The sequence below is a fragment of the Caretta caretta genome, chromosome 6 (assembly GCF_965140235.1).
Source record: "Caretta caretta isolate rCarCar2 chromosome 6, rCarCar1.hap1, whole genome shotgun sequence".
Classification (NCBI taxonomy): domain Eukaryota; kingdom Metazoa; phylum Chordata; order Testudines; family Cheloniidae; genus Caretta; species Caretta caretta.
The window spans coordinates 81,278,394-81,698,190 of NC_134211.1; the positions used below are offsets into that span (position 1 = coordinate 81,278,394).

Below are 419,797 nucleotides of genomic sequence, written 5' to 3' on the forward strand. Positions count from 1 at the left end.
TGTATATTCTCCACCTTCCCTTCCCCTCTGCTTGCTGATCATCAAGATGTTTGCAGCTGGCTAGCAGCTCATCACCTGGTGTAAGTCAGGAGTGGCTCCATTCGCTTAATCTTTAAATTATTTCCATCTCAAAGCATTCCTAGAAGGAATAAAATACAGCTGCAAGTTTTTGTCTGAAATATATCATTAACTTTTTTGGTTTGCGGTATAAAGATGATTAGTCTAGTGGTCTCAAAAACAGTTTCACTGGGCAGAGTGGTGCTTGGACTAGAGTTTGTTTATTAAGTGTCTTCTTGACCATATTTTTGCGTTTTAGGAGTGAAAATAATAAATCCAGCTGTCTACTTTTGATTGACAGGGGATAAAGTTATCAAGATGCATTCTGGCCTTGAAGTCCCTTGTGCGTTCTGATAGTCCCTGGTGACAGTGCTGTGTTAATCTAAAGGTATGCACACATACTTTTCTATCTTACCTAGATGAAGCCATGGCCAGGGGGTTCATAACTAAGCTTTCTGTGCATGAAGGACCACCTATTGTGCCACTGTTAATAAATGATATTTAGTGCCCTCTATCTATCATATCCACCTATTTCTTTAATCTCATTCTTTGAGAAATTTTAAGGTGTCACCGTGAGGTTATTGGTATTAAAGAAAACAAACATCTATTTAACTAAATTCTTACCTGCCCTTCCACCTCTAAGGTACCAAACTCATTTTGTCCATGTGACATCTCTTATTGTTTATCCAGACTTTCTTTTTTTAAGTGTAGAATTATGAAATTTTTATAAATAATTGTTTGCTTCAGTGAATGTAATAAAGCTAAAAGGAAAAAGATTGTGATTAGAATTTGCATAAATTCTTTGACTGTGATTGAGACATCTCAATTCATAACTGAAAGCAGGTCACTGTTTTGGATAAAAGAAAGCTAAATCAATTTCTCTACTGTTGACCTTCCACATTAATTAAAAAAAAATCGTGCTGTAGCAATATGAGTAATTGGGTGTTTAAATAAATTAGAGATTTTCACAGAATTACTTCCCCTTTCTTTGTTTATGCCTCAAGAGTGCTTTTTGGAAATAGGAAGGTTGATTTATAATCTTCTTCAGATGTGTGAATCAGTAAATCTTGTGAGTCATTTGCTCCTCACCAACAGCCCTTAAATTCCCAAGGATTTCATAAGAAGCACTTCCCATTATTCTCACTAAAAAGCTGTAGCCTACTGCCAATTAAAATTCAGTGCACAAGGTGTCCGATAACCCTGATAATCAGTAAAAGCATGTCAGAGAGCTAGATGGTTCCTCCTGAATAAATAGAAATCTCAACAAGTAGTTAATTTTCAGTAGGAAGAGACTCATTACTGGGCTGGCTTGCTGCCTTTTTCTGTCTGAAATAAATAACATAGGACAAAGCTCAGTCCTGGCATAAGCCGTAGGGAAGGTAGTGGGAGATATGTCAGCTTAGGCAAGGCTGATTTTGGCTCAGAATGCTAATTAATAACCTGTTTCATCAATTTCAGTACACAGTACACACTTAATTTTTCAAAAAAGCAGGGACACTGCTTGTTTTATTGCATCAGCACTTTGACTTCTGGTGAGATGAGTTCACATCCCAAAGGGACTTTAGATCAGCAGGTAGCTGATTCCAGGGTAAAGAGAGAGAAAATGTGCAAACTTGGTGAAGCACACCACAAGCTCCAGCTTGCAAACTACACAAACAGAGATTGCAGCCTGTCCAGCTCACAGGCTCTCACCTAATACAACATGCTATAAGTTGTGAAGAAATGTGTTTAAGTATAAATAGACTCTACTGGCTTCAGGAAGTAAAACTGTTCCCTTAGTTCAATCACACATTGCTTGCTGGGGAAGCTGAGAGGCCAATGTCCTAGACTCACCAGTGATTTCTTCCTATAAAATGAAAGTAGGCAATAATTGAGTGTATAATATTGTCTATTAGATGGTACATAAAGGCATGCATTGTATGCACATACTGTAGCTGTATAGAAAACATTCAGATTGAGCCTGCTTTTAGCCGGGTGCCTCATACAGTGGTAATTAAGGAGAACAGTTTGATTTTGCTACTATTTGCAGTTCTGCAAGAAAAACAGGGTTTAGGCCATCTTGTGCTGTGCATTGTTGCCATGCTTAATCTTCTTATTCACTAGGAACAATTACAAGTAACACCTATGGGGAATTTAATTGCTTGGCTCCTTCTCCTACAGCAACTGTAATTATGGTGCAGTAGTATTTAAAAAAAAAAAAAACAGGGTGTGGCTCTTTATAGAACACTTTTGACCATTGACTTTTACCAGGGCTTTAGCCCTGAGAATCCCACAGTTGAACCCCACACCTGGATCTCTCTTGGCGAGAGGCCAAGCTAAATGAAATATTAAAATTATAGTAAAAACCTTAGCACTTACCTAGCATTTTCCATGTAAGGATATTGAATGTATTCATCCTCACAACAGCACTGTGAATTAGCATGACATTCCCTTTTTTCCAGATGAGGAAACTAAGCCACAGCAATGGGCTAGATTGTTTCCTTTTGGGGAGGAATCCACAGGAAGGCTCAGAGAAACTAATAAAATCTGTGGGCAAAAGAGGTTGACCTTAGTTTCCAGTCTCAGGCAGAAGGGGCTTTGAAGGGGATAGAATGGGCAGAAGGCATAGCCTTTCATGCCCAGGGACCTTGAGAATATATGGGGAATGGAAACAGCAGATCCACAGAGGCAGGAGACATCCATATGGATCAGTGTTTGCTGCCACTGTTTGAGTCCCTCTCTAGCTGCAAAATAGCAGCTGTGGAGAGGTGGTCTGTGGAAGCTGTGGTTACTGTAAGCAGCATTACCGCCTGCATGGAATTCTGTACTCCCCTGCTTACATCCCTCCCACAATCCCTAAACCTATGAACTTCTGGTGGAGAAGAGACTGCTTGACCCAGGGGAATGGTAGGATAACGTGATAGACCTGCAGCTTGGCCCCTTTTGAGTCCCCAAAAGAGATCTGTTACATTAGCTTAGAGAAGAGGGGAGATGATCCAGCTTTCATTGGCTTGCCCACGCTCACACAAAGTCTGAAATAGAACCTATATCTCCTAACTTTGTTATGCACTTTAACCACATTGCTATTTTTGGCAGCTAAATTAAAGCACTGATAGCATACCAGAGATACATATGTCTACAGTGTCTGTGGTGTTTTTCCATGCATCACTTGCACATTAGCTTTACTTAATTTGTGGGCATTTTGATCTTAGTTATGTTGAGGTAAATGCAGAGTAAAGTCATTGATTTCCATTATATCCAGCTTTGCACCACTGTTACTGAAATCAGAATCTGGGCGCATGGCAGAGTCCCAGAGGAAAACCAGAGCAGCTGTGAGGTGCAGGCAGAACCCAGAGGGAGGAAGAAATGCAGCTCTCCCAGTAGATCATGGCAGATAGTGGCAGTGGCCAGGGACTGCATCTCCAAGGTTAAGGAGAGCATAGAAAATATACTATTTTTTTGTATAGTGACTTCTGGGACCAACAGCAACTCCTCTGTATCCCCACAGCAGTGCTACGAGCAGCCATTCCCCGCTCAGAACCAACCGCAGGGCAGCAAGAACACTGGGAGCCCAGCACTTCTGAGCCCTACAGTTCCCCTTATAATTTTGAGCTGTGGCACTCAACTTCAGGGCGCAGGCAGACAAGAAGAGGCAGAGGGAAGGCGTATAGTCAGCTGTGACTTTCAGCTCCCCCACACACATACACCCCATGTTCTGTTTGTAGGGTTCTTACTGTTGCACTTTTAATTTTTGTTTGCACTGTTGCTTTAATTGAAGGTTTGTTTATAGTTGGTTACTTAGTAGATTGTTTAGTGAAATGCTTTTTACAATATAAAATTATTTTTCCATTGTGCAATTAAAATGTTATTATTCTTTCATAACAAAAAACACTTACAATCCATCCATTATGAGTCATTATTGCATTTAACTCAGAAAATCCTTTCAATAAAGCTGAAATAATTCATAGGGTTTTACAAAAGCACATAGGGAATGTTCCCCTGCCAGCACCCATGCACAGCACTCGCAACGTATCTATCCCAACGCCCCCTCTGCTTCCCCGTGAGGGAACAGCCACGCTTGTTCAGTCATGAGATTCAAAATATGAACAATAAGCATCTCTGATAATATTTCCCCAGCCGCTAGCATTTTCTGTGGTAAGGCTTGCTGGCTGCTCAAATCGCCAAGCAAGTAGCTGAACCTCAGCCTCCCACCCATTGTTAAGGCTTCTCCCCTTGCTATTGCACAGAACACAATATGTAATTAGAATGATCAGAACAATTTTGTTTCCTGCCACTTCCTACCTCTTCTGTCAACAGCCCCATTTGCCTTTTAAAGGGCCAACTGCACATTGGACTACCATTTTGCCACTACTTAGGTAATAGTTAAAATGTCCCTTCAATCCAATCAGCCTCTGTGTGGCTTCATTAACCAGGGCATCAAGGGATAAGCCAGGTCTCTCAGAATAATCAGTCCAACTTCCACACCACTGATATCCATGGTGATCCTACGGGCAAACAGTCCTTCCCCTTTATTTGAGCATGATGAAGTGAGCTGTAGCTCACTAAAGCTTATGCTCAAATGAATTGGTTAGTCTCTAAGGTGCCACAAGTACTCCTTTTCTTTTTGCGAATACAAACTAACACGGCTGTTACTCTGAAACCCGGTTAATCTAAATAGAACCGAGCCCCGAGAGATCCTCGCATAAAGGACTCTTCCAGACCACCCTGCATTTATGTCTGTAAAGCTGCCACAGCGGTCATCCAGCCTTTGAAGCACCATAACCCCCTTTGTGTTTATAAATTCTACAGCCTGGCAGAGTGGAGGGGGCAGATGATAGGCACATGGGTTCCATAAACTGCCCAATGCAGTTTGGAAACCCCATGCATGCAAGGTTCCTCCCCCACTCTGAACTCTAGGGTACAGATGTGGGGACCTGCATGAAAAACCTCCTAAGCTTCTCTTTACCAGCTTAGGTCAAAACTTCCCCAAGGTACAAAATATTCCACCCTTTGTCCTTGGATTGGCCGCTACGACCACCAAACAAATACTGGTTACTGGGGAAGAGCTGTTTGGACACGTCTTTCCCCCCAAAATACTTCCCAAAACCTTGCACCCCACTTTCTGGACAAGGTTTGGTAAAAAGCCTCACCAATTTGCCTAGGTGACTACAGACCCAAACCTTTGGATCTGAGAACAATGAAAAAGCATTCAGTTTTTGTACAAGAAGACTTTTAATAGAAATAGAAGTAAATAGAAATCACCTCTGTAAAATCAGGATGGTAGATACCTTACAGGGTAATTAGATTCAAAACATAGAGAACCCCTCTAGGCAAAACCTTAAGTTACAAAAAAGATACACAGACAGAAATAGTTATTCTATTCAGCACAATTCTTTTCTCAGCCATTTAAAGAAATCATAATCTAACACATACCTAGCTATATTACTTACTAAAAGTTCTCAGACTCCATTCTGGGTCTATCCCCAGCAGAAACAGCATATAGACAGACACACAGACCCTTTATTTCTCTCCCTCTTCCCAGCTTTTTGAAAGTATCTTTTCTCCTCATTGGTCATTTTGGTCAGGTGCCAGCGAGGTTACCTTTAGCTTCTTAACCCTTTACAGGTGAGAGGAGTTTTTCCTCTGGTCAGGAGGGATTTCAAAGGGGTTTACCCTTCCCTTTATATTTATGACAAATCTCTTGACCATTACCTAGCTTCACGACCTGGTTAGACAGCATCTTATCAATGGCATAGCAGATCTGCATGAAAACGTTTCCAACGGTTGATCTCCCCACAACTAATTGGTTGGCTACAGCCCAGTAACGTTCTGGGGCACCAGCCTCCAGATGGCAATGATGACCTGCTTCTCCACAGGTGTGGGGCACCGCATGTTAGTACGCTGTAACTGGAGCTCTGGGGTCAGTTCTGCACAGATCTCAAAAAAGGTAGCCCTCCCCATCTTGAAATTCTCTGACCCCTACTGGTCATCCCTGCTCTGCATAATAATCCTGTCCCAACAATCCATGCAGGTTTTTTGGGCCCATAAATGGTGCTGAGCTATGCAGCTGATCCAGGGACTAGGCCTCTAGTTCCAACAGTTCAGCACTGTCCTTTTTCTTGCCCTTGTCCTGCTGCCATCATATCAGAGTGTTCTGCAGCTGCTGGAGGAGTTGCTGCTGCCATAGAATATTCTCCTGCTCCTACATCACCTGCTCGGTTCTGTAATGGATGACGTCCTAGTCTGAAGTCATCCAGCTTTGACACTGTAATGCAGCCCAAGCAGCCTCTGCATATTTGCACTTGTCACCTTAGCAGCGCGAAGCATTGCTGGGCCCGTGCGAGCTGACAGCAATTTGAAAATGGCATGAGCCAACCCACAAAGGAAGCATGGAGTGGAGACAGCAGAAACATGGGATTTTTTTAAAAAATTGATCCTACCTGGCTTCCCACAATTCAAAGCCCAAACAATCCCAGGCTCTGTGCTGCTTGGCAGTGAAGCAACAAACCATGGGATATACACACACCACACACATACACCGAGAACACGACTCCTTCGTTCACAGCAAGCCGCCACTGTGTGGTCACACAATGCGAATTGAAACCGGAATGGACATTCCATGTGTATGTGAGTTGCATGCTGCAAGTTACCTGAATCATACCAAAAACCTTCACATTAAACCGCTAGTGTTGAAATACCATAAGTGTGCAAGTTCAGGATTGTGCCATAAAATTTGCTCTTGCTGCAGAAATAAAAAAAACACTAAGTTGCTTTAGTTCCCTCTTCATTTTCATCAAGATGTTGGATGCATTTTCATTGCTTCACTACCTGGAAACCCTTCAAAACAGGTCTTGGTGGGGTTTTTTTTACGAAACTCTCCTCCACATATATGGCCTCCTGGCTGCACAAATAAATAAATGTGTGGAAGTGTGGTACAGATGGAAATCAGGGCCAATATGTTACAGAAAAGAGCAGTGTCTTTCCAAGTGTGCATGAAATATATCAATAATGCTGATATTTTGTGAAGTAACCTTCAATCACATGGGAGTTGACTCACTATTCGCCATAGGTTACCTGTTCACTTTCAAAACCTGTTTTGCTCTCCTTTAAACATTGCTCAACATGACCAAATATGTGAGCCATAGATCACAAAAAGTCAACCCACACCTTCAATTTAATTATACAGTACTAGTAATACACATTTAAGATAACTACTAGCTTTTTTCTCTAAAGCCTATCAAATATCAAACAGTTTAGTCATGCCAAAGGAGGCATAATGCCATAATTGCATCTATGAACCTTTGTAACATTTAGACAATGTGCTGCAAAGGTTAAGATGTATAGTACATATCATTGCAAATCTACTTCTCTGATTAACCTGAGGAATTTTATATGAGAGAAAAGTAACTACGACAAATGCATTTTCCTACTATCGGCATCAACGTCTTTTGATATTGTCATCAACAAACTTGACAAGATCTTATTGAAAGGTTACATTTTTGAGAGTTTTACATTTTGTCACTTTTAAAAGAAAACTCTTACCTACATATTTTTAACCTCTTTCCAAAGTTCCTTATGGAAAAAGCAGTAGACCCTGATCCAAAGCCTGTTGAAGTTAATGGGAAGGCGCTCACCAACTTGAATGTGTTGTAGATCAGGCCCCTATGGCACAGGAGTCAATAACATTTTCACAGAGAAAATGTCATTGTTTTCTGAATTAGCTACTCCCTTCCACACTGAGTGGTGACAATAGCTAGTTGTCACCGCATTAGCAGCAATCAACCCTAAAGTTTCAACAACCCGTACCCATTGCGCAGCCCCTAGAAACTATTAATGCTCCCCTACCTCTTTTTGTTTCCTTTTAAAAAAGAGAATGCCCTCTGAACAACCTGGAAAACCTAAAAAATAAATGGAGCCGATAAATTCAAGTGTTTCTCACTGAGGCCTGGTCTATATCTAAAACATAGGTCAATCTGGTACATCTCTGAGGGGTGTGGAAAATTCACACCTCTCAGAGATATAGTTAATCTGACCTAAACCATGGTGTAGACACTGCTATGTTGAGAGAAGAATTTTTTTTATCATCCTACTTACCGTCACTCGAGGGTGTGGCTTTACCACAGCAACAGAAAATATCCTTCTGTCACTATAATAAGGCCTGTTGTACACAAAAACATTAGGTCGGCATAACTCCATCATTCAGAGTGTGAAAAATTCACACCCCTGAGCGTCGTAGTTAAGACAACCTAAGTCCCCATGTAGACAGCTATAGGTTAACATAAGAATTCTTCCATCAGCCTAACTACCAACACTCAGGGAGATGGATTACCTATGCCAATGAGAGAATCCCTCCCATTGGCATAGGTAGTGCCTACACAGAAGCACTAAAGAGGTTCAGCTGTGTTGCTGTATCATTTTAGGTGTAGACAGGCCCTAAATGTCTACACTAGTGCACTACATGCTGTACCAAGTCAAATGCCTTACAAAGTCTAAGTAGATTATATCAACACTATTACCTTTATTAACTATATTTGTAAACTCATTTTAAAAAAAGTTAGTTTGACAGGATCTGTTTTCTATAAATCCATGTTGATTAGCATATTACTCCCCTTTAATTCGTTATTAATCAAGTCCCATATCAGCCATTCCATTATCATACCCAGGATTGATGTCAGACTGACAGGCCTGTAATTACCCAGGTCAGCCCATTTATCCTTTATAAATATTGGCACAACATTAGCTTTCTTCTAGACTTCTAGAACTTTCCCAGTGTTCCAATATTTATTGAAAATCAACATTAACAGTCCAGAGGGTTCCTCAGTCAGGTCTTTTAAACTCTTGGATACAAGCTATCTGGATCTGCTGATTTAACAATGTATAACTTTAGGAGCTGCTATTTAACATCTTCCTGAGATACTAGTGGAATGGAAAGAGTGTTATCATATTATATCTGTACATCATCTGTTTTTTACAAATACAAAACAGAATGATTTATTGAACACTACTGCCTTTTCTGCAATGTTATTGATAATTCTACCATTTCTTATCTAATTATGGGCCAATACCAGTGTTAGGATTCATTTTATTCCTAATATACTTTTAAAACTCCTTCAAATTGTCCTTAACTCTGCTGGCTATGGATTTATCCTGGTGTACCTTTGCTTCCCTTATCAGTTTTCTACAATTCCTAGCTTCTAATTTGTATTCATTACTATCAACATCCCCTTTCTTCCATTTGTTATATATTTTATCTTTAATGACTGCCTTCACTTCCCCTCTTCAGCAGTTCATTTTTTTTAACAAATATGGCCTTCTTCCTCGATTGTGGAATTATGGCTTTTTGGACTTCTACTAACGTGTTCTTAAACCATTCCCAATTATCATTCACATTTTTCTGATGACATTCTTCCTCACAGGTGATTTGGTTCGTAATTGTTTTCAGCTTTGTGAAATTGGCCCTTTTGAAGCGCCAAACAAAAGTATCCAAGTGGGGAGTTATGCTAGAACAGCTGTAGCATTTTAAATTCTCACCCTATCCTATTCCAAAATAGACAAGCCCTTACAACTCTATAGGTATAACTCCTTTGACATCTGTGGAGTTGTTCCTGACCTAACCTGACATGAGAGCAGAACCAGGCCCTTCCTCCTCACCTCACTGCACTTCATAAAATCTACAAGAGAAGTAGAGATGGGCTAGACAATTGCTACTTCACAAATGGAAAGACTTTCTCCCGCCCTGCATTCAGGACTGGCACAGTTAAAATGACTGGGGCTGTGCCTTTTGAGCAGGTTGTTCATAACACAAATGGCAAATCACCTGAGGAAGTCTTGTCTGGTAGTTAGCAGCAAGGACTAGGAATCAGGAGACCTGTGTTCTGGCCCTGTCTGGCAATGTCATCTTGAGCAAGTCACTTAACTGCTCGGTGGCATAACTTCCCCATTTGCAAAATGAGGATAATATTTACCCATGTTTATAAAGTGCTCTGAGATACTGTGTAGGTGAAAAGTAATTATTCTCATTACCCTAATTTTAACCATTGCATCCCAACTTGGTTTACTCCAAATCTGCATATCTAAACACTGTACAACCTTAGACTGTATCCTTCATTTCATGACAGTGAACAGTTAGCAGAGGATGGGAGAGAAGAGACTCCAAACAGTGAATCTCAATGCACTTCTAAGCATGCTTTTCATGTGAAATATTTGCAAATGAAACTCTGTGATGCAGCTTTGAATTCCCACGAGGAGTGCTGTTTTCATTATGTCTTCTGTGTGTATACAAGGTTCTGCTGTGCTACTTGTATGGCCATTTCCAACAGGGACTTGGGGGAGAAAAAGGATGGAAACTCAGACAGAATTACTAAACTGTAACACAAAGATAATGAACTCTAATGCAGCAGGGCATCAAATTAAAAGGCTGGGGAAGTTGTTAGCCCATGTAAAAATTGAGGGGGAAAGAGCTTTATTCCACACTTTTGAAGCATTCTTCAAAGCACAGGGAGCCTACTAAACCAAGCAGTCCTGTTAATCTTTCTAGAATTCCTCAGTTCAGCTCCACTTAGAAAAGAAATCTAGCCGGACATTTTGAAGAGCAATTATTTTTTTATGAAGAGGAAATAACTGAGAACTAGAAAGGCACATTAGAAGCTAGAAGACACACCAATCAGAAAACAGTTTAAGATCCCCATTCAACTCTATTTGTTTTAAAGTTTTTAGACCCACTGAATGCACCAAATTCTACAGCCAGCCAAGTGGCTGGGAGACAGGATACATATTGCCAAATAAGTTTAAATGCAAAACTGAGCCTCTTGTTTCCCAGAGCAATAGAGTGTGATTATAACACTGTCTAGTCTCAAGGAACAGTTAGGCTCTGCTGCTTTTATTCATTCTCCTACCAGGGCCCAAATGTTCCCTTTCTGTGAAAAAACACACAGAGAAGAACAAATCTTTACAAAAACTTAGTGACTCTGAAAGAGACATGGAGTTGGCAAGTTCTCATCTCTGGTCAACAGCACTGCCAGCCTCAAGCATTTAAAACACATGAGCTGCTCCCGCCCCCTGCCCAAATTAAATTGGCTTTAAAATCATAAGGGTTTTTTTTTAATAATACATTTTTGGTTCTTTTTTCTTTCCCTTCTGATTTTTTGACCTTTAGGGTGCATTCAGGTCATGTTTTCTTCACAATCACAGGGGGCTAAAAATGAACTTTAAAAAAAATGAAAGCTGAGATTTTCACATTCAAATGACTCCAGGAGCTGGGACTTAAAGAAATGCCCCATATTTCACAAGATGTGATTAAAATCATGAGAGTGAGCAGCACTGGGGGGGGTCTATGAATCAGTGCATGTACGGAGCAGGCAAAAGCATGTGTAATAGGAGTCAGTGGATACTGATCCCAGTCATGTGACAAGGATATTACTCTTTTGTAACCCTGATTCGCGTTAAGTGACTGGGACCAGGAAATAAAGTTCAGGCTCTACCAACATTCCCATGTATCACACCTTTATTTCATGGTTTCAATACATAAGAATGGCCGTACTGCGTCAGATCAAAGGTCCATTGAACCCAACATCCTGTTTCCAACAGTGGCCAATGCCAGGTGCCCCAGAGGGAATGAACAGAACAGGTAATCATCAAGTGATCCATTTCCTCTCACCCATTCCCAGCTTCTGGCAAACAGAGGCTAGGGACACCATCCCTGCCCATCCTGGCTAATAGCCATTGATGGACCTATCCTCCATGAATTTATTTAGTTCTTTTTTGAACTCTGTTATAGTCTTGACCTTCCACAACATCCTCTGACAAAGAGTTCCACCGGTTGACTGTGTGTTGTGTGAAGAAATACTTCTTTTTGTTTGTTTTAAACCTGCTGCCTATTAATTTCATTTGGTGACCACCCATAGTTCTTTTGTTATGAAAAGGAGTAAATAACACTTCTTTATTTACTTTCTCCAGACCAGTCACGATTATTTAGACCTCAATTATATCTCCCCTTAGTCTCTTTTCCAAGCTGAAAAGTCCCAGTTTTATTAATCTCTCCTCATACGGAAGCCGTTCCATACACCTAATAATTTTTGTTGCCCTTTTCTATACCTTTTCCAAATTCAATATATCTTTTTTGAGATGGGGCAGTATTCAAGATGTGGGTGTACCATGGATTTATATAGAGGCAATATGATATTTTCTTTCTTCTTATCTATTCCTTTCTTAATGATGCCCAGCATTCTGTTTGGTTTTTTTTGCCTGCTGCTGCACATTGAATGGATGTTTTCAGAGAACTATCCACAATGACTTCAAGATCTCTTTCTTGAGTGGTAACAGCTAATTTAGACCCCATCATTTTATATGTATAGTTGGGATTATGTTTTCCAGTGTGCATTACTTTGCATTTATCAACATTGAATTTCATCTGCCATTTTGTTGCCCAGTCACCAAGTTTTGAGAGATCCTTTTGTAGCTCTTCTCAGTCAGCCTGGGATTTAACTGTCTTGAGAAGTTTTGTATCATCTTCAAATTTTGCCACCTCACTGTTTATCCCTTTTCCCAGATCATTTATGAATATGTTGAATATGACGGATCTCAATACAGACCCCTGGGGACACCACTATTTACTGCACTCCGTTCTGAACAGTGACCATTTAATCCTACCCTTTGTTTCCTATCTTTTAACCAGTTACCAGAGGACCTTCCCTGTTATCCCATGACAGCTTACCTTGCTTAAAAGCCTTTGGTGAGGGACCTTGTCAAAGGCTTTCTGAAAATTTAAGTACACTATATCCACTGGATCCCCCTTGTCCACATGCTTGTTGACCCCCCTTCAAAGAATTCTAATAGAGTGGTGAGGCATGATTTCCCTTTACAAAAACCATGTTGACTCTTCCCCAACAAATTATATTAATCTATGTGTTTGATAATTTTGTTCTTTACTACAGTTTAAACCAGTCTGCCCGGTACTGAAGTTAGGCTTACCGGCCTGTAATTGACGGGGTCACCTCTGGAGCCATTTTTAAAAATTGGTGTCACATTAGCTATCCTCCAGTCATTTGGTACAGAAGCTGATTTAAATGACAGGTTACAGACTACAGTTAGTAGTTCTGCAATTTCACATTTGAGTTCCTTCAGAACTCTTAGATGAATACCATCTGGTCCTGGTGACTTATTACTGTTTAGTTTATCAATTTGTTCCAACCTCCTGTAAATGACACCTCAATCTGGGATAGTTCCTCAGATTTGTCACCTAAAAAGAACGGCTTAGGTTTGGGAATCGCCCTCACATCCTCAGCCATGAAGCCCAATGCAAAGAATAAATAGAAAACTAAAGATTTGGCAAAAATGAGCTACCTGACTCCCTTGGTTAGAAAGAAACCTGTCAGAAAATTGAAGGAGGTGAAGGCAGTGCTTACAAATTCTCTTCGGAAAAAGTGGCACTGAAGAGAAATCAGATGGGGTAAAATTCTCTGCTACATATGGCAAGTCCACAGGTATTGGAGAGCTATGATATGTTTGCATGAGAGTATTAAGGGGACTGCAAACTGCTGGACAAAGTCATTCAGAATATTCAAGAATATTAATTCATACAGGAATAACAATTGTGTAAATGATATTTTCTTTTCACGTAAACAATATGTTACAGGCCTGTATAATAAAGGAAAGTAATGTGGAATTGAACAGCTAATAGATGTACTAATAAGAGTGAATTATTTGTGGTATAGCTAATAACCTGGTCACAGCTAAGTTAATTTGAAAAATGGGCACAAAATGGACTTGACTTTGCAAAGAACTGTAGGTTACTAGCAGGGCTAGTGAAAATTGTGCTTCCCAAATGAAAGTGCTAATTAGCAAGCGGTGAAAGAAATAAAATACAACTAAGTAAAAATTGCATATCCAATCATAACAACAGAATATGAGCATAAACAAATGGCAGAGACCAGATTTGTTTCTAATAAATTTGAAGGCAATCACAACACAATGCAAAGATTTCCAGCACAAGGGGTATGATGTCAGGCAGGCAGTAAAAGCAACCATTTTGCAAAAAATGTGTTTCTCTCAGCACAAATTACAAAGGCAGACAAAAGCAAAATAAATTAATGAACATACAGCTGGAAGACAAAGCTTCAATGATGATGATAATAATGCAGAAACAAAGTTCATGTTGGATCTCATAATAAATGTACAAATCAAGATTATACAAGAAATTAGTTTATGACATCAGAAATAAATGAAAAAAATGAACTTCAAAACAGATACTGCAGCTGAATAAAGCACAATCATACTCAGCATAAAAAAAAGATTAGTGACTACCCAGTGTTAAAATCTATATAATAAGATTCCAGGATTGTCATTCTGTTTGTGTGTCACTCTGAAGCCTAGAATGGCTCTTGAGTCTACATGAAATGATGGAACCAGCTACAAGCTTGGTTGAGAGCTCTTTTTGTTCAGAATGTCGTCAAGTTCAGTCATCACTAGGTTTTGCGGTCTGTTACCATCCAGTTTAAGTTCTCTGCCAATTTTGGCACACATGTTTTTACACACATGACTTTACAAATTACACCCATGTGACAGCACAGACATTCAGCTACTGGCTGAACATTAAGCTTCTTTCATACACTAAGCACAAAAATTAGTCCATTTAGTAAAGCCATACTGGCATGGCTGTATAACAGGAAATACCATTCAGAGTTTGAAATAATGGGACAGGAAATTTCATATGTGCTTGTGTTGAAGCGCCATCTTCAAACACACGTCATCAAATGAGCTATGACTTGTCTGAAGAACAAGATCAAAAGATATTCGGAACTAACTTGATGAAATGTTTATAGCACATGAAAGTCATAATTTATCATATTGATATAATTCCCCATGTTGCCAGAAATAAGTGTTTCATGTAAAATCCCATAACCACTGAGAAAGTAAAAGCTGAACTTCAATGAATTCTGACACCAACTGAGTTGGTTAACATTATGGTCACCATAATAAAACCAAACAAGTTAGAATATTTATAGATCAAAAGATTTGACTAAGACCATCAAATGTGAGTGCTACCTTATAAGAACCAGAAGGGATGTCATGTTGAAACTTAAAAATGCAATTGTATTTTTAGTATTTGGGTACAAGGCAAAAGTTTTGGCAGGTCCAAATCAATAGAGAAAGTGCAAAACTCTTCACCTTCAATTTTTCTTTTGATACACATATTTTTAAGCACCTTACCTTCAAGATTGTCGCAGCTCCTGAAATGTACAAAAGCTTCTTATCTCAGATTGGTGAAGGTGAGGTAGAAGTTATTTTTGATAATGTGATGAAACATTATCAACAGCAAAAAGAAAGTATCAGGGGGTAGCCGTATTAGTCTGTATCCACAAAAACAACAAGGAGTCCGGTGGCACCTTAAAGACTAGCAGATTTATTTGAGCATAAGAAAGTTTATGCTCAAATAAATCTGTTAGTCTTTAAGGTGCCACCAGACTCCTTATTGTTTTTTTAGCAAAAAGAAAGACTGCATAATGTTCTGCAGTATGCCAAAGAGAAGAAACTGATATTGAACAAGAAAAAAATGCCAGATTAGGCTGAATCAGATGTGTTATGTAGGACAAATAATCAATGATAAAGGAATTTGAATGGACCAAATTAAAATGGAGACAATCGTCCAAGAAGGCCTTAAAGAGATGCATAGATATGTTGACGTCTAAACAAATTCATCTTTAATTTGTCACAATAAAATGCTCTACTCAGAATGATGCTTGTGGTAATCACGGAGTGATTGGCAAGAAAAAATATTTTGGAAATGTAAAAAGTTGCCAGAGAAACTCCTATACTGAAATATTTCAAGATTAATGAAGAGCTGTAACAATTCAATTGATGCAAACTCATATATAATATGATAGCCCAATGACTGAAGTTTATAAAGATGACAAAACACAACAGAACAATGCTCAGAATGAAATTTATTCTTTTTTATTAATTGTGAATGGTTCCATTAATATTTATGGGCAGAAAATCAGTCAAGATAGCTACAGATGATAAACTGTTAAAAGCCATATTACAGAAACCATGGTGCAGTATACTGCCTACACTTTAGAAAATGATAATGTAATACAGGTTTGGTATGGATTTTCTTATTGTGGCCATGCTTTCAAAATCACCTATGAACACTGAAGCAGAGAGCTTCGGGAGGAGACCTTTGGAATAAAACACAACATTTCTGAAACAAAAAACAAAACATAAGATGTTTCAAAGCGAAACATAAGATGAGTCAACCTTACAAAAGCATAAGAGAGTAATTGTAGATGGGTGGTCAACAGAAAAACCCCAGGCGCCTCCAAGCATAAAAACTTGTAGGGATGAAACTGTAGAGAAGAAATTGCTGCTTACGGGGGGAGATGGGGAGGAATTCTGTATAAAGGACATGGTAACATTACACCACACAGGATGGAGACAAACACTAAGCATAATCCATAGTGCCCATCTGAGTATTGATCAGTATAAGAATAGAGTCCGAAGTGTCCTATTCTGGCCAGGCACACATGTTGCTATTAAAGATAAGAGGATAGATTCTGTCTGGCACCTCACAGTTACCCAGCTAGTTAAAAATTATATGGCAGGGAAGTAGTACAGAAACAATACAACAGCAAGATTGCCAAACGATTACCCTCATTGCTGTGGAGAGAGAACATTACATTAAATGGAGAGTGGCTCAGAATCCCCCAAGACTAGACCATCCACACCCTGGTTATAACTATAACCACTCCAGAGGCTCAGTCCTGCAGGAGGAACAGAAGACATCTAAACAAAACCAAGGCCGACTCACCAGCTGTCTTCTCCTAAATGCTACTGACAGTGCTTGTAAACTGACAAAACGACAAATGCTCACACAGCCCCTGACAGTGAAAAACATAAGACTTACCAAACGCAGGCTCTGAGCAGCAGTCCACCTCAGACCATATTAAAAAGGATTGTTTTGGGGACAAAAATTGGTCATGTTATTTGAAAGCCAATGAGATTCAAAGATTAGCCATTACAGACAAATGTCTACTAATACACTGAAGAATCCTTTCATCTATAAGATTATCTGTCCTAACTTCCATTCTAGATGTCTCCTTTTTTGTGTTGATAGTTGGCTTTATTATGTGTTCATTGTTATTTTTACTTGATTGTTATGTTTTGGTTGCCTTTTACTTGGTGGGGTGGGGGAGGAAAATGCAACACTAGCCACAAAGCCAGTGTATACTGATGCCTGCTTTGTAAAGGTCACCTGCAATGAAGATTACAAGACAACAAAACGTACAGGAATTAATGGCTGACTGTCTTTAAAACAATGGATAGGATACAAAAAACAAAATGTTCCTAATATCTTATATAGCCACTAAATTCAGAACAATCATTTAAAAATCAAACCTACTTTATGCTTTTGGTCAAAAACAAATTAAAATATCTGAAACCAATGAAATCTTAACTTCACTATTGAATTAACTGAATTTAATCAGAAAAATCATTGTCTACAGTTTTTATGGGACCAAACTTCCTTAGTGTCAGATTTGGTATCCTTTTTGCCACTAATTTCTTATCATTGCAAGGCTGTTTCAAGAAAAATGTTTATAAAACTCTCTTTTTGTTCTGCTAACCCTGCAAGCTAAACATGTTCCATTTATTTTTAAATTAAGTGAAAATTAGCCAGGTGTGTTAGATAAGCTTTCTATACACAGGTCTAAATATTGACAAAAGGAGACGTGTCACTGGAAAAATCATCAGTCTAGCAATTATCACGTTAGCATGTTAGGTGGAAAAAAGATGTGAAACTTCCAAATGTGTCAATACAGATTATTTCATTTCCACCAGCTATCAGCTATACTGTGAACATCAGTGCCTTAATGTATACTCAGCATCAGGTCGGCTCCCGCAAGCAAATACTCTCCTGTGTCACGCAGAGTCACCAGGTCTTGAGTAAAATCATGTATGTCTCTTTGCAATTCTGAGCACTGTATCGGGAAGTGATTTCTTTGTAGGCAGATAGAGGATAGCCAGAGAAACCCTCCTCCACTCTCCCACAAGCCTCTAAACTTCCCACTTCTTGGCCCTACATATTCAGTAATTTGTCAGCCACAGAATGTACTTTCCCCTTCTCCGTGTATTTTGCTGTCATTCATGTTATCATTTGTTAAGCATAGTTCCATACTTTTTCTCTGCATCTGCACCTTTGTATTGCTTCTGCCAGTCTAGGAATTTTGCATATACAATGAATCTCTGGAATTAAGTGATTTAAACCAAAGATCAGAATATCCTTCATAATTTTCTCTTAAATGTTAAATTTCCTTCATAAGCAAACAGAAGTGCACATGGGGGAGTTGAATGGAGAATAGGAGAGGAGAATATTTACCCATCCAGGAAAAATAAGTTATTTTATTTAAAAATGTAAAATGATTTAATTCAGTCTACGCATCCCTCACACACCAGGTTCAACCTTGAAACCCTTCCTCTTGTCAATAATCCTGGTGATTTAGTAGGAGTACAGATGTGAATATGGGTTGCAGGGGTAGATACCTCATTTTGGGCTTGAGTTTAGAGAAAATGTTTGCCACTATGCACCATGAACAGTTCTGAGATAATTGCTTGTAACTTTATTTCTGAGACCGATTGTACTTTCTGTTTTTGATGTGTGTGATGGGGTGTACAAACCCCACAACAGGCAACAAGCAGCTAAGGGATTATTTTGGGCTCAGCCAGCCCCATCCTGTCATGCCTGCAGCAAATGTTCCATCTGCTGAAAGAATTAAAAGACAGGGAATTAGCTCATTTGGGTGGCAAAGCTGGAGGTGAGCTGACCTGCAGCCCACAGGCTAGCCACGCAGAGCAGAGGGAAGCCTAAGGGCTCTCACACAGCTGCCCAAAGGAGCCTTCCCTGAGGGAAGGAAGGACTCATCCCAGAGACAGAGAGAGAGAGAAATATCCCTCTCTCCCCCACTTATGGACCCTGGACATGGGTAAACCCCTCTTACTTATTTTGGTTTGGACTTCCCCAACGGGGAAAGCCTTGAACTAAGCTGACCTGGAGTGGGGGCAGGAGAGGAAGAGGCCCAGGGAGAACACCCTTAAGCAGCCTCAGTTGCCAAACCATTGGTAGCCCAAAGGACCCTGTGTTGGAGCCTGGTGGAGTGGGGTGGGAAGGCCTGGTCTCCCGTCCTCACAACCTCCTTGGCAGTCCCAGATTGTGGCCATGACCACATAGGCCATGCTCCCCAATCAGACCCCAAGTGAGGATCATTACAATGTGATATAACCCCATTCAAACAAAAAATTGCATCGACTTTCTTAAAGGTGATTTCACTTACGCTATGAGACAAAAGGCACTTTTAGGAACCATCATGCTGATACATCACTGTGATGTGCTATCAACATATATAGTGCTTGAACCAAAGCCTAGTAATGGCTATGGAAAGAACCCCCCTGACTTCAATGAGTTTTTGATCATATGCTGTGAATGGCCCCTAACCCAGACTACTCAACTTCTTCTGGTAGCTTCATTTAGCGACATGATGACTCTAACCAGTGTATCCTGGAATGAAAGATGAATGGCCTCATGGAGTCCACACCTGTTATCTGGACAGGTATAGAATATATACCTTGCTGTATTTATGTGTGCTTGAAGCAGCATAGCTGAGCTGCCATGCAATATTTGCAAAAGGTTACAATGTAACTTTGTACAACAGCTCTTTTCTAGAGGAGGTAAGGAAGGGTCCCCTGCATTTTAGTTGCTCTGATGGTTAGTGTGGCAGGGTGTATTAAAATCCCACGAAAGGGCTAGAATTTAAACAGGCCCAGAGATGGGACTGAAGACCCCAGAGAGCTCCAACCATTTGTTGAACTTTGTTACCACAGAAGGTGGCTGAACTTGAAGGAGTGACATGGGTGGAGAGTTGGGGCCATAAGAACCAATAAAGGCAAAGAGTCTCCAGCAAGAAAGCCCTGGGGGAGGGCTGCTCTATATCAGAGCAGGCATGGACTTAGAGATAGCCCAGAAGGGGTTGAGAACTGAGCCCAGAGACAGGGCTAAAGATGTTAACAAGGGCACTGGGACAGGCCCTGTATTATCTGAGTGCCTTCCAGCAATCTGACTGGCATCTGGCTCCATCTCCATTCCTCTTTTACCCCGGAAGGGGCTCATTCATCCATTTTAGACTATGTGTGAATTAGCCGGAATGCTGAGCCACTGAAGACCCACCTGATGAGGACAACGGTCGGTACGGGGCACCGGGAGCACAGAGAGAGTGCAGGTTCATACCCCGCTGACAGGAGGCACTCATCAAAGGTCAGTGTGCCCCATCAGAGTTAGGCTCAGAGTTTCCCTTATATTTGATGCCTTGAGCCATAGAACAAACCCACAAATAGATGCTTGAGATGGCTTCCTTAAAAATAAATGTGCACACACTAAATTTGTAATATGCAGTGGAATTTTGAACTGCCCAATTTTAAGAATATTTATAAGAATGTACTAGATTCCTCAATGAAAGAGTTCACAATTAGGTGATTTGTTCTTAACATATCATGCCACAGAAATGTTATATCAAAAATTGTTCATGAGAGAGAAGTGCTTGGTCTCAGCCATAGAAAACCAGAAACACCCACCTGAACTTGTTTGAAAGTTTTGAAATGAAAAACTAGGGGAGTATAATTGTGAGTATTCAGAATAATGTTGTTAAACTTAATCCTGCAAAGGTAAGGTTAGAGCTATTTATGTTCAAGTACAAAAAAGGCAACAAGGCTACAGCTGTTGTTACCCTGCTCTTTTGCTGATTACCATTCCAGGACCCCATTATTTTTTCACACTGTATTTGAATTTCTCTTAACCACAAAGAAAAGAGCTGGCAGCCAGAATTAATCTTTATTTTCCCTTTCTCTGTATATTTTGAAATATAAGTCTCCTTCCTATTAATCTGCAGTTGTCCAAGATTTTCTGGAGTCATAGATAGGGTGTTGGATTAGGCTACTGTTCTGATTAGAATTAAGGTAATTGGCTATAAGAAATTTTTTATTAACAATCTAAACTATGCAAAATGTATGGAAGGGCTTTTGTACAGAATTCTGTATTTGAAGGAAATGTACATTTCTTTTTGTAGTTATTACCTCCACACTTCTTCTATGAGCGTAAATCTACCAAGTATTAAAAAAGACAGAGATACCAATTTGGTAAATATAACAACATATAGGTAATTTGGGCCAGATTAAACATTTTGGGCCAGATTATGTTACACAACCTTCCCCCAAGATCAGCCATCTGAAGTGGAGTCCCAGTGGCCCAGTGAGCCCACATCCCCATTCCACTGGAGGGTGTGCCACTGGCCAGAACAGGGCTGAAAATGGGCAGTTCTGGCACTGATTCAGTGCATCTTCCTGAAATTCTCTGCAGATGAAGCACTGTAGCAGGGCAGTTACCCCACTCCTGAAAAACAAGGAGAAAAGGTAAGCTGATTGGGAAGGCAGCCACAGCTGGGGCCACGCCCAATTAGGAGACACCTGGCCCTATAAAAGGGCTGTGGGCCAGGAGCTGGGTCAGTCTCTCTCTAGCTTTGGAGAGAGATGGACCTAGCTGCCTGGGGCCTCGGCCTTGTGACCTCAGGTCTGGTGACCTCGCAGGCTGTGGCCTGACAGGAAGGCCTAGAGAGATACTGGGCTGCAGGGAAAGGCAGCAGGTCCAAACCCCCCCTTGCCAATGATGAGTGGCCATTACACTGCAGTCTGCCCCAGTGAACAGTGTCTAGATGATGACTGGCAGTAGCCACTGAGGCAAGGTGGGCTTAGAGAGTTGAGGGTTCCCTGAAGAGGGGAGATCCAGAGAGTGGGGGTACTGCTGGGACAGAACCCCAGGGTCAGGGGCACTGGGGTCTGGGAGGGACATGGGGGGGGCCTGAGGCAGGTGAGCCACTGGCCACCAGAGGGTGCTCGGAGCTGGAATCAAGGTAATTCCCAGGGCAACCAGCAGGAGGCGCCACACCGGTGAGTCTCACTGCGCTACAAGCACCCTCACCAGAAGTTACGCTGCCCTCCACTGGCAGAATGCCCAGGAGGCGGATAACAATGCAAACACTACCCACCGTCTGTGAATCCTTTGCTGTTATAACTGGTGTACTGCATTTTTCACCTCCTTCCGTACCAGGGGAAGAAATCAAGCCTAGGAAATACTCAAGACAAAACTTAAAACCAGCAATAATGAGATAGCACTAACTCTCAGAAAGCCTTAGCCTTTCTTTCACCTTATCTTTTTAATCCAGGCAATGTAATGACTCACCTGCTCCAAGAAAATCCAGGCAAGTTATGTAATATGAGGTCACTACAACTCTCTCATGCAATAAAGACAGAAACCCTCAAGCCATACCAAAGCACTGCTTTCCTTACTGGGATACTTCTCACTGTATGAGTTCTGAAATGTGCCCTCGGAAGAAACTTGCCTTCCTCACCACCCAAGGACTTGTATCCAGTTAGCTTCTTAAACCACACCCACCACTGTGTTATTTGAGTGCCTTCCAGCAATCTGACTGGCATCTGGCTCCATCTCCATTCCTCTCCCCTGCAGTGATGCATAGTGAAGGGATTTCTTCAGTGAAAAATTTAATCAAAAACAATGTAAATGATAATTGGGAATCATTTAAGAACACCTTACTAGATGCCCAAAAAGCCACAATCAAGGAAGAAGGCATAATGTTTTTTTAAAAAAAAAACAGACTTGATTTAATGGGGAAGTGAAGGCAGCTATAAAAATAATATATAACAAATGGAAGAAAGGGGAAGTAGATAGTAATGAATGTCAGAAATTAAAAATTATTAAGGGAAACAAAGGGACATTGGGAGAAATCTGTGGCTAGTAGAATTAAGGACAGTAAGAAGGAGTTTTTAAAATATATTAAGAACATAAAGAATCCCTGACAATGGTATTGGTCCATTACTAGATGGAAATGGGGAAATTATCAATAATAATGCAGAAAAGGAAGCAATATTCAATAAATATTTCTGTTCTGTATTTGGGAAAAAACAAATGATATATTTTCACATGGTGATCATAACACTCTTTCCATTCCACTAGTGCCTTAAGAGGATGTTAAACAGCAACTACTGAAGTTAGACATTTTTAAATCGGCAGATCCAGATAACTTGCATCCAGAAGTTTTTAAGCAGCTGGCTGAGGAGCTCGCTGGATCACAAATATTGATTTTCAATAAGTCTTGGAGCACTGGGGAAGTTTCAGAAGACTGAAAGAAAGCTAATACTGTGCCAATTTTTAAAAAGGGTAAACAGGTTGATCAATTAATTATAGGTCTGTCAGCCTGACACTGATCCCGGGTAAGATAATGGAATGGCTGGTGTGGGACTGGATTAATAAAGAAATAAAATAGGGTCATGTAATTGATACAAATTAACATGGGTTTATGGAAAATAGATCCTATTAAACTAATTTAGTATCTTTTTTAATGAGATTACAAGTTTGGTTGATAAATGTAATAGTGTTGATGTAACATACTTAGACTTCTCTAAGGAATTTAACTTCGTACCTCATGGCTTTTTTTACTATAAAACTGGAATGATATGGTATTAACACGGCACACATTAAATGGATTAAAAACTGGCTAACTGATAGATCTCAAAATGTCATTGTAATCTGGGACTCATCATCGAACAGCTGTGTCCTAGTGGGGTCCCATAGGGATCAGGTTTTGGCCCTATGCTATTTAACATTTTTGTCAATGACCTGAAAGAAAATATGAAATCATCACTGATAAAGTTTGCAGATGACAGAAAAATTTGGGGGAGGTAAATAATTAAAAGAACAGGTCACTGAATCAGAGTGTTCTGGATCGATTAGTGAACTTGGCACAAACAATATGTATTTTAATATGTCTAAATGTAAATGTATACATGTAGGAACAAAGAATGAAGGTCATATTTAGGATGGGGGACTCTATCCTAGGAAGCAGTGGCTCTGAAAAAGATTTGGGGGTCATAGTGAACATGAGCTTTCAGTACAATGCTGTGGCCAAAAGAGCTAATGCAATCCTGGTATACATAAGCAGGGGGATCTTGAGTAGGAGAAGAGAGGTTATTTTACTCAATATTTGTTACTGATGTGACCACTGGTGGAGTGGAATACTGTGTCCTATTCTGATGCCCACAGTTCAGAAAAAGTGTTGATTAGTTAGAGAGAGTTCAGAGAAGAGCCACAAGAATGATTAAAGAATTAGAAAACATGCCTTATAGTGATAGACTCAAAGAGCTCAATCTATTGATTTTAAAAAGGAAGGTTAAGGGGTGACTTGATTACGGTCTATAAGTATCTACCTGGGGAACAAATAATTAACAATGGACTCTTCAATGTAGCAGAGAAAGGTATAATTCAATCCAGTGGCTGGAAGTTGAAGCTAGATAAATTCAGACTAGAAATAAGACAATTTTTTAACAGTGAGAGTAACTAATTATTGAAACAATTTACCAAGGGTCACAGTGGATTCTCCATCACTGATAATTTTTAAATCAAGGTTGGATGTTTTTCTAAAAGATCTGCTCTAGGAATTATTTTGGGGAAGTTCTATGGCCTGTTTTATACTGGAGGTGAGACTAGATGATCACAATGATTCCTTCTGGCCTTGGAATCTATGAATTTTGCAATACCTGTGGAAGGGACTTTCTCCTTAGCCTTGTTGATGCCAGGAAAATGAACGTGGCTTTTAGTAACAGCCATCTAAACTGGCACTGTAAATAGCAGGACAAGTCCACACTAGAACTGAAACCATTTTTACGACCAGTGCATTGTTGCTTTTTCCAGCTGCTCCTCTTAGGTGGTTCTGAGAATTTATGAGGCAATTTTAGAACCTATCAAGGCACTCTGGCAAAGTCCCTCCTCATTCCCTCGCACATCTAAATGAGCAAAACATAGACGTTGTGTACCCTCCCAGAGTCTTGAACATTTTTATGCCTACTCTCCATTGGGATCACTTGTCATCTTGGCCCCTAAAACAAGGAATGCTAAAAAGTTAGATTTGTTCTGTAGAAAAATGTATTCCATGGCAGGGTTACAGCTTAGAATCACCAACCACCAGGTGGCATGGTTTTAATATCTGGGATGGTATTCTAAAATTTAACAACAATTGCCTGAGGAGGCTAAGTAGGAGTTCCTTTTGCTGGTAAATGAAGAAAAATTGGTGATGAGAATTTCACTTAAGGCTGGTTTGGACATGACTAACTCAGCTGCTAGGATTATGGCCTCTGTGCAGGTGCTTGTGGCAACAGTCTTTGGGATTGCCCCAAAAGGTTCAGCAGACTGTGCAGAACCTGATATTTGAAGAGTTATCTATCTTTGCATCTCATATGGATGATAAACTTCACAGTTTAAAGGACTCCAAGGCAACTCTGAGGTCACTGGGCATATGTCCATGAAGCATTTTTGTCCTCAGCTGTCCCACAGATACTCCACTTTTGTACTTCACCAAGACCTATCGAGGAAAAAGAGTAGGAGTTATAGATGCAGATGGACTCTTGCTTCTTCTTCAGCACCTCCTGCTCCATCAAAGTACCCTGGGCTACTAAGCAACCATTTTGATAGTTCAGCCAAGGATGCCAGACTAGTCTCCATGATTCCAATTGCTCCTTCCCCTTTTTCACAAACCATCTATCCCATTTCTTTAGTGCTTTGTCCTAAATTAATTTGGACTGATGGGTCTTATGCACTGTGGAAGTGGGATACACCCTTCAGTTTGTTTCTTCCTTTCCTTCCCACCTTCCCTCCCTGTCCCTCTTCAGGGTCCACTCTCACAAGGAACTCCTCCTCTAGGAAGTTTGATCTCTCATCTAGGTGGGAGTCATAGCAGAGGTTCCTCAATGTCAAAGAGCAAATGGAGTTTTATTCCCATTTTTTTCTAATCCCGAAAGCAAATGGAGGTTACATGCTGGTTTTAGACCTATGTCAATTCAACAGATATCTATAAAATATATAGTTTCATATAGTCATGCTGGCTTCTATTATTCCTTCCCTGGATCCTGGTGACTGATATGCTGCCCTGGATTTAAAGGATGCCTATTTCCATGTGGCAATTTATCAAGGCCACAGGAAAGTATCTTAGATTATCAGTCTCATTACTAGTTCACTGTGCTGCCTTTCAACCTCTCAGCAGCTCTCCAGGATTTTACAAAATGTATGGCAGTGTTAGCTGCCTTCCTAAGAATGTTAGGAGTACAAGTCTATTCCTACCTAGATGACTAGTTTATGAGAAGCTGTTTCAGGGTTCAGGTACCGTCCAGTGTAACTCTTATCCAGTCAACTTTCAAGGTATGGGGACTGTTGATTAACTCAGAAAAATCTATTCTCTCATCAGTTCAGATGATACAATTTATAAGAGCAGTACTGGACTCTAGCCAAGACAGAAATTTCCTTCAAGAGTCAAGATTTCAGACATTTTGATCCATTGTTTTAGATCTCAAGATTTCCCCAATCACAACAGCACAGAATTGTTTGAGGCTTCTGGGATATACGGCTTCATACACATATGTAATCTAGTATGCCAGATTGCCTCTCAGGACTCTACAAGTTTGACTGGCCTCAATATTTTTAACTGAGTCATCACCAACTGAACACTGTGCTCAGAGTGCTCCTTCACATTTTAGACTCTCTAGGCTGGAGGACAAACCCTGCCAAAGTTTGTGGATGAGTTCAATTTGTCTCTCAGCCATTGCTAATGTTAATAGTGATGCAACTTCCGTGGGCAGGGGGAGCTCATCTGGTTTCCCTTCAGTTGCAGGAGTTATGGTCTGCAAAGGCCCTTAGGTGGCGTGCCAGGTTTTCTATTCCCTTTTCAAGGGAAAATGCCTGTTCAGTTTCACAGACGACACAGTGACAATGTTCTATCTTAACAGATAAGGAGGGGGCTGCTCATCCCTGCTCTGACCAGAAGCAATTTGTCTATGGGATTTTAGCATTGCCAACTTGATCAATCTCATAACATAAGAATGGCCATACTGGGTCAGACCAATAGTCCATCTAGTTGCTGCCAGATGTTTCAGAAGGAATTAACAGAACAGACCAATTACTGAGTGATCCATCCCCTGTCATCCCATCCCAGCTTTTGGCAGTCAGAGTCTTCAGGACATCCAGAGCATGCAGTTGTGTCCCTGACCATCTTGGCTAATAGCCATTGATGGACATATCGTTGATGAACTTATCTAATTCTTTGAATTCGGTTATAGTTTTGGCCTTCATAACATCCACGGGCAATGAGTTCCACAGGTTGACTGGGCATAGTGGTGCTGCTCTTTTGGAATCAAAGTCCAGTTAGCAGATATCTTGTTCTTCTGCTCTCAGACGGATAACCATTCTGTCTTTTCTAATAGAATGTCAATAAGATTTTTGAAAGGCCTGGAAAGATTGTATCAAGATCATGTTCCCCCATGGGACTTAAACTTGGTATTGCTAAAGCTTATGAATCCTCCTTTTGAGCCTGTAGCTACTTGTTCTTTATTGCATCTTTCAATTAAGGTAGCATTTTTGATGGCCATTACTTCTGTTAGGTGAGCAGGTGAGTTGTGAGCCCTGATATCTGGCCCTCCTTATACTCTTTTCTTTAAAGTCAAAGTTTACCTGTGTCCTCATACAAAGTTTGCCTCAAAAGTGGCATCTAACTTTTGTATCAACCAAGTGATTTACCTACCTTCGTTCTTTCTCAAATAAAGAAAAAGAAAGGCTGCACACTCTGGATGTCAGAAGAGTCTTGGCATCCTACCTAGGCAGGAGCAAGCAGTCCCATCTGTCTTTCCAGCTCTTTGAAGCAATTGCAGACAAGATGAAGGGTCTCCCAGTTTCTTAGAGAATATCATCTTGGTTAGCTTTGTGTATTCGCTTGTGTTACAATTTGACTAATGTCATCCCACCAAGCAGAGTGACAGCACATTTGATAAGATCACAAGCTACTTCTGCAGCCTTCGAGGCTAAAGTTCCCATCCTAAACTTTTGTAAGGTGGCAACTTGGTCTTCAATGCATACATTTGCTTCCTGTTATGCCATCACTCAGAAAGCTAGAGATTTGGGTGAGTTGTCCATCAGTTCCTTTTCAGATAGGCTCCAATCCCGCCACCTGTTTTCCTGGCTTGTGAGTCACTAAGAGTGGAATGCACACGTGCAATCACTTGATGAAGAAAAAGCAGTTGCTAACCTGTTCTGAAATGTTGTACTTCAAGATGAGTTGCACATGTCCATCCCATGACCTGACCTCCTACTCTTGTGCATTGGTGTTTTTCTGGCAAGAAGGAACTAAGGAGGGCCAGTAGAGTAACTGGCAGTTGTGCACATTCCATCACTGATTAACCACAGGTTATTTCCTGTCTTCAGTTTCATTTTATTTTGCTTAAACTTTGGGAAGCAATTAGAGCAGTCACACTGGGCTATACTATGGACTCCACTTACAATGGGTACCAGTATTCCAGGCAACCTAAATAAAAAGCTTATTTCCCAAACCAAATCCAGGCTCTGTTATTGAATGTACCTTCCAGGCAATATTTCATTGTTTCAAAATGTTTTCCTGATGTCCACTTTCACTCCATCCCTGCCTCTCAAACTCTCTAGTCCTTCCTTCCTTCCTTTGTTTATCTCTTCAGTTCCTAGTTTCTCTTCACTTTCACTTGCTCTTCCTTCCTACTCCTTCTCCAGTGGATTGGTTAAAATGGACAAATTAGGATTTTGCCAGTTATTGCATTCTAAGTAGCTTGCACTGTGCTCACTTTAGTTTTCCTCAAGTCTCTTCATGTCAGAAAAAGCAGGGGTAACAAGCCCCTCCATCTCCCTCACGGATCCTGTCCTTGTCATCCTGCTGCACATGTATGATGTAACTTAAATAAAAAACATTGAAAGGTAGCAAGAAATATATGCTGAGACTTCATTAATACACCCCTGAGGACTGAGTCCAGCTTCATGCTGAGTACCTTAATCTCCCATTGATTTAAATGACAGTTCAAGGCACTCAGCATCGTGCAAGATTTGGCCTCAAGTCATGGAGAGTTTAGGCAACAATTTCCCGTGCTTAAATTTTAAAAGTGGTTGTCATAGCAACTGCCAGACATCACATATGGTATGTCTGCTACCTCTGAGATAACAGCAACTTCTAACAAATTTACTTCACAATATGTTGTGAACCTATGCACATTTTACAATTTTCTAGAGTGCTGTGCAAGGTAATGTTGTTCCCTGACATTAATCCTCAAGTGAATGCTCATTTTATTACTTTCCCTTTCATAGTAGGCAAATATTTTTACTATCCTCTTTGTCTTTTTATTTCCCCTTTTAAAAACCTCCTACCAATAGCTGCACGGTGTGAAAGATTACACCAGGGAAAGAGAAAGCTCTGTCATTGGAAAGGAAAGATGTACATGTATGTAATAGGGTGACACTGACCTTTTAAGAAGGAAGAGGCCAGTGTACTTTTGACTCATCCACTGTCTCCTAATTGGGTTTAAGCAACAGCATATCATTGGGCCAGATCAACAATGAGTCAGGAAAAGGGCCAGGTGAGAGCTGCCTGGATCAGTCTGGAAAAAGCAGGTGAGAGATGTCTGCAAGTAAGAGAAAGGCAGTTGAGAACTTCCACAGACCAGGAACTGATAGGAGATTCTTGATGGAAGCTGTACGTGGTTCCTGGAGGAAGCAGGAGAGCAGCAAGAGGGGTTTAACAGGTGACCACGCCAAGCCAGAGAGACAGGGCTGGAGAGCTTGAGAATGACGCAGGCAAGATAGCAACAGAGGGAGTTGCCTCCTGACTTCTAAGCCAGAGAGCTGAAGCCGAGATCCAGAGAGGGCTGAAGGGAGGAGAATCGCTTACCTGTTGATATATTCATGCTGGAGAGCTGGAGCTAGCAGTATAGTGAGAGGGTCAGAAAGAGTGATGGATCCTGTCCTGGTGAGGATGATCTGCCTGCAGAGAGACTGTGGGAATTTCTGCTGGGAAGAGCAGGGTGGCTGTGGAAGAGCTGGGGTGGATGTCCTGGCAAAAGGACAGGAGAGGACCGAAGAAGAGCTTGGCTGTGATGGAAGATGCCAGAGCATGGTATGCATTATGTTGATGGACCAGTGGTTGTGATATTTTAAGAACTATACGTAAGCAGAGTCTGAATGAGCTCTCCCCTGACATCTAGTAGTGAGCTGTGGAAAAGGACTTCAGGGGCTAATCTGATTTGCATGGGCACACCCACCATGCCTAGGTGCTCAGCATAATGGGACTGCATGCCCAAATGATCACTCGTGGCTGGTATTGGATCCCCAGTCTCCTTGTTGTTGGGGCAGGCGTAATGAAAGGTTATTATCCTTGTTGTGTGACTCGAGAGCAGCAGAACTGTACCTGGCATACCCTGATGTGGTGACTTCCCCCTCAACTGAATGGCACTCACTAGGCAGAGTTCCAAAGCCCAAAAAATGAGTTGTGAGAGGGTGGGGCTTGGTACTTGTATTTGGTGGTAACTTAAACAGGTGGGACCTGTTTAAGGGTCCTAGACACCATTGACCTTTTCTCTCTCCATGGTATAATAAAAGAGCTAATTTAGACTCAGTTGAGAGTCTTATGACACACTGCAGAGCTGAAATCACTGATACCTAGGTCTAACTATTAGACCTACTGTAGGACAGTGTCTCTATTGTAAGAGACTGCCCTGGGTGCACCAGCAGCAAGGCTCCCCCACTAACAGCTGAAATCACTGAGAGCTGTGTTAAGTGGTAGGCCCTGAAGACTTCTTGGTGACTGGCCAGCAGAGCAGCTGGCAGAGAGGGCCAGAGCAAAGCCCTGCAGATAAGCCTAGTAATCGACTGGTGGGGCGGCGAGCGAGTGTCCGAGCAGAGGAGTGTGTAAGGTGCCTCCTTACCTCCCCCTTCCTCCCAGGGTGGGAGGTGAACTCTGCAGAAACCTCTGAATTCTGGGGCTGCACTGGCCAAGGACAGCAACTGTGAGTGGGGTGCAGAGAAGGGACGGGCACATTAAAGGGACTTTTGTATGGCCGGACTTAAGAACCTGAGGGGAAAAGGACACTGCCCAACTTGCTTGATTATGTTTATGAAACCGAGTTGCAGTGTTTTCTCAAATTAATGCTAAGGTACTTCCCTTCTTTTATTAAAAGTGTTTCAGACTCTGTGCTTGCGACAGGGGAAGTATTGCCTCTTAGAGGTGCCCAGGGGGTGGTGTGTAATTGTCCCAGATCACTGGGTGGGGGCTCGAGCCAGTTTTGTGTTGTACTGGTGAAAAGTAACCCCTAGATACTGAACCCGGCCCTTGTACTGCTGGCTCCACCTGGAAGAAGGGTTACAATATTAACTGGGGTTCTTAAAAATGGACTATGTTTGGCACTCTTGTTATGAATTATTTGAACTATGTTTTAGTAATAAACAGGTCCCCAGGAGGGAATTAGTGAGTCAAGAAAGCTTCTGTGGAGTTACTGGGGCCTCTGAAAGAGGAAAAAGTGAGACAAGTGTGCCTATTCTGTGGAGCCCTGCCCCTTGAGGGAGCTCTAGGTAGGGCTGTCCTGTGACAATGTGTTTCTCTAAGCTTCCTTTCTGGTTTTGAGGAAATGTTACCTTTTTTCATAGTCACACTCCAAAAGGAACAGGCGCATGACTGAAAAAAGGAAGGAAGCTCCCACTCTAACCTTCTTTATAAACTAGTGCTGAACATTCAGGTATTAGAGTTATGTCTCATTGCATTATCTGCATTCTTTAATGGTTTGACTCTCATAATTGATCAAACTCCCTGCAACCTCCAACATAAGGAAAAAATGTATTGCTTGCTTAGGGCTAGATCATGTCTCCAGAATCTGTTGTTCATAAGGAACAATATGAAGTCCTCAAAGAAACAATTCTTTCTCCACTTACCCCTTGCTCCAGGACCATAATATTTGGCTACTCGCCTTTACCAGCAGTAGATTACTACAATCCTCTATGCCAGTTCATCTGTGCTGGCTGGAAAACTGGAGTGGCAACACCAAGGTTCTGTCCAGTTCTTACCTGTTTGTGGGGCAATAGTGGGCATACGCCATCTGCCTATTTCTATGCACCTGCAGCCAAGGACTGGGGATGTCACACATGGCTGTATGCAACAGGGAGGAGGGAGGCCTTTTGCCCCTTTACAGTTGTATAGGCTGAGATATTATTAGGCCCGTAGTTACTAGAATTTCAAATGCTGCTCTAGTAATCATTCCTGTGCTCTGTAATTCTCTGTCTTGAGTCTATCACTCTGTCAACCTTCTGTATTGCAATGCAGATGTCTTCTGAATAAATTTTAAAAAAATAAAGCACAGAACTAAAAACCCACCACAACACTCCACTGTGCACACAATTCTATCCCTGGGGCAAGGATGACAAAGATATCAATCATGCATGACAGACATTAATCACACTGTTTAATGTTCTACTGGAAGATGCTCATATACTATAGTGAAGAGGGCAGTATAAGAACCAGAAATAAATATATTTGAAGAGGAACCTTGCATGGATTTCCTTCCCTCAAAGTTCTCCACTGTGGCTATTTCTGTGGGAGGGAATGTTCCTTCTATAACTGGGATTGGATGTGGGTGGGGGCAGTGGGGGGAACTTTGCAGAGACCATCCAATGATATTTTGCAAAAAAAAAAAAAAAGTTAAAAAGAGGTTGCATGGTTTAATAGAGTAATGTCCAGTGTAGAGTCATTTTCAGAATTGCTTACTGGTGGTTGGAGCTTGGAGTTGGGAGATGAAAGCCAAAGATGGTAGCAGAGAGTAGACCTGACCAAAACTTGGGGGTTTTCATTTGGGAGAAGTTCCAGTATTTCAGATTTTGCTTTTGTTCTCAATTGGAACATGAGCAAAATTGCTGACATTTCTCAGCAAACCAGACATCCTCCAGTTGGGACTTTGGCGAGGGAGGAGATGTGGCTTTCTGCTGCAGAGCTGTCCATCATGGAATGCTGGCAGGTTTTCAATAGAAACATGCCTGTGATTCAGCAAAAGTTTCCTTGAATCTGCACTCGACTTGATGGTACATTTTGCTCCAGCAAACCAGCGTTTCCAACCAGTTCTACTGCAGAGCATTATATCAGTATGGGTGCAGCTCTCAGTAGAAGCTAAGTGGTTGTGCCGGGAAAGATTTTTGCTAATATTAGAGATTGAAGGCAAAGATTTTTGCTAATAACAAACACTGTTGTTGGTGATGTCCCAGGTGCTAGCTGCTAAATTACCAAGATGATGAGTTTTGGAGGGAGAAGGGGTCACATATAGGTCTCAAATCCCGGAAGATGCAGAGTGGGCCACACAGAGAGCTCATTTTGGTTTAAATGACTGTTTATTAGAATAGAAAGTTTGGGGTGTTTATATACAGTCTTATATTTAATTAATAGTTTTCTGACCTGGAAGATAGTAGGAAAAAGGCTGAGGATGAGACAGGAGCATGAAAGCAAAAGCAAGTAAAGGTAAGAAGAAAGGTAAGCAGCACGATACGGACCCTGGACTTCAGGAAAGCAGACTTCGACTCCCTCAGGGAACGGATGGCCAGGATCCCCTGGGGGACTAACTTGAAGGGGAAAGGAGTCCAGGAGAGCTGGCTCTATTTCAAGGAATCCCTGTTGAGGTTACAGGGACAAACCATCCCGATGAGTCGAAAGAATAGTAAATATGGCAGGCGACCAGCTTGGCTTAATGGTGAAATCTTAGCGGATCTTAAACATAAAAAAGAAGCTTACAAGAAGTGGAAGGTTGGACATATGACCAGGGAAGAGTATAAAAATATTGCTCGGGCATGTAGGAATGTTATCAGGAGGGCCAAATTGCACCTGGAGCTGCAGCTAGCCAGAGATGTCAAGAGTAACAAGAAGGGTTTCTTCAGGTATGTTGGCAACAAGAAGAAAGCCAAGGAAAGTGTGGGCCCCTTACTGAATGAGGGAGGCAAACTAGTGACAGAGGATGTGGAAAAAGCTAATGTACTCAATGCTTTTTTTGCCTCTGTTTTCACTAACAAGGTCAGCTCCCAGACTGCTACGCTGGGCATCACAAAATGGGGAAGAGATGGCCAGCCCTCTGTGGAGATAGAGGTGGTTAGGGACTATTTAGAAAAGCTGGACGTGCACAAGTCCATGGGGCCGGACGAGTTGCATCCGAGAGTGCTGAAGGAATTGGTGGCTGTGATTGCAGAGCCATTGGCCATTATCTTTGAAAACTCGTGGCGAACCGGGGAAGTCCCGGATGACTGGAAAAAGGCTAATGTAGTGCCAATCTTTAAAAAAGGGAAGAAGGAGGATCCTGGGAACTACAGGCCAGTCAGCCTCACTTCAGTCCCTGGAAAAATCATGGAGCAGGTCCTCAAAGAATCAATCCTGAAGCACTTGCATGAGAGGAAAGTGATCAGGAACAGCCAGCATGGATTCAGCAAGGGAAGGTCATGCCTGACTAATCTAATCGCCTTTTATGATGAGATTACTGGTTCTGTGGATGAAGGGAAAGCAGTGGATGTATTGTTTCTTGACTTTAGCAAAGCTTTTGACACGGTCTCCCACAGTATTCTTGTCAGCAAATTAAGGAAGTATGGGCTGGATGAATGCACTACAAGGCGGGTAGAAAGCTGGCTAGATTGTCGGGCTCAACGGGTAGTGATCAATGGCTCCATATCTAGTTGGCAGCCGGTATCAAGTGGAGTACCCCAAGGGTCGGTCCTGGGGCCAGTTTTGTTCAATATCTTCATAAATGATCTGGAGGATGGTGTGGATTGCACTCTCAGCAAATTTGCGGATGATACTAAACTGGGAGGAGTGGTAGATATGCTGGAGGGGAGGGATAGGATACAGAAAGACCTAGACAAATTGGAGGATTGGGCCAAAAGAAATCTGATGAGGTTCAATAAGGATAAGTGCAGGGTCCTGCACTTAGGACGGAAGAACCCAATGCACAGCTACAGACTAGGGACCGAATGGCTAGGCAGCAGTTCTGCGGAAAAGGACCTAGGGGTGACAGTGGACGAGAAGCTGGATATGAGTCAGCAGTGTGCCCTTGTTGCCAAGAAGGCCAATGGCATTTTGGGATGTATAAGTAGGGGCATAGCGAGCAGATCGAGGGACGTGATCGTTCCCCTCTATTCGACATTGGTGAGGCCTCATCTGGAGTACTGTGTCCAGTTTTGGGCCCCACGCTTCAAGAAGGATGTGGATAAATTGGAGAGAGTCCAGCGAAGGGCAACAAAAATGATTAGGGGACTGGAACACATGACTTATGAGGAGAGGCTGAGGGAGCTGGGATTGTTTAGCCTGCAGAAGAGAAGAATGAGGGGGGATTTGATAGCTGCTTTCAACTACCTGAAAGGGGGTTCCAAAGAGGATGGCTCTAGACTGTTCTCAATGGTAGCAGATGACAGAACGAGGAGTAATGGTCTCAAGTTGCAGTGGGGGAGGTTTAGATTGGATATTAGGAAAAACTTTTTCACTAAGAGGGTGGTGAAACACTGGAATGCGTTACCTAGGGAGGTGGTAGAATCTCCTTCCTTAGAGGTTTTTAAGGTCAGGCTTGACAAAGCCCTGGCTGGGATGATTTAACTGGGAATTGGTCCTGCTTTGAGCAGGGGTTTGGACTAGATGACCTTCTGGGGTCCCTTCCAACCCTGATATTCTATGATTCTATGATTCTATGATTCTAAGTACAGGCCAGAAGGAAGATTTTCTATTGTGAGATTTGATTATTACTTATATGGCCTCCAAGAGGATGCTGGGTGCTCTAGGTATGTACACATATATGTTCCTGTGTCATGAAGGTTACAATATAATTGTGCAATTTACAGGCAAAAAGGGGTGGAGGATGGGATGCTGTATAAGGATTGAGGGTGCAAGAAGGTTAATGTTTATTTGACCACATACCTAACGACCACTTTTTATTACTTCATGTTCTTAATCTTTTCTTCCTCACTCTTTGTTTAGTTCTTTATTGCTTGTAAGCCATGAACAAGTTAGGATTTGCTATTTTTTGCTAATACCGGTGATCCAGGTCATCCCATGGAGATCCATCCATACAGCTCCCCTTGCCAAGTGCTGAAGTGAGTGAGGGCCAGCCACATTTGCAGCATCATTCCCTTTCCCCCATCTTCCTTTCTGAAAACCTACAAAGGTTGTTTGGGATCCACTCAAGGAAAATGAGAATGGGGAACCCAGGTACAGGATTGGATGGGCAGGTCAGGTGCAGGATTGAACAGACAGATGGATTGTCACATTATTCCTATCCTATGGGAATGGTTGGGGTTCCTCATGAAATTTTGCTTCTCTTACAGAAGGGTAGGATCCAGGGCAGAGGTTAGTATGGGCAACTAATAAAGGCAGCTAATATTGAAATAGTCCAAGTAAGCTGTTAAGTTAATATCACTCTGATGTGAATATTGTGGAGGGGGAAGAATATATTTTACACCTTACAGGAATCATGAGAGATGTGGAGCATGGAGTATCCCATCCATAATTTTACATTTATAACTTTAATCTTGGGCTCATGATATGCAACAACAAATGCCTCTTACTGCCACATATGTTAGTTTTGTGCAAGGCCAACCAGTCCTGAAGATGGCTTTGCCTGGAGCAGAATTGGGAATCCATTTTAATTTTAATGGAACAAATCCTGAAGTTCTTACTCAGGTAACACTCTAACTGAAGCCCATGGGAGTTTGTTGCCAGAGTATAGACATCACCATTTGACCATTCTCACAGATGAACATGAGTGTAAAAGATCAGGATACCATGACCAGAGAAATACAGACAGCTGTCCATCCTGAGTATAGTTACTTATGGCTAAGGTGTTTTGCCATTGTTAATCTAGTTCTGAGTTGTATTCACTTAACAAATAAGATTTGCCTTTTATGAGTCATTTAGGAGACTGAGTGATTTGAAGGTGCTGAAAGGGAAACATTATTATGATGTCCTTTGCCACTTCACAGGATGCCGCCTCAGTAGAGGCCAAAACAAATTTAAGCCTCTAATTGGCTTTTTTCTGGCCTGGCCAGCAGGCTGCAAAAACCTATTTAGGATCCTCCCTTCGTCTTATACCACATGTAATGGGTGCAGGATCAGTAAAACGGGGATAATAGTATTTCCTGACCTCACAGAGGTATTTATAGAAATGTAGGGCTGGCAGGGATCTCGAGAGGTCATCAAGTCAGCTGCCTGAGCTGAGGCAGAGCCAAGTAAACCTAGAGCATTCCTAACAGGTGTTTGTCTACCCTGTTCTTAAAAACCTCCAATGATGTGAGTCAAAAACCTCCCTTGGAAGCTTATTCCAGAACTTAACTACCATTATAGTTAGAAAGATTTTCCTAATATCTAACCTAAATCTCTCTTGCTGCAGATTAAGCCCATTACTTCTTGTCCTACCTTCAGTAGACATGGAGAACAATTGATTACCATCCTCTTTATAGCAGCCCTTAACATATTTGAAGCCAGTTATCAGGTTCCCCCTCGGTCTTCCTTTCTCAAGTTTTAAACATGTCCATCTTTTTTTACCTTTCATAAAAGGGTTTCTAAACCTTTTATCATTTTTGTTGCTCTCCAGCCTCCAGTTTGTCCACATCTCTCCAGAATGCAAGATTCAACTCAGAATCACCACTTTGCTTAACACCACAGCACTTCCTTAAAAGAATAAATGGACACAAGTCAGACATCAGGAATGGTAACATACAAAAGCCAGTAGGAGAACACTTCAATCTTCCTGGACATTCTCTAACCAATTTGAAAGTAGCCATACATCAACAAAAAACCTTTAAAAACAAACTTCAAAGAGAAACTACAGAACTACAATTCATTTGCAAATGGAACATCATTAATTTGGGCTTGAATAGGGACTGGAAGTAGTTCACTCACTACAAAAGCAATTTTCCCTGTGTTGGTATTGATACCTCCTCATCAATTATTGGTTCTCCACTTGTAGGGTAACTCCCTTCTCTTCATTTGTCAGTATATTTATGCCTGCATCTGTAATTTTCACGCCATGTATCTGAAGAAGTGGACTTTTTACCCACGAAAGTTTATGCCCAAATAAATCTGTTAGCCTTTAAGGTGCCACCAGACTCTTCGTTGTTTATATAAAAACCTAAAGTCTTATACAAATAGTTCTGTTTTTCCTGAATTCTTCTGAGCTCCTATGCACATCAGTTGGACAACACTAAAACTAAGCAAAATGTGTCACAATTAACACAAATACAGCTACATTTACTGTACATAATGTAAAGGCTGTGACAAACTAAAAATGCAGTAAAATCAAAAGTTATGGCTGGTATACTCCATCCTCCACTTCATTTGTTTGATTAGCTTTTTGCACTTCTTCACTGGTAGGTGACTGGGTGATTTCTTCGTATATGGGGATGCTTGGTTAGTTCCTCTAGCACCTGTGGATTGACAATAGAAGGATGTTTGAGTAGCTCAGTAAAGTGCTGCTTCCATCTTTCAGAGATGCCTCACTTGTCCTTGATTAAAGTGGTGTCCCCTGAACTCTTTAATGGAGCTGGTCCTGATTTTGATGGGCCATAAATGGCCTTTAGGGAATCATACAATATATTTGTGTTTAGTATCAGCATAATGCTCTATTTCTTCTGCTTTTTTCCCCCACCAGTTAGCCTGAAGGACACAGAACCATTTTTGAGCCTTGGCTTGCAGGTACTTGAATTTACCTTTCTTTTATGTTGATTGTGTCATTTTGCCTTGGATTAAGAAATATCAAAAAGAATACAGAAGCCATGCCAGGCCTTTGGACGGCTTTGCCATAGGATATTCAACCAGCATTCCATCAAGCAATCAACAAACTCATGATGATATATAATGCAGCAGTGATAGCACCCCTCGTGGTTGGCACAAAACATGGTCTGTTTACCTGCCAAGTTGCACATTAAGCAACTTGAAAAATTTCACATGCGCTGTCTCCACTGTATTTTGAAGGTCTACTGACAAGACGAAGTCTCAAGTGTTAACTTCCTTGAAAGCTCAAAAACAATAAGCATCAAGGCAATGATCATCAAAGCTCAGCTTAAATGGACAGGTCAGTTGTCAGAATGGGTGATGATAGACCCCCCGAAAAAAGTTTAATATGGTGATCTGAAACTTGTAAAGTGCAGGAGGGGTAGTAAATGAAAACACTTCAAAGACACCCTTAAGCAGAATCTCACCTTGTGAATCATAAATATAGATAACTTTGATTGCCATGGACAGATCTGAATGGAGAGCAATTATCAATAAAGGTTGTAAATACTTTGAGGAGGATGTGAAAAAACGATTAAAAAAAGGGGCCAAACATCATGACAAGTCTTCAGTGGGAGCCTGCACATTCCTGTGTAATATCTGTGAAGAGCAAGATCATGAACAGATTGGACTATACAGCTATGTGAAATCATGTGATGACATGACACCATCACTGGATACAATGGAGAGCCACACATCATCATTCACCATGAACTGAGATCTCTTCAATATCTTGGTATGGTTGAACTAATTAAAAAATACAATATCAGCCTTAACTTGGAATTTCATTGCTTTTGTTGGCTTCACTCTAATATTGACATAGGGTAAAGGTGATGATTATCTTTTCATTAAAACAATAGCTTCTAGCCAGCCTATAGTTCTGAAAAGCTTTGTAAAATCTGCAAGTCATAGATACACGTTTGAGTGTATGGGCCTCAAGCAATATTTCAAAATATTTCCTAACACATTTTGTGCATTAATGTACTGTGATACTTTGGAGCACTTTTGCCATGTATTTTTAGTATGTATTGGTGCTCATCAGACCCATTTTATAGAGGATAGATTAAGATTATCCCCTTTTTACATGGGGTTCAAATTGAATTGTCCTATTATGATGATCCACAGACCTATTATAAGTTGATTTTTAAGAATCTGTTTCCCAACTGCATATAATATGGCCTCAATGAAATTTTTGTCTCAACGCATCTTCATATTTTGTTGGTGCTCTAAAGACTTATTTAATAGCTTTACAATATTAGGAGCCAGATGAAGAATCTTGGCCATTTAAGTTAGCATAGACCAAGCTTCATATTTTTAAGAACAACTTTTAAACTTTTGGGTTATAGAAATAATGCAACATTTAAATTGCACGCATTTATCAGTCTGATCATCAAATGTGTTAAACTCATGTTGAATCTGAATTATGTCTTTATAATATTACAGCTCAGAACAGTACTTATGTATAAATGTGATTGTTAACCACTTATGTTGGATTAATAAAACTCACTGCTTAAACTATAGGGTAGACTGTGGACTATAGGGTAGAGTGTGGCAGGAATATATAGCTGTATTTTAACTGCCTGAGTCCATATTTTCAAGCTATTTAGGTCATGAGATTCTGAATATTTTCTTGGGAAGATGAAGTGAGCACTCTCTGATGAATTAGTTTATGTCATTCTCATTCTGAAAACTCCATTCTGTTTTGTGAATGCTGCTTACAGTGTGAACTGCACTGTGGCTTTCACATTTGTGCTGTAGCTTCCATCTTAAGCTGAAAAACCAAGGAGGTTTCAAGAGAATTTCTTACACCTGGGAGAGCAGCTAACAATAAAAAAGCCACCAACAGTCATCAATCTTGACAGTACTCAATTCAAATGGATCAATCCTAGGATGTGCTGGCTGCACACATTGGGTACCAGTTTTCCCAGCTGGGACTATGGAGCAGACTGGAGTTAAGCAACTGATCACTTGATGGGAGAGTTGAAGCTCCTTGGGGAGGGGTCATCTGACAGAGGAAACCAGAACTTTAGTTAAGAACTGTATCTTCTCAAGAAAGGGGTCTCTTACTGGCCATTCATTGGCTGACAGCAGGAAGACTGAGCAGGAGATGTAGGGTGCAGGAGGGTCCTGAAATCCTTAAAGGACACTAACCAAAACCCAAACAGTTCAGAGAGGTGACAACACTAAAGAGAGGAGTTTTGTGTGTAGGTGTCAGTTATTTTTCCATACATCTGTATATCTCTTGTGCTTTGGCTATGAGTAAAGTGTGTTTACATTAGAAATTCCTTTGCAAAGTCTGTGTGTTATTTGCTTTAACTGTCACAAAGTCTCCAAAGTGTTAAACTATAAACTGGAGTACCCACAACAGTGGTCCTCAGGAGAGGGTGTGCTTAAGCTAATGGGGAGAATGGTGGGGGGAGGTCAGCACTGGTCTACGTTATGCAGACCGCAGGAACCCACTTTCCAAAAAGGAATACCAGCATTGGAGTCTGTATGCTAGGAGTGTGATTGAAAGATCAAACTGAGACAATGTCTGGACATTGGTAAAACCCAGTGGAAATAAAAATAGAGCTGGGTAACCTTTTACAGTCAAAACTTTTTTTGAGAAAAAGGCAAATTCAGGTCAACTGAAACTTTTTATGAATTCATGTCAAATTCACCAAATTATTTTTGAGGGGAAAAAATGAAAAGATCAACCCCCCTCCCCCCAAAAAAAAGAATTAAAATGTTTAATTTCAACCTTTTGAAATGAAACATTGAGTTTTTGATCTGAAATGACTTTCTTTTTGAAATTTATTTCAATTTTATTTTTTAAAATGAAAAATAAGGTTTTAAAAGGCTCAAATTAAATATTTCATTTTGGGTCAAATGAAACATTTTATTCAATCCCAAATGATTTTTTTTTAACTTTTCAGGTCAACCTCAAGAAATTTTGGGGGGCTGTTTGTTTTGTTGTTGTTGTATGGCCAGCAAACCGAAAAAAAACCAGTTTTAATCACACAGCTTTACTTAAAAGCATATGAGATCCATGGTTGGGGTCTAATACAGCAGCCTGTTGATTGTCCACAAGGGGTAACTCTGTCAGGGCTATAACACACTGTGATGTAGGGAATAAGGAAACCTTGGATAAGCATTAGCAGGTTGTGTTTCCACTGAAGATATTACTTTAAAAAAGAAGCTGACAGAATAACTCCTCCTTTTAACTGAAGGGCACATCATTTATCCAGAAAATATCTGGGGTACATTTGTTGGGATTGGCATTTCTGTCTCTTGCATCATTCTTTTTCCCCCACACTCATTTAAATCTGTTTAATTTGGGATTTATTCTAACTATGCTGTTTCATGAAACATAAATACCAATAACATTTTTAAACCCGACTATAGTAAGCTGTTTTAAATGATGCATGTTACTACAGAGTATTAATGACTATGTAAACTTTTTTCCTTCTGAATGGATATAAACAGATATGGAATAACCTCATTTTAGCTTTTTCACATTATAAATTCATTTTTCTCTCTGCAAAATGTCACTCCCTCTCCAGCAGCTTAATCCCAGGAGGTATGGTAACTGCAATTACTGCATTTAAATATTCCACATATCTGTCAAGACTCAAAAGAATTCTGTGGTGTCAGTTTAAATATAAATATATATATAATTCTAGTTAATAATCATCACTTCAAGTCAGTTTTGAAAACTGTATTACTCACTCAATATCTATGTTGTGTTGTGTATGGGTGAAGCTTATGTTGCAATTTTATCTATTGATTTCTTGGCTAAAAAACTAGCCATACTGATTCTGCCAAACACAAGTGTCCATGTACAGAGTTTCTCACAGAGGTAAACTTGTCAATATCATTTTTCTCTACTCAGTCAAGAAAAAAATGCCAGAAATTGCTTAACTTTCTATACAGAACTCTAACTGATGTTGGAATTTCTATATAAATACTCTTATTTCAAGCATTTTCTAACAAAACACATTACAAGGTTTTCATTTCTATTTTCTGTCCTTCTAAAGAGACCTTTTATATTTACCAGTGTCCATACAGAATGTCAATACCTTTTTGTTCTTCTTGTGCCTTTTGATGCAAGTGCTACTTCTGTACATTTTGTAATGACACCTTGTAAACTGCCTGAATGACTATGCAATGAAGAACAAGGATTTTAATGGTCCAGCAACTACAACCACAATTTTGATTCAAGATGGGTCATCAGGTTACTGTATTCACCTTTAAGTTAGATGTGTCTATGTACCTATATTTATTTATCCTACTAAATAGCCCTTGCAGTGAAGATAAGTGTAATTATTTTTATAACAATGGAAGATTCAAGATGCTAGAACTAATATCCTTGTGCCCAGCAAGCATAACTAGCACCAATGAATAGCACTTCAAGGCTTTTAATCTCCATGACAACCTTCCTCGCATTCTTCCATAAAATACCACTTTGCATGCACACAAACATACACACCTACTATGTGTTCATAAATATCACCTGCACTGCACACCAAAAAACCTGCTATTTAATATCACTGACTTCTTTCTCTTGCAACATTAATCAATCAGGAATCCAGCTCAAAAGGAATTTCATCTGTATTCTTATGCCTATGGTTCACTGTAGAATAAATAAATGAAGTAATTTTCAATTTCAGTATCTGTTCATCTTTCAACTTTAAATATGGAGAAGGCCACTTCAATGAGTTTTGCTGTGTTACGTAAACTGAAGAATGTCTACCCCCTTCACAGTCCAGTCCCAATGGGACAAATGTTTTAGAAAACCTGCCTATCCTATCAGAGTTGGCACAAACATAGTGACCTAAAGTTTTGTTGATTTGTGCCTGAATTCTGTCTAGGATCAGGCAAATTAACTGGCAGAAACCCACTTAAATTTTGTCAGCTAATTACATATTGATGTGAATATGGACAACACCTAGTATTGGAAAAGTCATGTCACAAGCTGCTTAAGAATTATTCTAAAATAAAGGTTCACTTAAAGCTAAGTCTAAAATGTCTAGGAAATGGGGCTTCACAGGATCTGCCTATGCAGAACTCATTGCAGCATAAGGGCCTTAACAGACACTAGTCACCATTTGGCCAGCTGGTGCCCGGTAATACTACAGTCATGCAATTTCTAATTTATGTTGGTAAGAACCAGTTGGCCAGTACCAGAACCCATAAGGTTCATCAGCCATGAAATCTGCCCTTTGCACCAAAATTTTGTTCCAGAAACTAAGTTTTTTAAAAAAATGTCCAGCTCTTGTGGTTGTGCAGAAAACTTTCCAAGCTTGAACTGAAAGCAACCAATGTAGTTTTGTCTGCCTAACTCTGCAGACAGCCTTAAACAGTTGCTCTGAGATATGTTAATTTCCCCCATTCATCTAATATGGGATGTTAACTCTGACTCCTTCAAGTGGCAATATTAATGTCAATATTAACTTTCACTGATGATCATATTAGCATAAGTGTCCAGGCAATGAACTTTCCTGTAATGCAAAACAATCTCTCACACTTTCCCAGGCATCGAAAGCCCCACCTGTCCCTAAAACCTCCAACCTCACTCCCCACCCTCCACCCCATGACACCATTTACAGTACAGTGATGTGTTTTAAATACAAAATTCTGCAGCACATGTAAAATAAGTTGAATTTGCTTAATTACATTGTAAAAAGGAATGTTGCATTCATTCTATTGTTCATTTTCAGACTTCATTCAACAAAAGCCCAGATTTCACTGCATTGTTGCTAAGATTTCCTCCCTCAGCCTCACACCCTATTCCTCATGTTATTATTTCCCCTTGTGGAGTAACTCCATTATAATTGGACCAGAAACTCTTATGTATTTAAATAAGATGTTTATGCCTTGCCCATGTCTCCAAACCTGGTAAACTCCATATCACTTTCCATTCCAGGGTGATTCTAGTCTTGGATGCATCTGATGAAGTGGGTTCTAGCCCACAAAAGCTTATGCCCAAATAAATTTGTTAGTCTCTAAGGTGCCATAAGGACTCCTCGTTGTTTTTGCTGATACAGACTAACATGGCTACCACTCTGAAAGCTATTCTTTGTTTATTACTATTTTTTCTTTATTAATTAAGAGGATGGTGAGTTTGGACTTCATCTGTGCAGTGGGGTATCTACCCCACAAAAGGCCTGAAGATGTTAAATGGCTAAGTGGGCCAGTTAACCACCTAGGCTGCACCTGAAGGAGAAGCCAGAGGGAAAGGGCTAATTAGAGATGAGGCTCAGCTGTACACAAACAGGAGGGGCCTTTATAAAGCCCAGAAGCTGAGCATAGATGAGAGCTGTAGGGAGGAAAAGTGCAGTCACTCTTGGGGTGAGAGAAGGTAAGGTAGGGGGTAACCTTGGGATCTAGCAGTAAAATTCTGGATTGTTCAGACCTTAATTGCTTGTTGTAGGGTTCCTGGGCTAGAACCCAGTGTAGAGGGTAGGCCTGAGTTCCTCTCCCAGCCACTGAGCAGTGGTGTCATTATGGGGTAGTGGGCCCTGAGAGATTTTGATGCCCCAGAAGGGGAGGATTATAGTGAGTAGATCCCCTTGTGACAACCTGGTGTATGGACCCATTTGATCAGCAGGTTGATAAAGGTGCCTGTTTGTTTGCATGTGGTTGTTTTTGTGATAAGGTATTTATCCACCCTAATGATAAAAGCTCATTTCACATAGGCTGCATCACAGCCATCAGATGGTAACACTCTTTGTCACAGCTGGTGCTGGGAAGGGATATAATAATAGACTTTATATTACCAGATCCCTTGATTTGTCAAGAACCTGTAAAAGTGTCCTTTTTTGGGGTGCAACCCAGACCAGTGAAAGGTTGTGTCACTGCCTGCCCTGTACTCCTGGGTGCCTTAAATGCTCTGCTGCTGTGGCTCACAGCAGCCCAGACACCAATAGCTAGCAGACCAGCATCCAGTTCCCTGAGTGTCTGTGTTCTGTGCACTGCTGATTCAGCACTCTGACCCCAGCAACCTGCCTGCAACACCACATCCCACCCTAGTCTCCAGTAGGCTTGGTTAGTACTTGCAGGGTAACTCCAGCATACCCGTGACCTAAACTTCCCCAGAACCATCTGTTGTGAAATATCCAACCCACTCCTGGAACTCTCAGAGAATTAATAAGGTTTGCTGTTCCTTTAAAGAGACCAAAGCACAGCTTGCTACTTTAACTGGAAGTAACAATCACTTCAATTCAAACACAGCACTGGCTTAGTTTAGATTAAAAGTAAAACAAGCTTATTAACAAAAAAGCATGGATTAGTTCATACTAAACAGAAGGAATTTAAAGTAAAATGGGTTACAAACAAATTAAAGTAAAAATATGCTTTCTAGTGGCTAAGACCTAATTTAACATGCTACAGCCTTGGTTCAAGGGAGATTTATTATGAATCTTTTTCTTTCTAGCTATAGGTGATCTTTTTCTCAGTCAGGGCCTTCCAGGGAAGTACAAGGTGATGGTTTCCTTTCTCTTCCTAGGTGAAAGATCTTTGCCTAAGAAGCTTTCTCACATATACTCAGTTCCCAGAGACTTCAACCTCCTTGGTTGAAGGGCCCAACTTCCTCTGCTTGCAAAAGCTCTGGCCTCTGGTGTCTGTCTAGTGATAGATGTGAAATGGCTTCTTCTCCTTCCTTATGTCTTCTAAAACCTACCATTTTGTTCCCAGATGCAGGGTGGCCTCATGCTGTTCTTCCCTTCCTGTGGATTTCCCATCTCCCTGCTGGTTAATGTTTTTAGTCACATCTTACTTAATTTTGATGGAGACAAGTAAATAGCTTCCCACCTGTTTAGGCATATACTTTAAAGCATAATATAAGTGAGTAGTCATAATTTCTCATAACGTTAATGCACATATTACTTGATACACTTTTATAATACAGTAATATTGTATTCAATCAGTTGATTCAATTGCTTATCATTTTGAGGTTCAGACCCCTTGTCTTTATAGCCCAGAGAAGGTTTCTTTCTCCTGCTGGGTTGTAGATGCCATGCCATCTTCTCCCCTGCTTGCTAGCTTTGTTTATCTTATATGCAAATAGCCCTTCATTGTCTGACCAGGCAGAGACAGACAAGCAAATACACATTCCTTTGTCTAGGGCGGACAGTGCTTACGTGTTGCTTGCTAAACACGTTTTAAGAACATAACTCTTGCACATATTTCTTTATACACATCCCATACATACCTCAAGCAAGAATATTAATGATTGGTAGTTTATTAGTCTTCCAGTGATATCTTACATGACACCTTTTAGATACTATTCCTAACACACTGTTGTAATAATTTGTATGTCAGGCCTGACAATAGCTGCTGACATGGAGTAGGGGACTACCAATGGACCTGTGTCACAACAAGGAATTATTTCAAAGATCTGACTTATTATGCTGTCTTGCAGTTTATCCATAAGAATAAGTATCTTTAAGTGTACCAGTGCTCCACTTTAAGAATCTTTATATGGCTACCTTACTGACGTTTGTTTAAATTGTGCAACTAGCCCTCAATCAGAGATTGATTGATTAATTGATGGTCCTGTAAGTTCCAGCAGGGATTCTATAAAAAACAAAATTTCCTACTGCTTTTTATTGCATTATATTCCTGTAAAAAAAAAATGTATATACTGTACCTCATCAGATATGCATGCTTTCTTTTTGCAGAGTATTGCCTCTGGAGAACAAAGTTTTAGGTAAAGATAAAGCTTGAAGCTATAGTTTAAAAAACTATCTATAATTACTTTCAATGTAAAAAAAAATCATAATGAGAATAGCTTTACTGTCATATTTGTACTAGTGGGTGTGAGGAGTGATTTAACTTACAGGTACTGATTATGTAATTGTATTGATACAGGGCACACAGCCTACCCTACCTACTGAACCATCTAGACTGACAAGAGGAGGTGTGAAAACTCTGCCTGCTTCTATTCTGCCACATACTCCTGGCTTTACAAAGGAGAGAGCTTTTTTCACAGGTGGGGATTAGTGAGCCATTAAAGATCTTGATCACAGCTATGAATGAATAAAGAGGACATGTCAATTCCATGTGCTATAACTTAAAAATTAATTGGGTGGTGAAACCAAGCAGCCCATATGATACACAATATAACTGACTATCAGAGCCTACCTGTGGTTTAAAAACAAAGTTGTAAACATTACAAAATTGCACTGACATACAAGTTACTGATTCTGAAATGTTCCACTTTGTTTGTTCATGTTTTACCTCTTTAGGATAGAATTGTTGCATAAACCCATCTATTTATTTAGATGTGAAGAGACACCACAAACTATTATGGTCTTAGTTACATCAGTGTGTATTAAAGTGGATTTTTAAACCTAAAGCCCTGCAGCAATAGTTATTTAAAAGAACATGAATTTAGAGTCTGCAGAATAATTGTGCCTAAGACAATACTTGACCAAACATAATTAGCTGAATTTAGATAATTTATCAACGTGGCTTTCAGCAACCCTGAATAGAAAAATCATACACTTCACTGGGTATAAATAGGTTTGAAATGAACATTTGGAATGTCTGAGACTATTTTGTAAGAATAATATACCCAGGATTTTAGACATGTAATAAAGTGTAGGCTCTTTGACTCAAGAAAAATCTGTTTCTATTCTGCTTTTATTTGCTGATTTTTTTTTTTGGTTAAATTTCTTTTTGCAGATATAAAAGATGAAGAAAAGCAAAAAAAATGAGATTTAAATAAAGGAAAAGTTATAATCAGTTTTTTACTAGGGATAATTAAAGATAAATGTTATGGTATTGTATTTGTTCAATAGCAATACAAAAACACATTTGTCATGTTCACTAATAGACTTTCAAGCTGTATTTTCCTCAACTTTATCTTATTTTCCTGGTATTAATTAAGCTATTAATTGCTCCAAAGAGTGTTGTAGTTTTTATTAAATCTTAAATAAGACAAATCCCAAAATTACATTTTATTTAATTTACAGTAAGAGTAATGTTAGAGTTCTGCTGTATTAAAATAAATGGTCAAAACTGCAGTATAAAATTACTACTTTTAAAACTTAACAGTTGGCCTGGAAACAGGAACATCAAGAATGACTGGATTTTACTATTAATTATTCTTAGAGAAGATGAAACAATAGCATGATGAAGAGCTAATTAAGAAAAATTCAGTGTTGTCAATAGATTTGTCTACTAGTGATGACACTTACAACATGTTGAAAAGGGAACTCTTTCACCTGGTACAACTTCTTTCACTCAGAACTGAACTGGTTTTCTCCTACGAACTCTAAGCCAAACTAAGTCTGAGCTAATAGGGGGAGTGTGTAAAGGGAGCTCCTTCCTTTCCTTTACCGCTCATGTACAAAAGGAAACCATAATATATCTGCAGCATACTGAGTCTGACTCCAACCACGATGACAAGGGTTCAGGGACTGCATCCCAGATACATGCTGCTGAGCTGGGTCTGGTAGCAGAGGGCCAGAGAACACTGCCCATGAAGAGGACATAGGTCAGCATACACATCACATTGGATGATGGCTTTTGACAGCAATAAGCTCTTTTTTTTTTATACCCATTATTACTTCAGGCAATGCCCTAGGAGAACAAGCCAGCTTCTCTTCTGGTTAGTGCATCAGCAAAACTAAGTTTCAGGTGCAAAATCTTCTATTAAGCGTGATGCGCTAGCTGAAAATGATGCAGCCTGACTTTTAAGATCTCAGATGAAGTTTGTAGGGCTTGATGGCATCTTTTTACTTCTATGCTGACCACATTCTATCTCAAAGTTATTGGCAATCATGGAGCCCCATAATTGCAAGTTGCTTTCAGACCAGCGTATAACACCCCTTTTTAAAATGTATGATTGTGGCTATATTTCATGTTTCACATTGTAATTCCCTCAAGGAAAAATCCTTCAGAATTTAATAAGGATGAAAGCAATAGGATTCTACTGAAACTACTCTTCTAAAAATGACAACTTCTATATTTAAAAATAATGAATTTAGATATAATTGTCTATTCACTATAGAAGTGAATGGAGGATATAGAATTTTATAGGTGTGTTTACAAATTCTGTAGAAATGACAGACTTCCTCTGCCCTGTGCTGACTGGGTGTTTGCTCTAACACTCCACCTACTCATCCCTCACAGTCAGTCTCTCTCTCATATCTTCAATCCATACCTGCCCTGCCCCTTTTACCTAAATCTGCCCTGCCCTGTCCTCCTCACCTTCCTGTCCTTCAAAGTCCTTTCTCCCTTCAATTTTCTTTCCATTTAGCTTATCCTCTTCTCTTTCCCCCTCCCCCTTGGAAATAATATGCCCTTTGCTTCCACCATATTGTTAACTCTGTTTGTGTAATATATTCCTTCCCCCACTCTGGGATTTGTCTTGTAAGTTTAGGCTGTAAACTCTTTGGGGCAGAGATTGTCAGCTACTCTGTGTTTTGTACAGCAACTAGCACAATGTGGCCCCACTCTTGGTTGGTTCTTAGGCATTATTGTAATATTTTTAATAGTTTCTATTAAATTGTGTAATTTTCATGAGGGAAAAAGTTTAATAAAATTGTAAAAAAAAAAATAAAAATCAAAAGAATAGATGTGATCATACAAGAGACAGGTGATTTGTTTAAATGATCACATTCCACTTAACAACTGCAACAGTGATCATAATCATTTTGCAATTCTGTATAATGTATCTATCTAGAATAATTTAGAAAATAACTAGCGCCATCTAGTGGTAATCATGTATAATTTTCACTTACTTCATGAGCTATATTCCAGGCTTTAGCTCTAATTTGTTATGTTTGAGGAAACAATAATGGATAACAGCAATTAACTGGAGTGATGTATGAACAGCTGTTTTATACCTTTTGATAGCATGAAAAATATGGTTACTTTTAACTATTAAATTTTAATTTTCTATAGACTACATCTGAGAAATAACTGAATTGATCAGGGAGCTGGTAATAAGGAGATGGAGGCTTTCTCCTCAGGCTGGGGTCATTGGTTCAACTCCAGACTAATATGGTATAACTGAAACTCCTTAACATAATGTGTGAAATGAAATGGTGACTCTAGTTCATCACAAAAACCACCCTCATATCTGTCACAAATACCTATAATAGTTGACCGTCTTAAAAGATAACACAAACACCGAGCGGATCAGAGAACTTGAACTACCTATCCCCTCACTTCTAGGATAGGATTGAGTCAAAATGGCAGAGCCATAGAGAGAAACTTGCACTCCTACTGCCCAGGCCCCATCTATCCTGTAGAAAAGAGAGGATTTGAGGCTCTGGGAACTCAAGTCTGTCACCTTTCTCAAGCATTAAATCCACCTACAACGATTTTGAGCTATATCCAGGTTTATGCATAGATGCTCACTTGAGGATGCCTCCTGTCCATGAAGTATTATACTGACATGGAAATGTCTCAGTCAATTGTCTGTGCAGGGGTGCTGTACAGGCCACAGGACTGTCTCATAATCTTTGCAGATCTAATAGCCTAGACACCCAAAACTGTCCTTGCTTTTAAAAAGGCATGTATAAAGTTCACTAGTACAAAATTACTGGACTAGCAGAAAGTCTTCTGCCACGAGCATTCTGTCTTCCTCCCATATCACTTTATTTGTTGAGGTATCTTTTCCATGGTGGCCTGTGAGCACAATGTGAGGGAGGAGGCATCTAAGTGCCACTATTATCAATGGCTGCGGATGGATACCAGTTTGTTAAATGTTCCACTAGACACTGAGAGCGTAACTTAATAGCTGAGTAGGAAATGCCCTCAAAGTATTCTGGAATTCCACAGAATCCCTCTGTCTCGGAGGGAGGACCACGGAAACACTAATCCTCTAGTCTAAAAGAGGATTCATTATTGCAGATATATAAAGTTACATATCTAGTCTAGAAACCCACTTGTATTGTAATCTACATATTCTGCATTTTGAGAGGAGAAAGTACTTCAGCTATATATCTTCTTTAACCAGTGTCATCACTAATATGTAGATCAGCTTACCATTTATTTTTAATGTGCATTACTATAAACCTATGAAATTCAGAACCTAAAATAGGAGCGATTGTTTCATTGCAACAAGTGATGCAGATAATGTTGTAAGATACAGTGTTTTATTTTGCACACTAAAAAGGCCAGCATTGCAGGTTGAAGTTTTTCTGTTTGTTTTCAAGCCACTACCAAGAGCAAGCCCTGAGGCATGTATTCCTGATCCTATAATCTCACGATAACACATCCCCCTCCTGAAATCTGATCCTCATTCTCCAGTTCCACTCATATCACAGAGATCATAGAATGAAAAACTTTGGGAAAAATGCCTAAACTATTTAAGAGCCATTTTGATACATAGCATTTTTGAGGCTTGTTATAAAATAAGCCTTTGTCTACACTAACACTTTTGTCTGTATAATTTATGTTGCTCGGGGGGTGTGAAAACACCTCTCTGAGCAACATAAGTTTACACTGACAGCAACACTGCTGTGGACAGTTACATAGCTCATTGGGGGTAGTTTAATTATGTCGAAAGGAGAGCACTCTCCAGTTGGCATAGACTAGCTACAGGGGAGATCTTACAGTGGTGCAGCTGCATTGGTACAGCTATGCCGCTGTAAGGTCTCTAGTGTAGACATGGCCTATATCTTAAAATACAAAGCGATTTATTGGTAAGCATTTGAATGTTTGAAAAGGATGAATGCAGTATTCCCTCATCTGTGATCCAAAAGAATGTACTTGAGAACCAAAATAAAAATCTCCAGCTATTTTTAACCCTTGTCTATCCAATTTTTGGTGGTGAGGTAATTTGTAATGTGTAGAAGATGTGGGTGACTATGAATTGGGTTTGTGAACTTCTGGTCTAAATCTTTGCAATTATATCATTTGTCTCCAACATTTAATGGTATTACATCTCAGCCATCCTATTTACTTATGTCTATTTCATGACCCCATTATAATAAAAGAAGAAATGGAAAATTAGACAGTGAAATACTTGCTTTAATGTTTATGTAACCACACCTCCTGGATGTGGTGTTCTATCCCATCTAGTAGCACCAAGACCACTTAAAGAGAGAGTAATGAGTCTGCTCTACAGTCTTACCTAAGAGGCAATAGGCTTTTAGCTCATGCAGTAGAGGCTCATGCATTTAGCTTCAGAGGTTCCCAGGTTCAATCCTGCCCAGCTATGACTGGGGCCTGTCGGCCTTCCATTAACAGCTAAGCTTATGGTTACAATATAACATAGTCATTAATACATTTAAGATTTAAGGGGCAGTTTAGGCATTTGATAGATGGAAATTTAACCCCACCTTCCTGCTTCAGCAGCAATAAGTATTTTATGTTACGGTATGGCTCTTTATGTTTCCAACAAAATATTATAGCAAACTAAGACCAAAATTTCTTTCTCTGTAGTTACAAACTGGATCATCAGTCGCATATAAAGAAAATTTAGAATCATACTCCTTTATCTTTGAAATTCTTTCAAGTCATGTAAAAAAAGAGATGACCAGGGAAGACATTAACCAATCTATTATTTTCTACACAAGGCTTATTACTAACAGGAATAATCAGGATTTTGTAACCTTAATTTTATAACTGGAGAAGACACGGAATTTGATGATTGTTTTTGAGAGAGAGAGTTTTGCTGCATCTGAAACATTGAGAAGACCACTGATGGTACATTAATAGATTTTATGTACTTCTTGCTGAACCATAATCCTACTAAATTCTTCACATGTTCTATGTTTAGTTTCAAGCATGTGATGGAATACACCCCTGCATTCACTCCCTATGCACTATTGTAATAATCTTTGGACAAGATATGTCTTGTAAGGTAGCCTTTGAAAAGTCATACTTTTTGGTCAGTATTGTCCTGATAAAATGTGTGGCAAATTTGTATGAGAAATTAGAAGAGTCCCCTGTGTGATGTTATTAACGCATGTTCCAAACCCCACACCTCTGCCCAAGCAGACATCAGAAAATAGGTCTGTCCAAAACAAAGAAATGTGTTTGCCTTAATTTGCATTTAAGTAGTAAGTCATCAAGCCTGAAGGGAAAACAAAGGAAGTTCAAACAGGTGACAAAATCCAGCAGGGAATATCCTTCCACATAGACTCTGTCTCCTGGTTCTCAGCTGGAAATGTTTTTCAAGAGGGGGACTGAGCTATAAAAAAGAGGGACAAACACCATAAAGGACCCCCTCTCTCTCCCTGCCCACCTCATTCTCCACACCTGAGAAGACAACAGGAAACAGCCATAAGTCTCTGGGGGGAGGAATCCTGATCTGAAAGTTTGGTCAGTAACCTTGCTGGAAGAAGGTGGTAAGGAATTTTGTTTGAATCTAATATAATTTGTTAAGTTAGTCACTAGTAACTGTTTTATCTTTATTTTTCTTGTAGCCATTTCTAACTTTTATGCCTCATTACTTATACTCACTTAAAATTTCTCTCTTTGTAGTTAATCAACTGGTTTCATTCTTTTATCTAATCTAAGTTGAAGTGTCTCAGTAAATCTATTTAAGATAATAAGATGACATATTATTTCCTTAAAGGAATAACAGACTTAAAATATTTGTACTACACAGGAGAGGGCTGGGTAGTACATGATATACATTTCAGGGAAAAATCTGGGACTGGGAGTGTGTTGCAGTATAAGCAAGGCTGGAGAGAGACATGGTATAAATGGCAAGCGGCACTTACGGAAACACTCAGGGTGTAGCTTGCTGTTTGTGAATGGCGCAGGTGGGATCTACTTCAGTAAGGCACCCCTGGTTGCGTAGCCAGGATGACACAGCCCCTCACTGGTCTGAACTGTACCCCGGCATGTCACAAAGAAGTTCTCCTTCAAGTGATTGTGAACATATACATTCCACTGCAGATGTGTATACCGCCACTGCATTCAAGTCAAAGTTTTGCAAGCAATACCACTAGGTCCCTATCATCCTTGTGTGTGGAGCTGAGGGCATAAAAGGGGCTTGACTGCCGCTTCTCACTATTGGAGCTCCCCAATGCTCTTCAGCTTCAGTTATATATATTAGAAACAGATTTTCTCCTTTATACATAGTTATTGTTCACTTTAGTACAATTAGTTAATAGCTGGGGGCGGGATTGGAATGGGAGGAAGTTGCCATGCAGCAATCCTATGGATTTAAACAATGTGCCACATGCAGGGCTTTTATCCCTGTAACTGATAGACACAAAAGTTGCCTAATTTTCTTAGGGACGGGACATCCCTATCCTATCTGTATCTTGTTCCCCATCAGGATGAAGAACCAGAGGGATTTCCACCTTTAAAGTTCATCTTCTCAAAAACACAATGTCTACTTCTCCAGAGCCTGACCCTGACCATGAGAGAGTGGAATGTTCCTCCACAGGGAGTACCCCTCCGTGGCATGGATCTGAAGCTGGTTTTGAGTGAGAAACATAGATCTTCTTCCTCTCCTGCTGCCTCCTTGAGGCGTTCATGCACTCCTCATCCCACAAAAAGGTGTTTAATAAAGTTCTAAGACCAGTCAAGGTCTGGTTGTCAGTTTCTTAAAAGAAGCTATCTAAGAGTTACTCAACTGAAATGGCAACGTTTCTTATAAACCCACCAACTCACCTTAAGAAACAGTCTTAACACAGGCAAATTAATATTAAGAATCTTAAATTGAAATTAAATCCCATATTTCTCTCTGTTGGCCATGATTCATTTATGCTTTGTCTCCAGGAGTACAGAATCTAAATAATCTGGTGTTTAACAGGAGAAACTGTTAATACTTCAAATTATAGTAGCGTTTCCATATCCCATTAAAATTATTTTATTTTTGCAATCCCTTGGCAGTACTTTTACAAACATCATCTCACAAAATATGTTGTAAATCTTGTGATAATATCATGTTGCAGAAGTATGTCTGAATTGGAAAGTTGCTTCTTCTTGATGAAGCATTGTGGCTTCTCTGTTGTCTTCTTTGCTTGCTTGGATGAGCTGAGATGAACAGGATGAGCTATGAGAGTAGCTATCTCATTTCAGAGATATTTATACTCTTCTCTTTCCATAGACTTACTGAAGGTGAGACTTACTTACTTACCTCTTTCACGAGCACGGCTGGATCCAAATATCAGACAATGTCATCTTTTCATTGGCTGAACACCTTTATCTGATGGTCTTGGTAGAATCTTCAGCTCATGAACATGCAATCTGCTAATGCATATGCAGCAGGGTTCTAAATCTTCAATGTTAAGGTTATTTGCTCTTTGTGTAGGAGGAGATTCTCAGAACATTTTTAGAGTTTTAATTCTTTTATTCAGTTCATTTTCTGAGATATTCCTTTTAATTCTAAGGTTTAATTGAAGTTGAAATTCTCTTTTCTTGTCTTCTCTTCCTAACAACCTTTGGAGAGGTGGTTCTTGTTTTTCTGAGTTTGGTAAGGGAGTTGCTTAAGCATTGCCAGATAACTAAATATTTCCCAAATTAATATAAATATTTTATACTCCAATGGCTTCTTATATTATCAACCAGTTATCCAAGGTAATTGTATTCCATATTGCTTGATAAAACATCTTACTTCTCATGTAATAACAGTATCACAATTATTATATTAGATGTTTGCATGTAGGTACAAAACATTTGCAAATGAACATCACAAAAGAACCATGTTAAGGGTTTAAGGAAGAAACAAAGGTTTTCACCTTTAAGGGGAAAGATTGGGCCACAACTAGCCAAAACTATTCCCCATTATACGTGTTTTCCTTAAAGTTAAATGAATGAAGACATTAGAGTGCTTATGAGAGAAATCATTTTAATGAGAAAACTTCCAGAATTCTTTATGTAGATTTAAAACTAAGATTTACTCTTTTGTGGAAGAAACGGGAGAAGGAGCGGTGAGAGGCTCTTGGCTTAGCTTTTGTGAAACTGATAAACCAGGTACTACACATCAATTCTCTTTGAGATCACAGAATAAGAATATCTTCACATTCCTTAACCAACAGTTCTCAAGATTTCAACCGACAGTAGCTTCACCTACAGTTTGCAGTTAAACTCCTACCAAACACTACATGCAAAGTAAAAAGTAAAACATTTAGATATATCTTCCCAAGGTATCACAAAATCAATTCTAGAGACTATTAAAACAAAATTGAAATTATACAGGGGCATTCCAGAGTCTGCACAATCAGACTTGGAAGTGATAAGCACAGATTTATAACTTAGTTTTTCTCTTGAAAACTTTCCATGGCCTGTCATTTAATGGAAAAAAGCAGAGATTTCCTAGGAATATCTTGAATTAGAATGAATATTTTATTAAAAAAAATAAGCAACCAGAAACATAAATGTGAGCAAGTATTCTCTCTGTATCTACAGTTACTTTCATACAGATGATATCTCCTAAAATTTAGTAAAGGCAAAAGGAATGATGATAACCTGAAATTATAAAAATGATATTTTATCGCTAACCACTTTTGCATCAATATTGTGATTTATTTCCCACAGCTCCAGATGCATATAAGTATCTACTGGAACCAACTGGCTTGCATTTAATGGAGCTACTGATCAATCTGAAAATTCATGATGTTCAAAGGTACCAGTGAAAAAGCACCATTAAAACCTAGGAACAAAGGAGGAAGAAATGAAAAGCAATTTAGCCTGTGCCCTGTTTGACAGACCTAGGAATGTGGCAGAGTGGTGCTGCATTCATATAAACACATTATACTTGTGATCCACATGAGAACCTAGTAACGCAAACGTTCAGGCAACATCTGAGCTCTCCTTGGTGAAACCACACGGTCACACAGTAGGAGAAATATCATTCCCAAACACTGCTGCTCACGTATCTATTTATTATCTGAACAACCTGTAACAAGAGACCTGATATTGCTATTTTGTGAGGAAATTCCCACTGCCAAGAAGGTGGTGTGTTTGAATTTAGAAGTCGCCCAGCACAGTCAGGAGAAATTTTAGATAAAAAAACTCAAACAAAGATGTAAGAGATAATGGAAGAGAATTAGAAAAAGTTATGTATTGTGATAAACAGCAAGCAGATACTTTTCAAAGGGTGGTGGACAAAGTTAGCAACTGTGAAAGTTAGTGGTAAATAGGATGGAAGGGTGAGTTGACCTAACTTTCTACCTTTCCTCTTAAAGGTTAAATCAAGACTACAGACCTGACTCACTGTTGCCCTGCCTTGTAGTCATTTACACCAGTGCAGAGTGGATGTAATACACTACTATTATGATGAGTCCAGAAAAACCTAGTTTGAGCCAATGTAAAGCAGTATGGTATACAGTTTGGAGTTTTTTGCAGCAAGATGTGCGTAGGGTCTATAGAGGAGATTAGTATTTATTAGTCACAATTTTTAATATAATCAAGGGTGAAATTGTCTGTCTGAATTTCTCTCACAAAACTACCACGGCTCTGCTTTAAATAAGTGGAAAACGCTGTCTCATGTTCCCAGGTAGTAGATTGTTTGTTTATCTAGAGGATAAGATCCTATTAATGCTACCAGCTAAGAGAGTCAGGGTAAAATTCTCTGCTACTGTAAACTGGTATAGTTCCACAGACTTCAGTTTACAGAAGCAGAGAATTTGACCCCTTTTCTTTTAGTTCAAGTAGTAGACACCTGTGCTTTTGGTGCTGAAAGTTCTAATTTCAGCCTCTGCTGACAACTCTTCATGGGGCTCATTGCAATGTCTATTAAGCCTTAGGTTGGGATCCTAACCTGTCTTGTTGGGGCTTTTATTTCCCTCTGCGTCCTACTTAGTAGCACCCAAAGGTAGCACCTTCTTCTTCCTCTGAGTGAACTGTGACCATTGTAGCTGCACAGGTTTGACATTTTGTAATAGAAATGGGCTACCTCAATAGAATTTTGATATTGCAAATGTTGCTACAATCCCCCAGCACATCTACAAACACACATACAGCCTCTGCCACTGGTGTATAGGCCTTCACACCACTTTTGGGAATGCACTTGTTCTGAGCCAGCCTAACTAGTCATTCTCCATTGTGTTGACCTGCATAGTAGTAGTGACTGTACACAGCCAGCACTAGTACAGCAGAGGCAACAGAACAATTACTCCTTACGCTGCAATCCCATGATACTCTTGCCCTTTCAATGGCAGTTTTGACTGCTCAGTGAACTAACTATGTCCCCTGTCAAGCTGTTTGGATACAGGTCTGAGAGATGCTAAGGTGGTTCTTGATTAGTCACTGCTCTGCTTAGCCCCTAAGGCCCCTCTATTCAGGACAGGCCCAAGAACAGCCAAAGTATACTCAAGTAGTCTTCCCAGTCCCTTCTACAGGGCTAATTTCAAATCCCCAGAGCAGCAAAGGAGGACACAGAAACAGACTTTTTTTAAACATTCAAATTTTACAAACTATGAAAAAAACCACAGTTGTCTCCTGTAGGGTTTCACCTGCTTTACAGAAAAGCCCAAACCCACAAAGGACAAAAAGTAAGGCTGGCTAAACACATATATGGGCACACGCATAAGCACCTCACACAATGCATGTATTTCGTTGGGAGTTTCTACAGCAGTTCATGCACTGCCTCAGTAATCACGAATGTCTGATACGAGATTCAATCCATACAGAATTAAATAATGGTAACATAATGAATGTCAATCAGTGTGGCGGTATGGAGAACTGGTCTTGTCAAACAAACTTGCTATCATTTTTTTTTTATGAGATTACAATTTGGGTTGATAAAGATAACTGTGTTGATACAATGCACATGGATTTCTGTATGGCATTTGACTTATTATTGCATGACATTCTAATTTAAAAATTACTTTACAAAATCAGTGTGGCATGTTAAATAAAATAATAATAATAATTTGTATTATTGTAGCACCTAGAAGCCCCAGTCATGGACCAGGACCACACTGTGCTAACTGCTAGACAAACACAGAACAAAAAGACAGTCCCTGCCCCAAAGAGCTTACAATCTAAGTATAAGACAAGAGACAACAGATGAATACAGAGAAACCAATGGGTGAGCACAAGGAAGCAATGAGACAATACTGGTCAGCATGATAGGCAGTGGTCTCAGAACATCATCAGCCTAACCGTTGTCAAGTTTTTTGTAGTCATCATGGTAAAGTAGCGTTTTGAAGGATGATAATGCATTAGTTTTGCAGCTTTTTATGGGGAGCTCCTCACAAGTATGAGGGACAGTATGGGAGAAAGTATGAAACTGCTCCTTTAAAAAAATAACAAGGGAGTGATGGAGGCTGGCATCATGGGCCAATAAGAGGTGTTAGTTGATCTTTTGATATTGAATGAGAGATGATAGGTATGGAGGGGATAGGTGGTGAAGGGCCTTGAAAGTGAAGACAAGTAAACTTATGTTTGATGTGATAGAGAAATGGGATGCAAAGAGAGAGATGACATGGTTCAAGCAAGGGGCTAGGAAAATTATCTTTGCATCAGCCATCTGAACCAGGTATTAGTGGGGCGAGATCACATTTGTTGAGGTCACAGACACTGACATTACAGTGATGTCATCCATGAGATAAGAGTCTGGATGATAGTTTTAGCTATGCAAATGGACAGGAAAGGCTGTATGTGGTGGGGTATACAAATCCCACATTGAGCCCGAAGGGGTTAAAAGACAATCCTGGGCCCAGATAACCGCCCCCCCCCCCGAGCTGCCGAGAATGCTCCAACTGCAGAAACGGGTTAGAAAGAGCTCAGAAGCCCAGGCAAAGAGGGTTGGACAGGCTGCAGGAGAGAGGAATCTTTCTCCAGGAAGTCAGATGAAGGGCTGAGCTTGAGTGGGCACCACAGAGCAGATAAGGCTCTCAGACAGTGCCTTCTGGCACCAACCTTCCCTTTGAGAACCAGCAGGTCTTTCAGGGCTCTTCACTATAGGACTCTTTGTGTTAAATGAGTCACTGTTTGAACTATAGGGGCCATGCCCCAGATTGAAGGGACAGATAGGTAGGAAGTAGCCCAGGGCAACGGACTTAGACTTGCTGCAGGGAGGACCCTGCTGGTGTTGTTTCCCGCAGGGCCCTGGTCTGGGTGCAGTGGAAAGGGTGGGCCCGAGTCCCTCTACCCACCCCTTTATGGGCTGAGGCCCAGATGTAAGTTGAGAACAGAAGATCCCCAGCTAAGGATAGGCACCTCTACCATCCTGACAGAGAGACAAAAGGATGAAAGTTGTGTGCGCTAACCACTACGCTGCTCAGCCCTCTGAACGCCCTATCACACCGTATCTTAGATATATTATGCAGAAAGAGTCAGCAAGATTTAGACATAGCCTGGATTTGAGTACCTAGAGAGAGGTCTGAGTCAAAGTTAATGCCCAGGTAACAGACCTGAGTGACCGGTAGGGTGGTGGTGGTGTCCACCGTGATAAAGAAAGGAGGTAGCAAGGAGAGAAACTGGGGTAGGGAGCAGAGACCTAATGGGAGCTAGGTCCCTAAATACCTTCAAAAATCTGGCCATAAGAGGTTTGTTTTAGCCTTAAATGGATTTTAAACAGGTTAACTGATAGATCTCAAAATGTAATTATTAATGAAGAATCCCCCTCAAATGTGGTTCTTTCTAATAGAGTCCCACAAGGAATTCATTCTTGGTCCAATGCTAATCAATATCCTTACTAATGATCTTGAAGAAAATATAAAATAATTGCTAGTAAAGTTTGAATATGACACAAAGGTTGGTGGACTACTAAATAATAATGACAGGTCAGTTTTACAGAGTAATCTGGATCACTTGGTAAACCGATTGCAGTCAAACAACATGCATTTTAACACAGCCAAATGAAAGTCATATGTCTGGGAACAAAGACTGTATATTTACAGGGTGGGGCATTGTATCCTGCAAAACAGTGTCTCCTGACAAGAATTTAGGATACACAATGGGTAACCAAATCAGCTCCAAGTGTGATGCTGTGGTTAAGAAAAACTAATATGACCCATATAGATAGATAAAAATAGGGAGTAGCAAGGAGGAAGGAAGTGGTATTACCAGGGGCGGCCCATCAGCCCAGGCAAGTGAGGTACAGCCTTACCAAGAATTCCCAAAGCTTATAAAATACATTTTACATATCTTTTTATTTAATTGATAAATATATAGATTTTCAGCTACAAAACACAGCAAAAATCGACAGAAAATTAAACAAAACTGAAATGTAAAAATATTTAATAAATTAATGGAAACAACAGACTCAATCTCCTTTCCTCCTCAGGCTCACGCTAAAGTGCTTGGCACAATAGCATCTCCAAGCCCTGTATAGCTGGTAGCAACTCAGGATGAGACCGATGGTTCTCCACCTGATTGACAGTGTCAGAGTATGTAACAAGGCACATCCCTTGCCCAGCACATACAGATCCTTCAGCAGGGCAAAACCACTCATTGAAACAAAACAAGAATGTAAACAGATACCTCATTGATAGAGAGATATTACCTCACCCACTATGTCTTGCTAATATCCTGGGACTGCTACAGCTAAACTGCATACAACCAACAGATATGTACATCACATGAGATGGACATTCTGCACAGTTCAAAGCACTGTGCTACTGGTATACCAATGTACGGATCCTGTGTTGACCACAGCAACTGCCGGGCAGGGGCACAAGCATGATGGAGACCTCCATGACTTGAGCCCCCAGCACCTGGGAGTTGTAGGGTCCCCCTGTCACCGCTGGCCCCTGAGAACTGTGGGGCCAAGCTCCCAGCCGCAGAAAGCAGCAGGGGTGAGAACCCGAGTTCCTGGCCACTGTGGACAGCAGGGAGACCCCGAGCTCCCGGTCCCCGTGGGTGGCAGGGCCCCTGTGAGATCCTGGCCACCGTGGGCGGCGGGAGTGCTCCGCAGCTCCCGGGGGAGCCCCGGAGCATGGAGCTGCTGTGGGCAGCTGGGGTGCCCTGGAGCTCCGAGCCACTGCGGGCGGTGGGGGAACCCTGCAGCTCTGAGCTAGGCTCCGGTGGGGTGGGGAGCCTGCAGCTCCTGTTTTGTCATGCACATTTTTAGTAAAAGTCCCAGATACGCCACGGGCTTCCGTGAATTTGTCTTTATTGCCCGTGACCTGTCCGTGACTTTTACTAAAAATATGTGCGACAAAATCTTAGCCTTGGTGATGACCAATGTGAGCTCTGCAGTTTGCACAAGCGCAGTCCCATCAGTGCCGGTTGGGGCTGTGCACTTATCCAAGGAGGATGTAGGTAACTCCCAGCCCCAGGCCAGTCCCATGCCTGGGCCAGGGGAGCTGTGGTACAGGGCGCTCCGCAGCTCACTACACCCTGCCTCTGCTGGGGTTCCGTAGGCCATGCCTCGCCCCTCGCCCCCCCAGCGCCGGCTCTGCCTCCAGGGCCGCAGCCCGACACGCCCCCGCGCCAGGCTCCTCGGAATCTGCCTCGAGGGAGCGCGCGCCAGAGCGCTCAGCTGCTAGGCAGCAACAGCCGAGCGCCGATCACCAGCCAAGCGCAAATAGCCGACGGCCGAGACAGCCTGCCAGGTTTGGGGCGGGCTTTGGCGCCTCGCTTCCGGGACGCCAGCGGATGTTGGGGTTTGAATCGGGTGTCGGTTATGACACTGCTGAGCCTTCGCCGTGAGGCTCGGAGCTGGCGATGCTGCTTGCGGAGCTGCCGTGTGAGTAACGGGCCCTTTTCCCCTGCGCTGCGGGTCCCGCAGGCTGGTGCCAACGAGAACAGGGTTCCCGCTGGGCCTGCCCCGACCCCCCGCTTCACGCTGGGACCCCCCCCCGCCTTCCGCCTGCAGCCCCGGGGCGCGCTCCCTCCGGCCCCTTCTCCTCTGACCCTGTCCCCGGGGTGCGGGGGCAGCTCTCCTTCCGGGACCCCTCTTCCTCCGATTTTATCGCGGGGTGCGGCTTTGCCTCCGACACCTCCCCCCTTTCCCGACTCTATTCCGGGAGGGTTGCCCCATCGACCTCGTGTTCTCCGGCCCATGGCACTGCCACCCATACGCTGATACAGATCAAGATCTTCCTCGTCTCATGGGCTGGGGAGGGGGTTTAACGTGCAGAATAGGACCCCAGCCCCCTCTCCTGTCTCAATAGGGAACACGGGGCAGAAGAGACAACCAAATCCCATCCCCAGAAGGGAGAAGTCCAACATTCTCCTCCCCAGAGGCAGAACGGAGCCCCTCAGAGAGAGAGATTGTAAACGCATAATGCACCCCCAGTGGAAGTAATTCCCCCTTTTCCCTGTGTAAGCTAACTGAAGCATCTCTGAGAGGACTGAACCTTGCAGGGAATATGCTGTATGGAGTAAAGATTTTATTTTATGTTAAACTTTTAAAAGATGCTCTTTAGGCTCACGCATCTTAAGGTCTGTTAGCTTGGACTGAATGATGTCGGAGGAGCTCTTGTTAATCTTCAAAATGCTCCATGGACGTTTCTGCTGAAGTCTGAGTATCATTTGCTGAACAAATAGCCCAGTGGCTTTCTTGCAGGACCTGTCATTATGTTGTCACACACCACAATGTGAACCTAAGACCCTTTCATATTTAAATTAAGGGGGCACAGTGTGAACTGAAATAGCACCGGTGAAAGCCGCATATAGCACTTTGTTGTTTGAACAGCATGGAAAGCATGCACCTGAAAGCATCTTCCCTTTGTTCATTTATTGACATTTCTTTTACTTTAAAATCATAAAGACTTCAGAAATTAAAGAACAAACTTTGCCAGTTTGCAAAAGATCAATTTAGTCTTATTTTGAATGAGTGTTTCCCCCCAAGAATAGGTGCAGTAGGTGTCTTGAGCAGAAGCTGCTTTTAATACAGATATGATGTCACTTCAATAATACAGCTGTGTGAAAAGCAGGGGTAAGATGCTGGGGCGGGGGGGTGCAGAGCAGTTTGCGGGGCACAAAGTGGCCGTACTCTTCCAGTCTCTTCTTAGAAACTAAGGTTTACCCATTGGAATTGTCAACATGAGGTGCCACTCACAATAGGCTGTGCAAATATTGAAAATAAGGTTATATGGTGCTAGAATATGCCAGTGGGCTAAACTAGGCTCTTTGGGCTTGGCTCCTTCTTGATTCAGGCTGTGTCTACACTACACAGCTTTTAGCGATATGGCTGTGTTGCTGCTGCCGTGCCGCTAAAAGTCGTGCAGTGTACTTGTTGTTTGTTGGCTCTCCTGCCATGTCTATGCCAGGGGTTCTCAACCTTTTTCTTTCTGAGGCCCCCCACAACATGCTATAAAAACTCCAGGGCCCAGTGGGGGAGGAGGGATTCTGGGCTGGGGGCATAGGTGTAGTTTGACTTCTATTTTGGGTAGGCAGGGGCCAGCGAGGCTTGAGCCAGCTCCGCACGGTAGGGTCTGGGGAGGGAGCACCACCTACACTCCCTGACTCACCTCAGTAGGCCACCCGTCCTGTTGGGTTTGGGGCGGGGGGGCGCAACCAAAAATGATAACTCAAAGGGGGAGGGGCTTTGCTACCCTCTCCCTGAGCGATTTTCAAACATTTTGAGCTAAGGGCTGTGTGCGGGGAGGGGAATAAGTCAGGGTGCACGCAGGGGTAGCTAGGGGCCATGTGCACACATGGGGTAGCTCAGGGTGCAGGGAGCTGTGTAGCTCAGGGTGCAGGGAGGGGGGGTTCATAACTGTGTGCCCAGAGGGCTCCCCTGCAGTCCCTGTTCCCTGAGGGCTCTGCCAGCCATAAAGCCGGGTCCCCCACCCAGGCGGCTTTTATTGGCTGCGTGAGCAAATGGGGCTGGGAGCTGAGGAGCAGTTTCAAACCCCTGCAACAGCAGGAAACAAGGGAACGCTGCGGCTGCCTGGTCCATGGCACCAGCCAGAGCAGCAACTGTCCCTCACTGCCTGGTTCTGGCTTCCCACCTCTGACATGGCCAGGGAGCGGGGAGAGAAGGAGGTGGAGTGGGTGTGTGGAGCTTTCCCGGGACTGCCCTGCTCTTGCACTGTAGTTTTGGCGGGGCAGAGGGGGAGTGCAACACCCCCATGTCTCCCCCATCTATGCCCATGGGCTCAGGGCTTCTGCCCCTTGGGGAGCACCGGGGCTCTGGAATTCAGCCCCGCTGCTCCCAACTCGAGCCCCAGGTGGGGTGCTGAGGATTGGGCTCTGGGTTTTAGCCGTGGGGCCCGCAACCCCCCTGAGAGAGTTCTCGGACCCCCTGTTGAGAACCACTGACCTACACTACAGAGTTAGGTCGACATAAGCTGCCTTGCATCAACCTAACTCTGTAAGCATCTACACTAAAATATTGCTCCTGCCGTTGTAACTCGCCCGCTATACTGACTTAACTCTACCTGCGCAAGAGGTATAATGCTTAGGTTGACATAGTTAGGGTGACGCAGTACTTTCATCAACTTTAGTGGCCTCCAGGAGGCATCCTGCTATGCCCCACTGTGACTGCTCTGGTCACAGTTTTGAACTTGGCTGCTGGGCGCCCAGGTATACGTGTACACGTCCCTCCACTTTTAAAGCCCTGTGAATTTTTGAAATTCCATTTCCTGTTCGCACTACCTGGGGAGCTGACTTAGTAACCCGCTCCATGCGGCAAACGCGCTCCTGCCTGGAGTACACAGGATGTGGTGGATTCTCCTGGGTCTGTGGGGAGAAGAGGCTGTGCAGGCACAGCTCCATTCCAGCTGAAGAAACGTCAATATCTATGAGAAGATTGCTCAGGGCATGGGGGAGAAGGGCTACAAGAGGGTCCCTCAACGATGCTTTGAGAGAGCCAAGGAACTGCGACAGGCGTACCAGAAGGCAAGGGAGTCTAACAGTTGCACTGGTGCAGAGCCACTTTTACAGAGAGCTGCGTGCCATCCTCGGCAGAGACCCCTCCACCACCCCAAGGGCCCGGGGGATACTTCGAGGGAGTTGGAGTCACAGGCCTCCGGAATGAACAGTGAGGAGGAGGAGGAGTATGGGGAACAGGCCATCGGGGGATCCAGTGACGCAGTTGAGCCAGTCCCTAGAGTCCAGCATAGGCAAGCCTGATGCAGGGGAAGGAACCTCTGGTAAGTATGTAGTTTGCTTTGATATTGCAGGAACACATCTATCTATTCATTTACTCTTTTTTTAAATCATGCTAGAAGAGACAGCAATTCTACCTCTATTGGTTATTTCACTATCTGCTTCTCATTTCCCTGTACAGTTAGGCAGAGGGCGCCCTGCAGAACAGTTTCTTTATGTGCACTGGGATGTCCCGTGAATCCTACATAGAAATCTCAAGAAAACTTGCTTGGAGGTAGTCTGCAATCCCCTGCTAAAGGTTTCTAGGGAGGGCTGTCTTATTTCTTCTGTGGCAGGACGCTTTCCAACACCACTCAGGAATTAATTCAGCAGGCACCATTGCAGCACACAGGCTAGCAGCATAGGAACCCTGGTCTGCAGTCAAACACATGTAGGAACTATTCCCTTTCAGCCTCCGTTACCCTCAGGAGTGAGATATCAGCAAAAATCCCCACTGCCTATGGAAAATCATGCTAATGTTCAGTTGCCCTATCTGCATATATTCATACCCCAGAGCTAGCCCCCCAATCCCATTGTCCCAACTCATCCCCGAGCTGTACTCACTATGGCTGGGACTGCTGTCGTGCTCTATGAATCCCAAGGAGAAGTAAGAATGTAGTGCTTGTAACTTGTGTGGATCAGGGGGAGTAAGTTCGGTATACCAAGTTTCCATTTATCTTGTGAATATAGTCAACACACAGAGGTACTATTGTATCTTTTGCAGCTTGAAATGTGGCCTTGAGGGGCTCTCCATCCACACCAGCGGAGCAGCTCAGCCAGATAAGAAGAAGGAAGAGGAAGCGTGATGACATGTTTCAAGAGATCCTGCAGGCCTCTGTTGCTTTGCCTATCAAGGACAGGGCTTAAAGGATCACCCTTGCAGACAGACTGGACGGGGATAAAGAGGAGAAGAGAAAAGCACAGGAAAAGGAGAGAGATGTGCAACAGGAGATGCTAGTGCTTCTCAAGCAGCAAACAGACATGCTGGTGACTCTTGTTGACCTTCAGGTTCAACAGACCTGTTCTTGCCTCTCTCTGCAGCCCATGGACAACTGCATCCCACATCTCCCTACACCCCACCCTCCCCAAATGCTATGTGGTGCCTGGGGCTGCTGCAGGACCCCTCCCACTTCACCCTTGGGGAGAGTACAGACAATCACAGCCATGCATATGCTGACGTCTGAGAGAGATGATTGGTGTATGTGTTTGTGAAATGAAAATGGCCGTTATTTCCCTTCAAAGGTTCCTTTTCCCTGTGTTTATAAAGTTTCATTAAATTATATGTCTGTCTGGGTTTGCAATAAAAGTCTATTTGTAGAAATTTAATTAATCTTTATTCACAACATATGCTGGCTGGGGCTGACATTCACAGATAATACAGCATTGCAGATGCCTCTATTGATATTACTACATACACTGCACTCATTATAAGGTTCACACTGGGGTGCAAAAAACCAAAGCCAGGCAGAGCACACTACAGCAATGCACATTCTGCACTATTAAAATGGTCTTTCAAAGCCTCCTTGAGCCATATAGCTCCATGTTGAGCTCTTATAGCCCTAGTATCTGCCTGCTCAGAATCAGCAGACAACTTTTCCACCTCCCCCCTGGCAGAAACTTTTCCCCTTAGCTTCACAAATATTATGAAGCACACAGCAGGCAGCTATAACCTTTGCGATATTTTGTTTTCACGGAGATCTAATCTCATAAGTAGACAGCACCACTGGCCTTTCAGATGGCCAAAGGCACATTAAAATGTCATTCTGCACCTGTAGAGCCTTTAGTTGAAGCGTTCCTTGCTGCTGTTGAGGTGGCTGATGTATGGCTTCATGAGCCATGCGAGTAACGGGGTAGACTGAGTCTCCAAGGATCACTACTGGCATTTCAACATCCTCAATGGTTATATTCTGGTTTGGAAAGTCCCTGCTTGCAGCCTTCTGTAGAAGCCTGTGTTCTTAAAGATGTGTGCATCATGCACCCTCCCTGACCATCCCACACTGATGTCAATAAAATGCCCCCAGTGATCCAACAGAGCGTGCAATACCATAGAAAAGTAGCCGTTTCTGTTGATGTACTCTGTGCCAAGATGGTCTAGTGCCAAAATAGGGATATGTGTGCCATCTGTTGCCCCACTGCAGTTCGGGAACCCCACTGCTGCAAAACCATCCACTATGTCCTGCACATTGCCCAGATTCATAGTCTTTCGTAGTAGGATGCAATTAATGGCCTTGCACACTTGCATCATAGTAGCCTTCATGGTGGATTTCCCAACTCAAAATTGGTTCCCGACTGGTTGATACCAATCTGGCATTGCAAGCTTCCACACAGCGATTGCCACTGACTTCTCCACTGTCAGGCTGCTCTCAGTTTGGTGTCACTGCCAGAGGACTGGGGTGAGCTCTGCACGCACTTCAGGAATGTGGCATTGCACATTCAAAATTTTACAGCCACTGCTCATCATCCCATACCTGCATAATGATTTGATCCCACCAGTCCCGGGCCCAGAACTGGTGCTCCTCCATCTGCAGCTGCTCTGTGAATGCCAACAATAACTTGAGTTGTTTCTATATCCCACAGCAAGCTAGCCTCCAAGGAATTGTCATGTTGCCTGTGACTCCGTGTGCGGGATCAGGCGCGTTGTACGCTCAATGCTCATCACAGTAGTGCAGAGCTGTTCAGGATCCATGCTTTTCACAGAGATGGCTGACGTGGGTTTGCAGGGCTTTTGAAAAGAGGCCAAAACTTTATGGGATGCAGATAAAATTATGAGCTGGAGAAAACTGCATCATGGGATGTTGAAACCATGTTCCCAGTCACCCCTGTGTGACTTGTTTGCTTCCATGAGACATCAGAAACCTTTCCCAAAACACCCTGCATTAGATGATGGCGAGTTGCACAGTGTGATAGCTACCCACAGTGGACTGCTCTGCATCAGTGCAAGCGCTGCTAGTGAGGACACACTGCTGACACAAGTTTAGTGTGGCCATGCAAAAGCAACTTACATAAACGTACATCTGTCGCAGTTATTAACTTCTGTCAACTTAGTTTTGTAATGTGGGCTTGCCCTTTATTTTGAAACTGATAGCTTAGATTCTGGAGAACAATGTAGTAGAGTTAGAGAGATGCCATATGGATTGTTTCTGAGGTTTGGTATACACTAATTGTAAATAGACATGACACTAAAATATTGTCTAGGCCAGTAGCACAAAAACAAGTTAAATCACTTATTATGGACTAACTTGCCTAGCATTTCCTTAGGTTTACTCTGTTTTCCCCCCAAGTAAACATAGTCCAATTGCAAGGTATTGTAAACAAATTTCATTTTTAAAACAACTTTTGTTTCTGTATTAAATGTACTACAGTCCTTAGGAGTCATCTTACCTATTGCCTGCAAGTCCCCATTTCTTATACACTTCAGCTGTTGACTAAATACTTGATTTCAAAATTAGTGGAAGACTTGAGGAAACAATAATTCAGGCAAAATAGTTGACTATTGTCTCACTTTTGTACCCAGTGAGCAATGATTTAGCCCCAATCCTGCAACTGGATCCATGCAGGACAACCTTTGCATTTGTATGGAACCTCGCTGGAGTTGGGGGCTTTGTGCGCAAGCAAAGTTTTGCTCTCACAGATCCTTAATTTGTGAATTAAAAACTCCAGGGCACACCACACTGAGATAAGAGAGCAACGCACTGCTTTTAGTAACAGTTCCTCTTTCTTCTCCCCAAAACCCAAAAGAGAGAATGAAATGTTAGGTTCTGACATTTGTGCTTCTCATTGCCAACCAAACCTAAGTTCCCCCTATCTATCAGGATTTTTCACCATTTAATTAAGCCATAGGGTACTGATGTCTTGGATCCTCTTTGCCTATACAGATGGTCCCTCTGTTCGAGTGCCCTAAAAGACTGAAGACCTTGAGGGTGCCAGGGGCCATTGCTGAGTGAGGAAAAAAACATCTTTCACGGGGAGTTCCAAAGAGGTAAGGTACTGTTTTAAACTCTGTTCTTGACTCCCTCACTAAAGAAGGGTGGAAAAATAACTTCTTTGTAGCTTATCAGATTCAGTTAAATTGGCAGAAATGGCATTAAGTGACCATCTTGATTAGCTGATTTGTTTGGCAGTGTAAGGGCATAATAAATGTGATCTACATTATGTAGGTATATAACCTGAAGTTAAAATTGTCCAAAAGTATTAAAACAAAATGAGATTGAATAAAAAGGTTGATGCATTAAATTGTATAACTAGTGATTTCAGATTATTCCAATCACAAGCCTTCACTTCTATAGATATTCCTGCACCAGCAGATGGATTACATGACCCAATAGGTCTCTTCTATGTTTGTCTTCTGATTCCTAGAAATGTTACAGTTTTCTTCCCATGTGCATTGCCAGCAGCTCCTTGAAGAGTGGCTATAGTTTTAAGATTTGTTGCATGTTTCTTGTTTAGTCAAGCAGTGTTTCCCATATTTTTGGAAGCTGAGCCCTTAGTAAGGAAGATGAAGTCAACTACCTTTAGCCCTACTGTGGTGTTAAATGTGAACAGGTCTATCCAGAATAATCGGTCACTCTCTGTAGATCTTCATAATATGATATTCCTCAACTTTGTCACATGTTTTAATCATTTAAATGATTGGGATAGTTCATACCTTAAATCTAATCTACACTGTCTGCAACTTCAGGGAAACACCACTGCATCAGTTATACTTGGATCAAGTTTTCTGCATAAGCATGACAGCGAAAAGTTCTGGAGAACTACTAACAAAATGGATCAGATTTCTTCCTGGTGTAACTCCACTAAAGCCCAGTGAATTATAGCAGGGAAAAGTGTGGCCCACTGTGTCGTGGGGTATTTTTTTGCAGAAACTGAAATCTTGTCAGTTGATTGAGAACAAATTTGCATTTAAATAAATGCATAGTTTACTAATTTGATAGGCAAACTGCAAGTTCTTTGCCAGTGTATTTGCAAAAGCATCTTTTGGAAAGTGGAAATAAAATTTGTTGTTCATGATTTGGTTCCCAAATGCTGCGGAAGTCAGAGGCAAATTGCATTAATGAAAGGCTTATTGTTAGAGCACTACCAAATTCACAGTCTATTTTCATAAATGTAATGGTCATAGCATTTTAAAAATCTTGAATTTCATGGTTTCAGATATTTAAATCTTAAATTTCTTGGTGTTGTAACAAAGCATGAATATGTATTTGAAAATGGCAAAATATAAACTTGTAAAGCTTATGATGACCCCTCCCCTCACCGCCAAAAAGTGACAACCTCCGGTCCCCACATTCCATGCCACACTTACTTCTATGCTGCTGCTGGTGGTGGCACTGGCTTCAGAGCTGGGTGCTCAGCCAGCTGCCACCACCCTCGGGCCATCCAGTTCTGAAGGAAGTGCCACTGCCATCAGCAGCGCAGAAGTAAGGGTGGCAATACCATACCATGTCACCCTGACTTCTGTGCTGCTGCTGGCGGTGCTACCTTCAGAGCTGGGTGCCTGGCCAGCAGCCGCCGCTCTCTGACTGCCCAGCTGTGAAGGCAACACAGAAGTAAGGTTGGCAATACTGCAACCCCCCTCTAATAACCTTGCGACTCCCTTTTGAGTTGGGATCCCCAGTTTGAGAAACGCTGTATAGTATAGCATAAAAGTACAGAAAAGATCAGATTTCAAAGGGGAGATCAGATTTCACCTTTTCAGCCTTTATTCTTTTCAACTTTTACCTTTCAGAGTGAAAGCTGAATTTTAATTTGTTAGGACTTTGAGGCCATCTGGGAAGCATTGTAAAAGGAAAAATGTAGAAGTAGGTTACTTAGTCTTTTAAGACTAGAGTTTAAAAGAAAATTGAATTAAATACAGTAAAATGCAGCATACCATCCTCAACAAACTGAATACTTTTGACATCTTGTTTTAATTTCCATAGTAAACAGCTAGAAGAAAGGTACTAGAATGAATGAAAATACCCTCTGCCGCTTCCAAAGCCCAGGTAAGTAAGGCTATTTAAATGATTTAGCACAGTGGCTCTCAACCTTTCCAGACTACTGTACCAATTTCAGTGGTCTGATTTGTCTTGCGTACCCCCAAGTTTCACCTCACTTAAAAACTAAGTGCTTACAAAATCAAACATAAAAATACAAAAGTGTCACAGCTCACTATTACTGAATAATTTCTTACTTTCTCATTTTTACCATGTAAATATAAAATAAATCAATTGGAATAGAAATACTGTACTTACATTTCTATGTATAGTATATAGAACAGTATAAACAAGTCATTCCCTGTATGAAATTTTGGTTTGTACTGACTTTACTAGTGCTTTTTATGTAGCCTGTTGCAAAACTAGGCAAACATCTAGATGAGTTGATGTATGCCCTGGATAGGGTGACCAGATATCCCGATTTTATAGGGACAGTCCCGATTTTTGGGTCTTTTTCTTATACAGGCTCCTATTACTCCCCATCCCCGTCCCAATTTTTCACTTGCTGTCTGGTAACCCTCCCCTGGAAGACCTCTGCGTACCCCCCAGGGGTATATGTATCCCTGATTGAGAAAGACTGATTTAGCTAACTTACTGTATTTAAATGTTTACAGAACTTGTAGATGCTGCAATACAAAGGCAATAATTTTAATGTAGGATTTCAATTTAAATTCAACAGTATGGCTCCAGCATGTGGCTTGGTAATGCAATGGTTTAAAAGAATGGGTGAAATTTCAATAGTAAAATTGTGTGTTGAAACATGATTCACTTCAGAGTGAGTTCAAGGTGGCATGATATTCTTGATGACTAATTTTCCTAATTTTGTTAAAGGCTTCCCGTAATTATGTTTATGCTTAAAACATATTTTGATAGTTTTTTAAAGCAAATAAATGCTTTAAAAAAATCACTTTGGAAGTCCAACTGCTGGGTTAAACTTAGCTGTGTGTGAGACATATCTATTAAGTTGAGACTTCACTTTTCTGAAAATAGAAGAGTTTAAAATAGCACTGTTTTCTTTCTCTGTTGTGACTGTTAACCATATTCATTTAATGCTAATGGTACCTTTAGATTAATGGAAGTATCAGTAAATTGAAGAAAAACTTTAATTTATTTCTACTGCGGGTCAGAATTAAGATATCTGAAATTAATTTATCTGTTTCTAGCTTTTAGTTTTTGTTCATTTTCTGAATTTCTTGGTAACCTTAATAGTTTGTTTTTGTGTTTTAAATTTGTTAAATCCAAGGTGTTCTCGAATTTGCTAATGGATCTGTTTTGAAACACTATTGTACATTGTACGGGCATTTCTAATATGTGACTTAATGCAGTCAATGGAACCCCTTCACTGAATCATGTATTGCCAAATGGTTGCCACACATACATATGAAAAAGCAATGGACTAAAAAGTAGTAACACAGTTCTTCAAGTTACTGCACAGGCGGATCCCATTTCTGGTGTCCATGTGCCCAGTCACAGGCGAAAATGTTTCATACTCTACCATTGCCAATAGGGGTCACACATATGCCCTTTGTGACTTGTGTCCCCTTCCCCAGGGCTTAAAGGGTACAGCAACCACCACTAAGTTCCTTCTTCCCATGAGGCAAAGTCAGAACAACATACTGTCCCTTTGTAGTAATCTTGTTACTTAATAATTTGTTTATGCTTAGTAGCTAATTTACTTGTTACTGTTTCAATTAGCATGTTCTTAGTAGGTTTAAAAAAAAAAAAAGGGCAGCAGCTTATGGCAGAGCCAAGGCTTCAAGCCATGTCCTCCTGTGGGGAGATCGCAATAGATGCCTTTACTGTCTGGGTGAGGAACCTGTCATGGCTAAGTGTGAAGTTTGCAAGTCCTTCAAGAAGTGCGCACACTAGGAGTGGTAGTCCAAACTGAAGCTTTATCTTAGGGAAAGGTCCATGAGAGTTATGTCTGACTCAGCACAGACCTGATATAGAGGCTTCTGTTTTCCCAGCTCATCTCTCCAAGGCTTCTGTCACCAGAAACGTGACACCTAATTCAGGAGCAATTTAAAAAGATTTGGGTCCATTGGAGCAGTCAGAGACCCTTACTGTTTGAGGACTGAGTGACTGACTCTCAGAGTGCCCAGGACAGTCTTCTGCAATGCTTTCCTTGGCAGCACTGGCAGCTTTGATCAAAGCCTGCTGTGCACCAATTGTTTTAACTGCAGAGGAAGCTTCAAAGCAGAGGGGCATCTATAGCATCCTCCTTGCAGGGACCTTTTATAACTAAATTTGCAGCTCCAAAAGCTTCTTTTGTGTCTTCACTAGACCTTAGGGTCACTCCAGCACCTGAGTCACCAGTCCTGGTGCTTTTCCTGATCTCAATACCAGACAGAGCCCCTCCTCAAAAAGAAAACTAGGGTGCCTCTAATGAAAATATCTTTGAACCAGTATGTCAATACAATCAAGGATTTAACACCCACTCAAATCCTTCAGTTTCCTGTCATGGCTTCTCATTCCTCTATAGACTCTAGCAGGAGTCCTCCCTCAAAGAGAAAGTCACACGGACAGAAAGAAAATAAGTTTAGGGTGGCATATGGACAAGAGCCTCCTAATAGACCTAAAGATGCCTGTTAGTTTGTTTTCAATTGTATGCAAGGTCTTGGAACAAATTTTGAAAGAGAAAATAGTTGAGGACACAGAGGCAAACAGTAATTGGGTTAAAATACAACATGGTTTTACAAAAGGAAGATGGTGCCAATCTTTGAGAAGATAACTGATTTTTTTTATTTATTTTTTTTATACCAAGGGAATGCAGTACATCTAATCTACCTGGATTTCAAGAAGGCTATTGATACAGTTCCACATGGGAAATTATTAGTTAAATTGTAAAAGATAGGGATTAATATGAGAATTGAAAGGTGGGTAAGAAAATTGTTAAAGGGGAGACTACAAGGGGTCATACTGAAAGGTGAACTGTCAGGCTGGAGGGAGGTTACTAGTGGAGTTTCTCAGGGATGGTCAATCTTATTTAACATTTTTATTAATGACCATGGCACAAAAAGTGGGAGTGTGCTAATAAAATTTGTGGATGACACGAAGTTGGGAGGTATTGCCAATACAGAGGAGGACCGGAATATCATGCAAGAAGATCTGGAGGACCTTGAAAACTGGAGTAATAGAAATGGGATGAATTTAATAGTGCAAAGTGCAGGGTCATGCACTTAAGGACTAACAACAAGAATTTTTGCTACAAGCTGGGGACTTACAGTTGGAAATGACAGAGGAAGAGAAATATCTGGGTGTTTTGGTTGATCACAGGATGACTATGAGCCACTAATATGATGCAGCTGTGAGAGAGGCTAATGCAGTCTTAGGATGCATCAGACGAGATATTTCCTGTAAAGACAGGGAAGTGTTAGTACCATTATATAAGGCACTGGGTGAGACCTCATATGGAATACTGTGCAATTCTGTTGTCCCATGTTTAGGAAAGATGAATTCAGACTGGAACAGATGCAGAGAAGGGCTGCTAGGATGATATGAGAAATGGAAAACCTACCTTATGAGAGGAGACTCAAAGACTTGTTTTGTTTAGCCTAACCAAAAGAAGGCTGACAGGAGATATGACTGCTCTCTGTAAATATATCAGAGGGATAAATACCAGGGAGGGAGAGGAGTTATTTAAGTTAAGCACCAATGTGGACACAAGGACAAATGGATATAAACTGGCCATCAACAATTTTAGGCTTGAAATTAGGTGAAGGATTCTAACCATTAGAGGAGTGAAGTTCTGGAACTGCCTTCCAAGGGAGCAGAGGGGGCAAAAAATCTAACTGCCTTCAAGACTGAGCTTGATGAAATTGATAAGTTTATGGAGGGGATGGTATGATGGGACTCCTTACAAGCATGTAGCCACTAGCAGCAACTATCTCCAATGGTTGTTGATGGGACACTAGATGAGGAGGGCTGAGTTACTACAGAGAATTCTTTCCCAGGTGTCTGGCTGGTGGGTCTTGACCACATGCTCAGAACCCAACTGATCACTATTTTGGGGGTCAGGAAGGAATTTTCTCCCAGGTCAGATTGCCAGAGACTCTGGGGGGTGGGGGGTTTGCCTTCCTCTGCAGCATGGGGCACAGGTCACTTGCAGGTTTAAACTAGTGTAAATTGTGGATTCTCTGTAACTTGAAGTCTTTAAATCATGAATTGAGGACTTCAGTAACTCAGCCAGACATAGTGGGTCTATTACAGGAGTGGGTGAGTAAGGTTTTGTGGCCTGAAATGTACAGGAGATCTGACTAGATTATCATGATGTTCCCTTCTGATTTTAAAGTCTATGAGATGCTAATTCTCACTATGCACCTTGGTTCCATCTGAAAGGGCCACAATGTCCCTTTCCCAGGTGGCCATATTGGTTCTTATGCCCTCGATATCCGCAATTTCAGGAACAATATTCCTACAATAGACAATCACCTGCTGAAAACTCTTATAAGTCTGATCACTGTCTTCATCGAGTTCAAGATACAGAGGAATAGCAAATTTTAAGTAATGGTGAAATACCAGCCCATCAGGACAATCCATCTGATGCTATACTTGGTTCTTCTTCCTTACCTGATGGAACCATGTCTCCGGCTACACCTCTTTCAGCTGATGATTTAAAAAATTTTCAGGAATTATTGAAGTTCCTTTGGAGACAGTTCAGGAAAAAGCGCATATAAACCTTTTGATATTCTACAGCCAGCATCCCAGAGCAGGGTTGTGTTACCTATTAACGAAGGAATATTGGATCTGGCAGAAGATCTCTGGGCTACTCCTGCTTCCATTTCAGCTACTGCAGAAAGATCAGCTATTGATCATAAATGTCAGGTGCCATCTAAAGGATTTGAGTATTTTTATATTCATTCAACACCATTGTCACTGGTGGTTGTTGCAACTAATGAACAATCAAAACAGGCTGGAAAATCTACTCCTACAGTTTGATGTGTGCTTTCTCTCCATTTGCATTGATTCCAATAGTGTTATGGAAAATAAGGCAAGAAAAGGCTTGAATTATACAGTGACTACTGCTTGGCCTTGCCAGTTTTGGTTCTCAGATCTAATGCTACTGTCAGATCTTGAACTTGGAGCATAAGTTGATGAAGACTTGATAGCACAGTCTGATTCTCCACCCAAATCTAGCCTCTCTGCATCTCATGACTTGGATGATATCTGGATGTCCTCAACAGACAGAGTGCTCTTCAGAGGAGCAGAGTATTCTTCTTCAGAGTAGATAATTATCTGCTCGGATTGTTTATACGGCCAAATGGAAATACTTTTCTTTATGAGGAAAGTCTTAACGTTATGCTCCATGTCAGAGTTCTGGTCCAATAATAGATTACCTCTTAGATAGTCCCAAGTGCTTTAAATATATCTCTTCAATCAAAGTCTATTTGGTAATGATATCCGCATTTCATCCTCCAGAAGAGGGAGGTGCAACTTTATCAATCAATGAATAGATTTATGAAATTTTTTCCCCCACATTTTTCCTCCTGTGAGAAAGATTGCTCCAGCATGGGACTTCAGATTTAGTGCTTTCTTCACTTGTGGACCACTCGCACCTGAGCTCCTTGAACCGCTATCAAATTGTCCAATTCATCTACCGTCAGTGAAGGTGGCATTCCTGGTGGCAATTACATCAAAATGTAGAATAAGCAAATTTACAGCCCCTAATGATAAATCTTCCATACAGTTTTTTACATGGATAGAGTAACTGTGAGACCACATCCATCTTTTTATTCCTGGCGTACTCAAATTTTCATATCTACTGATGCAGTAATTTTCCAGCTTTTCTCCAAAACCTCATTCTTCACCTTCAAAATTACATACATTAAATGTGAGATCACCGTTCTATTACCTAGGTAGCACTAGATCTTTTGGTAAAATGCCAAGACTTTTCTTTGTTTATGATAACAAATCAAAAGGGATGGCTAGAATGGGTATGGATGGTATTAGAACTGCTTATGATATTAATAAGAGTCCTCCATCAAACATGCAAACTCACTCCACCAGAGTGCAAACAGCCTCAATAGCATGCTGAAGTTGGGTTCCAATATCAGAAGTACGTAGAGCAGTTACCTGGTCTTCAGCTCATATGCTTACAAAACATTATTAAGTCACAGTTTCAAGATCTGATGCCCATTTTTGGAAGAGCTATTTTGCAGTCTCTTTACAGATAACTTCTAGTTTCCACCTCCTTCAAGAGCAGTTACTTAATCTGGGTAACCGGGGTTCTTCGAGATGTTCTTTACATGAAGATCCCATGACTTGCCCTCCATACTGGCAGTTCAGAGTCCCACAAATGAGGATTCTGGGTGATGAAGGAACTGAGTGGCAGTTGGGGTTGCTGTGCCCTTTATGCCCTCAGAGCATGTATGATCCCTGTTGGACACTTCTAGTGAAAATGTTCTGAACTCCTTTGCTGGGGCACATGGACACCATAAGCTGGATCTACATGTGCAGAACATTTCCAAGAACCACAGTGACTAACAGGTAAGTATGATTCTTTGCATTGATCTTATTATGTTATTGAGATCATCAATACATCCATTATATTTCTACAAAAAAAGTTGAGTACAATCTGTTTATATTCAGATACCAGTTACTCTACACATTTATAATGTACCGCTCACCATAGTGTTTAGGCATTCAATTGACACAATATTGAAGATACCACCTTAGCTGGCCTTTAAAACAGGGCATTTCAACTGGTGGTGTGTGGCTTGCTGATAGGTTCTGAGAGGCGCCTGCTGGGTCAGCAAAATCCCTTGTTCACTAGGATCCAGCAGGAGCCAGGGAAGGCGCAAGCTGCAATCTCTCCTCTCTTGCTCTTTCTGCTCTGCACTTCCAAGCCTACCCATGAAAAAAGAGGGAAGGCTAGGGGATGGAAGTGGAAAGCACCTACAAAAAGTGGAGAGAAACATCAGCCACTTAAATTAAGTGGAGTGTGGTAAACAAACACGACATTGAATTCCATCTGGTGAATATCAGATGGGTGGTACCGGCTTTACTACACTTATCCAGTAGCCTACCTCATACTTAATTTATTTAAGGGTTAGAAACCAGCATCTTCTGTTAATGGACCATTTCCATTAAGTGTTTCTAAATGGTGTTTTACTATTTTAGCCTGTGTCCTCTGTCAACGAACTGATGACTGTCCCGAAAAATATGGAGAAAAGAGAACTTACAAGGAATACAGTCTCACTGTTCATTACTACTGCTTGGTAAGTATTTCATATTGATCCTGAACCGAATTCTAGGAAGTTACCTATTTTTCTGATGAGAATTGGTAAACTAAACAGCAGTGAACCTGCAACTCTTTGTCTGCAAAATTCCAAGATCTCTCTTCTAATTTCCAAATTATTTGCTTTTGGGGAGATTTACTGAGCTTTTTCAGTTATTTTAAAGATACAGCAGCAAAAAGAAAACACATCATAATAAGTTGTTACTCACTGTTGAATAGTCACATTGGCAATTAGCACATTCCCAAATCATAAAAACTTGGTAAAAAGAACGAGGAGTACTTGTGGCACCTTAGACACTAACAAATTTATTTGAGCATAAGCTTTCGTGGGCTAAAGTCCAATTCATCAGATTTAGCCCCCGAAAGCTTATGCTCAAATAAATTTGTTAGTCTCTAAGGTGCCACGAGTACTCCTCGTTCTTTTTGCTGATACAGACTAATACGGCTACCACTCTGAAAAATTTGAAAGCGTTTTTAAAAATTGGTGGTAATGGATCCATTTTATCCCATCTGACTCTTCATTTAAATGAAGATTTAGTTTCAGAATTTTAGGATCTAAGAACTCAAGCCTTCATTAAAATATTTCCCCTACCCCTTTCAGTATAATTCTGTTTTTAGCAGCATACATGTAATTATTCGTTTGTTATGTGGTGTTCCGCACTCTGCATTATCTGGCTTCATTATAGCACTAGCAGCGGTTCTCAAACTGTGGGTCAGGACCCCATTGTAATGGAGTCACCATGGCTGGCGTTAGCTGGTGGAGTATCCTATTTGTTCTCTCTATATAAATAAAGCCTGACAGTCTTGTATCTATTTTTCTGTTTTGTTTTTTAATGTAGACATATCAGGAATATCAAGTCCAGATACTACATTACAGCTGGCTTGAAGCCTGAACCTCACCGACAAAGCCTGAGCCCCTCCGCCCGGGGCCGAAGCCCAAGGGCTTCAGCTCTGGGTGCTGGGGCTTTGCTTTGCCTCCCCCTGCCCAGGGCAGTGGGGCTTGGGTGGGCTCAAGCTTTGGTAGTGGGGTCATGTAGTAATTTTTGTTGTCAGAAGGGGTTGCGGTGCAATGAAGGTTGAGAACCTCTGCACTAGAAAAATAGTCCTTGTTTCAGCTTAGTAAGTTTGAGTCTTATCAGGTCACAGGTCCAGTAATGCAGCCATTTTAATAATAAAACTTAAACTGAGAACAGCTATGGATACAAGCTAACGAGATGTTTAATGTTTTTCGCTGTGACAACATCAGCTACAATTGTTACTTTCCAGAATTAATATTTCATTTAGACTTTATTAAACTGATAGACTTTAAGGTCAGAAGGGACCATGATGATTGTTTAACTCGAGGCTTAAAGATGATCTGCAAATGGTTTTTAAAAGCTGGTGGGGTACCCTGTTTATTCTCTATGGATAAATAAAACCTGAAAGTCTTACATCTATTTTTCTGTTTGTTTTTTAATGTAGAAGTGTCAGGAATATCAAGTCTAGTGTTCCCTGTTCTTGCTGGAGGAACTCATAGATGTCTCCGTTAATTGCATTGATAGAATGGGTTGGGTTTTGAACCTTTAACAAAGATATCCTGTTTCTAAAATAAATTTAATCGTCATTGAAGTTATAAAGTTAAACAAAATTTTAAACAGTCCCACTAAAATTTCTTTTGCTATTTCTTATGGTATTATTGTTTTACTAATTCTTTAGTTGTCATCAGGTTTCCTGGGCAGACAAGACCTGAAGTTCCAATGTAAAAATCTGGGGGGGAATAAACTACTAAATGTACACACACTTGTGTGTGTGCACATGGTTGCAGGCTGCTATTACAGCTTATGAAGATGCAAAAAGGTGAAAGCCCATAGTTTTTCGTTGTAGATTACTTTTAAGGTATTGGGATAGATTCTGGCTCTCACTGAAGCCCCTATTCACTGGTTTGGCCATGTAAGGAGGCTATGGGAGAATTTCCTGATGCAGAATCAGCATAGGGCTGATGTAAGAGGCCCTGTGCAGTTCCCTTTCACAGATCTCTGTGTGGAGAGTGGGAAGGGGCATGCTTGTAGCACTAAGTGCTTCAGAGATTCTGGGCTGCAAAGCCAGTTGGGTAACGCTACTGTAAGTTACAGCTTCTTTACTGCAGGGGCCATTTTGGCCATTGACCTTCTTGTTCTGGGGAGCGCCTTCGTTCTGTGTGCCTCTGAGGAAACAACATAAAACATAGCCTATCGTTGCTGCATAGTGAATTATCCACATGAGTCGTGTTAGTGCAGTGTTGGGCAACCTGCGGCCCGCAGGCGGTCCATCAGGGTAATCTGATTGCAGGCCGCGGGACGTTTGCTGACACTGACTGTCCGCAGGCACGGCCCCCCGCAGCTCCCAGTGGTCGCGGTTCTCAGGGACATGCTGGCCGCTGCTTCCCACAGCTCCCATTGGCCGGGAACAGCAAACTGTGGCCACTGGGAGCTGCAGGGGCCGTGCCTGCAGAGGGTCAACTTCAACAAAATGTATTGTGGCCCTCAATCAGATTACCCTGGTGGGCCTAAGGTTGCCCACCACTGTGTTAGTGTCTTTAAACCAATTATGGTTTTTACTTAAGTCCTGTGGATGTACTAAGAGCTATAGGCTCCTTAAGAAATAAAAAGGACACAAGGTGAATTATTTCCTTGATATTTTTTTTCTATTATCACAGTTTCAGATATTTCATAAAAATCTGTATTTATGATTCTTACAGGTAACTATCACATTTGTGTTCCTGGTGTTTTTCTCTCAACATAGATCATTGTACACTTCTGTGTTATCTCATTTTCCACCTGTCAAACAAGAGTTCCAAGTTATTCTGATGAATTTTTGCTGTTTATTTTAATATTCAGACAATACTCTTCCAATTTCTTTAATGAGCTTCCAGTCTGGTAATGTGTAAAAAGCCTTGCTAAAATACAAATAAAATATCTTGAATACTTAACTTGTCCACTCAATATGTAACAGTATCAAAGGGCCATCAGATTATTTTGGTATGATCTGTTTCTAAAATCCTTGTTGGCGTTACTCAGTAGATTCACCTGTTCCTTGTGCTTTCAAATAAATTGTAATCTGGGTTTTTGTTAAGAACTCATAGAAATGTAGGCCTGGAAGAAACCTCGAGAGGTCATCTAGTCCAGCCCCCTACACTGAAGTAGGATGAAGTAAACCTAGACCACCATCCCAGACAGGCATTTGTTCAACTTGTTCTTAAAAAGCTCCAGTGGTGGGGAGTCCACAAACTCCCTTCATATTCCAGTACTTAATTATTTTTATAGTTAGAAAGCTTTTCCTACTATCTAACCAAAATCTCCCTTGCTGAAGATTAAGCCCATTGCTTGTCCTACCTTCAGAGGACATGGAGAACAATTGATTGCTGTCCTCTTTATAATAGCCTTTAACATATTTGAAGACTGACATCAGGTTCTCCCCTAAATCTTCTCTCAAGACTAAACTTGCCAAGTTTATTTAACCTTTCCTGACGATAAAAGGTTTGGAAAACCTGACCAATTTTTGTTGCTCTCCTCTGGACTTTCTCCAATTTGTCCACATCTTTCTTAAAGTGTGGTGACCAAAACTAGGCAAAGTACTCTAGCTGAGTACTGGTCTCGCCAGTACCGAACAGAGCAGAACAGTGTCTTACATATAACTCTCTTGTTAATACACTTCAAAATATTCATCTTTTTCACAGCTGCATCACTATTGACTCATTCATTTTGTGATCCACTGTAACCCCATAATCCTTTTCAACCTACCATCCATTCAGTTATTCCCCATTTTGTAGTTGTGCATTTGACTTTTTTGCAATTTCTAAGGGTAGTACTTTGCACTTTTCTCTATTGAATTTCATTTGTTGATTTCAGACCAATTCTTCAGTTGGTCACGGTCATTTTGAATTCTAAACCTATCCTCAAGTGCTAGCAGCTGCTTCCAGCTTGGTGTCATTCTCAGAATTTATAAGCATTCTCTCCTCTCCATTATTCCAAGTCATTAATTAAAATATTGAATAGTACCAGATCTAGAGCAGACCCCATGGGACTCCATTAGATATACCTTCCCAGTTTGACAGCGAATCATTGATAACTCATTGATAACTATCCTTTGAGTATGGTCTTTCAGTCAGTTATGCATTTACCTAACAGAAGCTTAATCCAGACCATATTTCCCCAATTGGCTTATTTGTCATGTGGCACTGTGTAAAAAGCTTTAATAAAATCATTATATATATATATATATATCAATCACATCTACTGCTTCCCCTATCCATTAGGCCAATAACACTCTCAAAGAAGAAAATTAGGTTTGTTTGGCATAATCTTTTCTTGACAAATCCATGCTTGCTATTCATTTTAACCCTATTACCTCTAGGTGCTTACCTATTGATTGTTTAATAATTTGTTCCAATATCTTTCCAGGTATCAAAGTTAGGCTGTGATTGGTCTAGAATTCCCCAGGTTCTCTTTGTTCACATTTTTAAAGATTGGTACTATGATTGCTTTTCTCAAGTCCTCTGAGACCTCAACTATCCTCCATGAGTTCTCCAAGATAATCGCTAATGGTTCCAAGATTGTTTCAGCTAGTTCCTTAAGTACCTAGGGTGCATTTCATCATGGCCAGCCAACTTGGCTACATCTAACTTCTCTAAATATTCTTTAACCTTTTCTTTTCCTATTCTGGCTTGTGTTCCTTCCTCGTTGTTGTTAATATTAATTGGGTTAAGTATCTCATCACCATTAACCTTTTTAGTGAAGACTGATGCAAAATGGGCATTAAACACCTCAGCCTTCTTGATATCATCTGTTATAAGCGCTCCTTCCCTGCTAAGTATGAACCTACACGTCTTCTTCGAGTAGTGCCCCTATGGGTGCTCCACTTGAGTGTGTCTGCATCCCTGTGCCTAGGATCAGATATTTTTGATAGCAGTGCCCATTTGGTCCGCACATGCTCTCCCCGTCTTGCTCCAACATGACAGCAGGACACACTCAACAGGAAATTCTCACAAGAACATGAGTGGGAACTAGATACCATGGTCCTACACAAAATAATCAGGCATTGGGGATTCCCAAGCATAGATCTTTCTGCCATGGCCAGAAACAGCAAGTGCCCACAATTCTGCTCAAAAGCAGGACTGGATCGTCAATTTCTGGGGGATGCCTTTTCCTTCTATACGCCTATCCTCTTTCCCATTAATACCGAAAGTAATACACAAAATAAAGGAAGAAAAGGCCATGATTATTTTGATATCCCCAACATGGGTCCAGACAAACATGATTCCCTTATCTTTTATGAATGACGATGTGCCCACCAATCACTCTTCATCCCATTTCACACTTCCTGTGTCAGGATGCAGGCCAGATTTGCCACGCAAATTTAGAAGTTCTCTATGTGAAATCATGGCTCTTTGATGGTTCCAAGATGTCGAATGAATTGTTCTGAAGACGTGAAAAAGATATTGTTAAATAGCAGAAAAACCACCATACGTTATACTTACCTTCAGAAATTAAAGAGATTCTGAATCTGGTGTGACAATATATACATCACAGCTATATTCTCTCCCTTGCTGTTGGTGCTGGACTATATCCTAGGACTAAAAATATCAGGACTATCATCAAGTTCTCTGAGGGAACATCTCATGGCAATTTCAGCCTTCCATGATAAGATCAACAGGTGTTCACGCATCGCACAACAAAAAGTTTTCTTAGAAGTATTTGGAACCTCTACCCATAAATTTGAGATGCTACACCTTCTTGGGACCTTAACTTAGTTCTAAGATGCCTCACTGGTGCCCCACTTGAGCCCATGGTGACCTGCTCACTCATACATCTCTCTGTGAAGACTGCCTTTCTCATGGCCATTACATCCACACAAAGAGTGGTGGAAATAAGAGCTCTCATGGAATAGCCCCCACCCCTTTACAGTTTTCTTCAAAGATAAAGTTACTTTGAGACCACACCCAATTTTGTACCTAAAATACCTTCATCCTTCCACTTGAATCAGCCTATTCATCTTCCATCGTTCTTCCCCAAACCAGACAGGAATAAAAGGGAGGCAGTGTTCCACACACTAGACATTAGGAGCCTACTACCTGGAAAGGACAAAACCCTTCAGAAAATCACCTAGACTATTCTTTTCAGTTGTGGAGAGATATAAATGCTTATCCATATCTAAACAAAGACTCTCAAAATGGATTTCCAATTGTATTAACTATTGCTGTCAGTAACAAGACTTTCAACCCCCACCAGGGACTGGAACACACTCTGCAACATCACTTTTGACCTCTATAGCTTTCTTCAACAATGTTCTCATCACAGACATTTGTAGAGCTGCAAGCTGGGCATCTGCTCACATGTTTACAGAACATTATGCAGTCACTCAAGACTCAGCATCTGATGTGCTATTGGGACTAACTGTATTATCATCAATAAAGAATCCTACTCTGAAGCCCCATCCGCCCAACACGGGGCACTGCTTTGCAGCAACTTACAGTGGAGCCCCCATAGGGATACTTCTCGAAGAAGAAGAGAGGGTTACTCACCTTGTGCAGTAACAAGTTCTTCAAGATGTGTGTCCCTTTGGGTGCTCCACTACCAGCCCTGTCTCCTCTACTTCAGAGTTTAGACATAGACTCTGCAGTAGATAAGGACCTGAGGGCAGTTTGGTTGCATGTGCGGCCCAAATGGGCACTGCTACCAAAAATCTCCAATTCTTGAAGAATCTCAGTTACTGCAGAATGCATCCGATGAAGTGAGCTGTAGCTTACGCTCAAATAAATTTGTTTGTCTCTAAGGTGCCACAAGTACTCCTTTACTTTTTGCAGAATGTGAGTAACCCTCTCCTTCCTTTGTCTTTCTTTTGCTTCTAATGTATTTACATAGAATCTCTTCTTATTGCCTTTTATGATCACTGCTAGGTGTTATTCATTTTGTGCCTTACCCTTATTGATTCTGTCCCTGTATGCTTGTGCTAATCTTTTGCACTCATCCTTGGCAATTTCTCCATGTTTCTACTTTTGGTCTGATTCTTTTTTGATGTTCAGGTGATTAAAGAGCCATATTGGCCTCTGATTCTTCTATTTTTCCTTCTCATCAGATTAGCTTGTTGTGTCTTCAGTATTGTCTCTTTGAGAAACTGCCAGCTCTCCTGAATTCCTTTTTCCCTTAGCTCTTCTTCCCATGGGACCTTACTACCAGTTCTGAGTTCGTCTGCCTTTTTGTAATCCATTGTGCTTATTCTTTTGCTCACGCTTAAAATGACTAGATGTCCCGATATTAGGGGCTTTGTCTTATATAGGCAACTATTTCTTCCTCCCCCCACTGGTCCTGATTTTTCACACATGCTATCTGCTCACCCTACTCATGCTCCTTCATTTCCTTAGAATAATGAAACCTAGCTTTTCATGATCACTTTTACCCAAATTGCTTTCAACTTTCAGATTCATAATCCTGTTATAATCAAGTCTAAAATGACTGACTCCCCTGGTAACTTCCTCCCACTTCTGAAACAAAAGATTGTCATCAATACATTTCAAGAAGTTGTTGGACATTTTGTGCGTTGCTGCATTACCCTTCCAAGAGATGTCTGCATAGTTAAAGTCCCCCATTACTACCAGGTCTTGTGTTTTGAATATTTCTGTTGTTTGTTCTAGAAATGCCTCATTCACAACTTCCTCCTGATTTGGTGAGAAGATCGGTTGTGTATCACCCCTGTTCTCTCCCTCCCCCCGCCCCCTTTTATTTACACAGAGACTTTCAACTAGCTTCCCTTTCGCCTTTTTCTGGACCTCATAACGAGTGTACGTATTTTTGATGTATAATGCAGCACCTCCTACCTTTTTCCCCTGTCCATGTTCCCTGAAAAACTGTATCCCTCTATACCAATATTACAGTCATGAGATTTATCCAATCAAGTCTCTCTAAAGCGAATTAAGTCATAATTTAGCTTATGGACTAATACTACCAGTTCTTCCTGTTTGTCCCCCATATTATTTGTATTTTTGTACAGACATCTAAGGCAAATTTCCCCTCTGTTTTTCCTCTTATTGTTGTTGTTTCCATGACCCTACTATAATTTTCCATTCCCTGCCGCTCCTCTCCCCCCCAATATGTAGCCCTCTGTTTAGGTCACCATTTTAAATATGGGCTTTAGTCACCTGCATCCCTTGAACCTAGTTTAAGCCCTCCTCGCTAGGTTGGTGAGTCGGTGTGTGAAAATGCTCTTCTTGTTTAGGTGGAAGTTAGACTAGTCAATTGCTGAAGGTTTTTGTTGTTTTTTTTTTTAAAGTGACTAGGATAAGATTGCTTTTCTCATTCTGGGCACATCCATGTGTTCTAAAACTTTCCTAAATTAGTGTTGCTTGTTCTGCAACGTCCGCAGCCACTGTCTCCTGGACCCTAGAATATATTAAGTTTGGTCCTAGGAATTAGTCAAATAGATTCCTGCAGTTTCTTAGCAGCAGTATGCTGGGAGGAAGGGAAAGACTATTATGCCTCTGCAATAAAAGAATCACTGTCTTAAACATTTTGTTAAATCAGTCTACTAGAGTTTTCCATATTGATACCAACAGATCTTATAGTCCAGTCCTAGACATTAAAGTTGATTAAAAAATGGTTTAGTGTATTGGAATTTCTTACTAATTTTAACTGTATTTATAGTTGATGTCAAGTGGAATTTGGCAGAGGGGTGAAGAAGATGAAGGAGTTTATGGGTTTTTAATCAAAGACATTAGGAAAGAAGTAAACAGAGCTGCAAAACTGGTAAGAATCAAGCTCCAGTATTATCCCTGTTAATCTTTGTTTCATCATTTTTGCACTTTAAACTCAATAACAAATCTGGTTTGTAATGAATCTTTAGATTTTTTTTTAAATTAAAGAATGATTTTTCTTTACAAATGGGAAATATTGACCGTTGCATTTTTCATAAGTACGTACTGTACTATGTGTCATATTTGATTCATTTTATGGGGAGGTATATCCTACTTTCAAAAGTCTGAATTCTTATTTTTAAATGATTGTGTATATTGGCAAGTGTGTGTGTGTGTGTATATATATACACACACACAGTATACACATATATAGTAAATATTGACAATGGAAGTTGGCTGATATTTGTTACAGAAGAGACAGTGATTAAAACCCAATGAGGAAAATGTCATTTTCACCTGTCCAACAGATTGGGTGTCAAATTAATTAGAGTCTTTGGGACAAAACACAAAGGACTATAAAACAGATGGTATGGGTAGACCCTTACATTTTCAGGATGAAACAAAAACATTTAATGTTTTTGATAAGTCTAACTCGAATAGCTGAGCAGGAACCAGTTAAGAGAGCAGGTTGTCTAAAATATCCAGATTGCCTCTATAGCATCTGTTGAGCCCCAAACTGTTTGTATATTTTTATTGATAGAATTAACATATTTTAACAATGGCTGCACTTGTACACCAACCTTGGATACCATGATTAAAATACGGAATGCCAACTTATTTGTCAGAGTTTATTTAAGTCTTTGAAAAGTACATAAAACAGAAGTAAATTAGTAATGCTACAATTCTAGCTAGGTTTCAGAGTAGTAGCTGTGTTAGTCTGTATTCACAAAAAGAAAAGGAGTACTTGTGGCACCTTAGAGACTAACAAATTTATTTGAGCATAAGCTTTCGTGAGCTACAGCTCACTTCATCGGATGCATTCAGTCTAGCTAGATTATCCTCTGGAACAGTTCAGTATAGCGCCATTTCCTTTTCTATACTCCTTATGTCAGATTTCTTTTGTTAATGTTATAATTCCAGCAATTTTAATTGGACTTAAGTTTTAATGGGCTTTCATTTCTAAAACTTTCTCTTAGAAATGTAATATCTGTAAGAAAAAAGGTGCTTCGATTGGATGTGTAGCACCCAAATGCAAACGAAGTTATCATTTCCCTTGTGGGGTTCAAAGGGAATGCATTTTCCAATTCATGGAACACTTTGGGTAAGTGTTTTATTGTCAGGTATAATTACACTCCTTACTGAATGAGAGGTGCTCCTTTTTGAAATACACTTGCTCTTCTTTTTCCTACAAGAAGCGGGTGTGGGCATTATAAATGGCCTCCTAATTATCTATTTAATAGAAGAAAGAAAATCTATCATTTTTCTTACAGTTTAGAGAATCATATTTTGAGGTATATTGTCTTCTGGTTAAATTTTCCTCACATTTTCCACTTGGGCCCGAGGGGGATGAAATGCTCCTGTCTGAACCAAGAAGCAGCGAATGGATCATCTGATAGCCATGCCATTACTACAGCATACATATAATATTTGTGAAATAGTTTTTCAGTATTTTTAGGATGCAACTAAATGTTAACTCTTAATATTAGCACACATTTTAATGTTCTACATAAAATTGTGAAGTTGGACTTCAGCTTAAGTATCAGGTTTAAACTCTGAAAAGTAATTATAATAATGATTCCATTTTTGTTGTTTGACTTCAGATCAAATTTGCTCAATTTACAAATGAAAAATATTCTTTTTTTAACTGCCAGTCCTTCAACTTCATCCTGGGACCTGAAAGTCAAGCGGAATTATCCTTCAATGCATCATCACAAAAAAAGCCCCAACAACAAAAAGCCCCCTCCCCTTGGTTGCACTGGAACTACATCTACTGTTCAGTTGTATCCAGGCTCCTGCCGATAGTGTGTGAGCATAAAAAGAAAAGTTGATTCTTCTTATCCCAGGTTGAGTTTGCAGGGTTGGCAATGGGGGATGAAGAATAATTTAACTGGTAAACTGAACACGTTTTATATGGAACCAGTGAGATACAATAAATATAAACCCAAAGTTTATTTTTAGAGTAGAACCTCACTTTAAATTACTGATATTTTCTCAGTCTAACACATGCTTTTTCAAAGTCTCAATTAAATCTTAGTTTCTTTGGCTGTTGTGTGGGCTTTGTGGAATTATTGAGAGATTTTAAAAATTAAAATCTGATAACACCAAAGTAATGTATTGTTATTTTAATTAGGCGACACTTTTGTTTTAAGGACCAGAAATGCTTTGCTAGACCAATACAAAACCTTTGGTGTTTTTAGTAATCTTTTTGAACAACTGATCGGGAATCAGAGAATCCGTTTTCTTGCTATTTTATATTTATTTGTTTGTGAACATTTTTGCATATTGAATATATGTTTTTTAACCTGTTCTAAAATGATTTATTTCTAAACTACATATGTGAAAAATTAAAATTAGCAAAGTCTGCAGTTATGATACAGGTTATAGTGTTACTTTCTTTAGTATTAAAAACAATAGTTTAATTGTTTTTGAAGTTTAGTGTCATTAAGCAGAGCTTTAATTTTCTCTTTAAGGTCATATTGTTGGGAGCACCGGCCAGTTCAGAAACTTCCATCTGATGAATCTAGAGGCTCTTCACAGTGCACAATATGTTTGGAATTTGTTGAGCACTTTCCAATGTACAATATACTGAAAAGTCCTTGCTGTAAAAATGCTTGGTTTCATAGAGACTGCTTGCAGGTAAGACAACCTTTTATTCTGTGATGCTCACAACATTTTGTTTTGTACTTAGAATAATAGAACAAATTAATGTTTACATTCTTATTTTCATATTCAATAAATGTAATAAAGCCACATCAAAAATATAAGACTATAACTAACTTCTTCATCTAGCGATTCTGTTGATTATAGGTCTGGGAAAAAACTAACTGGTTTGTCCATGTTATCAGACCAGCAACTTTAAAATACACTCTTAGGGACTGCAAGATTGGGAAGATTCCTTTTTAAAGATGTTCTTTGAGATCTTCACACTTCAGGTTGTCTTCAGAAAGCTTCTACAGAAAGAAAGTCTGTTGGGACTTCATAAATGCCCTCTTGCAGCCCTGAACATTTAGAGCCCATATCATAAAAGGGTGATGTGGCCTTAGTTACTTCTGTTCCTTCATTCTCATGGCTCGACATGGGTGTAGGAATCTCTTCAGATGCGGAGTGAATTGGGGGGCGGGAGACGGGAGGTCATTGAAAGGAAAGCACATGCTTTCCTCCTGGAGATGATCTTACAAGCCCAGCCCCTAGGTCAGCCATTTCCCTTGTGAAAAGATAGAATGGGCCACCTTTAGCTTCTAAGTGATAAATCTAAGATGATCCTTGCACTGAACAAGTCAGTGCCAGAAAAGAATCCATGAGTATAATGCCCATCTTCAGGGTACCATGACCTTATTGGATACAAAAGGATGGAAACAGAGTAAATGTGAATAGTTCAATTAATTTTCTCTTCTGTTTTCTGATACAGTATCAAGCTCTGAGTGCTGGGGTATTTTTCTTTAGGTGCACAGTGTGCAATAATAAAGACAAATTTCAGAATGAAATGTTGAGAATGGGAATACACATTCCAGAAAAGTAAGTAACTAACAATAATTTCACAAATAATCCATATTCTATATACAACTCTAACTAAGTAGGATGATAAATCCAAAACCATGTACTTGTTTATGCAATATAACTAAAAATTGAATTATCATTGGGATTTCCTGGGTATCTACTAGCAATGAGAGCAGTTTATTTTTGTCTTAGGTGCAATTTGCTTCTTTTCAGAACGTTCCTCAGATTTGCAGAATACTAAATTAAGAGAAGCTGCAAATGTGTAGTGTAGGATAGAGATATATTACTACTAATCTACATTTTAGAGATAATATTCTATATATATAAATGCAATGTATTAGAATTTTTAAAAATTCTAGTATTTTTAAATATGGGCAGTTCATTTTTAAATATGGCCAGAGTATTTTTAAAATATGGACAGTTTAATTTAATATGGGAAAGCAGGTGCATTTCCCAGCAACTGCTCTCTCATCCTCTCCACACTGTATTTTCTTCACTTTCTTTGTCTGGCCAACGTGTGCTATCACCCCCTTTATACAGTAGAACCTCAGAGGTCTGAACACCAAAGTTACGAACGGACCAGTCAACCATACACCACATTTGGAACTGGAAGTACACAATCAGGCAGCAGCCGAGACCTAAACAAAAACAAACCAAATACAGTACAGTACTGTGTTAAACATGAACTACTAAAAAAAAAAAAAAGGCGGGGGAGAGTTTAAAAAAAATGATTTGACAAGGTAAGGAAACCGTTTCTGTGCTTGTTTCTTTTAAATTAAGATGGTTAAAATCAGCATTTTCTTCTGCATAGTAAAGTTTCAAAGCTGTATTAAGTCAATATTCAGTTGTAAACTTTGAAAGAACAACTATAGCATATTGTTCAGAGCTAAAAACATTTCAGAGTTATGAACAACCCCCATTCCTGAAGTGCTCATAACTCTGAGCTTCTACTGTAGTCAAGTCCTAGCTGTCTTCATTTCTTTCTCCAGGATCTGCTCAGGACTTCTCTCTTCTTCATCTTTCTTTTTCCTCCCTTCCTCCCTTAATTAACCCTTAAGAGTACTACTACAAACATTGTCAGTTCTACTTCCAGAATTGAGAAAAAGTATTTGTAATGCCTAAGGATGATTTCCTAGGGTATATGGATTAATCTATTTTATTATTTTTTACTGCTGCTTATTGCTATAGTGTCTGAATTTCTTCCACATAAACCCAGAAAGGAAAATATAGACATTGGGAACAAAAGGTTCCAACTTTAAGGTTGATAGATTATTCCAACATCTTATCAAGAAAACATTCAGATATTTTCTCTAGAGTTGTCAAACTATATAAAACACTTATGGATTTAGTTCAGAGGACAATCTTGCATAAAGATGGACTGTTTATCCAAATAGGTCCTTTCTCTCCTGTTATCTTATTGTTATTACACTGCTAAATGGTTGCATTATCTCAAATTATGCCATTATTATCAATCATATTTACATGCTCTGGGAGCTCCAATTTTAATGCGTGGCAAAGGAAAATAAAGTTATTTCAGTACATAAAGCTAAAATTATAGCACTAAAATGTTTTTTAATCCATGTCTGCAATATTTACAGAGATGCATCCTGGGAACTCGAGGAGAATGCGTATCAAGATCTTCTGCAGCGTTACCAACACTGTGACGCTAGAAGATGTCTGTGCAGGAATGGGAGAGACTATAGTAAACCTGATAGGTATTAATATACACACAGAGATTTTGAAGACCAATATGTTTAAAATAATGGGATGGGTATGGTATGTTACAGGCATCTGTCGCAGATAGAATGTTGAAGAGATTTTTAAAAAGTAAATAATGAAAGCTACGGCAGTTTCAAATAATTTATCGCAAGCTGGACATATTTATCTTATCAATATTTTACAACATGCATCTTATTTTGAAAAGTGATTGACCAATAAGACTTAGTGTACCCAGAGAATAAGAGCCAAGAGAGTTAGACAACAGGATTTATCTTCCGTATTCTATCTCTTCTCCAACACAAATAAAGCAGCAAAAGAAGTAATACCATCATCAGCATCCTTTAAAAATCAAAGAGAGGTAGCAAACTACTAAGACAAATTATTTTTTATTTATGCTTAGCTGCTAAAATATCAAGTGTATTAGAATATCTAAAATAGGTATCTTTGAAAGTACCTGGCTAAAGTATTGGACATATCGCAAAATTGACTAGTTCCAGTTGATCCAGCTATCTGATTAGAAAGTTTATGAGAAACACCCAGGTGCTGGGATTTTTATTAAATAGGGGGAACCTATGCTTCTTACTGTCCTTTGACTCCTTCCTCTCACTTTACACGTATACTCTGAACTTTCCCAAAACCTTACTTTGATCTCATTTCCTTCCTTCCCTTCACCTCTAAACTCATTGAATAGTCATTTACAATGGCTGTTATTAATCCTCCTCCAATTTCCAAAGAAGCTTCAATCCTCTCCAGTCTACTGAAACCAATCACAATAAGATCTCTAATGACCTCTTCCAGCTCAGATCTCAGGCTCTTCATTTTGTCCATCCTCCTTGACCTGTCTGATCTTTTCAGCACTGTTGATCATCTTCCTTCTTGACATCTTTTCTTCCACAGGGTTTGCAAAATACTCTCCTCTCCTAGTTTTCTTCCTACCTCTCTGACCATTTTTTCAATATCTATTTCAATGGGTTTTCCTTCTCCTTTCCCTCTGGATATCCCCAGGAATTTGTCCTCTTCTTTATTCTCTTTGCTTTACACTTTTCACTTTTATCTTCTCTTTGATGTCTCATATTCAGTTCTAATTTAACATCCCTAAAATTGAACTCCATATCTTCCCTCCCAAGTCCTCTCCAATTCACTTTGTCTCCATCACTGTCAACAATATCCAAGCTTCTGGTCACCACCTTCAAATTCCTGCACTGTTTTTCATCACCAGCCGCATCCCTTCTGCTTTGCCTTATTTTGTCTCCTTGTTGGCTTCTTTCATAAATGTCTCAGTATTCTCTTCCACAGTTCCCATCAGTGTGGAGCTTTCTGAGCTCATCAACAAGGCCCCTAACCTCTCCATGTATAAGTCCCTCTTGAAAACCATTTCTGTTGTACTGCCTATCGGAAATCTTGCTGGCTTAAATTGACAAGATTATAAAGTTTTGGCCAAACACCATGATGGCCCATTCTAATTATGTGTACACTGCCTCATAATTGTCTTAGTTTGTGAGCTCCGTTGAGCAGGGATCATGCCTTTTTGCTTTCTGTATGTGAAGCACCTAGTACATTGTGGGCGCTACTGCAAACAAATATATAATATAAAGATCTAGGCAAATACTTTAATAAAAAAAAAAAAAGTTTAAATGTCTCTTACAGAACAGTCCCAGCTTTTGGAAAGTGGTTAGGTTATCAAATACTGTATCATACAAAATGCTATTTGGAAAAAACAGCCAGGGGACTTTGAAAAAGTTGGGCTGTGGATCCCACAAAGTAGTGAAGGGGAAAGTAACTGGCTATGCAAATGTGTTGGCTTAAAAAGGGTACACTAACTGCTCCATAGCCTCTTTAAAACTGGATATTCTTCAAAACTGACTAGCATTCTAATCATTGCATTCAGATTTAGGCCTGGTCTACACTACACAGTTAGGTCAATGTAAGCTGCCTTACATCAACCTAATTATGTCAGTGTCTACACTACAGCCTTGTCCTGCTAGTGTAAGTGCCCTACTACACTGATATAATAACTCCACCTCCATGAGAGGCATAGGGCTTATGACAGTGTAGTTAGGGCTACACGTATGTGTAGATACTGTGTTACTTGCATCGGCTGTGTTGCTTATGTCAGCTGTTAGCTGTGAAATTGACAAGAAAGCCGGGCAGCTAGAGCCCAGGTGCCCCTGGAGAGCGGGACCCCACTCCAGGCAGGGAGCTGTGTGCGGCTAGATCCTGCTCTCTGCAGGTACTGGGGTGAGAAGTCCACGTGGCTGGATCCCACTCTCGGCTCGCAGCCAGGGCAAGAAGCCCGGGCAGCTGGACCCTACTCCTGGTGGGGAATGGGAAGGTGAGAAGCCCTGGGAGGCTCCCTCCCAACCCCTCACCAGGGAATGTTGGCTGTCTTGTCAATTTACAAGGCTTCTTGGTGCAGGATGGGGGCCAAGAAGCCAGGGCAGCTGAACCTCGCTTCCTGGGGGCAAGAAGCCCTGGGCAGCTCTGTCCTCCTGCCCACCAGTGGGGAACGTGGAGACAAGAAGACCTGCGCGGCTTCCCCCTCTCCCAGTGGTTAACGGGGAGACGGAGTGGGAGCACAGTCCACCAGGATTCTGTGGGGCAGCTGGGCTCCTGGCAGGGAGCTGCCAGCAGAGCCGGGAGCCTCGGCTTACAGCTCCCCACACTGCCCCTCTTAGGTCAGTGGAAGTGCTCCTGTGATGGCTGTAAGATGACCTAATATAGGTTAACTTGAGTTTTTAGTGTAGACATACCCTTAGTGTGAATTGGGAGTGCACCCTCTTTGAAAGAGGATACTGTGCAACCCAAGGGGCTAACTATATATCATTTAACTAGAGTTTGGTAAATAATAAGGGATTTGTGGCTATCCTATAAGGGTAGGTGGATTGGATTTACTGCCCAACAGCCTTTGTTTTGACTTCTGTCGTTTCCTCTGTTAATTCTAAGTACAGTGTGTTTTTTCTTTTAGTAAATGGGAAATCAAATGCTGTCAGTGTTGTGGTTCCCGTGGAACTCATTTGGCCTGTTCCCCAATACAGTCATGGGAGGAAAACTGGGAATGTCTAGAATGCAGAAGTATCTTCGCTAAGTCAGGTAATATTATGAAATGCTGGGACATAGTTTGATGTTTGGGTTTTTTTAGGGCTGTCAAGCAATTAAAAAAATTAGTCTCGATTAATCGCACTGTTAAACAATAGAATACCATTTATTTAAATATTTTTGGGTGTTTTCTACATTTTCAAATGTATTGATTTCAATTACAGCACAGAATACAAAGTGTACAGTGCTCACTTTATATTTATTTTTGATTACAAATATTTGCCCAGTAAAAACCAAAAGAAATAGTATATTCCAATTCACCTAATACAAGTACTGTAATACAATCTCTTTATCATGAAAGTTGAACTTACAAATGTAGAATTATGTACAAAAAATAACTGCATTCAAAAATAAAACAATGTAAAACTTTAGAACCTATAAGTCCACTCAGTCCTACTTCAGCCAATCACTCAGACAAACAAGTTTGGTTACAATTTGCAGGGAATAATGCTGCCCACATCTTGTTTACAAAGTCAACTGAAAGTGAGAACAGGCGTTTGCAAGGCACTATTGTAGCTGGCGTCACAAGATATTCACATGCCAGATGCACTAAAGATTCATATGTCTCTTCATGCTTCAACCACTATTCCAGAAAACATGTGTCCATGCTGATGATGGGTTCTGCTCAATAACGATCCAAAGCAGAGCGGACTGATGCTTATTTGTTCATGATGTTCATTTTCATCATCTGAGTCAAAGGCCACCAGCAGAAGGTTGATTTTCTTTTTTGGTGGTTCAGGTTCTGAAGTTTCCACATCGGAGTGTTGCTCTTTTAAGACATCTGAAAGCATTCTCCACACCTCATCCCTCTCAGATTTTGGAAGGTACTTCAGATTCTTAACTCTTGAGTCGAGTGCTGTATCTACCCTTAGAAATCTCACATTGGTACCCTCTTTGCGTTTTGTCAAATCTGCAGTGAAAGTGTTCTTAAAACGAACCTGTAGTGGGTCATCATCCGAGACTGCTTTAATGGCAGAATGTGAGTAAAACAGAACAGGAGACATACAATTCTCCCCCAAGGAGTTCAGTCACAAATTTAATTAACGTGTTATTTTTTTAACGAGCCTCATCAGTATGGAAGCATGACCTCTGGAATGGTGGCCAAAGCATGAAGGGGCATATGAATGTTTTGCATATCTGGCAACACCAGCTACAAAAGTGCCTTGTGAACGCCTGTTCTCACTTTCAGGTGACATTGTAAATAAGAAGCAGTTACCAGTATCTCCTGTAAATGTAAACAAACTTGTTTGTCTTAGCAATTGGCTGAAGAAGAAGTAGGACTGAATGGAGTTTTAGGCTCTAAAGTTTTACATTGTTTTGTTTTTGAGTGCAGTTAGGTAAAAAAAATCGACATTTGTAGGTTAAACTTTCACAATAAAGAGATTGCACTACAGTACTTGTATCAGGTGAATTGAAAAATATTTTTCTTTATCATTTTTACAGTGCAAATATTTGTAATAAAATATAATATAAAGTGAGCACTGTACACTTTGTATTCTGTAATAGAAATCAGTATATTTGAAAATGTAGAAAAACATCCAAAAGTATTTAATAAATTTCAGTTAGTGTTCTGTTGTTTTTAATCGCAGTTAAATTTTTTGAGTTAATCATGTGAGTTAATAGCAATTAATGAACAGGCCTTGTGTTTTTTATGTTTGTTTTAGGTTAACTTGACACCAGTATATTTTTCAGAAGAATAATCAGGTTTTAATTTTACAGGGAATTACCAAAATCAGAAAAAACGCTCGTTGGCTACCTCAGAAAAAATAGACGTTACTGGTCATTTGTTGGAAGAGCCCTCTCCCAAGTGTCCCAGACAGTCACCTGGATCCCAGCATGGCTTTCTTCTCAGGTGTGTAATTTTGCATGGGATGGAAGCAACTGCTTGAAAAAAATACAGAAGAAATTATTATATGAAATAGAAGAAAATATTTGTTTTATGAAATTTAGAATGTGAGAACACCACACTTATTTTCATCCTACAGCAAATACTTCCTTTACTGAATTGCAGAACTAGGCTCCCAGGAATCCATATTTATGAGTGAAGTAGTCACTTGTGGTACATGTTTCGTGAGTTGGGCATAAACTTCTAGTTTTAACTCACTAACCAGAGACTGATATGCAAACCAGTCTATTGAATTAATAATCCTTCAGTTGAGCACTATATTAAGTGCCCTTACAAAAGCAATATTAAAAGAAACTTGAATATTTAAAGTTAGGCCATTTTTAGCTTAATTTTAATGCTGCAGTGGAAAATTAGCTCTTCCCAAAATGTATACCAAATTTCTTTTCTCTAGTAATAAAGTATATCTTAACTGCAGTTTTAATATTTTGTAGTTCAGTTTTGAAATTAAAACAAATGCAGCTGATAAGGTTCTCATAGCAATTGAAATATTAATTTATAAGGGCTTGCAGTTCAAAAATATGAGCCTGCCTTTATTACTCTTGTATTTATAAAGTTCTTTCATTTGCTTTTGAGGCAATTCCAAGAATTTCTTGCCTGCAGTATCTCATGATACTTTGTCTGCTTGTCATCTAAACAGTTAATGAAAACATTCATAAATATCAGAAAGATGGGCTGGAGGACTAATTATTTTTCTTTGAGTATGTGTCCGTGTGAAAAGCCTGTCTCTGTTTTTGGGGATCACTTTGCCCCTTTCCACCAGGCGTGGTTACTATCACAACAGACAAGTGGGTGTTGGGTGTCATCTCCCACAGTTGCTATGCTCATTTCCACACACAAACTATTTTCCCATTCCTCTTCAGGGACCCTTCTCCTGTGAGGCCATTACAAAAAGAAGGGTCTTGTTGTTTTGTCTGGGAGCTATAGAGGAGATACCTAAGAGCACAGGGGAGAGGCTTCTACTCCCAATATTTCCTTATCCCAAAGAAGAAAGGGAAGAGGGGGGTATCTTTATCCTACCCTAGACCTGAAGAGACTGAACAAATACATATGCCATCTGAGTAACGCGTGCTTCAACCATCTCCATCCTCATGATGGGTTCATGGCTCTTGATTTAGATATCCTCTTGGCCTACAGGAAGTACTTGAGATTCATGGTGAGGAGGGAGGAGCAAATAACTCTCAGTATAAGGTACCGCCATTCAGATTCTTCACAGCACTAAGAATCTTCACAAAGTGTCTAGTGATGTGCCTGAGAAGACTGTTTTCTCGGTGCTCTTACTAGTATGAAAATGAGTGAGCTCCAAGTATTTATGGCTGACCTTTCTTCCTTTCATAACATTTCATAGGACAAAGTGGTGGTGAAACCTTACTCCAAGTGCATCCCAAGGTGGTTTCAGATTTCCATCTGAACCAACCTATTCCCAAAGCCCAATGCTACATCAGGGGGAATTTACCTATGCGGGGTATCTCCAAAGCCTTATTTTACTCACTGACAGAACCAAACTGTTCAGGCATCTCCCTGGTTGTTTCTGGCTGTACCCAGCCATTCCAAAGGCCAGGCCATCTCATCACAAAGAATATCTAAGTGGATAATACAGTGTATCTTGCTGTGTTACCAGTTGAGTGATGTACCTCTTCCACTGAACAAGAATGCTTACTACACAAGAACTCAAGTGTCATTCTCTGCCAGCTTCAGAAATGAGCCAGTTTTTGAGATTCACAAGGCACCCGTTACATTTTGTGAAGCAGTGTACACTGGATTTAGCTGTCAGGGCAGATGCCATGTTTATTAGAGCAGTACTACAATTTGTTTGACTGATGCAGCTGATATGTCTCATCCCACCATCCAGAGGGGTTACTGCTTGCCAGTTACCTACCGTGGGATCCACACTGACATTTACTCGAAGAAGGGAGAATGGTTACATACCCTACAGTAATTATGGGGGGGTTTTCAGATGTTGTCGTCAATGTGGGCTCTCACAACCTGCACTCTATCCCCAGTTTATGAGCCACACCTAATGTGGGCTTTGAATCGTGAGGGAACTGAGGGAGGATCACAGTTGCTCTGCCCTTTGTCCTAACAAGTCCAGGAGCATGATAAGGCACAGGGTGCATGCACTGCCCAAAGAAACACCACTATTTTAAAAAGAAAAGGAGTACTAGTGGCACCTTAGAGACTAACCAATTTATTTGAGCATAAGCTTTCGTGAGCTACAGCTCACTTCATCAGATGCAATCAGCGGAAAATACCTGTCACTATTTTAAAGAATCTGATACTGCACACTTGAGGTGCATGTGCACCTACAGTGGGACCCAAACTGATATCTCAAAGAACCCGAGTTACTGTAAGATAAGTAACCGTTGTTTATCATGGTGTAGTAACACACCTACTGTAGTTAAGGTTAAGTTACATTTTTGAAGGCTCCTGTGGGACTACTGCCCTCATTCCATATGTACTAATCAGCTGGCATTCCTTCCCTTGGTTTCCGCAATACAAGAACACACATGTATGTGGCGGGAGATGGCAGTGCGATTTATCACCTCTGAACTGCAGACTCTGGAAAGTTAAAGTTTCAGTGCTAAGGGCTCAAATGCCAGGAAACTTTACTTTTTTATTTTATTTTATTTTTCTTTTGAGGGTACATGCAAGTTTAACTGTCCCTCTGGGGCATATAAGAGATCAAATAACTGATGACTGTTGTGCACAGAAATTGTACATGCAGCATTCCTCTTTCTTTCCTAGTTCCTGAGTGCTTAATTTTGCAACCTTAACATTGCTTTAATTTTTTTTGCATGTAAATATAGGAATTTTGCCATCTTTGGAGCTAAACAAAATCAGAATATGTGTAACTCTAGAAGACTTAACAGGAACTTACAACATTACTTAGTAATTAAAAGGCGAGATAAAAATTGCAGCAAGTTATTTCGGTAGTGTGTGTTGAGCTGGTGCCAACTAATACCAGCACTGGATCATACAATGCAGTCTACCTATGGGAGTAACATAACTTCATTTTTTATCATTACTTAATGGATCTCAAGGATTCTCAAATTTCAGTGTGTCCTATCTGGGATATAACACTGTAGAAAACCATAGAACAATTATGCACTGAAAAAATGGAAGTTACAATATTTCCAAAGACAGAATTTATTCCATTTCTAGTACTGAATGGTGGTGGTAATGTCAGCATTTCTATGGTTCAGAAACTATTAGATTATATAAAATAGAGTTGGGTCTGAGGAATGCAAGGTAAATTATTGATGACAAAATTTACTTCAGTGTCTTCTAGTCGTTGGGGCAATCAATTATATGTTGAAAATTGTGGTAAAGAAACAGATTGAGTCCATGGCTTTATAGTAATGTAGGGTTCATTAAATCACATTTGAGATAAACAGATCTACTGTTACTTTCAAATGAATGTTTACATAAAGTTCAGAATGAGAAATTAATTTTGTAATAGCTTTTCCCCTTCCAGGTCACCAAAGATGTTGTGCCAGAATAGCTTGACTCCTTGTACATTATTAGACCTTCCAGCATCTAATAAAATGGTTATGTCCATATCCCCGCTGATCAATTCTTCATCAAGGAATCTGTCAGTAAGAAGAATGTAAGTTAATATTTCTTTCATATCGAACAAGGCTCTCTAGATTGGGGTCGTCAATTATTTTTTTATCAAGGCTCAAATTTCTTGGTCAAGATCCAGACTCCAGAGAAATGTATTTCACACTGCAACAACAGTGATAATAAGTAAATGAAAAGTGTTCTGTTTAAAAGCATCTGGCAGTCCAGGTCTGCTCTAGATTGTATAAAATGAAATGTATTTCCTCCAGGATGGATATGGATATATATCCATATCTATCTATCTATATAGAAAGGGCAAAATAGAATGCTTAACCTAAGAACTTGCTGAAAATCCTGATTTATGAAGTTCTTCGATTCCATTCTAGGTGTGTGCGTGCCCACATTCACAGTTGTCAGAGACTTTTGCATTAGCAGTATCCATAGGGCTGGCTGTGGCACCCTCTGGAGTGCCACACTCATGCTGCGATATATCAGGCACCGCTGGCCCTACACCCTCTCCGTTCCTTCTTACCGCCCGTGATGGTTCGTTGTAGCGTCTGGTCTCGCTTAGCAAGAGCATTAGCGGTTCTTCACTGTTCAGGTCGTTCTCCTTTGTTATTTAGTCAGTGATTAGTTAGCTGTTAAGTGTTTTAGTAGTAGTTTAGTAGTTAGAGCGTGGGCTGGGACTTTGTCCTGGAGCGGGCATGCCCTGCTCCCCAGGCTTCAAGACACGTTCTGAGTGCAGCTGGCCAATGCTCATCAGCAACCCACACGAGAGATGTCTGAAGTGCCTGGGGGAGTCCCATAGAAAAGACAAGTGCCAGATCTGCAAAATCTTTCACCCCCAAACTCAAAAAGAGCAGGACATTTGATTAAGGGTCCTCGTCATGGAGGCTACTCTGCGCCCGGCATCGGAGCCCTCACATTCAGACTCCATGTCTGGTACTTCGGCATTGGTACACAGTGCACCACTGGTACCGGCTTCTGCCCCGCACCATTCCCCCTTGCCAGTACCGAAGAAGCAGTTCATCGCAGGCACCGCATAAGGTTGGGAAGAGGACCTCAGTTAGGCCTTGTGCCAGCAACAGAGGCTCTCAGGGGTATCTCTGATCAGACCCCTTAGCCCAGCCGGGGTCTACATACTCCTCAGCAGGCCAGAAAGCCATTCCTCCTCCACCGTCATCAAGGTCTTGGGGTACCCCTCGATCTGACTCCTACAAAAAGAAGGACAAAGATGTGTTTTAAGCGACTCCACCAGTCGTTGTCTCCTCCACCTGCCGAGCCTGGTCCTTCCAGGGACCAAGGCAGCCAAAAGCAGTCATTTTGAGGGTGCTCACGAGGACAATGCCCTAGTCACTGTACCAGATCCGTTCCCCATTTTCCTCAACCCCCTCCGCCCTTTCCAGTTGGCCTGGTCCCATATCACTTTGGATCGCTCGGTGCTCAACACTATCTTGTTGGGCTATACCCTGCAATTTGTAGCCGACCAACCCTTCCATCCCCCTTCCCCATCCCTCTTCAGGGACCCTTCTCACGAGCAGCTCCTCATTCGTGAGGTCGAAAACCTTCTGTGCCTAGGGGAAGTGGAAGAGGTTCTGCAAGGCGTGGAAGGAAGAGGATTTTACTCCCGCTACTTCCTCATTTTGAAGGCAAAAGGGGGCCTCGGACCTATTCTAGACCTGTGTCTCCTCAACATCTCTCTCAAAATGTTGAAGTTTCTTATGGTCTCCTTGGCCTCCATCCTCTCATCTCTGGATACAGGACACTTGTACGCCACCCTCGATTTAAAGGACGCATATTTCCATATATTCCCGGGGCACTGGTGTTTCCTCCATTTCACCTTGGGCCAGCACAATTTCCAGTTCATGGCGATGCCCTTTGGTTTCTCGTCAGCTCCGAGAGTGTTCACCAAGTGTATAGCACCAGTGACCGCTTACCTGTGACGTCTGGGGGGGTCCAAATCTACCTGAACATCAACAACTGGTTGATAAGGGTCCAGTCCTCGGATCAAGTGCGGAGGCATCTCGCTCTGGTCTATTCCACCTGTTGCGACTTGGGCCTAATTTTCAACAACAAAAAGTCAACCCTCACTCCAGTGCAATGCATAAAATTGGGGCAGTACCCGATTCCACTCAGGCCAAAGCCTTCTTTCCCGAGATTCGGTTCTGAGCCATGGTGGACCTCATCTCGTCTCTGCGTGCCCATCCATTCACCACCACCCACATGTGCCTGAGACTGCTGGGTCACTTGGCAGCATGCATTTACATGGTTCAGCATGCGTGACTCTGCCTTAGGTCCCTACAGGTGTGGCTGGTTTTGTTCTATGTACCCAATAGGCACAGTATGGACCGGGTGCTCAGGATTCCAGATAGTGTGTTGTCGTCCCTTACCTTGTGGCAAGATCCCGCGTTGGTGTTGGAGGGAGTCCAATTCACAGCCCCAGTCTTGTCGGTGACGGTCATCTCTCACGCTTTGGGGAGCCCACCTGGGTGATCTCAGTATTCAGGGCCAGTGGTCCATTCTCAGTTGGGCCCTGCACATCGACGTCAGGGAACTCGACGGTTCGCCTAGCCTGGCAAGCTTTTCGAACTCACATACAAGGCTGGGCGGTTCAGGTCCTAACGGACAACAACACAGCCATGATCTTCTATATCAACAGACGGGGTGCCAGGTCATCTGCCCTCTGCCAGGAAGCGCTTCGGCTCTAGGATTTCTGTCTGCAGCACAACATCCATCTTGTGGCTGCTCACCTCCCAGGGACCAGGAACACTTGGGTGGTCCGCCTTGGCAGGACATTCTCGTCTTGCCACAAGTAGTCCCTTCACCTGGAGGTGGTCAGCTCTATCTTCCACAGGTGGGGAACTCCCCGGGTGGACCTATTTGTGTCCAGGCAGAACAGAAAATGCCACATCTGCTGCTCATTCCAGGGCAAGGACAGAGAATCACTGTCAGACGCCTTCCTCATCCTGTGGTTGGGGGCTCTGATGTACTCCTTCCCTCCCGTGCCATTGCTCCAAGTCCTCATGAAGATCAAACAGGACAGGGAAGAGGTCATCCTCATAATGCTGGCGTGGCCACACCACACTGGTTCAGCACCCTGCTGGATCTCTCGGTGGCAATCCTCTTCCGGATGCCTCTCAGGGCAGACCTGTTGTCCCAGAATCATGGCAGTCTCCTGCCCCTGCACCGGGTGGCGCTTCATGTGCAAGAATGGCAGTGCTTTTCCGAGGTCCAGTGAGTCCTGCTGGGCAGTAGAAAGCCCTCCACCAGGGCCACCTACCTGGCCAAATGGAAGCGATTCACATGCTGGATGGCGAATAAGGGGGTCTGTCCTGAGCGAGCCCCGTTGCAGCTCATTCTAGACTACCTCTTGTATCACAGCCTGCATTCGCTTCTACTATTGTCAAGCAAAGGTATGGCCTCCCAGCAATCATCACTGCCCACTCTACCAGGGTGCAGGCCTCTTCGGCAGTCTTTTTGGCCCAAGTGTCTATTCAGGGCTGCCACCTGGTCATTGGTCCATACCTTCACGTCCCACTATGTGCTTTCCCAGCAGGCCTGGGACGATGCTGGCTTCGGTAGTGCAGTACGGCAAGCCGCCAAGCGGTGAACTCCAAGCCCACCTCCATAGATACTGCTTGTGAGCCACCTAGAATGGAATCAACATGAGCAAGCACTCGAAAAATCAAAAACGTTTACCTACCTTTTGTAACTGTTGTTCTTCGACATGTGTTGCTCACGCCCATTCCATTACCTGCCCTCCTACACCTCTGTTCGAGTTACCAGCAAGAAGGAACTGAGAGGGCATAGGGCTGGCGGCACCTGCTCTATCGCCTCATGAGCGGAGCACTCCAGAGGGCGCCACAGCCAGCCCTACAGATACTGCTAAGGCAAAAGTCTCCGACAACTGCGTACGTGGTTGCACACACACCTAGAATGGAATGGACATGGGCAATACATCTTGAAGAACAACAGTTATGAAAGGTAGGTAACCATTTTTTCCTCTGGGCATTTAGTCAAGTGTTAATAAAAAGGAGGACTTGTGGCACCTTAGAGACTAACAAATTTATTTGAGCATAAGCTTTCATGAGCTATAGCTCACTTCATCGGATGCATTCAGTGGAAAATACAGTGGGGAGATTTATATACACAGAGAACATGAAACAATGGGTGTTACCATACACACTGTAATGAGAATGATCAGGTAAGGTGAGCTGTTACCAGCAGGAGAGTGGGGGTTTGTAGTGATAATGAAGGTGGGCCATTTCCAGCAGTTGACAAGAATGTCTGAGGAACAGCTGGGGCGGGGGATTTAAACATGGGGAAATAGATCACCTTACCTGATCACACTCGTTACAGTGTGTGTGGTAACACCCATTGTTTCATGTTCTCTCTGTATATAAATCTTCCCACTGTATTTTCCACTGAATGCATCTGATGAAGTAAGCTGTAGCTCACGAAAGCTTGTGCTCAAATTGTTAGTCTCTAAGGTGCCACAAGTCCTCCTTTTTCTTTTTGCGAATACAGACTAACACGGCTGCTACTCTGAAACCTGTCAAGTATTAATGTTTTTTGAGGGGAAAAAAACAAACGTGGCCAGAAAATATACATATGTACTTATTAAAGCATATCTAGTACAGAAATTACTGGAAAAATTATCTTTACTCTTCCATGATTTCTGTATTTAACTTCCTCAGTTTACACACACAAAACAACCAGCACTAAAAACTCAATCTGAAAATAAACCTGTATTCTTTTTTGTGCACTGTACATTTGCACTTCTACAAACTTAGACACCACATTATTTTTTTTTACATGTTCCAGATTTAATTTACCTTATTGAACTTATGTTTAAAAAAAAAAAAATGATTTCCCCTTGAATTTTGTGTTTAATTGCTTTTAGCAGTTTGTCACAATTATAACCTTTTTCATGAAGGTTTTTGTGTAATTACACAAATTTTGATTTTTCTCTTGTTTCCTTCTTGCTCATTTTTCATCCTGAGTTCAGATACATTTTTTGTGAGGTAAAAAGAATTCCAACAGGAGTTAGGGAAATGTTCAAAAAAGCCATCCAACAGGATGCACAAATTAAAAATGCATTTGGTTGGGGGTAAGAAATGGATAAGGAGTCTCGTTTTGATTGGTGTTTGGATTTTTTATAGATGATGTGTCATCTTTATTTTCTTGCTTTTAAATATGTTTCTTGATTCTACAGTGATAAAAAGAACAGTGTTAGTGAATGGCTGATATATGACACTTTTTAAAGAGTGAATGTTAACTTCGTTATAAATTTGTCTTGATCAGACTCTCAAATTACAAACTTTTCAAATGTTTTCATATACTTTATCACTTATTTGAACATTGCTCAAATAATATAGTGATAGTTTGGCTCACGTGAGAATTTTACTGCAAGAAGTAATAAATACAGTGAAGCTAAGGCAGTTTATCAATTCTAATGGAACTTGATTGTAACTTTGTAACTAATTTTTTGTTACTTTAAAATATATGGTTCCAACAGTGTTCTATTTGAAATCATTTATTAGTATATCTCAGAAATTATTGAAATTGTGTTCATTTCTTAAGTTAGAAATTTTACATCAGACTAAGTATTTGGCTTTTAAGTGTTTATCTTTACTAGCGTCCAGAATGTTCATGTAACTCCATCAGGGCAGTATGTTCCAATGTACTTGTTACAGTCTGTGGTCCTTTATAGGGTTGCCACTTGTCTAGGTTTTCCCCAGGATCATCCCTTTTTTGAGATAAGTAACTTGAGAAATTTCTAAGTGTGCTCTGTACACCTGGCAAGCTGTCCAGTTTTGTGGGCTCAGGCTCATCTCAGATGTTATCCCCCTTTTTTTTCTTCTTTTTGTACTGCAGAGAGGGCAACACTAGCTTTTAAGGTTAAGGAGTTGTTGTCTCCAGGCAGTGCAAGTGATGGCAAGGGGTCTCTCAGTCAAGCATCACGTGACTACTTGCTGGAGAGTATTTAAAGGAAAGTTCTTGGCTTATTCTTAGGAGAACAAGAGTTGAGAAAATACCTTGAGAGAAGTCCTAGGGGATTGCCAGGAAAGACTACCAAGAGGAAGGATGTATCCTCTCACTACATTTTTGGTGGGAAGTGGGACAAGCCTCCATTACCCAGTGTCTTGTGTTATTTTGAGACTCTTGTATCTTTTGTTAATTAATAAAACCAGCCCTGAGAAAATGGACATGGCACTGAACTTGAAAGTTTAGGCTTTATTTTGACTATTCCAGCTGGTGAGTCTGCCCATTGGCTTGCAGTAACTGATAGGAACTTGCTAAAATTTCAGTAGCCGCAGATGGGGTGACAGAAGGATAGACTTTCTGATTCAGAAAAGTTGATCTACGATTCCTTATACTGTAATTTTCAATGACCATATATCCTGTTTCATTCAGAAATGTGCTCGTTTGTGTCTTGTAGGCAACTAAAAATACAAAAAAGAGAAGCTTCTAATATACTGAGGGAATTAAAGTTACAGGTTAATACAAAAACCACAAGACTGAACATCAACAGAGACAATATCTGGAATAGTGCCTTAAAAGGATTCAGAGGGCGAAACTTCAATCCTGCAAACACTATGGAAGTGAAGTTCACAAATTGCAAGGGTAGAGTAGAGACAGATGCTTTTCATGGATCAAAGCATGAGTTTTTCCGATTATTAATGCTTCATCTTCAGAACTCATCACTATTTGAGGGCTCTTCCTCAAAGAACTTATCTCTTGATTCTCAAGGTAAATACAGCATAAATTTTATAGTAAACAGTCTGTCAAAAGTAATTTTCAGTATAATAGACACCTGTGGGGGGGAACAGCCCTGTTAATTCTGATAACAAGATAAAATGACCGGGAGCCCCACAAAATAGAAGTAGATGTGTACCAAACTAATTTTTCCTTTTACTATTTTTAAAAAGTGAGTTTTTGGGGTAAGAATTGGGCAATGAGTAAGTTGTCTAAGTTCTTTACTGCTGGGGGGGAGGGATAGCTCAGTGTTTTGAGCATTGGCCTGCTAAACCCAGGGTTGTGAGTTCAATCCTTGAGGGTGCCATTTAGGGATCTGGGGCAAAAATTGGGGATTGGTCCTACTTTGAGCAGGGGGTTGGACTAGATGACCTCCTGAGGTCCCTTCCAACCCTGATAGTCTATGATTCTATTATTTGGTGTGGTTGGAATACTTGATAGTAACTTTACTACATGGATGTAGACTTGCAATCAAACTTGGAACTCTTGATCTCTGGACCTAAATAAGTTGAAACAGGAAACACTCAGTTTATCTTTTCTCAGAAAGGGTACCTTTTCTTCTTTTCACTTTCTCTTCCCTCTATTTTTTCTTATCTATCTCCTCCACTCCACTGTATTTATTACTTCTCCAGAGCTGCTTGAAGTGCTATTTCTATGCCTCAGAGCTGAGTGCTGTGTAGGATGGGGGCGGGGGGAGCTCCACTGTGATTGGGCTTGGCTTGGCTTGAGGAGGGGTGGAAGGATGGAGCAGAGAGCAAGTTGCTCCTTCTCTTGGTCATATCCATGAACTTTTGTCAGTGTTATTGTCTCAGCCTTAAGAGTTTGTCTTGTATGCATATTAATATGAGAGAGTAGTGATAACTGTTGCAGATCATAGTTCATTATTAATTCAACTATACTTTCTTTATTTGCAGCTATAAAAGAGAATTTATACTATGAAGCTGGAAAAATGATTGCAGTTTCTTTGGTTCACGTTGGTGTACCTCCCAGTTTCTTTTCCAAAACTCTGTTTAACTGTCTTGTTTATGGACCAGAGAATGTGAAACCAAAAGTGGAAGATGTTGCAGATTTTGATGTAGCACAAACAATAAAAATGGTAAATAAAGTGCCCCACCCAATGATGTTCTCTTGCTTTGGAGCCTTGAAATGCTAGATTTGAGATTAGACTTTGTGATAGGCATGTTTCTGGCAAGTATTGAGGAATAGTATATGATTGATCACATTCAATGTATGACTGTTGTCCTTTTAACATACTCCCCATCCTATTGGCAATACATATGCCTCAGCCAAAGCTGCTCAGATACTAAGATTATGGGGGTCGTAGAAGTACTTGCTAGGAAGAGATTACTGATTCCAGACTTCTAAATTTTATATTTATTGATGGAACATATATGAAGCAAACAAATACCTAGTAAATGTTTTATTTCCTGCTGTAGATAAAATCATCAAGAACTTTGGCCAGCTTAAAATCTACAATAAGTGACTGCTATGAATATCTTACTATTGCTGGATGTTTAAGACCTATGACAACTCTATGTGATAAGGATATGTTGGTGAACGACTTACTGATCTATCATGTAATTAAGCGAGTTCATTCACCTTTTGAAAGGTTTGTTTGGTTGTGAAAGTTTAAAGTATTTATTTTTACTTATTAAAATATGGAGAAGCATTGAAATTGCTTACGACTAGTTGTGGAATAAGGTACTACTCAATGTGGGAGAGGCTATAGTAATTGTGCATGCAAATTTTGTACACAGTTGCATGTACATTTTTGGGCATGGGATCATGCACACTGAATTCTACAAACCAGGTCTTGTACTGCATTATACATTTTTCTGAAGTTGTTTTGGATAGCCAAATACAGCTAAAATTATGTTGGATTCCTACCCACCTGTCTCCCCTCCCTTTAAGTTTACTTTAGATTTTAATATAACTATCACATTTAGTCAAAACTAAAGTTTGAAACACATAATCTGTCAGCATATAGTAGAGAATTCAGATCTGTAAACCTGTCAGTCATTATAAACTTCTAATATCCTTTAGTATCTACAAAGAAGCCAAGAGAAACCCCTATGGAGGAAATCAAGGAAGTTCAATATTTAAGAATTTTATACTTTAGTCCTAAAAGGACAAAAACCCAAATTATAAATTTTATAAAAATATTTTTTATAAAACCTAAGATTAACAGATGTCTCCTCAATTTTTGAAAAAAATAAAGTAAATTTTTTAAAAACAAACATTCCCAGGCAGTCAAAGAACCTGAAAGTGGCAGATTTAATTGTGTTTTTTATAGTGTAAACCAAGAGAGATGCAAAAAACCCCTCTACTTGTAACTGGATTTTCAAAACTGTTACATTTTTAACAATCTCAACTGGGGTTGGTAACATAGGTTAAAAAAAAATTAAATGAATACTGTAAATGTAAAGTAGGGAAATACTTCTCATAGGCAGGACTCTCATAATTATAGAAAACTTATATGTACCAGCTTTCATAAAACAAAATGTATTGTGAAACATTTTATGGCAAAATTAGTTCTTTGGTGACTTTCTAAAGCCACCTCTTTTTATAATTCCAGCTTTAGGCAAGGTTTGAAAACTCTTGGTGTACTGGAAAAAATACAGATGCATCCTGATGCGTTCTCTAGCATATTGTATCACAAACCCGAGAGACTTTCAGCAAGAATTCTTGGTGATCTCTTTACAATCCACTGTTTATCAGGTGTAAACAAAGTCAAAGGTGTTGATTTCTGGATGGGTTATTTACAAGATGTGGAAGGTGAGTGAACTCTGTTTTTCCTCATTACTTAGTTCAGTTAGCCACAGGAGTGGGTTTTTTGGTTCAATCCCTCCTCTGCATCACCACCTTAGATTTCCCTCAATTAACCCAACGTTTTTCTTTGCATCTTAGTGAAAACTTTTTCTAATGTAGTTTTGTTTCTTATTGCAAGTATACTCAGGTTATGGATATGCAAAAGGCTGTTAATCAGTGTTCTTCCCTAAAATGCCTATTCGGGATAACTGATGAGTAACTGTATAACGTTAAACTTTTTTCTTTTAGGTGGTGAGTCTGCAGCAACACTGGAAGATATTCTTGTCTTTGCAACTGGTACCAGTTCTATCCCACCCATTGGTTTTGAGCCTGACCCCTCAGTTAAATTTCTGCATATAAAATACCCTGTTGGAAACAGACAACTTAACTGCATAGAAGTTCCAATAACAAAGACATATGAGCAGTTTAAAAACAAAATGGACTTTGCCATCAGCAGCGCACTAAGACTAGAAGTAGAATAAATTTTTTTTGCTACTAAAGTCGATGTTGCAAATTCAATTTTTCTGTTTGTGGGATGTTCCTTCTTGTGAGCTGCTATTACATTTCCGAGCATTGACACCCTTTTTTCCCATCTCAGTTTTCCCCCACTGGTTTACAAAAATTGCTTTTGTTGTTTGTCCATAATATTGCTCTGGTTTGGAATTTACCAGATAGTCTCAGCCCAAATAGGATCTTTGTAATCAGTCGTTTTAAATTACAAAGCTGTTTTAAAAAGTTATATTGGTTTAATGCATATGCTCACAAGTCAGACTTGTTTGGAGTTTTTTCAAGTGGAAAAATATAAATGGACAAGTCACAATATAGTCACTAGACCAATAGGCTAAAAATACATTTAAATTTGGAAAGTCAGTAGTTAGTGTACTTGGGTGCTGAACTTTTGAAGATTATACTACAAGTTATAGAAATTAAAATTGATATAAAAGACATTTTCAGGCTCAAATTGGGTATGTAATATTTTTAATATCTATTGAATCATGTTCTTGTTGAAGTCAGAGTTTTCCCCTTGATTTCAAGGGGAACTGTCAGCATCACACTTAAACTGCCAATTTTGCTATAGATAAATATGCAAGGTTATAAGTATTTTCAGCATGCTGTTCCCTATCAGTAAGTATAGGTAATGCTCTACACATTGAGGTAACATGATTTATCAAAGTCAAAGCAGGCACATTTTAAGGGTGATCAGTTCTAGATTTTTATAATGTCTTTGAAATAGCGGTGATAGGGCACTGCATCAGTTCTTCTGTGGGTGTTTTTTCAGTTTAATGACATTCAGTAAATATTTTTTCCTTTTTAAATATTAATGATGTGTTCAATCCACAAAAGACAGAAAATTTGGAGTTTAAGGCTATTACACTGTGTCCTTGGAGAAATCAACCACAGTTCAGGGGAGACCGAGGAAAATAATGAAGTTTGAGAACTAAATTTGCTTTTACTCTAAATTTCTTGATTCTTCGGGATTTAAATCAAATCTTTGTCATTTTCACATGGATTTTTATATATCAGTGTTACACTATAAATTGTTATACAGAGTCAAAGGAATAAATAAAATTCAGAAGTAAAAGATCTGAAAGTGTGACTCTAATAAATGTTTAAAAACTAAACATGAAATTGTTAGCCTTACAGATATTTCTATAGTTTATTCCCACTATGCTAGTTAGAACAGGATGTTCACATTTTACTTACACTGAATTGAGAGTAATTTTGATAATAGCTTGCACTATAATTGCTTATTATCATTTATCCTGATCCTTGTCCCAAAATTCCATTGCAATCAAGGTCCAGCACTTCCTTTTTATGCCCTTATGCTAAACACTTTTTTTTTTCTCAATTGTTACTGCCTTTTGAACAGCATCAGCTACAGTAGGTACATTTAACAAACTTGATATTTGCAATTCTATAGTAATTGTGGTACCATTCTCTTCTCAAAGATACTGCAGTGGCCATGGATATCTGGATCAATTAATGTTTAGTTTTTATTGAGGTGCACTGTCGCTCATTCATAATTAAAGTAGTACAGGAAACATTTTGATGTTGTTAATTTTAAAGATTTTTTTAATTAGGAGGGGGATGGAGATGAGTAACTTGATTATGTATTTATACAGAAATCTCCTGTTGGAGAGAAATAAGATTGTATACATTGTTAGTTGATTGTTTTACACTTTTGATATTTCTCTTAAAAGCTGTTTTCTTAGTATTCAATTGTAGATTGAGCTTATTCTTATTCAATTGCTTTTTGTTACTTTTAGACATCATTTTTTCCTATTAATCTGGTTATCTACTCTATATCTCAAACAAAGACCATCTTATTTATAATTCCACATTGACTCTTAACTATTCAGATTCCTTGAAAGATTAAAATATATGTGTGTGTATATATATATATATATATATATATATATATATTATTCACTTAGAAGCAAGCTTACTAATGGCTTACAGGCAAGATTCACCACTTTGTGTTTAAAAACAAACAAAATAAAACCCAATACACCCTTCCTCCCTCCCCCCCAAAAAATCCTGCACAAATACTAATATAGTCCAAAGGAACTCTTTGTGGGAAAGAAAATCCTGTTAGTGATGCAATGGATGAATCCATTTTAAAGAAATCTCAGCTAATGCAGTTTTTTCAAACTGACTGGCTGAAGACTTTTTTTTTTTTAAATGGGAGCAGATTAGTTGCATGCTTTCTCTGTTTTCAGCTACTAAACTATATTAAAATGTATAATACTTTGTAACTATCTTTATTTAGTTCATGTAAACTATTCTAGCTGCCACTGAAATGTTCTACAAGTATGAATGGAATTTGAGGTGGTCCATGAGACACTCTGTTAAAATTTGGCACATTATGAAAAACTTGGAGAATTCTCAGACTCAGGCTCAGATTGGCTTATTTAAACATTTAAGATAGCTGAAAACTATTTTAATGACTGGTACAATTTATCTGTTAAGCCAAAAAAACCTTTTCTCCAGATTCTTGCAACTACTACATTGTTTTTTTCAGGCATTTCTCCCTGAATTGTTTTTTTCCATTGTTAAAACTACAAACCGTATCTGTCAGGAAATGTCTGGAGGGTGTGTAGTTTTTGATTTTACATCTTAGAATCTCTGAAAATGTCTGAAGTATAGACATTTATTTGTATTCTTCCATGCCATTATTTCTTTAACTACTTTGAAAGTAGTCTCCCTTTCTTCAACATTTAAAAAGCATACTGAAGTAGGTCAGGATCTTACTCTGGTTGTGGGCCAAAAGTCTGGTAGGCTCTCTTTTTGAAACAAAACTGATTGTATCTCCGAGTTCCACTGACTAGTTATTAGAAAATGTTATTCCATTTGTTCTGCTATTGTACACGCAATGTTCTTGATTTTAATTCTTGTTTTTTCTCAAGGAACTGTTCCATGTGTTCTTTCTCTACATTATTCTGAGGATCTCAGCTCTACTTTTTATACTATTGCTTGACTTCAGAAATGTCTACTACCATTATAGTGAAGGCCTATGTGCTCTGGCAAGTTTTACCTAACTTTCATGGCATAGGTTTCTGTTTTCTGTGGTGCTCCACTGCTCAGAATTCTGCAGCAGACTATACTTACATTGAACTAAACAAGAAAATTAATGCAGCAGCTAGTGCAATATTCCTTGTTTGTTGTTGCTTAATTTGAGGTTTCACTTATTTTGTGGTGTGCTGCATATTTTTTTTGACAAGAAGTATGTAACTTGTGGATGTAATGAGGGGGAGAGCTGGTGCTTTTGGCAAAAGAACAACTGTTGGGCATTAGGCACTTGAGAAGGCACAGGAAGTGTAAAATCAATATTGACATTTAAATGTTAGATTTTGGATAGATCTCAAATTGAGATGAATGGAAACAGTACACATCTGATCTTTTTGGGTGCTATTGTTTCAAGTTTTCTGCTGATTTAAGACAACAGTTAATTTATTTATTTCTGGGTAACATTTAGAAGGCTATCTTGACAACTAAAAAAGCAGGACATTTTCATTATGGTTTAAGTTTAGATTCTGCTGCATAATTGTGTGGCAAAAGGTGGAATCTTTAGAGAATTCTACAACTTTAGAATACTCAGGGCCCTGAATATAGCTTTGAAAGATCTTAACTTCTTTAGTTTTGAAAGTCTCATAGTGGTTTGTGTTCTCATTCCTGGACTATGACTTCGCAAAGTTGGTAAAGAATATCTCTTTTCTTGTAGTGTGTTTGTTATCTTCCTGAAGCACAAACCTCTTTCATTAGAAAGTTGAGGTGTAGAAATAGTGAGCAACTTATGTTACTATGTCAAGGAACTGCTAGAATTAAATTTTTAATTTATATAACACATTAAAATTGAATATGCTCAGGTAATTTGCCATTTTACAAAAAATAAATATTCAATTGAAGCAAAACTAGGAGTTAGGAAAGCTGCTTATTTTAATCTCCAGTATTAACAGTGTGTTATCTGTTATACATACAATATAATGGCTACTTACTACACAATTTGTATAATAAGCATACCTTTGATAAGATTCGTGGTTAAGGTCAGAAGAGAGACCATCATGGTCATCTAGTCTTACCCTCATACAGAGGCCATAGAACCTCACCCAGTAATTTCTGTGTCACGCTCATAACTTCTGTTTGAGGTCTGCCATATTTTATAAACAATTTATTATTTGTTTTTCTTGGAAACTTTATTACAAATAATCTTAGATTACAATATTTTAAAAATCTAATATTAGTCTTTTGAAGTTTGTGGATCTACATTTTTGAAACTAGGAATAGTCAAAGTTAAATAAGATGGCTGAGAGGAAGTCTTGCCAAAAAATCTGTCTGGTGTCTTTTTTATTGTTATTAGCTAAATATATTAAGAGTGAGAAGTAACCAACCTTATGTTCTACTTCAGGCTCTACAGCATTAAATGCAATGCAAATCTTTAACAAACTAGGTTTACAGTTCCTCATTAAATAGCTTCCTCACACTTGGATATACATACACAGAGTTTAGTATTTAAAGAGGAGTGTTCAAAATATGCACAGCAGAAAATGGAAAATTGTCCTAAATAGGGTCATTAATCCACCTCCTCCAATTCTGTGGTTTATACTTTTTTTAAAGTGCCAATTGATATAAACTAGTATTTTTTCCTCAAATAGGGAAGCAATAAATCAAATAAACTCCAGAAGCTGCAAAATATATATTATTTTAGAGTAGCTTTGTTTCCCTCTATCAGCTATATAGTTAATGATTTAAAGTTGTGGTATTATGTTGTTGGTTTAACATAAGGGAGTTGCCAATTCCATAATAGCAAAATGGGAATCAAAAACTAGTTTATGAAAAGAAGCATGTTATATATTTTGGTTTGCTAACAAAAATGAATAAATATCTGAATTGTGGAAATATTAATGTTCTCTGGTAAAAAGTGTAGTATTTAGCATTTTATGTAACACAAAGCGAATGTTTAGAAAAACTAACATCCGTTATGTATAATAATATGCATTATGGAACTTGCAATTTTATAAATATTTTTGGCTTTGGTTTTTGCCATAGCTGTGGGATACAGTGCCTGAAATCTGTTGCAGCTTCAAGTAACATACTTAACAGCTATAATATGTCAGTGTTGCTCCATGAAGTAAATACATTAATTGTGGGAGACAACTGTCATGTGTATAAAATGTTTGAAGTGCAATAAAGTAACTAATGAATCAGTTAGTAAGCAGTTGTATTAAATATGTATTTTCTTCAAAAGCAGTTTAACTTCATTTTTTCATTTTGAAAAGGTCTTGGTTGTGGCATTTATGTAGCATCCATCACATAATAAGTACCATACTAATAGGCACAGGGTGGAATTTCTGAAAGTGCCTAAGGCCTAGATGTTCAAAGGTACGTAGGCACCTAACTCCCATTGAGCACAAGTTCCATTAACTGGCAGTGCTTAAGTCACGTAGGCTTTTTAATATCCACCCACATTCCCTGACCTGACCAGGGTATCTTCCTTTGTTACATCCCTGTGCCATTCAGACTCACTTTCTCCCCATTTCCTCCAACATGCCATTGCTTTTAAATATTCAGTGAACATAAAAACGGCCATACTGGGTCAGACCAAAGGTGCATCTAGCCCAGTATACTGTCTTCTGACAGGTTTCAGAGTAACAGTCGTGTTAGTCTGTCTTCGCAAAAAGAAAAGGAGTACTTGTGGCACCTTAGAGACTAACCAATTTATTTGAGCATGAGCTTTCGTGAGCTACAGCTCACTTCATCGGATGCATACCGTGGAAACTGCAGAAGACATTATATACACACAGAGACCATGAAACAATACCTCCTCCCACCCCACTGTCCTGCGGGTAATAGCTTATCTAAAGTGATCATCAAGTTGGGCCATTTCCAGCACAAATCCAGGTTTTCTCACCCTCCGCGCCCCCCCCCCCCCCCAACTCACTCTCCTGCTGGTAATAGCCCATCCAAAGTGACCACTCTCTTCACAATGTGTGTGATAATCAAGGTGGGCCATTTCCTGTACAAATCCAGGTTCTCTCACTCCCTCACCCCCCTCCAAAAACCACACACACAAACTCACTCTCCTGCTGGTAATAGCTTATCCAAAGTGATCACTCTCCCTACAGTGTGCATGATAATCAAGTTGGGCCATTTCCAGCACAAATCCAGGCTCTCTCACTCTCCCCCCCCCCCCCCCCCCCCCGGAAACACACGCAAACTCACTCTCCTGCTGGCAATAGCTCATCCAAACTGACCACTCTCTAAGTTTAAATCCAAGTTTAACCAGAACGTCTGGGGGGGGGGGGGTAGGAAAAAACAGGGGGAAATAGCCACTCCCAGTCTCTATTTAAGCCTAAATTAATAGTATCCAATTTGCAAATGAATTCCAATTCAGCAGTTTCTCGCTGGAGTCTGGATTTGAAGTTTTTTTGTTGTAAGATAGCGACCTTCATGTCTGTAATTGCGTGACCAGAGAGATTGAAGTGTTCTTCGACTGGTTTATGAATGTTATAATTCTTGACATCTGATTTGTGTCCATTTATTCTTTTACGTAGAGACTGTCCAGTTTGACCAATGTAAATGGCAGAGGGGCATTGCTGGCACGTGATGGCATATATCCCATTGGTGGATGTGCAGGTGAACGAGCCTCTGATAGTGTGTCTGATGTTATCAGCCACACTATCAGAGGCTCGTTCACCTGCACATCCACCAGCCCCTCTGCGATTTACATTGGTCAAACTGGACAGTCTCTACATAAAAGAATAAATGGACACAAATCAGATGTCAAGAATTATAACATTCATAAACCAGTCGGAGAACACTTCAATCTCTCTGGTCACGCAATTACAGACATGAAGGTCGCTATCTTACAACAAAAAAACTTCAAATCCAGACTCCAGCGAGAAACTGCTGAATTGGAATTCATTTGCAAATTGGATACTATTAATTTAGGCTTAAATAGAGACTGGGAGTGGCTAAGTCATTATGCAAGGTAGCCTATTTCCCCCTGTTTTTTCCTACCCCCCCCCCCCCCGACGTTCTGGTTAAACTTGGATTTAAACTTAGAGAGTGGTCAGTTTGGATGAGCTATTGCCAGCAGGAGAGTGTGTGTGTGTGTGTGTGTGTGTGTGTGTGTTTGGTGGGGGGGGGGGGGGTGAGAGCCTGGATTTGTGCTGGAAATGGCCCACCTTGATTATCAAGCACATTGTAGGGAGAGTGGTCACTTTGGATAAGCTATTACCAGCAGGAGAGTGAGTTTGTGTGTGTGGTTTTTGGAGGGGGGTGAGGGAGTGAGAGAACCTGGATTTGTGCAGGAAATGGCCCACCTTGATTATCACACACATTGTGAAGAGAGTGGTCACTTTGGATGGGCTATTACCAGCAGGAGAGTGAGTTTGGGGGGGGGGGGGGGCGGAGGGTGAGAAAACCTGGATTTGTGCTGCAAATGGCCCAACTTGATGATCACTTTAGATAAGCTATTACCAGCAGGACAGTGGGGTGGGAGGAGGTATTGTTTCATGGTCTCTGTGTATATAATGTCTTCTGCAGTTTCCACAGTATGCATCCGATGAAGTGAGCTGTAGCTCACGAAAGCTCATGCTCAAATAAATTGGTTAGTCTCTAAGGTGCCACAAGTACTCCTTTTCTTTTTGTCTTCTGACAGCGGCCAATGCCAGGTGACCCAGAGGTAATGGAATAGAACTGGTAATCATAAAGTGACACCATCCCTGCCCATCCTGGCTAATAGCTATTGAATACATTTAATTTCATGAATGAAAAATTAACTACTGTTTAATTAGTAGATCAAAAGGAAAGGTGACAAACCATTCAAGAAATGCACTACCTTGAAGGTATGCTTGCTCATCTGACTTAATTTGCATAAAAATAGGTTTGACAGAACCATGTATTTGAGTGTTTGAAGCTTTCTTTGTTGGTTGTCAGTTGTGTCCAGTGCTAATAGCGTTTTTATAGCTGCTGATAAAGTATGTCAGCCTAAATAGACATAGACTTAAGCAACTGTCCAATGGACTGAAAAGTTATTGCTTAACCAAGGTGATGTTCTAATAAATATGAAGCAGAATTGTACTTTGTGCATTTGGAGATACTGAGATGACTCTTACAAAAGAGGGCAGCTACAGGAGTCTTGCAGACTGCTTTCCTTATATAGCTAGGCTAACTACTAATTTCACAGTAGCCAGTGGTGCAAGTAGAAATCATTTCTTGCTGGTACTGCACACAAGGGAGGGCACATGACCCTCCATGTGACTCCTCCTAGCCTGGAGCCCCACGCTCTTCCCATCCCCTGTGACACCTGTGAAAGATGGTGTTTGGAGTCACATGGGCAAGTTACATGTCCATCACCCCCACCCATATTCTAGTTAGAACATTCACAAAAAGTCCATTAAGTGTAGACAGGCATTTTCCAGGGTCCATTGTGAGCTAAGTGTTCCTTAATGGGCCTTCAATTTGACTTGTCCCTTCATGTGCTGGCTAAATGCCTTGTGGGCATTACCACAGGAGCAAACATAGCTAATATTCATAACTCCAGATAGAGAGATGAAAAAACATGCAAAGAAATAGCATAATCATGAGTACCAGCTATTTCACCTACATGACTATTCCCAAAAGCGATTCTGAAAAATCACACCACGTACCTGAGACCCTATGTGACAGCACCATGCCCCGCTGGAGTTTTGTTATCTGTTATGTAACAACAGAGATGGAGCCAGTGACATGACTCCGTTTAGCATAAAAGGGCAAGGTTAATTTTTAGTTGTTCTGGTGTGACTGCACCGTTAGTCATTGAGGGCATACTGGCTGGCACACATTCCGGTTAATGGGCTTTAGTGTTTCTTTGCAGTTACCAGGTTTATGAACATTAAAAAGTTATGTGCTGAGGTGGTTTAAAGCACAACACAGGTTTTTAGTTTGCAAATCTGCCTCTGAGATTTTATTCTTTATTTATTTATTTATTGCTGGTGATATCATGGGAGGGTATCCTCTCCGCCCTTTGCTCAGGAGGTTATATATGTGTCATGTAGCACTCTTCTGAGCACCAGTTGGAAGGAATTTTTTTTTCAGTAAGTGTGTACTGATTTTTTTTCTCTTAGAAGGCGTATAATTTTTTCAGGTTCACACTGATTAACACAGAAAACAATTGGGGCTGTTAAACTTTCTTAAAATCCCATAGAAAATTCAGTTCAGCTATATTTTCCAGTCCAGTGATGAAATGGGTATTTATGTATACAAACATCAACATACTTAACTACTCACTTTCCCCCAAAATATGTAGTCTGTTTATAGGGAATATGGGAGTTGGGTGAGGAGCCATTTCAGCATATGTATGACTTATTAAAAGACAATTTTTAAGTAGAACAGTATCCTAAACTGCATTATGGTATTATACCCAAACATTGCATTTCAATGGGAGATTCAACTTCCTTTATAGGAACAGAACAGACTACTGAAACTCTTACCACAAAAGTGGTGCATAAGACATGCAAATAGTAAGAGTTTCAGGAATCTGTTAGACTAATTTGGCTGTGTCATAAATATAAAGGGAAGGGTAACCACCTTTCTGTATACAGAACTATAAAATTCCTCCTGGCCAGAGGCAGAACCCTTTCACCTGTAAAGGGTTAAGAAGTTAGGATAACCTCGCTGGCACCTGACCAAAATGACCAATGAGGAGACAAGTTATTTTCAAAGCTGGGGGGAGAGGGTGGGAGAGACAAAGGCTCTGTCTGTCTGTGTGATGCTTTTGCTGGGAACCAAAAAGTCAGGGAGTCTTAGAATTTAGTAAGTAATCTAGCTAGATATGCGTTAGATTTCTGTTTTGTTTAAATGGCTGGTAAAATAGCTGTGCTGAATGGGATGTATATTCCTGTTTTTGTGTCTTTTTGTAACTTAAGGTTTTGCTTAGAGGGAATCTCTATGTTTTGAATCTAATTACCCTGTAAGGTATTCACCATCCTGATTACATAGGTGATTCTTTTACTTTTTCTTTAATTAAAATTCTTCTTTTAAGAAGCCTGATTGCTTTTTCATTGTTCTTAAGATCCAAGAGTTTGGGTCTGTGTTCACCTATGCAAATGGGTGAGGATTTTTATCAAGCCTTCCCCAGGAAAGGGGGTGTAAGGCTTGGGATATTTTGGGGGGAAGACGTCTCCAAGTGGGTTCTTTCCCTGTTCTTTGTTTAACATGCTTGGTGGTGTCCGCATAAGGTCCAAGGACAAAAGGTAAAAGTTTGTACCTTGGGGAAGTTTTAACCTAAGCTGGTAAGAATAAGCTTAGGGGGTCTTTCATGCAGGTCCCCACATCTGTACCCTAGAGTTCAGAGTGGGGAAGGAACCCTGACAGGCTGCAAAGAAGAATTTTCTGTACACTGGGGACAACACCTGATACCTGTCAGGCTGCAGAACTGGGCTCACATCTAAAATCTAAACATCCTCTGGTCAGTGCAAGCAGAGGCATTCCTCTAATAATTTGGACATGATGTGATGCAGTATGAATGTCATTGATAATTCAGACCAATGGGAAGAAACAGAATCAAAACCATTGTTTAAACACCTTCTGTCCTGTCTCTCTTCCCCCTTCGAGGACTCCTGACCAATTTAGCAGCACAACGCATACATACGCTAACAAACTTAAACAAAGCATATGCATTGTGCTGTTAAAGCTCTATAAAGAATGAATGCCCTCCCTAACCCTGTTCTACCCCAAGTCTTTCTGGTACCCTGTACCCCCTAAAAAGCTCTTGCCAGTGCTGCGTATTGGAGAGTACCACCCTACATGCACTACGGACAGTAGCTATGGGTGAAAAGTAAAATGTTAAAAGAGCAGGTCCTCAAGGAATCAATTCTGAAGCAGTTTCCATTAGTATTTACTTCATTAGAAACATTAAAGAGGGCTCTACCCATATCCAAATTAGATCGTGGCGGTCTATAGCACACCCCAAGCACTATCACAGGGGAGGCTCTAGTAGTTTTCTTACCCAATGTGATTTTTGCCCAGACAGACTCTGTCTTATCCATTCCATCGCTTCTGATTTCCTTTACATTCTACCTTATCACTGATATACAATGCTACTCCGCCACCTTTACCTTTATTTCTGTCTTTCCTAAAAAGCACATACCCTTCAATACCTGTAGTCCAGTCATGACTACTATTCCACCATGTTTCTGTTATCCTTATAATATCTGGTTTCACTTCCTGCGCCAGTAGTTCTAGTTCCTCCATTTTGTTACCTAGGCTCCTCGCATTGGTGTACAAACATCTTAATTTTTGCTGTTTGGCCTCGCTCACGTTCTGTACCCAATTAGGCATGGTCATTCTACAGCCAGTATGACCTATTAGACTGGTATCCACACTGCACTTCCGCCTTTTATCCATTCTCCTACCCACGGCTGTATCCTTTCTTACTTTGTTTTCTTCCCTCTCAATGCTAAAATCCGGCGTGGAGATTACCTGGACATCTCCCAACCGTCTTCCCCAAATTCCTAGTTTAAAGCTCTCAATCAGTTGTGCCAGCCTCCATCCTAGAAGTCTATTTCCTTCCCTACTCAGATGAAGTCCATCCCGAGAGAACTCTCCTCTGTCCATGAGCGCCTCCCAGTGGCCATACATCCCAAAGCCCTCCTTATAGCACCACTGCCTACGCCAACTAATGATGGGCATAATCTTGTCACACCTTCGTTGCCCTTCTCTAGGAACAGGCAAAATCCCACTAAACATCACCCGAGCTTCGATTTCCTTAAGCATCTTCCCCAGCCTAGCATAGTCTCCCTTGATACGTTCCAGCGAGAATCTACCGGTATCATTTGTTCCCACATGAAGGATAATTAGGGGATTCTTTCCCACTCCCTTTAGGATCCTTTTTAACCTCAGGTCTACATCCCGTATCTTAGCACCTGGAAGACAGCACACCCTTGTATTCTCCGGATCAGCTCTCGTTACAGGCCTGTCTATTCTTCTCAGTAAAGAGTCCCCGATCACGTAGATCTGCCTATTCCTGGTGACTGTGCTATTCTCCAGTCTACCCCCTGTTCCCTCTGCCTGCAAGTTCTTTCTATTCCTATTCTCCCTTGTAATCCTCTTCAACCCATCCTGTATCTTCCTGGGACTCATATTTGGTGTAGTCTCCATTGACTCTTCCCCTTTTCCTATAGGACTAGGCTAATGTAGTGCCCATCTTTAAAAAAAGGGAAGAAGGAGGATCCTGGGAACTACAGGCCAGTCAGCCTCACCTCAGTCCCTGGAAAAATCACAGAGCAGGTCCTCAAGGAATCATATAGAATCATAGAATATCAGGGTTGGAAGGGACCCCAGAAGGTCATCTAGTCCAACCCCCTGCTCAAAGCAGGACCAATTCCCAGTTAAATCATCCCAGCAAGGGCTTTGTCAAGCCTGACCTTAAAAACCTCTAAGGAAGGAGATTCTACCACCTCCCTAGGTAACGCATTCCAGTGTTTCACCACCCTCTTAGTGAAAAAGTTTTTCCTAATATCCAATCTAAACCTCCCCCACTGCAACTTGAGACCATTACTCCTTGTTCTGTCATCTGCTACCATTGAGAACAGTCTAGAGCCATCCTCTTTGGAACCCCCTTTCAGGTAGTTGAAAGCAGCTATCAAATCCCCCCTCATTCTTCTCTTCTGCAGGCTAAACAATCCCAGCTCCCTCAGCCTCTCCTCATAACTCATGTGTTCCAGACCCCTAATCATTTTTGTTGCCCTTCGCTGGACTCTCTCCAATTTATCCACATCCTTCTTGAAGTGTGGGGCACAAAACTGGACACAGTACTCCAGATGAGGCCTCACCAATGTCGAATAGAGGGGAACGATCACGTCCCTCGATCTGCTCGCTATGCCCCTACTTATACATCCCAAAATGCCATTGGCCTTCTTGGCAACAAGGGCACACTGCTGACTCATATCCAGCTTCTCATCCACTGTCACCCCTAGGTCCTTTTCCGCAGAACTGCTGCCTAGCCATTCGGTCCCTAGTCTGTAGCTGTGCATTGGGTTCTTCCGTCCTAAGTGCAGGACCCTGCACTTATCCTTATTGAACCTCATCAGATTTCTTTTGGCCCAATCCTCCAATTTGTCTAGGTCCTTCTGTATCCTATCCCTCCCCTCCAGCGTATCTACCTCTCCTCCCAGTTTAGTATCATCCGCAAATTTGCTGAGAGTGCAATCCACACCATCCTCCAGATCATTTATGAAGATATTGAACAAAACCGGCCCCAGGACCGACCCTTGGGGCACTCCACTTGATACCGGCTGCCAGCTAGACATGGAGCCATTGATCACTACCCGTTGAGCCCGACAATCTAACCAGCTTTCTACCCACCTTATAGTGCATTCATCCAGCCCATACTTCCTTAACTTGCTGACAAGAATACTGTGGGAGACCGTGTCAAAAGCTTTGCTAAAGTCAAGAAACAATACATCCACTGCTTTCCCTTCATCCACAGAACCAGTAATCTCATCATAAAAGGCAATTAGATTAGTCAGGCATGACCTTCCCTTGGTGAATCCATGCTGGCTGTTCCTGATCACTTTCCTCTCATGCAAGTGCTTCAGGATTGATTCTTTGAGGAAGGAATCAATTCTGAAGCTCTTAGAGAAGAGGAAAGTGATCAGGAACAGTCAGCATGGACTCACCAAGGGCAAGTCATGCCTGACTAATCTAATTGCCTTCTATGACGAGATAACTGGCTCTGTAGATGAGGGGAAAGCAGTGGACGTGTTGTTCCTTGACTTAAGCAAAGCTTTTGACACAGTCTCCCACAGTATTCTTACCAGCAAGTTAAAGAAGTATGGGCTGGATGAATGGACTATAAGGTGGATAGAAAGCTGGCTAGATTGTCGGCTCAACGGGTAGCGATCAATGGCTCCATGTCTAGGTGGCAGCCGATATTAAGTGGAGTGACCCAAGGCTGGGTTTTGTTCAACATCTTCATAAATGATCTGGAGGATGGTGTGGATTGCACCCTCAGCAAGTTTGCAGATGACACTAAACTGGGAGGAGAGGTAGATACGCTGGAGGGTAGGGATAGGATACAGAGGGACCTAGACAAATTAGAGGATTGGGCCAAAAGAAATCTGATGAGGTTCAACAAGGACAAGTGCAGAGTCCTGCACTTAAGACGGAAGAATCCCATGCACCGCTACAGACTAGGGGCCGAATGGCTAGGCAGCAGTTCTGCAGAAAAGGACCTAGGGGTTACAGTGGACGAGAAGCTGGATATGAGTCAATAGTGTGCCCTTGTTGCCAAGAAGGCCAATGGCATTTTGGGATGTATAAGTAGGGGCATTGCCAGCAGATCGAGGGACGTGATCGTTCCCTTCTATTCGACACTGGTGAGGCCTCATCTGGAGTATTGTGTCCAGTTTTGGGCCCCACACTACAAGAAGGATGTGGAAACACTGGAAAGAGTCCAGTGGAGAGCAACAAAAATGATTAGGGGACTGGAACACGTAACTTATGAGGAGAGGCTGAGGGAACTGGGATTGTTTAGTCTGCGGAAGAGAAGAATGAGAGGGGATTTGATAGCTGCTTTCAACTACCTGAAAGGGCGTTCCAAAGAGGATGGATCTAGACTGTTCTCCATGGTAGCTGGTGACAGAACAAGGAGTAATGGTCTCAAGTTGCAGTGGGGGAGGTTTAGGTTGGATAGTAGAAAAAACTTTTTCACTAGGAGGGTGGTGAAACACTGGAATGCGTTACCTAGGGAGGTGGTGGAATCTCCTTTGTTAGATATTTTTAAGGTCAGGCATGATAAAGTCCTGGCTGGGATGATTTAGTTGGGGATTGGTCCTGCTTTGAGCAGGGGGTTGGACTGGATGACCTCCAGAGGTCCCTTCCACCCCTGATATTCTATGAGTCTATGAGCATTCTGGTTGCAGAATCAAAGATAGGAAGAGGTGGTACTTAAGATGTGTTCCCCTAACCGCTTTCCTTTTGTCCATGGTGTGTCTTATCCTCTTCCTACGCGATCCTAGGCTATGTTTCCCTATACATGCTATTGGCCCTAAATTTACTGCTCCCCCCTAACCAGGATGGAGTATGCACCCTGGAACTGGTAATTTCTATTCATGACTTCATTTCACACCGGTTCCTATACTATCCGCCTTTACTCAAGAGGTGCAGGCTGGCATGCGAGGCTCTCCGCTCTAGGCTGAGGGCAGCAGGCGCGATTTCTTTTCATTAGAATACGCGGGTCCGGGCTCGGAGCCAGGACGCCTTATAGCGGGCAGCTCTCCGCGTCTGGGAGGTGAAACAAACAAGTCCCCCGCACGCGGGCTGTGGGTCGGCCCCCTCAGGCGCCTCCCCCGGCTCAGCTCCCCATCTCCACCCCGCCACCCTGACCAGAGCTCAGGGGCGTGGCCAGCCGGTGAGGGCGGGGCCAGGCGGAGGTCACTGAGGCTCCGCCCCCTCCCGACCCGCTTCCGAGTGCGGCGGCGCGCCACGTCGCTTGCCTGGTGCGTACGCGGAGGTGGGCGGGGCTGGCCGTGAAGATGGCGGCCGGTATTCGGGAGAAGCAGACGGGTGAGGCGCTTTCCCTTCTAGCCCCTGCCGGGCACCCGGGGGCTCGGCTTAGGGCCGTGGCCTTTCCCGTCTGGCGGCGCGAGCAGGGGACGTGTGGACCCCGCCCGGCCGGTAGCCGTGGCTGTAAGGAGGTGTGGAGCGGCCGGCAGTGGCCGTGGCTGGGGGAGCGGGGGATTCACACACCCCTCCCGCGGGCAAAGGGGTGGCAGCGCGGGGCCCGCCCCCAGGTGCGTGTGTTGTTTTTAGGTGGGGCTGTGAAGCCTGGCGCCCCCTGGGGGGCCGCTGCCGTGCCAGCTGTGTAACGCTGGCTTCGGGGGGGGGGGGGGAGTCTCTCGCCTGACCTCGCCCAGGGGTCCCCGTTACCGCCCCTCTGCTGTCCGCCGCCTGCTCAGTTCCCGTTACCCCAGCGCACCACAGAGCTCGGCCTCTCCCAGATCCGCTGTCCCAAGAGTGGCCCCAACTCTGCCAGCTCGGTGGTACTGTTAGTTCCCAGCGAGTAGGGCGGATGGAAATGGTTGAGAATGAGCTTTCCTGGACTGTTAATGTGACAGAAGAAGACTATATTGCATATTGCAGAGACTTTTCTGAAATATAAATAAAATCATAACTGCATAGAGCCACGGGCACCAAAATTGCTGGGCTTTGGTCTTGTTGTTGCAGACTAAGCCCTGGTCTACACTGGTGGGGGGATTGATCTAAGTTATGCAACTTCAACTACGTGAATAGCGTAGCTGAATCGACATATCTTAGGTTGACTTACTTCATGTCCTCACGGCGCGGGGTTGACTGCCTCCACTCCCATGTTGACTCTGCCTCTCTCGGTGGTGGAGTACAGGAGTCGACAGCAGAGCGATCTATCGGGGATAAATTTATTGCATACACACTAGACATGATAAATCGATCCCCGATAGATCAATCACTACCGATCTGGCGGGTAGTGTAGACGTATCCTTACCGTGGTGTCTTCACCCACAGTGAGTCGATTGCTGCCGCTCCCGTCAACTCCGCCTGCGCCTCTTGCGGAGCTGGAGTACAGGAGTCGATCGGAGAGCGCTCGGGGGTCAATTTATCGCATCTGTACTAGACCCGATAAATCGATCCCTACTGGATCGATCGCTGCCTACATGATCAATGTCAGGTGACCAGACAACAAGTGTGAAAAATCTGGGTCGGGGTAATAGGCGCCCATATAAGACACGGCCCCAAATATCGAGACTGTCCCTATAAAATAGGGACATCTGGTCACCCTAGTGAGATGACACAAATTATGGGAAAGAAGCTGATTAGTAGGTTACGTTTGCTGTCTCTGGAAACAATTTCTCTTTGTTGTGATTATATGTGACTGGAGCTAGGGTGACCAGACAGCAAATGTGAAAAATTGGGACAGGGAGTGTGTGTGTGGGGGGGTGGTAATAGGAGCTTATATAAGAAAAAGACTCAAAAATCTGGACTGTCCCTATAAAATCAGGACATCTGGTCACCCTAACCGGAGCAGACATAAAATATGATTTGAAGACAGAAGAACACATCTTTCTTATGTGACTTTGCTGTTAGGATTAAACAAAAGACATAGGAGGCATGAGAGTCAAGGAGGTAGAAACTAGGATGGATTTGACTCTTAAAACTAGGGTGAACATTAGAGGGGACTACTATTGATAATAGGGCTAATTAATCAACCTTTTCTTAGGCCTGGGCTACACTAGGGGAGGGGTTCGAACTAAGATACGCAACTTCAGCTGCGCAAAGTCGAAGTATCTTAGTTCGATTTACCTGGCCGTCCTCACGGCAGCGAGTCAGCCGCAGCAGCTCCCTGTCGGCTCCGCTTATTCCTCCTGCTGAGGTGGAGTACAGGCGTCGATTCAGGGATAGATCACTACCGGCTGATCCGGCGGGTAGTGAAGACGTAGCCTTAGACATTAATGTCTCTGAGATGTGCCTCTTCTACACTTTACCCTTGTGCATTTTCCTTTTTTCTGGTCTTAATTCGTCAACAAGACTTTTTAGTCAATTTTCATTCTGTAACTTTTCAAAACTGAGCAGCAGGAATAATACTGAAGTTTCAATCATCCGTTGTCATTTAGCCATATATATAAATGAGGGAAACTTGAATGAGTAATCCAGCTTTGTGGAGCCTTGAGCCGTCTGTTGAAGCATACTGTTAGAATGGGAAGCATATTGCATCATAATCCTGTTTATTTCTTTTCCTTGCTTATGGTTTCACCAAAACCTTGGTTCATCTTCTGGTCATCTCTTATCTTGACGATTGCAATAATTGCTTTTCAGGCGTCTTGGACTCACGTTGTGCCCTGCAAGTTTATTCAACACATTGTTTCTAAAACAGGGGCGGGCAAACTTTTTAACCTGAGGGCCACATCGGGTTTCGGAAATTGTATGGAGGGCCGGTTAGGGGAGGCTGTGGCAGGCTGTGCCCTCACCCCCTATCTGCCCCCACTTGCTTCTCACCTCCTGGTGACCCCCCCCAGGACTCCTGCCCCATCCAACCCCCCCTGTTCCTCAGGACCCCTGCCACAATCCACTTCCCCCTCCCCGCTCCCTGTCCCCTGACTGCCCCCGGAACCCTTACCCCTGACTGCGCCCTACTGCCCCATCCAACCCCCCCTCCTTCCTGACTGCCCCCCCCGGGACCCCTGTCCCCATTCAGCCCCCCCGGGACCCCTGCCCGCTATCCAACCCCCCCCCCCCCTTACCATGCAGCACAGAGCACCAGTGGCTGGCAGTGCTACAGCCACACCGCCCAGAGTGTTGCCTGGCTGCCCAGAGCATTGCGCCGGTGTAGTGTAGTAAATTGCTCTCTGTAATTGCTATCAGTAGCACATTCCTACGTGGAGCAGTTTAATACACTACACCAGCAGCATGGCACACTGAGGCTGCGGGGGAGGAGGAACAGTGTGGGAGGGGCTGGGGGCTAGCCTCCTGGGCCAGGAGCTCAGGGGCTGGGCAGGAGGGTCCCGCGGGCCGTAGTTTGCCCACCTCTGTTCTAAAATCATCTTCCTTGTTTTCTGTGTTAACCATCTCAACCTACTTCTTGAGTTCCTGTATAAGCTACAGTATCTCCTTCAGTCCTTGTTATTCCCTTTCTGTGCCTTAATCTCATCTTCTCCTATTTTATCTCTTCAACCAGTACTTAGTCTTTGCAATAATAGTGCAGTTTGATATTCCTTTAATTTCCTTAAACTACAAGCAATTCCATCCTTCGATGCTGCCCTTTATCTAGTTATCCGTGATCCTTTCTTCTGTACAACCACCTCCTCCTCCTTCCACATTTATCCTCATTACTCATTTATTTCAGTCGCTATCACTAAACTCCGCTTTTTCTTCTGTTCTGGGCACAATCCATGAATCCTCTAACTTATTTTAAAAGTCCAGATCAACTAAAAAAGATACATCAGAGTACTGAGTACACTTTATGAATTTTGACTGATGTAATCTTCATCTCCCAGTATTGCTGCCTACTGTTTGATATTTCACAATGTGGTCAGTCTTAATTTAGATTGTAGACTCCTCAGAGCAGTTATCTGTAACTTATTAATATGGCCCTATTAAATTCAGGGTCCATTCTGGTCAATTTCGTGGCCATAGGATTTGAAAATTAGTCAATTTCATGTTTGCAGATGTTTACATCTGAAATTTCTTGGTGTTGTGTGCAGGTTCTGACCCATTTCTTGGTGTTGTGTGCAGGTTGTGGGACGGGGGGGATGTTGCAAAGCTGTGTAGGGGGGCTCATGGGATTACCACTCTCACTTCTGCACTGCTTTCAGAGCTGGGATCTGAAGGCAGCATCCTCGGAACTTCCTGCAGCCACAGGAGGTTCCTGGAGGTGGGTCTTATTTCTCCTGTGCTGCTGGGAGCCTAGCCCGGGGCTCCTGGCTGATAGTCCTAGCCAGGGTGGGGAGGGACAGACTTATTCTTCCCCTGCATGGCCACTCTCGTGGGGAGATCAGACCCATATCCAGCAACCTGTGGCTGCAGGAAGCTCTGGGGCTGCTGAGGTAGTAATATTTATTTTTTTTTATTTTTCTGTCCGCATGTTTGTATGGCTCCACCAGAAAAGGTAAAAAGAGTGCCTCTGCCCACATAATTTTCAGCATTCTTTTCGTATTTTCAGATTTATTTTAGCATACACTTGTTGGAATGACATATCATATATTAAAATGTGATTTGTTGCTTGAGTCAAAAATTAAGCATTTTTCAATGCATAAATGTATTTTAATTCTAAACTTTAGTAATTTATGACTATCTTCTTTCCTTTGGCTATCTAATCTTCCATCTTCTAAAATCCATTCACAGTATTTAACTTGCTCACCACCTGTAGAGTTCAGAGGAACAGCCGTGTTAGTCTCATGCTCAAATAAATTGGTTAGTCTCTAAGGTGTCACCTGTAGAGTGAATTCCAGACTGCATGCTTTGTGAAATATTTCCTTTTTATTAGTTCTGAGTTTACCTCCCATAACTTAACCATTACTACTTTTTCTTTAAAGGTGCACACACTAGAATGTGCACTTTTCAATATGTCGGTGCCCACCATCTGTTTATGAGTTACTATAGTCTGCCTTGATTGTTTTAAGAAACTTTTTGGCCATTATGTTTTGTGTTCTTTCTGCTATAGGAAATGCTAGAAAGGTAACTTTCCTTGTTAAAAGATTCAAACTTGCTAAGAGATTGAGGAAGTCATAGATCTAATGGACAGAGCTGAGCTGAGCTGAGTTGTGTGACCTCTTCTGGCACCTGTTCTTATTAACAAAATTCTCATTTGGCTACAATTTGTTCCAGTGATAGGAAGAAGAGATTCTGTCTTCAGGTTTAAAGACTTTTTCCTTTCTGTCAGCAATAGTTAGTTGAACTTCATAAATTCATGTTGAGATCTATTGTTCTTGACTTAACTCAAAGATTATATGGCTGGTGATGGGACACTTGATGGGGAGGTCTCTGAGGTACTACAGCGAATTCTTTCCCAGGTGTCTTTCTGGTAGGTCTTGCTCGTGCGCTCAGGGTCTAACTGATTGCTGTATCTGGGGTTTGGAAGGAATTTCCCCCCAGCTCAGATTGGCAGATACCCTTGGGGTTTTTTTTGTTTGTTTGTTTGTTTTTTGTTTTTGCCTTCCTCTGCAGCATAGGGGTATGGGTCACTTCCAGGTTTAAATTAGTGTAAATGGTGGATTCTCTGTAAGTGGAAGTTTTTAAATCATGATTTGAGGACTTCAGTAACTCAGCCAGGAGTGGGTGGGTGAGGTTCTGTGGCCTGTAATGTACAGGAGGTCATACTAGATGATCGTGATGGTCCTTTATGACCTTAAAGTCTGTAAGTCTATGGAAAAAAGGAATTTAAAATTGTCTTCTTGCTTTGGACCTTTGGAAAAAACCAATACTGAACTAACTCACAAAAGCATCTTTTGTCCTTGGAAACATATTTGGTCTCAACAGTTATCAGGGAAAAAAGTAAAACTAACATAATAGTAATTGGATGTTTTGATCTCACTATTTTTCAGTGGCCTTGAAGCGTATGTTGAATTTTAATGTTCCTCCTATTAAAAACAGCACAGGAGAACCTGTATGGAAGGTAAGAGAAACTACTTGACTTACTCTAAAAGGCAACCTTACAGCATGTCCAAAAGTTTAGATTATCAGTTTTTAACCAATTGGAGGTAAAAATCTGGCAACCGTAAGGTAGAATCAGACCAAGTGCTTCTGGTATATTATAGTAGTAACCCGCAATTTTTGACAATTTGTCATGTTTTGAGAAAATTAACATTTTATAGGCACTTTATCTTTCCATTGGGCTGATGCTTTTTTAATTATTAAAATAGTTTAATTTCTTTACATTAGAAAACAAACTATAGTATTGGAGCAAAAGAATAGAATTGGGGATGAGGTAGTAACAAATCATTGAAGGTGTATAAGTTTCCTTTTTAAAAGTTTTAGTTTTAATCTAGATGCTTGGTTGCGTACAGTTTGATTACTTTCACCAATTATCTTCTGAAAATTTGTCATGAAAAATTCACCTTTTTCAGGCCAAGTTTCCAATGACATACCTACAACTTAATTATGATGTGATGCATTTAGCCATTGTGCACAGGAAATACTGAACACCCATAGGAGACTGCGTAATTATGCCTAGCCCAGAGGTTCTCAAACTGGGGCTTAGGACCCCCAAGGGGGTCACAAGGTTATTACATGGGGGGTCATAAGCGCTCAACCTTCACCCCAAACCCTGCTTTGCCTCCAGCATTTATAGTGGTATTAAATATATAAAAAGTGTTTTTAATTTGTAAGGGGGGGTCGAACTTAGAGGCTTGCTGTGTGAAAGGGGTCACCAGTAAAAAAGTTTCAGAGCCACTGGCCTAGTCTTTTCTCCTTTGTGTTGTCAATAGTGTTTGTCCTGTTCTTTGTACTTAAATTCTTTTACTTTGTAAGGGTTTTTATCCTATGTATTGCACATTCTGGTTGATGGAAAAGATACATGTTTAAAAGTACAGCATCTTAAGGAAGCAATGCCAAACTGAAGTTCTAGGAAAACTTATTATATATTTTAAGTGAGAACCTAAGAAGAAACTAGTGGAAGAAACTTAGGACCTATTGGAGTCCAGTGGCAAAGACTCATTTGTAACATGGGGGTAAGCACTGGCAAAAATTCAGAATGAAATAGGTAGAAATGGGAAAGAGAAGGGAACTCAAAGGAAGAAACTGAATTTTTAAAGTAGTAAATCTAGGGCAAGCAGAGCCAAAGATTCCTTCATTACTATTTTTTCAATATGGCATTCTGGAATGATTTTAATTCCCCCCAAATGATATTTTCCTTCTCTTCTTCCACTCAGTCCTGTACCATCAGTTTTCTCTTTTTCAGGTCAGAGGAGTTGGCCTTGTGTGATACTTGTGCACTTCACAATAATTACTTTTCTGGATGCAGAGCTTCTTGTTTGACTGACAAGAAGCACTGATTCTGGCAAGATTTCCCCATCTTTCTTTTTTGTTGCTCATTTGTTTTTTTTTTTGCTTTATTTTCTCTTAGTAAACAGTAATGATAGGAATGGAAGAACTTACAAAATTTAATAAAATTTTCATATTAATAAATATTTTAACATTTTCATTCTGTGTTTTATAGGTTCTCATTTATGACAGATTTGGCCAAGATATCATCTCTCCTTTGCTGTCAGTGAAAGAGCTGAGAGACATGGGCATCACCTTGCATCTGTGAGTACTTTGTGCGTACATTTGTTAGTTGTATCTGTTTACTTATTCTTCAAACCGTGTATCAAAGACTCCAGTTGTTTATATTCTTAAAAAATCACATACAAAGTCTATTGAATCAGTACAAAGAGTCCAAAGGTGCTTTTAAAAATTTAACTGAAGATTCTGTTCTTACCCCTGCCCAAATCCAGTAGGAATACTGTGGCTAAAGGATGGGTAAAGTTATCAAACTAGTCAGAAGCATTTCCTACGCAGTGGAAGATGAGGGACTCCCTCTCAAATGAATAAATAAAAATAAAATAACCCAGTATTTTTCTTCAAGTATTTATCCACGTTGATCCAACTGTGAGTTTGCATGTTCGTCAGAGAGGATTTTTTTGTCAAGTGAATGTTGAGGATGTATGTGCATCCTATGTGCCCTTGCATTTCCTTCTGGCCCCCATAAAGGGCTGAATAGACCCAACCACCTCTCTGTTCCTTCTTACTCTTCATAACAGAGACAGAACTTAGCTATGTCTGCCTGCTATCCTGGAGCTCTCAACTGTTAATTTAGGGTTAGTGTTCGTCTAGCAAGTAATTTTTTTTTAATTTTTGAAATAATTGACCATTGTGTGTGTGGTGATATTGCTGAAATCAAGCTTCATAAGACATAAAGAGGAATTCTACAAAATTGGATCATCCTTATAAAACTAAACATTTTATTTTCTGATGTTCATGGTGTTAAATGAATAATAAGAGAAACAACAGTAATTGGAAAGGTAACTTAGTTTTGATTTTCCCTTAGGCTTTTGCATTCTGATCGAGATCCTATTCCAGATGTTCCAGCAGTATACTTTGTAATGCCAACAGAAGAAAATATTGACAGAATGTGCCAGGTAACTACTTTGCACACTTAATGTTTGAAATAGGAGTCCATAACTAATTCATATGAGATTGAGTGCATCTTTTATCAAATTTTAACATACTGAATGTATTAATCTATATTTGCCACAAAAAGAAATTCTGTTATAAAACTACTTCTGTATCCAGACTGTAATTTGTGAAGCTGATGTTTCCCAGAACTTTAAGAGAGAGCAATAGCCAGGAGGGGCTATGTAGTTGTGGGAAGAGGGTGATTTGAACATAGGCATCCCTGCTGGTTATGCTCCATGGTGTAGTCTGTATTTGGGTGGAAAAGTAGAGACGTATGCACTGTTAAATAGCTTAAGTTTCATTTCCTTGCTTTTGATGTTTTGTGTTAGGTATGTTATGTGTCCAGTGTTGGAATTATTATTTATGAATATTAATAAGACAGGGCACCACCAGACATTACCCCATAAATTCCTTTATTAAGTCCAAAGGCCAGATGATAGTTGTGCGATTGCTTTAAATGTGCCTAAAAAACCGTAAATAATAAGCAATGTACTATACCCAATACAGTAACACACATCTGTAAGCATATGATCAATTATACTCACAGATAGACCAGACCAGAGAATAGTCCTTTCATCCTGTTTGTCTCAGCATGGTTGGAATGGTTCTGATAAAGAACCTTCAGATTCATGGCCCTTTGTATGCTTCAGCTAACTTGCTAGCTTGAGCAAAAACCCAGTCCTTCCTCCTCCCTTTCCTTGCTTACCTGCAGAACAATGGGAAAGTTTGTGCTTGCTTCTTTTCAGACCGTATTTCTTTGTTTTGTTACTGCAGCCTTTTATTTTATTAATTATTTTTTGAACCATGCATTCTTTGCACGTTACATTCTGGTCTTATAACTTCTTATTCTCACCAGCTTCCTTTATTTGATGATTAGGGCCTTTTCTGACATACCCGCAAATACATTATTTTCTTAACCAAACTTAAGATAACTTCTTTAATTTCATAACTATCCCTACATCTAGCAACCTCCAGTAATATACAATATAGTGTTTTTATGTATCAACAGTCAGCTGAGCACAACAGAATAATTTCATTTCAATGATAACTAGAACACTAGGTAATAAAGATTATTGAATTTTTAAGAAGTATCTTCATTTTTAGCTAGTTGCTCTGTAGTACCTATTGAGAGTAAAAGCTATTAATTTTTGCTTTCAGGATCTTCGAAATCAGCTTTATGAATCATATTATTTAAATTTTATTTCTGCCATTTCAAGAAGTAAACTGGAAGATATTGCAAATGCTGCTTTAGGGGCTAGTGCAGTAACACAAGTAGCGAAGGTAAGAAATTGTGCAGGCTATGATATTAAAGGACCTTCACTTTTAAAAACTCTACATTTTTTTAATGTTTCACAAAGCATTTAGTATTAAAATATTAATTAAATATAAATGTTCATTTCATTTGGGCTGACCTAATTCCATATATCCTTTTAGCTTCATTTTTCTGCTCCCAAACTGACATAAATAATTTGTGATTGCAATCTTTGTTGGAAATTGAGAATGTACAACTGGAATGGACAGACAATCCATGCACAAATTATATTTAAAATTATCCGCTAAATTATTAAAAAACGAGGAAACTTAGAGTAAAGATTGACATGCAGCAGACATATCAAAGATGTATATTTCTGAAGAAATCTCTTCATATTTCAGATCACATTATTCACTTTCTCTCCTCATTTTTATAGTTTACAATTGGGGAGAGAGGAGCGGTTACCAAATTTTTAATTCAGCTCAAACAAGAACTATTATTAAACTCTCATGGTCACATCCTCAGTTTGTGTAATTTGGTATATCTACATTGGCTTCAGTGCTCAGACATCTGTTTCTTCCCTTTTACGCATTACCCAGATATTTGTATTTTCCATTATTATTTTTCTGAACATATGAATAAACAAAAGGTGTTATGCAGCACACTCATGATAGTGTTGAAATTATTTCATCGTTTTGTGAAGATGAACGTCTTTCAACGCAGCCAGATTGAGTGCTAAACATCTCAACAAAAGGCAAAGTCTAATTTTTATATTCTAGCTTTTATTAGTAGATTAGTGCCCTAGAAACATTTAATATTTGTTTCTTCTTAATAGTTCTGAGCGGCACTCTCTAAGATATTTCAGCTGTAGTTGTATCTTATTCAGTTTCTTTATTTGAATGTCAGACCTTATAAATTATGCTGTAGTTACTATAGATGGATATTTGGTATTGTTCAGTTTCAGATTAAAGCTTAACAAGTCATGAATATATGTTTAAGACAAGACAGCTTCACACTTTATTCTTAGCATATTGTAATGATTGTCATCCTTAAGGCTAAGATTTTGTCACAGATATTTTTAGTTAAAGTCACGGACAGGTCACGGGCAGTAATGAAAAATTCATGGAAGCCCGTGACCTGTCCCTGACTTTTACTAAAACTATCCGTGACAAAATGGGGAGCCTGGGCAGCTGTGCATGGCTGGGAGCTCTAGGGGCCCCCATCACCCGTAGCATCTCAGAGCTCCAGGGTCCCCCTCTGCTGAGGGCTCTGAGCTGTGGGGGTTCCCCCTGCCACCATCAGTGGCCAGGAGCTCTGGGATCCCTCCCAGGGAGGGTGGGAGCAGTGGAGGGTCCCTCCAGCCACCTGGGGCAGTAGGGCTACCCCACAGCTCCCTGCCTCCGCAGGTGACAGGGGACCCTGCTGGCGCTTTTTGGAAGTCACAGATTCCATGACCTCCGTGGCTAAATCGCAGTCTTAGTCATAAGAACTGCCATTCTGGGTCAGACCAATGGTCCATCTAGCCCAGTATCCAGTCTCCGATAGTCGCCAGTACCAGAGCTTCAGAGGAGTGTACAGAACAGGGCAGTTGGAGTGATCCTCCTCTGTCTTCCCCTTGCTTGTCAAAGATTTAGGGTCATCCCAAGCATAGGGTTGCATCCCTGGCCATCTTGGCTAATAGCCATTGGTGGAACTAAACTAATTCTTTTTTTGTCCCTTAATTTGTAGGTCTTTGATCAGTATCTCAATTTTATTACTTTGGAAGATGATATGTTTGTATTGTGTAATCAAAATAAGGAGCTCATCTCATATCGTGGTAGGTAAAATTTTATTTGTATAACATTTGTTACCATTGAATATCTAAAATGTAAGCTTACTCTGAAGTCAAAACAAATATCTAATAATGATTTTAAATGAGTTCTGTTCTGTAATTGAGGATTTCCAATTTAGCAGATATATAAATCTAAAATCTTTTTCTGTTTTAAGGCCAGAAGAGGTCTCTGTGATGAGTTAATCTGACTTCACAAGAATTTACTAGAAATGAGGTTCAAAACCATGCAGATTCATGTTAATAGGATCTTAAAATCCAATGCCTTGACCACTTGGTTATTCTGATCTTGAGTGAAAATACAGTAACTCCTCGCTTAATGTTGCAGTTGTGTTCCTGAAAAATGCTACTTTAAGTGAAACAATGTTAAGTGAATTCAATTTCCCCATAAGAATTAATGTAAATAGTGGGGGTTCGGGTCCAAGGAAATTTTTTTCACCAGACAAAAGACTATATTTTATATATTTACACACACACATACACAGTATAAGTTCTGAACAAACAATTTAATACTGTACACAGTAATGATGATTGTGAAGCTTGGTTGAGGTGGTGGAGTCAGAAGGTGGAACATTTCCCAGGGAATGCCTTACTGCTAAATTATGAACTAGCACTTGGCTGAGCCCTCAAAGGTTAACATGTTGTTAATGTAGCTTCACATTCTACAAGGCAGCACGAATGGGGAGAGGAGAGACAGAGACACACACCGTGTGAGGGAGAGAGAGAGACCCCTATTGCCTCTTTAAGTATGTTGACGCCACTCTAAGTACATTGCCTTTTAAAGTAGATCAGCAAGCTCCCTCCATCCTGAGCCCTGTCCTGTGTCCGTCGACACCCCACCCAACCCCGCTCTGTGGAAATGGGGTAAAGGAGTGGGGGGGGGAGGGAACACCCTGACATTAGCACCCCTCTTTACTCTCCCCACACAGCAAGCAGGAGGCTCCCGGGAGCAGCTCCAAGGCAGAGGGCAGGAGCAGCACACGGCAGTGAGAGGAGGGACAGCTGAGCTGCCCAGCCATTGATAGCCTGCTGGGCGGCTGCGGTACAGGGAACTTAGGGGAGAGGGAGCTGGTAGGAGGGCTGCCCATCCACCCTGGTTCCAAACCCCCACCAGGTAGCTCCAACGGGCTGCTCTTCCTGCAAGCAGTAGACAAAGCAGGCGGCTGCCAAACAACCTTATAAGGGAGCATTGCACAACTTTAAACGAGCATGTTCTCTAATTGATCAGCAATGAAACAACATTAACTGGAACAACTTTAAGTGAGGAGTTACTGCATATGTTTTTTTAGTGGTGGAAGAGTACTGTCTTAAACGTAAACATTTTTAAGAATATTGTACAGTTCTAAAAAAAAAAAAAAAATTGAAATTAGTGCTCCAAATAGAAAAACCTACTACTATAGGTTTGTACACACTCACAGGGCTTATTTACACATGGAGTTACTCAGGAACAGGTATTCTTGAATAACTCCTTGTATAGACGTTCTTATTCCAGAATGTAGTGAGTTGGAACCAGCATAGAAATTGGCTAACAAGTCAGTCTTTAGAAAGAAAAGGAGTACTTATGGCACCTTAGAGACTAACAAATTTATTTGAGCATAAGCATGCATCCGATGAAGTGATGAGTTTCACTGTATTTTCCACTGAATGCATCCGATGAAGTGAGCTGTAGCTCACGAAAGCTTATGCTCAAATAAATTGGTTAGTCTCTAAGGTGCCACAAGTACTCCTTTTCTTTTTGCGGATACAGACTAACATGGCTGCTACTCTGAAACCTGTCAGTTTTTAGAGTCACTCTTCATTAGTTTTGTACATGGGTGCATGCTGCATATTTATTCAAGTATTAGCCATGGAGAACATAACTTCTTGAACAGAAGCACCTAAAAATCTGAGGTGCAGATGTTTGATCCCTGCCTTTTTTATTTTACCAGCGATCTACTAAGGAGGCTGGGAGATCAGAGAGAGGATAGTTTTCTAATTATGACAGCAATTGCCAGTCTTCTAAGCAATAACCAGTCATTAAATACTTTCCCCTATCAACTTGTTAGAATGGGTCCACCCAATTTTTTGCTTCCTTTCTAAACAAATTCATTTTTCAAAATTCAAATGCTGTAATATTCTGTAGATTTCAATTAAGATATGATGAACCTAGAGTAAACTAACTTCACAATCTTTTCCTGCCCCACCAAAAAGAAAAAAAAAATGTATACGTAACCAACTTAGGTTTGTTGTGTAAAATGATGATTGTTACCACAATGTCCTAAATAAACAGAAGTTGATAGCCAAGCTTGTCTAATACTGTTTTATTAGAATCAGAAATATTAGTTAAAGATAAAATGTATTACGCTACAGTAGAGCAGCTATAGGGAAGGTTTTACACAGAGTTTGTGTGTGTATCTCCCTATCTATATTATAAAATACTTCGGAATTATTCTTGGATCAGAAGATTTGCATGCAGGTTGTCATTGATAGCAAAATATTTTTTAAACCATTAATGGAGTAATTATTATATATGTTACAGATCATTGAGTTTGGAACTTTCTTAATATATAAAATAACATATTGTAATATCTGTACAGATACAGAATTTTTATTCTCTAGATAGCACAGTGTGTTTCACCTCAGGAAGCTGGTTTCCAAGTGGATGTTAGTCCAAAATCACCACACGCATTGTCTTGATTCTCCATCTCCACCCATAGCTGCGGTAGTAATAGGGTAAGGTCAGGGTTGACATGTATTGTAAGATATGTGGAAGAAGATTGCACAGTGTTGGTTTTGCTCTAATCAGTAAAACTAATTTCTTCTTCATGTTTTTCCATTATTCGTGACTTTAAAAAATTAATTGGGAACAGGAGTGGAAGCATTAAGTGGGGCCTTCATCACAGCTTTCTTACTTTGGTCACTTCTTCAGTGTTGATGACTGAGAGTCACTGCTTGGCTGCTGTAGGAGATTTCCTCACTGTGTTTTATATTAGTTTTAGACTGTAACTCCACTTTTTTTTCTTTATTTTACAATGTTTTAGCCATTAACAGACCAGATATAATGGACACTGAAATGGAGGCCATTATGGACACTGTGGTTGATAGTCTCTTCTGCTTTTTTGTTACACTTGGTAAGTTTACAAGTTCCGGTATATTTCTCAATGCGCTGTTCCTTCTAAGAGATCTGCATTTTTAATTACATATTGTAAGTCTGTAAACTTCCACATATGCAGCCTGTGAGAGGAAGTAGGGTCAATGCAAAACCCCTGGATTCTGTTTGATATGTAAGTTTTGGCCAGTCACTAGGCCTGGGTTTTGCTCTGAAAACACTGTTGAATAGGCAGTAATTCCCATTATAAGAGTGGAGTCTTAGTGTCTGCAAAATTTTGTCTTGAGATCCTTGGATGAAAGGTGCTATAGGAAGTGCAAGGTGTTAGTTTAATATTTTTCACTGAAAACTGGATATTCTTTTAACTCAAACTCATAGTTCACAACAACCTTTACCTTATTATTTCAGTCATGTCCTACACAGAGTTTGTGATTGTAAAGGTGATAGAAGAGGATTTCATAGTCTACTGTAGATTTTTAAAGCTGTTTCTAAACCTCTCTGTTTGTCACAGTCATGACATCTGTAACACAAACCATGACTTTTAAGGTGGGCTTTTCAAAAGTGCTTATTGTTGGCATAAGTCTGCTGCTGTTTAAGTCAGTGGTAAAAATGCTCCTGCTTCAGTGCTTCATGCTGAAAACTGCTTAATTAGGAACAGAGCTGAGTGAATGTTGAATAATTTTGAAATTCCCACCCTTAATATTTTTCATAAAAGTTCATGGTCAGTAACACCATAACTAGCTTGGTCATGGAATGTTTTTAATTTTATGAAAATATTAAATAATTCATATTGTAAAATAAAGGATATGTTGTTCCATTACTTCTCCTTTTCTTACAATAAAATTGCTGTCATTTTTTGCCATGACAAACAACCAATCTTGATGACAACCAACAAAATAAAATCTCTCTTATTCTGAGATTTTGAGAGATTGTCAGGGTTTTTGCTGATAAACAAGTTTTTGTTAGATAGCATACAAGATATTATCAATGTTTGTCATTAATGGTTGGATAACTGTCAGAGAAATTATTGAAAAGTGTACATGTCCATTTTAATAGCAACTAAGTGAGTAAAATTTAACATGCTTAAAATTATAAGCACTGAAGTGCTAATTGACAGCTCTCAGATTTACTTCCCTTTTCAGTGCCTAAAATTGTAACTTCTTGAGGAGGAGAGTTTAGCAGCCCCCAGGGCACTCAGAGAATTAGAAGGATCCTTAGAACCTGTTGAATGCCTTAGTTTCTGTGGCAAGAAGTAAAATGTATCTTACAGAGCCCCTTGAATCTTCAGCGTTTCAAATTACATGTATTTAAAAATTCAGTATATGACAGGTGAAGCCTGAAATTCCAATGAAAAATTTATTTTAATAAATAAATATTCCCCTGCAATGAGTTGCAACCCAGATCTTGCAGTATTGTCATAATGGAAGAGACCCTGAGCATCAAAAGCAAAAACAACCAAGCAAAAGCAAACTTGATTAATCTATTTGATTGTCTAATCAGCGAGAAATGAAAAAGTAAATAAACAGCATAAATAATGTAAATTATATTTTAAAATTTCTTAACTTTGAATTAGGGCTGTTGATTAATTGCAGTTAACTCATGCGATTAACTCAAAAAAAGTAATCCTGAGTAAAAAAATTGCGATTAATCGCACTTTTAATTGCACTGTTAATACCAACTGAAGTTTATTATATTTTTGGATGTTTTTCTTCATTTTCAAATATGTTGATTTCAGTTACAACACAGAATACAAAGTGTATAGTTCTCACTTCATATTATTATTATTATTTTTATTACAAATATTTGCACTGTAAAAATGATAAGCAAAGAAATAGTATTTTTCAATTCACCTCATACAAGTAATATAGTGCAATCTCTTCATCATGAAAGTGCAACTTACAAATGTAGATTTTTTTTTTGTTATGTAACTGTTTTGTTTTTTGAGTGCAATGTAAAACTTCAGCACCTACAAGTCCACTCAGTCCTAGTTCTTGTTCAGCCAGTCGCGAAGACAAATATGTCTGTTTACATTTACAGGACGTAATTCTTATTTACGCTTCTTATTTACAATGTCACCTGGAAGTGAGAACAGCTGTTCACATGGCAGTTTTGTAGCCATCATTGCAAGGTATTTAAGTGCCAGATACGCTAAACATTTGTATGCCCCTTTATGCTTTGGCCACCATTCCAGAGGGCATGCATCTATGCTGATGACACTTGTTAAAAAAATAATATGTTAATTAAATTTGTGACTGAACTCCTTGGGAGAGAATTGTATGTCTTCTGCTCTGTTTTACCCACATTCTGCAATATATTTCATGTTATAGCAATCTTGGACGATGACCCAGCATATGTTGTTCGTTTTAAGAACACTTTCACTGCAGATTTGACAAAACTCAAAGAAGGTACCAATGTGAGGTTTCTAAAGATAGCTACAGCACTCGACCCAAGATTTAAGAATCTGAGAGGGATGAGGTATGGAGCATGTTTTCAGAAGTCTTAAAAGAGCAACACTCCGATGTGGAAACTACAGAACTGAACCACCAAAAAAGAAAATCAACCTTCTGTTGGTGGCATCTGACTCAGATGTTGAAAATGAATATGCATCAGTCTGCACTGCTTTGGATCGCTATCGAGCAGAATCCATCATCAGCATGGACGCATGTCCTCTGCAAGGGTGGTTGAAGCATGCAGGGACGTATGAATCTTTAATGGATCTGGCACGTAAATATCTTGTGGCGCCGGCTACAACAGTGCCATGCAAACACCTGTTGTCACTTTCAAGTGACATTGTAAACAAGAAGCAAGCAGCATTATCTCCTGCAAATGTAAACAAACTCATTTGTCTGAGTGATTGGCTGAACAAGACCTAGGACTGAGTGGACTTGTAGGCTCTAAAGTTTTACAATGTTTTATTTTTGAGTGCAGTTATATTTTTGTACATAATTCTACATTTGTAAGTTCAACTTTTATGTTAAAGAGATTGCACTACATTATTTGTATTAGGTTAATTGAAAAATACCATTTCTTTTGTTTTTTACTGTGCAAATATTTGTAATAAAAAATAATATAAAGTGAACACTGTACACTTTGTATTCTGTGTGGTAATTGAAATCAATATATTTGAAAATGTATAAAACACCCAAAAACATTTAAATAAATGGTATTCTATTATTCTTTAACAGTGCGATTAATCGTGTGATTAATATTTTTAATAGCTTGACACCCCAACTTTTAATATTTGCATGTGGGATAGGTAAGAGAACAGGGGTTTTTTGACTATTTTAGCTGGCAATTCCTGTAACTCTCAATGTACTGCTAATATATATTTATAACATGATTTTAAGTATTTATCATTCTTACTATGTTTTTATAATACTTTGTTTAAATGTATTGATATAAACCATTTTTTGTGATCTCATGGTTAGTGACTACTAGAGCCATACTTTATATACAGTTTAGAAGTGTGTTTTGAAAATTTGGCACCCCAAATCATTTACTTTAAAAAATAAAAATCACAACTTGGCAGTATAATTATTTATGACCTGGAAATTATAATGTAAATAGAGGTCAATGTATCTTTTAATAGGAGCTATTCCTATAATCAGATGCTCAAGAGGAACTGCAGCAGAAATGGTGGCAGTGGTAAGACTAAATATATGATTGTTTCAAATAAATGTCCTAATAGCATTTTATTTTTATTTTTTACAACCCTGAACATTTAACATCAGAGAGGAAAACTGAAAGAAAATGGCCACGGTTCTCCTTCCTGACATTGCTTTCACAGAGCCTCATTGTAGAAGTTGTGTGACTAGTCACACAGACACAGAATCTTTAGAAAGCAGACTCCAATGGGTGGAGGTGCACATGTCTCTCCAGCGCAAAATGTCCCTCATCTTCTCCTTTTCCACTAGACATAGCACCCTAGGAACGTGTCCCTGCCTGCTCTGTCAGATGGTAGTTAGCATTGTGTAAAATGCTTGTGTAAATAATTGTAGTCATACTTTTTAGTTAATGGTTGTAGTTTTTATGTGCTTGTTTGGATCTCTGGATCCCATCAGAATTTGTGCAATGATCATAGAACGAAGTATTTTGGTGTATGTAAATTGGGAATGTGCGAATAGTAAGCAAAGGTAATTGGAGAATGAGTACAGTAGATAATTGCTTTGTTAATAAATGTTTAGAGAAAGTCTCCTTTACTTACTGCAATATTGCTTAGTAATGGGAAAGATTTGTCCCTTTAAGCTGATATAACTTTAATTTCACCTACAATTATCCTTATCTAAATATGGCTTATATGACCTAATTAGACACATTATTATAAATAATGTTAAAATTATGTAGAAAAAATATTTTATCTGCATTTGGCTATGAAAAGTCTATGGAGAATAAATGACTAAAACAGCCTTTCAAAATCCTGCTAAGACAGGGCAATAGGAATCTTTCCCATGTGAATGGAAATAATAGCAGCTTCAACCTTAAAATGTGACTCACCCAAATGTGCCAATGCAGCAAATGCTGGCATAGTGAGAATTGTTATGGTATGCTGTCAGACTTATAGGATTCACTTTTCCTTAGTTTGACAACCGTGAGTGATGAAGCAGCTGCAGTGGCCTATGCTGAATTCTTTGGGCTTCCCATACCCTGTACATATAGAGAAGATGAATGGATCTTTTAGTCTCTCCTTTCCTTTGGCCAGACCTTTTCCCTCATTACCTCCTTGACAACTGAAGCCACCTCTGCAAGCTTCCTCCTGGAGCTGGCCCCAGATATCTAACGCCTCACTGCAGCAGTCTTCCCCTCAGATCTATGAATGGGAACCTAGGTTACTTGACTGCTTATATCTGTCTCCTCCTTTTTAAAAAAACAAAACAAAAACAAATGTGGGGGAGGGAGGGAAAAGGGAGAGATCCAAATAACTCCCAAAACAACAAAGGGAGTGTTGTAGAATTTCTGACTCCAGTTTAGAGACTGCTGGAAAGACAACAAAACAAAACACTGTTGTTTTTAGTTACTTAGTCAATAGCACATCTGAAATGTTTTACAAGACTACAGTTACAATTTTTTACCTCTTTAATGACATCAGATTAGAGATGTGATTTTTTTCATAGAATATAAAATTTAATGGTAACTGAACTAGTTTTTCCACTGAATGTATCCGATGAAGAGAGCTGTAGCTCACGAAAGCTTATGCTCAAATAAATTGGTTAGTCTCTAAGGTGCCACAAGTCCTCCTTTTTTTTTTTTAAATCATCATTTCCCTTCTCTCGCTTCCAGTCCTCAGGAAAACTTTTGGCAGAATGCAAAACAATAACAATGTAGCAGACTGTAGTGGGAACACCTGGCATTTGAAAGCTGGGAAATGCCATATTTACAGTTGTCAGTACAGCCTTAATTCTTCCCCTTGTGCATATGCATTATGATACAGGCTTTAATTACATAATCACATTTTTTCCACTGGACCCTTGCCTCATTCAGTGCACAAGCTGGACACAACGGAGGCAGAACAACTCAGTTCGCATGAGTAACCATAAATCCAGCAAAAAGAAAAGGAGTACTTGTGGCACCTTAGAGACTAACCAATTTATTTGAGCATGAGCTTTCGTGAGCTACAGCTCAGAAGTGAGCTGTAGCTCACGAAAGCTCATGCTCAAATAAATTGGTTAGTCTCTAAGGTGCCACAAGTACTCATTTTCTTTTTGCGAATACAGACTAACACGGCTGTTCCTCTGAAACCTGTCATAAATCCAGCATTGTCTATCTTTCAAGTGCCTGACTTTGAAACTTGCAGGATTCTCTTCACTTTTTTTTTTTATCTAACTAATATGTGCTTAGAGAGAGAGAGACAGACACTCCACTAAAGATGGACTTGGATTGTCTGGAAAATCAGGAATTTGCCCAGAACTGTCAAGATAGCAATATGGCAAGTAAGAGAAACTGTGTCCAAAGTAAGTTAGTGTGACTTAAGCAGTAGCATGACTATTAGAAAAACTAAAATTTGGAAAATTGTTGTCTTGACATCAGCAGAAGCTCATCTGTCTTAAACTTTGTCCATTGTACAAACTGGTTGAGAGAATCGCTAACCTCACCGATGTGTAAAAAGATGCTTTGCTTTTTAGAAACTAGATAAGAAACTCCGAGAGAACCTCAGAGATGCCAGAAACAGTCTTTTCACAGGTGACACACTTGGGGCTGGACAATTCAGGTAGTGTGCTACAGTTATTTTGCATTATTTTTATATATTTGTTGCAGTAACACTAAAAGGCCCCATTTGGCTTGGGACTCTTGAGCTAGACATTGTACAGACACAGGCAAAGACGTGGTTCATGCCTGAGAGTAACTTGCTTTTATGAAGTCTTCAGAAATATTAAGGAAAATAAATGTCAGTTCATATTAATAGAACAAAACCCCCATCAGATTAAACACTATGGGTAGACAGAATGTAGCCCTCAGATCCTGAGCTAAAAACTTTCATATAATTAAAGAAGACAAACATTTTGTTCAACTGTAGACCCAGAAAAATCAAATATACTGCAAAAATATCTACTATATCAACTTACAGAATGAGAATGAATGGTGTGTTGCTTTCAGACATATTCAGAACCTTCCTTTTATTTAGTCGGTAATAAAAAAGGCAGACTAACTCTCTCAGAGAGTCCTGCCATTGGTCTTGGTTACTTCAGCCTCACAAACAAACAGCAAGTTCTTCCCAGCTAATCCTAATTGCCACAGGGCAGGTATGGAGTGAAACGGTCTCTCTAATATCCCAGTCCAGGATTATTAAAGCCTTTAAAGATCATTACCAACAACGTGAATTTACGTTCTTTGGAGGGCCGGGAGGGGGTTTGGCAACTACCATTCTCTTCCACTACTCTTTACCTACCCCTGTGGGACTGTGAGGATCACCACTTTCCATGTCTGTTTATCCCTATGACCTTCTGGGACTGTGTGGTGAGGCTGCTTCTGTTTGGTGCCCTCATACTGTATGTATCATTGGGCTGGTGATACAAAGCATCTTGCATTGCCTTTCACAGACATAAGATACCTCTTACTAACAGAACAATAACTGTCTTTCAGTTAGGTAGGCTTATTGCTCGTAGTGGCACATTGCTCTGGGTCCACTGGTCTACTCTGACCTGTCTGCCCTGGCTCCTCATTCTCCTGTCCCTAATACAGCAGTTGTATTAACTGCTTTTGATTGATGATGGTTGTTACACCTCTTACCTTATTGACAAGGATGTGAATTACTGATATGTTAATCTAGTCACAGTGCACACACTGTATCTTTTTATGTGCTGGGAAACAACGGCATGATATGTAGGGGATAAGCTGGAGTGCATTGTGATATAGGCTATGCCCTTGTAGAAGCCTGTTCTCTTGTATGTGGCTTGCAAATCCACTATGCACTGGCTTATACAGCACACAAATTTGTGCAGGATCTGGCCCTCAAATACGTAATTCATTTTAACATGGAAGAAATATTCATAAATGAGATGGGTAAAGAGTAAACAGTGACGTGGCAGAGTTTGTAGCTTAGTCTTCAGACCCTTGGAGAGTAATGAAATGATAGTATTTGGGTTCATTGAAAAGGAGATGGGATAAAACGTTCAAAAAGTGCTGAAGTCCCCTTTTCAGAAGTAGGAAAAAACACCCTTTTAGGAGTTTAAATCTCACTGATTTTTCCTAATCTACTTAGGCACTTTTGAAAATTTACTCGGAGTTGAGTATCAGCATGTTGATGACAATGTAAGCCATAAGCTCTTTGTGGCTTCACGTACAAATCAAACAGGAGAGGTGGCATGATGGGCCCCCGAGAGAGAGACTGCAGATGTGAGGTTCCTTTTGGGGCATGGGGCACAAGCAGTGATTCAGTACTACTCCTAGAATCTTTTTCAGAAGAACCAAACCCACCCAAACTATTTCATCCGTCCACCTCACCACTTTCCGTGGACGAGTCAATAATTTCATAAGCTGCTGACAAATCTAATCTAATCATCCTGAATATTTTATTAATGTCCATTGCTAGAAGGTGATTATCACCCATCGATACTAATACAGTCTCTATTCAGTAATCAGTCATGAATCTGTGTAACTAAGCTATTAACTAAGAAGGCTGGTCGGTGCTGGTTATTTGACTTGGATTTAAAATTGTGTGTGGTAGCTCTTTAGTTATAACAGAGCGTGAGAGTTGCCTTATCACATCAGACCCATGTCTATCTAATCAGTATCCCATTTTTGGCAGTGGCCAGCTCCAACATGCTTCAGAGGAAGGTGAAACAAACTCTGTAACAGAAAATTATGGAATAATCTGCCTAAACAGGAAGTTTCTTTCTAATACCTGCCAATTAGGATTTGGCTTTTGCCCTGAAATATGAAGGTTTATATCTCTTTGGGCTTTTATATGGATGATGAGAATTTAATGTAACTTTCAGTCTTTTTTTAATATTGCTGATTTCTTGGTCTCAATCTTATCTTTGTGAATTCTCTCAGTTAATTATGTCCCAAGGCAAACTCCCTAAAGTTGTAAATTCAGCATGGTAGTACATACAATTTGCAGAATAATATTTAAAGCAGTGATACTCAGACTCAGGCTCCCCCGAGTTGTAAGTGGCTGTTCAGTGTGTCTCCTGCGGCTCTTTGCAGCACATGGTATTAAAACACTGTGATTTAATTATTAACCAGTCTAAATTATTAACCAATCAGGATGCTTTTACTATGTTATTAACCAATTGTAGTTGATAAAATAATATTTGGTCAGTCATTTTGCTGTGAGAATAATATATATAAACAAAATATTTCCCCTGTCATATTGTTTAAATATGAATATGTAGTACCGTAGTAAATGAAACAATGAATTCACAATACTGTTACTCTTTTGGGTAATGCTGATTGCTAATTTGGCCCCTGAATCACTAAGGTGTGAGGTCACTGATTTTAAAGAGATTGGCAGTACAGAAAAACTGCAAAGAATATCTGTGATATTTCTGAAGAGACTGAGAGACTCCTCCAAATATGTATAAAGAGTTACTGACAAAATGTCTTTTATTTACAGCTTCCAAAGGCCTTTGTTAGTCCTTGTTGACAGAAACATAGATTTAGCAACTCCTCTACACCATACTTGGACATACCAGGCCTTAGTGCATGACGTACTGGTAGGAGAATAAACTTCATTTTTATTATTGAAAGTACAGTTGCATTTTCAGTTTACTCTTAAATATAGTAACCGCCCTTATAGTAACAGCCCTTAATCAAAATCGTATTTTATATATTGAATTTATTTGGAAGCTATTTCATCTAAAACAAATCTGGAAGGTTTATTGTAAAGGGTTGGGAGTTTTGACATTGCAGTACCTTTTTAAAACATTTACTATTTAAAATGTTGCTGTAGTTATTAAGATACTGGTAATTCAGTTATGCAGGGCTGTTTTTCAGAAGTTTGGAATCATACTTTTTGTGTTAGCTTTATTTCTCTTAATGTAAAAATTTGTCTTAAATCAGTTAGATCTAAGTTTTGTCACTGATTTTCATGTTTGTCATTTTCTAAGATAAGAAGACTTGAGGTTTGTTCTGCAGCTATCCTATACAAATCTTGTGTTCTCTCATTTCCCATCTACAAAGACAAATGCTTATGACACTAAATTGTCATGATGGGAGGTTGCTGTTAGCTTGCTTTTTGGATGTTTTATGAAATGTACAGATTATAATGGTTTAATTCTATCTATTCTGAAATGTAAATATTTTGTATTGTTTTAGTAAGTTTTAAAACAGCTCTTGGTATCAGTTTGAGTTTTTAGAGATTTCTTACTTTACCTTTCTTCTCCACAAGATGGTGTAGATGTTCTATATAGAGAAATACCAGCTGGTAAATGAACTTGCTGAAAGAACTTTCATAAATATTTATTTTGTTTTGGAAGTCGCATGGAGCTTAAAACATTTACATCTTCCAGAGCTGATTTTATAAAACAACTTGCAATTAAAGGCTTTTTTTTTTTTAACATAGGTCAGCCAGACATTTATAGAACTAATATGTCTTACAGCTCCATTGTTAATGGTGAAAATGATATGCAACCTAATTCCTAATTCAGTTGCATGTTATATTGGAAATTTATTTTAATGGAAGGAAATCTTGTTACTTAACTGGAGAAATTTATTTATATATATGTAAAATACATAACTATAAAAACCTAATGTAAAAATATGCTAATAAAATTTTTATTTAACTGCATAGAAAAAATCAGGAGGGATATTAGTTCTCTTTAACATATATTAAAATGAATGTCACGTGACCTACTAATGTAACTTCTCTGAGTTAGTGTTTTGTATTTGTTGCTGAGGTTGTGATATACATCCACAGTCTGTAGTTCATGCTAAAAGTGCAATATACATTCCTACATGCTCAGTTACTGTGAGTTATGTACGGGCACATAGAGTTGTCTGAAAATTGTTGCATCACTGAGGTGACATTTTTTTAATCTCTTGTGGGGTTTTATAGAATTCTTTTTATAGAAATTGTGCATGTGGTGTGTATTTTGCATTTACACTTTTCAGCTGATGGAAAGTCACTGCCTTTTTGAGGCTGTAAGATTGTTTGTAAAGTCAACATTTGTTGAATATGCATGTTTTGTTCTTAAAATGTCTAGTTCAACCTGTTAGCAAAGTTTGTACACCCCTTGGAAACATGAGTGATCTCTAGTTTAGTATCAAGGTGTCATAAATAAAAAGGGAAGGGTAAACCCCTTTGAAATCCCTCCTGGCCAGGGGAAAGCTCCTCTCACCTGTAAAGGGTTAAGAAGCTAAAGGTAGCCTCGCTGGCACCTGACCAAAATGACCAATGAGGAGACAAGATACTTTCAAAAGCTGGGAGGAGGGAGAGAAACAAAGGGTCTGTGTGTCTGTCTATATGCTGGTCTTTACCGGGGATAGACCAGGAATGGAGTCTTAGAACTTTTAGTAAGTAATCTAGCTAGCTATGTGTTAGATTATGATTTCTTTAAATGGCTGAGAAAAGAATTGTGCTGAATAGAATAACTATTTCTGTCTGTGTATCTTTTTTGTAACTTAAGGTTTTGCCTAGAGGGGTTCTCTATGTTTTTGAATCTAATTACCCTGTAAGATATCTACCATCCTGATTTTACAGGGGGGATTTCTTCATTTCTATTTACTTCTGTTTTTATTAAAAGTCGTCTTGTAAGAAACTGAATGCTTTTTCATTGTTCTCAGATCCAAGGGTTTGGGTCTGTGGTCACCTATGCAAATTGGTGAGGCTTTTTATCCAACATTTCCCAGGAAAGGGGGGGTGCAAGTGTTGGGAGGATTGTTCATTGTTCTTAAGATCCAAGGGTCTGGGTCTGTAGTCACCTAGGCAAATTGGTGAGGCTTTTTACCAAACCTTGTCCAGGAAGTGGGGTGCAAGGTTTTGGGAAGTATTTTGGGGGGAAGGACGCGTCCAAACAGCTCTTCCCCAGTAACCAGTATTAGTTTGGTGGTGGTAGCGGCCAGTCCAAGGACAACGGGTGTAATATTTTGTACCTTGGGGAAGTTTTGACCTAAGCTGGTAAAGATAAGCTTAGGAGGTTTTTCATGCAGGTCCCCACATCTGTACCCTAGAGTTCAGAGTGGGGGAGGAACCTTGACACAAGGGGAAAAATTTAATTTCAAAAGCAGGCGCAGTATCCAGTTGAAAAAAAAATCATGCCAGGCTCTTCACTGAATGAGCACAACATTTTATGAAATGGCTTGAATGACTTTGTTGACAGGGTTCTAAATTGTAATAGGAAAATAGTTACCAAGGTGATGATTACATAAATTGTACTGTCACGTAAATCAGTTTTCATTTGGCTCTCAACTACAGGAGCCAAGGGAATCTGAGATGGTGATCTAAAGGCCAGCATAAGCACAAATCTCTGTGCTTTGCCTGTTTAGGTAATAATGATACTGTTGCTACAAATAGACTCATCTGAAGAGTCCTATTCTGATCAAAATCTGTTCCAGTGGGGGAGTGGGAGGAAGGTAGTGTGTGTTTAAAATAAATATATATATAAAATCAGGCTGACTTCTCTGTAGGAACAGGGTTCTGATTGAGTAAACAACCTAGGTGCAATGTTAAACGGAGTGGGAAGCTTTAGAATAATTGCCGAACTGCTAAAGTAATCTGTGAGAGGGACTCATTGAACAGAAATGGTATGTGAATTTTCTGCTAATGAAGTAATCTTTCTCTCCCCCTTTTTTTTTTTTAACTTATTCACTCATATGAAGCTGTCTACCAAAATAATCTGTTTTTGTGGAAACCGTAAGCAAAGGCCTTATAAGAAGGTGAAGAGCCGTTGGATTCATATGCTTTTCTTTGGTGTGCAAGCTATTTGATTTTTTTTTTTAATTTTGACCTGAACGATCTATAGCATTTCCCATTACTCACAGGAGTGGAATGCTACTTCATGGACTACTTTGTCAATATTCTTGACCATTAATGTTGTCCTTCCCAACCGAAGCAGATACACGAGAATGGGCTTGACAGTTTACATTCATGTCCATATGTTAGGACATTTGTGCCCACTCACAAGTTGATATGACATGTTAACTGGAGTTGTGGTTCTCGAATTTGTAGACACTTTATAAGAAACAGATCCTCTCACAAAGCCTCTCCACTCCCAACATCTGAATCCCCATGCTTGATTCTAAGTTTTCATGCTTCCTATTACTAAGAAGGCCTCTCCAAGAGATTGGGACATAGACTGCAGCTTGAGAACCAACACAATAGAATACAGGTGCTTATGAAAGTTTGGTTTAGATGGGCAGTCTGTGGATTGCTGCAGAGGAGGTGCCAAAATGAAATGGCTGTTATGCTTATGGCCGAACAAAGTTTATTTGTTCTTGGTGCCAGCAATCTGAGAATTCAACACATGCTGTTGTTCTTTGATGTGATAACAGCCAAATAAAATACATGAACTATGGATAAGAAAGACTTGTACTTTCTCTGACCCTCAGTTCTTCAGAAAAACTAGTGAAGGCCAGTAATTCCCAAATATGAGTGTAACTAAAAAAAATATTTTTAGTGGAGTTTTGGGGAGTTCTAGGATTCCTTCTTCCTAAAAAAGGAACAAGCCTCACTCAGTGTTGTAGCATCTAAAATATATCCTTAACGGCAGCAGTTAAGGGGGAACCTAACATGCCTTTGATAGAGAGAGGAGAGGGCATACATAGCCTCTTCTTTTGAAAAAACTGGAGAGGCATGGGTAACTGTACCTACAGCCAGAGGGAACAGAGTTTGGCTAAAGTTCTCCCAGATCACCCTCCCACCCCTTCTGGGCAGCTGTATCTTTTTCTGTGTTGTGCCCACCAACTGCTGTCCTTCCCCGCTCTCCAGATATCAACAGGTGTTTAAGGGAGAGGTTCTCTGATCACGTTGCCCACTTATATTTGGGGGAGCTTCTTTCTCTCCTGACTGAAGAGTTTCTGGAGGCCTGTGTTATCTATCTTGTCTTCCCATTGATGCGGGTATTTGGAAGAGTGTTTGATCTTGTCTTTCTCACAATCACAAAATCCAGTAAGTAAAGGGAACGTGGAACAGCTAGGCTGTCTCATGCTGCCTCTGAACCCTGCTGCTCTGTTAAGAGAGAATAATAAACCCAAAGACAAAGCTCCTCACTACAGCCCCCACACTTCATTAGCCATGCTCACAAATCCACACACAACAACACAATAAGCACACACAGTAAACCCAAACATCACTCTGAAGGCTAAACGTATGTCTGAGTCAGTGTGAAATGATGGAAGCAGCTACACCATAGTAGAGAGTTCTTCTTGTTTAGATTATCACTAGGTATTAGTAGGTAGATATGGAGTATGAGGAAGACAATGAGAACATATAGGAGTGACAAAACCAATGTGATAGGTCAGCAATTACTCTGCTCTGATTGTGTCAGTAATAGATAGGAGCGTATGATATTTTGTAAGTCTTTTTCCTTTAGGTGTGTTTATAATGTGATGATGCCAGTCTGGAACTCGAGCTATGTTTAAATGACTCGGTTACCTTGATACATGTTCAGTTTAGATCTTAATATATGTTATCTTAGTTATGTTGTTGTGGAAGATTAAAGATATCTTCTCATGCCATGCACTGTATGTACAATATATACCAAAAAACCTCCATTAAAAATGTTAGAGTTTCTAAGTTAAGTGCTCAAGTCAGGATAGGTAGAAGTAAAGGTTGCTTGTTCAGTCTTCTGTTGATGTGGGTACTTACAGGAGTCCCATCACTGTAGTTTTGGAGCACCTCAGAAACATTCATAAACTTGTTCTTGTCGCATCCTGTTGTGAAGCATGGGAAGTATTAACTCCATTTTACAGAGGAAGCATTGAGACACAGAGATTTTGATTTTGTCAAAGGTCATACAGGAAGTCCAGGCAGGAATAAACTCAGATCTACTATGTCCTAGTTCTGTGCTTTAACAAGACCATTTTTCCCTCTTCCAAAATCTGACTCATTCGTTCTATGGCCCTGGCAATGGGTGAAGCAGGGGTGCTAAGGACAACAGTCTCATTTACTTGTCTCATTTACTGTCTCATGTGGACAATTAATAATCCTGCATTAAAAAACTAAATTAAAAACATTATTGTACAGTAAACACACAGGCTGAGTTAAGGTTGAACAGACAACTTTGATATTGTCATTTCTTGACTTTTGAGTGCTTCAGTACACCCTTGATGCATGTTTGTTTTTAAAGGAGCAATACTGGGACACACACACATATATCTTAGTCTTCCACATAAAACGCAGTGTGTCAAAAAATATGGAATAGACTAATTAAACTTGACAAGTCCATCTTAATGACGGTTTCTTAACTTTCTACTCACTATTATCCCAATCATGCAGATAGATATGCAACATATATTCTGTTCAGATGGCACTTGTTGCAGGAATGGGACCATAGTGAATAAAAAGATAAGAAAATGAGCCGTAAAAATGGGCTCTGAGAATGAATTGTCTATAAAAAAAAAGAAATTGGAAGGAAACTTTTAAAAGGATTATGGATAATGAGGCCAGATGAGGTGAAATTAGATGTAAATAGTTTTTCAGGGTGGTTTCAACTACTTAAAAACTCCTTCATTATATTTACTGTATACTTCTGCCTTATTTGTATTTCCATCTTACTATAGAACTGAGGAAAATAAATCTGGTAATTAGTTACAAAGTCTGATCAGTAAACCCAGGACACATTGTTCTCAAGTTAATTTTTCACAGCTTTTCTTAATTTTACATTAATTTCTAAAGGAATATCTAGTTATATAGTATAATTTCTGTAAATGTATAATGTAACTTATATCAAAAATATGAAGATGTTGTAGTTCAATCAGCCTGGTCCCTATAACAATGGAAAATGTCTATTTTTAAAAAAGCCACATAAGGTATTCTTAAGAGAAAATTAGATATAATAGTCTATTTATTACATCGTATGTTGAGGAAACAAGTATAAAAATTATTATTTACATAAAACAAAAGTAAAATAAGATGGTAACCTAGGAAAAAAATTATTCCTTTGTTCCAGTAATGTGTGATGAATAGAGAATATAGTGAATGCTTAATGCCAAGTTTCAATTATTTCAGTTCTTTTTCTTTTAACTCATTCCTTGGAAAGGAGTCCAGGAGAGCTGGCTGTATTTCAAGGAATCCCTGTTGAGGTTACAGGGACAAACCATCCCGATGTGTCGAAAGAATAGTAAATATGGCAGGCGACCAGCTTGGCTTAACGGTGAAATCCTAGCGGATCTTAAACATAAAAAAGAAGCTTACAAGAAGTGGAAGGTTGGACATATGACCAGGGAAGAGTATAAAAATATTGCTCAGGCATGTAGGAATGAAATCAGGAGGGCCAAATCGCACCTGGAGCTGCAGCTAGCGAGAGATGTCAAGAGTAACAAGAAGGGTTTCTTCAGGTATGTTGGCAACAAGAAGAAAGCCAAGGAAAGTGTGGGCCCCTTACTGAATGAGGGAGGCAACCTAGTGACACAGGATGTGGAAAAAGCTAATGTACGCAATGATTTTTTTGCCTCTGTCTTCACGAACAAGGTCAGCTCCCAGACTGCTGCGCTGGGCATCACAACATGGGGAATAGATGGCCAGCCCTCTGTGGAGAAAGAGGTGGTTAGGGACTATTTAGAAAAGCTGGACGTACACAAGTCCATGGGGCCGGACGAGTTGCATCCGAGAGTGCTAAAGGAATTGGCGGCTGTGATTGCAGAGCCATTGGCCATTATCTTTGAAAACTCATGGCGAACGGGGGAAGTCTCGGATGACTGGAAAAAGGCTAATGTAGTGCCAATCTTTAAAAAAGGGAAGAAGGAGGATCCTGGGAACTACAGGCCAGTCAGCCTCACTTCAGTCCCTGGAAAAATCATGGAGCAGGTCCTCAAAGAATCAATCCTGAAGCATTTGCATGAGAGGAAAGTGATCAGGAACAGTCAGCATGGATTCACCAAGGGAAGGTCATGCCTGACTAATCTAATCGCCTTTTATGATGAGATTACTGGTTCTGTGGATGAAGGGAAAGCAGTGGATGTATTGTTTCTTGACTTTAGCAAAGCTTTTGACACGGTCTCCCACATTATTCTTGTCAGCAAGTTAAAGAAATGTGGGCTGGATGAATGCACTATAAGGTGGGTAGAAAGTTGGCTAGATTGTCGGGCTCAACGGGTAGTGATCAATGGCTCCATGTCTAGTTGGCAGCCAGTGTCAAGTGGAGTGCCCCAGGGGTCGGTCCTGGGGCCGGTTTTGTTCAATATCTTCATAAATGATCTGGAGGATGGTGTGGATTGCACTCTCAGCAAATTTGCGGATGATACTAAACTGGGAGGAGTGGTAGATACGCTGGAGGGCAGGGATAGGATACAGAGGGACCTAGACAAATTGGAGGATTGGGCCAAAAGAAATCTGATGAGGTTCAATAAGGATAAGTGCAGGGTCCTGCACTTAGGACGGAAGAACCCAATGCACTGCTACAGACTAGGGACCGAATGGCTCGGCAGCAGCTCTGCGGAAAAGGACCTAGGGGTGACAGTGGACGAGAAGCTGGATATGAGTCAGCAGTGTGCCCTTGTTGCCAAGAAAGCCAATGGCATTTTGGGATGTATAAGTAGGGGCATAGCGAGCAGATCGAGGGACGTGATTGTCCCCCTCTATTCGACATTGGTGAGGCCTCATCTGGAGTACTGTGTCCAGTTTTGGGCCCCACACTACAAGAAGGATGTGGATAAATTGGAAAGAGTCCAGCGAAGGGCAACAAAAATGATTAGGGGACTGGAACACATGACTTATGAGGAGAGGCTGAGGGAACTGGGATTGTTTAGTCTGCAGAAGAGAAGAATGAGGGGGGATTTGATAGCTGCTTTCAACTACCTGCGAGGTGGTTCCAGAGAGGATGGTTCTAGACTATTATCAGTGGTAGAAGAGGACAGGACAAGGAGTAATGGTCTCAAGTTGCAGTGGGGGAGGTTTAGGTTGGATATTAGGAAAAACTTTTTCACTAGGAGGGTGGTGAAACACTGGAATGTGTTGCCTAAGGAGGTGGTGGAATCTCCTTCCTTAGAAGTTTTTAAGGTCAGTCTTGACAAAGCCCTGGCTGGGATGATTTAACTGGGGATTGGTCCTGCTTTTGAGCAGGGGGTTGGACTAGATGACCTCCTGAGGTCCCTTCCAACCCTGATATTCTATGATTCTATTTGGATAAGAGATTGGTGGGTTTTTTTTTTTTATTTTGTTTTTTGGCTCAAAGCAAGGATTTGATTGTTCTTGAAGAACCCAGAGGATATATTTATCTTTGTAAATGTCACCTAGAAAGTCATAAATAGGGAAATTTGCTAATAAAATAGATTGGTCTGTTTCAGAAGGACCACCGGGAAAAGTGGAGTTCCAGGAAAAGGTTCATGGATTTGTTTGTTTTTTCTGCGGCGCTCCATATATATAATAGTTAATGCAAAAGGAAACTGTCTCCATTCAGTTTTCCTCTACAAAATAGTCTCATGCCTGCTGTAAAGACAGAATGACTTAGAATCATTCTGTTTTCCGTTGCAGTTCAGCTACATGTCAGTTTCTTCTTGCAACAAGTATGTGAAAAACTTGCAGAGGCAAACTGCTTAGAATTACTTCAAGACCTCTATTCCAAAGAGGCACAAAAATACGTGACAGGAGAAAGACTGAAAAAATAAGGAACTCAAAGAGGTAGCAAATGTGACATTAAAAAAATGGAGTGGGAGGGGAATGCAGAGACTCAGAAGATGAGGAAGGGAGAGAGAGAGAGGGAAAGATTTGCTCTGGTGCTGGAGATAGAGAAATGCTGCTTTTTCTCTTCAAATGCTGATTTTTTTTTCCCCATGCAAAATAAAATGCCAGAACACAAAGATTCATTCTCTCTGTTCATGAGAGTTACCCTTTTCAGTATAATTGACACTACTCTTTCAAAAGGTCACTAGTCTTCTCTTAACAGTCCAGACTACAGAGTCCTTCTCTGTGGCCCAATGTCTATTCAAGTATTTTATACTAAGCAGAACAGCTTCACCATGAAAGACTGAGACACCCAACCTGGACTGCCTTATAGCCTAGTCATCAGGGTGCTCACTTGGCAGGTGGGAGGCTCAAGTTCATGGCCCAGCTCTAATGACTAATTATTTAGCTACAGTGGAATAACTTCAACAGGAGAGATTGAAACACCTGCACTAAACTACCCCATAGTCCAGAGGTTAAGGCACTATCCTGCAGTGTGGGGAACCCAAGTTCAAGTCCCTTCTCCACATGAGGCAGAGAGGGAAATTGAACCCACGTGAATGCTTGAATTCCCCCTGTATTAAAGGTTATAAGAGAGATGGTGCTGCCATTCATTTCCTTTGCTTTTATTTTAAAAAGTGCACACAAATGAAACATTTTGGTTTAGGTCAAACAAAAGGTTTTGATCAACCCCAAATGATTTTTGTTCACTTTTGATTCACTGATATATTTTGGAATTTTCTATTCGTTAGGGGTGAACGTGACACAGAGACCCCTTGACAAAGGGTCCCATTTTTTGTAAACAACTCTCACCTCGGACCTGTCAAACTCATTTCATCAAACACATATCTTGCAGGATTTTTATCCATAAGGGATATCGTGAGGTGCTACAGAAAGCTTGTAATTTTGTCAGAACTCATACTCCTTGCAAGATGTATGTAAGGGTAATATTTAAGGAATAATATGTTTATACTGAAAGTATGCTTTATGGATTAAGGGCTTGTCTACACTTAAAACGCTGCAGTGGTGCAGCTGTGCCGCTGCAGCACTTCAGTGAAGTTATTACCTATGCTAACAGCGGGGCTTCTCCCTTTGGTGTAGGTAATTCACCTCCCCAAGATGCCATAGCTAGGTCCCATTGACCTAGCATTGCCTACATCAGGGGTTAGGTCGGTTTAACTGTGGTGTTCAGGAGAGTGAATTTTTCCCACATCTGAGCCTTGTAGTTATACTGACCTAATTTCCCAGTGTTGACCAGGCCTTAGAGTACAAATGTGCAATCACCAAGAAGTAATGGGCCTCAGGGATGACCCATTCAAGCAAGAGCGAGTTGTCACTCTGCCCTAATCAGCCGGTGAGGTAGTGCAAGGCTCAATTGACCACCCTTGTCCTCTCCCAAAACTATCAATGAAAAACCATCAGAGGAACCATCAAACAATTGAAACACATTAGAATTGAAATAGGAACGTTACAACAGACAGAGCTTCACCCTGGCTGTGAATAGCAGCAAAAGACTGTTTTAGTATAACAGAGTATAGGGAAAGACACTCTGGATCCATTCAGTCCCTTGGGGAGTAAGGGTGCTTTCATGGAAGTTTTGGATGCTGGTTACTAAGGGCATGGCTACACTTGCAGATGTAGAGCGCTGTGAGTTAAACCAGCCCTCAGAGACTGCAGTCGGGAAAGCACTGCAGTGTGTTCACACTGTCAGCTGCAAGCGCACTGGCATGGCCACATTTGTGGCACTTGCGGCGGCATTGGGAGCGGTGCATTATGGGCAGCTATCCCACAGAGCACCTCTTCCCATTCTGGCGCTGTGGCTTGTGGGAAGGGGGTGGGGGATTGCGAGGCATTCTGGGTCCTGTCCCAATGCCCTGTGATGCATTGCTTTGCATCCCAGCAATCCCTGTGCTTCCCTCCACATTTGGCACCATCTTTCAACATTTTCTGTACTGCAGGCTCTGTCTTCCCTTTCAGGGTGTGGGAATGGATCCCGAACTGCTGAGGAATATGCTGGTGGGTCTCGCCAGCACTTCACGAATTGCAGTCGAGTTACTCCTTAAGCTACACACTGATAGTGAGGAGTCCAACGATGATGTTGACTTGCATAATGCATACAACACGAGATTGCTTGTGGCATTCACGGACATGCTCACCATAGTGGAACACGGCTTTTGGGCTCGGGAAACGAGCACTGAGTGGTGGGATCACATCGTCATACAAGTCTGGGATGACGAGCAGTGGCTGCAGAACTTTAGGATGAGAAAAGCCACTTTCATGGGACTGTGTGAGGAGCTCACCCCCACCCTGCGACACAAGGACACAAGATTGAGAGCTGCACTGCCAGTGGAGAAGTGGGTGGCTATTGCAGTCTGGAAACTGGCAACTCCAGACAGCTACCGATCGGTCGCTAACCAGTTTGGAGTGGGAAAGTTGACCGTTGGAATCGTGTTGATGCAAGTTTGCAGAGCCATTAATCGCATCCTGCTCAGAAGAACCATGACTCTGGGTAACATGGGTGACATTGTGGCTGGCTTTGCACAAATGGGTTTCCCTAACTGCGGAGGAGCGATAGATGGGATGCATATTCCAATTCTGGCACCAGTCCACCTAGCCTCTGAGTACATAAATTGGAAGGGGTATTTCTCTATGGTTCTCCAGGTGCTTGTGGATCACCGTGAGCATTTCATTTACATTAACACAGGTTGATTCGGAAAGGTGCATGACGCACGCATCTTTCGGAACACAGGCCTGTTCAGGAAGCTGCAAGCCAGGACTTTCTTCCCAGACCAGACGATCACCGTAGGGGAAGTCAAAATGCCCATTGTGATCCTTGGAGACCTCGCTTCCCTTTAATGCCATGGCTCATGAAAACCTACACAGGGAGCCTTGACGGCAGCAAGGAGCAGTTCAACAACAGACTTAGTGCAGAATGACTGTGGAGTGTCCATTTAAAGGGCAGCTGGTGCTGTCTGTATGGGAAGCTGGATCTGACCGATGACAACATCCCCATGGTTATATCTGTGTGCTGTACCCTCCATAACATTTGTGAAGGGAAGGGTGAAAGCTTCACTCAGGCATGGACCTCAGAGGTTCAACACCTGAAGGCTGAATTTGAACAACCAGAGAGTAGGGCTATTAGAGGGGCCCAGTGCGGGGCTGCAAGGATTAGGGATGCCTTGAGGGAGCAATTTGATGCTGAAAGCCACCAGTAATGTTTGGTGCCCTGTACGGGAGTGAAGTGCAGTGGTTCCAGTGTTAGTAAGAATCTGTGTTTGCTACCTATGATGCACTGCCTTGCAGAGCCTGTTGCTTTCCTGGGCTAAGGTATCTTTTACTTAATGCAATAATAAAGAATGTTTTCAAAGCCAAAAAATTCATTTATTGAAAAGAAACGCAACTTTTTGGGAAACAGAAAGGGCATGACACAAGGAATCATAGAATATCCGGGTTGGAAGTCAAGTCCAACCCCCTGCTCAAAGCAGGACCAATCCCCAACTAAATCATCCCAGCCAGGGCTTTGTCAAGCCTGACCTTAAAACCTTCTAAGGAAGGAAATTCCACCACCTCCCTAGGTAATGCTTTACCACCCTCCTAGTGAAAAAGTTTTTCCTAATATCCAAACTAAACCTCCCTCACTGCAACGTGAGACCATTACTCCTTGTTCTGTCATCTGCTTCCACTGAGAACAGTCTAGATCCATCCTCTTTGGAACCCCCTTTCAGGTAGTTGAAAGCAGCTATCAAATCCCCCCTCATTCTTCTCTTCTGCAGACTAAACAATCCCAGTTCCCTCAGCCTCTCCTCATAAGTCATGTGTTCCTGTCCCCTAATCATTTTTGTTGCCCCCCACTGGACTCTTTCCAATGTTTCCACATCCTTCTTGTAGTGTAGAGCCCCAAACCGGACATAGTACTCCAGGTGAGGCCTCACCAATGTCAAATAGAGGGGAACGATCATGTCCCTCGATCTGCTGGCAATGCCCCTACTTATACATCCCAAAATGCCACTGGCCTTCTTGGCAACAAGGGCACAGTGTTGACTCATATCCAGCTTCTCGTCCACTGTAATCCCTAGGTCCTTTTCTGCAGAACTGCTGCCTAGCCATTCGGTCCCTAGTCTGTAGCGGTTCATGGGATTTTTCCGTCCTAAGTGCAGGACTCTGCACTTGCCCTTGTTGAACCTCATCAGATTTCTTTTGGCCCAATCCTCTAATTTGTTCAGGGCCTTCTGTATCCTATCCCTACCTTCCAGCGTATCTACCTCTCCTCCCAGTTTAGTGTCATCTGCAAACTTGCTGAGGGTGCAATCCCCACCATCCTCCAGATCGTTTATGAAGATACTGAACAAAACCGGCCCGAGGACCGACCCTTGGGTCACTCCACTTGATACCAGCTGCCACCTAGACATGGAGCCATTGATCACTACCCGTTGAGCCCGACAATCTAGCCAGCTTTCTACCCACCTTATAGTCCATTCATCCAGCCCATACTTCTTTAACTTACTGACAAGAATACTGTGGGAGACTGTGTCAAAAGCTTTGCTAAAGTCAAGGAACAACACATCCACTGCTTTCCCCTCATCTACAGAGCCAGTTATCTCGTCATAGAAGGCAATTAGATTAGTCAGGCATGACTTGCCCTTGGTGAATCCATGCTGACTGTTCCTGATCACTTTCCTCTTCTCTAAGAGCTTCAGATTGAGGACCTGCTCCATGATTTTTCCAGGGACTGAGGTGAGGCTGACTGGCCTGTAGTTCCCGGGATCCTCCTTCTTCCCTTTTTTTAAAGATGGGCACTACATTAGCCTAGTCCTATAGGAAAAGGGGAAGAGTCAATGGAGACTACACCAAATATGAGTCCCAGGAGAATACAGGATGGGTGGAAGAGGATTACAAGGGAGAATAGGAATAGAAAGAACTTGCAGGCAGAGGGAACAGGGGATAGATTGGAGAATAGCACAGTCACCAGGAATAGGCAGGTCTACGTGATCGGGGACTCTTTACTGAGAAGAATAGACAGGCCTGTAACGAGAGCTGATCCGGAGAATATAAGGGTGTGCTGTCTTCCAGGTGCTAAGATACGGGATGTAGACCTGAGGTTAAAAAGGATCCTAAAGGGAGTGGGAAAGAATCCCCTAATTATCCTTCATGTGGGAACAAATGATACCGGTAGATTCTCGCTGGAACGTATCAAGGGAGACTATGCTAGGCTGGGGAAGATGCTTAAGGAAATCGAAGCTCGGGTGATGTTTAGTGGGATTTTGCCTGTTCCTAGAGAAGGGCAACGAAGGTGTGACAAGATTATGCCCATCATTAGTTGGCGTAGGCAGTGGTGCTATAAGGAGGGCTTTGGGATGTATGGCCACTGGGAGGCGCTCATGGACAGAGGAGAGTTCTCTCGGGATGGACTTCATCTGAGTAGGGAAGGAAATAGACTTCTAGGATGGAGGCTGGCACAACTGATTGAGAGCTTTAAACTAGGAATTTGGGGAAGACGGTTGGGAGATGTCCAGGTAATTTCCACGCCGGATTTTAGCATTGAGAGGGAAGAAAACAAAGTAAGAAAGGATACAGCCGTGGGTAGGAGAATGGATATAAGGCGGAGGGCAGTGTGGATACCAGTCTAATAGGTCATACTGGCTGTAGAATGACCGTGCCTAATCGGGTACAGAACGTGAGCGAGGCCAAACAGCAAAAATTAAGATGTTTGTACACCAATGCGAGGAGCCTAGGTAACAAAATGGAGGAACTAGAGCTACTGGCGCAGGAAGTGAAACCAGATATTATAAGGATAACAGAAAAATGGTGGAATAGTAGTCATGACTGGACTACAGGTATGGAAGGGTATGTGCTGTTTAGGAAAGACAGAAATAAAGGTAAAGGTGGTGGAGTAGCATTGCATATCAGTGATAAGGTAGAATGTAAAGAAATCAGAAGCGATGGAATGGATAAGACAGAGTCTGTCTGGGCAAAAATCACATTGGGTAAGAAAACTACTAGAGCCTCCCCTGTGATAGTGCTTGGGGTGTGCTATAGACCGCCGGGATCTAATTTGGATATGGGTAGAGCCCTCTTTAATGTTTTTAATGAAGTAAATACTAATGGAAACTGCATGATCATGGGAGACTTTAACTTCCCAGATATAGACTGGAGGACGAGTGCTAGTAATAACAATAGGGCTCAGATTTTCCTAGATGCGATAGCTGATGGATTCCTTCACCAAGTAGTTGCTGAACCGACTAGATAGAGGGGGTGTCATTTTAGATTTGGTTTTGGTGAGTAGTGAGGACCTCATAGAAGAAATGGTTGTAGGGGACAATCTTTGGTCAAGTGATCATGAGCTAATTCAGTTCAAACTGAATGGAAGGACAAACAAAAATAAATCTGTGACTAGAGTTTTTGATTTCAAAAGGGCTGACTTTCAAAAATTAAGGAAATTAGTTAGGGAAGTGGATTGGACTGAAGAATTTATGGATCTAAAGGTAGAGGAGGCCTGGGATTACTTTAAGTCAAAGCTGCAGAAGCTATTGGAAGCCTGCATCCCAAGAAAGGGGAAAAAATTCATAGGCAGGAGTTGTAGACCAAGCTGGATGAGCAAGCATCTCAGAGAGGTGATTAAGAAAAAGCAGAAAGCATACAGGGAGTGGAAGATGGGAGGGATCAGCAAGGAAAGCTACCTTATTGAGATCAGACCATGTAGGGATAAAGTGAGACAGGCTAAAAGTCAAGTAGGGTTGGACCTTGCAAAGGGAATTAAAACCAATAGTAAAAGGTTCTATAGCCATATAAATAAGAAGAAAACAAAGAAAGAAGAAGTGGGACCGCTAAACACTGAGGTTGGAGTGGAGGTTAAGGATAATCCAGGCATGGCCCAATATCTAAACAAATAACTTTGCCTCAGTCTTTAATAAAGCTAATGAGGATCTTAGGGATAATGGGAATGAGGATATGGAGGTAGATATTACCACATCCGAGGTAGAAGCCAAACTCGAACAGCTTAATGGGACTAAATCGGGGGACCCAGATAATAGTCATCCAAGAATATTAAAGGAATTGGCACATGAAATTGCAAGCCCATTAGCAAATGTTTTTAATGACTCTGTAAACTGTACCATTTGATTGGAGAATTGATAACATAGTTCCTATTTTTAAGAAAGGAAAAAAAGGTGATCCAGGTAACTACAGGCCTATTAGTTTGACATCTGTAGTATGAAAGGTCTTGGAAAAAATTTTGAAGGAAATGTAGATAAGGACATTGAGGTCAATGGTAAATGGGACAAAATACAACAAGGTTTTACAAAAGGTAGATCGTGCCAAACCAGTCTGATCTCCTTCTTTGAGAAAGGAACAGATTTTTTAGACAAAGGAAACGCAGTGGATTTAATTTACCTAGATTTCAGTAAGGCGTTTGATACTGTGCCACATGGGGAATTATTAGTTAATTTGGAAAAGATGGGGATCAATATGAACATTGAAAGGTGGATAAGGAATTGGTTAACAGGGAGACTACAACGGGTCATACTGAAAGGTGAACTGTCAGACTGGAGAGAGGTTACCAGTGGAGTTCCTCAGGGATCAGTTTTGGGACCAGTCTTCTTTAATCTTTTTATTACTGACCTCAGCACAAAAAGTGGGAGTGTGCTAATAAAGTTTGCGGATGATACAAAGCTGGGAGGTATTGCCATTTAGAGAGAGACCAGGATATCATACAGGAAGATCTGGATGACCTTGTAAACTGGAGTAATAGTAATAGGATGAAATTTAATAGTGAGAAGTGTACGGTCATGCATTTAGGGATTAATAACAAGAATTTTAGTTATAAGCTGGGGACGCATCAGTTAGAAATAACGGAGGAGGAGAAGGACCTTGGAGTATTGATTGATCACAGGATGACTATGAGCCGCCAATGTGATATGGCCTTGAAAAAAGCTAATGTGGTCTTGGGATGCGTCAGGAAAGGTATTTCCAGTAGAGATAAGGAGGTTTTAGTACCGTTATACAAGGCACTGGTGAGACCTCACCTGGAATATTGTGTGCAGTTTCTGGTCTCCCATGTTTAAGAAGGATGAATTCAAACTGGAACAGGTACAGAGAAGGGCTACTAGGATGATCAGAGGAATGGAAAACCTGTCTTATGAAAGAAGACTCAAGGAGCTTGGCTTGTTTAGCCTAACCAAAAGAAGGTTGAGGGGAGATATGATTGCTCTCTATAAATATATCAGAGGGATAAATACCGGAGAGGGAGAGGAATTATTTAAGCTCAGTACCAGTGTGGACACAAGAACAAATGAATATAAACTGGTCATCGGGAAGTTTAGACTTGAAATTAGACGAAGGTTTCTAACCATCAGAGGAGTGAAGTTTTGGAATAGCCTTCCAAGGGAAGCAGTGGGGGCAAAAGACCTATCTGGCTTTAGGATTAAGCTCGATAAGTTTATGGAGGAGATGGTATGATGGGATAATATGATTTTGGCAATTAATTGATCTTTAAATATTCATGGTAAATAGGCCCGATGGCCTGTGATGGGATGTTAGAAGGGGTGGGATCTGAGTTACCACAGAGAATTCTTTCCTGGGTGTCTGGCTGGTGAATCTTGCCCATATGCTCAGGATTCAGCTGATCACCATATTTGGGGTCGGGAAGGAATTTTCCTCCAGGGCAGATTGGAAGAGGCCCTGGAGGTTTTTCGCCTTCCTCTGTAGCATGGGGCATGGGTCACTTGCTGGAGGATTCTCTGCTCCTTGAAGTCTTTAAACCATGATTTGAGGACTTCAATAGCTCAGACATAGGTGAGAGGTTTATCTCAGGAGTGGGTGGGTGAGATTCTGTGGCCTGCATTGTGCAGGAGGTCAGACTAGACGATCATAATGGTCCCTTCTGACCTTAATATCTATGAATCTATGAGCCTTTCTTTTTTGTGCTGTGTGGGACGAGGGAAGGGGTGGGGTGGGGTGGGGTGGGGAACGGGACAGTCAGAGATTTGCGTATGTATGCGTTATCATACTCAGCCATCCTGTCTGGAGTGCTGTGCAATGAGTGCTGCACTTCAGGCTGGCTAAAATGCGTGGTGATGGGGTTTGAGTGCAGTGGGCCAGGGTCGTAGTTTTCAGGGCTGGGTGGTGAAATTACAGGTGTTGGAGGCAGCTGGTGGCGATAAAAACCCAGGTGTTGGGGAAAGTGGGTTAGAGGTGACATGGGGGCACAAGGGAAAGAGTTTGGGGACAAGGGCTGCTGTGCTCCGCCTGCATTGCTACAAGCACCTGTATCGAGTCCGCTTGACACTCCATGACGCTTAGCAGCCCTTCCATGCTTTGGTGCCGGTGATCCGCATTCTGCTGGAGGACCCTCCTTTCACTCTCCCGCCACTCCTGCACTTTTTGATTTTCATTAAGGGACTGCTGCATGACTTCATGCAGCATGTCCTCTTTGCTTCTTCGCAGACACTTCCTGATTCTTTGGAGTCTTTCGGCTGTTGATAGTGAGAACAGCTGGAATCTCAAGATTGCATCTGTAAAGCCAAAATGCAACACTTAACAGAGGCAGTATTGTTCACACCAGACAGAGCAATGATTCGGCTGTACTTAAAGACAAGTACAGTGTACACAGTATCAGAAATTGCCTGTCCCAAAGTGAGTGCACATAACCCACAGGAGCCCCAAAATGGTGAGTAAGCACAGGGGGCAGGAGGGATGGCTTGTTTAACGGCCATGCTGTCCTCTGGGGTTCTGTGCCTTGGGGAGAGCCAACAGCTGCAGGGGGCCCCCATACTGAACACTGTCCCCACATTTTCACAGGGTGAGTTCGTCCTGGAAGATATCTCACTGCTGAGGGTGACCTGGGAAGCAAGGGAGGATCTTCAACTACAAAGCAGCTTCCACCCTGGCCCAAATGCAGCTTGCCTGTGTGCAGCAATGGTCCCCCCGCCCGTCACGGCACAGTGGCTCGGACATTTTAGCCTTACTGGGACAAGGAGCACAGTAGCTCTGCCAAGGAACCTGCACAAACGGATTGCCCAGCTCCTGCATGAGACCTTTGAAGAGATCATTGAGGCTGATTACCATGATGTGAGAGAGCACAGCAATGCCCTATTCCACATTTAGGCATGCATGCAGCCCTAACCCTCCTCACCCCAAGAGCCCGCACTGAACAATTTCCTTCCCAAAATAAAAGCCACTTACCAGGCACCTCCTCTGCTGTTTGTTCTTCCCCAAGCACCATCTGCTGCTACTGGCTACCTTCCTCCTGGCTTAAAAATAGCTCCTGGCTGCATGCATCTAGGGATGCCAGTCTGTCCCCCTCCTCCTCAGCACCCTCGCTCTCGCTTTCCTCCTCCTGCCTTGTTGAACTGGGCTCTGAAGTGTCCATCGTGGTCTTCGGAGTGGAGGTGGGGTTGCCCCCAAGTATTGCATTCAGCTCTTTGTAGAAACGGCAAGTTGTGGGGGCAGCACCAGAGTGCGGATTTGCCTCTCGTGCTTTGTGGTAGGCATTCTGCAGCTTCTTCACTTTAACCCTGCACTGCAATGCCTCCCAGTCATGGCCCCTTTCCATCATGTCCCTTGATATCTGCCTGAAGGTATCATAATTCCTACGGCTGGAGTGCAGCTGGGTCTGGACAGCTTCCTGCCCCCAAACACTGATGAGGTCCAGCACCTCGCCATTGCTCCATACTGGGGATCGCCTGGTGTGTGGAGGCATGGTCACCTGGAAAGATTCGCTGAGAGTACTCCACGCCTGGCTGAGCAAACAGGAAGGGGAATTTCAAAATTCCCAGAGAATTTAAAGGGTGGGTCTGATGGTTGGTCACCTGAGGGCAGGGCAGTAGAGTTCACAGTGATGACCAGAGTGACTAGAACAGGCATTGTGGGACATTTCTGGAGGCTGATCAGAGCGCATTAATAGACCAGAATGTCCACACTGGCACTATGGCACTCCAGCCGGGGCGCAGCAAGTGTTATGCTTCTCGTGGAGGTGGATTACCAGGGGTGCTCCAGCCACGGAGTCCGGGCGCTCTACATGCCTTGCCAGTGTGGACACGTCAGGAGTTAGGGAGCCCGGGGCTGCTTTAATGCGCTCTAACTTGCAAGGGGAACCCAGCCCTAAGAAACCAGCCGGCTTTGCAATAAACTGAGCTTTAGGGTGGGAAATCTATAATATTAGAAAGGAAAGATAATTATTGATAAATGTAGATCCAGGTTTATGTTTTTTATAATATTGTACCCACGTTTCTGACACTTTGTCTCATTTCTAGTTAAATCTTTATTCTTAAATAAGTCTACTTTTGTTTTATCATAAGTGCTCACAAGCACTGTGTGGTTTACAGGACTGGTGATTTAAAGTAAAACACTGCAGTGGATCTGTGATTGGGGGCAGTGAATCTGGGATTTCTTAGAGTAGCCAGTGTCAGGGGCTGGATATCACAGGGGAATGATTCAAAGGGACTCAAGGATTGGAATGCACCTGTTGTTAATATGCAAGGCAAAGTTAGAGCTGGCATAGCCCAGAGGGGAGTGCTGGAGTGGCTAAAAGGCTAGTTGTGTTAAGGAGCTGACATACAGCTACCACAAGAAAGGCTCCCTCTTACTAGAAGCAGGGGATAACAAGGTGACTTGCAGACCTGGATACCCCAAGAACTGTTACAGTGAACTATTTTTTTCAGAATTGCCAACAAACTGAAAGTTGCTTGCCCAGCTGTATTCTCAAGGCTTCAAATATTCATAGTGAATTGCTCCAAAATTAATAGGCTAACTTTCCGCAGAATATTCAAAGGCATTAGTTCTCATTGGGGACAAAACAGCAAAACAAAGTTAAAATACCTATACAAAGATATTTAACTTCTAAAAGTTAACACTAGTGTATCACACTGTTTAAACAATTAAAAAAAAATATTTCTGATAGAAGACCAAACCGAGAAATTGGAGACAGAAAGTTTCCTGCTTTTTGTGGAAAGTGTGTATGTTTGGGGAAGGAAGAGAGGTGGAAAACTGGGCTTTCTCTAGAATGAGATGCAAACATGGTTATTAAAATTGTGGCTCCATAATATGAATGCAGATCTTCCTTATCGAGAACTATTCATTCCTTATTTTAGTTATTTATTCAAAAGCTATTAGTTCTATAGTGAATTTCGTTTACCACCTAAGGCCTGCGTCTGGTAAGTTTCTCATTGTTTCTTGGACTTCCCAGGTTAGTCCATTTTTAAGCTTCGAGTATAGTAAGCTTGCATATAACATTTGTTATTAAATAATATAAACTTTGATTACAAAAACTGATCCTTGTGACTCCACTATCTTTCTTTCCATCTTTTAAGAAACTTGCATTTTCCCTTAATTTTCTGTCAACTCTTTTCCTGTTTCATGACTCTTCACATTTTGACTGTTCATTTCTAATGTGAAATTTTGTCAGTTACCTTTGAAAACCTAATTACGTTATGCATATTATGTTAATTAAATTACATTACTACCACTTGTCTGTTCTGGCAATAGTATCGACAAATATCCAAAATTATAAAAAGCATGACTTTTTTTCCATGAGGCTGGTTATCCTTAGCTACACTGCATTTTTCTGTCCCTCTGACCCCATTTGATCTTTCAGTGTAGCTTCTGAATTTTTCCCTCTCCAGCAAAAGTCATCAGATTTTTTAGTATTTAGTTTCCAAATATCTTGTACACAATGTCATTAAGACAATCTGTTTATATCCTTCCTGAATGGAGTAACCTTTATGAAAATGTATGTGAAAGCATCTTCACCATTTCCCATTTCTTTGCATGTTGTAATTTGTTTACATCTGATGCCTTGCCAACTTCAACTCCACGGGGCCTGTGGCTTAGGGGCACCATTGCCTGCAGTCACCTTTAAGCCAGGAAAAATCCAAGTTCCAATATGAAAGGATTTAAAGATATGGTTTGTGTTAAAACCATTTCTAGTACTTTTTGGGTGAAGTTTGCAATTCCTGCACTGTTTCAGAATCATCATGTATTTTGAAAAAGTTTAAAAAACAAAAAACCTAGGGCCAGATTTATAGACATTTATAAGTAAATAAAGCCAAGGAAAGTGTGGGCCCCTTACTGAATGAGGGAGGCAACCTAGTGACAGAGGATGTGGAAAAAGCTAATGTACTCAATGCTTTTTTTCCCTCTGTCTTCACAAACAAGGTCAGCTCCCAGACTGTTGCGCTGGGCATCGCAAAATGGGGAATAGATGGCCAGCCCTCTGTGGAGAAAGAGGTGGTTAGGGACTATTTAGAAAAGCTGGACGTGCACAAGTCCATGGGGCCGGACAAGTTGCATCCGAGGGTGCTACAGGAGTTGGCAGATATGATTGCAGAGCCATTGGCCATTATCTTTGAAAACTCGTGGCGAACGGGGGAAGTCCCAGATGACTGGAAAAAGGCTAATGCAGTGCCAATCTTTAAAAAAGGGAAGAAGGAGGATCCTGGGAACTACAGGCCAGTCAGCCACACCTCAGTCCGTGGAAAAATCATGGCGCAGGTCCTCAAAGAATCAATCCTGAAGCACTTACATGAGAGGAAAGTGATCGGGAATAGTCAGCATGGATTCACCAAGGGAAGGTCATGCCTGACTAATCTAATCGCCTTCTATGATGAGATTACTGGTTCTGTGGATGAAGGGAAAGCAGTGGATGTATTGTTTCTTGACTTTAGCAAAGCTTTTGACACGGTCTCCCACAGTATTCTTGTCAGCAAGTTAAAGAAGTATGGGCTGGATGAATGCACTATAAGGTGGGTAGAAAGTTGGCTAGATTGTCGGGCTCAACGGGTAGTGATCAATGGCTCCATGTCTAGTTGGCAGCTGGTGTCAAGTGGAGTGCCCCAGGGGTCAGTCCTGGGGCCGGTTTTGTTCAATATCTTCATAAATGATCTGGAGGATGGTGTGGATTGCACTCTCAGCAAATTTGCGGATGATACTAAACTGGGAGGAGTGGTAGATACGCTGGAGGGCAGGGATAGGATACAGAGGGACCTAGACAAATTGGAGGATTGGGCCAAAAGAAATCTGATGAGATTCAAAAGGATAAGTGCAGGGTCCTGCACTTAGGACGGAAGAACCCAATGCACTGCTACAGACTAGGGACCGAATGGCTAGGCAGCAGTTCTGCGGAAAGGGACCTAGGGGTGACAGTGGACGAGAAGCTGGATATGAGTCAGCAGTGTGCCCTTGTTGCCAAGAAGGCCAATGGCATTTTGGGATGTATAAGTAGGGGCATAGCGAGCAGATCGAGGGACGTGATCGTTCCCCTCTATTCGACATTGGTGAGGCCTCATCTGGAGTACTGTGTCCAGTTTTGGGCCCCACACTTCAAGAAGGATGTGGATAAATTGGAGAGAGTCCAGCGAAGGGCAACAAAAATGATTAGAGGTCTGGAACACATGAGTTATGAGGAGAGGCTGAGGGAGCTGGGATTGTTTAGCCTGCAGAAGAGAAGAATGAGGGGGGATTTGATAGCTGCTTTCAACTACCTGAAAGGGGGTTCCAAAGAGGATGGCTCTAGACTGTTCTCAATGGTATCAGATGACAGAACGAGGAGTAATGGTCTCAAGTTGCAGTGGGGGAGGTTTAGATTGGATATTAGGAAAAACTTTTTCACTAAGAGGGTGCTGAAACACTGGAATGCGTTACCTAGGGAGGTGGTAGAATCTCCTTCCTTAGAGGTTTTTAAGGTCAGGCTTGACAAAGCCCTGGCTGGGATGATTTAACTGGGATTTGGTCCTGCTTCGAGCAGGGGGTTGGACTAGATGACCTTCTGGGGTCCCTTCCAACCCTTATATTCTATGATTCTATGATTCTAAGTACACCTCTACCCCTATATAACGTGACCCAATATAATGCTGGTTTGCATACAATGTGGTAAAGCTCCAACCAGCGTGTTAAGGGTGCCGGGCCGGTGCCCAGGGGTTGGATAAGGGGCAAAGGGTCTCGGGGTGATCAGGGGCTCCCCCTTCCCCCCAGGTCTGGGAGACAGGAGCTGTGTGGGGGTACTTTTGGGGGCCCCACAGTCCCAGAGTGGCCCGGGGGATTAGCAGGGGGCCGGGAGCAGCCCACTCTGCTGCCCTGGCCCCAGCCCCAGCCGTGTCGCTCAGGGGAGGTGGTTTGGGGGAAGGGATTCTCCCCCGCATTCACCGGCAGTGGCGGAAGCAGAGCAGCCCAGCCCGCTCCACTCCGCCAGCTCCCAGCCGCAGCGCTCCGTTTCCCACCGCAGGTGAGTGTGGGACCTTTCACCAAACTGCCAACTGTCATAACCCACCCCTCCCTCTGTTGTTCGCTCTCCCCACTCTCACTCATTCGCTCATTTTCACTAGGCAGGGGATTGGTATGCGGGAGAGGGGTGAGGACTCCGACTGAGGGTGCGGGCTCTGGGATGGGGCCAGGGATAAGAGGGCTGGGAGGTGGAACTGAGGGGCTCGAAGTATGGGAGGGGGCTCCGGGCTGAGGCGGGGGTGCGGATTCAGAGGTGGGGCCAAGGGGTTCGGAATGTGGGAGGGGGCTACAAGCTGGGGCCAAGAGGTTTGGAGTGTGGGAGAGGCCTCCAGGTTGGGACTGAGAGGTTCAGAATGCGGGAGGGGGCTCCGAGCTGAGGCTGAGGGGGTGGGGGGGGGTATGGGCTCTGAGCTGGGGGCATGGGTTCTGGGGTGGGACCAGAAATGAGGGGTTTGGAGTGTGGGAGGGAGCTCTGGGCTGGGGCTGAGTGGTTCAGAATACGGGAGGAGGCTCTGGACTGGGGCCGAGGGCTTCGGAGTGCTGGAGGGAATGAGGACTCCGACTGGGGGAGCGGGCTCTGGTGTGGGGTTGGGGATGAGGGATTTGGGGTATAGGAGGGTGCAAAGCTGGGACAGAGGGGTTTGGAGGGCGGGAGGGAGATCAGGGTTGGGGCACGGGGGGAGTGTGAGGTCTCCGTCTCGGGGTGCAGGCTCTGGAGTGGGGCTGGGGATGAGGTGTTTGGGGTGCAGTAGGGGGCTCCGGGCTGGGATCAAGGCGTTCGGAGGGTGGAAGAGGGATCAGGGCTGGGGCAGGGGTTTGGGTGCGGGGGGGGGGGGGGCAGGCTCCGGGCGGCGCTTACCTCAAGCAGCTCCCGGAAGCAACGGCATGTCCCCCTTCCTGCTCCTATGTGAAGGCACGGCCAGGCAGGTCTGCACACTGCCCCATCCACAGGCACTGCCCCTACAGCTCATTGGCCCCAGTTCCTGGACAGTGGGAGTTACGAGGACAGCACCTGCAGATGGGGCAGCACGCAGAGCCCCATGGCTGCCCAGGGCATAAGAGCTGGAGCGGGGACTTGCTGCTGCTTCTGGGAGCCGCGCGGAGCCATGGCAGGCACAGAGCCTGCCTTAGCCCCGATGCACAGCGGACCGGACTTTTAACGGCCCAGTCAGTGGTGCTCACCAGAGCCCGAGGGTCCCTTTTCGACTGGGCTTTCCGGTCGAAAACCAGACACCTGGCTACCCTACAAGCCCCTTTCATATTTTTAAAGAAGGTGTTTGTTTAATCTTATGAAACCCAAAGGTGACCCATTTTCCTCTAAAGTTATGAAGGCTGAGCAGAGGACATGTGTAGAATTTAAAATCTTGTCTAAAAGAGAATTTTCCCCTCCCCAATCACTCAAAATGAGGGTGGGGGGAGAGAGGAATAATTAATCATTCAGCATGAATGAATTAATCTCAAAACTCTGTGAGGAAGGGATTCACCATACATGGTGAGTGGAGTGGGGGAGTGTCACCATTGCGGCCCTATCTCCAGATGGTGTTCAGGATTGGAGATCTGTTTGTAGGGAGTGAGTGTGACTCATTTGCTCACCTACATTTTTTACTTCCACAACCAGAGGGAATCCATTCAACCATTATAGTCAATGTAGAGATGCCATACTGACAAGAGAATGGGGAGAGGGTTACAAGAGGCTTTTTGGAAACATTCAGACAGCCATGTCTTCTGAATGAGATCTGTAGTTTCTGGGGTCAGAATCTCGCCTGTTTCCATGTGGATTCTTCAGACAGAATCATCTGTTGAAAATACTGAGTATAACCATAGAATTTTCCTCTCGGTGATCTCCACCAGGTCCATCTTGTTCAGGTTTTTGCAGCAGGGAAAAACTTGGTCTCTCAGTACTGCATCCACAATTTTGGTGTAATTGGATCATCATCATTAGACTACAACATTTCTCTACAACACTGAGGAAACCTAAGGCAGCCCTGTACAAATACGTTCTAAATTACTGAATTGCCTGTACAAATCCCATATGAAAACCTGTGCACCTTCTACAGTGCATTTATAGAATCATTTTAAGTCAGACAACTCCAGTTTACATACAGAAAGCAAAGTAGGTTATCATGTCTACTTAGGAAATCTCTGTGTGTGCTCTTGAATGTGAATTGGACAGGACAAATATGCTTGCACTCACTGGAAATTCTTTTTCTATTATAGCTTCAAATTACTTTGAATAAACTACACCAGGCTCCTAACTCTGCTTATGTTATCTTAGGTTGGTTAGTAAACTTCTTCTGGCTGGTGCACAGATATTTAACAAAAATAGGTGCTTTTGGTTACCCTAGAATAAATAGTAAAATAAAACATTTGCTCAATGGAAAAGACTGGTGGCAAAATAGTCTATTTTAAAACATTAAGGAAGAAAGATTATACATACAGCCTAGAGATTTTTAGAGAGGATTTGTGTTAGGATATAGATATTCAGGCCTGTCTCTAAAGGCCTATACTTTAAGAATTTAGGTGTATTCTTAACACTTGGCTAGTTAGAGGTATAAAAGAAAGAATCAAAATCACTGTCTGCCAGTGTAAGGTCCTTCTCTTACTGTGACAGTGTGAGGCCCTGTTCTTAGGCTAAGATCTTCGGCTAAGCAACAGAGGCAGCCATAAGCTGGGAAGCGACTGGTCACATCTTCACATTCCAAACTAGTCACATTGAAAGCAGGTGCTATTGGGCTGTTACGAATACACTCCTGTCCTGATAATGCCTGTCACCTCCAGAGAAAGGGAAGTGCCTAGAAAATGTAAAAGGAAACTTAGTTTGATAGCATCCTGTCTGGCAAGAACTCACTTATCAATAGCTGGGATGTGAAATCCTCATGTCTTTGTTGTTCTGTCACTGTAGTCCCCATTTCCCTATTGTTTGTCTGTATAATCTCTGTCTGGTTCTGAGATTGTTTCCGTCTGCTGTATAATTAATTTTGCTGGGTATAAACTAATTAAGGTGGGATATAATTGGATATAATCATGTTACAATATGTTAGGATTGGTTAGTTAAATTTCAGGAAAACGATTGGTTAAAGTATAGCTAAGCAGAACTCAAGTTTTACTATATAGTCTGCAGTCAATCAGGAAGTGAGTGGGTGTGTGGGGGAAATGGGAACAGGGAATGGGGGTGGGGAAATTGGAATCATGTTTGGCTAAGGGCAGGAATGGGAACAGGGACACAGGTGTAAGGCTCTGTGGTGTCAGAGCTGGGAAGGGAGACACTAAGGAAGGAAACTGGAATCATACTTGCTGGAAGTTCACCCCAATAAACATCAAATTGTTTGCACCTTTGGACTTCGGGTATTGTTGCTCTCTGTTCATGCGAGAAGGACCAGGGAAGTAAGTGGGTGAAGGAATAAGCCCGCTAATAATTTGTAATGTCCATTTCATTTGGAAGATCTATCATAGGATTTCATCAAAATAAACATATACAGGTCTTCTAGTTATTTTGATTCATGATAAGAATATTTTTGATTCTCAGTTTTGGATTGAAATTGTGGATGTTTAATTAAGATTATTCTTTTCTAGGATTTCCATTTGAACAGAGTTAATCTAGAGGAATCTTCAGGAATGGAAAATTCTCCAGCAGGGGCTAGACCAAAGAAAAAGAATAAAAAATCATATGACTTAACTCCAGCTGATAAATTTTGGCAAAAGCATAAAGGCAGGTGAGCGGAACAATTCCAGATTTTATATTTAAATTAGTCAACTTCTAATGAAGAATTACCCTTAACATACTAATATTTTTTCCATATCTTTGAGGAAGCTTGATAGAGAGTCATATCTGTGCAAATGAGGGTCATAAGCCACATTACTCTACCCAAAGAACTTTGTGTAATTTCATAAAATTAGGTATGTCTGGTATAGTGCAATCTATGTAAATAGTGTAGAGGAATTAATCTCATTTTAAGGAATTCACTAGCAGTTTTACTTAGTTTAGGAATGTTTAAATGTTCTTTTGAATAAAGCGTACAAGTGACAAATCTGTTTGCAAATTGAGTAGATGCTTTCTATTTAATTCTAAAGGTACTGTTAGCCCAGTTTCTCATGTACCTGTGGAGTAAGATTTGATTTGTGAAAAAGCTTTGAAATGTGTTCCCAATTCAGGGGGAAAATCAGATTGGATTTATAGGGAGAAATGGAGTTCTTTGATAATACGGAAAATGCTAAATTAAACATAATCACTTAATTCTTATGATTCATAAACAAGGTAGTAGAGTGCACTGGATATGCTAAGAAAGAGTTTTATGTGACTAAAGCTATAAAAAAATGGAAACTGAAACTCTGCTGTGTAGTGTGGTCTGGTCACATTATTAGATTTAAAGAAAGATGTCAATCTGATCCATTTGGATATCCCAGTACTTTACTGTTCCGAATGTTTATGAAAATGAAATTACTTATGATAGAGACCTCATGACTAGTAGATTTAATTCCTTCAGGTAAAATAGTTGAGGAATTGCTTTATACTAATCCTTACCTATTTCAGTAGCTTTACTTTTAGGGTTTTGTGGAAATACATATAATATCTACAGCAATTTGAAACACTGATGTTAGTGGATCTGCTGGGATAGTAATTTTACCTCTTCGTATTCATCTGCTTTGGGGGGATTTTTTTATTATCTAGAGAGTATGCATCTATGGTGCCATCACTATGTATTAATTTTTATAAGTGGATTTAATAAAGCATATAAAAAGTAATGGATATTTGTACTGAAAGCTTAAGCATACGTTTGATTAATTTCATATATTCGTTATTTTCTGTATGTTTGATGCTTCATTATTATAGTAGTGAATTGGTATTTCATAAACATATCTGAAAGGCATTTCAACCGTTATTTTGATCATACAAACCATATGGTGGTTCTGCTTAAATTTGACTGTTTAACAGAACCTGATATGTAATATTGCTTTAGTCCTTTCCCAGAGGTAGCAGAGTCTGTTCAGCAAGAGCTGGAATCCTACAGAGCTCAAGAAGATGAGGTCAAAAGGCTTAAAAGTATTATGGTAAGGTTTAACATACATATTTTTTGTTTAACATATTTTGTTTTTATATAAATTATGAGAATACTTGTATAGGGCTTTGTTCCATGCTTTGGAAACATCAGCATCAACAAATGTTGTTCTTCGAGTGATGGTCCCTACATGGATTCCAAGCATGGGTGTGCATGCATGCCATGCGCCGGAGCCGGAACTATTGCTAGTAATATCCATTGATCCGCATGTGCATCAGCTACGTGGCACGTCCAAGGCTTTAAGAGGCTGTGCAGGTCAACGCTGCTCCAGTTCCCTTTTACCACTGCATGGCCAGAGTTGGAATCTCTCTTCCTCGGTGCTCTTAGCTTGATAAAAGAACTGCTTTTGTCCATTGTACATAGTTTTTCTTTAGTTTAGTAGTGGTCTGTTCATTATTAATTAATTGGCTGGTTACTTTCCGTTGGACTTCTCTCTGGGGACTTCCCCCCTCCCCCCCCAGCTCGGGGACTGTACTCTGGCAAGCTGGGTTTAAATACTGCGCCTCATGCCCGTGCTCCTTCTCTGTGAGCAATGAGCACCAATTTTGTCTTTATTGCCTTGGCAAGGCTCACATTGCTGCCCATTGCTCCATCTGCCAATTATTCCCACCATGCACCCGGGAGGCTAGAGAACTCTGCCTCCGCAAACACCTCATGGAAGAGATAATGCGCCCAAGTGCATGCCCATATCCAGGACCTATGGATCCACTGGAATGGCATTCGACACCGGCGTGAGCACCTCTCTGGGGTCTTCCCACCCAGCACTGGTGCACCCACCAAAAGCCCACCGTGTGCACATAAAGCGCATCCATGGGCACAAGGGTGGCTCCCCAGCGGGGACAGCCCCCAAGCTCAGTGTTGCCTCCTCAAGCCATGCCAGATTGGGTAAGAAGTCGCGCGCCGACTTGGACACTCCCGCTCTGAAGAAGTCCCGCTCCGAGCACAAGTCCAAGCTGTGCTGGTGCCAGCCCCAGTGACTGGCTCACCGCCGGTGCCCCCAGTTCCGTCCACTCCACCGGCCCTGTCTGGACTTGCCTGCCTGGTGCCGTGCATGCCAGGACTCTTGTCCCCCCACTGTCACGGTGCGGGACTCACCCCTGTGGCGCCTCCTGCTGGTCTCTCAGAGAATTAGCTCTTCCAGCCTCCAGAGCGCCCTCTGCAGGCCGGTGTCCCACTTGCCGCTGGCCCCGTGTCCCTCCCAGACCCCCGGACCTCTTTTACCCAGGGTGCTGCCCCCTGGCAGTACCCCCACAGTCTCTGGGTCTCCCCTCCCCAGGGAACCCCCACCTGCTATCCCCACCTTGCCTCAGGTTTTGGCTACTGCCAGTCAACATTGAGCCCCCGCACACTGGGGCGGACTGCAATGTATAAGCCAATCATCACAGGCAAGAGGGGTTTGGACCTGCTGCCTTGGCCTACCCGTGGGCTGCTCTGTTGCAACCCCAGTATCTTGTCTTAGGCCGTCTGCCAGGCCTGCAGCCTGGGGCTTTTCCAGTCTGGAGCCTCCCAGCTCCTCTGGCCTTCCCCAGCCCTGCCCCACTCCAGGTACCTTCTCAAGTTCCCCAGCAGCCAGGCCCATCTCCCAAGACGTATGCTCCTGGCCCAGTGCCCTCTTATAAGGACCGGCTGAGCCCTGATTGGGGCGTGGCCACAGCTGAGCCTGCTTCCCCAATCAGCCTGGGAACTGCTTGCTCCCAGCCACAACCCTCTCCAGGGCTGTTTTAAGCCCTTTAAGGCTGGAGCAGGTGACCACCCCGCTACACCCCCCCACACACACACTGATGGCTAAGTTTAAGTTTAAGATCCTCCTACCCAGACCCCACGTTCTCACCCGTGCGGTCCTTCAGTCTGGACCCTTGGTGCCAACTGTACCCTCCAATATACGCCCCACCAGCCGACCCGTGGTACCCCTACACCTTGTCACCACCACTGCCTGGTGACCCCTATGCCTGGCTCTATTGGGCTGCCTGGAAGCCCTATCATGAGCATGGAATGCCATCTCACTCATGGCACTGGCTGTCCCTGACGCACACAGCCCCTCCCTTTGTCTTCGAGGACCCTTCAGCCATCTCCGCTCTAGCGGCACCAGCAGGCACCTTCGCCAGCACCAGTCCATATGGGCGCCTCCTCGTCTCTGGGACGATGCTATCATTTTCTCCTCTCTCTCACCTCCTGCCAACCTCATGCCGTACCAGGACTTACTTTGGTGAATGGCCACATCCCTCAGTCTGCCTGTTGAATTCCTAGACATCTTACAATCTTCTGGACCCTCGTGTACCACACTCTCTGTTCACAACACCCTTCTACAACCGGCCCAGACCATCTGGCACACCCCAGCCTCCTGTGCCCCAACACCGAAACAGGCAGAACACCAGTACTTCATGCCCTCTAAGGGCACAGACTTTCCTTTCACCCACATGCCCCCCAACTCCCTGGTGGTCCAAGCCGTGACCAAGCACACCCGCCAGCAACACCTACGATCCAAGCCCCCTGGTCAGGCCGCCAAGAACGGGACACCAGATCTACTTTTCTGCTGGCCTCCAATTCCACATTGCCAGCTACCAAGCCATCCTGGCCAAGTATGACTTCTTTTTATACTCCAAACTCATGGACTTCCAGGCCTTCCTCCCTCCAGAGAGGCAGCAGGACTTCCAACGTCAACTGGATGAAGGCAAGTTAGTGGCCAAGGTCACTCTCCAGGACATGGTCAATGCTGCCTATACTGCGTCCCGCTCTCTGGCATCTGGGCTCATACTTTGCCAGGACTCCTGGCTCCAATCTAGTGGCTTCCCAAAAGAGGTCCAAACCACCCTTGAGAACCTCCCCTTCAACAACCACAAGTTCAGAAACAAAACTGACGAGTCCTTCCATTCCCTCAAGGACTCTAGTACCACCTTATGCCACGTACCAGCCCGTACCACCAGCACCCACCATATTCTTCTCAACATCGTCTGTGTTCCCAATTACCTCGCTAATCTACTACTACTACTCCTTCTACTTCCACGCTGCCTCAAGGTTCCTTCAAGCAGCCCTTTTGCCTCCTTCCCCAAGACCCACGAACCTCCCCCATCTCTTCTCACTACTCCACGGGTGGTTTTCGGGGGTCACCTTGGCCTCATCACTCGCAACTGGGGAAAGATTACCACCAACGGCTGGGTGCTGGACATTGTCTACCAGGGATACGTCATCTAATTTCTCTCCTTCCCGCCTCGCTGCCCACCTCAGGAGCACCCTGCCATGTTATCACACTCTAACTTCCTCTGAGAGGAAGCGGATGCCCTCATCCAGAAGGGCACTATAGAACTCATTCCACAGTGCTGCCATGGCCACGGCTTGTATTCCTCCTATTTCCTCATGTCAAAGAAAGGGGATGGCTTTTGCCCTATCTTGGACCTCTGAACAAATTTATTTGCAAGTTCCATTTTCGGGTGGTCACCCTCCCTTTCATTATCCCCTCCCTTTCCCATGGAGCCTGGTTCACAGCTCTTGATACAATTTCCATATTGACATCCAGCCTGCTCATTGCAAATTCCTCTGCTTCACGGTCAACTGTTCTCACTACCAGTTCCGGGTTCTGCCCTTCGGGATTGCTACCGCCCCCAGCATCTTCACAAAGGTCTTTGCTGTCATGGCAGCTTACATGCGCCACCTAGGTCACTCGGTGTTTCCGTACCTAGACTATTGGCTCCTCGCAGCATCATTCCTATTCCGTCTTCTTACCACTCTTCATTCCTATTCCGTCTTCTTACCACTCTGTGTGCCGTCCTTGACACCCTAGGAATTTTCATCAACGGGGAGAAGACGATCATCGCCCCAACCGCTCTCTCACCTTTGTAGGTGCTCGCCTGGACTCTGTCGTGGCCTGCCCTTTCCTTCCCTCCGATTGCTTCACTGGTCTCCCCGCCCTTATCGCACAGTTCTGCCACCGCCCTCGCACATGCATCCGTCACGGCCTCTCCCTTCTGGACAATATGGCGGCCTGCACGTCTTTCACACTACGCCCATCTCGATCTGCGCTGCCTCCAACTGTGGCTCCGCTCTGTCTACAACCCGCAGTTCAACAAACAGGTCCTCATTCCCCCACCAGTTCTCACCTGGTGGTGCAACCCATCCACAGTCTTAGCCACCGTTCCCTTTACCGTCGTGACAGATGCCTCACTCATCGGATGGGGCACTCATCTGGCCAACCACATGGCTCAGGGCCTCTGGTCACCCAGGCAGGTGCAGATGCATATCAACAACTTACAACTGCAGGTCGTCCACTTTGCCTGCTGGGCTTTCTTGCCCCTCCTTTGATCTCGCCATGTGCAACTTTTGTCAGACAACATGACAGCAGTTGTTTACATCAACAGACAAGGCGGAGCCCAGTCCTTTCTACAGAGGCCATCCTCCTGTGGAACTGGTGCCTCGGCACAACATCACGCTGAAGACCTGTTCACCACCCCAGCAGCAGCAACTCCCTGGCTGACGTGCTCAGCCACTCCTTCCATGCCAATCATAAGTGGGAACTTCACTACCCCACTCTTTGGTCCCTCTTCCGCCCGTGGGGCATGCCAAGTTGGGACCTCTTTGCCACACCGGAGATCCACAAGCTTCCCCTCTTTTGCTCCGGGGAGCCCTCGGCCTCGGCTCCCAGGGCAATGCCCTCCTCAATCCCTGGACCCCTGGGCTACACTATGACTTCCTGCCTATTCCTCTGCTTCCCCAAGTCCTCCGCAAAGTGCAGCACGATCACGCGAATCATCTTCTTATAGCCCCCTTCTGTCCTGACCAGTATTGGTACACGGATCTCCTCCATCTCTCTGTTCGTCCTCTAATCCATCTCCCAGACGTTCCAGATCTCCTCAAACAAGCGCACGGCCATCTGCATCATCCCATCCTGAGTCCTCTCCATCTCATGGCCTGGTATTTGGATGGGGCTCACGCATAGGCAACATATGCTCCTCTCCTATTCGTGACATCCTTACGCATAGTCACTGTCCATCTACTAGGAACTATATCTAGTCCATCTATCAAGCCAGATGGCACCATTTTACTGCCTGGGTACAGCACCACCAGCTCTAGTTGGACTCTGTTTCCATTCCCACCATTCTGGATTACTTCCTCCATCTTTGGCAGTCAGGTCTTGCCCACTCCTCTGTCCACATCCACCTGGCAGTGCTCAGTGCTTTCCTTCCTCCTGTGGATGGTTTCTCCATCTTCACTCACCCGATTACCTCCCGTTTCCTTCGCGGCTTTCTCAGTGCCTTTCCCACCGTCTGGAAGCCTACTACTTCCTGAGACTGTAACCTCGTCCTCTCAACCCTCACCAAACTGCCATTTGAGCCACTCGCAACCTGCTCCCTTGCCCATCTTTCCATGAAGGTGATCTTTTTGGTGGCCATCGCCTCTGCAAGATGAGTTAGTGAACTGGTGGCCATGATGGCGGAGCCCCCCTTTACAGTCTTTCACCAGGACACGGTCTTCCCACATCTCCATCCCAAATTCCTCCCCGAAATCGCCTCTCCATTTCACCTCAATCAGTGTATGCACCTCCTTATCTTCTACCTTAAGTCACATGCCTCTCCCAGGAATGTGCTTTTCACATCCTAGATGTTCACTGAGCATTGGCCTTTTACTTCCAGCACACCCATGACTTCCGGGCCTTCCCCTGGCTTTTTATTGCCATTGCGGAGCGTTGCCGTGGCTGCGCCCTTTCGTCGCAACGCTTCCCTTATTGCATCACAGACTGCTACATGCTCTCCTGTACTCCATGTGGGCTCACGTTGCTACATCCATCTTCCTGGCAGATGTCCCATGACATGACATCTGCAGAGCAACCACATGGGCCTCGGTCGACACCTTTACCACCCATTATGCCATTGCTTCTACCACATCAATGGATGCTGCAGTGGGCCATGCTGTTCTCCGCACTTCTTCGAGCACTTGCGCCGGCCTCCTACCTGAGCGCTGCTCGCTACTCTCTGATGCTTGAAATCCAAATAGGGACCATCACTCGAAGAAGAAGAGGTTACTTACTGTAACTGGAGGTTCTTTGAGATGTGTGGTCTATCTGGATTCCAATCCTGCCCTCCTTCCCCTCTGCTCCGGGCTTCTCTGCGTCAACCCACGCAGCCTCCTAAAGCCTCTGACACACCACACGGCGATGCACTATGCACGCGCAGCTCAATGGATGCTACTATGAACAATTCCGGCTTCAGCACGTGGCACACATGCGCACCCACGCTGGAATCCACATAGGGACCGCGCATTCTGAAGAACTTCCAATTATAGTAAGTAACCCCCTCTCCTTTAGCTTATGCCAGTTCTCACTATCTTGACCGTCACATTCTGGGAAGGGAAGCACTTTGGATGTAAAATGATGATAGGGTGCCATGAATTTGGGGGAAAATGAACATTTTAGCATGCAGCCAGATAAAGTATACTTTAAAACCAGGTTTTTAGAAAACTTAAATTAATAAAAGAAGATCATGCATGTGGAAGACTTCAAGCCATTGTGAAATATCACTTCATCCTTTGAAGTGAATGCACTATTGTAAATACATAAACATGATTATGTGCCTGAATTTATTGTGATGATAATGCAGCATTTCCAAATGAGACTCAGAAGGATATGTTCATAAAAGTATTCAGTGACTCACAGAGTTACAGGACTGCTGTTGTAAATAATCAGTTTAACAACACTGATCTCTTAATATGTATAAGAGACTTAATTATTTAAGTATTTGAAAAAAATTGTAATGTGGGGTAACCAGGTTCATATGTTAACAGCCACTCCAAAAATGCACAGCAATTTTAATCTGAGTCGGGTTTGAAGACAAACATGTTGAAAATAGCTCCTCCTAAATTAGTTGTAAGGTGGTAATAGACTTTGGTCTTGATCCAAACACCTTGATAATGTTCTTTCTGTACCACCATATCCAAAGTGGTGAGGGACTTCTCCATGAGCTGTGAAATTCTTCAAATTATTATCTAAAATGGATTATGGCCTTTAGGAAGCCCACCTTCCTCTTTGTTTCGAATGACATCTGTACAATGTGGTTTTTCTAACTCCTAGACTTTTTCATTTATAATTTTAATTAAAATTTTTTGGCCAATAAGTTCTTTATGGATGTGCGTAGTAGAAGTATTATTCTCCCGACACTGTCAGTGTGAGAAAATAGAGAAGAAATAAATTAACATATTTACAAATATGGTTTTTGTCTCCAGTATACATGGATGTACCTTAATGAAACTCTTTCCACAGGGAATTGAAGGGGAGGATGAAGGAGCAATAAGTATGCTTTCTGATAATACAGCTAAGCTAACTTCAGCTGTTAGGTAAGTAATTAATAAAGCACTAGTAGTGTAGATAAAATAGCTTTCCATTAGGTATATTTTCCGCTGTTCTGATTTTAATATCTCCTGATGATTTTACCAACTTTCAAAAAATCAATTGGAATGTTAAGCAAGAATTTAGATGTTTGTTGCCCGGTATGGCAAAACCTCAAAAAATAGACTTTGGAGGAGATTGTTCTTTCAGTGATTATCTGCATGGATTCTGCTTCTGGTGCACATGCAGTCCATTCGTGTGAGATTGGATTCTACTGGCCAGCAGAACCCATTGGGATTAGATGTCGTCACATGCCACACCCCCATCCAAGGACTAAAGGTGTGGAGTGGGCCCAACTGCCCCTCAGTTCCTTAACTTCCTTTTTACCACCTATGGGGGTGACACCGAACCACGCACTTTACTCTTCACACTGTGAAACTAGTTGTTAGGCTAGTTTATTATATTTGAATAATTAGTGTAGTTAGCATTAATTTACAGTTGTTGTAGTTTAACACTCATTGGCAAAATGATAAGATTAATCACTAGGAATTCCGTTTAGGTGTGAAGTTACCCCATGTAACGGGTACTTAGACGCTCAGGAAGGCTAGAGAGGCTATAAAAATAGAGGACTCAACAATAATGGGGGATTTCAACTACCCCAAATCGACTGTGTACATGTCACCTCGGGAAGGGATGCAGAAATAAGGATTCTAGTTACCATTAATGACTGCTTGTTGATGCAGCTAGACCTGGAACCCCCAAGGGGAGAGACAATTTTTGATTTAATCCTAAGTGGTGCACAGGATCTGGTCCAGGAGATGAATATAGCTGAACTTCTTGGTAGCTACCATAATATAATTAATTTTAACATCCTTGTGGGTTAGGGAGAAAACCAAAAAGCCTACCATAGTAGCATTTAACTTCAGAAAGGGGAACTACACAAACGTGAGGAAGATAGTTAAACAGGAATTAAAAGGAACAGTCACGAGTGAAATGCCTGCAAGCTGCATAGAAACTTTTTAAAAACCACCATAACAGAGGCTGAAACTAAATGTATACCCCAAATTAAAAAGAATCGTAAGAGGACCCAAAAAATGCCACCATGGCTCAACAACAGAGTAAAAGAAGCAGCTAGAGGCAAAAAGGCATATAAAAATTGGAAGTCAAATCCTACTGAGGAAAACAGAAAGAAGAATAAACTCTGGTAAGTCAAGTGTAAAAGTATAATTAGGCAGGCCAAAAAAAGAATTTGAAGAGCAGCTAGGAAAAAGACTCAAAAACTAACAGCAAAATACGTTTTAAGTACATCAGAAACAGGAAGCCCGCCAAACAATCAGTAGGGCCAATGGGTAATCAAGATGCTAAAGGAGCACTCAAGGAAGACAAGGCCATTGCAGAGAAGTTAAATGAATTCTTTTTAAATGAATCAGTCTTCACTGCAGAGGATGTGAGGTAGTTTCCCACAGCTGAGACATTCTTTTTAGGTGACAGATCTGAGAGGCTATTCCAGATTGAGGTGTCTGTAGAGGAAGTTTGGGAACAAATTGATATATTAAACAGTAATATGTCACCAAAACCAGATGGTATTCACCCAAGAGTTTTGAAGGAACTCAAATACGAAATTGCAAAAATACTAACTTTGACAAGGTCCCTCACCAAAGGCTCTTAAACAAAGTAAGCAGTCATGGGATAAGAGGGACGGTCCTGTCATGGATCAGTAATTGGTTAAAAGACAAGAAACTAAGGGTTGGAATAAATGGCCAGTTTTCAGAGGGGAGAGAGGTAAATAGCTCTGTCCTCCATGGATCTGTACTGGGCCCATTGCTGTTCAATACATTCATAAATGATCTGGAAAAAGGGCTAAACAGTGAGGTGGCAAAGTTTGCAGACAATACAAAAGTACACAAGATAGTTACGTCCAAAGCTGAGACAAAGAGATACAAAGGGAGCTCACAAAATTACTTGAATGAGCAACAAAATGGCAATTGAAATTGAATGTTGACAAATGCAAAGTAAGTATAATCCCAACTATGCATACAAAATTATGGGATCTAAATTATCTGTTACCACTCAAGAAAGAGATATTGGAGTCCTTGTGGATAGTTTTCTGAAAACATCCACTCAGTGTGCAGCAGCTGTCAAAAAAGCTAACAATTTTAGGAGCCATTAGGAAAGGGATAGATAAGACAGTAAATGTCATAATGCCACTATAGAAATCCATGGTACGTCCACACCTTGAATACTGTATGCAATTTGGGTCACCCCATCTCAAAAAATATGTATTAGAAATGGAAAAGTTACCAAGACGTGCAACAAAAATGATTAAGGGTATGGGAACAGCTTCCATCTGAAGAGAGATTAAAATGACTAGCACTATTCAGTTTGGAAACGAGATGACTAAGGAGGGATATGACAGAGGTCTATGAAATCATGAATGGCGTGAAGAAAGTGAATAAGGGATTATTTACTCCTTCATGTAATGTAAGAACCAGAAGTCACCCAGTGAAATTAATAGGCAGCAGGTTTAATACCAACATGAGGAAGTACTTTTTCCACACAATGCACAGCTAATCTATGGAACTCATTGCAGTGGGATGTTGTAAAGGTCAAACTATAACTGGTTTAATAAAAGAATTAGTTAAGGTCATGGGATGATAGGTCCATCAATGACTATTATTAGCCAAGATGGTCAGGGATACAACCCCATGCTCTGGCTGTCATTAAGCCTCTGAGTGTCAGATGCTGGGAGTGGACAACAGGGGATGGATCACTTGGTGATTGCCCTGTTCTTTTCATTCCCTCTGAAACTTCTGGCATTGGCCACTGTCGGAAGACAGGATAGTGGGCTAGATGGACCATTGGTCTGACCCAGTATGGCTGAGCCAAAACCCTGACATTTTAAACATATCCCTCTTGCAAGGCTGGTATATGACCTTATGGCCCATATTGTGTCCCTCTCGTGCAATGGCTGGTCACCAAGTACCCACAGGTACCACCTGAAACTGTGGTCCATACTTACACCATGGTGAATACTCCAGGTGTCTGTTTTGTCTCAGTGAGGGACACATCTCTGACAAATGTTTAATCTGTCTCTCCTTTTCCAAAAGAATGCAGAAAGGCCTGATAGCCCTTTTCAAGCTTTCTTCTGGAGCTATCAAAAAGGGCCTCTTCAGAGTCTGAAGCTAAAAATCCTGTCAAGCTGGCTCATTTGCTCTTGGCTAATGTTCTGGTGAGATGCAGCCGTACACCAAGTCTCTGTGTTCATTCTTCATCAAAGACATTGAACCCCTAGGTCACTGAGTCTACGCCCAGTTGTTGTCAGGAAGGGGTGGGAAGGAACAGAGTTCCCAGGGTAAGCATAGACAAAGGTCACCCTCCCTAGTGCCTAGTAAGATGAGCCATGTCTCTCTGTTGGCTCATGCCCCTCAATGGAAAAGCAGTTTGCAGCCCTGACTGGATCCCTGTGATGTATTAACTGGTCACAGAGTACCGATGGTCCATATTTTCCCCAGTAATAACTCCTCAGTACTAGTGTCAATACTGTAACACTTGCTAGCAATCATCTCTGAGCCCATGACTCGGCCACCGACCTTCATGGTTCAGATGTCTCTGGTGCAGACTTTCTCAATACTGAAGATGTTTCCTGCACTGAGTCATCTTATGGTGATGACACAGCTAGAGTCACCCCTGCTATCCTTATCTGCCATTTTAAGTGCTTCTGCCTCTGGACCGATGAGTTCTGGAATTGAAACTGTGACTGGATTTTGGGAGGGCCCTAAAACACCCGAATAGTGTGACTTCGCTATTTGAGTGTTCATTTTCTTCCATCTCTTCAAAACATAGTTGGAAGATATCTGCCACCCATATACTTTGTTCTCTTGGGAGTTGTATGATCTGATAGGGAGCCCAGGGATCATCTTTCCAAGCACGTCAGGGTTCCTGTGGGAAACATTCTTTTTGGTTTCTATCCCCATGTCCTCCAGCCCTGTACTATTATAGCATGCAATCTTGGCCATTTTGGGCTCCCATCTAGAAAATCTTTCTTTACTGCTTTCTCCTTCCAGAGTTAGATCTTCGTCCACTCCACTGCCTGCCTGAACAGTGTACTACTATGCACGTGTCAGCTTTCCCCCATCCCTTGGTTTAAAAAATCCACTACAGCCTTTTTAGTTTTACATGCCAGCAGTCTGGTTCCGTTTTTTTTTTTATGTGGAGCCAATCTCTCCTGTATAGGCTACTCCTTACCCAAATGTTCCCCAGTTCTTAATAAACCTAAATCCCTCCTCCTTGTACCATCATCTCATTCATGCATTGAGACCTTGCAGTCCTGCCTGTCTTACTGGCCCTGCATGTGGAAATGTAAGTAATTCAGAAAATGCCACCATGGTGGTCCTGGACTTTGATCTGTTACCTAGCAGCCTAAATTTGCCCTCCAGTACCTCTCTCCTACCTTTCCCAATTCATTGTTACTTACATGTAGCACAACCACCAGTTGATCCCCAGCACTACCTACCGGGCCGTCTTAATATCTCGTGAGATCTGCTATCTTTACATCCAGCTGGCAATTTACTATGCAGTTCTCCAGGTTATCATAATCTGTTTCTAGTAATCAAATCCCCACTACAGTTGCCTGTCTCTTCCTAGTAAGCCCCTGCCCCCCGGAGGGATATCCTCAGTGCAAGAGGATATCATGACATCATCTGGAAGGTGGGTCCCAACTATGGGACTGTTTCCTTCTACTCCAGCTTGATGCTCTCCTGCCCCAAGATTTTCATCCTCCTTAACAGCATAGGGGCTGTTGGACAGGAGGTGGGACCACCCTACTTTGTCTCTAAAAGTCTTTTCTGTATACCCCACCGTCTCTCATTGTCCTCCAGTTCAGCCACTCTGGCCTCAAGAGCCCATACTCTGTCTCTGATGGATGTGAATTGCTCGCACCGCATGTGTACATACACCACCTGCTCCCAAGGCAAGTAGTCATACATGTTGCACTAAGTGCTCTAAAATGGGTAGCCCCCACTCTGCTGCTGATCTTCTACCTATGGTGTTTTGTTTTGTTTTGTTTTTTGTTTTTTTACTCTTGTGGCTTTTTTTTATATAGCCTACATTTAGGGTATGTTTGTTAGGTGTATTGGGTTTTTTTCTGTTTCTTCTGTCAGTTACTTTTCTTGGGGACTTGGTGCCTTTCTAATTGTTATCCCTTGGCCTTCTCTCTTTGCAGCCAAACTTTCCTTATGTTGGCAGCTCACTCAACTTGCAGGAGGCCTCTAAATTTATGCCTGTGGCTAGGCTGCACACTCTTCCCACTTCCTATTGATAAATTAGGTCCTGACCTCTATTAGTTATCCCTGTGATCAAGGATAATCACTAATAAGTGATTATTCAGATGCCACAGTGCCGAGCACCTTCTATGGGGCTATGAGTCACCAGTACAGTGTATCTGATCAATCCTTCTTGAATTGCATACCCCAGAACTAGACACAGTACTCTAGCAGTGGTTGCATCAGTGCCAAATACAGAGGTTATACGATCTCTCTACGCCTACTTGAGATACCCCTAGTTATGCATCCGAGGAAGCCTTTAGCCCTTTTGGCCATAGCATCACACTGGAATCTCATGTTCAGCTGATTATCCTGTGCCCAAAAGTCTTTTTCAGAGTAACTGCTTCTCGGACTAGTGTCCCCCCATCTTATTAGTATGGTCTGCATTCTTTGTTCCTAGTTGTATACATTTACATTTAGGTGCATTACTTTCCCCATACTGTATATACGTTAGTTGTTTTCTATCACTAAACTACAGCTACTTAAATTACCCACATTAAATATACTGTAAATGTTTCTATGAGAACCTTAACTCTTGTATTTCCTGACTCCTTTGTTTTTCAGTTTGTAACCTTCACCATTGCTTCTCATAATTTTATGCATTTATTATAGTGAATGAACAATTCCACTAGAATGTGCAACTCAGTGTTTTACTTTATATTTAATTTTTTCAGCTCTCTTCCAGAACTACTTGAAAAGAAAAGGCTCATCGATCTTCATACAAACGTTGCAACTGCTGTTTTGGAGCATATAAAGGTATCCCTGCTGTCTGTTAAAAAAATATAGAACTCCTTTATAAATCATCTTATCTCTGTCAAACCACAATACGGTTGACATTACTTAAAACTGGAGAAATAGATCAGAATCGCATGTCTTTTCAAAAATAATACCTTGGAAAGAGTTACACATTGTATGACATCATTTGGTCTTGCAAGATAAAACCATGGGAGGAACTTTAATTTCAGTGTGTATGCACAACAGGGTGAAATAAATGTATTATGACAATCTTGGGTCAAAATTGCTTACAAATTTAGTTCATTTATCTGTGATGGCTAAATTCTAGTGTTAAAATTTTAATGTGGGGTGAAGCCTGTTACAATAATATTTTAAAGCATATTTTTGCTGTGCTTTAGTTAGGCTAAGATTAGGTCATTAGTTAATGGTTTTTCTCAAAACATTTTATATAGTGGACTTGTATTAGTCATCTGAAAGTGCTGATATGAAAGAAGTTCATGACTATATGGTAAACCACATAGGGAGGGGGTAAGGAAGGATGGTCTTTTGTGGTTAAGGTGTAGACCAGGGCATCAGGAAACTGGTTTTATTCCTGTTTCTGCAGAAGACTTGCTGAATGAATCACTTGGTTCCTGATCCTATGACATCTGACTGGGCAGACCCTTGTGTCTGCATGGAGTCCGATTGAAGTCAGTAAGGTTCCATGTGGATGCAGCAGTTTCTTAAGCACTTCAGAAAATTTTACCCAATACTACTTACCTGCCTCACAAGGGGTAGGATGTTTTGAGGCTTAATTCCACTAACATTTGTCAAGTGTTTTGAGCTCTTCAGTGCAAGATGATATTCAAGTTATTTTAAACATCATGTCTATGAATGAGTTATCACTACGTTGATTTTTGTTTTGAATGTTAATGTTTCTTTGAATTTGGTTCAGCTACCAGGTGACCTGTAGTATGTTTTCTTGTAATAGTTGGCATGGAGTCGGGCATGCCAGCTTTCACACTCAGTAATTGAAAGGCAGTACAGTAGTTTCATAGAAAACGACAGTTGGCAGTGTCGACTTTTTATATGATAGTCTTGTCAGTAACCTCCCTTTTCTTGGAAAGATAATTGAGAAGGTGGTGGCAAGCCAGCTCCAGCAGCATCTTACATCTTCTACTTCTTTGGACATAAGCCAGCTTTCAGAGGGGGATGTAGAATGGAAGTAACATTAGTCTCTGTTGACTTTCCCCTCATGGAAATGGATAGAAGTCATATGTTCTTGCTAATTTTCCATTAGGTGCCATTGACTCACTTGTGTGACTTATCAGGAGTGGCAGGAATTACCTTAGGTTGGTCCCCCTCTCTCCTCCTATTGGAAAGTTCCCAGAGATTGATGAAGGATGATTTATTTTCCTCTCAGATGTGGGGTTTCAAGAAGCTCAATATTCTTACCACCTTATTGTGTATGTGCAGCTGCTGGAGCAAATCATGAAACAAAAGACATGCAATATCATCAATCTGCTAACAACACTTCTTTGTGTGTGTCCTTTTTGTTAGATCCAGAAGGAGCCATTTCCTTGCTCTCCAAATAATTGGCATTGATAAAGGCCTGGGTTAAGTTTGACTATCTTAAACCCAATCAAAATAAGATGCAGGTGATAGAGGTTGGTCTCTGGAATTACCTAAATCTAAGTCTGGTGACATAAAGATTGATATATGGCATTTCTGTAACTGCGAGTTGTTTTTCCTAGTCATTTTTCTATGGACAAGGCCTTTCTAGTCTCTGTCCTTTTAAAGTTATGGTACATAAAGGTGGGAGTGGTAGGGTATTAGCCCCCTTGGAAATGTTTTGACTTTAATAAAATTCCCAGTGCACCTAGATACTGTGGTAATGGGCTCTGTATAAATTATAATAAATAAAATAATAAACCAGGAAGTACCAAAGATTTCAGAACAGGGCAGAATGGTGAATGTACCCTGTAGCCAGGTTATTTAGGCAATTCAGCACATATATCTGTGCTCTACTCAATTTATTCTGCAAATTCACTTTTTAAATGAGCTAGAAGAATATTTACATTTTAAAAATAGATACATTTGTCCATTTTGTACATTAGAGTTTGTTTCAGCTTCAATCTACTATAAATATTTATTTAAATATTTTTATCTCTTATGAAAATGAGTGTGAAAATTCCTTAGTAACTATTGTACTGTCAGAAATGTGTAGCTCACATTTTGTTTGCTAGTATACTTCAGGAGTTTAATTTTTATTTTTAGTGTTCATGATTTTGATGTCCAGTTACAGCTGCTTTCCGCATTGCCTTGGATCATTTTCTAAGACACACCAAGAGGAAACCAGAAATTAATCACCAGCTGTAGGGTCCTGGTAGTTTTCTGGTATATCTGTTTAGTGTAAAGTTGGAAAGAATGCACCAGTTCTTCACAAAGTAGACTAGCAAATATTTATCACTGAAGCTTTGAACAAATGAAGACTTGTTTTACACTGTTTTTGCTTTTAGGAGGCTGGTGACCTAAGAAATGTAGCCTGAAGTTAATAGCGTTAAGAATAAAATTATGGATTTGCTCTTACATAGTATTCTGGGAATTTTATTTAAAGCTTTATTTTATACCTATGTTTGACAATATTAATGTATTTTTATTCTGAATACTAGAATGTATTAAATTACCACTTGAAAACAAAATGTACCCACCCATGATGTTTTACTAATGTGTTAATGTGAGGTCATATCTTAGTATCAATCTCTATATGTTAACTTCAGTGGGAGAGTTTGTGTATGGATTGATAGTAGAATGTGGCCCTTAGCTTGTAAAACTATTCTAACTCCTTTCTTACTCCACTATACTTAATAAAGCTATTTCACTATTCTAAGACAAGTAAAAAAAAATTTTTACCTTACCAGCCGAAAAAGTACAATCGCTAAAACCCCTTAAAATTATTAGTAATCATAACTGGCTATTTCTATATAGAAGATATTGATCATTCCCAACTGATTTACTTCCTTAAAATCACAGCTTTTCTTGGGATTAATCCACTGTACTTAACATATATCATTAGTCATGGATCTTTCTGTACGACTCAGGAGAACAGAGGCAGAATCTTTTGTCTGTCTGTCTCCTCCATCAAGAAAAATTCCTCCTGCGGGCATGTTTGCAGAACTGACCACCCCCTCTTCACTATCTTTGACTTCATGAAGGGAGCTGTTATTTCCTATTGCTTTCTGTTAGTCTTTAGCAAGGACTTTTTTCCCCTGGGAAATTTATTCCAGTTAGTTTTCTTTTCTCATTGAAAATTTTCTCCTTTTCTCCTCCAGTGTGCCCTTTCTCCAGAAGGGAGAGGTTCTTCATGGAAGTTTTTTGAAGAGAGTTGGCAATTCCCCTAGTCAAATGGTAGATCCCAGTCCTTTTAATGAATTGAGTGGCCCCACTGGCAAAATCAAATGGCTCCTGTTCCAGCTTCCACACTCGAGGGAATTTTGCAGGTGTTTGGGAGTGCAGTGTAGGATAGGTTGCATGAGCACCAAAAGTTTTCCCCAATATCAGTCACAGAAAAGTAGTTCCAGCTCATGGCAGCCTACTCTTAGAGATAATTTGTTAAAATTTCCAAGATTTTTAAATACAGAAAAAAGGCACAATAACATAAAGTGTGCAGATATAATTTCAGTACAAAGCCAATATCTGAATTGACAACCAGAAGCTGCTTCTAAACTGCATCAATACTTTACTGCATGAGAGAGAAGAGAAAAAAGTTACTGCAAAACAGAATTTATGATCTTGAAAATTTTTACCACTGTTCCAGTGTGCGTATTGTTGGATATACATACAGGTAAATAAATGAGGTGCAATATATTTTGTTATGTTAAAGAAACCTTAGCTTCTCTTCGTCTCTGATAATGGATAAGGGCTGAGAGAGTCCTAACTGGGAGACAGACTCAAGCCAATCCTATTGAAGTACCTCAGCTTTCATGGTGTGGGGGGGGACCCACCTCCAAAGAGAGAAAAGAACTCTCCTATTTCAGGATTTCTCTTGCTAGAAAATGGAAGCCTCTGTGGGAAGCTGACAGTAAACTACCAAGCTATGAAGTCTGCTATGCCTTATTGTAACCTGCTTGTTCACGTGTAAATCTATGAAGAAAAATTTCTCTTATAATGAATGAAATTTATAAAAGCTAAAGGTTTCTTCATGTACAAAAACCATGTGAACAATCCCATCCAACAACTTTCACCACAAAAGTAACTAATAGTTTTCGTTGTTCTCTGTTATGAGAAAGGAATTAATGAAAAATTTAAAAAATAGTTTTCTTCAATTAATATGCCCCACAACTCACTCCCAACTGGCTCTGTGCATGTTTCTGAATGGTTTAAGTGGTTTACATGTAAACATTGGCTGGACTCCAGAATCCTGAAATGACTAATGCTTATATAGGGATCTTGTCCAACTTTCCCCCGCACTTCTAGGGGTAAGAGTTTAAGCCTGCTGGCAAACTTTCCCGAAACAGATTTCAGTTGCTCTCTTCATGCTCCTCTTTTTAGAGGGGGTTAATTTCTCTTTGGATGCTTTGGAGAAATTTCCTCAAGTGCCAAAGAGTGTACTTCTTATTTTACACTCCATTACTATTATCTCTACTCAAAAGAATAGTCTCAAATTCTTCGTCAGTCCCATAAGTTAAATTAGGGCCTATAATTTGGTCTGACCACACTCCAGTAAATATTCAAGTATCAGTAAATCTAAGACTTGAACACAAGTTACGGGTAGAAAGTTATAAACATCATTCATATTTTGAACACAAATTACCCCAAACTTTGCAGGGCAGTCAGTGGAAAACCTTAATGGGTGTGACCAAGGACTATCTTTTTTCTTTGGAAATCTCTTACAATAAAATATCTTATGAACAGAAAAAAACCCACTCCAAGAGGAGATATTTAATCTTGAAACATTTTATTTAAACTAAAGGAAGAGGAAGAAACTGTCCTTATGAGAAATTGATTAGTGCTAGAGGTAAATTAAGTATAAATACCTACGTGGGAACAAATATTAATAATGAGTTTTCCAGCCTAGCAGTGGCTGGAAGTTGAAGCTAGAAAACAAATTCACACTGGAAATAAGACATACATTTTTAATAGTGAAAGTAGTTAACCATCACAACAATTTTACCGAGAGTTGTGTGAATTCTCCATCACTGAAGATAGACACCCATGGCTTATTTTTTCCTGTGCACTACTTCCCTGTTCACTTCACATCTCGTCGATGACTTTGCATGTAAATTGGCATTCACTGTGTTAGCTTACAATGCTTAATTTATATCTGACAGAGAGGTGAATAAATATCTGTAGTCTCAAAGAAAACTGACTTCTTCACCTCTGCTGGTGATTCATACCTTGATACAGAATCTTAGGGCTGGTCTACACTATACAGGTCAACATAAGGCAGCTTATGTTGACCTAATTATGTCATTGTCTATGCTACAGCCTTTCTCCCACAATGTAAGTGCCCTACTACACCAACGTAATAACTCCTCCTACACAAGAGGCATAAGGCTTATGTCGGTATAGTTAGGGTGACGCAGTGTCTGTGTAAACACTGCGTTACTTACATCCACTACTCTAAATATTGCGTATAGCTGATTCTAACCTTTATTGGTAATGATGTGGTGGAAGTGGAGATGTTAATAACTTTTTTGGAACTATCCACATAAACATTATTGGAAATCAAATTGCTCATCACTGCTTTCTTATTTTCAACATAATCTAGCACCAGTACTGGTTTTATTGGTCTCTGATACAATGTACTGTGTACCGTATTATGCCCTTCTTTATCACTGAGTATTTCTCAAAGCAAGCATTATAATTCATAGTGGAAAAATTTCTACAAGTATCTCCAGCAATAAATAATTTGTGAAAACTTAGTTAAGGAAAATTATAAGCATCAAAAAGACATCTACGTAGTATATTTAACTGCATGGCAACACCTTAACGGTACAGAATTCATACAAAATATATACCACCCACTTTGTTACTTGTATCATTATTTCAGTTATTGCATCTGAAGAAGTGGTTTTTTACCCACGAAAGCTTATGCCCAAATAAATGTTAGTCTTTAAGGTGCTACCGGACTCCTTGTTGTTTTTGTGGGTACAGACTAACACGGCTACCCCCTGATACTTGATTATTTCAGTGCTTCTCCTATATAACTAGTCTCTTGCTCTGTGATTTGTGTCAGGACTTGCTGGTGTGTTTTTTCTTCTTCTTGATTATACAAGAACCTGGAAAAACAATGAATTGAAAACACAAATACCATTATCAGTATACTCTAAAGAATGAATAAGTAACAAAAGTGAAACTTGTTATTCCACAGTTTGCTGTTGGAATAACATCTAAACTCCTTCTATTGGAAATAAAAAAATAGCTTAAGTATACATTGGGAAAGTTTCCATTAAAAGTATAGACAGTGCTGTATGCAAAGATGATAAATGTAAAGTGAAAAATGTCTTGTTTTACCAAGTGGTGGTGCAATACTGCTCAAAGTCATCTTTGGTTGTTCCCTGGAGTCATAATTTAAAGACCGCTGTGTAAATGGCAACTCAGAGTGATATTCAAGTAGCACAGCTTCTGCCATACTGATGCGGAACCAGGGTCCAGGCCTCTCCCAGGAAGAGAAAAGGAAAACAAAATTTAAAATTATTTATGACAGGTTTCAGAGGAACAGCCGTGTTAGTCTGTATTCGCAAAAAGAAAAGGAGTACTTGTGGCACCTTAGAGACTAACCAATTTATTTGAGCATGCTCACGAAAGCTCATGCTCAAATAAATTGGTTAGTCTCTAAGGTGCCACAAGTACTCCTTTTCTTTTTGCAAAATTATTTATGTTATCAATGACAAAAAGAAAAGGAGTACTAGTGGCACCTTAGAGACTAACCAATTTATTTGAGCATAAACTTTCATGAGCTATAGCTCACTTCATCGGATGCATTCCTATCAATGATAGCATATAAATTACAATAATTAAATAGATCAGAAAGCTGAAATCCATAATTTTAAGTTACCAGAGGGCCCTGGCCAGTCATTTCTTGCCTCATCCTGACTGTTAGTCCCACTGCACATCAGGATCTCTCCTTTGTCTCTGCCTGTTGTCAGAGTCCAGAAGATTACTCCTGCCCTCTAGTGTGTCTGCATGCATCCAAAGGAATGAGCAACTGTTATGCTTAAATGAAGTAAGCACTATCTGCTTTATATCAGCACTTCTGAGAACTGTCAGTTCATGGGGAAGTGGATTTCTTGAGGGATTGATAAGGCATATCTACAACATATGTCACAGGGTGGTTAGTAGCATCTGTAGTTATCCAGAAGTTTATGAAATTTAATTTGATTTCATTCCAGTTCCAAGTGAACAAGCATCAGCATCACAAAAAACACTACACTACTTGACACCCTTGTAATGGCAGTCTTGACAGGCCAGCTGTTGAGTATGCATGGAGATTTAACTACTCTTTCACCCCTAGATTTTTGACCCCCTTCTAGGTTCAAGGTTGGGACATATTGGCCGGAAGTTGACACATTAGCAGTGTAGGGAAGTTTGCACTGCTGCTACTCAGGCTATAGACCTGTTGCGTGCATCAATCAAGAACTTCCTTCACCAGGGTTTCAATCTGACTTCTTTCATTAGCATCAAATTCACATTTAAAAATCCTTAGCTTAAGCTTTTGAAGGGAGTATATGTCCCTGTACCATTGCTGCTGATGTTACATTTTTGGAGTCTAAAAGGTATATTTAAGTCGCTACTAGTGGGTTTGCTTTATTGTAGTAACCTATTCCAATCAGTCACCTTGCCAAACAGTTTAAAACTACTCATGGATTGAAAGAAGAACTTGTGTTCAGTGTGAGTTTAAAATGAGTTGAGAACTGTGACCATATTTTTATGATTGATAAGTGTGCCTGTATATGCCATCTGATCCTTGAAACGATGAATATCATTTTATTTAAAAAAAAAGTAAAGTTGAGCATCAACCAAATACTCTTAATGGGTTATTCTGTTCATTTTTGACATACTACAATGATACAAATCAGTCTCAGCTGGGATGCCAGCTAACACATTATTCTTGATGCCAAATTCAACACTAAAGCATTTTTTTAATTAGATAAAGGTTTCATGTCTTATTCAAAATTCTTTTGCTTACCAGACACCTTCTGTTAGTGGGGGGAAATTGCATTTTTAAAGGTGTGTGGAATTTAGATGCCGCAGAGAGAAATGTAGTCAAACATATGGCGACAAAGTTAACATACAGGGTAGACTAGAAAAGCTGCAAATGTCTAAGATAATTGTTTTTCATGTCGCCACATAAATTGGAAGATTTCATGGGAGACTATCAAGGAGTATAATGGGATGATGTAGAATTGTATTTCTATGATTTCTTAAATTATATTTGTGTGTTCTGACTCAGCACATTTTTCATTTAGGATATTAGGTTGGAACTGCAGTAAGGATCAAGAGGTTAAAAGCCAGCAGTCAAATTCTGCTCTGTTACACTAGAGTTAATCCTGAGTAATTGACAATAACTTCAGTGGAATTATGTCAGATTTACAGTGATATAACTGAGGGCAAAATTTGCTTCAGGATTTATGTGCATGAATTTACAGAAATATTCCTCCTGTGCCCTTTTTGCTCTGGATACAGAGAAGGGGAGAGTGGGTGGAGCATGTTGCACTCTAGCTAGCCCTAGTTGTCATATAGTTCCTTAAGAAACCGTTGCTATCTGGTGCAAATTCAAGCAGCCCCTAACCTGGGCCAGGGTAGAGAGTCTGGGAGCTTTAACTGGTTGTTGGGTTCTCAGCTTCTCTTTTTTCTCTTCTCCTGGGCTGCTGTATGAGACTGTGGGAGGGAAGGGAGACATCCTTTGTTACGTGGTGCTTCCGTAGGCTCAGGCAAAGCTAGTTGAGCACCTGTCCTACTCTTCCTCAGGTTCCTACCGCTCCGCAGGAAAGCAGACAAAGGAGAAACCAGAGCTGCTTTCTCTTCCCTGCCTTGCAATGGAGCAGCCAGCCAGCAGGGGAGCTGCTGAGCAGCTTCATCAGGGAAGGCACAGCTGCTCTTCAGAGAACTCCCAGTTCATACCAGAACTGCTCCTCGGGCTGCAGAGAAAAGTGGCAGAAGATGGTGCAGTCTACCTCCTCTCTGTAGTGATGGGTCTGATTCAAACACTTCTATTTTAAAAATACACAGCATGGCTCGGAAGATACATTTTCAATTTGTAGTCAAATACCCTTTTTTTTTTTCTTTTTTTTTAGAACAGTTGCCCTTGAGGGCCACAGCTTAGAGCCTTGAGAACAAGTGAATATAGTTGGACATAACAATGGTCAGAGACTGATTTTTACAGAAATGGGTATTTCCAATAACTGTGGAAATTCAGCTGCACAGGGACTTGAATTGGGCTTGCTGTTCTGGAAATAGTTGTTTTCCTAAATAAATGAAGGCTTGGTGGAAGCTAGTGAGGATTATTGCTAGTGCTTGTATATTATAGGGGGAACTGGTAACAATGCCTGTATTTAGGTTGCCTAACACTTTCCATTATAAAGGATTCTTGCAGCCTTTTCTTTTGGGTAGTTCTCGTACCTGTTGTTTGCAGCAAATCTTTGATATTCAGCAAGAGAAATGCCTTTGGACTAGAGAAGTGCCTTTTTGTCCTATGAAGTTTAGTTCAGCTTCACTGAGATACAAACTACGAGAAGTCGCCTTTTTCTTTCTTTCACTTGCAGTTTTCATGAAAGTTTTGGCAGTATGCCAAAACTTGTTAACACTGACTTCCTAAGGTTGGGTTCATGTTGCCATCACCAAAGCAGCAGTAGCAGTTACCGTTCTTGGAGAGCCTTGAAGATGCCAGCACATGATTCCAGTGACCCATACCCACGTGAAGAAAAAACTGGGCCAGCCTCCCCCATAAGTGCTCTGCAGTCCCATGTGGTATCTGTGGGGTAGGAGCTCCCCCAACTCCCAAGGCAGGAGGGTGAAGAGAGTGATAAAGTGTCTCTCATGTGTGCACACGCGCACACACATACTGGATCTACCTGGCTGGGCTCCCCCAACACCAACGACCCCTAGAACTCAGCACCTGGACTCAGCAATCCATCCCTTCTCTGGAATAACAGCTTTTTCCTGTTGCCAGCCAATGTAATTGGTCTTGTAACTCAAGTGGCAGCAGTCTGTTGCAAAGCTAAAGGTTGTAAACCTTAATGACACATGATGAGGGTTTCAGTTGCGCATAATAGAATTTTTTACATTTTTCTTTCCTAAAATAATTGGAAAATTAAGTTCAAAGCATAAGAACAGCCATACTGGATCAGACCAAAGGTCCATCTAGCCCAGTATCCTGTCTTCCGACAGTGGCCAATGCCAGGTATCCCAGAGGGAATGAACAGAACAGGTCATCATCAAGTGATTCATCCCCTGTTGCCCTTCTGGCAAAAAAAGAAAGGAAAAGAAAATTAAAAAAAGCTCATCTTACGCAGCTGTCATCACCACTTCTTGCAGTAGCTAGATAGGTTTTCTATCCAAGTAGGGATCAGCTCTAACCCTACTTACGTAGTCAGAGCTACCCAGCCACTACTGCTGGATTTGGGATTCCTGATTACCTTACTCTGGGTATGTCTACACTACGGAATAAGGTCGAATTTATAGAAGTCGGTTTTTTAGAAATCGGTTTTATATATTCGAGTGTATGTGTCCCCACAGAAAATGCTCTAAGTGCATTAAGTGCATTAACTCGGCGGAGCGCTTCCACAGTACCGAGGCTAGAGTCGACTTCCGGAGCGTTGCACTGTGGGTAGCTATCCCACAGTTCCCGCAGTCTCCACTGCCCATTGGAATTCTGGGTTGAGATCCCAATGCCTGATGGGGCTAAAACATTGTCGCGGGTGGTTCTGGGTACATATCGTCAGGCCCCCGTTCCCTCCCTCCCTCCGTGAAAGCAAGGGCAGACAATCATTTCGCTCCTTTTTTCCTGAGTTACCTGTGCAGACGCCATACCACTGCAAGCATGGAGCCCACTCAGGTAACCGTCACCCTATGTCTCCTGGGTGCTGGCAGACGCGGTACGGCATTGCTACACAGTAGCAGCAACCCCTTGCCTTCTGGCAGCAGACGGTGCAATACGACTGGTAGTCGTCCTCGTCGTGTCCGAGGTGCTCCTGGCCACGTCGGCTGGGAGCGCCTGGGCAGACATGGGCGCAGGGACTAAATTTGGAGTGACTTGACCAGGTCATTCTCTTTAGTCCTGCAGTCAGTCCTATTGAACCGTCTTATGGTGAGCGGGCAGGCGATACGGACTGCTAGCAGTCGTACTGTACCATCTTCTGCCAGGCAGGCAAGAGATGAGGATTGCTAGCAGTCGTATTGTACCATCTTCTGCCAGGCAGGCAAGAGATGAAGATGGCTAGCAGTCGTACTGTACCATCTTCTGCCGAGCAGCCATGAGATGTGGATGGCATGCAGTCCTTCTGCACCGTCTGCTGCCAGCCAAAGATGTAAAAGATAGATGGAGTGGGTCAGAACAAGAAATAGACCAGATTTGTTTTGTACTCATTTGCCTCCTCCCCTGTCTAGGGGACTCATTCCTCTAGATCACACTGCAGTCACTCACAGAGAAGGTGCAGCGAGGTAAATCTAGCCATGTATCAATCAGAGGCCAGGCTAACCTCCTTGTTCCAATAAGAACGATAACTTAGGTGCACCATTTCTTATTGGAACCCTCCGTGCAGTCCTGCCTGAAATACTCCTTGATGTACAGGCACCCCCTTTGTTGATTTTTAGCTCCCTGAAGCCAACCCTGTAAGCCGTGTCGTCAGTCGCCCCTCCCTCCATCAGAGCAACGGCAGACAATCGTTCCGCGCCTTTTTTCTGTGCGGACGCCATATCAAGGCAAGCATGGAGGCCGCTCAGCTCACTTTGGCAATTAGGAGCACATTAAACACCACACGCATTATCCAGCAGTATATGCAGCACCAGAACCTGGCAAAGCGATACCGGGTGAGGAGGCGACGTCAGCGCGGTCACGTGAGTGATCAGGACATGGACACAGATTTCTCTGAAAGCATGGGCCCTGCCAATGCATGCATCATGGTGCTAATGGGGCAGGTTCATGCTGTGGAACGCCGATTCTGGGCTCGGGAAACAAGCACAGACTGTTGGGACCGCATAGTGTTGCAGGTCTGGGACGATTCCCAGTGGCTGCGAAACTTTCGCATGCGTAAGGGCACTTTCATGGAACTTTGTGACTTGCTTTCCCCTGCCCTGAGGCGCATGAATACCAAGATGAGAGCAGCCCTCACAGTTGAGAAGCGAGTGGCGATAGCCCTGTGGAAGCTTGCAACGCCAGACAGCTACCGGTCAGTTGGGAATCAATTTGGAGTGGGCAAATCTACTGTGGGGGCTGCTGTGATGCAAGTAGCCCACGCAATCAAAGATCTGCTGATATCAAGGGTAGTGACCCTGGGAAATGTGCAGGTCATAGTGGATGGCTTTTCTGCAATGGGATTCCCTAACTGTGGTGGGGCTATAGACGGAACCCATATCCCTATCTTGGCACCGGAGCACCAAGGCGCCGAGTACATAAACCGCAAGGGGTACTTTTCGATAGTGCTGCAAGCTCTGGTGGATCACAAGGGACGTTTCACCAACATCAACGTGGGATGGCCGGGAAAGGTGCATGATGCTCGCATCTTCAGGAACTCTGGTCTGTTTCAAAAGCTGCAGGAAGGGACTTTATTCCCAGACCAGAAAATAACTGTTGGGGATGTTGAAATGCCTATATGTATCCTTGGGGACCCAGCCTACCCCTTAATGCCATGGCTCATGAAGCCGTACACAGGCAGCCTGGACAGTAGTCAGGAGCTGTTCAACTACAGGCTGAGCAAGTGCAGAATGGTGGTAGAATGTGCATTTGGACGTTTAAAGGCGCGCTGGCGCAGTTTACTGACTCGCTTAGACCTCAGCGAAACCAATATTCCCACTGTTATTACTGCTTGCTGTGTGCTCCACAATATCTGTGAGAGTACGGGGGAGACGTTTATGGCGGGGTGGGAGGTTGAGGCAAATCGCCTGGCTGCTGGTTACGCGCAGCCAGACACCAGGGCGGTTAGAAGAGCACAGGAGGGCGCGGTACGCATCAGAGAAGCTTTGAAAACCAGTTTCATGACTGGCCAGGCTACGGTGTGAAAGTTCTGTTTGTTTCTCCTTGATGAAACCCCCCGCCCCTTGGTTCACTCTACTTCCCTGTACGCTAACCACCCGCCCCTCCTCCCTTCAATCACCGCTTGCAGAGGCAATAAAGTCATTGTTGCTTCACATTCATGCATTCTTTATTCATTCATCACACAAATAGGGGGATGACTACCAAGGTAGCCCAGGAGAGGTGGTGGAGGAGGGAAGGAAAATGCCACACAGCACTTTAAGCACAGCACTTTAAAAGTTTACAACTTTAAAATGTATTGAATGACAGCCTTCTTTTTTTTGGGCAATCCTCTGTGGTGGAGTGGCTGGTTGGCCGGAGGCCCCCCCACCGCGTTCTTGGGTGTCTGGGTGTGGAGGCTATGGAACTTGGGGAGGAGGGCGGTTGGTTACAGAGGGGCTGCAGTGGCAGTCTGTGCTCCAGCTGCCTTTGCTGCAGCTCAACCATACACTGGAGCATACTGGTTTGGTCCTGCAGCAGCCTCAGCATTGAATCCTGCCTCCTCTCATCACGCTGCCGCCACATTTGAGCTTCAGCCCTGTCTTCAGCCCGCCACTTACTCTCTTCAGCCCGCCACCTCTCCTCCCGGTCATTCTGTGCTTTCCTGCACTCTGACATTATTTGCCTCCACGCATTCGTCTGTGCTCTGTCAGTGTGGGAGGACAGCATGAGCTCGGAGAACATTTCATCGCGAGTGCGTTTTTTTTTTTCTTTCTAAGCTTCACTAGCCTCTGGGAAGGAGAAGATCCTGTGATCATTGAAACACATGCAGCTGGTGGAGAAAAAAAAAGGGACAGCGGTATTTAAAAAGACACATTTTAGCAAACAGTGGCTACACTCTTTCAGGGTAAACCTTGCTGTTAACATTACATACATAGCACATGTGCTTTCGTTACAAGGTCGCATTTTGCCTCCTCCCACTGCGTGACTACCCCCTCAACCTTCCCCCCTCCCTGTGGCTAACAGCGGGGAACATTTCTGTTTAGCCACAGGCAAACAGCCCAGCAGGAATGGGCTCCTCTGAGTGTCCCCTGAAGAAAAGCACTCTATTTCAACCAGGTGACCATGAATTATATCTCACTCTCCTGAGGATAACACAGAGAGATAAAGAACGGATGTTGTTTGAATGCCAGCAAACATAGACTGCAATGCTTTGTTGTACAATGATTCCCGAGTATGTGTTACTGGCCTGGAGTGGTAAAGTGTCCTACCATGAAGGACGCAATAAGGCTGCCCTCCCCAGAAACCTTTTGCAAAGGCTTTAGGACTACATCTAGGAGAACCGCAAATGCCAGGGCAAAGTAATCCTTTCACATGCTTGCTTTTAAACCATGTATAGTATTTTAAAAGGTACACTCACCAGAGGTCCCTTCTCCGCCTGTTGGGTCCAGGAGGCAGCCTTGGGTGGGTTCGGGGGGTACTGGCTCCAGGTCTAGGGTGAGAAACAGTTCCTGGCTGTCGGGAAAACCGGTTTCTCCGCTTGCTTGCTGTGAGCTATCTACAACCTCCTCCTCATCATAATCTTCTTCGTCCCCAAAACCTGCTTCCGTATTGCCTCCATCTCCATTGAAGGAGTCAAACAACACAGCTGGGGTAGTGGTGGCTGAACCCCCTAAAATGGCATGCAGCTCATCATAGAAGCGGCATGTTTGGGGCTCTGACCCAGAGCGGCTGTTTGCCTCTCTGGTTTTCTGGTAGGCTTGCCTCAGCTCCTTCAGTTTCACGCGGCACTGCTTCGGGTCCCTGTTATGGCCTCTGTCCTTCATGCCCTGGGAGATTTTCACAAAGGTTTTGGCATTTCGAAAACTGGAACGGAGTTCTGATAGCACGGATTCCTCTCCCCAAACAGCGATCAGATCCCGTACCTCCCGTTCGGTCCATGCTGGAGCTCTTTTGCGATTCTGGGACTCCATCATGGTCACCTGTGCTGATGAGCTCTGCATGGTCACCTGCAGCTTGCCACGCTGGCCAAACAGGAAATGAGATTCAAAAGTTCGCGGTTCTTTTCCTGTCTACCTGGCCAGTGCATCTGAGTTGAGAGTGCTGTCCAGAGCGGTCATAATGGAGCACTCTGGGATAGCTCCCGGAGGCCAATACCATCGAATTGTGTTCACAGTACCCCAAATTCGAGCCGGCAACGTCGATTTAAGCGCTAATCCACTTGTCAGGGGTGGAGTAAGGAAATCGATTTTAAGAGCCCTTTAAGTCGAAATAAAGGGCTTCATTGTGTGGATAGGTGCAGGTTTACATCGATTTAACGCTGCTAAATTCGACCTAAAGTCCTAGTGTAGACCAGGGCTTAGTTTACAAAATCAAGCACTTGAAAGATAGAAAATGCTGGTTGTATGGTTGCCTATTCATCCTTAACTTGGCCCTCTTGTGCATAGGCATTATGATACTGTCTTTAATTACATGATCACATAACATACCATTTTATCAACAGGTCATCCACTTGCTCAGTGCAAGTGATGGATGCCCAGTTTCCCCTAAGAAAGGGTCTCCAGAATTTGGCCTAGTGATTATGTAAAAACTTGGTGTTGAAATAGAGAGACATCTTTTCCAACTTAAGCCAAATGACCTTATTCCAAAGTCTTCTGCCTTAATATTAATGAATTCTTGGTATACTGTCAGATGGCATAGTGATCTTAATGCTAGCCTTCATCATTTGTATGGAAGACTGCAGACTTTTTCTCTGGAATCATGTCTTCCTATGTCTGGGGACCTGCTATGTTTATCTGGATAGCACATTTGCTAATTGCTTTGTTGACAGACTTATTTAAAATATGCTGTAGATTTAACCTAAGCTTTCACAATGATTTATTGCAACATTCTGATAGGGCTGCTTGGGCAATTGTGATACAGCGCCGTAGGTAACGATACAATGCTGCCTGTTGTCCAGCTCAAAACACAGTTTATGTCTGGCTTTTCCCCAACCCATAAGTTTTTGGTCATTTGTTTGTTTTTAAGATTTTTTTGTGCTGCACCCTAATATATTGATTCAAAGGAGTACTACTGATATTGAACAAAATTATTCAGAGGATTGATTGATTTTCTGCACTAAGGAGGCACAGAAGTATTTTTGTGTTAACATCATAATGAAAAACTGAGTGATTGTCATGCTGAGTGATTTATTTTTTTTTTCCTTCAGTAAGTAGGAAAAGTGAATAATTTGAAAGTATCTGTGATCAACTAATTTATCTACATGTTAAAATAGGGAAGTATATTTTCACAATGTAATCATTTTAATTTTAACATTTATTCTTGAACAGGCACGGAAACTGGATGTGTATTTTGAGTATGAGGAAAAAATAATGAGCAAGTCCACTCTTGATAAATCTCTCTTGGACATGATTTCTGACCCTGATGGTAAGTACTGAAAATCTGAATTCGGTATAAACCAATTTTCTCTGTTTTTGATGGAGAATCAAGTAGGGGCCCATTGACTCTGTAATTTTCCATCTCACTTGATCAGTCAGATTAGTGGAGTGCATATACAATACACTAGACTTGTAATGAGAAGAGGTTTTTAAAACAGCTAGGAAATTCACTCTTTAGACTAAATCCAAAATCATGACAGGAATTTTGCCACTTCTACAAAACCTTTTCTGGCTCTCGCACCAAAAGAGCTTGTCAAGTGACAATACTAAGAGAAAAGGCAGAAAGCCATGCAAGAAAAATAAGTCCGTAGTTGACTGGTAAGAGGTCTGTGCAAAAGCTTTACAGAAAATTATGCTGGGTAAAGACTGGAAATAGTAACAATTTATTCATGACTGAACATGAATATATCACTATTGATAGCTGTGAACGTAAGTAATTATCAATATATAATCTATAAAATAGTCTCATAAAGACAGTTACCGTGGATCAAAGCTTATTGGGTCAAGTAAATATTTTGACATTGAATTTTACTCACAATTAATATTTATGATTACATTGTACTCTCAGTATATATGGCACTGGAGATAACTAACTGTGCCACAAAATCTCAAAAGAGCTTACTTGCTAAAATGCAGTACAACATAAAATAATATGTTTTGCAAAATAGGTGTGTTTAAACAATATTTGAAGTAACTAAAACTGTGCTTGTAGTACTTTAATTTGGAGTCTGTTCAAAGCATATTTGGGGCATGAAAGAAGGCACTATATTGGGAGTGGGTGAAGGATGGAGAGGTTAAGAGATAAGCTTGGTTAAAGAGAAGTTAGGAGAATGTTTTGGGAAGGGTTTGCAATGCCTCATAGGAGCAGGTTCAGCATCACATGATGCTCCATCCCTTCATTCCATGGGCATCCTACTAGGTTTCCAGATGCCTTTCAACTGGTAACCTGCCCTGGTAACCTGCAAGCCAACTATCTCTGTCAGAAAGCATGGATCCTCAATTGCTCTTCAGTATTGTACTGTGCCTTATAAACACAAGGCTATAAGAGGAGTCCAGCGGGGGAACTATTGAGCTGAGGGAGGCCTTGAAGGAGTATGTTACCAATGAGTCACAGTAATATGTTTTACAGTAGTGTGCTGAGCCTGGCATTGCTTGTTTGCACCATGCTATGAACCTTGTAATGATTGCTGTATGTGCCCAACTGTAACAATGCACATACACCTATTACTGTTATCTTGAATGTTAGCAGCAGTCACCGTGTGATGATGAATAATAACAATAAATTCAGTTTCTGTAAGTAGATTTTTATTCCACACCCATGCAAACATACCTATATAATGCTGAGGTAAACTTCATACATGCAGGGGAGAGTATCTTTAAAGGGGATGGAACAGGGAATTCACAAACATGTACACCAACGAGGCTCTCACAGCTGAGTGCACATGCGGCTGTCATATTTAATCTTCTGTGGGGTGGAGTGCCTTGGGTACTGCTGTGGCCCCAGAAGATACGTGGAATGGGAGGTGGGATGTAGGGAAGTCCTTGTGATTCTCTCCCTCTGCTTCCCTACTGTGATTTCTAGCCACAGACCCACAGCCTCATCTCCCCACAAACCCAGGAGATCCAGCACCTCCCATATACTCCAGGCAGGAGCTGCATGGAGCTGGCATGCTCGGCTGGATGATTGCTATGTGAGCTCTCCACAGCAAGCAAACAGAGCAATTTCAAAACTTCCTGGGGCTTTAAAAGGGGAGGGGCGCATGCCTGGGTACCCGGCTGGAGGGCAACAGAGTTCAAAACGGTGACCAGAGCGATCACGGTGGGCATTGTGGGATACCTTCTGGAGGCTACTTAGGGTGACATAAGCAATGCAGCATTTACACTGATGCTGTGTCTTTCTAACTACATCACCTTAAGCTCTATGCCTCCTCAAAGTGGTTTTATTATGTTGGCGTAGCAGTAGAGTTAAACCAGTGGGAGGAGCATTGCACTGTGTATACCTCCATAGTTAGGTCGATGTAAGCTGCCTATGTCGACTTAACTTTGTAGCATAGTCAAGCTCTAAGTTCAGCTAGGAAAAGGCTGCTTTATACTGCACTCTGTCAGGGATGCCAACTGATACACTACAGAGGTTTGGTGCAAGGTGACTATGACAGTGCAAGCAGTTTTTTTTTTCTTTTTGGCAAGTTGTCTAAGGGGAGTAGTCGATACTGGTGATAAGTGGGAGTGAGTCTGGCCTGTATGCCTGCCAGCCACTACTGCTAACAGTGGGAGGACATCTCACTCCTGTGCCAGAAGTTTGCCACCATCAAGCCTAGCAGCTGACGTCTGAACTGTCCACTAAAGAGTTGGAGACCAGTGGTTAGAACAGAGTGAGGCGAAAAGCAGTGTCCTGCACAGCCAAAAAAACGAAACATGTTTAGGAAAATGCAACTTAGGCACTATGAATGAGGAAGGGAAAGTGCTACTAGATATTATATATTGCCAACCAGTGGATGATAACCAATACATGGTTCCAAAAGGGGACGAATCATGTGGTTCTGTACTTCAGTGGTGCAAACAAAAGCCAGATCGATAAGAGGTTAGTGAGGAAATCTCAGCGGAGTGGAGTTATGGACTGCAAAGTGATAACTAGTGAGAAATCAGCACAAGCCTCTTGTGGCAAAGACTGCAGTTCAGCACCTGGTAAGGAAGGAACTAAGCTCAAAAGAAACAGGATTAAAGTATGTAGTGTTGTTATAGCCTTGTCCATCCCAGGATATTGGGGAGACAAGGTGGGTGAGATACCTTTCATGAGACCAATTTCTGTTCATGAAAGAAAAAAGATTATAGAAGGGCTTGTTAAGGGAAAAGACCAGCAAAGAAGCTCATGCAAGCAGTACAGGATAAATATTGGGAAATAAATTTGGTATCTGTTGAAGAGGAAAGCTGGTTTGTGGCTGTGGAAGAGGCTCGTGGACAGTACGGATGGGGAAAACAGAGGAACGATGGTAGACTGAAGTGCAGGTGACAATCCAAAACAAGAAAATGGCATGTAAAGAAAAATAAATAAATTCATGGAGCATAAATTAAAGTGAATACAAAGAAGCAAAGTGAGCTGCCAAGCAAGAAGTGAAGGAGGTCAAAGAGAATGCTCTAGATAACCTGTGCAGCTACCTTGTAAATGACCTGTAACTGGCAAAAGGACGGATAGCATTGCAAAGAGATGTGAAGGGAAGGACGGTGCTATTGCAACACTATTTGTAAAAGATGACCAGATAACGAAGACTGTTACAGCAGCTGGATGTGATGACATGACAGTGGGTCTGGTGAAAGTCCTGGGCAAGAGAAGAATAAAATGGATGAGCATAGTGGTTAAAGCCTTATGGAAAGACAAAAGCATTCCCAAAGATCAATCACAAGCCTATTTTGGTCCTAATACGTAAGAACGGAAGCATCCATGAAAGCAGAAACTATTGAGGGATAAAGTTACTGTCATACGGGCTGAAGATTATGGAATACATGTTAGATGCTAAGATTAGGTGGATGGTGGAACCCCTCCTTGAGCAAGAACAGTTTGACTTTAGAAAAGAACGAGGAACCACAGATTCCATGTTTGTAATCTGGCAAGTGATAAAGAAGTGGCTAGAGCACCAGCAGGATAGCTTCTGGGCTTTTACAGACCTAGAAAAGGCATACAATAAAGTGGGCAGAAGGATGCTCACGGTGGTGCTGAGAAAATCGATTGTGTCTGAAGATTTAATAACTATAGTGAATGCTATATATATAGTGATGCAAAAATGTTTTGAAACAGAAAGCTCCTTTGAAGTGAAAGTCAGATTGCACCAGAAGTTGGCCCTAAACCTGCTGCTGTTTATCCTATTGATGGACCTAATCAGCAGGAAGATTCCAATGAGAAAAGGTGAGATGCTGCTACATGGAGATGACAAAGTAATGAGGGCATCATCAAAAGAAGATATAGAGAAAATAGTAAACCAGTGGTATGAACAACTAAGTAGGCATGGAATAAAAATGAGTCTGACTAAGACTGAGGTCATTTGGGTCAGAAGAGGTGCACGGGGAAACTGGATATAGAGATTAATGGAGTATGACTCAGCCTGGCTGAGCAGTTCAAGCACCTGAGCAGCTGGATAACTGAAAACAATGAGCTTGCATGTGAGATACAGTCTAGATTGGAGAATGCTGGAAGAGTGAGGAATAACATCCCAGATGTTGTATATGACAAGCATATGCCACTGAAACTGAAATCCCGATTATATAAAACAGTTTTACCCCTTTATACTATATAGTGCAGAAGCCTGGGCTGTAAACAAATGGCAGGTTCAATGTCTACAGGTGTTTGAAAAGAGATACACGAAGGGACAGATTGAAAGCATTAGTTTGGAAATCAAAGTTCATGATGTGGCTGGCAAAATCCAGGAAGCATGACTTCACTGGTTCAGGCACATAAAGCGGATGAATAAAGAGAACTTGGGGAAGATAGCATGGCAGGAGAGGGTGGTAGGAAAGAGACCCTGAGGAATGCCCAGGAAGCAATGAATGGATTGCATCAAAGATAGTAAGCAGGTGGACCTTAGTGCCACCTCAAACAGACAAAGATGGCAGATGTGTTTGTATGATGATCTGACCCAGATGATGGGTTAAGAGGGGAAAGAAGGAAGACTAATGAGAGCTGAGAAAATCAGAAAATTGGTGGTCCCAGAAGGTGGAAGTGGCTGGAAAAATTAAAAATATGGGGGGGAGATAAGGTGGTGATTAGACAAAAGGGAACTCTGAGTTGGGGGAAGGTAGTAGAGGATGTCTTCACCATGAACTGGTCAACTGAGTTCCACCTCAGTAGGTAGAAGATCCAGTCCTTGATTAAGAATAAGTGACAGGTGGAACCATAATTAAGTTGGAGACAGTATGGTGATACAGAGGACGAGCTAAACCTGACATTGAAATCAAGAGCAGGAGAAAGTTGTTAATTATACTGACAAGGAGAGAGGTGAGAGAAGAGTTTTGTTAGAATAGACTTCCAGGGAAGGGAGGAAGTGGGATGTACTGAAAATGGCAGATGAGAAGAAAAGTGAAACAAGGCCACTGCTGCTTACAGTACGGGAGAATGAGAAAGAGTAGAACTCCCACGGTGCAGCTTCTGAAACAGTGAGAGGTAGACAGTAAAGTTTCAGTGATAGCAAGCAAGTGGAAGGTATGGGATATGAAACTTGTGTACAGTATTGATTGTTGAGGAGGGCAAGGAGCAGCAGGTGAAAGTGAGATTGACTATACCAGTGGCAGAGCAGAAGGAGTGTAAAGTAAAACTTTGCAAATAATGGATGTTTCAGTTCTCTGGCAACTCTGAAAAAATTAAAAAGTTTTGTTTTGGGTCTAATGGAAAACAAATGTTTTTGAAATTTTTGGCGAATTGAAAAGTTGGAAAACATTTTGAAGCACGTTGAATGAAATGTTTAGTTAAACCTGGCATTTTTTCTTTAGATTTTAGGCATTTTAACAATGTGAAGGAAACTGGGTTCAGAAAACATCAGTAGGAGGAGGTGGTGTCTCACATTGTGATCGTGCCCTAGGCACTGGGATATTCTGATGTGGGTCTTTCTCAGTCTGTCCTGTTGGAGCTGTTATATTTTGTATAAATAGTCATTGGAGCAGGGATGTCCCAAATCCAAGGTGAATTCTCTAGACACCAGGCTAAGGAAACATTCTCACTATCTGTCCTAGCCCATTAGCTTATTTAGTGTCATCATAACTGACTATGAATTGTCAATGAATAGTCATTGGGTCAGAGAAAGATATTGAGACTGAGTTTTTGTCTACACTACACAGGTTTGTCAACGCAAGGTACGCCAACGATCAAAAACTGCTATAATTACGTCACTTGTGCGTGTTGGCAGAGCACGTCCGCAGTTGGTGCTCCAGCATCAACAGTGACAGCAGTGCACTGTGGGTAGCTATTCAATTGTGCTGCTTGCCACCTTCTGTAGCTAGGAGTTGTGGGAAGGTGGAGTGGATCACAGTGCAGCATGGGCGCAGGCTCAGTGTCCCATGATGCAGTTTTTTCCGTCTGATCATCCGATGGGCTTCCGACTGGGTTTCATGGCATTTTTCAACAGCCCCTGTTTACTGTGCACCTGCCATCTCTGTCTGAAAAGATGGATCCCACATTGCATTCTCCTGTTGTGGTCACTGTTATGAACACATTGTGAATGGTCATGCAGTGTATCTTGAACTCCCAATCTGAACAGGATCAGAGTTGCCGGCTGTGTGCCATGGAAAGAAACAACACCAGATTACTTTTGGCATTCACAAAGCAGCTGCACACGGTGGACCATCGCTTTTGGGCTCAGAAAACAAGCATTGAGTGGTGGGATCACATCATCATGCAGGACTGGGACGGCGAGCAGTGGCTGCAGAACTTTTGGATGTGGAAAATCACCTTCCAGGAACTGTGTGTGGAGCTCGCCCAGAACTGCGATGCAAGGACACCAAATGAGAGCTGCCCTCTCGGTGGAGAAGCGCACCAGAAGCTGGCAACTCCAGACTGCTACCCAGTCGGGAAGTCCACCGCTGGGGCTGCGCTTAACGCAAGTGTGCAGAGCCATTAATTGCATCCTGCTACGAAAGACTGTGACTCTTGATAATGTGCGTGAAATAGTGGATGGCTTTGCAGCAATGGGATTCCCTAACTGCAGCAGAGTGATAGATGGCGTACATACCCCAATTTTGGCCCCAGACCACCTCACAACAGCAGCAGGGACTGTCTTTTTGCTGCATGTTTGTACAGTGTCTAGCACAATGGGGTCCTGGTCAGTGATGGGGACTCCTAAGCAGTACCACAACACAAATAATCACATTTTTGCACATAAATAACTTAATTATGCTAATGAATGCTAGGTGTGTGATTCTAAATGAGAATAGATGCACAAGAATGTAGTGGTGATGCTGATGCTAAGACTTGACTCCAACGTGCATCAGACTTACAGGTAGCTTGAAATGAAGTGCAGATGACTGACAAGGATAGTGGGAAGGAGTTTGTGCCATATATCATTTATTTTCCCTCTGAAAGACTTGCATTTGAGTGTAATTGGTAACAACTTATCCACAAAGGTTTTATCCAGACATGTTGTATTATCAACTTTCATAGTCTAAATGTTGTATAATTTTCCTCAGCGAAAACTGCAATGGTCTTCAGAATTGGAACATACTTATACATAATTGGTAGCTAACCTACCAACAAATTTGTTACATTGTTAAAAATTGTTTTATTTCAAAAAATGTGCCATAGTCTGAGCCTCATGCAAATGTGCATAAAAATGATATTAAGCTTACTTCCTATTTTACAAGAATATTGTAGTCCTCCTTACGTTGACTTTGCTTATTAAAGCTATTATGGCATTTGGAAAGAAGTCTGAGTAACTTCATCGGATTCTGCAATGTTTTTTTCAATTTAACAGAATGTCTGTTTTGTTAGCATATCCACATATGCAGTAAAGGAGCTGGAGACTTTTTTTTTTTTTTTGGGTGGTGGTGGAAGAAGGTCAAAATGGCTGTATTTATAGTGTTTGCTTGACGTAAGTAGGGAGGCTTGAATAATGTCTAGCCAAGGACACCTGCTTCAGTAAATTTCCAAATAGACAGTGATCAGCAGTACCAAATGTCTCTTGTTCAGTAGTCTTATTTTAACTGAAAAGTAAAATGTTACTCTAGTCCAATAAAATATGTAGGTGGGCTTTTCTAAACATATCTGGAATTAAGTGTTTAAAGTGTTAACTTTGTACTTTCTCCTTTGTGCCACTGATACTTTACTTATGTTTACTCTGTTTTTGCAACAACATCAATACGTTATTTTTTAAAGAGTTGACAATCGTTTTCTATATGCCAGACGTTTGCATTGTTTATTTGTATCAGATACCTGCAGGACTCTCTGTCATATTTCAGGTACCATTTCCATTCTATGTAGGGTCACCAAATAGCAAGTGTGAAAAATCGGGACGGAGATGGGGAGTAATAGGCACCTATATAAGAAAAAGCCCCAAATATCGGGACTGTCCCTGTAAAACTGGGACATCTGGTCACCCTAATTCTATGTGAAATTTGTATTATTTTTTCTAGAGATATCAGTAAAATCAGAACTTGTATCTTCCACCTCCCTTCCCCATCCTAAAACACACATTTCAATTTTAGGAAAGAGTTTTACAACTTTGTGTGCCATCCTTGTTTTTGCTAAGCACGTCTGTTTTGGTTGCATTTCCATTTCCAAGTTTCATGCATTTATATTCTGTCCTCTGCACTTGTGTGTGTACAGACACTTATGGGAGTGACAGAGTATTTACATTTTGACTCATGGATAAGAGAGGTGAAGAACAGAGTCAATGAGTAGGACAGAGGAAATTATGAAATCCTAGATATTGTTGGGCTCCAGATGGTATGACATTCCCGTGGGCAATGAAACGAAAAAAATCCTATAAACGTGTGGGAGATATTAAGATTTATTTATTTATTTTTTGCCAAAGCCTCATGTAAATTTCTGACGTTTATGAGGGTAAAGATTTCATTTCAGTCAAATTTTAGGTCTTTGTAGCAAAACTGAATAACTCATAGAGTAAAAGTAATTATGATATGGTCTGTCTTCTACTACTACAGAAGTTTGGTACATCATGGATTACCCCAGCAGAACTAGTCCAAGCCAAGCCAGTTATTATACATAACTACTCTTCAGAGGTTTTGAGCTATTCTAAGGCAGTTTTTCAGTAAAGTTGTTGAGTGGGTATTTATCACTTTATAGACAACATAAACATTTTTTGTTGTATAACCTTTTCTAAACTCATTACAATTTTTGTTATGATCCAAGGGCTCAATATATGTAATACAGAATAGTACACTACATAGTAAAATAGTTTATAACTTGATTTGAAAAAAAGAAACCCTTGTTTTCTTCCATAGCTGGAACTCCAGAAGACAAGATGCGATTGTTTCTTATCTATTACATAAACTCAGTGCAGGCACCGTCAGAGGTATGTTCTTTGTATCTTAATAAAACAAAAATAATTGGGAAAATTTGTGCTAAATTGGTATTTCATAAGGAATGAAATGAATGCCTATGCCAAACACCTATTTTTTCTTCTCAAGAAAAATATAGTACAGTCTTGTAGGATTGAATCTATTTACAGTCAAAGTTTTACAGACGTATTTATTACCACCAGGGATATTACTGCACAGTTATAAAATATAGCTAAACACTTGGATCATGATAATGTGGCTATGATTCAAATAGTAAGAATGTCACTTTTTAAAATATTTAAATCAAGTTTACACCAGCAAAATTTGGTACAGTTTCTGCTATTGGGGTACATTATTCACTTGAGATGGACATTACAAAACACTTTCCACTTTTTACTCCATCCGTGACTATCCAGAAAGAGTTGCATTTACTGAACAACAAATATATTTCTTGGGACTGTGCACTAAAATGGTTTCTAACGCTTTGATCCCTTAGTAACCCAGAAAGCATTTTTTGCATATATTTCTTCTGAAACTAATCTGTGTCAGATTATTATTGTTTGTTTTTGTGCCACAGGCATGAGAGAAAAACACATAAGCAATAGAACCCGAGGTTCTGGACACCAATGTGTTGGTACCACCATTTCTGGCACCCCACAAGACACAAGCCGTACCATGCTGTGTAATTATGAAATGTTAATCTGACACATTCGCTAATTCTTAGTGCACAGGATTTAACCATATGGCTCCTGTTAAATACATTTAATTAAACTCTACTGTGTCAAATTCCAGTATAATGTAAACTAGGTTTTAAAATAGATCCAGCCTGAATTACAAATCATATTTTGGTGATGTTTTAATTGTGTGAATTATTTACAGCATTAAATAACGTAATAACTAAAGTTGGGGTTTTTCAAAACAGCTTACGGTAGTTAGGCACCTTGAAGTTCATTGCCATTTCAATGCCTGCCTCCCTTAAGCTTCTTTGAAAATCCCAGCCAATTTTTTAAGACATTTTAAGTCCTATGCTCTTATGTTGTGGCTAAGAGGCTCAGCACAGAACTCACAGCTCAGGGAGTGTGGAGGCATATGGTGGTTTTAAGCAGTCTTATGCCCTTCTGATCCTGGGTTGCTCCAGGGACTGACCAGATCTCCAGCATAACTTAGACAACCCTGTCCGAGTTACCCGACAGGCAGTAGCACTGCCCAAATCTCTGCAGTGCTGAGTGCTGCATCTCCCAGCATACATCCTTCACTGGGGCTTGCAAAGGAATCTTTAGGAGGCAGGTTTACAGCTATGTTCATCAGAGTGTGCTACAGGGGACATCTCCCCAAGCCAGATTCAGGGCTTTTAGGGTCTCTTTATGCTGCTTTTGCCCTTTTATGTGAAATGAAGGGAACAAATGGAGGTGAAGCTCTCAAGCATTGTTAGAAATCATAATAGTTGGAAATAATTTCCTTATTTTCTTACCTACCAAAACTGTAGCTTGGGATTTGTTGATATCTTAAATAATTAGCTTATGATAAAGAATAGCTCATTTAACAATGCCAGCAGCTGCAGGGAAAAAATTTTAATGCAGATAGTTCTGCAATGTGTTCTGTACTGTCATGTTTTACAATTTTCAAATAAATGTAACTGCTTGAACATCTGCTTGAAAAGTTTAGAAAGATTTGGCTATCTCAGAAGCAGCCTAGATTTTTCTAAAATCTGTCTTCACTTTTTGCTGTTATTTTATTTAAACTATATATCTAATTCCACTTAATGTTTTAATATGGTAAGTAGAATATACAGAAATAATTTTTGTCAATACTGAAAATAATCCAGTGTTAAAATCCATTACAATATATCAGGTGATTCTAGAAGCTGTTATTGAAACAATTCTGATAAATTCAGATAGAGAAAAGTAGAATAAATATTTGAACAAAATAAGTCACCATGAAGAGTGTGATAGAATGTTGTTTCTTTTTGTAGTGATAACTGAAATATAACACTTTACAAAAGTTAATTCAGTGTGAATAGGACTTCTTCACTGGCATGTGGTGATCATGGTCACTTGTTTTTATTTATAAGTTCTTATTCTTCTTCAAGTGATGGTCCCTATTGTATTCCACAAGGTTTATGCATGTTCACCATGCATCCAGATTTGGAAAATTTGAAAATAGTGTCCATTGGTCCATTCATATGCCCTCGCTTGTCCTGTGCTTCCATCCGAGGCGATAAAGGGTCGGGCAGACTGACCAAGTCTTTAGTTCCTTCTCACACCGCACATGGTCTGGATCAGAACTCTGTGTCCTCATCTCTAGTTGGGAGATAAGGAAGCACTCCCATAAGCATGGGACTAAATCTTTGTCCAAATCAAAGAAGATGGATTCTCCTTCCACCCACTCGGCCCAAGGACACAGAGAACGTTCTGAGTCCCACAGGCATGAGAGAAAAACACATAAACAATAGAACCCAGAGGTTCTGGACACCAACGCTTGGTACCACCATTTCTGGCACCCCACAAGACACAAGACCGTCTCTCACCGGGAAAGATCACAGTGCTGATACCAATAATTGGGAAAGAGAGTGCCTCTCACCAGGGAGATCCGAAACCGTAGCTGGACCCAGACCTTCCTGGATCCAGAATCTCCCCCTCCATCAGGCCAGTCCACTTCTACAGTGATTATATCTCCACCAAGAGACTGCTTCCAATAAGGGTTCCCTCACCCTTCGCACCGATGCTTTACACTCTTCCATTGGCTCCGATAGTACCACCATTAGAACTGGAAGCTGAAAAATGTCTCCACTTGGCAAAATGGAAATGTTTCACTTCCTGGGCTCAGTGCCATCACCTCAACACCATCTCGATCCCCACTGTCCTGGACTACCTCCTGGAACTGAAGACATCAGGCCTTCCTCTCAGGCCTGTCCGGGTCCACCTGTGGATTGGTGCGTGGTATTTACTCATCCCACCACCACCCACTTCTTGAAAGGTGCTGAACAGCTTCCCGCCTGTGCTCAAACCCCTTCCCCCGCACCCAGAAAACTCAATTTTGTGGTCTCTGCCCTCACCGGGCCCCCCCTTTGAGCATCTGACCACGTGCTCCCTCTCCCACTTCTCCATGAAGGTCATCTTCCTCATGGCTATCATTTCTGCTAGACGAGTCAGCAAATTAGCAGCTATGATGGCCAACTGTGCATGCCCCCCACATGTGGTTTTTCATAAAGACAAGATTTCCTTACACCCTTCAACCCAAATTCCTTCTGAGGATGGTCTCTGAGTTCCACCTCAACAAATTGATTCACTTCCCAGTCTTCCGTCTTAAGCCGCTTGCCACTCTTGTGGATAGGTCCCTGCACTCACTCGGAAATAAATGGTCAGTTTTCAGAATGGATAGAGGTAAATAGTGGTGTCCCCAGGAGTCTGTACTGGGACCAGTACTTTTCAACATATTTATAAATCATATGGAAAAGAAGTAAACAGGTGGCAAAATTTGCAGATGATACAAAACTACTCAGTTAAGTACAAAGCAGACTGTGAAGAGCTACAAAAGGACCTCACAAAACTGGGTGACTGGGCAACAAAATGGCAGATGAAATTCAGTGTTAATAAATGCAAAGTAATGCACATTGGAAAACATAATCCCAACTGTACATTTTAAATGATGGGGTCTAAATTAGCTATTACCACTCAAGAAAGAGATCTTGGAGTCATTGTGAATAGTTCTCTGAAAACATCCACTCAATGTGCAGCGGCAGTCAAAAAAGCTAACAGAATGTTGGGAATCATTAAGAAAGAGAGAGATAAGAAGACAGAAAATATATTGCCTTTATACAAAACAATGGTACGCCCTCATCTTGAATACTGCGTGCAGATCTGGTTGCTCCATCTCAAAAAATATATATTGGAATTGGAAGAGGTACAGAAAAGGGCAACAGAAATTATTGGGGTATGGAACAGCTTCCATATGAGGAGAGATTAATAAGACTTGGATTTTTCAGTTTGGAAAAGAGACGACTAAGAGGGGATATGATAGAGGTCTATAAAATCATGACTGGTGTGGAGAAAGTAAATAAGGAAGTGTTATTTATTCCTTCTCATAACACAAGAACTGGGGGTCCCAAATGAAATTATTAGCAGGTTTTAAACAAACAAAAGGAAGTATTTTTTCACACAATGCACAGTCAACCTGTGGAACTCTTTGCCAGAGGATGTTGTGAAGGCCAAGACTATAACAGAGTTCCAAAAAGAACAATATAAGTTCATGGAGGATAGGTCCATCTATGGCTATTAGCCAGGATGGGGAGGAATGGGGTCCCTAGCCTCTGTTTGCCAGAAGCTGGGAATGGGCAACGAGGGATGGATCACTTGGTGATTATCTGTTCTGTTCATTCCTTCTGGGGCATCTGGCTTTGGCCACTGTCAGAAGAGAGGATACTAGGCTAGATGGACCATTGGTCTGACCCAGTATGGCCGTTCATATGTACTTATGACGTATGCTATGTGCTTGCATTCTTCCTCAACAGAACTCATGCCTGTTCATGGCCATTGTGGACAGACCCCAGGGCTAAGCCCTATATTCTCAGTGCATCTCAAAGTGGGTTTCTGCATGCATCCAAGTGTGCTATACATGGCTAACACTCCACTGCCTGGCAGGATTATGGAACATTCTACACAGGTGCAAGTGGTCACATCTGCCTCCCTGGCACAACATCTGCCGAGCAGCAACGTGGCATTCAATGCATACCTTAACCACCCATTACTCCACCCAGAGGGCAGCATAATTTGCAGCTGTGAGCCATGCCATCCCGCAGACTGCAATACCTCTTGCATCCTTGCACCCCTTCCTCCGCACTGATCACTGCGTAATACTCACCCGCATTTGGAATACGTATAGGGACCCTCACTCAAAGAGGAGGAGGTTACTTATCTGTAACTGAGATTCTTTGAGATGTGTGGTCCCTATTTGTATTCCAATACCCACCCTCCATCCCCTCTGCTGCAGACCATACTGCTCAATGTTAAGAGGGTGGCTGAGGGGGCGCCATCCCGCGCACCCTCATAACTTCTCCTGGAACACAAGGCTACGTATGACATATGTGTGGGTCAACAGATACTGCTACAGAAATCTTCCGACGTATTGTGCATATGTGCACCCATGTTTGTAATACAAATAGGGACCACACATCTTGAAGAACCTCCAGTTATAGGTAAGTAACATCCGTGAGCTGTAGCTCACGAAAGCTTATGCTCAAATAAATTGGTTAGTCTCTAAGGTGCCACAAGTACTCCTTTTCTTTTTGAGAATACAGACTAACACGGCTGTTACTCTGAAACCTGTCACATTGACAAAGTTATTTGCTTTCCTGTGTTTTTTTTCCCAAAGCCACACCAGGAAGATGCTCTCCATATCTTGGACATTAGAAAGGCATTAGCCTTCTATTGGTACAGAACCAATCCATTTAGAAAGTCTCCTAGAGCTTTTATACCAATTGCAAACAGGTCCAACAGATCCACAGTCTCCACCCAAAGACTTTCAAAGTGGGTTTCTAGTTGTATTCTTATTTGTTACCAGGCTGCTAATGTTCGGCCCCACCCTCCCTCCCAACCAGAATAATAGCCCATTCTGCAAGATCTTAGGCAGCCTTCATGGCACTATTACAAAATGTTTCAGTTGCTGCTATTTGCAAAGCAGCAATCTGGGCATCACTGCACACTTTTTTCCCAAACACTACATCCTGGTATACACGTGTAGATCAGACACTGCTGTTGGTATGCAGTCCTTTCTTTAGTGTTGGATCCAGTTCCAAAGCCCCCTCTTCCTTTAGTGGCTAATCCTCAGAAGTCACCTGAAGTGGAGCACCCATAGGGACACTTCTCGAAGAAGGAGAGGTTAGTCACTTTGTGCAATTACTGGAGTTCTCTAAGATGTGTGTCTCAATGGGTGTTCAGTTACACACACCCCTTCCCTTCTGCTTCAGCATTTCATCTTGTGGGACTTTATGGTAGGGAGGGTGGTTCACCCACGCAGCTACGTATATCCTCTGTGTGAGCCATTAGTATGTTTGGAGCTTGTGCGTGGGCCAAATGGGCACTGCTACTGAAAGTCTCTGATCAAAGGCACATGCACACCTGAAATGGAGCACCCATAGGGGTACACATCTCAAAAAACTCCAGTTGCTGCACAAGGTGATTGTCCTCTCCTTTCTCCTATCAACAATCCTGCAAGTGACAAATAGGCTGTCACGTGCTAGATATTTACCTAGTATGAAAGTAATTTATATTTCAGTAACATCACTTGAATGTTATACAGTGACTTTTAGAATGTAATCCTATAAATTATATTCTTGATGGAAACTACTCTCTGCCAGTGTTTTAAGTCTGGTTGCTCTTTTTTACATAACAAGAATCAGTTTATTCTGCACAAAAGAAAAATAAATATGATTTTGATATTCTGAATGTGCTTTGGTTTTAGTATGAACACAGTAAAATATGCTACTTTTATTACCGGCTATTCTGATCATGAGTAATTGTGTGAAGATGGCTTTTCTTTGACAGATGTGGAAGAGACTGAGGATTTAGATTTAGATTTCACCGAAAACAGTCTGTTAACTTTATTTGCTTTCAAATATTCATAAGTTCATTTACACTTTATGTTGGGGGTCTGATAGGTCTAAGATTTTTTTGTGCCACCTACCCAAGACACAAAGCCCCAAGTGCAATTTCAATCCCCTAGCTGTGTGGGAGGTGTGGTAAGAATGTACAAAGCAAGACCCAGGATAATTACTGTGTAATTACCTGCAATTTTTTACCCCTCAACCCCAGGATTCATGGTAGAAGAAAGTAGCATTTGGGATTAAGGAAGTCTGTGGGCTCGTGGTGAATTAATCCACTCTAGCTATAGAGAATGGGTGAAGAGAGAGACAGTAAGTTGGAGGCAGTTTTTACAAATGGGACTGGCAAATCTTCTCAGTGCATTAGTTCCCCATCTGCAAAATGGGCGTGATAATGCTACCTCATTTCACATAGTTGTCATAAACATAAATTAATGTTTATGAAGCACTTAGATGCTGTAGTGATGAGCGCCATAGAAAAGCCCATGAGGAAATTAGTAATTCTGTCTTCAGAGCAGGTTTTGAATAGTGTGCAGTAAATAAGGCATAGGCCACAACTGGAATAATGAGGAAAAAACAAAATATTGAATAGCTGACCATTAAGTGAGCATTGTCTTTTCTGTGGCTTTGAATGAGGCAGGGGTCCTCTGGACCAATTAGTATATGATCATGTAATTAAAGACCATCATATATACGTCCAGGAGGGCTGAATTAAGGCTAAAGGTGTACATCTGGGAACAAAGAACATACTCCATACTTACAGATGGGAGACTGTCCTGGGAAGCAGTGACTTTGAAATAGATTTAGGGGTGGGGGTGATAATCAGCTGAACATGAGCTCCCAGTTTGATGCAGTGGCCAAAATAGCTGATGCAATCCTGAGATGTGTAAACAGGAATCTCAAGTAGGGGTAGAGACATTATTTTACCTTTGTATTTGTCACTGGTGCACCTGCTGCTGGAAGACTATGTCAAGAATGTTGATAAATTAGAGAGGGTACAGAGAAGAGCCCCAAGGATGATTAAAGGATTAGAAAGCCTGCCTTAGTGATACTCAAGGAGCTCAGTCCATCTCGCTTGACAAAAAGAAGGTTAAGGGGTGACTTGATTACAGTCTACAAGTATCTACACGAGGAACAAATATTTAATGGGCTTTTCAATTTAGCAGAGAAAGCTATAACATGATCCAATGGCTAACAGTTCGCAAAAAGAAAAGGAGTACTTGTGGCACCTTAGAGACTAACCAATTTATTTGAGCATAAGCTTTCGTGAGCTACAGCTCAGTAAATTGCATGTGAATTTAAAAAACACTTAGAGGTAAGACTTGAACTCCTGGTCTCTGCTTTCCCCCAGATTTCAGAGAAAAGTAAAGACCAGTGCAACTTTCACAGATTTTAAGGACAGAAAGGTGACCACTGTGATCATCTAGTCTGACTTTCTGTATAGAAACAGGGCACAGAACTTCTCCAAAATAATTCCTAGAGCATATCTTTTAGAACATCATCCAATGTGACTTAAAAATGGTCAGTGATGGAGAATCCACCATGACCCTTGGTACAGTGTTACAATGGTTAATAACTCCCACCCTTAAAAATGTATGCCTTATTTCCAGTCTGAATTTGTCTAGCTTCAACTGTTAGCCAGCAATTTACTGCGCTTATTAACCACAGTGTCAGGGTTCCCTCCCCACTCTGAACTCTAGGGTACAGATGCGGGGACCCGCATGAAAGACCCCCTAAGCTTATTTCTACCAGCTTAGGGTAAAACTTCCCCAAGGCACAAACTTTTTGCCCTTGGACAGTATGCTGCCACCACCAAGTGATTTAACAAAGAATCTGTGAAAGGACCACTTGGAGTTCCTGTTCCCCCAAGCCTTACACCCTGTTTCCTGGGGTGGCTTGAGAATAATATCCTAACCAATTGGTTACAAAATGATCACAGACCCAAACCCCGGGGTCTTAGGATCATAGAGAAATCAGTTAGGCTCTTAAAAGAAACAGAACTTTATTAGAAAGAAAAAAGGTAAAAGAAGCACCTCTGTGAAATTAGAATGGAAGATCTCACAGGCAGTCAGATTCAACACATAGAGAATCCCTCTAGGCAAAACCTTAAGTTACAAAAAGACACAAAAACAGGAACACACATTCCCTCCAGCACAGCGAATTTCACAAGCCAAAAATAAAATAAAATCTAACGCATTTTCAAGTTAGATTACTTATTAACTCTATAGGATTTGGATTGCTTGCTTTTTTGATCTGTCTCCGGGTAGAGGTATCACAGAGACAAACAAAGCCTCACCCTCTTCCCCCCCTCCCCATTTGAAAGTATCTTGTCTCCTTATTGGTCATTTTGGTCAGGTGCCAGCCAGGTTACTTGAGCTTCTTAACCCTTTACAGGTAAGAGGATTTTATAGTACTGTATCAGAGCATCTTAACCCCTTCCCTTTATATTTATGACACACAGCCATGAACCCTAATCTAAGTGACAGTTATAGAAGAGCTGCTGAGCCCTGTCTCCTCTCACCATCTTTTAAATAAGTTAACAGAGAGCTTTTGCAAGGTCACTGAACGTGCAGAACTCAGGTCTCGAACATTACCAACCCTTATCTTATCCAGTATGCCGCACTGCCTGTCAGTCACTAAATTACTTGTGGTTATCCTATCTCTAACCACTATAAACTACACTCCTCTCCACGATCCATGGATAGAATCCAAGATTATGAGTCAGGAATAGAATACTGGCAAGCAATTGTGTAACCCATTGGGAAAGCGTGTGGCTACTCTTCCTCCACTGGCTGGTCAACAAAAGAGCTAGCAGTTACTCCTGTTGTTCAAATAGTAAGGGCTTATACTAGGGATATGAAGATTAGGGGGTTCTGGTCTGTGTGGGGAAATGGTACAGTAGTTGCATAAGATTCCCATACAACTTGCACTCTAGTTCAAAACCGTAATAGTTACCTGACACCAAATAACGTCGCAAATGCATTGAATGTGTTAGTCACATGCTCCTTGATCTAACTGATAGAAAAACATATGAGGTCACTCACTGTGAAGGATTTGCATTTCAAGCAAGTTGAGTACATATTGACTTTGGGTGTCCCTTGGAGATGGAAGTGAAAACCTGAAGGGTGTGTCCTGCCTGTGTCCTGCCATAATCTTAACTATCTCTAAACGTAGTTTTTATTTGCCAGCTCCTAAAGTTAGTTTGAATTTTTTAAATTTTCTTTTCAAAAGCAAAATAAGTTGCATTTATACTGCTTATTTAACATGTTTAGGGGAGAAAATATCTACATATTTTGTCATCTGTCTATGCAAGGACAGTTTGATTTAGAATAGTGGAAAGCAGTTGTAATTCTCCTATGTATGATTTCAGGCTGATTTGGAGCAATACAAAAAAGCATTGATGGATGCAGGATGTAATCTTACTCCCTTGAACTATATAAAACAATGGAAGTAAGTTAAATTTTTCTTCTTCATAAAACTGCAGATAATTGTGGGGAAGTTGAAAACAGATACATAAACTACTGCAGCCAGGATTTGTGCAAATTGTGTATTACTTTTAATGTCTAATGAATTGTGGTTCTTACATAATTTTGCTGTCACTTGTTTTACAATACATGTGAACAATTCTAAATCGAACTCTAACATACGTGAGAATGGTATTAAACTTGATTTTGAACAATACACTTGATATGTTTTTCTTGACACAAATGAGTAATTTGCTGAAGGCAACTGAGTGACTCCATAGCAGAGCCTAGTTTAAATTCAGAATTCCTGGCTTTCTGATCCTTGGTTCAGTCTTGTGGGCCATCCTGCTTATCTATGTATGAAATATTAGATCTTATAAAAGGAGAAATCTATCTTTCATCCATCCTCATCCTGAATTCTAGGTACTATACTCTAATTTCTTTGGGTTTCTAACTATATCTCATTATAGCTATAAGCTTTAGAATGGCAAAAGCTATTATGAAAGGGATGCATTCAGTTTTTAATAAAAGGAGAGAGATGTTTGTAATTTGCTCAATTATCCAATGACAGATTTTAGAGGCAGAGCCATTTCCATTCTCAGATGGCCAGGAGGTCTTCCACAATGGTCTTCATAGAAAGAGAAGATGTAGTAGAATAACGGTGAAAACAAATTCAGCACTTGATTATAACATTTCTTTAATAGGGCTTTTGCCAAGATGGCTTCAGCTCCTACCAGCTATGGAAATGCTACAGCTAAACCATTGGGGTAAGTTTTTTAATTCATCTACCAAAATTCCTTGTAAATCTTGTATTATTTATTAATTTATTTTATAAGCACTGAGAGCATTCAGTAATAAATAACCTTTAAAATGACTGTTTTTTATTAGATTCCACATAATAAAGCTGAAACTACAGTTGAAATAAATTTAGCTATGTGTAGTTTAAAAAAAAATGAGCTCAATCTTTTAGTTCTCCTTTGAGTGATGGTTCCTATTGTATTTCAGCATGGGTGTACGCATGTACCCCGAGCCAAAGAATTTGAAATTAGCGTCTGTTGTTCTGCGCATGCGCCCTGATTTACCTTGTACCTCCGCTGGAGGGGATAAAGAGCTAGGCGAAATGACTTTCTCTCCAGTTCCTTCTCACTGCTGCATGGTCTGGGTTGGAACTTCCAGTTCTTCATAGCTTTGGCTTCATCTTACAAAATGAGATTGAGTTTTGTACATAGTTTTAACATCTTGTACAGTTTTTACAGATTGCAATTTGCTATTTTATAGACTTCTTACAGTTTACATTTAGTCTTTTCGGGGGACACCCCTCCTCCCCGGCGTACCCCCTTCAAGTACCAGCCTATGCCCAGGACTCCATGCTTCAAACTGTGCTTCCTGCCCAATATCCTTCTCAGTCAGCGACGCCCACCAGCATTGCCTGTCCTGCTTTGGGGGAGTCTACATCACAGCAAGATGCAGTATCTGCCAATTGTTCCCCAGCCATATCCGAGAAGAGCAGGAACTTTGTCTCCAGAAATACCTCATGGAGAAGGTCATGAGGCCTCAATTGGACCCAGAGCAGGGACACGCCTCTCCCCTCATACATCAGCCTGATTCAGCAAGGAGTATGCCTTCTACTGTGAAGTCTGACCCTGGTGCAGGAGAACCTGCCCCCACAGACCCGCTAGGGGGATCTTGGTAGGAATCCAGGAAACACTCTCATAAGCATGAGACTAATTCTTCCTCTAAATCCACTTCAAGGAAGTCAGATTAGGCTCTGAGCACGCCCATCAGCTCAGAGCCCTGAAAACTTAGGATGTACTAAGTCCCAGAGTCATGACGAGAAAGCCCATAAGCATTGGGCTACATCAGTAATGAACCATCAATACCATCATTGTCAGTACCTCCCAAACCCCGGGATCTGCCAGCACCAACAAAGACCAATCATCGTGAGTTTCACCTAACCACAGCACCTTCTGCCTTGGTAGCTACACAGTCTGCCCCAGCTCCAATGGCTTGAACAAGTAAAATCCCTTTCACACCAGGGAGATCTGAATCTGTTGCAACTCCACAGGACATTTTCACTTTCCCAGATCTGGAATTCCCTCCTTCATTGGGCCCCTCCATCTCCAGAGAGATAACACCATCTCCCTGTGTACAGAAGCAGTCAGCTTGTAGAGCTGGTGTGTGAGCAGTTGAATCACCTATCAGCAGCCTACCTTCCGGGGAAGCAAAATGTGCTTCCAGGCTCCATCACAGACATTTTGCAGTCAACCATGGGTGGGAGCACCACGACTTGGTCCTGCACAATATTTTCGCTCTATGGGGAACCCCAACCAGGGATCTCTTTGCCACTCAGATGAAGAGAAAATGCATAACATATAGCTCCAGAAGGGGCCACGGTCACCACTCCCAGGGTGATGCTCTGCTGCTTCCCTGGTCGGACTAGTTTAACTATGCCTTCCCTCCACTACAGCTCCTGCCATGAGTTCTACACAAATCTGGCAGCACAGGGCCTGGGTCATCCTGATCACCTCCTACTGGCCCAGACAGTTTTGGTGTCCCAACCTCCTATTAATGGCATCCCGACTACCAGTCATCTTCCCAATGTTTGCCGAGCTCCTGACTCAGTGGAACACCAGGATCAAGCACCCCAGTCTGCATTTGCTCCACCTCTCAGGGCTTGATATTTGGTTGGGCGTCATCCTTAGGATGTTCATGCTCCACAGCTGTGCAAGACATCCGTTCTTATAGTAGGAAGGACTCTACTAGAAGTTGTTACCTTGCTAAATGGAGGTGCTTTTCTTCTTGGCACATCAAAATAGCATTCTCCTAGAAACTGCAGATATTCCTCTCATCTTGGATTATATCCTTTCTCTGAAGATATCAGGCCTGTCCATTAGCTCCTTGCAAGTCCACTTGGCAGCAATCAGTGCATACTATCCACTTTCTCAGGGCTACTCGATCTTCACACATCCAGTGACCACTAGATTCTGGAAATGCCTAATCAGAACCTTCGCGCCTGTTCAGAAGCCTGCTCCCTAGTGGAACCTGAACCTTGTTCTCTCTGTACTTACAAGGCCCCCCTTTGAATCTTTAGTTTCTTGCTCCATGTCTTTCCTTTCCATGAAGGTCACTTTCCCCGTAGCCATTACCTCAGCTAGAAGGTTTGGCGAGCTTGGATCGGTGATGGCATATCCTCCTTACACTATATTCCATAAGGAAAGGATTCTTTGCATCTATACCCCAAATTCACACCCGATCGATTCACTTACCTGTGTTCTCCCAAAACTGCATGCTTCCTCAGAGGAATGAAGACTCCATTCCCTCAATATTTGGTGGGCCTTGGTCTTTTACCTGTAAAGAACAAAACCAATCAGGAAGTCCCTGAGACTATTCGTCACTATAACAGAAAGAATCAGGGGGCATGCCATCGCCACTCAGAGAGTCTCCAAATGGATCTCTGGCTGCATTCTACTCCGCTATCAGCTGTCCCAGGGGGTAAAAGCTCATTTCACAAGAGCACAAGCAACAACTATGGCATCACTTCAGGAGGTGCCTCTCCTTGATACCTGTAAAGCGGTCATGTGGAGCTTTGCTCACATGTCTGTAAGACATTATACCTCGGTGCAGGACTCCTCTGCTGATGCTTCCTTTGGGGAAGCAGTCCTCCACTCAGCTCTACCATCTAGACACTAAAAATCATGGACTGAATGGAGATACTGGATTTATGGCCAGTCCATGATTTTTAGTGTCTAGCAGACTTATGAATTTAAGCTCCCAGGCTCATCTTTTGAAAGTGTTTGTGCAGATTTCCTTTAAGGATAACGACTAATAGGTCAGATACAGAGAGATTGCTTTGTAAAAAGTGTTCACCCACAGGGTGAACAAAGACACTGAATTTGTGGCTTATTACAACAATCTGTAACGTACCTCGAACTTATCCTTGTCATTGAGTCATATCAGCTGATTATTTTTATTTGTTTGTTTATTTATTATTTATTTATTTATTGTGGTACCTTGGGGGACCCAGTCATGGATCAGGGTCTCTCTGTGCCAGATGCTGCTCACATACATAACAAAAAAGAAGATCCCTGCTCTGAAGAGCTTACAGTCTAAGACAAGATACAGCAGACAGGTGGAGCAAAAGGTAACAATGAGACCAAACTGAACATCATGAAAAGCGATGGTCGCAGCACACTGGCTGTCTAACTATTGTCAAGTTTTTTGTAGAGCACTTGGCAGAGGAGAGCTGTAAGGACAAAGAAGTGGCTTTGGGGATGTGCATATGGAGTAGCATCTGAGAAAACACAAAGTTAATATTAAAAACTGCTGGTTTTGTTCAGTCTGCCAACAAAAAAAAAACTTAATATAATGGTTGAGGGCACAGTTTTACTACAGCATACCATTTTGTTTAATGGATAGCAGGTTAAAATTATATGAAAGTTCTGCAGACTTGTCAAATTCATATATTGTGTTGTCTTTGTTTTTCAGTCTGTTTTCACGTGTTATGAATACGGGCTCACAGTTTGTGATGGAAGGAGTGAAGAATTTGGTATTGAAACAACAAGTGAGTTTAAGAATGGAAAACAACAAATGATATTTTTAGACTGCTTTGATGGCACATTTCAGACAAATATTTGACCATAGTTTATCCATGTAATACATTTTATTAAAATGAATGGTGCTAAGGATACAAAATTAAGCATAACAGACCTTCTCTCAGACTCCTTATGCATATAGTATAAGTACATTATTTGTTTTTTATATTTCGATTATAGCTTTTAATTTGTAAACAGATTATTTTTTACTGTTGAGAAGCTTATCGTCCATGAATAATATCCTAAATTATCCCTGTGAGGCCCTATGCTCAAGGGGCATTTGCTCCCAAAAAGTGTAATAAATGTCTTAGGTCCACCAGTTCCCTCTGCAAACTAATTTCAACACCATGAAAGGAGTAAATATGCATCTTTAGGTATTTTTTAATAAATACCCATAACCTTCATAAACACAGAATATGTGGACATGTGCTGTTTTTCCTTAGATTATCTCATATTTTGTCAGTAACCATTCCAAAATTATTGAAAATCTAATACTATTTTGATCCTTCTGTTCATTCACATATCAGGCACTTCTAATTTAGCACATCTAAAATATAAAACAACCTCAGCCTTGAAGAACTGTAGCATGGAAAAGAGTAACAAGTCTAATAATAATACCTAGGTCTTATATAGCAGTTTTCAACAGTAGATCTCAAAGAACTTTATAAAGGAGGTCAAATATCATTATCCATATTTTACAGGTGGAGAAACCGAGTCACACAGAGATGAAATGATTTGTCCAAGGTCACCCAACAGACCAGCAGCAGAGCTGGAAATAGAAGTCAGGTTGTCTCAGTGCCAGTCTAGTGTGCTATCGACTAGGCCACATTGCCTTCTCTTAAGAAAAATATTTCATAGTATAACTCACTTGTAACTCTGCCAATCATGAGTTGTCTCAAAAATATCATCACTCCTTTATACAGTTTATATGTAAATTCAGTCTTGTGGTTGAAATCTTAAACTCAGGTTATGGTTATCATAAGTTAAAAGTCAACTCCTGGGGGGATTTAGATTGGCTAAATTGTTATAGGAAACATTCATTTGAATTTCCTGAACATTGTATGATGAAAATAGAAAAGGAGTACTTGTGGCACCTTAGAGACTAACCAGTTTATTTGAGCTACAGCTCACTTCATCGGCTGTAGCTCACGAAAGCTTATGCTCAAATAAATTGGTTAGTCTCTAAGGTGCCACAAGTACTCCTTTTCTTTTTGCGAATACAGACTAACACGGCTGTTACTCTGAAACCTATGATGAAAATGTTGCAGTAATACCATTAAAATGATGGGCCATAGAAGAATGAATGGAATAAACAGATTTTAATACATTGAATTTCTCATTTATTTTTGTTTTAAATAGCCTTGGTTCTGCAACCTAAGAACTAAATAAAATTAAAACTTTTTTTTTTCCAAATAGAAGGTTAGTATAGGCTGATCTAGTAGCTGAGCAAAAGCCAAAAGAAAAAAAAATCAATTTGATTTTTCTTCTGATCTTAAGTATTTTTTTCACTCTATTGCTTTATGATCAGAATATCTTTTGTGCATCAAAAATATTAACTGTCACAAAAAGCTTTTTAACTGGTTTCCATAGCTTTTATAAGGCAATTTGTGAGGCTAATTCTACAGGAATATGATTGTGAATAGAGGTTATGCATTAGATTATACAGTTAGGATCAGTAAGACATAATGAAATATTTATAAGTTAAGAAAATAATTTAAAAGTGCTGCTTTTACATTGTTTGCCAAAGACCTGTTTAAAACATTTATTTCTTGCAACAATGTCTAATAGTGATATTTCATATGAGACCCACTGTGACTGAGGGTTTTTTCAGTTTTATGGATTTGTTGAGGGAAATTACAAAAGCTTTTACACATACCTGGCTTTAAAACCTAATAGCTTAGTTGACAACAAGTTGAAACAGAACTTACTGTCTGACTTTTTTGTTTTGGAGATTCATTGACTGATTGAGAAGCTGTAAAATGCAGGTTTATAAGGTTTCTGATCTGGCTTTTAACTCTTGTGCCCAGTATTGTATATGTTAAGACTCCTTGGGATAGCCAAATAAGATGCCTTTTTGCATGATTTTTAAGCATGCTGCAAGTTTTTTTTTTTTTTTGGGGGGGGGGGGGGCATTTGTTAGCCTTTATTTTTTCTGGGGCAGCACTCAGGCAGGGGTTTATGTTCTTTTTTGTTCAACATCTTTTTCAATTTAATTGGTATCTAACTTTATACTTTGGAATTTCCTTTTCTGATGTATATTCTTTCAGCAAGACATTGTCAATTCAGTCATTATCTAAATTCTCCTCAAGCTTATTGTAACTCTTGCTCAGGCCCTCATCCTGATTACTGCAACCGCTTCTCCCTTACAACCACATCACTACCCTCCAGTCTACCCAAACAAAGTTGCTAAGATCATTTTCCTTGTCTATGACTTTGACAACATTGCTTCCCTTTTAGAATTCCAACACTGGCTTTCATTCTTCCACCAAATCAAATTCATGCTTCTTGTCCTAACCTTCAAAGCATTCCATTCTATTTAGGGTCTTATATCCTGATCATCACAATAGTATCTGCACACCCTTGAATTCTGCCCCATACTTTTTCATTCCTGTTTTTGTATTATGCTTCTTTCTCATACCCCAACTTCTTGCTCCATCAGTGATGCCAGCCCTGTCTGCACCTCCCATAAACATCTCCACACTTACTTCCATATACCCCTTTTGCATGGAAAGCTCCATGATATAATCTATACAGCTGCTTACCATATACTCTTTCAAATCCCTCATTTCTGCTGTGATGTCCAGTTATAGCTAGGCAGGTGATAAGCTGTGACTGTCCCTCTTCCCTTTCCTTCCTTTTCCTGCTCCCTTACTCCTATTAACTTTCCCATTCCTGCCATTCCCTCCACCTCCACTTCCAATTTAAAAAATTGAAAGTAAAATAAAAACAACAAAACATAACTAACGAAGCTATGCCAATTCATCAACATATATGTGTGTTTTGGGGTGTTCTAGATTGAGGGCCCACCAGGGCAGGCATGATCTCGTACTTGTGTCCAGAGAGTTCCCAGTGCAGTGGGGATTGGACAATTATATTAAACATAATATAAATGTTTACTAATAATTATCACCCTTGAACTGACCTGTAAGGCTATTGTCCTTTCTTCCCTCAGTTCTCTACTCGAAACCTATTTCTGCCACAACACATACGAGAAATCAGCCACTTGGAATGAATAGGACCAGGGGCAGTTGGTTGATATTTAAATAATTGTAAAACAAAAAAAAGTAAAATAACAAATGAGTGGGGTTTTTTCAATCTCTGGCTGCAACTGCCATAGATTGTGTATATTTGCCTCCCTTTATCCCAAGATTAATATGCTACTTGCCTTCTTAGATTGCAGGTTCTTAAGAGCAGGCCCTCATGTCTATCTTCATTTGCACTAATCCTGGCACCTGATTTTGACCACAACTTCTGGATACTACTGGATTATAAATATTAAATAATAATAACGAAAAGCCCACTTTTACTTACGGTGTTCAAGATAAGACTGTGGGTTAAGGCTGCTAAAAGTAAAATACAAGATTTAATTCATCAGTACTATTCAGTGGTGAAAAATTAGCTTCACAAACAATTTAAGCACAACAAGTGTAAATGTAATCAAATGTAAACATGAGTTAATAAAATTACCTAACTTAACAGTTACAGTTAACTTTGAAGGCTGGCTAGTGTCATAAGCAGAAATTTCATTACAACTTTAGTGTTAATATCTTTAGTGCCAGTTAAATAACATTCAGCTAAAATAACACAAAAAATTCACGTAAGGTTAATGTAAGGAAAGTGAATAATTAAGTCTTTTATTCTCAAACTTCTTTTATACTGGGTACTTATAAAAATTAATACTTGTGTTATGTTTCTAATTCATGTAAAACAAAGAATAATAGAAAATAATATAAATAAGAAATAATATCCTTTCCTTTCATAACTGAATAAGACATACAAATGTTACCAATCATTTCACTTTTCTAGATGTGTGCTTTTAAAACATAAATCAAAGTATATGGTGATAGTAAAATTAACATTTTGCTTGTTCCTGTCATCATTCGTATCTATTCTTTTAAAAAGAAGTCACTTTTATTGAAGTTATATTAGTATAGTTAGGTTATTTTCTATTTGTTTAATCATTGTATTTTTCCTGTTTAATTTTAATACTTTTTTAAAACAAAAGTGTCCGAAGAACTAGAAAACAATAATACCTTTGTAAATGCTAACCAGTTGCCTTCTAGTTGATGGTGATATTGTATATTTTTACCCCATTAAGGAATTTGAAAAGAAGCAGTTTTTCCATATAAATTTCAACTTGCTAATTAGTAGTCAATTTTACATTTTTGGTACTAGTTTTATATTTATGTAAAATTTAACTTCAGATATTTTTATCTGAAACTCATAATGATGCATATATAATAAAAACAAACCAGGGTTAAACTTAAGAAAATGAGAAAAGGTTATACAAATAGTTAGAGAGGAACAGAAAGATTTGGTAAGGTGCTAAAAGCAAAACAAAAACAAAAAAAACCCGCAGAAAATCAGTGGCAAAGCTGGGAACAGAACCCAGATATCAAGACCCCTGTTATAACCACTTTAGATTTCTTTTATCCCAACTGTAGGGTGCTGGAACAATTTTGATAGTGGGGATGCTGATAGCCATTTACAAAACTGTAAACCCTGTATATGATGGAAACCACTTCGAAACCTAGTTCCAGCACCTATAATCCCAAACATTTCCCTCAGAGTTTGAGGAATTTGAGTGTTGTCAAACAATCTTATTTAAGTTACATCAAAATCAAACATTTTCATGTGAGTTATGCAGAATACATCTCCTCGCAGAGAGAAAGCACCCTAAACTCAATTTAAGTCTTTTACCTCCTTATGTTTGTTTTCTATCAGGATCCTTATCAATCCATTCCAACTCTGTTGGCTCTTTTTCTTTCTCCCTCAAACATTTTTCTACCATTCCTTCCTCATTCTAGTGGGGAAGCTATCCAGCTATTTATATGGCCCCCTCATAGTTTTAATCATAGAATCATAGCACTGGAGAGGTCATCTAGTTCAATCCCCTGCACTCATGGTGGGACTAAGTATTATCTAGACCATCCCTGACAAGTGTTTCTCTAACCTGTTCTTAAAAATCTCCAGTGATGGAGATTCCACAGTCTCCCTAGGCAATTTATTCCAGTGCTTAACCACCCTGACAGGAAGTTTTTCCTAATAGCCAACCTAAACCTCCCTTGCTGCAGTTTAAGCCCTTGCTTCTTGTCCTGTCCTAAGAGTTTAAGAAGAACAATTTTTCTCCCTCCTCCTTGTAACGACTTTTTATGTACTTGAAAACTGTTATGTTCCCTCTCAGTCTTCTTTTTTGCAGACTAAACAAACCCAGTTTTTTCAATCTTCCCTCATAGGCCTTGTTTTCTCGACCTCTAATAATTTTTGTTGCTCTTCTCTGGACTTTCTCCAATTTCTCCCCATCTTTCCTGAAATATAGTGCCCAGAACTAGACACAATACTCCAGTTGAGGCCTAATTAGCGCAGAGTAGAGTAGAAGAATTACTTCTCGTGTCTTGCTTACAACACTCCTACTAATATATCCCAGAATGATGTTTGGTTTTTTGTTTGTTTTTTTTTGCAACAGTATTACACTGTTGACTCTTATTTAGCACATGGTCCACTATGATCCTCAGATCCCTTTCCGCAGTACTCCTTCCTAGGCAGTCATTTCCCATTTTGTACATGTGCAACTGATTATTCCTTCCTAAATGGAGTATTTTGCATTTGTGCTTATTGAATTTCATCCTATTTACTTCAGACCATTTCACCAGTTTGTCCAGATCATTTTGAATTATAATCCTGTCCTCCAAAGCACTTACTACCCCTCCCATCTTAGTATCATTCGCAGACTTTATAAGTTTACTTTCTATACCATTATCTAAATCATTGATGAAGATGTTGAACAGAACTGAATCCAGAACTGATCCCTGTGGGACCCTACTCGTTATGCCCTTGAACCACTAATAACTGCTCTTTGGGAACGGTTTTCCAGTTATGCATCCACCCTATAGTAGCTCCATCTACGTTGCATTTCCCTAGTTTGTTTATGAGAAGGTCATGTGAGACAGTATCAAAAGGAAAAGGAGTACTTGTGGCACCTTAGAGACTAACCAATTTATTTGAGCATAAGCTTTCGTGAGCTACAGCTCACTTCATGAGTGAGCTGTAGCTCACGAAAGCTTATGCTCAAATAAATTGGTTAGTCTCTAAGGTGCCACAAGTACTCCTTTTCTTTTTGCGAATACAGACTAACACGGCTGTTATTCTGAAACCTGTCAGTATCAAAAGCTTTACTAAAGTCAAGATATACCACGTCTACTGCTTCCCCCCATCCACAAGGCTTGTCACCCTATCAAAGAAAGCTATCAGGTTGGTTTGACATGATTTATTCTTGACAAATCCATGCTGACTGTTACTTATCACCTTACTATCTTCTAGATGTTTGCAATTGATTACTTAATTATTTTCCGGGTACAGAAGTTAAGCTGACTAGTCTGTAATTCCCCAAGTTGTCCTTATTTCCCTTTTTATAGATTGGCACTATATTTGCCCTTTTCCAGTCTTCTGGAATCTCTCCCGTCTTCCATGACATTTCAAAGATAATCACTAATGACTCAGATATCTCCTCAGTTAGCTCCTTGAGTATTCTAGGATGCATTTCATCAGGCACTGGTGACTTGAAAAATCTAACTTTTCTAAGTAATTTTTGACTTGTTCTTTCCCTATTTTAGCCTCTGATCCTACCTCATTTTCACTGGTATTTACTATGTTAGACATCCAATCGCCACCAACCTTCTTGGTGAAAACCGAAACAAAGTCATTAAGCACCTAATGTATTTATCTTCACAACTTCCCTGTGGGGTAGGGAAGTGCTATTATCCCCATTTTCTGGATGAGGAAGTGAGGTACAGAGAAGCTAAGTGACACACAGCATCACACAGGAGTCTCTAGTGGAGCAGGGAATTGAATCCAGGTTTTCAAAGTCGTAGGCTAGTGCCCTAGCCATTGGACTGTCCTTCCTCTCTGACCTTCCTTCTCTCAGCAATCTCCAAGGGGAATTATTGCCTCCTTTCCAGCACAATATCTTTGGATGCATTTCGTTTGGTTTTTCACCCTTTAACAGTACAAGGCTACATTTTTTGTGCTTGTTTTACCTTTTAATCTTAGTTTGTCTTTTTTATGTTGTTGTTCATTTACAGAGCAAGCATCTAGCATCTCCAGATTTCCCATCTCCTACTTAAAATCTTACCACTTTGTTCACATCTTTTTCATGCCTTCAGATCAGTGGTTCTCCAAAGTTTGAGGTTCATGATAAAAAATGAGTTAAAACAATCTGGAAAGAACCTTGTTGCTATCTTTAACCTTGAGACTCACTGTTTTCCTGATGCTATAACATTGTAGTGATGAATGGTCTCAAACTGCATTCTATTTAGCTTAAAGAAAAAAATCTTTTGTCCTGTGTCACTTGCTCCTGGCCTTCTCATTGCCTCTTCTGTTTCATTTGTTATACTTCAGTTTTATGGATTAGTGAGCAGAATGCAGATGAGGCAATCAAAATTGTATGATAAAGTGCAGAACCATGTGGTACATTTTATATGGCACATATATATTGCCACCTGTAGGTGGTGTGTTTATGGCAAATTAGGAGTACAAAAAGTAGGTACAGCTAAAACTTGAATTATAAGGCATATTTAATATTGAATGGATAAAGATCATAGATTTCACTGAGAATCCCATCCTACATTGTTGAGTTGGCTTTTCATTTGGGTATATTGTACTGTAATAATAATAATTTAAAAAAAAACAAAAAAAAACCCTCTGGCTTTCACTGAGAGCTTTTCACTTGATACGGTAAAGACAATGAAGCAGTAGCAGAGTAATAGTAAAAAGTTCAGTAGATTGCTTTTTAACAAATGACTTAGATAAAAAATTAATATTTGAATAAACACACACAGCTCATTATATATTGCACTGATATTGAAATAGAATTAGGACCAAAGATAATTGTCTATCAAGAGAATTTGGGGGATTTTATTTTGCAGGCTGCAATTTAAATTATTTCTTAGCTAATCCCAGGCAAATAGAATTAAAGCTACTCAGTTGAGTTCTGCTCAAGGCTTATATTTGTGTTGGCCATTAGAAAAGAACTTTGTAAATACACTTGGATATCAGATCCTTCAGCTGGCTGAACACATTTCCTGAAATTCAACTAGTTTGGCTTACAGGAGAAGCTCAACAGCAGCACGCATTCTATAAAAGTGTTAACCATTTATTGTATCAGCATTGTCTTCACTTGGTTGTTATATCTTCTGCCAGTGTTGCAAATTTACATGGAACTTCTGTTTGCTCTTTATGCAGAGAACATCTGTGGCATGAATGATGAAAGAACCTGATATTAACAAATAAATGTCTTTCATAAACTTGATAGTATATTTTGTTAACTTTTGTAATTCCTAACAGAAAATTTTGGCCTTTTCCTTGTCCCATGGCTATACTAAGGTGGCAGATGAGGATTTGTCTGTCATGAGGAGATGCTCTGTTCCACTGTCTCCCAGCCTCCTTACCCCATGGAGCAGGGATGCAACCAGAGGAGGGGAGGAGGAAGGCAAGGAGACGCCAACTGGAGATGAGGGGTGTAATAGCATCCCTGTTGGCATGACGGAATGGCAGCTGGTTCAAATTTGAGTGGTGTTGCAAACCTTTGCACCAGGTCTGAAAGCCACTTGTTCAAATTTTGCCTGGCCATACCTCTATCATGACAGAGGGGGAACCAGGCTAAATTTGAATGTCACTGCAACCTCATGCACCTGCTTGGTGTGCGTCCCACCCCCCACTCTTATACTCCTTTCAGCACCTATGGACATTGGGCACCCCCAGGGAGAAGCAGACCAGGGGGCACCAGGAGGTTGGGAGGACTGATGCAGGCTTTTGGTGCTTCCTGGGGCAACAGAGATCTAGAAAGAGTATAGGGTCTCGGGCTCTCAGAACTGCCTGACCCCTAGAGGGTAGGGTGCTCTTCAACATGACCACCTATCTGGGTAAGAGCTTGGGGCTGGGTACTGGGCAATGTGTGGGAAAGAGTGAGAGGCAGCAGGAGGGAGCTGGGTGCAGTGGGGAGAGCACAGTTTTGCTTGCAGAGGCATCATGAGAGAGTTCAGACCGGGGAATGGGGAAGTGGCAGGGGAGATCTCAGGGCTGGGTGCAGGTGCAGTAGAGGGAGAGCTCTGGGCCCCCTCCTCAGGAAAATTCTGGTTGCACCAGATTGGAGGGGGGTTGTTGCCATCCTTGACCCTCATATCAGTCTCTAGGGACTGTTACAAGCCAAAATAAGCTAGGATTGTCCTAAACCGTGCAGTGGATAGAACAGGCCCTAGGATTCAGAAGTTGTAAATGGCTCCTTTGTGTCTCCTGCCTCAGCTTACTGAGTGCAGCTAAGGATTCAGCCACAATCTTTGGAAAAAAGAATTGCTGTATGTCTAAAGAAGCAAACTGCAGATTTTTTAAACAAATCAAGTTTTTAAAGCATGTCCTTGCACTGCTTGAAAACTGCTAAATAAGACCAACCTCACTAGGCCTATGGTATGGCAAACCATTTCAAGCATGTGGTACATGTACTTGTGTAATTGTTATGATTTGGGTGGTGGGGTTGTGAAATACATTGAAATTTAAATCTGTTGTTTTCTGGAGGCAGCTGCTTATTTGACCAGGGAAGAATAGCAAAAGAAAGGGAAGGAGCATGTTTCTCAAATGTAGTCTTGCTCTGGGAGATGCACTGTGCACTTCCATGGAGATTTTAGTATAGTTCTTCATTGTTTCATTTTATTTTAATCTAAAATAAGTCATTTATATGGCAAGTATATGGTTACTATTTAAAAAGCAATTTTACCTACTCCTTTTAAAAAATCATTGGTATTTTATTTGTTACTTTAAAATTTCTGGATCTATTAACTATTCTGTACAGAAAATAACCTAGAACAGTTATTTTCCCTACAGAACATTACAGTAAAGCAGCTCAAAGTAACAAATTTGAGTGTGCTATAAATTACAAAATTCAACAGTCCATATAATATAGTTGGGCTGCAGAACAGCTTCTGCGTATTTCTTAGTAAACATTTTGGCAACTCAAGTTTCAAATTCTCTTCCACAGAATCTGCCAGTCACACGTATCCTCGACAACCTTATGGAGATGAAGTCAAATCCTGTGAGTATAATTATATTCATTTTAGGCAGAGAGAAATGGAAAACCAGATCTTTTCAATTGTGGTACACATAATATGGCTGCCACACTGTTGTTAATGTAGTAGCAATTAATTCTGGTCTCCCTGTATTTTGATTTAAACTATAACAGTTTTCACAGTTATTGTATTATTTCTATAGGGGTCCCAAGTCAAAAATAATTTGATCACATTCAGTAGTTTATGATGTATTTAAAGACTGTATTACAATGCATCTTCACAAGGGATCCAAATTAAGGTTTCACAGGTAACTTTAATTCTGGCATTTGCTAACTTTTGAGTGCTTGATTTTTGCAACCTTAATGTTCTTTACCGTAGTTTTTTTGCATGTAACAGTATAACAAACTTTTTTCCATTCATTGATCTAACTGTAACCATATCTACAAATTTGGCAAGTCCAGATTTCTATGTTGCGTTGGTAGCACAGGTGTCTGGGGCTAAAGCTTCCCCAAATACACACACTGTTACAGGGAAAAGGAAGATGCAGGGACCCGCTGGGCAGGGGGAGGGGAGAGACAACATATTAACAAGGTGTAAGAGGAAAGGGAAAGAGCCAGATGGTTCACCACCTAACTCCCTTCATCCTTGAAAGAGAGAGTATATTCCTGTGGTTCTATTTCATTCCTTTCCTCTGATGGGGATTGGAATTCCTGACCTTTCCAAGTCTAAGAACAGTGTTCAGGTTAGGACTGCCTCTTTCCTGTTGGAATCCAGTCCAGGCCACCATAGCTTCTTGCCACCAGCAACCCTTTTCTTGATTGGCAGTGGGGATAATTGGAGAGTTTGGGGAAAAGATGACATGATGATGCAATAGACTGGAGGGAAAGGTGTTAGAAGGAAGGAATGGAAAAGTAAAGGTAAATATGGAGTGGTTAGAGAGAAGTAAAGAGAGATGCTGAGAGAGACTGAGGTAAAAAAACCAAGGCTGACAATCAAACAAAAATGAAAGGAAGAAAGGGAAGGAGAAAAACATCAAACACATTCTGTACTGGAAAAAATTAGAACAAACCCATATATGACAATGTTCAAAGGGCAATGCAAGATTTGCCTCTTTGCCTTGCTCTTCCCAGAATGACCCTCGCTACAGGAAATATTTGCTTTAAAAAATTCTGTAATCTGGAATCTGCCATTATTGTATATAACGAACATGTGATAGTGTTGTATGATTCAACTTCTAGGTTTTGTCAGCATGAGTTTGACATATCCCCATATTACTCACAAATGCTAATTGAACTTCTGTACCACACCATTCTGTTCTATATATACCACATGTTTTTACAGGCAACTACTTTAGGAAATTCTAATGTTTTCAAAAATTATTTGTATTTCTACTTCTTTTTCTGTCTATAATCCAGGTGGGATTTCATACTGAAAAAGAGAAATAGCCAGAAATACAAATGTAATATCTCACAAAAACCATTGTTCAAGCTGATGAGGAGATGAGGGGGATTTCCTTGCCTGTGATAGACTTCATCTCCTCTGGATGTTGCTAAATCATCCTCTCTAAGGATCATCTGAGCAAATTTTTGTAAATTGAATCCACCAGATTCCCCAAAGAACTGTGTGCTTTAAAAAATACAAGGTAGAATATTACTACACCCTTTGCAGGAACTTTATCCCCCTCTATTAGTTAGTTGACACTTTTGGGGATGCTCACAACTGGGCCACTTTCACGCACCATTCCATCTCCACCTCTTGCACAGAGTGGTGAGCTGGGCAAACCCAGGAAAACAACATCATTTTGCTTTTCTGAAGCCCTTCCCCACACCCAAGTATCAGTCATGTGGGGATGTGCAGGGAATAACTAAAACAAGTGCCAAGAAATAATTGAACACACAAACTAGCCTGTTGTAAATGTAATTGACTGCTAAATCACAAACAATAAAAACAAATTCTCTGGCTAACACAGTCAATGAAAGAAACCAAGAAAGGAGGTTGTGTCTCAGGAAAGGTATAGGTGACCTTGTAGTAACTTCTAAAGGCAAGATGCTTCATAGAATATTTCTATAATCTACCAGTAGGTGTCACTCAGAGCATTAAAGTGGAAAACCAAAATTAAGAAATCACAGACAAGTGAGTTAAAACGAAAAATGGAAAGTTTTGAATAAACATTCAGCTTCCTCAGTCTACAAGTTTAAGAACTGGTCTGGAAAAGGTCGCATTTCATATACTTTATTTTTGCTGGCTTGGTATTTTCACATTGTACTGACATGAGAATAGCAAAGATCACTTAGATAATTTCAGGTTGACCTTCTCACTAGATCATATTAAAACATGGGGACTATTGATTCAATCCCGTGGAGATTTACAACATGAGCTGCTTCCATGTTGGAGACTAGGGTTCAGGACCAAAATCAGGAATCCCATTCTCCAAACCAATGGAGACCAGACAAGCCCCAAAAAGCAACTCTTTTAACCTCTATGTGAAAGGCTGCCAGTAGTTTGCTGAACAAGTACTCCCTTTGGGCTGATTATAAGAGAAGCATGAAGTAGCCTTATATATATCATATATATATAGAAGATGTCATATATCTGGGCTTGCAATAGGAGCATCAATTGTAGAAAAGTAAAACTGTATCTGGAAGGAAAAATTAATGACACATGGAATTACACTAGTGTGACCTTTGTTCATGTTCTAATGCATAGGGTCCTTCCCATCCTCAAAACAGGCAAAAATAGCCACTTCTCCTGCTGGCAAAAGATAAGATACAGAAACGAAAGCTGAAAAGCTGACTTTTTCCGCAGAACTTGAGGAAATCTCCATTTAATGCATTGGACTCTTACCTGCTAGGTCCCGTAGTAGATGTGTGAAACATATAAGATATAAATGTCCGTCTTGCATAGAAACTAGATAAAATACTATCTACATAGAAATGATACATTAATCATTGTGAATTATATAGCTACATTCAAATCACATGCTAAATATAAAATGCTACATTAAAGTAATGTGAAATGTAAAAGCTTTTTTACTATCAGTGTCCACAAATATTACTTTGTCAATTGTAATTTTAAATTATTCTGGAATACATTTCAGAGTGCAGTGGTTTTTTTGCCATGTGGACTTTCAGAACTCTGCCGAGCAAAACAGATATAGAGTTCTCTTAAATCCTCCTCAAATATGGTATTGTGTGTTTCTCAAATACTTTCCTCCCTGCTGATTGTCCTCTCCCAAAGGGACAGCTACCAGGAACGAGAAATGAGCCCCATACCTATGGTTTCTGATCCTTTCAACGGAAACAGGAACTTAAGAGCAGTTCTTAGGGGCAGTAACACTACCCTCTAATATTTTTAACTTATGCCTGCGTTGGTTGACTATAATGGCACTTTTTTCTTAGAATATTTTAACACATTAGTTCAGTAACGTCGTTTGTTGATGACTTTAGAGTGATTTGTTCTGTTGTCTTGGGCCTTACCATATATTTCCTAGATCAGTGGTTTTCAAACTTTTTTTCTGGTGACCCAGTTGAAGAAAATTTGTTGATGCCCACGACCCAACAGAGCTGGGGCAGAGGGGTTTGGGGTGTGGGAGGGGCTCAGGGCTGGGGCAGAGGCTTGGGGTGCGGGGGTGAGGGCTGCCAGGTGAGGCCAGGAATGAGGGGTTCAGAGAGTGGGAGGGGGCTCTGGCTGAGGCAGGGTGTTGGGGTGTGGGAGGGGGTCAGGGCTCTGGGATGGGGATGCAGGCTCTGGGGTGGGGCCGGGGATGAGGGGCTCGGGGTGCAGGAAGGGGCTCCAGGTTTCGGGGTGCTCAGGGCTGGGGCAGAGGATTGGGGCCTGGGGTTGGGGTGCAGGCTTACCTCAGGCTTCCTGCCTGTCCTGGCACCGCAAACCGTGCTGCGCCCCGGAAGCAGCCAGCAGCAGGTCCAGCTCCTAGGTGGAGGTATGCCAGCAGCTCTGCAAGGCTCTCACCCACAGGCACCGCACCCCCCCACCCCCAGCTTCCATTGGCTGGGCTGGTGCTCAGGGAGGGGGCAGCACGCAGAGCTCTGTGGCCCCCCCTCCCCGCCTAGGAGCCAGACCTTCTGCTGGACGCTTCTGGGGCACAGTGTGGTGTCAGAATAGGTAGGGACTAGCCTGCCTTAGCCGGGCAGCACCGCCGACAGGACTTTTAACGGCCCGGTCGGCGGTGCTGACCAGAGCCACCGCGACCCAGTAATGGGTCACGACCCGCAGTTTGAAAACCACTGTCCTAGATATTGGTATAAATAAAAAGTCACAACTTCAGGATTTTGTTTTTTAAGAGAATTCTTGATAATTAACTCATAAATCTTAGTGCAGAGAAATTAATTGTGTTGTTTAGGGATAACTTGCTTAAATGTTTGCAAGTTTAATCAATGTTATAAAGTTTGTTAAAATATTCATCTTAAGAAAAGGTAATATGGTTATAACATGTTATACTGTCAAAGAGAAGAAAGTTTTCAGCCCTTAACCCGCCTCCCCTTTGAATGCCCTTGGGTTCACACTTTTCCCAATAACCATGAGCTTGCATTTGTGTGTGCCTGCTGCGTTGCTACAACCAAGGACAGTTACCCTCTCCTTCGACTCCTTCATACTAGATGGTGGCCCCTCTGCATCAGTAGCCAATGGTTTTTTAGGCATACAAACCAATAGAGAGCAGTTTCATTGGCATTGTATACCTGCTGTGGGGATAACTTCTCATTTGCAACTAACTGTGCAAATTCTTCAACGTACTTAGTGTCAGCTTCTGAATCTGCACTTCTTTTTTTACCGCACACACGATGTAGACTAATGCCATTCCTGTTTTTAAATTTCTGAAGCCCTCCTTGTGAATAGTTACGCTCATGTTGCAGGTTAAGTTCTTTGTGGAATATTTTTGCTTGTGCCATCATCATCTCGCCTGAAATGTTAACACCTTCGTTCCTACGAAGCTTGAACCAATGTATAAACACACTATCTAAATCGCTGCTTTTCCCCTCCTTCAATGTCTTATTAACACTAATACTTTTTTACTGTCACTTTCAGCAAAAAACTTAAGGTTTTGGTTCTTTTGCTTCTTCAAATCATACACTGCAGATGACCCTACATTGTAAAACTCACACAAGGCACGTACCGATGTGAGCTTTTCTAATTTCTGCAGCAATTCCATTTTTTGCTGTATGGATATTGACACATGCTTACACTTAGCAGAATTACCAACACTTCCACTGCTTGCTGGTCTCTTAGAAGACACATTTAGGGGTAAATTAGAGCTAAATAACAGCACAGAACATTGAGAGTCAGGACTGGCGGGACTTTGCCGGACCACGGGAAACTTGGTGATAAATTTCCCATGATAAGCGGACATCTGGCTAACTAAAATCATGCCGGACCAGAGAGTGCCAGTCTAGAGAGGTTCAACCTGTATTTATTTGCATTTCTGATTTCCCACATAGTTAAAATGAAGGCTTTTTAAAGTAGTGATATACCTGAATGGGATGTATTCAAGAATATGACTTTGAAGAAATATTATCCCTTGCAATGAATGTAATATCTTTCAGGTTTATTATGCATCTTCTGTGACATATACATATCTATCTTATGTATATTAAAATAATTATTTTTAAAACAGAGAGCTTATTTGTATCAAATTAGTAATGTTAGCTTTTACAATCGCTTGTCTAGAAAAATCTTTTAAATCTGGAATGGAAGAATATGTGTGCTGTTAAACTAAAACTTTTACATCTTGAAAACTGAGGTGTTATATTCTTACTTTTAAATCTTAATTTGTATTTTGAATTGCTCAAAGTTGGATTCAGCCCTACTTTTAGTAGGCAACTGGCACTCATTCAGTATTTATGACTCATGGGACCTCTCCTCTAGAAGTATCTTGTAACTGGGAGTGGGGGAGAAGGGGAGTGTTTAGTTAGCTTTTCTGGGAATTTTTAACAGTTTTAAAAGCTGTGCTTTTGAAGCTCTACAGAGAAGCCTGGACTTTAAATCCAAAATCAAGTTTTCCTATCTTGCAGAAATCTTATAGTGAATCGTTCATATCTTATCCAATTGATTAGATAATTAAAGTCTGAATCATGTATCCCATGGTCAAGGGGGATGAACATTAATTCCTTCTTATCCATTTCCTTCCTTTACTTAAAGTCAGCTGCCAAAGGAGCTAAATATATATATATATAATGTACTCACTGTACCAAAAGTGTTTAATAGTTCTCTTGTCTTTTATAGAGGTAAGAAACTCACCTTACTTACCTCTATAAATGGAAAAGATTCTGAACTTGATGTGACACCAAACATGTCCCTGCAATGAGTGCTCCTTTGCCTCTCATTCTAGACTACAAGGTAGAACTTAAAAGATCAGGACTCTCCACAAGCTCCGTTCGCATACACCTGGCCACCATCACTGCTTTGCACCCCAAGATAAGTTATTCCATATTTATCCACACAGTAACAGAAAGATTCCTTAAGGGCCTTCAAAACCTGTATCCTCAAATACAAGACCTCACCCCACCTTGGGATTCCAACCTAGTTTTGCACTGTCTCACTGGCCCCCCAGTTTGAGCATGGCAACGTACTCCTACATATACCTATCCATGAAAACAGCATCTCTCATCACCATCACATCCACCCAATGGGTAGGAGAAATGGGTGCTCTCCTGGCATAACCGCCATACATAATCTTTCACAAAGACAAGGTCACGTTATGACCAAACCCGAAATTCCTACCTAAGGTGCCCTCCTCTTTCCATCAAAACCAACCCGTCCACCTTCCCTCCTTCTTCCCAAAGCCACATGGCAACCAACACATTACACATCTTGGATGTCAGACAACCATTAGCCTTTTACCTTGACAGAACTAAATCTTTCAGACATTCACCACGCTTATTCCTCTATTGCTGAAAGATCAAAGGGGCAGCCGTAGTCAAACACCTTCCAAATGGATCTCAGAGTGCGTCTACCTTTGCTACTAATGACACAAATTGTGACCCCCACATGGAAGTTGAACACATTCCACTCACTCGCTGTCCATTCAGTTACCTTTCTAAACAATGTGTTGATTACTAATATTTGCAAAGTGGCCACCCAGGCATCCACAGACACTTTTAGCCAACACTATGCCATTACCCATGATGAGGCATCATGTGCCCAACTAGGACATCCTATCGTCCTTGGTACACATCACTCTGAAGCCCCAGCCTTCCCTCTAGGGGCACTGCTGTACAGTCACCTACAGGGACACTACTCGAAGGAGAAGAGAAGGTTACTCACCCTCTGCAGTAACTAAGGCTCTTTGAGATGTGTGTCCCTATTGGTGCTCCATTACCTGCTCTCCTCCCCTCTGCTTTGGAGTTCAAATGTGGAGAAGGAACTGAGGTCGGTTGGACGTCACAGCACGAGATGGGGAGGAGCACATGTGCGGCCCAATGGGCAGGGCTACCGAAGATCTCCAATCCTAGGTGCAGGGGGCGCTACTGCCCCTACAGTGGAGCACCTGTAGGAACACACATCACATCAGTTAGTGTACAGGGTGAGTAACCTTTTTTTCTCAGGCTAAGATCTGATTTCTGCAGCATTCAAGTAAATATTTAAACTATTTAGCCAGCCAGTTTTCTAGTCCACTGATCTGCTTTTCATGTTTGACTTTGAATCAGCAATTTTCTCTTTGAACGCTACACTGAACATACAACAATAATATTCTCATTGGGACTGTTTATAGCATTGATTTTTAAGTATGCTTTTTACCTAGCATTAATCTGTAATGAGTTCCAATTAGCAGGAAACCTGAAATTCTTTGTCAAGGTTAAAGTGTCATAAATTCTTCTCAATTTTAGAGTTTGGCATTGACAGATATTACTAGACTATGTTGTTACTTTGAAGTTGGTATACCACCTGCATATATGAGCCTGCCAAAATCATGAATCTTGCAAGACCTCGCACGTGCTGCTGAAATTCCCAGTAGAATATATTAAACCTCTATACAGAGGCTCAGGGTGACACTAGATCTAAATTGAGTTTTGAGAGCCCTAATTTTTAGGGTAAAATACTGTTTTTTAAGCTCATGTAATTATTCTGTGATCCTTAAAGAAAATAAGAAAATTTTTAAAATATCTTCTGTGCATATGTATATAAAATATTGTGTTATCATTGGGGGTAAAGGTCTGGAGTTGCTATGCTATAGTGAATCAACAAGACACAGAGACCCCAATCCTGCAATGTATACCACCACATGAGTAGACTGCTATAGCTGCATGTAATCTCAGTGAAGTTTAATGGGGTCCTGCCTGGGCACAGTTATCCATCCACACGTTACGCCTTGCAGTATGAGGATGAAAGTTAGTGTGGAAATTGTTGAAGGCCAATTAACTGTCAGAAACAGTTAAGTAGAATTTTTGCGTTTTTTCCTTTTTTCCCTTGCGGTATTTGACAAAAGTCTTGCTCACTGCCAATGAAAATATTGGATATGTCTTGCAAATGCTTTGAATGAAGAAAAAATCCTTTCCTATAATAACTTCAACCAGTCAAAACTTTTCAAGCCCTTGTATAACTCCTCTCATTTGTACCCAAACTTTTTGTTTTAATAGGAGCTATAAATCATGACATGAAATTGTACAAGTATAAGTTTCATCATGGAAACTTGATGATTTGATCTGTGCTCTATTTTAGTATTCAGTGCCACAAGGTTTTTTTGTTATAAATAGATAGTAGGTCTTTTTGTGACCTGGAAAAATTTTAACTTCTGGAACAAACTACAGTATTTACCCCTAAAGCTAGTGACACCTTCATTTTTCTTTTTGCATATTGCTTTTGCTGTTGGGATATATTATGCAACCAGTGTATTTTGGATAGTTTGGTTGCAATGAATTTCAAATGAACCAAAAACAAAAACTCAGCTCAATAGCACCTTTTCATAGCATCTTTATTGCTGTGGGAGAATGAGTATTTCTCAGTCCTTTTTCAATGAAATACAAACATTGCAAATATACATGGGTCCCATAATTTTTATTACTTTATATAATGTAGCTTTAAATGTAAAAATACATTGATTTGAAAATGGCATAATGAAAAATTTTACCCAAAAAAATCACAAAGTTACAGTGTTTAAGATAAAAATGTACTGATTTGAACAATCCTTCTTTTTAATAGGAGACAGATGACTACAGGTATTTTGACCCCAAGATGTTGCGAGGCAGTGACAGGTGAGTTTACCATGATTTTTTTCTTTTTTACTTTCTATATATTGGAACAGCTACTGTAAGAATTTTGTACTTAATTTGGATCATAACATAACTGCATTAGTTCCATTATTTTATAGAAAATATTCTCTTACAAGAGTACTTTCTGCAGAATCTTTTGCAGCTACTTTCTGTAGTTTTGTGCACTTACATGGTGCTTTAAATCACAAGTATACTTTTTTTTAGAAGGAAGGCATGCATTTTAAAACTATTTTGGGGTGTTTTGCTCACCATAAGTTTTATTGTTTGGCACACTTTTTTTGTCTTTTAAATTCAACTTTTCCCTTCTTATTAATTGCTTGAAATGATAGTCAGAACCTCTAAGTCAGACAGCTGATATTAGAGGAATTTGCAGCCAAAAGCAATTCCCTGGAGTCTGGACTCCCCAGAGAGATTTCTGCAGGGTGCATTTGATTTAAATCACTAGCCAGGAAGACTCAATTTAATCATGGATTTCTACATAAAAGTGCATTCTTGATGGTTGTTATAACCTTAATACATATTCTTCACAACTCAGAGATAGATATAGGTTTGATTTTTAGAAAGTACACATTATACATTTTTAAAGTGATTTATTTTGAAAACTTTTCAGATTAGTTTTACAGCTATATCAGAAAATGAACGATGGTTTGGTTCATTTACCAAAGGTAACTGAAGCAGGTATTTATGCAGTTATTGGGAGGTAAACTATCTCCAATTCAACAGGTTAATCATTAATATTTGGAGGATTTTCTTGCCATGCTGTATTAGGAGGAGAACATCAGCAGACAAACATTTAAATTGTTTTATTTAACTAAAACAACAACGTTATGTAGTCTGGATTTTTTTTATTCAACAGCAAACCTGTAGTATTTTAACAAAACAAGCATGTGAATTTTTGAATTTAGTTAAACATTCACGTTTTTTAAAATCAGGTTTGTTTTTGTTAAAATTGTTTTTAAGTGCAATATTTTTTAAAAAAATCAAAAATTAAATTGACTATGTCAGTCAGGTCAACCTGAGAAACTTAAAATATTGGCTTCAGCAGCTAACTCACTCATCTTCACTTTCATTTTCCTGTTTGTTCATAATCTGGACAAGAAAAACAAGCTTTCCTGCTTTTTCAGGTCCCAAACGATTTCTCAATTTGGAATGAATTAGTCCAAAGGAAGAAAATATTCTTTCTATACCAGGAAGAAGCTACTGCTGTTAAAAGTGAGATTGTCACTTCAACAGTCTCTAAATCCAAGTGCTTAAGTGACTTCCACGAGTTCACTTGTGTGACTTTCTTTAAAACATCATCAGCAAACATATATTTCTTGAATGGTTCACCCTTAGCTCTCAAGTTTATTATACTTGGCATTATTGAGGGGTGATTGTTGGATGTCCATGACATAGCCAATTCCTCTTCTTCAGCAATTAAGGTCTGACCCTGGTACCGAGTATTGAGAACATTTGCAAGAAAATGAGCTGGAGATAGTGGTTGTCCCATTTATTTATTTAATGCTTGTAATTTAACTCTGTCATTGCATATTTCTCTTTTTAAGATCTCACTCAGTTCCTTCCAAATTTCAACAGCTCCAGCAGTAAAACAGCTATTCCCCTGCATTTTGTTCAAGGCTACAGAAATAGGCTTCAGGGTACTCAGCATGTGTTCAACATTTCTCTTAAGCCCGATGTTGAGAACTTTGGCTGTGACAGTGCCATCTATTTTTTCACAGTTTTGTTCACAAACTGTCATCAGATTAGGCCAGTTCTTGATATAGTGCCCAAAGCAGTCCACTACTGAGTTCCATCGCACGTTTTGTGGGAGCGTTAGCTTGGTTCCTCCCACTTTTTTCAGAGCTGCTGCTGCAAAGTGGTTGTTACTGAAGTATTTTGAAATTTCAACAACATTAGCCTTTACTTCTGGAACACTGAAGTCTTTGGCTAGGAGGTGCCTCAAATGAGCACCTCAACCGTATGTTATTAGCTTGGGATTCTCTTCTAAATAATTTCTTCTTATCTTGGATACATTTACAGCATTGTCTGTGACCAAGCTGCATACTAGACATTTGAATTTTTTTTCAGTTTGTTATAGCTTTTACTGCTACTTGTAAGTATTCTGCTGTGTGTACATTTCCTGATGTATCAGTTGTTTCTTTAAGGAAGACATTCCCTTCTTCTGTTGTCTCACAGACACATACAACAGGATCATTGTGGACATTGCTCAATCCATCAAGACTCAGGTTAACAATTTCACCCTCTAGACCTTTTGCACACTGCTCCATTTCTCTTTCATACACTTTATCCAGCAATTTGCCTGCGACATCTGCTCTGTTGGGTGGACTGTATCCAGGTCTTAATGACTGAACCATGTTAATGAAGTGTGGGTTCTCAATCATACGGAAAGGAGAGTTTCTTGCATAAGCAAACCAGGCAATTTTTTCATCAATTACCTCTTTTTGTAATCTGCTGGTTCTTATCACAAACTTATCTATGGTTGTTTCTGGATGATGGAGATTTTTTTTTCTTTTTGCTACAAGTGATATACTGTGTCTATGTGACATACATGATGTGACTGAAACACTTATCATTGGCAGATAACTCTGAAACTATAGAAAATTTTGGAGACTTGAAGGTGTATGGTCTTCAGAATCCTGTATGTTGAGGATGGATTCTCCTAAACAAAATAAGCCAATGCAGTTATTTAAGTATTATTACCACACTGCTCATTTAGTATTACTCACTCATTGCATTCACTGACACAGTACTACTTTAAAGGTGAAATTGTAAAAGAAGATCTGCCTATTTCAGCTATTTATTTTTTATCGCAACTACATCTAAATGATAGTACCATAGAGTAACAACTATATTTTTTGCTCAAACATGAGAATTCAAGAATAGTCCAGAAGGAAGACAGGCAGTCCTTAAGAAAGAAGTATGAAATAAAAAAGTTTACCAACCTGAAGATCCTGCATGTTCAGACATGTTCCTTTCATCATCTTCAACGTAGCTTCCTCCTGAGAAGGGACACGTCTCATGATGTTGTTTCATTCAGGCAAGCAGGCCTTGCATTTCTTTGTTGCACTGTTTGCATTTTGCACGCATACCTGTCTTGCCCACAGGTAGAGGAACTTCATTAAAATATTCCCAAACTGGGTCTCTTTTTACGGCCTGCTGCCATTATAGGTTTTCCCTGCTAGTGAGAGAATGGTATGGTAGATCTCAAATCAATGAAGGCTACACTCAGAAAGACCTCAAGACTTCTGGAATATGCTGCTCAAACAGTTTCACTTTTGTTTCTACTGCCTGTCCCTCCCTTCTCACATATATCTCCAGACTTCTCCTTGTCCAGATCTATTCCGCCCCCCAACAATTAATTGAACTTTTTGAAACTTTGCACTTTTACAGAGAGGTAAGGGATTGACTCTGTGTACAAAAATTTGCAGAGGGACAATAGGGTTGAGGTCTGTTATTTCTCACCTCTATATATTGTGTATTTATTTATTTAAAAACATTTTTGCTGTTCTCTCTGGAGACACAAATCCAGTTTGAGAACTGCAAAACTAAGCATCTCTGATGGTATCTTCTAGACTGAGCACCATTGGGTAGATAGAAAGATTAACCTAAATCTATACAGAAGCCCTTGGAACCCCATAAGATTGGGTCCCTAATCCATGAGCTATATGAACTCATTTTCCAAATTTTTCTTAAACATTACAGGAATATATTGTCTCATACTATAGAATTAGAATTTATAATCCCTATTCCATGATGAGATATCTTTGAGCTATAATGTATCTTAATTAAAACTATCTTTAGATAGGTTTTTTCCTCAAAAGCATTTTATAAAAAAAATCCAATTTAAATTAAAAACCTCTGGGTTTTTTTATTTATTTATTTTTTTTAATCATTGATTTTTATCCACCCTGGATTTATGTAATACTGCGTTTGATACACTCATTCCACTGACTGAGAATGCTGCTAATACCTTACAGATAGTCAGCACAGATAAAGGAATGGGTCCTAATGTTTAGCAGCAGGATTTCTCATGATACTTTTTTACTCTGGAGTGTTAGAACCATTGACAAAAATACTGTTGGATCTCAGAATTTTTCATACTCTAACTTCTTAAAGTCATAGGTCATTAACAATGTACTTAAACTTCCCTACCTATTACTAAAGAGGTAAATATTTTCATCCATTTTTAACCTCAAATTTTGATGTCATTGTATAGTAGTTCTGTAAACTACATTGGTAGTAACATATAGATTTCTTGTTTGTTGAGTGTGAAATGGAGAATTATCTAGACATTTTGCAAAAAGAGAAAGGAAGAAATTGTAGTGCTTACAGCAAAAATGTCATAAACTGTTTCTTGAACTGCTACTTTTATGAATAATATCTGTAGCTGATAATCTCAGCAATAGCACTCTCTAGAAATAGAGAAGATCTTTGGTTTTAATGTACTTTAATAAAATTCAACTCAGTTCTGGGAGAACAGCAAGTTCATTTGATTTGTGGGCTTTATCGTTGGGGAAGGCAGGGCCAACACTGTCCTTGGCCATTTACATTCAATAAGAATTTCAGCTGTCCCCTTTCCAGTGTTCTTCACTCCTGATGAGCACATTTACAATAATGAAAAATGATTTTCAGAGTATAAATATCTGTGTTATACATTGCACATGCACTTTCAAAAGTAGCTTTAGGGATTAAAAAAGAGTGCTGAAAGCTGTCAAAGTTAAAATTGGCAGTGCTGTATATTTTCCTTTTTTAAATATAGCAGCATCTTTCAGCCTGTTTTATTCTGCTATTGTGAAACATCTCGTTTTAGTGCAGTTTTGTCTAAGAACAGAAAATTGTTTAACTTATTAAAATCAAGCCAAACTTGATTTTTTTCTCTTACAAAAATATACATTTATTTTAGTACCTAATTTGCTACCACAGGTATCACAGTTTGTGTGTTCATATTACAATTTGTTAGTAAAGTTATGTGTTTTCATGTGTTATCATATTCATGCATCATCATACTGGAACATGCAGTGCAGATGCAAGGTTGTGTGCACATAATTCAGAAAAAATTAGTTCTTGGAGACCACTTCTTGTCTCTTTCTTCCTCCCATAAAACATGTAGGAATAATCTTAAGCATGTTGTGTATATGACTAGAGGGGGCTGCAAATTTTACTCTTAAGTGACTAAAGGTTCCAACTCATTTTAAACCAAGTCTGATGAAGGAGACAGCAGAATAAATATGGCTGTACAGGCTTTTGTCTGTAGTCATCCTTATCTTCTGAACAGTACTACGCAGATCAAACAATATTCTTTCCAAGTAGCAGCCGTGTTAGTCTGTATCTGCAAAAAGAACAGGAGTACTTGTGGCACCTTAGAGACTAACAAATTTATTAGAGCATAAGCTTTCGTGGGCTACAGCTCACTTCATCGGATGCATAGAATGGAACATATAGTAAGAAAATAGATAGATAGATATAGATAGATATACACATACAGAGAAGGTGGAAATTGCCATACAAACTGTAAGAGGCTAATTAATTAAGATGAGCTATTATCAGCAGGAGAAAAAAACTTTTGTAGTGATAATCAAGATGGCCCATTTAGACAGTTGACAAGAAGATGTGAGGATACTTAACATGGGGAAATAGATGCAATATGTTTAATGATCCAGCCACTCCCAGTCTCTATTCAAATACAAGTTAATGGTATCTAGTTTGCATATTAATTCAAGCTCAGCAGTTTCTCGTTGGAGTCTGTTTTTGAAGCTTTTCTGTTGCAAAATTACCACACTTAAGTCTTTTACTGAGTGGCCAGAGAGGTTGAAGTGTTTTCCTACTGGTTTTTGAATGTTATGATTCCTGATGTCAGATTTGTGTCCATTTATTCTTTTGCATAGAGACTGTCCGGTTTGGCCAATGTACATGGTAGAGGGGCATTGCTGGCACATGATGGTATATATCACATTGGTAGATGTGCAGGTGAACGAGCCCCTGATGGCGTGGCTAATGTGATTAGGTCCTATGATGATGTCACTTGAATAAATATGTGGACAGAGTTGGCATCGGGCTTTGTTTCAAGGATAGGTTCCTGGGTTAGTGTTTGTTGTGTGGTGTGTGGTTGCTGGAGAGTATTTCCTTCAGGTTGGGGGGCTGTCTGTAAGCGAGGACTGGTCTGTCTCCAAGATCTGTGAGAGTGAGGGATCATTTTTCAGGATAGGTTGTAGATCTTTGATGATGCACTGGAGAGGTTTTAGTTGGGGGCTGAAGGTGACAGCAAGTGGCATTCTGTTATTTTCTTTGTTGGGCCTGTCCTGTAGTAGGTGACTTCTGGGTACTCTTCTGGCTCTGTCAATCTGTTTTTTCACTTCAGCAGGTGGGTATTGTAGTTTTAAGAATGCTTGATAGAGATCTTGTAGGTGTTTGTCTCTGTCTGAGGGATTGGAGCAAATGCGGTTGTATCTTAGAGCTTGGCTGTAGACAGTGGATCATGTGGTGTGTCCTGGATGGAAGCTGAAAATGATCCAAGAAACTAGTCCAGCTAGTTGCCAAAAACTCAACTTTAAAATATTGATGTTCAGTAGTATGATTACTGAAAGGCCATTATTAAGTTGTCTTTCAGGTATTCCTTAACACAAAACTAATTTCACTCCAACATACCCTTTTGCTGTGTGGACTGTTGGAGTTTCTACTTATTACTTTTAAAAGTATACAGGAATTATGTTAACCTAATCCAGTCACAGCAAAGCTAAATTTTTCTTCCCACGTTATACCTCTGTCAGTATTTGTGAGACTTGTCCAAAAGGATGAAGTTGAATATATGTGTATTTATAGATCATATTTAAATAAGGGAGAACTATATTAGCAACGTTGTAAATGAAGAGGCTACTACTGCATTCATGCCAGAATGTCAGTCCACCTGTAATAAAGGATAGATTCCAGTGTATAGGAGAATGAGCTTCTTCTGAGGAATAGCAATATTGATTGAACTGTTATCTAGGAAGAGATTTCTTCACTTTCCCAGCTGCCTATTGGCTAGGCAATTTTGAGGGATTTGGGAAGAATTCCTGAAAAAACAGAGTGAGAAATCAATTCACTCTTTTTTTCTTTTATCCTAATTTGTTCTTGCTTTGTCATATATTTCTTTCCTCAAACCTCTCTTGGAATCATTATAACTTGCAAACTGTAAATTCTGAAAACTACATTATCTGCATGCTTGTTATTCCACTGTTTTTGGTTAGGGCTCTTGTTCCTTTCTGTGGTGTTTGCATATTTCCAGACCAAAAGACAGAGGGTTACTGTACAGTTGTAAAAAAGGACATTTATACAGAACATTATTAGAAGCCTATAGTTACTGAATATATGGCCAACATTCCATAAACTCTGACCCCGTATCACAACCTATCTATGAGCCAGAAAGGGGGATGTTTGATTAAACTCTGGGGACATAAGAGTGAGGAAAGGTAGGGTAGGCTGTGCTGCTCCAGAGCCATCTCTTTCCTCCCTCCACCTTCCCTTACAATGTACAGGGAAGGGGGTTCAGGGGAGGAAGAGATTTCTTCACTTTCCCAGCTGCCTATTGGCTAGGCAATTGGGGGAGTTAGTTGATTATTTTGTGTGCTTTCCCTGTCCCTGAAGCTCTCTGGACATGCAGCAGCCCTACTTTCCCTGTCCTGCAGTGGAAATATAGTTTGCTGAGAGTCTGACTACATCACCAGATTTAGGGATCAGGAGTGAATTTTTTCCCCCAAGGCAAGATTCACAAGATGCCTAGCAGTTGTTTTTGCCTTCCTTGCAGCATTCAGGAGGCCTGGTTTCAGGTTAACAAAGAGTAAGGACAGGAATTGTTGTAAGTTTATAAGTGAAGTTTATAAGTTTGCGAAGTTGGTGTCCGGTGTGGATAAGAGGCTCAAAGAGACAACTCCCAGAAATCAACTTGAGCAAGAGACTCGGAATAACTTGTAGGACCTATTAGCCTGCAGGAAGAAGGGCAGACCATGTATTTTTTGCAGAATGAGGTACCCTTTATATTTACCCCCATCCCCTTTTATGGAGAGAGGGCAAGAATATTATGAGGTGAGCTGAATCCTAGGAATTAGGCTGAAGGGGGCCAGCCATTAACATTGGTTATTTGGCATGGAGGCCATTTAACATACACACTGGGACTGAAGTAAAGCCTGAGGGTTGGTTGGTCTCTCATACTCACACACATAGTAAAGTTTAGAAAACTAATAAAGTTGCAGCCTCCTGTTTTAAAATCCATCCCTTTATCTGTTACATTCTCCTTTGTGCACTGATCAGCCTGCTTATATTCACCCAATCTCTGCCCAAGTATATTTTCTATATATAAATCTTCATAAACCACTACCCAAAAAGTGTGATCTACCAACTCAACCACACTCTATTCCTCTGTTCTCCTTCCCATTTCAGAGATACCAACATCTAGACTTTATTTCCAGAGACTCAGTGATCCAAGTTTGCAGCAACCTACAGTGATACAGAGGTCACATTGTAGCTTATTCCTAATATTCAGAAATATCTTCCGCTATTCTGGTGTGAGACAGTCTAATTTATCCCATAAATCTTCCTTTGATGGACTGGAAAACCTGTTAACCCTTCTAATGTGAATCAGAAACCCAGTTCATCTGAGACGAACAGTCACAGATTTAACTGATTTCCATGAACACTAGTGATTTATGTCACAGAATTTATTAGTTCCACAAGCTGCATCACAGTTTACAAAATCCATGGAGCTCTCACCTGTTCACACATTACTAAAAAAAAATCCAAAATTCACTTGTCTTCCAAAACTGAAGAAATAAAAGGTTTATATATTTGAGCTAATTGAATGAATGAAATTTCTGTATCAAATATTTTTTGAGAAATATGACTTTTAAAGTGTCTTTATAACTATATGTAAAAAAACAAAACACCACCAACTTTCAGAATGTACCCTGCAAATTTTGTGCGTATACATATACTCGTTTAATATTTTTATATTTATATCAGTAGTTAAAACCATAATGATTCCATTTATAATGCAATTCATTTTTATTACAGCTCAGTTCCAAGAAACAAAAATCCATTCCAGGAGGTAAGTCATGTAGAAATCATATTTTTTCCAAATCAGGGTCTATGTATTATAGTATCAGTATTTTTTAAAGTTCCAGTCATTTGATGGTCATGACTTCAGAAAATGGGAGAGTCTGTTTTCAAAATCACTAGTCTAATTATATTCATTATTAATTATACTTAGCAGTTGTGCTGGAGAGCTCCTTTCATCTTCAAAGGGTTGTATAAGCATTAACTACTCCTTACAATACCCCTGCAAGGTAATTATTAGTGATTTAATGATAGAGCCATAATTAGACCACAGCAGTTTTAAACTCCCAGTCCTATACTTAGTCCTTTAGAACACACTACCTCTCTAAATTTAGTCATCCATAAGTCCTTACACACAGCTGAATGCTGCAAAACAGTATTTTTAAGCAATAGTTCCAATAACAACTCAAATTTAATCATTTGCTGCCTTTTTAATTCATTTTCCACAAACATTTGTGGAAAGTGGTAAGGATGTTTTATTTTCACAGTGATGTTTGCTAAAAAAAAAAAAAATCTCATGATTATTTATTTTAACACATTCATGCTAAGATTCGAGGTGAAAATGTTTGAACAGCAATCTTGAAATGTCTTTGGTTTCCCTTCTCTTTTGGTTTGTATTCACTTGGAGACCAAAAACAGTACCATGTGACTTGGCTAACCATACATCATAACTAGCAAATAGTCAAAGTGAATATGTTGCAAATAACTTATAGACTGAAATATGTTCACAGAAAGTATTCAAATAATTTTGAACATTGAACAAATTAGTAAAAACCAATCAGTTCATGGATAATTGATAAATAGTGGGGGAAAAGAGGCTCATAGTTCATCCACCTCTACAGTGTTCTTGAACACAGCCCAGAAAATGTTGCTATTCTTAGGTGGTTCTTAGATTATTATACCTACTAATATTAAATGAGAATCTAAAAGAAAATAAAAAATGGTTAAAATATCTTAATAGTAACAGCACTGTTAGAAGATAGAGCGTCTTTATCAAATTAATTCTTAACCATTAGTGGAAGTATTTTTAATCGTTGTTAGAAGGCTTATTCCTTTACCCTCTCACTTCCCTGGTCCTTCTCGCATGAACAGAGAGTAACAATACCTGAAGTCCGAAAGTGCAAACAATTTGATGTTTATCAGCATGAACTTCCAGCAAGCTTACATCCAAGTTCCTTTTTCCTTATTTTCGAATCCCAACTTACTTCCTGTTTGTTCCTAATTTATATAGTAATATTCTTAGCTATACCTTAACCAATCATTTTACTGAAATTTACCTAACCAATCCTAACATATTGTAACATAAGTCTCTAACCAATTATATCCCACTACCCTAATTAACTTATACCTAGCAAAATTAATTATACAGCAAACAGAAACAATTAGAGAACCAGACAGATTAACAATAGAAAAGTGGGAGCCATAAAGATAAAACATACAGAAATGAGGGTTTCACAACCACAAAACCATTGAGAAGTGATTTCTTGCCAGACAGGATGCTATTAAACTAAGTTTTCTTTAACCATCTTTATCTGGTGGTGATAGGCATTATTAGGACAGGATTGTATTTCTAACAGCCCAACCGTAAAAATTAGTAACTCATAGACTCAGAGTATTCCATTTTCTTCGATCAAGAAATTATTTGAAATGTCAAAAGCTTCTGAAATGCTAAATTAGATAAGGAAAATTGTACAGCCCTGTTTTGTGTTCGAAGCCAGTAGTTTTCTGTCCCCTAAATTATAGTAATTGCAGTATTTGTAATTCAAGTAATATCCTTAGTAATAGATCCTTTAAGCAGAATTCAGTTTGTAAGATTCACAAGCTGCCCAAATTATTTATTGCTTCATTGTTTGTTTGCTTTTGAAATCTCCATGTAAAAAAAAGGTGCTGTTTAATAAATCTGATTTATGTCTCATTTTTTTATTAAACTCCATATACTATATAGGAATTTGATTGCATATTCTAATTATCTCCTCTTCTATGTGTTTGTGTTTTAGGCAATTGTTTTTGTAGTTGGAGGAGGCAACTACATTGAATATCAAAATCTTGTTGACTACATAAAGGTTAACTACATTTTGCCAATTATATCCTGTAATTAATTGATTATAATTAATTCTAGCCTATGTAACTTATCTTTTCAATCTTGTAGGAGTTTGTTATATTAAGTTCACCTGGAATGTTTATGTTTATACACGATGTGAAAAAAATTATGTAGAAAAATGATATCAATAGCAAATTTGGGTTTTGGTCTTGAAATGGTGAATGCATATAAGCTCTGACTGCAGTTTTATTACTACTAAACTTGCAGTATAGCTGAGAATTAGCTCATTCTACATTCCTCATTGTTTCACCTTAGAGTAGTGTTTTACATAATAGAGAAATTGAGATCTGTAAATGTAGATGAGATGAATTGATCATTAACCTCATTTCTCTTTGCTGTTCAGAAGCAAGGAAAAAGTATTTTCTAGATAAAATGTTGACCTCATCACTCTTTACAGCTAAAAAGGCTCAAAGAGTAACTGTAATTGTAGAGGAATTACTCAAATATACACTGCAGACAGTGTTGTCAAGAGTTCTTTTCAACTGACTGTTGACCATCATCACGGATGCTTTGAGTCACAGTGTAGTTTTCATTTGCAATACATCACTACTAAAATAATATTTGAGGCCTAGTAATTGTCAGAAATATTTAGGGAACAGAGATCTTTATACATAACTGTATTGCCCTGTCAAATAGTTTTGATACTGTCAGCTTTGCTAGTCACTAGGAAATATGAAGATCTAGGTAAAAGACCCTGAATTATATGAAATCGTCATATAATATGGTTGGAATACTCTGTATAGGACATATCCAATCCCCATCGCATTTGATGCTATTTCACAACATTGTTTGATAAATTTGGATTGGTAGTAGTTAAATAAAGCAGTTGTAGCCACCTGTGAGTAAAGATTAGATGCTACTCAGGAATCTTCTTCATTAACTTTAATCTGCATGCATCAAAAGCTCTTATTAGCAAACTGCTCTGCACTTGTAGTCTACTCAGAGCAGGGTCTGCAGATAATGGCATCTTGTTTTACAACAGCCTCATTTTGGTGTGACAGTTTCTAATGCTGAATATATTGCAAACACCAAACAGGCTGTTGAAATACACATGAGTATTAACAGTATAGCAGTAAGTGTGGTCACAGCCCACCTTGAAAGAGTCTTCACTAAAAAATGTATTGAAGTAATTTACCTAGAAAGCTTTATTGGATTGTTTGTATGATTGTGTGCAAGCAACATGACATTTGGCTTTGCCAAAGAACAAACTGTATAGTATAGGAGTGCTTTCCATCTGTACTATATGCTGCAAAGACATGAACTAGCTTCCAGTTGCTTGAGGTTGGAAAAGAGAAATTTTTAAAAATTTAAAACCAGTAAAAGTACTGGTTCATGTTGGACTTGCTGGAATAAAGGCAATGCTGTTGAATGTGCATCTCAAATGGACAAGTCGTGTCCCACAAGTTGTTGAGAAACAAGCACCAAAACAGCTAATCTTTGGTGAACTAATTGGTGGTGAATGGAGATAAGGTGAATAAAGGAAATATTTTGAAGACACTAAAAAGAATGTCAGGATACTGTAAACGATAATTATAAGAAATGGCAAATGAAGCTATTTGAGGATACTTCATCTTTGCAGTGAAGAGCCTGGACTCCTTCAGAAGGTTAGCAAGGTGGTTCTTTGTGGTATAATGTAAACTTAACTGACTCATTTTACATAATACGTCTTGAATTGGCAAAGCAGATCTTTAGGACTCAGCCCAGTCACTTTCTGCAGAACTAGAGTACAGTAGTGATTAGTTTACCAAAACACTGTGTTCAAGGCTTTCTTCTCAAAAAGAAGCTAGAAACTAGTTTTCAAATAAAAGCTGAGATTCTCCTATACATTTCTACTTACCTCAAATCAAGGGGAGGAGGTGCCACAAATAGGGGTTTTGCTCTGAAGGCTTTGAAAGAAAATGAACTATGTATATTTTCCTCTTAGCTGATTGCTGAAGCCCAGCTAATACCAAAACTGCCAGGCCAACTACTGCTGCCAATCACTTGAAGGATTTGGGAGCAGTTGCTTCCCTGAGAGGTGCTTCTTTGGAACCATGCTTAAGTTAGTCTGGTGAGAGGATTGGGCTGCTGGCAGAAACTTAGTTTTAGACACTTCAGTTTAAAGCATTAAAGGGGAACCAACTCAAGTGAAGATCACCACAAATGCTCTCAGACACTATTCTGTATGGTTAGCAAATGAAAATGTGTTAAAGAGCAATCAGGCTTCTTGAAAGATAGAGTAGATTCTTAGAGATACACAGCTGGTATATCAATCCACAGATCCTGTACCCCAGAAAAAAGACAATGTTGGAATTACCTGCACTGTATACATTTATCTGTTGAGTACCCCCAGACGTGTCGGAATAAAGTTGCAGGCTAATTAAACCAGTGGTTCTCAAACAGTTGTACACAAGACAAATCAGACTCCTGAAAGTGGTACGGTAGTCTGGAAAGGTTGAGAGCCCCTGAATTAAACCACATCCAGTGTCTCCTGTCCTCCCTCCAGCATAGCCAGACAAGGATTGTTCCTGTCTGAGGAAAGGATAGCTTTGCCTCTCTCATCTTCTGATTTGCCTATAGCAGCATTTACTAAGCTTCAAAAGAAGGTTAAAATCAGCCCTCAGGGATTAAAGAGAATCACAGTAATCTGATGTATATATGGAAATGGAAGAAAAGGTTGCATAAGATTAATAGGCATAAACACAGCATTTTCCCTAGTATCTTTTTCAACACCATAAAAAGGCAACTTGTGTTTTCTGTTGTAAAACTTTCTGGTCATAGGCTCTGCAGATCACTAGTCTTGATGATCTATTTAAAAGACAAAATTTTGTGCATTGGGTATTAGTAATAAAGCTCTTAGTCTTAAGCCATTTTAAGGTACTGTATCCCTGTTTACAAGACTGAATGGCATTAAGTTGAAGTCCTTACCTCTGTCAAATAGTATGCTGTATCACAGGAGATTTAGATCCAGTGTAGTTGAGAACTGAAGGATGACAGTTCTGTTTCATGGCAACTTTGGAGGTTTTGAAATGTTTCATTCTGCACTGGAATGAAAACAAAGCCTTTTGTTTGTTTTTGAAAAAGCAGAATTGTTGAAATGTCCATTTCTCAGTCAAAATATGAACTGTTTGGTAAAGTGTGGATGAGGTCTGGTGTTGAGGGCACTGGTTTGGGATGTGGGAGACTCAGGTTTAAGTCCCTGAACCTGCCTGATTCAGGGTTTTTCATCCTAGATTAATCAGACAGAGCAGGGACTTTGAACAGGGTCTCCCATATCCCAGGCTAGTACCCTAAACATGAGTCTATGGAATGGGCCTCTGTATCTCTACCTTTCCAACAAAAACTTCATCAAAACTGATAGGTCTGTGTGAAAAATTTCGGCTTTGATGGATCAGCATACAATACGACAAAACTTTATTTTGCTGAAAATATTCTGATTAGCTCTACTGTATGTTCATTCAAACAGCTGTTGCATTGCTAAATACATTGTGTGTTTAAAGAACTACAGCCAGACTCAAGTTGAACAAAATTAGGAGTAAATTTTCCAAATTGCACTTGCACAATTACCCATGTGTATACATGTCTTATTTAAGGTTCTCTGAATGCAAAACAAATGAAGTTACACAAGCAGTTTAGTGTCTATGCAAATTAGACCTCAAATAGTCACACTTGCTGTTACAGTTTTGAAAATTTTGACCCTAATATTTTGTTAGAATGCTCTTCAAATCCTGCATAAATACCATTTATTTCTTAGAATCCTATTCAAATCCTGCATAAATACCATTTATTTCTTTCCAGTCATTCCAAATTGTCTTTGTAAATGGAAGTATTATTCTCTAAGACTTTCTTCTTCTACTCTTCTGTCTGAGTCATTCATTGATTCTTCAATCTAATATTTATAGAATCAGAACTCATCAGCACGGAAGAAATGTTGATGTCCCAAACCCAGGACTGTGGCACCACTGGCAACATGACAACCGTAATTTTAAACAAGTGTGTTTTGAGGTGGTTCTTTGGCTAGATGCAGACGTGTATTCGAAGTAGATGTTTGCACGCTGGAGCCTTTTGTCCAGCAGGACCCGCAGAGGTGAGGCACTCACACCTCATGCTTGTAGCTTGCCTATAAGAGGCAGCGCTGCCTCGACCCCACTCAGTTCCTTCTTACCTCCTGTCAGGTATAGTCGGAGCTCTGTGAGGCTGTTGCTACAACCTCACAAATTTGTAGCCTCACACAGGATCATGGCTGCACCCTGCTCCAGTGATCAGCTCTCTGTACCTTGTGGCATGGCTGCTGCATGGCTTAGAGAGGAGGAAGGGTGTTGTTTGGAGTCTGTCCAACAGGTCCTACTAAACAGCAGGAAACCTTCCACTAGAATGACCTACAGGGCAAAGTGGAAGAGATTTTCTGCATGGTCCTTGGCCCATCAGTCCCATCCAATGGAGACTTCCATCCAGGACATTCTGTAGCACCTTTAGGAATTGGGCCAAATATTGGCATTTCATCCCCGTATCCAGGGGAAATCTGTTTTCTCCAATGCAATGGTGACAAAATTCCTGAGAGGTCTCCTCTGCCTGCTCACTCCAGTCAGAAAGCTGGCCCCCTTGTGGGACCTGAACATGGTTTTAGCAGCTATAATGGGGCCTCCATTTGAGCCCCTTGCTTCCTGCCTGCTGCCCCTCTTGTCTCAGAAGACTGCATTCTTGATAGCTATTACCTCTGCCAGGGGGGTATAAGAGTTGTAGGTCCTGATGGTCGGGCAGTTCTCCAGGGACAAGATGATGCTTCAGCCACACCAAAGTTTGTATCCAAGGTGGTATCTCAGTTCACCTGAACCAAGTGATATATTTACCAGTATTTTTCCCCAATTTGCATTAGAATCATAGAATATCAGGGTTGGAAAGGACCTCAGGAGGTCATCTAGTCCAACCCCCTGCTCAAAGCAGGACCAATCCCCAATTAAATCATCCCATCCAGAGCTTTGTCAAGCCTGACCTTAAAAACTTTTAAGGAAGGAGATTCCACCACTTCCCTAGGTAACGCATTCCAGTGTTTCACCACCCTCCTAGTGAAAAAGGTTTTCCTAATATCCAACCTAAATCTCCCCCACTGCAACTTGAGACCATTACTCCTTGTTCTGTCATCCGCTACCACTGAGAACAGTCTAGAGCCATCCTCTTTGGAACCCCCTTTCAGGTAGTTGAAAGGAGCTATCAAATCCCCCCTCATTCTTCTCTTCTGTAGACTAAACATCCCCAGTTCTCTCAGCCTCTCCTCATAACTCATGTGTTCCAGTCCCCTAATCATTTTTGTTGCCCTCTGCTGGACTCTTTCCAATTTTTCCACATCCTTCTTGTAGTGTGGGGCCCAAAACTGGACACAGTACTCCACATGAGGCCTCACCAATGGCCTCCATACGCTAGATGTTAGACACTGTCTATCCTTGCATCTGAACAGTTTCATGTTTCGTCTCATAGATATTTTTATTTATCTGACATATTTAGGTCAGAAGGGACCATTATGATCATCTAGTCTGACCTCCTGCACAATGCAGGCCACAGAATTTCACCCACCACTCCTACAAAAAAAAACCTCACACCTATATCTGTGCTATTGAAGTCCTCAAATCGTAGTTTAAAGACTTCAAGGAGCAGAGAATCCTCCAGCAAGTGACCCATGCCCCATGCTACAGAGGAAGGCGAAAAACCTCCAGGGCCTCTTCCAATCTGCCCTGGAGGAAAATTCCTTCCCAACCCCAAATATGGCGATCAGCTAAACCCTGAGCATATGGGCAAGATTCATCAGCCAGATACTACAGAAAATTCTTTCCTGGGTAACTCGGATCTCACCCCATCTAATAGCCCATCACAGGCCATTGGGCCTATTTACCATGAATATTTAATTACCAAAACCATGTTATCCCATCATACCATCTCCTCCATAAACTTATCGAGTTTAATCTTAAAGCCAGATAGATTTTTTGCCCCCACTGCTTCCCTTGGAAGGCTATTCCAAAACTTCACTCCTCTGATGGTTAAAAACCTTCGTCTAATTTCTAGTCTAAATTTCCTAGTGGCCAGTTTATATCCATTTGTTCTTGTGTCCACATTGGTACTTAAATAATTCCTCTCCCTCTCCGGTATTTATCCCTCTGATATATTTATAGAGAGCAATCATATCTCCCCTCAACCTTCTTTTAGTTAGGCTAAACAAGCCAAGCTCCCTGAGTCTCCTTTCATAAGACAAGTTTTCCATTCCTCGGATCATCCTAGTAGCCCTTCTCTGTACCTGTTCCAGTTTGAATTCATCCTTCTTAAACATGGGAGACCAGAACTGCACATAGTATTCCAGGTGAGGTCTCACCAGTGCCTTGTATAACGGTACTAAAACCTCCTTATCCCTACTGGAAATACCTCTCCTGATGCATCCCAAGACCGCATTAGCTTTTTTCACAGCCATATCACATTGGCGGCTCATAGTCATCCTATGATTAACCAATACTCCAAGGTCCTTTTCCCCTTCCGTTACTTCTAATTGATGCGTCCCTAGCTTATAACTACAGTTTTGTTATTAATCCCTAAATGCATGACCTTACACTTCTCACTATTAAATTTCATCCTATTACTATTACTCCAGTTTACAAGGTCATCCAGATCCTCCTGTAGGGTATCCCTGTCCTTCTCTAAATTGGCAATACCTCCCAGCTTTGTATCATCCGCAAACTTTATTAGCACACTCCCACTTTTTGTGCCAAGGTCAGTAATAAAAAGATTAAATAAGATTGGTCCCAAAACCGATCCTTGAGGAACTCCACTGGTAACCTCCCTCCAGCCTGACAGTTCACCTTTCAGTAGGACCCGTTGTAGTCTCCCCTTTAACCAATTCCTTATCCACCTTTCAATTTTCCTATTGATCCCCATTTTATCCAATTTAACTAATAATTCCCCATGTGGCACAGTATCAAATGCCTTACTAAAATCTAGGTAAATTAGATCCACTGCGTTTCCTTTGTCTAAAAAATCTGTTACTTTCTCAAAGAAGGAGATCAGGTTGGTTTGGCACGATCTACCTTTTGTAAAACCATGTTGTATTTTGTCCCATTTACCATTGACTTCAATGTCCTTAACTACCTTCTCCTTCAAAATTTTTTCCAAGACCTTGCATACTACAGATATCAAACTAACAGGCCTATAATTACCCAGATCACCTTTTTTCCCTTTCTTAAAAATAGGAACTATGTTAGCAATTCTCATATCATACGGTACAACCCCTGAGTTTACAGATTCATTAAAAATTCTTGCTAATGGGCTTGCAATTTCTTGTGCCAATTCCTTTAATATTCTTGGATGAAGATTATCTGGGCCCCCCAATTTAGTCCCATTAAGCTGTTTGAGTTTCGCTTCTACCTCAAATATAGTAATGTCTACCTCCATATCCTCATTCCCATTTATCATGCTACCATTATCCCTAAGATCCTCTTTAGTCTTATTAAAGACTGAGGCAAAGTATTTGTTTAGATATTGGGCCATGCCTAAAATTATCCTTGACCTCCACTCCATCCTCAGTGTTTAGCGGTCCCACTTCTTCTTTCTTTGTTTTCTTCTTATTTATATGACTACAGAACCTTTTACTATTGGTTTTAATTCCCTTTGCAAGGTCCAACTCTACTTGACTTTTAGCCTGTCTCACTTTATCCCTACATGTTCTGATCTCAATAAGGTAGCTTTCCTTGCTGATCCCTCCCTTCTTCCACTCCCTATATGATTTCTGCTTTTTCTTAATCACCTCTCTGAGATGCTTGCTCATCCAGCTTGATCTACAACTCCTGCCTATGAATTTTTTCCCCTTACTTGGGATGCAGGCTTCCGATAGCTTCTGCAGCTTTGATTTAAAATAATCCCAGGCCTCCTCTACCTTTAGATCCATAAATTCTTCAGTCCAATCCACTTCCCTAACTAATTTCCTTAATTTTTGAAAGTCAGCCCTTTTGAAATCAAAAACCCTAGCTGCAGATTTATTTTTATTAATCCTTCCGTTCAGTTTGAACTGAATTAGCTCATGATCACTTGAGCCAAGATTATCCCCTACAACCATTTCTTCTATGAGGTCCTCACTACTCACCAAAACCAAATCTAAAATGGCATCCCCTCTAGTCGGTTCAGCAACTACTTGGTGAAGGAATCCATCAGCTATCGCATCTAGGAAAATCTGAGCCCTATTATTATTACTAGCACTCGTCCTCCAGTCTATATCTGGGAAGTTAAAGTCTCCCATGATCACAGTTTCCATTAGTATTTACTTCATTAAAAACATTAAAGTGGGCTCTACCCATATCCAAATTAGATCCCGGCGGTCTATAGCACACCCCAAGCACTATCCCAGGGGAGGCTCTAATAGTTTTCTTCCCCAATTTAATTTTTGCCCAGACGGACTCAGTCATATCCATTTCATCGCTTCTTATTTTTTTACATTCTATCTCATCATTGATATACAGTGCTACTCCACCACCTTTACCTTTATTTCTGTCTTTCCTAAACAGCACATACCCTTCCATACCTGTAGTCCAGTCATGACTACTATTCCACCATGTTTCTGTTATCCCTATAATATCTGGTTTCACTTCCTCCACCAGCAGCTCTAGTTCCTCCATTTTGTTACCTAGGCTCCTCGCATTGGTGTACAAACATCTTAATTTTTGCTGTTTGGCCTCAGTCACATTCTGTACCCTATTAGGCACGGTCATTTTCTTACCAGTATAACCTATTAGACTTGTATCTGCACTGCCCTTCCTCCTACCCACGGCTGTATCTACTCTTACTTCATTTTCTTTCCTCTCAATGCTAAATTCTGGCGGGGAGATTACCTGGACATCTCCCAACCATCTCCCCCTAATGCCTCATCTGTTCATATCATATTCGGACCACACAAAGGGACAGGCGGTCTCTGCGCAGAACGTCGCTAGATGGACAATGTTTTGCATCAAGTGTACATATGAGATGGCATTGGCTATGCCTCTTCAGCGGATACGGATGCATTTGATGAGACCACAAGCAACATCTGTGGCATTCCTTAATGGCATTTCCATATTGGACATTTGTAGTGTGGCCACGTGGTTGTCTGTACACACATTTATGGACCATTATGCAATCACTGCTTCTTCCAGAACAGACGCTAACATCAGAAGAGCAGTCCTTGCTTAGGTAGACTCTGGACATTCAGTGCAAAGGAACTGAGGGGGGGGTCAGCGTGGCACTGCCTCATATAGCCAAGGGAGGGGCTACAGGCATGAGTGCCACCCTTCTATGGGTACTGCTAGGCAAAAGACTCTGGCGCACGCACACTCCTACTTGGAATACACGTCTACATCACATCTCAAAGAACCGCAGTTACAACAAGTAGCCGTTTTATTTGAAAGCTAGATCAAAAGCACTAAACTCACAGGTATTGCAGTTCTCTATGGAACGGAAACAACACAGGGTAGAAGCCGTGCAAATTTCCTTGCAGTGCTTCACCAATGATCCACAACTCTTCCTTCTTAGAGACTATATCTGGAGTAATCAGTTCTCCAGAGCTATTAATCTTTTATTCTCTGGTAAGAATGCCCTTTTTGGAAATGTTTATGATGTGGGCATATGTCTATAAGGAACCGTGTTGAGACCCAAACTCATCTCAAAAAAGCCACCAAACTGCTTTCAAATAGCAATAAATTTGATGACAATGTCAGTGATCAGACTAGTGAGCTATATTTCAGCTAATGACATAGTTTAAAAGGTTCTTCATTCCATTATATTCGTTACTATAAGACTTGCAGTACCCCCAAAGAAAGAGACATGCAAATACACATTGAATGCCCAGTGTCTTTAACTAGTTAACTCTCTCTGGAAGACATATTTTGTTATCTCCCTGTCTTTAAAAAAACCATAAAATGTTTTAGCAAGGTGCCAGGCTGCCTCCTCCCTAAGGTTTGGCACACCACTCTTTCTTCAGACAGCCAGTGTAGACCTACATGTTTTCGTAGGTGGCAAACAACATTTTGAGGTGAACCCCTCCTCCTCGTCACTGTAAATAGGATATAAAGTGAGAAAAAGCAAAATAACATCAACACAGTTATTTGAAAATACTGGAGGATCTCAAATCTGCACTTGTGGGTCTACTTTTTGAAGGGATTTGGTTAACAGTTTAATACTGGAAATATTTTCTCATTGTTTCTATATTTCGTATATATTTTATATTAGCATTTTGGAGGTGAAAAAATCAGATGATTTTTCAGACTTAGAAACTATGAGGAAAATATTGCTGGAACAAAAACAATTTATAGTCGCTGCAATTTGAAAATTTTTTATCCAAAGTTACTGTATTTAAATGAGCAAGACTTGTGTAGTAGATTGCCATAAGGGTGGTGCCTCTGGTTTTGGGTAAAGGATTTTATCGTCAATGTATTATGGTATTAGACTTTTCCCTGTCATGCAATGGGCTGTAGATTGGGGGTTTTAGGCTGTACTGTAATACAAATAATAAGGCATTGCTACCATTCCTATAATATTATAAAACAAGGATGTATGTTTTTTCTGTGGGAGCTTGGGAGGAAGCCCTTCGGATGGAGATTTTATATCCTTTTAAAAGTTGTAACAAAGGAGTGGCAATTAGATTCTGAGCTCGTTTGTATGGGAGGCTGGTCCTGATTAATTGGTCCTGATTAATTCCCTGTGTGGATGTTCTTATTCCAGAATAAGAAGGCTTTATGAAATTTTGCTTAGTCCATTTTGGAACTAGATTCATTTTAGGGCTTGTCTACATGGGAACATTAAGGAAAATTAATAAAATTAACTTTTAAAGTTACTCTGCATTAACCCCCATGATTATGCTCTTATTCAGAATTAAAATGGCCTTAATTTGGAGAACTTTAATTCTAAAATGTACACCTTTTAGTCCCTATGTAGATAAAACCTAATTCAGAATAAGGCCCTCTTATTCCAGAATAAGATCATCTAGACAGGAAATTATTCCAAAATATCTCTTCTGCTTTAAATTCACACCCTACCTTAACCCAAATTAATTTCCCAGTTTAGACAGCCCTCTATTGATTTACGTGTGTGAAGAATGCCTCATTTTTCACTGCTTTCTGACTTTGTCCCATCATTTCCGCATTTCTTCCACTTAATCAGCATTGTTTATTTTCTTGTGAGGCATTTACTTTTCCTACCTTGATCAGCAACATATGTTTTATACTAGAAGAACAAGTTCCTCAAATGATTTTGACTGCTAAAGTTGTTGTTTTGTACACAACTAGTTAATCACCCACGTTGTTTTATTAAAACTGATCTCTCTTTTCTTTGCACAGGGCAAACAAGGCAAACATGTCTTATATGGCTGCAGTGAACTTTTTAATGCTGCACAGTTTATAAAACAGGTAAGTTACCACTAATATCATTTTAAATTTTCAGTATTTTGAGTTAATTGCCTTAATATCCCATTGCTGATTTTGTTGGATTCAGTTGTAGAAAGTGAACTATTTTAAACACTTAAACGCAAATTGAAATATAGATCAACTGGTAAAAGTAAAAAAAAACTTCTAATAAAATTTAAGAAGCCTGAGTTGTAAATGTGTATTTAGCAAGTACACATATAACAGATTAATATGGTTTGTAATTAAGTATGCTTTAATTAAATGTCTCTGAGTAACATAAACTGTTATGGAGAAGAGGGATTGATTTCACAGAACTCTTCCAAATTCGCATGTCAATCCATATTATCTGTTGAAATACCCCAAGAGGGTAAACACCTCATCTGACACTGTTTTGAAAGCTTTGGCTTAAGCTTTGTACATTTAGGTTTTGTCTATACTACCAGGGTAAGTCGACCTAAGTTACACTACTCCAGCTACGTGAATAACGTAACTGGAGTCAACATAGCTTAGTTCGATTTACCGCGGTGTCTATACCTTGCTGTGTCGACAGGAGACGCTCTCCCATCAACTTACTTTACTCTTCTCATTCCGGTGGAGTACCAGAGTTGACCAGAGAGCGCTCTGCAGTCGATTTAGCAGGTCTTTACTAGACCTGTTAAATTGACTCCCGGTGCATCAATCGCAGCAGCGTGCCTGACCTTGAGAGTGCTACACCCATGAACTGCAGTGGGAGTTGCAGGTCCCCCATACCTTTTGGAATAAGCCCTTAAATGACAGTGAGACTTAATTAACAATAATATCAATTTCTCCGCACTCCTTTCCAACGATGTACAACTGCTCAGCCTAGTTGACATTGTTGAGCATTTCTTAGCACTTCAGTGCCTCCCATCACCTATATTTCTTCCTTTGTTAGTCATTTCATGGTAGTTAAAGCAAATCAATTGGTATTTAAATACATCTGGCACAACTAAGCACATTCTTACCGCATAGGGATGAGAGTACTTAGTGTACACTATTAAGCCGACAGCTCTGTACTCAACTGTATGACTATAGATTTTTCTTTTTATGAAAGATTGGTTTTTTTAGTAGACATTCCAGAGCTATTCATTTTTATTGTACTTTCAGGAAAAAATAAACCAATGCTTTTTATACCTTACATTTTTCTCTTAACTAGCATGCTTTTATTTGTAAACAGCAACCAAATATTGTGACAAAACCAAAAATTTGCGCTTTAAACTGAATTATTGGGCTAAAAAATAATACTGGCAATGTGATTTTTTTTTCTTTTGTCTCTCTTTGTATTTAGCTGTCCCAACTTGGGCAGAAATAGGACTGAAAAACACCATTATTTGAAACTACCTGGCAATTTGGAAGTGTGCAGAAAAACATCATGACAACAATCAGCTGACACCTTCATATCTATAACCTTGTTATAACATTAAAACTTAAACCGTTCCATTAATCTGATAATTTTGAAGGAAGGCCTGTACTTAACATAGTATATATGAATAACAAAATTACATTTCAGAAAATAAAACTTAATCTATATTCTGTCTGCTGCTACATTTCTGTGGTTGGTGCATTTTACATTTTCAGATTGCAAATGTGTGTAATTGTGGTATGTCTGGGACTTCAGTGCAGTAGAAAGTGTAGTATATACAAGGCCTACATGCAGATAATAGCATTTATCAGGTACCATATGTATTCCTTAGATCTTGTTACAGTAATTGACACAACCATTTTAAACAAAAATTCAAAAATTAAGAGAAAATTGCTTTAACTTATAGAAATATGTTCTCCTCTTGAAAGCCAGACTATCTTTGTTAGAAAATGGAAGAAGACAAAACTGCATTTTTAGGCCTGTATGCTTATCAGCGGAAAATTCCAGTAACAATGGCACAAGACTAGGAAATAGCAAAAATCATAAGAACCTCATGGATATGTTTTGTAGAACCCAAATTAATTTTTCAGAACCAGTTATAAATGATAATTGTTTTAAATGTTTTTAAGCATTTCATAAGAACATAAGAATTGCCATAGTGAATCAGATCAGTGGTCCATCTGGACTACCTTCCCTCTCCTACAGTGGCCTGAATCAGATATTTCAGAAGAAGGTGCAACAAGCTCTGCAGAAAATGGTTATGTCATAAATCTACCCTACACAAAGTTTGTGTTTCTAACCTGTGATAGAGATCAGCTTGTGCCCTGAAATATGTGAATTTATAAAACTGTAATATTTCTTCTTATAACTTCAGATATTCTTGTCATCCATATAAATACCCAGTTCTTTTTTTTAATTTTAGACTCAATATTTTGTACCAAAGGGTTCTGCTGGTTAATTGTGCCTTGTATAAAAAATAGGGCTGTTGATTAATTGCAGTTAACTCATGTGATTAACTCAAAAAAATTAATGGCAGTTAAAAAAATTAATCATGATTAATCAGTTTTAATTGCACTGTTAAACAATAGAGTACCGATTGAAATTTATTAAATATTTGTGGAAAATTTTCTACATTTTCAAATATATTGATTTCAATTACAACACAGAATACAAAGTGTACAGTGCTCATTTTATATTATTATATTTGCTTACAAATATTTGCACTGTAAAAATAACAGAAAGAGTGTTTTTCAGTTCACCTCATACAAGTACTGTACTGCAGTCTCTCTTTTGTGAAAGTGCAATTTACAAATATAAATTTTTTTTTGTTACGTAACTGCACTCCAAAACAAAACAATGTAAAACTTTAGAACCTACAAGTCTACTCAGTCCTACTTCTTATTCAGCCAGTCACTAAGACAAACAAGTTCGTTTACATTTACAGGAGATAATGCTGCCCGCTTCAAATTTACAAAGTCACCTGAAAATGAAAACAGGCATTCGCGTGGCAGTTTTGTAGCCAGACTTGCAAGGTATTTACCTGCCAGATGTGCTAAACATTCATATTTCCCTCATCGTTCGGCCACCATTCCAGAGGACATGCTTCCATGCTGATGACGCTCATTAAAAGAAAATGTGTTATTTAAATTTGTGACTGCACACCTTGGGGGAGAATTGTATGTCTCTGGCTCTGTTTTACCCACAGTCTGCTGTTTATTTCGTGTTATAACAGTCTCGGATGATGACCCAGCATACGTTGTTCATTTTAAGAACACTTTCACTGCAGATTTGACAAAATACAAAGAAGGTACCAATATGAGATTTCTAAAGATAGCTACAGCACTCGACCCAAGATTTAAGAATCTGAAGTGCCTTCCAAAATCTGAGAAGGATGAGGTGTGGAGCATGCTTTCAGAAATCTTGAAGGACCAACACTCCAATGTGGAAACTACAGAACCCAAACCACCAAAAATGAAAATGGACCTTCTGCTGGTGGCATCTGATTAAGATGACGAAAATGAACATGCATTGGTCCGCACTGCTTTGGACTGTTATTGAGCAAAACCCATCATCAGCATGGACACATGTACTCTGGAATGGTGGTTGAAGCATGAAGGGACATATGAATCTTTAGCACATCTGGCACGTAAATATCTTCTGACACCGCTACAACAGTCCCAAGTGAATGCCTGTTCTCGCTTTCAGGTGACATTGTAAACAAGAAGCGAGCAGCATTATCTCCTGTAACTGTAAACAAACTTGTTTGAGCGATTGGCTGAACAAGAAGTAGGACTGAGTGGACTTGTAGGCTCTAAAGTTTTCCATCATTTTATTTTTGAATGCAGTTATTTTTTGTACATAATTACATTTTGTACATAATTTTGTACATTTTAAATTCCACTTTCATGATAAAGATTGCACTACTGTATTTGTATTAGGTGAATTGAAAAATACTATTTCATTTGTGTTTTACAAAGCAAATATTTGTAATATAAAATGAGCACTGTACACTTTGTATTCTGCTGTAATTGAAATCAAAGTATTTGAAAATATAGAAAACATCCAAAAGTATTTAAATAAATGGTATTCTGTTATTGTTTAACAGCGTGATTAATCAAGATTAATTTTTAATCGTGTGATTAATCGAGATTTTTAATTGCTTGACAACCCTAGTAAAAATGTTTCATTTTATCATTTTTTAACGACACCCTTCAGTTTCACTGAATGTCCCCTTTTTCGTGTGTTATAAGAGAGGATGAATGGAAAATACCAATTTACTGTCTCTAGGCCATTCATTGTTTTGTATAATTTTAGGATGTCCCTTCTGGAAGGTAAGCAGTCCCACTCTTTTCAGTTTCTTGTCATATGGGCGCTTTCCCATGCTTCTAATCATTCTTATAAGATTCATGACCTCTTGGGTGCCTACTTACTTCCCATCTGCCATCTACAGAAGCCTTCATTATAGGCAGAAGCTTATTTCTTTTTTCCCACAAATATCTTCAGGGTTTATAGTGTGCCTTTGTTCCATCTTTTGCTTTGCCAGGTAGTCCTGTATTTCCTTGTTTGTAAGTAGCCCCAGCTACAAGTCTCTTTGTGTCTGTGCACGGTCTTCGCTAATCAGTTTTTCAGAAGCCTTCATTGCAGTTCATTTGGCTGTTTAAGATTCTGAAAATTTTTACAGCTGTTAACCTGCCCATTCATCTGCCTGCCCAGTCAAAATTTCATCATGAAACTGGTAGAATCCATGGTCCTCTTAACTCACATTTATCTTTTTTGCATGATCATTAAATGTGTAACTGTTTTTTTGGGGTATTGTAGCAGAAACTGTTTCAAATGTAACTTCTTCATGAACACTAAAACAAAATCACAGTACAGCTCTTACTGCTTTGTAAGTCTAAAATTGAAATACATTATAATTATAGCACTTTATGATGGATGCTGGTTCAGGGGATTTTTTTTAATGCAAATTTCTCAGGTAGACTTAGCCATAGAGTACACAGGGGAGTTTCTTAATTAGAGCAGCCCTGTAATGGCTGGATTAATATTGCCACTTCCCCAAAATAGTATACCTCTACAGGAGGTGAGTCTCAGCCTGCCCTATTTAGAGAAATGAATGCTCTCTGACCAAATCAGTACAGTTTGAGAGGAGGACATTTCTTCAAATGAAATAATTACACAACATACCAAAAGGGAGGTTCTAACTTCCTGAAAAAGTGAAATTCTTTCCCCACACAAGTAATGCATTTCATCTACTCCTTAAAACATGAGTACAAAGTAGTACAGGAAAACAAATGCATCATTTAGTGCCATTTTATCCATTGGAAATATTGGAAATAAAAATCAACATATGTACTCTTTCATTTTCTCAACTCAGCAGTCTGTCTAGTACAGGGGCAGGCAAACTTTTTGGCCTGAGGGCACATCGGGTTTTGGAAATTGTATGGAGGGCCAGTTAGGGGAAGCTGTGCCCCCACCCCCTATCTGCCCCCCCTGACAGGCCCCCCCAGGACTCGTGCCCCATCCACACACACCCTGTCCCCTGACCGCCCCTGGAACCCCTGCACCTGACTGCCCCCCACTTCCCCATCCAACCCCCCCCACTTCCTGACTGCCCCTCTGGGACACCTGCCCCCATTCAACCTCTCCCCCCCCCCCGCTCCCCGTCCTCTTGACTGCTCCAACCCCATCCACACCCCCGCCCCCTGACCACCATCCCAAACTCCGCTGCCCTCTATCCAACCCCCCCCCCCGCTCCCTGCCCCCTTACTGCACAGCACAGAGCACCGGTGGCTGGCAGTGCTACAGCCGCACGGCCCAGAGTGTTGCCCGGCCGCCCAGGGCGGTGTAGTGTAGTAAATTGCTCTCCGTAACTGCTACCCATAGCACACTCCTACGCGGAGCAGTTTAGTACACTACACTGGCAGCATGGCACGCTGAGGCTGCGGGGGAGGAGGAACAGTGGGGGAGGGACCAGGAGCTAGCCTCTAGGGCCAGGAGCTCAGGGGCCGGGCAGGAGGATCCCACAGGTCGGATGCGGCCCGCGAGCAGTAGTTTGCCCACCTCTGGTCTAGTACCGGTAACTACTGGCACTCCCCATCTTTAAAAAAAACTCTGTTTCATTCCAATTCTTATACTAACCTCATCCGAAGTGAGGGATAGCTCAGTGGTTTGAGCACTGGCCTGCTAAACCCAGGCTTGTGAGTTCAATCCTTGAGGGGACGACTTAGGGATCTGGGGCAAAATTTGGGGATTGGTCCTGCTCTGAGCAGGGGGTTGGACTAGATGACCTCGTGAGGTCCCTTCCAACCCTGATATTCTATGTTTCTACTTAGGCGCCTATAGTATATGACCACCAGTAGTGCATAGAGCAACATGACTAACATCTGTTATAAAAAGAAAAGGAGGACTTGTGGCACCTTAGAGACTAAATTTATTTGAGCATAAGCTTTCGTGAGCTACAGCTCACTTCATCGGATGCATACTATGGAAAATACATCCGATGAAATGCATCCGATGAAGTGAGCTGTAGCTCACGAAAGCTTATGCTCAAATAAATTGGTTAGTCTCTAAGGTGCCACAAGTCCTCCTTTTCTTTTTGCAAATACAGACTAACACGGCTGTTACTCTGGAACATCTGTTATGTGTATCTCATCCTTGCTCTCATTCTCTATCCAGGGGGGAAATTGCACGTGCAGGTTTTGTTTGTTCGTCTGTTTTTAATAAATTATATCTATGCTGTGCTATGTGTTTATACTAGTGAAGATTAGTGAAAACAAGGTCAAAGTAGTACATCTGGCACTTGGAATGGAAGGGAGTGAGTTCTGAGGTAGTTCTTAATTCCTGTGGGAGTTTGTTCCAAAATCTTGGGCCAGCCTTTAAGAAAGCTCCATTTCCTGCACAGGTGAGCTTTGCCCTTCTGGTGAAATACTTGAGTGCTTGAGAAGCAATGTTGTTGACCACATATTTCATCCCAGCTCTTTTGGCAATTTCTTAGCTATCCTGAGCACCTTGAGGAAAAAAGGACCAACATCTTGAATGGACACATTCTATAGGAAGACAGTGTAATGAGCAGAGGATAACTCAGGCTCACTGTAGCCCAGATTGCTGAGGCTATGTGCTTCTGCATCCAACAGTAATTGGAGTGTCCTGATAGCTGAGGGTTTCATGCAGAAGTAGATGTGGTTGTGTTCAAGCCAGGACGTGTATAATGGAGCCTGGGTGATGTGGCTGACAAAGAGCATTATCCGTGAATGCTGTTATGTGCGCACTTAGCATCAGCAAGGAATCCAGGAGTACTCCTAAACTGTGGACTGAACTGACCAATTGTGGGTGTGTATATTCAGAGGACACTGCACTGTTACTGCAAAATGCCTTCCATTGTCAAGCAGCACAAACTCTGCTGTTTGCTTGGGTTCAGTGTCAAATGTATGGGCTTGAATCTGGTTAAGACTTTTTTCAATTTTAATATGTGCCAGGTGGCTTTTCTTACGGATTTCAAAGTTTGTTCAATATTTAAAGCACAATTTAGGCAGATTTAGTTCCATTTCACATGTTCTGGAGTTATGTATTGCTCCATGTGTGATTCACATTGTCATTTTTTTCTGGTTAACTTGGGTTAACCAAGTTAACCAAGCTTTCACAACCAAATTTACCATTCCTTATAATTACCACCCCTTTTTGCAGGCCAAATTGAGTCTGGTTACCCTCTGCTACACCTCTTCAATTTTTGCAAAGTCCTTTCCACAGTGCAGTGACTAGTACTGTATAAAGCATTATAGTTGTGCTTCCACTTGTTACATCCACTGCTCTCATACCTTTTTATCTCTTATGCAACCTTATAAATTCTGATTTCTCTTTGGTTGCTCACTGGGATTAATAGAAATCAACCATATGGGATATCTTATTGTGTCATTTGTTCTCTCCTTAACTTGTTTCTCTCGCTTGTAAAAAAATAATAATAAACGTTTCAAAAAGGGAGAATGTTTAAATCTTTAGACATGGGACATATTGTCAAATACTCAGTAAAATTCATTTACTATCTTCCAAGCATCTAGAGGCTCCTTAAAGCTTTGCTGTATGTACTTCGTCATTTGCTACTTCAGCGGTGCATATATTTTATTATTAAATAAAGCTTTAATATATTTCTAAATAAATGTATAGTTCCCGCACAACACACACAGTTTGATTTTCATGTTTGATACATTCCATGCCTCATATTTTGTGTCAGCATCAAAACAAAGTACAATAGAGTCTCAGAATTACAAACACGTCAGGAATGGAGGTCGTTCATAACTCTGAAATGTTCATGACTGAACAAAATGTTATGGTTCTTTCAAAAGTTTACAACTGAACATTGACTTAATACAGCTTTCAGTCTTTACTATGCAGAAGAAAAATGCAGCTTTTAACCATCTTAACTTAAATGAAACAAGCACTGAAACAGTTTTCTTACCTTGTCAAATCTTTTTTTAAGCTTTTCCTTTATATTTTTTTTAGTAGTTTATGTTTAGCACAGTACTGTACAGTATTTGCTTTTTGTTTGTTTGTTTTCGTGACTGTTGCTGCCTGATTGTGTACTTCCAGTTCCAAAGGACCAGTCAATTCGTAACACTGGTGTTCATAACACTGAGATTCTACTGTATTTCACTGGGGCATCTCTTTGTGAAAATTCCTACAGCATTCACTGGTCCTTTCTACCATCACTGGAATATTACATGTTCCTGTTAAGTGGCCTTTCTCCAAAAGAGATCAGTAGTAGAAAAGGAATGCAAGAGATCATGCAGGAAAACCTTTAGCAGGACTGTCTCCTCTGTCATTCTAGGGGCCATTGAGGTTAAGAGAAAGCACAAGCCCCTTGGCAAAGTCAGTCAGTTTTCATCCAGTGACCTTGTCCTTTACAGTCTCAAAGCCCTTTATGTAAAAGACAGATTTGGGCCATGTGTGGATCAGACCCTGAGACTTTAAACCAAGTATCCCAGCACTTTTGATGCTGCTAATTATGCTGATGCTGAGTGGCAGCTGAGGCTCAGTAGATGGAGGAGCACTGTCTTACCTCCTTGCTCAGCTTCCTTTTTTGCACTTCCCACATAGTTGCTCCTGCTGTCTTACTAAAGAAGTAAGTATCCTAGTCTTGCTAAAGAAGAGTCAAAGAAGTTCTGTGAGACACTTATTTAAAAGAGAGCCAGAGAAATAGTTGCATCTACGACTGTGTTTTCTGAATCAGAACTTTCCAGAAGGTGAGAGAGTGGTGCTGATGGACAGCTCCAGCTTATTGCACAGTAACAAGTCTGGTTTTGCTGTCTCAGAGGATTGGGAAACCATCATTGGGGTTTACTTGCTCACGCTAGGTAAGTGAAAAGCAAATTCAGGCTGTGTTTCAAATTTTATTTTCTGTTCTTTGCTCTGAAGAGAGATGTGCAGTCGGCTCATCATGAGTGTGGAAAATCGGAATACCTGTGCCTTCTCCAGAGTAAAGTTGAATCTTATGTATGTTTAGAAATTGCAGTTACTTAAAAACAAAGGAAATGGACTTTACTTACCATAATGCTTGTATATTTGTTATGCAAAGACCAATTCACAGTTTGACACTGATCGTTTATTTACTTTTTGTTGCTGCTGCTGCAGCTGTTATACTTTGTTGAAGATATTTCAGGTTAATTTATCATTATAAAAATCCAGCTAAAAATAAATGAGAAATTGGTAGCTTTCAGAAAGAGTCTAGATTTAAAACATGAATTGAATAATGTAAAATGGAAACTCGAATTGGGGTAGGGTGGGAAATGAAAAGTGAAGACCAGTTCTCTACATACATGCCCTTCATAGCATAATACTACACCATCCTAAGGAATTCACAACGATACAATCAACATTTCTTTCCTTCCCTTAGAATTAGAAGATGTCAACTCCAGGAATTGTTCCACATTATTTGTAACAATCTGAGTAGATTATCAAAAACATCTGCTCTTTTTTGTCCAAAATACAAACCGCAAACTTACAACGCTGTTAATAGGAAAAAGATCTTTGTTTATTGTTATAGATATGAATCAAATATTTTTGATACTGAAAGCCCTACTACTAAAGCTGAATTAAGTAGTTTTTACATTCTGTTTCAATTATATATAATAAATGATAGCTATGTGCATGAATGGTTTCATAAAATAGCAAACACAAACCTACTTTAATTCATGGAGTGAGTGAAAATCACAGCAAATTTAACAGGATTTTGAGACTATGAATAATACACAGGACAACTCCCTGTCTCCTTCCTTCATATACTGAATGAAGAAATCTATTCATAGTCTTTAGACATACATTTTTTTATCAAATTAGTTTACTTTTATATTCTAACTTCACATGGTCTATAATAGTGAATTGGAATTGTAGGATATTGTCTAACTCGTGAAAAAAATACTTTCACATCTGGAATATGTGTGAAGCCATTTTTTCCATCATGCCTCCCCCGGGCCAAATATGACTGAGTTGGACTCGAAATAACCTTGAGAAGGCCTTTTAGAATCTTAATTAACTTTGACCAGCCCTGTTTTGATTCTGGAGACTCTATGCCTATAATTTATGTTCCCTAGAGCTGCTTCTACCTAGCCTAGCCATGTTTACTTTTTTACTGTAGTCTGTTTTCATGACCAAGGTTTGTGTCGAGGCTATTAATATGGCTTCACTGTTTTCCTTAAACAGAGTCATGCTGGGGATATGATCTCTAAAGAAGTTTATTAATTTTTGAAGTCCAAAACTGGAACAGTTTTGACAGTCACTTGATCGGGTTTGGGAGAATCATACTTTGGCCATTATTCTTTAATACACTTCGCAAGCAACAGCAAACAGACAATTTCCAGTTTATGGAGGCCAGTATCTTCTGCAAAAATACATAATACATGCCTAAAGATTTGGATTTAACTGCCAGCTGATAATGAGGCAAGACTAAAAATATACCCTTCCTAAAACCCCAACAGTTTCAGACACGGCTAGAATATGGTATATAGAATCATAGAATCACAGAATAACAGAGTTGGAAGGGACCTCTGGAGGCCATCTAGTCCAACCCCCTGCCCAGAGCAGGACCAATCCCAACTAAATCATCCCAGCCAGGGCTTTGTCAAGCCTGACCTTAAAAACTTCTAAGGAAGGGGATTCCACCACCTCCCTAGGTAACGCATTCCAGTGTTTCACCACCCTCCTAGTGAAAAAGTTTTTCCTAATATCCAACCTAAACCTCCCCCACTGCAACTTGAGATCATTACTCCTTGTCCTGTCATCTGCTATCACTGAGAATAGTCTAGATCCATCCTCTTTGGATCCACCTTTCAGGTAGTTAAAAGCAGCTATCAAATCCCCCCTCATTCTTCTCTTCCGTAGACTAAACAATCCCAGTTCCCTTAGCCTCTCCTCATAACTCATGTGTTCCAGTCCCCTAATCATTTTTGTTGCCCTTCGCTGGACTCTCTCCAATTTCTCCACATCCTTCTTGTAGTGTGGGGCCCAAAACTGGACACAGTACTCCAGATGAGGCCTCACCAGTGTCGAATAGAGGGGGACAATCATGTCCCTCGATCTGCTGGCAATGCCCCTACTTATACACCCCAAAATGCCTTTGGCCTTCTTGGCAACAAGGGCACACTGTCGAGTCATATCCAGTTTCTCGTCCACTGTCACCCCTAGGTCCTTCCCTGCAGAACTGCTGCCTAGCCATTCTGTCCCTAGTCTGTAGCGGTGCATTGGATTCTTCCGTTCTAAGTGCAGAACTCTGCACTTGTCCTTGTTGAACCTCATCAGATTTCTTTGGCCTAATCCTCCAATTTGTCTAGGTCCCTCTGTATCCTATCCCTACCCTCCAGAAATGGGTCACCAGAAATCATGTGGGCTTACCCATTATTTCTGGACTGCAAAGAGCTGAGAAGTTGACCCCCTTTTCTCATATAAACAACCACCTCTCAAAGTTACAATATATTTTGAGATTCTCATGGAAGTCCATTCCAGATGTTGTGCAATAGCAATTCTGGCTGTGGGTCAGAGTGTAAAAACCTGTTCTGTGTATTCAAAAGCCCAATTCATTTTGGTCAAACTTCTAGAAACCCTTTTCTCTTTGTATTTTGGGAGAGTGACGGTCCATTCTAGATGTTTCAGCCTGATGGAAAGGCTTCTTGTGCTGTTTCTAGATTCCTCATAAACTGATTAAAGTGGCTTTGATTCTTTCATTGAGGTTAGATATGTGGAAAGCCCATTCGGGGTATTTTGCAGTGCTGAGTCTCCAGGTAGTTCCAGGTTATGGAAAGCCCATTAAGTACTGGAAACTCCTCTCTGAGTATTTCATTGTTACAAAAGAGCTGTTTTAATAGCAGTGAATTCTCTGCCCCAAAACGGCAGAAATCAGAAAGACAATGGCAGTTTTCTGATTTTTTTCTGTTCCTTAATTCCTGGGCAATGTCTGATCAACTGCTATTTTGTATGTGAACCTGAAAAACAGGCGCTTTTGTGAAATGTCCAATGTAATATAAACTATTCAGATCTGTTCCAGCTTCATTCAAAAATATTCTTATGAAAATATGTTATGTACAATGGTCACATGTATTACTGGTGAGATGTGTGCACTACTGGAAAATCCTGACAGGACAGCGGTCTTAGGGCGATTATCCCAGTCTCTCCAAATTCAGTCAACTTGTCTTTTGAATGTTCATCACAAATTGTGAATTAATTAGGAGATTATTTGCAATGAAAGTTTAATTTTAATAATGGCAACCACCTGAGGCTCTCTATGCTCTTGTCAGACTTCTGAGATTTCCTCCCATTATTGCTCAATATATTTGTCTAACCTCTTCTGTCACAGCCATCATCCTGTAGTTCAAAATTGATGGGGCTCCAAGACAGTGTCAGTCAATGCCACAACTTATGGAAAGTGGCGAGCCAATGGCATGACCCATTTTGTCCTGCAAAAGAGGAAGTGCAAAATACCAATTAGTATTTTTCTTTCAAATTGTTCTCCAGTTGTCCTACAGCACTGACTTTAATTGCATAGGTTGGCTTTCTTGGCTTGGCAACGGAGGGGTGATCTTCATCATGTACAACCAACGACATTCCCTGGACCCTCAGGACTATCTCACCTTCAATCTTGCTGTCTCAGATGCAGGCATTTCCCTCTTCGGGTATTCAAGGGGCATTCTAGAGCTGTTTAATGTTCTTAAAGATGATGGCTTTCTAATCACTTCAGTATGGACATGCAAGGTAACTGCATTATTTACAATTCCAGATTCTTAATCTTTTTCTGAATACTTAGACCCTAACTTAAGTAACAGGAGAATGTACAGATTCCTGTGACATTGGGTTTGTTTTAGTCTTTATCCTGGATTTTTCCCCTGCAAAAAAAAAAGTAATCGTTTTCAATTGCTGTCCTTAAGTTGTTTCTGTGCATGCAAGATCAAACACAGCCTAGAATTGAAAGTGTGAATAAATATTAAAGAGAACTCTTTCAAAATACTTAGTAGAAACATATTCAATATTAATAAATGTCATGTTTTTTCTGTGTTCTCTACCTTTGAGATATGCCCTTTATACCAAGAGTTTGGATTTTTTTCTTCTTCTCTCCATTCTTTCCTTGTCAGGTGGATGGATTTATAATACTCTTTTTTGGTCTAATCAGTATTAATACCCTGACAGCCATCAGTGTCATCAGATACATTAAAGGATGCCAGCTCCACCAAGGTATGTCTGCTTTCTTTGCCAAACATCAAATCACTACCTCAAAGGTATTTTATTAAATGTGTTGACAATATTATACACTTGAAATCTTTAAAATCAAGCCAAAGAATTAGATTGAAAATATACAAACAATTGTCTTTTTTACTTTACTAAAACTCATGTTTCCAGTATAATTAGAGGTGCACTTGTGAATACAATACTAAGCTTTGTTCTTTTACGAAAATCTAAATATTTGTCCCACTCCCAAAAAACACTTTTTATAGGACCTATGGTAGCAACTGATATATTAAGGTCGCCTAACACTTCCCATTAAAAAAAAATTTGAAACCACTTTTAAGAGCTCTTGTGCCTCTGTTTTGAAACAGGAATCCGAAATTTGCCAGGGAGATAGTTCTGGCGTCAGAGACTTCTTGCTGTGTCTATGAAAACCTGTTCAAATTTGGCCAAGTTATAAGCTGTTTAAAAATCTTCATTTACCTAAGATTAATACAATTTATTGTAGGCTTGCTGCTGAAATCTCTGAACATTCCCTACACTACACTTCCCCCCCCAGTGGTATTGAGCATGCTCCCCAGTGACTCCCTGAATCATTCTGAAGCAGCTCCCCTGAGCTGAATCTCCAGATGGGGGACACACAATATTCCTCCAACCCTTGCAACCCTGAGCTGGGAGTCACCATCCCATGAGTTCTTGACTCACCTCTTCTAATGACCAGTGTTACTAATTCTGTGTCCTTCAGAATCCTTATTTATTGAGCAAGGTCTCCTACTCCAGTGCAAGGTTATAGAAGCTGTCAATAAAAAGAATCCAGGTCTCTAATATATCATATACAAGTCTTATCAAGTTTGCTGCATAGCTTATCAGACAGTGTGCAGTATGCTTGGTGTCTGTAAAATGGGGCTACTCGTTCAGTCCATTGTGTGTTGTTTTGTCCTCCTAGTGGCTTGTCCACATAGGACACCAGCCTACTCATGTTGCCATCTATTGTAGATAGTCTTTTAGCTCAAGTGGTAGAGGTCTGAACGGCAGTGCTGCTAGGTCCAGAGTTCAAATTGTGCTGATCTGTGGTTGCGACGAAGAGATCCTATGACAGAGTATGTCAAGTGCATAACAGAATGTTCTTTTAAAAACTTGGGAAATTATATATATATATTTTTGTATATTGAAAGACTGTCGTTAGAGTTGCAAAGTCAAACATTGTAAAGTTAGAATATTACTACCTTCATAACATAGTTTAAACATAGGGCTTTTGGGTATGTAATTATATTGCACTATACCTGTGCATGATGTTTTACAAATGCAGAATACAATGTGGAGTTTGATTCTAATCCCATTGATGTTAGTGTAAGCTATGAGTTAATAAATGTATTGATTTCAGTCCAGTTTATAGCAGCATGAAATCAGAATCTGAACCCCTAGTCTCTGCTCCTGAGAGTGTACAGGCTAATTTGGAGAGTGTGATGGTTCTCAGGGTACCCAGAATTGAGAGTCACCTTGTTACTCCCTGCCTCTAGCAAAAGGGAGTCTGTCTTGTGGTAGCTGGGTCTCCGCTCTCTGATGCTGCCAGCCCTTCAGCCACTCAAGCATTCTCCTCTGGCCTAATACCATCCCTTTCTTCGCCTTACAGGTTAACAATAGGTGCACCCTCTGACATTCTGTACTTTGGGGGAGCACCCTGTAACCCTCATGTTCCTCATTTATATATGATTGTGATCTTGCATATAAAGCAGACTGTGTGAGGTATCAGGGAAAAGGTTATGATCTGCTGAAAGTGATTTTTCTATCCATATATGTATATTGTTAATGCATATGAAGTTATGAGAATCGTGTTGCATGGTGGTCACTAAAATATGCTGTAAGTTGGGGAGTCCGCCAGATATTAGTTCCCCAGAGGCAACAGCAAGGAAAGTAACCAGTGCCTGGGCGGGGTATCAAACAACTCATCAAGAGCCATTGTCCAGCCAGGGAGCTATAATTCAATGACTCATCTGCATGAGGCCACACCAGGGGAATTGCTCAACCTTGCCTAGAGACTCTCTAATGCCTACCAGGCATTCCTGGACTTGTGTGTTCCCCAAGCACATGAAACTGGGGGTATAAAACCGAACAGAGCAGGCCCATGCTTCACCTTTCTCCTGCCCCCACCCATGCTGCAAGCAACAAGTCACTAGAAGACTTAAGCAGAGGAGACTGGCCCAGGTTTCAAGGGTGAAATCTGCATACTATGAACTGCAATATCAAGTGGGGTGAGAAAAACTGCTTAAGCTAGATCTTGGCCAGTCTAATAGGGTGGAGAGTTTAGACTGCATGCTTATAATTTATTTTATTTTGGTAACTAACTCTGACTTTTTGCCTATCACTTAAAATCTATCTTTTTGTAGTCAATAAATTTGTTTTACTGTTTATCTTTACCAGTGAGTTTGTATGAAGTGTGTAGCAAAACTGCTCAGGTTTACAAAGGCTTGTGTATGTCCACTTTCCATTGACGAAGTGGTGAACCAATTAATAAATTTGCAGTGCTCATCTTGAGCAGTGCAAGATGGTATATTCCTGGGGTACAGTGCTGGGAGCTGGGGGGATCTGGCTGATGCCTTTCCCTGTGTGATTCATGAGTGGGTCTGGGAGCATTTATGCAATATAGCTGGGTATGGGGCTCCACGTGTGGTTGTGCTAAGTGATAACAGCACCTGGGGAGGGTCACTAGCAAGACATTGTCAGAGACAGCCCAGGCCGGAGAGAGTTCAGGGGGGCACAGCAGTGCCACAGTCCCAGACTGCACCCCGGGGATCCCGTCACGCACCCCAATCCCTGAATCCCTTTGAATCATTCCCCTGTGATATCCAGCCTCTGTAGCCCACATACTGGTACGGTAAAAGATAGGAATAATATTGCAGAAACACAAGAAACCTATAGTACCAGGTCTATAAGAGATTAGCGTAAGCACTTAGCATAACAGAAAGGCCCAATAGCCATAGTAGAAGTACACTGTTTAATAGAATTAGCATAAATACATAAGCCAGCAGTGTCCTTAAGTCACAAGATAGTGTAAGATACTGTTTTGCTTGTTTTGCAATATTCAAAAGTGCTGAAACTAAGCATAAAGTTACTGATTGATAACTGCAAGAAGTCAGTCAGTACCAGTTCGGGGTATTTTTGGAGGGAAAAACATCAGCAGATGTTCAACCATAGGTAACCATAGTAACCAACTGACATATGCTAATAAGATTAAATGAATGAATATACTAACCTATAGGATAAGACAGCACAACATTATGAGGGTGAGGAAGTTGTGATATGGTAAAAGAGGGAGGAACCTCTCATGTATATGCATGATGAACATCAAGACCTATAAAACATCCAGTTATGGGTTAGGCCACTGGAATTGACCCTTGACTCAGACTGGGATTTGTCTCAATCTTTCGAGTCCTCCCCAAGGATAGAGTGAGTATGCATATGTGATGGTGCTGGGCATTATTACATTCCTGTATCACTTCACCTTATTTGTTTGGACTGTTTTACTTAAAGACTAGTTATAGTAATTATAAACATTTTACAATTTCATAAGGCCTTCCCTGAGTTTGGGTGTTGTGGCCATTGCCGTACACATAGGGGCTTCCAACTAAAATGTAATTCAAATAATACTGGGCCCGATCTTGGGAAAAGAACCTATCAAACCTCAAAGTGTTAATTGGGGTTTATAAGTAATCGATATAACAATACATAATCAATATATCAGACAACACCCTGAGACTGGCTACTCACAGAAATTCCAGATACCGTCTATCCAGAGCTGCTGTGTACCCCAGTTTTATCTTTAGCCACAACTTCTCTAAACTAAACTGCACTTGTGAGCACTTACAATAAAACAAATGTTTTAAAACAAAGGATTATTTAAGAAAGAATAAAGATTTAACTAGAAATGAGAGAAAGATGGAAACAACTGATGACAACACAAAACAAAATCATAAAACGTGAACTTGGATCTACACTTATCAATAGTTACCTTGTCTATGTAATAAAATAGGTTTTTCTGAAAAAGCTCAGTCTTTTGCAGAGCTGGCTGGGTTAACAAGAAGCAGGGCCCAAACATCAGGAAAGCAACACAAGGTTCATAAAACCTCCAAAAAGTGGATCCAGAGTGCTTCTCCCTTCTCTGTGCTATACTGAAAACAGTCTTTACTTTCTAATTACAGCCAAGGCAAAACTCTGTCTGTTGTAACATTCCTTTTTCACCTCAAGGAGGCTTCATTTGTTTGGTGGTGCCTATGATGGTTTTCCATTGATAGTTTTGGGAGGGAGCAAAGCTGGTCAGTTGAGTCTTGCATTAGCTCGCCACCTAATTAGGGTGGAGTGACAACTCCCTCTTGCTTACATGGGCCATCCCCTAGGCCAGGGGTGGGCAAACTTTTTGGCCCTAGGGCCACATCTGGGAATAGAAATTGTATGGCAGGCCATGAATGCTCACAAAATTGGGGTTGGTGAAGGCTCTGGTTGGGGGTGTGGGCTCTGGGCTGGGGCCAGAAATGAGGAGTTCAGGGTGCGGGAGGGGCCTCCAGCTGGGGAGGAGGGGAGGTGGAGGTGAGGGCACCAGCTGGGGGTGCAACTGGAGATGAAGAGTTTGGGATGTATGAGGGTGCTCCAGGTTGGGACTGAGGGGTTCAGAGGGCAGGAGCAGGATCAGGGCTGGGGCAGGGGTGCAGGCTTCAGCTGGGATTGCAGGCGCTGGGGATGAGGGGTTTGGGCTGCAGGAGGAGGATCAGGGCTGGGATTGAGGGGGTCAGAGGGCAGGAGGAGGATCAGGGGTGCAGGCTCCAGGCAGCGCTTACCTCCAGCAGCTCCTGAAAGCAGTAGCATGTCCCTTCTCTGGCTCCTATGCAGAAGCGCAGCCAAGTGGCTCTGCACACTACCCCATGCGCAGGCACCACTCCTGCAGCTCCCATTGGCTGCAGTTCCTGGCAAATGGGAGCTGTGGGGTTGGCACTTGGGACGGAGGCAGAGTGCAGAGCGGAGTCTCCTGGCTGCCCCTATGCATAAGATCTGGGGCAGGGGGGGCGCATGCTGTTGCTTCCAGGAGCTGAATGGAGCTGCCCCCAGCCCTGCTCCCTTGCTGGAGCTGGGCCATGCCACTGCTTCCGGGAGCTGTGTGGAGTAGCCCCTGACCCTGCTCTCCAGAAGGAGTGCCAGAGTGAGGCAAGCCCCAGACCCCACTCCCCAGCAGGAGCTCAGGGTTGGATTAAAATGGCTGGCAGGCCGGATCCAGCCCGCAGGCCGTAGTTTGCCTACCCCTACCCTAGGCACATCAACTCCTGGTCATAAATTTCTACTCCAAGTCCATAAAGCATACTTTCAACGTAAACCCATTATTCCTTCGATGTTAGCTATACACACATCTTGAAAAGATTTGAGTCTTGACAAATAATGAGCTTTCTGTAGACACCTCATATGACATCCCTTATGGATAAATACCCTGCAAGATATGTGTTTGTCGGGTCTGAGGTGAGACCTGTTCACAAAGAACAGAGGACCCATTGCCAAGGTGCCTCTCTGTCACACAGGGTTACCAAGGAAACCATGGAAAGCACACAAGAGAACAGATGGAGACATAAAACTAGGAGAAAGATGTAAAGCTTTTAGGGAAAGATGTGAGGGAGGAACATTACACGATCATCCATTACCAAAGGAAGTAATGAAGAAGAGGACTCATTCTTTCAAATAGAGTCAAGCAGTTTTCTGATACTTTCCTGCCAGAGTTAGGAGCCTGAGTTCGTCCTCATCACCACCACAAGAAGGTTCCTATTCAATATATGACAAAGACAGTATGTCCTTCATTTTCAAAAGAAAAGGGTCCCCAAGTAGTCAATGATACTGATAACACCTGGAAATGAAGCCAAATCTCTCTTTTGTCAAGCAAGTTCCCAGAAAATTTCTCCTAAATGCTATGCTGGCATGAGTTAAAATTCACTGGTTGCTACCAGCCAACCTCACCACCTAACAAGTATACCAGATTTAAATATATCAAAAGGTACTGTTGCCCAGTGGGCTAATTTGCCTTTGTCATATTCACTGCTACTGTAGCCAGTGGGCAAGCTTGCCTTTATTATATTTACTGTTTTACATTATATTTAGCAGTAATGCAAGAAACTTACAGGCCTGTATCCTGTAAGACATTAACTTCAGCAAGTTAACATAAGGCTTGAGGCCTATGAACTTTGGACAGATAAACGGCCTAACAAAAAACCCCAGATATTTGGGGAGCCAAAAACAGAGTTTAAGGGGAAGTTCTGACTATAGGTACATGAGATACATCTTAGGTTAGCCTGCTTACTTCCCTATATATCTTTTTTTATAACTTCCTTATTTTCTTATGGGTTTGATTATTTGTTTTATTATAATAGATTTACAGGTTTACATTAGAGTATATTTTAACACAAGGAACCTGCAGGCCACATGCTGTATGTTGAGCTAAGGCAAAGTTAGCATACATATGTTTGGGATCTTTCACCTAGATACATGGTAATGAGCTAAAGCATAAGGTCCATGTGTGGCTGCAACCTTTAACATAGAAGATGTGTTAAAGCAGGTTGGCACAGGGGCTTTCCTAAGTGCATACCCTTTTAAACTTAACAGGTACATCACATCTTGGAACTTGGAAAGAACTGAAATAACCAATTAGGACAAAAATAACAAACGTGATACCTAATCACAAAAGGGCCATGGTAACAAACTGACGTATATGATAATAAGTTGAGATCATTAATATACTAACCTATAGGAAAAAGACACTCCAACATTAGTAAGGTAAGGGCATACAAATAAGGAAAAGGGAGAAAATCCCCTCTTGAATATGCATCAAACATAGCAGTGCTAGTGTAACATATAAAAGCAGCATCCCAGCCTAGGGGGCGGTAGGAGAGAGAGATGTAGTCCTTGGGAGGTGCCAGAATGACGGGTATGGGTGATGGTGATGTGGAAGATGATGGCTACATTTCAGGTTGTGCTACAAGAGATGGTGTGAGTATATGGGTGTGCAGGTGTATATTCTGTAGTATATCTATCTACCTTACTGACTTGGGGTGTTTGTGCTAAATGTATTAATAAACTACATTTGTAAATATAAAAGAGTTCCTATAGTGTGAGTGTTACAACTGTGCACATCAGGGTTCCCAACTATCTCGGGGGAAGAACCTGGCAACCCTTTCAAAGTGATAACTGGGGATTCTTAAGTAATCAATATAATTAATACGTATTCTACAGATCAGGCAACAGTATTTAGAAGTAAATCTTTGCAAGTTCAGTCAGAAAATTCCTTTTTACTTATTTATTTGTAAAGCAAAGGAAACAAATATTTGTAAATATTTACTGTAAATTTACCCCCACATTAAGCCCTCTTTATACTGTCAAAGCAATGTAGAGGGGCTTCAGTGTAAATGGGAATATGGACCTAAATTTCCTCTAAACTGAGAGGCCGTGTGGCCGTGCAGCAGGATATAAGAGCCACATAAGTGCACAGTGGGGAGAGGTGTCTCTCCCCCAGCCCTTGCCGGAACTGCCATGGTTGGGGAGAGGCGCCTCTTCCCCGGCCCCGCCGGAACTGTCGCGGCCTCTCTCCCTGCTGCAGCCTTGGGGCAGCCTGCACCCCAAACCCCTCATCCCCAGCCCCACCCCAGAGCCCACACTCCCACCCCTCTGCATCCCAAACCTCTTCCCTCCCATCTTGAGCCTCCTCCCACACTCCAAACCCCTCGGCCCCACTCCTGCCACACATCACCTCCATATTGGTGCACATAACAAAATTCATTCTGTACACAGATGTAAAAAATTAGAGGGAACATTGATCAGAACTATTGTATTTACAAAAAAGGCGGTAACAGTATTTCATTAATGGAACTGCTCTTTTTCATATAATCTATTAAGTGAAGAAATATTTCCGTCAGCTCTTAACATTTGTTAGATTGCACAATTCAATATACCTATTTTCTTACAACATTAATTTTTTTAAACATTTTCTCTTCTAAAATTCAGGTGTAGCTGCAAACAATCTTTCTTGTTAATCTATTTTGGAGATCAAATTTGTTATCTTTATCTTTTACTTACAGCTCACAAAATTGATAGAAAAAATATTACATTAACCATGATTGTGATATGGGCAACTGCTCTTTTCTGGGCCAGTGCACCACTTCTAGGGTGGGGTAGCTATACAGGTGAGTGTTCATTTCTACAGAATTACCTATATGGAGAAAAATCTTATCCAGCATCTGTGTCCATTAAAAACAGTAGTAATCATTGTGCAATTCTGCAGAATATTACTGGACAGTGTAAGACTGAGTAACCTAGATAATACTGAAACCAATAGTTACTTTATTTCCTGCATGCTACATTCCTTTGATAGTTGAGTAATGCGATTGATGAATGGCAAAACAAGGAATTAATATACATTTCTGTACATAATATTCTATACATAAAGACAGAAGTGTCTGAATCTCATTTGCAAGAAGTCCCCTCTAGAACACTCTGGTAGTTTAAACTTAATTTATGCTCACTTTAAGGCCTTGTTACACTGTTAGAGTGGAGTAAATACAGCCTTCACGTAAATGAGAATTTTGTTTTACAAACAATTTGTCAATTGTAGAAAATAACATTTTCTGTACATCTTAAATGGGGAATCAATTTTGTTTTAAATAGGTGATATAGAAGTGATGAGAAATGCAGATTTTTCTTGTATAAACCTCTCTAAAGACTTTGTAAAGTGCACATCAGTTAATACAATCCATAACTGTTTCGGATAAAGGATTTGTTCATACTTAATCTGTTCAATTTTTCCAGACCACAAATATGGAACATGTGAAATAGACTGGATCAAGGCAACATTTTCTGTTGTCTATAAGTCCTATGTGATTGGAGTCTTTATATTTGGCTTCTTTATTCCTGTCTCCATCATGGTTTTCTGTTACGTGTCCATAATAAAGACTGTTAAATCAAGTCACAAGACCACAAGAGGTAAAAAAATTAGCCAAAGGCAGCGGCTCATGAAACGAAATATTACACAGGTAACGGACAATTCTTTGCCTACAATATAGCAGGTTATATACATATATGTAATTTAACTCTTAGAACAATGCTAGATTTGAGAGAAAATAAAATGAAAATCCCTTTAGTTATCCCTGGAACAGGCACACCACCGATATTGCAAAATTTCCCCCATGTTTCCTTACCAACGTACCCTAAGCATTTTAGAGATGAGAGGACAGTTTGGTCTCATTGCTCATTCCATCTTCAGCCATCCTCCTGAGCCTGCCAATAAGGATATTAATAAGCACCAGTTGTGATGTGGAGTCCTGTCTGTGACCTGAATTGAAACCCACCACCTCATTTCATCTAGACTATTGAACACCCCTGGTCCCCACTGAGTCAGGTCAGTTTTGAACTGGTGACCTAGAGGAAAGGTGGTTTATTACTAAACCCGCTAACCCATCTGATCCCTTACATTTGTAATGTTTGTAAATGACACAAATGAAATAAGGTCTTCCTTACCTTATATATTAAAAAATAAATACACTTGGACTGAGTTTGAGATGGAAATAGAAGAAAGATTTGTTGAAAATCTCTGGGTAAGGATAAAAGGGGTAAAAAACGAGGGTGATGTCATGGTAGGGGTCTACTACAGTCCACCTCACCAGGAAGAAGAGGTGGATGATGCTTTTTTAAAACAACGAACAAAATCATCCCAAGCACAGGACTTGGCGGTGATGGGGGACTTCAACTATCCAGATTTCTGTTGGGGAAGTAATACAGCAAGGCACAAATTATCCAACACGTACTTGGATTGTATTGGAGACAATATTTTATTTCAGAAGGTGGAACTACTAGGGCAGAGGCTGTTTTAGATTTGATTTTAACAAATAGGGAGGAACTAGTTGAGAATTTAAAAGTGCAAGGCAACTTAGGTGAAACTGATCATGGAATGGTAGAGTTCATGATTCGAAGGAATGGCAGGAGAGAAAACAGCACAATAAAGATAATGGATTTCAATAAGGCAGACTTAAGCAAACTCAATGAGTTGGTAGGTAAGATCCCATCAGAAACAAGTCAGAGGGGGGAAAAGTTCAAGAGCGCTGGCAGTTTTTCAAAGACATTATTAGGGGCACAAGAGCAGACTATGCCACTGCATAGGAAAGATAGGAAGTATGGCAAGAGACCACTTTGGCTTAATCAGGAAATCTTCAATTATCTGAAACTCAAAAAGTGTCCTACAAAAAGTGGAAACTAGGTCAAATTACAAAGGATGAATATAAACAAATAACAGAGGTATGTAGGGTCAAAATTAGAAAGGCCAAAGCACAAAACGAGATTAAACTATCTAGAGATATAAAGGGTAGCAAGAAAACATTCTACAAATACACAAGAAGATGACCAAGGACAGGTAGGCCCATTACTAAATGAAGGGGGGGAAACAATAACAGAAAATAGGGAAATGGCAGACGTGCTAAATGACGTTTTTATATCAGTTTTTCACCAAAAATGTTAGTGGTAATTGGACGTTTACCATAGGGAATGCCAGTGAAAATGAGGTAAGATCAGAAGCTAAAATAGGGAAAGAACAAGTTAAAAATTACTTAGACCAGATAGATGTCTTAAAGTCACTATGGCCTGATTAAATACATCCTAGAATACTCAAGGAGCTGATTGAGGAGATATCTGAGCCATTAGCAATTATCTTCGAAAAGTCATGGAAGACGGGAGACATTCCAGAAGACTGGAAAAGGGCAAATATAGTGCCAATCTATAAAGAGGGAAATAAGGACAACCCGGGGAATTATAGGCCAGTCATCTTAACTTCAGTACCTGGAAAGATAATGGAGCAAATAATTAAGCAATCAATTTGCAAACACCTAGAAGATAATAATATAAGTAACAGCATGGATTTGTCAAGAACAAATCATTCAGACTAACCTAATAGCTTTCTTTGACAGTGTAATATGCCTTGTGGATAGGGAGGAAGCAGTAGATGTGGTATATTTTGACTTTACTAAGACTTTTGATACTCTCTCGCATGGCCGCCTCATAAATAAGCTATGGAAATACAACCTAGATGAAGCTACTATAAGATGGCTGCATAACGATTGGGAAACCATTCCCAAGAGTAGTTATCAGTAGTTCCCAGTCAAGCTGGAAGGGCATATCCAGTGGGATACGTCAGAGATCGGTCCTGGGTCCAGTTCTGTTCAATAACTTCATCAATGATTTACGTAATAGCATAGAGAGGACACTTATAAAGTTTGCAGACGATACTAAGCTGGGAAGGGTTGCAAGTGCTTTGGAGGATAGGATTAAAATTCAAAATGATCTGGAGAAACTGGAGAAATGGTCTGAAGTAAATAGGATGAAATTACATAAGGACAAATGCAAAGTACTCCACTTAGGAAGGAATAATCATTGCACACATACAAAATGAAAAATGACTGTCTAGGAAGGAGTACTGCAGAAAGGGTTCTAGGGGTCATAATAGATCACAAGCAAAAAAGGCAAACATCATTCTGGGCCATATTAGCAGGAGTGTTGTAAGCAAGGCATGAGATGTAATTCTTTCACTCTACTTCGCACTGATTAGGTCTGAACTGGAGTATTGTGTCTAGTTCTGGGTGCCCATTTCAGGAAAGATGTGGACAAATTAGAGAAAGTCTGGAGAAGAGCAACAAAAATTATTAAAGATTTAGGAAACAAGACCTATGAGGAAAGATACAAAAAACTGGGTTTGTTTAGTCTGGAAAAGAGAAGACTGAGAGGAGACATAACAGTTTTCAAGTACATAAAAGGTGGTTACAAGTAGGAGGGAGAAAAATTGTTCTTCTTAACTTCTGAGGATAGAACAAGAAGCGATGGGCTTAAATTGCAGCAAGGGGATTTAGGTTGGACATTAGGAAAAACTTCCTAACTGTATTCAGCCTAAATTTTCCTTCACTAAAGTGTGATACCATTATTCCTATTGTTTGGACCCTTCAACAACCCTATCCATAGTAAACCCCTTGAACCATGAGCTATCATGGTCTTAATGTTCTTCAAATACTTTTAAATGATTATATTCCTCTCCCTCCTCTATCCTGAATCATAATTTTAACCAAACTACAGTAAGCACATTAAGGGTATCGGAGCTAAGATAGCTTTGATCCAGCTTGCTCAAATGACAGGAGCAGTGAAGCCATGGGAGCATGGATAACAACATGGAATAGATGACTGAGTACCTCCCCAAAGTCCTGGGTGGGGCTATACAGCCCGTGCTTCTGCAGTTTCACTGCTGCTATTTGAGCTAGCTAGATCAAAGCTAGCTTGGGTATAGCTACGTATGCTGCACTCCCATCTCGGACGTCTGCATAGCCATACCCTGAAATGCACGGAACAATCCTTTAACTGCATGAGGATAAACTGGATGGTTTAATGTGTCTCTAATCTCTGATTCCCCATATGAAGGACAGCCATTATCTCTTCTTTTGATCTATACCATAATTAAGGCTGCGAGTTTGTCAAGGAAGTCACAGCCGGTGTGGCTGGTGCCGGAGCTCCCTGAGCAGTTTGGGCAGCCCCCTGGGCCAGTCGTACCTGCCACTGCTGGGGCAGTCTCAGATCATTGCCCCTCTCCCCCAGCAGCAGGAGGAGTTTGGGTGGGGGGGCTGGAGGTTGGGGTGTGGGAGGGGCAGCTCTTACCTTGAGGGGGCTCCCCGGAAGCGGCAACATGTCCTTTCCTCAGCTCCTAGCTCCACACGCTGCCTCTGCCCACAGGTACTGCCCCCCACAGCTCCCATTGGCCGTTGTTCCTGGCCAATGGGAGTTGCAGGGCTAGCAGTGCGCGGCACGGAGCGAGGAGCTTAGGGAGGGACATGTCACTGCTTCCAAGAAGCCGGGTAGGGAGCCTACCAACCCCCGCCCCCACCCCCGTAGCACCAGCATGGGTCCCGGATGGCTCGCACCTGCAGTGCCCCCAGGACCACCCCTTTGAACACTTGCAGTGCCCCCCAGACCACCCCTGCAATGCCTGTAACCCCCGTGCACCTAGGGCACCCCCCCAGCACTTGGGGCACCCCCCAGGCCATCCCCCAAGCATGCACAGTCGTCCCCCCAACCCAGTCCCCATGAGCACTGCCAATTTAGTCAGGGATATAGTACAAGTTGTGGACAGGTCACATGAATTTTTGTTTACTGCCTGTGACCTGTCCATGACTTTTACTAAAAATATCCATGAGTAAAATGTAGCCTTAACTATGATCTATTCTTTTCTTAAGATACTACACAGAGTGTTTCCAATAGGAAATAGGAACCAGCCAGATAGTCCAGCGTGTAGTTGCAGCTATAGAAGCAGACAAAGCAGGGATAGTTGCACTGGTTGGAGGGATTAAAATGGGGTTCCTCCCTTCTCCCAGCACCACCTTGGACCCAGAACTGCTCAAGGGAGATCTCGCACATGCTCTGTGGGCACCAGGATCCAGCTGGTGCCTCCCTGACTCCAGGTGACCTTGAGGAAAAAGTGCAGTGGAACCAGCCAAAGACTCCAATGGATAGGAGCAGAAGCAGCCAAAGCAGGGACTTCTGGTCATTCAGAGTCATTTCTGGTTTAAATTAGACTTTTCAATGTTTTTTGTACTTGATTAAAGATTTGCTCTCCTCTTATAACCACCATATTGCATGTTAATGTATCTCCTGAAACATTCCTTAAATGACAGCAAAATTTGCTGGCCGTACAACATTACTGGCAACAACAAAAGGTCTCCACTGTAAAATTTTGTTTTACTATTTCCAGTCCTGTAGGATAAATCATTTTGATTATGAAATATAGTACATTTAAACAAAATAGCTTGTACATTTGAGTATTCACATTGGCCTACCAAAATCAATGTACTTTATAAGAGTGTCAATGGTGTTCTATCTAACTGATGCATACAGTGCAAATTATTCTGATGGAAGCTTTTCCTTATTCACTGGAGTTAAAACTTAAATTGTCCCCCTTTTCTAAACCCATTTTCCAGCCATCAGAATATGAATGAATGACCAAAATTATAGTCCCAGTGTGTTTGAAGGAGACCCAGACTCTCTTCCATAGCTTCTTAATTGATTCTATTTAGCTGCGAGAAAGTGAGGAAGACTTTTCCTTTAATTTTGGTAGATAATGGCTAGAGCTTTGTGAAAATGACTTTTGGGTGAGTAGCTCTTTTAGCAGTTACAAAATGCAGATGCTCTTCCAAAAGCTGAAGTAGTTCTAGAATCGTGACATTAGAAATGTGGTGTTTACAGTTTTGATGATCTCATGTTATTTTTCCTTCTCAGGTGTCATTTGTAATTTGTTTTGCCTTTTTCCTGGCATGGTCTCCTTATGCAGTAATCTCTATGTGGTCAGCATGTGGGTTTCAAGTGCCAGCAATCACCAATGTCCTAGCCAGCCTTTTTGCCAAATCTGCCAGTTTTTACAACCCACTCATCTACATGGGAATGAGCTCTAAATTCCGTAAGGACGTCAGAAACCTTTTCCAGTGTCTCAACCGAGACAAGGATTCAGCCCTACAAATGCCAGTACAGATGTTCAATCAAAGAAATGAGGCAGCTATCCTCCTAAAACCACAGAGAGAGTTTGTGTCCAAAGTTCCTGAGGCTGAAACACCAGGCTTAGACATGGATTCAGTGCCCAGAGACAATCCAAACCCTGCATTTTGTTCTCCTGTTTCTAATCAACTTACCACTTTTGAAGTAAAAACAATTCAAAGGAAACAAAGTGGATCTGGCTGATTTTGATCTGGAGAAGGTGAAATAAGGACTATTTTTTTTCTCTGAAGATTAGATTGCCACAGCAAACAACCATTGTCTCTTGTCCTCATCAGTCTGCTAATATTTCACAGATGTTTACAAATGTTCTCATGTACAATTTCCCAATGACTATAAAAAGCATAGCAAAACTTAGAATTGGTTCACGGAGATTAGTTTTTGCCTATTTTCTCTTTTTAAAATTAAATTAGCACATTACTAAAATGAAGGTATTTGTTTATTTCTGACAAATTGTGCATATCAATGTATGCGTCCTGTACATGGACCCAACTCTATTTCTATTTTACTCTATTTCCCTATATGGCTTAATTACATACTGGTCCAAAATCCAGGCTCTTATTGTATACAGTCTAAGGCTTTGTATACGCTTACCAGGGGTTCAACGCGCAGCGATCAATGTATCAATGGTCGATTTAGCAGGTCTAGTGAAGACCCGCTAAATTTACCGCAGATCACTCTCCCGTCGACTCCTGTACTCCACCTGAACGAGAGGCAAAAAGGGAGTCTATGGGAGAGCATTTCCAGTCGACATTGCGTAGTGTGGACCCTGCGATAAGTAGATCTAAGTACGTCAACTGCAGCTACATTATTCACATAGCTGAAGTTGCATGACTTTTATTGATCTCCCCCTGTAGTGTAGACAAGGCCTAAGACGAGTGCTAAAGAAGCCCAGCTATGCTAGTGACCAGTGGCAGTTCCAGTGTCTCCCAAACTGCCACAGCTCTATGCACGCTTTGTACCACTCCACAAGAGGGAGATTTTCAGTGAAATAAAGCATATTTTACTAGCCTCACTGGTCAGGGACATTCCATCTTAGGTAGTTTGTTACCTGGTGCACAACAAGAATTTTCCTAAGGAGGAGGCCCAGAGCTGTCCCTCCACGGCCCTGCATGCAACCCCACATATGCCTCCCTCCATCACCTCTGCACACAGATCTGTGCTCTCCGCCCTTCACCCAGCCCTGTGGTCTCCCCATCCTGCACCCAGCCCTGAGCTCTCTTACCCAAAGAGGCAGACAGGCTGAAGAGCACCATCACTACCAAGGGCCAAGTAGTTTTGCAAGCCCCAGACCCTCACCTCTTCCTGCATTTCCACTTGCCCAGGAAGTACCAAAAGCCTGGATCCTATCCTCCCACCCTCCTGGGGACTACAGTTCCCTGGTGCCCCTGCTCTGCTTCTCCCTAGAAATGGCGGTGTCTGGTGCCCATAGTGACAGAAGGACTGCAAAGGTATGGGGCCAAGCAGGAACACAGGGTTGTAATGCCACTTAGCGTCGTGATGGAGGGGCAGCTGGGCCAAATTTCCAGCTCCAGTCAGGGGCCAAGAGAGGAGGTTGGGCCCTCTGCCCCCCATCCTTGATGCACCCCTACTTGCTATTTTAAATATGTCAAAGCTAATCTCAGTTTCCATTTTTGGACAAGTAAGCTTTGAGCCCTATCATTGCAAAGATAAAGTAATTTATATTGAAAGTGTAAACCAACTGCTTGGGTTGAAACTTTGTCATTAAGTTTTCCTAAAAACCTCTACCTGTTGCAGGCATCCCTGCCTCAGCCTTTGGGGTCCATGATCCATACAAGGGCCATGATCACTCTGATTATTTATTATTATTATTATTTTATTTGGAGGAGAACATGAGAGCAGTTTCACAGACTAATTAATTGAGCTACCTTCTCTGCTACTGTACAGCCAATTTGCGCCCTTCTGGTGGGGGAGCAGCACATTAGTATGAGAAGCAAATTGGCTTGGAATGCATCACTTATTTTATTATTTAGTGAGAGAGATGGGCGAGGGTTGTGGGGGGACAATAGGCTACAGGGGGAGCCAAAGGGAAGAGAGAGAAGCAGTAGTAGTGGAGGTGGGGAGGAAACAAGTGCAGACAGAGTGTACCGGGGGGAACTGCAAGAGAATGGACAACGGCAAACAGGTTGTAGAAAGAAAAGGAGATGCTTTTTTTTTCCCCAGGGAGAAGAGACAATATTAGACACAGGCAGAAATGAAGGGGTGAGAATTGGGATAGAGATTATTAGAATTTTCAGATGAAGGAAATAAAAATAATGGCTGAGGAAATGCATTCCCATATTTGTTAGTTTGAATTTCTGTTGTAGTGAGGTTTTTCCCTAGCATTTTGCATACAGATAATCTAGTTGTGTAGCCACAGTAGAGTTTGCCATTGTTGGCACAAACAGCAGGTAAATGACTGATGTGTCACTAAAATTACAATATCCTTCATGGGAGAACCTTTCTCCTATGGAATGAGAAAAAGACCCTATTCTCCTGGAATTAAGCACAGGCTATTTAACAAGCCTTTTAAAAAAGAAGAAAAAAAAAAACACATACCCTCATCCTAGAACAATGCATCTACTATACACTTGTTTTTCAGCAAATGTTTTGAGATGACATTGAACAGCTTAGTAGCTGGGTGTTCTGCTCTAAAGATCATGCTGTGAATTGTTTCAGAACAGAGCTATTTTGGCTACACTGGTTAAATTATCATTTTTTAAATATACTTCAGATCTTAAAATATGTAGCTGAAGACTTTTTTGTTTAAGGAAAACCAAGGTAACCTCCGAAAGCAAAACATGCTTCATTTCTACAGACTGAACAAAGAATGCTAGCCTCATCTGTTTTCATACATTGGTCTGCAGCCTTAGCGAACTAATGTATTTCACTTAAATTCAAAACCAACATTGCTAGGACACAGAAGAAAAGCTTTTGCTTTACGAAAATATTTTTGCAACAATCAGGTGTCTGAATGGGTTTCCTGTTGGACTTGCTTTCATGAGATGAATGATGATGTTGTGAACTGTAGGTGACCTCTTGATAGAATTCATTTTAAACAGGCTTGTACTAACACAGTGGCATGGTCCATAATGCGGAAATCTGCTTTATCTGTGTATGTTAAATGAAGCCATTGGATTAACTGAATTCTTCTTCAAGTGATTGCTCATGTGTATTCCACAATAGGAGTGCATGCTCACCACGTGCACCGGTGCTGGACGTTTTCCCCCTAGCAGTACCCGTAGGGGGGAAGTGCCCCACGCGACCCCTGGAGTGGCGCCTGCCTGGCGCGGTATAAGGGGAGCTCTGTGCTCCCACCACCCTCAGTTCCTTCTTGCTGCCAGTGAAGGTGCATCGAAACTACTCTGTTCCAGCTTTGCTGTCGCTCGTCCCCAGAACCGTTGGTTCGTTCAGTGTTAGTACCTGTAGTTAGTTAGCTGTTTAGTTAGTCAGTGAGCCCAGGCCAGGGCATGCCCCGCATCCCGGGATTTAAGTTGTGTGGCTCTTGTAGGCGTTCTATGCCAAGAAGTGACCTGCCCGCAGACTGTTTGCACTGTTCAGGAGAGACCCATATCAGCGAAAGGTGCAAGATTTGCAAGTCGTTTAAGCCTCCGACCAAAAGAGAAAGGGACATTAGGCTCCAGGCCATCCTGATGGAGTTGGCACTGACCCTGACTCCAGCACACCGCTCCGAACTGGTACCCAGCACTGCGGTGTCAGTACGCGGCCACCTTCTGGTGCTATCGACCAATCGGCACCATTCCCTGTCCACGGGGCACGCCAAGAGGGCCACAAAGACTCCCGCTTTGCAGCAGCAGTGAGGGAAGTCTGGGACAGAGGCTAGGCCCATGTTGGGCAGTCCTCGATCCCCACCGGGCCCCAGGCCTCCAACTCATGTTGAGTGGAGTAGCCCGGCCCCTTCGGAACAGGCCTCTCTGGATGTCCAGGTGCCATCCACACCTGAAGCCCTCCAGGCGGCCTGGGACGTTATGTCCATGCCGGTGCCTGGAGCGCCACCGATGTTGGCCTCACACTCCAGAGGCAAGTTGCCTCTGGGATCTCCACAGTCGCCTCTGGCCTGGTACCAGTCTCGGACGAGGGAACATTCCCGATGCATTCACTGCCCAGTGACCATTGGGGGCAGAGTCCATGTGGGGGCAGAGTCCACCCTCGACACTGACCAGACTGTCTGGCCTCTCTCAGCACTGCTCGTCCTCAAGGAGCGAATATTGATGGGACCGCAGCAGGCGTCGCCAACAGTCCTTGACTCGTAGTGGGTACCGCAGTCAGTCACAGCACAGTTGTCGACGCCATTCCCGCTCGAACTCCCACTCCAAGTCTCCGCCAAGACACCGCAGCCCCGGGCATCGATTGCTGGTGTCTCGCCATCGCAGGTCCACCCATCGAGGCCATTCGCAAAGCGGCTGTTACCGTCAGTACAGGTCCTCCACATCGAGATCGCTGTCCCATGGCCAATGTAGATCCTGACAATGCCGCTCCTCCCAGTCCAGTGACAGGGGAAGAGTATCTTTGCGAGCAGGCTGGCTAATGTAGTGAGGAGGGTTTTAAACTAGGTTCACTGGGGGAAGGAGACCAAAGCCCTGAGGTGAGTGGGAAAGCGGGATACCGGGAGGAAGCACAGGCAGGAATGTCTGTGAGGGGAGGGCTCCTGCCTCATACTGAGAATGAGGGGCGATCAGCAGGTTATCTCAAGTGCTTATATATGAATGCACAAAGCCTTGGAAACAAGCAGGGAGAACTGGAGGTCCTGGTGATGTCAAGGAATTATGACGTGATTGGAATAACAGAGACTTGGTGGGATAACTCACATGACTGGAGTACTGTCATGGATGGTTATAAACTGTTCAGGAAGGACAGGCAGGGCAGAAAAGGTGGGGGAGTAGCACTGTATGTAAGGGAGCAGTATGACTGCTCAGAGCTCCGGTACGAAACTGCAGAAAAACCTGAGTGTCTCTGGATTAAGTTTAGAAGTGTGAGCAACAAGAGTGATGTAGTGGTGGGAGTCTGCTATAGACCACCAGACCAGGGGGATGAGGTGGATGAGGCTTTCTTCCGGCAGCTCACAGAAGCTACTAGATAGCACGCCCTGGTTCTCATGGGTGACTTTAATTTTCCTGATATCTGCTGGGAGAGCAATACAGCAGTGCATAGACAATCCAGGAAGTTTTTGGAAAGCGTAGGGGACAATTTCCTGATGCAAGTGCTAGAGGAGCCAACTAGGGGGGGAGCTTTTCTTGACCTGCTGCTCACAAACCAGGAAGAATTAGTTGGGGAAGCAAAAATGGATGGGAATCTGGGAGGCAGTGACCATGAGTTGGTTGAGTTCAGGATCCTGACACAGGGAAGAAAGGTAAGCAGCAGGATACGGACCCTGGACTTCAGGAAAGCAGACTTCGACTCCCTCAGGGAACAGATGGGTAGGATCCCCTGGGGGACGAACATGAAGGGGAAAGGAGTCCAGGAGAGCTGGCAGTATTTGAAGGAATCCCTGTTGAGGTTACAGGGACAAACCATCCCAATGTGTCGAAAGAACAGTAAATATGGCAGGCGACCAGCTTGGCTTAACGGTGAAATCCTAGTGGATCTTAAACATAAAAAAGAAGCTTACAAGGAGTGCAAGGTTGGACATATGACCAGGGAAGAGTATAAAAATATTGCTCGGGCATGTAGGGATGAAATCAGGAGGGCCAAATCGCACCTGGAGCTGCAGCTAGCGAGAGATGTCAAGAGTAACAAGAAGGGTTTCTTCAGGTATGTTGGCAACAAGAAGAAAGCCAAGAAAAGTGTGGGCCCCTTAATGAATGAGGGAGGCAACCTAGTGACAGAGGATGTGGAAAAAGCTAATGTACTCAATGCTTTTTTTCCCTCTGTCTTCACAAACAAGGTCAGCTCCCAGACTGTTGCGCTGGGCATCACAACATGGGGAATAGATGGCCAGCCCTCTGTGGAGAAAGAGGTGGTTAGGGACTATTTAGAAAAGCTGGACGTGCACAAGTCCATGGGGCCGGACAAGTTGCATCCGAGGGTGCTACAGGAGTTGGCAGATATGATTGCAGAGCCATTGGCCATTATCTTTGAAAACTCGTGGCGAACGGGGGAAGTCCCGGAAGACTGGAAAAAGGCTAATGCAGTGCCAATCTTTAAAAAAGGGAAGAAGGAGGATCCTGGGAACTACAGGCCAGTCAGCCTCACTTCGTCCCTGGAAAAATCATGGCGCAGGTCCTCAAAGAATCAATCCTGAAGCACTTACATGAGAGGAAAGTGATCAGGAACAGTCAGCATGGATTCACCAAGGGAAGGTCATGCCTGACTAATCTAATCACCTTCTATGATGAGATTACTGGTTCTGTGGATGAAGGGAAAGCAGTGGATGTATTGTTTCTTGACTTTAGCAAAGCTTTTGACACGGTCTCCCACAGTATTCTTGTCAGCAAGTTAAAGAAGTATGGGCTGGATGAATGCACTATAAGGTGGGTAGAAAGTTGGCTAGATTGTCGGGCTCAACGGGTAGTGATCAATGGCTCCATGTCTAGTTGGCAGCCGGTGTCAAGTGGAGTGCCCCAGGGGTCAGTCCTGGGGCCGGTTTTGTTCAATATCTTCATAAATGATCTGGAGGATGGTGTGGATTGCACTCTCAGCAAATTTGCGGATGATACTAAACTGGGAGGAGTGGTAGATACGCTGGAGGGCAGGGATAGGATACAGAGGGACCTAGACAAATTGGAGGATTGGGCCAAAGAAATCTGATGAGGTTCAAAAGGATAAGTGCAGGGTCCTGCACTTAGGACGGAAGAACCCAATGCACTGCTACAGACTAGGGACCGAATGGCAAGGCAGCAGTTCTGCGGAAAAGGACCTAGGGGTGACAGTGGACGAGAAGCTGGATATGAGTCAGCAGTGTGCCCTTGTTGCCAAGAAGGCCAATGGCATTTTGGGATGTATAAGTAGGGGCATAGCGAGCAGATCGAGAGACGTGATTGTCCCCCTCTATTCGACATTGGTGAGGCCTCATCTGGAGTACTGTGTCCAGTTTTGGGCCCCACACTACAAGAAGGATGTGGAGAAATTGGAGAGAGTCCAGCGAAGGGCAACAAAAATGATTAGGGGTCTGGAACACATGACTTATGAGGAGAGGCTGAGGGAACTGGGATTGTTTAGTCTGCAGAAGAGAAGAATGAGGGGGGATTTGATAGCTGCTTTCAACTACCTGAGAGGTGGTTCCAGAGAAGATGGTTCTAGACTATTCTCAGTGGTAGAAGAGGACAGGACAAGGAGTAATGGTCTCAAGTTGCAGTGGGGGAGGTTTAGGTTGGATATTAGGAAAAACTTTTTCACTAGGAGGGTGGTGAAACACTGGAATGCCTAGGGAGGTGGTAGAATTTCCTTCCTTAGAAGTTTTTAAGGTCAGTCTTGACAAAGCCCTGGCTGGGATGATTTAATTGGGGATTGGTCCTGCTTTGAGCAGGGGGTTGGACTAGATGGCCTCCTCAGGTCCCTTCCAACCCTGATATTCTATGATTCTATGACAGCAGCAGATCTTACTCCAGCCCGGCCTCCATTCGTAGCCGTCCTTCGATGAGCCAGGCCAGCCAACCCGAACAGCCGACCCCGCCAGTGCCACAGAAGGTGCAGTGGCACCGAGCATCGTGGCCAGCCTAATGGTACCAGTGGGCACTGTGGCCTCTGGCACAGCCTCTGGTGGGAGCTCGCTTGGTGGCTGACGCTTCGGAGGCACCGTCAGCCTCCCTCTCCAGACCCCCGAGAAAGGAATCGGTGGGCTGTACATCCTCGGCACCGTGCCCGGAGTCCGACCAGGTGGTGGACCCTACGGTGCCGGCCAATATCCAGAGCACCGCACCGGCCTCCTTGCCACGCCCGGAGGAGGTGATTGCGGCCCCGCCCCTCTCCACCCCGCAGTAGGACTTCAGGGCCCATCAAGAACTCTTAAAGAGGATGGCAGCAAGCCTTCACCTCCAGGCAGAGGTGATGGAGGAGCCCTCAGACTCCCTGTTTAACGTGCTGTTTCCATCGGCACCGGGTAGGGTGGCCTTGCCCCTCCATGAAGGGGTGGTTAAGAGTTCAAATACCTTGTGGCAAACACAGGCCTCATTGGCCCCCGTCTCTAAGAAGGCGGAACACAAGTACTTTGTACCCACTAAAGGGCATGAGTACTTGTATATCCACCTGGTGCCCAACTCCCTAGTGGTCCAGCACAGGGAACGGCAGGGTCAGCCAGCCCCGACCCCAAAGAATTAAGACTCTCAGAGGCTGGACTCTTTCGGAAGGAAAATTTATTCGTTTTCGAGCTTCCAGTTACAAGTGGCAAACCATCAGGCTCTCCTGGGCCGGTACGAATTCAATCTGTGGGGCTCCCTGCCCAAGTTTGGACTCCCTCCAGGAGCATGAGAGGAAGGAGTTCAAGGCACTAGTGAAGGAAGGGGCAGCAGCTGCTAGGGAGTCCCTGCAGGCAGCCTCGGATGCTGCGGACATGGCCGCACAATCCATGGCCTCCGCGGTATCCATGAGACAGGCGTCATGGCTCCTGCTCTCTGGGCTGTCCAGCGAGGCTCAGTCTTCTATGCAAGAGTTTTTCCGTCAAACGGGAGATCCGTTTGTGGCAGAAACAGATACAAGGCTGCACGGCATGAAAGACTCCTGCATGACCCTACAGACTCTGGGCCTCTATGTCCCAGCCTCAATGGGCGCACCCGTGATGGTGAAATGCCAGCGAAAACCTAAATTCAAGCCGCAGCAGATTCCCACCCAGGCCGCCCTCCTGAAATATGAGACCACCCATAAGAAGCAGCGGGACTATAAGAGACGCCCGCAGAGGCAGTCTCTGCCTGCCCCCCAGCCTGGGTCCTCCAAGGGCAAGCAGGCGGGGAAAAGGCGCTTTTGACGGGACACTCAGGGGCACCCTGCTGGTCGTCCTCAGGGATCCACCCCCAATAAATCTCCCCTTCTCCAACTGGTTGTGTGCTTTCCTCCCAGAATGATCTCAGCTAACCTCGGACCAATGGGTCCTCAACACCATCTCCCGCGGTTACACCCTCCAGTTTACTTCCTCCCCGCCTCCTCCGCCCCCATCCCTCTTGGGGGACCCCTCGCACAAAGCTCTGCTCGAGCAGGAGGTGGAGCAGCTCCTAGGACTAGGAGCTATAGAGGTGGTGCCCGAGGAGTTCATGGGCAAGGGGTATTACTCCCGTTATTTCCTTATCCCGAAGGCCAAAGTGAGGCTCAGGCCCATCCTGGACCTGCAAGGTCTGAACCAGTACATGGTGAATCTCAAGTTCTGCATGGTTTCCGTGGCCTCCATCATCCCCTCCCTGGATTCCGGGGACTGGTACTCTGCCCTTGATCTATAGGATGCGTACTTCCACATCCACATATTCGAGGGGCACAGGTGCTTCCTCCATTTTGTGGTGGGACAGCATCATTACTAATTCACGGTCCTCCCATTTGGTCTGTCCACTGCTACCAGGGTGTTTACAAGATGCATGTCGGTGGTAACGGCCTATGTCAGATAGCGGGGGGTCCAGATATTTCCCTATCTAGACAAGTGGCTTGTCAAGGGCACCTCCCGGTTGCAGGTGAGGGATCATGTGATGCTCCTCCTGTCCACCCTGCTCCTCCTGCCTGTTGGTAAACAACACCAAGTCCACTTAGTCCCGGTCCAACGCATAGAGTTTATTGGGGCACTCCTGGATGCAGTATCGGCCAGGGCCTCTCTCCCACCAGACAGATTTGAGACCCTGAAAGATCTCATTGACTCAGTCACAAGGTTCCCAGTGACAACAGCCAGGGTTTGCCTGCAGCTCTTGGGTCACATGTCGGCATGCACGTACATGGTCTGTCATGCCAGAGTCAGGATGAGGCCCCTCCATCTCTGGTTGGCCTCAACGTTCTCCCAGGCCACAGACAGGATGGACAAGGTCCTCACCGTGCCAGACTCTGTGATCACCTCCCTATGGTGGTGGTCCACCCCAAACAACATGCTTCAAGTGGTCCCGTTCAGGGACAGGGCCCTATCGCTGGAGCTGGTATCCGGTACGTTGGACCTGGGTTGGGGGGCTCATGTGGGGAACTTTCAGACCCAAGGCCTCTGGTCAGCTCAAGATCTGACTCTACACATAAACGTCAAGGAGCTCAGGGCAGTGCAGCTGGCGTGTATGGCCTTCCGCTTGCACCTGGAGGGCAAGGTAGTCTGGATCCACATGGACAACACTGCCTTGATGTTCTATATCAACAGGCAAGGTGGGGCCCAATCCTCTGCCACGAAGCCCTCAGGCTGTGGGACTTCTATTTAGCCCACAACATCTATCTGCAGGCCTTCCACCTACCGGGCGCCCGGAACGAGAGGGCGGGTTGCTTGAGCAGGGACTTTTCCTCGCAAGAGGAGTGGCCCCTCCACCCAAAAGTGGCCCACTGGCTCTTCTGAAGGTGGGGAACTCCCCAGGTGGACCTATTCACGACTCAGCAGAACCGGCTATGCCCCCGGTTCTGCTCCGGGGGGGCCTGGGGAGCTGCGCTATCTCCGGTGCCTTTCTCCTGTCCTGGTCAGGCTGGCTTCTCTACGCCTTTTCCCCGTTCCCTCTAATCAGCAGGGTCCTGGAGAAGATAAAGACGGACAAGGCTCTGGTCCTCCTGATTGCCCCAGCATGGCCCAGGCATGGCCCATCATTGATACTGGACCCTCACGAGCCTGGCGGTAGCTATGCCAATGACTGTTGCCGCTCTGCCTGGACCTGCTCTCCTCCATCCCAACCTAGTGGCTCTTCACCTCACGGTATGGCAGCTCAGTGGTTAGGTGGAAAGGAAAGGACGTGCTCAGAACAGGTTCAGTGTGTTCTCCTCGAAAGTAGACAGCCCTCCACTTGCCGTGCTTATTTGGCGAAGTGGTCCCAGTTCTCTTGGTGGAAGGTGGACAAGGGTGTCTCTCCTGTGGCCGCCCCTATCCAGCTTATCCTTGATTACCTCCTCCACCCGAGGGCCCAGGGCCTGGCGCCCTTGTCAGTCACAGTACACCTGGCAGCCATATCGGCCTTCCATCCGCCAGTGCAAAGGCACACGGTATTTTCCCATGCTATGACTGGCCAGTTCTTTAAACGTTTGGACCGTCTTTTTCCATATTCTAGACCCCCAGTCCTGCAGTGGGACCTAAACCTGGTGTTGGCTCGTCTCACGGGGCCCCTGTTTGAACCACTGGCCACATGCTTCCGGTCTCACCTCTCATGGAAGTTGGCCTTCCTGGTTTTAATCACGTCAGCCAGGTGAGTCTCAGAGCTCAGGGCCCTGACTTCTGAGCCACCATACACAGTATTCTATAAGGACAAGGTCCAGCTCCGCCCACACCCCACATTCCTCCAGAAGGCGAGCTCTGCCTACCACATGGGTCAGGACATTTTTCTACCTGTCCTCTGCCCCAATCCTCACACGTCCAGTGAGGAGCGCAATCTCCACACGCTCGATGTGCGGCAGGCTCTGGCTTTCTACCTCAAGCAGACCAAGCCATTAAGAAAGTCCTCGCAACTCTTCATCACCTCAGCTGAGTGCATGAAAGGCCAGCCGATTTCCACTCAGCAGCTTTCCAATTGGATCACTTCATGCATCTGCTCCTGTTATGAGCTGGCAGGTGTCCCTCTGCCACCCATTATGAGGGCACACTCGACTTGGGCGCAGGCCTCATTGGCTGCCTTCGTGGCCCACATTCCCATTCAGGACATTTGTAGGGCCGCCACATGGTCTTTGGTTCATATGTTCACCTCGCACTATGCGATTGTCCCCCAAACCACAGATGACACCGGGTTTGGCAGGGCTGTCCCTTGTCCTGGGAACTTGTGAACTCCTTCCCACTTCCAACAGATATAGCTTGGAATCACCTACTGTGGAATACACATGAGCAATCACTCGAAGAAGAAAAGACAGCTACTTTTTTTCTGTAACTGGTGTTCTTCGAGATGTGTTGCTCATGTCTATTCCACGTCCCGCCCTCCTTCCCCTCTGTCGGAGTTGTCTGGCAAGAAGGAACTGAGGGTGGGGGGAGCATACAGCTCCCCTTATACCGCACCAGGCAGGCGCCACTCCAGGGGTCGCGGGAGGTACTCCCCCCATGGGTACTGCTAGGGGAAAAACTTCCAGCACCGGTGCACGTGGCGAGCACGCACACCTATTGTGGAATAGACATGAGCAACACATCTCGAAGAACACCAGTTACGGAAAAGGTAATTCTCTTTTCCCACGTGAAGCCTGAACAAATGGGCTTTGCCTGGGGGAAATACAGATGGGGTCTGCTCAATCTGGCTCCAGGCCACAGGGCACTTGTATGGCCAGTTTGTGGCCATTACTGCAATCCGTAGTCTGTAGAAGTGTCTGCAACTTCTTCCTCCTTACACGTGGGCGGTAACACCATGCAGTTCGGAGACCCCAGGCCATCCTAATGGCAGTGCTGCCAAGACCTCATGTGCGGTTTTTCCACAACCTGTCCTGCTCCCCGTGGACCAGACCTGAAGTATTTCTACTGATTTGTGACTCATCACAGCTCAAAATGAGGGGAGGGAGAGGAAGAGGATTTTTACTCCCTAGTGCTTCTGCACAACTAGTGTTTTTGCAGGGTGAAACCAAAAAACTTATTTGGAATCTCAACCCAGGCTAAGCAGCAGTTAGTTTATAAATATTCAAATGCATATTCTGTATAATATTTAAAATGCAGGTATCTAGTTACTAAAAATTGCTTAAGAGTAGAGATGCAGGTTTGTTTATTTTTTTTGTCCCTGGTAAAAGAGCCCTTTCAAGCTTATCCTGCAGTTAGCCCAGTGGATCTAGTTCTTCAGTGTGAGAGTGAAAGTACCCATTTGTGTCACAGTGATAAACATGTCCAAATACCGAACCTTGCTGAAAAATCCTATCCTCAATTTACAGGGGTGTTTGTGAAGGCATTTAGCGTCTTGCGTGAAATCCTAAACACAATACTGTAGGTTTGTTAATGACTACAAGAACACTATTCCTTTAATTCAAGTGTAGTAAAATCTAAACTTAAAGGTTCTGAAAATTATGAATTAGACAAATAGATTTAGCCAAAAAATCCTGAAAATAAAAATTTCAGAATATATATTGACTTTGATAATATTTACCATGTGTGTCAATATAAAATACACCATAAACTGATCCCTTGCTTTTAGGAAGTCATTTCATTCCACGTCTAATTACAAATTTTAGCAACATTTAAAGTATATTAACAAGTGCACCAATTTTTTTAAATCTTGAGCCTAAAAGTATATATTCGTACTATTGGGAATAATTATGAAAACAACTCAAAGACTGGTTTCAGAGTAGCAGCTGTGTTAGTCTGTATTCGCAAAAAGAAAAGGAGGACTTGTGGCACCTTAGAGACTAACAAATTTATTTGAGCATAAGCTTTCGTGAGCTACAGCTCACTTCATCGGATGCATTCAGTGGAAATCCACTTAAGTGAGCTGTAGCTCACGAAAGCTTATTTTCAAATAAATTTGTTAGTCTCTAAGGTGCCACAAGTCCTCCTTTTCTTTTTAACTCAAAGACTGACACCTACAGCGATGGCTTTACAGATGGTTCCGCAGTCAAAGCAGGTTACATTTTTGGCCTACTAACCTTAATTATGTAACATCTTTAAAACTATGTAAATCTCATGTCTGTTTTGCATTTCTTTTCATCATCACTTAGTCATGCAGTTTCACAGTGTTCTAAATGTTTGCAAGGAAAACTCAAAGCATTTGCAGATGGCTTAGTTGTTTTAATTTAAAAAAGTGTATATCTATGCATACACTGGATACTATGGGTGGAATTTTCAAAAATGCTCACCATTGGCTCACCTCTGCTCCCATTGAAGTTAATGAAACATAGGAAATAGGAACTGCCATATTCAATCAGACCAGTGATTCATCTAGTCCAGTAGCCTGGCTCTAGTAGCCAGTACATGATGCTTTGGAGGAAGGCATAAGAAATTTCACAGGATAACCTGCCCCTAAAACAAAATTCCTGCTAATCCACAGTAGTTAGAGGCGGGATTAATTCTTCAAGCATGAAGGTTTTATAACCCTCCCGACAACAATTTCTTTTTTTTAAGCGTTTACTACTCTGGATGTCCTTGTTCTGTACATGAATGTCCAATTATTTTTCAGATGCTAATTGTGGAGTTTTACAATTGATTTCAATGGGAGCAGAGTTAGGCCATAGTTATACGGTGAGTTACAATGCAGCAAACTGGGCTGTGAATCTACAGTCCGCCAGCTTGCCTGGCAGTAACATCCATGTGGACACTGCTACAGCTCAGTGAAAGTCCCACAGTGTATCTTCGCATCCTGTACATGAAAGCATAGTATGCTAAACTGTACCCAGTAAGCCTCAGTGAGCTGTAGTAGTGTCCACACAGGATGTTAGTGCACACCGAGCTGGTGCGCTGTCAATCCACATCTTGGCTTGCTGTGCTGTAACTCTCTATGTAGACAAGCCTCTAAGCCAATACTAAGCACCTTTGAAAATCCCACTTCATGTAATGTGAGTGCACAGCTGTGCACAGGGTGAGATGTTGACCCTCACTCTGGCCCCTTTATGCTGAGTAAAAGAAATAGCACAGAATAAAGGGGCCCAAAATCCCATTATGCATCATCCAGCACACAGGCAAAGTATACCAGTTTGAGTGTCCACAGTAAGGATTTGCACTGGTTTAACTACATCAGTTTAGAAATCAATTTTGTTAAACAGGGGCAACTTCTATACAGAGATAATGCCTTTGAGGCAAGATTTCTAAAGGGGCCTAAGGAAGTTGAAAGCCTAAATTTTTTAGGCCCCTTTGAAAATCCCAGCCCACAGTAACAGAGTGTCTGCTGTTGGCCTTCAGGTCGTATTTGACATGTGTAGAAGACCACACTGGTGGAAAGGAAGCTAATTCAATCCCAGAGAGAATCTAGTGTCTTTAAAATTAAAAAAACAAAACAAAATACTATGACCCCATGTATACACTTATTACTCATAATCTGCTGCTGTAATCTTTTGCACCTAATTTGGTTACCTTTATTTTCTGACATCTAGGAAATTAAATTTAAAAAACAGGTTAAAACAAAGCCTCTGTTAGTACTGAGGGTGTCCACCCTTTGCTTATGAATTTGCTCTAGGCAGGCCACCCCACCACATTCTCATTTTCTGCCCTAATTCCTTCCCTCTCAGCTTGTTCTCTAGTTAACTTTTTTTTCCTCACAGATTTAATTTCTCATTTACAAATCTTTAGTCAGCACTCATCAAAAATGGATCCACCACAGTTTAAAACAAGGAGGAAATCTTGTTTCCTTCAAATCACAGTACAAACGCAGAAGCAGAATAAAATAATAATCCTAAAAAAACTAATGCAATGTCTATTTAAAAAATAATATACATTTGTTATGAGTCACCACTCTGCCCTAATGATTTCAGGAGAGTATGCTAGTATCAACAGCCATACCAGGGAATATTTTGACTTGATCCATCAGAAGATTCTTAAAAAAATTTATAACATGAACTTTACAAACAGAAACTATCAGTTGTGGCAATAGCCTTTTAAACTAGGCTCTCACCCTTTGAATACATGGTGTAAACATACATAAATAAAGGCTTTTATACCGGTCTGAGACATTACAGGATCCCTTTTGTTTATCTGGGGTTTTTTAATGTTGTTTGGAAAAGAGATCATCTTATTTGTTGTGGAGCCAAGAGTCTCTGCTCCACATCAGAGGAGTTGGCTGCACATTTCACTGGGTAAACTTATGCACTCTTGGTATTATACATATAAATGGGCTCCACTGTAATTAGAACATGTGGGACCACCACCTGAATCATACATCTCCAGGATGAAGTCTGGTGTTTGTGAGTGATAGGAGACCAAACTGCTTTGTTACCAATATTGGGGGGAGGAGGGGGCTTAAACACAACTTTTGTAGGAAAATAAATATATTGATTCACAGCCAAAAAGAAAAAACCTGAATGAAGCTGGAGTTCAGGGGAGACTATCAGAGAGCTTTTCGCTTTTCTCAAAACCGACAAATATTAGAATGCCATAAAATTAAAAGTTAAGGTTACACTTATATACCCAAACACTAGAACGCAGGCAAGTGAACAGTTCAGATCACACAAGCTGCTTGCTCCCTTGCCGACCTTTCACATAATTGCCTCCTGGATCAGCCTTCTCCACATGTAGTTCTCTCCCTACACCACCTCCATACACAGTGTGGTTGTCTTTTTGACATTTCCTCCATTGAGGACTGCACAAGATTTAGAGTTCAGAAGTTAATCAGTTGTGACCTGTTAGTCCAGTTCCAAACTTGTTTTGTTGTGCTATCGTATTTCCTAGTTGCTATTGCTATAGGGATTTTATATCAAATGTTCCATAAATGGATGACATAATATCATCTTAAAACCTTTCACCCAGATAAGACCACACCATTGTCCTCAAAGTCGTGTGTGGAATTTTGATATTATGGGGGGTTCACAGACCAATGAGCTCTGATATGCAAAACACAGACTATTATTTAAATTGCTGGCTTAAATATGACTGGCTTTAATGATAATCTAATTCAAATCTGATTGGATCAAGCTGCGTTGCTCCAAATTAGCAGCATCTGATTTATCCCAAGACCTTGAAGGGAGGTGCTGCAAGGCAGAGGAAGAGAAATTCATAAACCATAAGAACCAAGGGTAAGGCCAAGACATATTACCTTTCTTGTCAACAAACCACCTGAGGGAAGACCGACACCAACATTCCAGAAGCTCCAAAACAGATCAACTTGGGGCCAGGAAGTCACAACATAAAAAACTGGGCCACTCCAGCCTTAGACCAGTCTCTCCCTGCACCTGAAGGAGGCCCACTGACAAGAAGCACAGTGCCAGCAGAACATCACTTTGTGGTTCCTTGACTGCACTTCCAGTTCCTACGTCACAGGCATCCAGAAGACTGTGAGAGCTGAAGAGTTGCAAACCCCTCATTTTCTTAAGTGTCTTAGACTACGTACGCACCACAGCTTATGGCGGTCTAAGTTTATGTTGCTCAGAGGTGTGAATAAGCCACCCCCGAGTGACATAAATTACACAGCCTTAAGCGTTGCTGTGGACATAGCTACCTGCCACTCAAGGGGGCTGGAGTAATTAAGTTGATGGGAGATCTCTCTCCCGCCGGCTTAAAGAGGCTGCACTAACAGTGCTACAGTGGCGCAGTTGCATCAGTTCAGTTGCACCGCTGTAAGCTCTGCAGTGTAACCAAAGCCTTACTGTTCCTTTTCCCCGTCTCTCGTCTTAGGGTTTTTTTATTAACTGGGAGGTATCCCCAGCCTTTTTACTGAGTGCCAGAGAGTGTGGTGTGTCCATGTCATGTGGAAGGTGCCAGAAAGAAATGTTCCTGAGGTTTAAACAGCCTTAAATATGGTTTCATAAAGATATTAATTAAGTGGGTTCTGTGTCTAAAAGTCCTGAGAGATTGTCATCTACAATTCCTGGTAAATAAGAGTTGTCAAACTTCAGCTTATCAAGAGTCTGCATTGTAATATCACTGTTGAGGGAAGACTGGAGAGAGCCATCACATAAGAATTAAAATCTAAGAAGGAAGCTTTATACTTTGTTCCGAGGTTGTGCTCCAGACATTAAATAATAATTTGGTTTCAGTATTAAGATACTTAACCATTCATATTATAGATTTGATTGATTAGTAAAATTCTTTATTTGGGATTTATAATCAAGCAGCCAGCAAGCCATCTTTTCAAATGCCTTAGAACATATAAAGGGGGATGCTCTAGGAACCATTGTGTTGTGTGGTGTTGATACTGTTCCCTGGCTACCGTGCATTTACTAATGGCACTTCCTGATCACGTCACTCCCTCACTTTTGTTCCCTGCAAAATTCAGTCAAACGCATGGCTCAATTGTATAATGATCTGATTCTGCTACTCATTATTGCAGGACTAATGTTTATGCAGTGGCGTAGGCTCTTGACAAGATGCTGGGTGGAATGTGTTAAGCATTTTCTGACACATCAGAAATGTTGGCCTTTGCAAATCAATGAGAATTCATTCATGTCACAAATGTTGAATGCTGGCATTGACATGGTATGCCCTTTAGTTGCCTGTCACTTCTGTTGCAGGAGAACCAGCACAGTGTGGAGGGATCACACTGGCTTGGAAATCTGGATTGACCAACAGTGGGTTCATAATTCTAGCATGAGGAAACAGACCTTCATGAAGCTTTGTGAGGCGCTTGCTCCAACTCTCCAGTGGCAGGACACTTGATTCACAAAAGCCATACTGATTCAGAAGCAGGTTGCAATTGCCCTGTGGAAGCTGTAGGTGCAGGACAAAGCACTTTAGATCTGCGGCAGTGCAGGTGTTTGAGGCAATCAACACTGTGGTTTACTCATGGGTGGTTAGCAAATGAAAAGTTCTAGAAATAATTGCAGTTTTTTAGAGATTGGGGTTTCTGTACTGTGTAGGAGCTGTTGCTGGCACTCATGTCCCAATGGTTTGCCCACCACAAGGGCCAAGTGAGTATGTGAAACAAAAAGATTACCATTCCATCATTCTGCAAGGCTTACTGAACCACAGAGGCAGATTCAGGTTTACTAACGTGGGGAACACTGGAAAGGTTCATGATGCGAGTATACAGAGGAGATCAGAACTGTACTTAAAGGGAGGGAAGAAGGGACTTATTCCTCAGAAACAATATTGCATCATATGATGGAGCTGTGACAATTGTTATTTTAGGGAATCCTGCATTCTCACTCCTGCGTTGGCTTACAAAACCATACCCCAGCATCAATGGTCCTGGGAAAAGGGCATTCGATTTAAAACTAAGTCGCTGAAGAATGGTTGTGGGATGCATGTTTGATAGGTTGAAGGCTTGTTGGTGCTACATACACACCCATCTTGATGCTAAGGTGGCAAATGCAGTTCATATGTTTGTCATCTGATGTGCACTGCACAACATTTGTGAGGGTGAAGGGAAAAAAAAAGAAAGTATTTCCATCCCAAGTGGGCTCAGGACATATCTGGTTTGGAAATGCTGGACAGCCAGCCAGATCTCCCACACATGAACACAAGTCCTAGCAGGCCAGGGAAATGAAGGATGTCATATGTGTATGCTTCATGCAAAAGGAGATCTGACCCATGACTCCCCCCCTCTTACCTCCACCAGAAAATCCTGCCCCTGTGCCTGCCTAATGATGGTGAAATGGACAGGGAAGGAGAGCTACACCACAACTTTCTTAGGTGTCCTGAAAGTCCAGCTCAGCACAAGTCTTCGCCTCAGACAACTGGAAGGGGACACAGCACTGCATTTTCTATAACTGGCACTGGACCCATTCCCCCCACCCCACTTTAGCAGCATGTTTCTCTGTGGGGATAGGCCAGAGAACAGAGACAACCACTAATTCTGGAAAGTTCCCAGGGACCAAGCAAAGCTCTAAAAGCCTTTGCTAAACACAACTGGAGAGGGACACTAAACAGTTTTTACTCCTTCTCTCCCCACTCCCCCAGTTTACTCCTCCTGGCTCTCTGCGGGAAGAAGGCAGAGACCAGGGCCAGACACTGTTAGGCTGTGTTTTCACTACAGACTGTTAGCTAACTTATGTCACTCAGAGGTGTGATTAAACCACACACCCCTGAGCAACATATGTTATACCCACATAAGTGCTTGCGTGCACAGCGCTAGGTCAGTGGGAGAACCTTTTCCCACCTGCCCCCCGACATAGCTTCTGCCACTCAAGAAGGCAGTTTTATTGTGGTCTCCCATTGGCATAGAACGATGCTGATGTTCACCTCCCTGTCAGTGATCAGCACCCAGGTGTACTCAGCAGGCTGAGCATCTGCTCTCGGTACTGGATCCATTGTCACCTGTATTGATCTGTCACGTGTGCCGCTGAAAGTTGTTCTGCTGTGCTCAGTGTAGCATGCTACTACCGGTGAAAAGAGCAAGCAGGGAGACCCTTAGAGATTATGTAAGGGTCTGGAAGATAAGGGTTCAGGGCACTGAGGGACTGGGGGTAGAGGATTATTGAAACTCGAGACCTGGTACTCACCCCTTGCCCCTGTCCATGCTGCACACTGGCATGGATACAGGGCTGTGCCACAACTGCCATATGTGCTTACCCACACGGGCATGCTAGCTTGCTTGCTGTCTATTCACCTTGAGACCATGCTTCGGAGGGGTTCAGTATGCACAATGGGGAGGGGTGATGGCAAAAAATCACACATGAGCACGTGTACAGTTGGTAGTGCAGATGTACACCAAGTGTAACTAGAATATGGCAAATATCACAAATAACTATTCACAAACGCTCAAATTAAAAACATCAGCATCACTTCTGTGACATCTGTGAGCCCCCATTATTCAGTTTTGGCAAATATTTAGACTCAGAACATGCTGTATCTGCAACTGCATTCCTGACAGAAGTGTTCAATGGCTAGCTTGAAAGCTCTTTGTGGGTTTGGGAATCATCCAATCAGGAAGCAGAAACAAGAGCACATGACATAGTTAGGCGATAAGAGGCACAATAAGTAGTCCATTGCAAATAGTGGAAGCACCAAGTCCACTGGAAGCAATAGTAGCAGAAAAGAGAAAAAAAATTGCAGAAGAATTTTGAATAAAAAAAATTCATATAAATGAGTGTCTGGTTAATTCACAAATAGAATGAGTGACTAAATTCATTGAATAAAATTGTTCACTGAAACTAGGTTATCCAGTTCTAAGTGGAACTTTAACTTTGAATGGCCAGTCTCTCTAACAATTGCTGTTTTAAAGAAAACCACAGAGATAGAGCTCTTAAGATTTTTTTCCCCTTAAGTAACTGTCTAAGGGCCTTTTGTCCCAGACCCCCAGGAATTTATTCAATTTTAAAAATATGTTTAGGTATAGTGCAGTGCCAGGAAACTCTGTAGCCTGAAGGCTGCTTAAGGATACATTAAACTGCTCATCGTATCTCTCCCCAGATAACCTCCTTCCCGATCCCCAAAGTGGACCCTCTGATCTTCACCTGGCCCCTTACCTCCCACTCTTCACAAGGAGAGTGCTATGTGGGATGGGTAATTGAAGTGGGTTTATTTGGGGAGCCATCACTATATAACCAATGGATATACTGACCTTGTTTGTGAGCTCTTATAGCCCATAAGTACATGGAAACTGCTTTTAGCAACTCAGTAATTCCACCAACAGCTTAACTATTGCCCAGTCAAAATCACCAGTACTTGCCAAGACCAACAGAATAAATCAACGTATCAATTTGGAGCTTCTATGCAGGGCTGTTTTGGAGTTATGGTGAGCCAAAAAAGTTAGGAAATGTTCAAGCAGTGAGATCACATCATTTTTTCTGGAGCTCTAAGTTCTCCCAAAAGAGTTTTTTAATTTGATGCCTATTTTCCAGAATAAGCCTGCCCTGGCAGAAGGTGAAATATCAGATGAAATATTTTAGTTTTGGTAGCTGTAAAGGGTGAAAATCACCTGTAATTCTGGATAAATGAGCATCTATCTTACCATAGAAAGTGAGGAGAAAAAGAAAAGCATATTTTAAAAGTAGCATTCTAAAATATTATTTTAGCGCATTCATCATACTTCAACACTGTAACTCATCGCTGCTAACCCATTTTACACCATCCCTGGTGTCTTTTGTTGCCCACTCCATCACGCAATCTATTGCTAATGAAAAGAAGATTGGTGATAACACACACTTTTTTCTAACTCCACTCACAATATTGAGCCACTCACACAAGCCTATCTCTAATCTTACTGTGCTTCTACTTCCATTATATAAACTTATTATGTTGATTAGCTTGTCTGGTATCAAGTAGCTTATAGCAATATTCCACCAGGTCTCTCTCAACAAAATACATTATGGGTGGCTTACAATGGGTTAGTGGAGACAAGTTACACAACCAGGACTTTGTCAATGACATTCTTTTACTAAATATGACATTGTGTGAAATGACTGCCCTTACATCAGAGGTAGAACAGGAAGTGGGATATACTGGATTGAAAGTAAATGCAGAGAACGCCAATATGATGAAGGTTGGAAACTGAACAACAGATGCAAAGATGTACATGGATGGAAGAGAAATTGAACAGCCAGAAGAGTTCAGCTATCTGGGGAGGGTGATGACATTTGAAGGTGGCTAAGCTAAAGTTTAGGAAAAGCAAACATCACTTTTGGCAGGATGTACAACATCTGATCAAACAGAGGTCTCCATGCCAAAATAAAGGTCAGATTATACCACTCAACTGTACTGAGCACACTCCTGTTTGGAGAAGCGACTTGGCCAATGACAGTTGATAACGAAGACTGGAAGCTGCCCAGCACAGATGGTGATAGAAGATATTACATATTTCATAGAAAGGCTAAATAATAAATGTGAGAGTAAGGGATCTAACAGAACAGGATATTTTATAAAATATCATCAAAGAAAGACTGCTCAGGTAGTTGGGACATGTACACTGTATGGAAGCAGGCATTGAATTGGGTACCCAAGAGAGGACAGAGAAAATGAGGCAGGCCAAGGAAGACCTGGCAGAAGATAGCGACACAGAACATTGAATGTGCTGGCATCAACTGGAAAGTACCACCAGAGTGACCATGCTCAGTGGAGGACCTGCAGTGCCTGATATGTCAGCAGTACAGGAGGAACTAAGGTTTAAGGTGGTACTTCTATCTAGGATACCCGGCAGCATCCTGACTGAAGTCTTCAGAAAAACCTTGAAACGGGTTTAAATATTGTAAAATTACAATTCTCTTAATTGGACATAAAAAGAGTGTTGACAGCCTTGAGACACGTTAGTTTGCATAAAACAGTAGTTAGAACCTTAATCTTCAAACTAATTAAGTAGAAATTAATGTTAGTTTAAATTTAGAAAATCCAACAGCAACATGGCTGACCAAAATGGAGGATATAGGGATGATGTAATGAAAGATTCCATCCCTGAAAGATACTGAGTGGAATAGTGGAAAATTCTGTTAACTGATAGGGAATAACTCAGCAGGATCTTCTAAAATCCAAGGTGGCACTAGAGGTGGTGTTTTCCTACCTAAGAATAGGTAGGACATCATAAGGGTGAGGCTGTCCTACCTAAAATAGGTATGACATCATAGGGAAGGAGCTGGAAAGCTGGAAGTTGATTGGCTGAGCCTGAGTGAGCAACCAGTATATAAAGCTGACAGCTAGCAGGCTGAACTTGCTGTGGGCTTGGGATCCTTAAGAAGAGTAAGACACTTGAGGAGAAGAACTGAAGGTTCTGAAGAACAGCTACCTGCAAGAAGCAGCAGTAGCAGCAGCATTCTAAAGTCACCATGGCAATGGCTTCCGGACCAGCCCAGCCAGCAGCAACCACCAGCAGCAGCAGTAACTGGGAAGACCCCAGCCTCAATCACCACAGCGATCACCAACTCAGCAGCATTAACAGAGCAAAAGGACCAACAGATGAATCAGTTTGATTGAGAGAGTGTAAGTCTGATTTTTTCCTCCTATTTATTGTTAAAGAGCATATGGGTTTTGCCTGTCAATAAAGCTGGATGCCTGCGTGTGAGAGAGATCTCCCCTACCCATTCTGTGACAGCCTGATCAGACCTCACAGGATTTTAATGTCAATATTAATGTAAATAGCTAATGCATTAAATGTTAAGTATCAATGTTAATAAGTATTTGTTTTAAATTGTGAATGTGCTTGTGTGTGTGTATAGAGGCCAAGCATGTTACACTGTGTTAAGTATAGGATTAGATTGTATCACTAGAACTAAAAGCCTTTCTGTATGCAGGTCCTCTATATGCTTGTTACATTGAAATCACTGTATTTCCTGTACATAGTCTGTGTCTTTTATTTTGCTGTGCCATTCTACTGCATGTAATTCTACTGTGTTTTCTTATGTTCTATGCATTATTTCTTCCTTTACTAAATTTCCTGTAACTTCTGATCTCTTTTAAATAAATATTTCTTTTGTTTTCGAAGAATTGCTGCTTGTGTGTCTATCCTTAAGTGGACAGTTGTATCCGTGTCCTTTCAGGGGTTAGCAAGACAAGCTTGCTCTGGGGAGCCCTATGCAGTTCAGAGACAAGCCCCCTGATAATACTCTGGCAGTTCCTTTAGGGCGGGTCACACCCTTGTTTACCCTTTAGTTAAAATTAGACAATTTTGTAGGTAATATAATTGATGTCAAAATCTTAGGGTAACATCCCCTCTTTTCAGAAACCAGCTGGCTCATTTTTACAGTGTTTGGAACTTAATTACCATGGATAACTGGATACTAAGCATTGCTAGATTGGGTTATGCTGTATAGTTCCTCTCCACCTATCCTCCACACCCCCAACCTCGTCCCTCTCCAGGGACCCCTCTCACAAGACACTGCTCCTTCAGCGGGTTGAATCTCCGCTGGCTCTATGGGCTACAGAAAAGGTTCCCCCACAAAGCACTGAAGACAGGGGTTCTACTCCTTGTATTTCCTGATCCCCAAACCTCAGGGAGGGATGAGACCTAACCTTGACCTCCACGATCTCAACAAATACATCAGATGTGTGAGATTCTCTATGGTCACCAGAGCAACCATCCTCCCTGCTTTAAGTCACAGTGACTAGTTTGCTGCCCTGAACCTTCAGGATGCTTGTGTCCAGATAGCAATCTTTATGAACCATAGGAGGTTCCTCTGGTTTGTTGCAGCTGGCCCGTACCTTTTGGCCTGTCTTCCACTTCCTGAGTTTTTTACCAAGTGTATGACTGTGGTAACAGCATACCTCAGGAAGAGGGGAATTGATATCTTACCATATCTGGATGATTGGTTATTAAGGGACAAGTCCAGAAAGGAAGTCTTCTCTCATGTTTGCTTCACACTACACCTACTCAATCATCTAGGTCTCATCCTAAACAGCAGAAAGTCAATGTTGGTTCCAACTCAAAGAATTCAGTTCACTGGAGTCCTGCTAAACTCTGCAAGTTTGAGAGCATTTCTGCTGACCAAGTGATTCCAGGTGGTTCGCCACCTCTGTCTGGAACTGCAGTTTCAACTTTCAACCACAGCCTGAGGCTGCGAGGCCATATGGCTGCATCCACACAGGTAGTCCAGTATGCCAGGCTGCTCCTGTATCTTCTTCAGAGGTGGCTGAAGTTAATCTATTGTTCAATTCATCCCTAGGACAGGTTGGCCAACTCCCCCCACTAATTCTGGATGCATTCTGGTGGTAGACAATTCAGGACAATGTGTGCCAGGAAGTTCCTTTCACTCAATCCCCACTGACCGGGACTATAGTCACCGATGGGTTTGGAGAGCTCATCTGGGATCAATGAAAGCTCAAGGCCTGTGATCAGAACAGCAAGCTTTTCTGCATATCAATGTCTTGGCGCTTCCTGCCATCTACAATGCCTGTCAGACCTTTGAAGAGCACATCAGGGACTCAGCAGTTCTCATACTCACTGACAATGCCATGGAGAGCACATTCCAACTTGCTGTGTCAGGCGTAATCAGGCTCTGGCAGTTTTGCATTGGGGAAAACATTATCCCTGTGGCTGATAACTTACCTGGGATCCATAATCACATGGTGGATCACCCCAGAAGAAACTCCTCCATTAATCACAAGTGGTCTGTGAAACCCAGCATCCTATAGACCATTTTTGCAGTCTTTGAGGCATCCTGATGATTGACCTGTTCACCTTGAGAGATAACAAGAAATGCCAGCTGGGATCATAGACTGGGCTCATTGACCAATAATTTTCAACTGACCTCTATCATATCCCTCCTTAGTCATCTCTTTCCCAAGCTGAACAGACCCAACAAAGGAAGTATTGGACTGGGAGAGGGATCCTGACTGAAAGGAATTCAGCCAGTAAGATTGCTGAAACATGTGGTAAGAGAGACTTTGCTTTGAATTTACTCAGACAACGTCTACACTACAAAATTAAGTTGACTTAAGTTAGTCAATCTACAACCACCAAAATAATTAAATCAGCTCTTTTTGTCAACACTCGGTTCTTTCTGTCTGCGGTGCACATTCTCACCAGGAGCACTTGCACTGATTTAAGTGGGGCACTGACAGCCAGAGCCCGCCGCCCTGGGGATGACAGCCAGAACTGTCAGCCCTGGGGCAGCGGTGCTCTGAGCGTTAGCACTGCACCTGTTTGCTAGTACTGAAGTTAAGCTTACCTGATTGCGTCTGGAGCCTTTTTTTTTTTTTAAATCGACATTAGGTACCCCCCCCCAGTCATCTGGTACAGAGACTAATTTAAGTGATAGGTTACATGCCACAATTATTCATCTGCTTCATATCTGAGATCCTTCAGAACTCTTGGTTGATTACCATGTGGTCCTGGTGACTTATTACTGTTTAATTTTATTGATTTGTTCCAAAACCTCCTCTATAGACCCTCAAGCAGAGACAGTTCCTCAGAATTGTCACCTAAAAAGAATGGCTCTGGTGAGAGAATCTCCCTCATGTCCTCAGTAGTAAAGACTGATGCAAAGAATTTATTTAGCTTCAACACAATGGCTTGTCTTACTTGAGTGCTCCTTTAGTACCTCGATCATCCAGTGGCCCCACTGATTGCTTGGCAGACATCCTGCTTCTGATCCTCTTTAAAAAAAATGTTGCCCTTAGTTTTTTTGTCTTTTGCTAATTGCTCTTCAAATTCTTTTTTGGCCTGCCTAATTATACTTTTACACTTGATTTGCCAGTTTGTGTTCCTTTCTATTTTTCTTGGTAGGATTTGACATCAAATTTTAAATGATACCTTTTTGCCTCTAACCACGTCTTTTATTCTGTTGTTTAGTCATGGTGGCTTTTATTTTTTTTTTTTTTGGTCCTCTTACTGTTTTTTTTATTTGGGGCATACATTTAATTTGAGCTTCTGCTATGGTGTTTTTTTAAAAGTTTCCATGCAGCTTGCAGGCATTTCATTCTTGTGACTGTTCCTTTTAATTTCCATTTAACTAGCTTCCTCATTTTTGTGTAGTTCCCCTTTTTGAAGTTAAATGCTATTGGGATAGGCTTCTTTGATTTTTCCCCTCCTCCAGCCTTGCACAAGGATGTTAAGTTTAATTACATTATTACAGAGTGGTTCAGCTATATTCACCTCTTGAACCAGATTCTGTGCACCACTTAGGACTAAATCAAGAATTGCCTCTCCCCTTATGGGTTCCGGGACTGGCCACTCCAACAAGCAGTCATTAATGGTGTCAAAAAATTTTATCTCTGCATCCCGTCCTGAGGTGACATGTACCCAGTCAATATGGGAATAGCTGAAATCCACCATTCTTGAGTTTTCTTTTTTTGTAGCCTGTCTAATCTCCTTGAGCATTTCACAACCACCATCACCATCCTGGTAGGTAGTATATTCCTACTGTTATACTCTTATTATTTGAGTATGGAATTTCTACCCATAGAGATTCTATGGTAGTTTGATTCATTTAAGATTTTTACTGCATTGGACTCCATGCTGTCTTTCACAGCCAAGTGGAAGTGGTTCGCGATATGGTCATTAGCCTGGGGAGTCCAACCAAAACTAGCTTTCATTCAAGACATCTAGGAGTACCTGTTACACCTTCAGTCTTCTGGTCTTGCACTTAGTTTATTGAGAGTCCACTTGGCAGCGATTTTGATTTAGCTTCTTAACCCTTTACAGGTGAGAGGAGCTTTCCCCTGGCCAGGAGGGATTTCAAAGGGGTTTACCCTTCCCTTTATATTTATGACACCATGGCTCTGCCTTCTCCCTGCTCCCTTTCTTGTACGTAGTCGGTCTTGTGCTGACTTGACTGCTGGCGCCGCAATTCTGGATCACAAGTATATGAGCCACACAAGAAGGGTGGGATGCCCCTTGCTCCCTCCCTTTCTCCTGCCCCATCTTAACTGCACAGCTGGTTACAGGGGGCTATAATCTAGCCCTAATTTATTTACTGTTGTCTTAAATTCCCCCCCTCGCCTCTCCCCAAACACACTTGACATTCTCCACTAACTTTAGATAAATTTTGCTGGCCTGGGAAACTTAACAAGGAAGGCACAGATTGTGTGCTAGGTAGATTTTCCAGAATTGTCCCAGTTAATAAAAGTCCTTTAATCTTCAGAATAACATAGGACTGTTTCTTGGATCCTTCCACGGCTTCTGTCCACAAGTGGAAAGAGCCCATTTTCAGTGTCTCGCTCTTTCCAACAATGATCTGTATTCAGCTTCATTTCACCATTCCTTGGACTTGTTCTTGCTGAGAAACCTGAGCTAAATTATGCAGCCTTTTTTCTTTCAGGGAGAATGATACATTCCTCAGCTGCTGCTTCCAGCTAATGGTCACACGGAGCTCTAAACCACTGCTAGAAATTAGGTTTTGTATAAATGAATATTCCATGCAAAAAGCTACATTAACCCTTTGTGTTGCGATTCACTACATTAACAAAAAGTTAAAATACTCTGCATGCCACTGAAGTCAATTTACAGCAGCTGAGGATCTGCCCTGTCCTTGCTAAGCAACCTAGAGAAGTTTCTGTGCAGACCCCCACCAGCTGCAGCTCATCTCTTGTATAATTTCATAGCTGGAAACAGAACCCTGATATTCGGAGCCTCAGTTGTGTAGTTTAGCTTCCTCACTCCTCTGTATAAATATCAATGTTTGCCCTGGTTGTGATATGAATCTGATGAAACCCAGACTTTTTCTATTCTGGCAAATCAATCATTTAAGCTCTTGGTTTGTATCTATCACCAAACCACCACATATGTGGCAGCTGATGTTGCATGATGTTTTCTGAATTGTGTCTAATTTTTGTAGTAGAATATGTCTATACTGTGGTTGAACAGCCTCTTAGTAGCATACTACAAACTTTCAAGCATTATTTCTTTCCAGGTCCCAGGCAACATGATGGGAGAATTTCACTTAAATGTAGCATTGCTCTGCCAAGTCTTTCCCTCTAGGGTGAAGCGCTGGCATTTTGGCAAACAAAGGTCAGATTAATAATGAGAGGGCAACTGTGTATGAATCTGTCTCCATTTATCAAGACTCAGAGGAGAAGTGCTCATGGATTTTTTTTTTTTTAACTGAAAACAGGATGCAAAAATTTTCAAAGAAGTTGAGAAACTGAAGTAATTTTTTTTATTTTAAGTTTTTATTGCATTTTATATAAGCAAGCCAACAAAGCGCATATGTAGCTCTTCCAAAAAATGAACTGAAGGGGGAAAGAAAGGACGATGCAAAGATGAAAGGTGGGTGAGAGGATTTAGTGACAGAAGAGCACATAAGGTTGAAGTGTGATGCTGGGGTTTACAATATAATGAATCATTACCATCCATACTGAGGAATAAAGAAAATCTGCTTTCAAATAGAATCAGTTAAATATTTAGTATGCACTCCTTTCCAAGGAAGCCAAATCACGAAATTCACACATCCAGTACACTATGGGTAGGGATATTGAAGTCTTCCATCTCTGTAGGCTCCAGGGACGCATGGAGAAGCCAGTGTTCTTGATAGTCCTTGAGATTTAGAGGGTTGCCCACCATATCAATAACTGTGGAGTGAATGAGACACTTGGAAAATGAGGGAAATCCTAGAAAACGTTTCCCAAAATCCTTTACGTATGCAGTATTTCCACAGCACATTCATCAGTGTGTCTCCTGGAATCTGACAGTAACAGCTGGCACTGGTGTCTTTAATGGTCTTAAACATTCTTGTTGGAGGCCAATGGAGATGGTATTTTCTGTTGTATAAAGTCCAGGGGGGGATCTTTTAATAGTAAAACCAAACAGTTCATAGAGTGTATGAGACTGTAAACTTTAGGTCTCTGCCCCATATTGTTTTGAAAGGCTGGTCTACGAGGAACTCATAAAGCTGCTTAAACAATTTAATGTTGAGTTCTTGGGCACCCAACAGCATCACTATAAAGTGTATTTAATGCATGCGACTAATGCTATATAAATCAATAAATTATATAATGGGATTAGGTAAGATCTCTTTAAAGAGAACATGAACTCTTTCATCAGACAAAAAGTCTGTTTTAAAGACAAAATTATTCCATTTACAGGCTGGGAGAAGAAGAGCTCAACCCAACTGTAAACACTTTCCAGCTGCTCTTCCTCTTCCTAGTTAATTATGCATTACCTTATTTAAACAAACAGGCAGAATCTTTTCAGAAGCCTCATATTAGCATTTAAAACAAACCACCAACTAGTTCATATTTGAACGGCATTTCAACAAGTTTGTCTTGTGTGACCAGAAAGCCTACCCCTCAGCTGAGCTATTCCTACATTACAGTGTAGCTTTCTTCTAAGCTGCTCACAGGAACCAAGATTTCCATGTGTTTTGAATGCATCTTTATAGTAGAGTCCAGCTGAGTGCAAAACATGTCCCTGGCTTGTAACCATTCCTGGTCACAAGGACTCCTTCTTGGGGTAGGTCTTATCACATTCTGGTGATATCTTAAGCAAGACATGGATATTCATGAGTCCCTTTTTCCTCTCTAAAATCACCAGAATCTGTCCTTTACTCACTATCTTCACTGCTAAAGCTCTTGGTCATCTCTCACCTTTTCCTCTCCATCTTCCAGTGTATCCGAAACACTGAAACTAACATCATTTTCTTCATTCTTTGCTCTTAAACCTCTTACTGGATTCCTATTTACTGCATGCAATTCAAGCTCCTCAACACTACCTCCAAGGCGTTAAATAATATTCCCCCTCCCTCATCTGAGCTTTCTCCCTCTCTCAGTCCCTCAATTCCTCCCAGTCCTTTTACCCCATCTCTTTCTTCCAGTCTTGGTGTTGTACCTTCATGCTGCCCCTTACGTTTGAAACATTCTCCCTTTCCTTGTTGCAAATGACCCCTCTCCTTCAAGTCCCTCACTCTACAGTCATGACTGACATAGCAAAAATGAGTGACTTGAATCTAATGGTCACTGGAGTTCAATACTAACATGAGAAATGGAGATTCTAACGGTACTGGAGGCTTTGTTTTATGCTCATTCATAAAATACCAAGCAGCTGCACTGTAACTGTTGTGTCTTCAGGTGCCACCCATCTTATACTGTGTTTTGCGTACAATAATGGCAATAACAGTGAGCGGGCTAATGGATGAGTACAAAGGACACACTGATGAAAGAAAGGTAGGATACCTTGTCCTTCCTGTAGAAGCTTCCTTGAAATGAGTGCTGCTATTCAGAAGATTCATCTATGAAGTTTAGTTTTGTGGCCAACACAAAACAATGGTAATATATGAATGTGCTATTCGTTCACATATTTATTCGGAAATCTTGAATACACATTTTCCTATTCACTGCCCAGAACCTTTCTGGGTTCAGGTTAGCAGAAGGTTCATTTATATATAGAACCAGATTTTTTTTATACCCTTGCTCAGGATGAATAGTCCCTTACATCACTAGAAATCAGTGGGGGTCACTTGTGAAGTTAAGGTACCACATATCAAGGACAAGTGTATGCGAATCTCGCCCATAGCTATTTATGTGCATGCTTTCAAACATACTGTAGATTTTAGCTTGACTGTACTAATTATTTGTGGCATGGCTACATGCATGTGGATGTACCTTCAGTAACTGGAGTTACAGTTGAAATTAAGCACCTGTAAAGTCAGCATAGTAGGAGTAACTGCATGTGAATTTCTGTGGTCAGCAGTTAAGACACGCTCCTACCCTGAAATATTTTGGTGTGACTTTACATCACATACCACCATCACCTGAAAAATACCCATGACAGAATAAAGATGCATGTAAATCTCATTCAGAAACTCAAAGGAATGACCTGGGGAGCTGCTGTAAAAACTCTACAGACCTCTTCACTGGTCCTTGTATACTCCAGGAGTGGTGGAAGCCCCCAAAAGTGGGGGGGGGCCACCGGGGACTGAACAGTGGCCCTGCCCCTCTGCACTGCCCCTTCTCCCCGAGGTCCTGCCCTCAGACCTCCCATTCCCCCCAAAGCCCTGCTCCTACACCACATCTTTCCCCAAAGCCCCCCTCCCCCCTCTCCACCCTCTCTCCGTTGTCACTCGCCCTTAAAGTGAGTAAAAAGTGATGGGGCCATGGCCCCCTGGTCTCCCCCTATTCCAGTGGCCCCAGTATACTCTATTACAGAATACACCTCAGAATACTACAGGATCACCTGTCTGGACACATAGCTCCCATACAACACTTGTCATTTCTCAACTTAATAACAGTGTGCAGATCATTACAAGCACAGTAAAATCAACCCCACAACCATACTGGTGCACAGCCACCCAAACTCTTCAAAACATGCAAATCCCTTGGGAGTTCCATCGTATTCAAGAGAACAAGGATCTTCCAATACATGAAGACCTAATAACATACCAAGACTCTGACTCAAATCCCGGAAACCTTTCTGGCTTGCAGCACAAGTACTCAAAGACTTGGGATTTCCCCCATAATATCAATGACAAGCAAGGTGGAAGGATGCCAAAGTCCTGAATAAATAGCTCCTTAAAGACCCCGCTGAAGATCACAATGACTTTTCACTCCCATGGAAAATATGGTCCATTTTGGTAGATGCCCCTATTTCATAAATGGGGATTGAGACACAATCCTATGTGTGACTTCAGTAATGGACTTCTCATCAATCGATGTCCCAAATGATCATATCCTGGAGGAATCTCTGCCATCCACTCCGCATCACCTGTAGCAGTCAAATGGATCACCAACCTAGACTTGTACATCTAACAGTGCTGTTTTTAAGACACATGAAACAAGAAGTGCGGGAAACTTATAATCAACATGTTAAGCTAATGGGCCAGACTGTCAGGCCCCTGCATAATAAACTTTGCAGCAAATGCACACAGAAGGCTAGTTATGTGTCACTACATTAAGCCTCATTCTTCACCTCACATTTCTTGCCTTTCCTTCGTGATTTAGCAAAATGCTTAAGCACATGCTAACTTGAAGCCTACATAGTCCTACTGAAGTCAATGGGACTACTCCTGTGCTTAAAGTTAGGCATGTGCTTACGCGCTTTGTAGAATCAGAGCCTTAATTACTATTTCTGGCTATATTTATAAATTGCAATAATGCCTTAACCAGCATTTGATCTGGTCAGAAATGAAAAGGGGAACACTGATGGGTGATATTAACCAACTTAACGGAACAATTCCTTGATGTTTTTGACAGCATGAAACCATCAAGATTCAGTAATGATCTCTAGAAAAGAGAGCATCAGAGTTTCAGAGTAGTGAGGATCCCATAACAGATACAAAACACTACTCTTAAGAAAACCTCCACGCTGTCCTGGGTGAATCAAAACTGTGCCATAGCTGAAATTGTTGTAAAACTCTGGCAGCAGTCTTAACTGGGGAAGACCCTGGGAACAGAATAGCTCAGGATCAGGCCAATGTAATTTACTGGATTATTAATAGAAGTCCTGATGGGATTGGGATCAAGACCTAAATGTGTACTTTAAACTACAAAATTGTAATATAAATAGTTAATGAGAGGATGATGACTTTTCCAGTTTCTGGCTTTCTAGTGTTCTAAAGGGTTGGTATCACTGTATTTTGATCTATGAATACCCCACTCCCACCCCAGATTTGGTCCTGGAGGCCCTCCTTCAGTTTTGGCTCTCCTACTGAGTTGTTCCCCCTCCGCCCTCTGCAGATGGACCCATTGGGAAAGTAGATAGGATCTTCGCATGACTTTGGATTTACCTGATATGACATCCCAGCTATTGGGACACAATGTTTCATCTAAACTGCTCTGGTTAGCTGTTTGCCATCTCTGATAACAGGCAGTTTCCCAGTCCTTACCCCAAACCATAAGGTAATGATAAGGGTACAGAAATTAAAATTTAAATCTAAAAGGAAATATAAAATTAAAATTTTGTACAACTATTGAGCAGGGCATGTTATATGTTTATAGCCAATCCTATTGTGTTTTATAGCTAAACTTAATTCCATACTGCACATGCTAAACAGTGATATTTTAACTAAACAATAACTCTTAGTGGCAATTTTTTTTCCCAAATAGGCAAGAGATCCTCTCTCATTGAGAACCAGCAGATATTTCCATCTTTTAAAGTTCATAGTTTAGGCTATCCATGTACAAATGGGGAGGGGCGCACCTTCAGCTGCTTTTAAAGCCATATTAATCTCACACCTGGTTAACTTTAAAACACCCACATGAATTTCATTCATTCATTTAAAAAAAATTATCCTTCCAAATTTCCAGCATTCAAATATAGAAAGTTTCAAATCAAAAGAAGAATGTTTTGAGACAGATATAAGTATATACGAAGCCAGGGGAGGGGACAGAAAGAAATCTACATGTAGCCTTAACAAAAGCAAATGCTACCGTGGAGACTTGTTCTTTCAAGAGCAGACTAACTGCTGAGCCCAGATGTGCTATCAACATTCCACTACAGAAGTCCTCAGAGGAGGGACAAGAAAATGCAGTTCATATAACAAGCTCTCGTTAGAGAGAAATGAAAGACAAATGATAGAAAAAAGTGTAGGGCAAAATATCCATTGACTTCTGTGAAGTTATGCTGTAGCATTATATAATTAAGCTTCTAGATTAAATATATTGAAATAGGGAGAAGCAGGGTTGAACAGAAAAGCATATGTCTGAGAAAGGGGATGGAGGGGGTGGTCATCAGGTCCCCTGCAGTGAGAACAGCATCAGTATACTGTATATGCTTAATTGTCATGGTATTAAGGGCCTTCTAGTATTCTGGGGGCCCGCTTTTAGGTGTCTAAAAAAAATCCAAAATCTTCTCTCTTATTGAGTACTACAAGTTGCCTATATCACAGCCCCTGGGATGTAACCATAACCTTTCAATCCCAGTGAACTGCAAACAAGAGAGATTTTGTTTATATGGTAGAAAAATGTTCTGCCCAAGGGGAACTCATATTACCCCTAAGAATAGTGCTTTTATGCTTATATATATATGCTGCTTCTGCTGCCCATGTGTTTTTCTGACGTATAAAAAATAAAGAAAAGGACACTTTAATCCCATATTTTTAAAATCAGTGTAAATAAAGGCTCAAATTAAAATGGATCTATGACAAATTTTTAAAAAAGAAGAAAAACAGGATCTAATTAAGTGTAGCAAAAAAGCTATTCCCATACCACATAATAAGGATCCCTTTTTACAATAAACACTGTTATTAAACTTGCTCTTTATGGAAGGTTTTCTGAAGTTCAGAGTTTCTCCGAAGTAATTTGCAAGGTTGAAATCAGACTATTTTAGTTGGACTCAGTGTCTGGTGCTGGTTTGAACAGAAAAATACACTGTTAAAAGATATCTGTTTTTAAGCTGCAGTGTTTTATAACTGTGGTTGCTGGCTATTCATTTTTGTATATGTGTTGACAGATTATTTTTGCAGAGATAATTTGCACTGCAGCTGTGTCATAACGGCAATATCATAGAACTATTTCTTTTTGATCAACTCTCTTAACTCACCACTTTTCACTGGCTTTTTCCTCTGTTCAAACATTATTTGAAACGTTTCTGTTATTTTCTACCTAAAAGCCTGGGTAAAACAATTGGATTTCAGCAGTTAGCTTGCATTTGCCTTGAAAAAAATTAGAAAAATTCCCCAGCGTTGCTCTAGCAGCTGTAGCTGTGCTGTGGGGTATTCGAAATGGTATTTAAAATGACAAGCAATCATGTTAAGTGTGAAGGATTTTCTGGTTCTGCTTGCAAGTGGCAGGGAGCTCTGAGGAATTTGTGTGATCTGAGTCATCTGAGCCAGCCTAGAGAAAGGTAGGGTGCATTGGACCTTTCTCTTTTGATGAAGCAGCCTGCTTTCTCTCTCTCTGCTTTGGGATTCTTATGTGTTATCATTGTGAATTCTAAGAAATAAAGTATTGTTACATTGCAATCTTCCAGCAAGAGTATTTATCTAACTTCTCTGCACGTATGCCATGAACAGAACAGTTGTGTTATGGTAGACCTGTCAGCAGCGTTTTTACCACAGAATCAGCTAACACTGCTTAGAGCAGGTCTAAGTGACCTATAATAAAAACACCAGCAGATTTAGGCTAGAAGTCACTCCATTGGTAGCACTTGTGGGGCTGCACCCGAGTGTCTGTGGAAGGTTTTCAGAAAATCAGCAGAGTAGACAAGGCTTCATAGTGCAGGTGTATTATACAGCTATGGATGCACGACTATACAGTTTCTCACACACGCACACACACACACACCAGCTATTCAGTTACCTGCACTCTGGTTGTGGGTTGTGATTTGCATCAGCTTTCTATAGTTATTCTCGGTAACTGTACACACTATATGACTCCCAGTATTTTGACTGGTCAATAAAAGTATTTGCATAACTGTTCAGTTGCTTCTTAATAACTATATAGTGAACGCACAAGTGCCTGTATTCACTCTGGTTATTGTAATTTCTCTGCTTTGATTGGGTCCTCGACTCAGAAGTGTGACACTGCTTGACACAGTTGCCACCTCAGTTTCCCACTGTTGATTCAAAAACTAACTATATTAAGTGGGATTAAAAGTATTCGCCATCAGCCTTGGTATTTTCTTCCAGTATATACTGTAATAGTAGCCAAGTGGCAGGAATATAACCTTTTGTAATCCTTGTCATATGAGTGACGAGGAAATAAAAACCAGTCTTTTACAAATCACGCTTTATTACAAGTATCTCATCCTCCAGCCTCCAAGTTTATTCAGCCCTGGATCTGGTTATTGCTTTGCACAGAGGAAGCATCCTCAAGTTATGATTATAATATATTCTGTAAAATCCATATTTACTAGAGATAGAATCCAAATTCCACCCTCAGTTACACTGGTGTAGTTCCAGTGATTTCAACCCCATTGCACATGGATGTCAACAGAATAAAGCCCAAGCCATATAGAAAGGAATTTAAACACACAAGGCCAGATCTTCAGCTGGTGTAGATCAGCAGAATGCCATTGAAGTCAATGGAGCTACCCCAATTTACACAAGCTGAGGATTGGACACAGTTAATTTGGGATACATAAAAATAAAATAAGAGCCTTTAGTAAAAGTACTGGAAATGCTAGTCTTTATTTACTTTTGATAACACTAAAATATAATGATCTGATTAATAACTGCTGAATTACAATGGAAACGCTGTTGAAGTGGTCTTGACACCCACATTAACCTCGCATGAATTCTGCATGCTTAAGGTTTTCACAGTAAGGGCCACATTTTCAAAAACAGCCTTTCCTGTGCTGGGTTTTGTGTGCAATCATTTGCACGTGTAAACTGAGTAGTTAGACATATAGCTACTCTGTTAACTTGCACCATTCTCAGCTACATTCTAAGTACCCACAACTCTGCTTGCAGTGGTGGGAGCTACAGGAGCTCAGAAGGTGTGAAATTCCCCCTGGAGTAGGCCAGCACTAGGACTATGCACCAAGTCTAATTTTTAATCCCTATTGTTAGTTATTACAGCTTTTCATTTATAACAGATGTAACAGATGTTTGCAATCAGTATTCTGTTTATGGTAATTTAGTCTGCCTGAATACTTAGGTTAAATGAGTCAGTAGAGAAGGACACAGATTGCAATCTGGCTTTGTTTAATATGTGCATTTAAATAAGATGCTTATGCTTCTGTTTTGTGTTTTTGTCTAACAGTTTTGTATTTATACTTCAGTTTCTAAATCTCTCTGGCTGCACTTTTGTTCTGAGACAGCCAGGGTTGGGGGGGTGGGCATTGTTTTGTTATTTTGTGCATCCATAGTAAGCTGAGTGCATTAGGGTTTCATGTCCTCACATACCCTTGCAAGCTTTCTGTTCCCAAGCTGCATATCTGTGACATATGATGAGAGAAAACATTGCAGTAGGATTATCAATTCCAATACTATAAAGATGCTCTGTCTTGTGATACTTCAGTGAGATGAGAGACCGAGATTTCTAACATAAGAGCAGAATTATTTCATTCAGTTTGGGTTTGTTAATTTAAAAACAAAAACAAATAAAACACTGGATCTAAGTGAACAGAGCTCTTCACAGAGAATTTCCCTTGTGCTAAGTTAACTTTGCGCTTCAGGGAAAAAAATAAAACTATTATTGAACTATGTATATAGGTGTCTATCAATATAATAAGGAGTCTGGTGGCACCTTAAAGACTAACAGATTTATTTGAGCATCAGCTTTCATGGGTAAAATCCTCACTTCTTCAGATGCATGGAGTGAAAGTTACAGATGCAGACATAAATATACTGACACATGAAGAGAAGGGAGTTACCTCACAAGTGGAGAGTCAGTGTTGACAGGGCCAATACGATCAGGGTGGATGTAGTCCACTCCCAACAACAGATAAGGAGGTGTCAATTCCAGGAGAGTCAAAGCTGCTTCTGTAATGAGGCAAAAAGAAAAGGAGTATTTGTGGCACCTTAGAGACTAACCAATTTATTTGAGCATAAGCTTTTGTGAGCTACAGCTCACTGAGCCAGCCACACCCAGTCCCTATTCAAGCCCAAATTAATGGTGTTAAATTTGCAAATGAGTTTTAGTTCTGGTCTCTCTTTGAAGACTGTTTCTGAAGTTTTTTTGTTCAAGTATAGCTACTTTCAAATCTGTTATAGAATGTCCAGGAAGATTGAAGTATTCTCCCACTGGCTTGTGTGTGTTACCATACCTGATGTCCCATTTGTGTCCATTTATTCTTTTAATTAGGGACTGTCCGGTTTGGCCAATGTACATGGCAGAGGGGCATTGCTGGCACATGATGGCATATATAACATTAGTAGACATGCAGGTGAATGAGCCTCTGATGGTGTGGCTGATGCGGTTGGGTCCTCTGATGGTGTTGCTAGAGTAGATATGGGGACAGAGTAGGCAACGACGTTTGCGACAGGGATTGGTTCCTGGGTTAGTGTTTCTGTGGTGTGGTGTGTAGTTGCTGGTGAGTATTTGCTTCAGGTTGGGGGGCTGTCTGTAAGTGAGGACTGGCCTGTCTCCCGAGGTCTGTGAGAGTGAGGGATCATTTTCCAGGATAGGTTTCTTTATCTGGTGGTGATGGGCACTATCAGGACAGGATCATCTTCCTAACAGCCCAATACTACCTTATTTCAGTGTGGCTGGTTTGGGATGTGAAGATGTGACCATACACTTCCTAGTTTAAGGCTGCCTCTGCTATTTAGCCAAAGGCCTTAGCCTAAGAACAAGGCCTCAGACTATCCTAGTGAGAGAAGGCCCATATACAGGCGGACTGGGATTTTGATTCTTTGTTTTATACCTTTATAATTAGCTAAGTGATAAAAATACACTTAAGTTCTTAAAGTATAGGCCTTTACAGGCAGGCCTGAATATCTATATTCTAACACCCTCCCTTGTGTTAAAGTTTAATACAGTTAACTATTCTATTTAAGATCTATCAGACCGCGAGAATACAGCTCATTCTCCCATACCTATGTTGGGTCTGCAGTACTAACATGATTAAAAAGCATTTTACACCATGTTTTTTCTGACTGCAGTCAGCAGACTCTGAACACAAAGACAACTGGGTAGTGATGACATTCATTGGAGCAATTTCTTCCAATCTTTACATGCTGTTCTGATGCAGTGAGCTGTAGCTCATGAAAGCTTATGCTCGAAAAATTGGTTAGTCTCTAAGATGCCACAAGTACTCCTTTTCTTTTTGCGAATACAGACTAACACGGCTGCTACTCTGAAACATGCCAGATAATGATACCAAACGTACTTGGTTCCAATGTCAAATGCACTGACATTTCCTCTCTATAATTCACACTCTACTGTTGAGTGATACCATCCCTGGACACGTGGGCACTTGCACTGGCAGTCACTCAATTACTGAGATAGAAGAAAACATATATATACACACCCAAAAGAGCTTGCGCTGAAGGGATGTGTTGAGTGACCATAATGCTGAAAGGCAAGAGATCTATTCTACATATTTTCTTTTCTTTTTTTTTTTTCAGCTGTTGGCCAAACACCCCTTGCAGACAGCCTGTCTGCTGAAAAAGCAAGGATTTTACTGTGGGAGCTCCCACACACAGAAAAAGTATCAATGTTAGCTATTGGATTTTGCAACGCTTTATACTCTTCGAATGTGGCACGTTGGATTTAAATGTTGTTGACCATTACCTGTACCAGGATTTGGGATTATGCCCAGACCTGACATTTTGCTAGGATTCTATGATCAGTTAAGTAATGAAACCGAGGTTCTGTCTGCCCACCTCTGCTGGTAACTTCTGGCTGGACAGCACTGGATCCCATAACACTTTTGAGAAGAGTAAGGCAGGGGCCTCAAAGGATGAGCTCTTATTTGGCATAGGACTTAGCAGCAGTCTTAAACCCAAACATTATCCCCTCATTCTGTCCTCCTCTCTCTGCCATCTTTCTTGGCTCCCTCACACTCTGCCTCCTTCTTCCACCTATTCTTTTCTCCTTCTGTCCCTTCCTGATTTACCCCAAGCCACTCCTTTCTGGTCTCCCAATTCCAACTGGCCCTTTCTCCCCACCAGGTATATACACATTCACTGCACTTCAATCTCTTACAGAGAAGCTTAAATTTGGCCTCCAGGACCTCTCTCCTATCCTTCCCTAGGTCAGTGGTACCTACATGTACCACGACCACTGACTCCTCCCCAGTACTTACTCAAGTCTATCTAGATGTCTCGAGAGATCCACAACCTTTGCGCCAGGCAGGCAAGTCACCATGTGGTTCTCCCAGTCATTGCAAACCCAGCTAGGTTTCTAATGATCGAATTGCCCATTACTAGTACCTGTCTCTTCCTAATAACTGGAGTTCCCTCCCCTGGAGAGGTATCCTCAGTGTAAGAGGATACCACACCATCATCTGGAAGGAGGGTCCCAACTATGAGATCATTTTCCTCTGCTCCAGTTGAATGTTCTTCTTCCCTGAAACTTTCATCCTCCTCAACAGCACAGAAGCTGTGAGACCAGGGTGGGACCATTCTACTGTGTCCCAGAAAGTCTCATCTGGGAGTCTCCCTTAGCTCCTCCAGTTCAGCTACTCTGGTATCCAAAGCCCCTACAGGGTTTCTGAGGGCCAGGAGCTCCTTGCATCGAATGCACACATATGCCACCTGCCCATAGGGCAGGTAATCATACATGCTGCATTGGGGGCAATAAACTGGATAGCCCCCACTCTGTTGCTGGACTTCTGCCAGCATTCTCTTTTTACTCCTGCAGCTGGTTTCTTTGTTGATGTTTTGTTTTTATCATGGGGTGGTTTTGGCTTTAAGTTTAAAGAATGTTCATAGAATCATAGAATCATAGAATATAAGGGTTGGAAGGGACCCCAGAAGGTCATCTAGTCCAACCCCCTGCTCGAAGCAGGACCAATTCCCAGTTAAATCATCCCAGCCAGGGCTTTGTCAAGCCTGACCTTAAAAACCTCTAAGGAAGGCGATTCTACCACCTCCCTAGGTAACGCATTCCAGTGTTTCACCACCCTCTTAGTGAAAAAGTTTTTCCTAATATCCAATCTAAACCTCCCCCACTGCAGCTTGAGACCATTACTCCTCGTTCTGTCATCTGATACCATTGAGAACAGTCTAGAGCCATCCTCTTTGGAACCCCCTTTCAGGTAGTTGAAAGCAGCTATCAAATCCCCCCTCATTCTTCTCTTCTGCAGGCTAAACAATCCCAGCTCCCTCAGCCTCTCCTCATAACTCATGTGTTCCAGACCCCTAATCATTTTTGTTGCCCTTCGCTGGACTCTCTCCAATTTCTCCACATCCTTCTTGAAGTGTGGGGCCCAAAACTGGACACAGTACTCCAGATGAGGCCTCACCAATGTCGAATAGAGGGGAACGATCACGTCCCTCGATCTGCTCGCTATGCCCCTACTTATACATCCCAAAATGCCATTGGCCTTCTTGGCAACAAGGGCACACTGCTGACTCATATCCAGCTTCTCGTCCACTGTCACCCCTAGGTCCTTTTCCGCAGAACTGCTGCCTAGCCATTCGGTCCCTAAGTGTTAAGTGTATCTAGCCCCCCCCCCCCCCCCCGGCCCCCAGCACACACAAACGCACACACAAACACACACACACTCTAAACTCCCTTGCAAAACTCCCGTTAGCTGCTCCTGTTCCCTAGCTCCTCTGGTCACTTAGGAGCGGACTTTTTAAAGCCCTGGCCTTCCTTAGGAGCCCAACCCCCGGTTAACACATGCATATGCATTTGTTTTTGAGTGTATCACAGTTTACCATGTTTCCCTACCCAGCCATGGGACCGCTGGGGGTTTACTTGTTGCTTCTGAAACTTTGGGATACCTATTATGTTAATGACACTCTATGACACCACACGGTATTCTGTTCTAAATATTGTGACACAGCCACTGTTACTTGTGTTTCCTAAAGAAAAAAAACCACTGTTCTGCATAGCCTTACCTTACACATGTCCCTAGCCACTCCTGTTCTCATTTGCAAAGTCCCATGTCATTCGTTGAACTCTAATGCCCTTGAATGAGCAAGGTCAGAAAAGAGATCTACAGGATCTGAAAGCTACAGTGAGGAATGTTTTAAACTAGAATACATATTTTGATCCCTATGAAAAATTCTTTAACAATAAGGAAATAAAAGGTTAATACTTGAGGGGGAAAAGGGAACCCTGGACAAGAGACAGCTGTAGCACAATATATGTTTACTGTGATGGGGGGGGGGTTGTTGTGTTTTTGGGGTTGCTTTCTTTGTTTTGTTTTTTTTGTCCACTATCAGGCACTTTTTCCTCTGGAAAATGAAGGAAAAACAAGAGTTAGATATAGCTCTGTACATTCCAGCTGTGATGGCGATCAATCCCCCCTTGGTCAAAGGGCTGCTTCACTTAGCGTTATGTTATTTCCAAGAGCAAGTATTCACTGTCTCTAAGCTGTGCTGACCTATCAATAAGTGCTGGCATCAATAGGACATTTCTCTTTTGGAGGCAAGGATGCAATATGCATCCTAATTTAGAGCCAGATCCTACAAGCGTTACTCACACTGAGTAGCACTTGCTCACACAAGCGGTGAGATGACCCACATCATTAATGCTACTCAATGTGAGTAAGCAAAAGGGCCAGAGTCTGTAATCCTAATAGCCACTTCATTTATTAAAACTAATATTTGAGATCTAATGTGTGTTTTTCATATCATTGGAATACATTTCAAAGCCCCTAATGCATTATTAAAACCTTATTCTGTAATACAATATTCACTGGTAGCAGCTTAAATCTACTTGTATGTTTAGCCTAGCAAACTTTTTACAGCACATTTGGTTAAATGCTTCTTGGGGGAATATGCTCTCTATCTTGGTTGTATTTAAAGTGACACTGTCATGTTAAAAAGAAACATTTTAAAAACCAAATCCCCTTGGCTATGTTACTAATATACTTTTGATTTTGAAATCTGGATTTTAAAAAAATAAGTTACCTGTTGGTTCTTATTAACTAGCACAATGCTGCAACATTTGTGTTACAAAGGAATGTTTGTTTGCGAACTATTTGTCAGTGGTCTTTTAAAAAGAGCTTCCCCTGGTATTTTAAAAAAATATTTCATGGATGCCTTTAGTTCTACAAAAGCTTACCACCAGACCCCTGGTATTGGTCAACATTGACCTTACATCAGATTTTACAGCCCTCACTTGAGTACAGCTCTCATTGTTTATAATGGGACTTTTGTCTAAAAAAAAAAATCTTTTGCACAGCTAGCCCAATAGTGGCCATTTAAGAAATTACATTCAGTATGATCTTTTTAACAGGTTTATACTTTTGCATTAAAAAAAATTCTTTAGCAGTTTTGATCTTTTAACACTGTGGTTTCCTGGAATACATTTTGTTATTGACCAGTGAACTTCTACCTTATCCACAATATTCCTATTTCTGGTCAAAGTGGTGCAGTGCAAATGTTCTTAAACTTTTATTGAAAATTGTTTCATTTATAAAGATCAGAAAGAAATGAGTATTTACAAAATATAACAAGTCTTCCTGGCAGGAGGCACCTGCAATAAATCAAGAGTGGGTCACACAGATTCTGCAGGAGTACTCTGTGACATAAACAGCAAATTTGAACATGAAGTATTGCTCCTGGGGAGAAATTTGACAAAACTGTAGCTGGGGTCACATCATTACAATGAGATCAACTGTTAATAAAGGCTGATGCCTTTAGAAATCCAAATCCATGGGGAAAATGTAAGATTGCTAAGCCTGCCACTGGCTACTGAAAAAGAGGAAAATTGGGCCCTACAGATGTTAAATGTAGATGAATCCATTTATATTAAACAGTCCTATTGCCTGCTCAGAAAAGCCTTGGGACCCATCCTATAGTCTTTACTCACTCAAAACTCTCATTGATGTCAGGACTGGGATCTCTTTGAGTAACGAAGAATTTTCAAGTAATTAATATACAAGTCAAGAATGAAAATAGAATGAAATATTTATTTTATTTATGAAAATAAAAAAACGAACAAGAACATTCTTTCCAGGACCCTGAGCAAAAAAAGTGTTTTGTTGTTGTTTTTAGGAGGATGCTACAGTAATTGCCAAAGTCAGGAGAATAGAAGCAGTTATTCTTTTTCACATAAAATACTCTAGCAAGGGACACCAGCTCTAGGATGAGTAGATAGCCACAAAAATTACTGGTGAAAGCACAAAGCATGTCAAATGAATTAGTGACAGGCAGACTTGGAGATTTAAAATCTAAAGGATTCGTGTATACCTTGTGTCAAGGTTCCTTCCCCACTCTGAACTCTAGGGTACAGATGTGGGGACCCACATGAAAGACCCCCTAAGATTATTCTTACCAGCTTAGGTTAAAAACTTACAAGGTACAAACTTTGCCTTATACTTGAACAGTATGCTGCCACCACCAAGTGTTTTAAACAAAGAACAGGGAAAGAGACCAGTTGGAGATATCTTCCCGCAAAATATCCTCCCAAGCCCTACACACACCCTTTCCTGGGGAGGCTTGAGAATAATATCCTAACCAATTTGTTACAAAATCATCAAAAATCCAAACCCCTGGATCTTGGAACAATGGAAAAATCAGTCAGGTTCTTAAAAGAAGGATTTTATTAAAAAAAAAAGGTAAAAAATCATCTCTGTAAAATCAGGATGGAAAATACTTTACAGGGTATTCAGATTCAAAACATAGAGGATCCCCCGCTGGATAAAACCTTAAAGTTACAGAAAACAGGAATAAACCCCCCCTCCCCTCTTAACACAGGGAAAATTCACATAAAACAAAAGATAAACTAATCCGTCTTGCCTGGCTTACCTATACTGGTTGCAATACTGGAGACTTGGATTAGGATGGGTTGGAGAAGATGGATTTCTGTCTGGCCTCTGTCAGTCCCAAGAGAGAACAAACACGTAAACAAAGAGCACAAACAAAAGCCTTCCCCTCCCCAAAGATTTGAAAGTATCTTGTTCCCTTATTTGTCCTTTGGGTCAGGTGCCAGCCAGATTAGCTGAGCTTCTTAACCCTTTACGGGTAAACAGGATGTTGCCTCTGGCCAGGAGGGATTTTATAGCACTGTATACAGAAAGGTGGTTACCCTTCCCTTTATATTTATGAAACACCTTGAGTTAAAAGCAATTTGCTTTCATTAATTTTCTTTTAGTTGGTAATTTATAAAATCAGTTTTATTTTCCTGTCTACATAGGTGTATCATAATGGTGCTTGAAGCTAAAAATACAGGATTTTTAGATATGTACTCTGACACTTCAGTCTTTTTGAGCAATATAAACAAGTGAAATACAGAATAGCTTTTCCTTAATAAATGGTTGATAGTCTGATGCTGAAAATGGAGTTAGTGACTACTGCAGATGGACTTAAATTGAGTTATTTTTGTTGGGTGTATATGGTTTGCTGTTTATTTTCTCATAGTGCACTGATTTTATATTATGTAAACAAAGTATAATAGTATTAGATAATATTGTTATATGAACACACCAAATATTTTAAAAATCCCACTTCATTCTATTCTCTGTCATATTGGTATCACTCAGGAGCAATCACTTAATTGAAGTAAGTGGAATTAATCCAGGTGTGAGCAGAATTTTGCAGCTATCTTTGTAGTATCATAAAATCTTATCAGCAGGGGTCCAACTCTTTGGACAAGGACCTGTATTTGGTGCTTGTATTCTTACATCAGGCACTCAGGAACCCTCAGTATTTGGCCCTATTCATTTGCTGCTTAACCTTTATGTAGTTCAAACTTTGTCCAAGATTCCACTATCAGTATCCTTTACCCTTTCTCCCTTTATACTTTTTCTGAAAATATTTTGTTGTTTCTCATTTTTAAATACTCTTCTAGAGGTTTTAAAATATAATTTCTCTGTTTTTGTCTTTCTATTTGACAAACATTATTTCACCCATGTGAATAATGCAGTTCAAAATTAATGAAGAAAATCAATATGGCTGTGTTTTCTTTACTTGTGCATCAGAATCACCTGTGATGTCAGTCAGCGTATTTCTTATTCAGATAGGACTTCAGGATCAGCAGAGATTGCATAAAACCCCAAGCCAGTGTTCTTGTGCAGTTAATATTTTGAAAAAAAAAGAAAAAAAGCCAATACCATGAAATCTAGAAATAGATGAGTAAGACAGGAATAGTGAACATTTTTTATATTTCAGAAAATATGAATTTAGACTCCACATGCCACTTCCACTAATTATAAGAATTTTAAATAAGGCAAAAGTTGGCCTAAACTGTCTGGCAATGTTTCAGCAAGAATGACCCTGTCGCAGTTGCCCAAGCTGAATAACAGAATCAACTTTCTCCTTCTTGATTTAGCGATCTGGCATAAATTGTCGTGTCAGAAGAGGGATATAAAAATCAATGAAATATAGAGATCTTAAGAACAGGAATAAGAATGGAAACAGACAATCTTAGGTCTCAATCCTACAAACCCTTCCTCACATGAAGCCGGCTCCTACTCCCATGGAAATCAATGTTAGAACTCCCTTCCACAAGCAGTTCTAACTCATGAATTGTCATAACTCATGTTATTGTCAGCACATTTTTCCAATAGCTCAGCTTTTGAGCTAACCAGTTAGTTCCTAATCTTGCAGGAAGCAGTGATTCATCTTGGCTACATTTGATTAAAACTTCTTTAATTTCTGTATATCTGTGGTAAAGAGCCATAACAGCATCTGCTCTTGCCAACCACCTGGTTGAAGAAAGGTAAGCACAATATTTCCTTCCACCAAAAAACATTGTTTAACTTTCACAATAGTAAGTGGATGCTGACAGAAAAATGTATCTGTCTTGATCAGAGTCAAACTATGTACGTAAAATCCACAGTACAACATTGTGCAGTGCAAGCAGAGATGACCCATACCTGTCGACGATTGCGGGGGCGGGGTAGAGTGATGGCAACGGCTTCAGCAGATGTTAATGAGTACACTCAGTCAGTGTGAGCATGCTCAGTACAAGCCAAGAAGCAATTCGGTGGAGGGCACATGACCCTGCATGCCCCCGTCACATGTTGCCTCTGTGTGCAATGATTCGCCACATTTCGTAATCACTAGTCTGAAGCACTTAGGACCTAATCCAATGCCCATTGAACTCAGTGGAAATCTTTCCATGGACTTCAATGGACTTTGGATTGGGCCTTTAGTCAGACACTTTATCGTACTTCAGCCATACTTGGAGACAGCAATATTTTCCACTCACGTTTGAAGCATTGTCAGCATGTTGACCAATGAAATTTTCTTTTATATTGATGCCCATATTTTCAAGTGTGTCCAAATTTCTCATGTGTGGGCTGGTGTGTAAGAATCCTAGAAATCTCTTAATGGGCTGTCCATCAGATGACTACTTGTGGCACCTTAGAGACTAACCAATTTATTTGAGCATGAGCTTTCGTGAGCTACAGCTCACTTCATCAGATGTATACCGTGGAAACTGCAGCAGACTTTATATACACACAGAGAATATGAAACAATACCTCCTCCCACCCCACTGTCCTGCTGGTAATAGCTTATCTAAAGTGATCAACAGGTGGGCCATTTCCAGCACAAATCCAGGTTTTCTCACCCTCCACCCCCCCACACAAATTCACTCTCCTGCTGGTGCTAGCCCATCCAAAGTGACAACTCTTTACATAATCAAGTCGGGCTATTTCCTGCATAGATCCAGGTTTTCTCACATCCCCCCCACCCCCATACACACACAAACTCACTCTCCTGCTGGTAATAGCTCATCTAAACTGACCACTCTCCAAGTTTAAATCCAAGTTAAACCAGAACATCTGGGGGAGGGGGGTAGGAAAAAACAAGAGGAAACAGGCTACCTTGCATAATGACTTAGCCACTCCCAGTCTCTATTTAAGCCTAAATTAATAGTATCCAATTTGCAAATGAATTCCAATTCAGCAGTTTCTCGCTGGAGTCTGGATTTGAAGTTTTTTTGTTTTAAGATAGCGACCTTCATGTCTGTGATTGCGTGACCAGAGAGATTGAAGTGTTCTCCGACTGGTTTATGAATGTTATAATTCTTGACATCTGATTTGTGTCCATTTATTCTTTTACGTAGAGACTGTCCAGTTTGACCAATGTACATGGCAGAGGGGCATTGCTGGCACATGATGGCATATATCACATTGGTGGATGTGCAGGTGAACGAGCCTCTGATAGTGTGGCTGATGTTATTAGGCCCTGTGATGGTGTCCCCTGAATAGATATGTGGGCACAATTGGCAACGGGCTTTGTTGCAAGGATAAGTTCCTGGGTTAGTGGTTCTGTTGTGTGGTATGTGGTTGTTGGTGAGTATTTGCTTCAGGTTGCGGGGCTGTCTGTAGGCAAGGACTGGCCTGTCTCCCAAGACTTGTGAGAGTGTTGGGTCATCCTTTAGGATAGGTTGTAGATCCTTAATAATGCGTTGGAGGGGTTTTAGTTGGGGGCTGAAGGTGACCGCTAGTGGCGTTCTGTTATTTTCTTTGTTAGGCCTGTCCTGTAGTAGGTAACTTCTGGGAACTCTTCTGGCTCTATCAATCTGTTTCTTTACTTCTGCAGGTGGGTATTGTAGTTGTAAGAAAGCTTGACAGAGATCTTGTAGGTGTAGAGCTTGGCTGTAGACGATGGATCGTGTGGTGTGGTCAGGGTGAAAGCTGGAGGCATGCAGGTAGGAATAGCGGTCAGTAGGTTTCTGGTATAGGGTGGTGTTTATGTGGCCATTGTTTATTAGCACTGTAGTGTCCAGGAAGTGGATCTCTTGTGTGGACTGGACCAGGCTGAGGTTGGTGGTGGGATGGAAATTGTTGAAATCATGGTGGAATTCCTCAAGGGCTTCTTAAACCTGGGCCATTTGTGCTGGAAATGGCCCACCTGTTGATCACTTTAGATAAGCTATTACCAGCAGGACAGTGGGGTGGGAGGAGGTATTGTTTCATATTCTCTGTGTGTATATAAAGTCTGCTGCAGTTTCCACGGTATACATCTGATGAAGTGAGCTGTAGCTCACAAAAGCTCATGCTCAAATAAATTGGTTAGTCTCTAAGGTGCCACAAGTACTCCTTTTCTTTTTGCGAATACAGACTAACACGGCTGTTCCTCTGAAACCCATCAGATGACTAACACACTTTAACTGATCAGTGTTAGAGAGATCAACTGTTGCTATTGATAACTGGGGCTGAAAGGGTGGAAATACTCTATTTTAGACAGGAAATAAACATTTTTATCTCTCATTTTTTAAAAGAATTGTTATTGAAGGCCTGGGCCTGGTGGATCTATGCATTAATCTTATATCACCCACCCAATTTTTAAGTGATTAATTTTTTCACCGTGAACACCCAGCATATATGTATAATGAATCACTCCCCGTTAGATAGCCAGCCACTGAAACTTGGGTATAGGCTTGTTACTAACTTTTATCCTCTTAGACACTCAGTTCTTATTTGTAGAAGCATCTGTGGGCTTCTTTCCCCACTACCCCTGCTCAGGAATTGGAGTAATCTCTTCATTATGCACCTAAGTTTCAGTTAGACCTCTTTATGCTGCCAGAGCAGTCCTTACTGTAACTGAGAGTCATACCCAGTGATTTAATATGGAGTTCAGAAGTATAATAATACACTAATGCATCTACCCATCCAAGTTTTTAAGGTTGTTGATCACTGTGGTATCCAAGAGCCAAGATAGTCATTTATTATTAAATGGACTGCAGTAGCATCTAGGATCCCCAGACCTGTACCATGACATGTGCTAGGCATGGTACAAGTACAGAAGAAAGACAGTCCCTGCTCTGAAGAACTTACAAGGTAAGTATAAGACAAGATGCAACAAATGTTGGGGGAGCATAAGTGTTTCTTTGTGGAAGAACTCCCACCTCTACCCCCAGAATCCAAATAAGGAAGCAAAGGTTTCCAAACCTAGTAGTAACAAAAAAAATTGCAGTTAACAGAGAAAAGATTAATTCTATTGACACTATTAATCAAAAACACATATGGCAGAGTCAACAGCTGAGGGTGGCTTTGAAATTATTAAGCAAAGTGAATAAGGGGGCACACTTACAGTTGTCTCTGACCCAGAGAAAACAAATGTTGTAGTGTAGATGGACCTAGCAATGGCTTTGTAAACGTGCGGCCCAAGACTCGAGCTGGTTACGGAGACACAGCTAGGACCCAGCTACACAGAAACCATGTTGTAACCGGTTTCCCTTAGTGGGTTGTAGGTATAGTGTAAAAGGGGGCAGGGTTATTAATTCAGAGCCAAAACCTGCCCAAAGATACAGGAATGGAGCTAGCAGTCTAAAACTTGTATATATAGCAGCCAATCCATTACCTCCCTTTTCTTGTAAGCCAAGAGTCTCTTAAAGACAGACTGGTGATAGTATCCTTACACAACTCTACATAATATAATAATTCACACTGCAGGTGAGTGAGAAATAGAGAGCTACGTCTGATAATGAGGGGCCTGAGGAAAGACAAAACAGCCTGTCAATATGCCACAAGAAAACCTGTTTCCTGGAAACAAAAAAACAAAACAAAGGAACTCATGAAGGGCTGTCCTAGACAACCTTGAAAATATCCCCCTTTTTGTCTGTGTTTCCAAAACTTAAGTCTCTAAACATCTTACTACTCTAGGCAAACACCTGTTTGGCCTACAGAGCAGAATTATCTGATTCAATGGTGTGCACCTAACCATTTGGTCTCTGTGACCATTCAATCCTTGGCCTCTCTGCTGCAGTTTTGAGAAGACCTGTCAACTCACCTACAGGTTTGGCACCCATGACAGACATCCACAATTGAAGCAGAGCTGACCAGTGACTCAGATTAAAGATAGATTTCTGAATCCTTCCACCTTCAGGGCACCCTTCCCTCTGCATCCTGCTGGGAGTCCCGAATCTATATGGCTGTGGGGGAGCTAAAGTCTTGTTTTAGGCTGATTTAAGCAGAACTAAAGAAGCCCCATCAAGTGCTGTGCTCATGTTCACTTATACATAAAGCCAGGAGCCCTGGGCCGAAGGAGAAGCCTTAGCAGAAGGTAGATCTCTTGAATGCTGCCAGCTTTCCACAGCTCCTCATCCTAATCCACCAAAACAAGATGATTTATTTCGTTCAGAGGAGGGAAGGATCAAGTAATTTCCCTTCAACTATCCCTATCCACTAGCCAATGTATATATATTTGAAATGTAGATGCTGGATTTTTGCATTGTTTCCAGCATGGATGCCAGGTATTTGTGGATTTATTCAGTATATCCTGCCCTTTCTTTTTTTAAAAAAGAAAAAGAAATGTGCTGGCAGATATGCCTCATGCTATAAAGTGTATTGGAATAATTGTTAATGTGGGAAATAGATGGGTTAAGAAATTAGTAACAAGGAAGAAAAATACACATAAAATGTGTAACATCTCATTTTTGCTGAGGAGGGGTGGCAACTCAAGAACAGAGAGGCTGAAGGCCTTATCCAAAGCCCAGTGAAGTCAATGGAAAGACTCCTATTGATTTCAGTCAGCTCTGGATTGAGCTCCAAGTGATTTGCTCTTGAACTGTCTTGGGGTACAAATCAAATTCAAGCATACAAATCAGTCACTAAGAAAACAAATACAATGAGTCTTTTGGAAAATAGCTCCACAATAGTCAAGGTTATGCAGTGAGTAGTCAGTGGCAGAGGCAGGGACAGAACCCATATTTTCTGACACACAATCTTGTACTCTAACTGTTACAATAAAGATGCTTGACCATTTCTCAGTGAGATTATAAACTCTTCTGGGCCAAGACAATGTCCTTTTATAAGATTGTACAGCATCAAGCACAATGGGGCTCTGATCCTGACTGGAGCCTCTGAGTACTACCATAATCCAATAGTCAATAAGAATGTTATACAAACAAATTTTGTAAAGCTTTTTCCCGCTTAAAGTTATTCAAAGATATTCTCTGTTGCAGTCCAAATTCTTTTCCTTTATTAGAACTAAAGAAATCATTTGTCTAATATTTTATTCAAAATTTTCAATTGATAAATTATTCATAGTTTCCCCCCTAATCAGGCAGTTCTTTAGGTGATTATTTGCTGAATATTTTTTAAACTATTCTTGATATTTCCCCCCCTTAATAAGGATGGGACTTGTCTTACAGCACCCTCTTCCAGCCGAACACAGACTTGCTCTTGCTAAGCCAGTGCCCACCCTGGGGGAATTCTGCCTGGAATCTTCTCACAGATTCCAGGGAAGGTAACTTCCAGCAGAGTTAGTTGTTATGGTTTCTTTTCTTTTTTTCCCCAAGTCTCCTCAACACAACAAGATCAAAACTTTCCCATGTCTACCCCTCACACCGGTAAGTTCATCACCCCAAAAGGCCCTGGTGCTTACCTCGGAGACCTTGTGATAACAGCATTTCCCATTGTCTCCCTTCTGTTCATTTGTTTCTAAGAGCAGTTCTTCCCAGCAGTTACTTCAGCCTCTGGCAGGTATTACAGCTCACTTTGCCGCTTCCTGCTCCTCCTTTTATGAGCATCAGCCAGTTAAGCTGCAGGTCTTTACCCAGGTGCAGCAGTTGGGGCTAATCAGCCAGCCAGCTCTGACCTCAATGGGATGGTATCCCTTGTACCTTCACACCCCTCAATGAATTAACTGTTCCCAAATAATATTTTCATTATTTTGTTATATTGACAATAAACAGTCTGTCCTAAATTTTCAAAAGTGACGAGTGATTTGGGCTGCCTCAATCTTCGGGTTGCTCAACTTCGAGATACCTGGAATAGGCCTGATTTTTTAGAAGTGCTGAGAACTTGCCCTCCAAAAATCTGGATCCTTCAAGATGTCTCAAGTTGAGCACCAAAAAATTGAGGCACCCAAAGTCAATAGTCATTTTTGAAAACATAGGCCTATAGTAATCCCAAACCTTTCTCCTTGCCTCAGATGGCCTGAGCAATGATTGTGTTAACTACCATGTACTTTACTGAAGTGCCATTATGGATCTTAGCATGTCACCCATCTTTTCATCTTGTTTCTTAGCTATCTTCACTTGTTCTGATTGCCCCATATTTCTCTTTTTCAGGAGTGAAGAGAAAAGATAGCTATCCAAATTCTAATCTAGTGCCTGCTATAAGGGATTTCCCTTCCACTGTCCCACTCTACAACTAAAGGTTAAACTAAGTAAATATCCATCATTCTAGCTGTCCTTTTATAACTTGTGCCAGAATACGCATGAGTGGGTGGGTGGTCCCCTGCATTATCCTCAGAATGTGCAGATGACCATTAGCAGAGGAAGTGGAAGGAACAACATGTTCACCAGTAGCAGAGCCAGAAATAGCAGATGCTGTATATTCAAGAACACCAATAGGACTGGAGGCAGGCTCTGCCAGGGCACTCTCTATTCAAAACAGCCTTCCGCAACATTTATAGGAGCGGGGAATATTCTATATTAATCACCTGAAGCTACATGCTTACCTAAGATTTTGCTAAGCCCTTAAAACAAGAGGTACTACCTGAAAATTGATTGGAGAGATAGACCCTCAGACTATCGATGGCAGCTGCCGGAAAAGAATTTTAAATGGTTGGAAATCATGATTTATTTCACAAAGCACAACTGTGCTCCAAAATACTGGCCTCCCAGCACCAATGAATAAAAAATAACTTCCATGGGTTGGCAGTTCACCCTTTCTTACAGCACGATTCCCATCCAAAATGAAACAGAGAAGCAAGTGTGCTGCAGCAGGAAGTGTGCTGGCCTTGTCTTTTCTAATTATTTACCAGTCCTCTATATTTGCATGAAAAATGCTTTCAAATAGTTGTAAAAACTACAGTGTTATTTTTGTTATAAAATCTATATATTTTCTAAAAAATGCAATGTTGCTCATTATAAACAATGACTACGGTGGTCAAAAGTGACCTGTGATTTGGTGTGCCTCAGGTTTTTGGGGGATCACCTGAAAATGCCTTAAAAGGATTGATTTTCAAAAAGTGCTAAGCACTAATTCTCTGTAAATCCGGCCCCTTCAAGGTGTTTCCAGTTGGGCGTCTAAAAAATGAGGCACTCAAAATAAATAGCCTACTTTTGAAAAATCTTTATATTTTTCATTTTATCCTTGTAAAATCACTTATATAAATGAGATTAGTCTATTTTCTATGAATCTGTCCTTTCTCTGCATGTTTGTCCTTGTTACTACAGCAAAATACATACAATTATGTCTTAATACAATAATAATATTTAGCTCTTTTCATCTGTAGCTCTTAAAGGAAGATAAATATCATTATCTGGGGAAACTGAGACTAAGCAAGGTTAAATAACTTCCCAAAGCCACTGAGTCAGCAGAGGCAGGGACTGGAATAAAACCCAGCTTTCTTAATGCTCACACCACTGCCCTATTCTCTGGGTCATAGTGAGTATGTCTATACTACAATTAAATGCCACCTGACTTGTGTTCACAGGATTTGAGCTAAGAGGCTGTTTAATTACATTGTAGACTTCAGGCCCGGGCTGGACAGCGGGCTCTGGGAACCTGCTGGGGGGGCGTCGACATACCCAGTGTCTTCTATCATTCTCTTTAATAGAAGGATACATACATTGGTATTAGTATCATCCTGCTGCTGTTTTGCTAATTAATAGTTGATACTCAGATAGTTCTTTCAACATAGTACAAAATACTTTGTTATTGATATAGAACCCAGAATGAACTGTAGGCATTTGATGGCCAGTTTTGGTTAATAAAATTAAAATGCTGAAGAATACGCAGAAGATTGGATCATATGACAATATGCAGTAATGTTTTTACAAACAGTTGTACTGTGCAAGATATTGTCTGAATCAATATTTTCATTTTTCTCTGAGTAGCCATGTTTATATTTAGAATTTTACTAACATGCCAAAATATTTCAAGCACAAAACAGCATGAATGCTTTGCAAACAAGACATTAAAGCAACCAGCACAACCATATGAGTTAGCAAATTAGGCTGGCTGGTGACAAATTGTGTGCATCATCTTATTCTAAATATTGTGAGAGAACACAAAAGTGAATCAGTCTGTACAATCTTCATGCACTACCAATAGGCAGTCAGGAGCTTCCTTCCAAGTGCTGCTAAGGTAACATTTGAAGAGTTTCTAAAGACAGGCTCACATTGGTGCCACAATTTCAGAAAGGACAGGAAGAGACATGATTTATGGGGAAGAAAGGCTGAGATTGTATTAAACACACAGACAAAGGTGCAGTCAGTCATTGCTTTGCTAAATTCAGTGGCTTCTCGCATGAGGGCTCCAATGCAGGTTGCCAGTGCCCTCAAAGGACCCATCAAATGACTTATCCCTGCTGGGGCATCATGGCTCCACTGGGAGTCCATATAACCTCTCTTTAGGTGCCTCTCTTTGGGGATCCAACCTGGGGTGATGACACAGCTCTGTTCTTGCTGGTTCTTAGTCATTTTGGCCCCATGCCACAGGTACGACCACAAACCATGCAGCTGCTGGAGCCTTAACTGCTTCCCCCGTGCTTCCAGCCTCCTGGCTCCTGGCTCCGAACGGTCTGGACTCCCCGAAACATGTGTTAAAGCTAAAGACTAAAGATGACATTTAAAGGTCAGCATTGACCATTTCATTGCTGATCATTTTAGTGGATGGAATAGGTTGGGAGTGAGTGGGACTGAAGCTCCAAGAGTCAGGATTGGGAGTTGCTGCAGGGAAAGAAATGCAGAGAGAAGAGGAGAGACACAAAGTCAGGAAAGAGGGAGAAAAATAGAGAAAAGAGAATGGGAAAGAAAAGCAGCAAAGTGCATGAATAGAGGTGGGAGACCTTATTTTCTGAGTGAAAGAAACTGAATGGAATAAAAATTAAAGTTTAGTTAATAAAGGCCTTATAGATAAAGCCCAGATAAAAGAGGATGCTTCTGCAGTTGGGTTTGCGCCCCACTCAGGTAAAACCCTAATGCAATAGAAACAGTTCAGTTAAACCAAAAATTGGAGGACAGTAGAGGCAGATGGAGCTCAAAACCCAAGTATGACAGAGCCCAGGGAAAGTCAAAAGGAAGCTGAGATCTCAAGACATCCTATTCTGATCTCTACAAGAGTAGGCACATGGCACATACATACTTTGTGTAGTATGGAAAAACTGGCACAGGTTTCACAAGAAATGAAAAAATACCATCTGAACATACTTGGCATCAGTGAGATGATAAGGCCAAGATGTGGCAAGATGGTGTCTGATGGTGCTATAATCCGATATTCAGGAGCAGGAACACATGGAAGAGATATAGGAATTATTTTGAATAACCTTATAGCAAGACCCTGCTGGCTTGGGAGCCAGTAAACAACAGAATAACAACAGCCAGGCTGCAAACAAGATGTGTCAAGTGTACAGTAATTCAAATATATCCACCCACAAATGCAGCAGGTGACAGTGAATTGGATATATTCTATGAGCAGATGCTGTCAGCCCCAGGGTGGGATGAGGGGCTCCAGTTGACAGCCCCAGAGTGAGGAGGAGCTCCAGCTGTCAGTGCCCACAATGCCCCAGACAGTTAAGTTGGTGGAAATGCTCCTAGTGTAGATGCACACCCCCAACAGAAGGAGCATAGTGTGGACGTGAAACATTGCTTTAATTACTGCAGTGGCTGTATGCTGACGTACTTAATTTTGTAGTGTGGACATGAGTGTAACCAAGGGACAGGTGTCTATGTGAATCTGCAGAAATTCTGGAATAATTGCTCAGAGAGATGTGAACTGACTTAATCATCTCAATCAGGACTTTACTCAGAGGCCAGTGATGACCATAGTGTAAATGTCAACATTGTTAAATATTTCATTTCTTATGTGGGAACAGATAGGGAGGATCACAGATCTGCACAATTTACTGAGCAGGCCTCTCAACAGGTAAATTTGGGAGATACCACCAATTCCCTCCTTCCCATTAAGAAAAATGCAAGCTGAAGGAGCCTACCGGAGCCCATGGACATAGTGAAGCCTCATCTAGGGAAGCCAAGATCAAGGATCCCAGTAGAGCTCAGATGAACACATGATCACATTTTGAACATCTACACAGCCTAGTCAGCAGTATCTGATTTTGGTGACTCACACAGGAGGAGCTTATTTTGTGGTTGGAACTTTGTAGAGTACTGCCTCTTCCTCCCACCCCCCATCTGATTCCAGACTGCAACCTTGGAAACACAGAAATATGTTTATGGAGTGATCAGAGCAGATGGCAGAGACAGTCCCATGTTTTGACAATCAATACACACAATTTCAATTTAACAACTGACAGCAGAGTTGAACAAATAATTAATGATGAATCATTTATCTGATAACATTTTCCTTTTTTTCTATTTGCAAAATGTCAGTGAACAGATTGTCGTTTTCTCAGATATATTTGTTATTCAGAATTATTTAATGTATTTCACAAAACTCAATTATTTTGCAATTTGTTATTCAGAATCCAAAATTGGATATGTGTTGATTAGATTTATCACAAAAGAACCATGCTGCCATTTCTGTTCACTGACTGGATAAGTGTTATAACACAATCAATTTGCTGCTACAAACGCTCGTGGAAAACCAATTACTATATTAATTTCTGTGAATACTCACATGTGCAATGTTAAATTTCACTTACCAGGAACAATTGCGCTAATAACAGTCAACCACATGGGTGTTTATAGACAGCAACCGCTAAAGGAGCAGGAACGTGTCTGAAGTCATTAAAAAAAACCAACCTCGTACAAATATCCCTGAAAATATGCTTACAGGCTAGTATTCACTCCTCCATATATAAGTAATATGATCATCCCAAACAGCGATAGTATCTGTGGTGCCCAACCATCATCAGCATTTCACAAAGAACACTCAGAGCAGAACAAATGCAAAACAGATTATAAGGAAAATTTACGGTTTTGTACATATTTTCAATAGTGGTGGGGGGAAACGACTATCCAGTCAACACGCATGGTTCATGTGTGCTTGGGTTCAGCATAGCGGCTCATCGGTGGGGATGAAGTAACTAAATGTATATCAATGATTTAAACCAAAATCGGATTCGATTTTCAACAAATCTAAACGCAAACAGCAATTTTAGGGACCACTTAGTCTAATTAGGTTCAAATTAATACAGTATATGTGGCGGCATGGTATACAGGATTTGTTGGCATGAGTAGACATCTGTGGCAGATTCTATTAAAAACGCAAATAGGCCACTTATAACCGGGCGAATGCCACTCCGTTGCAGACCTGACGGGGCTTTTGCCTTGTGGATTTAAGGAGACCTGCTACAGCAGTTCATTTTCCGCCAGGCTACACCCTCCACGCTGCTATTGTACATATAGATGCTGGACCTAGGGGTGCTGCTGCACCCCCCGCCCCCCGCTTGAAATTATTTCCATTATATACAGGGTTTGCAGTTTGGATCAATGATTGTGCAAAGAGCGAGGAAAAAAACGTGCCATTTTCCTATGAAAAGACAAAGAGCCCCCGTCATTTGTTTATCCACCTAAGATATCTCCTATTCGGAACAAAATGTGACAAGGTAACCGAAAGCCCAGCCGACTGACATTTGCTTAAAACGTTATGTTACCAAAGATTTACCTGGAACATCTAAATAACCAGATAAAATGACGTGTAAGGAAAAGGAACAACAGCTCTCCTAAACCTTTAAAAATCATACAGACAGAGGCTTGAGAGGCTGTTGCAGAGGGCAAAGGTATCTCTACAGTGTAACAAACTGAAAAGGGTCAGTAGACTGTGTGTGTGTGTTGTGATTCCAATTCACTCACAGACTATTAAAGAATTTTACATCTGCAGAGCTCCGAACCTGGTTTGACTACAAGAATCAATTCAAACACTTTAAGCCTGTTCTGCCAGGATTTTGCCCTGGAAGGGAAGAGACCTGCAGAAAATGCCCAACAGGCTGTGGGCTGCGTATTGCTAAGTGTCAGGCATGAGTGGAACTCTGCTGATGGGAGAACGGTGACTCCACGGAGCCAGAGTCACACCCAAGTGGGCACATGGCAACCGAAAAACTACAGGATGGGAATCAGCTGAGTAACCCAACGGCTTTGTCTTGGAGACTCCTGTGCCCAAAGGAAAATGTCCATCCCTTCCAACAACGGGAGAGAAGGGGAGGCGAGCTCCCTGCTGCCCAGCAATGAGCTGTCCTTGCACAAGGTGCAGCTCACTGCGCTAGTCCACCAGACGGTAAGGGACTGTCTGTGAACTTGTACCCGATCCCCCAAGGTTGGGCCCGGATGGGCGGCAGGGCTGTTTGCCTGTGTGTCCATCGACCCTCTGGGTGCAGAGCAGAGCTCCCGGGGCCAAGTTCCGGTGGGTCTCACTTGTCCCGGTGTGACTCCGGAGTCACTCCACAGGCGGCCGGGTTTACACGGGTGCCTGGGAATCCTGGCGGCGCCCCGCGCATCTGCTTGCTGCTGCCCTCTGGCAATTTAGCAGCGAGGCCGCCAGCCTGGCGCTCGCTCCCTCCCCGCAGGGTCGCCCGCCCAGGCCACCCAGGCAGCGCGGGCCTGCCCAGTGCTCACGCGCTCGCGGAAGGGTTTAAAGCGCGCGCGGGGCTCGCGGCGCTGTCACAGGCACCAGCCGCAGCAGCAGCGCCGCCAGCCAGGCCCCGCGCTGCAGCTCCCCGGGGGTGGGTTGTCTTCCCCCGGCTCCACCGCCCCGCCCCAGGCTCTGCCTTGGGCCCCGCCGGGAGCTCCCGGGGCTGGGCCGCAGGGGTCCGTGCCCGGGCGCAGGAGAGCCCGCCCTCCCCACGCGAGCCCCGCGCAGGTGCCCCCGGTGCCGCCGCTCCACCTGCCGGCCCGGCGCCAGCGACACCCCCGCGGCTTGGCCACCGACGCCCCTGGCTCCTGCTGACCACACACCGGGCCGCCGGCGGGAGGGGGCGCCTTGTTAACCCTGCCGCTGCCGAGCCTTGCGCTGAAGTTCTCTTCCCTCTCCCCAGGTGCCCCTGTGCGCGGCCGCCATGGCGCCTGTGCTGGTGCTGCTAGGTGGGTAGCGCCTTCGCCTTCCCCCGGGCGCCGCGCCCCGCCTCCCCGCGCGGCCACCCGCTCCGAACCCCCCGGCCAGGCGCGCCCTGCACCCGGGGGCCGCCCCTGAACCCCGCTGTGTCTCTGATTACAGGTGGCTTCCTGCTGGCCAGCCCGGTGCGGGCAAGCGACGGCTCGGGTGAGTTGATCTTCTCCGTTATTTCTCAAAGACTCCGTTTTTTACATAGGACCCTTCATGGGTCTCCAACTGATGGTGCCTCTAAAGAGGGTCTCTGCAGGGCTGAGCCAGTTCGACACATTAGCAATCATCTCCCTGTGCAACCCCGGCCGTATATTTCCAGCGTAGGGCTTCACTAAAGGGAGCTCAGCAACTGCTAAATATAAATGTGTGCTTGGTTTTTCCAAGTGAACAGTAATTTTTGTATTTAGCTTTGTTTCAAGCGTCTAATAGTGGCGCGTTCAAGCATCTCGGGAGCCGCTTTAATAGTCACACACCGAGTGCAACTTAAACCAAGTACAAAAGAAGCATATCTTGCGCGTGTAGTATCCTTTTCTATCTCCCCTGAAAATGTCTTACTTTAACTGTGATAGGGAAATAATTCTTTGTGTATGGGTTACAGGGAATTTGTTTATTCTGTGAGCCTAAGGTAAGAAATGACTGAACACACAGTAGCCTTTTCTCTTATGTAAAGACTAGCACCAATGTGTGGTTGCTTTTTGCATAGTATTAGCAGATTCTTTTAAACACGCAAATATTCAAACTACAATCACATTGATGGGATCACATCTCAGAGCTCATAAGACTATTTGTTTGCTGAATCTAGCTGCTAGCTGCCTCTCTTTACCCTTTCATGCTGTCCTTGGGTTACTGAGCCACTACTACCTGCTCCCCAGTTAAGGCTGCAGCAGCATTTCTGTTCAAAACTGTATGTCAAAGTGCTCTGAAATCCACATGTATAAATTGAAGGAAGAAAACAATGCTGTTTCCATATGGGATGGGACGTAGCACCAACCTTTCCTTCCCTGCATACTCTCTCGCGGGTTGTGAAAGAGAATTTTGTGATGGGTAACTGTTAACTAATACTTCCTTGTGAACTTACATTATCCTCCTGCCCTCTAGCCAAAAAGTAAAATAAACAAAACACATCTTGAAAATGGGATTATCCAGATACAGTGATGCACAAGAAAAATATTGGTATTTTATTTTCATTATTTCATTGTTTGGTACCAATAGCGTGCTACGTGTTTAACAGACAAGATACCTGGTCCAAAAAGCTAATAAACTAAACAGATCAAACATGGGAGATAGCATACATCAAAAAGTAAAATGACTAAGCAGTGTTGTATAGAACGTACGTTTGTTTCGTTGGTTCCATATTATTTTGACATAATTCTTTGAGGGGAGAACATAGGTTTGTAGCTATATGACAAGACTTGTCTTTTAAAAGTGAGAAGCATAGAAGGAGATGGAGAGGGTTGGTATTTCCAGTATTTTAAAAAAAAAAAAAAATCAGTACAGGATAGGTTCAAAAACTTTCAGGAGGCAAAGGTATCAAACTTCTCTATAGTGTAACAAATTAAACGGTAAATATAGTCGTGTATGGATATGAGAGAGTAAGAAACACTCACAGAGCTTAAAAAGAATTTGACATCAGAGAACCTCCAAACATGTTATGACTATAAGAATCAATGCAAGCACTTTAAGTATGTTCTGCCATGATTTTACCCTGGAAGGGAAAAGACATACAGAAAGTGCCCAACACACTGTGGGCGGCCTATTGACAAGTGTCACGGATGAGTGCAACTCCACTGTTGGGAGAACGGTGACTCCATGAAGCCGGAGTCACACCCAAGTGGACACATGGCAGTAGAAAAACTAAAGAAGGCAAATCAGTTGAGCAACTAAGGAGTGCAACCACTGTCTTGGGGACCATGTTGCCAAATGAAACTCTCTCCATTCCCTCCATCAATGGGAGAGAAGCGAGGGCAAAAGAAAGGAGCATGAATCCCTCCTGTCCAGCAATGAATTCGTGAAAGCAGAACTCTGTCCTGACCCCAAATGGTGAGTGACTTCAAATTTGTATGTATAATACAAGAATTTCATTTGCTATTTTTGTTTATTTGTTTTAACTTTTGGCAAACTCTTTAATGTTAGTATGATGGCCTGATGTCCAATTGCTAGACACAAATCTTTACTGAGGACCTCCTAACTAGGCAGCAATGCAGAAACTAAACCAGGATCAATTTTGCCCATTTCTTTTGCAGGTACATTTAAAGAGAGGGAATAGCTTGTGACACTGGCAGGGAACAATAGAAGAACTCTTTAGGATCCTTCCTAACTAGGATAAAGTCCTGTAAATTAAAGGTATCTGTCAAAGCAACTAAAGAGATATTAAAGGGACACTGACAATTTAATTTATGCCCTTAGGTTTTCTTTAAATGGCTTTCCATAAGAAATTTGCATTCATTTAAAAAAATGAAAATAAATTTAAAAAATATTTCCCCACCCACACTCACTCAACAACATGACATTAGCGCATCAGAAGTTTGGGGCAACATTTTCAAAACCACCTACATCCCATTTTCAAAAGTGACTTAAGAACCTAAGTCTCACTGAAAGTCAAAGGGATTTAGACTCCCAAATCACTTAAGTGCTTTCAAAAATGTTTACTCTTGATCCTACTCCCATTTAAATCCATAGGAATATTTCAGATTACTTCAATAGGAGCTGGATTAGGCTCGAGAGGCCACAAATGGAACTGACCGTATCTGCCCAATCCTAGAAACACCTGTGTATGTTGATAATTTGTTAGCTGGTCTTCGTTAACCCTAGACTGTTCAAAAGGAAACAAAAAACAGTATAAATGAAATGTCAAAACAAAACCCAGCCAACATAGCCATGACCATCTAACACATTTTTAAACCCAGTTATCCTTGTCTGTGCTCAGGGCAAAATTGGGTTTAACATTGTATTAGTATAAACCTGTTAGTTAACACATTTTCCAACATGATGCATTTTCCCAGTATAGACAAGACCGGTGGGACTATTTATCTGTGTAATTTAAACACACGCTTGTTTGAAGGCTCAAGGCAGAAAAGGAAAGTGAATACTTCAGTTTCACTGTCCAAGCAGTAGAAAAATGTCAAAAGGAAAAAAACATCATAAGCAGTGACATGACTCAAAGCTATTTTACTCTTTATAATCCCTGGCTTTATAATAGTTTACAATGAAACTGTTCTTTAAATATATTGGGACAGATTCTGCTCTCTCCTATACCCAAGTAACACAGGGCAACATAGCCCAACATTTGGTTGTGGCTTTTACCTTGATAAGACTCCCTTTAAATGTTTAGTGACTCTTGCTCGAAAACTGTGTGAAAGTTGTTCATTTTTTGCAGTAATAAGTAGCAGAACTGTATAGTGAAAAGATGGTAATTTAGGAAAATATTGGATAGAAGAGACTCAGACTTTAACGTCAGAAGGGACCATTATGATCATCTAGTCTGACCTCCTGCATAATGCAGGCCACAGAATCTTACCCACCCACTTCTGCAATAAACCTCTCACCTATGTCTGAGCTATTGAAGTCCTCAAATCATGCTTTAAAGACTTCGAGGTGCAGAGAATCCTCCAGCAAGTGACCTGTGTCCCACGCTGCAGGGGAAGGCAAAAAATCCCCAAAAAATCCCCAAGGATTCCTCTGCCAATCTGCCCTGGAGGAAAATTCCTTCCTGACCCCAAATATGGCGATCAGCTGAACCCTGAGCATGTGGGCAAGATTCACCAGCCAGACACCCAGGAAAGAATTCTCTGTGATAACTCAGATCCCACCCCATCTAACATCCCATCACAGGCCATTGGACCTATTTACCATGAATATTTAAAGATCAATGAATTGCCAAAATCATGTTATCCCATCATACCATCTCCTCCATAAACTTATCGAGCTTATTCTTGAAACCAGATAGGTCTATTGCCCCCACTGCTCCCCTTGGAAGGCTGTTCCAGAACTTCACTCCTCTGATGGTTAGAAACCTTCATCTAATTTCAAGTCTAAACTTCCTGACGGCCAGTTTATACCCATTTGTTCTTGTGTCCACATTGGTACTGAGCTTAAATAATTCCTCTCCCTCCCTGGTATTTATCCCTCTGATATATTTATAGAGAGCAATCATATCTCCCTTCAGCCTTCTTTTGTTAGGCTAAACAAGCCAAGCTCCTTGAGTCTTCTTTCATAAGACAGGTTTTCCATTCCTCGGATCATCCTAGTAGCCCTTCTCTGTACCTGTTCCAGTTTGAATTCATCCTTCTTAAACATGGGAGACCAGAAACTTTACACAGTATTCCAGGTGAGGTCTCACCAGTGCTTTGTATAACGGTACTAACACTCCTTATCTTTACTGGAAATACCTTGTCTGATGCATCCCAAGACCGCATTAGCTTTTTTCACAACCATATCACATTGGCAGCTCATAGTCATCCTGTGGTCATCCAATACTCCAAGGTCCTTCTCCTCCTCTGTTACTTCCAATTGATGCGTCCCCAGCTTATAACTAAAATTCTTATTAATCCCTAAATGCATGACTGTACACTTCTCACTATTAAATTTCATCCTACTACTATTACTCCAGTTTACAAGGTCATCCAGATCTTCCTGTATGATATCCCAGTCCTTCTCTGAATTGGCAATACCTCCCAGCTTTGTTTCATCTGCAAACTTTATTAGCGCATTCCCACTTTTTGTGCTGAGGTCAGTAATAAAGAGATTAAATAAGATTGGTCCCAAAACCGATCCCTGAGGAACTCCACTGGTAACCTCCCTCTAGCCTGACAGTTCACCTTTCAGTATGACCTGCTGTAGTCTCCCCTTTAACCAGTTCCTTATCCACCTTTCATAATTTTCATATTCAATTTTAATATCCCCATCTTTTCCAATTTAACTAATAATTCTGCATGTGGCACCGTATCAAACGCCTTACTAAAATCAAGGTAAATTAGATCCACTGCATTTCCTTTGTCTAAAAAAAATCTGTTACTTTCTCAAAGAAGGAGATCAGGTTGGTTTGGCATGATCTACCTTTTGTAAAACTATGTTGTATTTTGTCCCAGCTACCATTGACCTCAATGTCCTTAACTACTTTCTCCTTCAAATTTTTTTCCAAGACCTTGCATACTACAGATATCAAACTAACAGGCCTGTAGTTACCCGGATCACTTTTTTTCCTTTCTTAAAAATAGGAACTATGATAGCAATTCTCCAGTCATACGGTACAACCCCTGAGTTTAGAGATTCATTAAAAATTCTTGCTAATGGGTTTGCAATTTCATGTACAAGAGCTATGGAATGTGTGAAGCATCCTAGGGGTATCCAGGCATCTCACGACTGCCTGCCCTTAGCATGAAACAGCTATGTCTGTGCCTGCTGTGGGTCCATTCTCTGACACCAGTGGCCTCTAGCAGCAAAAGTACTGCCTTCCAGACCCCTGCAGGTCTCACTCCCTCTGTTCAGGTACAGACCCATGCCCGAATACTCAGTGTTCCTGCAGCATCCAGCCCCTTTTCCACTGAACACTCACAGGATTACCAGGTCTCCTGTTCCCAAAGGAACAGTGTACACCATCTTGTAACTCAGGACAGCACTTTGCTTAGCACCACAGCACCTAGATATATTTATAGTGAAAACAGTAAAACATGTATTGTCAAAGACTAGAGATTCAAATAATAGCGAATAAGAATTTTGGAGACAAATGGTATAAAACATATATAAAAAAACAAAATAACTCACTTTCTAGAGACTAAACTAGCAAGTTACTCTTTTATCTAAAGAAACTTAACTCACCCTAAATTTTACAGCATTTTCAACCAAGCCTGGCCTAAACCCCTCATTTATGAAACAAAAGTGCTGTCCTTTTTCTTCCTCAGTGGAGGGTGTCTGTTCAGGCTCTGCCCCACCCAATATACTCAAGCAAACCTCCTGTATGCACCTCAAGATAAAGTTCTCTCTCTCCACTGTGTTTCCCTTTCTGGCCGTTCTTTTTTACATCCTTCATTTGTATTCATTTCAGACTGGTGATAGGGGACCAGTTCTGAATGAAACAATACTCAGTCCACATGTAAACAGACAGATGGATAAACATTTCCTGTCTAAAAGATAATCTGTTTTTCACCTTTGCTGGTGACTAACACCTTGATGCAAACTTTAAGAACATATATTCTAAATATATTAGGACTGTCAATTAATCACAGTTAACTCACACAATTAACTCCAAAAAATTAATCGTGATTATTCACAGTTTTAGTCTCACTGTTAAAAAAACAATGCCAATTAAAATTTATAACATTTTTGCATGTTTTTCTATATTTTCAAATATATTGATTTCAGTTACAACACAGAATACAAAGTGTCCAGTCCACACTTCATATTATTTTTATTACAAATATTTGCACTGTAAAAATGATAAAAGAAATAGTATTTTTCAGTTCACCTCATACACTACCTTAGTGCAATCTCTTTATTGTGAAAGTGCAGCTTACAAATGTAGATTTTTTTTGTTACATAACTGCACTCAAAAACAAAACAATGTAAAACTTTAGAGCCTACAAGTCCACTCAGTCCTACTTCTTGTTCAGCCAATCACTAAGACAGACAAGTTTGTTTACATTTACAGGAGATAATTCTGCTCACTTCTTATTTACGTCACCTGTGAGAACATGCTTTTGCATGGCACTTTTTTAGCCAGCATCGCAAGGTATTTACGTGCCAGATATGCTAAACATTCGTATGCCCTTTCTTGCTTCAGCCACTATTCCAGAGGACATGCTTCCGTGCTGATGACGCTCATTAAAAAAATAATGTGTTAATTACATTTGTGACCGAACTCCTTGGGAGAGAATTGTATATCTCCTGCTCTGTTTTACCCACATTCTGCCATATATTTCATATTACAGCAGTCTCAACTGATGATCCAGCACATGTTGTTCGTTTTAAGAACACTTTCGCTGCAGATTTGACAAAACACAAAGAAGGTACCAATGTGAGATTTCTAAAGATAGCTACAGCATTCAACCCAAGGTTTAAGAATCTGAAGTGCCTTCCAAAATCTGAGAGGGATGAGGTGTGAAGCATGCTTTCAGAAGTCTTAAAAGAGCAACACTCTGATGTAGAAACTACAGAACCCGAACCACCAAAAAAGAAAATCAACCTTTTGCTGGTGACATCTGACTCAGATGATGAAAGTGAACATATGTCGGTCTGCACTGCTTTGAATCGTTATCGAGCAGAACCCTGCATTAGCATGGCTGCATGTCCTCTAGAATGGTGGTTGAAGCATGAAGGGACATATGAATCTTTAACGCACCTGGTACGTAAATATCTTGCGATGCCGGCTACAACAGTGCCATGTGAACACCTTTTCTCATGTTCAGGTGACATTGTAAACAGCAAGCGGGCAGCATTATCTCCTGCAAATGTAAACAAACTTGCTTGTCTGAGTGACTGACTGAACAAGAAGTAGGACTGAATGGACTTGTACATTCTAAAGTTTTACAGTGTTTTATTTTTGAATGCAGTTATTTTTTGTACATAATTCTACATTTGTAAGTTCAACTTTCATGATAAAGAGGAGATTATATTACAGTACTTGTCTGAGGTGAATTGAAAAATACTTCTGTTTTTTTATAGCACAAATATTTGTAATCAAAAATAAAGTGAGTACTGTACACTTTGTGTTGTGTGTTGTAATTGAAATCAATATATTTGAAAATATAGAAAATATGTAAAAATATTTAAATAAATGATATTCTGTTATTGTTTAACAGTGCAATTAATTGTGTGATTAATCACACAATTAATTTTTTATTAGTTTCACAGCCCTAATATATATATACATAATTCTTTACATAGCATCTGTATAAACATTTCACAATGACGTTGATGTTGGGTGTGACACTTGCTTTCATTTGAGACCTCACATGGCATTCTTTGGTGAACCAGAATGCACATACCAGAATCAGGAGATTCCTGTAACCCTTTTGCATTCCCTTGCCAGTTGGCATTAAGAGGTCCTGGGGTCACAAAATGTTGAAACGTATGGCGTGGTTATTTGATGGATGTCATAGGAGAGAAGACAGACTTCAACGCCTTTGTAATAGGTTCTCCCTTGTCTTTTGTAGGCCCAGCATTGAAGCAAGACATCCATCCTTATCTTTCTACATGGAACTTCCTCCATTAAATCATGTTTAAATCAGGAAGAAATACAATGTGTCTCTACATGATATTCTGAGGTGTTGTGTTTCTGTGAAGTATAGAGAGTGTGTGTAAGCCACGATAGAGTGGGAGTGTGATCATTTTCTTGGCGTTTTTAAAGCCCAATCCTTCATTCACGGTGCACGCCAAACTCCACTGAGAGTCTATGGGAGTTTAGAATGGGCAGGAATGGGTCTGTGATGATAAATTACAAGATAAGCTTTTCTCTTGCAACATACTTAGATTTAGAGTCTAGGTTTTCAAATTCCCATCACAAAATATTTTCATGAAATTAAGGGAAAGTTCTATCAAGTTAATTCAGAAATAGAATGAGGATCAAGTGAAAAATACTAAGGGGTGTAACTTATGGGTAACAAATGCTAATGAAAATAATTATCTACCACATCTGTTATTTGCAATTAAGCTAGGCACAGGTAAGTCAAACCACTGAATATTTAAAAGGATCTCTCTGTTTCAAATGTTTTAATGCATTGAACAGGCTTTATCCTCCGTGCTGAATTTGGATGTGTACTTAAGAAGGTAAAAAGTTTAGCATCAAGCCAAAATGATTATTAATTTCTAAATTATTATTAATTATGCAAATACCAAATTGCTGTACTGGAGAAGAACACTACAAACATAACAGTAATATTAACTGTAACATGGGGAGACTGGTGGAGGTCTACAAATGAACATTTAAAAGTAGAGGAAAACTTATTAGACCATACAAATATGGAGAGGGTGAGAGTATGAATCAAATCCAGCTCCCGTATCTGTGGCTGCAGAGTTCTTCCTGGAAGCAGAACTGATATAGTTCTGCTGAACTAGGAAAGGAGTTGGATTGTTTGGGGGAAGGGCTATGCAAGAAATGCATACTACCATGCAGCTGAGAGAGAGATTGGGGGGGAACCAGAGGCTCTTGACTCTTTGGCCCTTCTTCTGTTCCCAAAAACCACGACTGTGATGCACGTGTGGGGGTGTGGCATGTTATCTCAGCCACCAGAGCTGAGATACCCTGTGCAGTGGCTCTGTAGCTGCACAGCAGTCTGTGGAGAGGTATCTCTTAGAGATACCAAGTGTACACCGCACTATTTGGGTTGAATACGAGGTTCCTGAATTAGTAAGTGCACCGGGAGCCAGTTTAACTGCTTGCAAATATGAGTAATGTGAATTTCAGAAAGTCAATTAAAATCAGAGTACTGAATTTTCCATAGATTATGAAGGCACATGACAAATGAAAGAGGAAAGCCAGGCAAGGGACTGTCAGGATACATCAACATTGTGGCAACAGGCACCGTTACATAGCCATGAATTTATGAAGATTAAACCAATAAGAAGATGTCACTAATTCCCTGAGATGAGCTTAAAATAACAAATTTGAAGCAAAAGGAAAATCTGTTTCTCTTACCACAGGGACAGACTAGCTCTACAGCCTTGCACACAATGGGCTGGTATGAAGCGGAGAGTAGACTATATGGTAGTCAGAGGAAAGGACCTTTAGGTTGCTCACTTGTAGTGATGGGTACAGTGGCATCTTTACATAAGTAAGATCATTGGGGAAGGGAGACTGTGGGAACCCTATTTAATGATAATACAGAGGATTTTTATAAGCATCTTATGGGTTCAGAGTTACTTATAGATTCTAACTACTTAATCCCCACAACACTCCTTTGAGCCTGGTAAGTATTTGTCCCCATTTTATAGATGTAGAAACTGAGAATGAGAAGTTAATGGCCTGAATTTCAAAGATACTTCATTTCAGTGGGAGCTGGGGATGTATTGCTCAGCACCTCTGACAATCAGGTAATCCCATGATTTATTATCCAGTCAGCAAGGGAAATGGGAATAGAGCTTTGGACTTCCAGACTTGTACTTAAACCATTATACCATGCCCCCTGCCTCATCTGCTCTTGGAAGTGTACACGGTTCCTATTGATACTAATGGGATTGGATAGGAGTATTGTTGTGACTGTAACAAAAAAGGGGGAATCTCTTAGCCTGAAGACACTTCCTTACATAATTTATAGAAGAGGAGTTATACCCTCATTGCCAGTATGCTCTTGATTTTATTTTAGCCATTTGTTTTCATGGAAATATTTAGTAAGATTTTTGGACCTGCTACTTTTTAATCTGAAAATCATATAAAACTATTTACATGAAAAAAAAACCCAGTCTGGATGAAACGTAACTTGTTTGTTCAAGTACAATTGCCTTACTTACTGGAAATATTTTTGAGCCATGTGGCATGATCTTTCTGAATAATAATACCCTGTGGCTTAGGCTCTGACCCAATGTAAGTATTATATCTGAAAGCAAGTAGTACCCAGAGTGTAGTTCAGAATTTAAGCGCCGTGGCTGTCACTTCCAGAGAATGGGTGCACTAACAATTTGCTTAGTTCTGTATAAGACACAAATTTTAAAAGTCCCTGTCCAACTATCCAAACAGAAAAGTGTTTTTTAAACAATTTCACAAAGCTTAGAGTTCCTCATTTCACTCCTTTCCGCCCATTTTAAATCTCTCATATTATGGGTTTAATTTTCAAAATATCAGATGCCAAGGCTCATCTGCAAAACCACATGCACAATTGTATGCCTATCTGGTACACACAATTACTGTGATTAAATGTATAATTTGGTATTTGCACACAGAAATATTCAGAAAGTTATCTCACAACTCCTGCATTTCTGTTCCTACCACTTCTGCTATTTTGAAAATAAGGCCCTTACTGGCAAATACATTGATAAAAATCTAGAACACATTTATAAAATAGTAAATGAGATAAAATATGTGACTTTTTGGTTGGTCTCACTGCCATACATTATATTCAATATGATAATGAAAAACAGAATTGTTTGCTGTGATCCCAAGGTAAAACACTTTTAGTGATAGCGTCACATGTGATCTCTGCTGCAAGTATGAGTGATATGGGCAGGGTCGTCCCAGAGGAGGAGAAAGGGGAGTTTGCCCCAGGACCTCCTATTTGAGAGGGCCCCAAAAGTGAGTAGTGTTGCAACCTGGTGCACCGGGTCACAGCAACACTCACTGAAATTTGGCCCAGCAGCCCCTCTGTCATGATGGCCAGGTCACAACGCTCAGAGTAGAGTCCCTCAGAACACGAATCAAGCTGCTGCTGCTGCAGGGTGGACCCCCGATTCCCAACCCGGGCCTCCTCTAAGGGTGAGGGGGCCTCAGTTACAGAGTTAGTCCCAGACCCCCCAAAACATCTGCAGCCCTGGGTATGTGAAGTTGGTGAAGAACTATTTTATATGCTCTAGGAAGTTACTGGGCAAGTTCAATGGCCTACAGGAGGTAAGACTACATGACCACAATAGCCCCTCTGGCCTTGAAATCTATTCAGATCCAATTAAGATGTTTTTGTCTTCATGCTGGTAGAATTTCTACATTTTAGGCATATAGGCTGAATAGCTGATGATACAGTAGTTAACAGAGAAGAAAAAAATCTGTTGCGAAGACGTCAGGGGCAAGATTTGTTCTTAGAAGGTCACTGACGGTATTGAGTCAGGGGTCAGATTGTGAGGCAGAAGCGATGTTAGCCTTGAAAAAATCCCAAATTTGCCACACTCGCACACTAGTTGGATGTGCTACATTGACTGGGGATAGAATAGTTAATGATGTTGCACATTTAGTACCAAGTTCTCATGCAAAAATGCGTGCACAGGAGTGACCCTACATTTGTGTGCCGTTACCAGGCGTATATTTGCCTATGATAAGTCATCTAAAGTCATTGTATGACTAATTGCCATTCACAGTAATTGTTCATACAGTGTACATGCAAGGCTTTCAGATTTTCAGTTTTGAAAACTTGCCCCTTATGTAACCATCATTATACTTCAGAATTAACATAATACAGCATATTGAGAGAAATAGAGCAGTTCACACATTTCAGAAGTATTGGTTCTCTCTCTGAAGATGAATTATGACATAGGTTCATATTTGAAAAATGTCTTCACCAGTTCAAGAATTTACCAAGTAATATTTTTGGTTTTTAATAAAAAAATAAAATGTGTAGACATTGATGGAGATAAAAGAGAAGTGCTAATATGGCATACTGCCTCAACCGGACCCCCTACATCCAGTTAAGTCATTTGACTATCCATTTCCATTATGTCGAAATATCTTGTAAAGTAACTTGGCTTTCCTTTAGTATACTTACATAATAGAAAGCCTTTCTGGAAAATAGCTTAAGGTACTTGTGATATGCACAGCTGTATTTGGGAATCTCCGAGAGTGGGAATATATTTGATGCAGGGAACTGTCTACAGTAACTGAAGTAGTATATTGGATGTTGTGATTTCCTTTCAACTTTATTTATTATTTAAATATTTAAGTAAAGTGTCTTGTAAATGCTAATCTTAATGATGGTTTATGGTATATTTTAACTACTATACAAAATGTAATGTACTGTCTGTTAAATAGTGATTGTTGCTAAAAAGAGAGAATAATATGCCTGAGCTAACAATAGAAAAAGAAGAAGTAAGAGACAGCAACTTCCCATGGGACAAAGGCATGTGACTCACTGAGGTGCTTTTCAAAATCCCAGCCAAAGACAAACATGAAGTTTTCACTTTGCCAAATTACATTTTATCCGTGTCTATTGGCCACGTGGTTGACTTGTTTTCACTGAGTCCTTCATCATTAAGGATGACATTTTTTTAAGCGACTGATAAAAGCAGCTTCAGTTACTTGCACTAAGCTTTCTATACTGTCCATGAAGACTAGGGTGACCAAAAGTCCCCATTTTATAGGGACAGTCCCGATAGTTGGAGCTTTTTCTTATATAGGTGCCAATTACTATCTGGTCACCCTAATGAAGACAAGCTCTGTGAAGCTCAAAAGCTTGTACCTTCCACAAACAGAAGTTGGTCCATTAAAATATATTACCTCACCCACCTTGTCTCTCCTATACTCTCCATGGCAGTAGTTTACATGTCCTAGAAATAGGTAGTATTGCAATAATAGACCTAATTCACTCTTGCTGGGGCAGACAGATGAATATCTAACCTCACTGCACTGGCCTCAATTTTTGTGATAGTCTTACTGGGATTGAAGTGAAGTGAAGATGGTACCATTGTCACCTTCTCTTATAAATTCCATCTTGGATGGTGGCTTCAGCTTCTGCTGAGAGCTTCTTAGGAGCTCTGTTGGTGGAGCTGTCCAGGGGATGGTCTGAGTCAACACATTCCTGACCCCCTTCCTTTCACGGACAGTGCTGGCCACTTTTAAGATTCACTGGCTCTGAGCAGCCGTAATAGAGAAAGCTGCTGCCGCTGCTGCTTTGAACTGCTGTTGCCTTTCTCCTCCAATGCCCACCAGCTTTCCACCATCATCTGTGTTGTCCTCTGCTGAATGTAGTTCAGTGCTTGCAATCATTTATTGTTGGTTCTTTTTCCAACATGACTGTGAAACAAGCGTGTGTAATCTTCCTTGTCATTGCCCATGAAATATGCTGTGAGCAAATCCTTAAAGCCAGACTGCAGTACAAGACAATACTGTAGCTTAATTTGAAATTAAAATGTGTGCTTTAAGCTGAGATATGGTGGGTAGATTTAAAATGATCCTCCAGATTCATTTTAATAGGCTGTTCAAGCCTCAGAGCTCAAATTTTTCTTTTCCTCTTTAGCCCCCACTACCATCACATGCCTTACAAGGGGAGTTGATCTCAGAAAGGAGAGCGCAGATGTCCTCTGTCCAGCAGACTGCCCGCTATGGCAGTTCTATGTCTTTGGGAATGTAGTTTATGCCTCCCTTTCCAGCATCTGTGGAGCTGCCATTCACAGGTAAGCTAGAAGACCACTAATCAAGATGACAAGGAAACATATTTTAGAAAGGAACTGTATTTTTCAGTTGTAACCTTTGGCTGCCATCCGAATTATAGATATTCCTGACAATTCTCAAAACACACCAACAGAATGTCATTAAAAGACTTCAGGTCAAATATAGCTTGGAGTAAGTGGCTGTAACTTTCATGAAATCTCTGGGACAAATTCAATAGTGATAAGGATAGAAAGGTGCTCTTAAAAGTAGAGCAACTTGCACTAGCCTGGCAACTGGTGCGCAATGAGTATAATTTATAGATATGGGAGGTAGAAGTGAGGAGACTATAGCCTGAGAAGTTACTAATTGGAAGGTGTAAGATAAAGCAGGCTTCCTCTCTCTCCTACATTCTTATGCCACACCATTCAAAACACTGCGCAATTCAAATTCAGCCCCAGTGTAAAGCTGACACAACAATGATCAGGATGAATTTACTGCAGGCAGCATACAAGCTCAGTGTTAATCAATTGATATTACATTAATTTACCAGTTACATTTGTTTTCATGACTACAATTTACACTTGATGTGTAATTTACACCACCACTTATGTCACTGCAAAATTTTGCCCATGAATCTGGGTATTTGGATAGCAAGCAAGGGATTTTGAATATATTTTTAATTACGGTCACTATATGGGCCATCAGGTATTTAGTGTGGGTTAGAAACGTTTAAGTATTTTGAATATAATTTTTAAAAGAAAGAATGTGTTTTCTTTTAAGGGTAATTAATTATGGAAGTTCGGCAATGTGGCATGTTATGACCTTAAAACAAAATTACTCAAATTATGGTGTAGTTTTTGTGCACTGTGTAGCTCTTGGAGTTAAAACTTGGGGGATCATCTATGTTCTAAAGCTTTTGAGGAAGGCTTTGTCCCACTGCATGTGATTAACAATGCTTGTAGCATAAATTTCAGTCAAAGATTCTGCACGTACGTAAAAAGTACTTATTTTGTTAAGTTTACAGGTAAACCAGCCTCTTACTCACTTCAGATCAACAAGTAGTATTTGAATAGTAAAATTCATCACTTGTAGTTTAAGGGACCAGTCCTGCTCACAATTACCGCTGAACAGAGTACAGTGAGAGTTTTACTGACTTCAGTGTGAGCACTCAAAGTAGTAACTACTACACTCAGAAGAAAGTTTGCTGGAACACAGTTCTGAATTTTCCAGAGTCAAATTCTTGTTTTTCGGATGATCCCAAATTATTGTGGTTATCCATACAGCAATATGTTCTTACCTGGAGTGACTAATGCTAATTAGAAATGTATTGGTCCTTGACTCCAATTATGCACTCACATACTGCAATGATTAGGCAAGTTAGAGTAACAGTAAAGTTCTTTTGCTATTTCCAGTAATATGATTCTTGAAAGCAGCAGTTCTCAGAGGCCAAAAATATTGTGTGGGTATAGGACTCTTTTCCCCCACAGCTTAATACATTTTATTTGTTTTTATCTGTATACTCTTTCTTCCCTAAGAATGAATTATGAACATGTGGATCTTTGTCCCTCCTAGTAGCTGGTCTATAGAATATGTTAATAAGTCTGCCACTTTTCCAGCTATGCAATATAGTCTTTAGCTCAGGCTCATACTATTAGCCTTAGAGGTCTCAAGTTCAAACCCCACTGCTGGCAGCAGTAGTGTCAATTACATAAGCAGAAAACTTGATAAAAATTTGTGGCTGTCTCTGTGCATCATAAAGGAGCAGATATAGGCACAACCGAACTTGTTCATTCTTGGTTTTGCTGCACAGTTCCCTTCTTTAATGCTGCATAACTCAATCTATAAATTCCATGTACGTAAAACTTTTTAAAAAAACCTCCTCACTACATCTCATATTGCATACTAATGGCACTGCATAGTTTCAGGAGAATAATCCAGCTTTAACCTCTGCTTTAAAAAGAAAAAAACCCCAACACCTAAACTTTTTTTTTTTTAAGAAATTATTATTTCTCTGGTATTTTTGCTTATTCTTTTAGGGTAAAAACTGCTCCACCTATGTAAAGCATGAGCATGGGGAGGTTGTGCTGCAGAAATTCAAACTCCCACCACACTCCCAACCAGGGTTAGGCAATGAACAATATACTACCCTCCACCCATGCACTGAACTCTTTTTCAAGTCCCAGTTTGTAGAGACATTTATTTGCTGTACAATAATATTGTGTATGTTTCTTGAAAGCTACCCAAATAGTTTGTATGCTTTTTAGTGAGTACAAATACAATACATACAGTACAGTACTTTAGATTTTAACAAGTTAATAGCACAAGAATGTGCTGGTAAAACTTTTAATGCAAGTTATTAAAGAACTGACTTCACAACCAAAAAAGAAAATTCTTCACAGTAAAACTGTATTTGAATAAAAAATAGGCCCACGTGACAGAGTTTAGATACAAATCTGGATTCAGGATTTGGAATTAACCCATCACTAATTCAGGGCTGGATTCTCCAATCCTTCCTCACATGAGTAGTCCCCTTCACTTCAATTGACTACTTGCTAGAGTAATACTATTTGACATGTTTAATGACTGTAGAATATGGCCCCACAGAATTCCCTATACTGTAACTGATGTGAGGTTTTGTGCCAATTTTGGTTAGAGTATTAAATCCTTCCTTTCTTTTTAATGTGCCTAATTACTGATAAGAAACAGAACATCACCAGCCTTTTCCTAACTAGACAATAAAAGGTATCTCTCTGTCATGGTGAGTGGAAGGGAATCTACTGAGGATGATTATGCCTAGGCATGAGGAACTGAGTTAAAGCTACCCTTGAGACATTAATTGGATTAATAATCAGAAGGCAAAATTGAAGACCAGATCCTCAGCTGGGGTAATAGTAGCCTATGTGCCAAATTACACCAGCTGAAGATCTGGCCCAATATGTTAATTTTTAGGTGGTAGATGCTAAACACTTTAACTTTTAAAGCCTAGTCAGAGGTGGGACATGCCTCAAGTCTGACACTGGACTCCCACACTGCCAGTGTCACAAGAAATGTCACACTTTTCACAAGTTAGCTATATTAGTCTTTAGGACACAGGCTAATCCCAAGGGGTATGAGAATTTCCTGAGTTGTGGTGTGCATTAGGAGAAAATTGGCAGAGAGTTTGTTTGGCCAGAGGAATGCACTTCTGAGCAGTTAGGTCTGTTGGGAAACTTTGGGCCACTGCCTGCTCCTGCTGGGTCTTGTTCCTAAGTCATGCCAGAAACAGAGTGCAGTGGAAGCAGAGACAACAGAACCTGTGGGGGATAGGGAGAAGCTGGCATTGAACCCAGAACAGCTGTGGGTCAAAGATGGAGAATACAGGCAGGCCAGCAGCAACAAGCTGCAGTTGGGAAGGATGCCGTTTCTTGTGGGCACAGGGGAGGAAGGAGATGGAAGGAGTTGCATCAGCAGCTAGAAGTCAGGGAGTAGGGAGAGAAAGATAGGAGCCAAGTTAATTCAGCTGTCATTGCTTGGGGTTCTGTTTTCATCCTTGGGTTCCATCAGAAATGACATCTGTAATTAACTGCTTACAAACACATTTTACAGTGTAGTCATGCTGAAAAGTTTCAGCGTAACAGCCGTGTTAGTCCATATTCACAAAAAGAAAAGGAGTACTTGTGGCACCTTAGAGACTAGTCAATTTGAGCATAAGCTTTCGTGAGCTACAGCTCACTTCATCGGATGCATTTCATCGGATGTATTTTCCACAGTATGCATCCGATGAAGTGAGCTGTAGCTCACGAAAGCTTATGCTCAAATAAATTGGTTCGTCTTTAAGGTGCCACAAGTACTCCTTTCCTTTTTGCGAATACAGACTAAGATGGCTGTTACTCTGAAACCTGTTGGTAATAGCTTATCTAAAGTGATCACTCTCCTTACAACGTGTATGATAATCAAGGTGAGCCATTTCCAGCACAAATCCAGGGTTTAAACCCACCTTGATTATCATACACATTGTAAGGAGAGTGATCACTTTAGATAAGCTATTACCAACAGGAGAGTGGGTTTGTGTGTGGGGGGAGGGTGGGGTTGGGTGGGGAGAAAACCTGGATTTGTGCTGGAAATGGCCCACCTTGATTATCATACACATTGTAAGGAGAGTGATCACTTTACATAAGCTATTACCAGCAGGAGAGTGGGGTGGGTAGAGAGAAACCCTTTTGTAGTGATAAACACCCATTTTTTCATGGTTTGTGTGTATAAAAACATCTTCTGTACTTTCCACAGTATGCATCTGATGAAGTGAGCTGTAGCTCACGAAAGCTTATGCTCAAATAAATGGTGAAAAGTGCTTCTTATCATGGAAACTTTCAGGGCAAAATTCCCTTCTCAGAGATGTCTCTTTATCCCCTCCCAGATCCTGACTTCTGTATTCTGCTCTGTCCCTGTATAGCACATGTAGATTTCCCATAAACATCAACTGTAGAGCAAAATTATTAGCATCGAAATATGCTAGGAGAAGTTTGCCTTTAGATTTTTGGACTGAGTCAAATGAGTACACACTTTTGTTAAGGGCGCAGCCTCAGCTCTGGACTCCTTGATGTTTGTGTCTTTCCACTGGACTATTGAGTGTAGTTAAAAGGTAATATCAATTTGCTTTCATTTCGACATGTTTTTTCCTGTCCTTGCATAACAACATCATTTCTATCCACTTGCATAGATGGTGTTTTGGCATCATCTTGTCCTTCCCCAGACAATTGCATCAATCTGAACATTACATTACTCTGACAGTGCTAAGCCTAGTCAAGAGAACAGGCACTTGGCATCATCTGAAATAACATTTTTTTTAAAGTAAGTAGCTTATGCGCTGCTGAGGAGAGCTGTGTGGAGCTGCTGGGCCCCTCTTCACATGAAAAGCCTGTCAGAACCATCACAAATTCCAAAGTGACTGAACATTTATCCAGAGGAAAACCATTTTTATGAGGCAAAAATCTGTGATTTCCCTTTTCTTTGAACCGTAGAACTGTTTTTGCTTACTTCTGGCTGCTCCAGCAGGTGTTAATAGTTTGATTTGATTTATACATGTATCTGAGAAAATGGCTTTTCTCAGATACATGTATAAAGGCCACCTCTACCATCTGGAGGAATAGTTTAGTAATCTAATAATTTGACTTGATATGCCAAGACCTTCTGGAAAGAGACATGCCAAAAATTTGAGAAGTTCAAGCTGGCCCTCCATCACCTTCTGAGATACGATAGGTAAATTGAGTTCCATGCCTCTGAAGGGGAAGATGAGTCTTTAAAAACCTGGAGTCCTGTCTGCTTACCTAGGGCCTGGTCTAAAGCTAGTTGAACTTATTGAGAGACTTCAGGGGACTTTGGACTAGAGTTATACCTTTCATAATAGTGAAGTTTGTTGAGTTTGTTTTGATGTCCTGGACCAAAATCCCCCCTCCCACGCAGTACTGTGCAGTGAGATATTGGATGGCCCCCTCTGTGTGTCTGCATGTCAGTGATTTACCTGTAATTCTGTTTTGTTTGAGAGTGCTTTGGAATGAAAAGAACTGTCTAAATGTAAACCATGGTTACTACTAACAGTGCAGCTGGTCAAGAGAAAGGGCTGCCCACTTCTGTGGATTGTCACTGTCAGGCAATGATAGGACAATAGCAAAAAAATGTCATGACCATTAGTTAACCAATAGTCAAAAATTACTTAGACAACTTAGATGTTGTCAAACCACCGGCGCCTGATGAAATGCATCCTAGAATACTCAAGGAGCTGACTGAGGAGATATCTGAGCCATCAGCCATTATCTTTGAAAAGTCATGGAAGATGGAAGAGATTCCAGAGGACTGGAAAAGGGCAAATATAGCGCCCATCTATAAAAAGGGAAATAAGGACAACCCGGGGAATTACAGACCAGTCAGCCTAACTCCTGTACCTGGAAAGATTATGGAGCAAATAATTAAGAAATCAATTTGCAAACACCTAGAAGATAATGAGGTGATAAGTAACAGTCAACATAGATTTCTCAGGAACAAATCGTGTCAAACCAACCTGATAGCTTTCTTTGACAGGGTAACAAGCCTTCTGGATAGGGGGGAAGCGGTAAATATGGTATATCTTGACTTTAGTAAGGCTTTTGTTACTGTCTCACATGATCTTCTCAGAAACAAACTAGGGAAATACAACCTAGATGGAGCTACTATAAAGGTGGGTGCATAAATGGTTGGGAAATCGTTCCCATAGAGTAGTTATCAGTGGTTCACAGTCATGCTGGAAGGGCATAACGAGTGGGGTCCTGCAGGGATTGGTTCTGGGTCTGGTTCTGTTCAATATCTTCATCAATGATTTAGATAATGGCATAGAAAGTACACCTATAAAGCTTACGGACAATACCAAGATGGGAGGGGTTGCAAGTCCTTTGGAGAATAGGATTAAAATTCAAAATGCTCTGGACAAACTGGAGAAATGGTCTGAAGTACATAGGATGAAATTCAATAAGGACAAATGCAAAGTACTCCACTTAGGAGGGAACAATCAGTTGCACACATACAAAATGGGAAATGACTGCCTAGGAAGGAGTACTGCGGAAAGGGATCTGAGGGTCACAGTGGATCACAAGCTAAATATGAGTCAACAGTGTAACACTGTTGCAAAAAAAGCAAACAGCCTTCTGGGATGTATTTGCAGGAGTATTGTAAGCAAGACATGAGAAGTAATTCTTTCGCTTTACTCCACGCTGATTAGGCCTCAACTGGAGTATTGTGTTCAATTCTGGGAACCACATTTCAGGAAAGATGTGGAGAAATTGGAGAAGGTCCAGAGAAGAGCAACAAAAATGATTAAAGGTCTAGAAAACATGACCTATGAGGGAAGATAGAAAAATTGGGTTTGTTTAGTTTGGAGAAAAGAAGACTGAGAGGGGACATAACAGTTTTCAAGTACATAAACGGTTGTTACAAGGAGGAGGGAGAAAAATTGTTCTTCTTAACTTCTAAGGATAGGACAAGAAGCAATGGGCTTAAATTGCAGCCAGGGGGTTTAGGTTGGACATTAGGAAAAACTTCCTAACTGTCAGAGTGGTTAAGCACTGGAATATATTGCCTTGGGAGGTTGTGGAATCTTAATTACTGGGGATTTTTAAGAGCAGGTTGGACAAACACCTGTCAGGGATGGTCTAGATAATACTTAGTCCCTCCCTGAGTGCGGGGGACTGGACTAGATGACCTCTCGAGGTCCCTTCCAGTTCTGTGATTCTAATAGAATGAAAGGCATTCCTGGAAAATGTATAAAGTTCCAGTATAACCAAAACAGCCTTGGCATGCAAGGCATTGGCCCCAGAGTAAAATACAGTGGTTCTGTAAAAATAAAAATCAGGTTTTGATAGCAAAAGTTGTTTTTTTTTTTTCATTTAGGCAGAAATTCACAAGCCCTTTTTCACTGATTAGCTCCCACATGGACCTTCTGTATAAGGTGAATTTCACCTTTAAAGGAAATCCTGAGCTATCATGAAAATGAACTTTCCAAATTCATTAACAAAGGAACAAAAATAGAGACCAGAAATATGGTTATTTCATTTCAGCTAATATCAAGTGTGCATTCCAACATCAACCTCAGCTTTGTCAATAGTCTCAATGAGGTCCAAAATGGTAATACCCACTAATACACCCCAAACAAAAAGAAAAGAACTAATTTAACAAATTACAAATTAACTATTTACATATGCATGGTGTCTTCTGTCAGGACAATTTCACATCCCCAACATAAAATAATTTTATTCCCACCTAAATCTCTTTGAGGCTTTTCTCTCCCTGGATTTCGTTTCAGTGCACTTTTGAGACACATTTGTTGTTTCTGTGGAACTTCCTGGCTGTGACAAAATTCCTGCCCATTCTGTTTGAGTGGGGGACTCATCACTGTCACAACTTTTCCAGCTTCAGCATCCAGTTACAGTCTCAGATGTGGGCAGTAGCCATGCTGAAACACTATATCCCTTGATACTGCTTTAGGTAGTCCTTATGGATAACTTTGGGTTTAGTCCTGGGACCAAACTGTATCCTACACACCACTTTGCTTATTTGAGTTACTATTGTGAGGGTTCTGCCCAAGTTTTATCCAGCTGAGAGCTCCTACTCCCTTTTCTCCTAGGATTGTGGAACCAGACTGGCTTCCCCTCTTTTAAAAGTTTCCCCATCTGACTTCAGGTCACAGTCTTTTCATTTTTATCAGCAGCTGTTCTCAAATTTTTCCTAGCAAAGATGTGAACTTTTTCAGTTTTGGATTGTAGGGTTTCTGCATCATCCAAATGGTTGAAACCCTTTTGTTCCTCTTCAGAAGCTCCATACAAAATGTTTGCTGGGAGGTGGCCCAAACCTGAGGAGTGCTGTAGTACACTTTGTACCCTCATTGACTGCTGTTCTATAAGCCATCAAAAGGAATGGGATATGCTAGTCCCAGTCCACTTGGTGCTCTTCTACAATGGTAGCTAGCTGAACCCCCAAAGTCCTGTTGAACCTTTTGACCATCTCATCAGACTGGATATGCCGGGCTGGTGCGAGTTTTGTGGACCCCTAGAATCTCACAACTTTGTTGAAATTCTTTGGTTTAAAGTTTCACCCTGATTTACATGCAACTCACCCAGGATCCCAAATCTGGTGAAGAAATCATTCACAAGGACCTCTGCTACTGTCACAACCTTTTGATTTCTTATTGAGTAAGCCTCAGGCAATTTTGTATAGTAGTCCCATAGCTACCGGCAAATATCAATTGCCAGCCTCTATCACAGGACAAGGGCCCAAGAACATCAATGGCAATGCACTACATTAATGCCCCCACAAGATATTGCTACAAGAGGGTACTCCCAGTTTTAGAGGAACCCTTCTTTGTAACACAAGGATCAGATTTCCTGCACCAACTTCCTACATCTTGCTTGTGTTATCTAATAGAAATTCTCCCTTAGCTTAGCTAAAGTTTTTGTAACCCCAAAATGTCCAGGAGTTTTGAGAGCATGACATAACCTCAGAATCCCCTTTTCCAATGTATCTGGTACAACCAACTGGTATCTGGATCCATCACCCACTAGTTTCACCCTGCTCCTATACAATATTTAATCCTTAAATTCCAAGCTTTCCCACGGTGACTAGAAAGCTTTGACTGTGGTGTTCACTACATTCCACGGTCGCTGCGTTTGCAAGGTGATTCTCCAGTCACACACTACTCTACAATCAGGATCCTCTCTTTAGGAAGTTTTGAATTGCTCTTGGTCCATTCCTGCAACCTCACCCCATGGTTCAGTGGATGAATCAGAAACATGAGCACTTCTGTGAATTAGAGGAAGGGAGTCACACCCATTCCTTTGAGCAACTAATTCCTTGCTCTCCTTCTTAGGACAGGGTTTGCAGCAAGGCTGCATTAACAAGGCATCGTCATTAACATGCATATGGCCAGGGCTGTGTGCTATTTTGAAATCATAGCACTGCAGTTTCTCCAACCATCTGGCAAGCTGTCCTTCAGGATTTCTGAACCTAAAGAGCCATTGCAGAAAAGCTTGGTCTATCCTGATCATAAACTTCCCCCCACACAAATAGGGATAAAAACATTCTATAGATTTAACCACTGCTAGGAGTTCCTTTTCAGGTGGGACAATAATTTCTCTCAGGAGAACGTAGACTTTTGCCACGGTAAGCTCTCAAGTCCCTGGAGTTCTTGTGTCAATACTTCCGCCAAACCATAAGCACCAGCCTTTCTGTCCAACAAGTTTTGAAACACAAGTAGGCCAAGACAGGAGCAGTAAGTGGAGCCTTTTTCAACTCTGAAAACACACTCTGAAAAACACTTATCACACTCTGCTGACCACTGAAATTGTTTCCCTTTCTCACCCAACTTATGCCATCATTTTTGCAATACTGAACCTTCTGTAATAGCAGAGCCGTGCAAAACTGTGTACATCTATAAGTGTCTGGGAGTTGGCCAGCTCTGTACCACCTCAATTCTCTTTTGTCAGTGAAAATTCCCTCCCCACTAATTGTGTGCCCAAGTAGATTACCTTTATTGGAACATCTCACATTTCTTTGGCTTCAGTTTCAAAGTGGGTGATTCAGCATCTCACAGACCTTTTGTAAATGGTTTGGTTCCTGTTCAAAGGTTTTATCATGCACCAGGATATCATATAGGGATAACAGACAGACTGTGAGGGACATGCCATGTACTACCCTCTCCATTAGCATTTCAAATATGTCTGGTGCACTGCACAAGACCAAAGCCATCACTTTATATTGCCACAAGTCTTGTTCTCCTGTGAAAGCAATTCCCTCCCCCCTCTTTTGGATCCATTTCTACTCACCAATACTCACTGTTAAGATCCAGTGTGGAAACCCAGGCTGAACCTGCTATAGCATGCATGGTACTATCTATTCATGGTAATGGATAAGAATCCTTTAAAGTGACTTCATTTAATTTTCTATAGTCCACCCAGAATCTGGTGCTGCCTTCCTTTTTCTTAATCAGAAATATGGGTGAACCCACAGTCAAAGGTTCAAAAATGTCTTCCTAGTACATTTCCTCAATGTCCTGTAGTGCCTCTTTCCTTTTTTTTTTTTTTAACTGGTAACCAGTGAAGTAGCTGTTTAATTGGTTGGTTTCTCTTAGTATCAATCTAGTGCTAGATCAGTGCAGTACAACCTATACCTTTGTTGGACCGGGAGAACAACTCATGATTCCTAACCAGAAGTCTCTTAAACTATTCTATGGTTCCCTATTTAAGAATACAGCACTGTGCTGGAACAGGTTCAGTAGAAATTCTGGGAGCTCACCTTCACCCCATCCCCCTTATAGTTTTCTTCTTTAGCTCTTTTGACCAGAGCCATTGATTCTTCTTCAAGTTGTGTCCCTATGGGTGCTCCATGTCAGGTGTGCATGCGTCCCAGGCACCTTCCGTCTGAGATTTTTAGGTAGCAGTGTCCAGTTGGCCTGCACATGTGCTCTACTCTGCCTTGTGCTTTGCACCATGGCTATATAGAGCTGCATGGGTGAAACAGCCTCAGTTCCTTCTCAAACACCTCGGCCTGAGATGGAGTCTCAGCAGTATCCATCCTTGCTTATCTCAGCTGTAGGGTTTTTTTTTCCATAGTTTTACTTAGCTTAGTTGGTTGTAATAGTAAAATAATTTAAAAAAATTAAGGACCTTGTCCTTTCTGGGGTTTTTTTAATGCCTCTTAAAAAATGTTACTTTATACTTGTGAAGTATTTAGTTGGCCTTGTGGTAAGATCATCCTCTTTTATCCCAGAGGCGTGATCACCAGTGCGGGAGGAATTGTAAGAGTACAGACCCTGCCAGGACAAGAGAACTACTCTGCCATATATGCCAATGGGATCCAGTCTCAGGTGCTCACTAGATGGGCTTCATCTTTCTCCGTGGCTGGTAGGTGGATCAAGTATTTATTATTTAGTAACGTATATTTGCAATGTTAACAGAAATTTGTCCAGGCCTTTCAGTGGCCTGTGACTATACAGTATGCTGTAGAAACAATGACCGACTTTCTCCTTTTCTCGTTGTTTTATCCTCCATTTTCTTATAATCACCTTACCTTACTATTCCATTTGGACTATTCAGTCAATGATTGCTGCTGACTCTCATACATAAAGCAAACTTGAGTTACTCAAACCCAGATCCTCAAAAGGTATGTAGGCACCTAACTCCCACTGAATTCAATTCCCATTGAGGCTCTGGGCACCAGTACCCATTGACCAGTCTGTTACTGTTCTGAGTGTACCAAATGCTACAGCCTTCATCCTAGGAAAATGGCGCAAAAAGCAACCTTACCAAAGGCCTCCAGGAAAATTCCTACCCTCATTTTGTGAGAAACTGAATAAAGATAGGGGATTATGTAGGTCAGTAACACCACATTGTATGTTTTTTCATTTAGGGCCCTGTCTTGTCCAGTGCTCAACTCCCATAGGGATTCAGTACCTCACAGGATCAGGGCCTTAGTTAGGTATAATGTGCTTAAGTGTCTCCTTTGAACCTCTACACTGCAGGTTCACATATCCTTAAAGAAAATTTTGTCTGTACAATCAGTTAACTGGCATTTGGTGATCTACCTTAATCTTAAAGGATGGACAATCAAGTTTTTTCCTCCTTTACCTTCCATCACACAGACAGATAAAACCTGGTCTTCTGTGAAACTTGTTCCTTGTCAGGATTTCAGTATATCCAGTAAATCTACCTGTAAGGAGAGACTCAGCTATGTGTCTATTTTATCATGCCTAGGGCTTTCATTCTCTAAAGAGTATTGGGACAAGGAATTTTATAAAAGGGATTTTTGGCAAGCAGGGTCACAGGTATCACTGGATCAGATGGAATATATCTGAGGATGACCCTTAGCAAAACTGTGGTTGTTCATTGGGGCTTTGGTTTCAGAAATATACATCGACAGAAGAAAGCTTCTGTAGTTTCTGGACTATTATTTTACAGGAGAATTAAAATTTTCTGTAGTGCTTCCAAACTGTTTACATAAATTCTACCTGCCAAGTCTATGAGACACTAGTAATTCCCATAAGGTGGCCACTACAAATGAAGGCCTTGATTCTGAGTGGTGCTGAGTGACATCAAATCCAGATGGCTTCAGTGGGAGCCATAGCTGTTTGAGTCTTTTACAAATTATAAAACGTACCTGCCTTAGCTCACAGGCCATTATAAACTAGATGTGCTGTAATTATTTATCAATTGTACATTTTTCAAATTTGATTACTTTTTAAACACCTGCAATGTAATTTGACTGCAGTGAGATGCAATGAATTCATCTTTTCAATATTATACAGGGACCAAGAGTGGAGCACTTGAAGCAGCTGGACGACCACTATCAACAGCACGCCCCTCTAGAGGTTGGAAACATTTCTAATAGATGATCTTCCCAAGGGAAGGCTTCCAACTCATGTACCCTCATGTGTGAATGGCTGCCTGATAGGGAAAGACTCAGAATCAACTCATCTTTTGAATAAAGTTACTTTTTACCCAATATACTTAACAGGCAATATCAAGTAGCATTTGTAATCTATGAGGCTGATTCCAGTCTCAGTTATGCTGGTGTAAACTGGTAGAAACTTGAGTGAACACAGTGGCGTCATACAGATAACTCAAGGAGGAAACCTGTTGTATGCTCAGAGGCTTTTTCATTTCCATCAAGTGATTGATATGAAAATGAAGAGAATGCATTCCTTTTTAGAGAGGGAATTTGAGAGAGAGTTGTCTGTCTGATTCAGTGTACTGGTGAAGTTTAGATCCTCATACCATGGTGACGGGTGCACTGTCAAGGATAGACTGGAGAATTCTTATCATTCATGCAGTTGTACTCAGTCTTGATTAGATCAGATATAGAAACATTGAAAAGGAAATAAGTCAATACCTAGTCATCGTTATTACACATTGTATTCAAAGTCAAGATGATCCCATAACTGCTCAGATGACAGTAGACAAAGCTATAGAAATGATTTTCATTCTCCCAGGTTTGCCTGTGAGGAGGAATGACTGATACTCACTACCACAGGTTTAAGGTTGCCATAACTTTACCAGTATTTGAGCCTGTGTATTTCTGAAAAACAAAGATGAATATAAAAAAATTAAGTGCCTGCTTTTCCCCCCACCAAATTTTACACTCAGCCATGTGTTTGTAGTTCAGCTACTGCACTTCAAAGAACCAACAGCAGCAGCCACGATTTTGGTCAAAGTCAGGAAAGTATGGAAAAATTCTGGCACAATATTGGAGTTGGAATGGATACATTGGCAATGGACAGAGCCAGAAAAAAAATGGACAGTCTTGTATGAATGCACTCTTGGGTGTAGCTAGAGGGTGTAATTCCTTGTCAGGATTTTCACTGGTCAAAGAATCAATCCTTGCTGTGAAGACGTCTAATCCCCAGTCCATCTTGCCCCTCATGATAATTGTTAGAAGCACACATACATAAAGGGTTTGATTAAACTCAATCTACAGATCAAAACAAAGTAAACTCTTTACCAAGCTGAGTTTCTAGCAACCATGAATCCCTCTTGGCTCCTGGAGCAACTCCTTTCTCTTCACTTCTTCCTTCGTGGAAGCAGCAGTATCAATTTTCTGTTGTGCTGCAACTGAATATTGTTACTTCATGTTGTCATAACTTGAGTCTTATATTCACAGAGTGGCAAAGACAAAGGACCTTGCTTTAAATTGTTTTTTTGAAGAGATGAAGCAGTAACAATATTTTTCTCTGTCATTGTGTGTGACGAGTAAATAACATAGGGCCAGATTGTAGCTGGTCCTTCAGGACCATACAGGAGGGTAAGACAGTATGAGGTATACCTTACTCCAGCGCACCAGCTATCTGTGCTGTGGATGGAAGCACAAAGGGAGGAGCAGCTGCTACAGGGGCACTACACCCCTCCTGCACCAGTCGGCAAGAAGGGATGGGGGAATGGACAGAGTCTTGCCTCCTCTTTCCTGCCCCCCAGACAAACTAACTAGTGTAATTGCGCCAGCATCCTGGGGGAAGTGTGCTGCACCACTATAGATCTGAGGCAAGGTATATCTTTCCTGAAGGCAGGGAAAACTAGGAAGCACAGGACTCTGAGTTTGAGTCCTGTTTTGCTCCTGGGGCAGTATAGGTGCGTACTCTTCCATATCTGGGGCAAAGTTACAACTGGCCCCATATTAACATTTGGGTGATGGAATGCCACTGTGGGCCACCAACCTGTCTAACATTCATGCCCTGCAAAGTTTCTTTCTTCTGAGAGCTTAACATTCTTTTTTAAACTATGTTCACAGTTACAGTTGCCACCTCTGGCAGAATCTGTCCTACATATTACTCTGTGTTAAGACCTTTCTCCTAAACTCCTTCGGAGGTAGAGTGTCACAGCATTTAGTTGTGCAAGAGAGACTATGAGTCTGGTTGTGGGGAGGAGAGCAGGTTATTCACTTGCTACTCTCCATTGGGAGTAGCCCTGACTCCTCTTCCCACTGTCCATCTCAACCCCTAGCCAAGTAGCTGGTGCATAAAGGGGAGTTGAGATACACCATGAAAAAAGGGGCAAAGAGTCCTGTGGCACCTTATAGACTAACAGACGTATTAGAGCATAAGCTTTCGTGGGTGAATACCCACTTCATCGGATGAATGTCAACATGTATTCACCCACGAAAGCTTATGCTCCAATAGGTCTGTTAGTCTATAAGGTGCCACAGGACTCTTTGCCGCATTTACAGATCCAGACTAACACGGCTACCCCCTGATACATGAAAAAAGGATGGAGGAACTTCTCTCCACCCCAAGTGAGGGGAAATCAGGGCTGGAATCCCAAAGAGCATTCAGAAAATTGTAAGGCTCACATACGTGCCACCTCTCACACAGGACAGATGGCAAGGTTAGAACCTAGCTTTTAACGTCCTGACCTCTTCTAGCTTCAGTTTAAGCAATTCAGCCTCTTGTTCCCTAAATAACCCTGCTGTTTCCTACATTCTAGATAAACGACTGAAGAAACTTGTTGAGAAAAAGGTTGGGAACAAAGGTAGGAACCCACATAGCCAACTCACGCAAAGAAAATTCCTGTTCATTTGCCTTTCAATTAATCTAATTATCTTGGGTGTTCACAGACTGTAAAACGGATATTGCTTTTCTGATTGATGGAAGCTACAATATTGGGCAGCGTAGATTTAATTTGCAGAAGAACTTTGTTGGGAAAGTAGCTGTGATGCTGGGAATTGGAACCGAAGGACCACATGTGGGAGTTGTACAAGCCAGGTATCTGCAATGTTATAAGAAAACTCTAGAAACTGAGTTATTAAAATGAGAAAGCTGAAGCATATAAAAATATCCTATTCAGCAGACCTCTACTTGAGTAGTATAAGTTATAACATTCTGCTTAGGAACTGTTGTAGTTGAGACATCCAAATAAAATCAGTTTATTTGGGGGGACTGGATGGTTTAGGACAGAGGTTTCTAAAGATTTTCCTAATGTGAACTACATTGTTAAGAGACAGCAAGTCTTACAGACACCTCCCTTTCTACCGATGATCCAGTAGTATCCCCATGACAACAGGAGCAATATTAAGGAAGTATTACTTTTTTTTAATATGAGTTAGCAGTGGAAAACAAGAAGAGCCAGCACCATGCTACCAGACAGGCCTATGCATACTACCAGCATGTTCTCTCTGGACCACTCTTGGTCCACAGACCTCAGGTTGGGTACTACTTGGGCTAGGATAATAGTAGTGGGACACAGAGCCTTTCTTTTCCAAGTCCCTAGTTCATACCCAACCCCAATAATGGTACATAGTGAATGACAGTTTGAACCACTTCATGGTAGTTTCATCTATATGAAGTGTGTTTGTGGTTTCAGTCCAGTTCTGATTGGACTGGTGTCCAGTACACAAAAGCACAACTGGGACTAATTGACAACCACAATGAGAGACTGGGCATAGAGAGCAAACTATCCTCTGATCTCCAGCAAGCATTCCTTTATGTTAGTTTTGAGGTGAGTTGATGTGGAAGGGTGAGAGAAGTTTGTCTTGCTGCCTGCCCTGTCCTTGATCTGAGGGGAGAGGACTTGGGCCTCCAGGGCTGCCAGCACCATTCACGGTCATGTAGTTCATCTTTAAAAAAAAAAAAAAAGATGAAGATCTCAGCAAAGTGGGGATTCTAAAACTTGGCCATTTTTGATATTATGGTCAGTAATTTTTAATACCACACAAAATGGAGTATCCTTGATCAGCTTATAGCAACTGATACTTCCAAACGTGTTAATGAAAATTGAAAAAAAAAAAAAGACTTAACATTGGGTTGTATTTTGGCTTATAGCATAAAACTGTCAGGTACCGCAACGGCCAACCCAATAGACTAATGCTCTCACCCCCCACTTTAAAAACACCTCTCACAATTTTGTTTGCCTATTATCAGGATTTAAGTCCTGGGCAGCTGGTTATGTGAGGTGACTATTTTCCAAAGCCCAACCACTTTGGCAATTGCTTCTGGTCTAAAGGAAGTTTCTTCTAAACACGGAAATAGTTGGTGGATTAACAAGTGAGGTCTCTCCCACATCCTTCAACAAGCCTGTATTAAATTATAGGTACCAATACAGTCAACAAGAAACAATGATAGATATTGTGTGAATGTTGTGCAAAAAAGATACTAAACATTATTAAAATAGACACTGAACAAAAGGATCCAAAAATTTCTGGGTGGGGGGAGGGAATTGAATTTCTTTTTATCAGGATGATGATCAACTACCATGTCAGCTTTTCCAGTTCACTTGAAAAGAAAATTGTTGCAACATTACTTGCTGGTCACATTAGCAAAGACAACTTTGCTTCCTGGAGAATTATTATTGTTTGACTTCATTTATTTGTAATAATTTACCTTCCAAACCATGGGATTTGTCAGGAAATTTATAAATAGCCAAAACAACTGTTTGAACTGAAAGGCTTGGAGAAAGCCTTATGTAATGGGTGTATGGAATACTGAAGAGAGATTAAGACACAGGGCTTGAGTCCTTCACTTAAAACAGGAACTCTCCTGGACTCAATGGAGTTACATCACTGCAAAATGGGATGAGAGGAGAATCAGTCCCAAAAAGTAGAGTAATTATCTAATGGGCAAACATGGCTGTCTTGGGGCTACATCCCCTAGAGTGCTGAGCAACTGATGTCAGCTGGAGTTGAGTACCTTGATGAATCAAGCCTTTAATGGTAATGGATCATGGCAACTGCCCTCCAATGATCCTCATATCTTTAAAAAAAAAAAAAAAAAAAGCAGCATTAGGTCCTCGTCCTGCACTGGGATCCTCTTATGCAGATCCCACTCTGCATAGGCATAGGGGTCCATCTGATGCTGCATCAAGACCTTGACTTCATAACATTTGTCCTTTTCAACTGCAAGTGAGACCAAATGTACTTCTTACAGTTCACATGACAACTAGTTTTTAATTTAGTGTTTTGTTCCCCCTAGATTAGGAGTCAGAGGGTGAAATTCATTGCAGCTAAAATTTTCCTTATTTTAAATAAAGAGTAATTAGCTAGCATACAAATTAAATTACTCTGAAACTATTTTCATTTAAAAGAAATTTAATATATATATATATATATATATATATATATATATATATATATATTTAGCAAATGTTTAAGATCCAAATTCAACAATAAAAAAAGTGGCCAAATTCATTTCTCACTTACTCCAATGTGACTCAAAAAGTAGTTCCATTTACAGAGGTATAACTGAGAGCAAAATTTGTTCCTATAACAGTATACAAAAACAGCAAATGAATACACTTTAAAATGAATGAAAATCATTCCCTTCTTACCTGCTAAGACCTCTGTTCTGAATTTGATTCCTTCTGCTGTCTTTGAGATAATCACAGATACTGCAAAGAGTGAGGGTTCCTACTTTGTTTTAAGAATTAATATCATTAAATGTAGCTGACAAAACTCAGAACCCTGGATTCTGCTCTTAAGCAGGCTAAAAGGCATTTCATTTCTATTTTAAGATTTGTCATGTATGTCTGTTTTTTAACTGGTTACTTTATTTTTCACATAGTGAGCATCCAAAAACTGAATTTTATCTGAAAAACTTTACTGCGGCAAAAGATGTTTTGTTTGCCATAAAGGAAATTGGCTTCAGAGGCGGCAACTCCAATACGGGTAGGTACAAAGCTGATCAGAGACCGGATAAGAACTAATTGTACCCAAGGAATGTTATTGTTGTCATTTTGTTTTGTATTAAAATGTTGGCCTGTCCTAAATTCAGTTTTTAGAAGATGAAGTTCCACATAACATTGCCCCACAATACAAAAGTGATAGTAATTTCCACTGTTTAAACAGTCACGGATTTCTTCACAGGGAACAGCTTTGTTTCCTGAAACAAATATGTATCATTTATAGTAGAATGATTTTCAGACTGTCTGGGGTAATCAGAGCATATCAAAAAAGTTTCTGAAGGGAAATGAAATACGAGAAGAAGAAGGAGAATCTCTCAGATATATACACATTAAGTCATGAAGCAAAGTGGAACAGTGCCCTCAGTTCAGTGGTGGTAGTAAGCTGGTACAGTCAGGTACACCGTACCATTAAGACATTTATTGCTGGTACGCCGTACCAGAAAGATATTTTCAAGAATGAATTGTAGAGCCCTGCGCAGATACAAATTTATACTCGTGGCTGCGGATATCCACAGATACAAATTGGTATCCGCTGAACCGCAGGGCACTCCTGGGAACTGCAGCAGTGAAAAGAGCAGAACATGGGGCTGCCACTCCCAGGAGCCAGCGCCCTTCATTAGCAGCTCCTTTGGCACAGCTGTACTGCCTCCCAGCCCCACCTCCAGCCCTTCTACACAGCTGCATCTCCTGTCTGGGGTCTGTACAGCCCTGCCAGAGTACAGGGCTAGGGGCGGTACAGCCATGCTGGAAGAGCTGCCGGTGTGGGGTGTTGGCTCTCGGGAGCGTCGGCCCCAAGTTCTGCTCCTTTCACCACTGCAGTTCCCGGGAGAGCCCTGTGGTTCAGCGGATACCAATTTCTATCCACAGATATAAATTTATATCCGCGCAGGGCTCTAGTCACAGAACATTTTTTGTGAGAGGGGGCGGGGTAGGAACCGTACTGGTAAGAGTTAAAATCTACTTCCACCACTGCCTGAGTTTCACCCTTCCACTTCAAGTGAGCTTCCTTGGAGTATCTATTTCCACAGGGCTGACTAGACCTACACGTAAAGTTCCACTTACTTTTGGTCAGTTGGAAATTATTGTACTTTCCATTGATTTGTGAGTCACAGGCCACTCAAACTTCAGTGTTACCTGGAATTCCCAGAAGAAAATTTTGCTATTACACTGGGATAAATCCACAGTAACTTCATACATGGCAGTGGAGTAACTCCAGATTTACACCATACCAACAGAGAGGAATTTGTGTCTCAGTCTTCTAAGGTCCTTTTGAAAATTCTACATTTTAGAAAGATCTAAGTCCTCCAACTAGGATGGCCAGGTGTCCGGTTTACGACCAGAAAGTTCAGTCAAAAATGGGACCTGATGGTGTCCAGTCAGATCTGAACCACACAGGGAGAGGGGAAAAGCAGCGAGTGACAGACGGAGGAAGAAATAGGAGCTAACGGGGGGGATGGACCTCAGGGGGAAGGGGCAGGGCAGGAGCGGGGCCTCCAGAGAAGAGTTTGGGCCAGTGGTGAGGCCTGGGGTGGGAGGAGGGTGGGGGGAGAAGAGGGCAGGGGCAGGTCCTCAGGGGGAATGGGAGATCCGGCACTCCTGCTGGCGTGTCCGTTTTTTAAAATATTACAAAGTTGGCAACCTTACCTCCAACCAGAGTAATGGAAATTATTCTGGAGCAAGAATAGGGATGTTTCTAGGTCGGTTTATTGTTTTGAAGGTCAGTATACTCATGTTTGTGTGTTACTCTCCCAGTCAAGTTAGTGTGAAAAACAATTCAAAATGTTTTAAAAAATCCTTTAATTTATAATCCTGGCAGTACAGCCAGGAAAGTTCTGTCTGATTAACTAAAATTACGAATCCTAGAGATCTATTAAATCTTTCCACAAGATGTTTTTAAATTTCTCTGTAGAGAGGTGGCATGCCCAGTGTCTGGTGTTCCCCTCAGTTTGAACAGTCTTTACCCGCTATAGAAAGAGTTAAGTCCAGTACTACTCAACTGGTACATAAGAACATAAGAATGGCCATACTGGGTCAGACCAAAGGTCAGTCCAGCCCAGTAGCCTGTCTACCAACAGTGGCCAATGCCAGGTGCCCCAGAGGGAGTGAACCTAACAGGTAATGATCAAGTGATCTCTCTCCTGCCATCTGTCTCCACCCTCTGACAAACAGAAGCTAGGGACACCATTCCTTACCTATCCTGGCTAATAGCCATTAATGGACTTAACCTCCATGAATTTGTCCAGTTTTTTTTAAACCCTGTTACAGTCCTAGCCTTCACAACCTCCTCAGACAAGGAGTTCCACAGGTTGACTGTGCGCTGGAGTGAAGAAGAACTCCCTTTTGTTTTAAACTTGCTACCCATTAATTTCATTTGGTGGCCCCTAGTTCTTATATTATGGGAACAAGTAAATAACTTTTCCTTATTCACTTTCTCCACACCACTCATGATTTTATAGACCTCTATCAAATCCCCCCTTAGTCTCCTTTTTTCCAAGCTGAAAAGACCGAGCCTCTAATCTCTCCTCATATGGGACCCGTTCCAAACCCCTAATCATTTTAGTTGCCTTTTCGGAACCTTTTTTAATGCCAGTATATGTTTTTTGAGATGAGGGGACCACATCTGTATGCAGTATTCAAGATGTAGGCGTACCATGGATTTATATAAGGGCAATAAGATATTCTCCGTCTTATTCTCTATCCCCTTTTTAATGATTCCTAAAATCCTGTTTGCTTTTTTAACTGCTGCTGCACACTGCATGGACATCTTCAGAGAACTATTCACGATGACTCCAAGATCTTTCTCCTGATTAGTTGTAGCTAAATTAACCCACATCATATTGTATGTATAACTGGGGTTATTTTTTCCAATATGCATTACTTTACATTTATCCACATTAAATTTCATTTGCCATTTTGTTGCCCAATCACTTAGTTTTGGGAGATCTTTTTGAAGCTCTTCACAGTCTGCTTTGGTCTTAACTATCTTGAACAGTTGAGTATCATCTGCTAACTTTGCCACCTCACTGTTTACCCCTTTCTCCAGATCATTTATGAATAGGTTGAATAGGATTGGTCCTAGGACTGACCCTTGGGGAACACCACTAGTTACCCTTCTCCATTCTGAAAATTTACCATTTATTCCTACCCTTTGATCCCTGTCTTTTAACCAATTCTCAATCCATGAAAGGATCTTCCCTTTTATCCCATGACAACTTAATTTACATAAGAGCCTTTGGTGAGGGACCTTGTCAAAGGCTTTCTGGAAATCTAAGTACACTATGTCCATTGGATCCCCCTTGTCCATATGTTTGTTGACCCCCTCAAAGAACTCAAATAGATTAGTAAGACATGATCTCCCTTTACAGAAACCATGCTGGCTTTTGCGCAAGAATTTATGTTCTTCTATGTGTCTGACAATTTTATTCTTTACTATTGTTTCAACTAATTTGCCCGGTACTGATGTTAGACTTACCGGTCTGTAATTGCCAGGATCACCTCTAGAGCCCTTCTTAAATATTGGCATTACATTAGCTATCTTCCAGTCATTGGGTACAGTAGCTGATTTAAAGGAAAGGTTACAAACTGTAGTTAATAGTTCCACAATTTCACATTTGAGTTCTTTCAGAACTCTTTGGTGAACGCCATCTGGTCCCGGTGACTTGTTACTGTTAAGTTTCTCAGTTAATTCCAAAACTTCCTCTAGTGACACTTCAATCTGTGACACTTCCTCAGATTTGTCACCTACAAAAGACGGCCCAGGTTTGGGAATCTCACTAACATACTCAGCCGTGAAGACTGAAGCAAAGAATTCATTTAGTTTCTCTGCAATGACTATCGTCTTTATGTGCTCCTTATGTATCTCAATCGTCCAGGGGCCCCACTGGTTGTTTAGCAGGCTTCCTGCTTTTGATGTACTTAAAAAAAATTTGTTTTGTTATTACATTTTGAGTTTTTGGCTAGCTGTTCTTCAAACTCCTTTTTGGCTTTTCTTATTCCATTTTTACATTTAATCTGGCAGTGTTTACGCTCCTTTCTATTTACCTCACTAGGATTTGACTTCCATCTGTTAAAAGATGCCTTTTTATCTCTCGCTGCTTATTTTACATGGTTGTTAAGCCACAGTGGCTCTTTTTTAGTTCTTTTACTGTGTTTTTTAATTAGGTGTATACATTTAAGTTGAGCCTCTGTTATGGTTTTCACTCTAGTCACTATACCTTTTAATTTCTGTTTAACTAACTTCCTCATTTTTGCATAGTTCTCCTTTCTGAAATTAAATGCCACAGTGTTGGGCTGTTGAGGTGTTCTTCCCACCACAGGAATGTTATTATATTATGGCAGATTTCAGAATAGCAGCCGGGTTAGTCTGTATTCGCAAAAAGAAAAGGAGTACTTGTGGCACCTTAGAGGCTAACAAATTTATTTGAGCATAAGCTGAGCTGTAGCTCACGAAAGTTTATGCTCAAATAAATTGGTTAGTCTCTAAGGTGCCACAAGTACTCTTTTTATTATATTATGGTCACTATTTCCAAGCAGTCCTGTTATAGTTACCTTTGGACCAGATCCTGCGCTCCATTCAGGACTAGATCGAGAGTTGCCTCTCTCCTTGTGGGTTCCTGTACCAGCTGCTCCAAGAAGCAGTCACTTAAAATATCGAGAAATTTTGTCTCTGGTACAGAAACCCAATTTCCCAATTGTGAAATAGCTTCCTCAAATTCTCCTTTTCCTGTTCAAAACTAGGAAAAGCCTTGAAACACACAGCTCAGAGATTCTTCTCTCTGGAAAATGGAGTACGCAGAGGGATTCCTAAGATCGTCGTAGTTTTCATAGATGGCTGGCCTTCAGATGATATAGAAGAAGCTGGAATAGTGGCCAGAGAATTTGGCATTAATGTATTCATTGTGTCTGTAGCAAGACCCACAACTGAGGAACAGGGAATGGTTCAAGATGTTGGTTTTGTTGACAAGGTATGAGAGAATGTCCTCAATGTATTTGTAATTTACTCTTCACTCATGGGTATTACATACTTCAAATGACTAAGTTTCCTCCAGCCCGAACTCCAAATGAAAAAGTCATACATATGTAATAGAGTTTTAAAAGAGTTTGTCAACCATCTTGTAGAATAAGTGAATTATATCCCCAGTATAAAATTCTAAAGGATGGTTAGCACTCTGTAGGAAAAATGTCACTATTAAATTCTAAAAGGTTTTTGCTATAATTTTTGTATAGCCCTCTTTTTGTATAATTTTGTATAGCCCTTTAATGGTTTTATACCATTAAATTATATGAGGCTCCTCCATAAATGTTGAAAAGGCCATTTAAAAAAAAGTTATTTAGAGCCAGGTTTTCTACTCATTTTTGTGGACACTGTTTTGCCTCCCACAATTTTATGCCCATCCTTACTTGCTAACAAAAATAATAGTAACTAGATACTTACCTGATTTTTGATTTCATATAGACATCTGACTATATTTGTTGGTATCTACAATTTACAGTACATACAAAATTGTTTTTGCAAAATCAGAATCAATCACAGAAAATTAGGTAATTATACTTCGAAGCAAAATCTAGATCCCTCCATGCTTTACATACTTGTATGCCCATTAATTGTCTCTTTGTTCAACATTTGAAATGTATAATTAGAACTTCCAGCTTTTATCCTTCTCTAAGGATTAGCAGTATTCATAAAAAGATGAAGATCAGCATCTACAGCTCCCATTAATTTCAACTGGAGTTCCAGGTGGTCAGCATTTCAGGGAGGCTGGTGGGGGGAAATCAGACCCTAGTTTCCTATCAAACTATTAAATTAAATTATTTATATACACCTTTAATAATACATTCAACAGAAATCTCTGTATGCATGTTTTGTTTTTAAACAGGCTGTCTGTCGAAATAATGGCTTCTTCTCTTACCATATACCCACCTGGTTTGGTACTACCAAATACGTAAAACCTCTTGTCCAAAAATTGTGTTCTCATGAGCAGATGCTGTGTAGCAAAACTTGCTACAACTCTGTCAATATAGCTTTTCTGATAGATGGCTCTAGCAGTGTTGGAGACAGCAACTTCCGCCTCATGCTTGAATTCATCAGTAATGTTGCCAAAGCCTTTGAGATCTCCGATACTGGTTCCAAAATTGCAGCTGTGCAGTTCACCTATGATCAACGCATGGAGTTCAGCCTCACTGATTATGCCACAAAGGAGAAGGTTCTCTCTGCTGTGCGGAGCATTCGTTACATGAGTGGTGGTACGGCTACTGGTGATGCCATTGCTTTCACAACCAGAAACGTGTTTGGACCTGTGAAAGATGGACCCAACAAAAATTTCCTTGTTGTTTTGACTGATGGTCAGTCATATGACGAAGTTAGAGGTCCTGCTGCTGTGGCACACAAAGCAGGTAAATGACTGAAACACAACAAAAGAAACTGGAGGTCAATATTTCACACTCCTGTAGTGTCTTTCACTAGCCAGGGTGTGTGTGTGTGGGGGGGTGGATGACAAAGAAGTTTGTAGGCATTAATTCAATCTCATTTTGCCCCCGTGAGCTAGTGAAGTGTTGTTGCCCCTTTGGCCCAGTTAGCCACAATTCAGGACCTTGCAAAGGTTGGTTGTTAGGTTGAGAAATCAGTGATATGAGTTGGGTGTATTCTTGTGCAATCTTGTTTGTTTATAAAATAGGCACACAAAGGCTTGTTTCTCTAAACATAGTCGCAACAAACAGCAGCAGACAACTTCCTTACTCAGAAATCCACAAGCTATCTGCATTAGCTCTGGCCAGCCACACAACCTATTGCCTTGGGCCATCACCTCCACTGTCTACAGCTGTTTTCAATACATGAAGGAGTTTGATTGCTCCTTCTGTAGAACCTGAAAGAATACCTGGCACACCCACTGACTGTCTTTGGATCCAAGAGCTCCCTGATGGCAGCCATTACTAGCACTTTTCAGCATAATATATTAACTCCATTGTACAAAGATGCTAGCTGAGGTTAAATGTTTTCCTATAGGTCACAGAGCTAGAAATAGAAACTAGATTTCCCCATTCCCTGTCCTCTGCTCTAAACACCCAACAACCCAACCCATTTTAAATAATTTTATACGACACTTCTAAAGAAAATTATCTGAATCAGTTGACATTACAGTATTTGAACCAAATAGCCTGTTTTCAGACTGGAAAATTTCTTGCACTCTACTCACCAAAACTACAGATGCAATGTATTGGTCCTTTTCTAGTCATTGCTCTAGCTATTTTCCTGTCTCATTATGTACGGTATAAATGTTGTAAATTTACATAACTAAGTAAAAGCAGGTTATTACAAATTCAGAATCTGAAAGAAGAAAATACTGTCAGCTCAAACTCAAGGCCTGTATGGTATTAAACTAGACTACCACCATCATTTACTGGGGAGGAAAGTGGTTTGGCTAAAGAGCCTCCCTGAACTACTGTCACTTGAGAGAACTGACTGAGCACAATAATGATTCAGTCTTATTGTTCAGAAAATCTTTCAAGTGATTAAATTGGTGTCTAGTACACAGTAGATCAGACTTCCATTCCCTGTGTCTAATCAAAGTTTAATGATATCATTACTTCTTTCATAGGCAGTATTATAAAATATCTAAAATGCTAGCCTTATAAGTTGCCCCATGCTTCTTACTATAAACTTGTTTAAGTTTAAGCAAAAAACTTCTGGTTCCAAATATTTAGGACCCAATGCTGCTCCTGCTGAAGTCTAGTGGAAAGAGTCCCATTGTCTCTGGCCAGCTGCATGTACTGAAACACGTTTTTTTTTTTCAGGGGGGGGTCGAAATTAATCCAGCAAATGTAAAGCTGGAGAGCTATTTTCCTTGTACCTTGTATCCTTGAAGTTGGGCTTACATGTGGTCTCTTTTTATTATAACACTATAGGTATTACAGTCTTCTCTGTTGGTATTGCTTGGGCACCATTGGATGATCTGAAAGACATGGCCTCTGAACCAAGAGAGTCACACAATTTCTTCACAAGAGAGTTCACAGGATTGGAGCAGATTGTTCCTAATGTTATTAGAGGCATTTGTAGAGATTTCTTGAACTCTAAACAGTAGAGGAAAGGCTGTTGGTCACTTTGTTGAAACTAAATCAAGAAAGCTGGGAAGGTCTTTCTACAGTGCAAATATCCCATTCTTTTAATACTCAGTCAAAGTCTTGGGATAAGATACAAAGAATCACACTCTGCTTTCTAAACTCAAATAAAAGCTTCCAGTGACATCATTGCAAGTTTTGCTTGATTAGGGACTGCAGGATTTTGCCAAAAGCAATTTTAAATGTATATTAACTTGAAATATAAATCAAGGGCTGTTAAGCATACGTTACATTTAAGGTACCAGATATCAGCTGTATGTATATAGAGAAAATACAAGGTAACTTAGCTCTGACATTTGTGGGCTGTCATTTGCTGAATGTCTCCTCACAAACAAAAATTAATATACTTTTAGGTATCTAACACCTTGTATACAATATATACAGTTGAAGTTTCTTGAATTATTCCAAAAGGCTCTCTCACTATTGTGATGAAAAGACAAGACTGGGAACATGTAGTTTTCACAGAAATGTTTTCAGTGTTCCATTTGTGCAACAGCTACTTCAGCTACTATTACAATGGATGGTTTGTAAGAGGTTGTGTGTCAGATTAAAGCAATCTATTGGATGAGAGCTTTCTACAGCAATGACACTAATTTGGCTGGTAGATCTGGTTTCAAAAGAATACCTGGTCACTTTCATCAGCTCCCAAGGAGTAATCCTATCAGATGTTTAGGCCTAGATCCTCAAAGGTATTTAGACACCTAATTCCCATCAATTTCAATGGGAGATAGTTTTGTCCAAGGCACAGATGGTCAAAGCTATTACACATCTGTCTTCCCACTCCTATTAAAGTCGATGGCAAAATTCCCAGTAAATTCAATGGGGCTGATTTTCTCCACTAACTTGCACGTTGGGTAGTCATTTACACGTGGGAGTAAAATGCTACCATACCTATTCAATAGTGTTTTACATTGACATTTTACAAGTGCAAATGACGAGACAAAGTTCCAGGCAGGGCCTTAGAGACTTCAGTTGGAATTGAGGGCATACAGACTGACATCCAAAATGAGCTCAGATCACTAACCTTAACTTGTCTATAGTAAGTTACTCAACCATGTGGAGGGGAGGTAAGTAGGAAGAAAGAAAGATAGAGGATATCATAGCCAGCAGGTGATAACTTTTAGAGCAATTCTTTATGAAGCCACTTGAAACAGATTTAAACCCTCATTGTTTTTAAAATATGAAAAATAGCTTTTGAAAATCTCTTCCATTTGATTGTGTCTATATTTGCATCCATACATGTGGTTAAAATTATTTAAAAATTCATTGTAAGGCATCTATCAAGTATCTGAAGTGGACAATACATTTTGGCCCAAATATTTTTTTCTAAGCTGGTTCCTAGGTAGTAAGCTTTTGTTACCAAACCAGAGCACTTTCCTGTTCAACTATCAGGCTGGGGTTTCTTTCATTTTTCTCATTTTGTGCTCTTGGTTGTAAAATGCTAAGCAGTTACGAATGATACAGAAGGGATCCTATTTATCAGGCTTTTTGTAGTGTATATTTTTAATAACTTATGACTGGCTATATATTACACTAAACATGAATGGCAAGGATGCCTTGTATTTTTCTATTAATTGTTATCCTTAATTTTGTATATGTTTATAGATATACAGTATTCAGGTATTCCTGTATGAATCATCCAGGTATTCAAAGTAAAATATCAACATTGTGAAGACTATAAACATTTTAGCTCTCTTTTGATATGAAAATACACATACTGCAAGTAAACTTTTAGACTGAGATTGCAGCTAGATATTTTAATATTCAGTAATGCAAAAAGCATTCTATGTTGAACCCCCGTAATACATTTTGAATACATCAATAAAGCAAACATCATAAAGAATCCAAATATCAGTATTGTTTTAAATTATTGAATTGCATTAAAAAACCCCAAAGTGAAAGGATACTAGTAACATCTGTCCATGATTGTTGAGTCTACTAATAGCAAAATTATAACAATATTCCATGCTAAATATGATGGTAAATGTAAATAACTGAATACAAGCACACTCACCAGTTAGTGAATTTACAAGTTCTGTGGTGCACAATTTTTTTCTGTTTATTGTTGTTGAAGGGACAACCACAAAGCTTTTCACAGACACAGCCCTTGAACACAAAAACAGGTCAAGTTTGGATCTTTAAAACAATGAAATATTTAATTGTAAATGTCTAAAAAGGTACGAAATGTGGCCACAGTCATGCATATGACCTTCTCCACCCTAGAAAAAACTTAGCCATTGTTCTAATGCTTGTGAAATTCCACAAATGCTAGCAATTGTCTACACTAGGGCCCCTACTGGAAGTGTGTTTATCGCTGTTGTCTATGCTTGCACTGAACAAGTCAAAACAAGAAGACATGGTGCCAAAAATGCTTGTAGACTGGTGCTAGCCAGCAGTGGGGGAGTTGCTAAACATTTAAGTGTTGATGCAGCCAATGAGGACAGATTGCACTCTTAGTACAACCCCAATTACTGTAAGCTCAGGAACGAGTGTGCACAAAAATTCTTAACCCCACCTCACTAAAATGTACCTGTAGGGCAAAAGTTGTGAGCACAACTACTATATGCTGTAGCTGCAAAATGTGGGCAGAATTACTGCTTGACCAAGTGTGAGGTCAAAGGGGAAATATCTGGGGGAAAGGGTGCTCTTTCTTGGTATAAGAGGCTCAGTCATAAGAAGAGCATGTTGCAGCAATAGCAGACATACAGAGAAGGCACCGTATTTGAACTGTGAACACTGGGGAGGCAGAATAGTATAGTGAATTAGCTGAATATGTTGCTCACACAGTTTGGGGTCTTCTTCTGCTCTAAAAGCCTCTATCATAGTACGTGTGCATGTAACTACTGTTAGATCTGTTCCTATGCAACTCCTGGTCATAGGACATACAAACTGTTCCCCCCGTGGAGACTATGCCCAGTTAGCAGTGGCAGTTTTTCAAGATCAGGTGCTTCAATATCTACCTGAAGGACAGAAGGTAGACAACATATCCCAGGAGCTGCAGACAATGCAGTAGCCTGTGCTGACCAGGACTCGAAACATTAGGCACACAGGGTAAAATTTTCAAAAGCATCAAAGTGACTTAGGAGTCTAGGCCCTGTTTCCTAAAGTGATGTAAGCCTTTAAGACCAGCTTTTTAAAGATATTTAGGCACTAGTAGAATGTTCTAAATCAGCTAAGTGCCTAATTCCCATATGAGAATTAGGTGCCTCGGTCTCTGTAGCTTTAGGTGCCTCAATACCTTTAGAATACAGTCCATGGGAGCTTAACGCTCATTCAAAGTCAATGGAACCAAGGTACATAAGTGACTTTGGAAAAGGGGATGTGGGCTCCTAACTCACTTAGGCACATTTGAAACGTTTACACCCTATGCAGTCCCTTACAGCTCCTAAGAGTCAGACAAAATTAGGGACAATTAAGACTTCCCATTCCCCACATTTTTCTCCCTATGAACAATCTGGTTCTCAGTCACATGAGTAGGAGGCAGGACAGAAAAGTACTCAATTTCCCCCAGTTTTACAGCTGTAGATAGATGGTTATTGCTGCCAGATTTCCCTCTTCCCTTTCTGTTACATTTTGTTCCCTATGCTGCACACCTGTGTTAATTTCAAAGAAAAGAACAGTTGGGATGTACATTGAGGCCAGATCCTGGGTCCCCCTAGCCTCCTGAGAGAAGTCCCACCTGCCCGGGGGCATCTTTGGATGGTGTGAAGTGGTTACAATGGAGGTCTGCTTCCCCCCTCCTTGCTGGTACAAGGGCAGGGTCCAGGGAAATGGCAAAGGCAGTCACCATAATGTACAGCAGTCTTCATAGTGATGCACTCAGGATCTGGGAACAGCAAATGTAGCTCAAAACCAGCTTTTGTATCCCAACCACGACCTGAGCGTAATAAGGCCAGACTCCAGCATCATACCCATGTGTTGTTATGGTTAGTGAAACTATTCCATACTGAACTGGCAAGGAGCAAAATAATCCTAAGTAATTGTCCTACTGTGACTAAGACACAAAAAGAGAAGGGTACTCACCCCAGGCAGTAACTGTAGTTCTTCAAGATGTGTCCCCCTATGGGTGCTCCACTTTAGGTGCGTGAACGCCCCAGATACCTTTGATCAGAGATTTTCATTTGCAGTATTCATTTGCCCATGTTGTGTGAGACACTTTATCCTTCTAGAACATTGTGAAAGGAGGGTCTGCTATTAAGGGCCCAATCTCTCAGACTCTGTGGGCTGATGTAGTAGCCATTCTGACCAGGTGCCTGGATGGACCACACTGAGAATGTCACACTCCATGTAGACTGCAAGAAATTGGGCAGACAATCCCCAAAATTAGTGGTTTATATTCTATAAGAGAGCTACCAAACCAGTATCAAGAGAGCTTCTGTAGCACCCCGCTGGTTAACAAGAAGCCAAACCGTCCCCTTTAGGCATTCCAACCCTTGGCTTCCTTCCACTCTGAGCTCCAACAGGTTGATATGAAGATTGGATTCTTGAGGTGGCCATCTGCCCTGCCCTGCCCATTGAGGTGCACCCCACAACCTAGCAGAGATGCATTGTGGTTATGGCTACCATTGGTGTTGGTTGGAGGAAGGGTACCCTCTCCCCTATATCGTGGTGAACCTTCTACAATACTAAGGAGCATCTGACCTGTTGAGGAACTGACACCTGTTTGTCTAGGCTGTGATTGTTTGGCAAGTAAACTGATCTGAGGCACCTCTGGAAACAGTGAAGGAATAACCTTGCAAGTTCTGTCACAGAAGTGCAAGCCACAATGTGACCTAGAATTTGAACACAGTTTTAAGGGCTCTGACAAGGTTTGATAGGGTCATGAATCTGTCCATGGGGAGGAAGGTCCTGGATCTCAGATACTGTATGTTCTGAATGGGAGTCAGTGTGGATGTTCTCACCTTCACCTGGAGACCCAAGTCCAAGAACAGAGAAAGCACTTTCTGTGCGGCGGACAAAACTTCTTGAGATGAGCGATTGTTCAGTTGTCACTGAAGCACGGGAACACTATGATCACCTGACGATGCATGTATGCAGCCACCACCAATAGAACCTTTGAAAACACTCTTGGAGCCAAGGAGAGGTCAAACAGGAGTACTTGATACTGAAAATGATCCCAGCCTATGATACAACACTGAAACATTCTGTGGGACAGGTATTGCTATATGGAAGTACGAATCTTGAAGGTCAAGGATCAAAAACCAATCCCCTGAATCTAGAGAAGGAATTATAGCTGTCAATCAACATCCTGAACATTTGAGACCTCACAGATTTGTTTAGGAGTCTTCAATCTAAGATAGGTTTCCACCCTCTGCTTTTCTTCAGCATGAGGAAGCCTCTTCTCTGTGCTGAGCATGGACCAGCTCTATCGCTCCTAAAGGAAGAAGGGAGTTTAGCTCCTGTCTTAGTAGGAACTTGTGAGAAGGGTCCCTGAAGAGGGATAGGAAGGGGAATGAGAAGAGAGGGAGGTCAAATGGATGGCATAGCTTAATGATACTATTTCCAGCATCCATTTGTCCAACGTGATATGCTCCCGTACTTGCTGGAAATGGGAGAGCCAGTCCCCAGATGGGGGGGTGGGGAGATGGGGGGAGGAGAGGAGGGCAAACTGTTGTAGCTGAAAGGTTAAAGAGAGAGAGGAGGGTTCAAACCCTTGATCATACCATGAAAACTAGGAGATCTCTGCCAATTTCACAAAAAGAGGCTGAGACTCAGGCATGAGAATCCCGCCCAGATAGTATTTTTAGAGACTGCTCCCTTAGGGAAGTACACAACTCCCAGTGAAGCCAGAGCTGGCCTCTAATATATATCAGTAATCTGAGTATTGAAAAATGTAAGCCAAGGGTAAAGTATTTTGTTCTGCAGTGGGTTGATAACCTGAGTGATGTGCAATTTCTTCCAAAGATCACAAATGAAAAGAGAACACAGGGTTGAGAAATTCAGTGAAGACTGTGGCAAAAGGTAGGAAAGAACTAAATTTGACTGAGGCAAAGAAACTTACTGTTAATCAGTTACTACTCTAAACTCATGGAGATTTCAAAGCGAACAAACTTTAGCAGCAAAATGGTAGTTACACTAGCAACTCACAATTTGCTAAGAATGGAATACAAGGGGTTCCATTACCAACAACTAACCCAATTCACAAGTGAAGAACTTCAGGAATTCTCTGACACCCTATCAAACAGGCAGACCATGTCCTGAAAACAAACAAACAAACAAACAAAAAAACACCATAGCATAATAGAATGGCCAAGAGAAGTGATCAGATGGGAAAGCTAAATGTGACAATAAGGATATGCTGTAGTCCTGACACATCTTAGAAATATATCAATAGTAGGACTGGCTTGTGCAGCACACATACTAGTGAGCACATGAACAAAAACTTCGTTTCCAACAAGACTCCAGTTACCTCAAACAAACATACCACACTTACAAATACAACAATGAAATTTGACTATGACAGACATAAAACCACTGTTCAGACTCGAGAAAAGAAAGTTAATACCTTTATAGCGGATGCAGTCATATATTGTAGAAACAGTTAAAGGTACCAGATAAATCTGAGATTTGAAATATCTTTGAATTCCAGAGATATTGGTTTATACAGGAGAAATTAAAGGGGTGAAAGCTTAATTATACAAGGAACAAATTAAGGGAGTATTTGTACTGATGCGAGCAGGATCAGACCCAAAGTTGCCAAGTCCAAACAGCCTTTGCTGAAGCTAAAATCATCAAAACCTAGAGTGAGTTATGCTAGCAGTTGTGTCCTGAGAAACAAAAACAAGTAATATACAGACAGGACTGAATAAATTATAATACTAATTAAGTGACATTTAGAAAGTATTTTAAATGCTTTAATCAATTACATATGTTACTTCAATTCTTCTGACACTTAACTTAGAAGTAGCCAAAACAAAGAAAAAAAAAGAAGGCAAGCCAGTAAGCTAGTTATAAAGATCAGTATCATGTATGGAAGGGTCTACATTGTTAGGCAATATTATAATTTCTAGACAATTTTGTATTTATGCTCAGTTGTATAACTTTAAACTGAATTTCCCAGAGTAAAATTTGACACAAGGACAAGGTATTGTGCAAAATTACTAGGAGTTAAATTGTTCCAGCCTTTGTTCATATGGGCAGAATCTCTCAGAAGATATATATTCTGTTAAGGAATGTTGTATACAAATTGTGTTAGTACAAGACAGTTCATGTCTCTACTACTTGTACGTTACAGTCTACTGACATGCAGAATAGTATTTAAATCAAACTAGGTAAGTATGGTAGGGTGATCCAAGAAAAGATTAATGTAGCTCAGAAGGGCTTAAGTAACCTGATAGGTCACACCTGTAGAAAAGTTAGGCCTGATTGTCAAGCACAGATTGAGAAGGAAGAGCAGCTGGGCAGGAGCAGATGGGACTGGTATGAGGCCAGGAAGTGTGGACAGAATGAGGCAGCAGTGTAGAAGGCTGCAGTCAACTTCTAGGATTAAAGAGGGAAAGGAGGAAAGATGGTGTGTGGCACTGATCACACTAACACAAAAATATTTTCCACTTCGCCAGATACATGGCTCTAATGGAGGGCTTCCTGCTGCCTAGCAGGACCTGTCTTACTTGATCTGAGCACAGAAGCTCCAGGGGGTTCAGCCATGAAGCTTCCAAGCTGTGAGGTGGAGGGACTGTAGGTTGGGATGACAGAGGCGACTGTGGTCCTGAGTGAGTAGGTCAGGGAGGAGAGGCAATGTGATCGGTATGTCCACCGACAGCTCCAGCAGTGTGCTGTAGCAATGCTGGCGAGGCCATGCTGGAGCTATCAGAATCACCTTTACCCCCTCCCTGCGTACCTTGAGCAGGACTTTGTGCATGAGAGGGAATGGAGGAAAGGTGTAGAGCAGGCGACCTCTCCAGGGTAACAGGAATACGTCGGTGAGGGAGCCCAGGCTGCAGTCCTGGAGGGAGCACAACGATGGGCACTTCCTGCTGCATCGGGTGGCGAACAGGTTGACCTGGGGAAACCCCCACCTTTGGAAGATGGGGTGTATGACATGTGGTAAGAGAGACCACTCATGAGTGTGGAAGGACCTGCTGAGGCGGTCCGCCAACGTGTTCTGAATTCCTGGGAGAAAGGATGCCTCCAGGTGAATGGAGTGGGCTCTGCAGAACTCCCACAGTCGAAGGGCCTCCTGCCATGGGGGGGAACGGGCTCCCCCGGCTTGTGGATGTAAAACATGGCTGTGGTGTTGTCCATTAGAACAGCTATGCAGCGTCCTTGCTGTTGGGCGTGGAAGGCTTGGCAACCAAGGCGCACCGCCATTAGCTCCCTGATGTTGATATGAAGGGAGAGCTTGTTCTGAGACCACAGGCCCTGTGTCTGAAGGTTCCCCAGATGTGTCCCCCACCCCATAGCCGACGCGTCTGTAACCAGGGACAAGGAAGGTTGGGGGCTGTGGAAGGGGACTCCTCTGCACACTGCTCAGGGGTTGAGCCACCAGAGAAGGGAGGCAAGGACCTGTCCCAGCACTGTGACCACTGAATTCAAGTTGTGGTGCCATGGGGAGTAGACCAAGGCGAACCATGCCTGCAATCGTCTGAGCAGGAGCCTGGTGTGCTGGGTCACGTAAGTGCAAGACACCATGTAGCTGAGGAGACTTGTGCACCCTCTTACTGCTGAGGTTGGGAATTACTGAAGGCTTTGAATGATGCCTGTGATAGCTTGGAATCAGGACTCCGGTAGGAGGGCCCGTGCCTTAACGAGTCTAACATTGCCCCAATGAATTCTATTCTATGGGTCAGTTCCCACGTCGACTTCCCCACGTTGAGGAGGAGACCCAGCCGTTTGAACGTACACCTGACCAGGTGGAGTTGGGACTGAACCTGTGCTCTGGTGCAGCCCCTGAGCAGCCAATTGTCAAGGAAGGGGTATACTTGCACCTGCCGTTGAAGGAGGAAGGCAGCCATGACTGACATGCACTTGGTGAACACTCGGGGGGCTGCTGAGAGGCTGAATGGAAGGGCCGTGAACTGGTAATGTTCGTGGTTGACCACAAAGTGCAGGAAGCGTCTGTGCACCAGATGAATCACTATATGGAAGTACGCGTCCTTCACGCCAAGGGCAACAACCTCCTGAATCCAGGGAGGGGATAATGGCGCCTAGGGAGATCAAGCGGAACTTCAACTTTACCATGAATTTGTTGAGCCCACGAAGGTCCAGGATAGGTCTGATACCCCCTTTGGCCTTGGGGATTAGGAAGTATCGGGACTAGAACTCCTTGCCCCTTAGCTCCCGCAGAACCTCCTCCACCACTCCCATGGCAAGGAGCACCTGCACCTCCGGTATGAGGAGTTGCTCGTGAGAAGGGACAGGGAAGGACGGTGGGAGGGTGTAGGAGCAGAACTGGAGAGAGTATCCTGCTTCCACCATGCAGAGGACCCAGCGGTCCAAGGTTATTTGGGACCATGCACAATAGAAGTGGGACAAATGATTCAAAAAGGGCGGGGAAGGATCCGGGGGTAAGTCTGGTATGCTGTCCTCGGGCGTCCCTTCAAAGGCCTGCTTGGAACCCGACGATGGTTCGGTCGAGCCCCGGCCTTGTCCAGACAGGGGGTTGGAAGGCTTTTCTGCCATTCCTTCCCCTCCACTTGTAAAAGCCCTGCCTCAGCCAAGGAGTGCTGTTGTGGCTTGAAGTCCTTCCTTTGGGTTGCTGGGATGTGCATACCCAAGAACTTCATGGTCGCCCTCAAGTCCTTTAGGCTATGCAGCCGAGAGTCGGTCTGTTCTGTGAACAGGCCTGCCCCGTCAAAGGGCAGGTCCTGCATCGTCTGTTGAATCTCAGACGGTAAGCCCGAGGCTTGTAACCAAGAGGTGGACCTCATGGCAATTCCTGAGGACAAGTTACATGCTGCCGAGTCCGCGGCATCCAGTGAGGCCTGTAAAGAGGTCCGTACCACTGCCTTTCCCTCCTCTGCTATAGCCCCAAACTCCTCCCTGGACTCAGGTGCCACAAGCTCCTTGAACTTGAACATAGAATTCCAGGAGCTAAAGTTATATCAGTTTAGGATTGCCTGCTGGTTGGCAATCCTGAGCTGGAGCCCCCATAGAATACACCTTGCAGTCAAATAAGTCCAGTCACATGGCCTCTTTGGATTTGGGTGCTGGGGCCTGCTTCCCCAGCCTCTCTTTCTCATTCTCGGCCGCAACCACAGGAGAGCAGGGCTGCAGGTGCATGAAGAGACATTCGTACCCCTTCAAGGGCATCAAGTACTTTCTCTCCACACCCTTGGCTGTAGGGGGGATGGAGGCCAGAGTCTGCCAGATAGTCTTGGCAGAATGTCCCGGCGGGTGCAGCTGTCTATGGGAAGTGGCCCGGATATGGAAGTGCCTGTGATGGCCTCGTCTGGGGAGGAGGACGAAGAGGCCAAGGGGGTAATAGGGTCCTCCCGATCCTCCTGTTCATCAGGAGCCCGATGACCTGCTTTGCTGTCCGCCTCTGGTTCAGGAACCGGAGTTGGAATTGGTTCAGAGGGGGCGTGGGGGCACGTGCCTCCTCAGCACCCCTAGGGGTGGGGCTGACTGGCTGAAGCCTCCAGCACCCTCATTTCAGAGGCGGCCTACTGGGAGCCTTTAGATTGTTTGCCCTGGGCCGGGTGGTACACCCACGGGGTCCAGAATGGCCACTGAGCTGGTCCCTGCCACTGCGTCGGCCATGGCCCTGCCCCCACTTCAGGGCAGCCATGGCCTGACCGGTGCCAGTCCCACTCTGAGAACTTAGAGCCTGTCTCCAATCCCAAGGAACAGGATTGGGACCACGAAGGCCAGGGTGGCGCCGAGTGGAGCTGAGCCAGCAAGCGATGCCGCAAAGCTAGGGAGAGGTGCTGCAAGGCTGGGGAACGGTGCCGCAACGTGGAGTGGTGCTGTGACCTGGAATGGTACCACGACCTGGAGCTATGTGGGGATGGTGAGTGGCGCCAGGACCGGATCCAGGTCCAGGACCTGCTCCTCAAAGGCAACCAGCGAGCGGATCGGCATTGTGACCGGGAGCACTGATGCAAACTGGAGCGGCGGCGAAGTACATCGGCACTGCGATTATGACCAGCGCCATGACGGGGAGTGGTGCCAGGACTCGACCATCACTGGTTTGCCTCGAGATGGTGCCATATGCTGTGGTACCAGAGGCTTGGCACGGATCGATGAAGATGCTGTCATAGAGATGAGGTCCCTCGCGGCCACAAAGGTGTCTGGCAGCTGTATTTCCTCAGTGCTGTGGGTTGGGGAATCCAATGGCACCGGACTTGATGGCCCCCCTTTTGTGGGGCCAAAGTTGACGGTGCTGCTTCCACAGGCTTTGGCCCTGGGTGGGCCTCTCTGGGACACGCCCCATTGGCTGGCTCCAGGGGAGTGGGTCTCAGGGACGGAGAGACACTCCTCCCTTGCTTTTAGTGCCTCTTCTGTGCTGGGGAGCGGGAGCAGTGCCGGGTTGATGCCGCTGGTGTCACTGCTGGGGAACAGCGGTGCCGCAGGTCTCCACCAGAGTCCATCCATGGTGCTGCTTTCGCCACTGCTGCCGGGGCGCTGCGCACTGAAGAACTCGGTGCGGGGTCCTGCCATGCCAAAGGAAGCTGAGGTCTAAGTGCCGCCTCCATAAGGAGCTGCTTAAGGAGGAATTCACACTCCTTTTTGGACCTAGGATGAAACCCCTTGCAAATCCTGCACTAATAGGCTTGGTGAGCCTCCCCCAGACACTTCAGACAAGAGTTGTGGGGGTCGCCCATTCGCATGGGCTTGGAGCAGGACTTGCAGGGTTTGAATCCTTTGGACTTGGGCAGAAAGCCCTCCCAAGAAAAAGCGGTCAGGATGGAGGGTAAACCCCCCAGTCCAACTGCTACTAACTCCAACAAAAATAAACGACAAGAACTAAAGAAAAGTTATAACTATAAAACAAGCTAGGGAAACGTGGAGAACTCGCTAAGCAAGACGCCACAGTTCCAACAACCATCATGGGCGGTAAGAAGGAACTGAGGGGGCGCTGGGTCGGCAGGATCATAAATTGAGCGCCATAAAGGCGCCACTCTTGGGGGCTCCACAGCCAACCCAACGGGTGCTGCTATGGGAAAAACTTTGACAGTTGTGCACGCAGTGCGTGCACGCCTAATTGGAATCGATATGAGGAATCGCTTGAAGAACTATAGTAATCTGGCCTGAGAACCAACCCATGAAGGAGGAGCATCCTGATTCCCAGAGGAAGCCCTGTAACTCTTGAAGTGTCAGAAGGGTTGCAGCACAAACAAGGGACAAAAGGGGCTTTAGACCAGGTGGAGCTATTCCTCAGATGCAGCCGTAAGGAGGACCCCACTGGCAGAGAGCCTGTTACAATAAGAAAAAGGGGGTAAGAGGTATTACTCCTTGTTGTAAACATGGGGAATATAAATATAAGTCAAGCTAATACTTTGGAACAAATTGAAACTTGCTGCAATCCTGTTCCCCAGATTGGTTGATAATGTATTAAACTGTGTTTGTGTGGATTTATCTGTGTTTAATAAAATGATTGAGCTGACATCTTGTTAATCAATAATCTAAGATGAACCACTGACAGTATTAGTGCCTGTATTAAATCTCTGAACATGCCTAGTGTAAACCCGATGTTTCCAGAAGCCTGAATAGAGTCAGTTTGAGCAGAGTGTTAACGCAGTAAATGGTTTCAGAGTGGTAGCTATGTTAGTCTGTATCAGCAAAAATAACAAGGAGTCCTTGTGGCCCCTTAGAGACTAACAAATTTATTTGGCATCAGCATTATTATGTATTAAACATTTTTTGTTATGTATGAAAAAGTGTACATCCTCTTTCCCCTCCATTTTTTTTTACAGCATATCCTCCTCTCAGAATATGAAATTATTTTGGTAAGAATTTAGAAGCAAATTCATTGAGTTAAAATTAAATGTTAAAAATGTGTCCTTTTCGAAATGAAGATCCAATGTCAGAACTTTTCTTTGATTTTAATAACTGAACACGACCAACTCTTTGAACTTCCAGTATAAATTTGGGCATGTCTACATTCCAAGAATTTACACAAGAAGTCTAACTTTCATTTGTGATACCTCTTCTATTTGTGACTTTAGTCCATAAATTGTAGCACTCATGAGGCTCTCATTCCAAAATTGGCAATCTCACACACCACTTTCAATGGGAAATATACTTCTTTTCAATGTCTCCGTAGACTAGACAAAGGAAATTCCTGTTTACATGAGTAAAAACAAGGTAAGACTGAACTGTTTTAATTCCTGAAGCAAGTGAAAGTAGCCAGTTTCCTTTGGGGGTGGGGGGGAAGGGGGTAGAAGAAATGCTTCCATTGAAGGCACAGTTAAAAAAAATACTTAAATGTTAGGATAGAGAGGGCAGAACAACAGTAACAAGATAGCTGGGTGTGGGTTCAGGACTGCTTACAAGCAGAAGGAACCAGTAGACCAAACTCAGTGATGAAGCCTGGTCACATACCACCTGAGGCACATTGCTCATATGCTAAGGAGGGATTCATGTGCATGGTAAGTCATGATTACCAATCAACTCCCAACTGGGCTGGCCAATTGGTGGTCAAGGGAAACAGAGACACCTTTTCTCTTTGCACCTTGGCACAATCTGATTGTGGACTGTGAACGGGGGAGGAGTTATATGGCTCTGAAATGGCATTGCCCTCTTTTCTCAGGAGCCTGGCATACTCCTAGTCCAACCAAACTTTTTTGCTGCTGAGATAAGATGGGACGTGTGTGTGCTCATAAAGGGTCCAATCCTGCAATCAAACTTAAAAAACCAAAAACAAACCCAGACACGAATGTGAGTTTTGCTGGCTTAAGAACTGCAAGATTGGTTACATACTGGATTGTTCATAATAAATGTTGCAGGGTTTATTAT

General features: G+C 41.4%; 5 protein-coding genes and 3 long non-coding RNA genes across 13 annotated transcripts; 5 read left to right on the forward strand and 3 right to left on the reverse strand.

Moving 5' to 3' along the window:
- The first annotated feature begins 359 nt into the window (after positions 1–359).
- Positions 360–55,191, forward strand: LOC142072352 (uncharacterized). Its single transcript, XR_012668749.1, has 3 exons — positions 360–445; positions 47,604–47,724; positions 54,985–55,191. It is a non-coding gene; the product is annotated as an uncharacterized LOC142072352 (long non-coding RNA).
- A 7,477-nt stretch (positions 55,192–62,668) lies between these two features.
- Positions 62,669–117,770, forward strand: G2E3 (G2/M-phase specific E3 ubiquitin protein ligase). Of its 3 annotated transcripts, XM_048852394.2 has the most exons (17): positions 62,671–63,294; positions 70,520–70,623; positions 72,560–72,622; positions 79,733–79,830; positions 88,505–88,606; positions 89,691–89,815; positions 91,185–91,350; positions 92,123–92,229; positions 93,810–93,926; positions 96,896–97,020; positions 98,746–98,878; positions 102,405–102,536; positions 108,933–109,243; positions 110,164–110,345; positions 110,686–110,858; positions 111,825–112,024; positions 112,307–117,770. In XM_048852394.2, the coding sequence occupies exons 3-17, from the start codon at positions 72,586–72,588 to the stop codon at positions 112,537–112,539; spliced, it is 2,241 nt and encodes a 746-aa protein (XP_048708351.2). In that variant the 5' UTR covers positions 62,671–63,294; positions 70,520–70,623; positions 72,560–72,585; the 3' UTR covers positions 112,540–117,770. The 3 variants fall into 3 exon arrangements, with proteins under 3 accessions (XP_074985843.1, XP_074985844.1, XP_048708351.2); XM_075129742.1 differs by lacking the exon at positions 88,505–88,606 and having other exon boundaries at positions 62,669–63,294; XM_075129743.1 differs by lacking the exons at positions 88,505–88,606; positions 89,691–89,815 and having other exon boundaries at positions 62,669–63,294.
- Positions 102,280–128,955, reverse strand: LOC142072551 (uncharacterized). Its single transcript, XR_012668989.1, has 2 exons — positions 128,868–128,955; positions 102,280–102,519 (listed from the first exon to the last, which is right to left on the reverse strand). It is a non-coding gene; the product is annotated as an uncharacterized LOC142072551 (long non-coding RNA).
- On the forward strand, positions 128,008–278,149 carry SCFD1 (sec1 family domain containing 1). 2 transcript variants are annotated; one of them, XM_048852399.2, is made up of 25 exons: positions 128,008–128,107; positions 133,615–133,685; positions 135,228–135,316; positions 136,098–136,188; positions 137,384–137,506; positions 139,206–139,293; positions 142,326–142,415; positions 145,983–146,038; positions 148,513–148,598; positions 151,446–151,545; positions 179,436–179,575; positions 180,821–180,911; positions 188,166–188,239; positions 194,227–194,308; positions 210,770–210,866; positions 219,818–219,888; positions 229,843–229,922; positions 230,641–230,703; positions 234,422–234,497; positions 244,778–244,831; positions 253,959–254,011; positions 263,075–263,108; positions 265,114–265,179; positions 276,536–276,604; positions 277,908–278,149. In XM_048852399.2, exons 1-25 carry the CDS (start codon positions 128,077–128,079, stop codon positions 277,929–277,931), a joined length of 1,899 nt encoding a protein of 632 aa, XP_048708356.1. In that variant the 5' UTR covers positions 128,008–128,076; the 3' UTR covers positions 277,932–278,149. The 2 variants fall into 2 exon arrangements, with proteins under 2 accessions (XP_048708356.1, XP_048708357.1); XM_048852400.2 differs by lacking the exon at positions 128,008–128,107 and adding an exon at positions 128,311–128,334.
- Positions 207,721–209,725, reverse strand: LOC125637657 (zinc finger and SCAN domain-containing protein 32-like). Of its 2 annotated transcripts, XM_048852421.2 has the most exons (3): positions 209,366–209,725; positions 208,861–209,269; positions 207,721–208,272 (listed from the first exon to the last, which is right to left on the reverse strand). In XM_048852421.2, exons 1-3 carry the CDS (start codon positions 209,441–209,443, stop codon positions 208,118–208,120), a joined length of 642 nt encoding a protein of 213 aa, XP_048708378.2. In that variant the 5' UTR covers positions 209,444–209,725; the 3' UTR covers positions 207,721–208,117. The 2 variants fall into 2 exon arrangements, with proteins under 2 accessions (XP_048708378.2, XP_048708377.2); XM_048852420.2 differs by having other exon boundaries at positions 208,861–209,725.
- A 6,786-nt stretch (positions 278,150–284,935) lies between the features above and the next one.
- Positions 284,936–305,175, forward strand: LOC125637655 (opsin-5-like). Of its 2 annotated transcripts, none has more exons than XM_075129744.1 (6): positions 284,936–285,829; positions 289,615–289,715; positions 290,093–290,192; positions 298,286–298,390; positions 299,013–299,236; positions 304,503–305,175. In XM_075129744.1, the coding sequence occupies exons 1-6, from the start codon at positions 285,736–285,738 to the stop codon at positions 304,956–304,958; spliced, it is 1,080 nt and encodes a 359-aa protein (XP_074985845.1). In that variant the 5' UTR covers positions 284,936–285,735; the 3' UTR covers positions 304,959–305,175. The 2 variants fall into 2 exon arrangements, with proteins under 2 accessions (XP_074985845.1, XP_048708361.1); XM_048852404.2 differs by having other exon boundaries at positions 284,937–285,829; positions 289,510–289,715.
- Positions 305,176–333,920: 28,745 nt separating this feature from the next.
- LOC142072552 (uncharacterized) lies at positions 333,921–365,074 on the reverse strand. The gene is made up of 4 exons (XR_012668990.1): positions 364,978–365,074; positions 349,965–350,032; positions 342,968–343,076; positions 333,921–334,290 (listed from the first exon to the last, which is right to left on the reverse strand). It is a non-coding gene; the product is annotated as an uncharacterized LOC142072552 (long non-coding RNA).
- On the forward strand, positions 363,781–407,741 carry COCH (cochlin). The gene is given in 13 exon segments (XM_048852403.2): positions 363,781–364,232; positions 364,234–364,300; positions 365,058–365,103; positions 365,237–365,281; positions 378,991–379,147; positions 390,393–390,526; positions 391,927–391,989; positions 394,595–394,639; positions 394,725–394,872; positions 397,663–397,766; positions 402,521–402,747; positions 403,660–404,176; positions 405,686–407,741. Coding segments are annotated over 13 exon segments (1,851 nt in total). The 5' UTR covers positions 363,781–364,110; the 3' UTR covers positions 405,862–407,741.
- Positions 407,742–419,797: the final 12,056 nt, after the last annotated feature.

Bases quoted from the DNA above. Each gene is read 5' to 3' on its own strand.
- G2E3 (XM_048852394.2), top strand. From the start codon at position 72,586: ATGAATGAAAATACCCTCTGCCGCTTCCAAAGCCCAG. The intron at 93,927-96,895 runs GTATTAATATAC...TTTTTCTTTTAG, and splicing joins GACTATAGTAAACCTGATAG to TAAATGGGAAATCAAATGCT. The intron at 112,025-112,306 runs GTGAGTGAACTC...TTTTTCTTTTAG, and splicing joins TTATTTACAAGATGTGGAAG to GTGGTGAGTCTGCAGCAACA.
- SCFD1 (XM_048852399.2), top strand. From the start codon at position 128,077: ATGGCGGCCGGTATTCGGGAGAAGCAGACGG. The intron at 139,294-142,325 runs GTAGGTAAAATT...ACAATGTTTTAG, and splicing joins GGAGCTCATCTCATATCGTG to CCATTAACAGACCAGATATA. The intron at 194,309-210,769 runs GTATCCCTGCTG...ATTCTTGAACAG, and splicing joins CTGTTTTGGAGCATATAAAG to GCACGGAAACTGGATGTGTA.
- LOC125637657 (XM_048852420.2), bottom strand. From the start codon at position 209,443: ATGCAGAGCTCATCAGCACAGGTGACCATGATGGAGTCCCAGAATCGC. The intron at 208,273-208,860 runs GTGAGTGTACCT...TTTCTCCACCAG, and splicing joins AGGCGGAGAAGGGACCTCTG to CTGCATGTGTTTCAATGATC.
- LOC125637655 (XM_048852404.2), top strand. From the start codon at position 285,736: ATGGACAGCTCCAGCTTATTGCACAGTAACAAGTCTGGTTTTGCTGTC. The intron at 285,830-289,509 runs GTAAGTGAAAAG...TTAATTGCATAG, and splicing joins GGTTTACTTGCTCACGCTAG to GTTGGCTTTCTTGGCTTGGC. The intron at 299,237-304,502 runs GTAACGGACAAT...TTTCCTTCTCAG, and splicing joins TGAAACGAAATATTACACAG to GTGTCATTTGTAATTTGTTT.